General features: G+C 45.7%; 5 protein-coding genes, 1 long non-coding RNA gene and 3 pseudogenes across 15 annotated transcripts; 6 read left to right on the top strand and 3 right to left on the bottom strand.

The window, feature by feature from the left end:
* The first annotated feature begins 69,010 nt into the window (after positions 1-69,010).
* LOC135919899 (uncharacterized) lies at positions 69,011-73,561 on the top strand. 2 transcript variants are annotated; one of them, XR_011512334.1, is made up of 4 exons: positions 69,011-69,258; positions 70,078-70,176; positions 71,208-71,335; positions 73,222-73,561. It is a non-coding gene; the product is annotated as an uncharacterized lncRNA (long non-coding RNA). The 2 variants fall into 2 exon arrangements; XR_010570091.1 differs by having other exon boundaries at positions 69,011-69,277.
* A 52,793-nt stretch (positions 73,562-126,354) lies between these two features.
* On the bottom strand, positions 126,355-233,169 carry LOC135919908 (DDB1- and CUL4-associated factor 11). 6 transcript variants are annotated; one of them, XM_065453918.1, is made up of 17 exons: positions 233,053-233,169; positions 230,348-230,439; positions 223,434-223,525; positions 214,869-214,964; positions 189,180-189,244; positions 179,090-179,190; positions 172,342-172,444; positions 169,096-169,139; positions 159,007-159,130; positions 154,302-154,359; positions 150,610-150,702; positions 139,167-139,259; positions 139,012-139,101; positions 138,489-138,552; positions 134,916-135,071; positions 129,381-129,487; positions 126,355-128,030 (listed from the first exon to the last, which is right to left on the bottom strand). In XM_065453918.1, the coding sequence occupies exons 1-17, from the start codon at positions 233,058-233,060 to the stop codon at positions 127,941-127,943; spliced, it is 1,476 nt and encodes a 491-aa protein (XP_065309990.1). In that variant the 5' UTR covers positions 233,061-233,169; the 3' UTR covers positions 126,355-127,940. The 6 variants fall into 6 exon arrangements, with proteins under 6 accessions (XP_065309990.1, XP_065309992.1, XP_065309987.1 ...); XM_065453920.1 differs by having other exon boundaries at positions 223,434-223,465; XM_065453915.2 differs by lacking the exon at positions 233,053-233,169 and adding an exon at positions 232,649-232,991.
* On the top strand, positions 164,248-165,210 carry LOC135919900 (uncharacterized). Its single transcript, XM_070532670.1, has one exon. It carries the CDS (start codon positions 164,248-164,250, stop codon positions 165,208-165,210), a length of 963 nt encoding a protein of 320 aa, XP_070388771.1.
* Positions 233,170-233,559: 390 nt separating the features above from the next.
* On the top strand, positions 233,560-426,485 carry Pcif1 (Phosphorylated CTD-interacting factor 1). 4 transcript variants are annotated; one of them, XM_070530929.1, is made up of 16 exons: positions 233,560-234,000; positions 234,937-235,081; positions 246,018-246,226; positions 253,028-253,221; positions 257,443-257,597; positions 261,364-261,595; positions 270,667-270,766; positions 280,924-281,086; positions 293,830-294,005; positions 302,629-302,715; positions 335,090-335,274; positions 342,821-342,914; positions 347,177-347,277; positions 363,188-363,262; positions 365,115-365,355; positions 426,468-426,485. In XM_070530929.1, exons 2-15 carry the CDS (start codon positions 234,964-234,966, stop codon positions 365,347-365,349), a joined length of 2,124 nt encoding a protein of 707 aa, XP_070387030.1. In that variant the 5' UTR covers positions 233,560-234,000; positions 234,937-234,963; the 3' UTR covers positions 365,350-365,355; positions 426,468-426,485. The 4 variants fall into 4 exon arrangements, with proteins under 4 accessions (XP_070387030.1, XP_070387031.1, XP_065309950.1 ...); XM_070530930.1 differs by lacking the exon at positions 426,468-426,485 and adding an exon at positions 378,020-392,387; XM_065453878.2 differs by lacking the exon at positions 426,468-426,485 and adding an exon at positions 367,221-367,865.
* Positions 249,250-252,296, top strand: LOC139054944 (uncharacterized; annotated as a pseudogene).
* Positions 276,062-277,845, bottom strand: LOC139056392 (tigger transposable element-derived protein 6-like). Its single transcript, XM_070534593.1, has one exon. It carries the CDS (start codon positions 277,649-277,651, stop codon positions 276,125-276,127), a length of 1,527 nt encoding a protein of 508 aa, XP_070390694.1. The 5' UTR covers positions 277,652-277,845; the 3' UTR covers positions 276,062-276,124.
* On the bottom strand, positions 327,561-328,019 carry LOC135919885 (piggyBac transposable element-derived protein 4-like). The gene has a single exon (XM_065453880.1). It carries the CDS (start codon positions 328,017-328,019, stop codon positions 327,561-327,563), a length of 459 nt encoding a protein of 152 aa, XP_065309952.1.
* On the top strand, positions 337,202-338,391 carry LOC139054943 (tigger transposable element-derived protein 4-like; annotated as a pseudogene).
* Positions 426,486-489,459: 62,974 nt separating the features above from the next.
* On the top strand, positions 489,460-489,639 carry LOC135919910 (U2 spliceosomal RNA; annotated as a pseudogene).
* The last annotated feature ends 76,918 nt before the right edge of the window (positions 489,640-566,557 follow it).

Genomic DNA, 566,557 nt, shown 5'->3' with positions numbered 1-566,557 from the left:
AGGCGAATATTTAAGTTCTGTCGCAGGCGCTGCGCCTCGAAGTTTATGCACGATTTTCCAACGCGGAGATGTTAGCCGCCGCAACCGTGGCAGCGTATGCCACGTCGACCGAGAACGCAGCTGATATGCTTCTGTATTCAGACAAGCGGGCCCGCGTAATTTCCCTCGAAGATCAGCCCAAAAACTCATCGTGACTATATAGGCCCTCCAACATTGAAAAGATACTGGCACAGTTGGTTAACAGCAGCCCGGAAAGGCTTTCCCCTGTCGTGGTGTGAGACGCCAGCCGTTCAAGCTGCCGTGACGCCGAATAAAAGGTTGAAGCATGTATATGGATGCTGACCCGGCCTGTCCATCGAATGCTGCTGATTTAGTAACGCCAACCAAGAATGCCTGCAAATCAAGTCAGCCTACGGAGTCGTCATTCGGGTGGAATATGGAGAGTGGCGTGTTGCTTATACGCTCCGCTTCGCTCCCATTTCACGCGCCCCGGCGGCAGCACGAATTGCGGTGATTTCGCTTATTTAACGAGCGCGTTTCCCAGAGACGCCAGAGACGAGCTCTCAGCTTGGCCGTAAAACTGGAAGCCAAGCATAGACGCATCCTCATGCTCCGCTCAATCGGTGCGACTCACTTGTGCGCTCTGTCCAATTGCTAGCCACTACAACACACATAGCACACATAGTCAAAGATCAATATAAGCCATTCAAAAATATTCACTTTCGCGGTGTGCTATACTAATTATATTGCAACAGATCGATGCACCACGACGGGAAAATTTTGCGATATATCTGACTTTTCGTTTTTTTTATTGAGCTGCACCAAGTCTTTTAAAATTATAGCAATATAAATCGCGGTAATACTATTGTCATCATTAGGGTGCACAGATTTGCGGTCTCTAGTAATGAGTAAGTTTCGGAATTATGTGCGTAATTACCGAAGGTACGTTATTTAATTTTTAAGTATTGATCTTGCGTGGCTAAAGCAAAGGAACAGTTTGGATCCGTCCTCCACACCATCTAGCTGAGCGATGTAATTTTTAGGAAAGAATTTCTTTTGAGAGCTCACGGACAAATATTTCGAGCTTGAAGGCTCGCTGAAATCGAAACTGCCTCAGAAAAACATCGCCTATGACGTTGTGATTTCGCCACCCTGCATTTCGTCACGTTGACACTATCACCACCGGCACAGCCTCGTGAGGAGGTAGATGTAGAGACTAAATGTAAGTGGCACATACCCACTCCGGCAGATTGGCGAAGAGCCGGGTAGTTCAATATAAAAGATGAAAAAAGAAATGTAACAGAATGTAAAGAAAGCTTTAAGAATAGGTAGATGGCAACCAAGAGATATACTTGTTGCTATATAGTGATTTTATTAAAGTGAAGGAATAAATGCAATAAAAAATACAGTTAAGCGAAACCGATTTTGTAGGAAGATATGACTGGCGATCCTCAGTCGTCGTCCCATCCGCGGTTCGTGAGGTCATTGAGGGCGGCGCAATTTGATGTGACTCCGAGGCAGGTTGTGCTCGTGGAAGTGTAGGCCACTCTTCAGGAGGTGAGAGTGTTGCCCCAGTCTTCGTTTTCGCACTGTCGGTCTTTGTGGAAGTCGGCGTTGATACGGTAGCCGCTTTGGCGGAAGGTGGCGTATATCTTTCAGTAGACGTAACTCTTCATGCTGCTCTTCGGTGCCGATGTCGTCTTCGGCTGAGAGTAGCGGCAGCCTCTCTGTCTGTTGAATGGTCCCGTACCATACGTTTGAGTACTGCTCGCTCGTTCCTCACCCGCGGGCTATCATTGGATGAGGCCTCATGAGTACCATGGCAGTTAGGGCACTTCAACACAGTTGCGCGGCAGGCATCTGCTGAATGAGATTCGGCGCACCGTGGGCACACGAGGTTATTCCTACAGACACCTTTTACGTGTCCCATCTTGCAGCATTTGTAGCATTGCAGGGGCTTCGGTACGTATGGGTGGACTGGATGGCGGACGTGACCAACTTTGACGTGTGAGGGAAGGCTGTCTCCATCAAACCACAGCTTCAGGCAACGGGTGTTGCCAAGTCTTGTGATGTGCGTGATGAAAGTGCCTTCTGTAGTTGGCTTTATTATTATTGGTAAGTCGTCGGTCGGTATAAAAATATCGACATCATGAATGACGCCGATAGTGCCATTGCACCTAGTAGGTATCATGGATCGCACTTGCACTTTGTCGATCTCCGTTACGTGCCGCAGGCTTTGCAGTGCACTACGGTGTAGAACATCTACTGCAAGGACATTCTTCCGTGCGTTTATTCCCACGTCCTTTATCTCGTTTGGCGCGATTCCCTCAAGAAACGCAGAAAGGACTTGCCTGTTTAGGAGTCGCAGATTTGACGCTGGGTCCACAGGTATGAAGAGCATAGTGTACGGCCAGCGCTGTGGTGTTGTCTTCACGGTGGAGACACTTGGCGACGATGACCTCCGTAGCAGTCTTCTTTTTGTGGTTGGGCTCATGACAAGCGTGAAATCGTCGTCCGAGGAGTCGACGCTGTCCGAGTACAAGTCGGTTGCCTTGCTGTCCGTGTCACTCGACGCATTTCCACGTTTCCTGGACGTGACCCCACGTGATGGCGTGGCTCCAGGATGGTCTTCGAGGGCTTCTTCGTCCATTGCCGCAACACGGGAGGGGCAGCTCCCAGAGTTTGGAAAGAAATAAAGCGAGACAAAGGTACAAGCGTTCTATGATAGAAACACTTCGTCGTCGTCCTCCTTTCAGGATGTGCCAAGGTGACAGAAGGTCTACGTACCCTAAAAGATATTAAAGCGATGGCACCCCATCCGAAACAGACACGTTCACTTCGAGCACGGCCGCCTGATGGACAGTCATTGCAACGAAATTGCAACCGGGATAGAAATTTGCAACTGAAGTACATGGAGTGATTCGTTTGTTTGTGCTTCTTCGTATATTTGCTAATGTGGCCATAAGGTTTCGTGATTCATGAGTGGCAAGGGGATATGAAGCTGGTCACACTATAGCAAGCTACAGCTGAATTTGACAATCATCATCGATGGTTTCTGCCACAATAATATTATTAATTCACTTTATTATTTCTTTTCGAGAGAAGGTAGAGCTGACGGTATAGCGGCGAATGCTGACAGCCGAAAACTTTATACGGCGTAGATGGGGTGCACGACCGAATGATGGTGCAGATTTAGCACGCCGCCGGTACCAAGATACTGCTCTGCCTCCAAAAGAAAGATTTACGCCTCTTCTCTAACACTCCCTTCATATTTTGAGCCCTTGTCACATTATTGAAACAGTAAACTCTTTCAAACGTGGACACAAAGTCGCAATTACTATCAACTATGCAGTAGAATTCCATTTCTAAATGTTTGCCTACACAGAGCTGGAGGGGTATTCTGTAAGTGCTCACCTGGCCGACATGTTCATTTCATCTCCCCATTAGCTTGTGGATACCGTGGGCTGACGGTAATGCGACCAAAGCCGTAGTCATTTGCTAATTGCTCAAACTGCGAGCACGAGAACTGTGGGTCCTAATCCTTCACTAATGTTTCCGGAATGCCGTGGCGTGCAAAGATACTTTTCAGTCTTTCGATTACAACACCAGACTTGGCTGAAGGTAGCAATGTGAGCTCCGGATAACGTGACAGGTAATCTGCCAAAACGAGATAGCGCCAATTGTTAATAAAACAAAGACCAGCCCCTACTTTTTCCCACGCGAAGCTTTTAGAGGGGGTTGAAATCAAAGGCTCAGGATTCTGCGGCGCAAATCGCGCATGTCGCACATTCTTTCACCTAGCGTCAGGCACGTACCCAGGGGGGGGGGGGGGGCCGGGGGGGCCCGGCCCCCCCCCCCCCCGAAATCAAGTGGCATACCCCCCCCCTCCCCACCCATGCCACCACTCCTCACACATTCCTCAAGCGCCGCCAGATTAATGTTTACACTTGGCAGCTGTTCATCGGTCAGCCTTATGCTGCCCTTTTCACTCCTTTTAGATGGCGGTAGTTATCGGCATCTCTTGTAATGTGAAGGACAGCTTTCTCATAGATTCCGCACCCGCGCGATTAACTCGAGATGCGTTCAGTTGTCACCATCTATTCAACCGCCACGCGCATAGCTGTTGCTTTTGTTAGTTCAACCTTCTTTGTTTAGGCTGATCCTGGGACCAGGAGAGGGTTGCGGCTGTTACTCAGCTGGTCTGTACTCTCATGGAACGAGTTGCGGCCGGAGAAAACGCCAATTGCGTTTAACTTTTCCCTTTGCTTCATTATTTCCTTGAGTTACGGCTCGCCGCGACGCTCGCAGATGCCCGGAACCATATACACGTGACATGGGTTAGATAAGGTGGGCAATAAAATGATTTTTGAAAGAGCGTCCTTCATGAAACCCTGCAATAACCCTTAAACCCATAAGCAAGATGACTGTCGCCCGTTACCTCGTCTGTTTTTCCTTAATTGTATAGCACTTTTCGTGCAAACTTGGAAACTGGAAACGAAAATCGCAAGGAGTTGAGAAATTAAGCGATCTACTAAGGGAGAGAGCCAACGCAACAACCAAACTGCAAGCAAAAGCGAATAATAAAAATGTTAACAGTTGTTTATGAGAATATTTACGGATCAACATCTTTTTATTTAAAAAGGAAGTAGAGAAAACGCCGCCGTAAGTGGAGAATAATTACTTGCTTTGAATGACGCTTCTACAGTTATCGGTCGAACCGCCTCACGTAGCCACTTCTCTGCTGTGCTTATGTGGGTGTTTTTCTAACCTTTCTCGGTGAGCGCAGTACGTCTAGAATGGCAGAGTCCTGCGCTCTACGTGGTTGTATGGTACTGGCGGCCGCACAGCGTTACGCAATTCGCGGAACTGTCAAAACTGATCCACAAGGAGAAAATAACTGATATTCGAAACTATAGCATGAGAAAGACTGAAGAAGCCGTAAAAAAAAATGACCGCAGCCTGAAATCAGTAAAAAAGAAACCTGGCATAGGACAAACCATGATGTATGCACTAAAAGATATGAGGGATAATATCATAAGCAATCTCGAAGATACAGTAAAAGCAGCGGAAAAATTCTAAGCTGACCTGTATACAGTACCCAGAGGAGTCGCGATACCTCGCTTAGAAACAGTAATGAACAGGATACATAAACTCTCCTATAACTAGCGATGAGGTCAGAAGGGCCCTGCAAGGCATGAAACGATGAAGAGCGGGAGGAGAAGGTGGTATAATAGTCCATTTAATCAAAGATGGAGGAGACATAATGCTTGGAAAACTGGCGGCTCCTTATAGGAAGTGTATATCGGCTGCAAGGGTCCCAGAAAACTGGAAGAATGCAGACATTATACTAATCCACAAAAAAAGGAGACGTTAAAGAATTGAAAAAGTATAGGACCATTAGCTTGCTCCCAGTATTATATAAGATATTTACCAAAATAATTTCCAATAGAATAAGGGCAACACTGGAGAGAGAAAATAAGGGTAGGAAAGGCAGGGAGGTCAACCAGAACAGCATCCGGTTTGCTACCCTACACTGGGGGTGGGGGAAAGGGGGAATAGAAAGCGGAAGAAAGGGAGAGAGTAAACACTGAGTACGTGTGGGAGGGACACCAAACACAAGGACACTATAAACGGTCTGTTAAGCCCGTGCACTTCAAGTACTGCACTAGTGCACGAATCGCTCTTCGAGCCAGCGACGGGTGTGGCCACGGTCCGAGTATCTTTGACTCGGTGAAAGGTCTCGAGTCCAGTCTGCGTAAAGTTGCCCGCAGAGAGAGGCGTTGGACATCGTAGCGAGGGCAGGTACACAATAGGTGCTCGATGGTCTCCTCGCACCCACAGGAGTCGCACATCGGGCTCTCGGCCATTCCTATACGGTAGGAATATGCGTTCGTAAACGCCACTCCTAGCCACAAGCGACACAACAAGGTTGCTTCGCCGCGGGAAAGGCTAGATGGCAGTTGTAGCCGTAGCGTGGGGTCCAGTTTACGTAATCTGCAATTGTAGCCACTTGAAATCCAGAGATCTTGGGACTTCTTGCGCGCAAGTCGGCGAAGTTCTCTGGCAGCGTCCGACCTCGCCAAAGGTGTTGGACGCGTCTTGGTATCCTCGTGGGCACACCGGGCAGCCTTGTCAGCTAGGTTGTTGCCGACGATGCGACAGTGAGCAGGGATCCACTGAAATATAATGTGGTGTCCTCTTTCCAGAGCATGATGGTGCAGTTCCCTGATTGCAGATGTCATTTGCTCGTAAGTTCTGGGACGTAATGCGGACTTGATGCTGTGAAGGGCTGCCTTAGAGTCACAAAATATGACCCATTTCTCTGTTGGCTCTTCGGTGATGTACATCATAGCGGCATGGAGAGCTGCAAGTTCTGCCGATGTAGATGTAGTCGTGTGCGACAACTTGAATTTAGCTGTAACGTTCTTGGCTGGAACGACGAATGCGGCAGTTGAGCTGGTAGGTGAGGTCGAACCATCAGTATATATATGTATGCGGTCATCATACGTCTGGTGCATTAATAGGAGCGTAAGTTGCTTCAGCGCCGGCGATGGATGATTGGACTTTTTTGTAATTCCAGGAATAGCAAAATTCACTTGAGGTGGTCGCAGGCACCACAGGGGAGAGGAAGGCTTCGCCGCCGGTGTAAAAGATACCGGTATGTACTCTTGATGAGCGCTAATCACTCTTGAAAAGGTTGCTTGAGGTCTATCTGCTGGTAGCGAGGCCAAATGATGGTCGGGGATCCTTGACAGATGGCGAATGTGCGCTCTGAGAGAGTCGACAGCTACATGAGTCTGGATTGTATGGTCTCCTGCGATGGCGATTGTTGCTGCGGTTGAAGTGCACCGAGGCAGCCCTAAACACGTGCGTAGGGCTTGACCTTGTATGCTCTCCAAGGCGCGAAAGTTCGTCTTGCATGCACTTGACAATACTGGTAGGCTGTAACGTAGGAGTCCGAGAAACAAAACCCTGTACAGTTGCAACATAGAATGGACTGGTGTACCCCAGTTTTTCCCGCATAGAAATTTGAAGACCTGAGCAATGGCGACTAGCTTCTTCTTCAGATAGACGCAGTGAGGGCTCCACGAGAGGTTGCGGTCAATGATGACGCCCAGAAAGCGATGCGTCTTAACATAGGATACAGCTTGACCATCGATGGTAACAGGATACGATGACATTTGTTTCCGCGTAAAACCAAGTAATGCGCACTTTTCAGTAGACACACTGAGGCCTTGTTCTCGGAGGTAAGAAGCCGTCATGGTTGCCGCCCGCTGAAGCCTGGCTCTTAGCTGAGGGCGAGTCACCGCAGAGGCCCAGATGCAAATGTCGTCGGCGTATATTGAGACATGTACTGTCTGCGGTAGGTAATCCGCTAGTCCTACCAGGACGAGGTTGAACAAAATAGGGCTCAACACTCCACCCTGCGGCACACCACGGCAGATGTAATGGTCTGAAGTTGGGCCGTCTTCGGTCTGTAAGAAAAAACGCCTCTCAGTCAAATAGTCCCGAATCCATTGATACATTCGGCCACCAACTCCAACAGACTCTAGTGAGTTTAGTATGGCCTCATGGGCGACGTTGTCGTATGCTCCTTTTATATCCAGAAAAAGTGCCGCAGATAGGCGCTTGAGGCTTTTTTGATTTTGGACCCATGTTATGATGTCAATGACGTTGTCGATGGACGTGCGACCTCGACGAAAGCCTGTCATGGCGTCGGGATAGATGTTGAATCGTTCTAGGTACCATTCCAATCGAGCAAGAATCATTCTTTCCATCACTTTGCCGACGCAGCTCGAAAGCGCAATCGGACGATATGATGAGATCTCAAGCGGAGACTTTCCAGGTTTCAGAATGGGGATCAAGCGGCTCGATTTCCATTCTTTAGGAACGGCGCCATTCTGCCAAGACTCATTGTAGTAGTTGAGCAGCTCATCACGTGCGTCATGCCCAAGGTGGCATAGGGCAGCATACGTGATGCCATCAGGTCCTGGATTTTGTCAACAAAGGGAACAGGCTGGCTTCAGGAAGAGATACCTTACAATGGATCACATCCATGTCATCAATCAGGTTATCGCGAAATCTGCAGAGTACAATAAGCCTCTCTATGTGGATTATATAGATTACGAAAATGCATTTGATTGAGGAGAGATACCAGCAGTCTAGAGGCACTACGTAATCAAGGATTACAGAACGCTTACGTAAAAAGCTTGAAAAATATTGCTACATGCGTGTGATATTTGTTTGTTTGAACGAGGTGCGTGGGTGCCATCACTCCAGAAAAGAGGAGGCAGAGCGAACTGGGCTCGCGCTGTTAATCTAACCGGTCAGCGCTGCAACCGTTGTTGTAAATATAATCTGTAAATAGTTACTCGTCTTACTGGCTCGTCCTTCACGTAAGAATATATACAGAAGTTCTACAGCTACCTTAATTCTACCCAAGAAAAGCAGGGAGATACCTATAGGGAAATGGGTCAGACAGGGAGACACAATTTCTCCAAAGCTATTCAGTGCGTGCTTAGAAGAATTCAAGCTATTAAACTGGGAAGGCTTAGGAGTAAAGATCGACGGCAAATATCGCAGCAACCTTCGGTTTGCCGATGACATTGTTCTATTCAACAACAATGCAGACGAGTTACAACAAATGATTGGAGACCTTAACAGAGAGAGTGTAAGAGTGGGGTTAAATATTAATATGCAGAAGATGCCGATAATGATAAGTAGCCGGGCAAAGGAACAAGAGATCAGCATCGCCAGTCGGCTACTAGAGACTGTGAAGGAGTACGTTTACCTAGGTCAATTAATCACAGGGAACCCTGATCATAAGAAGGAAATTCACAGAAGAATAAAAATAGGTTGGATCGCATACGGCAGACATTGCCAGCTCATGAATGGAAGCTTACCATTAGTATTGAAAAGTAAGGTGTGCAATCAGTGCAGTTTGCCAGTGCTGACATATGGGGCAGAGACTTGAGAATGAGTTAAGGACCGCGTAAAGAGCGATCGAACGAAGACTGCTAGCCATAACGTTAAGAGAGAGAAATAGAGCGGTGTGGATCGGAGAGCGAACGGGTATAGACGATATTCTAATTGACATCAAGAGGAAAAAAATGTAGCTGGGCAGGTCATGTAATGCGCCGGTTAGATAGCCGTTGGACCATTAGGGTTACAGAATGGGTGCCAAGAGAAGGAAAACGCAATCGAGGACGATAAAACACTAAGTGGAGCGATGAAATTAGGAACTTCGCGGGCGCTAGATGGAGACCGCAGGGAGAGGCCTTCGTCCTGCAGTGGACATAAAACATGATGATGATGATGACGACGATGATGATGATGATGGAGGTGCTGGGCCCCCCCCCGAAAAAAAATCCTGGGTACGTGCCTGCCTGGCGTGCTAGCTGTTCGCTAAGGCCTGGCCACCAAGACGACTCCCTCGCCAGTGCTCGGCTTTTTGCAATGCCTGGATGCCCATCATTTAGCTTTATTAGGACTTCCTTTTGTAAGGCATTGGGGAATGATAAGCCTAGTGCCGTGTAGGAGCAAGCCTTCACACTCGGCTATCATTGCTCTATCTTGTCAGTATGGCGCTAGATGGTAAGGAAGCTTTGATTTCGTTGGCCAGCCACTTCGACATAACTGACGCAATGCTGTACACACAAGATCTGCTCCTTCAACATCTTTCGCGCTCTGGAACAAGTTGCTTCCCGTTTTCAGACCTTAAATGCATGATTTGGCAAACGATGACACTTCACCCACAGGAAGTTCTCCGGTTAGCCGCTTGTTTTTCGCAAGTGGTGCCCATGAAAGAGCTTCCGCAGTGACGAGGCATTTTCCGGGAACACGCATGACACGAAAGTTTTAACGCATTAGTCTCAGCCTGAAGCGCTGTCCACGTGGGGGAAGCACATCAAGAGGCATCTTTCCTAACAAACATACCAGAGGCTTGTGGTCGGTTTCAAAGAGCCTCAATTCCTGTGATGTAACCATCGAATCTTTCAACAGCCCATGTCAAAGCTATAGCCTCCTTTCCACTTGCGCGTAGCGTTGCTTAGTTTTCGTGAGCGATTGCGAGGCAAACGCTACTGGTCGTCGGTCGCCATTACGTTGTGTTTGGAAAAGGACAGCACTAAACCTAAAAGATGACGCGTCTGCTGAAAGAATCGTTGGGAGTCTACGGTCATATATGCCTTGCCATACACTTAGCGGAGCGAATTAGGGCCGTCAGGTTTTCAAAGGCGGTGTTCTGCGCAAGGCCCCAAACCCATTCGGTTTCTTTTGTCAACAGCGCAGAGTGCATGTTACATGCGCAAAGTGGAGCAAAAATCTTCCAAGATGCTTCGCCGCGCCCAAAACACTGCGTAACTATGCTACGTTACCTGGAGGCTCTGTAGTTCTCTTACGGCATCTTTGCCGTGTCAGGTTGTATGCCGTCTTTACTCAGGAGATGGCCTAAAGGAGATCTCGTTCACACCGAAAACACACTTTGTTTAAGGTGACGTTGTTCTGAACCAATCTAGCTAGAATATTGGTCAGCCTCGAGTTATGCTGCTCTTTAGTGTCACCGAACACAAGAACGTCGTCCATCAGGTTAGCTACACCAGGGAGGCCCTCCAGTATTTCGGTCACGCGCTTTCGGAAATAATCAGGCGCTGATGTAATGCCAAAAGGCAACCTCGTATAACAGTAGCGCCCAAATGGTGTTATAAATGTGGTTAACTCATCCGAGTCCTTGGCGAGTCGAGCCTGATGAAAGCCGGAATTCGCGTCTAGTTTTGAGAACCACTTTGCGCCAGCTAACGGACCTAGCGCTTCATCGACCCTATAGGCAGCGCGAACTTTTCTCTCAAAACCGATTTGTTTAGCTGTTTCAGGTCAACGCATACCCTGACGTCCCCTGAAGGTTTTATGACTGCCACAGTACCGGCGCACCACTCGGTTGGTCCGTCAACTTTGCAAATGACGCCCATTCCTTCCATCTTCTCAATTTCTTTTTTGACCTATAGTCTCTCACTGGGATCGGTATGTGGTGCGGTGCGCATATAGGAAAAGGGACGGCTTCCGGCTACAGTCTGATGTGATACTCGGCTGGCATTTTGCCGAGCATGTTAGAGGAAAGCCTCGTAATTAGTGCACTTGCTTAAGGGCTCCACGAACTTAATTATCCTTAATGTTTGGAGAGCTGGCAAACTGAGTAGAATATTGTGCAAAGTTCTGACGACTTAGTACACTTGGCGAGAAGACTTTCCCTACCATTGAACTTCTGCCGTGTATTTGCCCAAAACATTCAAGTAAGCGCCGCTCGCTTACCTTCCTTGGACTATAGTGGGTAAACCTGGAAAAGATGGCGCTACTACAGAAACTTAAGCGCCCATATCCACCTTACCAAAGACTGGTACGCCGTTAATTCTTGAACGAATCGCGACTGCGCGCTGGATGCATTGACAGCTCCCCAAAAAATGTCACCCGAGTGCATGTGCACCGAAGAGACCCGTACCTGCACTGTTCTGAAGTTTTCTTGAGGCACACCTTGTGGAAATGTTCATTAGTACCGCAGCTGTGGCACTTCTGTGCCTTCTCTGGGTAGGCAGTCCTGATGTGCACGTTGCCGCCACAGAAGTTGCAACGTTCATCCTGACATGCTGAACATTGGTTTCCGAAGACTTTCCTCCGCTGTTTCTTCTGATGACCCACGGCTTTAACGCCAACCTCGCCACACTCCAGGGGCAAGGAACCGTCGCTGACGCCTTTACATCCTTGAAGACCTTCTTGTTGCATCTGGACCGTTTCCTTCAACCGTGCTTTCGCTAAAGCCGTTGAAAGAGTCAGCTTGCCGTCCATTTGAACAGATACAGAAAGCTTCTCGTCACGCAAACCGATGACGAAACGGTGCCTGTCGAGGCGTTCCTTGGAACTGCCAATGTCACACCGGTCCGCCAGAAAGTATAGCGCTGTCATGAAGTGGTCGATGGATTCTCCGGGCATCTGCTGCCTCTTTAGGGAGCGAGCGCTTTCGTACACCAAGTTGCGCTCCTTTATGAAGTACTGGTCGAACGCCCATTTTAATGACGTTGAACTTCTTCGCTTCGTCGACTGAAAGGTTGAACGTAGATAAGAGGACTCGTGTTTGTAGTCCCATTGTGTAGAGCAAGGTACGCACTTGTGCCTCCTCCGAACGCTGGTTCAGGCCCGATGCGTAGCGATAGTCGTCCAACGTCTGTATCAAAGCCGGCCATTCTGACGCGTTGTCGAAGTCCAGCCGCGGGTGCTGTTGAAAGCCGTGCACTAGAATCCATGGCGCGTTCTGTTTGGCGACGCCTCGTTTCCGTACACGCGGGTGGCTGAATAGGTTAACTTCCTGACACCACGTCGCGTTGCCACGTGCTTCGGCGACCAAGCGGCCCAGCTATCACTATCACATCACCCAGTGCCTCCTGACGAAGCAAATCAATACGTGTGCTTAACAGTGAAGAAGAAAAAGCTTACGTTCACAATTCTTGGAGCCTATTTATCTCCAGCAAGCCGTCTAGATTGTGAGCGCCTACGGGGAATTTTAACATCGACTCCACAGCCGTGGGTGCTCACTGGTGACTTTAACGCCCACCATTTACCTATGGGGAAGCTCCAAAGTTAACTCTAGAGGCAGAACGTTGGTGTCCTTTGCCTCTGAACGCGAATTTTGCTTGTCAAATGATGGAAGCCCTACTTATCTGCGTGGATCAGCGTATAGCAGCTGCTTGGACCTAACCTTCGTTTCACGTTCGCTTTGAAGAGTGCACTGGTTTTCGAATTTAGAAACACGGGGTAGCGACCACATCCCAACCAATTTGAAGATCGAAGGTTTGACTAGCTCCAAGTCCTCCGGAACCGTCCAATGCACCGATTGGCCTAAATACAAAATAATAATGGAAGACTGTTGTCGTGACGGCACCTCCTATAACCTACAGGGCGCGATAAAGGATGCCATACAAACAACTACGCATTTGCTTTCGAGGAGTTCTTCCCGCGCCGATTTCGACATTGAACTAGCAAAACTTCGAGCAATTCGCCGTCGTGCGGAGCGAAGATACAGACGCACGAAGTCCAATCATGATTTGAGATTGGCTAGACGAACACAAAAGAAAATACAGCGTCACATGAACAAGCTGGCTTCGCGACAATGGGCATCCTTTTGCGAGTCCCTGCATCCGCGAAAACCTTTGTCGCTTATATCGAGGACTGTTCGTGGCCTTCGCACAACCTCTGGTCAGCGCCACCCGTTTAAATCTCTGGCACTTTATCTACAATGTGGAGATATTGACGTCGCTGAATCTTTCTGCAGAAAGATTGCTGGCGTGGCTAATTCCGATGGAACGGGTACGGGAACGCTCGACCAACCACTGTTCTCACGCGATCCCCGCATGGAATGCCCTTTTTCTATGGAAGAACTAGAAGCTGCGCTGGCTTTGTGCAGGCGTTCTTCAGCGCCAGGACCTGACGGCATTGCATACTGTGCCCTGTGTAACCTAGGAGACCAAGCTCGGAAGGCACTCTTGCTCCTGTACAACGACTCCTGGCAAACGGGTACGGTTCCGCAAGAGTGGAAGTCAACTCGCCTCATTCCACTTCTCAAAGCTGGCAAGTCGCCTTTGGACATTTCCTCATACCGTCCGATCGCACTTGCCAGCTGTGTCGGAAAAACAATGGAAAGAATGATTTTAATACGTCTGGAATGGTACTTAGAGTACTATGAAATCTATCCACAAGCTATGGCCGGATTCAGACGGGATGGTCCCAATGGTCCAACGGTTATCTAACCGGCGCATTACATGACGTGCCCAGCTCCATTTGTTTTTCTTGGTGTCAATTAAAATATCATATATACCGTTTGCTCTCTGATCCAAACCGCTCTCTTTCTGTCTCTTAACGTTATGCCTAGCAATCTTCGTTCCATCACTCTTTGCGCGGTTCTTGTTCTCAAGCTTCTTTGTCAGTCTCCAAGTCTCTGCCCCATATGTCAGCACTGGTAAAATGCACTGATTGTACACCTTCCTTTTCAATGATAATGGTAAGTTTTCAGTGAGGAGCTGTCAATGTGTGCCGTGTGCGATTCAACCCATTTTTATTCTTCTATGAATTTCCTTCTCGTGATCAGGGTTCCCTGTGATGTCATTGTTTATGTGGCGTGTTATGTAATTATGTGTGATTGCGTTGTTCAATTCGTCTGCAAAACAGTGAGCTTCTGTGCGTGTTCTCATTGTTTTTTCAGTATTTTGCACTTCTTTATAAAGAACGCAGAATGTCTGACATGTTTGTGCGTGTTCTTGCGCTATATTCTGCGTTTTAAATTTCTGGCCTCATATACAAAACGTTATCTGTGTTTGTGTCTTGAAGAGGAAGCATTAGCTCGGGCCCAACACTGATCGATGCCGCCTATTCAAATGCATGTGAAACGCAGAAACACTTTTCTGAGATTACCTCTGGACCGATTTTAATGAAATTGGTTGTATTTGAGAGACAAAGTTAAATTTAGAAGCGGAATTTTGATTTAGGGCTTAATTCTCTGAAATGAATGTTCACTAATTCGCAAACATGAAAAAAAAAAAAATAGAAGTACGAAGTTTGCAAATTCGTAGCTGTACACAAAGAAGAAATATCGCCGCTCTGTAAACAGCATCCATTAGAGCCTACAAAGAAGACAAATTTGATATGTCAATTTATGTATTACAAGAATTTGCTACATTGTTTACAAGCGTTTTGCAAAGGCTCTACTCACATATTACTCGTTTTTTTAGAGCCACATGTAATATATAAATTTTGTCCGCTTTAGATGTGTTATTAGGTGCAATTTACAGAACTGTGATATCGTTTTTTTTTATTGCTGAGTAACAGAGTTGTGAACATGATAGTTTCGTCTTCTGAGTATTTTGACTTTTGCCAATATTTATTAAAACATGATAACAAAACTCAAGAATTCGCAACGAACAGTCACTAGATTTTCACTTTTTCTTTTAAATTCAACAAACCTCATCAAATTTGGTGCAGCGGTTGCCGAGAAAAACGACTTCTCCTTTCCCATGTATTTAGATAGGAGCCCCCGAACTAAAGCTTCCTCTTAAGTGTATTCTGTGTCTTTCAATACTCTTCCTGATTTCACTTACTCTTTGCATTACAATGAGAAGTAGCCGGTGCCACCTAAGGCGTGAACCTGTTATTTCAAATCATGTTTCTTTTCTTCTTTTTTAATTACAACGGCAACGTTTGCGTTTTGTTCCTTATGCGACAGGCGGATACGTTCAGCCCTTTATTTCGTCTTTCCATGGTATAACATTTCGAAAGGCGGAAGTTTCTTGAGAGACTGCCGAAGAAAGTCCTTCCAAATAAGCAAAACTTATGGGCTTATCTCTCTCTCTCTCTCTCTCTCTCTCTCTCTCTCTCTCTCTCAGAGCTCATATGCAGAAGCTGGTGTTTCTGCGGAAGGCACCAAACTATATAGCTTGGGAGGAATTGTCACATTTACTAGGTTTTCTTGCGAGGCGCCACCCAATGCACGCGAAAAATCGAGCATGTGTGTTTCTCCTCGCAGCTAGTTTGACCTAAGCAAGATGGCGGACTTCTTACTGCAAGCGGAATAGAAGCATGACTGCGTAAGCTAATGAGACTCTTGCTCACACGATTAGGTGCTGACATGCGACCTTTATCTTCGACAGTATTCCGAGCGTGATGCCCCCTTTGTCCGCGTGCGGTTGTGGTCTTGTGAGTCAGAGCTGTATACATGTTCTGCCTAAGCACTGAGTTGTCAATGGAAATGGCAGCGCAGTATTCCGCAGTATCGAAATTCGCGGAGTCCACCGAAGATATTAGGATAGCACTAGCTATGTGGACTTTACCGAGTAATTTTGATCCTGTAAATCAGCTTCGATCGCTCCTACCTTGCGAATACACTGGCTTGGCACACCAGAAGTACGTCTGTCCGCCTATGTCACGACATGTGCATTCGGCAAGGAATTAGACCAGGCGCAAGTGTCTATACAGCTTCTCGTGCACGAGGCCGTCCCTCAAGAATATTCTTCTTTTACTTCGACACCCGGTCGGAAGCGAATGCTGCTGGATCATTTCCAGAAAATTGGCGTTGCAAAACGATTTCACCATCCGTTATGCGGATGACGTCGCATTCGCCATTACAGAAATAGTGACCCGTGTGCTACGAAGGAACCTGTTCTTTCGTTCGCAGGCAATGTGCTGCGCACTCGAATTGTGGCTGCAGCCCTGAGACGGAAATAATGCCGACAACTATCGCTTGTAATTTGTTTATGGCGTCGAACTGTCGCCGTGGGGCCTCTGCTCATCTAATTCCCCCGGCGCGGCCGTGCGCATGCGGTGGGACACAAGTGGGTATTCTTAGAAGGCGCACTGAGCCGGCAGACAGTGATGTGAGTGGCAGGTGCAACGTCGGGCCTCACCCCCCACCACCCTGTTTCAGACCCCCGCCCATCTCGAGAGCAGTCGGCGGCATATTTTGCGCACATTGCATGTCTGATCCCACGCGGGAGTCGCGCACCTTAGCCCCGCAGCAGTTGACAGGCACAACGCACAAAAGAGAAGGGCCCCCCGTCTGCGCGATATCTTCCTCCCTTGCTAGGACACGCGGGCAGATAATTGGGCCACTTCCCTCATTAGTACCGCACTCTTCTGCTCCAACAGTTCCTTTGGCGCAACGTTTCTAGAGCGAGAAGGAAGAGGGCGGATGTCAATCATTTGCGCAGACTGCGCGTATGAGCTTGCACTTTGTAGAGCCCACTTTTTTTCTCCCTTTTTTTTCTTATAGGTTAAATGTTGCTGAAGTAGCTAAGCCGACAAAGAAAATGAGAGAGGTCGAAATAGTTTTCTTGTCGGGGATATTGTGACCAATTAGAATAGATGTTAAGTAGATGGCATATATCGTTTTGCTCCGCACATGGTCTGAGTGTTGACCATGTGCGGCTGGGTGTCGAACCGAACCGGAAATAAACCGAAAACCTGCGCTGAGCCGTTGTTTTCAGCTGAACTGGAACCCAATGAAACCTTTTTTTTTTCCCCTAAATCTTGGAAATAAACCGGAACCTAAGCCTTCTGGAGGAAGCGTTTCGAACCGGTTCGACCGGAGGTTCAGCCAAGAGTCGTTATTGAATTTCTACCACCGTTCATGTCGCTGCGTTGACGAAAGCAGATGGCGCCTCTTGCGTCAATTCGGCACAGAGCGCGGAGTCGCTTCGGGAACAGACACGTGGCTCTCTACAGTGATCACACTGGCTCACTCAGCTGTACACATGGTCGGCTCAGTAGTAAACTGTGGTCGGCGCGCAAAATCTTGACAGAGCGACCGAGCGCCACCGAAACTGTGTCGTCGTGAAGGATGCACGCGCGTACAGCTTGTGCTCGACAAATCGGCTGTGCTGTAGTGGCGCACTGGTCGTGCAGTTAGTGCCTTCAATGACTGCTGTTGAATCCATAGTGATAAGAAGTGCATGCACAGAGAAGTACGACATGCATTCGAATATATTCAAGCATTCTAAACCTCTTGCGTCACAGTGCAATATAACCATTCTAGAAGACCGGCCGAGAATAGGCCCACACTACGTGGCACATATACCCAATGGCCCAAGAATGGGGCACCGAAATATGGGAAACTTACGCAAATCGAAGATGTTCAATATCATGTATTAGTCAATTGAAAGTTATGTGTGCTTGAGAGACAGCTATGAGCCGACATTATATGTGCAAGCTTTATGCCTGGTTCAATGTTTTATTGTACGGAGAACTTATACGGGGTGATAATATTTGTTTTCCGGAATTTTGAAAAATCGCCTGTGGCAGCTAGAGAGCATGATTCCTGTTCTTGAGCTGGATTATTCCAAGAGGCGGACCCTACTAGCACTAGAAATCGAAACACATTTTCAACTAATTAACCACAGATCACTATATAACTTCTTAATTAATTACCTTACGACACATATTCAGTTTACGAATTCTAGCCGGCGAGCTTGCAATACGGATTCCCTTGAAATAAATCTCCAAGGTGACACCAGTTTCGGGATATTATTTTCCAAAGTGTGGGACGAAATACAAGGGCGTTCCAGTTACTTTTCTGGTTCAATGCATGAAGGAGCGTCTTGCTAAAAAAGTAAGTGGAACAACAGTCTATTTTTACGTCGAGTTTGATGGCGCCTATCTCAAACTCGTGTCATTCTGGAAAATCATTCCAAGTGGATACGCCTTGCAAGAGAGAGAGAGAGAAAGGCAAAGGAAAGACAGGGAGGTTAACCAGAAATTATCTCCGGTTGGCTACCCTGTACTGGGGAAGGGGCAAGGGGATACGCCTTGCAACTTCACCGGCTACAATTACGAAGGTAATTAGTGACCTTTAAAATTAGTTCAATATGCATATTGCATATGCATATGCGAAATGAAAACACATGTGTTTTTATTTCGCGTGCAAGTAACGTCCGCCTCTCTGAACAATCCAGCTCAATGACTAGAATTACGTTATCGGCAACAGGAAATTTTTTTTCGAAATTCCGGGAAAACTTGTAATTTGTTTTTTTATTGCGATAAAGGCTTGCCCTTAAGGCATAATTCTTGGAGCGTGTATGTGTATTATATGTGTGCTGTGAGGCCTGTGTTGTGTATGAATTGAAGCAGTGTTTTGTGGAATCTGTTGTCATGTATCCAGCGGTCATAGCTGGTTGTCACACTGTAGCGGAGGCCGGCTTGCAGTAGGAGACGCGATCGTTCCGATTGTAAACCCGTACATGTCCATATTAGGTGGTATGCATCTGATTCCACCACATGAACGGAGCAGTATGGACACGTAGCACCCAGTGGTAAATGCGACCAGTTCCACCTTGAGACAACAGCCGGTGTAAGGGCCACCCCGGCCCGAAGCCTCCTAAGCACAACTTCCTCCGCCCTAGTAAGGTGAAGGGGGAGGGAGCAGACACACGGTGGGATAAGAGCGCGTGTGTCCTGCCGGAGAACATTTTTACGGGCTCGCAGCGAGTTACGGGGTTGGGGTGGGAGGGGAATAGGTGGAGGATCAGGATTAGGAGGGCAGTGTGCCTACTGGTCAGCAGCAATGTTGTGAGGGTTCGCTGAATGGCCTTGAATCCAGTGTACCTTGACGCAAGTAGCTGTCTTACTATTCATAGTGTGTATTCTCTCGCAGATTTCCATCGCCTTATCAACCTTCTTGAGTTCCTGAATAGCCGCTAAAGAATCAGTGAAGATATCTAGTTGCTTGATGGTAGGCAGCTTAGATGTCGCATCTTGCACAGCGTCGTGGATGGCTTGAAGTTTCATTACTTGTAAATGATCCACCCGTAGGTGCGCTCGCTGAAACCTCCCCTTCATCGTGCGCAGACGCAAACACGACGCGCGAAACCTTGTGAAGTAGGCAAAGAAAGCGTCGCCTTGAGAACTGAAAGTCGCATTTTGTTTCGCGGTACTCAGCTATTAACGAACGATATCGCGTATTTATGTAATTTCCGGCTCTAGCTCTCTATAGCTTTTAGGAGATATCCCTTTTTGCTTGTGGGGAAGTTTGCGCGCACTCTGGGTAAAGCCAGGATTGAATATTTATCATTAAGGGATGCTAAGAAATTAGTATTCGTCGGAGTTCTGGGCTCATGCAGCTGTAAATGTCACGCATTGTGTACCGAGTTCTGCTCGAAGTGTTCGCACTACATACATTTTTTTTTTCTTTTGGTCGGCAATATTACACGTAAAGGAATCCTTTCCCACAAATCAATCTTTTTTATCTTTAAATTTTTAGGTCGGAAAGGCACCTTTGTTAAAATGTTATCTTGAAAGTGGCCTGTGACAGCACAATTTGGACTGTTCAGGTGGATCATCTGAAGAGATGGACGTTATTTGCGGGACAAACCTCAACGTTCAGGTAGCTAGTTAAAAATATACATTTATTTTTAGTTCACCTTATATGGCGCATGCTGCAATTGCGAAATTGACGCTGAGCAGTAGTGAAGTCATGTTTTCTCAGCATAAATCGTCAGATTAGCACCGATTTCGAGATATACGGCCTTAAGGCTTGCCGCAAAATACATTGGCGTTAGAGTTAAGCAGTTCGTGATTATCTTAACTGCGACATCAATGAATTTTTAACAAGTTTTGAAGACGGGTGTATCGAAAATGACGCCACGCTAATCTTGGGATTTCCGCTAAGCAGACGTGGCTACACCACTGCTCTGCTTGAATACCGAGATGGCAACATGTATACCCTAAACTGAAAACTGGCGGTGCATCCATCTTTTGGAGATGATTGAAGAAGCTTATTGAATAGCTCCACATACCCAGAGTTACATGTGCAGAGACCCAAGCTGGCGTGAAAGAGATCATTGCAGAGCGACTCACACCCAATGGCACACACCTATAGTGATCCAAGTTGACGTCAGAGGGATTAATTGAAAAGCACCACATACCCAGAGTTACGTCCCAAGTGACTGGTCCGCTGGATGATTTTGAAGCTGCTTTATGCACAGCTGCCCGGTACTCTGTCCATTTGACCCTGGGCTACCTTGTGGCCCAAGTTGGCCGGAAAGAGGTTAGGCGTGGAGATAGGTACACATGGACATATAGCAGCATAGAGACAAACTCCAAACTTAGGTATAAGTTCCAGAAGGTAATAGCATTAGTAACTAATAGGTTAGCTAGTAAATCTTAATTTACCACCTGCGTATTGCAATTTGTCGCTCAAGTAATTTCCGCCGCCTCTTCAGGCAACCCACCCGGAGAGTTCAAATTTCGCTATATGCTCCGAGCAATTAAAAAAAATATATTGATAGATATTTAAAAATACAAAAAAGAGTTCTATTCGGGACGCACCAAGTCAACATAACGAGCTGGAGCGTCTGTAAGGAAAAACTGCGAGACCTCTTTTGGAAGCCCTTTGGTAGCCACATTGCAGCTAATAATGAGCTTTCGTGTCATGCTTAGACGTCAAGTGTGTCTTACATTGCGTACATTCACGGCGTGATCGCGCTCTGTCGCAAGGTCAACAACAACGTTCTCATTCTTGTCCTCTGGAGTTGTCTTCCTCTCCTTTTTTTGTATTGCTTCTTAGTTAAATAAAAATAGGATAAAACTTGGAAAAACTCTTTGGCCGCCATAAAAGTGTTTTGTAGGCATGGTACAAATTTATTTCGAAAAGCAAGCTACATCGAGGAGTTCAAATGCTTTAAACAAAATGTCGGTTACTCTATTTATTTGAAGAAGTGGTAGCGTGATGGTATACTGCTTACACGTATCAAGAACACTCACTAACGCACTGTCATCAGCGCGTAGACAAGGCGGTTGTAAGCCGTATCATGATGAACAACATATAGGCTAAGAAATTAGGTCTTTTCATTTATGTCAGCACCACGATTGAGAATTAAACTATATATATATATATATACAAGCGAAAAATCTACTCGAAGCAAACAGATAAAGGGATCACAGAGGTTCACACAGGACCAGGAAAAGACTTGAAAGAGAGAGAGAAAAAAGAGAGAAGGCAGGGATGTTAACTAGAAGAGAGTATGTTTGGCTGCCCTGCACTGGGCGAGAGGAATAGAAAGAAGAGAGAGAGGAAGGCGGCGAATGTGTGCACGTGCGCGGACAGCGGAATGCAGTCAAAGGCACTCGCATAAGCCGGTCGTTTTCAAAAAGCACAAAAGTGCTTTCACTGCCTTTCGGGTCGATGATCGGGGGAGACGGTGTTCCACTAGCGTCTGTACGGTCAGTGGACAATCATCTAGTCGCCTTAATGCATCGAACATTGATTGTCTTTGTATGCAGAATCAAGTACAGTGGTACAATAGGTGGCCTATATTCTCGCAGGCGCGGGCATCACATGCAGGACTGTCAGTCATTTTAATAGGTGAGGCATAAACTCGTAAAGGCTTATGGGACGCGTCGTCTGCTCGGCGCTTCCGGTTCAACAGATGACAGTTTGGGCACACGATTCTCCGTTCGCGGGGCCGGTCGCGCTTGCCTTCTGTACACCTTCACCGCAAGGTATCGTCCACGCTGCTAATTTCTAGAGCCTGTGACGGTCTGACCATGAAATCTGAGCACAGGCAGTCATTTAAAATATATCTTTTTAGCCAATCGATCGAACACGTGAATTAGGTATGCCTGCTGTCGCAGTTTCGGGCTTATCCTGAATGACGAGTAGCACTTGTTCTCACGTCAATTCTGTTCTAGTCAAGGACGTGAGTGATTTTGTAACATTTCGATCGTGAACATCAGATTTGTGCTAGAGCCCGTCCTATACACTAACGTTCTCATCTGTCGTAGCTATTGATAAATCGCGTTGCGCAACTTTCTCTAAGAAAAATACCATCCACACATTTGGCCTTTCGAGCTTTTATATCACTGCTAAAGTAGATGCTTGGGCAAGTTGGTACGATATACTTGGAATTTTATATCATTTTACAGCGAACCTTCTGGGGATTTGGGGAATTGAGACCCAAGAGCCCACAACCTTTATACGATTTGCGACTTTTACATACGAATCACACATGTGTTGTCTTGTAACATAACTTGCTGTCCACGTTACTGATATTTCCTGGAACATGCTTAATAACAAAACGTTAACCACACGGTTGGCATGGTTTAACCATGCTTTAACGTAGTACCACTTTCTCTAACTTGATCTTAACCTTTGTTATAAAGGTATCTAACGCGTTCAAAGCTGCAGTATACCCCCTGTTTTCGGTACACTTTGTGATAATTGTGTGAGATATGGAACGTGAGTCATGCTTGAAGTGTTCATCGACTGCAGTTGGTTTCTCCGCTCGCTTGAGCCAGTCTTAATATGTTTTCGACGTCTCTTTATAAAGAAAACACTGCAGCTTTGTGGTCGTTAGGAAAGTGTTTCTCGCCTCGTGCGCCTTTCACGAAATACACGAGAAAAATTACGGCCTACGCCTTTTGAATCATCCCAGTACACCTAGCTCATCTTGCGTCTAACACCAAATTACGGTCGCTATGACATGCAAGGTGTTCGCCTAAATGGTGTTCCAAGACATTGGTGCCAAGAAAAAGCTTGGATTGGAAGCCCTTACCCGCCTATAGCTGTGTCTTACCAGCTGTGTCTTAAGACAGCTGTGTCTTACCAGTACTCACGTACGGGGCAGAAACGTGGAGGCTTACGAAAAGGGTTCTACTTAAATTGAGGACGACGCAACGAGCTATGGAAAGAAGAATGATAGGCGTAACGTTAAGGGATAAGAAAAGGGCAGATTGGGTGAGGGAACAAACGCGAGTTAATGATATCTTAGTTGAAATCAATAAAAAGAAATGGGCGTGGGCAGGACACGTAATGAGGAGGGAAGATAACTGATGGTCATTAAGAGTTACCGAATGGATTCCAAGGGAAGGGAAGCGTAGCAGAGGGCGGCAGAAAGTTAGGTGGGCGGATGAGATTAAGAAGTTTGCAGGGACAATATGGCCACAATTAGTACATGGCCGGGGTAGTTGGAGAAGTATGGGAGAGGCCTTTGCCTTGCAGTGGGCGTAACCAGGCTGATGATGATGATGACCCGCCTATAGTACCTCCACTACTAAACCATGCATGTTTGAATCGGCCTAGTGAAACTGAGATGAAACCTGTAAAAAAATTTGTCATTGACACGAACGGAATTCACTTGAGGACAAGAAAGCGCGACTCGCCATTCAAGATAAGCCCGAATGCGACATTGCGCATAGCTAATTAACGTGTTTGATCGATGCGTCTAAAAAATTATATTAAATGACTGCCTATATATGCTCAGATTTCATGGTCAGTCATCGAGACTACCATCACAGGCTCTAGAAATTAGCAACTTGGGCGATAACTTGTGATGAAGGTGCACAGAGATCAAGCGCGACTGGTCCCGCGAACGGAGAATCGTGCGTTAGAACCGTCATCTGTTGAACCGCAAGCGCCGCATGATCCTTTACAAATTTACGCCTCCCCTATTAGCGCTGAATAAGCTTTCGTGAAGGGAAACCCCAAACACAACCGACACAGAAGGCGCCTCGCGTTGGTGCAGCGGCGATGGTCTGAGATGTAGCGAAGGGTTTAGTCTGTCCAGTGTGGTGCGCCTTATAGTATGTGCGTTGTTCCACTCTATCCTTCCATCTATCCTTGAAAATACGCAGCTGAATTAAACAACAGTAGCTGCGGGCTGAGGCTTCGTTTGTTCATGCACTGTTGAACAATATGTAACAGAAATGGTAGTATTAATGGAATGAAGAAGGTAGGATTCTTGTAGCTTGGCTAGCATGACATATGTAACAAATGTGATACTTGCAAACGCTCGTAGCGTCGCATACGGATAGAACTAAGGTCTTCGCTCTTGCTCACCGACGCCAGCACTCAACAGTGTGATCGCAGCGAACAGGTTAGCGAAGAGCGGAAACTATAAATGGTTCCTTTGCAAGTATCCTACGTGATCTAGCACAACGCCTGAATATTGAAGCATAGCTACCTTTATTTCATTTTTTGTCGATGTTGCTCTTTATAGGGCTGAAGCGTATTCGGGTGGTCATATTTTAAATGACATGCGCAGCGAATCGGTCGTGGACACATCCGGACCCGTATTCACAAAAAACTTTGTACGCTAAACTTCTTCGCAAGAGCGCGTTCTACTCCGGGCAGCCGCGCGCGCCCGGCCGGGCCGCTGTATCCACGTCAGCGGCTGTATCTTGAACGCCATCTATGACGGGTAAAGAGTCCGCGCTGCGCTCTGTTTTCGCGGCTTAGTTCACGTTGATGCGAGCGGCAGCGCGAAGGTCACTTCACTCGCTGCTGCTGCCGCGTTTCCTCACTGCAGCGTTTTGACGGCGAGTTTTCGCGGTCATCGAGCGAGATGTGTTCATGTTTGCTTGTGCGCGCGTGACACCATGATTGTTAACTTAGTTAGTATGCCTATACTAGTTTCTACGAGCGATAAAACTACTATCCTTACTTCGTATGTTCACTAATTTGCTATCGCAATCGATGCTTCGCCTTTCGGGCGGAACTGCGATTTTTTTCCCTTTCACATCGGCGGGAACAGCGCGGCAGCGTGCGAGTCAGTGGCCTAGGACTAAACGAATAGAAAGGAGAACACTAGTACAAAATTCAGGCTGTATTTTGTAAAGGTGTAGGGGCCCAAGTCATAAATCTTCGCTTTCATAAGAAAATTTTCTCTTTATTCGCTAGCCATCTTCGCTAATAATATGTTCGCTATGGCGATTGGCTTGTCCTTGCGACCGACTTTAGCGTACGGAGTGCTTTGTGAATACGGGGCAAGCTCATTTTTTAGTTATTTTTTTCTTTATTTTTCTTTTTGTCCAATGTGATCTTATCCTCAATTGTGCTCGGAGGCCTAATCCTGGCAATAATTGCAGTGTGAGAACCAGTGACGAAGGACAAAAGGAAATAAAAATAAAGATCATTCGAATGTACCACCCCTGGTCTCTGAATTTTATTTGGTTTAGACTGCCTAATGAGCGTCGCCACCATCTTCATCTTATTTTCTTTTTATACACCGCTTACATGCAGAACGACACTTCAGACTAGCGCCGTAAGCTACGGGACAGCTCGTGACACAGGTCCCTGACAGTCCTTTCATCAGATAAAACGGACACGCGCAATGTTTCCATTGTGAGTTTTGGCGTTACGTAAATAAATACTCAGCGGTGTCACTTCTTCGCCATCCGTAACATTGCTCGAGGACCGGCCCGTTCCGAGAAGAGTCGGGGCGCCCCGCTTGCCGCTGGCATGCGCGCCTGTCTTCTTGGCCCGGCGAAGACTCGCCGCCGAGATTTCATGCGTCAGCGTCGGCAGAGGCGCGCGCTGGCACGGTCGGATAGGGCACGTGAAGAGGGGGAGGGAGTGCGCCATCGATGCGGAGGCAAGAGCATCTGGCGCTCGTTGGTTGCAACGGTGGCGGGGACACAATTATCCCGAGCCGCTCGATCCGCCCCCGTTTGCGAAGGATATTTTAGTGCCCGGAGTCACAGTTAATGGGCGCTCTAATGAGTTAACAAAACTGTCTGACAAGTTGACACTGCTGTCTATCTCGGCGCGGCAGGAGCGTGTCATCCCGCGAACCGAAATAGCCCCCGACTAGTGTACCCGACGGCTTCGCCCGCAACACATGTCTGCGCCCTGACACCACCTCGCGGCGGCGGCAGCCCCCAGGCGGCGCTTCTGCAGCTCTTTTGCATGCACGTGCGCCTGGCGCCTCAAACGTACCCCGCGGTCCGGCCACGTCAAATCACGCGGGCCCCTTCCGCCGGGCCGAGGACGGGCCCCCGTTCGCACTCTCCGCCGAACGGACGACGCGCTGACGGTCGGCCGCGACTCGATCTTCGCCGGGCGCGCATTTGTTTGGGAGGGGGAGGAGCCCTCCTTCAACCGCGCCGAGACGAGGGGTATCGTGTCTCGGACGTCACTCTGCGGACGGCTTCTCGCACAGGCACTTCCCGCTCTCAACGGGGCATTTGTACTAAGCACAAGAGCCGAGGGGGGAAACGAACGATGTCAAGAATTCCTTTTTAAAGCGGAACCGCCGTGAACATTGCATAGCGCGGAAAAAGGGCGAAATACACGCACAAGCGCGTGCACGCACGCACGCACGCAGACACACACCCGCACACGCCACACATACACACGTGCGATTACACATTTATACCGATGGGTCGGTCTTGTACACCACGTGTGCTATTATCATTCTGGTTACGCTAACTACGATAAAGTTCAGACTGTCGCGTATGACAAAATCAGCTGCGACAGAGCGGGCTGCCCTACATGCTGCTGTCAAATACGACCTTCAAGGACCTATTTAGGACGTAACCTTCAAGGACGTAACCTTGTAAACGGGTCATATCTTGCAATTCTGGAGCAGCACTTCAGAGTTTGCAATCTGGCTTACATGAAAAGACCGTTGTCACATGAGATAAGGAAGTACCGCCATCAAACTCTCAATAAAGGGCATGACATCATATTTCAGTGGTTGCCGGGACACACTGGCATTGCTGGTAATAGCTTCCCCGACGACGCTGCCCGCTACGCCCGTGCAAGAGCCCGAACGCTTACGACCCGCCCATATACAGAACCAAAGCTGCAAGGCAAACGTATTTAAGGCCCCGAACTTTGACGCATATTTCTTGGTATTCTCCTAATTTCTCGATCTGTCGTCTGCATAACCAGATCTACAGGTGCCATCAAAAGCGTCTCGATCTGATGCGATATTGTTGTGCTGCCTCTGGCTCAAGGTGGCATCTACAAAGGTTTACTGGTTCCTTATTAGAATGGGGACTCCTACGTGCCACTCTTGCGGAAGCGAAGACACTAATGAACACCTTTTGTGCGCTTGTTCCCGGTATGACGTCTAATGTCTTCAGTGCGGATCTCTCCGGACAGCATTAAGCCGGCTGTTTTGCCTAGCACGCCGCCAAGCGAAGACTCGCTCTTGTGCAAAACAAATTACAATTGCAAAATTGTTTTCGGAAGCGAGAATCCTTGAACCACGGCTGTGAGCGTCCCTGGCGCAGATAACAATGAGAGTATTCCTACAGTAACCTCACGTTGACAGGTCTTTGTGACCATTCATATACACTGAGCGAACACTTCTACGCGTGCACGCAAGTAGTGCTCCATCTCTCTTTTCGTCCCACCAACCAGTGCAGGGTACCAAACCGAACGTGCGTCAGGTTAACCTCCATGCATTTTTTGTCTTCTCTCTCTGTCTCTCTGATTATTGCTATCTAGTGCTGCAAGAAAGCCAATTGCGCAGCCTTACGTAGTGCCCTAAGTGTGTTACCTAGATAATGCGTATTTGCTCTACTACAGTGATCAAAAATCAGACTTGTCCACGTTACAAAAAAAAAAAAAGCACCAACCGATTACACTTACAATTACTTACCCGCTGTGGTTTCTCAGTGGCTATGGTGTTGGGCTGCTGAGCGCGAGGTCGCGGGATCGAATGCCGGCCACGGCGGCCACATTTCGATGGGGGCGAAAATGCGAAATCACCCGTGTACTTAGATTTAGGTGCACGTTAAAGAACCCCAGGTGGTCGAAATTTCCGGAGTCCTCCACTACGACGTGCCTCATAATCAGAAAGTGGTTTTGGGACGTAAAACCACATAATTTAATCATTTTAATTACAATTACTTCATTTAAAATTGTAATTTATTACAGTTACCAATTACTGCCCCACGAAAGTAACTGAGTAATTATTCAATTGTAATCGATTACTTATACATTACTTTCTTCAAAATGTTTATTAAGGTTGTATAGATGCCGTAAACAGAACGAGCAGACCTGGCCCTTTCAGTGCGTCCTCTGCAGCTCTTCATACAGTGCTTATCTGATCAATTGTTTTGTTTTTTAATTTCGTTCATCGCCGTCTCTCGTCTTCTTTTTTTGGGGGGGGAGGGGGGGGAGACATCGGCAGCGACCCTGAAAACTTGCTCGTGGAGGAAAAAGAGACGCAAAGACGAGGAGGTTAGCCACTTCGCTCGATGTGTGCCCTGAAGGGTAGGGCTGTGCTGAAACGTATACGGATCTTGAGGTAAATATTGTGGTTACTCAGCATCTGGGTCCTCTGTGAAGCGCAACGCTTCATGTTGCTCGGACTTGAAGAAGACACTCCCGGCTGGGGCAACGTAAAGCTAAAAAAATTGTCTGCATGTGATTTCCTGACATTTTGGTCCTAAGTGGCCTTCGCTATCGAGACACACGAGCACCTGTTCAATTCATCGACCAACATCTGGTAGAGCGCCTGGATGAGCAAACAAATCTGAGCCCACTGGTTTGCCTGTCTGAAAACGTGCAGCGAGGCTGCTGCGTGGCCACGACCTCGGGCGTTCTACTGTAGTTTTCGCCAAATTCGGATTCTAAAAGCGGCATCACTTATCACAGCTCGTCTCATCAATTAAATAACTGGTTACACGTAATATGTTAATGAAAAAAAATTTGTTTACATTGAGCATTACTGATTAAACAGAGTAATCGTTAAATTCCGATATTCCAAGAAAATGTAATTCATGACAAGTAATTAATGACATGTAATTTGTTACGCACAAGTCTGTCGAAAATACATGCCAACACAATCACACACGCATCAAGCAATGGCGAATCACCCTCCAACACTCATCGCGGACACAGCGAGGGTGCCTTAGTCAAGTGTTTTGACTACACCACAAGCGGGTCACACATCTCGCCACATGACCGAAGTTACTCTGCAAAAACCACCACTCAAATTCTGTGGTGGCAGGATGGGAAGTATCCACCCCAGACGCAGTCAAAGAGTGCAGCTAAGCACTCAGCGCTACCTGCTTTGCGTTGACACTCGTCCTTTAGCCTTCACGGCTCCGGCATTCCCCTTCGTGTATTTTGGATTCACCTCCCCACTAAGTGCCTGAATTCGAGCTCTCCTGCGCAAGGGCTCGTATGCGCGGCGCAGCCCTGCTCTATCACGTGCGACAGCTCTTGCACCCTTCGTAGCAACCACGTGCTATCATGTAATACATGTCTTCCTGCAGTTGACAAGCGCAATTAGAACGAAAAGGCATATGAACAAGAAGAAAGAAGTATGAACGAGAGAGGGAACAAAGTATATCAAATTATTATTATCTATTATTTATTTAAATTTATTATTTATTATTAATAAAGGTATTATTATTAAATGAAGGGCTACAACAGAATTGGCGTAGAAAAAAAATGAATCGGAATGAGGACCGAGACAAGCGCTGTCTTCGGCAAGATATGATGTGACAGGCAATAAAATTTCCATACACAAGTAGTGGATTTCCCCCTTTTCTGTTTTCCTTTTTTTTTTTCTTCGAGCATCTTGCCCTGCGTCAAAGAAGCTTATTAAGATAAAAGCGTGGAGGTGCTCCTCATGTAGAAACTGCGGAAGTGGCTTGGCGAACTTATCGTCCATGAGCCAACGCCTATAACTGTCTATTTGATCCGTTAGTGGCCTTGGCAGCTCTTAGAATCCTCTCTCAAGCATAGCCCTCGTTCCTGGGCAGAGCCACAACAGGTGGAGAGAAGAAAACCTGAGGCATCGCTGAGATCACTACCGTTGTCAACAAGCAACAATGAGTGAAACTATTGCGTAAGAAAACCGTCCGAGCAACCATGCAGAGAGCAAAGCTAACGTTTGCTATCGCTGTCAATACTTCGGACTTCAGGCTAAACTGCGAAGTTGACGATATCATCATGCTGGCGCCAAATAATGATGCGCACTTTCAGTCCATCTTTACACGCACACTTGTACCAGCTCTGCCCAGTCATAGAATGCATGATTGTCGTTCCACTATGATTAAACCGGTGATGCCAAAATCTGGAATTCTGAACCTGCCTTTGAATCTTCGTACCGAAAAATCTTCCGGCCAGGAAAACCTGGCCAACGAGTTGTTGAAGCGTTAGGCAAAATATTTTTTTTTCTCTGTTGTATGTAATATTCACTATGTGGACAGAAACAACCACAGATAGCACCAGATGATTGCGCGCAAAGGTGATCGGGATTCATAAATGCGCAAACATATTACTAGCCGAAGTCTTTAACCAGCTAATATCGCAAACTAATTGAGCACATGATGAACAAACCAATAATCGCTTTTTAGAAAACAATTTACTGTACTGTGGACAACACCACGCTTATAAAAGTGTTCGTAACCTAACTTCTGGAAATGCACGACATTGCAGAATTTTTTTTATTCTTGCATACAAGTAGATGTCCTGTTGGTGGATTTTTCCAAGGTGCTTTACTACGCCCTACGCAACAAGTAACAAAGAAGCTGCATCCAGTAAGTCTTTACTCCTGTTTACCGAAACTAAAATGTCACAGTAAATAATGCGAATTCGAACCATTTGGGAGTCTATTCAGGTATACTTTCAGGGCAGACAGATGCCTGTGTCGGCTGCATTATGAATACTGGGTGTAGATAGCCAACACGGTGTCTTCTGCATCTCGGAGATTGTGTAGCTGGCGTCCGAGCACCACTGCATGCGCTTCTGCATGGACTTAAGAGATACTTCGCTCAAGGAGTCATGTGCCGACTGCTTCGGGTGCAGGCATTGCTATTGACAAATCGCTAATAGCAAAATAGACAGAACTTGAAAAATAGCACAAATGCAGTTAGTATCAATAACATGATGTTAACTGCGTCAAAAAAGCATAACCATGTTTCACTTTTTTTCTATTTTGCTAAGGTCACTGCAACCAGTTTTTGAATACTTCTGCCACTATAGTATATATCGACGGGAAGAGCGCAGAAAACACCCAAATGAACAGTCCACTTACTCTGATGCATAAATAGTGTTCTTGCAGTAGAGATAAATCATCGTTTTCTTTACACAGACAGCAATAACACTACGATTTCAAGTATTGAGTCTCTGTGAATAAATAATATATTTTTTGAGACCTTGAACATCGGAACTCCAAGTATCATCAATAAAGAGTAAAAAAGCTCGCAGGTTGAGGCTTCAAAAACCACTGATAGCACAGATTGGGAACAACAAAGCTATCTTCCTTTTTGCAGAAAAATTTATAAACATATAACTAATGACTCTCAACAAGCCTTCTTATTGTATAGTCGACTACAAAAGTTTACGGACCACGGGATCTCAGAATTGCCTGAATATCTCTGCAGCCTTACAACGCAACCCGGTATTCTCACTTCCAGCCTCTACTATAGTATATGCGAACAACATTCTGGTAAACAGATTTACTGGCTACTGATGCAAGCTGCTCACAAATTCAACGTTTTCTGAGATTCCATGGTCCGTAAACTTTTGTGGTCGACTGTACAATCCTAGACTTCGCAGATATAGTGCCTTGTGTTTTGCAGAAAGTTCTAGTTTGTGACAAAAAGAAAAGCGCTCTTCTAAGGTTACTGAGGAATTTCGAGCGAGCTACAAGTCTTGAAACATCTGCTCTTGAATTTTTACTTAGTTACGATGATGATAACATTCCCCTTAACTTTCCAGGCCCAATGAGCAGCGTTATTTCGACAACTGAAGCCCCACCTGTGCTATAAAAGGATAAACTGCTTCGTCAACAACAACAAAAAAAAAAAGAAGGAGAAGAGGAAAAGAGAAGAGAGCTATCATTATCTTACCTGGCAAAGACCCGGTCAGCCGCGAAAGGCGAGTTTCTCCCCTTAGAGAGTAAAAAAAAAAATCACTTATATTGTAGCAAAAACACTACGTTGGCGTCAATAGTATGGTCAGTTCCCAGTGTCTAGTGAAATTGATCGCGCACAACCTTTTTGCACTGACTTCACATTGGGTATAAGAAAGGACGCTTGGAAAAGTTCGACAGAGTCAAAATAGAAACTCGATATATTCGTTCGCCTCGTGGGCGTGTGTGTGTCCTCCGTACGTGCGCGTGCATGTGTGTGTTTACTGTGTGCCTTGGTCACACGTACCTACGTGCGTGTTTGTGTGCGCGTGCGTGCTTGTGTGCGCCTTGGTGACACACTTTGTGCGCTTTATCTGAGATTTGTTCTGCTCGACAAGCACGCTGGAGCCTGAAAAGAGGGGGGGGGGGGGGGGGGAACAAATTAGACGGTTGTCTCGGCTATACGGAGCGCATTAATCACCTCGCCCGGAGCCCGAAATGCTCAGCTTTACGGGACGCGTTCTTGACAGGCTGGCTCCCGGCGCCCCTCGGAGGCTGCTGGGCCCGCGGCGACGAGCGCCGAGCCCCGGCCGATCCACGGGCTCCGTCCCGAGAGAGGAATAATTCATCTGAAACTCGATCGCGGGAGCCCGAGCCCGTGTTGTTTTTCCCGTGACACACCACGCCGCCCCCCCCCCCCCCTCACATGCCGGCGCCGACTGCTTAGTGAAGCGCTTCTCCCTAATTGGCTTCGCGGACCGCGCCTTCCCGGCCGAACGGAGCTCTGGAAGACGGCGCGATACGCATCTCGGCTACGGTCTTCCCCGGCCGAGCGACGATCTTGGCGACGCTTATCGCGGGTCGCCGCGAGAATGCGCGCGGCTTCGACACCTCCCCGGCAGACGCGCGCGCAGCCGAGCTTCCTTTCGTGGAGCAACCCCAGATGGGGACGAAACCGTGCCCCCGCGAGCGCATGGCTCGGAAGAGCGCGCGCCCTCCCATCGGCCGCGCAGAAGTCGCAAAAATAACTGGAGCATTTGTTGGTTCCGCGGTTGGAACAGTGGTCCGAGCCAGATCAGCTTCTAATTGGCCATGCATGCCGTAGCTAGCGGGACGCAGGAAGTGGCGCCCTGAGCGATGAGCAGCGCCGGTGTGACGGAAGTCGCGCCTTCGGAGCTCGCTGTCAACTTCTCGGCTTCCCCCGTGACCTCTCCACTGCCCCTCCGCAGCATCGCTTACAGCTGCGCCAGTCTGGTCACGGCCCTGCCTGGTGCTTCCAGAGGGTGCACAGCGCGCCCCCGAAAATGGCTGAAAGTAGACTTCGCCGTATATGCAGGCGCGTTCCACCGAGAATTTGCGCAGACAGCTGGCATTGCCACAGTTACTTCAGGATAAAAAAAAACTAGCCACCGCTGTGTGAAATAGGCATATTCTGGCTTTTTAATATTTTTTTAATATATCCTTCAAATTTCATGTCAATTGTAGCATTTAGGAATGGTTTATTCATCTGTTGGGGGCACATCTTCATTGTAAGCTTTCGAAACTCCAAACATTGTCACCATTTGGGGAAAAAAATGCTGCTGATCGAATTGCGTAGACACGTAAAAGGGCCCCTTGCAAGAAAAACACCATAGGTCTTAGCATAAAACATAAAACTGCTACATGACAAAACTGCCCGAAAGACTGCATGCCAGACTACAAGCCAAAATCGCATGTTCTCAGGCAAGCTTCCTCTGCAAAACCAAAAACAAAGCTTGCATTATACCCGCTTTATTTCTCCGTTGCTCCTAAAATGTTGTCGTTATCTTAATCCTGATGATTTGCGACACTTTGTTTAGCAGACAGAGAACGGTAACCAGACTTTAACATTTGTTTGTTGCGAAATATTTGGTTAGATTCGACTATTTGAAAATTCTATGAACACCCATAAAAGAGCGTTTTGTGATAAAAGTAAGTGAAACAACAATGCATTTTTACGCCGAGTTCGATGGCGCCCACCTCCATACTGGAGTCATTCTGGAAATTCATTTCACGCGGATGAGTCTTGAAAACTCGCCGGCTACAATTCGTAAATTGCAATATTTGTCTTAAAGTACATATTTAACAAGTTAACCAGTAAATGTTTTCAATTAGTTAAACATGTGTTTCGATTTCTCATACAAGTATTATCCGCCTCTCTGAATTATCCAGCTCAAAGACTACAGGCATGTTTCCTACAATATTTAAAAATTCCTAAAAAGATAAAAATGATACCCCCGATAGAAAAATGGTAGGCGACCCTAATCGTTGACTTAGGTGTCTCTAAGTGGCACTCGCACCTCGGCGTTAGTGTTCTTTAGGATAACTTTAAGCGAACGCAACGTATGAACCGAACTCGGAGGCAACTGTTTTTCATTAACTAGCCGGTTAAATATCATGCCATCTTCTTATATGTGACGTCATTAGTGACGTCATTACTTTTGCTTTTTACTTCCGGGTTGCCCAGAATTTAGCCAAAGTCGTGCTCACGTGGCGGGTCTCTAAAGTCTACAATTATGTGTTTTGGTGTGCGGTAATCAGTGATTTCTAACTAATTCCGATTATTCCAGACACTTTGGTAACTCAACTTGTAAGTAAACTTATTCTCTGATATCATATATATAACAAAACATATGAATCTTGTACTGTACTATTTTTTCTGTTTTTTTTCTGATTTATTTTGAATGTCGTCCGCAGTTATCTCAGGGGGTGAACCGGAAGTGCTGCGCCAGAAACAAAAGCGTCACTCCGTGCTCGTGCCACTAAAAAAATGAGGCGTTAAGTTTACAACACGTGAACTCCGGAGCAAACATTGGTATCGCGATTTGGTAAATTTCACCCATAAGAGCACTTCGAACTGACGAAATCTACAAGTGAGAGTTCAAAAATTTACAGCGTCTAACGCCCCGAAACTGCTCAGTTGGTTATGAGGCACGACGTGCTGGAAGGTTCTGGATTAAGTTCGACCACGTGGAGTTATTTCACGTGCACCTAAATCTAATTACACGAGCGCTTATGCATTTGCGGCCAATCGAAATGCGGCCGCCGCGGCCGGGAATCGAACCCTCGATTCAGCAGCAGAACGCGACTGAACCACCGCGGCGGACAAGACTCATTCTAAAACTTGCTGCAGGAGCATGTTGAACCGGGCTGGTTGGTGCATATTGAAGGCGATCGAACAGAGTGAAAGACGAGACAAAGTGTATAGAACGATGTGTCTGTCGTCTGCAATTCGTACCGCCTCAGGCACTGTTCGAACCAATTCAATAAAATTGTTACCTTGGTCATGAAAATTTAGTAGAAGTACCATTTTTCGGTGGTAACAAATCGTATATCCGTTTTGTACTTGCCCTAACACGTACGGTTTACGGAACGAATATACAGGGTGTCCCAGCTAACTTCAGCCAGAGTTTAAAAAATATGTGAATGCCACGTAGCTAAACAGAACCAATTAATGCTGTTTGCTGTCGATCGGAGATACTGAAATATTTTTTACTTCCACCTAACTACATAATTGGTCTTAAATAATTATTCAACTTCTCAAATGTTATAATTAGTTTAGAAGTGTCAATGAGAAAATTATAGATCAACATTGGAAACTCCCGATGCAGCTTGCTGTTGCTCAATACGGGCTACATAAAAGTGTTTTTCCCAGCGTGAAAGAAGCCCGCGAATACACGCAAAGTGTCTCGAGCGGCCAGTCGCGCGGAAATTTTGCGTACATTTGGGGGCTTCTTCCACGTTCGGAAAAACACTTTTATGTAGCACGTATTGAGCAACAGAAAGCTGTATCAGGAGTTTTTCATGTTGCTCTACAATTTTCTCATTGACACTTTTCAGCTAACTATATTTGAGAAGCTGATTAATTAATTCGGACTAATTATGCAATTAGGCGAAATGAAAAAAAAATATTTGAGTATCTCCAAGCGACGGCAAATAACATTACCTTAGTTCTGTCCAGCTACGTGGCATTGTCATATTTTTAAACTCTGGCTAAAGTTAGTTGGGACACCCTGTATATATTTTGCAGCTTGTTGATCTCGTTATGCGCTGTTTCAGTTTTTTGGGATAGCGGGCTTTTAGTAGCCACACTTCGCATTTTCGTCGCAATTGATAAACAACAAACGCGTGCGCAATGCGATAATAAAGCTTATTTCGTCAGCTGTCGAGTACCGAAGATTTGGCGTTTCCCATCTAACTGTTCCTGTTTGTGTAAGCACAGGCTATATATGTCCTTGGTTTACGCGGCGAGATGGAGACGTATTGTAGCTATATTGATTCCATTATGAAACTTAGACAATGGTATCCGGACATAAAGGCTTCCTTTCTTTTTTTAAGCGAGAAAAGGGATCGCACCTTCCTGCGCAATTTTTTAGCGTGCTAGCAGAAATGTGTTTGCAACAGTGCACGATGTCGTTACGTCAGCGAATTGCACTTCCTCTCACAACGACGATGTTCTCACAGACGGACGTTGCTTGCCGTTCCTGGGCACCCGCGTAAGTACCCCGAACACAAATCTCGCTTCTCTCGTGAACCAGACATCACTCGAAAGCCTGCACCAGCGAAGTCCCACGAGTTGCGCAACGCCTCCTTCGCCGCGCTGTTTCCTCCCAAATGAAGCATTGCGGCCTCCCGGCGGCCGAGGCGAAGGGTTGCGCCGCAGCGGGAACGACGCATGGGTCGCAGCCGGTCGAAGAAGCGTTGCCGCTATACTCGCTGCTCCTGCTGCGGAAAGCCGCACTTCCCGTCAGCGATGGCCCACGACGTCAGTCGCCTGCGACTGCTATCGCGTGTTCCGTCAACTGCTACCGCATGTCCTTACGATGTCGATTCCCGGTAAGAAAGACGCGGGGCCCGTTTTGGAACAGCCCTGCCATTCATTTCTCCAACGAGGCCGGGGGGTGGCGCGAAGAGGCCTCTCTTCAGCTTCCCCTCCCACTCACTTCTTTTTTTTTCTGTCTTTCTTTATCGTCTTGCTCGCGGACGAGTTAGCAGGCGCTGAAGCTTCGCACTTGCGCATGTGGCCGCGTGGGAATATACGAGCTTGTTAGCCGGAAAAACATGACAGAGCGGGCTGTCGGCGTGAGTAGGTAGGCAGCGCGCGCACGTTCTTCGCTGCGGAGTATTCGCCGGGCAGGAAAGTACGGCTTCCAGATTTTTCGGACGGAAGGCGCCCACGCTGAAAGGCGAGCTACCGTGCACACTCGAAGGGGGGGTGGGTCACGCGGAGCTTCGTACAGCGGACAGAAATCGATCCTCTCCCTAGCTTCTTTGACGTGTAGAAGAAAAAAAAAAGGGGGGGGGGGCTGAGAGAAAGACTTGAAAGCCGAGAAGTAACTGCTGATAAGACGACGCCAATCGCCAAAGGGAAATAGAAGCTGCGCAAGAAATGCTCAGGAAAAGAAAACTTATGAGACACAAAATACTGAGCTACAGAAGGTAACGTACGGCTAGTTGCTTCGTGCTTACTGCAGTGTAATAGAACGCGAAAGAATGTGAAGACCAGAACAGGACAGAGAGTGAATATTTAGGACAGGAAAGACTCTCTTTCCCGTCCTGGTATTCACGCTTTTTCGCGTTATTATTTATTACACCATAATTATCTACAAAAGCTTATTATAGTTATGTTAAAAGAAAAAAACTGTGACAGCAATAAATTCTGTATTACACGCGTATTCAGCATTGAGTACGGGAACTATCGGTATAAAATACGTTATTCTTTGTCCAGCATATTTAAATAGATATACTGCGTCATTTATCCGCCGCTTTTAGGTGCGACGACAACGGATAGGAACGAGTAAAGAGCCCTAATTGTTTTATATATCAGAATAAAGTTTGCAAGCTATTTAAGTACCCCTTTTCGTACCAGAGTTTCACAGGAGACAGGATGTTCTAATGATATACATCGGCGTTTTTTTATAATTTAGTTTAATAACATGTTCATGAAGCGGCGCTATACGATTGAGATAGCCATCAAAAACCGAGCTAAAGTGCTCTAAGAGGTTATGTTTATTGCTATAGTTTGCATATATATATTCAGTGCCCATCACAAAGTTAATTAATGCGCCCCTGAAGGTGCTTCTGAAAGCAACACACGCACATACATAGACATAAAACACAGGCCACTAAGAAATCACAACTTCCAAAAACGTCCAGTATGCGTTGGCGCACGCGAAACGTCTTTTAGTGCGAGATAAATAATATAGTTTATTTTGTTGGCTGCATTTCCTTGGACGTCGTCCTTCGTGACCTTTTCTTTCTTTATTATTATTGGCATCATAGAAGGAGATGTTGGCGTACAAATACAGCGCCGGCTACTCTTTGGCCCTTCAACAGGTGGTGCAGTTATAGGCGGCTTTGTGTACATTTTTCACATAGGCTTGTAGGAAAAAGAGCAGCGTAACAGATAATGCGCATACAACGACGTTGTCACATAGAAGTCAAACTAACACCGTGACATTACAAAGGGACTCTCCAAGCAATAATGCGAATAACGACAATATCACACAATATTGCGACATTCGAAGAAAAAGAAACACTCAAGCAGCAATGCGAATCACAATAATAACGCATATCATACATGCAGCATGCGTTAATAACGCTGTGATAACATTCCAAGACGCCGACTTAAATCGTCTTTAATGACATTAGACCACAGACCAATCCCTTAAAAGAAATCATTCGGCCCGTGACCAACAGCATCTTTGCAAAAGTGCGCTTTAAAAGGCATAATAAATTTTCATCGTGACTTAGAAGTCACAAGTGATGGGCATGTCTTCTTTTTATGCGTGGATCGTTAAACTTACTGCAGCTTCACGGCGTGAGGGCGTAGGCTGCGCAACGAGTCTGCTCCTTCCGTACACGAACTACACTTGTGTGTTTTCAAGACTTGCGCTAGTGTGAATATGTTGCTCATTGCACGAGAGTCACTTCAGACAGATTTCCGCGATAGCACTTCGATGAACTTTTCTGAAGCACCAAGCCATTTAAAATTATTACTATAGCAAACGCAGATTAGATCTAAACTCGAGTACGCGTCTGCTGTCTGGGATCCGGGCTTACGTAGCCTTGCAGATACAATAGAAGCTGTTCAGAACCGTTCAGCTCGCTTTATTTTATCAAAGTATTCCCATACTGACAGTGTTTCACTGATGAAATCTAATCTTGGCCTTCCTAACTTGCTCTTAAGAAGAAAAATATCACGTCTTTGTCTCTTTCATAAATTTTTTTTCTTGAACCAGTCATTGAAACGCGAACTTTTATCACAACCATCATATTTATCATCTCGCACTGATCACCAGTATAAAGTCGTCATTCTTTTTGCCATACTAACCTGTTTCACGATTCATTGATACTCAAGACTAGTTCAGGATGGAACCACCTTCCCAGCACCATCAATGCACCATAACAGTACATTGAGGATGCACTGTTATTCAAGGCCGCCGTCGTTGAGCACTTTTTAGAATAACCTGCGTTGCTATTTGTTCATTCCGTTTCCTGTTATACTTGAACAATAGTGTTGCTTACGGTATTGTCCTTGAAGGCATCTGTTATTGACCTCTGTTAGAATAACCTGCTCAGTTGATTATTAGTTTTCTCTTTTATTTCATATATAACAATGTTGTTTCCGTTATTACAATTGTATGAACACAGTTTACCAACGCCCTCTGTAATGCCTTTTGCGCCCTGAGGGTATTCCATTAAATAAATAAATTAGTGAGAAGCTCTGAAAAATTGAAATTTCAGCAACGAAACTGCGCCGGACATGCTTGCACTTTTATTATCCTGCTCTCGATACGACCGCGACGATTCAAACTTGCCACACTTTGGTTCTGGACAAACGTGGATCAATCGCGGTTTTCGCGTTCACCTCTCATTCCGAAAACGAAGGGCATGCAAACGATAAATTTCCTTTGTTCTCCTGTAGTTCCTGTGTACAAGTTCCCCCATCGAAAGTTAAATGTTTCCTGCCCTAAAAATGCCGGAACATACACAAATATGGTGTACACATGTACGGTCACGCCTTCTAAGGCCACTCGGCATATGAAAAACACATATTGGATCAATAGTCGCAGTAGGTCCTTACTGTCGCTGCGCATGGCACCAGAGGTCAGCCGGCGACGGCCCTTACGAGGGCTGAGCATTCCCTTTTGGAGAAGGACGCAGCCACCAGTTGCAATGAGTCGCCGTGCGCCACTCGGGCAGCCCGGTCAGCCTCGACTGTATCGCAGTGGGCGGGTAACCACAGATGCACTACGTTGTGGTGCAGCCTACATGCCTCTGCTTACACAGTTGATGTCTCGAACAAGCTGGTTTCTTGCTTATGGCGACTTCAAAGACTCGGTAAAGAGCACCCATCAATATGCTGGCTGGTCGAAAGCGTGATCGAAGGCAGCACACAGTGTAGCGAACAGTGATAGACGCCATATATGACGGAGCCTCGCTGAAGTTGCTCGTTTAAGCGATAGAGTGCAGGCGTGTACTCGGGAAGGATCGGGCATCACTGCACCGTTGGTATAAATGTGGCGCCGACCTCCGCGGCATCTTCAGATGTACTCAAGGGCAAATTATTTTTTGAGCTGGTTAGGGGGTGTCAGCTTTGTCCTTTACACCTCCTGCATGGCACCGTCGCAGTGACCGTTCAGGGAGAACACTTACATGGTGTTCCATGACGCCAAGGATAGCATAAGGAAAATTAACTGTGATTTTTTTTATTGGTATGTGGAGGTAATATAAGGAAAAAGAAAATGAAAGGAGAACAAAAGACAGCTTGCCGCTGGTGAGAGCCGAACCCACAACCTCCTTATGACGTGTTCACATTTCATTTACTCGTCTCAGCTAAGAGAAGAGAATAACTCAGCCTCGCCGTTGCCATAATATGGTGCCTGTTCAAGGTAGATCTTTTCGACTGAAGATTTGTGCATCCTGATGCCCCCACTTCAAAATAAGAGGAATGAGAGAGCGTGGAACGGAGAGAAGGCACAAGGAAATGCAAGGATAGGTTCGTCGGTATTGCGCTTTCGTCCCTCTACAGCACTGGGGAAGGGTAATAGCGGATATAAAAATAATAAACAAAGACAGATTAGTATAAGACATAGGAGACAATGACTTGATTCGTTTATTTAAACATATCGAATCAAAGACGTGAGTTGGCAAATAAAGCCGAATGTGCCCGCGAATACGGTTCATTTACAATGAAAACCCGCGATTCCTGTACAGCGTACATTCTGTACCCTCAGCCTCTTTATCGCATAAAGACATTATTCCAATTCGGCTGTTGAAGTTGTTCAATATGAAATACGAGCTAAGGAGCTACAACCAGCAGGAGTTAAGGCTAGGCGAAAGCGGAATCAATAGCAAAAGCACATATTTGGCTGAAATTCAAGACTAAATATTTCCTCGTTCTCTACAGATATCTATCACACAAAGTGCCACACACACGCACACGCACGCACGCACGCACGCACGCACGCACGCACGTACGCACGCACGCACACGCACAAACAAACGCACGCACACACACACACACTAAAATGATTACGCGCCAAATGAGTAAAACCTCTTTTAATATCTTATTTTTCGTCGTATTGGTTGGACCAAAACATGCGATTAAAGAAATGGGAAGTTGATAAAAAGCAAGCATTGTGCGTATACCACCAACAAAAACGGCAAGAGACGTACGCTATAAAAATTATTTTGATCCGCATAGCATGCCCAACTTGCGTTATGAAAAGCTGAGAATATGTGACGCCTGTGCATCAAAACACCAGACTAAAGGGTATTGAAAAGCTTGTACATAATACCATACGTGCAGTAAAACACCATGCAATAAAATACAAAGTGTTCAGTATACGCAATAAATGTTCTACATATATGGATGCAAAAAAAGCACGTATATATAGTTTAATGCAAATATTTCGCTAAATGACGCTTGAGGTGCCTAAACTGAATTCAGAGAAGCCTGGCAACATGCCACTCAGACACAGCGCAGTTGGCAGGCATCGGTTGCCTGCATCGTTCGGACAGCTTGATATTGCCAGCGGGATCGAAGCGACGAGATCTGCATACGACGGGCGAGACCATTTCCAATTGCATCTAAAAGCAGTCGCTCGACGAAGGTTCGCAGGTTCACATTCAACAAGAAACACAATGCGCCAACCTGACAAGACCTTACAGGTGATGACCTCCTCAGTCCTCTTGTCCCCGTATTGACAGAAGCCTGAACTAAATGGCAAGCTTCTTATTTGAAGCTAGGAATAAATATGTTTTCCTGCGAAAAAAAAAAGAAGGAAAACCTGAAGAGTTTGTCAAAACTATTGGGTGAATTCTCTCACCTTTGGAGTAACCCACGCAAGAGTTATGAGTCGCTCTTATGTAAGGACCGGGGCCCCTATTTATAAAACTTCTGTGACGGAATACTGTATCCTCACTGACCCTCGCTATATGACGCCCACTATTGTTGATTATTATATGTTCGTGCAAGCCACCCCTGATGTTCACACATTGTCGAGTCAGGGAACAAGAAAGCAAGACCATTAACTCAGCGCCTGCTGTTCCCCCTTTTAAAGGCAAGGTCAACGAGAGAAAGATCGTTATGAGAAAAATTTAAATTATGTACTCATAAACGATGGCACACGACTGCACCATCTTATTCCACCATGCGATGAATGGCCATTGAGAGGACTTAAGCAGACGTCCAGCATGACACCTGTATACCCACAGGGACGTAAAACAATCAGATAGTTTCGAAAATAATATTTTGCCGTTTTCCGACGCTCGGCTTCATACTGACAACACGCCTTCACAAAGTTCACTCAGCGCACTCGCTTACGCCATCTACTATTATTTCAATCATTAACCGCACAATGCCCAAACTGGAAGCACCATTTTTATGCCACCACCGAAACTCAGCAAGAAGTTCGACACATGCCGGCTATGTTACATAATTTCCAATTACCCTGCGTAAAAGGCAGAGTACAGTTGTTCCTTTACCTTATTTTGTTATAGCGCTAGCTTGACACGGACAACAGAAGGCACATCTGACACACACAGTGCTTGTGCTTCAGATGTGCCTTCTGTTGTCCGTGTCAAGCCTGCGCTATAACAAAATAAGATATCCCGTACCAACAAGCCCCTATTGCTATCCTCATCGAGTTCCTTTACCGCCATCATTAGATTACTAGCCTTGTTCCGTGTGCAAGTATACACCCGCAATCGCCTATCCACCAAGAGTGCGCAGATTTTGTACTAAAAGATAACGGATCTTTCTCACCACGTACACATTGTTCACCAACAGCGTCATCCGGCAAGGAACCCGAGCACGTCGCTTTTAGTAACAGCGGCAGCTATCGGTATTTGGCGAGACAGTCAATCTCGTAGAATGATTTAAACCATGTCGTTGGCCGCCCCTCCGAAGGACACAAAAGAAGGAAGGCGCCCGCGCATCTGTTTGGGCGCCTGAACCTGGCATGCTGACTAGGGCTCAAAGGCGCTGACTGGGGTCTTTAAGGGTTGACAGAGTGATGTGCACGTCGGAGGCTAGGTTGCACGCGCACACCGCACGGCTATTTTCGTTCTTGAAACGCTGCGTGCAAGAGGCGCCTTTCACGCGCCTAATAAGTTACATCCAGCCGAAGGCAAGCGACTGACAGGCCCGAAGGACGACTTCGTCGGACCTGCTCTTTTTTCAACCGTTTTTCTGCCTTTGTCAGCATGACGAATCGCCATCGAGGTGACAAGTGAAGATATGAATGTTTCTTGCGCATACGCGATCTGCTTGTACATAATAATAATAATATTTAGGGTTTTACGTGCCAAAACCACTTTCTGATTATGAGGCACGCCGTAGTGGAGGACTCCGGAAATTTTGACCACCTGGGGTTCTTTAACGTGCACCTAAATCTAAGCACACGGGTGTTTTCGCATTTCGCCCCCATCGAAATGCGGCCGCCGTGGCCGGGATTCGATCCCGCGACCTCGTGCTCAGCAGCCCAACACCATAGCCACTGAGCAACCACGGCGGGTGATCTGCTTGTACAGTCGAAAACTATACTCGAAAGAGCAGGTCCTATAGATCCGAATAGGCGCGCAACGACCGCTTCAGAACGATTTATATGTACGCCTGGCTAATGAGATTTACTTGTGTCGCATTTACGGTAAATTGCACCCATATAGGCGTTGAGGTAATATGGAGGGGAAAGTGAAAAGAACACTGCAGGTCCGTATTAGTTAACAAAGTGTCTTTATTTACACCCGTCTATCTGCCCGTGTTGCCCCTCTGTCTCCTTATTATATAATTTTCGTCAGCAGTAATAGTTAGCAAGGACAACAAACGGCGCCTTTAAAAGAATACGGTGCGCGTGCGTGTAGTGACCTCCTCCTGGTGGACAGAAGCCGCCTTTCCGGACAGCTTTCTGGTGGTGGACCGGAGCGCGCCCAGAGGCGCCCAGCAGCCGGGGTGCCGGTCAGCCGTCGGTCCGGCCGAGACAAACAAGCGCGCGTGCATTGTGCGCAGTGGTAGCCGGGATCGTGGCCACGGTGGTGCTCAATTGCCGGCGAGCGCCATCCGTCACTGTCAATTTGGAGCCTATAGCCGCGCCGGCGTGACGTCTCTGGTGTGCGCCGCTCGAGCAGCGCCATTATCCCGGCCGTGTGTGCCGGAACAGCAGCAGTCAGGCGCCGCGCGTCTCTATTGGGGGCCTTTTGTGACGCGCCACTTCGGGCCGACATCAAGTGCGTAATGAAGATGATGCTCTCCTTTTGTGGTCGGCCTGCCACACGGACCGCTTAATTATGACGCATCTGGGCATGGTCAAATCGACCAGGCAGCGAAACGAAAACACCGAATCGTTTTCTTTTGTGAACGAGAGGGGCTCCGGCGGGATGGGTAGCCGAGTGGTCCGTGTAAAGATTTTGAGTTATTGGCGCGGTCCTCGCGCCAAAGCTTGACGGCCGAGATGAAGACGTCCCGGAGCCCGCTTGCTCCTGGGACGGTCGCGACCTCTGGTGCGCCTCCGTCACTTGGGCGCGTCAAGGCGTTGCGTGCGCAATTTGGCCGCGCCGAGGCCCATCTGTTAGGACGGCGCCGCTCGCGCGGACGCATTCTTGGCTCTGACGGCCTTTTGAATTGGCCACTGGTCTTCATCGTCCCTCTCTAATAACTTGGCGGGGCCGCCTTTCGCGCGCGCCTCGAAAAAGTGATTCGAATTGGCTCGTCGGCGCACACGTCCGCGGCTCCCGCCAGCGCCCACAACTAATGAACTCTCCCGGGCACGCCCCAAGCCAAACACACGCTTGCGTGAAGCGGCGCGGTACCCTTTTGCGGGCTTCCTGAAGTTGTAGGACTGGCCCATGGCGCCCAGTTTGAGTTTCACCATGCGAATGCGGCTTAGCTCTTTACCTCTGCCATCTCATGGAAGGCGGCCACATTCTAGAGTAGTCGAGAATTGCCTCAATTGAATATTCTCTGGACGCCATAAAACGTCAGCAATATGTGAGATAACATGTGATCCCAGTATGACGAAAACGCCTTAAATGAAAGTAGTTAATTGGTAGCTTTCTTGTCTTCACATGGTGCTCCTGTAAAACGTACATAGTCGGCGATTCCTTGTCTGCGTCTTTACAGACAGGAGGAACACGCAACTTCGGAGATCAAGAGATGGATGAAAGCGCCTCCCTAATTCAGATATAGCGAATCTGAAAGTTCACCGTAGCAGGCGGTGCGTTAATGGCCGGACATCGAGCATACGAATGGCGGGTGTAGGCCAGCAGCCAAAAATGAAAGGAAGCACCAAATTCCCGCTTAAAGCCGGATATTTTTTCTTGTTCTTGTGCTGCAAAAAATAAAGTTCCATCGCGGAAACATGCGATGGAACTTACCCACTGCGCTAAGCACCCACGCTTGCAGCACGTGAATGTATCCGAACCATATGAATGTGTTGTACCGGCGCTACAAAACAAATGTCAAAGGAGAACAGTTTCTATGAAGGCTTTGTTGAAAGATTTGGTGATGGCGGAATAAAGGCTATCTCTATAGGCCCACATGTACAGCTGATTTAAAGTATTGTAGGCATCAGGAAGATTCTGATATTAGGAAAATTCAATGCCAAACACGCCACATCCCCGATGCGTTTCAGTGGTCGCGGGATGCACATTAAGTTGGGGCGTTCCTTCATCGACCGAAATGCCACCGACCTCTGAGGGCTCATGCGCTTCGCGTCGCGCAACACTGACAGATAAACAGTCAGTGAGTTGATAAGGATGATAAAAAGTGACGAGGGATAAGTTAGAAAGGTCTAATCACGGTTGATAAAAAGTGATCAGGGCTTATAATGATCGAAACAATTCTATTAAGGTTGGTAAAGACCGATAAGGGTCGGATCGAGTCCGATAATGTTGATGAGGACAGATAAGGGGTGATAAGGATCGGATCAATTGCGATAACGTTGATAACGAGGGATAAGGGTTGATAACTGTTTATGCTGGTCGGATCAAGTTTGATAAGATCGATAATGACACCGGGCTGCATGTAGATAAGCAAGTGGCACAGTACTTCCGCATACTTTGATAACTCCAGCGGAGTATCTGCGTGAATTTTTTTTTTTACTTTCATAAGCATTTTACGTGCCAAAACCACGATCTGATTATGAGGCACGCTGTAAGGGGGGGACTTTACTCATTTTGACCATCTGGAGTTCTTTACCGTGTGCCCAAATCTAAATACAAGAGCGTTTTTGAATTTCGCTCCCAACGGAATGCGGCCGGTGTGGCCTGGATCGAATCCGCGACCTTGACTTTAACAGCGCGACGCCATAGCCACTAAGCTACCGCGGCGAGTAATTCGAGAATGACACAGCAATTAACAGTGAGGAACGCTTAAAAATAAATTAAATTATGGGGTTTTACGTGCCAAAACCACTTTCTGATTATGAGGCACGCTGTAGTGGAGGACTCCGGAAATTTAGACCACCTGGGCTTCTTTAACATGTCCCTAAATCTAAGTACACGGGTGTTTTCGCATTTCGCCCCCATCGAAATGCGGCCGCCGTGGCCGGGATTCGATCCCGCGACCTCATGCTCAGCAGCGTAACACCATAGCTACTGCGCAACCACGGCGGGTAGTAAGGAACGATCAGGCTAAGACGTTTCAGACTAAATCGCCAGCATTTGTTTCTTTCGCGGCAGGGTGGAACCAATTGTCGATCAATTCGATGCCGACCTGGCCCGATCTACTATATATAGCTAAAAATTCAGATTTGCAAAATACGCTTAAATTTGGACAATAGTTCCGTTTTACAGACTATCATTCCTGGTAAAAGATTTTTAAACGTTCTTTATTGAGCTAGCTTCAGTTCTTGTTATTAGCGTGTTCAGAATCCTGCGCTAGAGGGCGCAGACGTCAGTCTGCGATCGCGATTAAGGGGCTGATCGCGATTCTCGGATCGCGATCGCCCAGATCCGGATCCAGCAGGATTGCGATCGCAAATGACCGTGTAGCAGCACCCGATCCGGATCAAGCTCGATCTGTATCGGCCCCAATCGCGATCAGAAGTGTGCGTATGACACCGGTATAAGATTCGCGTATAAGATAGCATTCTCACAGGGAGGAAGGGGTCACTCCAACGCCTTTCCCCCTCTTGAGCTCTTTTACTCTCCCGCTAGGTCACGTGGCCCCTTTTTAGCGAAGTCCGACGATGGCACAGGGTCCGCATAAACAGCTTGGTTGTAAAACGTAGAGCGCATGCGCTCCTTGGAATGCGCATTGCTACGAATAGAGCTTGGCTGGAAGCACCGGATGTTATCAAGCGTCGATACGGGTACGCGTCTGCTATCGTTAAAGATACCTTGCCGTTTTCGTAGCGTCCTTGTGTCATCGGACGTCGCCCGAATATATTATTAGTACGACATTTTAACGGCCGTACCACTTCCTGGTCAGCAGTGGTTTCCTACACAGACCACCTTCCGGTGACCCACGTATATTCGTATCTTTTACTGAAACTGATGTCGTTCATGGCGGCGATGTCAACATAAGCATGCTTATGCGCACAGGTTTCAGAAAGGCGCTTCAGGATTTACAACAAGCAATTTTAGTAATTTAATCACCATACCGACGCGAGTGACGCAGCTAAATGCTAGCCTATTAGATGTGTTTATCACGAACGCTGAGTTAGATTCAATAACCGCAGACGTCCTCTACTTTGATATTAGTGATCACTTTGCTATTTTCATATTTATCAGTGCAAGCCGTATTGAGGTGCAATGTCACCCCAACCCCTCCCCCTTGGGTGTGCTCTAAGCATCAGCAAAACATTGTAAAATATTACGTTTTGCCACAAGATATAATTGATGTGAGCAATAAATAACAGTTAACTTACATATTAATATTCTAAAAAAAGAAAGTGAAATAAAAAGTGGGACCGAAATTTTTTGCTTCGGTTTCACCAAGTACGATGGACGCTACAATTAGCCTGTAACTTTTGAACGGCACACGGTTGACCCACGATCATTTTTTCAGAATAGGTAGAAAAACACGTGCACCTTCTGGCGCGAGTTTCCATTCCATTGGGACGCAACACTTTCCCGGCGTCGCACCTCGCATCTGCTGCGCCGCACTCACCGTTGCGCACGCGCGCGAAACAACATATAGCGCGCACTACGGCTTTCAAGTGACCGATGAATCGCACAGAGCAGCACCAACACTTTAATTTATATAAAAGATTTACTAAATAATATAAATTCATCCATTTCCCTTCAACAATCCCTTCAAACGGACCTTAATAATATTACGCTTGATGTGAGCTCTGGAAAATGGAACTTAACATTTCCAAATGTAAAAAATAATGAGTTTCCCGTAACCACGCACCTTTCCCTACTACACGTATTCTTTGAATGCAATTCCGTTCGAATTTGTTCGAACTTATTAGTACATTGGTGTACACATCGCTAACTCTTTGTCATGGGCTGATCACATTGATTATATAACATCCAAATCCAATCGTACGCTCGGTTACATAAAACGTAATTTTCCCTTGCACCATCACCATTATAGCAAGAGCTATATATCAATTACGTTCGTCCTGTGCTGGAATACGCTTCATCCGTATGGGACCCCACCCAGGTAACACTTGTCAACAAGCCCGCAGCAGTTCAAAATCGCTCAGCACATTTCATGCTTTCAAATTATCATCGAAGATCTAGTCTAACTACCACGAAAAATAGCCTTAATCTCCCTAACCTTGTAATTCGCGGAAAGTTATCTCGCCTCTGCGTTTTTCAAAACATCTATTATCACAATCACGTACCTAAATCGCTCTGGATACAGCCTGCTCCATCCGTATCTTCATGCCTTGGTCACCACTGCAAAGTTCATATTCGTCGAGGAAACACGGTAACATATTCCCATTCATTTCTACCCAAAACTAGCAGTGACTGGAACCACCTACCAGCCTCAATCGTCAGCATTACTAACCCAGAAAGATTCTGCGAGGAACTTAAGAGGTCCTTTTAATTTATTTTTCATCTTGTTCTTACGTCATTTTTTTTTCTTTAGCGCGTGTATGCGTGCATAGCGCAATGACCTGTGTGTCACCATGTCATTCCATGTACCTTATGTCAACATGCCATTATCTTTCATTAATTTCTTTTTGCTGTTTTTTTTCTGATTTTGTGTTACGTAAAGTGCTCCTTATCAATATTGTAAGTGTTCTTTTTGTGCCCATCCCCTCCACAATGCTGTAAAGCTTTGAGGGTACAATAAATAAATAAATAAATAAATAAATAAATAAATAAATAAATAAATAAATAAATAAATAAGCACGTTTGTCTCTTCCTCTTTTGTTTATTTATTTGATTTTTACGGCGAAGCTGGTAAGGAGAGTTGCTGCGGAACAGTTTTTCCTGAAGGGGCGGCGGCTTCGGTATCGAAGTGAGCCACAGAACAGCTATATAGCAACGCAGGCCTGGGTGACAGCAACGAAGCAGCCCTATGAACTGAGCGTCGGCGAGGGCGCACAGCCGGACGCAGGCGTCGGTGATGAACTATTTCTAATGGCATGTTCGGCTGGTCGTTTCGGAGCCGCTCTCGTGAGCAGCGTTGTCTTCGACAGGTCGCAAGAGAGAGAGAGAGTGGAGCGCCTTGCGTTCGGCCGGTTCTTTTCGTCCGCTCTCCCCTCGCGTCGAGCGCTCTCAGGCGCTCCGAGCCCTGTCGTCGGAGTAGTCGTCGAGATAGAAAGCGTTTCCCGCCACGTTATCCCAGCACAGCGTCACCGCTGTTAACGTTCCCCCGTATCACCTAGGCCACTGGATGCTGGCGTTTCAAAGAACGCTCTTCTCACCGGCCCTTCCGCCGTTTTTCCCTGCAGCGCCGGGGGCTATGGCTATAGGCGAAAGCGGACGTTTGCTATAGTCATGCGCATTTCGCCTCTACTATAGTAATTTCTTTCTCCGAGAGCGAGTCACACGTTCGGCTCGCGTGGTTGTACTCTGCCTCCAAGTTTGAGGAACGCCGGATCTGCCCAATATGATTCAAAGAACGGAGGCTACCAGCCGAAGGTGTACCATAAGCATTGTGAAACATCGTTCCAGCGCAGAAACAAACCCGCACGAGCAGAGAAGGACAACAAAAACGCCGGACTTCAACTGAATTGTATTCACGGAAAACAGGGCCTTATGTACGCAGGGGGGCGCTGCTGGTGCACCCGATCGCTCAATGATAGTTCCTCGAACCAGGGCACAATCATAAAAGGCGGCAAAAACCAAATGAAGGCAAAAGTTGCACATCACTTATGTACGATCTTGCAACTTTCCAGCCCTACTTAGCCGACGCGACACGCACGTTTGTCCTGAGATAGTCAAGTTCTTTTCTCCCGAGCACTACAGAAGGAGCACTGACGCAGTTATGTTTTTCGTTATATATAGATACTAAAAGCTTCAAAAATTTCCCACTTTTTCTGAGCGCTAAATTTAACACCTACACACCCATGTTTGTTCTAAAAACGTCTCGCATGCTGGCTTGTGCGAGCAACGGCGAATGTGGTCGGCTAAATGACCGCCACCACTTAGTGAAGCAGCATTCCTGTGATGCTCTACACTGTAAAGATCTTTCCTTAAAAAAACTGAAATTTTCTGGCAGCTGCCTTGCCAGAACATTTCTCTAAAGCTGTTTTCTATTTTTGCTTTTTCTGGTATTTATCAAGTTCTTTGTTTTACATTAACAGAAATTTTGTGCTTGAAGACAGTTATCTGTTTTGTATTACAGGAAAAGTTCTGTTTTCTGTTCCCAATTTTTCTGTTACATTAATAATATTTTCTGTTTTATTTTATAGAAAATGTGTGTGTAAAACAATTATCGATTTCGAGGAAAAGAGAAAGTTCTGTGTTCTGTTTATATTTTTCTGTTACTTCACTTTTTTTTTCTCTTCCACTGCACAGAAATTTGATGTGTAAAGACAATTTTTTTATCGTGATGAATAATGGGCGAACCAGGTCTGTCGCTGCAGCCAACGCTTTGAAGGGGTATTTCTCTTCGTCAGGGCAGTTGCCGTCCTCACGAAGACAATTTTCTTTATAGAAATGTTGACTGCAGCCGAGATCGACCACTGTTTATCACTCCTAGCCTCCATTTCCACGTGGACTTCTGTCATGTTTGAGTCTTCTATCGCGCGTCACATAATCCTTATAAATTAAATAACAAATATAATATAAATATACAGCTGGTCTCAAAACGAAAATAAGGCTGTGTGGTCAAAGCTGAACATATTCAACTGTAGCGCAAAATGACAAAGCTCATATGCACACGTAGCGCTCATGTGTGTCTCCATGTTTACTCAGTTTTCTTGCGCTGCTGTTGAATATGTTCAACACCTTTTCTCTCGGTGATCGTAAGAAATAATCTGTAATTTAAGTCATTGTAGATGAAAAATGAATTTGTGTATTATTATAGATCAAAACATCACTGGACAGATAAATATGAAAACATGTATATTAATAGAACTGCTTATGCGCACTAGGTTCAGAAAACGAGCAGCATCACTTTTCGTCCAGGTGTTATAACAGCTTAGAAGTCAATTTCCCAGGCTATAGATAAGCTTCCGCTTCCCATGGATCGCACGTACGTAAAGAACGAAGAACAGGGAAAATACGTGTCCTTTCAAAACAAGGCAAGCGAAGTAAATAATACGCACATATTTGTGTATAATAGGCCCTGATGGCCAATTTACGGAACTCCCCCGACTCTGTCACTAAGGTTGTTTTGAATTAGTCGCGCCATGTCGTGAAAAGCCACGTGAAGGAGCGGTTGCGCAGTGGTATCGTGCTGCTCTCAAGCGTGCGTTCAGAGAAAAAGGTCGGCTGCATCGTGACTGGCAATGGGGAAGCGGCAGGGCGTTCTTTATCTAGGGCTCTATTCTGGACACGCATGGCGGCTGCACGGCCACCATTATCCGCCATGTTTACTCTCTGATTGGCTGTCGAGAGGTCACATGTTTTGAAATTTGTGCCGGGAAGCGGAAGTACTACAAAATGCAATTTTGCGTTTTCATCAAGATGACGAAACGTGACGTGGAGCTGCAAATTTTATGGACTAACACATTTCTTTGGTCCTTGGCAGCTATATTGCGATGTTAGCGCTTCAAAAAGAATGTGAGCGGTAGCATGCACAACCAGTGCAATACATGTGCAATTGCCCGAATATGTGGTGGCGATCCAAGATATGTGCCGTGCCAGCTTGCTGATTGGCTGAAGGAATATCTCGTCAGGAGCGTCACAGGAAGGGCTGTTTCGTAAACGTCATTTTGACGATGCGTGACGTTGCGCTGGGCCGCCATTGCTGAGATTTTCCGCCATAATTTTTACTGCGACGAGCCGCGCGAATTATGCTAATGGGCAGCCATATGCAATGGCAGCCGAGAGGAATGCGTATCGCCACATTTTCCCCGTCGTTTGGCGCCACGAAAATCTTTTGTTCATAACGCGTGCTCATAGTATTTGCATCGCTCTCGGGTGGTGTTGGCATTTGTGTTTAGGGCCATCGTTTTTTAAAAGAACGCGTTTATACGAAATAATATTGGTTGAATATAGCAAACTTTCAGCAATGTTGTCCACTTTTCACTGCTGCATCTGTATTGTAATCGAGATTAATGCCTTTTCGCACAATCAGACGTTATGACAACGGCCTCTTTCTAATTTATAAAAAGAAATGTACGCAAGGCGGCGCCTTGAAGTTTCCTCCCGCGGTGCGAGAAACCAGCGAAATGAACAAGAGATGGCAGCGCCGGCGCTTGCGTCGCTCTAGTGGATATCTCTGGCGTGCGCAACGCTATCGGTGATATTCGGCCGTTTCTCAGCCAGCCGAGTCGGGCTGAGTCACTTGCGTTTCACGAAATAGCGATAACGTGGCCTAGAACGTGCGCGCATCACCACTGGTAGGTCGCGTATGTTGTCTCAAGAAAGAAAACAAGCGCGTTGGCACCAACATGCGATGACTCATTCCATTTTCCAGGGACACGCATCCGAGCTATTGAAGCAGACGACGGAAGCGAGAAGCGTTTTCGACGGAATAATCATACGCTTTGAGATAGCTGCTTTATTTTTACTGCGGAGGAAAACTGTTCTACTTTACCGATAACGCTACATTCAGTGCCTTCATTTCAGTTTCTTAGGCAAAACGTCAAGGTGGCGTCACGTTACGTAAGCAAAACCGGGCCACCAGCGCCATTTTATTTGCGTCGCGCCTACGTCACGCATCGAAGAAAATGGCGGAATGTCCAGAATAGCGCCCCTGCTCGGCAGCTCTCGGCCAGCAGCATGCATTGGCGCCGTCATCCGACGACAGCCGACCTTGATCACCGAACGCAGGCTTGAGAGCAGCACAACACCACTTCGCAAACCCGCCCTGGTTTCTCAGTGGCCATGGTGTTAGGCTGCTGAGCACGGGGTCCCGGGATCGAATCCCGGCCACGGCGGCCGCATTTCGAGGGGGGTGAAATGCGAAAACACCCGCGTACTTAGATTCAGGTGCACGATAAAGAACCCCAGGTGGTCGAAATTTCCGGAGTCCTCCACTACGGCGTGCCTCATAATCAGAAAGTGGTTTTGGCACGTAAAAGCCCATAATTTATTAATAATACCCCTTCGCAACCGCTCCGTCATGTGGCCTTTTCTTTTTTTCATATTTCGCGGGCTTCCTTTGCAACCCGGAAAAAAGGACTACGTGAGACGTATCGTACAGGAAACAACTCGATCGGTGCTTTCTGAAGGTGCTCTACAAATCTGCGTATCGTACTTGGGGTCCTCCGCCAATAATTAAAAAGCTGAGTAAATAAACTTCATTAGTGAGTTACGGGCAAAACAAAAATTACCTGAGTTACTGTAGGCCAGTGCGAATAGTATGCGTTCGGTTCAATTCGCTTCCGACGCGGCTTTCATTTCTGAAAGCTTGGCTCAAGTTACGTGGGACGCCCTCTATATCAAATCATAATGGTGCTGAAAAAAAAAACTCGAAGTAGCCTCGACATTAATTTATTATATACTTTTTGCTTTAAAACTCAATCCTGAAGACACCTGATTATGGAGACAACTTTTCGCGCAAGGCCATGCTGCTTGCTTGGGCGCTGCACCTTGGTTCCTCTCTCAGGGTGTCATGCTGCGACTGGCCTGAAAAACAAAAGTGGTGCTTTACTATACATGTGGCGATAACATGATTGTACAGAGCTCAGTGAAGCGCTTTAGCACAATACTTTTTTTTTTGGAAGAGTGGTCAACAAGGCCCTGCAGTGTGTGCGTATCTGAGTACCGTGTGGGAGGCCACTTCCAAATGATGTTTATATCACTCAGACGACTATTTCGTTTTAGGTAACTGCAGAATATTATTACGTGGCTACTCAGTGGCACCGTATACACTTTGAAACAAACTGCACTCACCGTGAGACAAAAATGTACACTACCCCCCCCCCCCCAGACAACATACACATGCACACAACGCGCGCTCAACACACACACACACACACACACACACGCACACACACACGCACACACACACACACGCACGCACGCACGCACACACACACACGCACGCACGCGCACACACACACACACACACACACACACAAACATACACAAACACACACACACAACTCCATGTTGGTGGTCCCTGCTTTCTTCAAATATGTAGAAGGCTATATTTTATTATTACCAATATACACTAAAACATAGGATGTGTGAACCTCAAGTTAATTGAGGCGTCTGTGGTTTTCTTTTTTAAGTACAGTTAAGCATACAAACCCATTAAGAATGACTGTTGCTTCATTTAAAGGAACAACAGTCAAGGAAGACAAAGAAAGAAAAAGATCTCATGTTGGTCACCACCGGTTCAGCTACAAGTGTAATTACCACCCTCCCACTATCTTGGTTGTTTTGTTGGTTTTGTTTTGATGCGTGTCACCTATTCCTGACAACATTAACATACCGTCTGCGCAACTATAGTTGAAACATTTTTGAATCATGCAGCCAGTTGGAATGTGATATTAAAAACGAATATGCACATTCTCTCGTGACTTCCTATCTTATAAGTCTTTGAACTAATCTTACTATTTACTTGAGGGCACATGTTGAAAGTGCGAAATTGAAGCTGATCATTGGAGAAGTGATGCAATGACATGATTACTTCTAGGCTTCAATTTCGGAACTTGTACATGTGCTTCAACTAAAATACTTATGAAGTTATTCGGTGAATCGTTTAAGTTAGAAAATGGGACAATGCAACCTGTCGCTCAAGTAAAGTCCACTTCATGTAATCTATATCAATAGGCCGAAACGCAACCTGTCACCGCTGGTTTCCAGATACTCGGTGACGTCAGCCTTCCTCACGAAGTTTCTGCATTGTTAAAGAATGGGCGGAAGTATAGCACGGAACCAAGAACTCCTGCACATGAGCTACTGGCTTTGAACAGGCGCATCGCAAGGAAAGCAGAAGCAGAGGACCAGGAGCGGTGCCTCCTCGATGGGGTGGACTGCCTTCGTAGGACCGTCACCGGGAGCGCGCCACCTTCGACAGCTGTGATCAAAAGGACAGTAGCTTTCTTTAGAGACAATGAACTTCGGCTGCTACTGAGTGACAAAGAGGGTGGTTTTGTGATAGCTCCGTCTGCGGTCTTCAACAAAAAAGCCATTGAGGCTGTCAACAAGAACTTCATTCTGGCAAATGAGAAAGCTCAGAAGGTAAAACGCAAAGCCATTTCTTTGTTGGAAAATGTAGGCCTCACCAAGATTGTGAAAGATGTAAAACAATGTAAGGTACTTGTTCTAGAGGTTTTTTTTTTTCACTGCAAAAACGCACAAACCGGATGTGCCTTTCCGTACAATAGTCAGTGAAAACAACTGTTGGTAGGTTTTGGTTAGCCGCTTTTTGCAAAAACAGTTGAAGCATTTAACTATTGACCATCCTTATGGCATAAAGGATTCTTTCGATGTTGTTTCCTTTTTGGAAGACAACCATTCAGTAGCCAACATTTTTTCTGTTGACGTCGAAGATCATTACTATTCAATACCGCATGATGAGCTATTTCTCAGTGTGATGACGTGCATCGAAGAAAGTGGCGAGGTAGATTTTCGCAATGCGACCGGGTTGTCTTCGGAAAGTTTCATGTCCCTTTTTAAATTTTATTTAAGTGCAACTTTTATCCGGTTCGAAAATAACCTTTTTATCCAGAAAAATGGTGTGTGTATTGGTTCATGTGTGGCGCCTGCTCTTTGTAATATTTTTTTATCGTTTGTCGACCGCGCTCTTAAGAGTGCCTTAAACAATGACTCGGTTCAAATTTTTAGATATCTTGACAATTTTCTTGTGATAAGACAGACTAACAACGAATGCTCCGTGACGGTAGCTGACATTTTAACTCTGTTCAATGACAATGGCAAAGGTTTAACTTTCATAATGAGCTATCTAGGGACGGTTAACTCCAGTTTTTAGATTTGCAGCTATCCTTACAAACAGGCCACGCCTGTTGGATGTACTCGCCACGTGCACGTAACTTTTACCTTACGCGTCTGCGCACTCAAAGACTGTGAAACGCGCCATTGCTTTGATGTGTTTAGAATCTTCGTTAATGAAATCTTGTCATCACTCTGCGAACCTGAGTTTCATTACACAGTTAAATAGGCTGCAGGCTGCTGGTTACCCAAGTGTGGTGGTGAGGTCAGTCTCGGAGGTATTGCTTCAGAAACTGAAAGGGAAGCGGCACAAAAGTAACTGCATCACACAAAAGAAGAGACCCGAAGTTGTGCCGTATTGCCACAGAGTGGCTCACAATCTAAAGAATGTCGCCACTAGACACCAAATTCCGGTAGTGTTTTCCGCTCCTCAGAAACTGTCAGTGTTGTGCAGCCGTATTTCCAAAACAAGTAAAAAACCTGATTGTGAAAAGAAACACGCGAAGTTTGTAGATTGCAGCGTCGGTGTGGTTTATAAGATTCCCTTGTGATGTGGCAAAGTGTATGTACGGCAGTCAGGCCGCTGTGTTAACGAGCGCCTTAGAGAACATGAGCGATCCATACCAACAGGCACAGGTTCCCATTTGGCTCGGCATTGTAAAATATGCAAGTGAAAACCCATGTTTCGTGATACCACGATTTTGAAAAAGAGCCGTGACACCACCGCCCGAGAGTTATCGGAAGCACTCTTTATTCAGTCATTGGGGTCAAAGTGCATTAGTGTACCTTCCTTAACCTTGTACAGCGCTGAATTTGGTTTTTTAGATTCTGTCGCATGAGTGCGCTCTTGGGATCGGATGTTGGTGGCTCCACTGCATGCTGCTAGCTGCGCATGCTCCTACGGTCTATAAAGGAGTGACGCAATAAAATGTCAGTTGAGAGTAGCGCCTTGTCCTGGTCGTCTTTCTTGTGTCTGTTGTTTTACGCTGATCAAAGTATTCGTGTGCTCTTATGCTCCATGCGTTTTTCTTATTTTTCGAAAAGAAACAGTCGCAGTTTCGCCCGAAAGGTGAAGCATCGGTTGCGATAGCAAATTAGTAAATAGCTGTACGAAGTAAGGATAGTAGTTTTCTCGGTAGTATAAATTTGGAAACATTAGCTTGCTAAATGAATTAACAAGTTCACCCGCCGTGGTTGCGCTATGGTGTTAGGCTGGTGAGCACGAGGTCGCGGGATCGAATCCTGGCCTCGGCGGCCGCATTTCGATGGGGGCGAAATGCGAAAACACCCGTGTATTTAGATTTAGGTGCACGTTAAAGAACCCCAGGTGGTCGAAATTTCCGGAGTCCTCCACTACGGCGTGCCTCATAATCAGAAAGTGGTTTTGGCACGTAAAACCCCATCATTTAATTTTTTTTAAATTAGCAAACATGGTGTCCGCGCGCACAAGCAAACATGAACATATCACGCTCGACGAGCGCGGTCACTCGCTGTCAAAACGCTGGTGCGAGCAAGCGCAGCAGCGTGCGAAGTGACTTTCGTGCGATCTGTCGGTTCAACACAAGAGCGGTGAGAACACAGGCGCGCAAAGGTATGAGCCATCTGGAGATCCCTTTCAAGATATGGCCCGCGCGACCGCACGCGGCCGCGCAAAGTATACGCCATTGCTGGCCGAGTCGAAGCCGCCCAACTCTCTCCCGCGCTGCCTGCCCGCTTTGCTCCAGAATATGGCGAGCGAGACTGACCGCCGTATTCAGAAACGCATCTTGACTTGAAGCCCATGCTTGACTTGATATAAATGACGCCTGTTGCGAATGCGCCAAAGATGCTCATTGCGTTTCTTACGGTGCGTTGGCGACAGGCGTCATTAAAATCAAGTCAAGCATGGGCTTCAAGTCAAGATGCGTTTCTGAATACGGGGGTAAGCCGCGATCGCCAGTTCCCCTCGCGCCCGGTCGCGAAATGCACAGTTGCTGCCGAAGCACACAACACGGCTTCCCCTCCCTCCCTCCCACGGCCTTTCGCGCGTTGGAAGATGGCGCGTTTGCTCTCCGCTTTCTTACTTCGAGCGCGCCAGATCGGGCCACGATCAACTTCCCTCGCGTGCTTTCAGTCGCACATACAGCATTCGACGCGAGACGACGGTGTTATCGCCCCTGGACTTCATACGGAACATCACGGCAACAGCGACGGCAAAAACACGGCTAGAGTGTCCGTATAATTGTTATCGCAATAAAAGAAGACACAAACACGGTGTGTTCTCTGCATAAACGCGAAACTGGCTCTTTCCTGATGTTGAAGTATAATACTGAAGGCGAAGTTTGCTTTCGCACAGCGCAGGCTAGGTGCGGTCAAAACACGTAGCAGTCGTGGACAAGAAGACAGGCATGAGGGCCTCCCCGGCATCACGGCGTCTACGCGACGCGCGGCCACGCTGGGTGCATACACGTTCGGCAGAGTGCGCAAACATGCTAACGTCTTCACTCTTTGGTTAGAGGAGCCCATATAGACCACCACAAGATCTTTCGCTATGGACGCATGTGCTATCAGCGCGTTTTCTGTACCGCCTTTACTATCAGCGGTGAAAATGGCGCGCAGGAGAACAGGGCATCCAAGACAAAACTATTTTCATCGCAAACCCCTTGTAATCCGAACTGCCGTGTGTCGTCTGCTCTACGTCTCGCGTACAATAACGTTGAACAGCAGAAACTGGAAAAAAGAAAGTCGGAATTTACTTCAGTAGCAGATATTTACAGCATTTACTAACAACACCGACACGACCCTTCGAGTGCCCCGTACGTACGTCGCAAACAAATCACATGTCAGCTATTTTTTGCAATAATCCCAAGCAGATTGGCACAAGGTAGAAAATAGTCCTGATAATTTAAAGTGGTGGACACATTACGTTAACTGTATAGTATTAGTTACGTGAAACAATGACACATGCTACCTTTTTACTTTCTTTTACCAAATGTTTTGCTGCAGTTCAATTTATGCAAATTTTGACCATTTGTCTCTTATTTTTGCAGTCCATCATACATACATTTAGTTATTCTTTGTCAGAGTCAGGAAGTGAGGCTAGCAGACGACATGCTAGCAATTCTTTGTGACCACGAGCGTGATGACAACATATCTTCGCGGCTCGGGCACTAGCACCTTCTGCGCTGTGCATTTAAAATGCGCAGATAGTACACCAGGCCACGCAGTCCAGTGTTTCCTCTATGTTCAACATGAAACGACGTAGTTAGTGGCCAGGCAAAATCATTTCCTGACGGCAGCGCACTAAAACACTCGAACTGCAGCTAACCAAGCAACAAAATCAATACTGGATGTCATGTGCCCTCATATGCGGCGGGTTCATATGTCAGCGGCAAAACAAATACAATAGTACACAACAGAAAAAAAAAGTCGCACTTTCCAGTCACTTCAATAAACTAAACACTTGATCGTAACAAAGAGCTAACCTCTCTGAGTGAGCTTTGTTGAGAATTCACGCATGCTTTTTTTTCCTTTTCTTTCGCAGCCACTGCAAAAACAAGCACATTCCGAAAAGGCAAGAATAGACAATAATACATATGTCAAGCCCACTGGTTAGCACTCACGTTTGCTATAACAAAAAACTAACGCTAAATTTAATACCTAAATCTCACGTTGCCTCGCAAAGCGTTGTTCAGTGAGTACGCTGCAATGTCGGAGCGCATATTTGGTAAATTTTGTCACTGTCAACCTGAATTTTGTTTGCGGGCTACATTGTAGTCCTGTTCTATGGCATGAACACGCGGAAAATATTGGGTAAAAGAATACGTCGTGCGCTGCTTGTAATGTACTTGAAAAGAAAACCACTCGCCTTTTACGATTGGCGAAAGAAGAAACGAAGCAGTGCTGATCGACATGCGTTCACTCGAAGAGCAGCCATCATCATTATGGCACGGGGCATCAAAGCAGTATCGCAACCAGCGCGTCGTGCGTGGTATACGCAAAAGACGGCGTGTATGAAAAGAAAAAAAAAACCTTAAATTTTATTTTATAGTTTTTATGCAGTTGCAATAATTTAGGACGGTTATATTTTACTTTCGACTCGACTTGTAGGCTGGAGATCAACGAGAACAGAACATTTCCTTTTTTTTTTTCAACAGGTTTCTGTCAAAGCGTTCACAGAAAATTTCTTTTGTGGTACAGAAAATGTTATTTGGTTTTTCTTTAAATTAGAAGCTCTTTTTTTTTATTGTAGCAAGCGTTCATTGAGACAGCCCCAGACTCAATTTCCCACAGGCGTGAAGAATGATGTACAGCACACCAACCTCGCATTCAACGAGGGCTTCGGTGTGCTGGACACAAACGATGTTTCATAATGCTGTTCACAACCAACTAGCCCAGCTATCCATGCTGTTACGGTTGGCGTGTATATCCCGGCAAACAGGATGCTCGAAAGACCCTGCTCAACCGAAACGGAAGATGGATTGCTAATTTGCTATGGTAGTCTCGTGGGGACGCCGGTCTGGCAGGCGCCCCGCAGTGATGACAGGCCTCTTTGTGTGTGCGACCAAGGGGAGAACGGTTTCCGCGAACCAATGCCGCCTACGATCCCCGACGCACGTGTAGCCGCCAGCGGAGAGAAGCCCGTGCGAACGTTACCTGGGAGAAGGGCTCAGCCGCCTACGATCCCCGACGCACGTGTAGCCGCCAGCAGAGAGAAGCACGTGCGAACGTCACCTGGGAGAAGGGCTCAGCCGCCTACGATCCCCGACGCACGTGTAGCCGCCAGCAGAGAGAAGCACGTGCGAACGTCACCTGGGAGAAGGGCTCAGCCGCCTACGATCCCCGACGCACGTGTAGCCGCCAGCGGAGAGAAGCACGTGCGAACGTCACCTGGGAGAAGGGCTCAGCCGCCTACGATCCCCGACGCACGTGTAGCCGCCAGCGGAGAGAAGCACGTGCGAACGTCACCTGGGAGAAGGGCTCAGCCGCCTACGATCCCCGACGCACGTGTAGCCGCCAGCGGAGAGAAGCCCGTGCGAACGTCACCTGGGAGAAGGGCTCAGCCGCCTACGATCCCCGACGCACGTGTAGCCGCCAGCAGAGAGAAGCACGTGCGAACGTCACCTGGGAGAAGGGCTCAGCCGCCTACGATCCCCGACGCACGTGTAGCCGCCAGCAGAGAGAAGCACGTGCGAACGTCACCTGGGAGAAGGGCTCAGCCGCCTACGATCCCCGACGCACGTGTAGCCGCCAGCGGAGAGAAGCACGTGCGAACGTCACCTGGGAGAAGGGCTCAGCCGCCTACGATGCCCGACGCACGTGTAGCCGCCAGCGGAGAGAAGCCCGTGCGAACGTCACCCGGGAGAAGGTCTCAGCCGCCTACGATCCCCGACGCACGTGTAGCCACCAGCGGAGAGAAGCCCGTGCGAACGTCACCTGGGAGAAGGGCTCAGCCGCCTACGATCCCCGATGCACGTGTAGCCGCCAGCGGAGAGAAGCACGTGCGAACGTCACCTGGGAGAAGGGCTCAGCCGCCTACGATGCCCGACGCACGTGTAGCCGCCAGCGGAGAGAAGCCCGTGCGAACGTCACCCGGGAGAAGGTCTCAGCCGCCTACGATCCCCGACGCACGTGTAGCCACCAGCGGAGAGAAGCCCGTGCGAACGTCACCTGGGAGAAGGGCTCAGCCGCCTACGATCCCCGACGCACGTGTAGCCGCCAGCGGAGAGAAGCACGTGCGAACGTCACCTGGGAGAAGGGCTCAGCCGCCTACGATGCCCGACGCACGTGTAGCCGCCAGCGGAGAGAAGCCCGTGCGAACGTCACCCGGGAGAAGGTCTCAGCCGCCTACGATCCCCGACGCACGTGTAGCCACCAGCGGAGAGAAGCCCGTGCGAACGTCACCTGGGAGAAGGGCTCAGCCGCCTACGATCCCCGACGCACGTGTAGCCGCCAGCGGAGAGAAGCACGTGCGAACGTCACCTGGGAGAAGGGCTCAGCCGCCTACGATGCCCGACGCACGTGTAGCCGCCAGCGGAGAGAAGCCCGTGCGAACGTCACCCGGGAGAAGGTCTCAGCCGCCTACGATCCCCGACGCACGTGTAGCCACCAGCGGAGAGAAGCCCGTGCGAACGTCACCTGGGAGAAGGGCTCAGCCGCCTACGATCCCCGACGCACGTGTAGCCGCCAGCAGAGAGAAGCACGTGCGAACGTCACCTGGGAGAAGGGCTCAGCCGCCTACGATCCCCGACGCACGTGTAGCCGCCAGCGGAGAGAAGCACGTGCGAACGTCACCTGGGAGAAGGGCTCAGCCGCCTACGATGCCCGACGCACGTGTAGCCGCCAGCGGAGAGAAGCCCGTGCGAACGTCACCCGGGAGAAGGTCTCAGCCGCCTACGATCCCCGACGCACGTGTAGCCACCAGCGGAGAGAAGCCCGTGCGAACGTCACCTGGGAGAAGGGCTCAGCCGCCTACGATCCCCGACGCACTTGTAGCCGCCAGCGGAGAGAAGCCCGTGCGAACGTCACCTGGGAGAAGGGCTCAGCCGCCTACGATCCCCGACGCACGTGTAGCCGCCAACGGAGAGAAGCACGTGCGAACGTCACCTGGGACAGGGATCAGCAGCCCATCCACAACCAGACTCAGTGCCTGTCACGTGACGTTGACGTGAGCAAGATCCCGCCTACGATTTTCGGGGCCCCGCAATGTACATTTTCATTCATTTTCTTCTTATCGTTCACCAACCATTCAATAAACAATGCAAGTTTCGCAGCAGAAATCATCTCGTCCTTGCCTGGTCACCATGGTGTACCGGACGTCTGCAGCCCGCCGACAACGCCACGCTACCCCACAGTAACGCCGGTCGGGCTTCGAGAAAGACTTCGCAACAACTGGTCGGCAGCGGTGGGGTATCCTACCCTGGAGAACGCAAATGGTGGCAGCGGTAGGATACGCTACCCTGGATACCCCAACTTTGGACGGCATCTAAGAGATCGTCTCCTCTTCGTCCTGGTGACAACGTTCGGAAGGAAGGTGTCAGGATTCATGGCTACATGTGATGAGTGCACGGCTTTTCTTCCCTGAGATATTACTTGGCTCACGAGGTCGCGGGATCGAATCCCGGCCACGGCGGCCGCATTTCGATGGGGGCGAAATGCGAAAACACCCGTGTGCTTAGATTTAGGTGCACGTTAAAGAACCCCAGGTGGTCTAAATTTCCGGAGTCCTCCACTACGGCGTGCCTCATAATCAGAAAGTGGTTTTGGCACGTAAAACCCCAATTATTATTATTATTATTACTTGGCTGTACGTATTTCTTGCGGAAGTACAAATCAGTGATTTTTCTTTAACCGTTGACGAAAGTTTTGAGTACGTCGAGGTTGTTATAGAGTGAAGAGTTAGCAGCACCACGAACTTTAAGGCACTAAAGAAACCGGAATTGTTTAGCTTGGCCAGAGAATTGGGCTTCCAAATTGCCGAATCAAAGAGAAAGCCGGAGATCATTGAGGCGATCGACGCGAGCGGGACAGACGACAATGAACTGAAGGAATGTCTAAAGAGCATTGCGGATAAAGAAGAGCGTAAGCGCCTAGAAGAAAAAGAAGAGCGCGAGTGGGCAGCCCGTGAGGCCAAAGGCCTCCAAATGAGGCGCCTAGATATCGAGTTTCTGAAGGCTCAAAATACTGAAAGACCTAGCACACAGGCATGAGAAAGCGAACGCAGAATGACAGACTTGATGGCACCCTACGCAGTAGGAGGGGACATAGCTCTTTTTCTGGCGCAGTTTCAGCGCACGTGTGAGAAGGCGAAATTCGCGAGAAACACGAGGTCCCAACGCTTGCTTACGTCACTGCCACGTGAGGTATCTGATATCATAGCCCGCATGGGGAAAGAAGAAGCAGAGGACTTCGATGAAGTCAAAGCGAGTCTGCCTAAAAAAATATAGATTATCAGCAGAAGCATTTGGGCGAATATTCAGGGAAGTCGAGAAGACCAATTTAAGAGTGAGTGATACTCAGATTTGCATACACCTTGGAGGTAAACCTGAAAGAATGGCTCAAAGGAGACGGTGCACTTGGCGACGCCGAAAAGACAATGCGGTGCGTTGCTTTAGAACAGTTCTGCCGCCGGCTGCCAGAAAACATCAAGTATTGGTTCAGGATAGGCCAGGCGTGGACACTACCACGAGAGCGGCCAACCTCGCTGAGGAGTACGTAACTCGCCGTGCGTTCGAAGGCGACGAAGCTCCTAAGAAGGAGATGAATAGATACAGAGCCGGCAAGCCAGAGCGATGGTAAAAGTCGAGTCTGCCTAAATCCAAGGAAAGATCAGATTCGGTGAAAATTAGTGACGAGAACAGCAAAGGAAAGGAGGAGTCACCTGAAAGTAGGGCAGAAAGGCAAAAGAAAAAATCTTTCCAGGCAAAGAAACCAGTAGTTGGATACAATTGCCAGCAAACATGGCATATCTCCGTGGGGTGCAAAAATCCCAAACTAATGTTGATGTCACTAACTAGTAACGACGAAGAAGAAGCAGTCCCTCCGAGCGGCCGCTGCTTCTTCGGTGAGATATTGTTTTCTGTTTTCTTCAAGAATCAGTGCAGTGCTGAGACTTCGCTGTTGTCCAGAAAGAACGGACATCCCGTGGGATACCTGTGTGCTGGAGATCGCGCACAGTATCACGTGGTTTTGCTGCGCTCCGCACCGCATCTACGCCCGCCACGGCGGTGGGCAGCAAAGAACAGCGGCACGAGCCATATGTCCGACAGCGCGTTCCTAGGCGCATGAGTGCCGCACGCCGCACTCGAAAGTACCACAACACGCGCCTTATGTCATCAAGCCGGCGACGCTAGTTTTCAACGCTGTCATACCTTCCAGCGCACCTTCAGTGAATATGGCTGAGACAAGCGAAAGTGAAGCCAAGAAACCGCGGGTTGACGACGACAAGACATAAGCCATTCATTCTTCAGTGTGAAGCCAGTTACGGGGGTATGGAGGTGGTGCTTTGTCAAAAGAGAGATGACGAAAACGAATGCGCCTGCGTAGTATGGGCAGTGCAGAAGTTATCTTGCTATATATCGCTGTTTCAAGGTTCACGATAGAGACTTACCACTGTCCCCTCACATGGCTGCAGTCCATGTCTACGAAAAACGGCCGTATTTTACACTGGAGCTTGGCTCTTCGACAGTACACCTTCGATATTCGCTACAAGAAGGGTAAACTTAACGGCAATTCCGATGGTCTGAGTCGTTGCCCCTAGAGTAACGAAAGCCTCATGCTCACTCTGGTTTCCGTGGCAACGTGGATTACGGCAGATGAAGGTAGAATTGTGAAGGACACGTGACAATGTATGAACTAACGTATCACGGTCACATGATAATTGCAAGCGTACATCCGTGAAGTCATTAAGTTTTCGACTTCCTAAGTGACTGTCGATCTTTTTCTAGGATTCTGTTACTGGCATGACGGCCACTCCAAAATGTATAATCGAGAAAAAGTACGCACTTTCACTTACAATTTGGTTATAACTATACTTTGTGCTCACAGTAATATTATCATGCAATTAAACACTTCTAAGACAAACTACAGTAGCAAAATGAAAACACGCAAGCAACTTGCACAATTCTGCATGAATATTTCGGTGCCCTTAAAAGCCCAACAAAAACCGGCGAAATTAAAGAAGCTGTCTGGATACATTGCTGAACAAACAGGGACAAAGTGTTAGACGAGCCTCTGCTGTACAATAGCATCAACGTACAATTTGCTTGGTGAAGCCATAACGAAGACATTTTTAGCGGCGAAATCACGCTGGAAGTTCTCAAACCCAATTCTCCACGTACCTTGCCTAAGTTATTCAGAGTTTTACTAAGCTACTGATCTGCTTTCTAAGAGCATCCTCGGACACAGTTTGTAAGGCTCAGCCTATATATTAGGGGCTGGTGTCGTCAAAGCTGTAATTGCTTATCCACAGCATACGCTCTTACAAACGCAGTCTTCAGTCGCCTCATGAATGCTTGCACTTCGCCGTCGCACGACCAAGATGTGAGCGTCTTTATCGAGCCACAATCTCGCTGAAACTACGCTGTGACCTCGCAATGTTGCTTGGTTCGGACGCAGCGAGTAATCTAATCCCACCAGCAAAGGAGCGCCGATCGTTTCCCTCACGGTCACGATTTGTGTGCTGTACCCACAGTGATGCGGCACAGACGGCGCCCCTCCCCCCCTCCAAAAAAAAAAGATATGCTCGGCACGAAACGTAGCAGGAACTACCAGCTCACCGCCCTGGTTAGCGACCACAACGAAACAGCAGCAAACGGGCGGCCATGCGAGCGAGGAAACCTCTTGGAATAAACGGATAGCAGCAGGCCTTTCTCTATGAACAGGCGTTCTTTTTTTTTTTTAATAATTCGGCTGACTTCGGCGCAGCACAATCTACGCGCTGCCCCCTGCCCAATGAAAAGCGACCAGAAGTGGTGACGCGATGGTGCTGTAGCGTCACGGACAACTATTGGCGGCGAGGAGTTACGGAGTCGCCATCTGTCGGAAGCGCCTCGCTGGCGTAGTATGAGGGATCACGCGGCGCGCTCCTCATAGGTTTCACTGTCAGCGCTCACTGAAAACACCCCGCGCGAGCTCTCCAAGACATTTCTGTAAGTACTTTCGAAACAAGAGAAGTTCTTTACTGTCTAAATAATAATCTTGTGTAAACTGAAAGCACACAAACGCTTAGAGACGCTATCTCTTTACCGAAAACGTACAGTGAACGCCACTGCGCGCGGTCGCCACGATGGAATCTCCCGAACCGGCTTCTTGCGTGAAAGGTAGGTAAACGCTGAGAGCAAACTATGTGAAATATGTTCTTATAGTGTTTGTATAACTAAATGGAGCGTGACAGAACGAAGTCTCGATGCAGCGATCGCACAGATTCGCAGCGACCGACTGCGCGTCTGCATGCTTGTCCGCGCACTGTTTCGCTTTCGCCGCGTACGCGTTTTCGCACCGTGCCACGAGCTTTAGGCCGCAGACTATGGGCATTTGACAGTATACAAGCAACCATTGTTGCGTGGGTGCTGTCAGAGCTGTTCAAAAATAATTTCATTTTAGAGACTTCGACGCTTACGGGGACTGATGTGCCGTCGCCACGATTCAATCTTTTTTTTTCTTCTAAATTCTTTGATCTTTCAATATTATTTGTCGAGTTGCGTCGCACTGTATGATTATCAGTGTTCTCAGCGTGCGATTTCCCGCTGCTCCTTTTTTGCAATCCAGTGCATTATTTCATAACATAAACATGACCATATGTTGCACTTTTTATAACGTGCTCTTACCGCTCCCTTTCCACTCCAGTGAACTTGCCAGTATCAATAGCATCGACAAGTTCATAGACCAAACCGTCATGACATTAGTCGGGCAGCGGACTCGGACGAGCGTCTCGGTGCGCGTTTTCCTAAGATCGCAGACCTGGGGCCGTAGCAGACATCTTCCTCACGTCTGTGCTTGCTGCATACCTGAGTTGTAGCCGATGTTTGCCGGTTTTATGTTTCGCGAGCCAAGCTTCACGCAGCTTGTCCTGCGGCTACGTGTGAGTAAGGCTGACTCCGGGCTCCGTTGCGTACATCCGGCATTGCGGCACCGAGCAGTAGCCTACCATGTTGCGCGCCTTCAAAGGCAGCCACTACCTATTGTAGTGCTTTGAAACGTTCTAAAGGAGACACTCGAAGCGGGTAAATTTCGCCACTAAATGAGGACCGCAGCGTTCGAGGGAATTGAAACTCTCGTTTTCAGCTCGCTTCGGCGCTCCCGAAGCAGCCGACGCGGCCGCTATGTCCACGTGATCCCTCCTAGCACGTCACGCCGACGGTGGCGCCAGCTTTTCCAGTGGTGGAGCTCGAGGCCAATAGGCACGTGGCAGGACGGGAAGGCGGAAGCTGCGCCATGATTGCATTCGCTGCCCTCGCTAGTTGCTACGTGAAGTGCATTGTCTCTACTCCGCCTGTGTTCGCGTCTCGCGCTGTGCGAAATAATTTTAAACGTGTGATTAGTTTTGTGTGCGGTGTAGAAAAAGATGTGGCCCGTGCTGTGTGTATTACTCGTGCCCCACTTCAAAGCAAAGCGTTCGTACACACTGGAAGATAGATCCATGGAGGCTGAGACGAGCAGTTGCAATGTGCCCGGTGTCGGCGGTCGGTAGTACTGCCATTATGGAAATTATCATGCAAGTGCCCATTTATTTGGTAATTTTTTGGTTGTTTACGTGTTTTTGTTCGCTCTAGAAGTATCTTACTGTTATCTCGTGGCATAATTCACTAATGTGAGGGCAAGAGCAGCTGCGCTCGTACTAGGGCAAGTTAACTACCTCGATCGCGCCCCGTGTGACTAATGTTTGTCAAATCTACAACGGGCGTGGTGCGCCTGCATAGTTCCGCTTTGTTGCTCAGCGCTTGAACGTTCGTAGATATGATTCTCTTGTACGTTCAGCGCGGTTTGTTGTAATACGGTCGTTCGCAATTAAGTGAAATGTGGGCTATTTTTGCGTCGCGTAGAAAAAAGACGACTGGCTTTGCCACCTTTCGAAAGAACCGGCGTGGTATTGGTTTCCCTTACGCGGTCGCGTGCTGCTGTTGCTGCTTGCCGGACGCCTTCAGCATGTTTTCGGCTCGCTGTGTGCGTGTTTGCGTGCGCGCGCGCGTGTCCGTGTGTGTGTGTGTGCGCGTGCGTGCGTGCGCGCGCGTACATGCCGGTTTGTATGTGCTGGCGTGTGTCTAGTGCGTACTACGTGTTTTGTGAGCGTGTTTGTGTATGCGTGTGTGTGTGCGCATGTTTCTGTGTGGGTGGTGTGTGTGCGTGCGCGTGTTAGCGTATCTGCCTGCTTGTATGTGTGCTTGTTCGTGTTTATCAATATGCACGTGCACGCTTTTGTACAAGCCTACGCTTTAAGAGTGCATATATTTGTGTGTGCGTTTTGTGTCCGTGCGTATGTACTGCGTAAGGTCGGTAGACCTTTACTCGCAATAAAACTTCAAATTTGGTGCAGCGAGTGTTCCCGCCTGGAAGCAGAGTTTGGTTTCAAGCCACACTGGACAACTGCTGTATGAGGCGCCGTTTCTCGGGCGGACCAGCGGGAAGGCGTCAGGTATACGCGTTCTCCTTTTTTTTTTCTCCTCTGCCCTGATGAATCGATATCCTTGGTTGTTATTGTGAAAGGAACGTCACATCTAGAGCATAAATAAGTGATTAAGAAATCTAGTAGTGTGTTTCGCCATTACACTATTTCTGATCTTTATGTCGTGGATTTCCCATTAGCCCACATTTCCTTTGATGCAGACAACCGCCGAAATTGTGAATGGTAGGTTATTCGAGACGTTCTACGCATATAGCAGTTGTCTTCAGGAGCTTTAATGAATTCTGAAAATTTGAAGTGTTGCGCTTAGAGGTATCATATACAAGCTTTAGGTATCTCTGGGTAGTTTGCATGCCCTTCGAGAGCTGTCGCCTGTAGCCCTATTGAAATTCGTAACTACAGTTTGGAGCGCTGTGGAAACTAGAAAGCTTTCGTGGCTCTCGAGAAAGTGTTTAAGCTGGAAGTGTAGGTTGAGGAGTTTGGGGTTAGTCACACAAAGGCTTTTCTGTGCCTTAGCACTAGGAGTGTCAAAGGATAAAAACAGTTTGTGTGTCAAGCGAGGAAGCTGCTCATGTGGTAGAGGCGCGCGCGCGTGTGTGTGTGTGTGTGTGTGTGTGTGTGTGTGTGTGTGTGTGTGTGTGTGTGTGTGTGTGTGTGTTTGTGAGCGCCCGCCCGTGCATGCGTGCGTGTGTGTGAATTCGCTCCCCAAAAGGAAGTATGTTGTAAGTGAGCTACTTTGTTGCTGGTCTGTTTGCCAAGAATTCGCAAGAAGACACAACAATCAATTTAACTTGAAATAATAAACTGTAAAGTATGCTGGCATAGTGGCGACAGCAGCATACGAGCATACGAACATGCAGCTGTTTGAGAATCTTAATGCATGACTGCAACATCTGGAAGAGGCGTGCTTCTTCAGTAAGCAGCACGAAGTCCATATTTTTGGCTTTTGTCGTGCAAGCCAAAACGAGGCTCATTGCCAGTGATCTTGTCTTTTGTTCTAAAAGCAATTGTTTATCTTGAACTTAGAGCGTCGTTTCTCGCAGCTCATGCAGATGATAGCAGCAGTTTCTCAATGCCCAGCCTTGGTGCCCTCCATCAAGAGCAAGCCACTTGCGTTTGCCTTCAGACAGATGGTTGATGTCTTCTTGAAAGCAGTAGGGAAGACAACATTGTAAGTAGATGTAGGTGTGTGGTGTAATATAATAAGTCAAGTTATTATTTAAAACTCTGAGGCTCCTTGGCCGCCTAAGCTTGATATCATGTGCAGTTGTGTGTGGTTGTAAATATTGCCAATGGTACAGTGCATACTGCAGGTATGACTGCTGATCCAAAGTATACACTTGCATTTTCTTGATGGCCTTTCATAATGAGCATTTTCTTTGTGAAATAATATTTACAGAATGGGGCATTGCAGCATCATATTCTTTATTGTGCAGTCACTGCTAATTTCGTATGACCTTCCTGCTACCAATTTATTTGCAGGAAAGGAATATTTGTTCACTCTCTGCAATGAGCTTGTTATTAGCTCATTGCACAACACCCTTATACCTTTAATTTATTCCCATATAATTCTCAAAACCTTCAAATTTGAGCTGTTTTTATTTTGAATACAGTATCAAAATCAAAATGCTCCGGATTGCAATCTAGACTGCAAGGGATTTGAAGAAATTACAAGAAACCAGGAGCTCTCGTGGGCGTTAAAAAAATTTTTCCGCAGGCAATGTGCTTACTTTTTGTACTAAGCTAGCTGCTCATGAAAATTGTAAGCATACTTCATTTCACACAGTTTTTCAGGATACAGCAGGCCTATCATTGTCTCTAAGCACAACTTTTCCTCATTTGCATCATGAAAATCTGTGTCATGCTTCATTTGGGATAAGTCTTGAAAGATGGATGTTTCATAATTTTGAAACTACACAAAGTATTGGTTGAGGCTAGGCAGTTTTCAGACAACTTGACCATGTTGAACCTAGCCATTACAAGAGGAGAAAAAAAAAACATGCACAGGAGCACTCATTCAATCAAATGTAATGTTGTGGTGATTTGCCATGTGGCAAAATATACTTTTAAGCAAGAGAGGGCGGGTAGCCAATTTACAACCATTATGACTCATGCGGGTAGTGGCAACACAGGATGAAAAATGGTTGTGGCTCTGAGGTTCATTGAGTATGTGAACACTTATTGCAATCATTCCCCCCCCCCCCCCCAAATGAGAGGTAACCGTGCAATATATTTTGGGCGGTAAAGATGATTATTTTAGGAGACAAGAAATTTTAGGCTCTAGTTGAGAGGATCTTTTGCAGACACCCGTGTGCTTAGATTTAGGTGCACGTTAAAGAACCCCAGGTGGACTAAATTTCCAGATCCCTCCACTACGGCGTGTCTCATAATCAGAAAGTGGTTTTGGAACGTAAAACCCCATAATTTAATTTTCTAGTTGAGAGGCTACAGAAAGAAGGGCCATGTAAATAGTCGCAGATTAACATAAACTGCGTAGGAGGGGCATCACAGTTTAGAGCATGAAGCAGAAAGTGGAAGCATGCGGAAGGGTCATAAGTTTAAATAAGGGAATACTACTTGCCAGCGTATTGCCAAGCTAACCCATTGAAAGAAGGGAGCGTGCTCTAAGGAAAATAGTTGACAACACATGCTAAATTTTTATAAAGTGTAATGTACAGATATGTTGTAGATTTCATGTCAATTTTATATTAAGGTCACATACACACTCTTGGACTAATGTTTGTTGAGAGATGTCATTGGTAGTGTCTTTAAATTTCTCATTTTCTATGGTGAAAAGGCTACTGTAAATTTATTTGCTTTTGCTGCTCAATGTGCCTTGTATTCACAATGACATAGTGGTTTAGTGTTTTTTTTTTGCAAAAATAGAAATTTCTCCTACCTTTCACTTATCTTGCCCAGTTGCCCGAGCTGTGCATTGTGCCCAGTCACATTAAGTTTGTTATGCTCAGGAGCTTGTTGCCTTATCAAATTTTCCGCAGGGTACATGTGTAATTGCACAGACTGAACTCTCATGATTCTCTTATTTTGCTAATGCAGGATGCAAGATTCCAGCAATGCCATGCGCTGCATTTATTGGTCAAGATGCTCAGAGAATGGAGTCCCTGCATCTCTTGGTTAACCGTGAAGATTTTTTTTCTTTTGGAAAGCTAAGTGCCATTTGCTGCATCAATTGCATTCTTGCAGCTCAAATATGTACTATATTTTTTCTAATTTTGAATCAATTAACATTCACCGTTCAGTATAAAAAATGATGTACAGCGTGAAGGACAAGGACTGCGAGATGAATACACTGCGCTGACTTCCAACAATATTTTATTTCATTGCCACATCGTGTGTATGTACACAAGAGGGGTCATGCGCAGAAAATGAAAGGCAGTCACAAGGGTTGTTCTAACAGCAAGTCATTGTACTAAGAACATAATCACTTGAAGAAACAAAAATCACAATTTCTATCTGGTGAGATACAAGACTTCACTTGGGGTCAGCGTGATAGAGGGGACACTAACGCACACACTACCCAGTTTTCAGGTGAAATCAGCTTCAATAATTTACCAGATGAGCTGTGTCTCGCTGAAACTTGTGTATCTTCAAAGAGGAGCATGCAGCCGTGGTCCCGGCAATTAATGCCCAAGTGGCCTTGAACAGTGTTATGGACGTTGTAATAGTGCTCTCTTAAATGATCATTTAGGCACCTGCCTGTCCATCCAACATATTTACTGCCTCAAAACGGGAATTTAGTAAACCACATTCATTGTACATATCGCAAAATATTTTCAGTGCCCGACAGAGCAACAACTCGGACGCAATTTAGGTGCGTTTACATGCTTACAGAGCTTAGCCAGCTTTTCCGGGACTGAGAAAAAGACCGTGATTCCTGCAGGTTGCCCAATCTTTTTAGCCTATGGGAAACATCATGCACATACGCTAGCACTGCAAACCTGTGTCTTTCAACCGGCTGGTTCCTTGACTGAGCGGCCTCATCATGTTTTGTGCGCTTCAGAAGCTGTTCCGCTATGGCTGAAATTAAGGCCAAAGGGTAGCCAACCCAAGAAAGGCGATCAACCTGTGCAGCAGGACTGTCTTGCATTTCATGTGAGCAAGATTTATTGAGGCTGTTAAGGAGGCGAAACTTTACAATACCTCGTTTACGAGCTTTGAATGTGCAGAGTTAAAGGGCAAGAGTGACTTCTTACTTCTCAATTTGAAGTACTAGCACACCTTATTGTTTGCAAGGCACAGCCCGAGATCTAGAAAGCGCAATGAATCATCAATGGAGACCTCATTTGTTAGTTCTAGAGGCGGCAGCTCTTAAAGATCTCCAAGGCAACCCAAAGCAGCAGACTCAAAAGCGTGATCAGTGCAATCAATAAATACCAGGTAGTCCACAAACCTGCGCACTTTGACAACGGGAGACGCGTCTAGGTGACCTTAAATATTGCAATCATGATTAGCTAGATAAATATCACTTAGTGGCGGCACCAGGCATGATCCTATGCAATATACAGAGGAATGGTGTTTGTATAGGCTCATGCCTCGCGCCGCCATTAAGTGATATTTATCTAGCTAATCATGATTCCAATATTCAAGGTCACCTAGATGCATCTCCTTTTTAATTGTGCAGGTTTGTGGACGACCACCTCGTATTTATTGATTGCACTGATCATGCTTTCGAGCCTGCTGCTTCGGGAGTCTTGGAGATCTTTAAGAAAGCTGCAGCCTCTAGAACCAACGCATGAGGTCCCCATTGATGATTCCTTGCGCTTCGTGGATCTCAGGCTGTGCCTTGCGAACAAACATGTGTGCTGGTGCTTCGAACCGAGAAGTAAGAAGTCACTCTTGCCCTGTAACTCTCCACACTCAAAGCTCGTTAAATGAGGTATTAAAAGTTTTACCTCATTAACAGCCCCAATAAATCTTGCTCACACGAGATGCAACATGGTCTTGCTGCACAGGTTGATGACCTCTCTAGGGTTGGCTGCCCTTTGGCCTTAATTTCATTCTAGCAGAACAGCTTGTGAGGTGCACAAACTGTGATGAGCCCACTCAGTCAAGGAACCAGCCGGTTGAAAGACACAGGTTCGCAGTGCTACTGTATGTGCATGATGTCTCCCATAAGCTAAAGAAGATTGGGCAACCTCAGCCCGGAAAAGCAGGCAAGGCTTTGTAAGTGAGTAAACGCGCCTAAATCGCGTCAGTGTTGCTCTGTCGGGCACCGAAAACGTTTTGTGACATGCGCAACGAATGTGGTTTATCAAATTCCCCTGTTTTGTGGCAGTAACATTGGATAGACAGGCAGGTGCCAAACGATCGTTTAAGAGAGTACTATAACAACGTCCATAACACCGTTCAAGGCCACTTGGGCATTCATTACCGGGACTGCGGCTGCATGCTCCTCTTTGAAGATACGGAAGTTTTAGCGAGACACAGGTCATCCGGGAAACCATAGAAGCAGATTTCACCAGAAAACTGGGTAGTGTGTGTTAGTGCCCCCTCTATCGCACTGACCCCTAGTGAAGTCTTGTATCTCAACAGGTAGAAATGGTAATGCTTTTTTTTTTTTCAAGTGACTATGTTCTTAGTACAATGACTTGCTGTTAGACACCCCTTGTGACTTTCATTTTTGGCGCATGCCCGCTCTTGTATATATACACACGATGTGGCAACGCAATAAAACACTGTTGGAAGTCACCGCAGTCTATGTCGTCTCTCGCAGTCCTTGTAATTCACGCTGTTTTTCATTTCTTATAATTGCCAACTATCCCAAGAAACCACCCTTGTTCAGTATATTTTTGTTTGATACGACCATTTGCTGGCAAATGTTAAGTGTGATATTTAACTTGAACTTATGCATGAATGCCTGTACCTGTGTTCTTTTAGTAACTAGAGTATGGCTAATTTATTAAAATATATTTGCTAATTTGGATACTCGCATGCTACAGCAAGCCCTAATCTTGTATTACTGCATCTAAGTGCAAATAATTTAGAAATTTACTATGTATTTTAAAACACTGTCCACCTTTTGTGCTCAGCGAAATCATTTAATCAACAGTGCTTTGTTTTATCAGGCCTCCTACTGCACTTTGCATCCAGACAGTAGTAAATGTGGAATACTCACTCTTGATTTTTAGTAAGAAAAGAACCCATTTCTAAACTACATACTGTATATGTACCAGTGCCTTCAGGTTACAAAGCAAAAATTTATAGAAACTGGAATTGTAGTTAGAAAATTTGCTACACAGCACCTTTAGCCCAGAGAACTCTCGTTTCACAAAAGAGGACAAACTATGCAGGCACTAAAAAAATTCTACATATTTTTTGTGCTCAAGTAATCTCATTGGAAAGAGAAAATTAGCAATAATGCTCCTGGCTTAAACCTCACTTAAAGCACGTCTATGCTTGGAAAGTATTGTTTCAGTCTGAAAAATGTTGGCTAGTTATGCTTTACATCAACTTTCCAAATTTTTCGTAATGCTTTGCAATTGCATTAGTGTACAAAATAACAGGTGTCTTTCTTGTGCGTTTGCTCTGCATTTCAATAACTTCCCTAATTCACCTTTGCAATATCCCCCTTTTTTTTTTCAGGGCATCAAAACTTGAATTTTCGTTCATTGGAGCCTAATACTAAAAAATTATTCCTTTATGTGGCCCAAAACACTGCGAGGTCAACTCGGGCTCTTTCAGTGCCGCTATACATAGTTTCTTCCCTAATAACAGATTTGATCATTACATATATTTTAGATACCTTTGTGGGAAATGTACATGTTCATGTACTTACTGATGTGTTTGGTGATTGTGCATGTTTATATTTGATGTGATTTAAGTATGTCTTGAACTCTGTATTGCAGCATGCAATAAATATGTTTACATTTTTCTTGAATATGCAGCATATATCTTACCAGTCTGTGTTGCATGTTCTGAGGATCTGGAAATCGTGATATCTATTGGTGTTGATATACATGCTCAAGTGTCAAATTTGCTAGATTGTATTTGTGCAGCGAAGAGAGGTTTTGCAATATACACCATGAATTACTAATATGTAATGTGATCCACATGTATAGGTGTTGTGTATGCCCATCGAAGCTTCAAGGCCGGCTGTTGGTGCGTTTGGTAGCCGAACTTGAACCTCCTGGCACACGCGGGAGTTACGCATGGATCGCTGTACATAGTAGTAATTGGAGGCGTGTAGTGCCGAACCTCCCTTCCATACACACTAGAAATAAATGGGTGTGCACCCTTCCAACACCCACATAGATGGGTGTTAATGTCGACTAGCACCCTTGCACCCTAAATTTATTTTGCTGGACACCCTTCCTCTAGGGTGCTACAATTGCACCCCAACTGTAGGGTGTAGACAACAGCACCCTTAGGGTGTTAACATATTTAGTGTGATCATCTTTTTTGAAATCCACAAACAGGTTCATCACGAGTTTGTAGAACCTGGAACCACTGTGAACCCCAAATATTATGTGGAAGTCCTCAAAAGACTGAAACGCAGGGTTCAGTTGCAGTTGCCTGTGATCTGGTTGGACATCGCAAGCAACTGGGAGTTGCACCACGATAATGCACCGCCCCAGTGCCTTCATTGTCACCGACTACCTGGTTAAAGCAGGGGTGCCTACGATCCCCCAGACCCCATACAGCCCGGACTTTGCTCCCTCGACGTTTTTCTGTTTCCATGCTTTAAAACACCGCTGAAAAGCAAGCATTTTGGGACAGTGGACGGGATGAAAGAAGCTTGCACCACAGCATAAAGGTCATTCCGGAGGAGGACTACCGCAACGCATTCGAGAGCTGGAAGTCTTTCTGGAGATTTTTAAACACTTGTAACGATAAATTCAATAAATGATTTTTAATTGGCCTTACTGACATTACTTTCAGGACAGACCTTGTATATGGGGGCGACATGTTCGCACAAAGTGGTAGGCGAGGCAACTCCTGCTGCGGCCTAGAAGCAGTCCTGGCAGCCACCAGGTGCTTCGCAACGCTGGCGTGATGAGGAGAGCGCGAGAGGCGACGCACACCAATGGTGCACGAGATGCGTTCGACAGGAAACCTTGTGCGTTTGTAGTTGCTAAATTACTGCCCACTCAGAACACTGCATCACGCTGTGGTATAGCTACAAAGCAGGAGCGCTCGTGTTTGTGCGCACAACGTGCTCATGCCAGCAGTGAAAGGCAGAACGGTGCCCTCGTTAGTACGGTGAAAGACACTGCGCGTCCCTGAAGATCTAACCTATACTCTGTTCCATACATAGCAGTCAACGCTGTAGAAGCTACGCAAGAAGTGCGGTCAAGAAAAGTTATCACTCCGCGGCGTTTGGTCCATGCTTCGCTGCGCGCCAACAGCGCTCGCTCGCGCGAGCATGCACGTGAGGCTCCTCGCGACGGGTTGCAAATAAAAAACCCGAAAAGAACAACAAAAATACAAATTATCTAATACAACTCACTAGCAGCCGTATACAACAGTGTTTTTTTTTTTACGGATTAAAACTTGTTTCATTCAGTACTGAGCCTATATAAAAAAAAATGCACAGTTCCGTCTGAAAGGCGAAGCACCGATTGCGATAGCAAATTAGTAGATAGCTGTACGACGCAAGGATAGTAGATTTATTGGCCGTATAAACTATATGTAAGCGTGACTCAACGAGGCAATATGCAAGTGCAAACCCATGTCTCGTGATACCACGATTTTGAAAAAGACGCGACACCACCGCCCGAGAGTTATCGGAAGCATTCTTTATTCAGTCATTGGGGTCACAGTGCATTAGTGTGCCTTCCTTAACCTGTGCAGCGCTGAATTTGGTTTTTTGGATTCTGTCGCATGAGTGCGCTCCTGGGTCGGATGTTGGTGGCTCCACCGCATGATGCTCACTGCGCATGTTCCTCTAGTTTCAGGAGTGACGCAATAAAATGATGTCAGTTGAGAGTAGCGCCTTGTCCTGGGGGTCGTCTTTCTTGTGTCAGTTGTTTTGCATTAAACAAAGTATTCACGTAGAAAGAAACGGACAGACAGAGACAGCGCTGTCTTTGTCTGCTTCTTTCTACGACCTTGTTCATTCGCGCTTACACATTTATCATGGATTCAAACCAACTATCCCGTCAACATGTTTTAACTAAATTAACCAGCACGGTGTCACGCGCGCACAGGTAAACATGAACACATCTCGCTCGATAACAGCGGAAACTGTCTGAAAACGCTCGAGTGAGGAATCGCGGCAGCAGCCGCGAGCCAATTGACCGTGCATCTGTCTCTTCAAAGCGAGCGAAACGGCGAAAGCACAGCGCATACGAAGCTACCGGCACTACGCGCACTCTGCAAACGTCGCAGATGGCTTTGATGATGTGGCCCGTGCGGGCGCGCACTTTGGCCACGTCGCAGTTCGCTTTGAAGACGCGAGCGCCGGCAACGCGTCCCTACGGTGCCCGCCAAAGGCGTCTGCTACGGCGTCCGCGATTCGCGTGGCCAACGGCGTAGTAGACGCGGTTGTCTCCACTCTGTACGGAACGGCGGACGAGAAGGACAACGAGGCACCGTAGCAGCCGCCGGAGAAGAACGCCCCTCCTCCCTCGCCTCACCTCCCTGCCTCGCACGCCACAAGAGGGCACGCATCCGGGCCCGCGCGATATTGAACCGCGTTCGCCGGCTCATCCTCACGCGCTTTCACTCAAACGGAACCTCACGGCAACGGCAGAAATGCACCTGGAGTGTCCATATATTTGGTATCGCAATAAAACGTTTGCCCACAATTGTGGTCGAACAACATCGAACTATATCTAAGGGCGAACGAAAGAAGTCTCTCTAGCTTCCACAGCGTTGACTGCTATGTATGAAACGGAGTATGGGGTACCTCGATATCCTCCTCGCCAGCAGCGGGCGAGGAGGACATCGAGGCATCCCTCCACGCGCGAACCGCGCCTGATACCGTGACAGCCGGACATCGGCGGCGCGGACAACGCGAACGCGCCCCGAAAGTCCATGTAGTTGATAATAAAGACGGCCCCATTGCCCCACCCTTTCCCCCACCCCACCAAAACAGAATCTTTTTTATACGGGTATTAGCTCGAAGAGCCAGCGATCTTAATATGCCCACTCGGCCACTATATGATGCTTGGCTGCCTGAAAAGGCATTGAAGTCCCCTTTGCTCCACGAGCTCCTTTAGTAAAACAGACATACAGGAGAAATTAGACGGCACACAGCTTTGAAAGAGACGGCGACACCTTCCTCGTTGGCAATATTTATTGGTTAATTAGTGGCTAACATGCAAGTGAGAAAAGGAAAAACAGGTTATTGCTGTGTATCTTCGTTGTCATGTACATTTACAGATGTGTTTTAGATCGCATATCAAACGAAAAGTATTCATTTATTCATTTTTGCATCTGGAATCGGCAGAATAACAATACAGTAATTTAGCATTTTTTTAGACAACGTCAGAAAGATTACCAATTACCACAGGGTGACCATTAGACTGCGCATTGCGCCTTTTTTACTGGTCTTGGTGAACGTAACCGTATGAAGATATAGCCAAATTTAAGTGTAACATGCGGCGTTTGAGTTCACGTGCGCTCTACAGTTTTTCTTGCAGTGATCTTATCATAGAACATACGATGAGTGCTGGACCGAGGTTGATGTTCATGATTTAATGAGGTGATCTTGAAGAAGGAACATCGCCTTTCAATCAATCTCCTGGGTGCGAAATTTTGGGCGTAGTCAGCGCTGCCCGTGACCTCCCATATATAGTGTCACCTCGTCCAGTGTCCATTCTTCTGGAATGATCGAGAACTCCGTATTGATCACTCGCGCAAGGGAGGCAGGGCCGCTATCACAGTTTGCGGCCTGGTAGGTGTTCATCACAGCAATCGGGGCCTGTGACGTGGTCGGTACTACGCTCGTGACAATGGTTGGCTGGGACGTGCGCTTGTCTGAGGCGGCAGCAGGAGGTGATGCAAGGCGACGACGCGGGCCCAAGGCAGGAACTGCGTTCTGTTTGTTCTCACGAACACTCATTCCAGAGGTGCTCGGCTGTGGTTCAAGGTATTGATCGACGACGAAACCGCCGATGACGTGCGTGGTAACGCCTGGTTTGGCCGCCGTTTCATCGGGTGGTTGGCAAGATGATGAAGACGGCATGTTCTCTTGAGGCCGATGTTGTGAACAGTCGCTACTGATTTGGTATTCGTCGCGGTTTTGACGAGGCTGCGTCCTGCTGCATGGTGCGGTTTTCCGGGCCGTGGCAGTGCTTCTGGAAGCTAGGCCTCGCGTACTGCGCTTCTTCATAATGCTGCACTCTGCTTGGTTCAAAGCTGAAAGCCGTCGGTTTGCGGCAAGTCCGGACGCAGGATTATCGCTCACCAATGCAGTCGTGCTTGACGTAGCTCGGTCCCCGCTGTAAGAGTCTTGAAATCGTGTGTTTAGAAACCAGGCTGTTTGGAGACACCGACAGTATTAAGCCTATGGCTAACCGAGGATAGAGTGACCTCCGAGGAGCTGTAAAGTACTGATGACGATGACACTGATGTTCTTTTTTTTCTTTATCATAACTCAAGCTTAAGATATTCTTCAATTTAATTGCAATCAAGATCACAGGTGTGGTTTTCTTAATGCACAAGCGCGACGAGTTTTTAAATATATCGACTGAATCATTATTAATGCGTAAGCATTATATGTCCCATGAAGCAGAAAAGCATGCGTCGTAGGCAACAGGGGTACCAAATATCATCATCACATCATGTGATGTCAGCGTCTTGAATGGCATCAGTAGTAATACAGAATATATGAAATGGTAAACAAGGATAAATATTGTAGTTATATATGGCTAATTAAAATGAATTACCGTGAAGTAAAGCGAACTGAAGTTGGAACAAGTTAGTCAGGTGACTTAAGGTGGAATAGTGAATTCAGATGGAGTGAATGAAGGTGAATTAAGGATGGTATAGAAATTTGATAAAAGTGTGTTAAAATGAAATAAGGTAGACTGAAGTGGATTAATGCGGATTAACGTTGGTACGAATTACAGCAAGGTGCATTGCGGTGCAATACGATGAATTAAGGTGGATTAAAGTTGTACAAATTAGACCAAGGGGGAATAAATTGAATGAAAGTGGATTAAGGTAGGCTGAAGTTTATTAATGTGGATTACAGTGGATTAACGTTGGTAGAAATTAGAGCAAGGTGGATTAAGGCTGGTACAAATTACGACAAGGTGGATTAAAGTGATTAAGGTAGGTTAAGCTAGATTACGGTTGGTGCAAATTAGAGAAAGGTGGACAGGTGGAAAAAGGGGAATTATGGTGGAGTAAGGTTGGTGCAAATTAGACCAAGGTGGATTAAAGTGGACAAAGGTTGGTACAAATAAGCAGGGTGGATTAAAGTGAATTAAGGTGGATTGAAGTGAATTATGCCGGTACAACTTAGATCAATGTGGATTGAGGTGGATTAAAGTCAATAAGGTGGTTTAATGTGGACTAAGGTCGGTGCAAGTTACAGCAACGTGGATTAAAGTGAATTAGGCAGATTAAGGATGGTAGAAATTAGAGTAAAGTGGATTAAAGTGATATAAGGTAGATTAAAGTGGATTAAGGTTGGCACAAATTAGAGAAAGGTGGATTACCGTAGATTCAAGTGAATTAAGGTAGATTGAAGTGGATTAACGTTGGTACAATTAGAGCAATGTGGATTAAGGTGGAGTCAAGTGAATTAAGGTGGTTTAATATGGATTAAGGTTGGTACGAATTACAGCAAGGTGGATTCAGGTGGTAAAAAGGGATTAAGGTGGATTTAGGTATGCTGAAGTTGACTAATGTTGGTACAAATCAGACCAATGTGGATTAAGGTGGATTAAAATGGATTAACATGGTTTAATGCAGATTAAGATGGTACATGTTACAGCAAGGTGAACTAAAGTGAATTAAGGTGGATTAAGGTTGGCGCAAAGTAGAGCAAGGTGGATTAAAGTGAAATAAGCTAGATTGAGGTGAATTAATATGGATTAAGGTTGGCACAAATTAGAGCAAGATTAATCAATGTGGATTACGGTAGATTCAAGTGAATTAAGGTAGATTCAAGTGGATTAATGATGGTACAAATGAGATCAATCTGGATTAAGGTAAAGTTAATTAAGGTGGTTTAATGTCGATTAAGGTTGGCACAAGTTATAGCAAGGTGGATTAAGGTTGTTATAAAGTAGAGCGAGGTAGATTAAAGTGAAATAAGGTAGACTGAAGTGGTTTACTATGGATTAAGGTTGGCACAAATAACAGCAAGATGGATTAAGGTGAGTTAATGACGATTACGGTAGATTCAAGTGAATTAAGGTAGAGTGAATTGGATTAATGTTGGTACAAATTAGTGCAATATGGATTAAGGTGGATTTAAGTGAATTAAGGTGTTTTAATGTGGATTAAGGTTGGTACAAATTACAGCAAAGTGGATTGAAGTGAACTGAGGCAGATTAAAGTGGATTAAGGTTGGCAAAAATTAGAGCAAGGTCGATGGAGGTGGATTAAGGGAGAGCTGTGAAGGACACGTGGCAATGTATGATATCCTGTATCATGGTCACATGATAATCGGAAGTGAAAGTGATTCCGAAATGCTCATGTATGACGTCACATCATTACACGTCATACTGCTTTCGCATTCAACTCACGTAAGGATACTTAAAGGACAGACAACTGATCAGAACAAGAATCGAGATAACCCACTGATGGAAAGATTGCCTATCATATTGGTTAAAAGAGCAATGTTTTCCTCATTAGCCCTTTATCCCTACCGCGAAAACGGAAGTACCAAATTTACCGGAATTTTTTTAAAACAAAGCGTTCTTTGCCTCTTCCTTCGACTTCCTACTGCTGTTGTGGGCTGCTGCTGTCGCGCACACCGCATCGGGGGGGCTGGTTCAGGGCGTGTATATATATGACAGGCACGAGTAAGAGAGGAAGGGCTACGGGAGAAACTCGTTTTCACCCTACCGCGTCAAATGTGCACAATGCCCTCTGGAGATCCCTGGCCGTCGCCACATTAGTCGCTTGACAGCTGTAATTATCCTTGACTCCCCTCAGAAGCATTGCAGAAACTGCAGTGTTTCCCTTTCTACTAACGTGCGAGGTCAGAGGGGACGCAGATAGAACTGTAGAGAGAAGAAGGAGAGGGAGGAGAAGAGGCAGTTCCCATATAAGAGAGGAGGAAGATGACGTAAGAAGGTAAAACCTACTACTATACGACAGCGGTTGCGGGGAAACAGGATAAGCTTAAGTTCAAGGTACGGTAGAGTGCATTGCTGCTATTTCTGAAAAATAAACGCCATGCAAATATGTCGAGCGGGCAACTTACGCAGGGCGTGCAGAAGCAGATCCGCATTAATTAAAGCGCACCGCAGGGTTCAGGGGACACTACGGAAGGAGTCGACCGTAATATCAACACTTCTGTGCCCGCCGCATTAGCTTTGCGGCTGTGGCATTGCTAGAGGTGGATGTGATCTCAATCGCGGCAGCCGCATTTCGACGGGGCCAAAAAAGAAAACACACGTGCACTTAGATTTTGGGACACGTTAAAGAACATCACGGTGTCAAAATTATTCCGGAGTCTGCCACCACGGCTTGCCTCATAATCTGAGTGTGGTTTTGGCACGTACAGCCCCATAATCCAATTCAAGTTTAATACTTCTGAGACGATGCGATGTGCCATGTGAGGAAATTACAACGCTCAACCCTCTCAGAGGTTATAAAATATGGCGCACAACAACGCCTCAAGCAAACACCTCTCCCTGTGTGTTCTGTGTACTACGCAGACAAACAGCAGTGGTGCACGCAAGGTAACGTTTAACATCAACTCACCACTCTTGCGTTAGCCTAAACGTTGAAGAAATTAAGCTTTAGCCATCAACATCACCGCTAATTATCGTCAATCAAAGCATCCAACACTAAAAGCTTCGCTTATATCGATTCCCACAGTGCGTGGGATCTGCATATTTTTTTTCACTCTATTTGTAGAGCTTTTTTTTCTGACTAAAACGGTACCATTTTTTCAATTCAATGGGGCTCCTTTAATTCACAAATTGCATTTAAAAAATACGTTGATGAAGGCTCCACTGCATGGCCCTGGTGTCTTGCAAGAACGCGTTTTGCAGGGCTCGACACACAATTAAAAAAGAGAATGCGAAGAAAAAAATAACCCAAATGTTGCGAAAACATGCACATGAATAGTGGCTACTTATACGAAGCTCCTAAAGCAGTTAGTAGGCCGTCTTCGTATGGTAGGCTCACGGGCAGCCGCAAGGTCCTCCGGGCCATCCATACAATAGCTGTCATCAGACTCCTTATACGACAAACATCACTTGCCGTTTCCGAGTAACACCCTACAGAGGTGTGGCCTATTAAGCAGTCGTCAAAAATATTTTCTTTTACGCGCGCTTTCATTGCCTCGCTTCGAGGAAGCAGCCATGCTTTTGCGGGGGTGTCAGAGGCGGCAGTACAATGAAAGGTGAGACACAAATGGCGCAACATGGAAAAGTGTGGCCATATAGTGTCGGGAATGTAACTAGACGCAATAGGACGAGTATAGTCGTCACAGGTTCACTGTGTCACAAATGTTTGTTTATGACGCTATAGACGTCGTTGGTTATATTGGTACAAAATTTTATGACGACTATCCTCGTCGACGGGAGGTATAAAGGGTTAAACGTGGATTTATATTTTTTATTCTTCACTAAAATGTAGGAAGCATGTGACGCCGCCTCGGGCATAATCTTCGTTGGCCCGCCAGGCTTGTTGACCTGCCAGCCTCGGTAGGCAACATTGGTCACCGCGCCGCAATAAACACCGACGAGCACAGCTGCTCGGCGGTAAGTCATCGGTCATCACCACCACGCTGCGGAGCGTCCGTCTAACGAAGGATGCCTCGAGCCCTCCCTTGTTCCCGAACCCGGGCGGATCGTGAATCTTCACGAAAAATGAACTTTGACGGCCCACGTGGCAAAAACGTGAAGATACATAAGCGGCGTATCACGTGACCTTCTAGTAGTGTACGTGTCTTCTGGTCTTTTCATTAGCATTGAAATGCGTTACACTTTTTCTAACTTAGAAAGTGCAGATTGGCCTTCGTTTGTAGTGAGTAGAAAAGCGGCGCTGCCTTCGCCTTCGATGGGTTGGCTTCGCTCATCTGTCGACAGAATAACGACGACGGGGCCAACCAGCCATGACGTACGCTACACTCTTAGAAAAATTTACACCCTTTCGGGCGTATCTTGTCCCACAACAATAATCGTCATCTGCCTTGCCCGCGTTTCCTTTCTTTATCGCTGCGAGCCCGGCACTTTCCAGTCACGAACGGCATGAGCCTTATCAGTGTGACGCAGCATTCTCGACAGGAAAGTAGCGAGCGCCGAGTTTTCAGGAAAGGAAACGCAAGCAAGCCAGATGACGATTATTGTTGTGGGACAAATATACACCCCAAAGGGTGCAACCGTTTTAAGAGTGTATTTAAATGTTTGCACCCTTTGCGTAGTATCTTGTCCCACAACAATAATCGTAATCTGTCTTGCCCGCATTTCTTTAACGCTGCGAACCCGGTACTTCCAAGTCAGGAACGACACGCACGTTATCAGAGTGACATAGCATTATCGAAAGTAGCAGCGCTGAGTTTTCAAGAAAGGAAACGCAAGCACCGCAAGCACACTCTTACACTCACTCTTAGAAAAATTTACACCCTTTGGGGCGTATCTTGTCCCACAACGATAATCGTCATCCGTGCTGCCCGCGTTTCCTTTCTTTAACGCTGCGAGCCCGGTACTTTCCAGCCACGAAAGGCATGCGCCTTATCAGTGTGACGTAGCATTCTCGACAGGAAAGTAGCGAGCACCGAGTTTTCAGGAAAGGAAACGCAAGCAAGGCAGATGACGATTATTGTTGTGGGACAAATATACACCCCAAAGGGTGCAACCGTTTTAAGAGTGCTCTTAGAATAATTTACACCCTTTGGGGCGTATCTTGTCCCACAACATCCGTGCTGCCCGCGTTTCCTTTCTTTAACGCTGCGAGCACGGTACTTTCCAGTCACGAACGACATGCGCCTTATCAGTGTGACGCAGCATTCTCGACAGGAAAGTAGCGAGCGCCGAGTTTTCAGGAAAGGAAACGCAAGCAAGGCAGATGACGATTATCGTTGTGGGACAAATATACACCCCAAAGGGTGCAACCGTTTTAAGAGTGTAGGCAAAGTTACACCCTTCGGAGTGCCCCTTCTGCCACACAACGATAATCGTTATCTGCCTTGATGCGTTTCCTTTCTTGAAAACGCCGCGCCTGCTTCTTTCCTCTCGGGAATGCTATCAAGCTGTTAACGCGCATGCCGTTCGTTACTGGAAAGTACCGGGCTTGCAACACAACGATAATCGTCATTTATCTTTTCCGCATTTCCTTTCTTTAGCGCCGCGAGCCCGGTACTTCCAAGTCACGAATGGCATGCGCGTTATAGCATTCTCGAGAGGAAAATAGTGAGCACAGCGTTTTGAAGAAAGGAAATGCAAGCAAGGAAGATGACGATTATTGTTGTGATACAAGATACGACCCAAAGGGTTAAACTTTTTGTAGAGTGTACACTCTTATGCCATCTTCGACTGGTCGTTTCTGAGCGCTCTGGAGCGCTCTCGCGAGCGCCGTTGTCTTCGGCTGGTTGAAAGAGGGTGCCCGCCCTGCATTCGGCTGGTTCTTCTCGATTGCTCTCCTCCACCTTCGAGCGCTCTGAGGCGCTCCGAGCCCTGTCGTCGGAGCAGTCGTCGAAATTGAAACGTCATCGCAGAGCCGCGTTGCTGCTGTTGGCGACGGCCCACCGTAACCTAGGCAACCTAGGCCACTGCGACGAACGCTCGTCCCGCCGGCGCGTCCGCCGGTTTTCCCGGCAGCGCCGGGAGCTTTCGATAAGCGAAACATCGGACGTTGGTAGTAGTCACGTGGTTTAGCATCTGCCATTGCCTCCTGCGAAAGCGAGTCGCACGTTTGGCTTGCGCGCTCGTCCTCTACCTCTGAGCTCGGGGAACGCCGGATCTGCCCGACTCTGCTTCGGGGGATGGAAGCAACCAGCCGAAGATAGCATTAGACACATGTACACCCTCTGGGGTGTATATTTGCCATGCAAAAATAATCGTCATCTGCCTTGCTTGCGTTTCCTTTCTTGAAAACGCTGCGCTCGCTACTTTCCTGCCAAGAATGCTCTGTCATGCTGATAATACGTATGCCGTTCGTGATTTCAGAATGGAAATGAGGGCAAGACAGATGGCGACTATTGTTGTGTGACATGATACGACCCAAAGATGTAATTTTAAGAATGTACACTATTTAAAAAATGTACACCCTTTGGGGTTTATCTTGTCCCTCAAGAATAATCGTCATCTGTCTTGCCCTCATTTTCTTTCTTTACGCTTCAAGCCCGGTACTTTCAAGTAACGAACGCCTTGCGCGTTATCAGCGTGACATACCATCCTCGACAGAAAAGTAGCGAGTGATAAGTTTTCAACAAAGAAAACGCAAGTAATGCAGATGATTATCGTTGTGGGACAACATAAGCCCCAAATGGTGTAAACATTTTAAGGGTGTGTACTTGGGGGGGAAACGCGGTACAAATAAAGGTCTGTACAGCAACGCAAATTTGCAGTATCAGCTTTTTTATTTTCCAAAGTGGTTGGAAAGGTCAAAATGTCGGATGGTTAACTACAGTTGTACTCACTTCTGTGAAAGCAGAACGATGGACGGCTTTCACAATTTGCGAGGCGGAGTATCGCCATCGCTCTCACTTCTCAGGAGGGACTCTCTCTCTGGGTCAAGACACATGGTCGCGAAGGCGAGACTGAAATGCTTTTCCAAACCAATAAGCTGTGACGTCAATTATGGTCGTGCGATGGAAGCGCGACTACATCTCGCGGTGCAAAACACTAGTTGATGAAAATTATGCATCCATCAGAAGTGGAACCATTTGAAAAAGTACAGACAATGTCATTAGAATAGGAAAATGCGAAGTCACAGGCTGTTAGCTTCCATCCACAAATAAGTATGAGTACGAAATTGTGCAGGCTTTTGAAGTTTGCTCGGCGATGCGTGTTGAGATGTACCGAGATTGTATTACCGACTATAATGTCGTCAAAACTCTATTTTGCGTACTGTTATGATTGGGGGTTCAATCCCATCGCTCGTGATCCGTTGTCAAGATTGGAGTCGGGCATGAATTAGAAGGTAGCTGGCCCGTGCCGTCGTCCAACTTATCCACGCTGACGACGTTGATGAAGGGAAGGACTGCTTCTCATCGAGAACGAGGAATATTGGTTTATTTACAGTATTTGTATCAGTCTAACATGACTGCTTGAGAAAGTACAACAGTCTAACATGACTGCTTGAGAAAGTGTCAGTCTAACATGACCGCTTAAGAAAGTGTATCGAGCATCCGTACAACAGCCGTTTATAAACACTCCGTCCTCCCCCGATTCCAAGGTGGCGGAAACGTTCGCCCAGTCATCGTAAACACACACACACACACACACACACCCGCACGCACACACACACACACACACACAGGTTCTCGGTTTGAAACAGACATCACACGAATTTCGTAGAACTCGGAGCTGACCCGTGTAGCGCGCCCGGGTAGCACATTGTCTTGCGTCTTGGTCGGCGCGTGGGAAGGAGCCTAGAACTGCGTGCCCGCGGCAACTCCCACGCTCATAGCAGAAAAGGGCGGCGTTGGTGCGCTCGGTAACAACAGTTCGCCCGCCCAACTCATTCAGTCACAACGGCGACGAGGCTAGAGCGTAACGGTGGCGGTTTCAGCCCACAGCCTGCTTCGTCAAACGCATCCTAGCTGAAGCGACGAAGAGTGGCGGACGCGCCTACTGTTCCCGACACAAAGTCGACTTAGTCACGCCGTGGCTAGAGGTTGGCGGCGGCGCTCCTGGAAAGTTGCGGCCACTGTTGCAACTGGTTGGCAAAACTTGCACTGCAGCTGGCCGTTCTTAACAGCGCCTCCATGGCCCGGAAAATCTCGACTGTAGCGCTGACAACCGCTGGGCAGGAAGAGAACGGCTGGTGGCTAGGGGGTGATGTCTTGGCTCGCAGTAACCACTTGTGCAATGATGTCACCGCCCCCAAAACATCCAACAAGGACAGGCAACTGCAAAATGAACCCCACAACACGGCTCTGCGCCGAGCTGACGTACATTGGCTCTCACTTTAGACCCGCTAGGCGTCAGAGAAAACATACGTGCAGAAACAAAAACTGCGGCATTTCGCTATGCCAATTTTTGAAGCAATTTCGTGCTGACAAATTCAGCAATCATGGAGGGAATCCTGCTAAATGAGAGGGGATCTTCTTGGCTTAACAAAACTAACACTAGTAACCATAAAATTTGGGCGGGACCCTCAAACGCAGAATTCAAATTAGCCTGCTCAAACCATCCGCATTGCTATGCAACTTTCCCTTTTTTATATCTAACGGAGAAGTTGTACTCTTGGAGAGTGAGGATCCATCGGAGCAAGCGGCAATTTTTGTGTGACATTTGATTGAGCCACGTCAGAGGACAGTGGTCGGTCTCGAAGATGAACTTCGCTCTGTGCAAGTAACACGACAACTTCTGGACGGCCCAAACTAAACAAGCGCATTCCTTCTCTGAAGCGCTGTAGGCTTCCTCTCTTACAGTTAGTTTACGGCTGGCATCGAGGATAGGATGCTCCTCGTTATCGTCGCCTAACTGACTAAGTACCACGCCCATACCTCTGTCGCTTGCGTCGCATTGAACTATGAATTCCTTTGTGTAGTCTGGCGCGCGAAGCACAGGACGAGAAACCAATAGCGTTTTCAAACTTTGGAAAGCGTTCTCGTTGTCTTTATCCCAGTGTACGCTACTCGGTGCTCCCTTTCGGAGGGCGTCCGTTAATGGACTTGCCATTTGCGAATAATTCGGAATGTACCGTTGATAGTACCCCACAAGTCCCAAAAATGAACGAATGTCTGTTTTCGTGCGCGGCTGAGAAAATTCTCCATTCGTAGCTATTTTCAGCTCGGCCGGCGGTCTCGTGCCCTGGCCGACAACATGGCCCAGATAAGTAACCTGTGAAGAACCAAATCTACACTTTTCCGCTTTCATCGTGAAGCCGGCTTGCCTCAACCGTGAGAACACCTGTTTGAGGTGCGATACGTGTTGTTCCCAGCTGTCCGAAAAAAATGCTACATCAAGATATGGCAAGGCGAACTCCTGCAAGTCTTTTAGGACAATATCTATTAACTTAGAGAAGCTAAACTGCGCGTTCTTCAGCCCGAAGCTGAGTGCGAGAGTGCGAAAAGTGCCTACAGGTGAGATGAATGCGGCATAACGGCTGGCATTTTCTGAAAAAGGAACTTGCCAGTACCCCCGCACGAGATCTATAGTTGAAATGTATTTAGCAGCGCTAACTCTTTCAATTCGTTCCTCAATGTTGGGTATTGGGTACAGCTGATCCCTAGTGATGGCATTTAACTTCCTGTAGTCAACACACGGATGAGGGTCCTTGTTAGGGGTTTCTACCAGTAGTAGCGGTGACGTGTAGTCACTCTCAGCGGGCTCAATAACTCCCAACTCTAGCATGCGCTGTATCTCTGCCTCTCTCTCTCTGTCTTGGAGACACCCTGTAAGGCTTTGATCTTACGGGTTTGGTTGATGTCAGCTCTGTTTCATGCGTTATTAGTTCGGTTCTACCCGGCCGATCGCTGAATATGTCGAGATATTCCCCTAACACCTCTTTAGCTCATCTAGCTGCTCGGGTCTTAGAGCGTGCGAGCTTACGGAATGTTTTACTACTTCTAGGCCGATTTCAGAGTTGGAGGTCGTCCTATACTCCTTAAACTTGGTACTAGTGCCATCCTGCTTGAGAGAGAGTCTCAACGATGGACATTGTCCATCGTGGAGACCCGACGTTGGTTCACTCGGTAACAATAGTTCGTCCGCCGAACTCATTCAGTCACAACGGCGACGAGGCTAGAGCGTAACGGTGGCGGTTCAGCACAAAGCCTGCTTCGTCAAACGCATCCTAGCTGAAGCGACGGAGAGTGGCGGACGCGCGTATTGTTCCCGACACAAAGTCGACTTAGTCACGCCGTGGCTAGAGGTTGGCGGCGGCGCTCCTGGAAAGTTGCGGCCACTGTTGCAACTGGTTGGCAAAACTTGCACTGCAGCTGACCGTTCTTAACAGTAGCCATAAAATGTAAAGGCAATATAGATAGTATTAACCATATAGAGTAGATCAGCAACTTTATTTTTAACTGCCTTTTCACTAAATATTATGTTTTAACTATGCCTTCAGTACCATAGAAAAGCTACAGGTGGCACGTATGTGAATGTTTGTGAATTATTTCAATGTAATGTTGATTTCATCTTAACACCGAAATAAGAGATGTGTGTTGGTACTAAGGACACATGCATTTGGTGCTTAGTTCATAATCTGGGCGAACCCATTGCTCTGAACTTATGCAAATATCTCAAGATTCACCAGTGTAATGCGTGCCGTTATATTTGAGGGCTATAAATACAGATGGGTGTATTCAGGTTACATTGTGACGCGATGCTGCGGCGAATATTCTCACTTACTCTTCATTTGTGCTGTTGTGTGCTGGCGCAGTAGACGACTTGGCGCAGCAAGCCTCGAACGGCAAATGTGGACTTCTTCCACCGAGAAATTGGCCCCGCGAAATGTAGATGCAATCGCTCACTTGACCCAGGGTACGAAGGTCACATTGCTTGTTTGCGACACAGACACGCGACGTCTGCAACACTTCTCCAACGCAGCCTAGCGGCGGGGCAACACCTCCTAGAACGCCGGGGCCTCTCCAGAGCTTCGTCCCAGAGGTTCGTCCATCAGATCCCACGAAAGAACTCGCCGAAATCACGCTGACTGGGAGCACCGCGACGCGCGGCGCTATATACAGATTGGCCACGCCGGGAAGCAGCAACTGCAGCTTTTGCAGCCGTAATCTTTACCGGGAAACACTTGGGGTGAACAGTACGCGTGAAGGCGAGCTTTCTGGTTCTTTTTATAGCGCAGCTCTTAGGTGCCCATTGCTGCGTTGAGCGTCGGTGTCCTCGGCGTAACTGAGTGAAAGAGCGAACGCGGAGCTCAGCGGGGTATGAAAGACGGCGAGAGCGAAGAGAGCGCAAGGAGGAAAGCTGATGAGGAGAGTGCCACGGAAATATGAGGAGGAAAGCGTAATGCCGCACGAGACGTGCTCCACGGCGGCGTTCAGGCATGCGGCGAACGCGTCCACCAATACGATATTTAAAAAATTAAATTATGGGGTTTCACGTGCCAAAACCACTTTCTGATTATGAGGCACGCCGTAGTTGGGGACTGCGGAAATTTCGACCACCTGGGGTTCTTTAACGTGCACCTAAATCTAAGTACACGGGTGTTTTCGCATTTCACCCCCATCGAAATGCGGCCGCCGTGGCCGGGATTCGATCCCGCGACCTCGTGCTCAGCAGCCTAACACCATAGCCACTGAGCAACTACGGCGGGTAATACGATATTGGCGGCGAGGAGTTACCGAGTCGCCATCTATCGGAAGCGCATGGCTGGCGTAGTATGAGGGATCACGTGGCGCGCTCCTCATAGGTTTTGCTGTCAGCGCTCACTGAAAACACCACGCACGAGCTCTCCCGGACATTTCTGTAAGTACTTTCGAAACGAGAGAAGTTTGTTACTGTCTAAATAATAATCATGGGCAAACTGAAAGCATAGAATCGTTTACAGACGCTATGTCTTTACCGAATACGTACAGTGAACGCCACTGCGCGCGGTCGCCGCGATGGAGTCTCCCGAACCGGCTTCTTTCGTGAAAGGTAGGTAAACGCTGAGAGCAAACTATGTGAAATATGTTTTTATATTATTTGTATAACTGAATGGAGCGTAATAGAATGAAACCTCAATGCAGCGATCGCACAGATTCGCAGCGACCGACTGCGCGGCTGCATGCTTGTCCGCGCACTGTGTCGCTTTCACCGCGTGCGCGTTTTCGCACCGTGCCATGAGCTTTAGGCCGCAGACTATGGGCATTTGACAGTATACAAGCAACCATTGTTGCGTGGGCGCTATAAGAGTTCTTCAAAAATAATTTCATTGTAGAGACTTCGACGGGGACTGTGATGTGCTGTCGCGACGATTCAATCTTTTTTTTCCCTCTTCTAAATTCTTTGACCTTTCAATATTATTTGTCGAGTTGCGTCGCACTGTATGATTATCAGTGTTCTCAGCGTGCGATTTCCCGCTGCTCCTTTTTTGTAATCCAGTGCATTAATTCATAACACAAACATGACCATATGCCATGATTTTTTTATGTGCTTCTTATCGCTCCCTTTCCACTCCAGTGAACTTGCCAGTATCTATAGCATCGACAAGTTCATAGACCAAACCGTCATGACATTAGTCGGGCAGCGGACTCGGGCGAGCGTCTCAGTGCGCGTTTTCCGAACATCACAGACCCGGCGCCGTAGCAGAAATCTTCCTCGCGTCTGTGCTTGCTGCATACCCGAGTTGTAGCCGATGGCTGTCTGCCGGTTTTATGTTTCGCGAGCCAAGCTTCACGCAGCTTCTTGTCCTGCGGCTACGTGTGAATAAGGCTGACACCGGGCTCCGTTACGTACGTCCGGCACTGCGGCACCGAGCAGTAGCCTACCATGTTGCGCGCCTTCAAAGGCAGCCACTACCTATTGTGGTGCTTTCAAGCGTTGTAAAGGAGACACTCGAAGCGGGAGAATCTCGCCACTAAATGAGGACCGCAGCGTACGAGGCAATTTAAAGGGACACTAAAGCGAAACAATAAATCAGTTTAGACTAATGAAACAGTGTTTGAGAACCCTGCAGGCAGTCACTTCAAAAAAATTGTTTGATTATTAGATGAGAAAAATGAAGGTCCAAGTATCAGTATTTGAATTTCGCGCCGTAACCCCAGCGCCGGTACGTCAGCGTAACGTCAGGGATTCCAAAGTATGTTTTCGCATTTGAGCCACGTTGGCTAAATAAAGGTTCCCGAAACTTGCCATGTTTAATATTTGGTTCCTCTAGAACACAATGTAGTCAATCTGTACCGCTGTATATAATTAGTAGGCCCTAGAAGACGCCATAAAAATCCATGACGTCACAGCCCCAAGGTGTGGGAACTTAAGTAGGCGTCGCCACCCGTAATTCGTTCTTGCACTTTTTCTGGCTTACCAAACGTCTTATCATTGTAAGAGTGGTGTTTTTGGTGTTGTAGAACGGTAATCTACTGATGCAGAAGAAATCATTTTTCACTTCAGTGTCCCTTTAAACTCTCGTTTTCAGCTCGCTTCGGCGCTCCCGAAGCAGCCGACGCGGACGCTATGTCCACGTGATCCCTAATAGCACGTCACGCCGACGGTGGCGCCAGCTTTTCCAGTGGTGGAGCTCGGGGCCAATATAGAAAACAAAGCACTGGCGTGGGCTGCGGACCCACTGCGCATGCGCTACTTCGCCTGCGCCGCCGCCGCTAGAGAATGCTTTCCGCGCGAGTCACGCGTTCCCGTGGTCACGCTTTCTTTCTGTACAATGAGCAACGCGGCCGGCAGAAATGCTTCGTCTCCGCTGCTGCTAAACGAGCTGCCCTCCAGGCGCCAGCTGCGCGCGACACCGTGACAGCCGCGCTGCGGCGGCGCCGACGACGCGAACGCGCCCCGAGAGTCCGTGTGGTTGACAATAGAGAGCTTTAGATTAGGACGCCAACGTTGGGGTCGGTACTGCGCATGCGCAGACCGGTCAGCGCATGCGCAATACCGCGGTCTCGAGCGCTAGCTGGCGCCAACGCTTGAGTCCCTCTAATCTAAAACTAAGACGGCTCCATTGCCCTCCCCCACCGTGCACCCTACCAAATAGTATGTTGATTAACCGAGTATTAGCTCGAAGAGCCAGCCATTGATTATATATTAATATGGTCGCTCGGCCACTATATAATGCTTGGCTGCCTGAAAAGGTCTTATAGTCGCCTTTGCTCCCCGAGCTCCTTTAGTAAAAAAAAAAAAGAAAAACATGCAGGAGAAATTAGACGGTACACAGCTTTGAGAGAGACGGCGACACCTTCCTCGCACCTTCCTCATTGGCAACATCTAATGGATAATTAGTTGCTAGCATGCAAGTGAGAAAATGAAAAAAACACTATTGCTTTATATTTTCGTTGTCATGTACATTTACATACATGTTTTAGATCACACTTCAAACAAAAAGTATTCATTTATTATTTACATCTCGATTTGGCAGAATAACAAGACACTAATTTAGTATATTTTAGATCGCGTCAGAAAGGTTATCAAATTATTACCAAGGGTGAGCATGCGAATTTGCGCATTGCTCCTTTTATGTTCCCTAGTCTTGGTGAACGTTACCATATAGCCAGATTTAACAAACGGCTGCTGAGTTCACCACGTGTGCACCACAGTGTTTATTGCAGTGATCTTATCTTGGAACATATAATGAGTGCTGGACCGAGTTTGATGTTCATGAATGCCACAAGGTGATTTTCTTCAAGAAGGAGCATCGCCTCACCATCAATCTGCTGGGTGCGAAATTTTTCGGCGTACTCTGCGCAGCCCGTAATATTCCATATATAGCTAGTCACCTCTTCCACTGTCCAGTCTCTTGGACTGTTCCTGAAGAACTCCGTATTGCGCGCTTGCTGAAGTGGTGCCGTAGACTGGTCAATGGCCGGTTTTTTGAGGGAGACAGGGCCACTATCATAGTTTGGGCTCTGGTAGGAGTTCATCACAGCAGTCGGCGCCTGTGACATCGTCGGTACTGCGCTCGTGACAGTGGTTGGTGGGGACGTGCACTCGTCTAAGTCCGCAGCAGCAGCCGATGCAAGGGACAAATCGATCGGGGACTGGTAGGTGTTCACGACCGCAGCCGGGGCCCGTGACATGGTCGGTGCTACGTTCGTGACAGTGGTTGGCAGGGACGTGCACTTGTCTAAGGCCGCAGCAGCAGCCGATGCAAGGGACAGATCGATCGGGGCCTGATACGTGTTCACGAGCGCAGCCGGGGCCTGTGACAAGGTCGGTGCTACGTTCGTGACAGTGGTTGGAAGGGACGTGCACTTGTCTAAGGCCGCAGCAGGAGCCGATGCAAGGGACAAATCGATCGGGGTCTGGTAGGTGTTCACGACCGCCGCAGGGGCCTCTGACATGGTCAGTGCTACGTTCGTCACAGTGGTTGGCATGGACGTACGCTTGTCTAAGGCGGCAGCAGGAGGTGATGCAAGGCACCAAGGCGGGCCCAAGACGGGAGGTGCGTTCTGTTCGTTCTCACCAACACTCAAGGCGGCAGCAGGAGGTGATGCAAGGCACCAAGGCGGGCCCAAGACGGGAGGTTCGTTCTGTTCGTTCTCACCAACACTCAAGGCGGCAGCATGAGGTGATGCAAGGCACCAAGGCGGGCCCAAGATGGGAGGTGCGTTCTCTTCGTTCTCATCAACACTCATTACAAAGCTGCTCGGCGGCGGGTCTGTGTATTCTTCGAAGATGAAACCGTCGATGACGTGCGTGATAACGCCCGGTCTGTCTACTGTTTCATCTAGTGGCTGGCAAGCTGATGGAGACGGTATATGCTCTTGAGGCGGATGTTGTGAACAGTCGCTACTGATTTGGTATTCGTCGCTGTTTTGACAAGGCTGCGTCCTGCTGTGTGAGGCGGCTGTCTGGGCCGTGCCAGCGCTTCTGGCAGCTAGGCCTAGCGTACTACGCTTCTTCATAATGCTGCACTCTGCTTGATTCAAAGCTGAAATTCGTCGGTTTGTCTGGACGCAGGATTATCGCTCACCAATGCAGTCGTGCTTGACGTAGCTCGGTACCCGCTGTGCGAGTCTTGGAAGCGTGTCTTTAGAAGCCAGGCTGTTCGGAGACACCGACAAGATGTGAACTGCTGATGATGATGACGCTGGTGTTCTTCCTTCTTTGTCATAATCATATAGTTTAATCGCAGTTAAGATCACAGGCGTGGTTTTCTTGATGCAAACGCGCGACAACCAGTTTTTAAATATATAGACTGAATTATTTCATATTAATGCGAAAGCGTATGTCCCACGAAGCAGAAAAGCCGGCGCTGTAGGCAACGAATGGTACCAAGATCATCATCACATCATGTGACGTCATCAACGTCTTGTATGACGTCAGTAGTAATACAGAAGATATTAAATGGTATAACAATAGTTAGGACTAATTATGGGTAATTAAAATCAATTATGGTGAATTACAGTGAATTAAATTAAAGTTAGAGTAAGGTGACTTAAGGTGGAGTAAAGTGAACTAAGGTGAACTGAATGATGGTGAATTAAAGTGGGTTAAGGTTCGTAAAAATTAGAGCAAGCTGGATTAAAGTGAATTAAGGTAGATTGAAGTGGATTAATATGGATTAAGGTAGGTAAAATTACAGCAAGCTGGATTAAAGTGAATTAAGGTAGATTGAAGTGGATTAATATGGATCAAGGTAGCTACAAATTACAGCACGGTGGATTAAGGCGGATTAGAGTGAATTAAGGCGCATTAAAGTGGATTACGGTTGGTGCAAATTACAGCAAGGTGGATTAAAGTGAATTAAGGTAGATTGAGGTGGGTACAAATTATACCAAGGTGGATTAAAGTGGATTAAGGTTGGTACAAATGAGACCAAAGTGGATTAAAGTGAATTAATGTTGGTACAAATTACACCAAGGGGGATTAAAATCAATTATGGTGAATTACAGTGAAGTAAACAGAATTAAAGTTAGAAGAAGTTAGAGTAAGGTGACTTAAGGTGGGGTAAAGTGAATAAAGGTGGATTAAAGTGGATTACGGTTGGTGCAAATTACAGCAAGGTGGATTGAGGTGAAAAAAGTGAATTAAGGTAGATTAAGGTTGGTACAAATTATAGAGCAAGCCATATACCAAGGTGCTAGTCGGAATTGGTTGGCGCAGGACAGGGGTAATTGGATATCGCAGGGAGAGATCTTCGTCCTGCAGTGGACATAAAATAGGCTTATGATGATGATGGAAAAAATTGGATTAAGGTTGGCAAAAATTAGACCAAGGTGGATTAAGGTTGGTACAAATTATAGCAAGGTGGATTAAGGCGGATTAAAGTGAACTAAGACGGATTAAATTGGATTATGGTTGGTGCAAATTACAGCAAGGTGGATTAAAATGGATTAATGGTGGTACAAATTATACCAAGGTGGATTAAGTAGATTAAGGTTTTTTCAAATTAGACCCAAGTGGATTAAAGTGGATTAAGGTTGGTACAAATTAGAGCAAGGTGGACTGAGGAGCATTAAGGTAGAGTTGCGAAGGACACGTGACGTATATGACGTCACGTATCATGGTCACGTGATTATTGGAAGTGAATTGGATTCTGAGATGCTAATGTATCACGTCCCGTCACGGCATGTCACACGTCATATTGCTTTCGCATTCAAATCACGTAAGGATACTTAAAGGGACACTAAAGCGAAACAATAAATCAGTTTAGACAAATAAGGCATTGTTTGAGAACCCTGCAGTCATTTCAAAATAAGAGTTTCATCATTAGATGAGAAAATGAAGGTCGAAGTATCAGTATTTGAATTTCGCGCCAAAACCCCGACGCCGGTGCGTCAGTGTGACGTCAGGGACTCCAAAGTTTGTTTTCGCATTTGGGCCGCGTTGGCTGAGTAACGGTTCCCGAAACTTACCATGTTGAATATTTGGTTCCTTTAGAACACAATGTAGTCAATCTGTACCACTATATATAATTAGAAGGCCCTAGAAGATGCCAGCAAAATCCATGACGTCACAGCGACCAGGTGCGGGAACTTGAAGGAGGCGTCGCCTCTTATCTTTTGTTGGTGTGCTTTTTCTGGCTTACCAAGCGTCTTATCGTGGTAAGAGTGGTGTCTTTTGTTTCGTAGAAAGCTAATCTACTGATGCAGAAGAAACCATTCTTCTCTTTAGTGTCCCTTTAAAGGATAGGGAGCCGCTCAGAACATGAATCGATATAACTCCGCTGATGGAAAGATGGCCTATCGTATTTGTTAAAACGAGCCATGTTTTTCCCATTAAACGTGGATGTATATTTTTAATTCTTGACTAAAAGTCGCGAGAAATTACTTTTGACGCCCCACGCGGCAAAAACATGAAGATACATAAGTGGCCTGTCACGCGACCTTCTAGTAGTGTACATGGTCCCCGGCATAGAGTTTCGTACAATAATTATTGTACGAAACTTTATGGTTCCTGGTGTTTTTATTAGCATTGAAATGCCGTACACTTCTTCTAACTTACAATGTGCAGATAGGCCTTTGTTTATATTGAGTAGAAAAGTGGCGCTGCCTTCGCTTTCGCTTTCGACGAGTTGGCTTGGCTCTGTTATCGACATAATAACGACGACGGGGGCCACGCAGCCATGACGTAGGCGTGTGCTTGGGTAGAAACGCGGTACAAATAAAAGAAAGGTCTGCACAACAACGCAAACGCATTGTGCCAGCATTCCACAATTTGTGAGGCGGGCTATAGGCATCGCTATCACTTCTCAGCGTTGCTGGAGGAAGGACTCTTTCTCAAGGTCAAGACACATGGTCGCGAAGGCGAAACTGAAATGCTGTTCCAAACCATTAAGCAGCAACATCAATTATGGTCGTGCGATTAAAGCTCGACTACATCTCGTGGGGCAAAACACTAGTTGATTAAAATATGCATCCAATACATCACAAACGAAACATTCGAAAAAGTACAGACAACGTCTTTGGAATAGAAAAACATGAAAACAAAAACAGAAAAACAGAAAACAGAAAACAGAAAAACATGAAGTCACAGGCTGTTTGCTTCCATCCACGAATTACTGTGAGTACGAAACTGCGCAGGCTTTGTAGTTTGCTCGTGGCGATGCGTGTCGAGATATGCCGAGAATGTATTACCGTATTTAAAACTATAATGTCGTCAAAACTCTATTTTGCGTAGCTATAAAAGGTAATGGCAATATAGATAATATTAGCCTCATAAGATTCGATCATCAATGTTATTTTTTAACTGCCTATTCACTAAATATTTTATTTTACCTATGTCTTCAGTACCAGAGAAAAGCTGCAGGTGGCACGCGTGCAGTGTTAGTTAAGGTTAATATACGGGTTTTGTGAATTATTTCACTGTAATGTTTATTTTATCTTAACGCCGAAATAACAGATGTGTGTTGGTACTAAGGACACATGCATTTGGCACTTAGTTCAAAATCTGAGCGAGCCCATTGCTCTGAATTCATGCAAATCTCTCAAGGCTCACCAGTGTAATGCGTGCCGTTATAAATGAGGGCTATAAATACCGATGGGTGTATTCAGATTACATTGCGACGCGATGTTGTGGCGAATATAGGCAATTACACATTTCTGTATGCCGCCGAGCCCTGTCACTTGCCAAGGTAACGTAGTACTTGGGCTGTCAGCTGTTTTTTCCCCGGTTTAAGCGGCAAAAGTAGAGCTCCTAACGCTGTTTAGTTTGGCACGCACAGGTTACTCACGGACGAAATAGCCCTCCAACAGTTCTTCTAAAGCAAGGGATTATATATATATATATATATATATATATATATATATATATATATATATACGTATATTTGAATGAAATAGGGCATAGAGTTTCATATTAGTATACCTAGAGGCAAATCTGGCGCTGCGATCGTTCAACCTACATGGGAATGATGGGAAATACAGGCTTCGGATTGGCATTCTGTTGACTGGCAAACTAGTGTACAAATATTTTTTTAAAAGTTTCGGTTTCGCTCCAAGCGCAATTGCTATAACCTGCAGTTGGACAGTGCAACGCAAAGCTCTCTGCGTTTGTTAGGTTGCTCAGAGTGGCGATAGCGCGCTGGGCCAGCGACTGGGACGATGCTTGTGTCGCGGTGTGGCGTCGAAGCCGTGACGAGAAAGCGGCGGCATCGTAAACGTTGAAAGAACATGTTTTGAGCGTTTAGACCTTTGTTTGTTAAGTGTGTTAGGTTGGCACTGTAGCGTTACGTGCTTTATGAAACTTCAGAATAGAACAAAGAAGGCACTACTGATACAAGACATATACAATTGTACTTCTAGTGGCTTGACAATCAAATTTTATTGAGGGCTTCATTATGTGCTCGTTTATTTGCTCATTGAAATGCGTGTTTTAGGACTTTGAGAACACAAACTTACTTGTGGTAGGAAAGATAGCTGCTTCCTAGCTGTAGTCTAGTGTCGCACAATGGGTACCCGCAAAGCCACGCTGTAACGCTTCGGAAGCGGTACGCCAATATAAAATATGATGGAGCATACTCGTAGGAGGCCACTAGCGTCCTACCTAGCACGGCAGCAGATGTGCTTAAAATTACTTGAAGGCGTTCAGCAATTGTGGCAGCCGACGCAACCTTTCGAAAGAGCGAGAGAGTTCGCAAGTGCCTGTCGTCTGCGAGAAAAGTCTCGCGTTTGCAGCGAGCAGGCTTCGTAGCAGACGACACTTGTAGAATTCCTCTCAAGGGCGCAACGCTTTGTCACAATACAACATTTTTATTTCCAGAAATACTTGATGAGTATTTTTATATAAGTACATGCACGGTTGTTTTGCTGTTGCAAAAATGAATAAATAATTATTCTTTGGCGTTAAATTGGGAACAGAATCGCACGAGTATGCACACCCTGGTGTGTCCTGCTGACAAACCATAGTAAACCATGCTTCCATCTCAACGTCATGCAAAGTTTATGTAGCGTGTTGTGCATTATATAGCATACTGCGGAAATAGAATTAGATTTTACGCGATAATATTTGAGTATAGCGTTGTTTACTGCGCCAGAAGCAAACGCCACTAGTCTAAAGACCGAAGTCAATCCGAAGCCTGTACTTCCCATCATTCCCATGTAGGTTGAGGTGTAGTTGAGGCGACGCTCATGAGAACCCCCGTAGACACTAGCGCCACATTTCCCTCTAGGGTATTTTTAGAAACTCTATGGAAATAGGGTAATTCTTTGGTCATACACTTAAACCAGGAACAACAAGCTGAACACCAACAGGAACCTGGAGAACTATGGTGACTGCGACCGCAGCGCACCGTGCCGTCTGTGGGTTAACAGACGACATAAATGACCGCTTTTGGAGAGGACTCGCTGCAGCAAGAGACATAACACCTTTATGCCCTCTCTCAAAATAACTTAAACATTTTCTTTCAAATTTTACTATGAAAACCAATTATATTAAATATAACAGGCGCGTAATAATAACAGGCGACGCGCGCATCGCGACAAGCCTCTGACTGCAACGCCGCTCCTGCTGTCATGACGCGGAGAAGCAGTGAACTACGCCGGTTGCCTACAAGTAAATGTTGTATAAAACTCTAGGGCCGCACCTACCCGTCTAAAACATGGAGTTTCCTACCATAATTTTTGCAGGAAACTCTATGGTCTAAAATCATTTTTGGCAAATCTGGCAGGGTTGCCAGATTTGGCTACTTTGCGCCAAATTGGCTACTTTTTGAGGCTGTTGGGGAAAAAAATGCCTTGGCTACTTGGCTATATTTTTGGCTACGTTTGAAATAGCTTGACTATTGTAAAACTTGGATAGAAAACTTGTGTACCTCATATTATGCAGCAACATTAGCAAATATTTGGGCCAACTTCCAACAACCAATTTCAAATCTTTTCAAGCTGGTCCATCATTATGGTCAATCTGACTCGGGCGCTTTCATTTCATGCAAAGGATTTCGCACTAGTGACGTCACAGCGTGTTCCCTCTTCGCATTGACGTTCCGCGTCAGGCCTTCTACACATTGGGCTTCTTCGATTTTCGGAGTTCTGGCAGCCCGCTGGAAGCTAGACGGCAGCCAGCTAGTTCCGGTCCTGATAGGAAGTCGCGTAAGCTGAGATCCTACACTCTAAGAACAGTTTACACCCTTTGGCTTGCCCCTTCTGCCACACAAAAATAATCGTCATCTGCCTTGATGCGTTTCCTTTCTTTATCGCTGCGAGCCCGGAACTTTCCAGTAACGAGCGGCACGCGCGTTATCAGCATAGAACAGTTTACACCCTTTGGAGTGCCTCTTCTGATAACGCGCGTGCCGTTCGTCACTGGAAAGTTCCGGGCTTGCAGCGATAAAGAAAGGAAACGCATGAAGGCAGATGACGATTATTTTTGTGTGGCAGAAGGGGCAAGCCAAAGGGTGTAAACTGTTCTTAGAGTGTAAGACCATAGAGTTTCCTACAGGAAACTCTATGCCGAAGACAACCCAAATCGAACACTCGGACCGCTGGCCGCGGGATAAATATGAACATGCTACCAGCATGGCAGCAGCCGGTGTGGCCGGCGCGCTCTCGGCGTAGTCGGCCCATTTATGCGTTGCCAGCTTGAAAATATAGACCTCAGACTCTGCCCAGGCGGCGCTGCGGAAAAACCCGTCAACAGCGCCCCCATCGCAGCCTTGGCGCGAACTGAGTAGCGCAAAAAGAGCTGTCCGCAAGCGCAGGTGCATAGGCCACAATGGACCCTCCTCTTTCGGTTGTGTTGAGGCACGGTTTCCTAAAAATCAAGGACCTGGAAAGCTTCTTCCGCCCATCCACGCTTCGGAAATGGAGGAAGCTCAGCAGGGCGAAGTACGTGTACAATTTAAAAGAAGTCTCGGGTGTTATTTCGGCGTGCTGCAACTCGCAAGTACAGAGAGCATCAGGTTTGTTTATAGGCATATCAGCATAAAAATCTAAGCATTTCAAATTGGTTCACATTGAAAATGTCCTGAACACAAGACTTAGTTAAGTATCTCCTATATTTTTATGCATTTTATCGTAATGTTTTTTTTTTCTCGCAATTATTTACAGAGTAAATCCTTCCATAGCGTTTTTCAGGGCAGCAAACAGAAAATGTTTCCATGGCAGCAAACAGCGTGCGAACATAACGAAAGTAAGCTTCCTACGATGCATGTGCGCCGCATCTGTAGACTTGTGAACATACGAGCCCAATATTATTCCATTGCATGTAGCAGGGAGTTTACAATTTCACGCCAATCGCTCAGCACCTTTGAACTTTTCGCAGACGCTTCAAGCAACAAACGGGCACAAGTACATGTAAATAAACGCGAAAATTCTTTTCACACGCGTGCGTTATCCAGTGCTCCTACAGAAACTTTGTAGCTCACATTTAAAAAACGCAGTTGAGCAGGCTCAGCACATTGCGAAACGTGCTTGTTGTATCGGCGCAGGACATACAAAATACCGAAACTAGAAATGAGCTCGCGATACAACGATGCTCTAGAATCGAACATTTAATTCATCAAAAACCAAAATGTTAAGTTAAACTGACCTGCCAAATCTCTCCGTTGTACTTGTTGAGTCAAGCGGAGGCGGACGGAAAATATCGATGACATATACGCATGATGGTTCGCAACATTGTTTTTTCTGTTGCCAACGAAGTGGCGGCTGCAGATTCTTGAGTTTTTGCTTGATTGTCACGGTGCTCCGTCAGGGCTACGCAACACAATTACAGCAGAACCACATTATCGCGCTTTCTCATGCAAGCCGCTGTGTTGTGGGGAATGCAAGTAATTCGATTACCCAACACGTTGAATGGCCCGTATCCAGCGCTCTTGCCTTTCCCCTTCATACGATCGCAATGGAAATCGGTGAAACTAAACGTTGCTATTCAGTCCTTCACGTTCATGGCAATTTACAACACAACAGTAGCGTCGATTGCGGCGTTTCTTCGTAGCGCGCGGAGCTATCGAGGTTCCCGTCGCTTCCACCATCAGTCTGACGAGTGAGCCATAGAATAAAGAAAGTGAGCCAGCAAGCGAGAAATTCACATCTCTCTGTCTCTGTTAAATGCGCAAAACACTCGCAATATGGACCAAAAACTAGTTAAATCGTTGTTTCGCAGTCGCTAGTTGCATATGCAACTTAGCAAGTGAGTCGGGCTTCGCACTATTCAATTACTGCCTCTTCGCATCGGCAGGTGGCGCTACGCGTCTAGCAAAACTAGAATCACTGGAAAAAATTTCAGAGTACCGCATTCGTTTTCCCCGTGCCGCCGGCGCGTTCATTGGCCCATCCGTGCCACGTGGCCTCTGGGGTGCCATATACCTTCCAAGCGCCGGCCGGGCCGGCTGAGTTAGAGCGCAGGCAGCGCAGGTTCCCTACGTTTCTTGTGTTCCGATTGTCGCGCTCGCATTTGGTTGCAAGGAAATCGTGCCTGGCTGCTTGTGCCTTCGGATGCAGCAACCGAACTGAGTCTGGCAAGACTTTTTTTCTAGATTCCGGCCGGGAAAAATTACCGAGAGCGTCGTTCTGCGTGGTTACACAGAACCGGCCGGGAGAATTTCAAGTCTACAACAAACACCCGCGTGTGCGAGGTATAAGTATACCTTGCTTGTGCTTTTCGGCACTGTTTTAGAAGATATTTAATCGAAGTGCACGCGGTGTTAGTGATGCTACGAAAATAGGAGTTCATTGTAGGGATCGTTCGCGTCTTGCACGCTTGACGCGGGTACACGTGTACGCGTTTGTTGCTCAACATACGCGGTTATTCCGTGCTCGTGGCACGCGAAGGCACACTTGTCGCGCGAGAATTCCACGTCCTCACGTGCACCAGGTACTCGCATGATTTCTCCGCGCGCTCTCGCCTCGAGTCACTCGACCCATATCGCACTTGTTTTTCGCAGATCGTGACGATCGCAGTCAATAAAAACCTGGTCAATACGAGGCCCATGATACTTCCTTTTTTCCACTTGTCCTTTGCTCAGTTATACATACGCATTTCGAGCTTGAGACCAATGGCCAGATGGTATTCACAACACATGCTTCAAATTTTGAGCTTGTAAGCCAAGCACATGCAATAACTGAAGTCAGCATACATATTATGTTTTATGTTGAAATGCTACGGTACATACCCAAATACTGTTGTGCTTGATGCATAACAAGAAATACAAAACAACAGAACACCCAGTAGCTTTAGTTTCACTCTGTCACTAAGCATGTTACATAAACCGCTCTGAAAGCACAAGAATTTTATACATCGCCTATGTAATTTAGGAAAAAAAAAAGTGCTGCGTCACCAGCCGGCGTTACTGCTTTTTTTTTTACACAGGCAGCAAATCTTGGCAGTCTAAGAAAACAGTCATAAATAAGTTGAGAAGAGTAGCCGCTCATGGACGCACTAGACAGCTGCGTTCATAAATTGCAATGTAGCAAACTCTTGCGCATTATCAGTGTACAGAAGTACATATACGTTGCTGTAATAACGCAAATGGCTCATATTGGCCTTCCACAAGATTTAGTGCGCAAAATGGTAATCGAAGTTGGTTTTTACGCCTGCTGCGCGCAGATCGTCTTACGATCACGTCCAAACACCGGTGCGCACACGGCAGTCGCAGTGTGTCGTCCGTATACGGCGGACGAAGTCGCCCGGCAGAATCGAGAACGCGCGGTATCCGTTTACAAACTAAATTAAATGTATCCGATTTAGCTTGTGAAATTATACAATGAACATACGTGCCTATATATATGACACTGTCAGGTGTTAGTTTCGTCCTGCTTGGAAACGTTCAATAGAAACTGACGGCGGTCCACGATGTTCATGCCCAAAAGCACAAGCTTGCCTCATTCCGGCTCAAAGTGACGAAATGTTTCCTTCGTAGCTCGCTCCGCGGAAGGGAAAAAAAAACGCGTGCATAAGCTCCCTATAACAGCGCTAAGCTGCTGCCCACAATCGTAGCACAGTTCCAGCAGTAAACACGATCGGCGTGCAAAACAACCACCGGCTGCATTACTTCGCACAAAATAACGTTTTCTTTTCGTTCTTAGCAACCATTATTTCCGGGCACAAAGTATTTGTACTTCAGTAACCACTCAACCCGATGTGTCACCGAATATCAAGCTCTTCCAACATGGCGGCCTCCCCGCGACGCAGTCGGCTTGGAAGGTATATGGCGGTGGCCGCTCAGTGTTGCCAGCCAAATCCCGACCTTTGCGGTACTCTGAAATTTTTTCCAGTGACTCTAAGCAAAACTCCAGAGTCTGACGTCTATACGGCTGTATTCGGGAATGCGATCACTTTTGCGAGATTTCGCGCGACTGGGCATCTCACTTTGCACAGCGTAACAAACGGCCTGCAACGCGTCCGATGCCAAGACGCAAAATCACACGTAAATTATCGCGAAAGCGATTGATCAAGGATGCCTCGAGCTTTGACATTCCTCCAGAAATGATTGCCAAGACCCAGACATTTACACCTGAACTGCAGCTGTGACTCTGATTTATGATAATATTCTAGTCATATTTCATGCTGATCAAAGCACTGTTAGCTGTAGTCATTTATACACGTCTCATAATATTTTTTTTGTATCTTTCTACATTTACTAAAAGCAGCTTTAAGTGTTGGCTGTGATAATAATGTCTTCAGAGTTACAGAATAAATGAAAATGCAACGTTTTTCCATAACGTGGCTACTTTTTTTGGCTACATTCCTGTATCTGGCCAAAGTTGGCTACTTTTCTGGCTACTTTCCGAGATTTTTCGACCACATTATAGAGGCTTCTAGCCTCTGTAACCACATTTCACATATTGGACCTGGCAACCCTGGTCTAAAGCCCAGACCACACGTACGCTTGCGGACGCGCGCAAGCTCGCGTCTACCCGCCTTGCGCCTGCCGCCCCTAGCGATGATGATGATGAAAACGTTTTATTTAAAGAAACAAAAGAAAGGGAGAGGGGAGTTAGGAGAAGGGTGGTCGGATTCCTATTCCGGAATTCCATTGGCTAAGGCCGCCGCCCTAGCTCTTTCCACGAGGGCTCGCTGGTCCTTGAGGGTTGAGCTGGACAGGGCTGCCTCCCATCCTTCCCACGTTGGCTGTTTTATAGTTTCTAAGGCACTATTAGCCTGGCAGGCCCATACCATATGGTACAGATCTGCTTTCTGCCCGCAGAATTTACATTCGGCCGAAAAAGATTGTGGCTCAATAGCATGTAGCTTCACTGGATTATTAAATGACAGGGTTTGTAACCTTCGTATATGGCATTCTTCTGATTTGTCTAATCCCTTAGCTGGGTCCGGGTATTTTCGTCGCGATAAGCGCAAGTGTTGTAATACGTCTGCATAAGTTATTAATGGCACTGGGAAGTCCGAGTCATTGGGGAGGGAGGAGGAGGGACCCCGGGGGAGAAAAGCTCGGGCGGCAGCGTGTGCACGCTCGTTTCCCTCTACACCCTCATGACCTGGCACCCAGATCAGCTCTTTGCGCGAAGCGAAGACCCCAGATTGTTTGAGGATCCTGCAAGCTAGCGGTGCAATTCGGCCCCGCGTGTAATTTCTATATGCAGTTTGCGAGTCTGTAATGACGTATTCGGAACTAGGATGCGAAGCCGCCATGGCGATCGCCGCCTCTTCCAATTCTGCAATTTCCCCGTGCCGAACAGAAAGTCCATTGACCGCCTGCCCTTGATGCACCACCGATATTGTGGAGACTCCTCCCACCGGACCTGCAGCATCCACGAAGAAGGCGCCCTCTAATTTAGAATAGATCTGGTCCATCTTTTTGGCTCTTGCCCTCCTCCTTGCTTGATGATATTCTGGGTTCATGTTTTTAGGAAGGGGTAGTGTCGCGAATTTGCCCCTCCACTCTTTCGGAATGTCTTGTCTTGTTGCCGTATAGTAAGGACAGCCGATATTTAGGTCCTCTAGTACCTTACGTCCTGTTTTTGTGCCTGCCAATCTGGCATATTGACTTAATAGGTGGGCCTCAATTATCTCATCTATTGTATTGTGCACCCCCAACTGCAATAAGCGCTCTGTAGATGTTTTGACCGACAGTCCTAGTGCCTTCTTATATGCTGTTCTGATCATGACATCGAAATGTTTTAAATCGCACCTCCTCATCCGAAGGTACGGAGCTACGTACACAATTCTGCTGAGTATAAAGGCTTTGACCAACCGAAGAGTGTCGTTCTCCATCATCCCTCTCGTTTTATTGGTGATCCGTGTGATCATTCGCATTACTTGCTCGCATGATGTACGGAGTTGAGTAATCATTGCTGCGTTGCCACCCTTGTTGTTAACCAATAATCCCAGGATACGCACCGTCTCCACTTCAGGGATCGCAGCGTCGTGCACCCTAATTTTGACCGGGACTTCATCTTCTCGTCTGCGCATGATTAGAAGTGCCGATTTTTCCGGAGAGCAGCGCAGTCCGCACTCCTCGGCATATTTTTGGACTGTCGAAGCAGCCTCTTGGAGCGCCTCTTCCATCTGCCCCAGACTGCCCTTCGTCACCCAGACCGTGATGTCATCTGCATAGAGGGCGTGCCGAATTCCCTCTATGCGATCGAGTTGCTCAGGCAAATTTATAAGAGCAATATTGAAGAGCAGAGGGGAGAGGACGGCTCCTTGTGGCGTACCCCTGGTGCCCATAGGGATTGGCTGGGACCTAAAATCTCCAATTTTTACATGAGCCTGTCTGTCTAGTAGGAAGTCTCTGATGTATTCAAAAGTCCTTCTTCCACACTGTGTCTTCCGCAGGTTCTCCAGGATCTTTGAGTGCTTCACATTATCGAAAGCGCCCTTGAGATCTAGGGCTAAGATGGCTCTGCTACTGCGTTTGTTGGGTGGGTCAATAACTTCCATCTTGAGCTGCAGCAGTACGTCTTGCGTGGATAGGCGCTCCCTGAAGCCAAACATGGTGTGGGGCATGTAATCGTTTTCCTCCAAATACGCTGAAAGTCTGGCATGCACTGCTTTCTCCATCAGCTTGCCGGCACATGACGTGAGCGAAATCGGACGGAGGTTGTTAATATTTACCTCTTTGCCCGGCTTAGGGATAAAGCTGACGTCTGCTGATTTCCACACCAGGGGCAGCTTGCCAGCTCTCCAGCACTCATTGATATAATCCGTCAGCTGGCCTAGCATCTTCTTGTTCATGTTGGCGAGCAAGCCGACTGTAACTTTGTCCTGTCCTGGCGTCGTACCTCTTCTCATGGTTAGTAGCGCCGCCTGTATTTCTTCTACTTCGAAGTCTCTGTCGAGTTCTGGATTATCTTTGCCTTCATACTTCAACACAGGCTCGTCATCTTTGGTCGTACAGAGGTATTTGCTCGTCAGGGCTGCCACTAGCTGTTCATCCGTACCCTCATAGCCGTGGAGGGCTCTCTTGAGGTTCCGCTGCTGCTCTCCGCTCGTCTTGCTGGGTTCGATGAGGCATCGCAGGAGGCTCCACGTAGACTTGACGCCAAGCCCGCCTCTTAATGAGTCGCACTTGATTAGCCAGTTGTTTTTGGCTAAGGTCCACGCGTATTCCTCCGCTTGTCGTGTAATTTCAGCGATCTTGATTTTAAGCTTGCGATTGTGTTTTTGCTTTTTCCACCTTCTGGTGAGGCCTCTCCTGGCCTCCCAGAGGTGGAGAAGGTGGTTGTCGACTGCCGGGACATCCTCTGAGGTGTGCAGCGTTCTCGTGACTTTCTGTCTGGCAGCTAGAAGTGACTCAGCCCATTGCTCATAATCCTCAATAGGCGAGTCGAGCTGAGGAACCTTGGACTCTCGAAAAAGCGACCAATTCGTAAGCCGAGCTTGTCCCCTGTGTTTACGATGCTTGTTGTGGTCTAGGCAAATTCGGAGTATATAATGATCACTGCCTAAGGTTTCGTGCGTATTTTGCCACTCGCAATTTTTAACATTTTTGACTAGCGTTAAATCTGGGCATGTGTCCCTTGAAACGCTGTTGCCTATTCTTGTAGGATGCTGTGGGTCCGTCAGAATAGTAAGAGCCATATCCGATATTGCTGCTGCCAGTTTCCTGCCTTTTACGTTTTCGTTGTTGTAACCCCAAAGAAAGCTGTGCGCGTTAAAATCCCCCACTATAACGAGAGGCGCAGTTTTTGCAGCCTGCATTGCTTTTCGAAAAATTTCGTCAAAGACTGCTGTCCTGTGTTTAGGGCGGCTGTATATGTTAAGTATGTACGCCCCTTTACTGGAACGAGTGTTAGGGAGGATACGAATAAACACATGTTCTATTTCAGCATTAAGTTCGAGGTCTATAGTTGAAGCCGTACTGTCTTTATGTACAAGTATGCAAGTCGAAGTGTTAGTTTGATGCGTACTGTACGACCTGAGTTTAACTGCGACATTAACGTCCTGTAACGCGATTACATCCGGCCTCTCATCTAGACAGTCCACATACTGTTGCAGAGATTCCCGCTTACGTTTAAAACCCCTGCAGTTCCATTGTAATATTGTTAACTTAGTTTGACGAGCCATATTGCAAACTGGAAGAGGTCAGTCCTTGTTCTTTGCTCAGGTCAAGCGCATCATCAGATGCAATCTGCCTGGTGCCCATTTTTCCTGTCAATCTGGGTGTCTTAGTGCGCGAGCATTCAGTGAATTCTTGTAACTTGCGGTCAATCCTAATCTCGTAAGCATGGAGTTTTGAGAGATGCGGCTCTAACATTTTATGAATTGTCTGCTCTGTCATTCCGTGTAAGTTCTGCTCAATTTTTTTGCTTAGCGTCTCTTCAATTCTTTCTACGCTAGCCTGTAGGCTTGGTAGTATGCGACATTCCATTTTCTCGATTTCCTCTCGCATGCGCTTTTCCATGTTTTCCATAAATGAACTGAATTTATTTGTAATTGCGTCCACATCTGCGCGTGTCGTACACTCCTCTGTCGAGGGTGCAGCCGCCAACGCTACGCTGCCGCCAGACGCTCCTCGGCCGAATTCTGACGTACGAGGGGGTGACTTAGTCGCACTACCTGACGGCAGCGGGGGAGGGTTGTCCTCCTCCATCGCCTGAGCTGAGGATACCTGAAGTACTCTAGAGTTTTCTGTATCGTTCGCTGCCGTCTTCTCTCTAAGTTGTTGTATTTCTAGTTTGAGCCTTTCGTTTTCAGCCCTAAGTCTCTCATTAGACAACGTGGGGGGAGGGGAGGCAACCACACTGGCCCAGCTCACCTTGTTGCTGCTCGTTTTGTTCCCGGGACTGTGGTTTGGCTCTGGCCCATCGTGCTTGTCTGCTGGACGACCGCCTCCTTTAGGGCCCCCTCGGAAGGCTCCTGCATGCGGTCGAGGCGAAGGGGTCGCCCCCTGCGTCGGAGCTTGCAGGTCGGGGGCTTCGCTCCCTCCAGCGTTCCTGGAGTGATGTTGCTGACTGGCTTTTCCACTGACGGGCTTCCGCTTGGTCCCAGTTCCAGCACCGCCTCTCCTGTACTTTTGCGTGCACTGAATTGATCCCGTGGCATGAGGGCCCCCGCAAATGAGGCAGCTGGGTTGACACTCGTGGCCCTCTTCTAGATCCGTCTCGCCGCAAGCCTGGCATCGACCGGCCTGTGGATTAGGGCAAACATCGGCGCGATGTCCGATCGTGCCGCAGCGGGGACAGGCTGGCGTCGTCTTGCGGTAGAGGCGAACCGGCACAGCTTCGCCCCAATAATAAACGTTGAAAGGCACCCTCCGGCCCTCGAACGTGATCGCTGCTACGTTGGTCTTTCCTAATTTTCGGACTCCTACTACTGGAGCCTCTGGCGAATAAATGGCTTGAGTAATATCCGCTTCAGTGGCTGTGGGGTCCACTTGAATAACACCACGGCTTGTGTTGTCCGATGACTTGAGGTAGGCTTGAACCGCTCGGGCTTGTCCTCCGAGTTGGAGCTGTCCGATCGCAAGGACCTGACGAATAAGTTGGGCGTTTTTGATGCCAATAATAATTATATTCTGGTCCCAGGCCGGCCAAATTGCGAGCGCCTGCGACGCCCGCGGAATGCCGGCAGCAGCGTACGTTGCTTCCCCGATCTGGTTGCTGCCCTTAAATTGTGCGAGGTTCAGAGTTCCCTTTGGCTTGATGATGACCACAGCGTCTTCCGCTCCGAATTTCGGCATGACTTGTGGCTTCCAGCGTTTACTTTGAGCGTGCTTGCCAAGAGCCAGAGTGTTGACGTGGCCGTCACTGCCGCCACCGTGGCTGCGTTGATGTTCGGAACGGGCGCGCGTCGAGGTTGCTCGCTCCCATTGTTCTAACTTTTTCTGGATGGTATACTCCGTAGTTTCATCAAAAACTGGCGTCTCCGCGGTCGAAAGCTCCATTTCTCGCATGCTGTCTGGGTCATAGCCCCGTACGAGAGCCATGGAGGCCGCGTCTGGTGCCGCGTCCGCGGCTACCGCGCCTACGGCGTTCGCGTGGTTGAAGAAGAGAGTCCCGTAGAACTGCCAAAAATTGGCCCACCTGGATAATAACGATGTTCACGGGTTCCTGGTGACTTCACGGATCTAGTCCAACTGGTTTCGGGCGGTGCAGAACAAATTCTTGTACTCGCGGACAAGTTCACGTGTTCGCATGGGCTGGACAGTTCCGGCGTAGAGTATTCTCCTCTTTGGGGCATTTATCAGAGCTACTTCAGAATATTCATCTCTCTCTCTCTCTCTCTCTATCTATCTATCTATCTATCTACCTATCTATCCTCATAGACGCCTTGATAGACGCCACTTCGTACTTTGTTACTGCCAGTGTTTCAAAATGCTTCGATATCTAGAAACGTAATTGTTGTATTTTTATAGCTGTTAGATCAGCACAAAAAGGAAGGAAGAATCATTTTTTTTTTGCATAATATAAATCTGTTTTTCTGAGAGTTGTATGTAGCGCGCCGTAGCTGTATAGCCAGACGCAACGCAGCCCAAGCGCGCGATAATAGAGATTAGCTGTCACGATGTGGGAGCTGTTCACCGTGATCGCGCCGCGTTTCGACGCGCACGAGCCGTGCCGCACCGTCTGCGCATACGTGGGCGCACGAACGCGAGCTTGCGCGCGTCCGCAAGCGTACATACATGTGGTCTGGGCTTAAAGCCCCAACCAGACGTGCGCGTTGGCAGCACTGCAACATGGCCGCCATTATACGCTGGAGTTCCCCACTAAGCGGTGCACTCCCTCGAAGGAAAATTTTGTTCTAGTCATTAGCAGCTGAATTCTAGGGTTTCGCGTGCCAAAGCCAAGATTTGATTATGAGGCACGCCCTAGTGGGGGACCCGGGATTAATTTTGACCACTAGGGGATCTTGCCAAAATTTCGATTTCTCCTCGCGAGTGATGCCAGCTTCATTATTATTTGAAGAAAACAAATGAGGGGAGGAGGCCGGGGAATCTTGAGCCGAAACACGGTCGTTAATATGTTCGTGAAAACTATATTCTAGTTCCACAACGTTCAAGAAATACGTGTTGTCTGACCCAGGGTCTAGGCAAAGCGTCTGCACGCAATTTTCCGCGCAATAATTAAGGATTTCTTTTTCATGAGAGCCAGCGTAAAATTCATTCAGTGGGCAGAGACGCCAAGATCAAGCGGCCTATTGCCGTTCGTTTCGATTTATCTTCATTGTAGAAAGCTTTCCTTGCACGTACAAGATGGCGGATACACCAGAGGCCAGCTTACGTGCCCCTCTCACCATCATTACAAGTCGATTTCAGCTACCGTAGATGCGCAAGCGCTGAATATTTGTATTGCCGTGACCCTTCATATGTTATGGTGGCGTGAGTAGCTGGCCGGAACTGCAGCTATAGGTGCTCGTGTTGCTTCAATAACCAAACCATCAAGACTTGAGGCTTCCAGCACACGAAATGTTACCGGCGTTCCCAGCACACGCGCCATTTGACTCGCGCCGAGAGATTCTCCACGAAAATCGCCTCGGCTAAGTCACGTGCGCGCCTGCTACCTGCCTGAGCGGCGTGACGGCGTTCGCGCCCATGCATGCGGTGCGCTATGACTCCAGCCGTGCGCCGAAATCGTGGCGCTGTAACGAGCGTATCCCGTCGTTAGCGCGTCGTCCTTTGTGGTTCGTTGCGTGAGAGGCCGCGCATGCTTGGTGTAGGCGCGTGAAGTGTAACGACTCTCCCCGAGCTCAGGAGCTGCTTGTGGCCTCGCGAGGCCGGTGATCGCTGCCGCACGACTTCCAAACAGCAAGGCGCCCAGCGATCTCCCGGCTGATAGCGAAACAATCAAAGCTATACTGTAGTCGCCCAGACCGTTTCGGAACACACCTAAGTTGAACAGTATGTAACGCGCCCACGGAATTGTAAGCACTGGCCGCGTGCGCACGCACGCGTGGTCTGCCGAGTTGAGATTTGTCATTCCGACACAAGGTTCTAGGAGTATTTTTCTCTTGCCTATTTCCTCGGCATCTCGGAGCCCCCGCGTTCGTCTCTCTCGCCTTTTCTTTCGTTTCCCCCTTGTGGAGCTTCCATTGCGTGTTTTACGCCCTGCTACATTGAAAAGCTGGCTCTGAAGCATTCTAAACGAGCGCATATGCGGACTACGGTCGCGTTTTTGCTCGTCAGGAATCTCGTTCCGCCGTTCTGTACATCTTTGCATGCGTGCGGGCGTTACCTCTCAAAGGGTCTCGAAAAGCGCGCTCGTCTTGCTCTTGGTGCAAGAAACCAGGCGCAACTACGCTTTCGAGGCGATAAGAAAGTCGTATCCGCATCTTTTCCGGCTGCCGTAGAGACGCTCGCTTTCTTTTTTTCTTTCTACTGGGCCTTATGGGTACTTTCAGCCTTAGCAAATGGAACTTGTCGCCAGGTGTGCTTAATTTTTTCAGACGTTGCCCGGTCTAAACAACTGCGGCATAGTTCAAAAGAAGACAACAGATGACATGTTTGGCATGCATGATCAGGCACTGAGCACATGAAACAAGCGCTGGCGGTTCTCTCACCGACCTCATCTAAAAAGAAGTTGACATATTGTGCACCGAGATTACAGTGTTTAAAAAAAAGGACATCGGATCACTGAAATGTTCATCCTATGGCCGTTTGTAAACAACGATAACGATATTGAGACAGTTGTGGGCTTCGTTTCTGTTTGCTACACCCCTCGCGGCAGCTCAATGGCTGAGTGGTTCTTAACACACGATGCTCCCAAACAAGACAGTATATTAGCTTCGGCTTGCTGAATGACCGTTCCCTGCGGGCGATTGAAATATATATTGTTAACAGAATTTGGACAGCGATTTATTAGTTATAAGAGCTTGCTCTCGCCTGCATATCTGAAAAATTAAGCTCTTCAGGCATCAAGACTTTTTCGTTGGCCTTTCCTGCAAACAAAATTATGCAACCTGACATTTTTTTCGCTAGATCATCGTTGTTAGAACCTACACTCTAAGAACAGTTTACACCCTTTGGAGTGCCCCTTCTGCCACACAACAATAATCGTCACCCGCCGTGACCGACGCGTGGTTGCTCAGTGGCTATGGTGTTGGACTTTTGAGCACGAGGTCGCGGGATCGAATCCCGGCCACAGCGGCCGCATTTCGATGGGGGCGAAAACACCCGTGTACTTAGATTTAGGTGCACGTTAAAGAACCCCAGGTGGATGAAATTCCCGGAGTCCTCCACTACGGCGTGCCTCATATTCAGAAAGTGGTTTTGGCACGTAAAACCCCATAATTTAACAATAATCGTCATCTGCCTTGATGCGTTTCATTTCTTTAACGCTGCGAGCCCGGTACTTTCCAGTAACGAACGGCATGCGCGTTATCAGCATGATAGCATTTCGTGTCGGCAATGTTATCATGCTGATAACGCGCGTGCAGTTCGTTACTGGAAAGTACCGGGCTCGCAGCGTTAAAGAAAGGAAACGCATCAAGGCAGATGACGATTATCGTTGTGTGGCAGAAGGGGGTACTCCAAAGGGTGTAAACTCTTCTTAGAGTGTAGAACTGTGGAGTTAAACTACTTTTTCGCATTGGTTCCTTAGCTGTCCTTCTCCGAGCCATAACACAACTCTTTAACATCTAGAAAGAAACCAAAGATCTCTTCAGCGTGAGGCAAACGAGTGAACCGCTATTACTTCTGTGTAAATGCATTCAAGGGTTCATGACCCGTTCCATTTCGATCCTACCTGTAAGCTTAGACTCGCGTGATCCTTAGTCATCTGCATCTTTTTTCTCTGGCGTCATTTGAATTCAAAGCCAGATTGCTGACAAAGATAAATCCACACTTGGTTCCCTAAAATAGTCTTGTAGGGCTTAAATTTACGCACTTGGGCAAGATTACGTGGACGTTCTTGTTAGCATCCTGTAACCTCTTTATACCTTATAGCAATGTAAAGAAGGCACAGGTCAGCATGCAGTTGTATCTAACTGCCAAGCTGTTCTTAATTGTTGTCTCGGCTGTCTTTTCTCTATTTTAATCATTCCCACCAAAAGCGATCTGTTCAGAGACCTGCTTAAACGCTTCTGCTCGATTCTGCTCCTGCGTCTCACCTGGTTTCCGACTTGGGCTTCAAATACTGTGATCATTTCTCCTGTCGTCTCCTTCAAAGCGTTTACGAAACACCTTATCCAATGTTACGCACGAATAATAGAATGCCTCTAGATGGAGATCGACGGCCAGGCGGCTAGCGGAGAGGTCGGAGAGGAAGCTTCGCGCACTCCCTTCAAGACACCGGAAGTGACGACACGATGTCACATCATGACGCAGGCCCGTGAAGGCGGAGCTTAGCCCTGATCGCTCGGCGAACGGGTTGAGGGCGAAAAGCGCAGCAAGAAAGGCACTTAAATTGTGGTGCGAATGGTTTACACGAGTTGTGCCCTACGCACCTACATAATTTGGCAGAACCATTTCAGGGACCCTTACGAGCATTCATTGTCGTTTCCTTCTGGTATAATATTTGCTGCAGCAGACACCACCCGGACGTACAATTTTTAAGCACAGCATCTACTCTAATGAATCAATGAAAATTATAATGAAAATGACATATTTGCTGCATTTTATTACACAGGATGTAGGTAACAGCCAAGGCTAAAGGTTTCACAACAAGCATGCAGCAATTTTTTTTTTACAAGAGCTTTAAAGGCGCCCTGAAATACTTTGTGAACATAGTAACGAAACGTCGCCTATCTGTAGACTTGTGAACATACGAGCCCAATATTATTCCATTGCATGTAGCAGGGAGTTTACAATTTCACGCCAATAAGTAAAAAAAGTTATAGCGACGTTTCACTTCGTGAACGCGGATTACGCACAAGGGTACGGGTGCTATTCCCTTTTTGTGCATTGCGCGTAGAATGTGTTAAACGTGTTTTGATTGTAGGTCTGGCGGATTTTTCAAGGCCATTTTTTTATTTTTATGAAGTGTAAAGTGCCATTAGGAAAGATGGCAAGGTACTGTAATGAAATGCACGGTCTTTATTACAGCGAAGCTGTATATAGCTAGCAGATTCGGCCGTCTGTCGCCTGTACGCTGAAAACTCTTCCGGCGCAACCCCACGCACATGCGTGAAAAAAACAAAAAGAGGCGCGCGATTTGCTGCGCCAGTAGTGACATCGCTGCTCTCCGTCGCAGCCGATCGCGCGCGCAGCAGTTTCTTTCGGGCTCCGAAATGGCTAGGCCACGCACCATATGTACTCCTGAAGAGCAGGCAGCTTTCGATCAACAACGCCGCGAGCAGACCCGGGAACGAGCTCGTCGACGCCGTACCGATGATGCAGCCCGAGCACAGGAACAAGCTCGTACAGTCGAGCGCAAGCAGCAACTGCGTACCGAGAATCCGGCAGCCTACCAAGCCGTCGTTTAACGATGCGTCGGGATTAACCCAGTGATAAACACCGACGCCGCACGTTTCAGCTTCTCTGGTTAACCATCTGTACGGAGTGCTTGGGCGGTGATTTTTTTTATTTCAAGCAATTAGGTAATGTACTATTCACGCTATTCATTTTCCCCTCCTTCCTGTTCTGGAATCTCCTGGGCACGCCAAGCCCGCGCCTTTTGCCGTACTTGTTCAGCTCGTGCTCGGCCTGCCGCAGCTTGCGTCGTTGCTCCGTCCTCGCTCGGAGCTCGGCCTCTTGATCAACGAGACGAACCCGGTACGTCCATAATGCACACAGAATCCGTAGAAACTGCCAGAGGTCAACCCAGCGCGCCTCCGCCAACCCTCCTCCTCCGCGACACTTCGCCTCCTTTCTCCTTCTCTACTTCGCTGAACTCCACCTAGACTTCCCTCTAGGTGGCGTTGCTTTGCCGCACGCTCTAAGCGTGCTCCTACGTATTTTCCCCGGCGTGCGATTCGCTTCTCCACTTCCAGGTGCCTTCCTCGTCTGGCGCTTGCTTCCCTCGCGGCGACACAATTTCGCTGATTTCACAGACGGGGCATGTACACTTGCGCGTAATATCGCTTGCATTCTCCTTCACAATGTCGTCAGCAGCTCGCTGTAAGCAGCCAACCAACCGGTATTGGTGGTTCCAACAGAACTGCTTGTTGGCCTAGTTCGTGCTTGCTGAATAACATGTATTTTGCCGCAAATTATGACACAAAAGAAAGAAACATAGACGACGTGCCCGTACCGTCGTCTATCTTTCTTCCTTTTGTATGCATCTTAATTTGCAGCAAAAAAAGATGTCCTTCGGTATTGGAGGATTTCGTGATTGCGGGAAAATTATTTGTAATACTATTCTTGCTAATTTTGAGTTAAATAAATAAAAAATGTCTGCAATCTCAAAAAGACTCAACAAGTATTTCTTTGCAGTTCCGGTCTACACACGACAGTTGCCCGCAGCTGCATCTGCTGCGCGTGGTATCAGAGTAAGGGAAAATCTGCGTTTCAAATTTCGATAGGAATTGCATACTGAAGTACGACAATCGTACTATCGCCGACTATCGTCTGCTAACGCTCGGCCGTGCCCGCTGGCGTAGGAATGAAACTTTGGCCACGCTGCTTATTAGTGTCGAAGCCGTTGGGTCTCACTAATTTCTATTAGCTTTGAACACCCAACTAGCCTTGAAAGAGGCGAAGCTTAAAGAGACCCTGAAACGATTTTGTACAAACGTACGAAGTCCTTACGGTAGGCCCTTCTGATCATGAAGTATTTAAACACTCCGCATAAAGTGTGCAATATAAAGGGCACCTGAAACCGTTCGGACAAATGTTGTAGACGCGTAGGGTACAGCTTAAGTAGAACATTCGCACCACAATTTAAGTGAAGCGTTACGTATTAATGGAGCTACAAGCGATTACAAGTTACCCTCCTCCCTAGCCATGCTTTTCCTCAACTCGTTCGCCTAGCGTTCGGGGATAAGCTCCGCCTTCACTGGTTCTGCGTCACGATGCGACGTCCCATCGCCACTTCCGGTTGTTTTGGAGCCCGCCCCCGCCCGCGCGAAACGTCTCCGCTAGCGGCTTGGCCATCAACCCCAAGCGAGAGCTATCGAAGCAGCGTGCGTTGCGAGCATTCTGTCGTAGCGCCGAACGTGTCTGGTATTCCGGTAATCACACACTAGCAGAACGTTTCGACGGAACGGTGAAGGCATAAACTCAAGCTGATGAAGAAATTCCAGCGTAGACGTACCTGAGCTGCCTGATCGGTCTCTACGGTCCAGCCACCCGTTGGCGCAGAGCTTAACCAGCCAAAGAAAGAGGTAATATTGCTCTAACCAAGTGTAAAACATTCACAAAAACGTGTTAACGGTTACACTCCTGCGAAAAATTCACACCAGCAGCAAAGAAGAATACATTTTGTTACTGTTACTGTGTGAGGTTGAGCTCTATGCCACCAGGTGGCTGCACCGTGCAGACCATTTACATTTGCGCTTCTGTTCATCCCCTGAAACGACACGCAAGGGGACACGGCCAGGCCCTGTCCCCTTACGCTTGCGTTTACCCGGACTCGCAAATGCTATTGCGTTAGTAATCTTCCGGTGTAATGTGACGGCCGCAATCGCGCAAATCCTGGCGCCCATCGGATAGCGGCTGTCCAATGCGCTGTAGCCAGTCCGCTCGTCTACTGGCTTGCAGAAGCACACGATGTCGCAGCTTGACATATTGCCAGTCGCTACGTTTGCAGTCCACAACGCAACCAAGTCGAATCATAGCGCTCGCGAAAAGACAGATCGACACTGACTGCGGAGCTCTCGTCAAAGACGGAGCACGTTGTAACACAAGCAGACGACACTTGCTGTGTGCCGGAAGTGCTTAAGTGTATTGAAAAATTGTTCTTGTGTATTCTGTTTATGTTACTTTATTTTCATAAAAACAAATTAACATTCCAACTATTACAAACATCATTTGTTTACCATAAAGTTGGAAAAATTATCGATCACGCGCCCTGGTTAGCCAATGGGATAGCTCGCCCCACTGACGTCATATGGGCGATTTCCGTCATATGGGTAGAGGCGGCTTAAAATTCCGCCGAGCAGTGTGCTGCGATCGGCAGTGATGTGCATTTTTAAAACCTCATAAATTACACGCTTTACGCGGAGCACTTAGATGTGTCAATTAATGATCAGAAGGACCTACTCTAACGACTCGATACGTTTGTAGAAAATCGTCGAAATCATTTCAGGATCCCTTTAATAGATTTTAAAAATGTGCATCGTTACCGATCGCAGCGGTGCTGCTCCCGTTTTCAGCCATCCCCTCACAATCGACGTAAGCCCAATTGACGTCAGTTGGGCGAGCCATCTGATCGGCTACCCGCCCAGGTCGCGTCATCCAACATTTTCCCAACTTTATGATGAAGAAATGTTGTTTGCAATAGTTGGAATGTTGGTTAATTTGATTCTATAAAGAAAACAACAGAAAGAGAATGCACTAGCAACAATTTAGCAATACACTCACGCATTCAGGCAGACAAGTGTCGTCCTTTTTATAATTTTTTACACTTACTATGGTTATAGTGCATAGGTGGCATGTTAAAGAACCCCAGGTGGTCAAAATTAATCCAGAGTCCCCCACTGCGGCGGTCCTCATAATCAGATCGTGGTTTTAAAACTTGAAATGGTTGCATCAATAGTAGCAGCTCTGTGTTTGGCTGGTTAAACTCTGCGAACAGACCCCTAGTACTTCCTGAAGGGTGCGAGAACTGGTTCACAAGGAAGCGACGGCACGGCAGCGGCGGCTGAACAGCACCGCAGCACGCAGATGCTGCTTCGTTTTGACTACAGTGTACTATTCTAGTACACTGTAGTTTTGACCGATGGTTTTGACGCAACGCGTGCTGCTGTTATGTACAGTGTTGCTTGCGGAAAGCGCCCGTGAGCTGGGGGTTTCATCGGTGTATTACGTTGGTGCTCCACTTTCGTGCGTGTAAACCTTGCAAAAAATAAACACTGTGTATAAAACTGTTAATACATTTTTATTCACATTTATGTCTTTTAGCTCTTTACAGGCGACAGCTTAAAGGTCTTACTAAGTACACGCACATAAAAGTAGCCACATGCACGTGCTCGTTTGCCAACGGCTCTTGTTTTCGATGGAATAAGCAAGCCATCCCTGGCCTTATCACGAAGGAGTTGGCATTCTTAGACAACGGCAGTGCGACCAGTTTGCGGTGATGGCATCTTGATTTTTCATCTATATTTTTTGCTCTCTATAAATACATTGTGTCATTTTCCTTCTGTTTTTTTTTTCTATATAACACCTTGTATCAGAGAATAAAATTTAAGCTGGCAATAAGTGTTTACCCTCGTTTTTTCCCATGTACCCTGTCCCGCTTTGCAGTGCACAGCACAGACAGCCGCAAGGCGTTTGGGCGTCACCTTGATCACCAGGATGCAAGAGGCCTATGGATGGCTTTCAAAAAAACTTGTGTGCCCTTTTGCCTCTAGGCATTTCGAGTAGAAAGGCGGTGGCCCTTGAAGAGCTCGGGGTACGCGACGTTTTAACAGAAGAAAAGACCAAACTACGAACATGCTAGCTCGTAGCTGTAAAGAAAAAAAAAAAGAGAAAAGAAAACCTACATGCGCTGCGAACAAAACGTATGGACTGCCATTTCGTCCCATCAGTCCGGACCCATATGCGGTCACGATCGGGGAAAAAAAAGAGGCAAGAACAGGAAGTGCGGACAATTTAGCTCCAAAGAATGGAATTTGAAAATGACAGATGGAAACAAGTGGCAATTCTGAGGCACCAACGGACATGGCCAATTCGAGCGATGCCGACATTTACTTTATGGAAGTATGCATCACTTGCGACGACGAGTACCTGTAATTTCTTCCCAAAGAATCCTCCTCTTTGTTGCGAAAATCCTTCATTTTACCATCCCAAACAAGTGGGCACTGCATAACTTGAGTGACGAACAGTTCGTTGAAGATCGTGAGAGACATTGAAAACTGGCAGCGGACGTCGTCTGCTACAAATGTCATTTGCTAGAACCGTCTGCTTGAGCGGGCGAGTTCCCCGGTTCCCCGTGCTTCGGCCACGTCCATTGCCATGTGATCTTAACGTCACAGCTCAAGGCGGTTCACTATTGGTTGCCACTCTCGTCGCTCGCAAAATTTTCCAAATGTTTAGATCGTGATCGCAGCGGCACGTGTCGCTCGGAAAACTGGTATTGGGAAAGGAGGTTTACTTACGCAATGGGCACCACGCCGTTCCTGGCCCAAAATCACTTGCATATGAAACAGGTTGCTCAGATCGGCATACATCTGAGGAGGACTTTTTGCATATTATAACCGTGCGCTCTGTAAGCTGCAGTGTATATGTTTCGTTACCAGACAAGGATGCTACATCATACCTGCCAACATGGCAAGATAAAAAATCGGGAGACTTTTTATTCCCGCCAACGGTTGTGGGGGAAGGGGGGGGGGGCTGTTCAAACTTTTAGGCAGTGTTCGATGAGTCGTTTTGCAGGGACCTTGCAGTAGCAAGCTTTCTTCACTTCAAAAATTTGTCCGAGTAGCTTTGCTCAAAACATGGTCCAGACAGACGGCCCTTCACTAGTAGCAGGTGTTGGAGTGGAAAGTTGGCCGAGTTGGTATACATTCATAAAGGGAACAGCGCGAACAAGACGACGACGGAGTGAAATGACACAGGACGAGTGCTGTCTTGTGTCATTTCACTCCGTCGTCGTCTTGTTTGAGCTGTTCCCATTATGAAGGTGTTGGAGGGTTGTGTTGCACAGTGATGAGCAGAATTCAGCCCTAGTTTTTCGCACCGTGCTAAAATCCTCTCACACTCTGCCTTGCTATGCAGCATCATGAGTAAATCGAGCATCACCTTAGCAACTCGGTGAAACATGTTTTCCATCATTTTTTTCATTTTTTTTTCACCACTGCACGTCCTACCTTTCTTCATTCAGAATGTGCTCTTGAAGACTGTACGCCTGTAGTGTGGCAAACTCAGCTCCGAGAGCATCTAAAGCATCTTCAGCAGAGTCATTGGAATCTCGAGGCAGCAGCTGAGGGAAACTCTGAATAAATAAACGAAGACTCGAGAGCGATGCCTGTGAAATAAATTTCAGGTTGGCCACCTCCGCATTCTTCCGAGTTGCGTTTCAGAGTTGCGTCGACATCCACAACGCTTCGCCTCGTCGCATTTCGGAAACATTTTCCATAGAAGAGCCAATGTGGTAGCTGACACAGCTGACACTAAGGGGTAGGTTGTGTTCGACAAGGAATCCCATAAACAGGCACTCCACACGTATGACGCTGTCGTCGCAGTTGTTCCGAAGAAAGTTCACTATGTTGTCTTGCTGCTCAACGATGCACCGTGGAAACGTGCAGTTTCAAGTTGCCTTTGCCACCGTGTGCTGACGTCGCATCCACACGTTGTACAAAATGCATAAGGTTCTCCTTTTCTTGATGTCAAAAAGCACGGAAATTCAGAAGTATAAGATCACAAAAACTTCTGCAAATACCTTTTCTTGGGCTTTGATAGCGCCATGGCATCAAGCACACGAGGACTGTAACTTTACATGGTGCACCGCATACACACGGCCTAGCCAACGCTAATCATACACACAAGCAGCAACGCCTTGCAAGCAGCAGCAACAAGATGCACCATGGAGGAAGGCCTGCATGAAATGCAAGAGCTACATTGGCTTTGGCTTTGGTCGGTTTACTAGGCACCATAGTCGACTGCTTAGTCGATGATATCAATGGTGCTAGTGCGGCCGTTGTTGGTGATGCTGGCAATTACGATGTGGCTTTAGATTTCACAGTGCCAGTTTTGAAAAAACCATTATTGCACGAACAGAGACCACTTTTCAGGAGATATGAGACAGTGATCGTACAATAGGAAAGTTTAGTAAAAAATTGGGAGTCTCCCGGACAAATCGGGAGGGCTGGCAGGTATGCTACATTCTGTGGAATTCTACGTAAATGAGCCTGCTATGCATGGAAGTGAATGCATCTAATAGAGATCGAACAGCCACAGATGGCAAATCTCAAACTATACAGTCGAGTTAAAACATGCATGTCAAAAGAAACAATGTGATACACGCAACTTTATTTTTCACATGAAGCTTCAAGAATTAAAAAAAAAACAGAAAAATGTGCACACAAACACTTCTAAATTGAAGCACATGAGATGGAGCTGCTGGCTTGGATGGATTGCACGTACAAGAACTCAAGTATAACAAACCCACACACAACTGCATGAAATGAAATTATGAATGCCTGTTCTCATCAAAATGTGAGAAGCAGGTCCGAATGAAATTACTCAGCCCAGTGTACTTGGCAAGGCTGTCAGTTAGCTGCTTTGTGCAGAGGATAATGAGCAGTCATCTACAGCCAAATGATACAATCACAAAATACCCACTAATAACATACTAAAGCTTTGTTCAGAGATAATTATGACAATGACTGCATTATGTTCATGACTTAATTATGACTATACTGTTAACAATAGAGAGATATGCAAATGAGAGAAAGGCAACTGTTAACAATATGTAAATCCAATGCGACCATGCATTTAGCAGTGGCATCAAAGTTCGGTTATCTACCAAGCACTTGTCTTGTGTAGCACAGCAGGAAACAGACTGACAGCCCTTTCCTACAGTTCCTTAAGAAAAATATCCTAGCAGCAGCTGGTAAGGATGAAGCAGGGGGAAAAAAAAAGTAGCGATGAGCCATAGCCTGTTGGTCTATGAAAAAGCAGTCGCTTTTGAAATGGCTATAAAACAAGATGTAATATTGCACAGCTATAATGCAATACTAAAAAAAAAGAAAAAAAAAGAGCAACACTAATATCACACTGGAAGCAATCTGTGCTGCATGAAACATTTTGGTACAACTGCAATGTCAAATTTTGTAAGTGAATGACGCCTCCTCCTCTGACCCCACCAAAAGCACATTTCTTATTCTTTGCATGCTTTTACCTTTCCAACTATTTAGGCAAGCTGAAACATAACAGTATATACTATGATTTATATTCAGACCACATAAATGATCCAAACGAATGCCATACTTGTTTACATTGTTTTACTGATCTTAAAGGTAATGATGTCTAAAAGAAAAACGCAGTATCTTTAATTGCTCCCCCCATATTTAACAGCCAGCGAAAACATATTTACAAGTGTAACAACCAGCAATACACCTGAGCAGCAGGTCAGCATGCCTGCTATTTCAAGACAGCAAGTAGTATACCCCCCAGAAACATAGGCAGCTGTGTCACATACACAGGAACCAATAAGGTTCTTCAGATGCTGTGGTGTTTACAGTGAGATCAAGAAAGTGATACTCAAGAAAACAAAGCAGCTGCATGCTGTACCACGGAATGCTGTAAACCTTGTGAGCCCTGTTGTTATAGATTGTTCACCCAAGTTGACGTTCATTACTGACTAAACATTTGCACTTTGTAACACACCATTCAGTTCATACCCACATCCCCCTTGCACGAAACAGCAAGTAAAGATACAAAACATCAGGTCCCAGTAAAAAAAAAAAGAAAGAAAATGGAAAAAAAAAGCAAACAGTAAACCTGACACCAGTGCACTTTAGTAAGGCATATGTTGACTCTTCAGAACAAGCTCTTCAAAATGGAGGCTGCACCAGCATCCTGTGTTACTTCGGTTGTTCATCTGCAAGCTTTCCTTTTGAATCTCGCTTTTCTGGTTCGCTGCTGTAGGCCCACTTGCAAACAGAACCATCCCACTGAAACCAAGACCAGCTATTAGCTTCATGCATAATCTTGCTCATTTGCTGCATCAATTGCACATGACAAATTTGTGCCCCAAGGCACAGATACTGCATGCCTTGGTGAAGCCATTGTCCTTGCCAAGTCACAGATTGTGGCACAAAATAGCACGACCTTGGGAAATGACAGCAGTTTCAGCTACGATTTTGATGCAGACTTTTTCAACTTTTTTTTTTATTGTTTCAACATACGACACACACGAGCCTTTACTTAGAATAACGCTAACTATTGCAAACACTAAGCATAGTCAACTTCCGTTAATTCTACTTTGACAGGACTGATGGAATTGATTGAATTATCGAGCGGGTGGAATTAAAATAAGCAGAAAAAAATGTCAAACTGTCAAATGTCGCTGCTTCACTGGGCAACATTTATCCAATTCTAGTGCACACCCAGTTTTTATGGGTTCACAGCAGAGAGCAATGTGTACCCAAATCTAATGTGCACCCAATTTTGCAATCAGAAAGATCAAAAGTTTGTCTTCACAGAATAAAAATTTATTTACACTTTATATCCATGGTCCTCACATCTCACACACACATAGCCTAAATCTCACACAGCTCACAATCTCACACAATCTCACACAGCCCTTTACTGTTGTTTATATGCAGCAGGTTTCCCTTCTTATGGGCCACTGCATTTAACACCCCGCATTTCTCAAACCACTCTGCTATGCAGAATAGCAAATGAGATAGTGGTCCACGTCTAGAGTAACTACTTCGCCAGTTTCTGGAGCACCAAACACATGCGATATGATTCTGTTGCCACTGGCTAAGGATACAACAATATATTTCGTACTGAAAAGCTTTTTGCTATTAAAGCTTGAAAATAGCGTGCCACTGCCGCCATCTTCCATGATAATTTCTTCTGCTGCCATTCTGTGATAAAAATGTCGATGATGCTGGCTCTGACAGCAGGCTGTTGCTAACAATGCAAATACGGTTTCCGTTTCATATCTGAGTGCTTCCGAGGCAATTTTCAAACCAATATTTTTCCAAAAAGCACTCGCTAGAATTGGATAAGTACGGATATCTTTCATTGTGAGCAGCTGTTCTAATTTCAAAATCTGCTGAAAATCAATGTTCACAACATGACATGGCTTGTCTTTTATGCATTCACCATCCTCTAGCACTGCGAAGAAAGATGTTGCAGCTATTTGGGTCACAATAGGGACCCATCAGTTCTAAGGCTGTAATTGGTAACTTAAGTCAATCACATTTTTGAAGTATCTAATTTTAACCAGTTAATTTTTTCCTGTAACATGTACAAAACTTCGATGATACAATCTGTGCAATGAAAGTACTCACTGATGAGCTGACCAGTACAGGCAGGTAAGGATGCCACGACACATCTCTCACACAACCCCTGTGGCCAGACAGAACAGTTGCCACTTTTCCAGTTAAAATGTCATAGACTGAAAAGAGAAAAGAACAAGTTAAATATACATGACTGGATGTAGTTGCATTTTTCAGAAAGCATTAATACCACACACACGAAAGCTGCTTCCTATTTACAATGAAGTGGATGGCATTGACTACTTTGTAGAAACTTATTCCAACCTTAGTGCCCCTCCACAATACTGGGTTAGGCTAGTAATATTTCCTTTACATAGTGTTCAAATGCAAAGATGGTAAAGTATGGTATTGTTTAAAAATCTGCCAGAGGCCAAGCCTGTTTGCAGCAAGACTGCATGCAAAGGTAAATGGTTAAAGCTTATACACAACTTCTTGAGAAGAAATCTAACAGTGAATTCCAACGGCAGATTTGGAGCACATCCGGTAGTAGTTTTCCTGTTCCTTGTGGAGCAAGTCTATTCCACTGAAAAATTGAGAGCGCCTCTTGTATCTTTCATTGGCGGATTGGGAGCAGCTCCACCACTAGATCCACTCCATGGAGCAGTGCCGTCTACTCCGCAAAAAATTGATGGAGTCCACCGGAAGTCTCTTGATGTCAGGACACCCACAGCCAACATAACAATATGGCGCGCACGCCCGTCTACACGAATCGCAGTCTCTTGGAAGCAACGAATGGTGCTTCACATTGTCAACTCGCGCTTTTACTGCTTGTGGAGTGTTGCTTCATCTAGCGCAAGTTCTGAATCGACCAGCGGGAACTCAAGCTACGAAGAAGCTTTGGAAGCTAGTGTATTCAAGCAAGCTTTCAAGATCACATTTCAGCTGCCGGGCAAGAGACTAAAGGTTGCACGTTTCATCGACAACATTGTTTGCCAGTATTCGGATGAAGAGGTAACAACGGCTCCTTTGTGGAAGTTTGCATTTTAACAGCCTTTACTTTTGTTGATGAAATGCAGTTTCGAAGGCATTTCAGACTGTCTCTATGTGTCGCCACCAAACTGATCGCATGCTTTGCTGCATCTGCGATGTTTCTGACGCACAATCACAGCCATTAGAGCGCAGGATGCTAGAATGAAACACAAAACTTCTAGACACGAAGCGCATGTGAGTTCAAGCCAAAAAGGCCAAAAAAGGACAAAAACGATGACAAACGCAAGGAATGCTGGGCCCTTTCGGAAGTAGATGTACCTAGCGGACCCTGCCAATTGCTCTGGCAGGACTGCCTGTGTTTCAATCGCAGATTTCATTCTGTTGTCCTCCACCATAGCAGAGAACTCCAGCGTAGAGTTTGTTGGCCACTCCAAATCTGCCATTAGAATTCACTATAAAAAGTTTACCATGTACTTTGAACAATCTACTTATCCATGTACTTGAACAATCCATGTACTTGAACAATACGCATAACCCTTCTAATTATAGGCCCATTAGTTTGACTTCAGTGCCCTGTAAGGTAATGGAGCACGTAATTTATTCTCAGGTAATCAATCACCTAGAATCTAACAACTTCTTTACATCTAGCCAACATGGTTTTCGCAAAACATTCTCCTGTGATACCCAGCTTCTTTGCTTTACTAACGACTTGCATTCCAACTTGGGCGCAGGATTTCTTACGAACTGTATTTTTCTTGATTTCGCTAAAGCTTTTGACAGAGTACACCACACATTACTGCTATCTAAACTCAGCGCACTAAATATTGATACTAATGTACTTAATTGGATAAAAGCATTTCTAACACACTGCATGCAATTTGTAAGCACTAATGAAGTTAATTCAACTCTAGCCCCAGTTAGATCAGGTGTTCCACAAGGGTCTGTGCTTGGGCCGCTGTTGTTTTTAATCTACATTAACGATCTACCTGATAACATTTCATCTAAAATTTGTCTTTTTACAGATGACTGCGTAATATATAGTAAAATTACTAATGACACTAATATTTCATCTCTTCAGGATGATTTAAACACACTGCATAACTGGACTATAAGATGGCACATGCAGCTTAACGTCAAGAAATGTAAATCAATGCGAATATCCCGTACTAATGAAGCTTGTCCTGCCTATTTACTTGATAACATTCCTTTAAAGAGCGTCAGAAATTACAAATATCTGGGTGTCCATATAACCTATAACTTATCCTGGAAATACCATATCGACTTTATAACGAGCAAAGCTAATCGCACAGTTGGATATCTTCGTAGAAACTTCTCGCTCGTGCTATTATCACTCAAACATTTGTTATACAGGACATATGTCCGTCCACAGTTGGAATATGCATCATCAGTATGGGACCCACATCATGCCATCTCAATTAACTGCTTTGAAAGTGTCCAGAATCGCTCCGCTCGGTTTATATTAGCTAATTAGCATCGTACGGCAAGCGTAACACAAATGAAGACTACTCTGAACCTACCTTCACTATTAACCCTCAGGAAACAATCACGCCTATGCTTATTTCACAAGATTTACTACCAGAACGCTGCGCTTCGGTCGGCATGGATTAATCCAGCACCATTCATCTCCTCACGTAGAGATAATACGCATAAGGTACATGTTCCTCGCTCTAACACACTAACACATTCGCAATCATTTTCACCTAAAACATGCAACAAATGGAACGGTCTGCCAGCATCTATTGTTAGTATAAGTAATCCTGTTCAATTTAGAAATGCTTTAGTTACCTACATGTAAATAATAAAACTTGCGTTCAATATATCATGTGACTAGTCATAGCATAAGTACTATTTTTGCAAATTAGCTATGTATGTATTTACCTATTATTCCCAACTTGTATATTGAAGTGTATGATGAGATTTCTATGGTGAACTACGACTAATATTTTTTTGTGTAAATTAGTGAGCTAGTATAATTTTCTATTTTTATTTATACTGTGCCTTTTCTGTATATCATTTTTTACCTCCTTTATGTAGCCTCTCCCCTCTATAATGTATATTTACTCTGAGGGTACAATAAATAAATAAATAAATAAATGCACAAATAAATAAATAAATAAATAAATAAATAAAAAATCTTACAAAGTACACACTTTATCATTGGTGCTTTTGGGGTTGTAAATGTTATGGCAAAGCTTCTTGGCACATATTAGCTCTTTGAACAGAGGCTTACAAAAAGAAAAGCCAAAATTTGGCACTCCAAGTTCCATGAACAAAACTATGTGACAACTGTCTATACTGCAAAAATTCTCCCAGAGCTAAGGTGAAATGACACAGCATGATACATACAGCTGTGAAACCATCCCTTTACAGGGTGCATAATGAATAAATTCGCTTATGATGCAACAATGGAACATATAAAGTTTTCTGTTTTTCAGTCCACGATGGCATCCACACCAGCTTGGATGCTAAACTCCCATGGTAGACAGTGTGCACTGCTTCAAAACTGAGCAACATTTGCATGCTAGTCTACAAAACAAAACTACAAACAAAACTACAAAGGTGTAAAATTTTCTATTGATAACTATGTCTCGTTTCAACAGGATGCCGCTGTTTCCACACTTCACCATGTACCTGCTCTTATTTCAGTTCCCTTGAGATAAATAATGTACAGTCACTTCAGGCAAACTTAGCTTCATTTTTCCTCCAATTTCAATTCTCTCTGTCCCCTTGGTTATGCAGTTCTTGTTCCTACACACTATGTGGACGAACCATATTCATAAATTTGGATCTTGGTTGCAGCGTCTGATATTTTGACTGTCAATTCAGTATGGCATTTATAGAATATCTTTACTCATCACACTGCAATACACCTCAGCATTTTCCTTTCATCCATTTGGAAGTTCCGAATGTTGAGTGTCCTTGTACAAAGCATGTGGCTGAAACTTTACAGAGATTTTCTTACTGTGCAAGGTACAGTTGAACCTCGCAATAACAAAATCGTCGGGGAACGCGAAAAAATTTGCTTTCGCAAGAATTTTGTTGTGAAATGAGACAGCCCAAATAGGTAATGCTTTGCAGAATGGAACTTTACTATCAAAATTCCATGAGCCTACTTTGGCAAGCTTTGCTTGATGATACAGAACCGCATTGCCGACAGTACAAAGTTCACCACATGCAATGATCAGCAGTGGCAGCGCTGCTGTGGAGCAGTATTCTCGGTCAACTGCTTTCGGAGACACAATAACTTTTGCGAGCTTTTGCGTAACACTGCACCAGACGCAGAGCAACAATGCTCCACGCAAGCAGCAGAATTTCTCCAGCACACGCTGTTGCCCACAGGCGCCAATGTGTCCAGTGTCGAGCTCGAAAGTGATCGCATCTCGTATATCCAAAGGCTATCGATCGACATCCGGCTCCTTCGTGCAAATCTATGTCTGGCGCTGAATCCACACACAATGCCTGTGGAGTGCCACCAAAACCGGCATTCTTGAAGCAAGGGATGCGTATTCCCAGTCGATAGCTCAATCACAGCCTGATTACTGGTGCTCCATGCTGCGACCACAATATCAAGCACCATAAAGAATTCCACATTGGTGGGACATGGATTTCCTTGCATTAGCTGCATTTTTCTCACCGAGGCGCACATTACGCACTGCACTAGATGTGCAAAAACAGTGTCACGTGTCGGTGGCAATGTGTGTGCCGTTTTGCATGGGTGATAACCAGACAACATGGCGGCCATGATGTGTTTCCGGCTCACACGATCGCTCCTGGTGCTTGGCTGTTTTTGTAAACAAAAATGGCGGTGCCCATGCATATGTAATGTGCAGGTATTTTACGCAATTTTAGTGCAAAACAATCACACTTGAGCACATTTTGACGCTTGCTAGCCTTGCGTGAGTAGGTAATGTGCGGGGTTACGTTGTGGCAAATTTCGTTGATGTGGGATTACTGTAGCACAGCAACACTTTGTTGTCGCCAGGTACGAAATGTACTGAATCCTATGGGCATTCGTCGGGGATACGAAAATATTTCGTTGTTGCAGGCTTCGTTATCACGGGTTTCTACTGTACACCTTTTAGACAGCAAGTGCACACTGCAAATAAATATAGAATGTGCTGCTTCAACATCCCATCACGGCTGCACTTGAGGAAAGTTAAACTGATTGTGCCAAGACAACTGCTTTCATGAGCTCAGTTTACCTTTCAAGCAAAAAGCTAGAGCTGACAGCAGAACAAGCCTGCCAAGTAGTGTCACAACAATTAGGCTGCCTAAACAACAACCCCAACGAGAAGCTAAAGCAATATGGAAAGGGAATTAGATCTGCAGCCATTGATAAAAGCCCTTCTCATATTGTAATCATGACATATTGTAGTGCCATTCATTTTTGGCACAGAAATGTAGTCAGATGTCATATTGGTGACAAAATCCCCCATAAAATGTAGGCAGCAATGCGAATCATTACTGTGTGTAACCTGTGATGGCTTGTCTGTATTAGAAAACATAGAAGAGCACACACACTCTCTTGTCCGTGACAATACTTCCCAGAAAAAAAAAAAGAAGGCTTTAGAATATGCAAGAAGTATTTCCACTGACCAACCACGCGGCCTGAAGCACAGCCAGTGTAGATGAACTGCTGCCCTGTTGTGGCAGCAGGTGAAAAATGGCATCGAATGAGGGTCTGCAACACTGTGTGGCCCTGGTAGGTCATCAAAGATGTGTCTCCAGGCAGCTTTTCACAGAGGTCGAGAACTTCAAGGAATGCAAGAAAATAACATGTTCAGTCAAAACATTATAAAGAATGTCAGGACAAACAAACTATAAATGCATGGTACATGCAAGTGAATACAGTGATACACTAGTAGAGTTCATTTGACACACACGGCCCTCTATGCAATAATACAACTTAAATGTGGCCTCAAATGATGATCTGAAAAGACTATGGCTCTAGTAGACCATCAAAGATGTCACCAGGCAGCTTGATAAGCATTAAGGATAATGTTGCAGGTATGCAACAACTTTTGCATGCAAGATCCTTGACTTCTATGCAGAAATTCGGTAAAACAATATACAGTGAAACCTCATTAAACCATTGTAGGCCGGAGCTCAGAAAAAGTACGTACTAAACGGTAGTACTGCTTAAGCGAAATAGCATGAGATTGCCCATTTGTCAAAAACAGAACTCAGAGAGAGTGTGATGAAAGGGGAAAAAAACATGCAGTATTTAGTCACTTTGCGCGACAGAAGTGTTATTTTCGTTTGATGCCGCTGCGGCCTAGCAGCGATGACAGCGGCCTCATACTGAAGCTGCGAGCCAGCTTTACAGCCAGCCCCCTCTTCTCTGCAACCACTCACATGCAAATTCCTTGTTGGCGTTGCATGTTCTTCACGTACGCGGGCAGTAGCGCTGCAGAAGTTGCGGGGTGCCTCTTTCATTGCGGGGTGCTGTTCTCATCGCGATGATTGCATTCATTAGGCTGACGTAACGCGTAGCTTCTGCCACTGTCACGCCTCAAACGCCCGCGCTGTCACTTTTTGTGTCGTCCTTATCACTGTTGCTAGTCGACACTTTGGCAACAACAGAGGCAACGATGGCAAAAAGTCAAACCTCGTAGCTGACATCTCTTTGCGGTCGCAGCAGTACTGCCGAGCAACTTCTTCACATTCCAAATGCCACACACCGTAGTCAACAGTAGATCCTTATCGTGTGCCAGCGCCGACTTCTTTGTATCATGTTCAATAGCCCGAACGATGTCTAATTTTTCTTCTATGCTGAGCACCTGCCGTCTTTTTTATCCGACCTTCGACATGACACAAATTCTTCATTGCACAACACCACAACTGTGCCACAACGCTCTCTGGCACCGCGCCGAAATTATGTTGATGTTGATGTGGCTTCACATGCAAACGCACAAAGTGCTTGGAGGTCGTTGTTCTGATCTCTGAGGCTTGTTGTTCTGCCGGGCCGCCCGATGGAGACGATGCACCGCAGTGTTAGCATGACGAAAAGCGGAAACACTACGTGTTAACCGATACGTACGCAGTAAGGTTTATGCAAATACAAAACACATTATGTTCAATGGCCACTGAGTTGGGGATTTGACTTTACTACTTTTAAAACGAAACTACTGTTTAAGCGGGCACAGTTTATTGAGGTTTTACTGTATAACAATGTTAACTGCCTTTAAGAGAGTGCCACAGATCCAGAATTGAGCTTGAACATAGTGCTTGTGTGTTCATCACTATTGTGTTGTAATTAAGGTCTGGTCAAAGCCACAAAATGCAAAGCAAAATTAATATATATGATTACAGCAGTTTTTACCAGAAGGAGCATTCATTGCAATACAGTAGAATGTCATTACCTTAATATGTAACCACAACGAGGCACTTAAAAGAACATTATTATTTTCCTAAACAATTTAAATGAAATTTGCACTAATATTGCCTACCTTGATGCTTCTCTAGTATTAAGGTGGGCATTTTTTTTATTGCTAAGGTTTAGAACCTATACCTTTGCTTCAAAATGGCCTAAAACAATAAGCTTACTATGAACATTCAGAATCACTTCTTTGTGCTATAGTTTACCGTGAAAGTTTATGTTAATTAGCTAATTAGGCCCTAAACAAAGAACGAATTTTTTGGGTACCATAAATATACCTATACTAGGAAAACACATTGCATTTTTGAAATCAGCTGGTAAAAATAAATTAACTGCAAATTTCATTCAAATTGTTTAAAAAAAGTAGTGAAGTTTTTTTAAGTGCCTCATCCCCATTTACGAGGTAATAACAGTTATGCTGTAGGTGCAGTGAATCCCTGACAGAGTCTCCATAGAGCTTAATATATTGGCTGAATGCTCAGGCCATAGTGGCCTGCCATAGACTACCGGTTAGTGTGTACCATTATCACTTTTTATCACGTAGTTTCACTTGAACTGCCCTGATGCACAGTGTTTTTGATGCCACAAGAGATTTTTTATGGAGAGTGCAGGGATCACTACAGCAATAATTCTGGCTTTGGCATTGCTGTTGCATGCTACCAATGCTTTTAAATGCACTTATTAACCCAAACATTCCTTTTACCAGTGCTTGAAATACATATCTACGCAATTACATAATTGGTTGCCACACCACAGATGCAGCTCCTTAACATCAGGCTTTAGCCTCTGACTCTGCATACATGCCAGTATTCTACAATGTTTCATTACAAGCATTGTCCCTTTTTTACATTTTTTGTTTTACTGGTTGCTGAAATCTTGCGCAAGTGCTTTTGTACTGTACTGAGAGAATGAAACGTGACAGAAGAACTTTAAATTAAAAAGAGTGCAAGTCATGTTGCTACAAATCTGGTCACTAAAGGTGATGCAGATTCTGGTCTAAGTGTACAAGCCAAAATTACGCTGATGTCACACTAACTCAAGACAGTGGAAGCTAAAGTATGCGCATTAGTTAGTCCTAAACTGACGTGTTTTATTCCGCAGGTATAGAATGTGTGTGGCATGCACGAGGTCCGACGAAATATCCTTTCTTTTTAGTGTTCCCATATACATAATTATTTCCTATTAAAAAAAAGGTATCCTTGGTGTCTTGAGTATAACATATATATTTCTTCCTGCAGCTTTCTGTAAAAGGCGTGAGACCTACATTAAGCGTTTTCTTGCTTGACTTGAATCTGGAGGCACAACAGCAGCCACAGCATAAACAAAGCCTATCGCCATCAACCCTACTGTGAGGGGCACCTTTACCTATTTGCTGGTAGGGTTGCCAGACTTAATAAGCATATTGGGTTACTACTTATCCCCTCTGGCATCAAAATTTTGGCTTTGACTGCATGGCATTTTCGGGCTATACTTCTTTTGGTCATTTAGCCAATACATAGGTGTAAGTAAAATACAAAAAGTCATGCTTCCGAGCAATTAAATGGAATCATCTTTCCACAGACACCCGTGCTGCTGAAATGAGTACCCTTGTTCATTCTGCTACAATGATATGAATGACAATTTTTTAATTTGTGAGAGTGAAACTATTGGAGCTTTCAGTATGGTTATGCAGGTGGTTTCAGTGTTTCTTTCTTTTTAGGGTTTTCAGTGTGGTTATGCCATGTTCCCACCAGGCACATATTAACAATGTTTCAGTGCACAGAAAAATGAATTTCCAGACAAGTACTCACGTTTCTTGGGTACACGTTGCCACCGGTAGTCCCAGTTCTGGCAGGCTACTGCCATTTTTGTTGCCTACAGCACAAAAAGTACACAAATAAAAAATTGTGATATTGCTTACAAGAGGTGAACAGTGCAAGAACTCAAACTGGCAATAGGCCATGGTCTTGCGTCTAAAGCGCTTTGGCACATTGGTATGCACTAAAGCTGTGCTGCATGTGTGATGGTAAGTAGTCAATGTGTGCATACGGTTGCCAATTTGCATCCACAAAACTACGAGCTAATGAAGTAGTTCAGTTGGAGTAAGTCTTGTCACAAATTTTCAAATGCCTCGATAATTGCTGTTTCACTGACTAGAATTTTTAAGTACTATACTGCAAACTTGCAAAGTCGCAGTGCCAATTGACCTTCTGAGCAAAAAGTGATATTATATAGCCGTGTTACCAAATGGCAAAAAAAAAGAGAGGTACATGGCATACTATTTTAACCAAGCAGCTGTCTATAAGAACCTGCGAAATAATTTGTTTTACAGACCTGGATACCATCTTTGGATGAAAACGCTCGCATATCCCAAAGCTTGATTGTTTGATCTTTAGAGTTTGTGATGAGGTACCTGGCATCATTCTGTAAAGTTCACAGAAGTATTACACACACTGTCAACGGCACTACTCAGGTGCCTAATAACCTACCTTAGAATCAACAAAGGTAATGCCATTGCTATGTCCTGCAAGGATACCCACTGGCTTAGGATCTCTCTCACTGAGCGTCCTTCGGTCCCAAACCTGCCAATATAATGCAAAAGAGAGCACAAGTAGAGAGAAACACGTTACAAACATATGCATGCACTTCGCCACAAGACACCTGGCTTTTTGAACTTCATTATCTATACACAGCACTATAGTGTTTCATCTATTTTTCAAAGCATAGCATTAGTACAGCATTAGCAAAATTTGAAACCAAGGATTACGGCAAGAAAATGGAGGAGTAAGTAAACTAGAATGCCACTACACAATCAAACATTCATTAAGTAATGCAGTTTAATTACAAAGCCACAATGATAGGCAGGCAGGTCCATTGGTCGAGCCTGAGGCACCGAGCATGCGAGCTCTATCCTCGAGTGAGGCCTTAACGATTTGCCCGAAGCAAACACCTGTCTTCTTCACAACTTCCCCCTCAGAAAAGAGAGTGCCATCCTGGTGACTCAAGAGGAGGAGAGGACGACTGGGTTGTAGTACAGTTTGAGTCTTGAGTTGCTGTACATGCACCATCTTGCATCCATGGGGCCATAAAGGGACACTAAAGGCAAATACTAAGTTGACGTGGACTGTTTAAATACCGTTCCAGATACCTCGCAACGCTTGTTTCGTGCCAAGGAAAGACTTAGTTTATGAGAAAACTGTACCTGAAGGGTCTGAATATATTTATCGCAATTCAAATCTCCGGCCCCCAACTGGCGTGTGCTGACGTTGCATACACCCATCACCGCTCCTTGCTGCAGTCAGTGAGTAAAATGGCGGCCGACAGATGGCGGTACGGTTTTTTGCACAAAACGCAAACACACGGCCATGGAGGAACCGAGCTAAGACAAAGCGGTGGATTTACTGCTGCAGCTGCTTTTGGTCAAGTGGTGTGAACCATTCGGGCATCTCGCGAAATCAAATGAAAGTGGTATTCTCTGCTACTTGCAGGTTGTGCAAGTTTTGTGAGGCAGCAAATCCAGTGCAGCACTTTGTGATGACAAAACTACTGAAATGCAAAAGCAAGGGCGGTGCAGAGTCAAGTGAAAGTGAAACCTTTCAACTGCCCGCGTCATTGTCAAACGTAAAGTCAATGAGTTCTATTTTCTAAAGATGAATTAGAACAGGAGAAGTAGCATTTTATTTCATCTTATAATGCAATACAATGATGTTTTTATAACAAGTGGTTGAGTACTAGTGACAGAACATAAATGAGGAGTGCCTTCATCATCGGGCAAGCACTTGAATGTCCTGGGAGAGTCCCTAATCGTGTCCTGCATTTACCTCAATTTCTTGATTCCTAAGGCTCTGTGCGCAATATTGGCACCTTAAGAGATTCTCGAGCACTAATGCATCACTTTAGCTTGACTTACTGTCTGCCTCTAGTGTCCCTTTAAGTCAGCGGATGGCGCGAGCTGCTCGAGGATGTAATTGACAGGGGATGTCTGTTGCAAGACATGGTAGGGATCGTGGTACATGGCGAGGAGTTTAGAGGAAAGACTGGGAGTGGTCGAAGGTATCCAGAGCCAGACTAAAAAGTCTGGCTGATATGCTTTGGTGGGTCTGTCGTGTCTGTCACTATCGTGACAAAACTTTCGTTACCATTGGTCTTCAGTTGTAAAAGAGCAGGCGAGCTGGTGGCATTCCTCGGCATATTTGGAAGCCCCAGGCAGCGACGTACACTCAGATGGATCAGGTCAGTAAAGGAGAATCATGCGGAGTGTACAGGAAAGTTCATGGCCATATGTGAGGAAGAATGGAGAAAAGTCTGTCGTGGCCTGTGAGGCGGTGTTGTAGGCGTAAGTCACATATGGTAAAATGAGGTCCCAGTTGGTGTGGTCGGATGCAATGTACATGGATAGCATGTTGCCCAAAGTGCAATTAAATCGCTCAGTCATGGCGTTAGTCAAGTGATAGGCATTAATGGTCTGATGGATGGTATGGCATGCAGTAAAGAGTGTGTGAAGTATCTCGGAAAGGAAGACACGTCCTCTGTCACTCAAAAGTTCCCGGGGCACACCATGGCGAATTAAGAAGTGTTGCATGAGCAAGGACGCAACGTCGTGGTCTGTGGTAGTTGAGAGGGCAGGTGTTTCTGTATAACGTGTCAGGTGATCCATGGCAACAACAATACAGCGATTCCCAGGGGGTGTGAAGGGCAGAGGGTCGTAGAGGTTGATGCTGACGCAGTCAAATGGCCAAGAGGGACACGGAATTGGCTGTAAGGAACCACAAGGATTGTAGGCAGGAGACTTGTGGCGTTGGCATGCTGAACATGAGCGGATGTACTCTGGAAAAAAGTGTTGATCCCACACCAATAAAAGCACAAGCATAGCCTGGTGTAAGCTTTGAAGATGCCAGCGTGGGTGCATTGTGGGTCTGCATGGAAAGCAGAGCATACATACATCTGTGCGGCGGTGGCGAGGGACGAACAACCACTTATGACTGTTGGAATCCTAGTTGTTACGATAGAGCAGTCCATTTAATACCGCGAAGTGAGAAGCTTGACGGTGGAGAGCATGGGAAGGGCGAGTTGCTGAGGGGTTAGAAAGGCAGTCCAAAAGAGCAGTAATCCACAAATCTTTGTGCTGCTCCGCAGCCATATCGATGAGCGCTGGTGATAAAAACATCGAGTTGATGACAGAAAGGCAAGTTGTGTCCCCTGATATGGGCGAGCAAGAGAGCGTCCGTGTTGGTGTGTTTATGGCCAGACCAATAGACAATGCATGTGTTGAAGTCCTATAACTGGAGGGCCCAGCGGGCAAGGCGGCTTGATGGGTCTCTCAATGTTGACCGCCAACATAGGGCATGATGGTTGGTAACAAAATCAAAGGGATGGCCATACAGGTACGGTCGAAATTTTCCAAGGGCCCAAATGACAGCCAAGCACTCCTTTTTTGTAATGGGGTAATTCGAGTGTCTTGCTCACGTAGGCTACTACATATTCGCTGTACCTACTTTTGCGCGGAGCGTGCACAGCACCAAGTCCTTAGCCACTGGCGTCCATGTGGACTTCTGCGAGAGCCATGGGATTGAAATGGTGCAGTACAGGTGGCAATCTGAGGTGACGGTGCAATGTTGTAAACGCATTGTCACAAGCTGGGACTAGGTAGAAAGGCCAGTGTCACTACACAGGAGTTCAGTCATGCAGGGCAGTATCGAAGATACATGTATTTTAGATACTATCTTAGATACTCTTTAGGTATCTTGTATCTGTATCATGATAACCTGGCAAGATGTGTATCAGTATCTGTATTTCCAATACATGAAAGAACAAAGCCCTGCAGCTCCCGGAGCTGATGCTGCATCAGTGACCTGACATAAAAATCCTCTGTTGACTGTAGTTATGCGCTGAAACCTTCTGGACATTCAAGTGGACGACGTTACCGTTATGGCCTTCATAGACACCGGAGCGCAGATTTCAGTAATGAGCGTTGCTCTCTGTACTAAGCTCCACAATGTTATTACGCCTTCTATGCAGCGCACAGTACGGGTCGCTGATGGCAGCATGCCTGCCATTCTTGGAATGTGCACTGCCCGAGTATGTATTGCTGGCTATGAGACCACTGTTTTATTTTCCATATTAGCGTAGTGTCCTCACGACATGATCCTCAGCCTAGACTTTCTCTCAATGCACTCAGTCCTTATCGACTGCTCCACAGGTGTTCTTCAACTGGAAGTCCCTTTTTACGCCCATGTAATATACAACACTCCCAGATACTTATGTTCTGTAGAGTTCCTCCATCTGCCACCGCAAGCTGCAACATACGTCCCTTCAAGCCTCTCTCCTTCTGTGTGCAATGGTGAATATGTTGTTTCCCCCATTCTCGACGTGGTCCTGATGTACACTGTCGTCCTCCCGCACACTGTGGTCAACGTATGCGGAAACAAAACCTGCCTGCCTCTTTAGAACTTTGGATTATCTACCCATGTGCCATCTGCTGGTACCACGCTTGCCACCGTGTCATCATTGCAGGAACGCAATATTCTTGTGTTAGCCGGTGATGGCCCTTGGAGTGATTCAGGCTCTTTAAGAGCCATCACGCCGCTATGTGCTGATTTCGAAAAAATACGTGCAGACCTCCCATTTGTGCAAGCAGATCTTCGTCGGGTCTTGCCGTCTTGTTCAATATCTTTCAGCTCGAAAATTGCCCATTAGCAGAACATCCTAAATGGCGATGCAAAATTGATTCACCGGCACCCTTATGACGTTTCCACCGCTAAACGCTACATAATCCAAAAAGAAGTAGAGAAAATGCTGGCCAAGGACATCATCAAACCGTCCTGTAGTCCATGGGCATCTCCTGTTGTGTTGGTCAAGAAGACGGACAACAACTGACGATCTTGTGTTGATTATTGACACGTTGCCAAGATAACGAAGAAAGACGTTTATCCCATGCCCCGTATAGACAATCCACTCAACTGTCTTCATGGCACCCATTATCTCTCGTCTATTGACCTTTGTTCAGCTTATCGGCAGATTGCCGTTCAGTTTATGAACAGCGAAAAAAATGCGTTTGCAACTCTGGATGACCTTTATGGTTTTAAAGTTGTGCCTTTTGGTCTTTGCAATGCGCTGGCCACATTCGAGCCTATGATGAATTCACTTCTTCGTGGCTTCAAATGGTCAACCTGCTTGCGCTACCTTGACGATGTCATCGTTTTTTCACCCACATTTGACAGCCATCTTCAGCGTCTCTCCACCATTCTCGAGGTATTCCACAATTCCAGCCTCCAGCTCAACTCCTCAAGATCGTGTTTCGGACTCAGCCATCTCGCCAATGCGGCGGGTGTCTCACCTGGTCCTGAAAAAGTTCACACCGTGAAAAATTTTCCTATACCTGGTTTGGTTAAAGATGCACAAAGCTTCACTGGATTGTGCTCCTATTTGCACCATTTATCTGTAATTTCGGTGACACAGTGCGTTCCCTTACTGCGCTCCTCAAAGAAGACATTACTTTTACACGGGGCTTGCTCCAAGCTGTTGCGTTTTTGGCACTTAGCGATGCCCTCACGATTAATCTTATTTTAGCGCATTTTGATCCTACTGCACCCACAGATGCCATCGGCCATGGAATCTGTGCTGTCCTCACCGAGCATCAGTGCAGACAGAACTGCATTATTGCATGTGCTAGCCATCTCCTGTCTGCACCGCAGATGAATTAATCACAGAACGAGAGTGTCTTCCTCTTGTCTGGGCTGTAGCCAAATTTCGTCCTTGCCTGTTTGGCCGCACCTTTATATTTGTAACTGACCATCATGCCCTCTGTTGGCTTTTTTGTTCAGACACCCTACTGGCCACCTTGGTTGTTGGGCCCTCTGCCTCCAAGAATACTCCTTTTTGGTAGTGCACATGTCTGGTCAACCTCATCAAGATGCTGATTGCCTATCACGGCATCCTGTGGATTCCCCTGATGTCACCGAGAAAGACATCGACGCTTATAGCTCGTCTATCTCGGACCTGCTTAATATAGGGGACGAATAATGCCACGACTAGGCTTTACGTTCTATCATCGACAGTCTTAGCTCTGCCACACCCAACACTTCACTCCATTCGTTCTGCCTTCACGACAGCACCTTATAATGCCACAATATGCACCCTGACGGCTCTGAATGTCTTCTTGTTGTGCCTGCCCGTCTGCAGTTAACTGCTCTCCGCCAGCTTCACGATGAGCCAACCGCTGGTTACATTGGTGTAACCTGTACTTATGACCGTGTCAAGTGCCGTTTATTCTGGCCTGGGCTCTACCGGTCCGTGCAACGATTTGTCGCTAGCTGTGACCAATGCCAATGGCGCAAGTGGTCAGCTATGATTACAGCCAGTCTCCTTCATCCTATCGACATCCCCACCGGACCGTTCTTTCATGTTGGGCTTGATTTTCTTGGTCCCTTTCCAACCTCTACATCAGGCAACAACCAACTAAGTGACGCGATACGCCATTACCTGCTTCCCACGCAGCTGCACTACGGATGTCGCCGACTTTCTTCTTTGTGACATCATCTTGCATCATGGCGCTCCTCAACAGCTTCTGACCAAACAAGGCAGATACTTTTTGTCCCGCGTCTTCAAGGACGTCCTTCGTTCATGCTCTACCAGCAACAAGCTCCCAACCGCTTATCACCGGCAACTGAATGGGCTCACACAGCCCCTGAACTGAACTATGACATACGCTTTCAATGTACATTACATCAGACATCCACGATTGGGATGCTACTTTGTTGTATGTTACTTTCGCCTACAACCCGTCCAGCCATGACACGAGTGGCTACTCACCATTTTATCTTCTCTAAGGACGTGAACCTTCTCTGCCTCTCTGCCTTTGAATACTTTACTTTCCGCTGCTCTATGCTCATCCACTACGCACATTTGCAATGCCACAGCATGCGCTGATACATATCGTTTTACATTCATTTACGGGTTACAAAACAATATATGCAAAGTTTCGCTATTTATTTAACATACCGCGACCCTAATTTCAGGTAGAATGGACTTTGGATATAACAGGCCTTTTCACTGGATTATCGTAGTCTGTTGTCAAGAACGTCAACTATATTTGTAAACATTTGCCTCGCAAGCATACTGTGATGACATTTTATGCAATTTAAGTGGCGAGAAATTGGATTTGGGCATTTTTAGCGCTCTACTGGCATTACAGAGGTAGGTAAAATTGGTCTAATGTTCTGTCAGATTTCGTTGATTTGGGATTGCAGTTTAGTCGCATTTCATTGTCGAGAGATACAAAATGCATTGAACCCTATGGGCATTCACCAGGATATGAAAATATCTTTTTGTGGTGAGGGCTTTGTTGTCTCAGGCTTTCTTTATCATGGGGTTTGAGTGTATGCGTGTGCACCCACCGTCTCATGTCACAGTACGAGCAACAATACACGTAACAAGTATACTGACAGGCCTTCAGAGCTATTTGAGATGCGACTGTGGCGATTTGAGCCCTTACTGGCAGTAAAAAGCATGCATTCATTTTCTTGAACTGCCGAATTTTAGGGGTGTTTTCGTGGTCGCTAGGAAGTCTGAAAAATCTGATGCTGACTATTTTTTCCAAATTGCCCCATGAAAAGAGTGACAGCTAGACATGGTCACTGTCGCTGTCAATTCGCTGGTCCTCCTAGCACACCACTGCCTAACTGCCACATATATCCATTATAAAGTAAAAGCATGTTCATTCGATAAATTAAATTAATTCTGACTTGCCAGAGGGCGCCATCAAACGTAGGTATACATCATTCAATGACATCAATTGCTTTTTAATTCAGAAGTGATTGGTTGTGCACCAGTTAATTCAAGCAAGCCTTGAAATGCAGCGAGCAGTGCTGCGAACATGCAGCACAGAAGTGGTGTTACCTCGCAATTGAAACAAAGTGGTGGCACACTTGGAAATGAATCATTTTATAACGGGAACCATTGTAGGGAACTATTTTGGAATGCTTCACTTTTTTTTTTTTTTGAAGACATGTGCTCCACATGATGCTATGTTGGCGATGTGCGTGCAGTACTCAGTGATTGTGACAGTGGTTTCGACAGACAATGATTTCACATTTCGGACATTGTGGCGAGTGAGTAGTTCCCAGCTACCTCACTGGCAACAAAGGAATTAGAAAATGTGTGTAGTATCGGAAAAGCACAGACGAAAATACAAGTGTCGTGCTGTCACCTCTACTCCACTGTGAAGGATGTCAGCAGGCCCTCACCGCTGCCAGCACATTTTGTTGACAAGAATTACAGCTTCCATGAAGACTATTTAATACAGAAAAGAGGTTAATAGATTTTTTGACTATACAAACATGCTGGTCTAGCAAACACTTGTTGGTGTTCTTCATCCATTCTGTAATTCAACATTCAAAACTCTAACATTTCTTCTCGTCCTGTAAAATTTCATGCACTGATTGTGACCGTGTTTTTGGATTTGGTAAGCTTCAATGACCTCTCTTGCATTGTATCGCCGACAAAGTGCCTTCGGAGGAAAAGGAACACTGTATTTCCGAGGGAGTGGATTCAATTTTGAGAGCAGGTGAGAGGCCACGCAAAAGTGGTGAACACTCACTATGCCCAGTCATTCGCTTTTCCGTGAGCATGACCTTAACCTTCTACAGGCTGATAAAGGAAGTCGTTTTGTGGTGCTACCACGCAGATTGTTCTCGGAAAAAGCTATGCGAGTGGTTGACAAGGATTTCAAAAAAGTAATCCCAAAACTCCCAAAAGTCAAGACATGGTCTCAAGGAGCTCAGCTTGGAAAAGTTAGGAAAGAAAGTACGCAAGACAAAGACAGACAGGCTTACCATCTTCTTTGCAGCAAAGACCGACAAAGTTGTTTGCCTGCTTAGAGCCATTGTGACGGAGAAAGGGAACTTGGCAGCAACAGGTGGGACTGTATCTACAATGCCAGTTCAATACTTTAGTTACTTCAGACCCTTTTGCCGTCAGATCTTTGGACTGTGTCATTGACTTTTTGCGTGAACAAGAGCCTGTTGCTAACACAGCGTTCTCCATAAACATTGAAGAACTTTTCTATTCAGCGACACATGCCGAATTGTTTGTAAAGGTTCGTGAGCTTATTGAAGAAAATGGAGCAGCCTCTTTCCAGAATACCGGTGGCCTCTCTGTTGACACGTTCCTGCAGCTTATAACAATGTACTTGTCATGGACATTCAATGAATTTGAGGATACTTTGTCCAAAAGAACGGAATTTATATTAGGTCCTACGTGTTACCCATATTGTGCAAAATTTTTCTTTCTAAATTTGACAATGCTTTGAGTTGCTCGTTGGTTGACTATAGGGTGACAAAGGTCTTCAGGTGATGATTTTGAAATTTTGTTCAACTCGAAGAATTCTACGGACCTAGATGTGGCATCATATGACATTCTTAACTCATTCAAAGCATGCAGCAAAGCTTTAAATTTTCCCAAGGAACTGGCGTCAGAGAATGCAATGAGGTTTTTAGACTTGAAACTGGCCTTTCTAACACTGGACACTTTTGCTGGATGTACGTCCCCTGTACTAAGAACCAGCCTCTACCATTTGAGTCTTCAGATTCGAAATTAGTAATGCGAGGGATAGTAGCACTATGTTTTAATAATCCCCTCAAGAAAAGCTGCCAACATTTAATGCAGCAAAATTTTGATGAGCAGATCCAGCGTCTAAAGGCAGCTGGCCTTCCTGATAACACTTGAAAGGCAGTAGCCTAAACTAATTTGAACAGGTTGAAAAAAGAAACAGAGGGTAGGGTACACATGTGGAAATGAGGAATGTAAGTGAGTGGAAGTTATTCCTTATATTCACAAGCTTTCACACAATGTGAAAAGTTGCCACTGAACATAACATACCGTATTTACACGATTGTAAGTCGACCTCTTTTTTAAAATCTGAAAATCTGAAGTGGGGGGGGTCGACTTAAAATCAAAACCAAAACATGGCACCAACAAAAAAAAAGCGAGACCAGCGGGATATCATGGGAGCTACAACGCAGTTTCAATTTTGTTTGCTCTACAGCCCCACCCATAGCTTTCCGCTATCCCGCGTATTTGTTCGCTTTTCGGAAAGGTTTTTTAACATTTTTGAGAGTTTTACAGCACACACAGCACTCATGTGGGGGTGTCGATAGTTCATCGAAGTGCCGCTGTTCCATTAGCGGCGGTACCCTCAGAACTGCGGCACTTGCGGGGAGTATCGATAGTTCATAGAAGAGCAGACACTGCTCGCGGCTCGTGCACTATGGCTCACGTGTTTCTCCTTCCCTGTAGCTCTTTAGTTCCATGCGTTCGATTCGAGTGCCGGTCACGTGCTGCTTCTGTGCTTCCTCAGTCGTCACGAGTGCTCCGAGTCCACTAAACATTCGGCGCACGTTCACAGCAGCATTGAAGAGGGCTGCCATCCTTTACGCTGAAGACACAAATAACTGCGCAGCGGGCTGTAAGTTTGATGTTTCTTAATGGGTGGTGCGAAAGTGGCGACGGCAGCGAAGCAAAATTTTCACCTGTGACGGCAAGCGAAGAGGTTTCCACGGGCTGAAGTCGGGATGCTTTCCGGAGCTGAAGGCCAAGCTTGCGGCAATTGTCGTCGAAATGCGTGAGCTGTCCCTGCCAGTGATGTGCGACATGGTCGTGAGACAAGCTTGGATCTTCGCATTTTAAGGACCTGCTCCGCCATGAATACGAGTGGTTGGCGGCAGAAGACCGTGAACTTACGCCAACTGGACATGTTAAAAGAGCCTTTCTGACAGCTCTGTGTGGTTGGGCGCTTTCGGCGTGGACTTATGTATGTATGCAAATGGAACTTATGTATGCAAATGTGGAATTTCACAGGACGGCGACGTGCTGTTGGACCGTAGCAGCACTGAGTAGTCGTAGTCCAGTGACCATGCCAGCTACCAATAAATTTTCGTTATGGAATGCGCCCGCGGGTATGCTCTTTTTTTTTTTCCCTGTCACACGCGATATGGGGAGGTCGACTTACATTCGAGTCGACTTACAGTCCTGTAAATACGGTATGAGTTGTGTTCTCTGCGCCATGTAGGGTTTCAAGACTTTGTGCCAGGATTGAAAATCGGAAACCTTAGAGCCTTTGCACTATTTGCCATGTTTCAAAATTCACAGACTGCACTACCAATGTTGTTCATCGCATACTGTTGTTGTGTGGTAAAGTGTACATCGGACAGATGGGATGTCGTGCCAATGTTCGCTTAAAAGAACATGAAACGTCTGTGCGTCAGGTGAAGGGGCAAACTTGCCGGCTCACTGCTGAACTTGCCCTTGCCATCCTGTTTATGAAGATACCCAAATTATTGATAGGGGAGCCACGAAATGCAAGAGAGGTCATTGAAGCTTACCAAATCTAAGAACACAGTCACAATCAGTGCATGAGTGCACTCTCCTTACCGCTATCTTGCAAAGAAGTGGCTTTTTAGGAAAAATGCCTTCTTTACAATGTGTCATTCACCGATGTTTCTGATGTTTTTTTATGACTGCCTGGTTTTGTATGGCGTATGCGTGCACTGATTTTCCTTTCTTTTTGAGCCAAATGTTTCATTAAACTCTGTTGCTAACCCCAGTATGTGTGGTTGTCTTTTCTCTCCTATTGTGCACGAGTCTTCGAAGGGTGGGTTTCGTCGTTTGTCAATCTACGAACATGGTTTCTAAGATGGATTAAGTTCGATTGAATTCGCATGCTGAACGCAAACTACCAGATGGCAACAGCTACATGGTTGCCACTGAAGGCACGCGTGCTGCTAAATTCAGCTGCTTTCAAAATTCTAACTTTGGAGTAGGTTGATGCAGCCTGGATGGCTTGGCGTAGGATGGTGCAATTGGTGCAGCACTTCCACCCTTAGGTAAACAGCTCCATTCACATTTTAAAATATTCGTTTTCTTCTTTTTACCCACCTTACAAAGGCCATCATCTCCTGCACTAAAGAGGATCTGTGAGGTTTTGTCAGCAAATGCAACAGCATTGACATCTCCATCATGGGCACGTATCTGTAAGAGAAAGGAACGTCAGGTATAAAGGACACAAATTACATTCTACGTGTTGTGTAAGTGTAAGCAATAAACTCTAGTGTGGTTGAGGAATAGTTTGTGGTATACGCTGATTCTGAAGGTGGAACTAAAATCAAATGGCTAATGTACATGCAATGTCATTGGCATGGCGTTACATAAGAACTCGAAGAAGGTGGCAGGGGCAAGAAGGGCAACCCACTGTTGAGTTAAAACGCTAGTTTGCCTCAATGTTGACATCCTATAGATCCCAGAGCTGAGCATGAAAGTAAAGCTTTCTGGAACAATGTTATATGGCCAACCAAACATAAGAACTCCGAATAGCTGCACAAACTCTGTGTTTTTTCACAATTATTTATGTAATCTAGAGTGGATGCTTGGGAGCTTTGATGGTTTTGCAGCTAGCTGGCGTGCTGTGAATGTGCCAAAGGGATGTGGGGGGGTTGAGAGGCTTGGATCTCCGTGAAGGATACTGCTCCTGTGCATTCCTTTGACCACAAAGCTCCACATAAATCACTTTATCGTACAGCTTGCTCCGTACTTTTTTTAAACAAGTTGGCATTGTATAGATCACTCTAGAACTCCAAAATTCAAGGTGTCAACAAGTTATGGGACTGGTTTATCTTGGAAATGGTGTAATAGAAACCATGGTGGGCACATACATATCCTCGCAAAGGTTTTTAATACGTAGTTTTAGATTCTGCATGCAGAAATTGGTTTGGGTACCCAAAGGCACATTTATGTACGGTGGTTCGCATCCCCTAACTTTTCATATGCAAAATCTAAACACCCTAATGCACTAACAAAACCTTTGGAAAGAATGTGAGGTGGCATGTCCTTCCTGGGGAAACTGGGGATTGAGGGTGACAGAGCAAGGAAAGAGAAGCAGTGAAGCAGTGCAACATACAAAGCCACATGACAGGAGTAATGGAAGTTGTGTGGGTGTGTGGGTAATGCAACAGTCTTATTTCTTCAAGCAACAGTCGCTCAAGTATAGCACAAGGGTTTGCGACTTCTTTTACTTCATTCACCTACCAGATGACTTCACTACCACTGTCACTGTTACCATTTTCTCCATTCCCAATGAAACCAATGGTTGCTCATCACCTGCTTCCATCTTTTTCAATAGATGTACTGTCAAAGCTCATCATAACAGTGTTGCATCCAACAGGAAAATACTTTTGGCATAGGCAATGTTTGTAATACGCATATATCCGTTACATGCTCATATCGGTGATAAACATTTTAGATTTCCTTTGTCATATCTGATAATTCCTTATATCCATGTTCGTTACATTGAGCTTTGACTGTATTCCAAGACAATGAAGTCACCAGTGCTCCCCTTCACCAAGAGATCTGTTTCTATGAGATCTGTTTCCTCTTCCTCTACAGTTACTTGGCAATTAAGGAGATGTACTTACAATTAGCATATATACATTACAGCTTTAAACCATGCCTTCAAAGAAAACAAGAATGCTGAAGACAAGAGGCACTAAATTAGTAGATATTGAATGGTTCTGTAGAATTAAACTTCTAGCTCACCTGCTACACACATTACAGTATGTAGTAAAGTGACACAGTACTTCTCCCTTTCACATGCAGTAAACATTTTACATTCTAAAAATGTTGCAAAGCACTTGGTTTTAAAACCCTTAAAACTTTATCCCTTATTGGAGAAACCAGCATGATGCTGCAGATATTCAACTTGAACTCAACCAACGTGAACAAGTACACTTGAATTAAGGTTTAATGATACGCTAATGCACCATAGGAGGACTTGACTAAAAGCATGCTGTTGTCCACTGTGTAGGAGCAAGTCACACTATTTTACTGTAACAACATTGAAGAGCTTGAAACAGGGTTTACTTTGTTCATCAATCTGTTCTGCTATGCTGTGGAATGGTAGTCATTGCCCTGATCGAAGGATACTTTATTTAGTATAGGATACAGCAACATTTTATGCATGCAACATTTTACTGCAACAGTATTTAAGTCATCATGCTGTCACTGTGCCATCACTATCACCAAGCCACTGTTGCCACTGTGCCATTGATGTCAGCGTACCGCTGACAGTTTGTTATCATGCTGCTACTGTCTTAATGCAACTGTCGTCATGTTTACATAATTGTTATGCTAGCGCTGTCATTTTTAGGTACAGTTTGAGGAATCTGCACAGAATGGGAGGAATATCGCACAAAAGCGGGGGAATTGGGAGGAAGTAACTGTTGCGACAGTGAGTTCAGACCCATAGGAATTTGTTATTACTATTTGTATTGTCAAAGTTAATATCATTGAAGATTAGCTAGTTTCATTTTCTACTAATTCATTTTTAAGATTAACTAATCCATTTTTTATAGACTTTATGATGCAGACGACATTGTTGCATTAATAGATAGGAAGTTAAAAAGTGGCGACATGGACTTTCCTAAACACTATACAACTTCCTCAACAGAAGTTTACCTTTAAATTTAAGTAAATTTAAAACTAGTAAAGTGCTCCATTGAGTGGCTAACAATGTAATTTTAATTGGATCTTACAGTGCAGTGGCATATTGAAATTAAAATTTATTCTGCAAAAAAAAAAAATTGCGAGGAGTCCAGATAAAAAGCTGTAAAATCAGCTTGAGGAGTCCTGACCTCCCATCATACAGAGCAACACAGTGGCGTGCGGTGAAGACGATACACATTAATACAGAAGTTGGCTCATCTTTTAAACCTTGGCTAAATTTAGTTGGAACACCCTGTAGTGTAACATATTATTACATTAAAGTTTGACAAGTGCTATGGTGGAACCTTCAGAAACATATAGACAATCTCACAGTAATGGGCCCTGTAATATTTTTGAACCAAATATATAAATGAGTTGCTAGACAATACTGTCATGAACATCTGAGATTATATTTTTGGTACCTGCAGAAGATCCTATGGTTTCATTCAGGAGACTGCTTGTGCTTTATAAAATCACCAATTTTTATGCATACTATTTCTATTTGCACTTTCAGACAAGATGGCCATTAGCTAGATTCACTTAAGTGCCATGACTAAACTGTGCCTTGGGCAGAAATAAAGCCCAGAAATCTCATCACTGATTGGGCGATGGTATCATCTGGTGGTGTCAGATCATACCAATGTGGTAATATTGCGATGGGACACTGACACAAACCCTCGGTGAGATCACACGGGGGAGCATGGGGAGCACTGTTCTGTGTTGCTATGGTGGCACAGCTCTGAGTGCAGTTCAAGCAACGAAAAGGAAGGGAAAGCTGCAAAGGCATGGCAGTGATTTGATTGCAAATATTTCTGTTCATACAAAGCACATTAAAAAGATTTTCTTGGATAAGATTCAGAAGGAGATGGCCCTTCCCCAAATTCTGCATTCCCAACCATATTCCCAACTCAAAGAAGAATGGCACTAACAAATAGGGACAAGATAGTCCCTGTTTCTTTGTGCCATTCTTCTTTGAGTACAGATTGCCAACACACCCAACAGTTAGTGCTTCTAAATATTCCCAACTTTTCATAACAAAGCATTGCAGGGCCCTTTTAAGACAGAATGCACAGTAAAACCAGCACGCTTCATACCCTTAAGGAACGATGGTGCATCTCTCTGTCATATACATAGAGGCATGAGTCATTTGCTCTGAAACAAACAAACAACAGACTAAGAATGCAAACACATACATTTGGCACATGGTCAGGACCATTGATAATCGGCCTAGATTACATACACAAACCACGAACTTCAATGTAATGAAATTCTCAATATAACAAAGTATTTAACTTTTCATGACCTCTTGTCCATAGAACACCATGTATTTAGAACCTCAATATAACAAAGTGTGTTAGTGTGCGATTCCAAGATAACGAAATTTCGCTTCTGCCACAAGAGAATGCCAAGACAATAAATGGAAACTTCAGCGGCTGCAGATGGTCAAATGATGTGCGAGCAAAGGGAAAGAGAGGGAGGGGAACTCGTACCCGTAACGCGACCAAACATGAGCAGAAGGCCGGGGGGGGGGAATAGGTTGGCGCCGGCTTCATGATTTGTGGCGCACGTCTCCGCTGTGGCTGCGCACGGCTGTAAGCACGGCTGAGCACATACACAGCCGCGCACCCTTCTTTAGAGGTAATCTGCTGTGTGTGCAGAGTGGGCATGCCGAGACGGTGTTGGATCAGGTTAGCCGTCTTCCTATGCATTTAGTATTGGAGGTTGCGTAATCTCAAGTTTCAGTCACTCGTTGAAGCGAGAGGCAGACGACGTATTGGCTCCTCGCTGATGGCGCTTTTCATGATAGAGTGGTCGCGGTGCGAGCGGGCTACACTATCAGCTGCGGGGGCAGAAAGCACACAAAGTGGCCGGCTTCACTTAATTTGTACCGCTGATATGAAGATGTTTTCGACGTGGCATGAAACTGTATCATTCCTCGCTGACTCCCAAATTCATTAAATCATTTTCTCATTCAAATTTGCTTTTTTTTTATTGCCCAATAATTCGTAAAATTCTGTAGCCCCTTTCCTTGTCAGAAAGATCGGTCAATGACTGCACTTATTTGCATAAGAGGTCGAATTTCAATATAACGAAGCAAATTGCCGATTTTACCTACTTCGTTATATTGAGGTTTAACTGTATGTGTTCTTGGTTTCCTTTAGGCACATGGGATGCTCCATAATGTACGACTCTGAATGTGCCCCTACCAAGACTGGTCTCCCATCCCCCCAACTGAACAACCACAGAAACGGTGCAAAGGGAGAGATTTAATAAACTTAATTTTATATACACCAGTTGAAAACATTTCAAGATGCAGCAGAAAGTTGATTTTCTTCTCCAGCAAGCGGAGGCCATGATGAGGGAGAACTCTGCAAGGCCAATTATGGCCATTGCTGAACAGCTTAAAGTGGCAGAGTCAACAGCCAGGCTTTCTGTGCACAATGTCATTATGTGCCTCTCCTAAGTAACGAATTTGCTTGCTCCCACACAGTCTGCACGACTCTGAGTGCCTGGCTGTGAACATTGACTTTAGTAAAAATTGAAGTCGGAGGTGATCTTATTCAACAGCACTAGAAAATAGGGCTAAAAGAAGCACTGTAAAAAATTTGGAATGAATATTTAGATTCTTGATTGAAATACTGTCATTATTCTTGAAGTCATTATTATGTCCTCAAATACCTCGCGCTTCCGGCATGTGACCAGAATTCTGTGGTCCTCTATGAATGGATAATACAATCGCAGCCATCAGCAGTAGTGTGGCGAGGTAACCACAATACATTTCAGGTTTTGGCCAGTAAGACGAAAAGTTTTAATATGTGGTCAGCTGGCCCCTTCACTGTTGCCACAGCCTTCATGCCACTGGGCCATGGCCTTGATTATATGTGCCTTTGACAGGTAACCTAGCCAACATGCCAGCCCTGGGAGCACAGCTGCCACTATTTGGTCTGTCCGCCCTTCCTTTCATCCACATGTATTACCATTCTGTGACAGACATACACACAATCTACAGTCAAATAAGCTGAGCTGTGGAAACCTCCACACTGTCGCACCAATGTTAACAGGTACGCTGACCTCAGAAGACCAGTGGCTACAGCAGTGATGAACAGCAACTGACAACACAGTCCTCTACACCTTGAACAACGATGGATGCTGTGGCGTATGAGAAAAGCACAGACTAGTATTAGTTTCAAACATTTTCTGCTGGATAAGTATATTTCTTGGGCATGATTTGCATGAGAGATGTTACTGCAGCCATGAACAAAGTTGCTGCCATTTAATTCCCTGTACCTATGCTATTTAAGTACATGCACCCTCACTTTGATTGTTATGGTGATATCTTGACTTTTGAGTCCTGTTTGCCGCTATAGCTAGTAAATAGCAAAGAGCTTCTGGTTGAATATGCACATATTCCTAATTTCCAGTTGGTAACTTGTCTGAGGTCAGAGCTCCCAGCAAACAAGCATGGTTCAAATGTTGCAGCGATGAAATAAGTTCAGTGTGAGGACCTCTTAAGATTTAAGCAGTCCTGTGGCTTAGCTCTGGCTACCGCTGCATGCTCACTACTCACTGAAAGCAGCATTATAACAAAAACAAAGCACATCAGTGAAATAATTGGTTCTCTGTTTTCTTTCTGTGTAAACAACATAATTGCACAAATGGTTGTCAGTTAGCTGGAAGTAAAGTGCAGTCATTGATTACTTGCAACATGACTTGCCACTACAGTATTAGGTTTGACAGGTATTTCAGCCGAAGCAGGCCCCACACGATGGGTGCACTTAAGCTACTCATGTGCAGCTAAAGCCGAGACTACACGTACACTTGCGGATGAGCACAAGCTGATGTTTGCGCCTGCTGCGTCTCACGAGGAATGGTGGTTTGCATCCACAAATACGTGCAATAGTGCACATTCACTGGGCTCACTCACAGATGCCTTGGCAGAAGCCACTTCGTACTTTGTTATTGACAGTGTTTGAAAATGCTTCAATATCTATAAACGTAATTGTTATATTTTTATAACTGTTAGATCATCACATAAAGGAAAGAAGAAGCGTTTTCTTAGATGATGTAAATTTGCTTCATTGAGAGTTGAATGTACTGCGCTGTATCTGCGTAGCCAGGTGCGCCGACGTGAGGCATCCCACGTGCAGGATAACAGAGAGGAGCTATTCACTGAGATCGCACCACGTTTCAACACGTACGAGCCATGCCGCACCGTCTGCGCATCCGTGGGCGCGTGGATGCAAGCTTGTGTGCATCCGCAAGCATACATGTGGTCTGGACTTAAGGAATACGACAGGCACGCAAGTTTTGACATACACATAGTCTTGTTTTCTGACTTTGCTAGAAGCTACTTCCAATGTGAAAATGTGTTGGCCCGTCCGAGAAACTTCATTCGATTGATACCAGCACGTGCAATTTACGTGCAAATATGTGCCCTGGTTGTGCACGACATATTCAAGCATAAGCAATGAGTTCCTGTAAGCAAGTCAAAGAAGTGAGAAAGTCGCATCCAGTCGAACCTCGATATAATGAAAGCTTATATATTGAATTATTTGATATAATGATGTAAATATAAATTTTGGCTGATCATGCTTTAATTCAATGAGCATTCTACTGCTATAACAAAATAAAAATGTGGGATCCAAGACGATATCATTGGCGAAGTAAAATATTTTTTTTGTGCCTTATATTATATATTCTGGTAGCAAGAACATCAAATAAAGCCTACCGATATTTGAGATGCCTGATATTCGGATCCACACAATTCCTGTGGCACCGCCACCTACCCCTAGATCCAATTTATAATGTTGATAACCGAAATTTCGGACCTCACAAGGTGTTTTGGACATGAACTGCACATGTGACGCCACAAACATGGTGACCATGAACGAAATTGCAGTCATGTTGACTGGTATCAAACTGCAACTTTAATAGCAGATTCTCAATGAACAGGTGCTTGCTAGGCCTAGCAGCCTAAGAAGTGCACCTGGTGAAATGGCTAGTGACACGCCGTTGCGGAAATCTCGACGCCATTGTTTGCACTCGTAGACCTTATCAGTGATCGAGCATGAAATCAGACGTGCAGGCTGGACTGGCGGCCATAGCAATGGAGTACGAATACATGTGCAGTCCCCTCCATGTCTGAAAAGTCTTTTGGTGGCGTGCACATTTTGGCAAGTGGCCTGCCTTGGTTGGACAGCAGTCAGCAAGCCAATGTTCCAATCTGATGTGATAATGCAAATCGTACGGTTACATATTAATGACAATGCAGAGCACGTGCATTTAATTTATTGTTGTTCCCGTGCCTCATATCGGCAAGGCAATATGTTGACGGGTCATCAAAATTTGCAGGAGACCCTTTGCTGGCCCATTGGAGGCACCTTGCTCGAGTCCCTTTCGGATTTTTTTTTTTGTCGATATCTGCATGCATGCTTCTAATGAATATTGGATATAATAAAGGTATTTTCATGGCCAGTGTGGCTTTGTTATAATGAGGTACAGCTATTTTTTTTTTGTACTGTTAGAACAAAGGACACATTACAACAGATCAAATGTGATATTTGAGCAACATGAATATTTTATGCAACCCCTCCAAGAATTATATCACTGCGATTTTACTGCATAAGACAAGAGCGGTGCAGCTAACGCTTGCAAATGAAGCAGATCTTTATCAGATGTTCCAATATAAAAATATATGAGAACTGCCCCTAGAACCAGACAATTTCTTTTACAGAACCAAAGTGGATTTTCCAAGATTTGGTTGTTAACTAAAAATTGTACAAAGAAAAAGCCACCTACCCTCCAAGAATGTCTTTTCCATCGCAAGAGAATTGCAAGGAGAAGATGCAAAACCTTCTATCCTCGGGACAAAGTGGCAGTGCCTCATGGACCTGGTGCTCTCCAAAAACGTTGCACAGGTGAACTGATAACAATGAAAAAGCAAGCAGATCATAAGCATTACAGCAATGTTTTGCCTGTTGCCCATTCAGCGATGTGTCAGCACAATCAGGGCCAAAAAGCATTGCAAAGGGTTGCATAAAAAGATTAATGCCGCCAAAAAGACTGCAGCATAACTGAAATTACAAATATGCAAAACAAAAGTGATAAAATGTTTTCGAAAAGACCTCTGAAAAATTCCATAGAAGTTAATTCAGTACAAGCCACAAAGCATTACAGTTCCTCAGAAGGTCTAGGAAAGAACAAAGCCAAACATACTATGACAAAGTTTCACTGAAGTTTCACTAAAAGTTTCGACATTTAACTGAAACTAGATGTTTCACTAAAAACTTCATTCATAATGAAGTTTTCATGTCTGCATATCAAAACTAGGCTTTTCAAAAATGGTATAGGAATGTTTTCTGGTAGTTTGAAAAGTTGCCTTTAACTTTTGGGCAAAACAAAGTAGAAATGCAATTCTTTCTTGAGCACATTTTCAACCATCTGGAAGTGCTGCAAATTTCAAAAGTAGAACATTATTTTCAAAAATAAAAGAAATAAAAAATGAAAAATAACAATAAATCTGATTTCCAAAGGTAATATTGCGCCTTCAGGTCAGTCACATGTAGATAACACTGGTCAGAGCCGTAACGCTGCATGACTGAGTCAGAAAGGGGAAGAAGGTTAAAGGACTACCAACACCAAATTTTTGCCTCCAATTTTTTGCTTGATTGCTTGCCAAATGGCGGTCCCGATATGGAGTCTCGATTCCTGAAAACTACAAATAACTATATCAATTTTTAATATGACCACCATCGAACTTCATTTCAACGGAGTTGCATTTGATGTGAAAATTTTCTTTGCTATATCTGATAATCACTATAAGCATACATGGCAAAAAAATTTACATCATTATACCTCATAACTCATTATATCGAAGTTTAAGATGTGCATGAAATATAATCAGGCTTTGTGGCAAAGGCTGTGTTGAGCAGGACCCTACGCTACACCATGAAAAGTGGAGGTTGTTGTCACATAGTATCACAAACCAGTGATGTGCACACCAGTCAGCTTGGTGCAGTGGTTACAAGCTACACTGTGTCACTAAAATCTCGGTGCATAACTGCCACTTCACTTCTTCGCATACATTATGTGTTAAGCCTAGACCTCTCAGATTACTGGTATGGGAACATAGTGTGTCCCTCTCCCCCTTTTTACAGCTACTGACCAATAATTTGGACTTGATGGGGACTGCCTAAAAGTCCGAATAATCGGGAGTCTGAAATATTGGATTCACTAGAAAACAAGCTTTTATTCTATAAGTGGCCATGAAAAGTGTACTGTATTCTCGGGTGACCGCTTTCGAGGATACATTCACTTGCGCGTCACTAGTGTCAGACGCATTGGTGTCCATGAGCGATGGAATTCTTCGCCAAGTCCCAAGCACGCTGTCTAATTACAGTGCCAGGAACACTGTCATCTGTCGATGAGTCCAGTATTAGTCACACGAAATGTTGCAAAAGTGAAAGTAGCTTTGAAAGTGATCGCATAAGAAATTGGCCAAGTTTGTCAATGTGTTGCTGCATGCACATGTGCTTGCTTGCAACCTGGTCAGCTTGTATCTCTACCATTAATTGTCATGTTGTTACTACAGATAGACAATAGTACAGTCAGTGCATGTAGCCAAATCTTCATCCCCTAGCAACATAACAGATGTTGATCACGCTGTGATAATCAAATTATTGCTTTTTTTTGGGCGGGAACAGCAACTGTCTGGCGCTTCCATTACTTAACCACCGCCCTCATCAGTACAGGCATCGAGGGTGAAGTTGGCACTGCTTAGAACAGCTTGATGAAGCTGCTAGGACACATGCAAACTAACAAAAGCTGAACGGATGGAACCAACACCACCATCACTTCCTGGTGGAACAATTTGCACGACAATGAAGCCTTTACAATGGCTTGGCAAACTAAGCTTGGCTTGTTCTGGGCTTTGTGTGCAGTCAGTGTGGGATTAACTAGACTCCGTTAGTTTCGGTTTTGAGAAGGTGCTGGCAATGAGGCCGATGACCATGCCAGCAACGTATCAAAACCAAAATATTGTTGTTTCTGCTCGACTCTTATCACATCACACATCATGCAGGCAAAGCCTGCATTATTGATCGAAGCGCCGTGAGGTTTCGAAATTTCGGTTACACTTTCACAAAAGTTTACTGAACCAATGGTGGCGCCTCAAAGCAACCTGAATAATCGAACATGTCCAAATTATTGGTGTCCGAATAATTATTATGCCATGTGCTTAATATACTCGGCTTTCACCGAAACGGTCACTACGTAGCCTGCAGCCCTTGCAATGGACTGACTGACCCGAGCATCAGTGGTTCTGATACCACGTGACCAAACACCACCTCAGTTCTTCGATTAGACAAAAATGTTTGTGTCAGTACTCCCACTGAAGTAAAAATGATATATATATATATATATATATATATATATATATATATATATATATATATATATATATATGGGCATGTTCAGATAAGAACGGTAATCGAGGTCCTATGACCATTTTTTGTTTTCAATGAAATTTTTATATCTGATGGGCAAATGTGTCCACACAAAGGAATGAACCTTAGTTTTGCAAGAAACTTCGTAGTTTTCTCGGAAAAAAATCGTATGTCACAAGCGGTGGAGAACGTCGTTTTTGCCACTTCGCAAAGTTGCAAGTTTGGAGCCTCACTGCATGCACAATAATTTGTTCCCGCACATAAGTACTTTTTCGTTACCTCTTTGCAACGTGTACTATATGAGCGAATAAAAAAACTTTTTCTTGCTGTGTCAATCTTCTAAATAAAGAATGGCAAACTTCGCTTCCCGAGCTACGCGGTGCAAAAAAGGCACTTTTCAGGGCAGCCTCAGGGCAAGATGCGTAAAGATATCCACACTTAATCTTTTTCTCAGTATTTTCCAGCTTCTTTTACTCACTTTAGGCAAGTTTTGTAGTTTTACACTTGACAGATATAGTTCAATATGGCCTCAAATTTGGCCGAAGTTCAAAAACGTCAAAAAAGTGACAATTTTGACTTGGAATTAAAAAAAAACATCATCATCGAATTTCATTAAAATTTGCCTGAATAATCATCAATACTCGATAATATTAGGGTACCAAAAAAGTGTTGCATTATATTGTTTTAAAGTATGAAAATGAATACATAAGTGAGTTCATGATTTCAATCCCTACGATTGCTCAGTATTTTCTCTTAGGATGCGCTATCGTGAGAAGCTGGATTTAGTACTGTCTTTTTGTGGGAAACTTTTAAACGCTACAGTTGCAGAGTTCAAAAGTGTGATTTTTAAGTTTTTTTTTCTCTTACCATCAAAGGTCTAAAGCTCCTATTCGCTTTCGTACGCTTCTAGCAGTGGGACTTAACTTACTGTAAGCATATTTGAGAACGTTATTTTGGAGTGACGTGTGGTTAGTGGTCGTTTATGCAAACATTTAATGCACCCGTCGCTACTCTCAAGATGCCTTTAACGAGCTGCCGCCGCTCCATGGATGAACCGCACTTGGCAGCCGCTCCTATAGCTATATAACGCCTGGCGCGACCCTGAATTTCATAGCACCATGTGTGCCGCCACCGCACGGAGGCGCACGGAGGCGCACGGAGGCTTTAGCTGCGGCTATCATCTTTCCATCGCAACGCACGGAACGCCTGGCAGTTATGCCTCAGCCTTGGACCTTCGACCGAGACAGGCCCCATGAGCGGACGTTGTTCGGATCTTGAGTTTCGCGTGTCGTTTCGCAGGCCTGGTAGAGGGTGGGGTCGTTTTCTGTACTCATGTGGTTTCTCTGCGCTCGAGGGCTCCCACGACAAGCATACTTGGTATCTCAGTCTCAGCTCGTACGCCAGACCGAACCAGCGTCAGTGTCGATGGCGGGCAGCCTGTGTTAAAAATCAATCCATCTGTCCATCTCCTTTTTTTGGAAAAGCAACCCTGGGCCCTGCATCTGTCACCTGCTCTTCTGTCCCACGATAATCTTCGGAAGCGGTGAGCTTTCACATTCATGAAGAGATTTCCGCGGCGAACGTTTTGTGCCAACTACTCAAAAAGGCACAAACAGAGAATTGAAAACGGACGTAATTTTCGCAGCGTAAAGACACTCAATGTCGCTGCTCTCAAAAAAATCCTACTTCCCGAAGAAGCTCTCCGAGTACGAGAAAGTGACTTCATCTGTCAGAATTGTTACCGTCGGTTCAAGGAAGACATAGATAATATGCAGGCAGAGTCGACCGAAACATTCGAAGAATTCCACCCTGGAGAAGAAATCGTAGAAAACTTAAACTCCAGTGTCAGCCTTAACTCCGAAATCTCGCCCCTAAAGCCACCGAGCACTCTAAAAAACGCCTCAGACTTTCCTATGCAAAGCGAAAGCAGGAAGAGGTGGCCAGAGCTATGGTGACGAAAATACGATCAGGGATACAGGCAGCATATAATCTCCCAGAGACTTCGCGTGCGTCGCAAGAAAAGTGTGTGCAATGCAGCAGGTGGGAAGACAACCTACATGCTGCCTACAATAGGTGTACGTCCTTTCAAGAGCGTTGCCAGCTGCTGACACTGCTACCACGTAACCTAACTGTAAAATATGTGCAGGAAGTTATTCCAGAGGCAACGAGGTACGTTATTCAAAAATCGAAGAAGATGGTGGATGAAGAAGGCGTACGGTCAACACAGGAGCGATATACAAGATGTAAGCTACAACACGAAGACATTACCACCGTTTTAGAATATTACACCATGGATGAACTCGATTGCTCTAGACAGACACCGAACAAAAAGGATGTTGTGAGAATCGAAAAGGAGGTAGAGAAGGAATGGGTACCTAAACGGTTCATGACGCGGTCTTTGCGAGAAGCATTCCGCCTCTACAAGCAAGCTCACCCTGCCTCCCAGGTTGGCCTCACAAAATTCATATCTTTGCGTCCTAAGTGGGTGAAATGCTCGCCACAGTGGCAAGTGTGTGTTTGCGTGTGCTGTGCAAACTTTCAATTGTGCCTCGTGGGACTGCAGAACGCCTCCGGAAGGTCGCTTTCTCCCGATGATATGCAGAGTCTCTGCGTTTGCCAGGAACCTACTGCGTCATGTTTCCTCAGGAATTGTGAGAACTGTCCACAAGATGGCATTTTCACTTTGGAAAATTTTGATATGAGCAGCGAGGACGAGGTGTTGATTGCTTCATGGGAATATTGTGAGCTAGTTAAAAAAACTCTGACCGCTTCATCATTTATGAGAGAATTTCTAAGAATGACCATGAAATGGATTCCCCACAACTATATCAGATCTGTGCAAGCAAAAGCAATACATGAAGAAAAACAGAGCTGCGAGAGAGGTGCAATTGTTTTGCATTTTGATTTCGCCGAAAACTGGACAGTTGTGCTTCCAAACGCAGTACAAGCGTACCATTCGCAGAAAAAGCAGGTCACCGTGTTTACCTGCGTTGTCACGTCAAGAAAATCGACTCGGAACTACGCCGTTATTTCCAACGATATGTCTCATGATTCAGCTCATGCATGTTTGGCTCTGTCAAAAATCAAAGCACATCAGGAAGACAACGCGCCAATCTACACCAAGGTAACGCATGTGAGCGACGGGGCTCCCGCTCACTTCAAGAATAAATATCAGTTTCATGAGCTACAACGCAGTGAATGTCAAGAGATGAAATGGATGTTTTCAGCCACTGGACACGGCAAAAATGCTTGCGACGGCGTTGGTGGGCTTGTGAAACATCGAGCATCACACCACAACTTGCGGAAGCCTGCAAGTGAGGCCATACAAACAGCCAGCGGCTTCGTGGACGCAATTCAAGGAACGCTAAAGAATATCACCATTCTGGAGCTCCCACAGAGGGAGCTTGCAGACTTTCGCGAAATGAAGAAGGAAGAATGGAAAACAGCAAAGAAAGTGCCTGGAGTTCAGACACTCCACATGTGGAAGTACGTTCAATCAAATGAAGGCAGTGCATCCTACGTGGCATCCACCGCTGCTTCGAAATGGAAGAGACTGTGATCTGGTTTGTGCTTTGGGCTGGACAATGTAATGTGTGCATACCGAAGTCAACTGCTGCCGTTTATTGTTACGATTTTCTGAATTGCAATCTGCACATAAAGCGGCATGCCATTTGTAAATTGAATCCTGATTAAAACTCCTGCTGATTAAAAACCTTGCAGATAAATTGTCCCCCTCAGAAGACGACGTTTTGTCTCCTGACAGTGCCCTGTCGAACCATTGAACACAGAGGTAAACAGATGCAGGTGCGGAAACGTCGGCTTCAGAAACACATTAATATTCATTTTTATATATAAACTTTTCTAAGCACCGATAAATGATCTAATATTTTTAAAGAATCGATTACATGCCAATGTAATTTACGATGACAAATTAGGCAATACAAAAAACGTTTGACCGCCACCAGCCAGTTCTTGACACATCAGGTGAAATAGTGAATTTATTCCCATTTTGACGCATCAAGAACACCGCTAACAAGCGAGTAGAAGCTCTACAAACATTGAGGATGGTTAGGATATTGTGGTAAATAAAATGTAACCAAGTTCAGTGAGTGCTAAAACAAATTTCTGAGAGTTACTATTTGTAAGAGGCAGTAATAAGCAACTCTAGATAACAAAAACATGAACTCAATTTGTATTCATTTTCATACTTTAAAACAATATAATGCAACACTTTTTTGTTACCCTAATATTATCGAGTATTGAGGATTATTCAGGCAAATTTTAATGAAATTCGATGATGTCTTTTTTAAAATCCCAGTCAAAATTGTCACTTTTTTGACGTTTTTGAACTTCGGCCAAATTTGAGGCCATATTGAAATATATCTGTCAAGTGTAGAACTACAAAACTTGCCTAAAGTGAGTAAAAGAAGCTGGAAAATACTGAGAAAAAGATTAAGTGTGGATATCTTTATGCATCTTGCCCTGAGGCTGCCCTGAAAAGTGCCTTTTTTGCACCGAATAGCTCCGGAAGCGAAGTTTGGGATTTTTTATTTAGAAGATTGACACAGAGAAAAAATGTTTTTTTATTTGTTCGTATAGTACATGTTACAAAGAGATAACGGAAAAATACTTAAGAGCGGAAAAAATTTATTGTGGATGCAGTGAGGCTCTAAACTTGCAACTTTGCGAAGTGGCAAAAACGACGTTTTCCACCTTTTGTGACATACGATTTTTTTCCGAGAAAACTACAGTTTCTTGCAAAACTAAGGTTCATTCATTTGTGTGGACACATTTGCCCATCAGATATAAAAATTTCATTGAAAACAAAAAATAGTCATGGGACCTCAATTACCGTTCTTATCTGAACATGCCTATATATATATATATATATATATATATATATATATATATATATATATATATATATATATATACGAGTCACTATGTGCAGACTACTGCTTTCTCCATGTTCTTTTTTTCACTGTTATTAGAAAAATGCCTGGTGAAAACACTTTGCTCACATTTCTGCCTAATCTGAATAGTCACAGAAAGGCTAAGCTCTGAGAGCAGTGAAATCATTACTGTCCTCTAGCATTTATCACAAGACCCTTGCCTCTACTGCGCTTGCTCAATACAAGGTGCAGACAATGACATCATGATTGACCAATTTCGTGGACTTTTAACTGTTGCTGCATTAAACATACACCTTGTAATAGACAGTTTTAGCAGAGCGTTGGTTCGCTTATTTGATGAGCACGTCTCCCAGACACGTCAGCAGTGCACTCTCAACTTGGATGTATAGCAACAAAGAAACTGAGAAGATGCACCTTCCAGCTCCGCTCTACCGGTTTTAAAGCAGAACGCGGGCAGCGTTGTACACTCTGCTGCGAGTATGCGCTCTGTGCACACGCGCGTTAGTTCTCCACTAGTCTTCTGCTGATCAGCTGCTGAGCACCTGCTAGGACCACATGAGGTCTGCAGTATCGTGCAAATAAAAAATAAAAAGTGAGGATACACTGGCCTGAGCATAGCGGACCATTAATGCTCTGCTAAAACTGTCTAATATTCATACTGTATGACTTGGACAGTTTGTACAGCAACCATAATTTATTTTATAAACAATCTACACTGTACTAGAAGAAAGAATAAGAGGGAAAAAAAAACAAAGGTCTGGATAAAAAAGACCACAAAAAGAGCGTACATTCATTATTCTCGAGGTAAACCTAATGAATGAAAAAACTATGAAGGAATCCAGGCAATTTATGAGATAACATTCTTAAACTAATGTGTATACTAATGATAGTTAATAAGCCAGCTGTAGCTTGAAAGTATAAATAAACAAAATTAGCAATTCTACATAGCAATTTGCTGTTAAAAAATCCACTAGGTCATTGCATACCCAACATGTTTTATGCGAGCTAAAACTATTATTTAAGTCATTTCTTCACAACTTTAAGCAACAAAATGTATACTTGTGAGTAAAAGCTTACGGACCACAAACTCGCTAAAAAAACTAAATAACTCACTAAAAAACTCGCTAAAAAACAAAATAAAATTGAGGAGTTCACTGGAAAGTTCGCAATGCCAAGTTTAGACTAGAGTTCTCAATTTCAAGTTACATTCATTGGCAGAGAAGAAAATCTGCTTTATCGCAGAATCCCTGGTCCATATACTTTTGCTCAGGGGAGTACACATTCATGATAAGAACTGTTTCTGAGAAAAAAAAAAAAAATACTGAATTACCCTGATCCCTTGGCGTGTAACCTGAAACTGAAGACGGCAGTTCAAGCAAATGCAATGCATTTGTCAGTTTTCGGTTATCAGCCTGTGTTGCCTGAAATTAGGTTTCTTTAACACGACCTCTGGCCCACATACTTTTGATCATAGGTGTACATTCACAGTATATACATTGAATAAAACAGTTGCCCAGCACGCTGAACACATTAGGCTATAAAAATAAAAGTGAATTCAAACTTTCATAAATATTTGTGGATCGTGCAGGATTTGTTCAAGCACTGGTAATAAGCCAAAGTGTTTTCAATGTTGTGCTGTCATACCTCATTATATAGTTGCAAGCAAAGTGTTAAAGGGATACTAAACATAAACACTAGATCAGCTTAGACTGGATAATCTTAAGGTATTCTTTAAAAACTCCATTTTTGTCAACATTGCAGTAACATGTTGAATATTAGAAGATAAAATGGGCAAAAAGTTCAATCTTCCTTTTTCAATTCCGTGCAAGAAACCCAGTGCCACTATGTCATATTTAAGAAGGATCGACGTTTGGGCAAGTTGGTATTGGTTGAACATCTTGAAGGGGCGGTGAAAGACGACGACAACAGAAGGCAGGAAGACACAGGACAGTGCTATTCTGTGTGTTCCTGCCTTCTGTCTTTGTTGTCTTGCACTGCCCCTTCAAGATGTCATATTAAATTTTTTTTTATATTCATCCCATTGCCGGTTGACTAGAAGTTCTTGAAACTTCCCAAGTTCTGTCTAGCTCTTTTCGAGTACAATATAGTTTGTCATTACTGATGAAAATTTAACTAGACGGGAGCAGACACCATAAAAATCCATAACATCATGGCAAGATGGTACAGGAACATTACAGAGGTGTTGCCAGGCCTTTTATTTTTGCATCTCCTCTGGCCTACCAAGCCTCTTCCCTCTGTAAGAGGGAGTTTTTTATTTTACTTTACTAATACAGCTCAAATAATTTTTTCTCTTTAGTGTCTCTTTAGTAAGATACAATTCCATCAAGAAGGAATTTAACGACCAATAACTTTTTGAAGGTTCTTTTTCTTTTCCTATGTGCAGTGGGCCTCAAGGGACAGAAAAATTGTTAGTGTGTTGAGCAAGTCTTCTGGCCTCAAATACAGATTTGATTCTTTGTCCTTTTTTTTTTTCTGATACACAGTGGCTCTTTAAAGAGCAGCACACTTACGATATTCTGACCAGCTTGAATACACGAAGCAGAGACCATCAGGACTGAAAAACAAAAATGAAAAGAGCAGCATTTACATTGACTGCAAGGTATGAAGATCTAGTATCAAAGAAACATTTCTACATACATGATTTAGGACATCTTCCAAGTATATTTAAGCAATGCTTCCATTTATGGAAGTGGCAGCATAGTTGTCACATTACATATTTTCTTCCACCAAGCAGAATTCACACATTTGGGCACGTAGCGTTGAATATTTCGTCATATCAGTATTTTGGCTACAGGACCCCTTTCTCAATACTTTGGAGAAAGGAGATTCAATAATATGATGTTTGCAGACTATGCTAGTCCACAGGAAATATTCAAAATCATGATTTTTGAAATCTTGAATACACGACACGTTTAACAAGCAACATTAAAAAATATGGTGGCTTTCTTTTTTTTTTACAATACCTCATGGGACAGCAAAAATCAAGTCACGCCATATAAGTAGATTAGCATTCCACAGCAACAAATGTACTGCAGTTGCCAAGAAAAATGTTTCCATAAGAAAGGAAATGCTGCAAACGCAATTGAGGAGCAGCACCACATCATTGGGAATAAGAGCCAACTACACATGGCATACTAGTATATCAACCCGACACTCTTTTCTCAACAGCAGTCAACCATTAAAAAACAAAAAGCAATATACATTCACTGTTGAAATGAAAGTGTAGCTTATCCACATTTATTTGGTTTTCCCAAAGACTCTCTTCCTCTTTCTATTACCCCTTTCCCTTACCACCAGTGTAGGGTGGCAAACCAGGTGCTCGTCTGGTTAACTCTCCCTGCCTTTTCTCTTCTTGCTTTTGCTCTCTCTCTTCCCGCAGACAGACTGACACTGCTTTTTAACACTGCTCCTTCAGCCCTAAATTTACCCTCTATGAAGCCTTCCAACTTGCCAAGAGTAGCACACTACCACCTCCCAGATTGCTGGGGCAGCTGCAACAACAGCTATCTCAGGAGGCCATAGGGCATGAGAGTGATGCAACGATACAAAGATATAACATGTACTTCAATGTTCATGGACAATTTGAACAGACAAGGGGATGTGCTGCCTTCATCTGAACTTTCCCCTTGAACTAATACATATATGAACAAAGAACAATGACATATTTCCAAAAGTGTAACTATCACACTAGCTAAACAACACATGTGCCTTAAGCTTTTTAAATCTAGAAGTTCTTTTGTAAAGTGTGCAAAATTTACCAATATTTTTTCATTCTATCAAATTATTGCACATTACATGCAGACTTGAAAGATATATGAGCTGTTTATCTTTTATGGTCACCCCAAACAATGAAATATATCTGACCTGAAAGATAGGGTTTCCCTTAGCACACACTTGAGGTTTGAACATAATTACCTGAATATAGATTGATGATACCGAAAGGAAGCGAAAGCATAGATGAATATGTTCAAGTGCCTAAATTCAAATTCACGATGTGAATTGAGTTGATGAGCATGGCTCATCTTCGGTGAGCAAAGAAGCAGTTGTGGCTATCCACTATGGCTCGTCCTTGGCGATATTTCACTATGGCTCGTCCTTGGCGACAGCTCAGGCTTGGTACTTAAAAGGTTAAATCTTAATTGTACAAGAACAGGGTAAATACCACAGCTGCTTGGCTGCACCATTCTCAACAGCTAATTCCATCAGTTTGAGAAAATGGCAACAGACAAGCAGTATAGTAGCCTGTATGATGGAACAGTGAGGAATGGCATGCGTGTTCTTGACCTGTGATTTTCTCTCACAACATTGATGTTATTAACTTCATGGGATGACTGTACATAAATGTGTTTTCTCTAAAATAGACAGGTCTGAATTCAATCTTGAGCCTCCTCATGCAAAACATGAAACATTCTGAAATATACTGTTGGTTGCCAAGGGGTGAACAGAAACAGTAAAATCTCCTCTTGCAAGCAAAGGTTAGTGAGCATAAATTAATATTTTGAGAGTAACAATAATCTGGTAATCAAAATAAAGGGGTCCTTCACTTTTTAAACGTGGTAAATAAACCTACTTGGCTGCCAAAGTCAGCCAAAACACGCTGACAACTGCCACGAGTCCTGACAAAAATAAACACACAGAAATCTTGTTGCTGATGTGGCGCTTACAGCTGCGATACGCCAATACCAAAGTTCAGCATAATTATGTATAGGCTGGTTCAGCATCGTAGGCATTGATCCTAACTACCACTATTTGAAAAACAAAAAGCCTGGAACGCTCTGAAAGCATGGCAGGCACAATGTTTGATTTTTGACCACTCTGCTCATGCAAGACGTGTAAAACCAAGGTTGTCAGCAAGGATCTGTTGTGCGGTGTTCTTTAACACTAGACATATGCGGCGACTTTGTTCATTAAACAAGCTGAAAGGATGTTCTTTATCCACCACCATGATTATGAGTGACGTTGGCTAACATTCTCTGGGCTAGGTTTAGTACATGTACACAAAGACTCAAGACAGCAAACAATGCTACTGCGGCAGCTGTAGCTCAATTGGTAGAGGATTGCATGTGTCTTGTGGAACTTGCAGCGTGAATGCAGTGCAAAGCACTAAAGGGCGGGAAGAAATGGCTTGCAGAAAGATGTCCAAACACAAGCACTGCTGTTCAGTGCTTGTGTTTATACAAGTAAACAGGCTTAATGAGCTGCGGATAGACCCAATGAGCATGAGGATGATAAGCCTAATGATAGGCTTAACGAGCATGAGGATAATGTCAGAGGCAAAAGGAATACATGACTAGCATTCCATTGCCAGCAGTGTGATAGTGGTCCAGATTATAGACACAAAGAAACATTCTGCACAGCCACAATCCAGTAACTTGTTAAATTTTGGAACCCAATGAAGTGTCTCTTAGGCACATCATATATTAGTATGACATCACTGGCACTTTCAAACAAGGAGTTGGCACGTCTAGGAGTAAATGGACAGAAGGACATGGCATAAGATGAATACTTCATTTTTTTATATGTGTATTAAATATAGTAGTTGGAAGTCAGTGATTGTGAATCATCTTCTCTCTGTCCCGATCGTGTTTGGGACTGTTGAAAACTGAATTACCTAACAAGCCAAATTCTAATGCTACCAATGCCAACTTTCACGCTTATCAACTCCTTTGCCTTAACATTTCTAGACATAAATGCGCAGTTCTATTCAAAACAAAAAGCTGCGTTTGCAGAGGGTGCATGAAGCAGCTGTAACCCACCTAACAGCCATGTCCAGAATACTCCAACCCACATCTCGAGCAGACACAGACTTGAAAAGCTTGAAGTCACCTTGGCTTGTGTCATAGATGCGTATCACACAGTCTGCACAATGTGAAATGAACTTGAAGCACAGCAAAACAATAATACCATTGGCCAAATCCATAAAACAATGACAAGCTTTAGTGATGAAATAATAGCACCGTGGAGTACAAAAAAAAAAAAAAGAAACCGACAGCTACAGATAACAAAAGCTAAAAATAAACAAGACAGTTCCTTCTTTCCTTGCACTACCTAGGACCTAGCTGCTACCTAGGGCCTAGGGAAAACACAGGGAATGCGGGAGATGGAAATTCAATATGATGAGCAAAACAAGAACAAGGTGAAAGCAGGAGCCAATGTTTCAACAAGTGGACTTGTCTTTTTCAAGGTGACATACACTCTCCTCGACACAGTATGTATAGGTACGGTTCGTCTAAAGGGGAGAGTGGTTGAAGCGGGTGCGCGAGGCAACGACCGAGGGTGTGTTAGCGGTGAGGGTGTAGAATTGAAAAGAGAGGTGTGCTACTAAATGTCGGTGGAGAAATGGGAGGTAGCACCACGTGTCAGTAAGTTGATGTGTCACTGTGGGTTCCTCTTTTCGTGGAAAGAACCTGGGCCTGGACAATGGGGGGGAGGGGGGAGGGGGGGTATTGATAAGTGAACTGATTAGCGCGAGGAAGAAAAAAGAATGAATAAATAAAGAACGAAAGAAATTAGTGAAAAAAGGGAGGTTGGAATATTATTGACAACCCAATAACAAAAAAACTAAGCAATCCAATAAAAGATAACTAAGTGATTAATTACCAGAAGCCTACGAATAGCCCGCAGTATTTAGACTACACCAGTCATCACCTGCGACACTACAAGTGAGGAATTTTTGTCGGACAAGCAAAATGAATAAGAAAAAAGAAATAAAAAAGAAGAAAACAGAAGGCATGGCCAGCAGTCTGTACAAATGGCACCAGCACAATCGCGTGACTCCACTGGACCAATAGAGAGATGTGAATAGGCCCCAGACCTCCTCGCCTGCCCTCGCTCACCAGCTCGGGCAGCAAGATAAATGAATGCCGCTACCTTAAGTTATATTCAGCAGGATTAATTGAGTGTGGCTGTTTGCCCCAACTGTCAACCAGAATATGAAAGTTACTTTTACACACTCTCCGAGACCTACAACACAGTGCCCTGAATTGCGTCGGTGATCTTGCTGACGCCTGCTACAGCCAAAGCTGCCAAACTGTTCTGACGCAACGTGGCACAATCTCGGTCATTTTTCAGCTTTCATGGCAATTTGATACAGCAGTTTGTGTGAGTATCAAAATGGCTCAATCGGCACAGGAATCCCATCCATGCTATAAGCAGTAGCTAGCATTAAACCAACCATACATGAGATATTAAAAATATACATACATATTTGCATTTAAACACCTAGGGGTGTGTGGATACTTCAATATGCGTATGTGTAACCTATACACAAGAGAAGCTTACCTTTAAATTAAAGAGACTGATAGGTCATTCCTTATTAATAATAGGTCATTCCTTGTTACCAAACAATAACAAAAATATATATTTACGTGCAAGTGCGCGACCATAAACACAGCGTAATACACTTCACATTCATGATACGAGAGTATTACCAAGTGCGTGTCACCAGGCAACAAGCTCGCATAAAGAAATAAATCCTGTGTGTTCAAATAAAAGAAAAAGGCAACATATATGTTGAAGGGGTATGTAGCCTTTTTTAGTGCACTCAATATATAACAGACAATACACTGAGATATTAAAGTTTGATTTAGTGTTTCTCTTTATTGCGCCTTCAAAGGCAACTGGCACTCTTTATTTTTATAATAGCTGCACTGTAGGTTTGGATGTATTGTTATTTTTCATCAGGTATGAAGGTAACATTGAAATTATTAAAATGCACAGGGCAAAATGCTGTTCACTTGGCGCCAGGTGTCATGTTATACATGCTGTAACATGACACCTGGTAGTGATGTTCATTATGTCTTTTTTTTCTCTTGGAAATTTTGCTACAAACTTTAGACCTGAGGAAAAATATTCAAAACATCCCAATTTGGCCAATATCAATATTTAAGCTAAACAGTGTTCTTTACTTTTAAAGGGCTCCTGAAGCACACCTTGCATATGGTGAAAAAACAGTCTGTGAATAACATATGCTGCTGTGAACATGTCAGCCACCTATTGCAGCCGTGCGAGGCATGTGGAGCTTAAATGTGGAGCACTAAGTCACCTTTTTCTTAAACACTCTCTTTTCAAACAAAGCCTTCTCCTCACCCATTTCAAAGCTGCTGGCCCTTTGCAAATGTCATCATATGCAAGGTTCTCATAGGTGGTTGCTATTGGCTGATAGCTGACATCAATCAAGAAGGGTATTTGGATCAATATGCTTCTTCTTACTGTTACTGCGTAAATTTATTGACACAGTTTACTAAACAGGCTGAAGTAAGCGAAAACCTGCATACAGAATTTTGATAAAAATTACGTACTTCCGGAAGAAGCCGACTACTGCCTGCTCACGCTCAGCTGCTCGCACAGGAATTAAACTTTGGCCACACTGTTTATCGGTGTCAGAGCTGACGGCTATCACTAATTTATACAGCAAAACCTCGTTAAATAAAACCCGCTTAAACAGTAGTTTCGTTTTAAAAGTAGTAAAGTCAAATCCCCGACTCAGCGGCCTTTGAACATAATGTGTTTTGTTTCCGCATAAACCGTACCAGCTTATTGCGTGTGTATCGGTTAAAACATATTGTTCCCACTTTTCGTCGCGCAAACACGGCAGTGCTTCGTCTCCATCAGGTGGCCCGGCAGAACAACAAGCCTCAGAGATCTGAACCACGGCCTCCAAGCACCCTGTGTGTTTGCGTGTGAAGCCACATCAACATCAACATCATTTCGGCGCCGTACCCAGAGAGCGTTGTGGCGTCGTTTAAGTGAGGAGTCGCATCATGCTGAAGCTCGGATAAAAAAGACGCCGGGTGCTCAGCATATAAGAAAAATAAGACATCGTTTATGCTGTCGAACGTGACGTGAAGAAGTCGGCACTGGCACACAACATGGGTCTACTGTTGACTACGGTGTGGGGCATCTGGAATGTGAAGAAGTTGCTTGGCTGCGCTGCTGTGACCACGAAGAGATGTCGGCTGCAAGGTTCGACTTTTCGCCATCGTTGCCTCCGTTTTGCCGAAGTGTCGCCTAGCGACAGTGATAAGGATGACACGGAAAGAGACAGTACGGGCGATTCAGGCCCGACAGTGGCAGAAGCTGTGCGTTACGTCAGCCCAACGAATGCAATCGTCGCAATGGGAACAGCATCCCACAATGAAAAGGTGTCCCGCAACTTCTGCAAGGCTACCGTGCCCGCGCACGGAGAATATGCAACACTTACGAGGAATCTGCAATGCGAGTGTTTGCCAAGAAGAGGGGGCTGGTTGAAAAGCTGGCTCGCAGCTTCAGTAAGTTTGAGGCTGCTGTCGTCGTTGCTAGGCCACCGCGGCATCAAACGAAAATAACACTTTTGTCGCGCGAAGTAAAGAAATACTGCATGTTTTTTCCTCTTTCATCACATTCTCTCTTCCGTTTCTGACACGTAAGTGGGCGATCCCATGCTATTTCGGTTAAGCAGTACTACCGTTTAGTACATACTTTTTCCGAGCTCAGGCCAACTACGGTTTAACGAGGTTTCACTGTATTAGCTTTTAACACTCAACTAGGCTTCTAACCACGCAAAACTTAAGGTCAGGTCCCACGATGCTTGCCAGCATACGCTCATTCTAGCCCTGTTGTGCACATAGCAAACATTGCGTCTACAGTTGCATGAAGCTGCATCTGCTGCGCAGGTGCACGGAATCTTGGAGGTCATGTACTGTGTAGTGTAGACGCTACTATGGCTGCCGCGGGGTGCTGCGACAAGCCCAATGTGGCTCACTGAGGACAACCGTGTGCATTGCTTGGTCTCTGTGGGCAATGTGGCTCCAGGTGCATGGCAAGTAGGCCTGAGCACCAACATCTGACTGGAATAGGTTGTCTGGTTCCCGAGTTGCACACCTTCCAGTCTTGTTGCCATCATGGACAAAGCTCGTAATATTAGGAATCTTTTCAATGCGAGTCCATAGAGTGGCATCTATTGCTTAAAGCATGGATATAGTTTGGCGTTTCAAGCACGCCATGCAGCGACCGGCGAAATCGGGTATGTCCCGCCGATAATGCCAGGATTGACTAAAATTTGCCCCCTGTATAGTTTGGCACGTTGTCATTGCCCGCAGCAGTGCGGTGGTCAGCTGTTGCAATTAATGCATGTGCACATTTGTGCAGCAAGTGAGAACTGTATTTTGCAGAGGCACAAATTCAGCACACTTGCTTCAATGCACCCGAACTATATAAGTCTTTGTAGCAACAAGACCTTTAGATGGCCCTGATACACACTGAAAATAGATTCGACTATATTGCTAGTGCTTTCGAGAGAAGATGTTAGCTAGGCTGCAGTCTGTCTTTTACTAGAGGAGAGGGAAGTGAAAAAAAAAAAAAAGAAAGCAAGGGGGTGACAAGCGATTTGCGCAGAAATGCGTATAGACCAGCAAGCTGCCAACCAGCCAAACTAGCACACGATGCACTCTTGTCTAGCGGCTCTGGCGTAATATAAGACGTGTTGTATTCCCACGCCGAAGCGCGCTAGTCATGCTGACAGTGCCGGATGCTAGACTGTATAGCCAATATGGAGTTGAACGATGGCCACCGTAGCGTAACTGCGCCATGCGTGGCGCGCGCCTGTGTTACACCAAGCTATATTTGCACCTTTAGCCAAGGTGCATGCTGCCGAAGTACTTGCACAAGAGAACATAAAGATGACGTTTCGTTCAACCCTCATAAATTATGTGATTTCTACAGAGATAAGCGTGAAAGGAAGTGTGCTACTCATGCCACTCAGCGCAAGAAAACACAGCCACGTGTAGCTATCAGCACAGCGAAGGGATAAGGCACCTGTGGAAACACCATGAACTCAACCATAAAGTGACGGATAGCCTCCGAGTTTAGCATGTCATAGGCTCAAAAGTCCGAAGTAGTGGCATCTACGTGTACATCTAAAATCAAATTTGAACTGGGCACAACGGTGACATTCAGTAGGTGGAGCATTGTGGACACCACACCGCTCTGCCGTAGTCTTCGCAGTGCACGGCATTGAAAGAGGAGCGGGAACATCGTGAAGGGGATCAAAGATGATCTTTGACTGCCAATCACTCTGCTTCTGCTGAGCGCATCAAAGTACATTTTGCTGCAAAGTATTCCTGAAATAGTCTATTTTAACTTCAAACACATTTCTTGACTTCAAACAAGAGCTGGTTCTTTTCTTCTTTGTTTCTTTCTTTTTTTTTTTGCAAGAAAATTTGCAATCATTTAAGCCTGTGGTAAATTTTGCTATTATTTTACCAAATAAGACATTCCAGAGCTACTACTTGGTATCCCCACACTCATAGTAACTAAAAGAGATGGAGCATTAAAATCTAGTACAGAAGTTTTACATGTGCATTTTGTTTTGTGGCAGGTGGAGGTTGAAAGCCTGCATATTATCACAGTAGCCACCACCCTTATTCTGACAGAAGTACTTCAGACTGTGTGTAATCAATGGCCAAATTGTACAGCCTGCCTAGGGGAATGCCACCTATGACTTACTCACATGAGCATGATTTGCTTCTAAGAATACCACTTATTTTACTTAGTGCTAAAACTTCCCAAAAGTCTGCCTTGCCAAAACCAGACTTCTAGATACAGTAGCACACAAGCACATCAGTGACTCAGAAACACAATGACTAAGTTTACATTATCAAAGTGAAAAATATATATGAATGGGTGAATGCTCCTGCTTCAAAAAATAGGAACAAGGCAACAGCCAACATTCTGACAAGGGGACTTGCCAGAAAGAAAAACAGGCAACCTGCACTATTCATTCTAAGTAATGCTTTACAGCTTGTGAGCAACAATACACCAAGAAAGTGCTTTCTTACTTGATTTTTGTTGCCATTTACTACCTACACATATTAGAAATTTCACATGGCTCAAACAAAACATTTTTTAGATGTGGCATATCGTAGGAGAGTGTGGCCAGCAGCATATTGCTGACATTTGCATTGAATTACTCAGTATATCATTTGCAGTGTGCTTAGTTAGCCCCCTCCCCCCACCCCCCACCCCAAAAAAAGGGGGGGCGTGTGTTACTCTTCATTTGTGCATCCTGAAGGCAGTGCTTTCAAGTGCGTTCAGAAATGCTGCTTGCATGCTAGCTACAAGTGAAGCAAAGTCAAATGTTTTCATTGCCTTCCAGTGCCAGCCAATCGCTTATCATGTGACCCTGGTGGCTTCCCATTTTCACAACCAACATGCTGAAGTGGTTGTCTGGCTTTTGATGGACACTGAGGCAAATTTTTTTTTTTTTATTGGCATGTAAGCTTTTTTTGATACACTACCAAGAGTACTGCAATTCAGGTCTGCAGATGCACAGTGACATCTTTCTTTTTCATGTTTTTTTTTCTTTCATAGCATAAAAATAAGAAATGTAAACGATAACATCAGGGAAAGAACTCCATTGGATGTTTCTGAACATGTTCAACAACAAAAGAAGTTAGGTATACTTTAAAACAAATATAATTGACAGCAACATTCTTCTGCACTTGAGTAATTACCGTTGAGGCTTACCCTGGCACGCTGTCATAAATATATCACCATTTCGGGCAAACGTTCCACAAAAAGCTTTGCTTGGGTAGAACACTGCATCTGCTTGGAAGTTTGGCAGCAACCTAATGGCAAATGAAGCATACACATCAGTAACAACAACAAAAAAGTATTGCAAGTCACTTTCATTTCTTTAAATTGGTAGCTACAGGAAAACCTCGTTAATACATAGTTGGCAGGGAACATGGATCAGGTACACGCTAAGCTATGTATTAAGCTATGTGCTATTTCGGAAGCAGTGGTTGTGGCCTAAACTATGGTCCTAACCATTGTCTAAATTCTTGCGCAGATTACGTAGCCATCTGAGCTCAAGATACAGCACTTTGACAGCACTTACTATCAAGGCAGACGTGTCGACACAAGTGCGCTGCGTGCGGTGCAAGGACAAGCCTTTTTAAGTGGCTGGCTCTGGACGGCGTCCTTCATTTCGGCAGCAGTGGTTGTGGCACAGATTACGTAGCCATCTGAGCTCAAGATACAGCACTTTGACAGCACTTACTATCAAGGCGGACATGTGTCGAGACAACTGCGCTGCGTGCGGTGCAAGGACAAGCCTTTTTTTTTTAAGTGGCTGGCTCTGGACGGCACCCTTCATTTCGGCAGCAGTGGTTGTGGCGCAGATTACGTAGCCATCCGAGCTCAAGATACAGCACTTCGACAGCACTTACTATCAAGGCGGACATGTGTCGAGACAACTGCGCTGCATGTGGTGGCTGCCGGCAAGGCCAAGCCTTTTTAAGTGGCTGGCTCTGGATGGCGTTCATTTCAGCAGCAGCGATTGTGGCCTACGCTACAGTCGTAACCATTGTCTAAATTCTTGCGCAGGTTAGTGCTGTATTAATTTTTTCATAGCCCTTCACAAATACCCTCTGTGCTGCCACCAATGCTGCCCTTTCGCTCTATGTTTTACTGCTTGTGTTTATTGCTCTGAGTGCTTAACTACGATGCCGACTAACGCCGAGCTGGCAAGGGAAATTGAAGTGCTCCGTTCTGAAGTCACAGAGATGCGCCAAAGCCTGATGGCTTTTAACGACTTGTACGAATCTTGAAATCAAGGAATGAGTCTTGTGCAAGAAAACAAATCCCTGAGGGATGAGAACAAGTCCTTCGTGGATAGTAACAAGAACCTTACGCAAAGAGTTGGTGACCTGGAGCAGTACTCGCGGCAACACCATGTGGAAATTAAGGGCATCCCAAAAACAGACCGAGAAAACTGCCTGTCAATTGTACAGGTCTTGGGCGAAAAGATCGGCTGTCCTGTGGCTGCTGTTGATATAGATATTGCTTACCGCATACCTGCTGAACAGAGAACTAACATCATAGCACGATTCTGCTCTAGGACAAAAAAGGCTGACTTTCAATCCAAAGCGCGAAAGGCCCGACTCACTATGAGCGCTATTGGGCTCTAGCATAAGCCACAAATGTCTATTTTTGTCAACGATCATCTAACACCAGAAAATAAGCGACTTTTTGCGCAGGTGGTAGAACTAAGGAAATCTAAATGTTGGAAATTTCTGTGGACCGACAACTGCGCTATCAAGGCCAGAAAGTCAGAAGACAGCTGTGTGCACCGCATCTCCTGTGTGACTGATCTAACTATATTCACGTAATCACATGTAGTTTTCTTAGCACTCACTGATCTTTACAATTCATCATGGCTGAGTCTGTTTTTTCACTTGATCAAACTAATTCTCTGCTGAAAAAAATTTAGCACATCTTAACATCAGCAGTATTCGTAGGCATCACGATGATCTTGTCATGTTTCTTTCCATTCTGGACCATGCTTTCTCTTTCATTTGCCTGTCTGAGACGTGGTTGTCATCCCATGATGGAAATCTGTACGGTGTTCCCGGTTATACTTCTGAATACTGTCATCGAAAAGGACATCGCAGTGGCGGTTCAGCCATATTAGTAAATTCAAAATTGTCACATAAACGCCATCATGACCTCACTTTGTGCACCTCTCTCTGTGAATCTGTTTGGTTAGAAGTAGATCAAAGTAACTTTGTCAAGCAGTAACTTGTTGCCGACCAATCGTGATATTATAATTACATCCATTTATCGTACTGAACAAGTTATTTGACAAAACAAGGACATTATAAATTGCGGTGACATTAACGTCGATATAACTGAACCTAACAGTCACTCATGCTCCGAGTATGTCAGCACTTTTCTTAGCTAATTCAGTAATTCATACTCCAACTCGGTGTGAACAAGGCGGTTCTAGCACTCAAATACATCATATCCTTTCCAGCTTACATACTGATAATACCACGGCCGGAGTAGTAAACTATGATATAAGAGACCATTATCCCATATTTTTTACCGCAGGCTCCGTAACATCTAGTCTCTCTAGAAAAAACATCAAGCCATTCTTTCCTTCAAATAAATTTATTTACCTAATTCGTGTGACTGACTGGACTGACGTGTTTCAGGAGCAATGTGCAGAAAAAGCTTTTGCATCTTTTTCAATAAAGATATCAAAGTGCACTAATTAATGCATGAGTAACTTCACCGTGCAAGCTGGTTTAGTACACCAAGAAAGCCTTGGATCAGCAACAGTTTACCGCGGTCCATAGTTAGAAAAAAAAAAAAAAAAAACTAATTTTGCAAGAAGCTCAAAGCTCAGCCATTTATTAACACATTGCGTTCACGATTGAAAGCATATTCAAATGTTCTTGCAGCCACCCTAAAATGTGCTAAGCTTCATTACTATGGAAACAAAATTAGACAAAATGGAAACAACACTGGACGAAACTGGCAAGTTATTAAATAATTTGTAAACACTAATACCACTGATAATGGCATATCATGCATCAGCTACAATTCAGTTAATTTAACCGACCCTAAGGTCATCGCTAATGCTTTCAGTAACCATTTTAGTGCTGTAGTTGATCTACAGCATGAACCACCCTTACCTAGTTTGCCACGCAGTCCCCATTCATTTTATTTATACCCTACAACTTCACAAGAAGTTTGTAGTACCATAACATCCCTCAAAACAACTGGGCCTGGCCTTGATCTTTTGCGACCATCGAACATTAAGTTTGTGCATAAAGAAATTTCACCGGTACTTGCCAACGTAATAAATAAATTATTTAAAGATGGCGTCTTTCCCAAAAGCCTCAAAATGGGTAAGGTAATCCCTATTTTTAAAAAAGGTAATCGAGAGTGTTTGAATAATTATTGTCCTATTTGCATTTTGCCTTTCTTCAGCAAGGTAATTGAAACACTCATTCACAAGTGTTGAACTAATTACTTATCCAAATTTAAGCTATTATCTCCGTATCAATTTGGTTTTGGAGAGAATTTGTCAACTGAACTTGCACTTATTATGTTTACTGACAAAGTTAAATTAGCTATAGACGAAGGCCTATTAGCCGGTGCTCCCTTTATTGATTTCAGTAAAGCGTTCGATACAATTAACCACCTCATCCTCCTACACAAACTGGAATCTTGTGGCATTTCTGGCCCGCCTTTGCAGTTAATTCAGGACTACCTAATAGACAGACCACAAATAGTCCAAGTAAATAGTTCCTTCTCTTCACCTAAAGTTATTAATAGAGGCGTCCCTCAGGGATCAATACTTGGGCCATTGTTATTTTTATCGTTCATTAATGATTTGCCACAAATATTAACGCATGCCCACTGCCTCCTCTATGCTGATGACAACTATTTTCGTACCCGACAAAACTTGCGTCACACTAGTAAACAAATTAAACAATAATCTCGCTAAGTTCATGCATGGTGCCTGAAAAACTGTTATATATCTATCTATCAAAGACAACATTTATGGTATTTCATTCCCCTCAAACATTATTTGTAGATTCATTAGCCGTATCACTTAACAATCACATAATCACAAGATCTGGGTCAACAAAATTTCTAGGCATTATCTTAGATGAGCACTTAAAATTTAATCGCCATGCCCAATCTCTTGATCAAAAAATTTCTTTTGGCATTCACGTGATTATCAAATCGAGCTCCTTTTTTCAGTCAAGTATTCTCTTGTCTTTGTATTACGCGTATATTCACAGTCATCTTTCATATTGCCTTTCATCATGGGGTAATACATACTTCACCCATCTCCACCAACTAGAAGCTTTACAAAAGCAAGCAATATGATTTACGACATTTCAACCTTATACGTCTCACTCTGCTCCCATTTTTCGTTCCCTAAACCTTCTCCTCTTGCGCATGTTATTCAATTATAAGCTGTTGCTAATAAAGTTCAGCCTCATAAATACGGAGCTAGGTATTGAAAGTTTTACCCGTACTAACCTCACTAATAATAATAACATAAGGTTTTCCGCACGTCGCAATTTACTCCTTCCTAAAATTCGAACTAACTATGGGAAATTTACTGTCATGTTTTCAATGGTATATCATTGTGGAATTCGATTCCGCCCGATATCAATTTGAGCATGTGAAGCCTTCAATCGCAAAGGTAAGGCGTATTATATTAACTCGTTACAGAACTAGTATTCTTATTGTGCGATGTAAACATTATTCAATATAGTCGTACTGTACTGTTCCCAATTTTCTTTTTATATACATTTTTTATTTTTATTTTCTTCTATTCCTGTCAATATTTTACAGCATTGCTTGTTCCCCATGCTACCGCCATCAAGTTATTAAAACGCTGTTTTTTTTGTTTTTGTGTTCCTGATGACTTTTCTGCATTGCATGTTCTACACACTACAACCACACTTGCATTCAAAGCTGTTTTTTTCTTTTATTCTTTTTTTTATCCAGTTTTTTTCCCCTGACCCCCATTTGTTTCCTGTTTAGGAGGTCCCCTCAACAGTTTTTACTTTGGGACCTCCGACTGTGCAATTATACTTCACCTGTTTTTATTACTATTTGTACGTGCTGATGAAAATAAATTCAACTTCAACTTCAAAAAAAATTAACTGACAATGGCAGATGAAAGGCGATAGACTTACTGGCTGAGAAATGTGTTAATTCTCACTCAAACAGACAAATGCAGACAAGTTTTATTTGCGAGCAGGCTGCAAAAAATCTGATTTTCACTTGCTGCCATGGCGGCCTTGCAGTGACGACGATGTCCTCAAACTCAGCAAGGCCACGAGCCAGTTTCTCCATCAGGCCCCACTTCTCTGTGAACGCCCTTATGACAGTCTACGCACTAGCCGCATCGGATACAGAAGGGCCATCACCCACATCGTCATCCATGATGACGGTGCGGAAACGCTAGAAGCTATGGGAGCAGGAAGCACATCATGGCCACTATGTTTTGACATCACTATCGGTGGTGACTGCAGTCTGGGAAAGATTTGTGCGTCCTAATTTTTCCATCTATGGTCTGCGCGCACAACGTTTTGCCGATTCCATGCTGGTAAGTGCCGAAAAATGAGATACTATGCACTAACCATTTGGCATGCGTTAAGCGACTACGGCTTAAGCAGTCAGCCAATACAGTGAAAGCTCGTTAATTCGAACTTCAATAATTCAAATTTATGGATAATTCGAACTGTACGATTTGGTCCGGCCAAGCTCCATAGAAGTCTATGTATAAAAAAGTCCGTTAATTCGAATGCGAGAAGGTTCCCTCACGGATAATTCGAACTACGCTCGCCTGGCACACGGCCAGAGAAACGCGCCTACTGCCTACACACAAGGCTGTATTGCCTCCGAAACGGAGAGAACGGCGAGAGAAGGCAAAATCGGACAAAAATCTAACCGACGCGGGGTCAGCCAGAAGGCAGCGGCGGCTGCCGCCTCTCCGTTCTACGTATCCTCGGAGACTTCTTGCCCGTTGCGAATCTCGGAGGCTTTGCAAATCTTGTACAGCTGTTAATGTTGTGCGGAGATGGCACGGCAAGCTCCAAAACACAGCGAATCAAGTACGTCGCAGCTGCGCTTGCAATCAAGAACCAACGAGTCAGGGCCTTCGCCACCTTCACATGTTCAGCGTCTTTGTCTCGGCAGTCTTCATCGGTTGTGCACCTCTGTTTTCAGCTTAGGAGGTATCGGCCGTCGCGATTCATTGGGATGGTGTTAAGCCTCGGCTAACGTTCGTTTCGGTGGACATCGGTGGTGGGGCACAGTCGGACCCAGAGCTTCGACTTGAAGATGGTGTGTGCCCGCGGCACATGCCATCACTTTCTGACACGCCAAATTTCTGACATGCCCTACTGCTTCCAAATCGCAGTGTACTGTTGCGCTCCTTCACTTTCGTTAGTTCGAACTTTCGTTAATTCGAACTGAAGCGGCTTCCCCTTGCGATTCGAATTAACGAGCTTTTACTGTATATTAGGTTCAGTGGCGACGGTGTGGGGGATTCATCATTTAAACCGGAATTACTTACCAAGAGGGTACATTTAAACGAGGTTTTTCTGTATTAACACAGCTTACTACAGCAGCATAAAATAGAGAAGGATCACAATGTAGAAGGCAACATTTAGGATGCGCAGACATTCAGAGGCTTAAAGGGGCTGACAACGGATGTTCATTTTAACCAGTTTTTTTGCAGTGCACAGTCGAACCCACTTAAAAAAATACTGGTTTTAACAATATATCGACTATAACAATGAGCAGCCGTGGCACCACTATCTTTTGTGTGTTTGGAAATCAGTGCTGCGGAAGTCTCGCAAGGTGGAAGAACGTTCATGAAAAGGAAAAGTCATCCATCCAACTAAAATGAACTGCTTGCTAGAATATTCCATGCCGCATTATTGGTTATAATAATTAAATTTCGCTACTGAATGTCTGGGCTGAAAGAAAAAAAAAGTGAAATTGTGGAAAAAAGAAAAGAAAAAGAACTAAAAAAGCCGCACCTACTCGAGTGCTATGCACGTTACCTGCCTTCGCTGCATTGCCAGCCTCTCTCTTGTCTTCCTTCCACCTCTCCGAAACACCCGTCGAATGTGCCAATGGCCACCCCCGCCGACAGCTGCCTATGCCTGTCGGCACTGTTGACTCGCGTTTTGGAGGTGTGGAAGGGAGGCGTGAGAGAGGCTGGCAATGTGGCAAAGGCGCAAGGTGTGCGCAGCACACAGGTGGGAGCAGCAGCTCATGTTTTTTTCTTTTCTTTCTCCAATATTTCGAGTTCCTTTGCCATTGGGCAGACATTAATTGCCAGCTTTAAGACCAATAATGTGGCATGGCAACATTATATAGCAAGCTCCAATGTTACTGCTGAAGTTTCACAGCAGAGTGTCACAGCACGCAGTTTTATGCGATTTTCTGTACCAATTGAAAATTAATGTACTTATTCGAATATAGGTTGACCTTTTTTTTCTATCGCAAATGTTACCTAAAATGAGATTTTTCAAACAAAGCTAGCAAAAGTACCGAACAAATGAAGTTCCTCAGTATAGCCAGTCTAGAGATTATCCAGACTGGCTTTAAGAAATTCTGCATATTCAATGCACTCGACGGCACTGAGGACGACATTGTTTAAGGTGCAGAGGACACCTGCAAAGCATCCGACAAGTACTCTCCTGGCAGTTCTGACGAGGATGCAGCTCGTGGCATCACCTAGCTAGATTTAGTAGCTGAGCTTACAGTAAATGAAGTCGTGTCATGTTCAAAGTTTTTCATTTTTTTAGAGATATGGGTCAACCTATATTCGAGTTACATTTTTTTACATTCTCAGCGAGCTCAATATACAGGGGTCAACCTATATTCGTGTTCGACCTATTGTTGAGTAAATGCGGTACAATTCTTACAATTGAACATATAATTTTTTTGATGGTACAGTCAGCTACAATATGCACACTGAGGGTGTGTTGCAACATGTGCAAATTAAAGCAATAAAGGGCCCCTCACCAGGCCACATAGCAAATTTTGGTCATACACTGAAAGTTGTTACGTGCCCTCTAAGGAGTGCTCTACCGCAATAGTTCTTCAAATTAGTTCATTAATAGCAGAGACAGAAATATTTGAAGTGCCATGAACTCATTATTTCTTGAGGCGAGTGTCATCGCCAACATAGACACTCTCTCCATTTGCCCCACTTCGCCTCCGCAAGTGAAATTCCTTCCCTGCGGTCTCCCATACCGAAGTTGGAGGATCACGTGAAGAATACGTCACAGGCCCCACCTTCTCTTTTTTTTCCTCTCTCTTAGGTTTTTGCAGAGTGGCGCACTTCCGGTGATGGTTTTGCGCACAAGCTGTCGCATTGTCTAGCTTCATGCAGCAGATGATTTTGCGTATGCTGCACGAGAACAGCTGATTAGTGGCATAAGTCAGTGCCACAATCATGAGCACTGAGGCAGACGCGAGAGGATGAAAGAGCATGATCGCGGCGCTGGAACATGGTAGAAAATGACAGTTTCGTCCTCTGCACACACAAGTGCACAACTTGGGGACAAACAGACGAAACGGAAGTACCTCTCTCTCGCTACAGTTCGAAGTAAAAGGAAAACACGCAGACATTCAGTTTGTATGTTTTATTATTTCTCTTAACTTTAATTTGTCTATTGAAACAACATATTAAACAAGTAACTGATGTTGCCTTGAATAGTTCTCGAAGTCACGTTTCACTGTGAGTGACGTCACAGCAGCGTCATGTACATAGGTGCACTTGTGCGATTGATATCGACTTTCTGGCTGGGAGCGTGGCGCCCACGAGGAGATGGGCAAAGGGCACTTGGTTTGAAATTTAAGATCTTTCCATAGTGAGTAGGGATTTAATACTCATCAAACATGATCGTTAGCACGCATTGTATGCATTGCACGCTTGTCAGCTCAAAATGGCCAGACTTGGTGAGTGGTCCTTTAAGGATGACGCCCAGGATCCCAGAAAATGGTACAGCCACCACCACAAAAACATAATTCCAAAGCTGCGGTTCGGCATTCACACCCCTACTTTCTGCTTTTACATGCATATCAATTGCATCAGCATATATTTTTATGTGAAGCATACTAGCCGCACAACCACGCTCTTCCTTGCTGCGCCGCGCGCGGCCGCGTAGCTACCATATGACGTCATAACAGCTGCAAAAGCGGAGGCTCAACTCGTGCGCTCGCTTGCGGCCGCGTAGCTACATAGCCGGGTCTCAGCTCGTGCGCTCGCCTGCATGAGCTGTTTCTTCGTCTAGTCGAACCAAATATAGCCAAGCAACAGCAGTTCACCAGGCTAAACAGTGGTTCAACAACTAAAATAAAGGCTAGTATGCTTCGCATCCTGGGCTTAACCTTAGCTAAGCCACAGCCATTTTTTTGTGTCTTTGCAAAGATAAGGCCCCTTTTCATAACAAGAGGCAGGCCCAACAGTAGGACAGCCGGTGACTCACCCAGTGAACAGAACTCAACAGTGAATCAGTGAATAGAACTTGACACATTCATGCAGGACCGACCCAGCTGGAGTCTGACAGTGATGACTTGGACAAGAATTAGTTTAAACTGTTTTAGAATTTTACAGATACAACACAAAGTTTATGGAAAATGCAAGAAAACACAGAAAGAAGGAAGGGAGGGCTTGGAGTTCTGGTTAGGAAGAGAGGCCTCCTGAATCTGAATGGGAAAGTGTTAAATCATATGTGCGAATTACAAAACACCATTTCACAGAGGTATACAGGATGCAGCGCATTTGTGATTCTCCATAACTGTTCACTTATGGTACATTAGGCCGGTCGTTCTCGAGAGCTCCGACGGCGCATGTTAAATTCAGCTGGCTGAAATTGGGTGCTCAGAACACATTCGGCTGGCTCTTTCAGAGCACCACACTCCCACTCAGATGCTCTTGCCTTCCACTTGGGATGTGCAACTGCGATTTGGCAGAGTTCCCATCACGTGGCTTCTGCAGCTTCCGTTTTTGGCATGGCGTCTGCCATGGCGATGCGTTGGAGCCTGTGCACCTCGCTTGTTTAAAATAGAAGGCGTGCTGATGGGTTTTCCCTTCTGGGCTCAGATGACCCTTGCGAGCAGCTGCAAGTTCAACTTGGTCATGCTTTCTCTGGCTCTGGTCAAGAGCAAGATCCGCATCATTGCAATTCAAGTCAGAGTGCAGTAGGGACCAGCTGAATGTACCATTAGCTTCATACAATTATCAAAGAGGCTGACGCAACAGATACTCAAAACTTGCCTTGAACTCATCCTGCACTTGTCTCCTCTTGTGAAGATGCCACGAAATGGCATTCCACATTCTCTCTGTAATGTAAACACAAGAGATAAAAATAAGTGACAATGTGCAGGTAGTGAGCTTTGTTCCTTCAGCTGCATTGCAACATGTGCACCAAACCTTGGGATAAAGTGCAATAGGAAGGAGTACTTATAGCAGTGAAAATTATTTTATTTTCGCAATTTCTTCTTGCAATCTATACCAATGCCTCCTTTACTAGATGCCTGCCGCGTTGTCCGGTAAACTTGGTTCCGTGCCCTCTCCCTTTTCTCGTCTCCGCGAAAAGGCAACTAATGCCTCTCATGGTGAATGCCTGCAACTTAGATCACCTATGTGGCCTCTGAGATTACCATGGCATCTGTCACCATCTCGGAGGCCCGCGATAACGCTCGCTAACAGACGCCCATGCATATACCGCGCCGGCGGAAGCATTCAGCCGCCGCTGCCACATCCGCTGAAAGTTGAAAAGGCAATGTGCGCCGCCTCACGGAATTTATGCTGAACTAAGGAAACCGCCGCTACAATAGGAAAGCGAGCAAGGCGGCGGGCATCTAGTAAAGGAGGCATTGTCTATACCATGTGTTCCAGCCAAGCTGCCCAAAAAAAAGAAAGGTTTATGAGCTATGATGATGGGGCCAACAGTGTTTTGGTAGCAATTGGCTTGTGCACGCAGGTGAATTTTTCTGTATCAATGATTAGCTAGTTTGTCCAAATTATTCCTTAAATGTATAATTACTTGCATAATTGCATAAGCTCGGATGTCCAGTTATGCACTACATTCGAAAGCATCATATTCAACAGTTTCCAGCTCGCCACATTATCCCCAGTCATTTTTTGCGCATTTCAATATTGCGGCACAAAATTTGAAAAAATTATGTGATGTGAAGGTGGGCTCGCACGTTTTGGACACAGTAGCGGTAAGCACGAGATCTTTCTTCTATAAGTTTAAGAGAGAAACACTGCCTTTGTAGGTCAACCACCGGCACAGAGAGATGTAAACAAGAGCCTGCATTTTTACACATGCCCTAATGAAATACAAGGGAGGTCCACAAAGCAAGTTTTCATTTATTTGTAAGTCTGGCACGACCATGAGAAAAAAAGAAAAACTATTTTAGAGCGCAGCTCTTAGGTGCTCGTTCCTGTGGCGAGCGTTAACCTAGCCACCGAGTGAATGAGCACAGCAAAAGATGAAAGCGAATGTAACATGCAGCAGGGGATGAGAAAAGCAGCGAGAGTGAAGAGCCGGAAGCAGAAAAGTGGAGAGGAGGGTGCAGCGGAACCAAGAGGCAGAAAGCTGAGGCGGGTATGGCGAAAGGGGGAGGAGGAAAGCGGAGTGCTGGCAGCGACTAAGCATGCAGCGAGCGTGAAAACAAAGTGCTGGCGTGGGCTTCGGACCCACTGTGCAAGTGTTACTTTGCCTGAGGCGCCACCGCCGCCGCTAAAGAGTGTGCTTTGCACGAGTTCCAGTGTTCACGCTTTCTTTCTGCACCATGAGTGACGCAACTAGTAGAGATACTTCATCTGTCACCGCTGCTAAACGAGCTGCCCAAGAAGAGGCTCAGCGCCACTGCCAAGAGCACCCTGTCGTTCAGAATGAAATTCTCTGCAACAATATATTGCGAATTCAAAACACCCAAACAACTGCGCTCAAAATTCACATTAGGGAGTATCATAATCATCAATGAAATGTTTATAGTTTCAGAGTAATGGACAGGCTGTTCTACCAGATGTGAAGTCTTTTAAAGAAATTTTTTGAACGACGGCCATAAGTTTTATATCATATGCTGGTGTCACGCTAATAAATATTCTACCATTTACTAAACCATGATGTCAGCTGGGCCTCAGAATTTCTGACAAAGCAACGCCCCGCAATAAGCTATTCCAGTTTTTGAGAATGACCTCAAAAATTGCACTAGCTGTTTCAGCTGGATGCGCTTGCTCTAGTGGGCGATTCCACAAGGCATCAAACATGCTTGTCCTCTTGATATTCTTACTTTGTCTGTTTCTTTTATATGTCATGTAGGAATGTTCGGACTGGACGGAACCCAAAATTTTATTCCCAATAAGAATTCCCAGTAAGCCGAAAAAATATTTGAAGGTAATGGTGGAAACGTCCCCCCCCCCCACCCAATTGCTTACCACAATATTTTCCTGATTTCATGGCTGAATTAAATGAAAACTAAAAATATTGCGCAGAAAAACCTTTCCGCTCATTTTAATCCACTTTGCAGTAATTTACTTCCGTGAATTTTTTTATGCTGTCCACAAACAAAACAAAGTAAAAAAAATTCCAAACATTGCCCAAATCAGGAAAATTTTGTAACATTGATGCGTCTTGGCTCATTTTCTATATCTACAGAAACTTAAAAAATGTTTCAAACATAGAGCATTTTCTTTGCAAGATTTATGCAAAATATTATCTTCCTACATGAAATACAAGAGAAGAAAAATATTAATGAACAAGTTCTTAAAAAAAAACTTATTTTCAAAAATAAAACTTTGGTTCTGGTTTTAATTTCTGAAAAAGTTTTGGATGGAAGTCCGCTTATGTCGGGCAAAGTGTGGGTGTAACAACATGCTTCCTCATTTGCTTTATTCACAAAATATAACTGACCAAAGTGTCCCACGTTGAGTGTGCTGGCTTTAGTGCCGCAATGACTCGTTCCGGTTTGTTAACATTTACTCTCTTTCAAAAAAAGAAAAGGCAACGGTTGCCACAAAGGAAGGAAGGTTTACCTGTTTTTTTTTTATTGTGGCAAGAACAGAGAATGTGTTTTCTGCTTTGTTCTCTGGGATGCAAGAGAGAACAAACTCTACGCTACTTGTGGTGCTCAAATAAATTTATTGCGTGTCCTTTGCAGTTAGTATTTAAAAGGGCTTAATCCCCCTGGCTAGAGGCGCTTCTCGCAATGGACAGCACATGACTGCTTGATTGATTGTGGGCACACATCCACACATGCCATGGCTGAATTCCTGGCACACACCACACCGAGTTCCACTCCAATGACTTTTGCTGACAATGCTCCTCGATGGCTCCAGCAGGCGCATGAAGCAGGGCCACATTCTTGAGGTTGCTGCTAAATTGGGGGACCATCTCAGGTGCCCACTGAATGGAAGGAGCGCTTCCAGACCTCGGGTTGTGCTGGGGAACTTGGCGCTTAAGCAGTCCACTCACACGGTCACAGGCATTCTCCCATGCGTCGTAGCAGAAAATATCCACCTTGCGGATACATACTTATTTGGAGTGGCGCAATTCATACACTTGGTAACTATTTTTAAAATGGCTCGTCGCATCATCACCGACATATGTTAAGTGACAGTAGATAAGTGCTTTTTCACCCAACGATTCGTGCACATCTATATAGGGCATAGCAGGCGTGCACTGTGTTGTGATGCATGTTGTCGCTTATGACAGCGGAGTTGTTGTTGCTGTCCTTGCCATTATGATAAGCAAAACGAGAACGAAGTGAAAGCCGGATCCAACGTTTCGAAAAGTGGACTTGTTTTTTTCAAGGCCACACATGCTTTCCTTGGCACAGTATGTATGTATGTATGTATGTATGTATGTATGTATGTATGTATGTATGTATGTGTGTGTGTATGTGTGTGTCTGTGTGTATGTGTGTGTCTGTGTGTGTGTGTATGTATGTATGTATGTATGTATGTATGTATGTATGTATGTATGTATGTAAGGCAAGGCAAGGCAAGGCAAGGCAGGCAGGTAGGTAGGTACAGTTCTTCTAAAGGGGAAAGGGGTGATGCAGGTAGGCAAGGCAGTGAACGAGGGTGTGTTAGCAGTGAGGGTGTAGAATTGAAAAGAGAGGTGTGCTATTCAACGTGGGTAGAGGAATGCGAGGTAGCGTCTTGCATTAGTTGGAGGTCTGTTGGAGGTCAGTGGTAGTTCACTGACGTCCAACAAAGCAGATAATCCCCCCACCTCCCCCTCTCGTCATCCAGGCCCCTTCCATGAAGAAAAGGAACCTACAGTGACACGTCAACCGCCTTTCACTGACCTCCAACAGAGCAGATAATCTCCCACCTCCCATTGTTCAGGACCCTTTCACGAAAAGAAGGAACCTACTGTGACACATCAACCGGCTGACACATGATGCTACCTTACATTCATCCACCGACGTTGAATAGCACAACCCTCGCTGCTACCACACCCTCGTTTGTTGCCTCGCCCACCTGCATTGCCCCCCTCCCCTTTAGAAGAGCTGTACTTATATATATACACACACACACACACACACACACACACACACACACACACACACACACACACACACACACACACACACACACACACACCGTGCGAAGGAAAGCATATGTTGCCTTGAAAGAGACATGTGCACTTGTCGAAACATTGGCTCCAGCTTTCACCTTGTCCTCGTTTTGTTCATCGTCTTGAATTTTCATCTCCCACTTTCCCTCTGTTTTCCCTGGTTTTCCTTGTCGTGGCAACACAGGTGAAAATGGAGATACATTTCTTGCGCCAATGGTATGATTGTGCTTCATTTGAGAGGACAGTCCAGTTACCCACAAAATCAAAATGCAGAATAATGCTTCCGCGCTGCTCGCACTGCATGAATAGGCACGGCTTGAGTGCGGCATATGTATTCATGAAGAACTGATTTGGTCACCCATTTTCCGAGCTCTTTCACAAAAAAGGGTTGGAGATGACATCTTGACCAAGTCACTGCTTCATAGCGGGAGTCTATAGATGACAGAATTTCCTTAAGGTGTGTAAAGCAGTGCTGGCAGACCTCATCGGTGTTGCAAATATCCTCGGTCTCTGGCAGTAGCTCCTGCAGGGAGGCAACGTCCAAAACGTTTACTCAACGAACATCTCTCTTTTTTTGAGCAATTTTCTTGTGAATGCGTAAATAATTGGCACAGAATACTTGGACTGAGCTATGAGCCGCATGCACTGCGTGCAGTGAACAGCTAGACCAAGTCGAAACGTTTATACTGAACAGCACTGCATACTTTCTGCGGCTTTTCCTGCAGCACTGTCGTGGCTGCCATTGGGTCTGCATCATTATGTGGTGTAAAATTTTGAGCAATTCTCTTCGTGGCTATTATCATGCTGAAACTATGGTGGAAAATTCTGCATGGAGGCAGTTTTCATCTGTCCACAGTCATAATTGTAGCAGGCCCACTTTGTTTCTCAACACATATTGTTTGTGTGCCAAGAGACTTTGTCTGCCCTTCGATGATAATGATGATATATGGGGTTTTGGGCCATTGTCATGGTTTTGGGCTATATGGGCCATTGACACGCCCGCTGACACATGGCCGTGACACTGACCCTGTGCACAGCACTCTTTATTCTCAATTCTACACCCTTGCCGCTAACACATATTTGGTCACTGCCACACCCACCCGCCTTACCCCCTCTCCCCTTTGGAGCAACGCTACCTATATATACTGTGCCGTGGAAAGCATATGTCACCTTGAAAAAGACAAGTCCACTTGTCGAAACGTTGGCTTCTGCTTTTACCTTGTTCTCGTTTTGCTCATTCTAAAAGGATAATACATATACTAAATATATCAGCAGTAAGAACTTGTAAGCACTACTGCGTTGACAGAGCCCTTGCAGCCCAAGAGCCTGGAGGCACGAGCTGTACAGAACACTACTATCGCAGCAGCATTCTCTGGTGAGAGGATGCGCTACGAGTTCCTTGGGCTGATAACATGTAATACAACATCACTCAAAAACCTAGAACTGCTTTGGTGCTAAAAAGTGGTTCTTCACTGACAAACAATGTGATGGAGAGGGTCATGATAGCGGCATGCTAGAGGAAAATGTTTCTTTCTCTTCGTTTCGGCTTCCTGACACTCCAGGAGGACGTCGAGGACGGTCAACCACTCACCACATCTACCACAGGTCGGTGGTTCATCACCAGTCAGCAAAAAACTGTGGTTGCCGTATGTGTGTCCTATTCTGAGATGACAGAATAGGACATCAGTTTGCCGTGTTTTCGTTGTGGGAAATCTGTTGAAGGGACCGCAGCTGTAGGGTTCACAGTGTGCGATGTAATTGACGTGGCCATTTGGTCTGCTAGCACATTACTCTCGATGCCTCAATGGCCAGGCGCTCAAACATGCTGGTTAAATGTATATGCTCCAAACAGAGCGGAACAGAGTTCCATAAGCACAGGGTGTTTGTGCTTACAGAGTGACTTCAAGGCTTTTACGATGCTTAGGGAGTCTATACATATAATTACTTTTAGAAGTTTTAATTTCCTTATATGCTTTGCAGATGACAACAGTGCATAGGCCTCAGCCATAAAGATACATGTTTCCAGGTGGAGTACACTGGATTCCAAGGATGGACCGACGACTGCATAAGATACCTTGGTATGTGACCTAGAAGCATCTGTAAAACTGTGTGCAGGAGTGCTTGGACTGGAACTCTAAGAAATGCATTCGGATTTTGAGCTCTGGAGTGTGCTTTGTAACTTCTAGAGAAGATAAATCACATTCTACCGCCTGCTACTCCCAAGGAGGTAATAGCTTGGTTGGATGCATTGAGCTAGGGGTGGGCCATCCATTCCATCGCTAAGCTCCCTCACACGCAGTGAGAAAGGCTGTACAGATGGACGATTATGAAAAAGTATAGCCCATGTCATATTGCTAGCGGTATTACGACACGGGTGGTCATGACTAGAATGAATTTTGAGAAAATATGCGAGGCTGATCCTTGTTCTCTGCAGATGGCGAGCACACTCATTTGATTCTACATGCAAGCTTTCAATGAGGCTTGTTCTGAAATCACCAGTGGCCAGGCAGATACCTAGACGGTAGACGGTATCTAGCATCTTTAGCGCGCTCATGGCAGCAGAGATATATACCACGGCACCATAGTCAAATCGTGATTGAATGAGGCTCTTGTAAAGATTCATTAAACACTTTGTATCGCTACTCCATGTTGTGTGGGATAGAATTTTCAGTAAGTTCAATGTTTTTAGACATATCGCTTTGAGATATTTTATGTGTGGAATGAAAATAAGCTCTAAGAGTCAAGTATAATACTTAGAAATTTCTGCTCTTTGTTGACAGGTATTTGTTGTCCACACAGTTCTGCACAAGTATATGGAACCAGGCATCTCTTTCTTGTAAAAAGAACACAAGAACTTTTGTGGGTGTTCAAACCTTGTTCAAGCCCTACTGAACCTGTCTCTCGCCACTGCTGGGTTAAAGGACTTGAAGCCTATTTGTATGTTATCTGTGTAGATTGAATTGAAATATAGCCGGTGGTAATGAGGCACGGAGGGTGCTTATCTTAACGATAAAGAATGTGGAGCTGAGCACGCCTTCCTGAGGTACAACAGTTTTCTGTATAAATGAATGTGACAATACAGTGCTGATTTTGATATGGAAGGTACGATTACATGAACAGCTTTCTATTAGGTTTTAGCATATTTCCAGGGATGCCCATTCCCAACAGGTCTCGCAAGATTCCGTAACGCCACATTGTATCGTACGCCTTCTCTATAGCGAGGAATATCGACAAGAAAAGCTCTTTGCATACAAATTCGTCACGGATATTTCCTTCAATGCACACAAGATGGTCAGTTGTGGACCGCCCTTCTCTAAAGCCACACTGATAGGGATAAAGCATTTTGTTCAGTTCAACGAAATGAAAAAGTCGCCTAATAATCATTTTTTTTAAATAGCTTACAAAGGCAACTTGTGAGAGCTATCGGGCAGTAACTTGCCACCGAGGAAGGGTATTTACCCTGCTTCAAAATAGGGGCCACAATCACTTTTTTCCATGTGGACGGAAGGTATCCGGCAGCCCAAACAGTGTTGAAAAGTGCGAGTAGTGTCAGTTGTTTATCTGCGTATGCATTCTTAACTATGTCATACATGACTCTGTCAGGGCCCGGTGTGTGGTGTGGAGCGCTTGCATGTGATCAAGGCAGCTCTTAACTTGGCAATACTGAAAAGACAGTTATACGGTTCATTCTGATGGCATTTACATATGATTGGCTTACATTCTTCTATTTGTTTATATTTAAGGAAGGAATGTGAACAATGAATTGAGCTTGCCACATGCTCAAAGTGCTCCCCAAGAGAGTCTGCCTGGTCTTGCAGGGTCGTTCTCCAGAGGCAACGGATGGATTAGCTGCCCTTTTAGCATTTTCAAGCTATTCCACACTTTACCTCCTGTGCGTATGAATTTATACTCGAGAAGAACCTCACCCAGCTTTCTCTCTTTGCCCGATGCTGGGTCTGCCTACCCTGCGATTTAATCTTTTTAAATTGAATGAGATTTTCTGCATTTGGCAATCTACGCAATACACCCCATGCATTGTTGTGCCTCCTTTGTGCCTCTGTACAGTCTTCATTCCACCAGGGAACACGTCTTGTAAGTGAACCACCATTCATTTGTGGGATAGACTTTTTGGCTTCAATAATAGAAGCAGTAAAATGTGCAACAGCATCATCTGTACTACAATTGTTTATAAAATCTCGTGGTGAATAGGTTGATACTTTAAAATGCTTCCAGTCAGCCAAACCTACTTTCCATCGAAGAATATGGGGAGGGTTGTCATGCTGCATTATTAAGTTTAAAGTTACAGCGAAGTGGTCACTTCCAGGAAGATTACTGATGAGGTTCCATTCCAGGTAAGACAGAAGAGAAGCTGAACCAATTGCTCGATCTATCAATGAATACGAGTTGTGTTGGGAACTGTAATAGGACGGCTCCTCCTTAATAAACAGGCAGGCGCTAGAGGCCAGAAGAAAATTTTCAATGAATCGACCTTTTGTGTCGTGTCACGAGTCTCCCCACATCGTGTTGTGGGCATTAAAATCACCCACGAGTATGTAGGGGTCCAGAAGCTGATCAGTGAGGTTATAGTATAATCGCCTTTTTCAAGATGATAGTTTAGGGGTATGTAAATAGAACATACAGTGACCAGACTATTAAAAAAGATTGCCCGAATTGACTCTGCCTCGAGGAGTGTCTGAAGGGGCAGTGTTGGCAAGCAACACTCTTATCGATGACTATGGGTACATTGCTGGACGAGATGTTAGCCTCGTTGCGGTCTTTCCAAAAAAATGACATAGTGTGTAAGAAAGTTTGTGTGTGTAGATTTTAATTGTGTTTCCTGGTGATACAGCACTATTGGACTTCGTTAATGAAGAAGTTCTTTAACATCATCTAGATTGCGTAGAAGTCCCCTGACATTCCACTTAAATATCTGTGTGTCCATATTGCAGAAGAGGGTGGCGCTGTGTGCCTAATATGTCAAAGCAGAGTGAACCTACAGAATCCTTTTCGGGCCCTGTAAAATGCGGTCTTTCTCTTTTTTGGAGCGGTCGAGAGCTTCCCACCACTCCTTAGGCACTTGCTGCACCGTTCGGCTAGAAGACGTGTCCATCGCCTCTTCAGGGGCACTAAACACCCGCTCTTTCAAGCGGTTTGTTTGCCTCGAAGGCTTCGCCTCGGCAGACAAAACCCTGGAAGCCACCCCAGAAGTCAATAGCCCCTTCTTTTGGGACAGTGCAGCAGCGCTGGCTGCAGCTGCCAAAGGGGCAGATGGCATCCCCGCGGGCTTATTGTGCGCGGGCCGGAGAGCTGCTGTAAGCTGTTGTGTCGCTGTCCCCTGATGCATCACATCGGTAAAGCTGTTCTTGAGCAGGTAGGATACCTGCTTGCGTGCCTCTTTGAAAGTTATATTTTCCTTTAATTGTCACTATTTCCTTTTCTTTTTTCCAGGATGGGCATGACCCTGGGTATGCGGCATACTCCCCATCACAGTTTACACAGTAGAGAGAGTTTTCACAAGATACAGAGGTGTGTTAACGAGCACTGCATCTTGCAAAAGTTTGGTGGCCTCGGTAGCTCTGTGAACTGTGGCCGAAACGCTGGCATTTGGAACATCTAAGGGGATTTGGCCAGTATGGCCTGACACGAACATTGATTTACCCGGCCTTGATGGACTTGGGCACAACACTTCAGCCGAAGCTAAGTATTTGATGCTTGGTCTGGATTCCCTTGCTGTCACGCCTCATTTTAATTCGTTTAATGTTGATGACGTTCTGCTCACTGAAGCCCTCTAGGAGTTCAGCTTCAGTCAGCTCTAACAGATCATCATCTGAGACAATGCCACGGGTTGTATTCATAGTACGGTGCGGGGCTACTGTTACTTGGGCATCCCCAAATGACACTAGATTGGGCAATTTTTTATATTGTTTCTGGTCACGGAGCTCCAAGAGGAGATTGCCGCGTGTTATCCTCAAAGCTTTATAACTTGTACCAAAAATTTTAGTAAGGGACTTCAAAACAAGGAATAGTGAAGTTGTTCACACTGGTTTGTCTGGTTTTTCAGAATGAATGACAAGGAAACAGGGGAAAGATTCTTTTTGTAGACCAAAAGACTGGAAGAAGTACTTCATTGGTGTGCCCTCTTTTGTGAGGGTGATCAAGGAGTGGGGGGAAGGAACTAGCCAGAGATGAATGTGTAGTCGTCGACAGCAACGCAAAGGCACCCACCAGGGAGCCCTACAAGGGGATGCTGCAGGGCCTGTAAACACAGGTCCTATAGATGCCAGCTGTATGTCACCACTATAACCGAATGTGACCTAACCTAGGTTGACTACTCACACCCTTGTTGTCAAGAAGATCAGAAGTATAATATAGAAGAGGGGAGAAGACAGGAAAGACAGAAAGTGAGAGAGAAAGACTAAGGCCGGGAGGAGGATAGGAAAAGCAAACTACAGATTTCTCCCGGACAGTGCCGGGCAATATCGAAGATACATTTATCTTAGATACTATCTTGGATACTCTTTGGGTATCTTGTATCTCTATCATGATACGTCTGGCAAGACGTGTATCAGTATCTGTATTTTTGATACATGACAATGTATTGTGTACCTTAAGATACAGATACTGCTGTCGTAAAATCACCATGCCAAACTATATATGTTGGCTAACTCCGCTTCTCAAGGTTATACTGCTGCCACTAAGCCACCTGAATAAAACTAAAGGCGGCAACATTCTTTTATCTTTCAGCCAGAGTCCTCCAGGCAGGGCAGGCACGACGCTCCTGTTGCATCCCTGTTGGTGGAGAAGAGTCACGTGGTGGCACTCGCACCATCTCGACAAAAAAGAGCATGTGAATGTCTGCGCACAGTCGACCTTTGGTTTTCTTGATTTTCTTGTTTTTAGTTGTGTCAGTGCCATGACACCAGCTCATGGCCACTGCACTGTGCTGCGTAGGCCAACGCATGCAGTGTCTTTCGCGCAAATTCTGATACCGCTATAGTGTCATTCAAGTTTCTCTTGTTACATAGTCTGAAGCATGCAAGAATGGGGTTGCCTTGCATCTAGTGATTGAAGTTTTTCTTGTTACAAAGTCTGAAGCATGCAAGAATGGTGTTACCTTGCGTCTACTGGCTTCCACACATCAGCGATTTGAAGGATCTTGTGGATGTAAGTTTGACTTTTGTGAACCAAAGCATGGATGGCGCTGCTACTGGGAGACTTGTGCATAAGGCGGCTATTTTGTGTACGCGATTGTTGCTTGCAAGCACCAAAAGCAATTTTTAGGACTATGTTACATGCGTAAACGGTAATACGTTTACGGACAAGGTAAAACTCCACAGCGGTATTTGTGCCATCATGCAGAGGCTTCTTATTGATGTTCTTATAAATAGATGGTGACTCGTTAGCTGGTCAGAAAGTAGAGCAGCGACTCCTATCAATTACAATAGCGACAAGCAACAGCCACTGAGAGCTCAGCATATAAAGAGCTTTCATGTTAAGCAGCTAAAGCAACCCCAATAAATTGTTCCTGAATGAAAATATTATACTTTTAGCAAGAAAGACAAAAATTTTGATACTAACAGACATTTCATTCATATGAAACAAGGTTGGTCAGAATTTAGAAATTTCCAAGCAAACACTTTTGTGCATACGCATCTTATGCTAAATTATAATAGATCTATAATAAGACATTTGTCAATGTATCGTAGTATCTTAATATACAAATGTAAAGTATCATATCGGACACAATAATTGTGGTAGTATCTTGTATCTGTATCTTAAATACTTGTTGTCCGAGACTGGGCAGGGTGGCACCGTCGACATGTGGTTCACAAATTGCCCGTTCGTCTACATTTTGCAGTTCGTCTTCAGCCTGCTGCTCGGCGCAGGCGATGTGCGCCTCGGAACTACCGGGACCGCTGCGACTGCGCTGGACCGGCATACAAGGAATGAGTATGCACCGACGCTACCAACACGGATCTTCGACTATCAGCTGCATCAGCTTACCGGCACATGCGCCTACCCATCTGTTGTACAGCGCCACCCAGAGTCTGCAAAATCTGCGGCTATATATGCGTTCCACAAGGGACCCCCTGTCACTGAGCACGGTGGCACCATCGACATGTGGTTCACAAATTGCCCGTTCATCTACATTTTGCAGGTGAGAAAGCGGTTTGGGAAATGCATCTGTTCAAGTGACCGTTTCTTGCTGGTGTTGCCGTTCCCATGGCAGTATATGGCTGTGTGTGAATCATGCATGACATATTTTAAGAAGCTATTGTTGATGGGCGGAAATATTGAAAGCAACCACGGCCCTGACCTCTAGGAAATCGCCAAACAAATTACCGAAATTACTTCCGACATTAAAGATATCAAAGAAAAGCGACTAGCAGTTACAGATAGCAAGCTTGATGTCATTAGGAAGCTTGAAGCTGAAGTCACCGCATGTCATACAGAAATGGCTTGTATGAATAAGGTAATTAAGAGTCTTGAAGAAAAATAGACGACCTAGAAAACCGCAGCAAGAGGTCAAACCTAATTGTTTATGGCCTACCAGAAATGGAAAAAGAAACAAGCGAAGCGCTGGAAGAGGCCATAAACGAGGAAATAAACGCAAAAATTCTTGAACTCAAACCTGTGGCCATTGAGCGCATACATAGCTTAGGAAGACTAGAACTGAACAAGATGAAGTTAGTCATATTTAACTTACTGGACGCAAGAGATAAAAGTGCCATACTAAAAAACGGCATTAAACTAAAGAACTCAGATCTCTCGATAGGGGAAGATTTTTCGCGAAAACTTAGACCAGAAAAAAAAACTCTGGGACAGTGCTAAGCAAAACCGTGAAAATAAATACAAGGTGTTGTTAGCATACAACAAACTATTAATTAACAACCGTGTTTTCATCTGGGATGACGAAAAGAATGACAGGGTATAAATAAAGAAGCATGACATAATGAAGCAAAAAAAGAATGCGAATGAGAAAAAAAGAAAAAAAAAATGAAGTAGACCACCCGGCAACACGCTAATACCAGCGCAAGAAAAAATAACATTGTTAAACTTCAACACTAAGTATTTTAAATAAGGTACAGCCGTTTGAAAACTTATTGCTCGATCGTGAACCAGATATTGTGGCAGTCGCCGAAACATGGTTATCGTCGTCTGTCTCAAGTCACGAAGTCACTAGTCCAAACTACATACTGCTTCGGAAAGATAGGCAATCACGTGGTGGAGGCGTGGTGTTAGCAATAAAGAAATCAATCCCACTGGTCATTCTTCCAGAGGTAGCTGATGCTGAGGCAATCTTTTATAAGATTAACACTAAAGGCACAAGTATAGTGGTTGGCTGCCTATATCAAAGCCCCGTATGTGGACACGAATGCATAATTGCCATACAAGAATATTTGCAGTAACATGCTCGAAACTGTCGTGTTATTCTTATGGGTGATTTTAACCTTCCCGACCTTAACTGGTCTACCATGCAGTACACAACTAAGGCTTCAGAAGCCCTTCTCGATATGATGTTAAATTTTAACTTTCGCCAAATTGTGAAATGCCCCACAAGGATGCAAAAAGAGTCTCAGAGTATACTTGACCTGATCTTGTTAGTAGTAACTTTCTCTTAGAACAAGTGAAGGTAGAAGTAATAGAAGAAATATCCGATCACAATATTCCAATGTGTACCTTACCTCTAGATTACAAAATATCAGTGCAAATCGCAGCCCAAGCTATAATCAATTTCGACAAAGCAGACGACGCCCACATACAAACCTATTTAGCTCACGAATTCCAAGAGTTTTCGGCATTGGCCTCAGATCCTTTGACTGATGTAAATGTTGTCTGGATGCGTTTTAAAGACATAGTGTCCCACTGTGTAACACATTTTATTCCTGTTAAATCGAAAAAAACATTGAAAAAATAATCTGTGGATTACTCGGGAAGTAATACATGCAAAACGCCAACTCAAAAGGTTACGCAAAGTTAGCAAGGCAACAGGCAATACCCCATCTAAGACCCCTAGGCTAGCGCTTGCAGCAAAAAATTTCAAACGGAAATCCAAAGAAGCGAAACACCACTACTTCAACACTGTACTCCCCAGCTTTATAAAGATCAAACCACATAGATTCTGGAACCACTTTCGCCGAAAAAACACACTCGCAACTCAGCTCTCCTCAAGTGAAAAAGCTGATAAAGCAAAAAGATATAACTAATTCTTTCGTTCGGTCTTCACAAAAGATAATGGCGTCATGCTGAACTTAGTTCCACGGACTGTTTCCACTATCGACCCACTCGTTATCACAGACACTGGTGTTCTTAACTTTCTTCTTGCCCTAGACACTAAAAAAGCATGTGATCCGGACAATATACCCAACCAATTTCTTAAAAGGTACGCACAGTGGTGCAGCAGATACCTCTGCCTTATTTTGTGTAAATCCCTTTCAACATCAAAACTACCCAAAGATTAGAAAAAAGCTAAAATTATTCCGATCTACAAATCAGGAGATAAATCCGTTGAATCAAATTTCAGACCAATATCGTTAACGAGCACTGCATGCAAACTACTCGAACATATAATTCTAAAACATTTAACTTTCTTTTTGAAAATGAAGGCATCCTGTCCCCCTAACCAGCATGGTTTTTGCAAGAGTTTATTGACCATAACTCAATTAACTGCAGTCATACACGATCTCGCGCTGGGGTATTGACAATCACGCCCAAACGGACATAATCCTACTTGATTTTTCTAAAGCGTTTGATTGTGTTTGTCACACCAAGCTAATAACTAAACTAAAGAACATTATCGGAGACGGAGAAATTGTTGCTTGGGTTCGTGGGTTTTTGTTTAATAGGTGTCAGTTTGTTATTTTCGAACATACATCAGATATAGTACCAGTTATGTCAGGAGTGCCCCAGGGCTCCGTGCTTGGGCCCTAGTTATTTCTCATGTATATTAATGATATAACCACTAACATAGACTGTAAAATAAGGTTATTTATGGATGACTGTATAATTTATAGAAAAATAAAAAATGATCAAGATCACTACTCCCTCAGCAAATCACTTAGTACTATTACAGAATGGTGCTCAGACTGGCAGATGATAATAAATGTAAAGAAATCAGCATGTATGACTACAACGAAGAAAAAAAGAACCTTCAGACTTTTGCTACATCATAAATGGTACAGCTTTGACTAAAGTACAGAAATATAAATATCTAGGCTTAACAATAACGTCAGACCTAAGGTAGGACAAGCATATTCACCACATTACTTCATCTGCTATGCAAGTTATTTTTTCTTCGCAGATCACTTCAACTTGCACCCTTGTCAACAAAAACTCCTAGCATACAAAACATTCGTTAGGCCGATCCTCGAATACAGAAACACTGTATGGTTTCCTCATACCCAGACTAACATAAAGAAAATAGAAACAGTACAAAGGAAGGCCATTTGATTCATCCATAGCAAATTTAGATGGGAAGACTCTCCCTCTAACCTTCTAGCTATTTCTGGGCTCCTTACGCTCGAAGCACGAGTGAAACAGGCATGTTTGAAATTTTTTTATCAACTCCTGCATAATTATTTCCAAATTGACATTTCAAATTACATTTCTTATTCACAAACACGACCTACCAGGCACAAACACACAAAAACCTTAGTAGAGTATAAATGTAATAATGATGTGTTTAAATATTCCTTTTTTTCAGTTGCCATCAGTGAATGGAATATGTTAACGCCTCTCACCACTAACGCTGAGTCACTGTCTCAGTTTGAATTAAAAATTGAAAAAATTTCCTAGCAGGTTAAAATTTCTAGTGCTATTATTAGATCATGCAAACCACCATGTACTTGTACCCTGTGTAAGTAGTCGTGTATGTAGCATAGAATGCCTAAATTGCCATTTTATTATATTTTGAAAATAAGTATGTACTTGTATTTGGTTTATATATTATGTAGTGTGTGGGGGTTCCACTCTGCGTGCGGCTAGGGCTGAAGGCGAGCTCCGGATCTAGCCCCACGCAGTCGCTCCGTGGTACTCCCAACCCGTAGCGCGGGAATCGCGGCTACGCCGGGTTCGGACGAATAAGGCAAACAGCGGTGTCAACGGCAACAACGTTTATTGCTAAAAGCAATATCAAACACTCGCAGAGGGACGTCCTCTCAGTAAAAGTAGGAAAAGGCTTGCCTCGTTGTCTGGGTGGGTCAGACAAACGAGGTCACTCACGGGATCCGGCAGGTGCAGTCCAGGTAGTCCAAGGCGTCGGCGTCCCAAGAGAGCGAGTCTCCCCCGGTAGCGCGCTTTTATACCCTTTTACCTTTTTGCGAGGGGAAGTCCTCCTCGCCCGCCGGAAACGTTTCCCTTTTCCGTGAGCCGCGTAGGAGAAGGGGAGTACGCGCGTCCTCAGGGCGACGAAGAGAGAGAGGGCGCGTAGTGCCTCTCTCCCCTTGTCAACTGCCGCGCGACCCGTCGCCGCGTGCGAGCGGGTTGTCCGTGACGGCGCCTCGTCGCCACGTGCGAACCGCGTGGACAGCGTCCGTGATGGCGGACCGCGTCCGTGACGGCGCCTCGTCGCCACGTGCGAACGGGTCGCCGCGGGTACGCGGGAGGAAATGGAGGCGAGTGCTCCCCACAAGTGTAAACTGTTTATGTGTAAAGTGCAAAGCTGATGTTATACAGTACATGTATGTATGTATTTGATCCTTAACATGATGTGCATTCTTTGTATACGTACAGAGCTCACGCAATGAAACACGTCAATTTAGGGCTTAGTAATGCACATACTTTTGTTTTCACCGGCTGCAGTTCGTGTCACAACATAGTAATTCTGGTGCATACACCTATGTCGAAGTCCTCGTCACCTTCGGTGATCAAATTCCTTGCGACATGACATGGTGTCTCTCGCGTACTTTGCACATATGCAGGGTTCTACTAAATGCTCCATGTCGCATTTCATTCTGTGAGCACTGTACTATCATGAGCAATTGAAAGGGAACACAGGAAAGCGTGGCAAACAGCCTCGAAACAGACTCGGAGCGATACGCGGATGGCGCTGTGAAAAACAAAGAGGGAAAGGAGGGCGCTCTTCCACTAACTGTTGGCACTCCCGCCATGCTGGCATTTCTACAAAGGAGCAGCTTACGTCATGGATCGTCCGACAGCTGATAAGACGGTAATCGTCGCCAGTGACTTACACCGATTCATTTTCTTTTCTTTCATTCTTTTTTTTCTTCGCGCAACTGCTTGATAGTACTTTTAGACCAAGTTTGCCCTGTATTTCAAACCGATTCTTTATTTGAATCGACGCACCCGGTTGTCAGTGGCACCTTAAACAGCGGCGGCGCTCGAACCAATGACGACAGAGGAATAGAATAAAGAAAAAGAAAAAAAAGAACATTGATAAACTGCCTCTCGTGCGACTTTGTTGCACGAAGTTCGTTCAGAAAAATTCACGTAGCATACTGTAGTGGCCCACGCAGAGCAGTCAACTATGATTTTGTAGCCTCAAGATGCCTCGAGTGCCTCTTGAACATAGGGAAGATATAACAGAAATGTCCAAAAGAGGTTATACACAGCGCAATATTGCCCTCGCAAAAGGCCACCCATTGAAAACGGTCAACCGGATTATCCAGGCTTACAGAGACGAAGGACGCATAAACGATGCGCCGCACCGCAGACGACCCCGATCAACAATGAACGACCAAGACCTATGCATCGTGGCTGCCGTCAGTGACAAACCATTTCTAAGTGCAAAGGACGTTCGAGGTGCTCTTGGCTTGGACAACTTGAGCGACAGCACGGTATGACGAAGGCTTAGAGAAGCAGGACTGCGAAGTCGCATCGCCGCACAGAAACCTCTGCTCACCACAGCCAACAAAGCAGCTCGCCTGAGGTTCGCTACTGAACACAGCAGCTGGAGCGAGAGCGAGTGGAAGGATGTAGTTTTCTCTGATGAGTCCACGTTCTCGAGCTGCTGGGACCAACGAAAGAGAGTGTGGCGGACCGCAAACACACGCTTTAGTCCGCAGAATATCCAGGAGGTGGCCGCGAGCGTTCGCGTGTCTGTGAATGTCTGGGGGGCAATCTCCCACGAAGGCCTAGGCCCACTGGTGAGAATTGATGGGAGGTTCACCAGTGCTGCGTATTGCACTCTGCTCGAGCACCAGATCCCCTATGTGTTGAACGGGCCGCACCAGGATGGGTGTTATTTTTTCCAGCAGGACTTGTCTCCCGTTCACACATCGAAGGACGTGGTGCGCCTTTTGCAACAGCGAGGGGTAATGCAACTTCAGTGGTGCGCGAAGGGTGCCAACATGAACATTATAGAGCACGTTTGGGGCCGTATGAAAGTGAACCTTTCGAAGAGGTCACTAGAATTGGCGAACTCCGACCAACTATGGGAAGCAATAGAACACGAGTGGAAGCGCCTTTAGCGTGATACCGCATTCATCGAGGCTCTCTACGCGTCTCTGCCCCAAAGAATGGAGGCTGTCGTTCAAGTCGACGGTGGCATGACGCGTTTTTAGGCCACCAACGAACAAAACAAAGGACGAGCACAAGCTCCGATGACGCTATTGCCTTATTTCATTTGCTCCAATATCTTTTTAATATTCGGCAAGCGCCAATAAACTTATTTTGAACTCACCCTTAAATACAATTTTTTTCCTGACTTACAAGATCTACCATAAATCAATATCGAAGTCAGGAACAGTGCTACCTTTTGTAACGATTCGGCGCAAAAAGTTATCAGTGACGCAATATCTAACAGTGTTATTGCCGCCTGCTGGCGATGCGAAGTTCCGCACTTTGCAGACGCACGGCGGGAGTGCGAACAGTTGTTAGAACAGCGTCCCCCTTTCCACTTTGTTTCCGACGGTGGCCGCTGCGTATCACCTACATAGCTGGATCTGAGGGCGTTTTCTATGCGTTCCTGTGTTCCCTTTCATATTGCTCATAATAGTACATATATATAGTGCCCACCTGCTACGGTCTTAGTAGAGACTGGCAGTATTGTAAATAAATAAATAAATAAATAAATAAATAAATAAAATCTTGTATCGTATCATGACACAATTGCAAAGTATCTTTGTCCAGCCCTGTTCCCAGATGGGTGAGTCCGGGAGTGACGTCTACGTGAAGCTAAGGTCAAAGGGGTGCGTTGACTCCGCAGAGGGGCCATGAAGGTCCAAGCACTCAGCATTGGCTCAACTTCCAGGATCCCCTTTACCCCAGACACGGCTAAGCCGCACACAGTTGGATGTGGGAGGGTCCAACCCTCGTGTGCTTGGGGTACGTGGAGTCGCAACACACCAGATGCCTGCTGACGCAGAGGCCCCTGCGGGGTTCTCTGCCTTTCTCTTGAACTGTGAAGTTCTGTGGCATATAAAAATTCGAAGCAGTTTTATCGGCCTGTACAAATTGTGAGAGTACAAAGTTCTTATTTTGGATGCTGGACGGTGTTTCACTGTATTCTTTGGACATGATCCGTGCCCCATATGTCACAAATATGGTGGCTGAAAACAAGGTTGCCACTATTGAAACTGTTGCCCATAGTCCCAATTTCGTTGGCGAGGCATTTCCATGTATATCTGAGTACTATTTATCTGCTGTAAAGACTTCACACTGAACCATAAATTGGTTGACAATTTTTGACAAAGCAGTCTAAACAGTGCCGGTAAGACAAAATCTTATTGTTGGCCAGCCAGCTAGCACCACACAAAATGGAAATAGAGGAGGGGACCACTGCATATGAAAGCACTCCACAGAGGGCTCTTTCATTGAGACAGGATGCCAGTGTCAGAGGTGGAGTGTCACTTTATGGATACCAGGGAAGACATTTGCTCGAAAACTACTTCATTCTAGTGCAAACAAATGTAGGTTTTTGAGTGCGCAGTCGAGGCACCATCTATGGCACCAATCATACAACCCATGAGATTAAACTGAAAGCAACCAAGGTGGACGTTTGTCTGAAGTCTTCCATCAACATGTTACTTGAGAGGTTTGGTTACACAACTCGTTTTTGCATATTTACATGAGCCTCACAGATATAAAGGAAATAATAAAATAAAACAAAATGAAACACAAGTGACTGAATTTTGGTATGGTCAACGAAATTGTGAGGTATAAAGCAACAAAATGCGTGTTACCGAGTTGTGGTGAGAACCGATGAAGCTACCAGCTGCATTTTATAAATAGATTTAAGAGCTTTTAATCCTGGCAGAGTGGTACATTAGTGAGCTATGTGACATGGTGTACAAGATACACAGAAAACTGAAATTCACTTTTGTCACTTTTTAATTGGCTTCGAAGTTCACTGAAAACAAGACATACCAACCAAAAGTTTGATAATTATTCTAGACAAAGTAGATAAAACAGATGACAAGGTACACAGCAAACACAGAAAAAATGCATTTTTTTTTTGCATATGCCTCGTCTTCCTCCTCTACACTGTCATCCAATTTACATGCCTCTTGAAGAATAAATCAATACCACCTCTCCCTGATTACTACTAGTCTTTCGATATTTGAATAAGCTAGTATTTTGAATTACTGCAAGTCTACTGTATGTGACAGTTAAATATTTCTAGCATAGTACTTTTGTTCACAGAGACACGTGCATGTGAAGCACTTAGCGTGACTCTTTCATTCACTAAATGATTTCTGCATCTGTTCTTTTAATTCATTAGTTGAGTCTTGGTGCAGTGTTTCATGTAGTGTGAAATACATTTCACTATGCAACTTGATTATTGGGTTTTTATGGTGCAAAGGCCAGTTCTAACCAAAGAGCACCAAACACATAACAATGGTTCACGAAATCAAGGACGTAACATGGCTGTAAAGGGGCCTAAAATCAGTTGCTGTATAAATGCGTAAAATATATGTACTAAAGCATGACAATGACATGTGAAGCGTTTTATGGCCATAAAATATATCCTTGTTTCGAAAAGAAACAGCACTAAATGGACAAGGACTTGGGCAAAGAACACAACAGTGGAGCTGTCTTTGCCTAAGTCCTTGTCCATTTAGCACTGTTACTTTTAGAAACATGAATTATCACCAACTCACCTAAGTTTCCCTTCTAGTACACAAAATATTTGTTGTGAAGCGATCTTAAGATAAAACTGTAAGCGTATGCATGTAGCATTGATGCCTCATTCGGGCTCTTGAGTGCGAGGACCGGGAAGCATGTGCCCTAAATACTATTATTACAGCAGCAGCTTCTGATAAGAGGTTGTGCTATGGATTGCTTGGGTGTATAACATGTAGTAGTACACCAACATTGTTTAAAAAAGCTAAGACTAGTTGGCTGTGAAAGAGTGGGTCGTTGCCTAGGAACATTGCTGGATGTAGTGGGAACTTGTTGACGGTGCGGTAAAAAACATTTTTTTTTTCTGCGAGCCTCCAATTCACGACATTCCAGCAAAACATGGAGGACAGTCAACATCATACCGCATTTGCCACAGATAGGTGGCTTATAACCAGTCAGCAAGTATGAGTGTGTGCCATACGTGTGGCCAATTCTAAGTCGCGAGATGTTGACATTGGTTCATCGTATTTTGGATATGGGTAGCCAGTTTCCTAACTGTGGTTTAATGACATGCAGCTTATTAGATGTTTCCATGTTCCATAGGTGTTGCCAATAGTTTCCAAAAGGCTTTCGTAAGAAATATTTTCAAGTCTATGGCAGGGACAGCTTGAGTGGGCACGGTGGAGTGGCAGCCATGCAGTCACTCAAAAACCCGATCTTACTTTTTGTGCAGTTTATAATTCGGCCTGCATGTGGCTACAACATACGGATCCAGTGATTAGCGGCTGTCCATCAACAGTGTTGCTGATGGCCCAGATCTTCAATAATGCGTCATGTCATCAGCTCTGCTCTAACAGTGGCATCCCTTCCATGGTCAGCAGGTGGACAACAATGGTGGCGACTGCAGCGATGCAGGAGGGTGTATGGACATTGGAAATTCTATTCCCCTTCAGTGGGCACGGTGGAGCGGCAGCCATGCAGTCGTTCAAATACCCGATCATGCTTTTTGTGCAGTTTATCACTCAGTCTGGCCCGTAGCTACAACCTACAGATCCAGCAATCACCGGCTGTCCATCAACAGCATTGCTGATGGCCCCAATCTTCAATAATGTGTCACGTCATCAGCCCTGCTTGAACGGTGGCATCCCTTCCATGGTCAGCAAGTCGACAACACTGCTGGCGACTGCAGCGACGCGAGAGGATGTAAGGACATTGGAAATCCTATGCCCCTTCAGTGGGCACGGTGGAGCGGCAGCCATGCAGTCGCTCAAAAACCAGCTCTTGCTTTTTGTGCAGTTTATTGCTCGGCCCGGCACGTAGCTACAACCTACGGATCCAGTAATTAGGGACTGTCCATCAAAAGTGTTCCTGATGGCCCCGTCCTTCAATAATTAGCAAAGGTTTCCCACAAGAAGAAGAAGAAGAAGAAGAAGAAAAACCTAGGGTAACGCAAGACTACGGTAAAGCATACGTTACTGAAATGAATAGGGAACTGAAGGCCTTTGTTGATCGGTTCTTTGCCGGTTTTGAGCAGCGATCGGTCGAGGACAACTGGTTGCTAAAAACAAACGCATGTCTCTAATTGAATGTTTTGTACCTAAAAGAAAAGTTTCATTGAGTACTTGCTCTCCATGGTTTAATAACATGTTAAAGCACATGTGCAACAAAAGTAAGCAGATACTCCGATGCGCAAAATTAACAGCCAGAACAGACCACTGGTCTTGCTATCAAAGATTTAACGGAGAATTCTGTACTGCACTTTCAAAAGCTAAGAAGGAATTCTTTGCTAAAACTCTTCCTTTGTTACTGCATTCTAACCTCTGTAAATTTTGGACCATTATTAACAGTACTAAAAGGACACACATTCAATTAATCCAATCTAATGTTCCAGTAGTTTAAAGCAAATGCTGCAATGCCCTGAACAATGTGTTTGTTACTCATATTCATAAGAGCATCCCCACAGAATTTCCACATATACCAAAAACCAACTTATTAGTGGATTCCATTACTATTGATGCAGTTTGTGTCGAAAGGCTGATTTCAATTTAAAAGTGTCTTCATCAGCCGGTCCAGATTGTATCTCGTCAAAAATGCTGAAGTGTACACAAGTTTTTTCTTCACTGATATTGTCAAAGCTTTTTGAACAGTCATTACACATGTCTACACCGCTGTCTGATAGGGAAGGTGGCCCCTGTGCATAAATCTGGTGATGTATATTCTCCCAATAATTACGGTCCCACATCATTAACATCCATTCCAGTAAAAATTCTACAACATAATATCATCATCATCAGCCTGGCTACGCCCACTGCAGGGCAAAGGCCTCTCTCGTACTTCTCCAACTACCCTAGTCATGCGCTAATTCTGGCCATGTTGTCCCTGCAAACTTCTTAGTCTCATCCGCTCACCTAAGTTTCTGCCGCCCCCTGCTACGCTTCCCTTCTCTTGGAATCCAGTCCATAACCCTTGATGACCATCGGTTATCTTTCCTCCTCATTACATGTTCTGCCCATGCCCAGATAATATAATACACTCGCACTTCACTGAATTCCTTAAGGCCAATTCTTTAGTATTTATCAGCATGGATTCCATAAAGCAGTTCCGTGCGAAACGCAACTGCTATGTTTTACCAACGACTAGTTTATTAACGTGGATCATGACTTTGATAGTGATTGCATATATTTAGATTTTGCTAAAGCATTTGACTCATTCTCATACGATGTACTTATCTTCAAGCTTAATCAACTTAACATAGACCCCAGTGTACTTGCATGGATTAAGGAATTTCTCTAACCGTAGTCAGTATGCGATGGCTAATGACTTTTGTTCACTTACTTCTGCCATAACATCTGGTGTGCCACAAGGGTCCGTTTTGGATCCTTTGCTTTTCCTGATTTATATTAATGACCCTCCTACTTGCCTTTCTTCCTCAACTGTCTGACTGTTTGCAGATGACTGTGTAGTTTACCAGAAAATTACTAACCATGCTGATTAACTCAATCTGCAGCGCAACCTAGATAGGGTACTTGAATGGCGCAGTAAATGGCTCATGACATTTAATACAACTAAATGTAAAAGCATGCAAGTTCCTCGCCCTGCCACATACCTTTGTCCGCACACTTACTCTTTCAGTAATATTCCATTACCATCTGTTGACAGTTATAGATACCTTGGTGCTCACATTTCTTCTAACTTTCGTGGAATACACATGTCGAATATGTAACTAACGATGCGAGTTGCATGCTTGGTTGTCTGCGTCGAAACTTTTTTGGTGCCCCATTGTTCCTGAAGTTAACACTTTACGAAACCTTGGTATGTTATAGATTAGAGTACACAGGCACCATATGGGATCCTCTTCAGACTACACTAATTCAAACTCTTGAAGCCATTCAGAATCGCTCAGCATGTTTCATCTTGTATCAAATTATTCACGTCATGCCAGTGTCTAATCTATGAAGAAAACCCTAAACTTGCCTGACCTTTCGTTATGTTGAAAGTCACCTCGCCTTAGCCTTTTTTACGAGATCTATTATTGTAACAACAATTTGAAGGACGTCCTGTTTCATCCACATCATTATACATCTTCAAGGACCGATGATCGCTTCAAGTTGGGTCTCCCGTCTTGTAGCACAAAATTGTGTAATGACTTGTTTCTAGAACAAGCGTCACATGGAACCACCTTCCCTCCACAATCGCCAGCTGATGACCCCGAATTAAGATCACTTTACAAGATGCCTTAAAAAAATACATATATATATATATATATATTAGTTAGCTGCAATTCTTGCTATTTCTCCCTCCCCCCTCTCCTTTCTGTAGTGCCTTTGGGCCTTGAAAGTATTTTTTTAATAAATAATTAAATAAATAAATAAATATAGGAATTACTATATTTTGTAGTTAATGATGCAGTGGTTTCATCGGTAAGCACATTACCCTTGATTCCTCTATGCCCAGGAACCCAGCATATTACAACATGTCTACGAGATGAATAAATATTGCACAAAAGTAAAGCTCAATAAAAATCGTATTGTTCTGCTTTTGTAAAGACATTAATGCTTTTACAAAACTTAACGAGTCAGTGGATATTATTGCCTTTTCTAGTTTTACTTTTTTTTTTATGTGTTTCACTGCAGACAATACTGCATATGCGTCTGCAGTAAAGATACTTGTTTGGGGTCGCAATAGATCAGATTCAGAGAAAGAGGGACCAACAGGTGCGTAAGCTATGCCAGCATGTGACTTTGATGCTTTGATATAGAATACAGAGCAAGTGGTTTTGGCTCCAATGAACTGTATGTATTTAAACAAAATAATGAAACAGCAAATGATGGGGAAAGGGTGCTTGCCTCCCGAAGCAGTGCAGCCATTGAAGTACTTTGTTCTGGTTGTGCCTGGTTATTGTAGCCCGAGTGCTGCTTGAGAATTTCGTAAAGATCATTTTTCTGCGAAAGCAAAACACATTTTTTTTAGTTAGACAAAGTCGCAAGTAGAGTGCAAATATCATTCGAGATACTAACAGCGAATATTATGCATTTAGGTATTTAACAAGTTATGTACCTTACCCTTAAAAAAAAAAAGAACATGAGGCTACATTTTGGAAAAAAATAAAAAGAAAAGACCCCAAAAGGTAAAGCTATGGTTAACCTATGGTTTTATGGCTGTGGCAAAGCTATGACTAAGGCTAAGCTATAAATCACCATAGATGGTTCCAGCTATAGAGCTTCACAGTTTAAGTATTATTAATATTATGAACAGTAAAATACCTTGCGAACTGGTACACAGTTTTATTAGACCATTTTTGCAGTTCATCCTAATGATGCTCCACCACTGATCCTCACTGCAGTGACAACACACACACACACACACACACACACACACACACACACACACACACACACACACACACACACACACACACACACACACACACTGCTAACTTTTCCTTTCCTATGGGTAATAGAGTATATACAGTAGAACCTCGTTGATATGTTTCTGTTACGTACGTTTTCCCGGCGCCAACATTCGTAATCGAGAACAAAAAATTACCCAAATGAGTTTTGGTCATTTTTTACCGGTTCATACGTTCCCGAAAACTCAATTTTTCGGCACCAACGTTCAGTTCATCGCCAAACTGCAGCCGTACGATACGTTCTCGGCCACTAGATCCCATGTAAAGAAGAAAATGCTCGAGGCACGCGCGATCGAGAACAGCATATTAGCCCACAGCACGAACTAGAGGGGCGCTGCGAATGCCGCCCTTGTGACATCAGTGCACGGACTCGCGCCTGTTGTCTGCGGCAGTTCGGGCGGTGTCCGGACGCCTTCTGCAGTGCTTTCATTCGTTTGCTCTCGTTCCCCCTGTTTGTATACTTATGGCGATCGTCTCAAATATATTTTTAAGATGTCTTCGTTCGCAAAAATTTATTGAATGAGCTTATTTTTTAGATGACAATACAGTTCTCAAAGGCAATGCTAGAGCGCCAGCTGAAGGAGTGCAGACCGGCCCACTGCGGGTTTTTCATGAGTGGATCGACAACTGCAAAAACATAGCATATAAGAATCCAGTTTTGGATACCATACATGCCGCGGTGCGACGAGTATGTCACAAACGCGGGCTATATATGACTTCTAAAACAGTCACCTTGATTTTAATCCGCTAAAACAGGTTTGCTGACGACGAGTAGTCTGTGATATATCGAATTTTCGCATTTCTTCACAGAAACGCTCGGCAGTAACCCAAGACCTTAAAACTGCAGTTTAGATTCTACCAGCACCAATTGCTTTTTTAACTGCTTCTCAAAATTAGGCGGTTCTTCAAGTGTTTATGTTAGGTGGCGGTAACTTGAAGTAAAGCTAATTGAGGCTAACAGCTGTTTGCAGAATACGAAAAGGAATGTACCTATATGTATCCCCTTTTCCGTGCTAGACGTTCAACTCACTTGAGAAATTTACTGTTGCTTGTTGCTTCAGGAATATACATGACGAATCTGTTTGGCAGACTGACACAGGCTGCTTGGCCCAAATTGTTTAGTGAAGTATGCCTTATGGGCCGTATGGCTGCAGCCAGAAAGAAGCCAAAACGTCATTCATTAGTAGCATGGGACAAATTGAAGATATCATAATTCGCTGCTGGAGGGTAAAAAATCAAGTGAAATATGTAAGGCTTGTGGTGTCTTCCTAATGAAGGTTTGCAAGGTTCTCTTTCATGTACTGACGAAGCGAATAGTTATCCATTTATAATTAAACAACGCTAGATCGAGACATGGTGAGGAAGAAGGTGCTTGAATTTTCCTTTTCTAGGCACCCTAAGCTGAGCTGTAGTACCTCAAGTATACTTTAGGCATTGCATTTGGCACTGTAAAAAACTGCTTCATGGTTTCAATTCGAAGTTGATGGGTTTTGCGAACAATGCATGCCTTGCCATAACGACAGTCGGTTGCTACCGTTGCGTGAGGGGTGTGCAATATTTTCGATAAAGCCTACTGAGGGCCACCATGAAACATTTCATCGCTTGCAATTGATTAGCTCTTGATCTTAACCATGATACTTTTCTTTCAGGTGATTGCTACTATGGTATTTGTGAACTATAGCTATATACGTAAATACACTATATATGACGTGCCATCATGTTAGCAGCCGTGAGCAATTCGTTTTATGGGAGCCTGTTTCCGAAAGCAGCTAGCTACTGTTTCCGAAGCAGCAGCTAACTTTTTCATACGAAATGCGTGTCTATTTCTTTTATGAATTAATAAAGTGGCCATATTTTACTAGAACAACTCACCAGAGCAATAAGAATCATGATGACAGCTTTGCTGGGCAGTGTCTTTCTAACACGGATAACATGTTGACACCAAATACCAAGATTTTTCTTCCATGTAAAATGCAATGTCTCTCATAGCTAAGAACTCAGGGAATGTTAACCGTTTAGTGAAGCACCATACACAACTTCGTGTGTTGAATTTGCAGACATTCTTTTTACGCAAAATTTATGGACAGACACAGCGCATATATGCGTTGCAAAACCAGTAGACCCCTTCAACGCTACATAGCTTGCGATATCCAAGCCACTAATTTTGTTGTCTCACGCGCTTTCATAAAAGAAACTTTGGTTCAGGCATGGCAGCAGAAAGATGCCGACATATCTTTCAACAAGTACGGCTCAAGCCACCTATTAGCGGCGAGAATTTGGAGCGGTGCCCTCTTGCGAGTGATGTCACCGCCAGGACGCCGGTCGCTCCGGCTCGCTCGGCTGCCGCGCGCGCTTGTTTTCTTGGTGCGTTTTCTTGGTATAGGTGGCTTGAGCCGTGCTAACAGAAGGTTATTTCAGATTATTTCTGTTGCCATGCGTGGACTGCAGTTTCTTTTTTGAAACCGCGCGAGTCATGAAAATTTGCGACTTGGATATCGCAAGCTATGTAGCACTGAAGGGGTCTACTGGTCTTGCAATGCATATATGCACCCTGTCTGTTCATAAATTTTGCTTAAAAGGAATGTCTGCAAGTTCAACACGCAAAGTTATTTATGATGCTCCTCTAGACACTTAACATTCACTTATTACTTAAGTATGAGAGACATAGCATTTTACATGGAAGAAATACCTTGATATTTGGTGTGAACATTACAAATCTGTGTTAGAAGGGCACTGCCCAGCGAAGCTTTCATCATAATTCTTATCACTCTGGTAAGTTGTTTTAGCCAAATGTGGCAACTGTATTAAGGCCTAAATGGAAGAGACAGGCACGCATCTAGTGTGAAAAGGTTTGGTACTACTTTCACCGTTCTCTGAAATAGGCACCCAGAAACGCATCGGCTGCTAACATGACGGCGCATCGTGTATAGTATATATATATATACTTCACGAACACCATAACAGCAATCACATGAAAGAATATTTCGTGGTTAAGATCGAGAACCATGCAATCACCTGCAAGTGATGAAGTGTGTCATGGTGGCCCTCAGTAGCTTTTATCGACGATATGGCACACCTCTCCCGCAACGGAAGCAACCGACTTTTGTTATGGCGAGGCGCGCTTTGTTCGCGAAACCCAGCATTTCACTACAACTTCGAATTGAAACCATGAAGTAGCTCTTTACAGCTCCAATTACAATGCCTATAGCATACTCGAGGCACTACAGCGCAGCTTAGGCTGCGTTGAAATGGAAAATGCAAACACATCCTGCCTCAACATGTCTTGATCCTGCATTGCTTATTTACACAAACAAAGTATTTGCTTCGTCAGTGCACAAAAGAAAACCTCGCGTACCCACCTATTAAAGAAGACACTACAAGTCTCACATGAACACTTGGCCTCCACTGGGGAACAATGATATCTTCAATATGTGCAACACTACTAATGAATGGGCCTTAGGTTTATTGCTCGCTGTAGCAAACCGGCCCAAAAGGCATATTTCACACAAATATTTGACTGCAGCAGCCTGTGTCAGTTTTCCAAACAGATTCATCATGCCTGTTTCTCAAGCAAGAAGCCCCAGTAAATTGCTCAAGTGAGTTGAACGTGTAGCACGGAAAGGGAATCAATATTGGTACAGTCCTTTCTGTGTGCTGCGAACAGCTGTAAACCTCAATCAGCTTTGCTTCAAGTTACCGCCACTTAAATTCAACCGGTGAAGAACAGCCCAATTTTGAGAACCAGTTAAAAACGCAAGTGGTGCTGGCCGAATCTAAACTGCAGTGGTAGTTAAGTCCTCGTGTTATTGCAAAGGGTTTCTGTGAAGAAAAAGAAAAATTCGATATTACACCGTGAACTATTCGTTGTGAGCAAACATGTTTTAGCGGGTTAAAATCAAGATAAATGTTGTAGAAGTATTATATAGTCAGCGTTTATTTGTGACACGCATATTGCACCATGGTGGGTATGGAATCTTAACTAGATTCTTATGTGCTGTGGCTTTGCGTCTATGCTTTTATTATTCACATGAACTACCATTGGAAAGTGTAGATCCGCGCATTTAAACCCCGTAATGGGCTGGTCTGAGCTCCCTCGGGTGGCACTATAGCGTTGCCTTCGAGAAATAGATTGTCGTCTAGGAAATAAGCTCCTTGATTACATTTTCGTGAACGAAGACATTGTAAAATATATATTTGAGAGGCCCGTCATAAGTATACAAGCATTGGGAATGAGAGCGAACAAACGGAAACACTGCAGAAGGCATCCGGACACCGCCCGAACTGCAGCAGACGACAGGCACGAGTCCGTGCCCCGACTTCACGTGAGCAGCGCTCGCAGTGCCCCTTTAGGTCGTTAAAATTAAAATTAAATTATGGGGTTTTACGTGCCAAAACCACTTTCTGATTATGAGGCACGCCGTAGTGGAGGACTCCGGAAATTTCGACCACCTGGGGTTCTTTAACGTGCACCTAAATCTAAGTACACGGGTGTTTTCGCATTTCGCCCCCATCGAAATGCGGCCGCCGTGGCCGGGATTCGATCCCGCGACCTCGTGCTCAGCAGCCTAACACCATAGCCACTGAGCAACCGCGGCGGGTCCTTTAGGTCGTTCTCGGGGCTAATACCCATAGTGTTTCTCACTACATTACCTAGAGGGAAATCTGGCGATGCTGCGCTGTGGTATACATGGGAATGCCGGTATATTGCGACTTCGGATTGGCATCGTTCTCGCAGAGACAGGACACCTTGAAGACGCGCTTGGCAAGCAGCGTTCCGTCTGTCACAATGATTCATTTTCTACTAAAACAGCACGTGAAAAGCTGTTTTGGCTTTATTATTATACGAAAACATGTTTTGTTTAACTGTGAGAACTTGTTATTGTGTGTATGAATACATGTTACGTAAAAAGTATCAGCGGGCCACTAAAGTTGGAGGACAGACGACAACGTTCGCACTCGCTTTGAAACAGTTTGTAGTCTGTTCTTGCTTTTCTTCGCTTGGTCATGCACTGTAGGTGAGTAAAGATGTAATATGCATGAATGGAAACATTTTATGAAGATTTTACTTTGAGAACGCAATATTTGTGTAGCCATATCCACATTTTAGATGAAGCCTCTTACAACACCAGCCAACACGAGCCTCGCAGACACATATACCATCATTCCCATGACGGAACGGTGCCCCCTTAAGAAAATCCCATAGACAGTGGCGCCAAATTTCCCTCTAGGTGTTATAGTGAGAAACTCTATGCTAATACTCCAGGCATACACGAAGGGAACGAGCACGTGCGGCAACTGAGCGAGCCAGAGCGAGCGGCGTCCTGGCCGTGACGTCACTTGCGAGAGGGCACTACTTCAAATTCTCGCCGCCAATAGGCTGTTTCACATGGTGCGATTGGGGCGAAAGAAATCGTTCTGCCGCGCACGTCGCAGAGCGATTTTCGCTGACAGCTTTCACATGCGTTTGCGGCAGCGCGATATCAGCCGCAGCGATGCGCAAGGTTGCATCCTGCTCACGAAGTATCCATGCCTCCATTGTTAAATAAAAACAAAATGCAAACTAGTCAAATATTCGAATTTCCATATTTTTATTCGATAATAGAATAGGTACGCCATTTTTAATGTTTAAAAGCGTTGAGACTTTATGATAGCTTGCACATACGGTGAGTGAGGCGCTGCAAAACACTGCAAGCATGAGCGTGCGGCATGGCATGCGGCGTTGGTGGGGTGGTTCCGTTTAGTACATTCTAGTTTCATTGTTGCTATGGGAGTCGCAATTTTTTTCCCTGGATGAGTATTTGCTTTTGCCGCAGAACAAACTACTGTTGCGTGTGCATGTATATAAGCAGCTGGCACAATTTGTAGCGATGAAGAAGTTGACGACGGCGGCGATGAAGTGGGTACGTGCCTTATGTTGAAGCGCCTCCTTCTTCCGACCTGGATAGCGTGCAGCTTCTCCTTTCAAACGAATTGTTTAAGCGGAAGAAAAGAAAAATGTTCATGAAGCTCCCAAGTTGCCTACACTTGTGGGTACGCCCTGAACATAGCTAGAAATGACGCGCGACATTCCTCTACAACGCTACCAACGCGCGGTAAAACACACATTGCCCCTCCCACATCGCGCCGATCGCTGCGACTGAGCGACCAACTTGTTGGAATCCAGTCGCGGAGAGCCCACGACGTCGCGGCGGTCGCTGAGCGATGGAATTCGCTGTGTCGCTGACTGAAAATCGCGCCATGTGAAACAGCCTAATAGCTGCCCGCCGCGGCAGCTTCATTGCAATTCTCGCCGGCCCGTCTCAGTTTCTCCATTCGATACCAGAAAATCTCCGAGGTCGTCATACGCGGCATTCAAAGCTATCACAGCAAATCCTATTGCGATAAGCATCTTCGCCTATCTGTTTCACAGCGGGTGGTGCCGTCGGAAGCACCTTTTAATAGACGATAACTGAAACGTGCAGCCCTTCCCTGCTACAGACTGCGATCGTTTACGTTTTCGGGCCGCTAGATCCTATGGGAACAAGAAAAGGCGCGAGGCGCGCGCGATCGAGAACGCCAGTCTCACGTGAAAACGACGGCGCGCACAGTTTCTTAAGCCGGTGCCAGCAAATCTCCGCCTGGGTCATCGCACGCCGCATTAGCAGCTATCGCCGCCAAACCTGCTGCGATAAGCATCTTCACCTATCTGTTTTACAGCGCGTGTGACTTAGTACCATTGGCCGCGTACTGCACGCTAATAGTAGGCGACAATCCAAACGCGCCGCCGTTCCCTGCTGCAGGCGGTGCAATGTGGGCATTACGTTTCGCTGCGGCGGTATCTGGCGTCGCCCACAAGCTCGATTTCGTTTCGGTTCGCTGTCACCCTCTTGAAACACCACAAAACGAGTTTCGGGCCGCCGGAGCACCGCCAGCTCGACGCGTCTCGTGCCGCAACGATCCGCACGACGCTTCGTATTACGTAGATGTGAGCTATAGTTGAGAAGGTCAAATTTTTTTAGTTACTTCGCATGCTAAGTTTTGCCGGCTAGTACGTTTTTTCCCAAAACGTATGAACGAGGTTCTACTGTATGTTGGCCTCTGTTTCCATATGGATAGCATATTACTTCAATGAACAAAAATAAACAGTTTATTCACAGGAGTTCGTCCTTGCTTGACATGGCATCTTAGTGTTTTGCATTAAAGGTGCACTGACACATATTTTCTAAGTTGCAGAAACTCTACCATAGACTTCTGACACATACGATATTTTAAACTGATACTAACATTGTTTTGAAATGCCAAACTGGCAACATCAATGTTATCGTGATGTCATGATCAAAATTTGCTAACATCATGTAGTAATAAGGCTATGCATAATGGGCTTGCTCATTAAAAACAGACTGCTGTATGCGATTATGCTGACTAAGCTCCCGTGTGGCAGCCACAGCGTTCAGAGGAATGGAACTAGTCAATGTATCAGAACATCATGACGCACCCAACAACCAAGTACCGAAAGTGAGACTGGTTCACTGAATCAAGCATCATAGTAAATTATTTAGGGCACTCTGGCACATGCAAATATTTTTTCTTTAGATTATTCAGAACTTATTTTTTTTTTTAAATGTAGAAAATGCCGTTTCAGTACTGTCTTAAAACACTTTCAGTGTTGTAGCAGTGGCCTTGGCTTATAAACCAGCCATGAAATTTGACTCATGGTCACACTAAACACATTATGTTGCATGCAGCTTAGCTAGGATGAAAGTGAAATGGAGATGCCACTTTCATAGCTGCTCACGGTTGAGTGTTCTGCACATGGCTCACTTCAGCATCTGCTCAACCACTAAATAGAGCAGTCCAGAGAACCAACCAGCTATTAAAAGAGCTGCCTTGATGTGCACAGTTTGAAATTTAGAGTACAAATTTGTGAGCTAGAGTAAGTTAAGCTGCCACACACTTAATGTGCCACACATTCAGCAACAACACATATACAACACACATGTAGTTGGCCAAGTAGCAAACTTACTAGGATCCTTGAGTTGTCTGGTGATGAAGCAGCTGAAACAAGTTGAAAATAACATCTCCTTGACATCAGACCTCGACCCATGTCAAGTGTATCTGTTGGCATAAATTTAACATGCATTAACTGCGACTCCCCAAAAGCCTTCTACAAGAGCAATTAACTGCTCTAAATGTGATGCAAGTTCAATTCAAGCCATGTTATGTTACTTGAGGATATATTATGACATTTTCACATGACAATCACAATGTAAAGTAGAACACAGAATAATGTGATGGCTGTGCTAAGCTTCAGTAAAATGCACCACACAAACAACATACTAGTATGCTGGCTGGCAACATTTGGCCAATAATTCCATAGGTTTCCTAAATGTGTAATTTTTCAACAGTGAAAATAATTTGAAGTGACGAAAGCACTGCAATGGATTTTTTTAGCTGTAACTACGCTCCCTTGATAGATGGTCTTATGACAAATGCTCTAAATAAGTCCAAACTGAGCTGCCAATGCCTGTTCAGTACAAACAAACATGATGTATCAAAATGTAAGGCCAAGATGATATAATCCTGTATTTTGAGTACCTGATCATTCGACAGGAAGTTCATAAACACCATTCAATTTAAAGCTGGATGGCTCTGTCCAAATGCTTCTCTTTGCCAGTATCCTTACGAGACCTTGCCATTTTCCTAAAGTTTGTATGTATTTACATATCCTCAGCCCTCTTCATTCTTGAGTACTGACACAAAATATCTCACTTGTCTTCTTCAAAACCCTTTTGGATCCTAGTGGTGTCAACTGATGCTGCTACAGAAAAGATTGCACAATAATTAAGAAAAAAAAAATGATCGATTAGTTGATTGCTGGGGTTTAAGATCCTAAAGTAACACGGAGGGCTATGAGAGATGCTGAAGTGGCGGGCTAAAGATTTTGACTACCTGGGGTCCATAAATGTTCACTCAGTGTAAAACTTGAGTGTTTTTGCACTGTGATCCTTTTCAAATGCAGTCTCCACAGCCAGGAATCAAAGACATGACCATGTGCTAAGCAGCAGAATGCCATAGCTACTGAGCCTCCACAATGTTTGAAAAAAAATAAACATGACTACTTGTACTTTTGATGTGAAGCTTGTACAGGTAAGTAACAGATTGTGGGGTCAAATGCGATAAGGAATACTCTTTGTACAGAAAAAGTAAACCAAATGTATTAGTGGCACTCAAATTCCACTAAAGGAAATTGTCAGTGCCAAACCCCTTTAGCTTGGAGGATGACAATTTTATTGTACAATGAAACTGTTAAAAGAAAGAGAAAAAATGTTGCAAATGTTTTTCACATCATGACATAGTGGCTTCGTAATTTTAAGCTAGATACCCCTGGGACCTGGTTGTTGTCAACGTATTTCTCAGCTGTGCAATATGTCTTTCTTGGATTGCTTTTTAGAAGCCTTATACTCATTCTGTTTTGTTTTGAGGTCTAATTCTATTGAATTAGGTGTTCCCAAACATTTGTTCAAATTTTGAGAAGTAGCCCCACTGGACATCCATGTGCAAATATTACTCCTTGACAATGACAAAGGAGATTCAATAAACCTACAATTACAACCTCAATTAGATCGCTGAAGATCCCTTTGAGGAGCCCTGCCTGAGAATCTCTAGCACTCAACATGCACTGCAATGGAGAACAGGTTTCAGCACCTACGATATGCTTATATATATATTTTTTATTTGTTAGCATTGCTTTTCTTTGAATATTACAAAACCCTACATTGTGCTAGACAGAATTGCGAACTAATTTTGCTGCTCTTCCAACACAGGCACGTACCTAGGATACTTTTCGGAGGGGGGAGGGGGGCAACCCCAGGTATCTACTATGCAAATGAGGGAGGCAGAGTACTTTACTAGTAGAAATGTGAATAATGTCCATTATTCACCATAAAAACATGTAAACCCACAAAAGAGAAATGAAATAAGGTGTATTTTACAGGTATGCCTGTGTGATACACCTCTCCTTTACTTGGCAAACAAGGAACTACATCAAATGGACTTGCGCAGGAAAGAAGCGCAGGAAGAACACTGCCAAGAACAAGTAAAGAAGCCAAAGTGAAAAATAAAGATTACTTTAGCAGAATACAACTTAAAAAGAAAACAGCAGTTGGCAACCAAGGCCCACAAACACTGCGGAGTTGTGTTACTTCGCCAGCCAATCACAGAAGCAAACAAAACCGTTGTCAAGCAGCCTTTTCAAAATGGTGTCGTACTTGATACCTGCTATTCTGCTATTCTTGAAGTATTTTCATCGGCAGAAGCAATGAGGTGTGCAAGAGACATGGACAAAGTGTATAGAGCCGGAGCATTTCACTCTTCAAAAGTCTGCAGTGCCGTTCATTTCACTGCTGAAACCATTTTACTCACGAAACTTCACTGCCAACTGAAGTTAAACTTGACAATAAATAGTTGCATCGAAGCATGCATGTTATTTCAGTTCAATAAAGAATTAGGCTTTGGCCATTCCACTATAATAGGCGAGGCAAAAGGTGTAAAATTAGTGCTAATAATTTTATTTTTGCGGTTACCTCCTTATTTGGGTAAAAGGAAAAGTTTGAAGTACGAATTATTTGTAGACTCGCAGAGGAACAGTGGCTGGTGGTTATGAGGGCGTGGGTGGGGCTTCACTGCAGACTTAATTTGTATCCAACTATAGTATCATATTTTTAATTAGCTCTGGAAGAATTATAGAGAAATATATATTTGGGGAACAATCACAGTTCTTTTGGATTCCTTGTTTATGCTCTATGAAGTGAATTGCTACAACCAACTGATATTGTTATTTGGGAAGTTAAGTAATGATGCGTGGCTGCCAGTCCCGTACAACCGCGTAGGGTGCAAGATGGTGCGATTCTAGCCGTACTAACCCACCGCGGCAGGTTAGAAAAACACCTACATAATAACAGCAGAGAAGTGGCTACGTTAGGCGGCACGAATGATAACTTTAGAAGCCATATCATAAGAAGCCAACAAACACTGACACCAAGGAAAACATAGGGGAAATTACTTGCGCTTAATAAATGAAATAAAGACACAATAAATTAATGGAAATTTAAGTGGATGAAAAAACAACTTGCCGCAGGTGGGAACCGAACCCACAACCTTCGCATTTCGCGTGCGATGCTCTACCAATTGAGCTACCGTGGCGCTGTTTCTCCATCCACTCACTTTCTTGGGTATTTATGTGTCCTAGTAGAACCCTGGGAGTGTTAGCCAGCGTCACCACTCACAGACCTTGGCAGCGGACGTGGAACGTCCTTTTTTGCCGCAGGTGTCACGAGAACGTGATCTTCTTGGGTGAAAGCAACTGGTCAATAAACTCCCATATGCTACCTGAAGGCATCAATGTAGCCGGATTCGAGACCCTCGTTATGTAATAAACGAGTAGAAAGGGGGTTCATCGAGGGGCCTGATTTTTATTAGTCATATCATAAGAAGCCAACAAACACTGACACCAAGGACAACATAGGGTAAATTACTTGTGGTTAATAAATGAAATAAAGAAAGGATAAATTAAGGAAAATTAAAGTGGATGAAAAAACAACTTGCCGCAGGTAGGAACCGAACCCACAACCTTCGCATTTCGCAAAGGTTGTGGACGCTTTAGAAGCGTCGTTCAGAACACACGGAACTGTTCTCCACTTCCTTTTTCTGTTCTACTTATTTTTAAATAAAGACATGTCAATCCATAAATATATTTATAAAAAACCGTTGGAATTGTGAATCTTCGCTCTCCCTTCCTGTTTGGCTGTTGCCTTGGCTGTCTACCTTAATAGATCGCCTCATTTCTCAAATCCTTGCGACCCTTGTTTCCAGTTGGAATTTTGCACTAAAGGAGCTCTACAATTCGGGAAAAACCAGACGAGTTAACAGGTGACACTCATATTGCCTATGAGTTTAAGGGTTATTGTAGGGTTTGACGCTGTCTCATATTATTTTATTTTCCACCTTATCTAACCCACATCACGGGTATATGGTTCCGAGAATCCGTCAGCGTCGTGGTGTGCCATTACTCGAGGAAATAATGAAGCAAAAAGAAAAGTTAAACGCAATTGGAGTTTTCTCTGGCTACAACTCATTCAATGTGCGTACAGACCAGCTGACCACGAACCGAATCGCTTTTCTGGTCCCTGGATAAGTCTAAACAAAGAAGTTTGAACGAAGCAACAGTGATGCGTGTGATCGGTGAAAAGACGGTGACAACTGAATGCATATCGAGCTAATCGCGTGGGCACCCAATCAACGAAGAAACTGGCCTTCACACCCCAGGAGATGCCGAAAACTACCGCCATCCGAAAGGAGTGAAAAAGGCAGCAAAATGTTAACCGCCGAATAGCTGTCAAGTTTCAACATTGATTTGGCAGTGCTTTCGGAATTTGTGGGAGAAGTGGTGGCGTGAACGGGGAAGTTTACTTCCGACAGTATACTACAAAACGAAATGTTTCTCGTCTTCCAAATGAATGAAATCTCTCCCTAAAAAAATGTATTTTTTTTTCTCAAGCCCAAACACGTTTTCAAATAGTAGTATGTGTGACTACTGCAATTTATAACTATTAGTTTCTAGGCGTCGTCCCTAGATGGTGTCGCACACAGCGAGAAGAAAAAAGAAAGAAAGGACACGAAGAGTGGCGTACTTTTCAAGATGCAGCGACAACGTTCCAGTGGCTCGCTGGCACCGATGATGGGGTCGATTTCTCTGTACAACCAATGAATTATTTGTTTCGAGAAACAAAAATGGTGCCGAAATTTCTGCCATTTCTTCAGACGCATTTCGCACCGCCACCCGCTCTCCTCCTTCCTTGAGAAACGCCAGCGCAACAACCTAAGTTCTCAACGAAAGCGCCATTTTCTCGAATTAAACTATGAATTGGATCCAAACGTGCCATGCCGCAGCCGCCGGTGGGATCCAATCCAATCCACCAGATGCGCCATGCGAAGCCGTGTGATCGCTCCAAACTTCCCAGCTCCCGTCGGGTTCGGCGCCTAGCAGACGAAATGCTCAGTGGGAGGATGACTGACAGGAGCATGTCGTCATTTTGACGTCACCAAAAACGTGGCCGCGCCCCGCGATGTCAGCGCGGAGTAGGCCAATCGTGCGTGCCGATAACCGAACGAACGCGCCGAACAACCATCTCTGATTGCACCCCAGTTGTGCACTTGAGGAACTCTAGCCCCTTACCACGATTATGGAGCTGACTGCTACCTAATAAAGAAAAAAAAATTTGTGCCAGTACTCATTTAACTCCCTATCCTGTGCTATACTTGTCATGGAAGGTCGTACCAATATTGCCAATGACAAGTCACATTCATTCAGTCCGATGTTGTGCTGTTCCCTAAGCCAAAGACGAGCTATGGTCGGCATTGAGAGAAAGCTGCTCTCAAGAGCAGCTTTTCTTTTTATGCGAAAGCGTCAACTGACTCCTTGAGTGTAAAAGCCAATGTCTGTCGTGTGGAGCAGCGAAACGGCACTTAAATTGCCATTGGTTGCGATACCACATCACAAGCATGCCTCAACAAAGCAGAGCGGGTGAAAGGGAATGCTTGCTACTGCAGTAGCACACTAGGTATTGGATAAGGAGAGACGACATGCCGCGACGTCACGTCACCCTCGCTCTCAGAAGACGGTGCGCGGTCCGCATCTCTCTCTCTCACCCCCACTGGGCGTATCTGCTGCATGCACCTGCTGGCCTTGGTGGACGCTGCTGCTTGCTGGATCGGGCAGTACATACCGCTATAGTACATTACTCGCAGCACAAAACACGAGCGACTGATCAGCGGCATTCAATTGGTCATTAATGCTTTCGCATTCCCAACTCATAAGAATTGCTAAGGTGTCCTCGGATGTTTGTGTTAATCCTACCCAGAAACCAATCAAGTAATAGCAACACATCATGAGTGTGTGCAGTAATCACTCCTATGCTGGTGACTTATCTAAAGCAAAAGTATGAGTATCCACGCTGGTAATAGCAGGCAAACAAGAAGTGCTCCCTGGTGAAAAATAATCCAGAAGCTTTTTGCAGTTTTAAGCTAGACGAACCTGTGCATTAAAAGTAACTATTATGCAATTTGGACCCATAAGCTGCGTGTGCCTTACTGTTTGCTGAGCAATACTGGTGCCCCATTAATTAGGCATAACCTTGTCTTGAAAATTTGTATGTTAAATGAAAACAAGGCTAAAAACAACACAGCTGATATATGTAAAATGCGCAATGATAAGTGAGCACTCCTATCTTTGCTTTAAGTAATATTGTGCAAGCCCCAAATGCACCATAGCCCAGGAATTTATTGTGGAGCAGGAAGACATCAGACTGAGTAATGACGTAAACAGAGAACCCATATTTGCACCACTGCCAGTTATGCTACTTCATTCAGTATATGACATGGCCTTTCACACCTATTAGTATTCACTTGTCTCTAGAAGAAACCGATCATCAGGAGAATTGATGCACAAGTGCCTGTGCAAATGAAACAGCACACCTAGACCACAAAGAATGCATTATGTTGTCCATTACATTTATTTTCTTATTATCATTACCCTTGCCATTACAAATGAATGAAATAAAAAAAAGAAGAAGAAGCGGCAGCACCTGCACTGATCTCGCAATTATGTGAGCAGATGACGCACAACAGTGACAGCACTGAATGCACATGATCAAGCTCACTGATTATGTAATTTCACTTCAACAATTTACCAGCAACTGATTGTCAACAGCTTTTCCTTGCTGCCATGGGAAAGACCACACAAAAACAGGTCACAAACATGAATATGCACACACTGAGAGGGCTACATAGCAAAAGGAAATTGAGAACTCTTGGAGATATACAATATCTTCCAAAAGAGCAGCAAAGCAAAAGCATTTAGGTAAAAAATATAATGCCTACATATTCCGGTCACTTGCAGGTCATCATCCGAATCGTCTTGATAAAACACCTCCAGGGCACTGCTGAACAGTCGTGCTCGGTTAGCTTCAATGCTGCAAGCAGATACAAATACGGTGAGAAAAGTGACACTATGAATATGATTACCACAATACAATCTTTCTGTCTGATCAAAAGAAACCCAGCAACATGAGTATATACCCAAGCAGGCCATTCTGTTATTGTCTCATTTGCACTAGAGTGCCAGATTATTTTCGAGGGACACGTAGCTTGAGGCAGCCTAAACATAGAGAAGGCGCATGATGGTGACTGGGTCCGCTGTACTGAATTATTGGCTTTTTAATGCGACAGCGTTAAGAGCCCCGTATCGCAATAAAGCTGGTGTCAGCAACTTGTGTCGAACGTTGTTCACAAAAAATCATCCCGAACCATAACCATGCAGGTTCTCCGCATGGTGCAGAGGCATTACTGAACTAATATCCTCAACATCGTAATCATAAAGTATGACCACAACACAACCTACAGACATCGTAGCATCGGACTGCATGTTGAATATACCAAAAAACATAATTCTGTTATGTGGAAACTAAAATACAAACTTCTGTTCCAGCGTTTCTACCATTCAAGAGCGGTGCGGCCCGCTCGGTTCCTTGCAACAACACCATCCTGATGGCGCTTGCCTCCACAAGAAAGCTGTGGTTGTCAGGAAGTGTGACAAGTAGTCGGGGATCTTTGAATGCCATCGTGTCCCACTCTTAAAGGCGAAGCTTAAGCATCCTCCAAATTTTTATTCAGAACGTCTGACAATATTCACTAACTTAACGTTTTACTAATAATCAGAAGTGAAAATGCACATTCAAGCATCTTGATTAAATAGAAGCTGTGTGCCAAGTATCAAATTGTTTTTTTTTTTCAGTGAAGCAGAATAAGGTTACTGAATACAACATAGATTCCATGTTCACTGCACAAGTCCTATGGGGCTGAGTTCACAGCTACTGGAATGCATGCACAAACAAAGATGGTTCACAGAAAATCATTTACTCATTATATAAAATATCACAGCTCAGTGTAGCAAACCAAAGCCTCAACTACACATTACTAGCATCAGCAACCTAAAACAATACAAACAGATGTATTTTTTGGGATACACCCGCATGCCTAGTGGTCCAGTCCATGGTCCAGTAACGCACACCAGCTTATTTGATCCCACATGCCATTACTCTGCGCAATCGTACATGAATGCTCTCAGGTATTTGCCACTTTAGGAATAGGAATGTAACCTGAATTGTTCAATAATACTTACTATTCTAGGCATCTGAAATTTAAAACAGTGCATTACTGCTATCATTTTGTTACTCACAAATGCTTCTGACAAACAAATATGAAAAAGAAGGGCAATTATTTGAACACTTCGGTGCGGGAGTAATTTGGGGAAAAAAATGATGTCTACCAGCGAAAATATTTACTTCAAAAACATCACTTTAGGCTTCTATTCCAGCTTGCCCTGTCAGCTGCACACTGTTGGCACCACACTCACAAGCAATGCCCACTCCTGTAATCACTGGGCGCGGTTAAAATTCGAGCAAGTCTATATTTCTAAACTGACGGCGGTTCTAACTGTTTACACAACCCTTGAATAGCTAGACTGTTATCTGCAAGTATGACTTAACGACTGCTGTTGCGTTGTAGAAACCTCGGCGCCCTAACAAGGTATAAAATATATGAAAGATATTCATGACAGCTGCGTCGTTAATACCGATTGACAAGCTTTCAGTTTTTAGTAAGTACAGAAAATAAAATTTATAACGTGTTCGCACAAAGTGTTCCATCTTAACACCGTCGTGAACAACGTAAACGATCTACCGATTCCGGAAAAAAACCCAAACTCTTTAACACAGCAAATGACAATGATATCGCCATGCATATGTCCTAGACAAACTGGCCAAATAGTTAGGGTATGTGCCTGCGAAAATATACAATGCAGCCAAAAACTCACGTCAGAAGTTGCCAGAAATCCAAAACTGACATATCCTCCTCTGACATACTGGCTGGCGCAAGCTAAAATAGAAGCCTGCAGGCGATCGAGCTACACTAGCCCACTGGTCAGCGATTCCTCGAGAAAATACGATTCGAACGCGACCGTCTTCTTTTTCAACGCGCCCGACATGGCACGCGCACAGAAAACTGCGCCGCAAACGTGTAGTCGATGCACGAGCCAAAGTAATAGAGATAAGAAACATACTGACGTCCCGCATACAAAATTTCTACAGGTTTCTACTCTCTTACTATATATTTTATACGCACCTCCTTAGTAAAAATTGCAGAACCCTAGCGTAGCCAGAATCTTCGCTGTTCCGTCTACTCGCACTTTCACTTTCCGATGGGGGCCTTTCACACATCCTCCCTGAGCAAAGTTAAGCTCATGCAGTCATAGCAGTGTTATGGCGTTGGTTAAACCCTGCTAAAAATCGGTGGACCACCCTTAGTAGCTCAGCCAGACCCAGTAGCTATCTCCTAGTTGCAATAAACCAGCGCCTTTACTATCTTAGCAGGACCCGGTCATAAACAAATCTTCGCCTTCGTAAACAACTCGCTTGCTGCTACACCACCACAAACAGCACAAGCATGACACCACAACTGCACCAAAACATAAGAAAAAAAAAGCGTATGACGTCAGAAATTAGTAAAGATTGCTATCCAAACCTCACCCGTTCATTGTCAAAATTCTCTAGTTAAAAATGCATGCTTCCCATGCGGTCAACAAGCATGACTATAGTTAAAAGAGCAGCTTTATATAAAATAAACAGTGATGCATACAATCATGCTAGGTGGCGTAACAGTTTTTAGCTAAAAAAAAAAAAACTTTAATAATGTGCGATGGTTTCATTTTTCCGCAAAGAAAAGTGTTATGAAATTGCGTAAAATGCATCTGCGTAAATTAAATTGATATTGACCAGAAATCGAAGCAAATCATGCTTTAGTATATGGAGGAAAGCAAAAAAAAAAACATTTCTTCAGCTACTATGCTAATAATATCAAAATAATAAAATATATGGCTTAGTTACTGGATGAATGTTTAGTTATTATTTAATAAAACGTTTATGCTTTAATTATGCTTATTTTAATTTGTTCATATACAGCTTCGGGCTGCAGGTGGTGGCTGTGGTGGCGCTTTATTGTGGTCACGTGACGCCATCTTTGTCCAGAGAGGCAAATGGCGTTGTTGAGGAGCTGTGCTATTCGTCTCCTTCATGGAAATGACAATATGCCATTTTTTCACAGCTGAAAGTTGCCGTACGGTGGTTACAACAAGTGCACAAATGTTCTAGCTGCAAGTTTGTAGTGCGTCCGTGTGTTTCTGTGTCCTCGCCCGAATTTAGCCGCTAAATGATTGAGCTAAACACACGTGGATTTGTGTACATTCTCATCTTCATTCAAGTCCGCTCTTAAAGTACTTGCCAGGAGCATTTCTGGCTCTCTGTCAGGCATCGTAGTGTTTTAAGTAGTTGAGTAATAGCGATGGTAGTTAATATTGAAGCTGCTCTCATGAAAGGGGCGTTTCGATTAGCTAAAAAGTGCAATGTAAATGTCCTGTTTACCAAGTTGACGCTTCAGCCGAGACTGGAGAACGTTGTTTCTAACAGCCGTTCATGCAAGTAAGTTCCTGCAGCGGCTACTGTTAAAGTTCAGTTTCTTTTACTTCTGCTTAGTTGTGAAGGTCCGTGACTAATGTGCTTGATGGTATGTACAGAAATTTACGCATCTGTTATAGCAATGGATTTGGCGGGATAAGTTTCCCTGCGTAGGTTGTTGGTAAATCCTTATTCTCTATGGGTGAACATAAGCATGTTGCTTTTGTTATTATAGCTGACCTGTGCGTAAATATGAACATCAATAAAATAGTGACGCGCGCCTTGCTAAGTAATTTCTGGGGCAGTGAGACTGTGCGTATGACACTCCTGTCGTCATTAAGCTGTGTTATCAGTAACTAAAAGGACATTCCTATTTGTAATATGTGGATTTCGGTTCTGATGTCATGATTAACATGCGCTTTGCTTCTGTTCTTTTTATAGACAAGGTCGTCGACTTCTGTTGGTGATAGCTGCATGCGACTAAAAGTTTCCAGCATACAATGTCTGCTGCAGGCTCTTAGTCGTTCATAAATATGTTATAGAAAAGCGATGACAAACTAAGTAGATATGTAAGCAAGCAGTGACATGTGAAATGCAGTGTCTGACCGAAACAAAACCATGTTGCTTGTTTGCAGTAACTTTGGACTTCAGTGCACTCTAAATAGACAATAATATTTAGTATATTATGGGATTATTGAAAGCGTTCACCCCTTCGGCAGCAAATTGAAATATTTCTGATGTGCATGTTTCCTTGGGGGGGGGGGGGGGGGGTTCTCTTGTCCCACCTTTGCAGTAAAGTGAATTTTTAGTTTTGGGTGGTGTGTATGATATCAGTAGTAATGTGCAGAGAGGCCTCGTTGTTTAAGCCATTAGTAGCTCCTGTACATGCAAATTTTGCAGTCCTTTGTGTGCTGTTCACATCTATTTTGATGCACTTTTGAACTACCACATATATTTTAGGGTGAAGGAATGACTTGAAGGGCTGACATGTCTGATGCTCGCTTCCAAAACCTCTTGTCACGTGATGAGACACTTTTGGACAAAAACCACACAGTGAGCGAGATGCTCAGCAAACCAGCTGCATCCTGGGAGGAACAGAAGTTCGGTAAGTAGCGTGAATCATAATTGTGTGCATTCATTTGATTCTAATATTGGGAGTTGGACTTTTGAATGCGTTGTAAACAATCAAAACATTGCTAAGGCTGTTTGACAGTAAAAACAAAGGTTACATTGCTAAGCAGACGAGGATGAAGCGAGACACAAAACACGTACAGGTTGTGTTTTTCGTTATCAGAAAGTTGGGTAGTACTGCAGAATATGTGAGTGTTGTCACCTGTGCTATACTCCCCCATGTTTTTTAAGAGGAACAGAATAGCTTAGTGTTAAAATTTGCAAGCAGTGCTGGGCGACTTTAGAAGTTCTTACATCCATTATCAGAATTAGAGGCGGGTGCCTTCATATTGACTAGCAAGTTCTTTATATTTGGTATATTTGTTCTTATCAGGTTGTATTTGCAAGCAAATACACAACCACAAGTTATGCCTTGTGGCCATGTGTGTGGATTGTAGAGAATGACTAATGTACAAAGATTTAGAGGGGTTTATTTGCACTGGTGGTAGAGTTCAGTATGAATTTGTTATGCAGTTAAACCTCGAATAACGAAGTAGGTAAAATCGACAATTTGCTTCGTTATATCGAAATTTCGTTGTATTGAAATTCCCCCGTTTATGCAAATAAGTACAGTCGCCGATAAATTTTTCTTACACGGAGAGGGGCCGCAGTATTTTCGAAGTTATCGGGCAATCGAATAAAGCAAAAAATAAATTCGTTTTGAGGAATTGTGACGAATGATATGGTTTCATGCCACGTTGATACCTTCACATGGGCGGTACGAATTAAGCGAAGCCAACCACGCTTTCGCGTGCATTCCGCCCCCGCGGCTGATAGCGTTACCCGCACTGGGACGACGCTATCATGAAAAGCGTCGGCAGCGGGGAGCGAATGCATCGTCTGCCTCGTTCCAACGAGTCACCGAAACTCGAGATTACGCAACCTCCAATACTAAACGTGCGGGAATATAGCTTACATGATGCCACGCCGTCTCGGCACGCCCACTCTTTGCAAACGCGGCAGATTACCTCTAAAGCAGGGTGCGCGGCTGCGTATGCCCTCAGCCTCGTCCGAGACTCGCGCAAGAAATCGGGACGCCGCCAACTTACCCCCTGCCCCTCGCGCGCGCTTGATCGCGTTATCGCGAGCTCGCTCCCCTCCCCCTCTTTCTTGTTGCTCGCGCGGAAAGACGGCGCATGTGAAGCCGCCAACTTTCTTGCCTCGCCTTCGTACGCTTTCACTCGCGCCTAAAGCACGAAGTGCGCGCTTCGCGATAGGATCCTATCGCACACGGACTTTATGCTGAACATGATGCGGCTCCACTTCGGCGGTCGCTTTTGTCCCGCCGCACGCGATTTGAGAGAGGTATGCAAGCAGCCGCTTGTACTTGTTATTTGACCATCTGCGTCCGCGGAAGTTTCGATTTATTCTAGGCATTCCTTTAAAGCGAAATTTCATTATATTGAAATCGCACACAAACACACTTCATTATATCGAGGTTCTAAATACATGGTGTCCATGACAAGAGGTTATGAAAAGTTAAATACTTTGCTATATCGATAATTTCGTTATATTGAAGTTCATTATATCGAGGTTTTGATTACTGGTGCCTGAAGTAAAATTATCGTCTGGTAGATGCAGAATCCTAGTGCTTGTGCTGCCTGCTCATTTGTTGGCTGTATGTGTGTAGTTTTAATGCAGAAAACCTGCAGTGGCAGACTTAAAACATTGCAAGGCTTCTGAATGAACATTTTTGTTCATGTGTATTTCATAAGAGAACATACAGATGAACAATTAATCTTGGCTGTTATATACTGCTAATGATATAGCTAAATTATCCTTTAGGGTAAACATTTCGATGGATGTATGTTTGTTAGACGTGTATGGTGAATATTTGCAAATAAGAAGAAAATGAGGGATTTTGTGCAATTCTCTACAACTGTGATAATCGTTATACCATGTCACAGTAGCCACACAGCTGCTCAGGCTGCATGGTTGAAAACTTTAGAATCTAGACACCAAAAACTTTTTAAATAGCAAGATTTATTGAATGCATTATGTTAGATAGTCATTACATTATTTTCTTTATAAGAATGTGGTTTAAAAAGCTCTCTGTTTGAAGTTGAAAAGTTATTTGGTGAGGAGTATTTTTTTCAATACCCATTGTTGGGGGCACAAATTATGTCAGCATTTTTTTAGATTTCCACAAATAAAACGAAAACAAGGCATTCTTTATTGGTCAGTAACCATGTAATGTGTCAAAAAAGTAATAAAATGTTTTCCATCTCATTAGGTGTTCTGAATGTTATTAACGACGTCATCAGTGACATATGCGTCAAGATAAAGCTTTTTGCAGATGACTGCATCTTGTACAACGAAATATGCAATTCAAATGATCAGGAAGCTTTAAACACGGCGCTGTCTACAATAGAAACATGGTGCTCGAAATGGCAGATGAGTATTAACCTTGAGAAGACATTTGCAATGACCATTACTTGCAAAACGAATCCCTTAACCCCTAGTTATAGCATTAACAACCAGTCTTTATCAGTCGTGTCTACGTACAAATACTTGGGAGTAGTAATAACATCAGATCTTAGGTGGAATGAACATGTAACATACATTTATAATAAAGCAGTGAAGAAACTAGGCTTTTTAAGGCAATCAATACTAAACACTTCACCTGAAATAAAACTTTTAGCATATACAACATTCATCCGACCCATTCTAGAATAAGCTGCGATTGCTTGGCATCCACACACACAAACCAACATCACTAAAATTGAGAAAGTCCAAAGAAAATCAGCCAGGTTTATTTTCAATTCGTACAGCTGGCGCACGTCTCCATCATCTCTTCTAAAAGCTGCAGAACTGGAAAGCCTTGCAATAAGGTGTTACCGGGACAGAATGAAATTTTTCTTCTTACTCTATAACAGTCAATTAGAAATAGATAAAACATATATTCTACCGACTAGCCACCGCCCACGCGCTCTTATCACAACAAAAAGGTTAGAGATTTTTCCTGCAGGACCAACGCATTTAAAAATTCTTTATTCCCGCGCACAATTTCTGAATGGAACACATTACCTGCCACAACTGTCGACTGTCCAACAGTTTCAACCTTTCTTTCTGCACTTTGTGAATAGACCATAGCGTTCATCCCTCGTATTTACCAGTCAAATCATGATTGTGAAAAAGTTTCTCTTATGTTGTTTGTTATGCAGATTCTTGCTCAATGTCTGTTATCTTGTTTGATCTTCTTTCATACTTGTTTTTTTGTTCCAAATGCCTGCTCCTGCCTAAGGCCAGGTAACAAGGCTAGCAGTACTTGTACAAATAAATAAATAAATGTAGATCAGCAAATAGCAGCACATACAGCTTGAGCAAAGCACTTGTATCACATTCTTCTGCTGTCCTCAGGCTGCGGTCTCTTAGCTTCACTGATTTGGAAGGTGTGAAGTGTCTGCAGCGAGAGTCCACCTGACAGATGTACTTACTGATGATTGCAAATATCCAGACGTAATGGCAGAAGATAAGGGTACCAGTGTCAGTATCAAAGCTTTTGGAGTGTCAAAAAGGCTATTATTCAGTGTTGTCATACTGTTTGTATGTGCACCCCATTGCAAAAAAAGTTAATGCCAGCTAGCTGGTATTTACTTTTTTTGACACGGAATTGTACATGCTTTTCTCAGCAGGAACCCTTTGATTTGCTGGTTAGCATTGTTTTGTTTGCCATTGTGTCCATTTTTTGTGTTGTACATTTGATGTGAAATCTGGCAAAAATCCAGGGGCTAAAATGATTGTCATGATGCAAAGGTTTTCTCATTGCAGTCAATGATGTTCTTCAAACAGAAAAACTTGTTTAGAAGCAGTTCTGCATATACAGTTGAACATTGTAATAACAAAGTCGCATTGGCCACAAAAAAAAAAACTTCGTTATATCCCATATTCGTTATAAGCATACACATAGATATCGGTGGGAAAAAATATCAGTCAAGTCTACGCAAAAGAAATGCCAGCAGAGTTTCCCCAATGGGCCAGCAAAGGATCTCTTGTGGATTTTGATGACCCTTGGACATGTTGCCGTGATGCTGTGAGGCACGGGAAGAACAGTAAATTACACACGCAGTCTCTGCACTGCCGTAAATAAAGAACCATGCAGTCTGTGTTATCGTGTGTAATCAACACATTGGCTTGCTGACTGTGGTCCAACCAAGTCAAGCCGCCGCTGGCCAAAACATGCATGCTGCTGACAGACTTCTCTCAAGCATGGAAAGGACCGCACGTGGTTCTGAACTTAGCTGCTATGGCTGTCAGTCTAGCCTGTGCATCCGATCCCACAGTGAATTTACGACACGGTCTATGAATGCGAACATAAAAAGCATGTGGAAACCATCGACTATAACTGTTTGTCAATGTAAGCAAATAGCCTGAACGACCGACCGAGCTGTCAACCTAACCCATGCGTCAGATCTCACAGCTGATTGCTGATAAGGTGTACGATTGAAAACATGCAGAAAGTGTGCAGAAACCATCGACGACGATAGTCAATGTAAGCGAATAGCCTGAACTAGCAGGCCTCCCTGCAACTCGTTTGTGCCAGAGCACGTGCCCTTTCCTATGGCGCCTTTGTGTCGCAAGTCCAACTGAAGACATTTGTTGTATTTGCCCGAGTGTCGTGCGCATATGGGAGATGGGAGAAAGACATCTCGTATCTTGGAATCTGCCTTTCCCTAGGTACTACAGTACGGCAGAGAACACACTTTGCTCCATCTGTCCCTATATAGCTGAGCTGCACTACATGACAGCGCATAAATACTCTGGAAGAAACCTGCTGTCTGTCTATTTTATGGCGTAACGGTCACAGTTCTGCACTTGCGATTGGGAGGTCCGTTGTTGGAATTGCGTGCTCGATGCGGTGTTTCTATTTTTTTTAGTTACTTTCGTTGTGTAATGAAGCAGACGTGCCCCTAGCTGTGTTGTCACTGGTGTGTTGAGAAAGAAGAATACCCGTGCCACGAGATTGTGCAAGAGCCCGGGTTGCTCACACATACTGTGCACTATGCTGTACCTTCGAGCAGTTATCGTTTTTATAGTAAACCTCATTACTTTTGGTGGAAGTGCCGGGATCCCCTGCCTCGTCCTGGAGCTATGCACTTCGATATTGCCCACCAGATTTTCCAACACCATGCATACAGCCATAGCGCAGACTGAGCTGACAGCAGCAGCCCCTATCATTTGTGCTGGTGTACTTCGCCAGTGGGATCCGGCCATTTTCAGCGCTACTGGAAAACACAACGTGGAAGACTGGCTGTCATCGTATGAACGCTTGAGCATCCATAACAAATGGAACAACCAGATGTAGCTGAACAGCATATTTTATCTCACTGATGTTGCCACCCTTTGGTTTAAAAATTATGAATCTGATATTATGAGCAGGTCCACGTTTAAGACCCTTTTTAGTGAAGTGTCTGGATGGCCCACAGTACGTAACCTTTGCGCCGAACAGCGTCTACGCCAGCAAGCACATCAGCTGGGTGAGACGTTTCCCAGCTACATTGAGGATGTGCTCGACTTCTGGAACTGCATGAATCCCATCATGACAGAGGATGAGAAGATCAAGCACATTCTCGAATGAAGTCGGTCTGTGTTAGAGCTTTGATGAGCTGTGCTGTCAATGCACCATCGCCCGCCAAAACGTACTGCAAGCGGATTCTATCTTGGGCGTTGCTGTTGCCACCGGCCACCCCGGCCCCTCCTTGCTCTTTCATCACATAAAAGATTTCTTTAGAGAGGAGCTGGCTTGCTAGTTCACTGCTGCCTCACGGACAGGAACCTGCCGCAACTTTCGAGTTCGGCCCTATAGCAAGCCATCCAAACCCAGATTTCTGAGGCAACTCCTGCCGTTCCTGCCGTTCACCCAGCAACTACTGTGATTGCGCCGCTATCCTATGCCGACTACCCTCCCCGTTTCCCACCTCTGCCGCCTAACTGCACCGCAGTGATAGCACAACCCCCTCCGGCATTTTTATTCTTAGCGCCTCATGCGTCCAGCTCTAGTTCCTGTTCTGAGGCAGTCACTGTAGTTTTTTTTCGTCCTGCGGACACATTACACACACGAGACAACTGCCCCTCTGCTTCGCCTGTGGAATTGCTGGCCATTTTGTGCTCTACTGTCGCCACCACATTCTGGCTACCCATGGCCCCTTCGATCCGCCTAGCTACATGCTGCAACACACCACCACTTCTTAATCTTCACCAAGACCTTTAGACTCCGATCGCCGCCAGAACACTTTTTGTTCTCCTCCTCCTCATTGACGGTCGCTTTCGCCTATGCATTGTCGTCCCCTTACTGTCGAGGGAAACTGATAAGTGCAGTTCTGGAGGCAAGAACTGCAAGTGTTTCAATCTCTACAAGACTTCTGTTTTCACTGGAACATGTTATTAACGTAGTGTATATGTTGAGGGAGCCACTGCACTAGCACTTGTCGATACCGTAGCCGCCGTTTCTGTCATCAACGAAAATAATTTTCGCAAGCTCAAAAAAGTTATGTCACTTTGTGGCATGGTACTCTCTACTGCTAGCACGCAGCATTTTCATCCATCAGCCATGTGCACAGCCCGTGCCATCATCCAAGATGTTCTGCACATTGAGTTTTTTATGTTGCCCTCCTGCTCTCGTGACCTCATCTTCGGATAAAATTGTCTGTTGTGTCATAAGGCCGTCATCTATTGTTCTTGTGTGGAAGTGGCGCTTTTGCCACTCTGTGGCTTACCATCGGCCGGCACTTGTCTCATTACAAGCAAACTCTTCGTTTGTGCCGACACAAACGTACCCCTGTAAATGTCAGTGCTAGGTGCCACTGTAGTATTGACACCATCTGACGTGTTCGCTCAATGCAAAGGCAATTTTCTCCTATTTGCTGTCCTCACTGTTACCTCAGGGGCCACAATGATGCTGGTTTCCAACCACTACTCATACTCAATCGTTTCACTGAGTGAAGAGACCTCAGGACATGTTCAAGATGTCCATTGGGTTGAAGATATTGATGTCCTGATGACTCTGCGCATAGTCACATTGGTGCCATCACTTCTGTCCCTGGCCCATTGCCTCCAACCATGTTTGACTCCACCAACAACGCTGATCTTTCTCCGGCCCACCATGCCCAACTTCTAGATCTCCTACAAAAGTTTGTCTTTTCCTTTGACTGTCATCGGACATTGTTGGATCGCACGGCAACTGTGTCTCATAGCATAGACACTGGTTTACATGCCATGCCCCCTTGTGACATCGCCGTTGTCACATTACCATGGGTGAGCCCTGAATTATTAGAAAGCAATTGGACGACATGCTGCTTCACGGAGTCATTCAGCCTTCCCAAAGTCCTTGGTCGTCATCTGTGGTCCTTGTGCAGAAGAAAGATGGCTCGGTTAGTTTTTGTGTGTTATTGTTGTCTAAACAAGATTGCAAGGAAGGATGTTTGCATACTACATCGGATCAATGACGCTCTTGACTGCTTGCAAAATGCAGAATACTTCACTTCCTTGGACCTGCACTAACTATATGGCAGGTTCCGATGGCTGAATCTGACCACCTAAAAACAGTGTTTATGACTCTCGACGGCCTGTACGAGTTTAAGGTCATGCCATTTGGACTCTGCAACGCACCCGCTACTTTTGAGCTTATGATCGTTACTATACTTCGTGGCTACAAATGGAAGACATGCTCATATTACTTGTATGATATAGTTGTGTTCTCCGGATTTTCCGACACACCTTGCTCGTCTGCACAATATTCTGACCTGTGTCACTTATGCCGACCTATAGCTCAACCTCTAGAAGTGCCGTTTTGCTGCTTGAAAGTTAACCATCTTCGGTCACATTATTTCAAAAGACAGCATCTTTCTTGATCCTGACGAGCTTCACGTAGTAGCAGCATATCCCAAGCCAGCATATATCAAGGCCCTGCGAAGTTTCATATGCCTGTGTTCCTATTTTCGTCATTTAATTTGTGCAAACTTTTGTGACCATCATTGCATTACAAATCTGCTCGCAGTCAGCCAGGTCATGTCCGCCTGGTCATCTAAATGTGATGAAGACTTTGTGCAGTTGCATAATTTGTTGACCACTCCGCCTCTTCTTTGACATTACGACCCACCTGCATACTGGCCAACTCTCCTGATTTGTTCGGGACACTCCCGAACTCTGACCAATTCTTCTGATTGTATGCACGTGGCCATAAATCTCCCGAAAAACTGCCCCTAATCGACTGCAAATAAAAAGAAATAAGATATTCATAAAATAATAATAATAATCGTAAAATCATGGTTGATCCCTCTTTGATGGGAATTGATATAGCAAGAAAGTGAAACATGTTTTCATAGAAGCTGTTGCATGTTTGCTTCGTGAACTCGTGGTTCGCTGCACTGAAAGAGAGTTGCTGAGTTGCACAACTTGTGGGTCGGCAACCATGTTGCAAGTTTGCTTGGCGCACGGCGTCCTGTTGGCGAGTTGCTATGGCAAAGGTACGAGCATTTTGGTCCGTAGTGTCTCGGCCAGTCACTTGAGTTCTGCGTTCTGCTTCACGCTGGCTTGTCTCTTGTCCGACCAAAGCGAAATTCGCCTGTCGACGTCATTGCCTTTCTGCGCCGCTTTGCGCAGCAGTTTACTTAGTTGGTGCCATCGTAAATGAAGCAGTAGGCAGCGTGCAAGTGCTGCTGATGCATGTTGAAGCTGCACTCCATAGGTGATGACATGTCACAGGCTAATCAGATGTGAAAGACATACCATGTGCAGAAACTGTGTCGTCACCTCAGCATGAGGCCTACACCAGGCTACACCGCATTGGGGTGCCCGTGGCACTGGAACTACCGAAGTGCTCACTGTCGGCACTCGTTGGTGTCACGGTGCAGTACTTTGCTTCACCATTCCTAGATGGTAGTGCCATTCCTGTCAACAGAGAGCATATTTTATGCATTCGTGCCGATGTCACATCCGATACAAAAAGTTGATGGGAGACCCAGTGATGTATCCAGGCGGGTGGCGATCTCCCTCCTCCCCCTAAGTCACTAACTAATCCCCTTCCACTTCTCTCGACACCAATTTTTCGGCATATGGAATTTTTTAAGCCGCTGTCACTACCATTGCTGTCCGTGGCGAGCAAAGCACCCCTCACTTTTACCAGTTAGGCGTGAAACTGGTTAATGCAACCGCTGTCTTTCTGAAAGTGAACTAATCGCTTCCTCTCCACCTCGAATTTTGCCTCTTCAGAGAGTAGAAGGTAGTTGGCCATCAGCGCAGCAGTAAGGAGGGAGCCTTCCCTCCTCCCCCCTTAACTCAGAGACATGTGCTCCCTTACTCTGCACTGCTATGCAAGGAGTCTGTACTGGTACGAGCCACCTTTCAGTATTAATAGATTTGGAAACCATTCAGTGGCATTCAGACTCGTGCCGTTCGTCACACAGAGTGTGCTTTACTCATGCTCCAAAAGAGCGCAGCACAAGTCACTTTCAGCGGCTGGTATAAAACAAATTGGCGGCAACGAACTCGTGCAGCGTGGCGACCAAGGTGCAAGTTGCACCTTGCAAGTTGCAAGGTCCAATTAATATTTCTTGTATATGGAATACAGTGGGTAAAATTTATGGCACTGTCCTTTGTAAATCACATAAGTTTCGATGCAAATAAAGCCAAAATTCGCATTTATCAGACATGTTGAAAGCACGTCCACGTTTACGGACAGAAGTTGTGAATGTAGAGCACTCGGTGCCCCATTTGAGGACAGAATTTATTTATTTATTTTTGTTTACAAATACTGCTATCCCATGAATTGGGACATCACAGGAGTGGTACAGAAGGTGATACATAAACAATATTAGGAAAGTGCATGATTACAAATGTGAGTGCAAAGATTTACAGAGAAAACAGTACGGTATCATAAAGAAAATATGTGATTAGGCAATTGGCAGAGGGAATGCAGTGCACACGAAGCCATCAGCACTCGGCGCACTTAGGCTCTGTACCCACCGCAGATTGCTTTCAAGATAGGGCCCTCATGTTTGCGCCATATGCAGCTGCCACCGGAGTAGAACCCCCTGCAATCTGCTGCCTTGCGTGCGATTGAAGACGGTGTGCTTCCTCCCTTGCATGCACAAGATTGAGTCACCATCCTTCTCGGCTCACCGTCCAATGCTTTCACTCACACCCGCAGCATGCAGCCGCAATGTTATTGCTCTTGGGATTTATACAGAACGTCACGGTGATGCTGACGAGGACTGTGGAAATTAGCCTAGAGTGTCATAATTGCTATCACAATAAAACACGCACGTCGCCAACATAGTTTTGTACATGGAGGGAATTGCACATGGATCCATACTTGACTGAGCCCATGGCGGTCAAGTTGCTGCCATCTCATGTTTGCAGCAATACACGTGTGCTTGATGTCAGAAATTTTGGTTATTGTCTATGTACATTTGTGCTTGGTTTAGTTTGGTGGTGCTGCAGGGATCACGCAGGTTAAAACAAAATTGGGTGTCCCCAAAATTGGTAGACATCATTTTTTTTCTATCAGAATATATATTTTGAGGCAAATGCAAAAAAAAAAAAAACATTGCTTTGCCGTAACTGCATTTCGATTTCGTTATACCAGCACAGGAAAATACTTCATTGAAATGAAACATGACCAACTAAATTTCATATTTGCTATATCAAGGTTCATCTATTCAAATTCGGTTTGCGTGCACAAGCTTATACTGAAAATGCTTGGGGACACCGCCTGGCTTTTGAAGTGGCCTAAAAGTGAATAAAAAGATGTTTTGATTGTCACCTGAGTATATTACGAGTCACAATCGACTTGTAGATTCAGAGTATCGGTATTCATTTATTTCACAGTAGTGGAAAAGTGTAACTTGACTAATGTGACACTGTGGATTCAGGTGTGGAAAATGTCCCAGTAGGGCAGACAACGCCATTCCTGTCACCACCACAGACTGTTGGTCCAGATCCTGTGCATGACTTGCCGGCTGAGTTGCTGCAAGTGGGATGGCGGCGCTTCTGGAGCAAGCGTGAAGGTCGGCCTTACTTCTTCAACAAGCTCACAAATGAGTCTCTGTGGGAAATGCCACGGCTCAGCACACCAGCCCAGGTGAATGTTGAGCTTTGCTAATCATCAAAAACCTGACACTGCTGATTGTTGAGCACTGTACCATTCTGAAAGGTAATCTTGTGAATTGTTAAGCATACCATATCAATGCAGTGGATGCTTGCACTGAGTTCAGTGTCTGTTACAAGATCTGGTAGACATCTGCGTCGTTCCCATGATTTGATGTGCTGCTGTCATGCTTTAGTATTTGCTTTTGGCATGTCAACCCCGTTTAGTGGTGAATATGCTACTATTAGTTGAAAATTGTTAACCTGAAAAGGCAAATACCCCATAGACTCTTGTAAGGGCCACACTTCATTTTTCTCACAATTTTGGTGATTTACGCTCAGACCGAACCTTCTAGTAAAGATGGTGCTGGTGCAGTCTTGTGCATACCCCGGATCCCTGGATGAACCATTGCCTCGGAGGTCAACGTGCCGCTCTCGCCATCTAGTAGCGGCATGTGGAAGTATGCACCGAGCGAAAAATCATCGATGCACGTACATGGCATCAGGGTACTGTTAGGATTGCTTCTCTGTTGAAATTTTTTGCTCATGATTTTGGGCTGCCAAGTTGGGGGTGCGGCCCTTATATGAGTCTCTGCAGTATAAGATTGAGAATAAGTTGCATATATTGTAATAACAGACTATCACATCTATGTATCTTATTATGAGCTGTCATAAAATGCCCTACATAGCAGCAACTTCCTCTGATGACATTCAACCACCAGAACCACAAATTAGCTTGCATTCTACTATCTAAATGCATAAAACATGTTATTTGTTCTGTAACCATGCCAGCAGCTTATTTCCGACTGCCACTGATTCAGTTCATGTGGTTTAATGTTGACTGTATTTAAAAAAAGAAAAGGAGTGACTAGTGCTCATAGAAAATGAATTTTTTTTTAGTGCAGTAGAACCTTCAGCCTCCCTTGCCCTTCCCAACAGGCAGTGTACAAGGGGTTATCCGCAGTCCTTGGGAAAGTGTGTCCTACCTTAATGGAGGGGGATGCTGGTCGACTGCTAGATTGCCCTCTAATACATGAGCAAAGAGCTTGTCTGATTGTTTTGGCTATTGAGAATAACGTCATTCATTCACATCTGATTTTTCCGTAGTTGTAGTGTGTTGATATTGCTTCTTATTGGCCATAGTGAGTTGCATACATGTCTGTTTATTTTTTTTGTGTGTATGTGTGTATCTGCACACACTACTTTGTTTTTGTTTATTTCATCCTTACGCATGTGTATATGCTGTGTCACGAGGAGAGGGGGCACAAATTTTGATTCATTGTGATACAGCACATTTCCAATTAATCTGTCAAAATTTGGAGGCAGGCTTTATATGACAAATCAGGGGCTTCAGAAAACTTGGGTTGTGGGGATCGTTATTTATCTTTGCACATACTATGTCACATTTGTGCTGGTTGTGTCACGTGAAGTGTGTTCAAAGTATTTATTATCCTCCCTGAATGATCTGCCAGACATTAATCAATTGAACCACTTGTAAGCTTGGCTGTGACCCATAACTTCTTTTCCAAATGCTTGCTTTAGTGTTCGGTGTGTCTGGGCTACATATTTCCCAGTTGGAAACAAAGCTTGTTATGGATTCTTTGTTCTTTAAAGTCACCATCAAGACTAATGCAAAACATAATCACAAGAGCAAAATAATTGCGGAGGATGTGAATGAATGCAGTTAGCCTTACCAGCCGAAACTTAGGTAGCTGGAGCAGCGGGCCACTATTCATTGAGGCAGGGCATCATATTTCCAGGAACATTTGGATTGCCTTTCATAAGTACAAGATCCTCTGTGAAAGGTACCTAAGCTGGCATATATGAGGGACGTTCCGAAAGTAAGTGTCGTCATGTTTTTGAAAAAGAAGATGGTACACCAGCTGAAGCAAACAATCGCCATAAGAATCCATGCCCGTTGCTGGTTCAACAACGGAAGGAGCAGTGGAGGAGGAAAGTCATATATGCAGAGTGCCAAAGAGCAGCAGACCGGCATGCCCGAGGTTATTTGAGTACAAATCACGATGGCAGACAGATTTGTGCTGACAACATGGTTGCTAATGGAAGTGCATGCTGTTATCCGATATAAATGGGCACGTGGGACTAGTGTCTCTGTCATCTATGAACGCCGTCAGAGGGCATGGTGAAGAGGTCATGTCTCAGGCTTTGCATTGTAGGGCAGCGAGTTTTACCAGAATGGTTTCTTCAAACTGATTCCACGCTACGACAAATGTCTCAGTGTCGGTGGCGAATATGTGGAAAAATAGTGCAAGGTGTATAGTTCATGATGCCATGGTGTATATTTTTTTTTTTGGCAATAAAGTTTCCGTGCGAAAATAAATGATGAAACTTACTTTCGGAATGTCCCTCGTATTTTTCACCATATGCACTAACACAAGGGGCAACGCGGCTTTCGCATCGCGAAAAATGACCGAAAAACCTATTTTTCGAAAATCACATTTTCAGTTTTTATAACCCTTTCTCTACCTGATTCCAAAATATCTTCCCTGGAAACCGCTTAGAAGTGCTTTAAAAAAAGTGTTGTAGCAGCCACGGCGACGAGAAGTTTTGCGGAAATCGCAAAAAGACGATGTTTCTCAAGCAGTGATATCTCCGTAACGGCGCAACCGAGCGCCGCCATCTTGGTCGCAACAGAAAGAGCATGTCTTCAGCTTCAAATCTGCCGCCTTCCCGGCCTCCTCCGAGCGAAAACAAATGCAGAAAATGCAAAAGTTTCGAGGTCTCGCGGAGGTTCCTGATTGGCGGCGCGCGGCCCCATTGTTCTCCGGAGCAGTTGCCCCCTTGCAACGGCGGGCGATGTGCCGCGCGTCGTCTGCTCTTCCCGCAGCTGCGTTCTCCATCACCCATATCACGAGCCTCTCCAAGCCTCTATAGTTTCGGTAGCGGCTCCGTTGCGTAGTTTCGCGTTGGATCTCGGCTGTGATCATGGATCGGTGACGGCGCAAGAAGAAATACAAAACTTCGCATCAATTTGGCAACCGTAAGCGCAAGACTCCGATGCCCAAAAGTAAAGCGTCGTCAACAGCTTCCAGTGCTGATTCTGCTGATGTTCAGTGCGGCGCGGACATTGTGAACACACAGCAGCAGTTCCCTCAGTGTATGGATGCCTCGGACCCACAACCAAGCACCTCGCGCGACGACGTATCTTGCGCGTCGACGTCTCGGACCCGCGACGACGCACCTCGTGTGCCGACGACTCGGATCCGCGACCAAGCACCTCGCGCGTGGATGAAACGCAGTCTAGATAGGGCAGTACAATTCAGGCTCACTTGGAACCGCACTACATATCGATAGAAGCTTCTCGTGGGCGAGCCGAGACAGTGCAAGCATCACTCAGTTCTGTTTCGGCGACCGAGAGAAAAATGTTCACAGGTGAGAGAGGAAGTTGTGCCGATGTGGAGCTGGCGGATTAGTTTTTGGTTGTGCAGGTCACAGCATTGAATGCTTTGTACAAGAATGCCTTGTGCCAAGAATGCTCTCAGGCGGGACTGACTGTTCATTTGGGAACAAGGCATGGATTGGCTGCAGGAATGCTACTGACTTGCAATGCCTGCGGCACTGTTGCAAGTGAATGGTCATCGCCGCGAGTAGAGGGTGGTAAGGCTTTTGACGTGAATATGCGTGCAATGCAAGCAATTAATACCACCGGCAGAGGGGCAACTGCACTGACTGACTTTTGGTCAGTAATGAACGTTTCACGCAGAGGCTTGCACCATAAGACATTCCAAAGACATCTGAAATCAAAATTCAGGCCATCTGGTGAGATGGCTGCGGCAAGTCTCTTTTCTGATGCTGTGGCAGCCGTATGGAAAGTTTGCAGCGAAATGGACCTGGCATTCACAAAAAATGTGATGGTAGTCTACAACGGGACATGGATGACACTTGGTCATGCATCCCATATTGGTGTGGGCACAATAATTAAATTTTACACTGGTCTGGTGCTTGACTGTGTTGTGCTCTCGAACAGATGCCATGGATGCGTGCTTGGGCTGAAAGAAAACGATGAAGGCTACAGTGAATGGAAAGAGAATCACGTGTGCCAAAAGAACACCGATGCAAACTCAAGCCGAATGGAGGTTGAGGCAGCATTGATCTTGTTCAGAAGGTCACTGGAAAGGAATGACCTCCGCTACACATCTATTGTTTGTGATGGGGATAGCCGTACTTTCCAGGCCCTTTGTGAAGACAAGGCTTATGGCTTCATTACATTCAACGAAGAGGACTATATCAATCACGTGAAAAAGAGGATGGGTACAACCCTGCGTACACTTGTCTCAAAAAGCAGAAGAAGTAAACCAATTGGAGGGAAGGGTGGCCTGACCCAAGACCTAATCAAAAAGCTCACCAATTATTATGGCATGGCCATACGTAACAATAGTGAAGTAGACGATATGCAAAGGGGCATAATGGCAACCTTCTATTACAGTCGCCGACCGTTTATTCGGACCTCACGGGGACTGCGGAAATGTCCGAATAAAGAGGTGTCCGAAAAAGCAGATTAAGAAAAAAAAATGAAATCCTTTATTTCCACGCACTTATTTGAGCTCGGCAGTAGGCTTGAAGAAATCGTGAATGTGCCGTTGCACGCTGTTCAATTTACGCGCAATCAGATAAGCCTGAATCTCAAAGAGGGTCATACGATCACTATAGGGGGCTGAAAGCACAGTCACTGCTTGTACACGCTCCGCATGCGATGGCAGCGTAGCACATGGTGCGTCAACTTCCGACTCGGTCATCGTCCGGCGGTGCAGCAGAAACCTGACGAATGATCTCGCCGTCGTCGAGTTCTGCGCATGTCAGTACAGCAGTGTCAGCACCTGTGAAACTGTCAATGAGACGGCGTTCGGAATTGCAATGCAACCATTGCGCAAGTCTCGGCAGAACATTTTCCGCGTCGGTAGGGAGCACATCGGAAGGCGACAAATCTTAGGCCTCCCGGCACCCGCTTGCCGGCATTCCGCAGCGCAGTCTGCGCGGGCACTGTCGGCGCCATTAGAGACATGACGCGATGTTTCTGTATGCCGCGTTGGATCACCGAAACCTCGACACAGCACACAAAGCAAACACCACCGTGCCGACACCAGTCACACAAACGAAAAAACGCGGTCTGCTGGCAGCGTCGTGCGCGAAGAAACAAATCAGTTGCTGGATTGTCTTGACATGGCTTACTAAGCTGAAACCGGAACTGCTGCAGAGCCACTCTATTGAACTAGGCAGAAACGATGATGATGAGCGGGGATTTCCAGTAGCGCCACTTCGTGGGGCAGCAAGGAAGCTCCGTTCAAAACAAAAATGGCGTTCAGCAAGTCGAAGCATGCACCGGTTAGAGTCGGTGCATGGTGCTCTCGACCGAGTTGGCTCAAGGAGTGTCCGAAAAATCAGACGAGAGGTTGCAAGGTGTCCAAACTTTCGGCAGTTGTTATACATTATGGCCTATGGGGAGAATGGCGATGCCGCGAAGCGGACCGAATAATCGGGCATGTCCGCATTTTTGGAGTCCGGGAAATCGGTCGGCGACTGTATATCACTTCAACAGATAAAGACCCTCGTCGTGAGCTCTGCCCTCCAGGACCCCTGAACTGGTGCAGACACCGGGCTGCAGAAGCTGAAGGTAAAGCTCCGCCAGAACACAAGTACAAATTGGCAACACATGTTTCAGCTGCGTTGCTGCCTGTGTATCAACGCCTCTCGGATCCTCAGCTACTCAGCCGTTGCCAAGGCAAGAAGACTCAGAATGCAGCCGAGAGTCTCCACTCTGTCATTTGGTCAATTCTACCAAAAGAGCAAACTGCTTCATTGATCGCACTGGACACAGCCGTCAATGAGGCAGTCTGCAAGTACAACGCCGGAATGCTGCGTGCATACAGACAGTTTTGTGCCTCACTTGGCTTGAAGCCAGGAAAGCATTCCCTTCAAAGAGCTGCAGAAAAGGATGCCCTACGAAAAAAAAAAAGGCATCTAAAAAACATCAGATGAAAGGCCACATGCCCAAGAAGCTCCGCTGTGCTAAAGACGCCAAGGAATACAATCCTGGTGCATCTTAGAAAAGTGGAGGCAAGGCAAAACTTTGAAGGCCTTTTTCTCAAAACTGTGTTTTTACCTTTCTGCTCAGTTTGCAGAACTGATTTCTTTGTTACTGTTTGGCCTATTCTGACTCTGTTTTTTTTTTTTTTTTGTCTTGTTCCTTGGGCTACAGTGCAGGTCGTGACATTCTCGCTTTTGGGCCTTGACGTTTTATAAATTTATAATGTGGCTATTCGTTCACCCCGAAAGTGTGCTTGATACGAAGGTAACATAAGAAATGACACTCCAAAAAATTTGTGTTGAAAAAAAAAAAAAAGCAAGAATGTCACGACCTTCAGCGTGCATTTAGCTATGCAGTCAGTACTTTACAAGCCTTCTGTCACGTTTTTTAAGTTCCCCAGGCTCTTCACAAAGTTCGAGGTTGAAACATTCTGCTCAATCAAATTTAATAAAATGTTCTCAAGGTATCACTCTGAATCTTCTATGGAAGCATCAGGGAGACATTCTAAACATTTGTGCCAATTTTCATCAAAATCCATGAAGAAATAAGGAAGCCGATTTTCAAAGCCACGTCCCCCCTTAAACACTTGTTCACAATAACATGGTCTGTTGCAGGATGTTTCATGTAACATAAGCTACAATTTAAGTTGTTTGGCTGGGCATAGATTTTCTTCGAGTAGAAATTTCTTGTCCATGCAACTTCTCAACATATGTCATTGAGTAAAATATGGTTTCCTTAAACTGGTTACAGTATGACCCCCTTACTGACCCACTGGGAATCCAGGGACCTCCAACCCCTGTGGACCCAGGAACCCCGCCTGGACCGTCGCACCTTCTTCTCCCATCTCCTCCACCAACGTCCAGCCCAGTGCTTCTGCCTCGAGCTGACAAACGACGAGCATCTGATGATGCTAATCCAGCAGCAGCCAAGAAATTTGTGCTTAGGTAATGCTTAGCTGTTCGACGCAGCTATTATTCATGTTACCCCTAAAGGCCCTTACGGGGAGGGTATTAGAGGAGGGGGGGGAACAACTATTAATAACACTGTACATATTAGAAAGGGCAACAACAATACATAAAGCAATAATAAAAAACAGCAATGAAAACATAAAGCATAATACGAAAGGAAAGGATGAACAAAAAAACAATCAACAAAATATTATTACACATTTCCATCACAGTGAAGTAAACCTTGAAATTTTTTTGTGTCGGTTTCTGTGGCTATGTGGGATGGCAAATTATTCCACTGAATGATCGTGCGAGGAATGAAAGAGTTGGCATGAGAGGAGGAATGGCATTTAAGAGATCATTGTGAAAGGATGGATGGTGATAAAGCTTATAGAAAAGTTTTAAACGTACAAGTTTATGGGGATACGATAGATGTTCCAGTTTGGCACATGTTTTAAAATCTGGGACGCTTGTATAGGATGAGTAGCCTGAAAAAATTAAACGAACAGCATGGCTTTGCAAGGACTAGATGTTAGGGATAATGGAGGCCTGAGCGGGGTCCCAAATCGATACAGCATATTCAATTTTAGAGCGTATTAGAGTAGCATAAGCAAGCTTTTTTACGTGGATAGGGGCATGTTTGAGGTTACGTTTAAGAAGGCAAAGTGAGGGGTTAGCAAGACGCAAGATTGAGGTCAATATGGTGAAGCCATTTTAAGTCGCACTAAAGGTGCAGCCCAAGATACTTTAAGTTGTTAGTTTGTTGAAGTCTCGTGGTGGTAAACACGACGCAACAAACATTTGAGTTAGGAGAAGCCTTTATGGGGCCTGAGCATGAGAAAGATACATATATCAAGAAAGCACGCGTTACAAACCGTATAGCAGAAAACCTAACACACGACAAACTATCCACAAAGTGAGTTAATTGAGAAGGTCATCTAAAATCCTTACACACATGTTATGAAGTTCAAAATATAGTTCAATATAGCCGCGTCGCCTATTTGTCGCTGCTTCGGACAACACGTTGTTCGGCCCGCCGATGCGTCGTAGACTCGACGTTGCTGCGTCCGACGTTCGGTCCATGGTTGACCAGGTTAGGAAACAGGGCAGTGGAGTGACTGAGGCGCCTGAATCGCCCGGTCGACTCCTCTTAGCCTGCGCATCATAGCTGCAGGTAGGCCAGGAAACGGCTCCATCAGCCTGTAGCTGTGCGGTCTCCGGTGGTCTCCGCTCAGCTCGCGAGTCGCGGCCGCGGCAGCTGAAGAGCAGCTTCCACTGGGTTACGGCCGTCTTCGCGCTCTACTCGCCCTGTCCGGCCTCCAGCTGCTTCTGCCCCTCGTCGTTCCAGAACGTAGCTGGGCAGCTCTCTTCCGCTACGCGTCTCTTTTCCCGTTGTCCACGTAACTCCAGTTGCACTTTTGCACTTCTTCTTTCATATATTGTATTCTTTCTATTCAGACGCTCTTATTTTCTAACCAATTTTTTTTCTTTATTTTTACCACCGACTCTTCATGCTTTCATGTCCTCCTCTTATCTTCTGCTCTTTCTTCTACTTCTTTCTTCCTTTATTGGCTCATGACATAGTTCTACAATATTGCTATTGTTCCTCTCAATACCAAATGTACACCCATTCTGTACCTTTGAAGTCATAGCAGTGCCAAGTGGACGTGTGCAGAGGTTGCTCTAATAGCAAGGTAGTAGGTGATCCAGCTAATTGTGGTGATGCAGCTAATGCTCTGCCTGTAATATACATAAAAACCATCAAGGGTATCTCATGTGACATCACTTCCCTGTGTGTTCAAGAATGGTGTGTAGCATTAAGCTTTTGAAAAAGTGCTATTTGGAACTCCATATTGTGACAAAGTACAAAATGCCACGAATCAATTCAGGCAAGTTGAATGTGTGCTGCACTTTTCAGTGTTGACAACCAGCTATAAATTTTGCGTGTTTTTAGTAGAAAATGGTGTTTGAGGACACATGCTTATATATATATGGAACCTGCTGATGTGTCCGGTGCGATGAACAAAGTTTTAATTGATAAATGGTCATGAGTGGTTCTTCAGCTCACAGAAATGGCCTTTAGACCATGAGAACTATAAACTTGGGATTTAGAAATAGTAGAAATTTCATATATGAATTTAATAGTCTTTGTTATCTAATTAAAATATTCACTATTTGAAATTGTTGAATGTTCGTTTTTGTTCAAATATAATTCATAACCTATTGGAGTCTGTAAGGAAAAAGTGATGACTGTTCCAGATGATTTTGCAACTGGCGAGCCACTTTTTTTGCACAAAGAAATCAGTTCCTGAGTGAATGCGTGGAGCAGCTAACTTCTGCTCAATAATTTCTAGTCAGTAACGACGCCTTGCCTCTAGACAGCCTACAAATTTGTTGTCTGGATTTGGGTAATGCAGTTCATTATTTAGCCATGTGTGCAATGCTTAAGTATTACACTTTGCTCCTTCAATGAACACACACTGCATGCATCTGATGATGTGCCATTCCTTTGTATTTTTTGCCTTTGTCACGGTGCACTACATGTGACAACTTTTCAATGGCTTCTCATTTACAAGCTTGTCTGTGGACGGGACATCCTGTTGAATATAGCATTACATGTACAGTTGACTCGATATAATGAACTTCAATATAACAAACTATTTAACTTTTTATATTTTCTTGTCCGTAGAACATCATGTGTTCAGAACCTCATTATTTTAAATACAGTAAGCCATCGTTATAACAGAGTGAACGGGATGGCAATAAAATTTGATAAAAGCGACTACTCCATAAAAGCTAAAAAAATAGAGCCGAAATAGCACTACTCCATGAAAGTCTTATGCAGGAGTCATGCGGTGCATTTTCGATCACGATCGATCAGATCGCGATTGAATTTCTAAATTGTAATTGGTTCCTTTGCATAAGCTGCCGCAGGGAACCAGTAGAGTCTTGGTTTGGATGACTTTAGGTATGCTGGGCACGTGCAAGGCAGCGTGAAGTAACGTTTGTCTGTTCCATTGCACACTACTTCGACAGTGTTGCTGATAACATGCGGCCCCAGCATTGAGGAAAAGGGTGCACCGACGGAGAGGGTCGCTCTCTCACTCGGTGCGAATAAGCCTTATGAATAAAACTAAAGGTAGCAACATTCCTTTATCTTGCTGCCTGAGCCAGTGAGGGAGGGCAGGTGAGGAGGTCCGGGGCCTGTCTGCATCTCCCTGTTGGTCGAGCGGGCTCGCGTGGTTGCACTCGTGCTGTTTCTGCGGAAACAAGTACACCAGCTTCTGTGCGCTGCCAGCCACACCTTTTGCTTTCTTCGTGTTTTTGTTTCGATTTGCGTCGGTGCCATGACAGCTGCTCTTGATCACGGTGTGCAGTTGCGGTGTTCGTGGATCCGGCAATCATGATGATTGGCGTGCTGCACAGCGCGATTGGCTTAATCAAAAAGAACAAGCTGAGAGGGTGAGTGGCGAGGGAAGGCATGTGTGGCGAGAAGCCACGTGAGGAGGAATGTCGCTACCTTTAGTTAATTCAAGGGGCTTAGGCACGAAAGGCACTGAGCGCCGGTGTGAGTGCGCACCCACTCGCTGCTTATAACATGTGGGCGCAGCGTGGAGGAAAAGAGTGCGCAGAATGTGCGATGGCGTAGCTGGTGATGGAGAGGCTCGCTCGCCCGGCACAGAACACTTGACTCGGCGCGGAAGGTGCTGAGCGCCGCTGTGAGTGCACACACGTCCCTTTACAGTTCACTCTACGTGGAGAAGCTTAGTGATATGCTTTGAGTAATCCAGTTATGCATGCATTTGGGTCGGGAATGAGGGAAATTTCGAATAAAGTGATAGTTTAAGTAAGGTGCTTTCTTTATAAGGAGGGTTTGCTGTGCATAGTGTACAGCTAAAAGCACACCTTGCGTTGTGTGAAGATAGTGAGCTTGGTGTAGTGCCAGAAACACTATCTGCCACATATGCCGACATGTTCAGTGCCAAGTCACGTAAAATCTCACGAATTTTATACTACTACTCTCAAAAGTGATTGCTCGAAAATACCGCCCGAGGAATTGTTTGCTAAGTCTTGAGCATTGCTACAGTCTTATATCTATGCATGCTAGGTGCTGTGCTTCATACACATGAAGGTAAACTACTCAGAATTGTTTGTTACTCGTCTTCAGGATCATTGTGAAAAGTCACCTGAGTGTTCATTTTATTTTTATTTCTGTAGTGGGCCATTTGATCTGGAAGTGCCAACCAATGTTGTCATCTGGGAGCGATCTCCAACACTAATGCCTCCACCACACCCTGATGTGGAAAACTTGCGCTCTACACTCACCACCCGTCTGCGAAACAACTATCATGAAATGTGCCACTCAAGAGAAGGCAAGTTAAAAATATTCATATGTTACAGCTAAATTGTGCTTGCAATATAAATGAATGCTTAACGGTAAAATGTTTGTTTCAGTAACCTAGAACCCCTTGCTGACTGTACACAGTGGAACCTTAGTGATATGTTCCTTGCTGTTAAATTTTCCCGGCTGCTACGTTGCATTTTCGTGGTCCCGACCTTAATCCCATTGACTCCTGTGTATTATCTTCCCATTTGATACAGCGCTATTCTGTAATGTTCCCGCATCTTACGTTGTGCTTGAAAGTGGCCACCACCTAAATATAATGGTGCAGGAAGATATTGGCTCGCGCATGTTGCACCAAGCTACCAATATGTTGCAACAAGTGACTACAGTAAAACCGTGTTAAACTGTACCCCCTTGAAGAGTAGTTTCGTTTTAAATGTGAAGGCAAATCTCCGACTCGGCGAACATAAAACATAAAGCATTTTGTGTCCACATAAACCGTACCAGGTTATTACGTACGTATCGATTAACAAGTTTTGTTTCTACTTTTCGTCGCACAATCACGGCTGTAAGTTGTCCCCATCGGGCGGCCCGGCAGAACAACAAGCCTCAGAGATCAAAACAACGTCCTCGAAGCATAAATACAGAGGGCGCTTGGAAGAGCGGGGCCGGTCCTGTCGTTTGTGTCCTTCTTCAGTCCTTGTCTTTTGTGCCTTGCCTTTACTCATTCAAGCATGAACCAACTAGCCCAAGCAAGAGTTTTACTTGACCACATCAACAGCAAACATCATTTCGGCGCCGTGCCAAAGAACGTTGCGGCGTTGTGCAAGCTAGGACTCGCATCATGCCGAAGCTCGGACGTCCTGCCGAATCTACTACTGCTCTCCTTCAGTCGTAGATTGTTGTACAAATGCACATACATACCGTATTTACACGATTGTAGGTCGACCTATTTTTTGAAATTCGAAAATCTGAAGCAGGGGGTCAACTTACAAACGAAACCAAAACATGGTACCGCCAAAAAAAGCGAGACCGACGAGATATCAGGGTAGCCACAACGTTGTTACAATTTTATGTTTGCTCTATGGCCCTACCCGTAGTTTTTGTTATCCCACACGTTTGTTTTCTTTTCGGAAGGGTTTCTCTACATTTTTTAGAGTTTTACAGTGCACACAACACTCATGGGGTGGTGTCGATAGTTTGTGGAAGTGCCACTGTTCCATTCACGATGACACCCCCCAAACAGCGGCACTTGCAGGGAGTATTGATAGTTCATGGAAGAGCAGACACCGCTCACGTTTCCCTTTCCCTGTAGCTCTAGTTAGACGCGTTTGACTCGACTGCCGGCTACGTGCTACTTCCATGCTTCCTCAGTCGTCATGAGTGCTCCAGGCCCACTAAACATTTGGCGCTCGTTCACAGTAGTGTTCAAGAGGGCTGCCATCTTTTACGCCAAAGAAACAAATTACTGCACAGCGGGCCGCAAGTTCGATGTTTCTAAACGGGTGGTGCGAGAGTGGCGACTGCAGCGAAGCAAAATTTTCACCTGTGATGGCAAGCGAAGAATTTCCCACTGGCCGAAGTTGGGACGCTTTTGGGACTGCAGGCGAAGCTTGCGGTGCACGTCGCTGAAATGTGTGATCGGTCCCTGCCAGTGAAGTGCGACACGGTCATGAAACAAGCCCGGATCTTCACCTTCTAAGGACCTGCTCAGCCGTGAGTACAAGTAGCTGGCGGCAGAAGACCACGAACTTCTGCGAACCGGACCTGTCAAAAGAGCCTTCCTGACGGCTGCGTGTGGTTGGGTGCATTCGGTGTGGGTTGCTGTCCCACAAGATGTTGTGGTGCGGCCGTTTGCCAAATGTGGAATGTTGCTGAATGACGACGTGCTGTGGGACCATAGCAGCGATGACGATGGCCGCACTAGTGAGGACGATGGCACAAGTGAAGATGAGTAGTCCAGTGACCATGGCAGCTACTGATAAATTTTTGTTACGGAATGCTCTCTCGAGTATGCTCTTTTTTTTTTTCCTTGCGTATGCTCTTTGTCCACGAAGCGTGGACACTCCCACGCTTCGTGGGACTGTCACCAGAATGGCTTAAGAGCATGACACTGGAAAGGACAAACACAATCGTTGGAACGTGCCACCGTTTGCATGACTGTACACGCGAAAAATTAGGCGTTAGTGTCTAGAATGGAGGCGAGCACATTTGCTCGCTAACTTGTTGCGATAAGTTGGGCTTACTCGATTTGTTGCGCGCCCATTGGCATGTTCTATCGATAACAATTCCAGTGGCTATAGATTGGTATGTAAAAGGTGCAATAAATTTTCTTGTGATTGTCTGCACTGCTTTGTTGTTCCTTTATACCAAGAGCACGTGTGTGAGATCCCACACCATTTAATGTATAGTTAATGCTACATTTCTGCCAAGTATGTATTAACGAAGTTTCATTGTATAGTCTAATCTCAATAATTTGAACTCGAAGGGGCCGGAAAATTTGTTCAAAATAAAAGAAATTCGAATTAAAGGAAGCTAATTGCATGGAGGACTTACCTGCTGTGGCATGTGTACAGGGCTAACACATGAGTGGGAAGTTCCAAAAGATTTATTCACACGTATTTACAAATTATAGCCAATTCTTAGGCTTATCGGCGCTCGTACTGTGATAAGAGACGGCGGGTGCACGCGTGTATAATTAATGGAGACATACCATGTCCCGTGACAATTGCCCCTTCGAATTTTTTTATATGCTTCACCGCATAACTTTTGATGTATTGGGGCGAAGTTGACTTTCGGGCACCGGCATTATGCAATGCGTCATGCTTTCTGCGCTCCGAAGCTATTGGCGAGGATTACAAAGGTGGAGTCAGCACCATTGCTAACAGTGGCGAATTGTTTCAATGAAAAACAGAGTACCGAATAGCAAGACGCTTGGTAGCGAACGTCGAAGTAGCTGAGCCTAGCTATGCGGTGGTGTGGCTACAGCTGCCAGCGGATCTGCGTACAAGAGCACTGACTCAAGGTGGTGCGATAATCAAAATAGCAGTTGTGGTGGCTTCGATTAATGTCTTTTCGGACTTGCGGTCTTGGCAAAAAGCCCAGAAAATCGGACGGTGAAGGTTTTTTGCGTCCTTAATTTGAGACGTTTTTGTATATTGACTCTAGGGTACGTGGCGGTGCCACGAAGGCGTCTGAATTATCGGACAAGTCCGGAAAAATAGGGGGTCCGGAAAATGGGTCGTTGACTGTACAGGACACCCGTCACTAACAGAAGTAATCGGTGATATGTGCCTGCATTCAAATTTCTGCCACGGTTCTTTTTTTTCTCTTCACTTGCAGCATTGAGGGGTCTCTCCTGAGCTCTTCCTCTATGGTTGGGTCAGAGGAATGCTGGTTGGAAGTGCTGCCACATGATTTGCTGTGCTGCTGAGAGCATTGTCGGAGCGCAGTATGTTCGAACTAACCTGTGCAAATGCTTGCACGTTCTAATTACTGGGTGTTTTCACCCATTGGAATACACATAACTTTGACGGGACCACAGCGGCAGTTCGAATAAACCGAAAGTTTGAATTAAGGGTGCTTGAATCGAGATTCAGCTGTATTTTCTTTTTATGATGAATGTTTAAGGGGTCATAAAGAATCCTGGCTGGCATATGTAAACTGCAGCTCCTCATTATGGCCTTTCTTAGCCAGGGCTTTTTCAGATATTAATCTAGTATATCATCGTGTATCATCACATTTGTCCTGAAGGTATTCGTGGATGTTGAACATGGTTCTCTTTCCTTCTCTAGGAATTGAGTGCCCAAAAGAATCTTTCATACGATGGCTGATGGAGCGCAAAGTTGTGGACAAGGGTCACGATCCATTGCTGCCAAGTGCGTGCCATCCAGAGGTCTCGCAGTGCATGTACCGGGAAATTATGAACGACATCCCCATCAAGCTTGTGCGACCAAAGTTTGCTGGGGACGCTCGCAAGCAGCTCTCCAAGTATGCTGAGGCAGCCAAGAAGATGATTGAGTCACGGTATGGCTATTGTACTTGCTTTAGGTATTATGAGCAAGCATCAGTGGCTTGCCATTTTCAACGATACACTCTTGACACCTTTGGCTGTGTCTTATTACTAGCTAGCATAGAAGTGGCCAAGTCAGGGCACTTGTTTGAAGAGTTGTGTCACCTGCCGCAGTTGCTTAGCTGCTATGACATCACGCTGCTAAGCATGAGGTGGGGCGTTTAATAGAGACGAAACACAAGAATATTCGTAGAGTAGAACCTCGTTCATACGTTCCCATTACGTGCGTTTTTCTAGTGACCACGTTCGCAATTGAGAACGCAAAAAATGACCAACAGAGTTATGGTCATTTTTCACCGGTTCATACGTTCTCAGAAAACACGATTTTTCGGCAGCACTGTTCAGTACGTCGTCAAATTGCGATTGTATGATAAGTTTTCTGGCTCCTAGATCCCATGTGAACAAAATGCACAAGGCATGCACAGTTGAAAACAGTATATAGCTGCCCGCGTGGCAGCTTCACCACAATGCTCGCCCGCCCACCTCACGTGAAAACGCCGCCGCGCACTAATTTTCTCATTTTGGTACCAGCAAATTTTGTCTGTCTGGGGTCGCATGCAGCATTCACAGCTATCACTACCAATCTTACTGCGATAAGCATCTTCACCTTTCTGTTCCACAGCGCACGGTCCCATCGGAAGCGTAAAGATATGCTTTTAATAGACGATAACTGAAATTTTCTGCCGTTCCCTGCTGCAGGCTGCGATCGTATACATTTTCCGGGTGCTAGATCCCACATGAACAAGAAAAGGTGCGAGGCACATGTGATTGACAACAGTTTATAGCTGCCCGTCTCAGGTGAAAATGACAGCGTGCAGTAGTTTCTTATTCCGGTACTAGCAAATCTCTGCTCTGGTTGTCACATGCCGCATTCACAGTTATCGCCACCAAACCTATTGCGATAAGCATCTGCATCTGTCTGTTTTACAGCGTCTGGTGCATAGCGCCATTTGTAGCATACTGCATGCTTTTAGTAGCTGATAATCGAAATGCGCCGCTGTTCCCTGCTACACTTGGCGCGATGTAGGCATCAAACTTCGCTTCGGCGGCATCTGACGTCGCCAACCGGCTCGATTTGTTTTCAGTTTCCTGTCGCCCTTTTAGAACACCACGCAGTAGGAAAACAACAAGACTTGGGCTGCTGGAGCACCACCAGACCGATGCGTGTCAGTGTCTCGTGTCACAGCGATCCGCGCGACGCTTCGCATTATGTAGATGTCAACAATAGTTAGGTCTGTCAAACTTTTTTAGTTTGTATCGTACGTTTTCCCCATTGGTACGTTTTTCTTGAATTTTTTTTCCAGAATGTATGAACGAGGTTCTACTGTATATGTACTTAGATTTTGGTGCACATTAAGGAGCCGCTTCAGGTGGTCAAAATTAATCTCGAGTCCCCCTCTGCGGCGTGCCTCATAAACATATGGTTGTTTTGGCATGCAAACCCCAAAATTAAATTAACATAGCACTATGTGGTTGCTGGCGATGTGAAGGTCATTTGAAACAATAATTTTCAAATGAATGAGACATGTCAAGCTGATGGTGCTGCAGTCACTAGTGTGTCGCAGTATGTGCCGAGGTGTTGCACTGACGTCGAGGTTCTGTGCGAGGGCTGATCACAGTGACGGAGTGAAGTTCTTATATTAGATGTTTAGCTTGGGAATTGGATCAGGAAATACGGGATACGATTTCACATACAATCTGTTGTATGATGCATACCAGTCCAACTTTCCGTATACAGTTGGCTCTCGTTACAACGGACCCTAATAATCTGACAAAAAATGTCCGTTTTATCCGAAGTCCGTAGTGTCTGAAACACCTCACTTTCGAAACTTTCGTCGCGATGCATAACAGCTTTATTCCTAAGAATGAATGATGAACGTCCAAAGTAAAAAACAAACCAAAAAAGTCGCAGTTTCGCCTGAAAGGCAAAGCATTAATTGCAATAGCGAATTAAGCAAGATAAGCACAGCAACTGCAGCGAGCGAATCGACCTTTGTGCTGTCTCTCGCTTTAACGTAAACTAAGTGTCGAAAGCACAGTGCATACGAAGCTACCGGCACTGGATACACTTTGTTCACATCGCAAATTGCTTTCAAGATACGGCGCCTGCGTGGGCGCCCACTTTGTCCACATTGCAGATCGCTTCAGCAGCAGCTGCCGGACTATAGCCCCCTCTCTCTTGCCTCCCCCCTGCAATATTGAGCGGCAATCGTTGGCTGACCCTCGCAAGTTGGTTGTCAGCCCATGTCGACATTGCAAAAGTATGTTTTATGCACTCGATCTTTAAAAAAATTTCACTAATTTCATCCGCTGTAGCTGATAGTTTGTTGTAGCGTGATCCGTTATAAGTGAACTTTGTTGCATTAATAAAATAGGTAGAACACACAAAGGCTGAAATATGGTGCATTATATCTGAAAGCCTTCTGTACGTGGATCCGTTGTAACGAGCGGGGACTGTATTACAATTTGGGACACTTGGAAGGGCTCCGTCCCCCTCTCCTTTATATGTACATTCTGACGACTTCGTATCCTCGTTATGAAGGAAGTGACAAATATCTTTGCATGATGCTCCTTCATTTTACACACATTGTCAATACTACAGTAAAAGCTCGTCAATTCACAACTCGTTATATTGAAATTTCAAGTAATTCGAAGTATCCATCAAGGTCCAGCCAAAAATATATAGAAAGCAGTATGTAACGCATCCCAGTAATTCACACTTCACTGGGGAGAGTGCTAGTGCGCGAGGGAGCATGTTTGCAACGCTGGTGTCGCTGCGAAGACCACGCAGCTTTGCTTTTTCCATCTGCGGCCCTATGTTTAGGCCTCACTGGAGGAGACACGTTTTTGCCTGGCCAGGCATGGCCAACGCCTCTGTTCAGATCGGTTCTCTCTCTCTCTCTCAGGACATTCAAGGTAAAAGTGCGGACATGGTGTTGGGTGTCTTTCTTTTTTTCTTTCTTTTTTTTTTTCATGTTACATATAGAGTCTATGCGCTTCCTCTACGACGTGTTCTGCCGAGAAGCGGCACCAGGTAATGTCTAAAACATGGCGGCGGTGATGTTTATCGGTGCTCGCAGCACCAAAAAGCATAGCCTTTGAGATTCGTGGCTGTTACTCAAAGGAAAGCATCGCTCAGATACGTGTTTGGACACCACCTAAATGTATAGTGGTACTAGTAGCGTGCAGCCAGTGCAGCTATGAGAGTACAACAGAGACAAACATGGGCAGCTCTAGTTTCTGTGGCGAGCGTTGGTGGTGCTTCTCTCCTACCTCCTTTTCTTATCACCAACCCGCGCGCCACTTTAAATGGCTGTCTGTGACCGTCGGTGAAGCGGCGTGGACACCTTTCTTTCTCTGTACCATGCATTGCGAGTCAGCGTAGTCGGCGCGATGAACGCACGGATGGAGCAAGAGCCATCTCAACGTCGGGCACTTCGCACCGCCAATGCTTAGAACTGTAGAGTTGTTGTTTTTGCCAATGTGAAGTAGCATGTGCACGTGCACGCCCATGCTACGTCACACTATATACGCGCCTTAAGGGGGGGAATTTCATCTGGAGGTTTATTAATTTATTAAGCAAATTCAACCTAAATGCACAGATATGTGTTTTTTCTTGTGCTGATTTTAAAAATGCAATTGCCCTTTTTGTGGCTCAAGTAATAAATGAGATAATTAAATTTTAATTAGAATTATTTGGTGAAACAATAAAAATGTACTGGCCAGAAAGTTATGTTTTTTATACGAGTGGTAAGCAGAACGTATAAGGATTGCAGTGCTGCAAGCAGGTTTCCAGTCCAACATCAAATAGCAATTTAACAGCTCATTGAAGTTCAGTGTTTACAGCACAGCTACTAATAAAGAAAAAAGAAAGCAAATAAAAAATTACGGATGTAGACAAATAAGAATATGCATGCAGCACTTCAAGCTTTATTCATTTAGCTGTGCGTAGCAAAAAAAATTACAGCTGTAGCTGTCGTACAGATTGAGATATCATTGCTCTGAACGGGCAGGGTGAGTAAAGAGCTTGTTTTGAGAAAATCAAGAATAACGAAAACAGCTCGATTTATTTTAAAATATTGTAAAATCTTTATATGTTACCAGCTGTAACTGGTTAGTATCCCCCTGGCACATAGTCAGTTAAAGAATCGTTGCCTGTGTGGCATTTTTTGAGGGCTTGATGCATGTTTTCAGCTGATGCACACTTTAGAGCTGAAGCTTTCAATCGCCGCTGATCTTTTTCAGTCATGCGATCAGTGCACATTGAGCTGGGGTTGAGGCTCAGCTCTTGTTTTATCGATGCAGATGTTTTGATATTCCCTGCATTAAACTTCAGCACTGCCTCTGCCACAGCTGCCTGTATGGTGAACAGAGAGGCATGGCGTTCCTTTGGTGCAAGAGACCAGATAACCAAAGGGAGGCTCTCGTTGCTGTTTTGGGTCTTTCCTCTCTGGCACCTCTAAAGCAACTTCTTGTCACTCAAATGCTCGTAAATGGGCAACAAGGCCTGGTAAACATGAGGGGGCAGGCTGTGAGGATGTTTTGGTGCTGGCTTGCCCCTTGTGATGACCCACTTATGGGGGCAAAGGTTCATGTATTCAATGGTTCGGTTGGTTCTCTTAGGCGGAGCCTCCGAGAACCCAATTGAGGGCAAAGCGGTTGGTTTGAACACACACACAAAGAATTTTAATCAAACTAAAAGGAGGCATAAAGTAAATAGAAGGAAACAGAAAGCATGCCTAAAATACACACTCGAGCAGACATTGCGGCAAGGAACACACATAGGGCTTGCATGAGGTTAACGAGTGCGCGAGTCCGGGCTTGCCACGAGGGTGGGGGCGCGTCACAGTCTCGATGCGGCGACGCGGCGACAAGCTGGCGAAAGGAATGGTGCCGGTCTCACCATAGGTCGCGGTGTAAGCTGACCGACCGGACGACCGGAGCGCGCCAGCTCTGGCTAGGCGAGGTAAAGCTGGCGACTGGGTGGCAGGAGCAGACGGCGTCGGCATTCTGGCCGGGCAGCTGGCGTAGAACTCGGGCCCATAGCCCGACTGTTCTCGTCTCGCCCACGGGGGCAGAAGCTCGGACGCCGGCCTCGGGCAGCAGGCGGCACGACAGACGGGGCGGCGTTCTGGCCGGGCAGCTGGCGTAGAACTCGGGCCCGTAGCCCGACTGTTCTCGTCCTGCCCACTGGTGCAGAAGCTCACCGGCGTTGAGGAGCTGACGGCACGCTCTAGTAGACGGGCGACGCACAGGAACAGGTTGGCAGGAGGCCCCGGTCGGGTGAAGTCCTGGTGGGCTGGGTCCAGAACCCGACGGCCCGTCTTCAACGCCCGCTCCGGTGGTTGACCTCCTCCTGCCGTCGCTTCCTGGGACTCTCCTGGCGTCTCCCCTGCGTCTCCTCTGCGTCTCCTTGCTTGTCCTCTCCGCCTGCCAGCGCACCACCCTGAAAAACCCTGCAAAAGAAAAACCCTGCAAAATTTGCAGCTTTGCACTTTGTCGGCGCCATCTTCGAACTGGGCTGTCTGCTGCTTCGGGGGCTTCAGCTGTGAAGCTACTATTGCGCTCGCTGCAAGAGGGACTGAGTGGGGGGATGGGCGCCACCACACTGGTTTGCTTTTCACCTTTTTTTTCTTGGTTTTCTGTCTCTCTCTATTTCGGTGCGATTGTGGGTAACGCAAGGTGAAAACATGAAGCAGCTGGTGCCCTCTTGTGGTGTGCTGCGCCAACTCACAATGCTCTAAGGTGTGTGGGTGGTACGGCCGGAGCAGGATGTGCTGTGCGTCAATGGTGGCAGATGCAAACTCGCGTAGGTGAACATCACCCCATTTCGGCAGCGTTTGTTTCAGAGAAACCAAGCAATGCAAATGTCACGATTATTCTGCATGGCAAACGCTGTCCTGACGGCAAAATTTTGATCGTTATGTCCAATATGCGTTGAATATCATATCGTTATATATGTACTTTTTTTCCCGTAGACCTAATGTATAATATGACACTGTTATCTTGACCCATCGTTATAACCGATATATCGTTATATCTGGTATCGCTATAAGTGGACTGCACTGTACTTCTTAAATGTGGAACGATGTCTGTACGGCAGCGTTTGCATTAATCTTTTTGTTCTCTTCAGTTTTTCATTTGAACAAGTGAATAACTTCATTTTAGGTGTCATAGAGCCTCAATAACCATTTTATTAACCCTTTGAGGGTCGAATTATTTTGAAGAAAACTTTCCCAGGTGGTCAAATTATTTTATTGCGGATCTTGAATGTCCAAGATGTATAAAGTTGGGAATAAATAGTAAAAAAGAAATTAGGAACAGTATTTTGGTGTCGGCATCACTCAGAACTGCAAAATGTTCAATAGTATTTCAGAGTGTGGTATCCTTGAAACACGAGTCTCCGCACAGCCGCAGAGAGCGAGAATACCTCATGAGCAGCGGTGATAAACGAGCTAAGAGCAGTGCCAATCAAGATAGAAATCAACTTCCGCCGCCCCTGTGATAGCATGCCGACAAAGATAAAAATCACGTTTCACGCGCCTCCGTTGCGGCGGAACCGAAAACGTGTTGCCGCTGAGAGCGAGAATACCTCGCGAGCGGCGGTTATAAACAAGCTAAGAGCAGCGCCAATCAAGATAGAAATCAACTTTCACTGCATCTGCAAGAGAGTGCCGACAAAGAGAAAAATGACGTTTCGCACGCCTCCATTGCGATAACGCGGCGAAACCGAAACCGTAAAAGGGGTGTTGCCGCAGTCTGCTCGACGACGCGCTGAAGCTAGAAGTCAGTTATGTTTATCTCCCCAAGAAGGTAGCACAAATTTCAAATGCTTCTTGTAAGTCCTAAGAGGTGGCAGCACCTCCCAGTGAGCGTGCATCGTCATTATGGCGCGAAATTTCAAACGGAGGGTCGAAACCGTACCCGTACGGCAAAGACCTTGCGGGACAGAAAACCGCCGCCGTACATGTACGGCGAAAACCGTCAAAGGGTTAAAAATGGAGCAAGATCGCACAATAAGCTGCCCTACGACCTACAGAGAAGCTTCGAAGTAAACACCACAAGACCACTTGTCAAGGCCATTTAGTCGTCCAACAGATTTCGAAATGTGGCACTACATCTGGCTGCGCAAGAATCTGCGTTCGCGGGTCGCATAGCCTTGCTCCTGCGCAGAACTACTGAAACAGAGTGCTTTTCGCAGCTGCCTCTGGCAAAACCATGGCAGCTATCGACGCAAACATATATGGCGACGATGCAGTTTGGGACCAAGTGGCCAATGCACTGTCATGTGCAGCAATAAATGCAAGAATAAAGACTTAAAGGCACAAATAAGCATGAAATGTTCCGGTAATTCCGGACTTTCTGCTGAAAACTATGGCGATGCAGACTCTGCTGTTTCAGTTCAGTGGGACGAGCGCCACTTTTTTTCTTTTGCATCGCACATATGTCACACTTGCGCTTCAAGTGCTATCTGAATCAGTGAAGCAAAAGCTTAATGCCGTTAAATCTTGCATACGGCTGCCAAGACCAGAGGGTAAGCTTGAATTATGTGATGTTCCAAATTAACGAGGTTTTACTGTACATTGAAAATTGTACATGCATGTTATTGCCGTCTTTCGGCAGCTCACACGTGAGCTGGCTGCACAACGTAAGTGCAGAAAGATGGCGCCGGAACTGGCGCACCATCATAGAAGACCATGCAAAAGCCTATCGTGGTCGTGACCTGGACGTTAGAGCTCAAAGAGCAGTTCTTGCCATTTAGTAGCGGCTCGCAAAAATTTGAAAAAATTCGTGGCATGCAAGAATGCACAGTGTCAGTGCACACTGATGCTGCATATGCACCCATTCCTTGTCGGTTGAAATTTTTTAATTTTCAGTGTTTCTGGCTGTCAAGTAGGTGCAGCCCATACACATGTGTGGCCCTTACTTGAGATTATACAGTAGTCATTTCACTGATACAAGATGAGGCCACACTTTCTTAAAAACATGGCATTTGGTGCCATACAAAGCATGTATTTAGGTGGTGAAGTTTTGCTCGTTATGTACTGCCATAGCCTATAGGCCGTCTGCCATTGCAAGCAGATGAAGCAGAAGCTTGGGCATAACGCTATTTGTTGATTGGTTCGTGACCACTGCCTTCCTTTGGATGTTTCCACTGACGTCATTCTCCAAGTAAACTATTACGGTCAGGCTAAATTTGCCGTGCTTATGAAGCTTTTTTAAGCTGGGCGCCCGGCATTCAGCTCCGGGCAAAGTATGTCATTCGGATGCTGTTTGTTTGCTCTGTGTAGCCCAGCCTTAAAGGAACACTAAAGATAAACATTACATCAGTGTGTGCTGGTAAATTATTACTTTAAAACTCTGTGTTCGTCAATTACGCATAGTAATAGGTTAGTTGTTAGATTAGAAATTAAAAGTTGAGGTTCCACTATTTGAATTGTGGGACAAAATCCCAGTGCTAGTACGTCAGTGTGATGTTATGGACTTCAAATTAGTTCAGTCTTTGGCGCTTTAGAACACAATTTAGTCATCTTTATCAATAAAAAATTCACTAGGCCCGACCAGATGCTGTCAAAGTCAATGACTTCACGGGGAGCTGATGCGGGAACTTCAAAACATGGTGCTGCCAGCAGTCTTTCGCTCTTGCTTCTTTTGTGGCTTGCCAAGCCTCATCTAGAGATTTGCTTTTTTTGGTATTGTAAAATGGCAATCTACTAACACAGTGCAAATAATTTTTCTCTTTAATGTCCTTTTAGGCATTTACTTGTGATAATTGGCTACTAAAAAAATGTTCTTCACAAATAAAAGCAAGTGAATAAGTGGTACAGACATGTTGCATTTAATTAATAAAGCTTCTTTTTTCAGTTTGACTTTTGGGGGATTGGTATGCAATAATGAAGTTCCCGAATTTTCTTATGACTGCGTCATAGATTTGGCAATACAATGCCAAATTTTGCACGTTTTGTTTCAATGAATGCTTCTGCTTCAATGGCAAAGCTTGAACTGTTTTTTTTTTTTTTGCTAGCAATGCAAGTCCAGAAAGTCGCAAGATTGTGAAATGGAATGTTGAAGATGCATTTCACTGGTTGAGAAAAACGTTGAATGCCACCTATGATGACCATTTGGTAAGCAGACCTGCGGAAACACTGCTTGCTTTCTTTAATACCTTTATGTAGCATAAAATAATCTCATTAATACAGACTTTGTGAATGTCTTGTTGCACTTCGCATATAGTTGTATTTCCTTGTCCTTTGAAAGTCCACAGAGGGTCAAATAGTGACAGTAACCTGATGTTTATGGAAGCAAAAAATGAACTAATATAGTGAAACCTACATTAAACCGATTGTTGTGCATTCATTTAATCAATTGTAGTGTAGTTGCTCAATATGAATAAGTCTGTATGATAAGTAAATTTTGTAATTCTCCTCTGTTGCTCCCGTAAAGTCTCTGTGTTATTTTTTCTGTCTAGTGAAGTTACCCTGCATTCAAGTTTCAATTTAATGGATGCTTATCATGCCATGTATACATGTCCCCAACCTCTGTGAGCAGAACCAATGCATAAGTAGCAAAATGTATCTGTCACATTGTTGGCACCCTTTCTTGGTGGTGATCAGGGTTTCTTTGCAAGCAGGAATGGGTGTAAGCTTTTCTGAGCTGGCAGTGACAGACAAGCTAACTAAATGGCTAACAAAAAGCCGCATGCCCGCCGCTCTTCTTCCCCTGCGTTCGTGCCACAGGAAAACTTGTTGATGCAGCTCCCAGAGGTGACGCTGCATCAACGACTTGGCTTACAAATCCTCTGATTGCATTGCCTACCATTAGGCAATGGCGAGCTACATTAGGCAAGTATATTAACGTTGAGGTGGATGGAGTTTCAGTCAAGTCCCTCGTCGACACCGGTGCGCAGATGTCTGTAATGAGTGCCGCCCTTCTCAAAAGACCGAGAAAGGTCCTCACGCATGCCGTACCGTGCACAGTACGCGTTGCTGACGGCAGTACGCCACCGGTTGTCGGCATGTGTATGAGTAGCGATTGCCGGCCATCAAACCACCGTCTTATTTATTGTGTTAGAGCGCTGTCCGCATGACCCGATTTTGGGGCTGGACTTTCTTTCGACCCATTCTGCCCTAATAGACTGCGCTACAGGTGTCGTGCATTTGGACCTTCCTTCTACAGCTACTTTGTTTCTGATGCACATCATCTCTCCCTGTGTTCTGCTTAATTCACCCGGTTGCCGTCTCAAGCTGCTACTACTGTACCTTTTAACGCTCGACCACATGTTCTTGATGGCGACTACATCGTCTCCCCGCTTGTCAACGTTATTCCACAGCATGGCATCGCACTCTCAAGTACCGTTGTTGTCATTGTCGATAATTCTACTCGGCTTCCTGTTCTCAACTTTGGGTCTGTTGCAGGTGTTCTTCCTGGTAACATGACAGTGGCCCGTCTTGACACCTGTGCACGAGTACCAGATATCTCTGTTTGCGCTCACCATTTCTGCCTCTGTCAGCCCTATCGTCGCGTGTTCCCGTTCGGCTTCGTCACCCTACCACGACGTTGATAAAATAATCGCTACCGACCTCTCTTTAGCTCAAACTGCAGACCTTAGGCACATTCTGTTTAGTTACCGCAATATTTTTTATTTCAATCGCTGCCCGTTCGGCCAGGCAGCTGTAGTCACCTATGTATTCACACCGGCGACGCAAGTCCCATCTATCGCCGTCTCTACCGGGTATCTGCTGCAAAGCGAAGTTGCTGAAGAACATTATCGTGCCCTCCGCTAGCCCATGGACCTTACCAGTTGTCCTGGTCAAGAAAACGGACAACACCTTGAGATCACCATCTGTACAAGTTCACCAAGAAGGATGTGTAGCCATTGCTTCTTATCGATGATGCACTTGGCTGTGTACATGGGATGAAATATTTTTCCTCGATTGACTTCCGATCGGGCTACTGGCAGATTGTTCATGATGACAAGGATTGTGAGAAGACAGCCTTTATTACGCCTGATGGACTTTTTTAATTCAGAGTCATGCCCTTCGGACTTTGCAATGCTCCAACCACGTTTGAGAGAATGATGGACACCCTTCTTCGAAGCTTGAAGTGAGCCATCTGTCTGTGTTATCTCGACGACGTAATCATTTTTGCTTTAACCTTTGAAACCTACATTGAGCGTCTCGTGACTGTCGTTGCTGTGTTTTGTGCTGTGAAGCTTAGCGCTCAACTCATCAAAGTGTCACTTCGGTCGTCGTGAAATAACCGTTCTCGGGCACCTTGTAAACGCCAATGGATTTAACCTGACCCGGCCAAAGTACGAGCCGTGCAAGACTTTCCTATGTCATGCTCAATTAAGGACGTTTGTGGCTTTATAGGCTTATGCTCGTATTTTTGTCGCTTTGTTAAACATTTTGCTGACATTGCACGCGCCCTCTCACCGAGCTTTTAAAGAACGACGTCACTTTCGTGTGGGGACAGCGGCAGGCCGAAGCCTTCAGAGTGCTCATCAGACTCTTGATGAGCTCCCACTGTTTTGACCCTTCAGCACCCACTGAAATCCGTACAGATGCTAGTGGTCACGGCATTGGTAATGTTCTTGCCCAGATTCAGCGCTGCCAAGAGTGCGTTATTACTTACGCAAGCAGTCTTCTGTCCACAGCCGAGCGCAACTATTCTATCACGGAGTGAGAGTGCCTAGCACTGGTTTGGGCAAGAGTGAAGTTTCGCCCATTCCCATTTGGTCGCCATTTCCACGTAATTACCGACCACCACGCGCTCTGCTCGCTCTCCTCGTTCAAGGATCCTATGGGCGCCTTTGGCTCTGGGCATTGCGCTTGCAAGAGTACACTTTCTCTGTAGTGTACAAATCCGGCCGTTTGCATCAGGACACCGACTGCTTGTCCCGCCATCCTGTTGAACCACCGAAAGCCACAGACCTCAAATCCGACACCAGCATTATGTCCATCTCAGGCTTCCTCAACATTGGCAATGAACAGCGCCGTGATCCCTTTGTGCGACCTATCATAGATCGGTTAAGCTCCCCAACTCCTGATCCTTCTCTGCATCTCTTCTGTATTTCCGATGGAGTCCTGTACAAACGGAACTTGCACCCTGATGGTGCTGACTTACTGCTGGCCATACCAAGGCACCTTCAATGCACTGTGCTTCAACAGCTCCACGACGCGCCCACCGCTGGGCATCTTGGTGTTACTCGCACCTTTGACCGAGTGTGGTGCCATTTCTTCTGGCCCGATCTCTACCGCTCTGTGCGCCGGTATGTGACTGCTTGCTACCTGTGTCAATGCCAAAAGCCCATTTCCATGGCTCCAACTGGGCTTTTGCAGCCCATGGATATTCCCACAGAACTTTTCTTTCTCATGGGACTCTACCTACTTGGCCATTTCCCTTTCTCAACTAAGGGCAACAGATGGGTTGCGGTTGCAACCGATTATGCCATGTGCTTCGCCATTACAGGGGCTCTGCCTACAAGTTAGGCCACTGACGTCGCAGATTTTCTCCTAACGTCATCCTGTACCATGGTGCTCCACGTCAGCTCCTCACGGATTGTGGACGTTACTTCTTGTTAAAGGTCATTGATGATATTCTCAGCCTATGCTCTACTGAGCGTCAAATAGCCACTGCTCACCATCCACAGACTAACGGTTGTGGGGATGCGCGACTCTCGCGCGTCCCCTGTTATTTTTCTCTCATAGCGCGTCTCCTGTAGTGCGGCTTCGCCGCGCGGCCTGCGTGACGCCCGCGGCGGTCGATGTGGTTGGGGCGCAGTGCGAGAGATGGCGCGAGTGTTGCGCTGCTAACGCCGCCGACAGGCGAGGTTACTTGGGCGCTGAAAGGAAGGCGCTTGCTCTTTCCCGGCGGGTCGGCGCGCGGCGTGGACGTCCCGCGCGCGTGCGGCGACCCATGTTTCTGCGAGACCGTCTCGCGTGGCCGCCTTCGAACGCACCACCGTTGGTGTGACCGAACACGCGAACGACCAGGCGTTGGGATCCAGCATGGGGCAAACATATTCGCTTGTTTCCCGGTCGCGGTGAGTCGGACTTCTAGATTTGTCGCGCGCCCATCGGCATGTTTTATGGATAGCAACTCGGCTAGCAGGCATTGATCTATGAAAGGTGCAATAAATGCTCTTGTGACTGTTTGCACTACTGTATTGTCGTTCCTTTGTCCCAAGAGCACGGTGTCAGAACCCCACATCTGGCTGCCCAACGTGGACCTCTTGGGGCATCGGACGATAGATTTAACAGTTTTGCTTCGTTCGAGACCTTTGTTTGAACCGAAGCGTAGGCCTAGCGTGGATTTTGATGGCTAGCGTCGGCGGCGTGCTTTCTTGAGCGAGGCGACGGTGGCTGTAGTGTGTTTGAACATGTCAACATGCTAAGCCTTTTCGCAAGTGTTTTTTTAATGACATTCGTCAGTACTAGAGCCACGTGGTCTGCATCCTGGGAGAATGAGGCTGAGCACCCGCGGAGCAGTGGCAAGCCTGAAGCGAGTGAGTACGGAAGCCTCGTGGGTGGTCCGAATTTCTTATGTAAATAGCTTCTTCTAACTCTTTGACTCAGGTGAAGTCGCGGCTCTGGGAGCTGGGTGGCCGCGGGCCACGGGTGCCACTACGGGCTGACTGGTATTGCGGCCTGGCACCGGGCGCTCCGACACCGTCTGGGACGGTGGGCGCCGTCAACTTGGATGCTGTGTGCACCGAGCGGAGTAGGACCACCTCACAGAGCTGACGTCTCCTCGCGGCTGCCTGTTTTGCACTCATTTTGGGTGTTGTTTTTGGATGCCGGTTGTTGTCAGGGTAGCGACGCTTTAGGCCTAAGGCTTTACGAAGCTGCCTGTCGCACGTGGAGGGACACAACCTGGTGGACCATGGCGTTGAGGTGTTGCAATTTGCTTCCCTCATTCTATTTAGCCTCGCACGAATTGAAATTACTCGTTCGACTCAAGGAAGCGAGCTTCGTTCACGTGAACTTAGCATCTGAGTAGCTGCCCGATCTTTGCTAGCAGAGTTGAACATCGTACCACGTGGGCGATGCGCATGCAGAATTCCTCTCCCTTGCACTACTTTAGTGTTTGCCAAGTGTGTTGAGTTTACGCAGCTTGATTGGAGTCACCCCTGGTTTGCCGTCACCTGCACATCGTCTGCGCTGCAGCTCCGGACTACGATCGAGCCACCCCGGGCGATGGTGATGCTGTGGCCAGTTCGGCGCAGCCACTTCGGCGGCCTCCTGTATCCAGCTCACAACCCTTGGCGGCGGACAAAAGAGCCGGCGGTCACTGACAGCTACGGCAGCTCTTGCCAGCAGAGCGCGTCTGCGCGAGCAACGCTTGCTCGTTCCGACTACAGTCGAGTCCCGCTACAACGAAATTGACGGTGCGCGAAAAAAAATTCGTAGAAGCGAAAATTTCGTTGTTGTGAAATTCACAAAAATATGGCTAACCTGAACTGGTAAACCACAAACAAACTTTTATTTCCAGAAGTCAAGCAGTGTGGACTGCTTCCCTTTTTTTCCTAGGAGCATCATGACGCGATTTTCGCATTCGGAGAGTAGCTGCATCGCGACGTCATCATGCACAGCCACGCTGTTTCTGATGACATCGAACGCATCCAGTACGCGAGATGTGGCCGGTGGATGCAGGTCTGGCACTTCGTCGTCATCCGACTGCCCCCCGTCGTCGCGGACACTTTTTATGATGTCCTCATCGCTCAATTCTTCACGGGCGATCACATTGACGTCAGCGTCGATGAAATCGTCCAGCTCGACACTGGATGGCACACTTCCGGCACCTTGAAGGGCCGCCCAGGACGCAATTACGTCTGCTGGCGGTTGCACTGCTCCGTTGCAGTCAGCAGCATCCTCAGCGGAGTCGATGTCTTGGTCTCCGAGCTTGAAGCCAGCGTGCGTGAAGCAGTTCGCCATAACTGGCCGTCCAGTTGCAGCCCACGCAGCAGCCATCATCTGCAGCGCCATGTACAGGTCTAACTTCGTGTCGCGACCGGTCTCCACGTTCAATAGGAGACGCTGCATCACTCGCTGGCGGTAGGCGCACTTCATACTTCTAATGACACCTTGGTCAAGTGGCTGTATGATCGAAGTGCAGTTCGGCGGAAAGTACTTCAGCTCCACATTTGTGAGCTCCACATCCAGAATATGATGGGCGGAGCAATTGTCCAGCAATAAGCACACCCGCCGGCCCTGCCTCCTCATGTCGCAGTCAAATGACGCGACCCACTCGGAGAAAATGGCCCGCGTCATCCAGGAGCGGCTGTTGGCGACATATTTTACGGGAAGGCTCCTGTTACCTTTAAAGCAACGGGGCCTCGCACTCTTCCCAATGACTAGCGGCGGGCGCTTGTTGGATCCGTCCGCATTGGCGCACAGCAGCACGGTCACGCTTTTCTTACTGTGTTTACCACCGTGGCAACGCTGACCTTTCATTTCGAGGGTTTTTGACGGCAGCATCTCGTAAAACAGGCCTGTCTCGTCAGCGTTGTGTATGTCACACTTGGCATAGTCTTTCAACAACGCCGAAACGTTTGTAGAGATCCAGGCGGATGCGCTGCCTGTGTCTGCCGATGCCGACTCGCCAGAGAGCGTCTTGCCGACAATGTCATGGCGGGCCTTGAACCTGCTGAGCCAGCCTGTGCTCGCCTTGAAATCGTCGATTCCCAGCAGGCAAGCGTAATTCAGGGCCTTCTGCTGCACGGCGTTTCCACTGATCGGTATGTTTTTGGCCCTCGTCTCGACAAACCACGCGTACATGGCTTTGTCGAGGTCTTCGTGCGCCGACGGCGTCAGCTTCTTCCGCTTGGCTGATGTGCCCGAAGCAAGAGCTTGCTCTATTGCTTCTTTTGACTTCAAGATGGTGGACAGCGAACTGGGAGAAATCCCAAACTTCTTCGCAACGTCGCCTTTCTTCTCTCCGCTTGCGACTTCGGCCAGGATCCGAGCTTTATCCTTCAGGGATAAAAACTTTCGACATGGCGGCGCCATGTCGGAAAGCACGCTAAAACAGAACGGCTTCTCTGATCAAATCGAATACCGCAACACGTGCACAACACGAACTGCCAATTGCACTAGCACACACCAACGGCGCCGAGATGCAGCATGGTCTGACGAGACGACTGAGCGTCGGCTTTGGATTGTCTGCGGCTAAAAAGTTTCAAGCCAATCCCAAAGGTAGGCCAGTCTCATCGCCGTCGCCATCGAGCAATGGCGGCCCCCATGCTCGGTCATCAACGACAGTTTCTTGTGGTGCCAACACGCGATGATAACTTTGCAGACGCTTTTTTTATGTGCAAAATGTTCGAAATTGCGTTTCCTGCGCGGCAAATTAAGTTTCGAGCCTGGAATTACTTCGTCAGATTTCGTTAAAGCGGAACGGCATAAGAAAAAGTGTTCGTTGTGGTGAGGATATTTATGCATTGACTCCTATGGGCAGCTGACGGGGAACTGAGAATTATTCGTTGAACCGGACATTTCGTTGAAGCGGCGTTCGTTGTAGCGGGGTTCGACTGTACTGCATCGCCGTTTCCGGAGCCCTGGACTGGAATCGTGCCGTCGAGTCTGGAAAGCTTCTGCCGTGACCGGCGGAGGCCAGCGGTGTACCCAAGGACAATGTCGGCTCGCATGCTATGGACAGCGTGGACATTTCCTCGGCGCGGCCACTGTTGAATGTTCTACCTTGATCACGAAGCACGCGTTGATGTTTGACTGTGTGACATGTTTTGCCGGAATATGTAGTGATTTAAGGTTGGGTGGGTGTGGGGATGTGCGACTCTCACGCGTCCACTGATGTTTTTCCCGCATAGCGTGTCTCCTGTAGTGCGGCTTCGCCGCATGGCCTGCGTGAAGCCCGCGGCGGTCGATGTGGTTGGGGTGCAGTGCGAGAGATGACGCGAGTGTTGCGCTGCTAACGCTGCCGATAGGCGAGGTTACTTGGGCGCCGAAAGGAAGGCGCTTGCTCTTTCCCGGCGGGTCGGCGCGCGGCGACCCATGCTTCTGCGATACCGTCTCGCGTGGCCGCCTTCGAACGCACCACCGTTGGCGTGACCGAACACGCGAACGACCAGGCATTGGGATCCAGCATGGGGCGAACATATTCGCTCGTTTTCCGGTCGCGGTGAGTCGGACTTCTAGATTTGTCGCGCGCCCATCAGCATGTTTTATGGATAGCAACTCGGCTAGCAGGCATTGATCTATGAAAGGTGCAATAAATGCCCTTGTGACTGTTTGCACTACTGTGTTGTCGTTCCTTTGTCCCAAGAGCACGGTGTGAGAACCCCACACAGTCTCCCAGAGCGACTGAACCAAACGCTTACCACCATGCTAGCTATGTACATTTCTCCAGACCACCAGGACTGGGGCGCCGCTCTGCCATATGTCACCTTCGCATACAATTTTCTCGCCATGACACTGCAGGTTACTCACTGTGTTATCTACTGTTTGGCCATGATCCTGTTTTGCCCCCTGGGCACTGTACTTCCACAAGTCACACAGTCGCACACTGCTTATGCCCATGATGCGATTTCTATGGCAGCTCAGGCCCGTCAGATTGCCCGCGCTCACCTCACCAATTTCCAGGCTTCCCAGAAGTGCCATTATAATATGAACCATAGGGACGTGCAGTATTTACCTGGCTCCCTTGTGCTCCTCTCGTCACCATCTCGTCGTGCGGGCTTATCGGAAAAGCTTCTCTCGCGATATTCATTTCCCTACCGAATCCTGCGACAGCTTTCGGATGTGACATACGAGATTGCTTCTGAAGAGCCAGGCCCATCTTCCATACAGCCAAGAACCGGTGTTGATCATGTCTCCCGTTTAAAGCCCTGCATGTGTGCCTTTGCCGAGCCATACTCACTTGCCCCGGGTCGGCGCTCCAACCCCGGCGGCGCAGCGTCATGATGCAGAACAAGACGTGCAGACAAGAGACGATGACGAATATGTGTTGTTGTTGCTGGGGGCTTCAGCCGCCATGCTCTAGTGTCAGCTGGTGTCTTCAGCATTTGCCTTGCATAAACAATATTCATGCTTGTCTGCACCTTGCAACAATATGAAACTTTTCATTCCAACATCATTACTGCTACCTAGTGTTTATATATATATATAATGATTTAAAGTTAATATGAGTGGTACACAATTTCGCATGCTTTGGTAGGGCTTTTGACATTTGGGGTGGAAATGTGCCAGTGCAAGTGGTTGCTGCTGCTCAGCATTTCAGCGAGCAACCATCAGTGGAGCTGACATTGAGAAAGGCAGTGAAGGGTGAAAATGTCACCGAGGGAAGGCAGGAGGGGAGAGCAGGTGGTAATGTACGTGTCATCATATTGATCTACCGGGAAATTGATGGGTAGGAGGTGCACACGCACTGCTTTTGTGATGTTCACTGCTGTTTTAATGACATTCTTCATGTAGAATAGTGAAGCTTATGACCAAAAATTAGTCATGCATACTGGTGATTATGCACAGTAAACTATCGTTATAACAAAATCACTTTATTCAAAATATTGCTTCATTTAAAATTTTTCATTGCTCCTACCTCAGTGCATGCATTTTGGGCCGGGTTATTCAAAGTGCAGGAGCAACCTGATTTTGCTTAATACAAAATGCCCAAGTGGGAAATGTTCACATGACCAGTCAGTTCAGCATAAACAATGGCCCTTTGCATTTCTCCTGACCAACCTGCCGAGACAAAAAGCGCTGCAAACATCACTTCACCACTCGTCAGCAGCTCCTTAGTACTAACATTCATAGGCATCAAGAGTTTCGCCATGGTCATGCTACCACTATCGAGTGCAGCTTTGTTTCGATAAAAGTTCAGTAAGTTTCTGTGCTGTTAGAGTACATAATGCTATGTTATGGCTCTCTTACTGCTCCTACACTTTTTATAAAGTTCTGGTTTTAAAGAAATTAATTTCATATAGTGATTACTTTGCTATAGTGAGAGTTGATTGTAATTGTTTTCATAGAAAAAACAACAACAATCAGTTGTCATAATGTTATGAAGATTTATCTCTTTTCAATTAACAGCTTAAACATAGTGCTTGATTTTGATGCTTGAAGCTGGGCAAAAAAATACAAAGTTAAAGTTCTCTATGAACTGGCAGCAGTGCATAGTTGTTCATTTATGGCACATTATTACGTTTGCCACTAACTAATTATGGAAAAGCATGTAGAGGTTTACAGCTACAATGTAGTAGTCACAGTAGAAGCTTTCACAGGCGATGCTTTATCGGGATTGTACTCTGCCTTGAATTATTCTGCAGGAACGCCTGGCCCATCTGAAAAAACAGTGTCAGCCACATTTAGTCCAGGCAGCCCGTTCTTCAGTGGAAGGGATATGTGCCAAAATATATCATATGTCTGTTGAAAATGTGAAGAAGATACGGGAAAAGCATTGGACCATTCTCAACCAGCATGGCATTGAAGGTAAGCAAGAAACAGCATTTGTCACTGATCATTGTTAGTGTACTAAATAAGGTTAAATCATACACTCTTAGAAAAATTTACACCCTTTGGGGCGTATCTTGTCCCACAAGAATAATCGTCATAAGTGCTGCGCGCGTTTCCTGTCTTTAACGCTGCGAGCCCGGTACTTTCCAGTCACGAACGGCATGCGCCTTATCAGTGTGACGCAGCATTCTCGACAGGAAAGTAGCGAGCGCCGAGTTTTCAGGAAAGGAAACCCGCAAGCAAGGCAGATGACGATTATTGTTGTGGGACAAATATACACCCCAAAGGGTGCAACCGTTTTAAGAGTGTACTACAAAAAAATTCGTGGGTCTCATTAAAAAACAAAAAAAAAAACAAAATTTGTTGTTACAAAACTTCATAGACATGAAATTTCATAACCATTAACATGGCACGGGGGAGAAAAAATAAGCTTGAATTCTTTAGATTTAATTCTAAACTTTGACTTGGTTGTGCTTCCTGTAAGTAGTGATCTGTCGTGTCAGCCAACGCGACGTCGTCTGCATGAGTTTGCAACAAAACACCACATTATATCAAATGATATGTCTACAACACAAGGTGCTACTAGAGTGGGTGTTAGCTCTGTGGTGGCATCTTCACTGTCTAATGAAAATAATGGTCGTGAGCAGTCCTGGTGATTTCTTCATTGCTCATTTCTTTGCTAATGATGATGTGGGAGTCGGCCTCAGTCATAGGGTTGCTGGTACAGCGAACATGTACCAATGAATACCACGACATTTTAAAGCATAAATCTCTGAAACAAAAACTCTCATGAGCTGTTGTTGCTAGCTTAGCAGGTAAAAGTGTATCTTTCGAATTAGCTTTTGTAATGAAACCAGCACGTTACCATTCCAAACTACACAAAAGCTTGCTCTGTTGCCATATTGGGATGGACAGTGGAAGTTACGCTGTATCTGACATTTGGCTGTTGGATGACTTTTGCAAATGGTAATTATGGGGTCGTTCATAGATAGTGGATATTAGCATTCATTTGTCAACATTTTCTTAAGGTGCGGATATAGTCCGGTGTAACGTGAAATGTGCCCTGCGAGGCACAGTTACGCTACACCATTGAAAATTGGACGCTCTACAGTCTAGCATCTGGCACAGTCATCGTGGCCAATGGCGTTCGGCACGCTATGGCATGACTGGCACGGGGATAGAACTTGTCTTATCTCACGCTAGACTTGCTAGACCAAGAGTTCATCGTGCGCTAGCTTGGCTGGCCAGCAGCATGCTGGCCTTACAATTCGAATGCACTGATCAGAGCTGCCGAGTTCGCACTTTCACCAAACACAAAAGGGCTTGTTCGCCATGCACTTTTGCACCTGTGTTGCAGCAATAGCTGATCGTCGCATTGTTACGAGCCGCGTTCAAGACGCTGAACTATTCAGGGGCAAATTTTCAATATTCTGGCACACTGGAGGCACCGCACTGCATCTGCGCCTTTAGTTTCATGACTTGTAAAAGTAGCTCCTGAGTAACAATCTTTGCCTTCTTAGTAGGGGTGTGTGAATATCAATATTTTCTCATAATAATCTAATATTAATATGAATACTTAGAATCGAATATTGAATTGAATGTCGAATAATGATATGTACATGCATTTATTAGGAAGTTGGCTTATTTTAACATATTGAAACGTTGCAATTACATTGTCATTGGTAAAAAAAAATTATCTAGTAAGCCGTTATACTAAAAGATTCCTGTATTTGGCTCATGTTAGCTTTGGAAAATTGAGCAATTTCCGCTAGTTGTCTGTTCTCGCCAACCTGTGCCTTACTATACCGCCTCGATTTCCTGTTAACTGAGAGGCATTTGAGCCTGTACCACTCGTCACTCATCGCATTTGCTGTCAAGCAATAAATGTAGGAATGGAGGTGGAACCTGCAAAAGAGTGCACTTTCACTATTCACAAACCCCTGCCCCTTGCTACAGAGAGGCTGCTTTCTCGCAAAGCTTAGACGTCCTGTGGCTAAGCATGTCTTTCAGGCTAAATTTCGCCATCAGCATAAAATAATTGCAAAATTCAGCACAATATAATAATAATAATAATAGTAATAATACTAATATATTTTATTCACTTCAATCCATTCGTGTTCCAGCGTGCATAAGCATTGCCGCTTGTGTGCGGAGCTGGGCAGCCAGGTTAAGCACATGAAACAACAGTGAGTAAATCATAGTAGAAAAAGAAGAGAAATAAAATCAACCAAATATACAGCAATTGCGTGTGTGACGTAAAAACAAACGAACAAAGAAGAACCAACAGAACAAATGATAGCAGATTTTCCATCGTGCATACTCTTGTACACGAAATTAAAATATTAAGTACATGGCAAACAGCAAATTACCTCAGTCTATATTATCGTTCAACCAAGGGCGAAGGAACTTCTTAAGGTCTCTTGATCCGGTAATGCTCGGGAGGGTTCGTATTTTATTGAAGTAATAAGGAACATAGTAGGTACAGGTTCTTTTGCCATAAGTGGTGAAGATGCGGGGTATGACATACTTTTCTGAATGACGGAGAGGCCGTACTTTAATGTTGCAGATTTTAAAGGAGCTGTGAAAGAAATGCTTGTATAATATGTCAAAGATAATTGCTTGTGTACAGGTAGCATGTAAAAATATTCCATACTTTTTCTGGCTGACTTATTGTGATAGTTGGTTCCGTAGACGAGGGTGGTTGCAATTCTGTGCACTATGCGGCTTAGTGTGTTTCATTTACAGTGGAACCCCGTTCATACGTTTTTCACCGGACCGGGGGGAAAAAACGTAACAGCCGGGAAAACGCAACAGTGAGGAAAGCTTCGAAAATGAATGAAAAAAGTGCAGCTTCAACTATATAGACAATTTATTTCCACAGAGTGCGCTTAGGACTTAAAAAAGTCTAGAATGGTGGCTTGCCGTTTCTTTCGCTCGCTAGAAATCGCCACACGTTTCTCAATAGCCTGGAAGGCCGCATTGCTGTCAGCGTCGCTGTGAGGTGCGACGTACCTGCGGAGGAGGTCCAAAGCCGCGACGGCTTCTCCAAAGCTAGGATTTGGCAACTCCCCGGCATCATGCGGCTCGTGCTCCTCGTCGTCACCATGCCACGGCAATGGCAACAGACGAACGAATATTGGCGGGAAATTTTGCCTTCTTTGGTGTAATCATGCTAACGTGCTAATGATTGTTTAGTATTGCTGCGGAGCGCATGCGTCCGAGCAGCCTGGTTGCACGCGGCGTGGGAGAAACGTAAACAACAGAGGAGAGCAGACCTGATAGGCGGAGCAACGCCACGAGCAACGCCAACTTCCGGTTTCACTTTAGCTTCACAAAGAGTGACGTCCTTCCTGAGTTTCCTTCCTCCGTGAGTCGACCCGTCCAACAACCATGCGGTGACCATAATCACAGTGATTTATAGTAAGAGCATTTTTCACGAATGGCCACTTAGTGGCGGCCTCTCGAACTGGCGTGCGGCTTCTTGCAGCCATAGCCATAGCCAAGCCCAGCCAAGCCCAACCAAAACTCGTCAAAAGCCAAAATGGCGGTTGGAGCGTGTTGCCTACTTTAGCCCAGGCGGGTTCAGGGTGCTAAGTTGCGACTTATCATGCGGGAACGTTTTCACAGCTACTACGTAACAGCGGGGTTCCTTATACATTGGATCCTATGGAAGCTATGCCGGGACCGGATGAAAACGACGTAGCAACCTGGAAAACGCAGCAGTGAGGAACGTAACAGCGGGGTTCTACTGTATATAAAGATGAGGTTCCGTAAATTGTTATTCCATATCGTAATATGGACTGTCCCAATCCCTTATAGACCATTTTTCTAACCGATACATCACAAATAGATTGTAGAGCATATATATAAACACACTAGGCGTAAGTGTTTGGATAACTCTGCAATATGCAAGTTCCATGGCAGTGTTTTGTCAAATGTGATACCAAGATATTTAAAATTGGATTTAAGTTCCAAAGGTGGGCATGAACTGCATGTACAGTTCCTCTCATGAAGGTATATATTTGATGATGTTCTAAACACTTTATATGGGCTATGAAAACAAATTAGGCAGGTTTTTGTAGTATTAGTAAAAATCTGATTAACGTTTAACCATCCTATCAAAAGATGCACATCCTGGTGCATCCTGTCGGAGGCTTCTTCATACGTTTTACTTGGTATTGTCAGGGCAGTATCATCTGCGTATGAAAACAGTTGTCAGTTCAGTGGAAAACAGGTCATATCATTGCCGTAAATATTAAATAACAAGACTCCTAAAATTGAGCCCTGAGGATCACCTGTCGAAACGTTCAAAATTGAGCTGTATAATCAACCTAGTTGGACACATTGGGCTCGATCAGCAAAATAACTTATAGAGAACGACTTGTAGGGACCTCTGAAACCAATGTTGTCGAGTTTATCTAATAATAGATTGTGATTAATAGTATGAAAGGCTTTTTGAAATCAGTAAAAAGTGGAAGGACAATGTTATTGTTATCTATTTCTTTGCAGACTAGGTCATGAAAATCCTCTAGTAGGTTTACTGTACTTTTGCCTTTGCAGAAACCATACTGGGCTGCATTTAGTAGGTGGTACTTATCAAGAAATGATGTCATGCGAACATGTATGATTTTCTCCATGATACAAGGGAGAAAGGACAAAATTGTGATTGGCCTGTAATTATTATAATCCTTTTGGGAGCCTTTCTTGTGCAATGGTCATATTACGCTTATTTTCATGTACGTGTGAATTTGCCCAGTTATTGAAGTTTCGTTGATAATGAAAAGTAATATATAGTCTTAAGTTTGTCAAAATGCACTATGAGATCTCTTATCCTAACACTATCATAGCCTGGTGATTTTGTTATTGGCATTGTCTTCAACACATCCCATAATTCCGGCTTGGGGACAGTAGGCATGTACGCTGAATGAATGCTCGAAGCAACTACAGTAGCGTTCGCCATTTTCCTTCCCTGTCTACACAAGAAAGTAACAGATTCTACTAAGTGCTTATTGAACTCAGTGGCCAATTATACCTTGTTTTTACCTGGAAAGGCCTGTTCTAAAGTACCATCAATGCTTTTCTTGGATGGTTTTCTTATGGTGGTTTGCACTAATTTCCATGTTTGTTTTTTAAATCCCTACTGCATGCCGAGAATTGATTTAGCTTGTACTGTTTTTTGCCAGTTGTATTTTTGCTGTAATTTTATTTTGCAGTCGCGTGAATTCTTCTCTTAGTACAAAGTCATGAGGGTTCTCATTGCACCTTCTTAAAAGTTTACTCTTGATGTAGGATAGCTCAATAATTTCCTTGTTTATTCAAGGACTTGCCTGTTTTCGCTGTTTCATCCTCACCTTAGTTTTCGAGTTATTGTAAATTGGTTTTAGTTGCTCTACAAGCAGTTCGTAAGCATATAGGTGATTGTGTTACAACAGGGAAGTCCAGTCATACAACTTAATTAGTTTATCTACTTTTTCATTGTTAATTACAAGCCTTTCTGCAGGTCTCTCCTGTGTTGCCATTTTAACATCTTTTAACAACGTAAGTGAAACGAAATAATGATCAGCAACTTTTTCTTTATTAAAAAAGCCGAAAGTTTTCTGTTGCCTTACGGTTGTACTGATGTGGTCAAAGCATGTATGTGTAAATTTATTTCCTAGAAATTCTTCTTGCGTATAGCCCTGAATTTTTTTCTCCGAGCCAAAACTGGCCAACAATGTTAAGTACTCACTTATACCTGCCTTATTAGTTACCGGGATGTCAATATTTAAATTTCCTGCGAGAATCGCACGTTTATTTACTCCATACCTTTTATGGAATCTAGCGAGCTCCTCTAAAAAAACTGCAATATTCTTGATAGGAGGTCTGTAAATTGCACAAACTAACAATTAGTCTTCATTGTTTACAAGATAAAGTGCTATAACTTCTGCTTCGTCAAATTCAACTTTCAAGCATTCACAAAACCAGCATTTCTTCACTAATATTAACACTCCTCCACCATGTTTGGCCTCTCACCACAAGGCATATGATTGATAGTTCTGTATATTATAAAGAGAGCAATCAAACTCACTGACATTGATCTCAGTAAATATTATGACCTCCAGAAAAGTTAAAACATCCTCCAAGTACATTTGTAACATGTTCCAATTCTTGTGAAGACTTCTCACATTCACATGGATAAGATCAAAACTTATACAAGATTCAACTTTATCGAATTCCCGGCATATCTTCATTCATTCAGAAAATGAATGTACACTCTCAGTCATCACGTTATCTTGCACAGGTCCACTTCGTTCTCAACAAGAATAACAGGGGCACCTTCAATTTTCTTAACAAATATACGACCGTTTTGCACCCAAATATGTTTGTAGTGTTTTTCAGTTGCTAGGGGCTTTGCCATCCACCAAAGCTTTTTGGCTAGAGGTGTCAGATTTTCATTTATGTAAATGTTCTCGTGTTTCAGTGTGTTTCGTTTTGCAAGCCACTTTTCTCTTGTTTCTCTCTTGATGAAATGGACTAGTATGGGAGCCTCAGCATCTGCTTTGCTTTTAACCCTGTGCACTGCTTCGACTTCCCCATTGCTGGGAATGGAGAGTTCGAGTCTCCCTGCAGTTGAATTTATAACTGCTCTCAAGTCTTCGCTCTCATGGCACTTGACCCCGTGTACCTCCAAATTATTACGTCTTGAATAGGATTCCGTCATATTCACCTCCATTTCCAGTTGAGAAAGTCTAGTGTCCTTTGCTAGCAGTTGAGCTTCCATATCCGTAGTTTTTTTCTTTAGCTCTTTTACTTGATTCAGGGTTTCAAGAGTTTCAAGCGCTTCATATTTAGAAGAGAGCAAATCGAGCAATTCTATGCTTTGTATTGTTAATACTTGCTCCTCAAGTTTTCCATTGGCGGTATCATGTTTAGCCAGTTGCTGCTCCTGTTTTCTTTCAAGCTCATCAACACGGCGTAGCATAGTGTCTAGCTTTGACATGATGTCAACCAAAGAAGGTTCCTCACTGTCTGCCATTAAGTTCTTACGCTGAGAGCCAGCCCCGTCTCCAGCATTCATAAATCGTGTTTTGTGGTTTGCACATGTGGGACATAACCAAATACGGATTGTTGCTACTGACATGCTTTTTAGGTTAGTCTTTGTGACGCCATAACATTTGCTAGCGTGGTAACGGTTATCATAATCGCTGCAACGAAGGCACTGGCTATCAGGTGCAATAGCTTTCAGGCATGTGAGGCAATCATTGTTAGACATTGTGAACACAACTTTGGGCAGTCCAACTTTGTGCAGTCTGGCAGAGCAGAATTTAAATTCAAACACAGAAGTAGTTATGAAACGCTGCTCTCACCTGCGTAAGCGAAGAAAGAGCGTTATGCCAAGCTCACATACTCCACCGGACTGCGCTCGTTGACAATCGGCGTTGGCTTTTTAAGCGTAGTTTCCTGGTGTTCCCTGCCTGGATTGGCTGCTCCCATGATGACGCGCTCACAGCATAGATTGTGTAGCCATAGGCACTCGTACCGAATCTTCTCCGGTGTATCACGTCAATAAGGGCACCGAAGGTGGAAGCATCCGAAGCCAGGGAAGCGACAGTCAGGTCCCTTGGGTCTGGCGGCTCCTAAACAAGTGAAGAGTGTTATGTCGCGCTCACGTACTCCGCCGCACTGAGACACACTTTCTTAGATCAGATAAAAGTAAACACTAATAACCATGTTTTCTCCTACACAGCCAGTAATATATTCGAAAATTTTCGAATACCTAGTTTTTGAATTGAATACGAATATTGCGATAATATTCTAAATTTCTGAATATTTGCAAACACCTATTTTTTTAGGGGTAAAGGGGTCCAGGCTTGCTCTATGACTTGTTTCGTGTATGATCAGGTGGTCAAAAGCTCGTGGGAGTTTTTATAGCTGGCTCATCAGGCGAGTTACTACTAGTGTTGTACACTGCATATCGTATTCTGGGCTAATCGTCATGCAGCTATTAGTAAATCTTCATTCTAAACTAAAATATGGTTTGTTGTATCCATTCCTAGAAAATTTTTGCTTTGTTGAAATTGAATTTAAATGCAGTTGTTTACATCGTAATCTACTTACTTCATTTCATCCATTGTTTTGTTGTAACCCATTTCAATATAATAAGGTTTGTCTGTAATTTCAAGATCAGTATGTATCCCTGCTGATATTTATCTGAGCGTCCTCTCGGCATATAGTACCATATAGACTCGTGTGAAGGCTGTACTTTTTTTTCCCACTATTTTGACATGGTGCAGCCTTTGTATGGGACTGAACCTTTTGGTTAAAATGGTGCTGGCAACTTATGCACACACCGGATGTACCATTGCATCAGAGGTCAGCATGCAGCCCTCGCCATTTAGTAGCTGCACGCAGAAGTATGCAGCGCACGGCATTGGTGCTCTGAACACGCTCGCTTCTGTGTTGGATTTTTCTTTTTCTTTTTTTTTTCTTTCTTTCTTTCTTTTTTTTTTTTTACAAACTTTGGGCTGCTAAGTTGGGGATGCGACCCTTACACGAGTCCATACGGTAAGTTGAAATATGTGTATGTTGTTGTTATGGCTAACATCCAAAGTAGTTAAAATTTTAGACATGATTTACACAAGCAATGTTGCACCTATTGCAGCTTTGAATGGAGTTGCTGCTATTTAGTGTTTTAGTGCTTATTCCTTAAACCTATGCTTTCATCATCGAGGTAATTTTTCAACTAACATGGCTAACTAAAAGGAAATAGTGGTTGACTCAGCGAAGAACCACAGCTTTCAGGTAATGACTCACCATCTAGGGCAGCAAAGCTCTTATTTAAACAGTACAATTGTTAAGAAATGGAAGGTCACAACTAGTATACAGTCAAGCCCACTTATAATGATACTGGTTTTAACACTATATCAGTTATAACAATGAAAAGCTGCTGCGCCGTGAAATTTTGTATGTTTTCTATGGGGAAATAACCCGCTTACTACAATGTCCCCCTGCCGCATTATTGGTTATAACGATTAAGTCTCACTGCTGGGTGTCCATGGCGAAGGTTAATGAAATGCTAAATCCTTGAAAAGAAAAAAATGAAACGCGAGCCGCTGCATGATCGCCCACCACCCCAACTGCCGTCGCATCTGTCTCTCCATGAGAGATGCCCGCAAGCCTTGCGTGTATCTCTCCCATCGCTCTTCCACCCCTCCAAACACTAATCGGCTGCACCCCATAGCTCTGCGCTGCGCCACCCTCTGAAACATGAATGTACCACTACTGCGGCGCTGCTACTAAATTGCCTGCATGGTCCTCACAGTTGGTTCTTTATTCTATGGCCCTCATTCTGCGCAATTCTGCTAACGGATTAAGTCACTGGTGCTTTTCTTTGTTTGTTGCATCGAAATCGTTCCTGGCCACATTGTTTCTCAGCCTTGCTTGACTTGCCGCCGAAATGGAAAAAATAGGTGATCAGCCCGCTGATCATCGGCAATGCATGACGTTGCCGGTGAAAAAAAAAAAAAAAGACGTACTGCTATAGATTTGGAAACTAAGTGCTTCTAACCGATGAGGTGATCGTCGCGAACATGCTTGCAGTTGGATAGCGACAGTGACGGCCATAATGGCAGCGCTGATGCGGTAGGGCAGACTAGGCTGCCTCAACATTGCCCCGCGGGAGGTCATGTAGATGATTCAGTCCCTCATGGGCTTGTTTTCGCGAGGAATCGTCCGCTTCACTACATAGAGCACCTGGATGCCTTAAAGAAGGATGTCGGCCAGCTTCGTGTAAAGCAAGCAAGGCTGACGGACATGCGGTTTTCTCGTGCAAGCCAGTGGGAAGTACGTGGCGAGATGCTTGTGGCGATCTCGCTCCAGCATTTTTTCTGGATTTCTCTAGCTGAGATGCTGCCGCGGTGACTTTCCCACATTTTTTAAAAGCCGCCTTTTGGGGCTACCAAAACGATGCCTCGCGGAGCTCATATATCACTTTCCGCCCATGACACTTTTTTTCAGTTGTTACAGCAGTGCCATTTTTTAACGCCGACAGCTGCGGTTGTTAACAACACGCTATCGGAGCACGCAGGAAGCAGACTTACAGTTAAACGAGTCAACACAATCAGAAGTCGGATGGAGGAAGGTGGTGTGGAGAACTGGACTCCCGCCATTATACTTTTCTCGGAACAGCTGCACCAGCCCCCATTTTGATTTCTTTTTTTCATGCAGGCCAGTTATAACAATTATTGGTTTTAACAATGGAATTTTTGTGGCACTTGAATATTGTTGTAAGTGGGTTCGACTGTATAGGGATTTGAAGGTGGTGGCACAGTTGATCCTCGCAATAATGAAATTGGCGGGAAACATGAAAAAATTTGCTTTCGCGAGAATTTTGTTGTTGTGAAATGAGACAGTACAGATAGGTAATGCATCGCAGAACAAACTTTACTGTCAAAATTACGTTAGCCTACTTGGCCAAGCTCGCAAGGATATGGAACAGCATTGCCAATAGTAGAAAGTGCGCTGCATGTGTCGATCAGTGCTGCTGGGGAGCAGTATTCTCGGTCAATTGCTTTTGGAGTTACAATCACTTTTGCGTAACTCGACACTGGACGCAGGGCAACAGTTCTCCACGCATGCAGCAGCATTTCTTCAGCGCACGCTGTCACCTGTAGGCGCTGACGCGCCCGGTGCCGAGCGCAAAAGTGATCGTATCTCGTATATCTGAAAGCAGTCGATCGAGATTATGAATCTTTTGTGCAAATCTACGTCCGGTGCCAAATCTGCACGCAATACCTGTAGGGTGGCACGAAATACAGTTTGCTTGAAGGAACGAATGCATATTCCCAGATGATCACTTAATTACAGCCCGATGCGTGGCACTCCATGCTACGACCGCCATCTCAAGTGCCATAGACAATTCCATGTTGGTGAGACATGGATTTCCTTGCTATTTCTGCATTTTTCTCACTGAGGCGCACATTATACACTGCACTAGGCGTTTAAAAACCGTTGTCATGTCATAGCAACATGCTGCCACTTAAAACGGGCGATCAACAAACAAGGTGGCGACCATGACGTGTTTCCAGCACGATCGCCTTCAGTGCTTAGTTGTTTTTGTGAACAAAAATGGTGGCACCCACGCAAATGTAATGTAAGGGTATTATATAGAATTTTAGTGCAAAGCAATCACATTTGAGCACATTTTGGAGCCTGCTAGCCTTGCGCGAGTAGGTTGAACAAATCCTGCAACAATAGAATTCGCGCGAAAACGAAATATTTTCGTATCCCCGGCAAATGCCCATAGGATTCAATGCATTTCGTACCTCTCCGCAACGAGATGTCACTGTACTACAATTCCACATCAATGAAATTTGCCGGAACTTAACCCCACGTATTACCTACTCGCATAGGGCTAGCAGGCTCCAACAGGTGCTCAAATGCGATAGCTCTGCACTAAAATTACGTAAAATACCACCACATTACACTTGCGTGAGCACCGCCATTGTTGTTTTCAAAAACAGCCAAGTGCCGGAAGCGATCGCGTGCATTGGAAATACGTCGTGGCCGCCATATTGTTTGTTGATTGCCTGTTTGAAGCAACACGGATGTTGCTACCGACATGTGACGACGGTTTTTGCATGCCTACTAGGCGAGATCGGAGATCATTGTTCGAAACGCGCATTCCCCACGGCTGACGACTCAGCGCAGCCTAGGCCTATCGCATGAGGCAAAACTGAACGCAAACTGAACGCAAACTGAACGCTCGTTTCAAGCAACAATCGCCGATCGCACCAGTGCATTGCGTAATGTGCGCCTCGGCGAAAGAAATCCAAAAAATGCAAATAAAAAAAAATGACGAGCAAATTCACGTCCCACCGACGTGGAATTGTTTATGGCGCTTGGGATGGCGGTCGCAGCATGAAGTGCCACGCATCGGGCCGTGATTGAGCAATCGTCCGGGAATACGGATCCCTTGCTTCAAGAATGCTGGTTTTGGTGCCACCCAACAGGCACCACGTGCGAATTCGGCGCCGGATGTAGCTTTGCATGAAGGGGCCGTAATCTCGATCGTTTGCCTTTGGGTATACAAGGTACAATCACTTTCGCGCTCGGCACCAGAAGCGTCAGCGCCTACGGGCGACCGCGTGCGCTGGAGAAATGCTCCTGCATGCGCTGTTGCTCTGCGTCCAGTGCCGAGTTACACAAAATCTTGCAAAATTGATCGCATCTCCGAAAGCAACTGACTGAGAATACTGCTTCACAGCAGTGCTGCCACTGCTGATCGACGCATGTGGCGCACTTTGTACTGTCACTAATGCGGTTCTATATCCTCGAGCAAAGCTTGCCAAAGTAGGCTAACAGAATTTCGACTGTAAAGTTTTGTTCTGCGATGCATTACCTCTCTGTGCTCTCTCTTCGCAACAACCAAATTCTCGCGAAAGCGAATTTTCTCGCGTTCCCCGTCGATTTCGTTATTGTGAGGTTTGACTGTATGCTGGGTTACGTTCCAGAAAATTTCGTTGATGCAGGATTGTAGTACAGTGACGTTTCGTTCTCGAGAAGTACGAAATGCATTGAATCCTATGGACATTATTCACTGGGGATACGAAAATGTTTTGTTGTTGTGAGAATTTTGTAGTTGTGGGATTTCATTATCGTGGGTTTTGACTGTACTTGCATATGTTAACATTGTAAGTGGGCTAAACTGCATTTCTGTATTGAATTTGTGTCTCATGCAGAAATCACAAGCCCATTGCACGTGGCAAACCCCAAAAAAGTGTTCTGCTATCCGGTCCAGTTTGCCATCTCATCACCTCGGCTACCAGCAGTGGATGTGCTTACAGACAAGGACAGCACCCTCCTGCGCTACAAAGGAGAAGTTGTGCGCATCAACACATTGTACTTTCAGAAACTTGTGAGTTTTCATTGCTATAGATACTTATAGGTACTACACAAGTTATTAGCTTTAGTAGTAGAAGAGTGCATAGACGAGTATGGTGTGGTTTCGTTCCAAAATTCAGCCGGTTTGTCTGTTCAGGGCTTTTTAGATATGCTTAGTTGCTACCTTAACTCTACATATGCAGCATGGAATGACGACATATTCATTCAAAAGCAAGGGGTTTGCATCGGTTCATGTTTGGCGCCCATACTAAGTGACATTTTTCTAGCTCACCATAACAGAAACCTGTCCCGTACCTTGTCGGAGCACAAGGTGGTTAAAATTGTCAGATACGTTGACGACTATCTCGTTCTTTTTGAACCAGCCGTACGTTTTACAGTAGGCAAGCTTTACGAAGTATTTTCTGCAAGCCTTAGCCCACTTACTCTCACGATTGAAGAGCCCTCCAATAACGTGCTGCGCTTCCTAGATATTCAGCTCGAGTTCTTGGAACGGCACACGTGTTTGGGAGTATAAACCTAGAGCTAATAAGCCCCTGTTATCTTATAGGTCAGCCCACTCGAAGCTCGTCAAGAGGAGCATTGCCAACTTATGCTTTGGAAATGCTCTAAAGAAGTCTTGCCACCACAAGATCTATACGAGCCTTATGGATCAATCGGGAAGGTTATTGGCAGCAGGGTTTCCGGAATCAGTGCAAGTTTCGGTCGTCGAGGGGCTGCTAAAAAGGTGCAGGTCAGATAGCACAATTCAGGACACGGCAAATCAAGGGACGGAACATAGAAGGAAGGTAGCGGTAGTGCCCTACCTGCATAGAACGGCACATAAACTTAAGAAAACGGCTAGCCGGGTGGGCACAAAAGTTCCGCACCAGAAAAGCTGGCAAAAATATGTCGATTGACAGACCCATACCGTCAGCCAGCTGCCGGGTGCTCTACGAATCATCGAAAAGCGCCAGTGGGATACGTAGAGAGTGTAGTATACGAGCTTCCACTGTCCTGTGGGAAAGAAAAAATATATCGGACAGACAGGGAGATGTCTTAATGACCGATTACGGGAACATTGCCAAACTGTGAAAAATAAGCAATACGGTCATCTGTCAACCCACTGTCAAGAATGCGGCTGTGCGCCGGTGTATGAATCCTGCCGGGTTCTTGCGAAGCACAAAGATAAAGACGTGCGAGAGATCATTGAAGCGCAGGCTATCTGGCGGAATAGAGACACGTGTGTTAGTGCACCTTCAATCGACCTGTTAGATAAGGAGACGGCTTTTTTGGATGGGTAAGATTTGGATAAGGTGGCGCCACTGTGCATGGTTTTTATAGGTGTACTTCCTGAAAATCAAGTTGTTGAAGTTAGCGCATTGTGTTGTCGTCTCCCTTCCGTCCTTGTTTGCTGGCGCTAAATATGCTTTCAATTTACCAACACGCCCAACAAATGGCAATGGTACATCTGCACCCATAAGGCTTTAGAATGCGAAGTTTATGAATAACCATAAAGGCTTGTTGCCGGCATTTGCTGCGTAGAGGTGGCCTCGTTGTTCCAGCCAATGTTCTTTTTTCAAGAATTTTAACTTTTGAAAAAAAAATGTACGATAGTAATTTGGCACTTGTACATCGCTACATGCATAAGCACTCAGAAGTAGGGGTTTGCGGATACTTGTATACAGTGAAAGCTTGTTAATTAAAATTCTGCGGGGATGCTACGAAAATTTGAATTTGCTTGATTAAGGTGCGTAGTAAAACCTCGTTAATTCAGAAAATCTGATAATTTGGACATGCCCTTGGTTCTGGCAGGTGTATGCATTATGTAATGCGATGAAACTCTTGCTAATTCAGATGTATTTGCCGTACATCTGTTAATTCGGACAACTCTCAGAGCTCGGCAACCGCGGAGCACCGGAAATGTTCGCCAAAATGTGCGCCCAAATGTACGCGAATGACAGGCAACGCCAGAAGGCTTGATGCCTATTTGTGCCTTTCTAGCCTTTATTCTTGCTTTTAGTACCGCCGCTCATAGCACTGCATTGTCCGCGTACCTTCATGACTACGTAGTCGCCGTCCATGCTCATGATGATAGCGGCTGCAGTTTCGTCGGCAGTGGTTGTGGCAAACAACAGTTTCGTCTTGACTCTGCGTGCATCGGCTGTGTGCCTTCAGAACCGCAAGGTCGCCATCCATGATTGTGTCAACAGTGGCAGCGGTTTTGTCTGCAGCGGTTGCGGCAGACAGTAGTTCCGTTTTTACTCGGCGCAAACCTGTCGGGAATGAAGAGCACCGTCTATATTGCAATGGGTGGCGACCTGGCGAAAAAATGATCAGGGTATGTGTGCGGTTGATCGGATGTGATGCAAGCCGCAGCAGCACTGTGAAGGAAGTCGCGAGGCCTTCGTTGCTGTGAGTGCTAATCAGCCACGAGATGATGAGAATTGCAGCTTCCGCACTGCTTTGTGAAAAATAGAAACAGGATTTGCTGATTAATTTAATAAATCCAGTCACACTATGCCACAGTCACGCCATGCGTACGCTGCTACAGCCAGTCTTGCTACACCGGAAGGGGTGTAGCGTGACTGGCTGCACATGACGTGCACTGAAAACATCAGACTATAAACGCACCTTTACGCCGCTGATTCTCGCCACAGGAACAAGAGCTGCGCTCTAAGGTGCACTTGTGAAACGCACTACAACCTGCTGCGACATTGGTCACCGTTGTACTCTTGCAGCTGCACGCTGCTGAGTTCCACTTTACAGTGAAACCTTGTTATACCGTAGTTGGCTGTAGCTCGGAAAAAGTATGTACTCAACAGAAGTACAGCTGAACCGAAATAGCATGAGATCACCCACTTACCTGTCAAAAACGTAACTCAGAGAGAGTGCGATGAAAGGCCAAAAACATGCAGTATTTATTCACTTCACGCGACAAAAGTGTTATTTTCGTTTGATGCCGTGGAAGCCTAGGAGCATCGACAGCGGCCCCAAACTTACTGTAGATGCGAGCCAGCCTTTCAGCCAGCCCCTCTTCTCGGCAAACACTTGCATGGCAGATTCCTCATTGGCATTGCATATTCTCCATGCACGGGCGCGGTAGCACTGCAGAAGTTGTGAGGTGCCTTTTTCATTGCAGGGTGTTGTTCTTGTCGTGACGATTACATTCATGAGGCTGACGTAAGGCACAGCTTCTGCCACTGTCGGTCCTGAATCGCCCGTGCTGTCGCTTTTTCGTGTCGTCCTCATCACTGTCATTAGGCGACACTTCGGCAACAACAGAGACAACGATGGCGAAACGTTGAACCTCGTAGCCGACATCACTTCGCGGTTGCAGGAATACTGCTGAGCAACTTCTTCGCATTCCAAATGCCACACATCGTAGTCAACAGTAGATCCCTTTAGTATGCCATCGCCGACTTCTTCATGCCACGTTCGATAGCAGGAACGAAGTCCAATTTTTATTCTATGCTGAACACCCGGTGTTTTTTATCCAAGCTTCGGCATGACGCAAGTCCTAGCTTGCCCGGCACCACAACGCTCTCATGCACAGCGCCCAAATGATGTTGATATTGATGTGGCTTCAAGTGTAAGTACACAGGGCGCGTGGAGGCCATTGTTCTGATCTCTGAGGCTTGTTGTTCTGCCAGGCTGCCTGATTGGGACGATGCACCGCCTTGATTGCATGACGAAAAGTGGGAACACTACATGTTAACCGATACATACACAATAAGCTGGTACGGTTTATGCGGTTACAAAATGCATTATGTTCAATGGCCGCTGAGTCGGGGATCTAATTTTACTACTTTTAAAAAGAAACTACTGTTTAAGTAGATACGGTTTCACGACTTTTTACTGTACATATAGGTGGCATCCAAACACATATTCCAGTGGTGCTTTCTTTTGAGTAATAGCCACGAATCTAAAAGTCTATGCTTTTTGGTACTGCAAGTGTCTATAAATGTCACGGCCACCATTTTTTAGACATTACCTGGTGCCACTTCTAACAGAACGCTGCATAGAGAAAGAGCATAGCTTGCAAAATCTAACATGCTAAAAGAAAGAAAAAGTGAAAAAAAAAAGGACGCGCTGCGCCTTTTATCTTGAAGGTCTTGAGGGAGGGACAGAACTAACCTGCAACAGAGGCGTTGGCCATGCCTGGCCAGGCACAAACGCGTCTCTCCCCACTCAGACCTAAACAAAGGGCCGCAGATGGAAAGAGCAAAGCTGTGCGGTGAGGCCAGTGTCGCCAATGTGCTCCTGCACACTAACACTCTCGCCATCCACAATGGGTTTTAGTTCGAATTATCGGTGGTGGTGCGGATTTCAGTGTGAATTAGCGAGATGTGTTACATATTGCTTTCAAGACATTGTTGCACGGACCGTGGCGGCTACTTCGAAATATTTAAAATTTAGAATTAACGAGTAGTGAATTAATAAGCTTATACTGTACCACTGGATTGAATCGAATAGTGGACATTCGAATAATTCAATTCACATATCAGATATGAACTATTCGATTTTGCAAACATTTGATATACAGTCAACGACTGAATTTTTGGACGCCCAAATTTTCGGACATGCCTGATATTTCAGACGTCTTCGCGGCACCGCCACGAGCCCCATAGAATAAATGTATGAAGACATCTGAAGTTTCAGATGCTCCAACCTCCCGCCGTCCAATTTTCCGGACTTTTTGACGCCACGGAAGGTCATTTGATTCCTCGCACAGTGCCCTTGCGAAGGAAATTAACTTGCAGCCGAAGCATATCACCGCTTTGAACCACAACTAGCCGAATCTAGCCGTCACACACCGATTTGGTCTGGCCACGCTGGCTATGTTCATCGCCGCAAATGGTTGCACTTACGCCTCCGGCGGAGTTTCCGGAGTGGCGCTATTTCGTTTGTTTGCGCAGGCCATGTTTTGGCTAGCGTGGTGTGTGGTTGTGCTGTTGTGTCAAGTGTGCTCTGCGACGCTAGGCCTAGGTGCTTCGACGCTCGTCAGCGAACTCCACTGTTCGCAACTTGAGGATTTCGCTTGCCTTCGATGGCCCCCACTCTGTCTTTGTTGTCCTCGCCGATGGCATCGAATGGGAAAGCAGTACCGTACCCACGGAAATAACTTTTGAACAGTTTGTTGACGCTGACAATGAGCTCAACTTCTGCGCAGAACTGACTGACAAGGGAATAGTCCGTCAGGTTGTGGAGGATTCAGAAGACTCCGATGTTGAAAATGAGGAGCCAATGCCTGCGCCGCCTACAAGCGCCGAGTTGACGCGAGCACTGTTAACTCTTTCATCGTTGTACACTGCTGACATGACCCTTGCTCAGATCGAGGCGAATATGATTGCATGCAACCGGAACACCGTCCAAACAACATTCAACAAGTTCTTCAAGCCACTACAGCAATAACACTGGCTGCCCGACGATGCACATGTACATAATAAACCGGCAGTCGGCTGCATACAGAGTTTTTGAACGCCTCTTTTTATAGCACCTTCATTGATGCTTTGGCAGGGTTTCGGAAGTACTTCGCCCTTTACCTCTAGATCCGAGAAAAAAAGGAAAAAGGTGCATTTGTTTTGCATGCATTCATTTTTTCGGACTGCCTGAATTTTCGGATGTTTTTACGTTCCCTAGAGGGTCCGAAAAATCGGTCGTTGACTGTATTTGGTGTGGAGACCAATGCAGTGCCACATGTCGCATGTGCTGCAGTTCCCCTCGTGCTCGATGCTGCCCAAGCAAGCATTTCACTTGGTTTTTTGTTCAAAAGCACCGAGCGCTGCGCGTACGGGTTGCTCCAGCTGACACAGCCACGGGCTTTATCACTGTGAGCACTCCCCGACGTTGGCCCAATGCAGGGATCACACACACAGCTTGATGACGCAGGCAGTCGAAAGGTTTCGTTTTCGCTCGACTCTGTGCCACTGGCGCTTTCGTGTTTCAGTAGTTTCATTATTGCATAGTGTTGCACTGGTTTTGCTGGTACACGATACGTGCACAAAATGCAAGTAGCAGAGAATTCCATGACTATGTGATGTCGCGAGATGACCAAATGGTCCACGCCACTTGACCAAAAACCAGCTGCCGTGGTGAATCTAACCGGAAGTAACCCGTCGTGGTTGCTCAGTGGCTATGGTGTTAGGCTGCTGAGCACGAGGTCGCGGGATCGAATCCCGGCCACGGCGGCCGCATTTCGATGGGGGCGAAATGCGAAAACACCCGTGTGCTTAGATTTAGGTGCACGTTAAAGAACCCCAGGTGGTCGAAATTTCCGGAGTCCCCCACTACGGCGTGCCTCATAATCAGAAAGTGGTTTTGGCACGTAAAACCCCAAAATTTAATTTTTTTTTTTAACCGGAAGTACATGTTGCTGGGCTAGTTGGTTCACACTGCTGAGTAGACCGTAAATAAGATTGCTTTAGCGCAAACAAGGAAGGACGGAAGAGAACAAGGGGCGCGCCAACTTTCGACTATTTGGTTGAAAGTTGGCGCTCTCCTTGTTCTTTTCTGTCCTTCCTTGTTTGTGCCAAAGCGATCATAATTATGGTCTACTCAGCTTCGTCTTGACTCGGCTTCTCCAAGGCTGCGCGTTTGCATTTTGTGCCAAAAACCTCTGTCGGACCGTTTTACTCACCGATAGCAGCAAAGGGCGTTGATGGCTTACACAACGTCACCACTCCCCAGTTGCCTGGCGGGAGACTTGATAGATATAAAGGTGTTCGGACACTTTAGACACAATTTTCTAATAAACTAGGTATTTTTTTGACATAAAACAAGCACTGCGAAGTTTCTAGAATCATATTTAAACAGCCCATGTAGGCTTAGTATGTCTCTTTAGTGTCCCTTTAAAGGGCCCTTTACCAGGTCCCATAGCAAATTTTGGTTATAGGCTGGAAGTTGTTATGTGTCCTCTAGGGAGCGTTCTGCCACAAAAATTTTCCAGATCGGCTCAATAATAGCCGAGATAGAAATATTTCAGCGCCGCAAACCCATGATTTCAACAGGCGGGCTCCACTGCCAAGCAAGACGCTCTCTGCACTGTCCAGTTTAGCCTTTGCGAGCGAAATTCCTTCCCTGTGTTCTCCCATACCCGATCTCGAGGACCGCGTGATGCATACGTCACAGGCCGTGCCTTCATTTTTTTTTTTTTTTTTTCGCCTCGCTTTTTTTTTGCGCTACACATTTCTGCTGACCGCGCTTCGCGTGAGCTGTTGTCTCGTTTGCGCAGCGCACAACTTTGCGCGCTGTGCACAAGGAAACATGACTAGCGGTATAATTCAGTGCTACACGAATACTGAGGCAGAACAACTGGATCGCAGAGCATGATCACGCGCTGGAACATGGTAGAAAATGCATAGTTCCGGTACCTGCGCGCATGACCGCATGACCGTGGGAACAAGCAGACGAAGCGGAAGATCTCTCTTCCTTCGATGCAAAGTAAAACAAAAAACACAGAAGCACTTAGTTTCCAAATCTATAGCAGTGCGCTTTCTTTTCACTGCAACGTCGTGCATTGCCGATGATCAGCGGGCGAATCAGCCATCTTCCGTTTCGGCGGTGAGTCAAACAAGGCTGAGAAACCATGTGGCTAGGAACGATTTTGACGCAACCAACAAAGATGAAGATGAGCGATTATGCTGTCTGCACAACTGTGCTGAATGAGGAGCCAGCGAGCAATTTGGGAGCAGCGCAGTTGGCACGGTCCATTTGTGTTTTGGAGGGTGGCGCGGCGCAGAGCTATGAGCACCGTCCATTTATGTTCGGAGGTGTGGAAGGGCGACAGGAGAGAGGTGCACAGACAAGGCTGGAAAATGAGTGCATGGTGATTGTTGAGGTAGCGGGCCATCGTGCAGCGGCTCGAATTTCTCGTTTTCTTTTTTCTTTTCAAAAATTTCGCATTTCATTACCTTTCGGCACGGACACCCAGGAACCAGACTTTGTTATAACCGATAATGTGTCATTGAAGCATTGTAGTGAGTGGAGTATTTCACCATGGAAAACATACAAAAGTTGACAGTGCAGCAGCTTCTCATTGTTACAGCAGATATATTATTAAAACCGATATCGTCTAAGTGGGTTTGACTAGTATGTTTATAGGCATAATTTTTGTTGTTCCGATTTTACGACGCTTTTTCATGGTCCTGACAAAGCTCTATAATCGGGGTTCCACTAGCTTTTTTTTTTTTTCTTGTGGTCAAGCTAGGAGCAAGGTGGATATCTTCCATAGTTCAGCTTTCTTTTCTTTTTTTTACGCTGAGTACTTATACTAAAAATAGCAAATTATTTCTTTCATTCATGCTTCTTGAGGTGCTTCATTGAAGTTTAACATAAGAATCCTCAGAAACTCTGAGCAATTATTTCTGCTTTACATCCATTGGAAACACCAATGATGATTATACAACTTTATTTATCACGGCATACTTCCGACTGGTGCATCCTGAAATAAAACCTGCAAACACCAATAACGAGCATATTTCTAGCAATCGGGAAAAAGCTAATGGATAGTCTATGAACAGATTAACCTTTCTATTTACGACACTCACATTTGTAATCTTTCTCTTATAGAAGGATGAACACTATGTATGATGTAGACATTATTGTATCCTGTACTTCCATTTCACACCTTTGTCCATTTTTCTCTCCATTCTTTTTAGGAGCAACTTTACAGGTGGAACTGCACAGATGACAGGAAGTTTGAGAACTTCCTTCCACGGGTTTGGTGCATGCTGAAGAGATACCAGGTGAGATGGTGGGCTCATTTCAGCGTGAGTTAATGCTTTAAGGCACTTTGCTTGTCATTGGCATTGATGTGTTTTTTTTTTTTTTTTGGTGCAAAACAAGTTCAGTCAAACCCACTTAGCAAAATATTGAGGTGGCACAGAAATGTCATTCCTATATTGCTATAATGGATTGTTGTAGTTGGGTTATGCAGGAAAGAGAGAGCAACAAAGCTATTTTAAGCCTTTAATTGGTCACCTGATCCAGAGCAAGGCAGAGTACAAATTGCCTCACAGCAGAAGATCCATGGTCAGTCAAATTTGCATGCTTCACACGCAGTCAGTAGGTGTCCTTCTAAAGCACATCTGATTGTTCCATGTAGTGAAGCAGAATGTCTTTGCCAATATAAACTTCCGGAGAGACTTAGTTGCGAGCAGGGCTTCCTCAGGTGACATTACTTGCGCAGGCTCTTCTTGTGTGTCGTTGCTTTTGTTACTGTTGTCACATGCCGTGCCAGTCACTCTGGCAACAATCGCCTCATACGTCACAGGCCCAAATTTCTACAGCATATGTAATGTGCCAAAACTTCTCCAATCGCAGTGTGTCGCTATTGGCTAAGAACCAAAGCTCTGCCATTGCTCCACCAGATGAGCTAGCGATAATGTTCTAGCAGGTTGGTTCAGGCGAGTGGTTCAGGGCCCCATTCCGCTCACCTACACCCACCTGCTACAACATTACAATTTACACTCGAACCTCATTATAACGAAGTTGAAAGTTTAGCCAAAATTACTTCGTTATGTCTGTTACTTTGTTATATCCGTTACTACCGTTTATTTCAATATATGCCTACTGGGGTGCACAATCGTAAACATGGAAATAAGAAGACGGCTGAGCAGCCCACGGAACCGCTACACGACCACGCATGCGATGAAATTTGAATAAAAGAGCACAAGAATCTACGGTGTGTACAGCATGCGCCTTAGCATCTCATAAAGCAGCCTTAAGATAGCTGCCTCTATTGTGATGGTCTTTCGGCCCGTTTTCCACTTGGCTCGTCGCGGTCAAGCAACACTAGGCACGCAACACAGCGCACCGCTGTGTGATCAGGGAGGCAAGCAAACTTCGATGTGCTTGCTTCGCTCAGCTATTTTGTGGCCTCCAAGATTGCACCGATACCAGTGCGATTTCTGAGGCCATGCCCAGCTGCTAGCCCACTCAGCACGTCACATGCAGAGGGAGAAGTGAATTCACGGCCTGGGTGTGACCGTGAGATTGTGCCCGGAGGTCTCTGAGGCCAGGCCCAGCTGCGGCTGCCTGCGCGTTGCGCCGTAGAGAAAGAAGTGAATGCACTCATTTTTCTCACCGCTCACGTAGCTGTGCAGCATGCCACTGCTTGCCATGACCCTTGAGATTGCGCTGGGGAGATCCCAGAGGCCACGCACCACTGCGCCTGCCTGCGCCATGCATAGAAAGTGAATGCACTAATCATTCGCACTGCCACACATAGCTGTGCTGCGTGGCATGGTTCACGCCAGACAGAGAGGTCAATGGAAAAGTGTGATAGTAAGCCGATGCTCATGTGCAGGTGTGCAGCTATGTGTGGCGGTGAAAAAGACCACTGTTGCTTAACGACCTATTCGAAATGGGGATGCAGGAGTTTAGAACTGCTGCGGCGAACGAGTGCTGAACCCCGGGGAAAGCAATGTAATCGGCTTGCAACGGTCGGGTATTTTTTGGTTTCAGAGACGAATCTAGTTCGTTATATTGATTGGCAGGATGATTTCTCACTTCGTTAAAACGAGGTTTTTAATACATGGATCTCTATGTTGATTTCACAGAGAATTTTATTTACTTTGTTATATCCATTATTTCATTATGCAGTTAAACCTTGATATAATGAAGTCGGTAAAATCAGCAATTTGCTTCATTATATAGAAATTTTGTTCGATTGAAATTTGATCTTTTATGCAAATAAGTAGAGTCGCTGATCGATTCTTTTATAGGGGAAGGGGCCGCAGAATTTTCTGAATTATCGGGCAATCGAAAAAAGCGAATTCAAAGGAGAAAACAATTCATTTTACTAAATGTTGGAGTCGGTGACGAATGATACGGTTTCATGCCACGTACATCAGCAATATCATCTTGGTGGTACGGATTAAACAAAGCCAGCCACACTTTCCACTCCCGGGGCTGATAACGTCGCCCGCACTGGGACGGTGCTATCAGGAAAAGCGCCAACAGCGGGAAATGAATGCTTCGTCTGCCTCTCGCTCAAATGGGTCATTAAAACTCGAGATTACGCAACCTTCAATACTAAACACGTCGTAAGACAGCTTACATGCGGCTATGTAGTCTCCGCACGCCCACTTTGCATGCGTGGCTGATTACCTCTAAAGCAGGGTGCATGGCTGCATATGCGCTTAGCCGCTCTTACAGCCATGCACAGCCAAGACCCAGAGGCATGTCAACTTACCCCTCACTCTGCACCCCCACCCCCTTGCCCCCTCGCGCGCACTTGGTCGCGTTACTGTGAGCTCGCTCCCCTCCACCTCTTTGCCTTTGCTCGTAAGGAAGCTGGCACTCAAGAAGCCGCCATCTTTCTTCTCTCACCCTCACACACTATCACTTGCACCACAAGCACACAATGCACAAGGCGCAATAGGATCTTATTGCACTTGGACTTTATATACGGAACATGATGCAGCTCCACTTCAGTGGTTGATCTTGCCATGTGATTTGAGAGGTGCATTTGCAAAAAAATGGCTGTGGCTTAGCTAAGGTTAGGCCCAGGATGCGAAGCATACTAGCCTTTATTTTAACGCTACAGCGTTAAGGAGCTCGTGTCGCAGAAAAGCCGGTGTCGTCGGCGTCGGCTCAGGCGTGCGGCGCTTGCTCAGGCGCACATTTCGTTGTCGCGCCGAATGCTGCGTTGCTTGACGCTCACCGCGTCCGATGCGGGGCACGTAGTCGCTGCGCCGTAGCAAAGCCACCTAAAAACAGTCTCTGTAGCACGCCGCAACCTTCGCTTCTCATTCCAACGAGCAGCTCTGTCTCCAGGAGGCATCTCACCTCGTGTGTGTCTAGCAGAGGCAAGCGCAGCTGCTTATATACCGCCGCGACGCCGCGAGCGACAGCGCGAGTTGGAGCCCTGTTTCTTGTCTGTCGTGACGTCACGGTGTCACGTGGTCAGCCTTGAAGGCGACGCTGCGAGCGACGGCGCGAGTTCGAGCCCCATTTCTCCTCTGTCGTGACGTCATGGTGTCACGTGGTATTGAAGGCGACACCGCCGCGCCTGAGGAGCTGGGTTGAGCTCTAGTAATATGCTTCGCATAAAAGCCGCTCGTAATTCAATCATTTGACCATCTTCATCCGTGGATTTATTGTCTCGGCTTTCCTTTGCGGGGGCAGTGAAATTTCATTATATTGAAACGGCATACAAACGCACTTCGTTATATTGAGGTTCTAAATGCATGGGGTTCTATGGACAAGAGGTTATGAAAAGTTCAGTACTTCATTATATTGAGAATTTCATTATATTGAAGTTCGTTATCTCAAGGTTTAACTGTATCCTGTTTTGTTATGATTGTCGAGTGTACCACCTTTTTGAAGCAGTCCTTTAAAGGGGTACAGTGGACTTCTGAGTGTGATTCGATATTAACTTGAGTGCCATTATCAGCAATCTTGCTGTATTACTTTCACCACCATGTGCATATTGAGCACAAGTCATTTCAAAACTTGGAGGAAATAGAATGACTTACAGTTGAACACCGCAATAACAAAACTGTCGGGGAAAGCGAAAAAAATTTGTTTTCACAAGAATATCATTGTTGCGAAATGAGACGGCACAGACAGAGAATGTTTCTCATAACGAAACTTTGCTTTCAAAATTCTGTTAGTTCACTTGGCAAGCCTTGCTAGAGGCTGTACAACTGCATTGCTGACAGCACAAAGTGCTTCTGATGCATTGGTCAGTGATGCCAGCACTGCCATGGAGAGGTATTCTCGATCAATCACTTTCATATATACAACCATTTCCATGAGATTTCACGTACGTTGGCATCGGATGTGGAACAACAGTGTTCCACGCAGGCAACAGCATTCCTCTAGTGTAGGCTGCTGCCCATAGACACTGATGCATCCAGTGCTGAGTGCGACAGTGATTGTATCTCGTATCCCCTAAAGATGGACTGAAAATACGACTCCATTGCTCAAATCTACATCCGGTGGCCCCACATTCGCACGCAGTGCCTATTGGGTGGAACCAAAACTGCCGTTCTTGAAGGAGAGAACGCGTATTCTCAGACGATCACTCGATCACGGCCAGAGGTGTAGCAGCCCACGCTGCAACCACCATCTCAAACGTCGGAAACAAGTCCACACTAGTTAGACATGGGTTTTTTAGTTTTTGTTGCACTTTTCTTACTAATCCGTAAATTATGCACTGTGCTAGGTATGCAAAAGCCATCGTCATAGGAATGACGGTAGTTAGATGCGGTCATGCCATTTCGAATGTGATATCAATAAGCAAAGATGATGGCCATACGCATTTTCAGCGCACATGATTGCTTCCAGTGCTTTGCTGTATTTGTAAACAGAAACGGCAGCACTGCGATGGTGGCACTGTAATCACATTTTATTCAATTTAAGTGGGGAGAAAATGCATTTGAGCACTTTTTGTACTCAGTTGGCATTACAAGGGTAGATAATGTGGAGTATAGTGTTTCTCCAGATTATGTTGAGGTGGGATTGCAGTTTAGACACGTTTCATTGTCGAGAGATACAAAATGCATTGAACCCTATGGGCATTCGCTGGGATACAAAAGAATTTCTTGTCTCAGGCTTTCATTATCGTGGGGTTCGACTATAAAATTTCCTATAATACTGGCATCCAGTCTCCAGACTTGCTGTTGCATTTGGAGGGAAGAACAATAGTTCTTTGCTCAAAAGGTCTGCCACTAAATGGTGTGCACTGCAATTGCTCAGAACCAGTGCCACGTTCCTTCCTTCCTTCGTGTTCTGTCTAATCACTGAACAGCACAAACCATTCATGGAAAAGCTCCCCCATCCGCCAAGCCTTCTGGCTATTGCAGTATTGCAATGGTACTCTTTCAAAATGCCATAGAAGCAGCAGGGAACTTATTGTTTCCATCCATAGTTGATAAACAAAACAAAAAAAGAGGCTCATGCACTTTTCTGTGTTTCTGCCCTTCCACTGTTCACCTTTCAGAGCTTGCGTTTCAGATGGCTATATTTCATAGCCAATATTGTTGCTGCTACAGTTGTCTGTCTTGATGCACCTGGAGGATATTGGGCAGTGTTTTCTCCATTCATGGCCACTTTGCATCTGTCAGGTGATGCTGCCTGGATGGAAGCAATACATATCAAAGCCAATCTTGTTTTTCTTGAACCCTCTAAATACAGCCACTTTATTGGGGAATTTTTTTTTCTGCCTAATTGGTCCAGTGACTGTCATGTTCAATGCGCAGACATTCAGGAAATACCTGCTTGCATGACGGTGTGACAGCTTGGGGGCTGTGACATGCAGAAAGACTTATGTTTTTGTTGTGATGCATTGCAAGTGCCTCCTTGAAGCTAAATATCCCAAAAGGACACTGCTCTTTCGGTCTAGTCAGCCCAATAGTTGTTGGCCACATCCAGTGGACAAGCCAAACCACCACGCTCGCAAGGCTGCATTAGCGTGTCCCGTGTGTCCATAATTTGTTGCTCATCCTATGTAGTGACATGGTTTTGGGTGATTCTTTTGTATTCTCTTACTAATTTTTGTTGTTCAGAGTAATCAGGCAGTTTATAAATGGTGCCAACTCCACTTACTGTGTCGGGTATCATCATTGTCCTATTGTAGTTGAGTGGTAGCTAGCGTTACCATCATTGGCTACTCCAACCCAGCTGCTGCTACATGCGGCTATGTAAAACTTGGCACATTCTAATAAAGGACAGTTGTGGTCCGTCCGTTACTGATGCCTCACTCGCTGTTGCGGCCGTTAGACCCACGCCATGACACAACACCATGCTTGCTGTTTGTGCTGACAAGGACTGCAATAACGTGAAGTACCAGATTGTGAAGAAAGCTGTAATCATTTTAAAGCAGTTGCCCTCGGGTCTTAGCTGAAAATATACGCAGATTTGGTGCAAGCACTGTGATATTATCCTTCTGTAGTGACATGACAATAGTCAAAATACAAATTGACCTGGTTGCATGCAAGCTTGTGTGTGTAGAGCAATGCATTGGCAAGGTTATCTGGCCACTTGTGCAATAAAAGCACTTCTTGTGTGAACCCTCTTTTTTTTTTCTCCAGGCTTACTATTATTCAAATGATGGTAATCTCTACTGGTGTCTGAGTAATCCTGTTGTGTTGCGTTATACTAGTGCCGATAATTTTTGGTTTTTCTTGGATCCTGCAACTGCATCCTTGTCTTAATAATTGTGGCTGCCTTATGATCACATGAATATAGTAAGTTAAATTTATGATCCGTATCTTTGCTAAATACATGACTAGTATCTTTTGTGATAAACCATCAGATGTGTCGACTATTCAAGCTGCAGCACAAATAAGAACTAGTTGCAACATTTTGTTTCCCTCAAGCTGCTTATCAACATGTGGTGCCTAGTATAGTAGTTGCATGCTGTAGGTTTTTGCAGCAGTTGGGAGTGCTTTTCATTGCATTGTGTCAAGTAAAGTTTTACAGTGTAAGCTGTTATGGGCTCAAATCCAACTGCAACCACTGGTGTCCAATCGCAGCTATTGCCAGGCTCCTACCCACGTTGGAGGATTGACCAATAAATAGTTGGATTGTCTTGAGAAAGAAAAAAGTTGCATGCCTGCACCATACATACATGAAAAACATGTATGGCATAGCTGATTAAATCAAGTAGGCTAGGTGACTGTTTGTCACTGCCCCGTGTTAAAGGGGATGCCAGTAAATCATCATGATAATCATCACCATCTTCCTTAGCATCGTATTGTGCCATGTGTCACGTGATATGAAATCTGTTCCACGTAGTGTCGACATGTGTGCACTTTGCATTGCAGTTTTGTATTATTACACCATGTGGGTCCTATGCACTACGGAGGATTAGCCAATAAGTGGATGGATTGTCTTGAAGAAGAAAAAATAAGAGTAAGGAGATATATACAAATGCTTAAACGAAACATGTGTACAGCAGACCTGATTAGATCAAGCAGGCTAGGTGACTGTTTGTCACCACCCCGTTTCAAAGGGGATGCCAATAAATTGTCATCATAAACAATAGCAGCATCACCATCAAATTGTGCACCACCTAACATAGATATGTGCAAACTTTGCATTGCAGTTGCATTGTATTCTACCAGGTGTCCCAGCATGTAGCATTTGTATGTTGCATGTGGCTGGACCTAGTTAACTCAAGCAGGTTAGGTGACTGTCACCATCTCGTATCAAAGGAGATGCCAGTAAATCATAATCATCAACATCATCGTATCTTGCCACGGGTGATTGGATGTGACAAGTGTGCCGCGTTGTCTTGATGCCTGTGTTTACGCTTTATGGCGCCTCCTCACAAGGTACAAACTGCTGCTAAAGAAGTGAATCATAGAGCTACGCGTTTGGCTACATACAACCAGGCAACGTTGGGCTCAGCAAACTGCTGTACAGAGAGCAGCACAAGCTGTAGCTCACTGTCAACACTGTGCGGACAGTTCAGATCATTCTCATGAAAACAATGCAGACTTTGGCGCGAAGACCCTCTAGTGTGTGCTGCTGAATATGGAGCTCCTTTGGAGCCGCTCCTCTAGCTTATGCTGTGACTGTGCTGTGTGTGCCGCGCAGGCCTGTGACTTTTTTAAAGCACATTTGTTTGTGGGGCTAGCAATGTAAAAAGTGTTAAGCTTGGATAGAGAGAATGAAATGTTTACTACGGGCTGCTGGTGGGTTATGATGGTTGCTCCTCCTGTGCTGTCGGGAAAATACAGGTCGTTTTGTACTGTAGAAGGGCACTGCACTGGTGAAAAATGTACATGGGGGAAAAGCTTTTTGCTTCCCACTAAGACAGTCATGGTGCCATCGTTTTAGGAGCTTGAGAAAAATACAAATGTGCGTGACACTTGTGGGTTAATATTAGTTCTGTATTTTTAGATTAATCTGATAAAGTGAGGGAACACTCACCGTAAAAAAAAAAAATTTGAAGATTCAGATTTATCCAAACTGAATTTTGCTACCCTCAGTTGAGATTACATGAATGTGTCATGACTACATTTGCAAAACAAAGTGGGAGAAGCTGCAGGTGTTCATCGTGACAACACTTGCACAACCTGCTTGTCATGCCGAGCTTGCAAAAGGAGAATGCTGAAAAATACTCTTTTACATGATGTCTTCCCTGTCCTTGCCATGCACCTGCAGGCACTGCTATTTCGTTGGAATAATGTCGACTGCATGCTCTACATTGTAGGTGAAAAGTGCTGTGAAGTTGTTAACAGCTTCCGAGATGCTGTGTGGCTGTTGCAGAAAAGTGGAGCTGTGCTGTGCGGAGACATGTTCCTCACGAGTTGCACTGCATTAGTAGGTGACTCATTCTGGTACCGCGTTTAGAAGGTGAAGCCAATCATGGAAGTTGAACTGCCAGCATTTTTCAACATGCATGTGCAATTGTTCTCTGTCATTTTACCTCTTGGGCATGACACGATCTTGCGGCCAAGAGCCAAGACAGTTCCTAGATTATCAGGCATTGAAGAAGTTGCTACCCTAGTTTTGTGGAGCATAAATGCCCGTGACTAGCCCACCCTTCCATGTGCTGTGCTTAACCCTACTGGCTTTTTACTGTATTCAGCGCGAAAATTGAAAGGATGTTCTTAAAGGGACCCTGAAACAATTTTGACGATATTGTACAAATGTACTGAGTCGTAAGAGTAGGTCCTTCTGATCATTAATTGATGCATCTAAGTGCTCCACGTGAAGCGTGTAATTTATTATAAGGTTTTTAACATGTACATCGCTGCCAATCGCAGCACACTGCTCGGCAGATCAGCCGCCCCTACACATATGACATAAATCACCCAATTGATGTCAGTAGGGCGAGCTATCTGATTGGCTAACCAGGGCATGTCATCGATAATTTTTCCACCTTTATGGTGACCAAATGATGTTCGTAATAGTTGGAATGTTAGTTAATTTGTTTCTATAAAAAGAAAGTAACAGAAAGAGAATGCAGAAGGACAATTTCTCACTGCACTTAAGCACTGCCGGCACACAGCAAGCCTCGTCTGCTTGTGTTACAACGTGCTCCGTCTTGATGAGAGCTTCGCAGTCAGTGTCGGTCTGTCTTTTCCTGAGCACCATGAATCGACTTTATTGAGTTGTGGGCTGCAGGCGTAGTGACTGGCAATATGTCAAGCTGCGACATTGTGTCCCTCTGCAAGGCAGCACATGAGCGGAGCTGCAGCGACGCATCTGACTGTCGTTATCCGATCAGTGCCAGAATTTGTGCATTTGCGGCCGTCCTTTTACACCGGAGGATTACCACCACAATAGTGTTTCGCGAGTCTGGTATTCAGGTAAACGCAAGCGAGGGGACAAGGCCAGGCTGCTTGACCTTGCCGTTTCACGGGAGGAGCAGAAGCACAAATGTGAATGGTCTGCACGGTGCAGCCACCTGGTGGCACTGAGCTCAACCATACACGGTAAAAGTAACGAAATGTATTCTAATTTGCTGCTGGTGTAAATTTTTCGCAGCAGTGTAATCATGAACACGTTGTTTTTGTAAATGTTTAAAATGTTCTACACTTGGTTAGAGCAATATTAGTGCTTTGTTTGGCTGGTTAAGCGCTGCGCCAACAAGTGGCTGGACCGTGCAGACCGATCAGGCCGCTCATGTATGTCTACACTAAAGTTCCTTCATCAGCATGAGTTTACGCTTCCAGCCATCTGCCGAAATGCCCAGCTCGCCTGTGGTTACCGGAATACCAGACACGTTCGGTACTTCGACAGACTACTCGCAACGCACGCTGCTTTGATAGCTCTCGCTTGGGGTCGACTGCCAAGCAGCTGGCGGAGAGTTTGGAGAGGCTTCGCGCGCGTGCTCCTAGAGAACCGGAAGTAGACGACACGACGTGCCATCTTGACGCAGAGCCAGTGGAGGCGGGCTTAGCCCCGATCACTCGGCGAACGAGTTGAGGAGAAAATGCATGACTTTGGAGGAGGGTAACTTGTAATCACCCGTAGCTCTCTTAAAATGAGATGTTTCACACGAATTGTGGTGCGAATTATAAACTATAGCACTACCCTTCGCGTCTGCAAAATTTTTCCGAATTGTTTCAGGGGCCCTTTAATGTTTAGTTCTGCAAATTGGAAAGCGTGCAAATAACAGTAATAAACCCTTTTGCTTTGTAAATGTCGACTAATTCAGAATGTTTCTGCTGATTACTGCCTTTATTTGTTTCTTTTTATGAAAGCTGTTTGTGAAGTATGGGTGAAACTAAACGGTGAATAATTCTAAGAGGCCAAAAAACTCAAAATTTTGTGGCACTTAAAAAAAAAGCTTTGATAAACTCTAGATTTTTACAGAAAAAAAAAAAACATTCCAAAAAATATCCTCCAATTTTTCCCCAAAATAAACTCCGAAAACACAAAACTCTGTTCATGATGCTAAGTAGTTGAGACCTCTGAAAGTATTACCACACTGCACATGTAAAACAGCTTTTTCGAAAATGGTTTCAGGTTGAGCCCACAGAAAAGTACCTGCGTTCTTTTCACGAATAAGAGAGGAATAGTACCACGTCCTGCTATTGAGCTCTCTGGTAGCAGATTACCTGTAAGCGCTGAGCACAAGTTTCTCGGCATCATACTGAATTCGAAACTGACATTAATCCTGCATATTAAATACTTGAAGGCTAAGTGCCTCAAAACAATGAACTTATTGAAACTTCTATCAAGCACAACATGGGGCAGTGACAGGAAATGTCTTTTGAACTTGTATAGGTGTCTTGTTGGCTCACGTCTTGACTATGGCGCTATAATATATCAGTCCGCTACACCAAGTGCTTTAAAGATGTTGGATCCTGTCCATCATTTAGGAATCCGCCTCGCGACTGGAGCCTTCAGGACAAGCCCCGTACAAAGCCTTTATGCAGAAGCAAATGTATGGTCACTCCATTTTCAGAGATCATACAGCAGTTTTACATATTTCCTCAAAGTAAATTATAACCGTGAACACCCCTCTTATTCATGCATAAACGATATGACCGATGACATACTCTTCAATAACCGACCTGCAGCGAGAAGACCGTTCTCTTTGCGCGCAAGGAACCTCAGTGAGGAAATGGGTGTTCCAGTGCTTGAACATTGTCTTATGTCTCCAGCAAAACTGTTAGCGCCATGGCAGTGGCAGCGGATAGAGTGTGACACATCCTTTGTAGAGGTCACTAAACATGTGCCAGAGACACATATCAAAAGGCATTTCTTGGAGCTCTAGTACAAGTACTCGTGCACAGAGTTCTACACAGACGCTTCTAAGTCGCATGCCGGGGTGTCCTACGCAGCCATTGGTCCATCCTTCTCGGAATCCGGTGTACTGCACCCTGAAACAAGTATATTTACGGCTGAGGCCCATGCACTGTTGTCGGCTATGAAACATATCAGAAAATCAAATCTTCAAAGATCAATTGTATTTACAGACTCCTTAAGCGTCATAAAAGCCTTGAAGTCACTCTGTAAGCACAAAAACCCTGTACTTACTGAGCTCTATTCCATTCACTGTAGAACGTATATGTCTAACCAGCATGTCATATTATATGCTGGGTACCTGGCCATAGAGGCATCGAGGGGAATGTACTAGCTGACGAAATGGCTACATCAATCACCTCGCAGGCTATTATTCCTACGGCTGCTGTCCCTGTCACAGATCTGAAGCCTCTCTTACGGAAGAATCTGCGAAGCCACTGGCAACGCTTGTGGGACATGGAAGCTACGAATAAGCTTTGCTTGATTAAGCCAAAGTTAGGTTTCTGGCCCCCGAAAACGAAAACACGACGAACTGATGTCCTGTTCTGTCGACTTAGGATAGGACACATCTATGACACCCACAATTTTTTACTGACCGGAAATGAACCTCCAACGTGTGGTAGATGTGGTGAGAGGCTGACCGTTCTCCACGTCCTCCTCGAGTGTCGGGAAGCCGAAGCTGAGAGAAAGAGACATTTTCCCCTTGTATATCGCCAGCACACCCCTCTCCATCCAGCAATGTTTCTTGGTGAAGAACCGTTCTTTGACACCAAATCAGTTCTAAATTTCTTGAACGATGTCAACTTGCAAGTTTTTAGCCCCAGATATTCATAGCACATCCTCTTCCTAGAGGATGCCGCTGTGATGGTAGTCTAGCATAGTACATGCCTACAGGCCCTTGCATCCCAAGGACTCTGTTAAGCCAGTAGTGCTTATTGGAAAAAGTATATCTGTGAGATATATCACTAAATCATCATTATTTCACAATGTGTATTTCATGTCCATTGTACAGTCCATTAACCATCGGCATAGTTTTATCTTGTATAGGTTTTATGCATTTTAGACCGACTGTTTTTAGGCTCCTTTACAGCCACCGTAACATCTGCCCTTCGTTATTCATACCTCCATTGCAAACGCATTACCACCGGCCTGGCGCTCTTTGGCCACGTTTGGCCCTTGCGCCACGAAACACCACATTCATCAAAACAGCTTTTTGTTTATACTGACATGAAATTGTCTTTTTTTAGTTATTAGTTATATGAAGGTTCTGAACCTTGATACCTTGGGAAAAATATTGGCAAGCCTTGGAGCACCATTAATAATTTATCATAGTAGCTTTCATATGAACCAGTTTCGGTTTCTTTTCCAAGGGTTTGTTTGTAGGTGTCATGATGCAGAAGGTGTATTACATGGGAGCACAGGACATGGTGAGTTTTTGGCACTTGCTCCAGCTTGCTCGGAGGTCTCATTATGTGGCGCAGTGTAGCAGCATAACAGACCACCAAGCCATTTTTCCCGTCTTCTCTTCACTTCTTATTACTTCCATATTTTCTGGCGGCAAGGGTTAACCTTGTGTAGTTTATTCAACCTTGGGTCTATTATATTAGGTTATAGTGGCTATGTACAGCTGGCGTCTACGTTTCCTTCGGATCTTGTAGCGTGCCCTTGTTGGGCTCGATGGTGGGTGGCTGGCATGGCTGCTGAAATTAAAAAACGTGTATGGCTATATCATCCTTCCCTTGTCTGTCTGATCGGCCTCTTAACAGAAGAGGACTCACCGAAGAGAAGTTGCAGTTTTTTTTTTCAACCTAAACAAACGTTTGCACGAGTTCACGTTATTCATACTGAAAATCCTGAAAAGACAGAATGATTTCACCTTTCACGGTTGCGAAATGTCTCTCTGAATCAGTTGGCCCAAGCTACAAAGTTGCAAAAATGGCTAGCGGCAACCTCCTGCTTGAAGTCCGTGATAAACAACAGCATGACAAGCTCCCAAATCTGGTCTCCTTCGGTAATGTAAACATAACAGCAACTCCCCATTGATCCATGAACACAAGCAAAGGAGTAATTTCCGACGATGACCTGCTGTATCTGAGCGAGGAAGAGCTCCTAGAAGGTTGAAAGGAACAGAATGTCACCATAATAAAGAGCATTATAATCAAACGGGAAAACAAAGAAATTCCAACTAAACATCTAATTGTTACCTTTATGTCCACTGTGCTGCCAGAAACATTAGAAACAGGATATACTAAAGTCCGAGTCCGACCATACATGCCGAACCCTCGGAGATGTTTCAAGTGCCAGAGGTACGGCCACGGCTCACAAAGCTGCCGGGGCCGACAAACCTGCGCAAAGTGCGGTGTCCACAATCACCTTTCAGATAACTGTAATGGCGCACTTCACTGTCCCAACTGCGACGGTGGACATGCAGCTTTCTCTAGAGCTTGCCCCTACATGGCAGAAAAGAAGTAATCACCCTCAAAGTAAAAGAGAATATTCCCTTTCTTCATACCGCAGGGTATGCGGGTGTGGCACGTAGGGGGGCGACACCGCAGCAGACTGGGGCATTAGCCCAACCCACAAAGTGTGTGGCCGCAGCAGTGCCCCAAGCCCCCCAGGCGACACCAGCGAGCGCTGCTGCGCCGTCTCTAAAGGAAGGCCCATCAGCCTCTGGTTTGGTGGCCTCTAAGGCTCTGCTTTTTGAGGCAAGGCCTTTTTGAGCGGAAGTCCAGCGGCTCCAAGGAGTCGATGGACACATCTACAAACGAGGCGATGCACCCAGCGGCGCGTTTCTGGTGACCACTATAAGAAAAAACCTTGATCACGGGGCCAGGAAAGGCTCCATAAGCGAGCTGGCTCCTCTTGACACACAACACATAAACACAAACAGTATGGATACACAAATATTACACTGGAACATGAGAGGTCTGATCCACAACCTCGATATCAAAGAGCTCTTACACAAATACAATCCAAAGGTGCTGTGTGTTCAGGACACACATCTTAAATCTACGCAAACAAGCTTTCTCAAGCAATATGCTATTTTCTGGAAAGACCGGGATGATGCTGTTGCATCGTCCGGTGGGGTAGCAATAATAGTTGACAAAGTCGTTGCTTGTTGGCAACTGCAATGCCGAACTCCTCTTGAAGCAGTTGCTATTGAAGCAGTGCTATTCAATAAACTAGTTACCATCATGTCTGTATACATCCTCCCAAGTTATCAACTCTCTAGCACAACATTTCAAAGGTTTATTGATGAGCTCTGTTACCCTTACATAGTCGTCGGTGATCTAAATGCGCATAGCACACTGTGGGGCAACTCTCGCTGTGATGTGAGAGGACGGCTTATAGAAAACATCCTATTCTCTTCAAGTTCCTGCTTGCTTAACAAGAAAAAGCCAACATTTTACAGCTCACACAAAACATTTTCTTTGACAGACCTAAGCATAGCGTCTAGTATAATTAATTGTGCCATATCTAGAGTGGGATGTCATAAATAACCCTTATGGAAGTGATCTATTCCCTATCGTTCTAAACCTGAAAAAACGAAGTGAGTGTCCTGCGCACATTCCTCGATGGAAAGTTGATTCAGCCGACTGGTCGAAGTTTTGCGAACTAACTCAGCGGCCCTGAAATTATATCTGTGAACTTAGCCTAAACGATGCAGTAGCATACATAACAGCGTTATTTATTGACGCTGCATCAGTATGTATCCCCCAAACAAACGGGTCACCCTCGAAATGATATTCCATGGTGGAATGAGGAGTGCAAGGAAGCCCGGAAAAAGCAAAACAAGGCTTGGAATCTCCTCCGTAACTCCCCAACCACAGAGGACCTAATTAATTTCAAGGTGATCAAGTCGAAAGGTAGAAGAACATGCCGCCGCGCCAAATGGGAAAGTTGGAAAAACTACATCAGCAGCATCAATTCATATACAGACGAACGAAAAGCCTGGAGCAGGGTGAACAAAATAAAAGGCCACGAAACTCATCCTTTACCTTTATTAAATACACAAGGAGACACCCTTGAGGACCAGGCAGATTATTTAGAAGCACATTTCGAGCACATTTGCAGTACATTTCACTACACAGGTACATTCCTAAAATACCAGCGACTAGCAGAACAGCTGCACTTGGGGCGTAAAAGCACATCCAATTAAGTATACAATCGCCCATTTAAAATGGCCGAGTTCTAGGCCTAACTGAACTGCTACAACAAGTCCGCTCCAGGAAGTGACAGAATAATGTACGAAATGATCAGACACACACACCGAAACCCCAAAAACACTACTGTAACTCTTCAGCTCCATGTTCTCTGCCGGCTACATTCCATTTGCCTGGAAAGAAGCAATCGTAATCCCTATTCTCAAAGAGGGCAAGGACCCTTCCTCACTCAACAGTTGTAGGCCTATAGCTCTGAGAAGTTTTCTATGCAAGCTATTTGAGAAAATGATTAACCGTTGCCTCATCCATTTTCTGGAAAACAACAAGATGCTCAATCCCTTACAGTGCAGTTTTAGGGAGGGCAGATCCACAACAGATCACCTTGTTCGCATCGAGACAAATATCCATGATGCCTTTGTCCACAAACAGTTTTTCTTGTCAGTATCTTTAGATATGGAGAAGGCATACGACACAACCTGGCGCTTTGGAATCCTCCGTGATCTGTCTGAAATGGGAGTTCAAGGCTACTTGCTGAACATGATTCAGAGTTGCCTCTCCAATCGCACGTTCCGTGTTAGAGTTGGTAACATTCTGTCTCGTCCATTTATGCAAAAGGCTGGTGTTACACAAGGAGGTGTGCTGAGCTGCACTCTTTTATTGTCAAAATGAACTCGTTCCAGACTGCCATACCACATACTATGTTCTATTCTGTATATGTGGATGACTTTCAGATAGGTTTTAAATCATGTAATCTAAGTATCTACGAGCGACAAGTACAGCTTTGCATAAATAAATTGTCTAAGTGGGCGGACGAAAACGGTTTTAAACTAAACCCTCAAAAAAAGTATGTGCATTCTGTTCTCTAACAAAAGAGGTATACTGGTGGACCCCGTAATCTGTCTCAATGGAGAATGGTTATCTGTGAGCTGTGAACACACATTTTTAGGGATCCTCCTAGACAATAAGCTAAATTTTGTGCCACACCTGAAGTTCTTAAGGCAAAGTGCCCAAGACTATGACTCTGCTGAAGCTATTGTCACGCACAGCTTGGGGAAGCGACAGGAGATGCCTTATAAAGTTGTACAAAATTCTAATATTAACACGCCTTGACTATAGGTCTTCAAGGGGTGTACAGTAGCGCGATTAAAAGACGGGACAAAAGAAGACACACAGGGACACGCACAGCGCCTTTTCTCCTTAGCGCTGTGCGTGTCCCTGTGTGTCTTCTTTTGTCCCGTCTTTTAATTGTGCTACCGTACACCCCTTAAAGATGCATTACCAACAAGCCCACATTGCAACCCTTGACTATGGGGCCATAATCTATAATTCTGCTGGACGTAGTACTCTGAAAATGCTAGATCCTGTCCACCACTTAGGCATCCACCTTGCAATAGGTGCCTTTAGAACTAGTCCTGTGCGAAGCCTTTATGTCAAATCTAATGAATGGTCTCTATACTACCAAAGGACATATTTAACTTTTTCTTATGCCTTGAAGGTAAAATCAGCTGTGGATCATCCATGTCATTCAATTATTCACAACTCCTCCATGGTCGGGCTGTTCTGTAACCGCCCAGGTGTCCGGCCTCCTCTTTCCCTCCGGTTGGAAGCACTCTCAGAAAAAACAGGGGTCCCTCTTTTAGAGAATGTCTTAATGGCTCCTACTCGGCTTCCACCGCCTTGGAAGTGGCAAACTATCCAATGTGACATCTCTTTCTTAGAAATATCGAAACGAGCACTTGAGGCTCGCATACAATCACATCTTCTTGAACTTAGAAGTACTCCTGTGATGAATTTTACACAGATGCTTCGAAGTCTCCGGCTGGTGTTGCTTACACAGCTCTCGGACCCTCATTTTCAACATCTGGGGCACTAAAACCACACACCAGTATCCTTACAGCAGAAGCATACGCTATACTTTCAGCTATTAAACGCATAAGGCTCAGAAATGTCGCTAAGGCTGTTGTCTTCACAGACTCGTTAAGTGTTGTGAGAGCACTAATTAGCTTACAAAAACATAAGAATTTTGTTTTAAATTAGCTGTATAGCTTTTTGTGCTCCGCATATATGTGCAACCAAGCGAATCTCTTATGCTGGGTACCAGGCCATAAAGGTATAAAAGGCAATGTAGCTGCTGACGAAAACGCTACGTCAGTGAGTTTTAGCGGCACAGATGGTAATGTCCCCATACTTGCCACACACCTAAACTTTTCCTGTGTCGTAAACTGAGGAGTCATTGGCAAGGAGAGTGGAATACACAAACATTGAATAAGCTAGACATTATAAAACAAAAACTAGAGAATTGGATAAGTGAGAAAACAGCATGGTACAAGGAAGTACTTCTTTGCCGATTAAGAATAGGACACACTTACAGTACTCACTCCTACCTCTTGACTGGGGGCGACTCCGACTTGTAGTAGGTGCAGCGATAGCCTGACAGTCCTCCATGTTCTTATCTAGTGCCCTGCAATAGAAACTGAGAGGAAAATGTATTTCCAATTTGCATATCGGGAAAATATACCTCTTCACCCTGCAGTTTTTCTTAGCGATGAACCGCTTTTTAATCTGCAGAGTCTTAGATCTTTTAGCCAAAACCAACACCCTGAAAATAATTCGGCCAGGAAATTTTAACACGTTAATTAACAGCCCTTGTATTCATGGGCCATCTTCAAGCTCTAGTGTAACTGTTGTTTCGTTTTCATATGTTTTTACCAAACACAATTGCCATCGTCCTTATCCCTAAATAATCAGTGTCATTATTTTAGTACCTATATATTTTACGCCATTTACAGCGACAATTTTTAGGGCCTTATACATCCATGAGCAAAACGTGAACAAGGTGAATGCAGGAGCCAACGTTTCGACAAGTGGACTTGTCTTCTTCAAGGCGACGTATGCTTTCCTCGCCGCAGTATATATAGGTGGGGTTCTTCTAAAGGGGAGAGGGTGTGAGGCGGGAGGACGTGGAAACGAGGGAAAATGTGTTAGCGTGTCGAATTGAGAGTAAAAAAAAGCTATGTACAAGGTCAAAGCCAGGGCCCCCCACCCCGGTCTGTCAACACACGTGCATTAGCCCGCGTGTCAAGGGCGTCTGACACGCTGGCTGACAAAAAAAGAAGAAAAAAAAGAGAAGGAAAGGAAAGGAAACGGGAGGGGGGAAAGGGGGGGGGGATACGCTAAGAAATTAAACTAAGTGTTGTTGCCTATAGCTTGAAGTTTAGCATAGCGAATAGATTCTAAAGCTCCCTTTGAAACGTTTATGCCTATTGGTTGCAATGTCTTGGAACTTATGGATAAGATGGATAAGGTATGATTCTCTGTATTTTCTTTCTCCAGGGTGTCTACCAACCGGGAAAACCGGGAAAACCGGGAATTCTCAGGGATTTTGAGTAGTCTGGAAAAACTCAGGGAAAACTCAGGAAATTTGTGCTTCTATCAGGGAAAATTAGCTGTAATTTTTTTAGAGGGTCAAAATTCGCGGTAATGCTGGCTCGAGAAACAGACAGGACTCGTAACGAATCGTCGTCGGCTGGAGGAGTTGCCAGTGTACAGTCAACGACCGACTTTCCGGATTCCCGATAACTCGGACGGCTTCGCGGCACCACCACGTACCGCAAAGAGTCAATGTATCATAACGTCTGAAAATTCAGACGCAAGAACTCTTCGCTGTCCGATTTTCTAAACGTTTTGCGTGATCGCAGGTTCGAGACGGCATTAATGAAAACCACCACCGCTGCTATTTTGATTACCTCGCCGCCTTGAACCGGTGCTCTCGCACGCAGATGCGCTGGCAGCCGTGGCCACCACTGCGGCAACGGTAGGCCTAGCTGCTTCGACGTTCGCTGTTAAGCTTCTTGTCGTTCGGTGCCGTGTTTCTTCATTTCTCCGCTGACAGCAATAATTTTGTCTTCGAAGCTCGGAAAGCACGGCGCATTGCATAATGCTCTTTCCCGAAAGTCTGCTTCGCCTCAATACAGTCGTGTCACGCGGTGACGCGTACAAGCTTAGGAAGGGGCAATTGTCGCGGGACACTGTATGTATTTCTTAATTTTACACGTGTGCACTCGCCCTCACCTGTCACAGTAGGAGCACCGATATACCTAATAAGTGCACTGACAGGCATTCAGAGCTTTTTCAGACGTACATGTGTCGATTTTAGCCCTTAAGGGCAGTAAAAGACATGAATTTATTTTTTCGGACTGCCTGATTTTTCGGAAGTTTTCGCGGCCCCTAGGGGGTCTGAAAAATTGGACGTTGACTGTAAATTGACCAAGAGTATTCTTCAAATGGTCCGTGGGGCGAACGCGCGGCGAAAGGAGGACGAGAACAGAAAGGATCGACGCACTGAGGAATGAACGACCACTTCTTTGAAGGAGCCTGCGCTCAAAGAACAAATTGTTGGCTGATGCTGAGATGCAGGTGTCCCTCATCCAAACCGATATAAACTCTTTAAAGCAGTGAAACACAACACTGAGGCGTCTTGTGCGAGCTGAGAGTATGTCAGGACAGTTGCATGACACTGAGCATGCTATCAGTTCATAGAAATAGCTCATATTCGAAAATGTTTGCTTCTGTATGCATCTCCTTTTTATTTGTGCTAGAGAATGTCCAGCTCGATTTGAAAATTTTTTCGAAGACATTTTATTTGCTGTGCATTTTAATAACCCCTCCCTTATATTTTTTTGAATAACATCAACACTACTCCTTAGTATTCAAATTGGATTAAGTCGGTTTTTTTTTCAAATTTTTTTCATATGCTTACTAGAGAGTGACAGCATAGGGCGATATGGTTTCAGCGCGTCTTGACATAAAACATAGTTCTGCATCACTCAGGGAATTTTGCAAAGGCACTCAGGGAAAACCTGGAAAACTCAGGGAATTTGGAAATGTCAACTTGGTAGACACCCTGTTCTCGTTCAGAACGGAAATTTGACTGTAAGATGTAGAGTTCAAGTTCATCAAAGTTATGACCTGGTTGGTTGAAATGCTCGGCGACGGCCTTTGGGAAGCTTTTTAGCTGTGTCCGCGCGATGTCCGTTTAATCTGACGTTCATTGATTGTCCTGTTTCACCGATATATTGTTTCTTACAGAAGGCACATTCAAGCATGTAAATCACATCCGAACTTGTGCAAGTGAAGATAGATTTGACTTCATGTGTATAACTATTTGCGGTGCTTTTAATTTTAATGTCACTTTGAAGGTGCCTGCAGGTTTTGCACCTAGGGCGACAACATGCTTTTATTACGGGGGAATGCTGCTGGCTGATTTTTGCGTGCACTAACATGTCTTTAATGTTCTTGTTTCGGCGATAGGTAACCCTGGGTACATCCGGGAACGCTTTTCGCAGACGCTCGTTACTTGATAATATTGGGTGGTATTTTTTTAGGATGTTGTTTATGTTTGGGAGTGCATTAGAATATTTTGTTATAAAGGCCAGCGGTCTGTGAGATTCTAATGTGGGCTGTCTCTTTGCCAATTCCGACTGTATCTCCAATCTTGACGCGGCATCATGCGGCATCATAAGCTCTATCGAGAGCAACTTGAGGATAGTTCCTTTCTGCTAGCGTTGATTTAAGGTCATTTAGGTTGTGGATATAATCGTGGTCTTCACTGCAGATTCTTCTTATACGTTTCGCTTGTCCGACAAAAATTCCTTGCTTGCAATGTCTTGCAATGTCGCGGGTGATGACTGTTGTAGTCTAAGTATTGCTGGCTATCTGTAGGCTTCCGGTAAAGTGTCGTTCTCAGTTTTCCGTTTTCTATGTAGACCGTCGTGTCCAGGAAGTTGATCTGACTAGGAGAGTGGTGAGCAGTAAATTTAATACTCTGGTGGAAGCGATTGAAATGGCTAATTAAGTCGGTTAAGGCGCTTGTGCCATGTTCCCATATTATGAATATGTCGTCAATGTAACGAAGATAGGTGTGCGGTTTTAAAGGGTAGGATTTCAGTAGGTTTGCTTCAAGCTGTCCCATGAAAATGTTCGCATACGTGGGAGCAAATGCCGTACCCATGCTAGTGCCGAAAATTTGCAGGTAGTGTATAGAATCGAATTCGAAATAGTTGAGCGTGAGAACTAACCTAAGGAGCGATAAGTAAACTTCAGGAGCGTGTGCTTGGGGATTGATTGCGAGGGATCTAGAAGCGGCTTCAATTCCTTCACTCATGGGAATGTTGGTGTGAAGGGCAGAAACATCCAAAGTGACTAGAATAGCGCGGACGGAAAGAATTTGGTTGGCGTTGATGCCGTCGATAATTCGAAGGAAGTGCGGCGTGTCTTGAATGAAAGATGGGAGGGTGGTGGGTGTGTTTGACAGGTGGTGATTTAAGAATTTAGATAGTGACTCAGTAGGTGTGTTGTTGTTAGACACAATAGGCCGACCTGGGATTTCTGCTGTAAATATTTCTTCGACCGGAACTTTATGTATTTTAGGAAGACGATAAAAGCGGCCTGCTGTTTTGTTCTAGGGCATCGTGTAATCGTGTTCGTGTAATTTTAGAAGAACCCCACCTATATATACTGCGGCGAGGAAAGCATATGTCGCCTTGAAGAAAAGTCCACTTGTCGAAACGTTGGCTCCTGCATTCACCTTGTTCACGTTTTGCTCATTGTCTTGAATTTCCATCTCCCGCATTTCTTGTCTTTTCTCTTGTACTGCCATGTCACACCTACCATGACGAATTCACTGTCCACGCCATTCACAATACGTCCTTAAAGTTACCATTTGTCATGGCGCTCTTTGGCCATAACTGGCTCTTGCGCCATTAAAAACCACATATCATCAACAGACCACCAAGCGAGCTGGAGGGAGTGCCAAAACGTTGTGATGTTCTGCCCCAACACAGTAAACCTTCTGCGTCACATCTACACCCCATTGGAAACGAAACTGCATGTGTTGTTTAGAATAGCTATTGTAAGTCATTTAGGGTGCTCCAAAGCTTGCCAGTATTTCTAGAATGTTGAGGTCCAGGAGTTTCATTTAGCACGTCATGTCAATACTCCTTTATGGTATACATTAAAAGGACCCTGAAACGATTTTGTTGATTTTCTACAACCGTACAGAGTAGTTAGAGTAGGTCCTTCTGATCATTAATTGATGCATCTAAGTGCTCCGCATAACGCGTGTAATTTATTATAAGGTTTTAAAAATTTACATCGCTGCCGATCGCAGCAAACTGCTCGGCGGAATTTTCAGCCGCCCCCGCCCATATGACGTCATTAGGGTGAGCTATTCGGTTGGCTTCCTAGGGCTGAGTTGGTAATAAGATCATTTTTCCACCTTTATGGTGAAGAAATGATGTTCATAATAGTTGGAATGTTAGTTAATTCGGTTCGATAAAAAGAAACTAACAGAAAGAGAATGCTCAAGAACAATTTCTCACTACACTTCAACACTTCCGGCACACAGCAAGCGTCGTCTGCTTGTGTTACAGCGTGCTCCATTTTGATGAGAGCTCCGCGGTCAGAGTCGGTCTCAGTTTTTTTGCGAGCACTACGATTCGACTTTGTTGCATTGTGGACTGCAAACGTAGCGACTGGCAATATGTCAGGCTGCGATATCATGTCCCTCTGCGAGGCAGCAGACGAGCGAACTAAAATCTGATCGGCGCCAAGATTTTCACATTTGGGGCCGTCACTTTACACCGGAGGATTACTACCACAATAGCGTTTCGCGAGTCTGGTATTCGGGTAAATGCAAGCGAGGGGACAAGGCCAGGCTGCTTGACCTTGCCGTTTCACGGGATGAGCAGGAGCGCAAATGTGAATGGTCTGCACGCGGCAGCCACCTGGTCGCAATGAGCTCAACCATACACGGTAACAGTAACGAAATGTATTCTAATTTGCTGCTGGTGTAAATTTTTCGCAGGAGTGTAATCATCAACACGTTGTTTACGTAAATGTTTATAATGTTCTACACTTGGTTAGAGCATTATTAGCGCTTTGTTTGGCTGGTTAAGCGCTGCACCAATAAGTGGCTGGACCGTGCAGACCGATCGGGCCGCTCATGTATGTCTACACTAAAGTTCCTTCATCAGCATGAGTTTACGCTTCCAGCCATCTGCCGAAATGCCCAGCTTGCCTGTGGTTACCGGAATACCAGACACATTCGGTGCTTCGACAGACTGCTCACAACGCACTTTGTTTTGATAGCTCTCGCTTGAGGTCGATTGCCAAGCAGCTGGCGGAGAGTTTGGAGAGGCTTCGCGCGTGCTCCTAGAGAACCGGAAGTAGACGACACGACGTGCCATCATGGTGCAGAGCCAGTGAAGGCGGAGTTTAGCTCCGATCACTCGGTGAACGAGTTGAGGAGAAAATGCATGGCTATGGAGGAGGGTAACTTGTAGTCGCCCGTAGCTCTCTTAATATGAGATGTTTCACACAAATTTTGGTGCGAGTGATCAACTTTAGCTGTACCCTACCCGTCTACACAATTTGTCCAAACCGTTTCAGGGGCCCTTTAAGAGCATCTGAAAAGACGGGCTTTTCTGGCACCATTCGCTATTGGAAGTGTGAAAATCTAGCCATGGATTAGTGCAGCCAGCTGCAAAGGTTTTTAGACTAATGATTCAGATTCCCTCGCTTTTTTGCTACACAACCTGATATTTAGGCTGGCACCATGGTGATCATAGGAGGAGGCATTCAATTTCCTACAAAAAAGTATTAAGGGAACTGTGGAGCCAGTGTCTGCAGGAGCTGCAAAAATGGTGGTTCAGGCAGTATGGGATTGATGGGCAGCAGATAACTTGCCCAAACTTTTTTTTTGCTTCAATCAGCTTTGGAACATTATAATTTGATTATTTTTAACAAAGCATTTATCGGTGCAACAACTCGCAATGATTATGTATGTGCACAGAGACTTAATGCCTTGCTTTGTTTAAAGAACTGATGGCTTCAAAATGTAGAAAGATTTTTTTTTAAAACTTGGAGGACGCTTAAGGTTTGCCTTTAACCCATTAGCTTCCGCGCCCTCCGTGGCGTTTCCTGCCTGGTGTTCCACGCGTTGGGCGCGCGAGCCGCTCTTTAAAAAAAGCGCTAAATTCCAGTGCACACCTCGTAGAGAGACAAAATTTACTTTATTCTGTTCGGAAGCGTTTGCTGCATCATCCCACCTAATATGATTTGCATGTATGGAAAGCTTTGAAGCACACAGGCACGTGAAGTGCAACTTCACATTTTTCACATTCCCATCGGCTCTCCGACTTTTTCCCGTGTGTCTAGCAGACTAAGCATAGCCTTGATGGATTCTGCTTGATTTTGTTTGGTGGGATATGGCGAGGAAAATGAGCCCACTTGGAAGCCTGCAGCCGCATTGGTGTAGCCACTACAGGCGGTTTACGTCGACCATGGTACCGGGGCAAAACGGCCGCTTCGAGAATCTCCTCTGCGAGGTTCACTCTCCAGTCTGTGTAGTGGAGCCGCTTGCCTGATGCTTTGGCAGATAAAACGTAGCTGTTATAAACAGCGATGTCCATAATATAAAAGATTTTCTTGTAGCATTTGGCGTATCTTCGCATAATTGGAAAAGAAGCCAGTTGTTGGTCCTCGCTATCCACTCCGCCCATGCCTCGGTTGTAATCGATTACAACTTGCGGCTTCAAAACTGGCAAGCCATTCTTGCGACCCTTTTTTCCGGTATCAGTGAGATCAGTTGAACTGTGGCAGGTTGACAGCATTGTGACCTGCTTTTTGTCCTGCTAAGTGAGGGCCATGATGCCTCGCACTAAGAGGGACTTGCATTCGCCTTTTTGCAGCTTCGTCTTGAAATCCTTCGGCATGTTCTTTCGGTGAAGGTGGACTGTGCCGACAGCATTCGAACCAGCTTCCTTTAGGTGGCGAAATAGCAATGGCGAAGAATACCAGTTGTCCATAAACGCTTTGTGGCCATCTGGCAGACTTTTTTCTAGAAGTTCGATTAAAACCGCCTCATTGCGCAACTATCCAGCAGTAACTGGAGTCTTCTCACTTTTTCCTGTGTAAATCGAGAACTTCAGGCAGTAGCCGCTTGAAGGCTCGCACAGTTTGTAGAACTTAAAGCCAAATCTTGCCCATTTCGAGGGGTTAAACTGGACGTAGGACAGCCGACCACGAAACCTCGTAAGGCTTTCATCAACTGCATGACACTCTTCCGGATCACAGGCTGTATCAATGCATTTCAGTACGGGGTCGAGCACAGGGCGCAACTTCCACAGCCTATCTCCACTTTGAGGGAGAGAGTTGTTGCAGAAATGCAGATATTTTGAGAGTGCCCAAAAACGCTGCCTCGACATGACAGAAGCAAAAAATGGTGTGCTTATAACAGCTCTGGCTGACCAGTAAGATTGAATGCTGCTCTTTTTTACTTGGCTCATCAGCACACACATAGCGAAGTAAGCTTTCATTTCATCTGGTGTTGTTTAATGCCAACTAGGATCGGGATGCAAACTCTGTTTCTCGCATACAAAGGCATTTGTGTGTAATGCGATGGTGCTCCAAATCTCGTCTACGAGAAGAGCGTTGAGCATTGCCAGAGCACTGGTATTTGCACCTACTTGTAGCTGGATGGCTTGTTTGATGCCTGGTTGACCACAAAAGGTGTTCCTCACAACCTTTTCCACTGTGTCATCCGCTTCCCATTGCCAGTCTTCTAGTTTTCGCGCCTTCGGAGATGGTGGCCAAGAGTCGCACGGATCTTGCGCTAAACACTAGTTGTCTTCATTGTCGCTGTCACTGTCCGTAATCCGGTCACTCTCGTCATCTGACACATCCTCTTCATCGCAGTTGTCACTCTCGTCATCACTCTCGAACACAAGATTGAGAATTGCTTCCGCCGTCAAAGCGCGCTTTCTCCATGACGCCATGTTTGGAAAGAGACGGGATTGCAAACTTTTTGTCGATAAAAACAACAAAACTGACCTCAGACAGTGGACAACTATGTCCATCTGGTAGAAAACACATGAATCAATCACTACACAAGTTGTGTTGTGCTGCCATCTATTGAAAAAAAAAAAAACCATGCTCTGAGCGGCCGGCGATTCGCCGGCCAAAGTGACTTTGGCCTCAGCCGGTGCGGCCGGCAAATCGCCGGCTGCGGAAGCCAATGGGTTAAGAGTGGAATGCGATAGCATTATCGGTCCCCGTTTACATCATCTTCTCATTCGCTTACGATGGTGTTGAGTCACATAACTACATAATTATTATACAAGGACGTGCTCCGGCTCTTTGTTCCCTAGCGCTGACGTCATTGCTCCTCCTGGTGGCCTCCGCGAGCAGTGGAAGCATTCCGCTCCTGCCTTAGTGTCAAATGCACAGGCATTCCTTCCCTCACGGCACGGTTGAAGAGTCCACCGCGAAGCAATACAGTACTTTGCCTTTCTTTCCCTCCAAAATCGAATTTTTATGCGATACAAATGCATCCGTTTGTTGAAGTACAGTGAACTATCACAATTGGCATTAATTTTGCACAATTACCTCATTTATAATTAGGATATTCAGAATTGAGTCAAGTGTGCATGAGTACATACCTCTAACACACTTCATTAAGTTAAAGACACCAACCTACTCACTAGGTCCCCCTAGTATCCACAGCTAGTGTCCGTGGCCACTAAGACAGGCCTCAAACGGCAGCTGGAAAAAGGAATTGTGTTTTAGTTTATGCATAACAGAATTATGTTTTCTCGTATATTCAAATTACAATCCGACGCTATCATGTCTGTAGGTTGTGTGTAAGTCATACTTTATGAATTTTCCGACACTTTTTATTTTGAGAAATTCAGATAGTTCAGTAACATCTCTGCGTCATACGGAGGGCCTGTGTGGTTCGGGATGATTTTTCTATGACGACACCGACATTGGATTTTCTGTGGCACAGGGCCCTTAATGCTATTGTGTTTAAAAAATGCCACACGAATGTCTGAAGTTCTGGAGCCACAAGCTTGAAGGTTAGAGAAATCCATATACTTTGTTTATTAACATAGACACTTACGGGTCATTTTTCACAAAAATGATGGCACAGGATGTGCATTTGCCTTATCCTCTTGAAAAAGGGGCTAAGAGCGATCTAAGAAACTACAGGCCAATTTCAGTCTTGCCTATATTTTTTCAGAAGACTCGAAAAACTTATGCATTGCCAAATAAATACCTTTATCAAAGAACATATAATTTCATCCGTGCAATACAACTTGAAAAGGTTTAGGTCTAGAGTAACTTGCATTCCTAAAACAAAAAAATTTATGTTGTCACATTTTGAGAAAAATAAAATAACAATTAAGGCTAAGTATTTTCATGGAATTTTACCCAAGACTTTCGATAACCTTCACTATAATATACTGCTTAAAAAACTGAAAAGTTATGGTATTAGAGGGCACTCAATAAAGTTGATTGCATCTTACTTAAACAACCAAAAACACTTTGTACAAATTCAAAATTACCAGTCTAACTTGAAGCTTATTACAAAAAGTGTTCCACATGGTAGTATTCTCGGACCTCTTTTTAATGTATATGTAAAGGATTTAGTAACCACCCACACAGAAGTGAAATATGTTCTATACGTTGATAATGCATCATTTCTATTTAGTTAAAGACTGCATCAACTTGAAAATAAGGAATGCTTGCTTCTACCTCTGCTGCAGAAATGGTGTGATGTAAATCATTTAGGGATAAACACAAAACAAAAGGCATAGTATACAGACCAGAAAAAAAAAAGTACATGTCATTCTTAAACCTCTTATATGGAGAGACGGCTATGAAGTTGTTTAGTACCATTAAAATTTTTAAAGTAACTTTTTCGCCAAGTATGACTTGGAATGACCATATTGATAACATTTCGAAACAGTTGGATCGAATCATTGGCATGAAACATCAGTTAAACCATTACTAATATTTAGAGTAAAAAAAACTCTTATCTATAATTCTCTATTCTACTCATACCTTTATTACTGCCTCTTAGTATGGGGTGCTACAGCATTCACTAACATGCAAAAATATTTATTCTGGAAAAGTTCATGAGCACACGGTTTAATGTTTCAAACAACTGTCATACATTTGACCTATGCCCACAGGAATATTTACTAGCCATATTTTATTGTGCCAGTACAAACCAAGTATGTCTTCCAAAAGAATTAATGGAAAATCGCAGATTCCTGAGCAACCTTGCAGGGCTTCAACACCACATGGTGCCGGTTGCCAATCTACATAAAGACATTTGACAGGTGGTAACTGCAAAAATGAATTACCCAAAGAAAAATTTTCAAATGCAGTGCCTACACTTTTAAATGAACACAATAGAACTGGAACTGATATTTCAACAACTACATAATGAAACCTTAGAATTTATGTTTCTTTATGTAAATAAATCATTTCCATTTGAGTAGAAACAAATTGCCACCTTACTTTTACTTCTTTTGATGCAGGTGAGTTTTTGTGTCAGTCTACATTTGAAGTCCTTTTTTTTTTTTTTCTTGCTATCTGGTTGATATGTGTTTTCACATTTAGTAGAGTCACTCATGCATGCTGCTATCGTCGATTGCGTTGTACAGAGGGGGTTGTGGGATCCTGTCAAGATGCTTTTAGGGGCAACTTTTGCCCACAGCCTCCTTCCTCTTTTTGATGTAAATAAATTTCTATTATACTTTATTATATGTATGGAGTGTGCAACTGCTTATATTGCTCCTGTTTTACATATTTCATGTAATGAACTTATTGGTGTTACTTGACAAAAAAAAATGTGAGAAAAACTTAGTGCTGATATTTGAAATAAAACCTTTGTTCATGTGTTTTCAAGTTTGGTCTGCTATCAGTTTTTCTTTTTGTATATGTGTATATGTTTTGTGAATTTTATTGTACAAAGATTCATAACTACCAGCATGACTTTATTGGGCATGAAGATGGAGAGGTTAATACAGCTGTAATGCAAATCACAGTATTCTGATGGCAGCATACAGTTTAGCACCACTTATAGACCCTTTTCACTATGATCCCGTGGGCGCTTCCATGTTTGATAATGTGGTGACAAGTCCATTGCTTGCCTCAGCTGCCTCCTTTGCCTATGTGTTAACAATGGATTGCATGGCACCCCAGTGTGGCTCAGCAAACCTCTTTTCATGGATATAGTCAACATGGACTGGGTGGATGACATGAAGCTTTGCCCACAGATTCAAAGGATATATAAGTGCTTTTGGAGCTCATTATGCCTTGTCCAAACCACGGAGGAAGACATTTAGGAGGTGAAACTCCCGTCAGCGCGAGCAAGCGCGGGCGACCAGATAAGGTCACAATTGTATGCGCCGACGGGGCCGTATGCAGTGGTGACGCGTCGTAGAAGCCGCAGCAAAAAAAAACTTTAAAAATTCAGCGCCCGGGCAGGCAGCGCCGGCACGCTCTCTGGCCACTTTCTCCGTGCCCTCAATAGAAGTCAGGTGCGCGCGGTCGAACAGGAGCAACACGCTCGACCAGTTGCCCTGGCAACTGAAATGGCTGCCAGGCACCGCCAGCATGATAGTGGCTCCGCGGGCTTGTGACCTTTTCTGGTCGCCGCAAACAGCGGAGTTTCCACTGCTAAATGTTTCTTGCTCCGTGGTCCAAACAGTGCGAGCAGCACATATGTGTACTATATGTGGGGCTAGAAATGTATTCCAAGCTGTCCAAATTTTCTGCTTGTGAAATAAATCAGGATCAATGTGCTTTGCTCTTCATTCGTTATTTGGCAAGCACCTTGAATCAGTGGCTTGTCATGTTTCCGACTCGGTGAGGTCACCATCTGATTGCTTATTTTCTGTATAATCACTTGCAGAAGTGCTCAGGTGCAGTAGATTTGATCTTGTTGCACACAAGGCTTGGAACGTAGATGCTCTGTACTTTCTAATATGTTGTCGCAAAGATGTATTATCACTAGTCACTTGCTTACTCTGTGAACCATTATGAAATGTTTAGCTTCAAACATTTGTGTTGTCGGTGAAGTCTCCGTCACTCATGCTTCAGTGCATTCATTCAAGTGTGGGTCCATTCACTTGTGATAAATGGGTGATAAAGTGGGCAAAAGTTTAAGTGTCGATAGAGTGGGCTAGTGAGTTAGGGTTGATGTGTATAGATGATGTGGGAGAAATTTGCTATGCCAGGAAGCAGCGCTACTCCCTTTGTTGCTGTGTAATGAGCGGTACTCACTCTTGCCTACATACCGGGGTTGAAGTCCTTTCTTTGGAGGTTAGTGATACAATGTTGGTGAATGAGTGAATTTTTTTTATCCTCGAGAAAAGCTGTGCATTGCGAAAGGCGGCCGGCAACACAGGCAGTTCTTATTTAGCAGTGGTCTGTAGACTTTATAACACAGATCCATTTCATTATTTAATACGGCTGTCAATATTTTTGCAGCGAATTACTGTATGTGTGTTCCCTCTGTCAATGAACATTTTGCAGTATAAATGGAGCACAGTACATGTCTCAGCAGCAAGTCATAATATGCTGGGTACCTGGACACAGGGGCATTGAGGGTAATATGCCGACTGACCAAATTGCCACATCAATAGCTTCACAAGATATACATTCTACCACAGCACTACCTGCCTTAGACCTAAAGCCTTTCATCCGAAAGAAACTCAGAAGCCACTGGCAGCACTTATGGGATGCTGAAACAAATAATAAGCTTCACTTGATTAAGCCAAAACTGGGTTATTGGCCTCCCGCAACAAAAACACGATGAACAGAAGTCCTATTCTGTCGTCTCAGAATAGGACACACATATGCCACACACAGTTTCCTGCTAACTGGAAATGAGCCACCATCCTGCGGTAGATGCAGTGAAAGGCTCACCGTCCTCCAAGCCCTCCTGGAGTGTCGGGAAGCCGAAACAGAGAGAAAAAAACACTTTCCGCTAGCATACCGGCAACACATACCCTTTCATCCTGTAATGTTTCTTGGTACAGAACCGTTGTTTGACACCAAAGCAGTCCTAAGCTTCTTAAACGATATTGTGTTACATGTTGCTAGCCCTACGAATTTGTCGCACATCCTCTCTCCAGAGGATGCCGCTGCGATAATTTATTTTTGTACAGCACATGCCTCCAGGCCCTTCAGTCTCAAAGCTCTCTAAGGCAGTAGTGCGTCTTGCAAACATTTGCCTACATGTATTTTAAGATATGATCAATCTATCACAATGTATCTTTTGTGTTCTTAGTTGTACTCATTAGTCATTGCCATAATTTTATTACATATAGCTTTTCTGCACTTTACAGAGATCGCTTTTAGGCCCCTTTACCGCTACGTCACAATAACTCACGGAACTCATCTACCCACTGCAAACTCATCAACTCTGACCTGGCGCTCTTTGGCCATAATTGGCCCTTGCGCCATGAAACAACATATTCATCATTCATCATGGAGCACAGTGCATCAGTGAACACCCAGTTGCATTTCCGACAGAAGCAGAACAGAAGCTGTAATGGTTTCGTATTCGTGCGCTTTCGCTGAGGCAATATGCAGCGTGTTGCCGAAAGTGCCATCTTGTTCCTCTAAAGCAAACTGCTCCACGAAAAGGGTCAATATAATAGCCAAGGTGCATATTTGCACTGTCAGTTAGTCAAGCTGCACGATTGAAATAGTTGTTTCTGGACTGTAAGGTGCAACTGTGTCTTTAGCTTAGGTCCATGTATGGTGCAAAGCTATTCTTTAATACTGAACGCTTCCCCCCCTTTTTTGCAAATTAGAACAGTGCTACTGTTTCAGGTCTTCATTTCAGAATGAATCCTAATGTGTATTACGTTTCTCCTTTCAGACGTATCTGGGCTTGTCATCTAATGAAGGTCATGGGACTCAAAATTCACTGCCTGTGCTGGTCATGGAGAGCTTGCACAAGCATTTTGGGGTGACTTTTGAGTGCTTTGCATCTCCTCTGAACTGCTACTTCAGGCAGTACTGCTCAGCATTTCCTGACACTGACAGCTTTTTTGGATCACGAGGGTATGTGGTGCAGGCCTCTTGCTCTTTTACAGTTGATCCGCGCACATTTTCTAAATGACAAACCAGAATTACAAAACTGCTAGTGTGCCAAGCTTTGGTTCTAAATTGATGAACCGATGGACCAAATGAATCCGAGGGGCTTCACTGCAGCCTCTCTCTCCTAGCCTCTTGTGTTGCTTTGGCATATTAAAACTTTTTAATTGTTTACTAGATTACATGAAAATAAGTTGAATGGAACGTATGAAAATTTCGGTATAAGACGTTTTTAAGTGCAAGGTTTTGTTTCACTTTACATGTCAGCTGCTTCTGCAGCATGTTGTTAGTACCCTCTCTGGGCTTTGCATTTTCTGCCGTAAAACATGCTTCTTTGATCGGCTGCTTATGAAAAGGAAGTACTCTCAGATAAACATTGCAATACCCTGTCACTAGCATTCAGAACTAGGAGAGAGTACAAGGAACTTGCTAGTTCTCATGTGTTGCTTGAATGTCATTTATTGATGGAAAGTAGCTCTTTGCTGAAGGTACTGATGGAGTGGATGGGGTCACACTTGAGATTCACATCTGCTGCCATGAGCCATAATGGCCATACTTTTGTTTTATTCTAAACATACTTTGCTGTTTCCGCATTAAGCCTTCTGTTTATTTACTCATGAGAGCTGTACAGGCTCAAATGTCCATGCATTTTATGCTTCATGGTAAAGTTGTGCTTAACAGAGTAAAGGAAAGGGAAGCAGATTTGCAAAAAAATCACACGCCATTCCCCTCTGTGAAGGTGGATGATCAGCAAAGCTGTTCAGCACACAACAAAGAGGTGACACAGAATTTTTAATGAAGGTACGAACACATTTATTGTCTTGATTGGTGGTCATTGTGACGAAAGGTATGCACACATATTTACATTTATACATTCACATTCATACGTGTTACAGTAGCCAAGCAATTTTTCAGAGTCTAAAAATTCAGACTTGATGGATATTCCAGACTTCATAAATGTACCTCAGGGTTCCCATAGAGTTAATGGATTTTCACGACCGATTTTTTGGACAACATAAAGCGAGAAGTTGGCTGTTGTGGACCAAATTTGCCGCGACGGACCAGTGCTATGAGTCAGGGAGGACGCCATTTTTAATCTTGAGCCGCCTGACTAGCTTCGGATCAGACGTAAAGTGGCTTGGATCAGTATAGTAATTTGATTAGCAAGTATAGGAGGCGTCCAAATCCATGCTGCAATGGTGGTGCCTTTGGTAAGAAATGTCGATATTAAAGGCCATGTTTTTGCCTGTAACCTGCAGCGGAAGTGATTTGAGAGCCAGAAACCAGTCATGCTCAGCCAGTTTTGGACACCACCTATGAATGCCAGGTGATGCTTACGATAACCATCATCATCATCACTTTTGCCTCGGTGTCGTAAGTGGTGTCGTGCACGTTTTCGTCCAGCAGTGGTCTGCCGGCTTTTATCCAGTACAGTTCAATTGAAATTATCGCCTGACATCACTAACCACCGTACAACATATAACTGTTTCAGTGTGTTGCGGCTGTTGATTGAGCGCAGTGACAATGTGGTTTCCACGCCAATGCCCCTGCTCTTTACCCGCCTCCACCGAATGTGTCAAAGAAGCATGGGAAATATTTTACCATGACGCTGGACAAAAAGGCCGCCATCATCAAGCTTATCGAGCAAGGATAAACCCAAGTCGACGTGGCGAAGGAGTTTAATATCTCTAAACAGACCTTGTCTGATTACGTGAAAAACAAAGGAAAGTTGTCTGCAGTAGACCAGTTGCACTGCAAAACTAGAAAAAAAATGACTGGAAAGGACAACATCTGAAGCTTGAAGAGTGCTGCAGCTGTGGTTGAAAGGAGTCCTTGCAAAGAACCCGTTTTGGGCAACATGCTCAAGCAGAAAGCCAAAATGCTCGCTTTAAAAATGGATATTCAGGACCTCAAGCTCACCGATGGGTGGATCCGTGGGTTTAAGAAAAGGCACGAAGTCTTTTTCAAGAAAGATTGCGGGGAGAGTGGTGACGTGGGGGATCAATCTACTGTCACGGATTACCGGACAAGTAAGTGGAAAGCTCTGCTACAAGAATATGCTCCTGCAGATATTTTTAATTGTGACGAGACCGGCCTATTCTTCAAAATGCTGCCGGACCGTTCGATTTCCTTTACGAATGAGGCCTGCGCTGGTGGGATGCATAGTAAGGAGAGCGTAACTGTCGTGGTCGGGGAAAACGCGGTTGGCACCGAGAAGCTGCCCCCTTCTATTGATAGGGAAGGCAAAAAACCACCGTTGCTTTAAGGGTGCGAAGAACTTGCCTGTGTAGTACAGCAGCAATACGAAGGCCTGGATTACACAAAGCTTGTTCAAAGTTTACGTCCGCCGTCTGGACCGGAGGTTTGAGTGCCAGGAGAGGCAAGTGGTAATAGTCGTAGACAACTGTGGGGTGCATGGCACCATAAACAACCTGCAAGCTATTGGTCTTTAATTCTTGCCACCGAATACAATGAGTGTGCTCCAGCCGATGGACCAAGGGGTCATTAAATACCTTAAGGTGCACTACAGGGCCCGTTTACTTGGCCGCACACTCATGTGCTTTGACAGTGGGAAGACATACTTCGTTAAGCTGTTCTCGGCACTCAGAATGCTAGCGAATGCTTGTAAGGCTGTTCAGTCTTCGACGATTGCAAATTGTTTTAGGCATACTGGATTGTGCAACTCTGAAAAGCCTGTGACCGAAGAGGCAAACAGCACCGCTGAACACATCGACACCGGCGAGCAGCTGATTGCCGACTTGCGCAAGCAGTGGGATGGACCTTCCCGCTGCTGTTACTTTTGACGAGTTTGGCGCAATCGACAGCAACATAGAGTTGTGCACGGAGCTTATGGACGACAAGATTGTGCGCCAGGTGACCGCACCGCCACGAAGCGACGCGCACTCCAACGACAACACCTCTGGCCCCCCGCAACCATCAATGCAAGACGTTGTCAGTGCTCTAATATTGTAGCCTGGTGTGTATGACGAGAACATGACACTTGCACAGGTGCAAGTAGACGTCATTACAAGAAGCAGAAATTTAAAACAAGGGACCATCTGTGACTTTTTCAGTCCAGTTTAGCTGGAATAAAGTTTGGTTTTGCAGCTCACGGATTTTTTGTGCTGTTCTTTTATTCAGACTATTTTTCGGTCCCCTCCAGGTCCAGAAAATCGGTCGGCTACTGTATACGTTTGTTATGCACATTCATTATATACATTTGTGTTTTCATTTCACAATACAATTGAACCTCGCAATAACAAAATCTGCGGGGAACGCGAAAAAATTTGCATTCGTGAGAATTTCGTTGTTGCAAAAAGAAACAGCACAGATAGGTAATGCATCGCAGAACCAAACTTTACTCTCAAAATTCCGTTAGCCTGCTTTGCAAGCTTTGCTCGAGAATAAAGAACCGCATTGCCGACAGTACGAAGTGCGCCGCATGCATCGACCACCAGTGGCAGCACTGTCGTAGCGCAGTATTCTCGGTCAATTGCTTTCTGAGATGCGATCACTTTCGCGAGATTTTGCGTAACTCGGCACCGGATGCAGAGCAACAGTGCATGCAGCAGCATTTCTCCAGTGCATGCTGTTGCACATAGGCGCTGACGCGCCCGGTGCCGAGCGCAAAAGTGATCGTATCTCATGCACCCAAAGGCAAACAATCGAGATAATGGCCTTTTCGTGCAAATCTACAGCTGGTGCTGAATCCGCACACAATGCCTGTCGGGTGACACCAAAACCAGCGTTCTTGAAGCAAGGGATGTGTATTCCTGGACGATCGCTCAATCATGGCCTGATGCGCGACACTCCATATGCTGCGACCTCCATCTCAAGCACCATTAACAATTCTGTGTTGGTGGGATGTGGATTTCCTTGTTTTTGCTGCATTTTTCCCACCAAGGCGCACATTATGCAGTGCACTGCCGCAATCGGCGATTGTTCTTCGAAACGCACATTCAGTTTGCGTTCAGTTTCACCTCGCATGATTGGCCTAGGCCTCGCCGAATCATCAGCTGCGGGGAACGCGAGCTGAGCGCACGTTTCGAACAACGATCTGCGATCTCGCCTATAGTAAGTGTGCAAAAACCGTCGTCACATGTCGGTAGCAACATGCGTGCCGCTTCAAATGGGTGATAAACAAGATGGTGGCCATGACATGTTTCCAGTGCACTGACCGCTTCCGCCGCTTGGTTGTTTTTGTGAACAAAAATGTAATGTGGTGGTATTTTATGCAATTTTAGTGAAAAACAATTGCAGTTTAGCACATTTTGGAGCCTGCTAGCCTTACGCGAGTAGGTAATATGCGGAGTTACGTTTTGGCAAATTTCGTTGATGCGGGATTGCAGTACAGCGACATTTCATTTCAAATGCATTTAATCCTATGGGCATTCGCTAGGGATATGAAAATGCTTCATTGTCACGAGAATTTCATTGTTGCCGGATTTCGTTATCGCGAGTTTCGACTGTTTATTGAGACAAAGCATTTGAGACCGAAATCACTGCTCTGACTGGCAATGGGCCAGTGCCATCAGCACCTTCGCAGAGGAAGGGTCTGTATGGGAACACTAGCGTGATGAGTGGCATCAGAGCCAGCTGTGGAGGAAAATGACGACGAAGGCACGAGCAGTATATTGAGGTTGCAGTCAAAATCACCGCGCCGATTGGCAGTGGGCCAGTGCCATCAGTGTCTTTGCAGAGGAAGGGACAGTATGGGAATACTGGCATGATGAGCACCATTGGAGCCAGCTGTGGAAGAAGACAACAACGAAGGCGTGAGCAGTGGCACGAACGTGAAGGGCAGTATGGGAACACTGGCGTGATGAGTGGCAACGGAGCCAGCTGTGGAAGAAGACGACGACGAATGCACAAGCAGTGGCACGAGTGCGTTCGCGCAGTTACACCGACAGGCCCCAACGAGCCAGCTGTAGAAGACGACGAACACACATGCAGTGGCACAAGCCATTGCTGGTGATGATAGTTTTTGCTCGCACACATGAAAATTTCACGGAACCCTAGCCATAGATAGCTTCGCTGTAAAAAAGAAAAAGTTTAAGCCACAAATTAATGAAAGGTAAATTACTCTTGCCGGTACTTGGTGCATCAGTGTCGCCAGAGCACCCTATAGAATGAAAGTAAACATGGTTTTAAGAGTACCTGTTTTATTGTATTTTCCTGTGTATAAGTTGTATATAAGTATGGCAAGTTGGCGGGCTGGTAGAATTCCATGGTGACTAATTAACAACATGAGGATGTGGACTTCGAGGAGAAATAATGTGGCGAGTGCTGACTTCAAACCAAGGTTTAATCTGAAACACGCAATTAATTTATGCCTCATCTTGAGTGGTGACCTCACCTCAGTGGTGATGTGTAAATTGCTTGTGCATTTCAACATAAACAAAGACTTTCAAAGAAAATGTTAGTGCACAAGTTGCACCCTTGTATAAAATGCATCTTTTTACTCAGTTGGCACAATCAGAATCAGAATCAGTTTTTATTCATGACAAAATGAGGATAATTACAACATGTGTATATACAGAAGGAGGTCCTGTAGTTAGAAACTGAAATGGGACCTCCTGTGCAAGATGACTAGAATTAATAATACATACAACAATGGCAACATGAAAAATTTACGAATAAAGGTTTTAAGAGACAAGGCATAAATGAACAGAAAAGCAGCATATGTACGTATTAAACAAAAAACAAGGCTTCGACTTAGTCAACGAAAGGTGAAACTACAAAAATAGCTAAAAGAAAAAAAGTGATATATATATATATATGCGGGAAGGAAATCAAGAGACAAAGAGAAAGATAATAATACAACTCATACTATACTCAAATGGGAAAGTCAGAGGAAGCTAAAAGAAAATGCTTAAGTTCTGCACGAAATCTGTGAGCTTTGAACAATTTTGAAGGGAATGGTAATGTATTCCACAGAGATAAAGCTGAAAAGTGTAGCGATTGCTTACCATAGTTGGTGCGAACTAAGGGTAAAATGAAGTTAATATCTTCAGCAAATCTAGTATTATTAGTATTAGTAAGGGATGTCTTCGGTATGATGGTTACTGGAATATCATTGTTTAATGCCCTAAAAATAAATATGGCCAGGTTATATTTAACAAGGTCAGTCACATTCGAAATATTATGTGCATGTAACAGCCGAGTTGCGCTAATGCTACAAGGTGAAAACGTTATTAGCCGAATTGCTCGATTCTGAATGACTTGCAACGAAGTTAGGTGACTGTTATAAGTGTTTCCCCATGATTCAATGTTATAGTTATGTAATATGAGAATGAACAAAAGCATAATAAAGTGACATGAGAGTAGAAAATGATAAATATGGTCGTGCTTTGATTAAAACGCGTATCCCGTATGCCATTTTCTTTTTAACATTAGCAATGTGAAGGTGAAATTTGAGATGGCGGTCAAATTCCACACCTAAATAGGTGCAATGATCAACTGCATTGATTAGGTGATTGTTGATTGAAATAGACTGAAGGAGCTCAGGCGATCGCTGATGTGAGGCAAAAACGACAAAATTGGTCTTATTATGGTTAATCTGTAGCTTGTTAAGTTCACACCATGTGGAAATTTTCACGAGATCTTCATTGAATTCGCGTGTTAGCGTTGATATACAATTGTTAGAACTAAATATAGTAGTATCATCTGCGTACAGAATACACTTCGATGAGTAGAGGCAACTGGGCATATCATTAATATAAATTAGGAAAGTAGAGGACCTAATATGGACCCCTGTGGTACACCAATGTTAGTAGTAGCTTCTTTAGAGTAGTACAATGAAATGCAGCTATGAATATTTTTATTCCAATCACTAAATACCATTTTCTTAGTGCAGTGCTTGTCCCGTCCTTCTCTTTTTGTGTTGTGTACAGTGCACTGCCATCTTGGATAAGCCCAGATGATGTACTAGTATGCACATTTCTTGAGAAAGCTGAGCATGAACCTTGCTGGCGTGCATTGTGCTTCTGGACCCACTTTTGTGTGCACCATTTCTACGGGAAGGTTGGGGGGGAGCACACCACGCAAGTGCAGAGAGAAACATTATCTTTTAGTCAAAAGTCACTGAAGGAATTGTTTGTCAGCACGTTGTGTCAAAGTAGAGCCACTTCAGGTGACAGTGTCGCAAATTTTTTTTATCCCTAGAAGTGCTGTAACTCTGTTCTCGTTCTAAGTTAACTCTACAAGATGACATCCACCTCCACAAACACTGAATGTTGTGCACTGTTTTGGAAGCTATTGGGAAAAAAAAAATTTGCAGCAATGGTAATTAAAAAAAAAAAACTCTACCATGTTACACTTTAAGATGTAATTAAGAATATTCATAAACTCTGCCTGCCATTTTGTATCATGAAAGCAGGTTCAAAGTCTTGGTTTATAAGGTTCTAAGGCTTGGTGTAACGGATTTTCCTAAATCATAATTTTTGTTCGATTGAAAGTACCTTGTTAATGTAGTACAGGCTTTTGTTATTCTTGTATGCTGGTCTGTTTACAGGTCCATCCTGAAGTTCTTTCCTGTTGCTGGCTCTTTTGAGGTCAACCCACCTTTTTCAGAAGAACTGATGGAGGCCACTGTGAACCACCTGGAGGTTTGTGGCATAGGCTTTATGATGCTTATTTTCAGCAGCTCTAAAATCTTGAAAAGTGGAAAGGGCACTTTCTTTGCTGAATAAAGGTCTGGGGCCATATTTCATAAATTGTTTTCATTTTCTATTCTTTTTGCCCCCTCTTTTTTTGTGACACTTCATAAATGAATATAAAGAGAAAAATCCCTGCGAAATGTTGGCCACTGGATATGTTGTAGATTTGTGCTTTATGGGTGTTTTGTAGCATGTTCTATCAGGTGCTTTTCCATACCGGTGGCAAGTGTACCAGCACAAGAACAATGTTTAGTTTCTTTAAAAGCTATTCTGCATGCGTTTTCTGCTTTCACAGATTATCACTTCTCACCTGTTTTCAGTGTGTACAGAAAGTCTGCACTTCATTGCATGCTCTTGATAAGTATCGACTTAATTGACCTGGTGCATTGTGCTGCTTGATCAACTGCATTTCAGTCACACATTTCATAGTGTTAGCTTCTATCAGGAAGTGCTGATAATTGTTAGCATCACCCAGTATGTTACATGCTGTTAGAATTGTGCCCATTTTTTACATACACCACAAAATGTCTCAATGACACACTGCCAGTTTATGCTTCTTTGTACAGCACTCGAATTTGATACAGTTAACTTCCGTTAATTCGACTTTAACGGGACCGACGAAATTGATCGAATTATCCGGTGTGTCGAATTAAATAGCCGGAGCTTGATGTGGGCGAGTTGGTGTAACATACATGAGGAAAACAGCGCTAAAGAGACGAGGACGAATTAAACAAGATGCAGAAAAAATGACAAAGCACACCACCGATTCATTTGGCAGCATTTGTTCAAGTCTGACATGCCCCCGAATCAAACGCACGCCCACTTTCCATGTGTCCAAAGTAGAAATCTAGCATGCACCCTATTTTTTAGCAAGAAAAATGGGCAAGCTTTTAATGTGTGTTGCACAATAGTGGCCGATTTCCTAAAGTTAGCTTCGCCTCAGTGCACAAACGAACGCCGCGATTGCGGTTTTGGTATCGTGTCCGAGTGCCCCATGCAGGCATTTTCCGGCCCAGCTTCTGTGGGGGGGAAAAAAAAAAAAACAGTCACGCGTTAGAATCGCGTAATAACCATAATCAGGCATTGTGAGCTACAGTTATTGCTTGAAAACCTTCCCAGGACAGGCTGAAAATGGCTGTTTTTGACGGGAGATTACTTATGTTCACCACATTCGCTGTGCCCCAAGCTCCGCTGAGACAGACTCTGCCACTAAAGGGGTCACTGCTGGGGTAAGACGCATGCATGCTGACTGGTCAAATTGAAACCATCCGGTGAAGGCCAATTTTAGAATCAAAATAACGAAACTTTGGGCCCATAGAAGTGCATGGGCTCCGGCTGGGACCGTCAGTCAGAATTAACTATAGAATCGAATTAACTGGAATCCACTTAACAGTAGTCTACTATAAAACAAAGTAAATATTATGTTTTCTTGTTCATGCTTTACTTCAATGGAGTATTCTCCTGCTATAGCGAAATAGCGAAATTGAAACTGCAAGCTCCAACATGATATTTTTTATGGTGAGGCAAATTTTTATTTGCATGTGCCTCAAAAATATATGTTCTAGTAGCAAAGATATATAGCAGGAGTAGAAAAAGATGAGGTGTCGTCACCAGCAGCCATGGCGGAAAGCAGGACAGTGCGGCCACTGCGAAGCTCTCTGGCGAGAACAGGGAACGGGACCCTCCACCAAAATGTTACGCGAACAAAGGATCAAGACTGGAGACTATTTTCAAAGTATATTTAGAAAGGGTAAGGGTAACTGCAGTGCTGGCCAGTTCAACCGACAGCACGAGAGCCAGTGAGCGTTCATCATCTTTGTCGGGGCACCTGCATGCATCGGCCACACGAAACACGCAATATGCATGTATCAATATCAAATGCAGTCACTGACCGATTTTTCAGGCGCCTGATTTTTTGAACCTGCACGATTCATGCGGCACCGCCAACTGCCCATAGCACCAATTTATAACGGCAGTAACAGAAATTTCAGATGCTAAACAATGTTTCAAGCGTGAATTGTGCGTTTTGGACATGGGCAGGTGGCACTGTTTGCCAAAGTTGAAAATGACGAGTTTGATAGTATCAGCTGTACCCTGTGTCAAAGGTGATGCTCATAATTTCTATCCATCCGGGGGGTGCGATGCAACAGGCACGTAGTCTCTGTAATGGTAAAGGTGCAAGGGGGGAGATTTGGAAAACTTGCAGAGAGACAAATGTTGTTCTCTTCTGTTTGCTTATTAATGCAATGAATGTACAGGCGCTAACAGGCAGAAGCACAGAGCAGTGCACCATACCATACTGCACCATACTGTTCAGTTTCTGTCTGAGAAGATCCCTTTAGAAATATTGTTTGCATCACGGTGGTGCTTTTTGTCTCCTTTTTGCTCACCACTTCAGAAAACGAAGTGGTGTCACGATGTTACGTGCCTGACATAGTATCATTATCCTCGTGTAATGGCTGCAGTTTTTTTTTTTCCAACTATGGGTCCAAATCTTTTGGAGGGGGCTCACTCATTGGTAAAAAGTAACCAAATGAATATCTGCTTTTAAAAAAGAGACAATAAACAGAAAATAAATCGGCCAGTGTTGTGGAATCTGATCATACGAATGCATGAGCCCTCATGAGAGCACCTGTCAACAACTATGTGCTGTCAACTTCTCCAACTTCGTCAGCTCGAAATTGCCAGTGATTCTAGTGGATGACTTGGCATAACATTCTGGAAATGGTGTTGAAAAAAATTTCTCGTGCAAAAGTAGACATTTATTGTGTGCTTCACACACATGACAACATTGAACGAAAATAACCAAAGGGTTTTTCTGAAAATCTGCCAGGTGGAGAAAGGTGGATGTCAGCTTTCCTTTTCATTAGAAATACATATCGCACACTTTGCTATCAGCACCATCTACTTAATTATACTATGTTTGCTTGCTTCACGTGTACAATTTTGAATGGTGAAGTTTCTTTACCACGGCCATTTAACGGGGATCACAGGTGACCCACGAGTACCACACCCGATTTCATAGCTCCTGGCACCATTATGGACTTGCTGTGCCATCTAAAACGCAGTTTAAGTAATAGACTTTTGTTTTGCTTTCTAGAGGCGATATTTAACAAGCATGCACAGATGCACACCCAATGGTTGTGAAGATGGCAGGCACTCTGATAGTTCAGCTCTTATGTAAACAACGTCAGGCTCACAATTCTGCAGGGATTATTTGCATGCTACCAGTAATTGGTTCTGAAGACATGTTTACCCCACTTCTTTCCTCTTTCTTTCTGTCTGTCACCATTCGCGTGCACTTGCTTGGCTGCTTGCTGCCACTTTGTTGTGGCTTCACGCAGTAGTGAGCTGATGTCTTTATTTATGTATTTATTTTGCCTTCTCATTTAGGACGCTGCTGTGATTAATCCCTTCATGGTGTATTAATCGGTGTATTAATCGTGACCTAGCTTGAGCAAGGTGATTGGCACTTTTGAGCAGGCATGATCAGCCTATGCACTGTGCCCAAAAGAAACCAACATGCGAGCCCATGGCATTCCAGCAAGATAGTGGCTTGATAAGGACACTTGCTTCATGCTCGCATGACTGTGACACATAAATGCCACGTGATTCGTGAGCATCAGTGAAGGCAGGACAATGGTGCTCTTCCACAGTTCGGTTTCAGTTTTTGAAGTGAACTTGTCCAGAATTTAGTACAATGGAGAAAGTAGCAATGTCAGCTTTTTACATGCCTGGAAGCAGTTATGCTCGTATGGCTGGCTTCAAATGTTGCATTAGAATCAATAGTTTTTACTCAGTGCCAGGCACATTGTCTTGGCACAGTGCCAGTAACACCTTTGCATGTAAACACCGTATCCAGTGCCAATGCACATCTCAGTGACTGGGAATATTACTGGCGGAATTTCGAAAATGCTACCTGTGGTTTCTGTATGGCTAGCGGGCTTCTATTTTCATGATATTGCTTATCTCGAAACTCTGCTTATCTCTAAATTTTTTCCAGTTTTTACAGCTTTGCGGTAATGGGTGCTTAATGTAAGCATGTTGATTGTAACCAGTATGATATGATATATTAATGACATATTAAATAAAATATGATTACTAAAGCTTTCAAAAAAATTGGAATTTTGTTCACGGTAAGGACGGAGTTAATGTTGTCCTCTTTATTCTATTCAAAGGATTGGTTAGTACATTTGTGTGTTTTCTTCCAGCGGCTGCTTACAGAATCGCAGGAATCGCTGTCCTTCATAGTCTTTTTCCCAGACTTTCGAGATCCTGTTCCAGTGGCCTTGACCAAGCTTGAAGCCAGCAGGTGAGCTTTACATTATCTGAATGAAAACACTGAATAAATTAATTCAGCACTGATACACCTGTCAAACTCTTTGTTAGCCTTCTTCAGGCATGGAATTGCAGCTTTAATTGTGCCATCCCACACGTTTGTACCTTTCTACTTTTCTGTGATACTACCATGTTTCAAAGGCAAAACTTGCATTGAATATTTTTTCTAAGTATTTGTTTGGGAATGAAACTAGCTTCACAGCGCTGCAGTAGCCAGGTGGCTATGGTGTTTCACTGCTGAGCGCTCGAGGTCATGGGTTGGATCCCGGTTGCAGCAGTTGCATTTCGATGGGGAGGGGAATGCAAAAATGCTCATATATAGTTAAATTAGGTGCACTTTAAAGAACCCCATGTGGTCAAGATAATTTGGAGTCCCCCATCACGGCATGTCTCATAATCAGATCGTAGTTTTGGCACATAAAACCCCAGAGTTCATTCACAGTTATTATGCAGTCTAACACCATGGGCATTAATGCCGACTCAACAAATTTATGAATTGTTCAGTGTCAGGCTTATGAGTGTGAATGCATAAAAACCTTGCCCAAATCGAAGAACTTGCACACCTTGTTCCATCTGAATGAAGTTTTTATAAAGCAGTGCTGAATTTTCTTTTTCTTTTATGGGAGTGCTGGGCGATAGAAGTGCTGAGCCAATTGTGCCAAATTGCCTTGGCACCAAGTAATGCTGCAGGCTGCGAAATAGCTTTGTTTGGCAGTTATTGCACCACACTTGAGGCACATCACGGTAAAAAAAAAAAAGAGGGCAATATGGGAGGTTCAGCATGACGGCACTGAAACAATTTGCAAGTGCCAGCATTACCCAAATGGTCAGGCAAATTGTGAATTTTGGTGTGTAGGGAAGCCCCATAAAATTCACACATGTAATGTTTCAACTAGTATTTGAACCATTTCTACTGCGATAACTGTTATGGGCTCCCTCCCTTAGTCCGCCAGTGTTTGTTGCCAGAATCCCAAAATGCTTTATGAAAAGCTTATCAAAAAAAATCAATGAAAGTGAAGAGTGCCCTAAGTGGATTCAGAGGGACATTAGGAGATTTTACCTCACAGCTAGTACCCATCGAAGCTACAGCAGACAGAAATACTGCACCTGGAGAGCGTAGTCTTGCCGCTAGCAGCTGTGGTTAGTTAACACTGCACTGTGCAACTTGTCTATAAACCAGGAATGAGGTGAAAAAGTTAAAATGAAGCCAGCAATAAAATACAAAAACAGGATAAGAAAGGAGCAGTCGCATCTCTGCACTTCACCAGGAGGGCCACCTCCACAATGAAGTTTTCTTTTTTATCGTGGATCTCTGCGCTCATCCACTAACAACAGCACGAAACTGCGCAAGATTTATTGCGCATAATATTGCACTTATGCCAATGCTACAACAAAAAAGGATAATGATTCACGTGGAAACTTTTCGATGCCACACTCTGCAGCTGATCTGCACCAGCACCGAGCTGAAACAATTGAAGCAAAGCGAACAGTATGGGGAAAAAGGCAGAATAGGGAAGAGAAGGAAGAAGCTGTGGCCCTCCACTTCACCACCGGGGAGCACTGCCACCACAAAAAGAGACGTGAATTAGAGTTAACATTAAAGAAAGTTCTTTTTCTTTTTTTTTTTGTCAGAAACAGATTGCTCACAAGCATCTGCAAATGCTCACTCCAACCAATACCAGACAGAGCAGTGTAAGACTTACTGCACATAATGTAGTGCCAGCTATCGTTTCACTGCCTTGCATTATAGGTGAAACCACATTATTTTATTCTATCATACGGCCACATATTCATGATGCCACACAGCATGGTGCCCCCTACATTTGCACTTACGAAGTACGTTTATGCTCTTCAAAGTGGAACCACTGTGCCCAAGGAAAGTAGTATCAGATTTTCATATCTTGCTGTTCTCATCACTAATAATGGTTTCAAATGATTATGTGGCAATTCATGGCATCTCATCACAAAGCCAACCAGTTCTGCTTTTCCGAGTTACTGCCAGTCCAGCATTCAGGCTGATAAGTTGTCTCAGAGCTTCATGCTTGATAACCCTCTGCCTGACAGCGCCACAGATATGCATCATAGCTCACTAGAAAATTGCTGTATAAGTATGTTTGGGGTGTCTCTTCTTTCTGTCGTGTTTGCTTCTCAATTTTTTTGCCTCTGGCTTTCTGAAGTTTCAGTGTAAACCAACTAGCCCAGCAAGCAGCACTTCTATAGTAATATGATACATTAAGTTGCGTATTATATCCTTTTTTTTTTGGTTGTTAAGCAGGTGCAGAATATTTGTGGGTGAAATAAGTCAGTCGGAAAGTTAGGTTTTTATTTTTTTAATTTATTCATGATGGTAGCTAAGCAAAGTGCTGTAGCTCTACAGAAGTCGAGTGCTATCCATACTGGTCTCGTCTTATGGATCGGCACTCTTTTCTGCTTAATCTTCGGGAAATCCATTCGAATGGTTGGATGGTACTTGGCAATGCATATGTTAATAAGAACTTGAACGGAGATCTCAAGTATGCTTCGGTGATCCTCTCTTGAAAGCTGCTTTTGAAAGAGAGTTTAGCAAAAGGTGCTGCAATTCTTTTGGATGAGTAGCAAGCCTTTCACCACAACAGTAATGACCTGCTTTCATTGGGGTACTTTGAAATAAATAGCCAAGGTGTGTTGCCAATTCCTGTATAAGGTTTTTATCACAGCTTTATGCAGAAAGCCAGCCAAGCCCAGATAATTGTGCTTGACCTGCCATCATAAAATGCACCTGAAGGACTGAAGTACAGTATAACGTCGTTATAACAGATATGCTTACAACGGACATCCTTCTGGATGTAGCATACCAATTTGTGGTAGTAGGCTGATCTTCCCATCACTTCCATTGATTGAGCTTTGTATACAATGGATTCTGTTAAAACATACATTTTTTTATATAATTGACTAAATTCTAAGGACAACAAGATGTTCGGCACACCTTTACAGCAGACTTCCGTCAGGCAGACATTCCGATTTTAATAGCTTCCAACCCGTCGTGGTTGCTCAGTGGCTATGGTGTTGGGCTGCTGAGCACGAGGTCGCGGGATCGAATCCCGGCCACGGCAGCCGCATTTCAATGGGGGCAAAATGCGAAAACACCCGTGTACTTAGATTTAGGTGCACGTTAAAGATCCCCAGGGGGTCTAAATTTCCGGAGTCCTCCACTAAGGCGTGCCTCATAATCAGAAAGTGGTTTTGGAACGTAAAACCCCATAATGTTTTAATAGCTTCCAACTTAAATGTCGCTCAGCACATACTTTCACGACTTTGAACTGCAGGAATTAAAGGCAGCGGTAATTTGTATGTGCCCGTGCATGGCTTGGATTATGCCAGCTGGCTTTGACTAGGTACGACCGGCTTCGACTAGATCAATGTGGCTAGGAGTGTTGGAGGACGTGATGGAGCCATATGGGTGTGCAAAATCATAGTTTCATACAATAATTACTAGAGGGAACTCTGGCATTAGCGTCTACGGAAGCTGCAATGGGAGTGGTTGTACCAGTGGGAATTATGGAAAGTACATAGATTTACCTAAATTTCGTCCTTCTGGCTTCAAGTGGCTTTTGTAACTTCGTCATTTTCAATGATGTACTGTGTAATAAGTAATTATTTAAACATTACTAAATTTTTCTGATGGCAGGATTTGAACATAGAACCTCTAGCACAGAAGCCAGATATTGAAACAATAAAGCCACGGACGCATGTATCGACAAGTGATGTGAAACGCCCTTATGAATTTATCACGGGCATGAGACGCCTTGAGGCGCTTGGGGTGTTTCGATTTGACCACCTCGATGAGCTCAGTCGTTGCAATTAGTAGCGATTGTGCTTGTTCGTGGCATCTTCTGAATCCACAAGCACGAAGATCAGACAAATCTATGTACTTCCCATCATTCCCAGGGTAAGACAACAACTGCAGCGCCAGAATTCCCTCTAGTATATTGTAGGAAACACTATGTGCCAAACAACCTGAAGTGACAAAGCGGAAGCAAATTTAGCTAGAAGACAAGCTTGAGATCACCAGTCAAGTCGAAAAGGAAAAGGGAAAAATGCAGAGATGGACTTAGTGCAGGCTTATCAAAACAAACTGTGAATTCAGTCATCAGAAACAACGAGGCAATCATGGCCAAGAAAGTATCAGCTGAGTTGCAGGCGAAGGGGTTCAGACTTTACAAGGCGTTGTTTCCTGATGTTGAAGAGGTGCTACTCGTTTGGCTTTGTGATATCGATTCACAAACATCCCCATCAATGGCCTGCTGCTATGGAAATATGCAGATCGACTTGTCGTTGTTTTGAAGCAAGATGACTTCAAGTGCAATGAAGGTTGGCTTAACCCATAGAGTTTCATACAATAATTACTAGAGGGAACTCTGGTGCTAGTGTCTACAGGAGCTGCATTCGGTGTGCTTCATCCAGCATGGGAATTACAAGAAATAAAGTCAACCACAAATGTTTACAAACCACGGGGTTTCGTAAAACGTTGAATTTCTGAGCAGCCTGTAAAAGTAGTTTGCAAAACCGTACATCGCCATGTTGTTTGCATGTACTGGCAGCGGCTGGAAATGCGAACACCAGACTCCTCTGCGAGGCTGCAGATATGTTCAGCTTCTTCTCAGATTTCGTGGTTCGTAAAATTTTGTAGGTGAATGTACATGGATTTGCCTAAACTTGGTCCTTCTGGCTTCAAACGTCTCCGGGTCTTTGTAAATTCATAATTTTCAACAAAGTGCTATTGTAATAAATAATTACAGCAACATTATTAAAATTTTCTGACGGCAAGATTTGAACACAGGACCTCTAGCGCAGAAGCCGATATTAAAACCATTACACCATGAACGCATGCACCAACCAGAGCCATAGAATGCCCTTACGAGTTTCTCGCGGGTAAGTCAATGTGTTGGGATGCTTGATGCATTTCAATTTGGTCACCTCAACAGACTGAACTGCTGCAATTAGTAGTTATTGTGTGTGTTCACAGTAATTTTTTTCTTTGCACTTAGAAAAGTGTTGATTGTTCGAAAATTTAGCACAATGAAGACAGATAAAGTGTAATAAACAAAGTTGCAAGAACGTCTGAAGCCACAAGCACGATCCGTGCACCTCCCGTCATTCCCATGGTGACTGAACGATCGCAGCGCCAGAGTATCTTCTAGTAATATTGTAGGAAACCTTATGGCACAACCTGTTCAAATCGAGACACGGGATCTCCTTCAAATGCCTTTCTGGCAAATTGGCCCGTGTTGACGACACTGTTGTAGACGATTGGAAAACCGAGGTTCTCCCTGTGCACCTTGCAGGTTATGAACTGCATGACGTTTTCAGGGCTGACGAAAGCGGCATCTTCTACGAAATGAGGCCAGGAAAGACCTGTTTTTCTGAGGACTCTTGCCATGGCAGAAAAAAGTCCAAGGAGCACAGAAGTGTTCCTTTCTGCTGCAACATGGATGGCACTCAGAAAACAAGGCTGCTAGTCATACGCAAGTCCAGAAGACCACTCTGCCTGCACAATGTGCACATTCCCGTGGACTGGGAGTGCAACAAAAGTGCATGGATGATAAAGTACATTTTTAACAAGTGGCCACTGGGCTTCGACAGCAGAATGCAAAAGCAGAAGAGAAATGTGCTGCTCTTCCTCAGCAGTTGTTCGAGCCACGTGCAGCTTCCGGTGCTTCACGCTGCAAAGATGGCATATTTTCCACCAGGCATAACATCGAAGGCGCAGCATATTGACCAGGGCATTGTACACTCGGTGAAGTCGAGCTACCACACACACCTCTCTGAGCATTTGCTGGTTGATATGCAGCAGAAGCAAGACTCTGCGATTGATCTGAGGTTTGCTCTTCCAAGTTCTTTCTGATCTTTGGGTGCAGGCTGAGCCAAGCATCATGAAAAATTGCTTTCAAAAAGCTGGCTTTGCAGTCAGTGACAGTGATTGTGAGGAACCCGTGTTGCCACTGGACGATCAAGACCAGCCAAATCCAGAGTTCTGGGCAGCTGTCGAGGACGCCTTTGGGAGCCAAGAGTTGTCAGAATATGATAGTTTGGATAATGCTCTTGTCAGCACAGAACAGCTGACAGATGAAGACATTGTTGCTCAAGTCCACGGAGAGCCTACTACAGACCAAGAGGTAGATGAAGAAAAGGAAGAAAGCAACAGAGTGATTGTTGTAGCAGCCCAGGAGGTGACAACTGCTGAAGCTTTGAACTACATCCAAGGCCTAAAGAGCTAGTGAGCAAAATATGGCAGCAGATGATGTTAACAGCCTTGTGATGATGGAGGCCCACATAATGTCCAAAGCTGTTAATCGTAAAGCACAGTCAAACCTGACAAACTTTTTTCATGATTCTTAAATATCAATAAATCAGTTCTTTGAGCTTATGTGCTTCTTACGATTCACTCTAGGTATAGCAGACCTATTTAGTATTTACATCAAGGTCTGTTGTAACACTATTTTGATTCAGTGTACTTTTACATCAGACCAAACTCTTCTCCACTATAAAGGTCTGTTGTAATGAATTTATAGTGTACTCAGTGTTACTAACGCATTCCCTATGACTTGCAATACATGAGTTACAGCCTGTAGGGAGTGTTAGAAATTTATTATCAACATCTCATAGTAGGTGTGATATCCAAATTTGTAAGCAATGGAGGTGCATTAAAATCTCACTGCCCAAATTTCCAGTGTAAACAATTGCTCACAAAGCTCTAATAAAAGAAGTTGAATAATAACTTTTTAATTAGTCTTCCAAAGCACATTATTAGCAACAAAGTACATATATCAACTTTGCCTTGCAACTCCTGTGCAAAAATGCCACATTCACTATGTTCATAGCCATTTTATTAAGAAACTTAAGAGCAGTTCAATTGATTCCAATAGAAGACTTGAAGCGCGCCATCCCAGGAGCTTGTTACTGTTTCCAGAATGCGAAAAAATGACATTGATTTTTACAGCTTGATGTATTCTGGCCAATTTCATTTTAAAAAAAGTGAAATTGAACAGTCAGAGTGCAACTGTGGCAGCCATAGTAGACGTCTATGAATGACATCATTGATTGTGCCTCACAGGTGGGCGAGCATCAAGCAAGCATCCTTGTCAAGCCATGATTTCAGTCGCTTTATGGTTGTCCGACGGTGAGCTGCAAGCATTCGCGTCACTCATGGGTGTCCACTATGTGCATCACAGTTGTGCTCTTCAATGTTTCAGTTTCACTTTTCTGTGGGAAATTGGCTGAAATTAATTTCTGGGAACGATCACGAGCTCCTCGGATGGTGTGCTTCAAATTATCCATTAGGATCAATCGCATAGCTCTTTTGGTTAAAAAGTCAAATTTACTTACCATTCTACCCAATGGAGTCTAACGTGCATCCAATTTTTTTGGATTTAAAGTAAGAAAACAGAAGTGCACCTGAATGTAACATGCCCCAGATTTATAAAAGAAAAATATAGCATGGTGCCCAAATTTGCGATCAGAAAAAAAAAAGAGAGACATGCAGAATTTACCTTCACAGAAGGGAATTTTTTTGAAGTAGCATTTATAATGAAAGCAGTGCGTCATCATTTCCATTTGCACTTCATTGGCCAAGGTACCAAGCACAAAGGGGCGGTATTCACGAGCAATCGCTTCTAGAGATACTGCCATGCTACAATCTCTTTCGCGAGATTTTACATGACTCTGCATTGGACTTGTCAAAGTATGCAGCCTACAGTGTTCCTGGCACTCTGCGCAGCTTGGCACAATGCCAGACATGCTGGTGACCTTATATGCCAACACATCCAGTGCCACGTCACGCAAAATCTCATGAAAGTGATACTGGCATCTCCAAAAGTGATTTACCGAGAGTACCACTCCAGATTGTAGTCGAGCACAAAATTAACCCATAATGACCATACCATCACAAAAATGTGCTCTTTTGCCATTTTGTAATTGTGATGACGCTGCGTCTAACAGCTCTGATGGTAGGCTGTTGCCAACGCCACGAACGCAGTTTTGGTTTCGTAACCGATTGTAACGCACACACAATTTTTGGACCCATTTTCTCAGAAAGAAGGTGTACATTAGATTTGGGTAAATATGGTAAATGATTTCTTGTTCATTTACTACATAGAGGGATCTTCAAATGTATGACTCTGTGTTAAAAGCAATCCACAGTGAATTAATCTCATTTTTCCTATCATTAAGGAATTTCGAATGCATTTTGGTAAACGCTCAGTATGATTCGTTGCATGTGCTGCCACATGACAGACATCTAAAGGAGGCTGTGTTGGGGTATGTCCTCAGATCATTACTCGACAGTCCAATGACCCCCCTTTTCATAAGGGCTGTTCAAATCTCCTGCACTTCTTGCACACTGCGCAGTTCCAAGCTCATGCAGCACCAGTTCAGAAGTGCAGCCACAATGCGACACTAGGGCTTTCCTGAAATTAACGCAAAAGTGTTGATGTGGTGCAGGTCATGCACACTTTTCGTTACCGGTGTTTTCATCATGTGCCGTGATTGTGTTGCGAATTCCCATCTTTGTCAGATTCACGGCTGCCATGCTGTGAGGAAAATTGACACTGGCTCTTTGCCAGCACTCTGACAACAAAAATCAGCAGTATAACAGTGTATAGTTGCAGTACTGGAACGTAAGCTAGTGAGACTTGTGTAAAAAATTTGTATACCTATCTTGAATTCAATTTCAAGCGCGTTTTCCACCTGTCTTGGAACACACTTGAGGGCAAAGGGGACATAGACGGCATCATTGCCGATTAACAGCAGAATTTCTGTCAGCACCACAAACATTTTTCTTGTAGGATCGTCTGCTGCTTTGTCACTGTACGACATCACTGACAATCACAGTGGTGCAAAAAATGCAGAAACTGAGCCTGAACTTTTCCTGCACTTTTTGAAATTAATGGCACCATGCATAGGTGGCCATGCTTCTACCACTGACGTGAACAGTAAAGTGCAGCACTGCCTGAACTAGTGCGCAAAGTTGCAAGTGAATCAAAAGCACCTATTGCCTCATAACGGGGCGCAGTGTACATGGCCATCATAAAACTTGGGAGCATGAGCGTAACCTCAGAGGCCATATTGCACATGATCTCACCCTGTTGTGTCTGGCACATTACGTCACACTGCAGATATTTTTGGCTGGTGGGAAATAATATGGTTGGAGATCAAGCGTCAGGATTCAGCTGTTTGCATGCTTGGAAGGCTCTAGAACCGCTGGTTAAAATTGTTTCATCAGAACAAATAGCGACATGGCCCTATTCATTCCAAGTTCACTCGCCTGCCAGCTTATGCGCTGTATGCAGCACACTTTTTCTCTCCTTCACAAGGGCAACTGCAGAACTGGAATTGCCGTGGCAGTTACATCTGGATCAGCCATCGAAAGAGTCATGTTTTGTATCTGTGCCCTGAAATAGTGGGTCACCACTGTTGCTTTCCGAGAAAGGAAGCTGCTGATTAGGGAGTTTTATTGGTAAATAAAGTTTCATTGTGTCTCGCCCCGAAGGAAAACTGCCAGACCAGTTTCCAATAAAATTTATTCCCTCTCTCACTGGTTTCTGACCCAAATACTGTTTGCTTTCTTACTTCAAAGTTTGTTTAAATATAACTTTCAGCAATACAGTAAAACCTCGTTAATTCGAACTCGGTTAATTCTAAATCTTGTGTAATTCGAAAGTTTTCTACGGTCCTGTATTTTCCAATGTAAATTTGACCGGATAATTCGAACCGGCGGCCCAGGCCAAACCGGTTAATTCTAAGATTTGGGGTACTATGCGGCAATTCCCGATCCCCATTTCACTGCAAACCCGATGAAACGACGGCCATTCGGAGCCACGAGGTGACGCCACATAGCAATTGCGATTATTTGTAGACGAAGTGCCTGACCCGTAGTACTGCTAGCACAAAAATCAGTCCACGATACGCCCCGCGCACCGCCGAAACACACGCCTGCAGAGAAGGGCTTCACTGCAATGCAACAGGCATACCGGTTTTTGTTGCGTGCTCTCGTCCCCCACTCCGCACGCTCCTCGCAGTTGCAGCGTCTACGCGTGTTCCGTGCCGCTGACATTGGATGCCATTCGCCTATTCTCTCTCCGCGCCTGTGGCGACGTGTGCGCGCGCAACGCAGGTCTGCGCCGTTTCTTTGTGTGCGGTGGTTAGGGGTGTCGCAGCTAGCGTGGTGTTTTCCTTTTTTTTTTCTTCTTCTTTTTCTTTTGAGCTGTGCAGAAGTGCCAGTGAGCGAAGATGCCCAAGTGTAAGACTTTAACGCTGTAGCAGAAGTTCTGCTTGATCCAAGAAGCGGGTAACAACACGTGTTCCATGACCGAGTTGACGGAAAGGCACAGCGTACCCCTCTCGACACATTGTCCACAATATTGAAGACCAAGTCAAAGGTACTGAAGGCCTAGATATTCTAGCAAGACATATTCTTCGAAACGGGCGCGAGTACGGGCTCCCACGTACCAAGATATGTAATCAGCTTTACTTCGCTGGCTGCAGAAAGTAAACGCAGCCCACCTTCCCGTCAGTGGAACGATATTGCGGGAGAAGGCCAACGACTTGGCTCTACAACTTGGGCACGAAGCGTTCTAGTGTAGCAATGGGTGGTTCAGCCGTATTAAAGAGCGCAGTAATTTGACCTTCATAGCCGTCTGTGGCAAGAGCGGCAGCACAAACGAGAGCGTAGTCATCGACTGGAAGAAACACGTTGGCTCCGTTGCTTAGCGGGTACGGTGCAGATGATGTGTAGAACCTTGATGAGGCAGCCCTTTTTTACAAGATGCTGCCCACAAAAACGTTCACAGCGAAGGATACCGCCGTCAAGGGTCAAAAGCAGGGCAAGGAGAGAATTACCGTTCTTTTCGGTGCAAACATGTGCAGTAAACATAAGCTGCTGCTACTCCTAGTTAGAAGGAGTGGGGAGCCTCACTGCTTTAAATATGCATGGCTGCCACCAAGGGATGAGCTTACCTACCGGCACAAGAAAAGCCTGGGTCACAGGTGCAATATTTGAAGATTACGTTCGGTAGCTTGACTGCAAGTTTGTGGCCACAGGCAGGAATGTACTCTTCGTTTTTGATAATTGCCCGGCACATGGCGACATCCCGCACCTGAAAGCTATCAGGAAAGCTATCAGGATGGTATTTATTCCTCCAAACACCATGTCAATCTCGCAGCCAATGGACCAAGGTGTCATTCACCACACGAGGAAGATTTACCGCCACCACCTGCTCAAGCGCATGCTCCTTTGCTACGATAACGGCAAGGAGTACTCCACCGACCTCCTCAGGGCCATATGTCTTATTGTGTGTGCATGGAAGCAAGTGAAACCCACTTTGATCATGTGGTGTTTTGAACACGCTGGCTTCTCGAAGGAAAGCACCTTCGATGCTAAAGCTGACTATTTACGTGCACTTGATGAAGAAGGAGCCGAGTATTGCGACAGGATCAATGCACTCTTCGCAGAGGATAGCGAATCCCATGCAGTCGGCTCTGCCCAATATCTGAACTTCGAAAATGATCAACAAACATGCTACTCAGACTTGGAAAGTGAAGCTACCGCTGATGCGACCATGTGCGATGACAGCAAAGACAACAACGTTAACAAGCCCTCCCGAGCGCCCGGTCTCGGGGAAGTTACCGGATTGCTGAAAGTTATCTGCAATTTTTGTTGAGTCTACGCTGGAAATTCTCGAATGCTGCACGTAGTTGGCCAACTAAAAAACATGACCCTTGGAGCCTCGAACTACAGGATGCGGCAAACCAGCTTCTCTGATTACTTTAAGTAATCTAAAGATAGCCGAATAAAGGCAGCGTATTCCTACAGCGACATTTTTTGCCTGGGTTGCATTTTTTTATGTTTGGTTAATTCGAAAACCCACTTAATTCGAAGATTTGTTGCAGTCCTGATGACTTTGAATTAGCGAGGTTTTACTGTACTAGGGTGAAATTTTAATTAATGAGTTTTTAATTTTTTTGTGCATTCATAAAGAGCCTGCTTTTGTATGATAATGATATGCCAATTCTTTTAATTCAAATAGAAATTTTCTTGCATTTTCCAAGACTTATGCATCCATGTCAAATCAGTGCTCCTACTCCAGTGCCAAGTGTGCCAAATTGCACCAAACAAGATTTCTGCATCATCCTGATTAAAAACACGATTTTGCGCTGAAGTGCGCCAAAAGTAACGACTGGCAAAGCGTGTGTGGCTGCAGGGGTCTGCATATGTGCATAGCGTGCATAACTAAACGGTTAAATAAGTTGAACTTCCCTTTATCTATTTTTCACCAACCAATAATTCAGGCTCGACAGGGATCACCTAAAGGTCCCAATAATCGAGAGTCCGAAATATCCAAATTTGCCAGAAAATAAGGGACTTCATTCCACAAGTAGCTAAAAGAAAGTGTGTCGGATTCTGGAGTGACCACTTTTGGGGATTCTTTTACTTACGCGGGATTTCGCGTAACTAACGCCAGATGCCTCGGCGTCTAGGAGCAGCAGCATTTTTGGCACTGTGCCAAGAACGCTATCGTCCATCGACATGTCCGGTGCTAGTCATGCCAAATTTCACGAAAGTGAAAGTATGTCTGTATGTCTCTATGCATTTGCCTTGCCGGCACAGACATCAAGGGTGGAGTCGGTGCCGCTTAAACAACTTGAAGTCGCGCGTGGACCGTGTCGCTATTTACCACGGGAATGAACAAATGCTGGATGTATGGAACCAATGCTGCGGGTCTCGCACAAGAATGCAGCTTTAGGATGTCTTGCCGGAGTTGTTCGCTTTTCCTACGGTTCAAATGTGGTTAGTGCTCGATCAACTAGGCGTCACTAGCTTCAATTTTGAGAAGGTGTCGGCAACATGGCCTATGGCCATGCCGCAGCAATGCCAGCGACATATCAAAGTCAAAATATCACTGTTTTTGCTTAACTCAGCAGTCAGATTAGCACACAGTCATGCAAGTGGAGTCTGAATTTTTAAGCTCGAAATGTCTGAAATTTCAGATGTCCTTGTACATTTATGTGTGGGCCAGTGAGTGCTGCAAAGCAGTGCAAATAATCAGGCATGTCAAATCATCAATGTCTAAATAATCAGTCAGCATCAGTTGTGAACTAGCCAATTGCTAAGCAGAGGCTCCAACTTTATCAGGAAAAGAACGTAGAAAAGCACTTGGCTTCATCTAAATCAAGCAATGATTGAGCGTTACCAGGAGCTCATCAAGGCTGGCCTGGCTCAGGAGAGCATTGATGGCATTGAGTCTGGCTAGGAGTTTCTGTCTGATGCTATTTCTGGCCTTGCTGAAAACATGGCTAAGCAATGCCTGAGCAGCTTCACCCAGTTTGAAATAAACAAATTACAGCAGGCCGTGCGAACTGGTTTGTTTTCTTCATTTAAATTTATGTTTCTCTTTTTTTGTATTAAGAGGCAGAGTAACATTGTTTTACAGCAAGCAAATACTTTATGGAATGCAGCTTATAAATTTTAAATGTTCTAAAGTGCATAGGATGTGCCCAGCAGTTGTATTTATTTGCTCCAAAGTTCTCTGAAATCTGTATTTAGGTGCTCCAAACTGCTCCAAAATTAAGATTTGACTGCTTCAAGAATTGTGCCAAATCTCATTTCATCACTGGCATTACTAAAATAAAGAGCAACACTAGGTTAGTTTAATCTGCTGAAATATTTTTTCAGGACTTGATTTGCATTCATTTGCAGATTGACAAGAAACCAAATAAATAATTGTAAATTCCGATCGGACAATAAGTCTCTTGTACATCGAATACAAAAATTATTTATAGTTAGGCTAAAACAAGCCTGCATTGTAATTTTGAAAATTAAGAACTATTTTTGAAATTCAGGTTTCGGTGCTTTAGAAGTGAAAATAATCATATGTGCCCTGATAACCATCTTGTTGGCTGTTTATGTTGTGCATGTACATGTTTAAATAAGCTATCACCAGAAATTGGAGCTTCATTTCTGCAAACATGATTGCTGCATAAGACAAGAATAACCAAAGAACCACCGCCGTCGTGTGATCTTGAGGCTTGCAATGTTTATGGTGTGGCGTGTCATTAATATTTAAGGCCATCATTCTTCACTGAGGAAGTCAATACATAAATACACAAGACTTTTTTCCTTTTCCTCGCCACTTCATGCATCATAGTGCAGCATGCACCGACCATACGGCTATGCTCAAAGCACCACATGCCACGAGCAGCGTTGTGACACAGATGACGTATCGGACACACAAAAGTTAATTTATTATTGCGATAGCAATTATATGGACACTTCAAGCGCATTTCTGCCGTCGGCGTCGCCATTGCCTAGAGCTTCTGTATAAAGTCCAAGAGCAATAGCATAATCTCCATGTGCTCTAGGCTGTATGTCAGACTGAAAGCGTGCCAGGGGAGCCGACAATCACAGCCCAATCTCGCCCGCGCGAAAGAGGCGAAGGCGGAGAGGAAGCGTGCCATCTCCAGTCGTGTGCGAGGCACCCAACGTTGCGAGGCACCAGGGGGGGGTTCTACTCCGCCTGCAACTGTGCATGTGGTGGCTGTGCGCGGTTGCACGGCCATATCTTGAGAGCTATCTGTGTTGGGGGCACAGTCTAGGTACGCTGGCGGCTCATAGCTTTATGCATGCTGTGTCTTCTCGGCACTCACTTTTCATTGAAACAATAGACAGCACGAATGTTACTTCGCTCGCTGCTGCTGCCACATTTCCTCACACCAGCGTTTTGACGGTGCGTTTCCGCTGTCGTTGAGTCAGATGTGTTCGTGTTTGCTTGTGCGCACTCAACACTATGGTTGCTTATGTAGTTAGTGTGCCTATGTTTACAAGTTTATACGACCGATAAAACTACTATCCTTACTTCGTATCATTATCATCAGCCTATTTTATGTCCACTGCAGGACGAAGGCCTCTCCCTGCGATCTCCAATTACCCTTGCCCTGTGCCAGCTGATTCCAACTCGCACCTGCAAATTTAATCATTTCATCACCCCACCTAGTTGTCCATGAGTATAGTATGTCTATGTTTACAGGTTTACATGGCCGGTAAATCTACTATCCTTACTTCATATAGCTGTCCACTAATTTGCTATCGCAATCGATGCATTGCCTTTCGGGTAGAACTGCGACTTTTTTTTACTCACAAATGTAGCAAGTCACTCATACTGTAGAATGGTCTTTGATATACTGATCGCAACACTAAGCCTTTTAGGCAGAGTTGCAGCCTTCTGGGCCATCATAAGCACTACTAGTGTGGATTACTTATCAAGTCATCTATCTGCTATCCATCAGTCTGTACGCTTAAGTGTATGATAGCATGGCTATGGTTGTGAAGACTTTGTTTCATGGTTGTGGTGTACTGATAAGTGTCTGATAAGTGTTGTGATACTGATAAGTGTCACCACCAAAAGTGTCTGCCACTTTTGGTGGTGAAGGGATGCTTTGGGCCCTTCTGATGCTGTCTCTGTGCTGTAATAAATTCAGTGCTTGATAGCATCCAGTACACCCTGTGGGGTTGGTCACCTGCTGCGTATATCAAAGCATTTCAATTTTGTTGCCACCCAGTACTTCAAGCACCCCACAGAAAACGTTTGGTGCCATTCTCAAATGCTGAAGTGGTCACCGAGTTATATTGATGCTGTACTCTAGTGGCATTAGCAATATGTGGCATTTTGTTGCAGTGCAATTCTCATTTTGTCTGGCAGAGCGCATGAATATTGCCTTGTGTGCATCTCATGGCCAACCATTATAATCCTATTAGCCACTTGCTTCCATAACTTTTGCAGCTTCGCCAAGTTACAGTGACATGGGGTATAGGCTTCTGACATTAAGGAACATCAACATTTTTCTTTTTTCAGGTATAAGAGAGAGCAGCTATTAATTCCTGCCTATGATCACGAGTACAGACATGGATTTCAGCACATCATGCCAAGGTAACTTTTTGTGCTGGTAATTGTTGTAGCTCTATATGTGTCTGTTACTAACTTCAGCTGTATTAGGCGCTTAGTAGGTACTTTTTTTTCATTCAAAGGCATCAAAAATAAAAGGCAAGGCATCAAAAATAAAAGAAAGTTAAATGTTTCACAAGTAGGTGTAATAGCATCTACACGGATATAGAACTTTGGCAGCTAACTTTCGCCAAGGTTAAAAATATGCTGAAGCAATGTAGGAGGATTCAATGAAATGCATGTTGTTGGCTATTGTGTGGTGCAAGTCACTATTTTTTGTAATCTGTCTAATTGCACAATTAGTCAAGAATAATTAACTTACTTTAGCACAAAACTTCCCATGAAAAGGTTGTAGAGTATTCTAGGAAATATTGAGCAGCTTGTAACTCTTTCTATGTAATCAACAGGAAGGAACCGAGGGGCGCAGTTTTGTTAGTCACGACCACATGAAGCCAACAGATAATGAAGCAAACAATAGCATAGGGGAAAATATTTGTAGTTTTGGACGAAAAAACAACTTGCGGCCAATAGAAGCCTAATTGCACAACCTCCGCATTACGCTGGGCATTGCACTGCAAATTGTGCTACTGTGGTGGCTGTTCCCATATACACTTTCTTGGGTATTTAACTATTTATGTAATGGTACCAGATCTAGCCCTGGGAATGTTAAGTATAAACCCCATGCAAGGGTCACCGAGTTCGGTCACGCGACAGCAACAAGCTACGCAATGGATATGGCAGTTGCGTTCGCTCGTCACCTAAGATTCGTACCCCGTGCGAGCGAAGACTTCGAACGACGTCTCCCTGGTGTTGCCTGTATGAGGGTAGCAAATACACGTTGTAACTGGCGTGACGCATGCTTTAATAATTAAGTTGATGTGTTTTACTGTAAACAGCAGCATAAAATATTTATGGAGGCCTTGCAGTAGGTTCTTATCCTTGCAAGTATAAAAATTCAGTCGTTTGCTCTTTCCGTGCAACACTCGGTAGTACTTGAGAAATGTGCATCCAGTTCTGGCTTCATGCTATTGGCTTTTCGCTCATAACACTTCTGGGCGAGAAGCGACGAATTCTAGATTTCCATAACTGAGCAACCGAGCAACAAGGCTGAGCGATCTGTTCAAGCGACGGCTCGTTTCATCGCTCGAAGCCGTTGCTCGTCACCGTCGCACACAAAATCGCTTTTAGCCTTTAGCCGGCGCCACCCATGGCAGTGGATGTGGAACATCCTTTTGACAAACGGCGTCACATTGTACATTAACTTTAGGAGCAGGCGGCTAGCCAATAAACCCTCGTATTCTAGCTGAAGGCATCAAACCTGCTGCAGTTGAGACCCTCACTATGCAATAAAAAAAAAAAGAATGGGAGGATACCGAGGGGTCCACTTTTGGTTAGTGCACTGTGTGTTGTAATTTTTGCAGTGCTCTAAAGAAGCCTGCAAAATATAACTTGCCATGTCTGAACAAACGGTACATTTAGGTACATTTAGGTGTCCCATAGAGGCTAGCATGTATGCATGGCAGCATACTGAATTATGTATGATCATGGCTGATCTGGCCCTACAGCTTGCTGAGCACAAACCCCGGGGGTTGCTACAGTTTTGAGTATTACAGATCACTACACTTTTTATGGGAATTTCGGAGGCAATTAAAATTACTACATGATATTCATTAATTTGTTAAAAACCCATTTTGTTATAGTGAGGTTTGACAGAACTTTTGTTTTGCAGATGATCCCTTGAGTCCCTGCCTAAAGTGCTTCTGTTTTGTTGCTAGGTGTTTTGTTCAGTTATGTTTATGTGCTTAATACAGCTCTTCGAACTTTTTTCTTCTTATAGAAATGAAGTAAGTGTGCGCTCAGCACATGGGACGCACATCATCTTTCTGCAAAATGATGCTGGCTATGCCCGGTGGGGTCCCACTCCTGAGCGGCTGGATGCCCTGCGCGAAAGCTACCGACCAGGCCTGGACCGTGAGCGAGATGTTGCTGCGGAGGTAGTCCCTGTGCCCTCATTACCTTCAAAAGATGCACCTCCAAAAGAGTCTCCTCTTGGTGCCCCTAAGTTGCTCTAAACACTGGTAAATGTGGCTTTCCTTACTTCTCGTCAAAGGAGAATTACAATAGTAGACACTTAGCCAGGTGTTTGCTGATAAAAATTTGAAATGTAAGCCAGTTAAGGATACCCAGCTGCAGCTACTACATTTGCATGACTCAGCACAGTGCAGTTTTGTCTCCCTGCTCTGGCTCCACAGTATCCAGATAACTTGCCAAGCACTTTACATCTCTGCTAGCATCTTGTTATGCCACTGTTTTGGCTATATGCAACGTCACTTGCTGTCTATTGTCGATTCCTAACATAGCTAATGTAAAGTGAGAACTTATAGAGCATTATTTGTTGGGCGAGTATTTACCACATTATTCACTGGCTATAAAATTTATTGTTTATGGTAAAGCATCATAGCACATACAAAAAAGCCAGACTTTATGGAAGGAGTGGTGTGGATGCATTGTTAATTCTTCCTGTAATTTGTTTTATACTTTAAAGGTTGATATTACCTATACCAGTTATGTTGCGTTGATCGAAATTTTATGTAGCAGCACTCTTAAGTAGGCCAATGTAGCCAAAACCAGATATATTGAATGCTAAGGGGGTCATGAATAGTTCATATTGATAAAAGATGTGTGAATAATGTTTATCTTAGCACTAATTTAAACCTCTGCCAGTCTGCAATACTTTCCTGATATCATGAGAGAGAGTCTGATTTATGGTGCATGGTGTGGAATGGCATGTACCAATCCTTCATAGCCTGGTGGCTATTGGCTGCATAGCATGTTTTCTTTGCGTAATGTGCACCATGTACGCTGTCTTTAGATGGTGCAGGGAGACATATTATTGTGGGCATTAGGTGCCTCCACAGTTCCCGCTGGTTTCCTCTCAACAATGATGGCACCTAGGCAGAAACACAGTGTTATAGGCATGAAAGAAATTTATTTTGTGCATAAAATATGTTACACCTAGTTAATACATTTACAGTGGACTCTCTTTAAACGGAACCTTAAAGGACCAGGAAAATTGGTTCCATTTATCTGCAGTTCTATTTACTGAGAGACAAAGCTGAATACAATTGCATGAATACAAAACCAACCAACCATGAGGATGGTGTTCCGTTTAAGAGAGTTCCGTTTAAGCGATTTCCGTTGATCGAGATTCCACTGTATGTCAAAATTGACAACCTGTCGCAGCGCTAAGCCTAAATGCTCACTTACATCAGCCACAAAGTGCCTGTACAGCAAGTCTTTGTACACAAAGGTTTATCTCACTCCATCAAGCACCACCTTTTGGATGGAAGCATTGAGGGAAAGTGGCCATAAAGCCATGGTGCATAATTTCATTTGATTACTAGAATACTGTATGTTCTTGTGTAAGGGCCGCGCCCTTAAATTTAGATTTAATTATTTTTGAAAAAGGTATTTCAGAAGTAATTAATGCATAGGCTGCGCACGCCCTCCGAAGCACATACCATATTTACACGATTGTAAGTCGACTAAAATGTAAGCCGAACCCCCCATATTGCGTGACAGGGGGAAAAAAAAGCATACCCGAGGGCGCATTCCATAACGAAAATTTATTAGTAACTGGCATGGTCACTGGACTACTCGTCTTCCCTTGTGCCATCGTCGGCGCTGCTATGGCCCTACAGCGCATCGTTGTCCAGCGAAATTTCACATTTGGCAAACGACCGCACCACGACATCTTGTGGAACAGCAGCCCACGCCAAATGCACCCAACCACACGCAGCCGTTAGGGAGACTCTTTTTGACAGGTCTGGTTGGCGTAAGTTCGCGGTCTTCTGCCACCAGTCACTCGTACTGATGACGGAGCAGGTCCTTAAAAGGCGAAGATCCGGGCTTGTTTCATGACCTTGTCGCACTTCATTGGCAGGGACCGATCACGCATTTCAGCGACATACTCCGCAAGTTTGGCCTACAGCTCCGCAAAGCATCCCGACTTCGGCCTGTGGGAAATTCTTCGCTTGCCGTCACAGGTGAACATTTTGCTTCACTGCAGTCGCCACTCTCTCACCACCCGTTCAGAAACATCGAACTAGCTGCCCGCTGCGCAGTGATTTGTTTCTTCGGCGTAAAGGATGGCAGCCCTCTTGAACGCTGCTGTGAACGAGGGCCGAATGTTTAGTGGGCCTGGAGCACTCATGATGACTGAGGAAGCATGGAAGTAGCACGTATCTGGCAATTGAGTCGAATGCGTCAGACTAAGAGCTACAGCGAAATAGAAACGCGTGAGCGGCGTCTGCTCTTCCATGAACTATCAATACTCCCTGCAAACGCCCTGCCGTTCAGGGGGTGCTGCCGCGAATGGAACAGCGGGACTTCCATCGACTATCGACACCTCCCATGAGTGTTGTGTGTGCTGTAGAACTCTAAAAAAAATGTTGAAAAACCCTTTCGAAAAGCGAACAAACGCATGGGATAGCAAAAACTACGGGTAGGGCCATAGAGCAAACATAAAATTGTAACTACGATGTAGCTCCCCTGATATCTCGTTGGTCTCGCTTTTTTAATGGTTCCATGTTTTGGTTTCGATTGTAAGTTGACGCCCTCCCCCCCCCCCCCCCCCTCCCATTCATATTTTCAAATTTTAAATAATAGGTCGACTTACAATCGTGTAAGTACGGTACCTCATCAGCTGCTGCGAAGCAGCACATGCTGTGCTATCTTAATGGTACGCAGAGACATACTGTGTGGCATATTACGCTCCTCTTTGGTGTGTTTGTTTGCTTTTACAGTTATTAGAGGTAAGCTCTTTAATCTAAATAAAGCATTGACATCATCACAAAATATCCATTCCGACACCACATGGCTTGTGTCCAGCATGATAGCCTGTTCCACTTTCCGTAGACAGCACATGCTGCTGCTGCACGCCTTCCTGAGCGTGCGCATGCACCAAGATTTTTTGCATGAAGCTTTTGTCGTGCCTATAACAACTGAAAGATAGTATGGTGTTCTTAGTTGTACCATTCTGTTCACGTTTCCCGTGAAAACTTTTTTTCGCCGCGCAAGCTTGTGTGCAGCACATCATCCGAAATCGGTGTGCTTCTGGGGTGAACCGGACTTTCCTGCTACAGCCCCACACTTAACGTTAGCAATGATAAATGACAAAAATCAAGGCTAAAATAAAGGATCCCCATGGTCATCACATATGGCAGCAAGCACATCTGTTTTTGAAACCTTACACATTTAGTTATTTTTTAAAGCAAATAGTTTTCTTTGACTCTTTTGTCCATTTTCATGGTCAATTGTTGGCAATGGTTGGTGGTCTATGGCTGTCGGACATTCTCTGCAAATACAAAGGTCGCATGCTGTTGTTCAAGCGAGTTGTGGGATGCATTTTTCGCTGAGCACCAGCAGTAAATATATCAGATTACAAAACTTTCTGTGCAAAGGTAGTTCTCACAAACTTATACATCATCTTCAACTGTAAAATAAATGTTTAATCAAATTTAATGAACATCCAGGGCTATTTTGGAGGCTGCGAAAATAGGCAATGGGTGACAATGCAAAGGGAGAACTCTGCTTCATTGAAGCAAGGCCTGCAAGCATGTACTGTCGCGTGAGAGCTATGGGGTGTCCGAAGGTTTAGATGCTGCAGCGGAGCACTCGCGACAGATAGCCGTGCTCTTCTCCCACTGCCGTTTCCTCCTGTGGCAGCTGCAGGAAAGGGCTCTAGCACCACTACAGATGTACTGATTCGGCTCTGTTTGCTACGGAATTTCTCCCAATGAAACAACAAATGCTACCTTAATCTTCTTGCTGCAACAAATGTGCGTCTTCAAGCACATCATTCCTTTAAAAGGGCCCTGAACCACCCCTCAGGCTTGGTGAAATAACATAATCTGCAGGTAGCATACGCTGCTGTGAACATCGCAGCCAAGTTTTGCTGTTGTACACGGTGCGTGGAGATCACAAGCGGATCGCGAAGTCGCCTTTCGCTTAAACGCCCTCTTTTCAGCAGAAGGCCCTCTCCTCACTCTCTTCTGGACACTTTATTTCGGCATTCCCTTAAGGGGGGAGGCTATCCTGGAGGCCGAACTTTCTTATTTTTTAAGATATCCAGATGAAACTTTCAGGGTACGTTCACACCACCGAACTATGAGGAACTGCGAAGTTTCATGAAGATATGTTTATTAGTTCCAGAGTTATTGAGGTCTAACTAGGTGATTCATGTATATAGGAAGCTGAAATTCACTGTCATCATCCCTTGATAGATATCCTAGGGGGCTAAAGAGCCCTTTTCTTTAATTTCCCCTCCAAAAAATTTTAAGACAACTTTGAATTTGATGTAGCTAGTAATGACCACATTCATCAAAAATTAATTGCTTATTATAAATTAACTGCACCAGCTTTCAAAAAAAGAAGCCTGGTACCCCCTGGCAAAGTCATCCAGAAACAGAATAAAAAAAAAACGGCATACAAATCTGAAGAGCGGTTCTTGAGATATCCCCTTCCCCAGCACCACTACTAGCGAAAAAATCCATTCCGAGAAAACGGGCCTTAAAGTTGAACCCATGTGCTTATTTAATTAGATAGCTCCTGCGGAGCTTCTAATTAGCTCTTTCGGCTCCAGGCACACTCAGTGTGTCGGATTTTCGACTGGCGACAGCCGAAAGCACAGTTCCGCCGCTGAAAAGCGTCTACGCAGTCGGCACTCGCTGCGGGAGACCGGAAGTTCGATGCTTGTACAAGTCGCATATCGCGCACCCGTGCACCGAACATCTGCACTGTCTTGGGCTTTGCCGGCATCGCGTGCAGCGAAGAACTAGCGAAAAAAAAAAAAGCTGAGCAATAAATCTAAAAGATAGCGCAAGGCGATGAGCAGCGCGCAAGCTCATGTTGAGGCGGACGGAGTAAGGGGCAACAGCGACGCGAGCGCGGCATCAAAGGGAGCAGCCGCCGCCGCCCGCGCGGCAGCCAATGGCAGGCGCGCTTTTGCCCGCGGGATTTGAGCAGCCGCCGCCGCCCGCGCAGCAGCCAATGGCAGGCGCGCTTTAGCCCGCGAGATTTGAACGCACTGCTCCGGCCAATCAGCGCTCCGCATCAGATCGCGGGAAAACGCCAATAGCGCTTCAACCGCGCCGACGATGCCATTTTGCAAGGCGGCAAAATAGAGACAAAGAATCCACGGTCAAAACGACACCAAGATGGCGCGGGCAGGCCGCATGGGCCGGGAATGGCGCGCGCGAAGTTTGACTTCATTTCGGCATTGGCGCGTTTTTTTGGGCCGCGGTGGCCTCAAAAGTAGCGCTATTTTTGGTACTTTAAGGTTGAAATACGTGCTGATAATTACGGAACAGGTAGTTTATGAGACATACAACCCAAAATTATGGTTTTTCAAAAATCGACTTTTTCGCGATTTTTCGGTTTTCAAGGGCCGCGTCCCCCCTTAAATGGCTGCTATTGGCCGGTAGCTGACATCAAGCTGTGGTCGGCTACATGGTGTAGATACAGCAGCCTCCACGGGCTGCCACCACGAGTTCACTGGCTAAGCGCACTGCGGCTCGCTGAGGACAACCATGTTTGGCTTATGTTTAGCGTGTCACAGGCACCAAAGGCGGAAGTCATAGTGTCTATTTTAACATGCAAAATGAAATTTGAACAGTGGCATTTAGAAGGCGAAGTGTTGTGGGCACGCCCCACTGCACCGCAGCCTTCGTAGTGCAAGGCATTGAAGAAGGAACGGGAGCACAGTGGAGGCGATGTTTGATTGCCAATAACTCTACTTCTGCTGAACGCATTGAAGTACTTTTTTTGCAGCAAACTACTTCTAAAACAGCCTATTTTAGCTTCAAATGCCTTTCTCCACTTCGATAAAAAGTGGTTCAGGGCCCCTTTAATAAAGTGAATAGCTTTCTAAATGCGGTCGGCTATTTGCTTACATTGACAATCATTATTGATGGTTTCTGCGCAATATTTTTGCTTGTGCATGGGCCACATCCCAAATCACCCCTCCCCTCACTCCTACCCCTCGTGAGAAAAAATAATAATAATGAAGTGTGGCCCTTGTGCATAATATAGGCACACAGCATTGCTTCAATACTGGGAATTCTCTATGCATAGAATTTTCAGGAGAATATTTTCAACTTTCAGTGCTTAGCGTAAAGGAATAATTTGAAATGGCAGTCTTCTATATAAATCGGCTTCACTGTACTGTACTTATGCAGCACCACAGTTGATTGCGGTTATCATGCCTCCAATGAAACATTGTCATGGAAAAATATCTGTCAGATCTTAAATGCTGTGAAGGACTTCATGTGGACTCTTTGTTCTTTTTTGCTATGCGTTGCTTTCGTTGCTCAAAGCAACACATTACAGAAGTTCCTTAGGAAATGTTGGGGAAAACCTGTGTAGGCTTATTTTACTGTGGTGCATCTGCTGCAGATAGTATGTGAATGAGTGTGTGCCTGAGGTGCATGGGTAAGGCAAACCATAGAGCAAGATTGTATGCTCAATAAAGTTGCCACTTACAAAAGCTAAGCTGCTACAAAGGAAAAACAATGTTCGCAAACTTTTTTCCCCTAAATTTGCAATTCTAGTATGTAGCTGAAACCCGTGAAAACAAGTTCTACTGGTCAACGTAGTGCAAACTTTTCTTGCTTGAAAATCACTGCTTTAGTGACTCACTAAGATTAAATATTTCACTTTATGCTCTCGAGCAGCTTGCTGTTACAGTTTTTGTTCCTGTGCCAAGAAGAATTGGAGTTCAAGTAAACACTATGAATAAGATTGCAACTAGGTACCCATATCACTTCTTCTAAATTGTAAGGCCGAGTTTGCCTGCCTTTAACATTTCTTGAATTCATTGCCACAGAACCTTGCATACCTTCGGACAATGGCACTGTTTACTGCTGCAGGAGCAGCGATTGGAGTGTCTCAGATGAGAGCTGTGCTGAATTAAGCAGCAATTGGACTTCAGAAACATACCTTAATTATGGCTTTTGCTATGCTATTGCCTTAAATGTATTTATTGTGAAATTTTATACCTCTTTATGTACAAATTTATGGATATAAGCCTAAACACCGTAACTTACCTTGAGCTTTTCTACTTTTGGATAATGTAAAGGAAAACTGCAAGCAAGCTCTGCTGTAGAGCATAATGACATAGAGAATGCATATTGTAAACTTCGCAAGCTATGCCACTTTGCCTGAGTCATTATGCACTGTGTAACAGCCTTCTTTCATAATTTTGATTTTAAATTTCTTATGGTTATTGAACATCTACTGAAAGCCGTAGCTGAAAGCTCAACATTGATATTGGATAGAAAGTCTTTGTATTGATTGTGAACACTTTCTTTTTAATCCATTATTGTTCTGTGGCAGTCAGACTGCCAAACTTGCGGCAGACTGTGTGGCTAGATGAAGTTAGCGTATTTTCTTGTGTAAGGGCTGCACCCATGTATGGGTCTCCACACCTATGCCTGGGACAAAATATGAGAAAATATTTTTGATATTATCCATGTAAGGGTCGCACTCCCCTTTCCAAAGGACACCTCACCAACCAGCATCACACCACTATGAGATGTACAACAGCCCATGATAGTGTGCATGCTGCACCATCTCTGTGCATTTCCACGTGGTATATAAGGATATCAGATATAGGTTCTTCTGGCATCATTTTGCTGCTTTTACTGTCTGTAACATTTTAGCAGGGAGTCATTGCCTTCTGGTGCTGACATTATCATTTAATTTATACACCTGCTCTCCGTCACACTTTCCCCGTATGCATGCACCTCTGTGCTGTGCACTAGCACTCCGAAGCTCACGACACATTCTCCATGCAGCGGCTGCTACTGCACAGCCCAGGAAGTGTGTGAACAGCTTGAGTCAGGGCAGACATTTGCATTTAATGTGTGTGTTTGTGCAGTGCACTCTCTTTGGGCCGGTGCCTCTCGAAATATATGTAGCTATTGCCTGTAATATTTTGCTCACATTTCGCGTGATAACTGCTGTGATGTCTCGCATGACTTCTGTGCTGCTGAGCTGGCTGTTTCTCATCATTCTGCTGCCAACACAGACCTGTACTATTTTGTGCATGGCATGTGAACTCTGGCCTTGCTTCTGAGGACGGAATCATTTTTGAAGAATGTGCTCTCAGTGAACAGGGATTCACCTGCTGAAATATTAGGACAGTGCCAGTGGTGGTAATTGAGTCGGCGATTGAAGCTAAATGTACGAGGATCTTCAGGTTGTCCTATGTGACTCCATTCACATTTATTCTTTGAATACGCGTTTGTTTTTATACTGTTTGTTTATACAAGATACTCTCATGCAAATTTAAGGCAGGAAAGTGTGGCCCTTACACAAGAATTTGCCGTATTTCTCTTTATAGAGTGCCCACAGCTTAGCTCTGTGTTGTGACCCTGTGCTAAAGGCAGCACTGAAGTGCAGGGCTGTTTCATGCATTTGTGCTGTAAATTCTGATTGCATCAATTTCAGAAGTACTGAAAGTTAGGTTAATTAGTATGGGTTCATTTTTAGTGTAATGGCCCTACAGAACGTAAGCAAAAGGCAAAAAAAGTAGACACAGTGTACACAGGCTGCATGTACGCCTTGTGTCCAGTGTGTCTACTTTTTCTGTCTTCGTTAATAATTAAAATTTTTGGTCTTATAATGAAACTTCTGTTGTATAGGCCTCACAAATGCCCTGCTCTATGTCGCAGTCTATCAGCATTTTGTGGCCAGTACTTTTAGCTCATCCACTTTTGTAACTTTTATATTTGTGTATTTTTGCTTGGTATCTAAAAGCTACAGTGAAATAGTAGAAACGGTGTGTAAAATTTTTAGCTGGTAAATTATTTTTATTCAGTTTCTTTTTTCCTTTTCTTTTTAAATCTTTTCCTACTAAATGCAAAGACTAAAATTTCTGTCCTCTGCAACTGCCCTGTTGCAATGCTACTTGCATAATGGCACTGGCTGCTAGAGCAGTATGTGGCTCTCTGCTCACTCATTATGCGAGTCTATTTGTCAACTAACTTAGTCTATTTGCCCGTGGTTTGACAGACAGATCTTCCATTGGCAATCATTACAAGCTGCAGATAGAGTGAGCTGATGGCATTGTATCAATTAGGCTCAGTTTCTGGTGGCATTTTGGCACATCTCGTTATCACAATTAGACAATGTGGTGGTGGCGACACTGATGAAGTGCGTTGGCGGGTTACAAGCAGTGAGAATAAGGTTCACTGCACATACTTTGGTCAAGCACAGCGTTCGCAAAGAATTCCGCAAAACGAGGTATCTTAAACAGCAGTAGTGGAAGGCCAGAGATCCAAAAAAGGAAAGAGTGGTCATCGGTTCCAAGGTGTGTGCGCCCATGGAAGAGGAGAGGTGATAGTGGCCAAGCCACAGGTAGGACAGGCAGGCGAAAAGTGTTGGATGAGCCATATACTGCTGTTTGCAGTAAAAGTGGTGCCGTTATTTGTTTTACCAAGTCTTTAATAGCAGTGAGAACAGTGAAAACTGAATTTATCATTTTTGTTTTTGTTTTTATGGTTTGATAGGGAAGCGCAGACATGCATCAAATCTTCAGAATGACTTGGAAATGGTATTTTGCTTAGCAGGAAATGTTATCTTGGGGAAACTTATAATTTATCTATATTGCTTGGAAGTTGATGCAAGCACTATTTCATCACAATAAAATGCTCTTGATGCTCAAAGGAATTCAATACAAGTAAATACTGCCACGAAATTTTACACTACTAATGCAGTTCATTAATGTTAGACTATCTCTGGTTTACCCTAAGCCCCTGTTGCTTCTGAAACCTTTGACCGCGACTTTATTGTTAGTGTACTTATTCGACATAAAATAAGTAAGTAAACATTAAGCAAAGTGTCAATAGTATAAGTTTTTCCTTCCTCCTGACTCTCTTTGGTATACACTTGGAGCTGAACATGGCACAGTGACCACCATCTGTTGATTTATTATTACTTCCCTTATTTAGTTTCTACCTCAACCTCATTTTCTTCATTTCTCTCAAATTGTTATGAGCACTGCATTTTATTCCTGTGCTGAGTCATTCGCTAATGGCACAGTAATTAATGTGCTCCTCACCTGCTTATAGCATTAAAAACATAAGCGCGGCACATAGATCACATGCTGAGAGTTGTGTCTGCAAAGTGTCAAACCGCTGCATGGTGCGAAAATAGCTAAAATTTCAGACAAACGCTTGTGCATCCTTCTCGAGAAATCCCCGCATCCGGCCGCAGAGTCAAGGTCACTCGCATCATCTGTTATCTATGTCTGATGCAGTGCCTGCTAGGTAGGTCACCGATTATGGCACAGGATTTCAGTAAATGATCATGTGCAGAATCCACAAAACCACCACTAGAAATGTGCCATGCAACAAAGTAGAAAGAGAAGGAGAAAAGAAAAAGGGGGGAGGGCTCATGATGTAAACGTTACGTTGCCCCTCGACTTTGGTAAGGGAATGTTGCCTGCAGATGGTAGTCAAGGCAAAGAGAGAGGTTGTGTCTGTTGGCCATGAAGCTCGCCTCCTGGCAGCATGGCGATGTGAAATTTTAATTTCTCTGACCTCCTCTAGTTTTCAACATCTTTCTAAAATTCATGAGGTAAAATGCTCCCCTGATGTCGCTTTACAACTCCCAGTGTATAACCAAAATTTCTGATGAGGCCTGGTGAGAGGGGCCCTTTAAACATCAGCAGGCATGGGCATATGCTTTCTGTCTCAGAATGTAGTAGTTTCTGAACATGGCAGGGAGTTGCCATAATCAAGGCAGAGAGACATCTTAGCCTCAACTCTGTGCATGCACTGTGGTAGCCACTAAACTTGTCAAACATGCTTTGACATCTGGCCACATCTGTTTATTGTGTTCTAGAAGTGCTTTTAAGAAGCCTTGACAGGCTTTGCAGAGGTTGCAAATCCAAGCAACCCATTTATCAAAGACAGTAAAGCTGTATTAGGGAATTCTTGCACACTTTGTGTGCCCTAAGGATCTGTGTTGCCATTGCCCAAAATCTACCCAAGACTTTGCAAACGTCTCATTATATCAGGTGCAGTTCTTTCACCATACCTGAGCTTTTTCATATGCTTCACTATATACAAGCTTTCTACAGACCTGCGTTTTTTCTTTAACATCGCAAAGAAAATGGTACAGCATACAGGATTGACTTACTCATAAAAACAGATACTAAATTGGTCTTGGCCATAAGCCCAAGACCAAAAAGGCTGACCTCCAAGATGGAGCCAGTGAAACGTGACTCAAGAAACAAAAGTATGGATCACTGGAGAGAATAAACTGAACAAAAAATTTTCTGTTTGAAGGCCCCTCACCAAGCCCCATAGCAAATTGTGGCTATAAGCTGGAAGTTGTTACATGACCTCATGGAGTGTTCTGCTGCAAACATTTTTCAAATTGACTCATTAATAGCCAAGATATAAATATTTCAGTGCCGTAAACCCATGATTTCAGAAGGCGAGCTCCACTTCATAGCAAGACACTCTCTCCACATGCCCCGTCCAGCCTTCGCAAGCGAAATTCCTTCCCTGCGTTCTCCCTTACCAGACCTCGAGGATCGCGTGACGCGTACGTCACGGGCCCCTGCCTTCATTTTTTTTTTCTCCTCACCCTTTTTTTCTTTCTTTTTATTCGGCGCTGCGCACTTCCGCTGACAGCATCGTGCGCAAGCTGTTGTGATGTCTCATTTCACGCAGCGCATGATTTTGTGTGCTGTGCACGAGGACACATCACTAGTGGTATAATTCACTGCTACAAAAATACTGAAGCAGAACAAGCGAATCGCAGAGCATGGTCACGTGCTGGAACACGGTAGAAAATGGCATAGTTTCGGTACCTGCGCACATAACTGCATGAACGTGGGAACAAGCAGACAAAGCAGAAGTAAATCTCTCCTGCTTCAGTGCGAAGTAAAACAAACACACGCAGACATTCCGTTTGGGTCTTTTATTATTTCTCTAAACTTCAATTCGTCAATTCAAGCAACAGGTCACAGAAATAACAATACCTTGAATAATTCTCGAAGTCACGTCTCACCACAAGCGATGTCACACTGCGGACACGAGTACGTAGGCACCGGGACACGAGTACATCACCGTCCGGCTTTGAGCGCGGTCGCCATGAGGGAAAAAGAAAACGGCATTCGGGTTGAAATTTCAGACCTTTCCGAGGCACGTAGCCATGTAATTCTTTGCAAACACAATCGTTAGCGCGCATTGTATGATCTGCACTTGTCAGCTCAAGATGGCCAGACCTGGTGAGGGGCCCTTTAAGTGAGGTATATGCAAGGTAACTTTTATTTTATAATTCTTCGTAATTACATTTCACAGCAGATTTGGGGCTCGGATGCAAGCTGCGTTGCTGACTGTTCTTGATTGACATTTGATAACAACCATGCCATTGCCCGAAAATTGTTGTTCAGCTCCCTTAACAGCTTAGCTGTAAAGTAGCTAACATGGCTTCTATGGTGTAATTTTGTGGCTTTTGTAATTTGATAAACCTATACAGCACACAACAAATAGGACAGAAAACTGCATGGGTTTATCACAGCGTACCATGCCACCCAAGTAAATGTTAAGTTTGTAACTTTTGTTTTGGCACAAAGGCTAAGCTCCCAGAAGTCACTTGCATGTGGCAGCAGAGTGCTAGCCATTGGTCTAACCTGAAGCACTAATGCTTTTCTTTTTTATTTTGCAGTCTCAAAACCGGTGATGCACTTTAAACATGCTGATCAGCCCGTATTCCGTATTTGCTGCCTATCCTCTGTGTAATATTGATCAAAGTGTGTATCATGGATGAAACGGAAAATACAGAAGTGCCATCTCGCCCATCTTACTACACAGCTAGCTATTCCAGCTAAGGGCTAAACGATTTGGTGCACCTAGATTTCCACTATGCCCTCTTCCTGCCCTTGCCACCTCTCTTCCTCACACCTTTCTAACATGTTCTGTTCTTTTTCTTTCTTCAGTAGCTGTTCACACTAAATGTGCATGCCACCGTGCAGTTAGGGTGTAAAGTACCTGATAAGGGCCATTGAATGAGAAAGAACAGTACTTTTAAGCAGTTGGACCATGCCAACATCATGATATGGGGTGACCTTCGTGTGAAACACGAGGCATCGAAGTATTTTGTTCACCCATTATTTGCGTCTTAGAAAATGTATGGTAGGCCTACTGCTGCACTTGAGGTCTTTCAATGTTGCTGGCATTATGGAAGGCACAGCCAATGCATTGTATGGCTGCTGCTTGTGCTAGGACTGATCCACCTAAATACTCGCAGGTAGCATCATTCTCTTATCCTGCTGCATGAGTCCATGAGAGAATGCAGGAGAGGAGGTTTGCGCCTCCATATTTGTACTTCGTTGTGCTCACTTTGTTTCCTAGAAAAAAAAAAACGAGGGCCTATGTGCACCTTTTCTTAGCGTGTTGTATTCCGTTGCTTTATTGCCATGACAATTCCTTGTAGCCACCATACCGTGCATGTGCATGGTAATACAAGCAGCATATTTAGCTCAAGCTCTGTGGGTGCTTTGCTGGCTGCTGAAGTTTCTCTCTTATGTGGTGCAATGTTAGGAAATCCAAATACACATAAAATACGCACAGCATGAAGGAAATTGCTGTATGTCCACAGCACAGTTTGAAAGTCTTTAAAGGCAAATTTATCATTACTAGTCAATTTATTTTTTGTCTGTTACTGCTTTAAAGCACCGAGCTCTTTGTGGAGTTTGTGTAGCATAACCTGAAATTTGTAAATCGTTGGTGAGGCATGATAGCTACACAGCACAGGTGGACTGACTTGTTTACAGTATTTACTCGATTCTAACGTGCCCTCGATTGTAATGCACACCCGTTTTCAATGACCAAAAAGGGGGGGGGGGAGGGAACTGCCCTCGAATGTAATGTGCGCCCATTTGCCATGACCTTAAAAAAAAAGAAAGTCCTTTACAGTACTGCACACATCATTATTTCATATAGAAATACAACTTTCTCTCATTTGGAAGACCAAAGGTTTACTCCCAATGCACTAAATTTGCGATTAAAAAAAAAAAGTAGCAGTTTCGCCCAAAAGGCAAAGCATTGATTGCGATAGCAAATTAGTAGACAACTATACGAAAAGTAAAGATCATAGTTTTATTGACTGTATAAGCTTTTAAACATTCGCTTACTAACTAAATTAACAAGCATGGTGTCACACGTGCACAAGCAAACAAGAACACGTCTCACTCAATGACCACGGAAACCTTTCATCAGAAGGCTGGAGTGAGAAAGTGTGCTAGCAGAAGCAAGCGAATTGACCTTCGTACGGCCTCTTGCTTCAACATCAACTAAGCGACGAGAACATAGCACGGTGCGCCTAGGTGCATAGACTCGTTTCCATTACAGATCACTTTCAGGATAGTGGCCGCACAGCTGTGTCTATACAGCCGCCACCGGAGTAGAACGCATCTCCTGCTTGCACCAGTCCCGCATGCATGTTTCGGGAACTCCGAACCCCATGATGCAGCCTGATTTCTGCCTGTCTGCACATCTGATCACCTTTCTTTGAATTGTGGCATCGTGTTAAACACGTGGCGTGCCTTTGCAGTCGGCACTTCCATGCTTATAGAGCAAACGCAGAAATCAGTAAGACGTACGGTGGACTAACCTCAGCACACGTACTGTACAGCACATGGAGGAAGCTACAGCAGTTAGGTTCGAAGCGCGTACAAGGCGGCCATGTTGAAATGCCCCTGGCGATATGGTAACACAGATTTAGGGTCGTACTCGATTCTAACATGCATGCAATTTTTGGACCCGTATTATTGGAAAAAAAGTGCACATTAGATTCGAGTAAATACGGTATACATGGTAGAATCTTAATTTGCTGTGGTTTTATTTCCCTTGGGTATCTTGGGGGCACCAGCTTTGTGAATACACTCTCAAGGCAAGAAGTCTATTAATACTGTGTTGCCTTTCCTTTTTATTTAGTTGTACAATCGACATCCATTAATTCTACCATGATGTGACTGAAAGCGAGTGAAATTAAACGAAGAGGCAATAAAAAAAGACATTGAAGCAAGTTGCAGCTTCATTTGGCACTATTTACACGATTCTGACGTGCCCCAAACGTAACGTGACGCCAGTTTTTACAGTTTGATAGTACAAAACATTGAGTGGCCAAATGTAATGAATACACAATTTTATAATGCAAAGGAATGTAGCATGCCTCTGATTCTGCAGATTTTACCTTTACAGAATGGGAATTTATTGATGAATTTTTTTCCATCATCGTCAATCTCAGACACCATATTATTGCAGTTTATGGACCATAACATGTTGTCCTACTTTCGGTCAATTGTGTTTAATATCCTGCACTTCTCAAACCATTCCACTGCTATCGTAAACGGGATGGTGGCCCACACCTAAACTAAGCACTTCGCCAATTCATCCTGTGGCACACGCAAAGCCAGGATAATTTAACAATTCTATTCCAATTCTTTCCCGTTTCCTGCTTTGTCAGTGGTCTAAGCACCTCCCCGCCTACTTTATCACCATAGTCGACCAGTTGGATGATAATTGAATTGCGGATTCGAGTGAAATGAATCCTTGCATTTTACCGGCCCAATTCTTTGTAGTGCCAAAAACACGACACAACTCTGTTGCTGCTAACTTAGCATGTAAAATAAATTATATTTTGAATGAGCTTTCGTAATTAAAGCCTGAAAGTAGTGCATCATAACATCCTCCTTACATGAAATCTTTTTTTGCCACCATCTTGTAACAGTAGCAAAAATGCTGGCTCTGATGGCAGGCTGTTGATAACATCGCAAGTGTGGTTTTGGTTTTTTATCCAGTTGTAACACGCAGGAAATTTTCAGACCAATTTTCTTGGAAAAAACAAGCTTGCATTAGAATTGGGTAAATACGGCAATCATTCATCGTGAGTTACTGTCCTTGCTTTGATATCTACCAAAGGCACACAGAAAATCAGTGTTTTTGACTGGCGATAAACGGGCCTGATGTCCCCTAGTTACACCAAGACAAACATTGCTGCCATTGGGGTCAGGCGTGTGTGTGCTTACCTGTAAAGTTCGAATTGTCTGGTAATTGCCAATTTCAGGCTCAACATAACAGAAGGTTTGGTCCATAGAAATAGGTGTGCACTGGCCAGGTTCTCAGGATTTAATTAATTGAAAGATTGAACTAATGGAAGTCTGCGGTATCTCGTTAGCAGATGCTGTAGAAAACAGCCATCTATAATGAGTTCATCAATGATTGAGGCAACGTGAATGCAGCCTCATGCTGAAGACATACAGTTGAACCCACTTATAACAATATTCAAGTGCCATGAAAATTCCATTGTTATAACCGATCATTGTTATAACCAGGTTGCATGAAAATATCAAGATAGGTGCGTGGCAGAGCTGATGTGAGAAAGCCATATAGGTGGGGAGGCCAGTGCCTCTCCCCACCACCTTCCCCTGCCCGGCTGCTGATTGTGTTCACTCTTTTAATTGCTTCTTGGGTGTTCTGATCACGTGTAACAAGCCATGGCTGTCGGCGTTAAAGAATGGCACTGCTATAACAACTGCAAAGAGGTGTCACGGGTGGCAAGCGATATGTGAGCACCGCCGAGGCATCGCTTTGGTGGCCTCGAAAGGAGCCTTTTAAAAATTGCGAGAAGGCTGCCGCAGCAGCCTGTCAGCTTGAGAAATCCAGGAGAAACACTGAGGACAGATCGCCACAAGCATCTCGCCACGTACTTCTCACTGGCTTGCACGAGAAAAGCCTATGTCCGTCAGCCATACATGCTTTACGCAAAGCTTGCAGACATCCTTCTCCAAGGCATCCAAGTGCTCCACGTAGTGCAGCGGAAGGTTCCTCGTGAAAATGAAGCCCCAGAGGGGTACTAAATCATCCGCCGGACCTCCTGTGAGGACAACATTGATGCAGCCTGACCTACCGCGTCATCGCTGTTGTCGTCGCCATCGCTATCTGATGCAAGCATGTTTGCAACGATCGTCTCAGCGGTTAGAAGCACTTAGTTTCCAAATCTATAGCCATGCATTTTCTTTTCACCGGCAGCGTCGTGCGTTGTCGATGATCAGCGGGCTGATCAGTCGTTTTCCGTTTCAACATTGAGTCAAGCGAAACTGAGGAACCGCATGGCCAGGAACAATTTTGACGCAATCAACAAAGACGAGTGCGAGCGATTAACTGGCATGAATGAGGAACTAGTGAGCAACATGCGAGTAATCTGCTTGCAGCGCAGTTGGCGTGGTCTATTTGTGTTTCGGAGGGTGCGGCAGCGTAAACCTATGGGTGTCGCCCATTCTTGTTCGGTGGGGTGGAAGGGCAACAGGAGAGAGTCACGCAGAGAAGGCTGGAAAATGCAACGTTACTAGACTAGCTTCAATTTTAAAACTCGGCGCCGTTGCGCGGAACCGCCGCCCGTCCGCGCCTTCGTGACGCTGCAGTCGCGCCCGGCTTCACTTCCTCACTGGCCGGCTACGCAGCTGGGCCGGACTAAGCACGCGGTGCAGCGTTGGTCTATTCTGTGGTTCGTTGTTGACGGCGAATTTCAGCAAGCATGTCATCCGTGGAACTGTAGCCTTCGCCGAGTTTCTTAATATCAGCAGACGATGCCGACGTGCTGCGTATCTGGTTGCAGAGGCCACTATCGGAACGATGTCGACAGTTCGGCGCACCACTTTTTCTGTGCTCCCAGCAATGCGACGCTTTGCTCGGCGTGGAACAGAGCAATTCCTTGTGCCGACCGGGAACTCTCTGTGAAATCAGTGGCACGCGCTCGTGCCACTGCTCCCGCGTTCGTCCTCAACTTCCACAGCTGGCTGCGTGGCCGTTCATCTTTCCAGCGTAGAATTTCACTTCTGTCGTCATAATGGGGAGGCCGCGTTTACGGGGGTATGAGCCATTGCTTAAGGGAGTATGAGCCACTCATGTTCTTACGTAGCAGAAAGATTTAATTTTGAAGAATGTACAACCGGCAAATCGCAGGCGAAGGCTGCTAACCACACCGCTGAGCAAACTCGAGACATCGAACGCAAGCGACGACTGCGGACTGCGGGCATATATACCGTCAGTGACGTCGTTCTCTTCGTCGCAGCCAATTGTGTGTGTAACCTCATAACTGAGAAATACTTTAATGAACCCTCGGGATTAACCCAGTGATAAACACAGGGGCCGCACGTTTCAGCTTCGCTGATTTACCATCTTCACGGAATAAAAAATCAGACTTCTTTTTCTCCTTCTTCTTCTTTTTTTTTGTTTTTGTTTTTGTGGCTTGTGTGTATCAAAGAGCGACCTCATCTTTCTTTGGCGTGGTGAGAAGCTTCAGTGGGGATGAAGATCGTCCTACAATCATGCACTTTGGCCAGATATTCAGGCTCGTGAGCCTAAACTGCGCGAAACGTTAAGACGACAGGAAGAAACACACATCTAGAAACGCAGCTTCTGCGCTTTCCTGTATGCGTTTCTTCCTTTCGTGCAGTATACCCTTCTTTCGGTATTAACGAACTCGCGCGATAAATCTTATTGCGGTAGGTGGATACCGCTTTCTCGTGGTATCACTAATTCGGACAAGGAAACACGCGCAAGCTGCCCGTCCGCACAAGCTCAAGGCTGTGACGAGGCATCTGCAATGGAGCACGTGGAGCCAGATGGAACAGCGCTGCCATCTGGCGGCTGTCACAGAAGTGGCGACAGCGGCTGTAAGCGCGCGGGCGGGGAGTTTTACAACTGAAGCTAGCTAGTAACGTTGGGAAAATGAGCGTGCGGCAGCAGTGGCCCATTGTGCAGCGGATTGTATTTCTCGTTTTCTTTTCTTTTCAAAGATTTCACATTGCACTACCTTTCGGCACATACACCCAGCAACCAGACTTCATTATAGCTGATAATGCGGCATCGGGTCATTGTAGTAAGTGGGCTATTTCACCATGGAAAACATACAAAAATTGACAGTGCAGCAGCTTTTCTTTGTTATAACCGATGTATTGTTAAAACCAGTATTGCTATAAGTGGGTTCGACTGTATTTTCATTTAACAACACATCTCAACCATAGATGGAAAGTGAGAAATTAGGGAAACTGCAAATGGTGAGATGACCTGGAGGTAGCAAGGGCAGACACAGAAGAATGTCACTACCTCATGTTTATCCGGGCCTTAACTGTATCTGAATTTCAGCACCACCTACGTATTGCTCTGTGATGCTAGAACACTGTCATACCAGGCGAGTTGGCACTCCTTTCTATCTTATTTAGTGGACTGTATTCTGACAAGATCCTTGCCAGATAGTTTGCCCAGCTGTGCGCACCTTTATCATTAAAGTAGTAGAAGGGATTTGGTTGATGAAATAATGGCATTAAGTGCAGGCTCTCAGAGCACATTCTTTTAACCTTGCCATGTGACCACGGAAATTTTCATCCTGTTTAATGTAGTACAAGTTGCCATCTAATCAATAAATGTATGAGATGTCTTATTAGATTTAGTTTTAAATGTGGCTGCTGTATAGAAGCAGGTGAAACAGATTTAAAACCTGTCTGTGGCCATATGTCCAATGTATTGTCTTCTTTCTGATGTGCTCAGCTGCAGTAGTTTCAGAAGTAGAGTGTCCAAGGCAGTTTATTGACTGACCATAAACGATCATGGCACACATCACCAGGTTACTGGTGTGGACAGCCAATAAATCAGGTATGTCTTGCCACAACTAATCATATCATGAGAAGCCAACAAACAGAAACAGCGAGGAAAACAGGGGAAATCACTTGTACTTACCAATTGATATAAAGAAATGATAAATTAATGGCAATGAAAATGGATGAAAAAACAACTTGCCGCAAGTGGGGAATGATCCAACCTCTTCGCATTACGCATGCGATGCTGATTGGTAAGTACAAGTGATTTCCCCTATGTTTTCCTTGGTGTCTTTGTTTGTTGGCTTCTCATGATATGATTGATAAAGATCAGGCCCCTCAATTAACCCCCTTTCTTTTCGTTGCCACAACTAAGTCATCCTATCTACTTCAGCCATTCAGCACACAAAAAATGGGCAACATTCCTCACAGGGATGAAAATCAGAATGTCGGTCCAGGTCTCTCCATTGCTTGTGCATGGTTCTCTTCTTGCATCTGCTTCGGTTTTTGCTTGTGTAAAATGCTTGTCACCTATGCACTATAGCTTATCATTGAGTTTTCATTGTCATTTGCCATGCCCTATATTCTCCTCTGTGTTAAGAGCACTGTTCTCACAAAATATGTTAGCTTCGTTTTTGTCTACTGGTATGAGTAGGTATTGGCCAAGTTATCATAGTACAGAACCTTGTTTTCTCCGGCGCACAATTAAATAATTATAGCCTTTTTTTATTACAAGTCCAGGTTTAAGTTTCAAACACTGAGAATGCCATGTTGCCACTGGCCTCTGGTGGCGATTATGTGTTATCACGCCACAAACCACTGACACGCACGAAGCGCATTTGCATTGTGCTGCATAAGGCTGAGAGCAATTTTATTAAGGTTGCTTGAATATCTCCTGTGCCACCAAACCAGTTCTTTCCTTTTGCCTCACATTTGGTTTCTTCTCATTCCATGTGCAATAAGACATTTGAAGTGACTGCGGATTCAGCAAAAAGTTGGCTTTTTGTCCAAGTTGGTAAGTAGAGAGAGAGAGAGAAAAGTTAGGAAAGGCAGAAGGGGTCGGTCTGAGACACATTCCTCAATAGCCAGCTGCTCTGTGCTGAGGGATGGGGAAGAGGGAAAGAAAGAGGAACCATATGAGGGACGACAGAGGGAGAAGGCAAAGCGCATAACGGGCAGGCCTATTCAACCTTGAGTCCAGGCTCATACCTTTTAAATTAGGCAAAGCCTGGGTGGCCTGAAAACTAGATATACAGTCGCATCAAGGGAGCTATATAAAGTCCTGTGACAGCTCTAAGATGGATCAGCTAGCCTGCTGGTATCTGCTGCCACGTGTTTCCATGTTCCAACACTTCCCAGCATTTGCTAAACATAATTAAAGCTAGCCTGCATTTATAGGCTGCCTTCAAGCCATGTTATGTCTATGTGTCTAGGAGCTGTAGTTTGAAGTCAGCTACCTGCACATATAAAAATCAAAATATGTTCTAACTTTTGTTTGTAATTAATAGTACGTGGTTAAAGGTATCCATGTGTACTGGTAAGTTAAATGACAGGTTTACAGGAATTACAACTAAAATTTTTGTCACTACTGCTTTAAATTGCCTAGTTCAGTTTAAAAAAAAGCTCCTGCGGCCTAAGGTAAAGCTTACGGCTGTGTACAAATGAAGCCCTGTTTTGCTAGCATTTAATGAATGGGAAAGCTGTAGTGATGATGGAGATTTAACACAGACCCACGGTGTGCAAGCTTGGTACTGCCCCAGTAGATTGTACTAGAGTGGTGTAAAGTAGCAGCTTGAAGCTGCATTTGAGTTTTGTGAAAACACGGTATGAATTTTGCCAATTTGGAGACTAACTGTACCTATCAGACTGTGTTATCACAAACATTGCAGAGAACTAAGCGTAGTGCTCAAAGTTATTGGCCATTCATCTTTTGTAGAATGTTGCATGGTTATGACAGGCATTGCAAGGCCCTTATAGCTGAAATTTTTCTTGTTTAGGAGACTGCATGACGTAGCTTTAAATAACAGCAGGTGATGTTAACGTTGCCATTTGTTTACCGCAAGTGGTGTGTTAAAAGCTGTTTACATTTGGTATCTTCTCTGTGAGATATTGCGAATACTTAACTGTTTTCCTTGGTGCATGTCTTTGAGCATAACCTCTTTATATTTAAGTAATACATGGTTTTTATTGGATCAGCTATATTAACTTAACCATTTGGGTAATTATTGCGAAAATGTGTGAATGTGACATTCTTTTTACGTGTTTTATTTTGTTTAAACACATCAGGTCAAATGCAAGCTGTACAGACTACATGTATAGGTTGCTCCATATTTTTTATGCTGTGCAAACCATTCTGGTGAAACAGTAGTGTATAGGCTCGTTCAAGGCATCTCATTGCATTTTTCTAGTGTGTGTGTGTGTGTGTGGCCAATGGTATGTATGTTAGTGCAATGTCTAGCTTATTTTCATTTTAATTTATGCATGCACTGTTTTTACATTGGGTTTTTATTTAGGTGTTAAATGTGACTTTTGTGTCTTTATTAAGTGCTTAAGCTGTATCATCGACACTCCTATCAGCAGACTGTATAAGTTTGCCATCTTCGTGTACATTCTCAACATGGATCACAGTGGATAGGTGGGTGCCAAATTCAGTGTTCTTTCTGCTTTACTGTTTCATGGCATATATTCACAGCTATGAACCCTTTAGTGTGTTTACTAATTATTTCGCCTCACAAAAAGATGGTTTTTATATTAAAAGTAGTTAATAAAAATAACTATGAGCAGAAAATGTTCAAGAGAACTTGGCTGTGCGAACGGATTTGGTGGTATTAGCAATTCACATAATACCTGCCACAATAACCCAGCGGCTACAGTGTTCCACTGCTAAACTCAAGGTTGCAGATTCAATCCCGGCTGCAGCGGCTGCATTACAATAAAGGCAAAATGCAAAAATGCTCGTGTACTTAGATTTAGGTACACGATAAACCAAGCCAGGGGGTCAAATTTAATCCGGAGTCCCTCGCTACAGTGTGCCTCATTGTCAAATGGTGGTTTTAGCACCTAAAACCCCAGAATATGATTTTAATTTTTAGTTGGCCTTTGTTTAGTGCTTGTGTGTATTTGCTTGCTAAGCCAGTTCAAATTGGTAGTCATCCCGCCGGACTGCTTCCTCATTCTTTCTTGTTGACACTGTTGCAATTGATGGGATTTAAGGTTTAGTCCTGAGAACAGTATGCCCTTTTTTGCATAGAGTCACTGCTTTTTGCAAGTTACTTCTATTTCTCAGTGGCTGTGGCATTCTATTGCTGATCATGAGGCTGGCAGTTCAATTCCTAAGCACAGCAACCTCACTGTAATGAAGGCAGATTTTCCTAAATGCTCGTGTACTTATATTTAAATACCTGCAGCTTTGACTATGCCAGCAAGTGCGTACTTTGCACGGCCGTGCGCAGTCGTGCGCACCGTATCTTGAAAGAGATGTGCAGACTGCTCATACCTTTGTGCACGCTGTGTTCACTCACTGCTGCTGCCACCGCACCTGCTCACACCAGCATTTTGACAGCGAGTGTTCGCACTCATCGGGCGTATGTGTTCATGTATGCTTGTGCACGCTGACACCATGCTTGTTAATTCAGTTAGTAAGCGAATGTTTCCAAGTTTATACGGTTCTTAAAACTATTATCCTTACTTCATATAGCTGTCTACTAATTTGCTATCGCAATTGATGCTTCGCCTTTCTGGCAAAACTGCGACTTTTGTCGTGGCTTCAGACTTCTTGCTGTAGATGTTTTGTCCAAATTTTTTAGCTTGCTTCTCACTGTATCACTTTCGTTCATGTTATGGCAGCGCTTATCATTATTTAAATGAAGACAAAAAGCAGAATGCCTATGCTCAGCAGTTGAATATGTGGCATGTTACTCCATCAGCTTCACCATATCAAGATATTTATTTCAGTTGTTCCTACAGGCAAGTTCTCTGCAGACATTGGCTGCTTGTAATATTTGCTGTGCTACAATTATGCTGGTGTACATCAACTTCTTGAGATTTTGGAAAGCCACCAATTGTATAACCCAAGTGAATTTCAAGTTTTGTGTATGCAGCATCATTGTGAACATGTTAAGAGTTGCATGCAACTAAAACTTGAAGTAATCCAAGAATTATTTTCTTCTTAAAGAGACTACAGAAGTTATGTTGTTGTAATCAGCACTTTTAGTGTTGTTAGACTGCTTCAAAACCATTGAAGTTTTACGTATAACAGAACTGCTCTGCATTGTGACACTTTGTGCCCATTTTCTTTTTCTTTCCCTTTTTTAATTGTTGAATTCCTTGATCTCAGGCCATGCTCGTGGACGGATAATTGTTCATTGGCCAGTTTGCATTTCATAATTAAAGGCAGTATGCCTTTATTTACACAAGCACAAGCCAAACTGCTTATATGTTGCCTCCTCCCTTTGACATCGTTGCATACATAAGCTGGTTCACATTTTAGTAGACTGAAATCGACCTACCTAGAATATCTGAATTTTCGAAACTAGGAGTTATACTCATGCACTTATAGTGTAGGGACCCTGCGACGGCTAAAGGTGGCTCGAAGAGCCGTGGCGACAGCGCCGATATCAGATGCGCCAGAGTTACTCATTGTGCAGCCGTTCCCAGCGCACCACATAAATTCCCGGTGTTTGCTCACGTCATATCACGCAATAGTAAGAAAAGCCCGGTTTTTGTGCACATGCAGTGAAGGATTCTTCAGGGGTAAATGATGACAAAGGGGTTAAACTGCTATGAAGCAGCCACGTTCTTGATGTGCAGTAGAAATGAGAGCCAGCAGTTGAGTGTCCTGCAGGGAATGTGCTTGCAACAAATGAACGTCAACATGGAAATGTGCGCTGCCGCGATATCGTTTTCTAAGTACTTTGTTCTGTCTACTTGAAGGGAAGCTTAGAAGATGTTTCTCGTAGCCGTTTGGATTCACAATTCCAGAAACTGAACTGATTTCGATCCACACATGCGAGGAAAAACTAGCGTACAAGTAGCGCACCGTACATGCAGTTATGTCGCTTCGATGAACGTTTATACTGCACACATAAACTTGTGCAGAAATGCCATTTCATTACAAAATATAAACCACACCAGCTGGCTACATGGAAAACTTGGAAACGTAAGAAAAAAGAAGTGTGCAGGGTTACTGAATTGTTTGCCCTGCATTTGGCTGAACAGCAACCCTTTTAAGGATGCTTTCTTTTCTACTTGTAAATTACAACGGGCAAACACCTCACAGTGATAGTTTGAGCTGTTGGCAATGAGATATAATCGAAATAATGAGCATTAATGTCGCACAGGGAAGTGAACAAGATGGCCAAGTGAAGCATTGGTTATATGGTGTGAGCCTGAAGGCAGTGGAAGCACAGAAAAAAAAAAATGTTGAAGTAATGATGTGCTAATTAAATGCAATGAGGCAAGTTGTGATCATGTTGGAGGAGGGCATTTGCATCCATGATAATGTCGACAAGCGTGCTCTTTGTGCAACACACACTCCATACCCACCGCTCTAGCTCCTTACAGAGGAATGGTTGTGTTGACGCAAAAAAAAAAAATGTTCCTGCTGGAAAGTTCCAATAATTACTGGAGCGACCCACAATCCAGCAGCTCATGCGGGACATTGGCCGCAACAAAATATATGACAGATGCCTTCATTCCGCCCGGTGTGTCGGCACCACCGTCGTACTGCACACTTCCTATACCTTTAGTATATAAAGGATCATGCTTTCCATGCCATCAGGGTTGACACATGTAATAAAATTTTGTTGACTAGAAGCTGAAAGCAGTTATATGGTAATTCTACTTCACCAGCATGGCTAGTGCCTCTCAGGCTATGCAGCTAAGTGTAGGATCACTAGCTGCATATTTAATGGATATGAAGTGCAAAGAAACCTATGTATTGAGGTTTTATTCTATGGTAATAAACAGCTACAGTGTTTGAAATAAATATCAAGATTTTCTTTGCTGGAGAATCCTTCATTAGCATTGCTTTGAAACATAAAACTGGACTGATCTGTTTTGATACTGGCATAGCAGCTTACCGGGTTCGGTCAAAATCTAGCTGCTCTAATTTTGTGGTACTTGACGTTTTGTAATGCAAAAAATGTGGAGATTACCTATCTATTAACATGTTTCCCTGTGCATTTAAATTTATGCTGTGTTGATGTATGGTGTGTAAGAAAATGCTCTTTTTGTTGTGCTGCTGAAAGTAGCAATGACAACTGTAAATGTAGTGATTTTGATGCTGCTGCATGAGCTCTGTTTTTATTTATATTTAACTATGACCAGCTGAATATTGAACATTTGAGCCAGCTGCAGAAAAGAGGCCCGCAACTTGCAGTCTGCAGCAACAAGCAACATTTATTGCAAAGTGAAGTCCACTGTTAAAGTGAACACATAAGAATGGCACACGAGCTAAATTTTCCCTGCCCAGTCTGGAAGTACCCGGCTTCACAGGAGACGAAATGCAGTAGGCGGCATTGGTTTCCTTCTGTGCACGTTCGTGGTGCACCCACACTGGCTGTGCCAGCACCTGGAGTGCGCCAAGGTGTATGCTGTGCACTGAAATGTTCCCTTTAGTAGTGGATTGCACTGTACATAGAAAAACTTAATTGAAGATCCTTTTTTAAGTTCCTTTTCATTTCAAGAAGCTAGCCCATAATCAATGGTGTGTGTTGTGACTGACTGTGCTTGCTTTCACCTATGTTGGGTGTTAGCATGCTGAGCTGAAATCTGTGAACAGGCACACATTTATGTAATATATATAGTTTCATGTCTCATTCCTTCTCCACCTTCATGACGTAGCTCATTCTACTTCATCGTATTCATGCAGAAGTTTTCAACCATTTGTATGTACAACACTAAGACTTGTTCATTTCTTTGCAAAGCAAAGAATTTCATACTTAAACACTTTTTTTTTTTGAAAATGTTCTGCCACATTGCAGTATGCACTAAACTGTACCATTGATGTTGGAACCGGTCATTTGAACAGTAGGATAGTAAAAGTGAATGCAGGAACCATAAAACCAATCTGCTTCTGTCGTCAGATTGGCACCTCATTCATTGTGCCATAGCTTCCAGCATGTTATCATGCCTGCTGCTATGTTTTTACACATGATGTAGTGATTGTACATACTGTAAATATTGCACGGCTTTCAGAATTACTCGTGGGGACACCCTTTTGATACATTGTGGCATGATACTAAATGGTCCTCGACTCGGCTTTTTTTGTTTCACTTGTGTATGTTTGTGCCGTATTTGCTGCGCAGTTCTGTTGACAATTCGCATCTGGTTTCTCAATTCTGTATACATTGTGATGGTGTGTCGTGATCACATTGTGTTCCATTTTATAACAGAGAAGCCAACGAGGAAATAAAATTCCAAAATCTGCCCAGACATGTGTGTAGTGTTTTTGTATACAGGGTGCTTCGGAAAATGCATTCAGAATTCCTTAAGCATGGGGAAGGTAATTAAATGAGTTCTTCAGAATTGCTCATACCACAGTCATATACATTTTAACAGGAGTCGCGGTAGTAATCAGACAATTATAAAAAAAACTAATTAACTTTATAACCGAGTCAGCTGCTTTAACCCAATGTGAAACTTGGAAACCCATTGTCCAAAGAGTTCGTAACTGCTTACAGACTTGCAAGAAGCTGATGGTGCTAATTTCTGTAGAGTAATGAACTCTGGTCGCTTTCTCTCAGAAAATCAAAACTGATCAACCAAAAAGTGCAACTGTGATGCCACTAGAATATGATTATGAGTAACGTGATTGGTTAGACCTCACCGTCACATTGCCAGAGTGACTGTGGATATCAAGCTGCAATCTCTCTCGCCTCATGCTTGCCAGATGGTGGTGGATCAAATGATGCAACGTCCAGGACTGCTAAAAAATCAAACATGTCTAGCCTCAATCGGCACACATAGATGCTGGTGTTATTAAGTCACGACGTTGAAAAATACACTTATTTCATCGAAGTGACCACCCGGCTTCATTGCGTAAAGCAGTTTTATATACTGTTCTGTATACCATCCAATAAATTCAGAGGCAATGCAGAGTTGAATACCAGGCGCATTACTCCAACATTGGCCAAGCTCTGTAGCAATTCGGCAGAGCAGGCCGCATTGGCATGCGCTGTGCCTGTGTAGGCTAATATTTTGAAATTCCAATGTCTCGGCAGAGTTCCTTCTCGAGAACTAGAGCTATGTATAATATCATTTGGCGATTTTTTCTTACCCGTCCATCACCAGCACATCAGCAATGCCTATTGCTGCTGCTGAAATCTTGCAGAATGTGCGTCTGCGACTACAGCTCCAGTACTGAGCATGGTGCGCGCCATCAATTGGAGACAACCACCTTGACATGTCATTCACCTTTAATAAGTTTACTGCCGTGATCTCTGCCACGAAACACTCGAGTGCGCTTGGGCCCGATAGCATCAACTACTCGGCTTTTTTTCCCTCCATCTTAGAGCAAGAGCAATAAGATCACTCCCGTACATTTTATTCTGGATGTCCACCACTGTTCCCGCACACAGGCCAGCCAGCCGCACTAGCGAGCTGCTTAGGTAAGTCATGGAATGTATGGTATTGTTCCACCTGGAGTGGCTGCAGGTTTTAGCAAACTGCATTCATCAATGGATAGCGGCATTGATCTTGTGCCCAAACAAGACGCAATAAACAGCACCCCCAGCCGACGGCCGCTGCATTTCTCAGTTGTAAAAGCTACGGGAAGCAAATTATAATGAAAAATTGAAATGTAGAATTAAAAATGAAGCTCTAATTTTCATTATGCTTCATATTTTTACTAAAGGAAGAAGGGAAGTGAATGAAAAGAAAACTTTTAGCTTCCATGGTTATTGCCAAAAATCAAGCCCCTCGGTAATCTCGATTCTTCTCATTCGGCACTGAAGGAGTATTAGACGCTATCCTCCACAAAACTGTTTCGAGTTCACTTGAGCTGCTGCTTTAGTGCCAGTGCGTCAGTGCCAGCATATGCTCGATCACTGTATGTCTATATGTGCATGTTCAGGGGGATTATCCGGAGAGGCAGACATACTTGCTCTGCAAATCACATTGTCCGGGTAGCCTATTAATATTCATAAGTAACTTTAGTAAGTGCTCACTTTACGGGACAGCATTACAACTGAAAAGTTTATCCATTTAATAGTAAAATGTCGAAAAAGGGGGGGGGGGACATAAAAACGAGGCAAAAAGAGTCAGTCTACCTCAAACGTCCCAGACGCGCTTGATTATCTCTGATTGCTTTCTAAAAAAAAAAATTAAGTCATCCATGGCACTTTTTGTCCTCAAAAATTAGTTTATGCAAGCAATTTTTTTTTTTAAGTAGCTGGAGACCTGTAATGAGTTTGAATATGCAAGCACGATGCCTTTTGATCATCATGGTGGTGTCAAAATTAAACCACTGCTTTCAATATCACCCAGTTATGAGAAAAGGCATCGCGCTTGCATATTCTAGCTCATTAGGGGGTCTAGTTTGTTTTATGGGCTCCTTAGAGGTGAACTACTAAGGTGAATTTGAGGCGTTCTTGATTTTTTTTTTTTTTTACAAGAAACCTGCAGTACTCAACCCACTGACGGGCTAGGTGGTATGTATTATTGCGATAGCAGTTACATGGTAACACCATGCGAATTTCTGCCGTCGGCGTCGCCGTGAGGTTGCGTATAAAGTATAAGTGCGATAATATATAGTATTCGCACGCCGTGTGCTGTAGGTGCGAGAGAAAACATGCTAGGATAAGCCGCGACGAATGGTGGCTTGGTACGGCGGCGTCTTTTCGAGCCGCAAGGGAGAAAGGCGGCGAGATGCACACACATGCTAAGAGGGGGGGGGGGGGAGGAGTGTAGCGCGCATCGCGTTTACTCCGGCCGCGACTGATACCGTGCTTGTTAATTTAGTGCGCGAATGTTTACAGCACTTTATACAATTGATAAAACTGCTAACCTTACTGCGTATAGTTGTCTAATAATTTGCTATCGCAAGCAATGCTTTGCCTTTCGGGCAAAACTGCGACTTTTTCATTTAAAAAGTTCAGTTTCGCTCCATGGGCGAAGCATTTTTGACTGCGATATCAACGTATTTTCGTGCTCAAGTTCGCTGGCCGGTGTTCTTATGATATGCAGGACTACATGCCGCGACTCAGCAGCTGAGGTAACTGGTTGCGCAACAGCAACACCGACCTGGCACCTACCAGGTGGATGCCACGTTTGCGGTGGCGCGTGGATGGAGGGCGGCTTTGCTACCTGGCATCTCGTAACGCTGGCGCGATAAGGGGTGCCGACGGTGGCGTTGTAGGAGACGCGCATCGATGTTCTACGAGAAGCATGCATTCGACGGGAAACCGTCGAATGTATGAGGGGGGGAGGGGAGCGCTACGCGCTTTGGGCCGACGTATACTTTGCCACATATGTCAGGGCAGTTTTATAGATGGCGCCAACAGCACATTGTACAAACCTGGCATGTTTGTTTTCGCGACCTGGTTTCTTAATCCTATGGGAGACACTGCACGCGGCACAGAGCCAATTCAACATTTCGTGTTGCGTAGTAAGAGATAAAATAAATATATCACTTGATAGTGTAGTTTCGAAGCAGAAGTATTTAACATCGGAGGAAGAGGATGAGTGTTGCTTGCTGCAGGCGGCTCTGAAGACATTCTTCCCAGAAGCATGTCTTTGGGCGACATCTCGCCTGTGAACGATTGCGAGATATCGGCTCTTGTTGCCGAAATTCCGTCGCCCTCCACAGGAACCTCCGATTCACCGACTCTCACAGACAAACTTATGGCGTTTTTCACTGTTCGATCTGGAGCAGCCGCCTGAATCCTCGAGCGAGCGCTCGGCTTTCACCAATCCGAGTCTGCCAGTGGAGCGCACGAACGCTCCGCGGGAGATCACACAAGAAGTCTGCGTGCACGTGACACAAACCGGTTCCGCAAACTATGCCCAACACAATGTTGTGCGTACCGACCGAGTACCGATTTCGCTTGAAGACGGAAGTGACGCCTTGTGACGCGTTCTATTTCCGCCCGAATCCGCGTCTCGGCGGCGGAGCAAGTGGGAGCGATCCGGCGCGGAGCGAGTTGATCCGAAACGACCAGTGGAACGCGCGAACCCGCTCCAGATCGACCAGTGAAATTCGGATTCGTTGCCGCGGAGCAAAAAATCCTGCTCCGAATCGACCAGTGAAAAACGCCATTAGCCAGATGATTGTACCTGATCTTCCGGCACAAGCTGCTGACCTCCGCCGGTATTGGAAACTTACCGCGACATTTTTTACATTGACGGCCGCCCTTCAGCCCAGACATAGATGGTCACCCATCGTATTTACACCGGAGACCCGATCCGATACGTCGCCGGCCGTACCGTGTTTCACATGATGAACTACAAGTGATACAACGAGAAGTCGATAAGATGTTGACTAAAGCCGTTATCGAGCCACTTTGCAGTCCGTGGGCGTCCTCTGTTGTCCTTGTCACGAAGGACGGCAGTTGGCGCTTTTGTGCGGATTACAGACGCCTCAACAAAATCACACAAGGATGTCTACCCCTTGCCACGTATTGATGACGCCTTGGACTGCTTGCACGGAGCCAAGTACTTTTCATCGATAAGCCTGCGATCAGGCTATTGGCAAATCTCGGTAGATGACATGGACCGTGAAAAACTGCCTTCGTAACACCTGACGGCCTCTACCAATTCAAGGTTATGCCGTTCGGCCTTTGTAATGCCCCGGCAACCTTCGAAAGAATGATGGACTCCTTAGTTCGCGGCTATAGATGGTCCACATGTCTGTGTTATCTAGATGAGGTCATAGTAATTTCACCAATTTTCACGAGCCACCTAATGCGTCTGTCAGCTATTCTTGCTGTCTTCCAACACACCGGCCTGCAATTGAACTCATTCAAGTGCCACTTTGGACGTCGTCAAATTACCATTCTTGGTTATCTCGTTAGTGCCGCTGGCGTTCAACCCGACCCTGACAAGATTCGCGCTGTCCAGAACCTTCCTATTCTGTCTTCCGCCGCAGGCGTAAGAAGCTTTGTTGCGCTATGCTCGTATTTCCGTCGTTTTATCAAGAACTGCGCCGAAGCCGCTCGCCTACTCACCGACTTAAGAAGGACGTTCCTTTCACATGGGGCCTTGCTCAAACCAAAGCCTTCTTCGCCCTCGTGCGCTTGCTCACGGCTCCCCCATTGCTGGCTCATGATCCATCTGCCGCCACCGAACTTCACACGGATGCCAGTGGCCATGGAACTGGGGCTGTACTTGTTTAATACGCAGAGCGCGTAATTGCATACGCCAGTCGCCGAGAGGAATTTTTCACTTACCGAACGGGAGTGCCTCGCGTCAGTTTGGGCAGTTGCCAAATTCCGTCCCTACTTGTAGGGCCGCAGATTTTCCGTGGTTACCGATCACCATGCATTGTGCTGGCCCTCCTCACTTAAAGACCCCACTGGACGATTGGGTAGATGGGCGCTACGGCTCCAAGAGTGTTCATTTGCTGTTTTATACAAGTCGGGCCGTTTGCACAAGGACGCCGACTGGCTCTCCCGTCATCCTGTCGACCGCCCTGAATATGATGCGCATGTCCTGGCCATTTCTGATCTGCAACACATCCGCACTGAACACAACCGCACTAATGGCGTGGTGACTGCTTACGTGTTCTCATCGATCGTCTCAATTCTGGACATGCGGAGCCCACGCTGCGCTTGTTCGTGCTCCTCGACGGCGTTCTCTACCGTCGCAGCTTACGTCCTGAAGGACCAGAATTTTTACTCGTACCACGCCATCTCCGGACATCCGTTCTTGAGTAGTTGCATGACGCCTCTACTGCAGGCTACCTCGGAGTTTCGCGTACTTACGACCGCGTACGGCGCTGCTTCTACTGGCCAGGCCTGTACCGCTCTGTACAGCGCTACATTGCAGCCTGTGCGCTCTGTCAGCGCCACAAAAAACCTGCTGTGCTGCCCGCTGGACGCCTTCACCCCATCGATGTGCCTTCAGAACCATTCTTTCGCGTTGGTCTCGATCTTCTCGGCCCTTTTCCGACGTCGAAATCTGGTAATAACTGGGTCGTTGTCGCGACTGATTACATGACCTGGTACGCGATCACGTGAGCTTTGCGCACAAGCTGTGCAACTGAGGTGGCAGATTTCATTTTTCATGACGTCGTCCTCCATCACGGCGTACGCTGGTAGCTCGTCACTGATCGCAGCCGCACCTTCTTGTCCCAAGCAGTTGAAGACCTACACCGTTCCTGTTCTGCCGAGCACAAGCTTTCCACCATCTACCACCCGCAGACAAACGGACTGACGGAGCGGCTCAATCGCACGTTGACAGAAATGCTGTCTATGTACGTTTCTGACGACCACAGTGTTTCGGACAGCACGTTACCCTTCGTGACCTTCGTCTATAATTCTTCCCGCCACGAGAACGCTGACTTTTCATTCTTTTACCTTCGGCCGCAACCCTTCTTTGCCCTTTGACACACTGCTTCCTTCCTTGACGAGCACTCCCACTTAATATGCTTAAGACGTCTTCGCCCGGGCTCACACGGCACGCCAGATTGCCGGCTCCCGGCTCATTGAGAGTCAGGCCGCGCAGAAGATCCGGTACGACAGCCGACATCGGGACATTCGATTTACTCCTGGCTCCGTTGACCTCCTATGGACACCATGACGCCGCTTCGGCTTGTCTGAAAAGCTGCTGCCGCGCTACACAGGGCCCTACATGATATTGCGTCAGCTGGGCGATGTGAACTACGAGATCGTTCCGCTGGACTCGCCGTGTCCCCAGGACGTTGTGCATGTGTACCGGCTGAAGCCTTACTTTGCCACGAGTTCACCTCCCTTATAGTTAGTGCCGAAACGGCGCTTTTGCAGGCAGGTGTTATGTTACGGCCAAACCAAGAATGGCGCCAGTCAGAAGACGACGATTTGACGTGTAGAGGTGGAATTGCTCTCGACAGTGATCGTGTTTGTGCATCGTAGTCTCGGGCATGCGGCGTCCCCACCGGAGGATCGTTTGCCGCTCGTATTGGCGCGAAAACTGTGAATCATGATTATTGTGGAAGGAACGATTACATCCGAGGAATATTCGGCACCAGGACAATGGTACGCGAACGAAGAAGGAAGATACATGCCGCTAGAGAAGAGCGGACAGAAAACTGCGAAATAGCGAGCCCAGGAGAGGCAAGCAGGCAGGAAAATGACGGCCAAGTCGGTCGAGCGTCAGCAGACGCGCATTCCAGACGGCGCCGAGAAAATTTTTCTTCGACCACGTAGCGGCCTTATTAAGCTTACCAAATATGGAACAGCATATCTGACTGACATCATCTAAATGTCGGCGGGGATCAACCCACGCGAAGAGAAGGAGGATATAAGAACTCCAAATATAAAGCAGCACCCCGTTGTCGTCATCACTAGGAGTTCAGAGAGAAAGCTGAAGTACGCGAGCGTGAAACACCTCATGTTCGACGGTGAACAGGTGGAGACTTTCGCCTACGTTGCCACCGCCGAGCACTGCGGCAAAGGAGTCATCCACGGGGTTCCGCTCGGATGCTCTATCGAAGAAATTCTGTACCGCCCAGTGGCGTAGCTGGGTCGTCTGGCACCCGGAGCCCATGGGTCTTCAGTCAGGCAGGCAACCCCTCCTCCGCAACAACCAATTAGACAGACGACCCCCCCCCCCCTCCTCCCTGCGGCATGTCAACAGCCGCAAGGAGAGGATAAGATGGTCACAGAGGCGTCCCTCCTGCCACCGACGAAACGCAAAATTCAAGACGCCGACCCTTTTTCAGGCTATAGAGAAAAGGGTGGATACTTTGGAAAGGTTAGAGGCCAAGATTAATGAATTTATGAACCATATCAACGTCCAAATTCAAGCTGTCCTCGGGGCAGTTCAGAAACAGCTATAGGCCGAAAAATGCCAACGGCTAAGGAGTGAGATGGTCGCCATAAACGGGTGGCAAAAGAATATGGAGCAGATCGTCACGCAACTGCAAAATGGTCAGGAGTGCAAATGAAAATCAAATCTGACAGTGGAACTGTCGCAGCTTCCAGCGCAAGCGGCCAATTCTGCAACAGTACATTCCGCTATTACATGAGACTCCTTTGGTGATTGCCCTCCAGGAAACTGGGGGGGGTCCGCAAAACTGTCAGGCTATCAGGCATTTCTTAGTGGCAGGGGGGAGAAATCCTCGGTCGCAACGCTTGTGAAAAGAAACTTCGCGGCCATTGAACGCAATCTAGAGTCGAGAGAGATCGAGGACGTGTTTGTCGAAATTCTAACCGGAAAACAGAAGGACCCTAGTCTATTCCTTCTAAATTTATACAGCTCACCCAGGCAAAGGAAGATGAGGTTCAGGCCTCTGCTTCACAAGGCCATCAAAATTTCAAGCAACCAGCCACTGTTGATAGCGGGGGACTTTAATACGCATCCGAGGAATGGGGGTACCCGCACCAAAGCCCGAATAAAAGCAGACAACTGTGGGAAGATACGCATGACCTAGGGCTTACTCTGCACAAGGACCCTGAGAGTCCAACGAGGTTGGGCAATAGCGTTAGTAAGGATAGAGAGAGAGAGAGAAACAACTTTATTTGCCACTGCAGGGTTGGAAGTTAGGGCAGGTAGGCCTAGTGTGGCTCCCAGGTGGGGGCGACGTCTTGGGCCCACGAGACGAGTGCCAGTTGTGTTTTCTTGTCTCTCCAGATCTGACATTCTCAAAAAACGTAAAAGGTCTAGAATGGCATAATTCTTTCCATACTGAAAGAAGGCCTTAAAACGCGCAGGGCTCGCGCGCCGGCCGTCGCTGAGTGGGATAAGTTTAGAGATATCAGGATGGCGCAACAACTGGGGCCCATCAGGAACATCGAGGAATGGACGATGGCACTCAAATCGGACGTTAGAGAGATGGCAAAAACGCTCGAAGGGGATAACGCCCCGGAGATTGCGGACAGCCGTCTTCTGCATATGTGGGAAGCTAAGCAAAGCATGCAGCGTCGTCTCAAAAAAAATAGAAATTGAACCGCAACCTCAGAAGGAGGATTGCGAGGCATAATAAGGAAATTGAAGATTATACTTTCAAATTATGCAAACAAAATTGGGGCAAATAGTGTGACGATATGGAGGGGAGCATGAACCTCTCCAAGACGTGGAGTATCCTCCGGCACTTGGACCCCGAAAGCTCGAAGGCTCAATCCAGTATAAGATTGGCAAAAGAGAGGCACGCGCTCGAAGGGAACGATTATTATTTCATGAACAAATTAATTGAGACGTACGTGGGGGAAACAACGCGAACTCCACTACCCGACTATGGCGGAGTGCCTAACGAGGCGTTGGACGCCCCATCACAGAAGTGGAAGTGAGGGCAGAGATTGTAAGACTAAAAAATGGCTGTGGCTTAGGTAAGGTTAAGCCCAGGATGCGAAGCATACTAGCCTTTATTTTAGTTGTTGAACCACTGTTTAGCCTGGTGAACTGCTGTTGCTTGGCTATATTTGGTTCGGCTAGACGAAGAAACAACTCATGCATTACTTCTTCGCCTTCAAGAGTGGAACGCGACAGCGTTCCCGTCGACCCGCCAAGGGGTGTAAGACAATGGGCTACAGGGCAGCGACTACGCGCCCCGCATTGGACGCGGTGAGCGTCGAGCAAAGCAGCGTTCGGCGCGGCAACGAAATGTGCGCCTGAGCAAGAGACGCACGCCTTAGAAACAGCGCGTTTCTAAGGCAACACCGCATTCACTAGAGGCGCTTTTGTACCGCTTTGAAGCGTTGTACTCGTGGCTCAGTGGTAGCGTCTCCGTCCCACACTCCGGAGACCCTGGTTCGATTCCCACCCAGCCCGTCTTGCAAGAGTTGAGCCAAAGCCACTTCTCCTCTGTCGTGACGTCACGGTGTCACGTGATTTCATGGTCACCGCCGCGCCTGAGGAGCTGGGTTGAGCCCTCGTAATATGCTTCGCATAAAACGAAGTTGGCTCCGGGCCCTGGCGGGGTAATGAACAAAATGCTCAGGAACTTAGACGCTGACTCCATTAGGTATCTAATGGAGTACATGCAGGAATGTTGGGATAAAGGCGAGCTGCCACAATAGTGGAAGATTGCAAGCATTATTTTAATACCGAAACCCGGGAAGCCTCCGCAATTGGCAAACTTGCGGCCAATTTCTTTAACTTCATGTGTGGGGAAATCGATGAAGTACACGTCGTCCAGACCAGACTGATGGGCTTCATGGAGCAGTGCGATCTGTGGCCACATGAGATGGTCGGGTTCCGGCCTCACTTGTGTACGCAGGACGTCGTGCTCCAAATCAAACATGATATAATAGACTCAAGGTCTAAATATGCAAAAGCAGTTCTGAGGCTGGACCTCGCAAAGGCTTTCGACAACATAAAGCATGAGGCGGTCCTGGAAGGGCTGAACAAGATTAATTTAGGTACCAGGACATACCAGGACATATCTGTACATCGGGGACTTCCTGACGGGAAGAACTGCCCGCATGAAATTCCAAACGTTGGAATCCCCCACAATTGAGCTAGGGAGTAAGGGTGTAAGCCCCAGGGATCAATACTGTCTCCCCTGCTCTTCAACCTGGCTATGAGGGAACTTCCCGAGCAATTGGCAAAGCTCGAGGGGTTAAAATTTGGTATATATGCGGATAATATCACCCGCCGGGTCAACCGGGGAAGTGATTCGGCCGTCGAAAACCTGCTCCAGGCCGCCACCGACATCATAGTTGATTACGCGGCCGAGAGAGGCCTAGCTTGCTCGCCGCAGAAATCGGAATTTATATTATTATGATATCATTGAGCGATGCTCAAGGGACGAGCCGCCGCGAGGACGACGACGAAGTGGGTCTGTGCCCTTGGCGCGAGCGAGTGTCGGCCTGGCGATCTGTCTCCAGTGTAAATAGCCTGTTCATAACCTCTTTAATCTGTCTTTCCACACGTAACATTCTGGTGGAGGTCGGCGATCCCCGTCCTCACTACGGAACTCCGGAGTGGTCGGTACATCGAGCTTGTCACCATGCCTCCCGGTGACGAGACCGCCTCTGCAACGGCTTCGGCTTGTCCGACTGCTCCAATCATCACGGTTGCCCAACATCGCTACCCTGGTGTGTTCTCTGGCCTAGAGGGAGAGGACGTTGACGAATGGATCAGGCTCTATGAACACGCTAGTGCTAATAACAGGTGGGACCCAACGATCATGCTCGTCAATGTCATCTTTTATCTCGGCGGCACCCCACGCGTGTGGGACCAAACGCATGACGACGAAATAACCAGTTGAGACAGTTTCAAAGAAAAGCTCAGGGAACTGTTCGGCGACCCCATTGGGCGCAAGGCTGCCGCGAGAAAGGCTCTTGCGTCTCGTGTTCAGACATCTACAGAGCCATACGTTTCATACATCCTCAACGTCTTGGCGCTCTGCAGCAAAGCTGACGATACTATGTCTGAAGCAGATAAAATGTCGCATGTGCTAAAAGGCATCGCCGACGATCTATTCAATTTGCTTGTTTTCGGCCACGTCTCGACTATCGACGCCATCATCAAAGAATGCCGTCGCCTTGAACAAGCTAAGAGCCGCCGTATAACAGATCACATCACGCGGCTACCCAACACTGCTGCTACGTCGACATGTGAGGGTCGACCGCGTCAGACCACCCCCTGTGACGACGTAACTCGTATTGTTCGCCGCGAGCTCGAGGCTGCCTGTTTGCCAGCTTTCTCCGCGACGCCTCCCGATCCACCAGCAACGACGATTGCGCTGATTCAGGCCGTCGTCAGACAGGAATTTGAGAACATGGGTCTCAACTCGTGTGTTCATCGTCTACACCCACGGTTCCCCAGTTCTCTAGCAGCCCTCCTCGTCCCCGGCAGTCCTTTTCTGCCACATCTCGCCGCAACCCGTCCGAATGGCGTACCCCTGATGGCAGGCCGATCTGCCTTCACTGCTGTCGCATCGGCCACGTCGCTCGTCACTGCCGCAACCGATCGCCACCACCTCCTCGAACATACACCGCCGCTCATTCCCGCCCCTTTGGACCTTCTGTTCCCTATGCCACTCGCCAAGAACCCATTGCCGCTGATGCTCCTGCCCCGAACCTTCGCTACAGCCGCTCGCCCTCACCTCGACGCCATCAGTCTCGTTCGCCCCAACCCCGTCGCTTCTCTCCGTCGCCTATCGCCTCCCGGATCCAGCCGGAAAACTAGGCACTGCAGCTTCTGGAGGTGAAGCTGCGTTGTCCACTCTGCCCTCAAATCCTCTGCTCACGTTACACACGAACCAAAACCTTCTTGACGTTGACGTTGATGGCTATCCTGTCACGGCACTCATCGATACAGGTGCACATCTTTCTATTATGAGTGCTGCCTTCCGACGACGACTGAATGCCCGCCGCGTCATCAAGCACTGCACAGTATACATCCGCTTCTATGCGTGGTGCGCTTCTCAGGTACACTGGCAGATGCGGTGCGGCCGCGTGCACGGTATGAGAAATGCTTCGTTCTGTCCTCAACGATATTTGCAGCGTCATAACTACGTGTTGGGCCACAATTAGGGTCCGGAACGGCACCTGCCGCTGTTCACCGTTACTCGGATCTGCGAAATCGGCACCGCGTCACTATATTGCTTCTGGTGCGACGGAACACCTGGAAACGGTCTCGTGATGCTTAGGGCTGTGAATTTCATTCCGCCGACACTAACTCAACAGGTATTTTTCACTTATCGGTCGTACAACCGACAATATACAAGACGGAAGTATTTCAGATACTAAATAATACGCAAAAAGTATACTCAGTAGATCACTGCATACTGAAATTTCAAAAGCATCTGAGATAAAGTAGAAGATACCGAGAAAGTATTCTTACGTTCAAGATACTTTTAAAATACAAAATATTGCGCAAACAAAAAGTTCGACAACACTGAAGTGGTTTATCTTGTTAAACAAAGAAAAGGCCTGAATTAAATAGAAAAGTATGTTCAACTTTACATCGACAAAGAAACTAATGGCACTTGGTTTAAGCAACACCTTCGAAGAACTAAAAGAAGCCCAAAGTATCGCACAGCTCATGAGACTCCAGCATACCAAAACGGGAAGGGAACTGCTAATAAGGCTAGGCTTCGCGGAATCAATCAAAGAAACCCAAGGAACGGAGGGGATTCCTGATGAATGTCGGAAAATATACACTGTTAGCCCCCTACCCAAAAACATGGACTCAAACCTCCACACGGTGCGAAGGGACGCAAGGGCGAAATACGTCGAAAAGTACCTGGCCACAAAAAACACAAAAATGTACACAGATGCTGCTGTATACGCCAAGCAAAGAGGCACAAACATAGTAAAGACAGCTGCGGTAGTGATGAGCTAGGACTACAAAGAGATCAGCAGCACGTCAATAAAGGACTGCTCGGTAACGGAAGCTGATGAAATAGCCGTAGCTCTAGCGGCAGTGGAGGGCTACCGATCCGAAAGGTCTTTAACAATACTCACCGACTTGCAAGCTACGTGTCGGAATTACATGAACGGCAGAATAGGACGCAGAACGCTTCACATCCTCTGCTCCTGCAGGACTAACAACAAAGTCAGGCATACAATTTTCTGCGTACCGGGACACGCTGGAATAGAAGGGAACCTAAGGGTGGACAAGGTAGCTCGAGAGCACACAAACCGAGCGGCCACAAGCACCGGCCCTGAGGAACCCATACCAGTCAACCAAAGCTAATCGAATCGAATACCCTCCACCCCACAACAGCCTAAATTAGCATGAAGCAACCTCTTGGAGGAGGCTGCAAACAGGAACATACCCAAATCTAAACACACTAAGCAAGATGTTTCCCACCCAGTGTAGAGACATTTGCCCCTGGTGCGGCGCCAAGCCCACCTTATATCATATTACATGGGGATGCATTCAGAATCAACAATTCCGTCAAATAAAAGACCCGAGTGCGGAGCAGTGGGAGAGGGTGCTCTACAGCAGCGACCCGAAAGTCCAGCATGGAATAGTAAGGCACGCTCACCGAGTAGCCACCCTGAGTGGTGCCCTGGAATAGGGACGTCGACAATGCGCAGATGGGGAAGAAGACCGTGAAGACGGCCGACCACATCTGGCACCGCTAATTTCTAACCAATTAGAGCAAATAAAGTTTTTCCTCCTCCTCCTCCTCAACCTTGGAAAGAGCCGCTTTTCAAGATCATCGTTCGGCAATTTGCCCCTCTTTAGAAACTATCGCTACCGGCGTTGACTGCAGCTGCTATATGGATGTGCTGACCGCAAAGCAGCTTTGTGTTCGAAAAAAAAAAAGCTATTGCCGACAGGGGTTCTTCACTATTGATGCCACATCTTGATGCCCACTGTCGCACTCAATGTATGCAAATGCGGTTCTCGCGCAGTTGCACATTTATCGTTGTCTGCCGGCGAGTTCTGGATGTGAAAAAAATTACGCGGATCCCAGGCACTATATAGGAATCGGTCCATGGCCGCGTAGCATCTCGACCGCTTCCATCACTCTCAATACCGAGAAGCTGTTGGTCTTGCGGTTTAGGTGGAATTGCCTGCGTATAGGTGTACGTAATCATGAATATGAAACCTAATGCCTACCATTTAACGCGCCTGCAGCCATTGCAAAGACGTGATCAACGGACCACTTGGGAAATTATTGTGTTCATTAAACAGTCTCGCCTTTACCACCACCGACGCCACGCACAACCCTCGACTCTGCGGGGGTTTGGCGGTGGTAAAGGATGTTGCATGAGAACAATACATTCCCTTTCGATGGGGGCTGACGTGTATTGGAGAACTACGACGACATGAAATTTTAGGAATGATTCTCGGAAACCCTTCGAGCTCGCGGTTCCTCTCGGGGAAGACCGCATTAAGAGGGAGAAATGTAGTTTGAGAGTGCTTGGTTGAAAAATAGCCTTGCAGGGCAACCGACTTGCGTAATTCGCAAATGGCTCATTGCACATTTCAATATAGACCACGTGAAATGTCATTAAGTGTCGCACTGAACTATGCGAGCACCGCTTACGACTTATAAACCAGCGAGTGCCCCATCCGAACTCCTCCGCGCTAACGTCACAGCTGCTGTGCGTATTTTCCTTCTCAGTGCCCCAGCCGTGTGAGAGGGCTGCGTCTATTCGGCGATACACCGGCGACAAACCCAGAAATAGCGGCAAATAATCTAGGTGCACCTGGTCGTGTATTGCGACGGCGTGTTGAAAATCGGCCCAACCACGCGTCGCACTGCGCTCCTTTGATCGCACTGCCTCCAGCACCGGTCCGAGTTGCAAACCGCATTGAAACTCTTACGAGGACCTATATATCGTGCACACTAAGTCGCCACATTGAAACACAATCTCTGTGGATCGGCCTACCTTACTCTACGGACACCACGACGATAACACGCCAAACTCTGGGGTGGTAGCCAAAGACAGCTTCTCTTTAAAATACGCAATCTTGTGGTTGCTTGCGGCTGGCGACACTCACCTGGGCGGCGACAACCGCATGGTGAACCATTTCGTCAAGGCGTCCAAGCGCAAGCACAAGAAATACTTCACACTGTTCACAGTGAACAAGCGGGCCCTGCAGTGTATCAGGAGTGCGTGTGAGAGCGCCAATAGAACCCTGTCTTTGAGCACACGAAGCATACGAAGGTTTATTGGCCAGCTAGCTAAGCTGTCTGCTCCTAAAGTTCACGTACTACTACGTGACGCCAGCGGTAAAAAAAAAAAAATATGTGCCACATCCGCCGCCATGGTCATGAGTCGCGCTGGCCAACACTCACAGGGTCAGATCTTGTATACTATATACGTAAATACACAATAATGTGGATGTGCGAACAGCCTCCATCGTTGCTCAATTAGTAAACGCATCGCAGGCGTAATGCGGAGGCTATGAATTCGGCTGCCGCTGTCGGCAACTGTCTTTTTTTTTGTCCATTTTCATATTCCTTTATCTTACCATTTTTGCATTTAAAATAACAAATAATTTTTCCTACGCTTTCGTTAGCTTCATGTGGTTCATAGTCCGTTATGACCAGTTTTGCTGTAACGAGGTTTGACTATACGCATCGTGTTGTGTGTTCTAAGATCCAGCTTCGAGCTCAGCGCTATTCAGTCTCGCAAATATAGGCATGGCCAATGAGTTCGTGTACTTCACTTCAATATTCACGTACGCTGTTGACGTATGTAACAGGACAAATGTAGCACGGTTGCGCCTCAATTTCAACGCTCCAGCGCGACGTCCGTCGCCAAGGGCTACTGCTGTTCGATAAGCGCTACTTTAGCATTCATGCGCAGAACTTATCACGTATGGTATCCTGTGACGACTGATGGAGTATAGCTGTAGTCAGCCGCCACCATTTCCTCGGCGTAAATGACCGTGACCTCAAGTAACATGTTTTCAACTCTGTAACTCATTAATAAAAATAATATCACAGTTAAACCGCAGCTATTAATGCATCTAACGCGGACGATATTGGTGTAGTATGCTCCAGTATAAAATAGACCGCTAATTTGTGACTAAGATTTTTGAAATACCCCTTAAACATTGTAAAAATTTGTTTATGTAAGCCGTAAATTCTACAGGACGCCTGGCGCGTTCGTCATCTTGATGGTACATGTGTCCCCCGCAGGGGCGTCTGCGTCAGCAGGCGTTTGGTGTGTTGCGACACCACGTACCCGAGCACACGAGGGTTGGGCCTTCCCGCGTGTAGCCGTGCGCGGCTTAGCCGTGTCCGGGGAGAGGGGAATCCTGGGGGTTGAGCCAATGCCTGGTGTTCGGACCTTTAAGGCCCCCTGGCCGAGGCAACGCGCCTCTTTTGCATCTCCTTCACATAGACGGCACCTCCAGACTGACCCACCTGGAGGAACTCGGCAGTCGCCTTTTCCTGTCCTTCACTCCAACCTTCGTCTTTCTCTCGCACTTTTAATCTTTCCTCTCCTTTCTTCGCTTCTCACTTCCGAGTTTCCCGGCGGCAAGAGTTAACCTTGTGTGGCTAGCCAGTAGTTTTGGTTATGCTGTATTTGGTTATAGCAGCGATGTACGGCTGGCGTTGACAGGGCTTCCCTTGCAGGAACTTCTGTCACGTCACCATGTTGGGCTCCATGATGGGTGTTTGGCATCACTGCCGAAAACCCCATCTACACTTATGGAAAATGCTTTCCCCAAACTCCCTGATCGCCCTCAGAAACGAGGGCGCACCGAAGATGTCTTCCAGTTTTTCGGACGTCAAATCCAGAACTTCCCCCGTTTCCACGTAATTCACTCTGAAAAGTCAGACAAACCAGTGCGAACCATCTCGCCGCTCCTTGTTTTAAAGTCTTTGACTGAAGTATTTGGTCCAGGTTGTAAGGCGTCGAGGATGGCAAGCCGTGATCTCCTCTTTGAGCTCCGCGATCAGAAGCAGCATAAGAAACTGCCGAAACTAGTGTCATTTAGGGAGACCCAGGTAACAGTAACCCCGCACCGTACTATGAACACCACACGCAGCGTTGTCTCGTACGATGATTTGCTCCAGCTGACAGAGGCTGAACTCTTGGAGGGCTTCAGCGAGCAGAATGTTGTCAATGTCGAAAGAATTAAGATGAGGCGGGATGGCAAAGAAATAGAGACCAAACACCTAATACACACCTTTGGTTTAAGTGTCCTGCCCGAGTCTATCGACGCCGGGTGCATCAAGCTCAGTGTTAGGCCAAACGTGCCCAATCTCCTCAGATGTTTCAAATGCCAACGTTCCGGCCACAATTCACAGAGCTACCGAGGCCTTTAAACCTGTGCGAAAAGAAGTGCCCATGAACACACTTCTGAATATTGCGAGAACACTCTCCACTGTGTAAACTGTGATGGTGAGCACGCCGCGTACTCGCGGTCGTGCCCATCCTGGAAAAAAAGAAAAAGAAATTGTGACGCTAAAAGTAAAGGAAAACATAACTTTCAAGGAGGCACGCAGGCGGGTATCCTACCTACCCAAGGACACCTTTTTCGATGTGATGCGTCAAGGGGCAGGGACACAACGGTTTCCGGCGGCTATCCGGCCCACACGCAATGAGCCAGTGGGGACGCCATATGCCCCCCCCCCCCCTTTCAGCTACAGCTACCGCTGTTCCGCCACTCTCGCAGCAGGGTCATCAACCTCCGGGCTGGTGGCCTCAAAGGTCTCGTCTACCGAGACGAGGCCTTCACGTCAAACCCAGCGCTCGCAAGAGCGCGTATACAGCGCCTCGTAAGAGGCAATATGGACACAACAACCAGCCAGACGGCGCCACCAGCGCCTAAGGAACGGCGAGCCTCTCTCGATCGCTCCAAAACAAAGACAAAACCGTGTCACAGCGCCTGGGAAGGGGCGTGAACTAATCTCAGTCTCTTAAACACAGAGCACTAAACACATTTATCGTAATGGAAACACAAATACTGCAGTGGAATGTACGAGGACTTCTACATAACCTCGACGGCATTATAGAATTACTACACAAGCATTACCCCTAGCTGCTGTGTGTTCAGGGGGCACATCTTAAACTTACCAACACAAATTTTCTTCGAAATTACACCATCTTCCAAAAAGACCGTGACGAGGCTCCGCAATAGTAGCTGCCAAGGTGGTAGCTTGCCGACACGTCGCCCTTCAGACACCCCTTGAGGCAGTGTCAGTTCGGGCCATTCTTATTAATAAATTGTTCACTGTATGTACCAGTTATATACCCCCGAGGCATCATCTCGAAAAGACAGTCTTTTATAATCTCATTGATCAGCTTCCCGAGCCTTACATACTCGTGGGAGATTTCAATGCTCATAACACGATGTGGGGAGACTCACGATGCGACGCGAGAGGTCGACTCAATGAAAATTTCTTTTTAACCTCCGGTGCGTGCCTCTTTAATAAGAGAGAACCAATGTATTGTAATCCACACCATAACTCATACTCATCAATAGACCTGGCGATCGGCTCCGCTTCTACCTTCCCTGATTTAGAATGGTGTGTAATTAAAAATCCATTCGGAAGTGATCACTTCCCAGTAACGCTGAACTTCGTAAACAAACATGACTTCCCTCCACACTTCCCTCGCTGGAAACTGGCCTCAACTGACTGGGAACGTTTTAGGGAATCCACCCACATATTACGGGATTTTATAGAAAATTTTAGTATAGATCATGCTGTTTCATACTGTACCGCTTTTATCATTGACGCCGCTGAAAAGTTAATTCGTCAAACAACAGGCACTTCATTCAAAAGACGGGTCCCCTGGTGGAATGACGATTGTAGAGAGGCACGGAAGAGACAAAATCAAGCTTGGGGCAAACTACGTGAAAGTCCTACAGCCGAAAATCTAATAGAATTTAAACAGGTGAAATCACAGGGAAGAAGGACGCAACGACAGGCAAAGAGGACATGCTGGCAGAGGTTTCTCTCAGGTATAAATTCGTATACTCAAGAAGCTAAAGTATGGGATGGGCTCAAAAGGCTAAAGGGACAAGAAATTCATCCGTTGCCCCTATAGTGAACGATGAAGCAAACCGCTTGGAAGACCAAGCTGACGCTCTTGGCGAACACTTTCAGCGCGTTTCCAGTTCTGATCATTATTCCAAGGCATTCCTCAAACACAAACAAGTAGCAGAACGCAAACCCGACGTGGTTGCTCAGTGGCTATGGTGTTAGGCTGCTGAGCACGAGGTCGCGGGATCGAATCCCGGCCATGGCGGCCGCATTTCGATGGGGGCGAAACGCGGAAACACCCGTGTACTTAGATTTAGGTGCACGTTAAAAAACCCCAGGGGGTCAAAATTTCAGGAGTCCTCCACTACGGCGTGCCTCATAATCATAGAGTGGTTTTGGCACGTAAAACCCCATAATTTATTTTTTCTAGTAGCAGAACGCAAGGCTATCGACCGTAAATGCAGACAGAAGGAACCCTTTAATGCGCCTTCTAATATTGCCGAGTTGAGAGCCTCCCTGACTGCATGTCAGAGCTCTGCACCTGGACCGGACAGGATCATGTACCACATGATTAAACACCTCCCTAGCGATACTCAAATTACTCTGCTAGCACTTTTTAACGCTATATGGGCTGCGGGGTACGTACCTCCCTACCGCATGGAAAGATGCCTTTGTCGTTCCGATTCTGATACAGGGCAAAAACCCTACATTAGTAACAAGTTACCGCCCAATTGCCCTCACAAGTTGTATATGCAAACTTTTCGAAAAAAATGATAAACCGTGGACTTTTACACTTCCTTCAATTAAATAAATTTCTTGATCCATAGCAGTGTGGTTTTAGAGTAGGACGATCTACAACCGACCATCTAGTGCGCATCGAAGCAAACATTCGCGACGTTTTCATGCTTAAACAATCTTTCTTATCCGTGTTTCTCGACATGGAAAAGGTGTACTATACAACTTGGCGCTACGGAATCCTGCGCGACCTGTCGACGCTGCATCCGCGGCACTATGTTCAACATTATAGGAAGCTACCTACACAACCGTACATTCTGGGTGAAAATAGGTAATGCACTGTCGCGTGCATTCATACAGAAAACTGCCCCAGGGAGGAGTATTGAGTTGCACGCTCTTCGTCGTTAAAATGAACACGCTTCGTAAAGCATTAATTACCACCATCAAATTTTTATTCCGTCTACGTAGACGACATACAAGTAGGTTTCAAATCCTGCAAACTCACAGTCTGGAAGAGACAAGTACAACAGTGCTTGAACGAAGTTTCTAAGTGGGCAGACGAAAACGGGTTCAAAGTGAACCCCAACAAAAGCTTTTGCGTTCTTTTCACCAGGAAGAAAGGGCTTGCTGCAGATCCCATTGTCGAAATATATGGGCAACAAATACCTGTGAACAAAGAACACACGTTCCTAGGTGTTATACTTGACTCTGTAGTCTTACTTTCATTTCACACATAAAATATCTTAAAGCAAAATCTAAAAACAATGAACTTACTTCAAATCCTATCCCACACAACATGAGGTAGCGACGGGAAGTGTTTATTAAATCTTTACAGGAGCCTAGTTCGATCACGACTGGACTATCGTGCCGTGGTTTATCACTCTGCCGCCCCGAGGGCGCTAATGATGTTAGACCCCGTCCATCATCTGGGTATCCGCCTGGCCACTGGCGCATTTAGAACAAGCCCTGTCGAAAGTCTATACGTAGAGTCAGATGAGTGGTTGCTCCATTTTCAGAGAACATACACCAGCTTCACCTATTTTCTGAAAGTGCACTCTAATAAGGAACATCCGTGTTTCAAAACCGTTACCGACTTGACGCGTTCTGCAATTTTTTGTAATAGACCCTCCATGACACAACCTTTCTCACTGCGTGTGAGAGAACATAGCGAAGAAATGGATGTCCCAATACTCGAACATCGCCTAATGCCTGCAGCTAAGCTTTTACCGCCCGGGGAGTGGCAGGTGATAGAATAGGATGTATCCTTTGTAGACGTCACAAAGCGCGCTCCTGAGCTTGAAATTTCTATGCATTTCCGTGAGCTTCAATCGAAGTACTCCTGCTCCGAATTTTACACAAACGGGTCAAAACCGCATGCTGGCGTATGTTACGCTACTGTTGGTCCCTCTTTTTCTGAATCTGACGGGTTGAACCCCATAACAAAAAAATAATAATTAATTATGGGGTTTTACGTGGCAAAACCACTTTCTGATTATGAGGAACGCCGTAGTGGAGGACTCCGGAAATTTCGACCACCAGGGGTTCTTTAACGTGCACCTAAATCTAAGTACACGGGTGTTTTCGCATTTCGCCCCCATCGAAATGCGGCCGCCGTGGCCGGGATTCGATCCCGCGACCTCGTGCTCAGCAGCTTAACACCATAGCCACTGAGAAACCACGGCGGGTACCCCATAACAAGTATCTTCGCTGCAGAAGCCTATTCAGTAGTGTTTGCGGTAAAACATATAAAGAAATTAAAACTTGACAGAGCAATCATATTCGCAGACTCGTTAAGTCTTGTGAAAGCGCTAATTTCTTTACAAAAGCATACAAATCCTGTCTTCAATGAACCTTACTCACTCTTATGCAACATCTATTTATCAAGATTCTGATACGCGTCCTAGAGTGGCTAGAAATTAACTTTCTCCCTGAAATTTCGCAAATTTCATTCAAATCGTTTCAGCGGCTGTGTCAAAACCATTCCTACATTTTGCCTGTATTTGAACAGGAAAATTGGAGTTGGCCCAAAGTTAAAGCTTCCTCTTATAGCCGGTAGTTAACAACTTAATTAATCAACAACATAATTAATGAGTTAAGCGCATGCAGGCACACACACACTCCCCTCACACGCGCACATACTGTATTAAAGGTGTTCAATTCAGCCAAAATGTTTGCTGGCCAATATGCACAGCAGTGGCGATGACCTGTGCGATAATCTGCAATACGAACAGTAATCAACGAATATTCCTAATTAATGTTTTCATGGTGACTTCAGCGCCATGTTATATGCTGAGCACGAGGTTACGGGCAGGATTCTTGTCCGCGGCGGCTTGTGCCGCCGCGGACAAGAATCAGAATCAGACAACGACAAGAATATACCGCGCTTTGGTGCATGCTTTAGAAACTCATGCGAGCAAATTTCCAGAGGTCTCCACTATACCGCGTCGCTCATAACCCACTCTACAGTTCCTGGACGTTAAACCTCATAATCAATTAAATTCAATCGCAGAATTGAAGTCAGCCAGTACGCAAAGCAGAACCATTTGATTGAAATCACAACAGTCTTGCAAAATCCACAAAAGCACTCGGCGTCTTCAGCAATGCGAGACCAACTAGCCGAACAATTAGTTATTCTTCAATATACGTACATTAAGAACTCGAGAGACTTGCAACGTTGCAGGAACCTTGACAATTATTGAGTACACCTTAATACACTTTACAGGCACAGTGTCATTGTCAGACGGTGCAGAGAGGGGGAGCCATGATGTTTTCTTCGCCTTGTTATAGATTTCCAAATTTCCGAATGATAAATAAAAAAGAAAATAAGCCGCGAGAAGCGGCTGGATACTATGTTGAAGGAAGAGAGAGACACTTCGGAAGAGCGGGGGGGGGGGGGGGACTATTTTTTATCTTTCTCTCTTTTTTTCTACCACCATAATGGGACGGGACGAGCTGTCGCTGGTGAGTTGCGGGCGGCCGGTTAGCGTCTAGATTGCATCGTCCAACGTTGTCACGACACCGACACCTCGGTTTTTTGTGCGCATGGGTTGCTTATTGTGGCTTATTATTTTTTTGTTGAAGGCGCGTCACTGGCATTGCGGTGCGCAAATGAGACGGAATTCGCTCTGATGGCACAACTGACGGTTCCCGCGGAACAAGAGAAGTGAAACGACAACCCACCCAGCCAGCACCTCTCATTCCTCACGGGACAGCCCGATCAGGTCAAATTACATCAATGCCGTGCAACGCTACTGAACCGGCCGGCATAACCAGAGCCAACAAAAACTTGGCCTCGTGTCTTCAGCGAAAATAAAGGCAAGCAGAAGAAAATGGACAGGATCACTTGGAGGGGGAAAAAAATAGAAAAATAAGCCAGAAATGGAATTCCTCGCGACACCGTTGCCACTGACAATACAAGCGACCCGTGGAATGTCGGGATGTGTGTTTCTTCCGGCCCGCCATGTCTTTCTGCTGACATCGTTCCTTTGATTCACTCAGTTTTTTGTTGTTTTCTTCGGCTTCTACGTTATTATTCTCCTCCTTTTACCATTATTGTTCTTCCACCACTTTCACTGCGTTTCATTCATTGACAGTCCACGGTGGCTGTCAGGAGGGGTGTCGCTTCTCGTTTTTTTTTTTTAAGTTCTTTTCGCTCTCGCTCGCTCTCTCTCGTATTTTTTCTCCCCTGCTCTCGGAGTTGACCCCCAATCTGGTTGGCGGGAGGCTGTTGCTTTGTTTCGTTGCCGTTCTGCTGCCGTGCTTTTTCCCAGAGCCCGAAATGCGCTCGTCGCTGGAGCGGAGGGAATTCCGGCGTCGGAAGAGGCGTCTCCTGAGCAGCCACGTTGACGAGTGGAATTCACTTGTCAGAGCGACGCGGGCACAGCCGGAGCAATAACGGTCCTGGCAGGTTGCCAGTGCAGCGAGTGCCGCGTTCTTGCCGCGCGCGCCGATTGCCCGGTGCACTTTCCGCAGTTTGGGAAAGTGCGCCGCTGTCTTCGACTAATGTCAAAGGTGACACGGCTCATGTACGGGCCCCGCGCGAGCGCATTTCACACCCGCGCCTTGATTCGTGTATCGGTGGTTCGTGTCGTGCGCAAGGTTTTATTGTTGTCATCAGTTGCGGGTAGGGTCGTCTGTAAAGCTCGCGAGAGTGCGAAAAGCTTTGCCAAGAGTCGATTAGATAGAATTCAATTCTGGGGTTCTGGGTTATTATTATTATTATTATTATTATTATTATTATTATTATTATTATTATTATTATTATTATTCTGGGTTGATTATTAGGTGCACGCTGTAGCGGGGGACTCCGGATTAATTTTGACCACCAGGGGATGTTTAACTTGCCCTCATTGCACGGAACGCGGGTGTTTTTGCATTTCGCCCCCATCGAAATCCGGCCGCCGCAGCCGGGATTCGATCTCGCGACCTCGTGCTTAGCGGAGCAACACCATAGCCGCTAAGCCACCGCGGCGGGTGGTCAGTTTTGCCGCGTCACCGTATAGGTGGTAAACCTACAACACGTTTTCTCTACTCGTGTTTTCCCCTCTCTTATGAGAAAAAATGTAATGATTTTACCGATCGGACAATGTCAGTAACTAGTATTAAAAATGCACGCGTCGCCGCCTCACTTAGTATTCTCAAGAAAGTTAATATGGAATACGAACTTGTGTCTTAACGTGCCCTAAGAAGCCAATGATACAGTTCCACAGGTCTCTAGAACACGTAGTAACATTCTGTGATGTTACTATGATGAATGTAAAGGGTTGTGATAATGCAATGCTTCTATTCCAATTATTTTCCTTCTCGCTCTTCATCAGCGGTTGGAGTGTCGCCCCGCCTATACTCTTTCACCAGGATCGTCTGGTCGCCAATGGTGGATGATACGGAAGGAATAGAATCGAGCGAAGGAATAGTTGCGTTATACCGGCCTTATATACCGGTTGATGTTTAGTGCGAATAGCATTCTTGGCATGGTCAGACTCATTTTTCTTCCGGTTACCTATAGCTATCTAGCTATCACACCAAAAATGGGCGCCGGTCCCGAGGATACTGCGGTCTAAAAATATGGGCCGCTCACGTTCAACAAGGGTTACTGATGTGCCACCATGGGTACGAGCGAAAACTTCACGGCGGCAGTGCGCCAGAAGGCGCAGCGTGTCCATAGGGAAGCGCACACGCCTCGTATACAGGACGCGTTTTGGCTATTCGCATACTTGGATAGTCATCGTAGACGAGTTCTGCCCGAAATCTTTTTTATCAGGGTTTACAGAATTGTATACATTCGCGGACGGCAGGGTATACGCGTTGCCGCCAGTCGTACTGGATAATACTCGAAAGGCGGACATAAGTTAGGCGCAGGACAAACCATATTCGCTGATTGGTAAAATTCCACTACTTTGCACTTACGTGAATTGGTACAGGACGCACGCTTTATCGGCGGTCTTGGAGACTTTCAGTGCTCGAGGCAGGCCCAATTATAATGTATCCTAATGCACACCAGTTTCAAAATAATAGTCCTGAAAAGTGCAGGGGAGCACCCACTTACATTTCACATGATTTTGTCCTGCCGTGCGCAAGAAAAGATTTTCGGAAAGTTAGTTCATCTTGCCGTGAGTTAACGACGAATATCTTGAAACTGGGACTAAAGTCTCCGGATTCCCTGGACACGCCTCGAGCACTGACAGCCTTTGATTAGGAAATTGAAACATGCGACCCTAAATACATGCCTGAATCGTAACAGCTGCACAGGAGCAAGCGCACGCATGCACTCATCGTTTTGGCAAAAGTTCGGAACGAGACATTCTGAAGATGAGCAATGCAAGTTGCACTTTTGATTTAACCATACACAGAAAGCATATTTACGCTGTAGACTTTATATTTTTTTCCTTTTATTTAATGCTTATTCGATCGGCGAAGGCACACCAAGGTACGGGACTATAATGTTGTGATTTCATCCCGTGGTAATGAGTCATGCAGGAGCAAGATGCTCAATATAATATTATGTAAGGAGTACTGCATACCTACCTACATGTTATAACATATTGACACGTGTACTTGTCTTTATCGGGCGACACGTTTCACCGCCTAACAAATGTTATTGCACAGCGCAAGACGCGCCTGCATGTATCAGATGTTTTTGGAATGTTATCGATGGTTCCATCCGCTGTCTGTGACCAAACCTTGTGTAATCTGATTGAATGTGTGCGCGACGCGAATAATGTAGAACTTTGTGGAAGGCGGGTCCCAGCGATTACTCTGGAACATTCGACGACTGATGTATAAAAGCCGACGCGCTTGACCCGCTCATCAGATTTTCGAGGATCGCCGACCGTGTTCGCCGCTATCGTTGTGATATATAAGTGTAGCCTGTTTTTGTGTGCACAGGTTCGCCCAATAAAAGTTAGTTTTGTCTTTCACAGTATTGCTACTGTGTTCTTCAACGTCACCAGCACGTGACAATATATCATGACATCACCAGTTATACTCGTATCTATAGTGATGTATGCATTTCATAGCAAAACATTTGCAACTTTAATGCAATAAGCTCACTGCGCGAACACTTTCCTACATGACAGTCGTGAAGGTGTGGAATTGAAGGAGAGCACATAGAAAATTGGATACACGGCCTCGTATATATTTCACACTGAAAACATATTTAATCGTCAGTTTCATGGTTTAAAGCGTCATTATTTTCACATCGCGCAGCCGGGTGTTGCGCGCCTCAGGCTTGCCGATCAAGAATTTGATTCAAATGCTCGGTTCCAGGAATCTTCACTCACATGCTTTCCGAGGAAAAAAATATACTTTGCATTAAAGAAGTGTGGCTGAAGCAATGATATAATTGTAACAGCACGTCCCCCAATTTTCTCCTCGATGATATGAAAACCTTTCATCCTGAATCTTTCAGCTCGTGAAGTTCTCACGAGATTTGTACAGTCAGTTTCCGCCCATTTTCTAAGAAATTTCTTGTGATTACTCAAAGGCTTTTCGAGGTTTTCCGCGTCGTTCTTATTATAAGGCGTGCATGGGCACGCGCTTCTTTTATCATCCGTTGTTTCGAACTTCAAGAAGCAGTCGATGGTCTTCTAGCCGGAAGCTCGACGTCGGGGATAAGTTCGACGTCGGGGATAACACGTGCAGTTGAATTACGACTTTGTAGTATTAGGTGCGTGTGCTGAGCAATTGTTGCAGGTCTCGCAAAGGCTGAGACCACTAACAAGACAGTCTTGGTTCCTAGTGTCAACAGTAGTAGCATTTGTTCGTGGGTTCGTTCTGATTCCTTGGATAAGACCAGGCGCGAAAGAAAAACTCGTCCAGTTTCATCTTGGGAATGTTATCCAATCTATCAGTGACCGCAGGTGGCAAAAAGAAAGCCGTGAACGTGTAAATGTAAGTAAATGTGTAAGTATAGGGCAGTCGCCATACCTTATGTTGAATAGTTACACAGTTCCTTGAAAGGCGATGGGTCACGGGAGAGAATGTGGTAGAGTCAGCTGATCTTGAGTCCAAGAAGCCTAGCTGAGTCAACTATATCAGTTTTCGCTTTCTTACAGGGACACTTCCGAGTAGTGAAAGAATGGTGACGTGTCGTAGGACGATAAAACCGTGTCCATGTGTTCCATATCAAACAAAGGGAGAAAAAGCTGCACCCGAGAGCAGGCTCACGAAAAAATGGAAGTATTCAGAAACCCTTGTTCACTATGTTTTGGTACGTGAACAAATTATAACGCTACGACTGCTCCATGGAGTATCGTTGAAAATATGCTCACGTGTGTGGTTTGCAACAGTACGATAACGGGCAAAAGGTACTTGATCATTTCGTCTCGAGAATTTGCTCATGTGTTTGAAATCTAAACCTAAATGTGAATTTGATTCGTATTTCCTTCTTAAGAATTATTTCACAAGTGACGAAACAATTACGTTATTGCGGGGTGCTTCTCGAACTAGGAAATCGTGTAGGCTGCTTGCGATATCGCACTTCACAAATGAGTGTAAGTAGAGGTGGATGAGGGAAAGAAAATCGGTTATTTATATTAAGTAGGAGGCCCTTGCCGAGGGTACATTAAGGGTAGGACAAATGATATATGCATGGAGGAGAAGGTCCGGGGTAGCATATAAAAACTCGTAAAGTAAATTTGATAACGCTGTAGCGCACTTTTTTTTATATGATATAGGGAGATGGTGACGCGCAATTGAAGGCGCCGGCTATACTCCTTAGCTCTTGAATGGGTCTAGCTTACAACATACAGGGTTCAAGATTACATATCAAATAACCTTTTCATACAAGCGCCAGGACTTGTCAAGCAAAGTTTTCACAGTAACACTATGACGTAAGAAACACATTGTACATAAATATACAAGTTGAATGACTCCACGGTTCTGTACGAGAAAGTCTCAAAAATAAAAATGATAGTGTCATCTAATACAGTCTCTAGTCAGCGGGTGGTAAATACATCGTGTAAATGCATTATCACATATTGTCAGAACAGAACAGTCAACATAGCATAATACACAAACACATACATATATACAGCGACATTGAAATGAAAGGAACAATAAAAGCGTTATTAACGGCCAACAATTCCGCTGTCTTCAAGAAAAGTCGTTAGTGCTTTTAAAGCGCTCTTCTGCGAGGGCGCTGTTGGCCAAGGACCCAAAAGTTTCTTTAAACTGAAAGGTCTGTGGTCTAATGCAATTAGGGTTGATTTAAGTCGGCGTCTTGGTGTGTCGTGATGTGGGCAATCTAGAAGGAGGTTTTCATTGTAAAGCTCGAAGAACGTAATGTTGCCGTTATTGTGGGCATCTTTCTGCACCCTTCCCTGTTCTAATTTAAGGGTCTTAACCCGCCAGGTGTTTGTGTGCGGCTTGTGTAGCCCTGATGATTACTCACCATACACCCTTTAGTTGCGAAAACCTTGCGCACTTATATACCCGCCTCCGAAGCACGCAGCTGTGAAGCCCATGCACCATAGGCTTTACACGCAGACAGACGCCTGACACAAGGTTTAAGCCAATGTGCTGAGTTAGCCCTCAGACATTAGAGCTCAGGAGGTTACTGAACGGTAGCGCATTCCGATAACGTCACGGAAACGTATGGAGACACGTAGCTCAACTGCAGCTGTGAACATACCAGTGTTGTTCTGCCCTAGTATATCTCATAATGCTTTTATACACCCGGAAGCTTCCGCACGAGCGGAGACAACCGGCAAACGTGACGACACGGGGCCATCAAGGAAGTGCAACTTGCCGGAGTTGTCACGCTCTAAGCATCCCAGCTCGCGCACAAATGCAAGCTTGCAGAGCGTGCATTATGAACGGATGAAAAATAAGGTTGAGCGTACACAACATATATAGTGAAAGATGTGGGCCTTGAAATATGTCGGGCGGGCCCTCCTTTTGTGCTTGTTTTCCTCACCCACCTCACTGCCATTGTGGACGCGGACGTTCTAGAAACGCGGCCACTAGCGTATGCAAGGCTGCGGTGCATGCTAGCAGGGTGCTGCTGCACATTGTGCACCTTCCCCGCCTTTCTCTGGTCGCCCGAGGATCGCCGAAGCCGTGCACCTGCGTTTCGCCAATATGCATAGCGACGCACAAAAAGCGTGCATGGACTCATATATATATATATATATATATATATATATATATATATATATATATATATATATATATATATATATATATATATATATATATATACGCGCACACACGCTATTCGCATTTATACACCCGGTGCCCCCATCGCCGCTCGCCTATACACCTGAAACACTGCTATCCGAGATGGGCGCCTACGCGGTAGCGACAATGGTTGCACCATGTCCACAGGTGCGCTCGAATAGCAGCAGCCTTTCAGGGCTTGCTGTCTTCATTTTTTGTTTCTTTCTTTTTTGGTAGCCAGCTAGGAGCTGAGGAGGGGAGACTTGGTTACGTGCTCTTGAGTGAAACACCGGATCGGGAGGGTAGTTCTCCAACGGCTGCGGAAGAATTCCATCCGTGTAAGAGGACACCTGACTGGTGGAGGATATTATGAAAATCATGCGCCCATGGGGAGCGGCCTGTGGAGAGAAATGTAGAAAGGTGAAGATAAGTAGACAAAAATGTGCGTGCATACTATTGCAAGCTCGGGAGGTTTGAAAAGAACACGGAAGGACCTTTCTTCGAGTGGCTACTTCTGCCAGTTCAGTTGACACAGTACCACAGGTGCACACAAAGGCACTTCAAACAAGCGGTGCACTTCGCAAGTACTCACGCTGTGCTGGTTACGCAAGATGATGAAGCGGACTTACTGGTCGGGAGAAATTATGTAGTTTTGTGTGCGTTCTCGTATTATTTCTGTTTCCTTAAACATCTTTTGGTCATGTATCGCGTGCACTGCCGAAGTAAAATGGTTACATTTCCTGTCTTATATCTAAGCCTGTGACTGCAGGTAGTTATTATCGACAGTCATGCGCGTTCCTAAATGAGTTTTGAAAAGAACACGGTAAGACATTATCGAGTTGGAAAAAAGTGGAGCGAAATTATGTAACCAGCATCATTTCGTTGGAAGGCCGAACGTTGGTATGCGTCTTATCTCGGAAACGCCTTCAGGCTTCCAGTGCGCTTTCAGCATTTCAGGCGTAATGTTACAGCGCGATCGCAAACATCGACATCAAACCAATGCATGTTAGCCGAGATTCCGAGATTTAATAATTTTCAAGCACCATCCAGGGATTTCCTACATATATCAGAAGAATACGTAATTACAAAAATGATATGAGGGAAGTATTTGCGTAGTTTTTCTGTACTTTTCACGGTAGAGTCGCACCGAGCAAGTTATCCACCGTGAGTCCAGCCATAATCAAATATATCAGGATGTCGATTTGTCGCGAGATCTCGCACTGCGTTATAGGCCCCGTCAACATACACACTTTAGAATGTAAAAACATTTAAGAGCTTGCTAAATAACACGTTTAAAGATTTGCTTATTGAAGCTTTGCAGAGCGTGTGCGTGCATGCGTAGTCGCCTACTTGTGTCTAAGTGTAAACACATGTACCTGAACGAAGAAGTTTTCGGAGCACGGATTATATTTAAAAAAAGCAAGATTTCATACAGCTAATACGGTTCTCCTCTCAAGTCAAAAGAGTTCAGTGAGTGCTTCTTCGTGCGACTACCACAGTTCGGACCTATTCTTGGCTGGCTGATCGGAGATGTAGAAAGTAAACTGAACTTTTCGCGGCTTCCGTGCTCCGATAACTTTTACAGTCCGCTCACGCTTCTGTATTCGCGGTTCCTTGGTGTTTTGGACGTTGTTATTGTCGCGTGGTTAGTGCCGCGGGGCACGGGCACGCAGGGACGGACCGACAAGTACCGCCGCTCGCTCAGACGAAAAGGGAATGACCCACCTTTACTGGGCCCGAACATATAGAGAGACAGACACACACAGGTCACAGGGGGCGCCACACTCTGGTGGCAGACTTAGTAAGACATTATTAGACATTAGACATAGACATTAGTAAGAGGCGACTGGAGGATTGGTGGAAGAAAAGTAGGGAAACGACAAAAGACGGAGACGTACAAAAGCACAGTTCGCAATAGGGGATCAGCAAATGTGGGCGTGGTAGTTCATAGTGTTTTTTTTGTCTTTTTTCATTGTTTAACTTAGGTAGAGTATTAGGCAGTATAGTAGCAAGAGCTTGGTGGTGCAGCCCACCGCCCCGATCCAAAGGGGACGCTCATAACATCCATCCATCCATCCATCCAGCCTAACGAACAGGGCTGAACTGTGGCGACTTCTACAGTTATATGGGAATTTTTACACTGCTCTGCGCGCTACACATGCTATAGATGTCTTAGAATGTGGCATCTTGAAGTGCTTTCCTGACAACAATATTACGTATTGTGGGCTGGTTTGGCCAAGCATTGTCATGAACGGAGGCGCGGACGAGAGGTGTGGGCTCGTAGCAAAGAAGAAAAAAATGGTGTAGAGGATCGCATCGGGGAAAGAAGAATATTTGACAATATTTTCCCAAACAACGCTAAGCTACTCCTATACCACATTCTAAATGGCCTATGCTTCAAGATACAATATAATGACAATTTCAACGAACGTTGTCATTGCAATTGACGCATCAAAGTGTTAAGAAAAATCGGGCGTTGATATTTATTGTCCCAATATGATAGCGCTTTTTTCTTTTCAATTGCCATTTTTATACCTAATTTTCTGCCAGAATTCATTGTAAAAGTTCTCACACTGCGTAAAGTAAGCCCTTGAAACGCGGCAGCTGCTATTGTTACGGATTCTCTATCTCTGTGTTCTTCCCTTACCGCATCCAGTAACTCTTCTATATTACAACCATATTCCATTCCCTAGTCCTTGAATATTTGCAATGTATTCAATTAATTTTGGCGCGTGGTCACAAGAGTTTGTTCTTGAATGAAATTGTAGGCTCACTGGTGTAGGCATCCATTAACGGTCCTGTCCGATCCTGGGATATACCATTGCAAAAAAAAATGAAATATGTACCATTGTATATGGTACATATACAATACAATACGTGTACGGAGCAAGGGCAGCGTTCTGCCTCCCACTGCTGGCGTCGTGCGCACAAACGCTTGCGCTCCTTCTTCGCAGCTGTGTGCATTATACCCCACCCTTGTGCGTTGTCTGAACGCGACGAATATAATGTACTTCAAGTTACAAGCGCTGACGAACCTCCTTCTGCCTCATCGCTTACATCTATAAAGTGCGATGCCATGCAACACCTGTGACGGCGCTCCTCAGCATGCCAGCGTTGTGAGACGCCTAAAAGCTGCCGAGCGGTGTCTCGCCAATATGTCGCCCGCGCAAATATTGGAACATCTCCCTGAAGAGCTTCAACGCAACACTAAACCTCGCTATCGCTTTCAATGCCTCGCACTTCGTGCGAAACCGCCAACGTTTTCATGCCCCCTGCTTTACCGCATCGAGAAAAAGAACCACTGAATTTCTCTTTCGCAAAATTGGCCTGAATCTGAAAATTACCGTTGTCCTTTCATCTGGAGGGTCGATGCCGGCAGTGGCGTTGCTGGCGTCGCACGTCGATGGTGCACGAGATGAGGCCGATGAAAAACCGTCGGCGTTTCTCAGCGCCCAATGAATATATTAGATATATATTTAGCGCGACGTTTAGTGTCCGTTCCGCTCAGACCAGGGGCCCTATAACGTAAAGCTATTCTAATCTCCTGACGTCGAATTTGCGTAACCGCCGACGCAAGTATCGGGCGGTCACCCCCAGCGTTGTCTGAACAAACCAATCATATGCTCCCCTCGTTCATAGGAGGTCACTTTTGTTTGCTTAAAAAACTAATAACATTGTCTGCACTGAGCGGCTTGTCTTATCTAATTGGCTCACAAGAGGCGAGGAGCATGCTCAAGTGGAGAGGGATTCGATGGGGCCGAGCCACTGCACTGAATATCGATAACCAAATGAATAGGGTGGTGCCGGCGTCTGCGATTGGCCGCTATCTCTTATTTAGCTTGCACTGGCTCGTCGACAATCGCGGCGGCATGCAACGGAAGCTTAAGAATGACGCTAAAACGGATCCTCAGCAAAGAAGAGTTGGCAGAACCAGGTCGGAAACGTGCCGAAAGTTCTCGAAAACGTTACACGGCGACGCAAGAAGTTTTATTACACGCAAATAAAGCCATGCTCTCCTATCGGCGGCAGCCATCCTTTATTCCTTTCGGAACTGGGCAGCCTGTGGCTATTCAGAAGAAAATTCAATTTTGTTCGGCATATTAATGCACCTTTAATGCGTACGCGTCACTTTGACGCGGTAAGTTTTTGTGGTTTTGTGACGTCGCGTGAGAGGCAGGTGAAGTGAGTGCAGCCCGAAAACGTTTGACCAATAGTTGAGGGCTAATGGCAAAAGGCGTCGAATCAGAAATAACTATTTTGCTTTTGTTCGGTCAAATCACGCATAATCAGTGTGTATACACGTCATATTGGATGGGGAACTATCGCGGTTTTCATGACGTCGCGTGACAGACAGGTGAAGTGGAAGTGGTCCAAAAAAGTTTTTGACCAATCGCGGCGGGCTAATTGTATAATTGGAATAGAAAAGTTTGGAAGAGTTTTACGTTATAGCACCCCAGTGTACAATGCACCCCGGTGTGACATGCACAGTGCTGCTCAACAGGAACGCTGATGCATGTGCGCACATGTAGCGCTCATGCCTCTGTGGAGGCCAGAGCGTTGCCGTGGCTCCGGTAGAGCCGAATGAGCTGAGCATATGAGGGTGCGTCTACTTGGCTTCGTCGTTTTTGCAGCCAGACGTATACTGCACACCTCTGGAGACCCTCCACGCACGGACCGCGTATACGTGGCGTCGATACCAAGACAGCAGGACGGTGGCGCCGCCGACGGCGCGAACACTCCTACAGCGTCCGCGTAATCGCTATCGCAATAAAAAAAGTTGGGTTAACTGAAACGTCGCTTGACAGAAGCATGTGGGCAACAGCCTTCTGTCAAAAACCGAAGCCCGGGTACATTACTCAAATGAAAATTGATGACTCGTGTACTGACCGTTTCGTTACAAGTTCAGGGCATTTCGGCAGTTGCCAAGACAATTGGCAGATATTCCGCGAATGATTCCAAGACGAAAGAACTGCGGCGGCGGGCTTGATTAGGTTACATTACGAAATCGGAAATGTGGGTGATATGATTGCGTAACTAGTGTTTCTAGGTTAAAAAACTCGTTTAACCGTCTTGGAGGAAAGTATATCATTGTAAGAGCTAGTGCTGTGGAGCTGTAACACATACGCGCGTGCTCAAAATACAAGACGAAAATAAACGATGTCAAGTGAACGCGCGCTCTGAAGAGAGTTTCAAAAAGGCGAACAAGGCATCAGGGCGCCATTTTAACTGTTAGCTGCTGCAATCGTACTTTTTATCGTCGTTCGAAACCGGCGGGTACTATGTGCTACAGCTCACAGTGTCATGCGGCTGCTTCCTCGTAGCAGCAGCCGCGTGGCTTTTATACATCAACGCTTCTACAGCAACGCTGTACGCTGTTATACAGGTAAGATCCAGTGTTGTTTATTTCGGCGGTTTTTGTTACCCTGTCCTTTTTTGTTCTGTTCTATATGCTCGTTCATTCATACGCGATAGTTTTGTTCGTTGGAATTGCACTATGTTTCCTGAAATATGGTTGTACTGTTCCGTTGAGAAATGTCTTACGCGGAGTCGAACATCTTTGTTTCACAGGACTGGTCTGCATGGCGGTTACTTTCACTCGCCGCCACGCACACCTCATCGGCCCGTCGAACGGCTGTTACGGCGAACGCTGCCAGAAACGTTAGAACAGATTGTTATTATGTGATTGCCCAACATTTGTCCCGGAGAGACGGACTGTGGTCAATTTCCTATCCAGCGTCAGCAGGCAACCTCTGTCAGAGGGCGCTGTTCTCGGCCCATATGGCCGTATGCTACAATTACGAGGCAGACCACGAAAGCGTTGTTGGAGTTCGTTCATGCCACGGTACATGGACGAGCGGCTTTAGTAGGGTCGCGTTGTCTTTATTACCTAGCGACCGTGGTAGTACGCACTCACCAACTATTTCCTCCTCCTCCTCATCATTCATCACTATATTTCCACTCCTATTCCCTCTTGCCTAGTGCAGAGTAGCAGGCACTTGTTCAAGCCGACCTCTCTGCCTTATGAGTAAACAAAAACTCTGTTGGTTGGCTAGTCCGCGCCGGTGCGCGGTGCATGGTCCATTTTTGTGTCATCTACGTTTTCTTTTTTCTTTTTTGTCCGGTTTATGCATTGTGCGCTACCCCATTGTGTATAGCCTTGGAGAGGGACACATTTGCGTGAATGGCGCGTTCGGCGTTTTGTGGTTTTTGAACTTAGTGTGGCAAGTGGTGCTGATGTCAAGAGTTGAGAAGATCCATAGCTGTGAGCAGGTTTCCCTCCTGTCTTCATCGTCCTTCATGGGTAAATGTCATATAGATGTGCATACTTATTACTCCTGTTTGTTTTTTCTCAACCGTAGTTGGAAATCTGCGCCCGTCCTATTGTACGTGTACATTCTTTGTCCGTATTATTTGCGCTTTACTCGGCTTATATACTTTCGAAATGAGCCAACTAGCCCAAACCAAATTTCTACAGCTGGGATATTCTGTGCATCTAAGGCACGCTATAGAGCTGATGTATTTACTGAACTACTTTAAGAGGGACTATACATTCCCTTTTCCTCTTTTACGGTGCCAAATGAAGACATCTTCAGGTCGTCGCTCGTTTCACACGTTGCACAGGTCGGGCATAAGGACTTTCCCTGCACTTGCCTTCCCTACACAGCATCCCCTACACTTGCAGGGCAGCTATAGTGCGGGCTTCGTACACGGCGCCGGGTTCGCTCCGCACAAGTACGGAACTGGCATTGAAATGCTGTGAGCAATGTATTTCACGAACTGCATGGTTAATTGAATTGAACTGTAAACTTGGTATTTTCCCCGTTTTTTTTTTAATGCCTGCTTGTTTGCAGCGTGGAGCTTTCATACTTACTCGTGTGACTACAGGCTTTCTTCAAAAAAAAAAAACAAAAAAAACAGGGGTGGCATCACACTCTCCAGTGCGCGATGCATATTGAGAGACACATATGTGTCATTGAAAGTAGGCTGAAGAAAACAGAACTGAAGTGGCAGAGCTGCGAGTGACACGTGAGAAGTCTGCAGACTCGTTCCCACACTTGTGGTGTGCCGTCTTGTCCTTTGTTCCGATATTTTCTTCCGATGAAAAAATAAAGAAAAAAGTAAATATTCTAAACTGTACATTTCACCTGGAGAATTAATGTTCGCATGCGCTTTCCTAAGCGTTCGACTAGGCTTCCTACGTACATACGCGCAACCACAGGGGCGCTGTTATACAGTGCTCCTGTCGAGGCGGCAGCGCGCGTCTACAGTATCGAAGAGAAAGTGCTTAGCTCGTTATAGCAGTATCAGAATGACGTGCGAAATGGGAGATGACTTTAAATGTAAGAAAATCAGCTTTGCTGAGAATTATACGTAAACAAAATATATATCAATATTTTCCTACACCATTGGTGACACGCAACTAACTACGGCCAAGCAACACAAGTACCTTGGATTAGTGATTTCAAGTGACTTTAGATGGGAGGCACATGTAAACTATGTTACATCGTCTGCCTTAAAGAGATTATTCTTCCTAAAAGGCGACTCCGATCTGCACCACCTAAAACAAAGCTCTTAGCCTACAGTACCTTTATTCGACCTATACTATAATATGCAAACGTAGTTTGGTTCCCGGCCACAAACAATTTAGTTATTAAGCTGGAAGGTGTTCAAAGAAAACCGTTAGGTTTGTGTACAACAAATATGGTCTACTCGATTCACCCTCCGAAATAACTGAAAGGTCTGGACTCTTAACATTAAGTAATCGCGCTAAATTCGCGCGCCAAGAAATGCTGTTCCAACTCTTTCATAAGCAGCTTAAGATAGAGAGCTCAAGATTTATATCTAAATGCGAAACTAGACAATCACGCCACAAACAGCCACTAACCTTACAAGAATGCCGTTTTAACACAAATTGTTGCAGATATTCTTTCTTCCCAAAGGCAATTAGAAAATGGAATAGATTACCCGAATGTATAACTACTTGTAACGATTTAAGTAACTTTTTAACATTACTTGAATATCACTTGCCAAGTACCCTTGTGTACTTTTATTTTGTACTAGTGCAATTTTTTAATGTCATCGTTATGTGCTGTATGTCTGTTCGTAATGTTTTACTATGTTTTTGCTTCCTCAACCCCAAATAACTTTGTATAAAATCTGTAACTGCGTATTGACACTTTATTTGTCATTGTTTTTCTGTCTCGTTTTGTTTTGCCCTCCTGCAATAGCCGCCTTGGGATTGGCAGTATGTAATAAATAAATAAATAAATAAATAAATAAATAAATAAATAAATAAATAAATAAATAAATGAAGAAATCGTTTCATTTAGGATCAGGAGCTTTCATAGCGCGTGCTCCAAAATAACTTTTTCTGTCATTGCGACGAATATATTTAGACATATATTTAATCATTTAAACAATTAAACTGTTGAAGATTGCCGTAGTCATGTTGCGCAATCAGGGCAATCTGTATATATTTACTTATCTATTGCCATCGTTATACTTTTAATAATTAATTAACAAGATAAAAAGTCGGCAATGTAACCTTGAAGACGTGAACGGAACACGCTTTCAATTCGAAAGCCGAAAAGCACTGAAGTAACAGCTGGAGACACCATATTTTTAACTGTATGTGGTAGTATAGTGACAGCTTTCTGCAGCCTCTAAATGAAGGATACGTAGCCACAAAGCACTATACATGCTGCAGTGAACGTTTTAATGGTCCATTATCGCAGTGGACACCTGCGATGCCATGCTGAAGTCGGACGCACGTGTATACCGTGCAAGGTTTCAGCTGTTGTAATTTTCGTTGCTACTCACAAATAAATTTATTGCGGTTAGAGTACTTCTATGAACAGCATCAGAAAAATATAAAGTTCTCTAAGAAACCCTGCCATGTTATCGCCAGGGTGTGCCGCTTTTTGAACTTCCGTGACCGAGTGCCTCACTTTGATTTGGGCGTACTAACTTTATGGTAGTGAATGGGAAGCGGGTGCTAGTGACTGCCGACCACATGCCATTCCGTGTGCCGTGGCTGCACTGCATGACGCCCCTGGCACAGACGTCTCAAGGCGTCGCATCTTTGCTAGGAAACATTGTCTGTCGTCATTCGGTTGTGACGGTTTCAATGAGTGCCTATTCATCGTTTCGTGGTAAATTTGTTTTTTTTTTTTGCTATTTTTGCTGTTTACTCACAGGATCGAGTGTTCTGTGCGGGCAATGACGAACACTCGTCGGCGCAAACGCGCGGCAAGTGACATGCCTGCACACGCAAGCGTCGACCGCGGCAGGTTCCCTCGGGTGGGCGCACATCTGCCGAGGCAAGGCCAACGCAACCGCCCTTCTCAGACGGAGGCGTCGAGGAATGTGATTTAGCGCAAGCAGGTCGACTAGAAGAAAGCCGTTGCCGCTCGGGCCAGAGCCTATGGCTCTCTGATTGCGTCCGCCCCGCGCTTGCGGGGACGCTGCGGCATTGAGTGCCAGAGGCCAGCCATCGAGTTCCGGAACACCGCAACGAGCACCGGGTCACGTGCATAATGCCCTCGGGGAGCACGTCATAAAGGTGCCCGCTATTCATCGATAGCCCGTCCGGGACCGAGCGCGCGCGAAGTCTTGCTTGTCGTCGTCGAGCGCGATCATGTCGGGCCGCGCCTTTTTGTCCGCCCCGAAGCAACGCCCCCCGGGCGCCGCGCGGAACAACGCCGCCCGCCGAACGTCGAGAGATTTACGCGCCCGTCGCGTCAATTGGGCGAAATTAAAGTTTACGAGTTTTGTTCGGTTGTAAAACAGCGTTCCCCGCGGTGTTCCGCACCCGGCTCGGTAACCTCGCGAGTGGCTTTGTGGCCCCAAATCCAATTTGGTACGGTTTGCAGTCCTTCCCCCGTTGCGGGGATCGGTCGCGAACGACGTCATGGAGGCTGCGGGATGTCTTTTATGACGTGCGAAGGAGTCGTGCGTGCGAAACTGGGCGCAGATGGATTCGTTTGCGCTCGCCGCTGCGTGCATGCGTGGACGCGGTTTCCCGCCCGCGGTGAATGCCGAGATCCGACTCGAAGAAATCAACCCACCGCGGAGGCCCACAAAGAAGCCGCGTTCGCTGCCAGAGGAATCCTTTGTCACTCGGCTGTGCAAGCCTTTGTGTGCTAACCGTGCGCGTGCATTGACTAGGCATAATTTAGGACTCTATACGCCGCCTCTTTTCGACAAGCGCGGTGAGTGCGCGCTGTTGTTAAGGCTCTGTGAGCTTGACAAGGTCGCACATGCGGGCTTCTCTTGTCTATCACGCACTGCCTCTGCTGTCGTCTTCTGGCACCGGCGCATAACGGCGCCTTATGCGGTATGCATTTTGAGCACTTGCTTGCATATCGAAGGTCAGTGAAACTTTTGGGTCGTGAACCCTGTGAATACTTCATCGAGGTGAGCCCCTTCAAATTGTGGGAGATCCGCCAAGCAACCACAAGTTCATTGTCATCTGTACTAAACACCACTACCAGCTGCATACTGTAGCGACTGTGATGCGAAGCGCTGCCAAAGATTCTTCGAGGAATAGCTACACGGGAGCGTCAAACGCCTGTAACTTATGACATTCCGAGTGCTTTCTCGCTCTTTCTCGCTCTTTTGACCTTTTAGAAGTATCACCGTCCGTTTAATTTAGTAAAAGTTCGAGTGTTACGACAAGATTCAATAAACGAAGATGCGAGAAACACCGACAGCAAGCAACAAGGATGTCACACTTCCCAAAGCAAACAGCGGAACAACAAAAGTAGTGACCGTATGAATGACAAAAAAAAAAAAAAAGAAAAAGAGAAACGTCTCTTGGTCATCCCGTTCTGTGGTAGCGTAAAAAGTTAAAATGTCTGTAATCCGATATATGTCTTCAATTTGCTTCATCTGCCATTTGATCATGCCTGAATGTTGCGTGAAAAGAAGTCGAAGAAAATGCCGGCTAAAAATTGTGCTGATGATGCTTGTGGTCGTACCAGTGTGAGGTGCAAGTGGAATATTCCAAACGTAGAAAGTGAAGGCAGTTGCGTTGTTTAGTATGTCGTCGCATGTGGAAAGGTGGTGAGGAGCACACGAGAGTTGTTCTTGAATGAAACTGGAGAGGCTTGCCTGGTGGCACGCGAGGAGCACATGCACTGAATCTTTTTTACTACGCAGCAAGAAGCATATCGGGCTTAAATATGTACTATCAGCATACACAGGTTCCCCTGTATTTGTAACAGCCTACGTAATGCACGCTTCAAAGCATACATTCGGGACGGCACCCTGCTATTATAAATCGACTACCGAGTGCTTTAACGTCTCATTACCGTGTAATTACGTTTAACAAACGTTCTGATGAAGATTTTTTCTATCTCTCTTTTGTTTGCGTTTCAAGTTTTGCGGATAGTGCTCTAGGTCCTGTACATAATGAGAAGCAAATACACGCTCTTTGATAATGGATGTCGGGGAAGAAGGAAGGAGCAGCTCTGCCCCACAAACATTGTTGTTATCTAACAGATGTATTTGACAACAACGACAATAGCAGCAGCAACAACAGCAAGGACAACTATACTGCTACAACAACAACGACGACGACGACAACAACAACAACAACAACAACAACCATACAGATTCGAGGCATGATCGACAACAAATCACCTTACACGCTAGTGGAAGCGCGAGGTAATCTTCACAGCTTGAAGTTGGAAGCCGCACCTTGCCTTCAGCCACAACAATGCCTGACTAAACCATCATCAAGGCACTTCTCGGACTTCGGCCACCGCGACTCAGAGTAATTTGTCAGCTCAACTCTGCGATATTTTGTTTAGTCTACTAAAACAAGAGAAATAGAAGCAACTGGTAACGCGAACATGGACAAATACCCTTACATTCCTTTAGAGCAATAGCTGTTATGGGCTCACTGCCCTATCTAGTCGTTTTGATGTCCGCCGCTGTCACCGGTGTTCGCCGGCTTTCGTCGCAGGAATCCCAATGTGCTTTGCGAGAAGTGTATGAAGAAACTTCGAAAAAATTCGCAATACCGCGAGTGCGTTCGAACTCGGGTCCCACAGTCGGAGGTTTTGCCTCTCAGCCCCTCAGCCGATGTTGCAGTAAAGAATAAGGCTGCGGGAGTGCGCGGTCACACCACTAGCTGCTATGATTGGCGGGCGCCAAGCTTTGCAGCTTACCTGTAAGTTATCACTGAAGTGAAAGAACTTAAATGAAGCTAGCTGTAAAATGCGAAAGGCAGGACAGAAAAGAGGAAACGATAAAATCCGTGTTTCTCCACCTTCACCACCGGGCAGAGGCAGCTCCACCACCCACGATGAAGTTTTATTCTCAGCTGGTGAATACTTCGCGCGCATCTTCGAATGTTTGCTCCAAGCAATAGCGCACGAGCCTGTGTAATACTTGTTGCGCATAGTTTGCACTTCTGCCGCTGCTGCAGCAGAAAAGAATAATGCACGCGGATACCTATGATAGACTGGCGCCACGCTCTGAAGCTGGTCCATAAGCCAGAACCGAGCTGAAAGAAGTTAAGCCAGTGGTAAGAAGTAAAAGCCAGGGTGTGAAGGAGAAGGGAGCCAGCCATGTCTTTGTTCTTTCCACCACCGGGGAGCGCCACTTACACAAACGAAGACGACATGGACTAGAGTCGACACTGAAGAAAGTTTTATTGTTTTCCAAAGCAGGTTGCCCGGCGCGCATCTGCGAGTGTTTACTCCAACCGGTACCACACGAAACAGTGCACGACTTTAACTGCGTATAATACAGCCCCAGCTATCGCGTCAAGGCTTCGCATTATGGGCGAACCTGCAATTTTTTATTAATGCGATAGCATTCTTTGCCTACTTCAGGTGTTTTGAGCATATCTATCTATCTATCTATCTATCTATCTATCTATCTATCTATCTATCTATCTATCTATCTATCTATCTATCTATCTATCTATCTATCTATCTATCTATCTATCTGTCTATCTGTCTGTCTGTCTGTCTGTCTGTCTGCCCGTCTATCTATCTATCTATCTATCTATCTATCTATCTATCTATCTATCTATCTATCTATCTATCTATCTATCTATCTATCTATCTGTCTGTCTGTCTGTCTGTCTGTCTGTCTGTCTGTCTGTCTGTCTGTCTGTCTGTCTGTCTGTCTGTCTGTCTGTCTATCTATCTATCTATCTATCTATCTATCTATCTATCTATCTATCTATCTATCTATCTATCTATCTATCTATCTATCTATCTACCTACCTACCTACCTACCTACCTACCTACCTACCTACCTACCTACCTACCTACCTACCTACCTACCTACCTACCTACCTACCTACCTACCTACCTACCTATCTATCTATCTATCTATCTATCTATCTATCTATCTATCTATCTATCTATCTATCTATCTATCTATCTATCTATCTATCTATCTATCTATCTATCTATCTATCTATCTATCTATCTATCTATCTATCTATCTATCTATCTATCTATCTATCTATCTATCTATCTATCTATCTATCTATCTATCTATCTATCTATCTATCTATCTATCTATCTATCTATCTATCTATCTATCTATCTATCTATCTATCTATCTATCTATCTATCTATCTATCTATCTATCTATCTATCTATCTATCTATCTATCTATCTATCTATCTATCTATCTATCTATCTATCTATCTATCTATCTATCTATCTATCTATCTATCTATCTATCTATCTATCTATCTATCTATCTATCTATCTATCTATCTATCTATCTATCTATCTATCTATCTATCTATCTATCTATCTATCTATCTATCTATCTATCTATCTATCTATCTATCTATCTATTGACCCAAGTTGTCTAACAGCTTTGATCGCTAGCTCGCGGTCCTGAAGCCGTCGTGGTCCTTATGTCGTCTTCATTGCAAGTTTGTCATCCGACTCTCGTCAGGCCGTTATCGTCACCCGATCGTCGCCATACAGTCGTCATGCATTCATTGTCATACCGTCGTTGATGCCGTCGTGGTTGTTCCATAGTCGTCACACCAGCATCGTCGTCATACACTCTTCGTGATACAGTCGTGGTCATACCATCGCCGTCATACACACGTCATCATCCCATTGTCCTCATACCGGTATCATGCCAAAGTCGTCGTTGCAACGTGATCAAGCAGTCGTCGTCACGCATCCATTATAACACCGTCGTAGCGATCCGTTTCGTCGTCGTCATTCTAGTTTCGTCATCTGACTCTCGTCGTGCCGTCGCCGTCACAAAGCCGTCGTCACACAGTCGTCGTCATACCATTGTCTTCATGCCGTCGTTGTGACGCTGCCGTTTTACCATCGTCATCACTTCAGAAACGTCATCCCATTGTCGTCATACGCCTTCGTCGTTCCACCGACGTCATTCTTTCGTCGTCATTCTATCGCCATCACGTTGTCGTCATTTAGCTTGCTGATACCCGAATACAACTATGGGACATAATCGCTTTTCAAGCTGGTTTTTATTGTCTGCTGGTATATGTTACGAACGTGAAATACGTTTCTTTTATTTAGATAACACAGTTATATGCCGAATGCTGCATCTCCATGCGCGTGGAAGAAGTAACTATCCTCTCATGTTTGGTATGGCAAAAAACTACATTTCATTGCCTAAACGCAGTGAAGATAGAACTATGTGTAGTGCATTGCCATGTTGCTGCTGCACCCTCGATTTCACGCAATATCAAAAAATTCCAAATACACTTCAAGGTTGCTTTCCGCTATCTGTGACAACACAGGGGCCTAGATCAATCTAGTGTCAACTTTCTCTAAGGAGGACAAGAATGAGTAAACCACTTCCGTACACTCTTTTGAATATTTTGAATAACCGCTTCTGAGTGAACTTTGAAAAAAATGTTGAAGGCATGTACAATGGGTCTTAGGAGATCAATCGTGATTATGGCGCCGTTGTCATGCCATCGTGGTCAGACAGTCGCTAGTCATACATTCATTGTCATAGCGCCGTCGGCATGTCATCGTGGTTGTGCCATCGTCGGCAATCTAGCTTCGCAATAGGGTTGTGCTCACACCGTCGTCATACTCTATCCATGCCATTGTCCTCATGACGCCGTCTTTACGCTATCGTCGTTATACTATCATCATCATTTCAGAATCGCCACCTCAGTGTCGTCATACCGCCTTTGTCGTTCTATCGGCGTCATTCATTCTTCGTCGCCACTGTGTTGTCGCCATACAGTCGTCATCATGCCGACTTGGCAAGTGAATGCCACATTAAAGTGGGCCGATGCCAATGGCAGTCTATGTCGCATATAGCCGAAGCAACACGTGTATTTGAATGACTACTGCAAATTTTAAATAAACGCGACTTCAGCAATAGAGCGTGTCGCTAAATAGCTTGAATGCTAATCGCATTACCGTCCAATATCGTCGTCAGATGGGGTCTGCCGATGTTTTTTTTAATTTACAAAATAAAGAGAGAATGCATGCCGTATACTCAGTGACTTTGTCGTTCAGGAACAGTATATGTGACTAAAAACAAAAACCCAAAAAGCCGGAGCCCCGTAATGAAAGAGTGTGTGATAAAATACAACATATGCGTTGAAAAGCTGTGATATTCATGTCTAGAATAAAACTCGAGAACGAAATGCAATGCGCGTTAAGCACCACGTGTAAGTTGTAGCATTAAAGATCCGAATACGAACCCGCCGTGGTTGCTCAGTGGCTATGGTGTTGGGCTGCTGAGCACGAGGTCGCGGGATCGAATCCCGGCCACGGCGGCCGCATTTCGATGGGGGCGAAATGCGAAAACACCCGTGTACTTAGATTTAGGTGCACATTAAAGATCCCCAGGTGGTCTAAATTTCCGGAGTCCTCCACTACGGCGTGCCTCATAATCCGAAAGTGGTTTTGCCACGTAAAACCCCATAATTTTTTTTTTTAAATCCGAATACGCACCAAAAGTACATTCTTTTACGTGGGGAAAATTACTTGATACACTTCAGCTTCTCTATTCCTTTTCACGCCTCGAATCATGCAACCTATATGTTGTTCGTATAAGCGCATACCAGATACGTGAGGCTGTCACAGGCTGTGACCCTTTTGAAGTAGCATACAAGTTTTTGTCACCTTGGTTTCTCTAGTTAGTACGAGATTCCGGTTGCGTTTATCAAGTGAAACAGGGCCACCATGCAGCTTAGCTTCAGAGCCGAGCAACACTGTAAAAATAAAATTATAAGTTTTAGTTTGTGCTATTTGGCAGACAACGGGGCGCAGAATAACTTGGTCGTGGTGTAGGATCCATTAACTGTTTAAGAACTGCCCCGAAGGTTCTATAATGACATCAGTGCACCTCTTATGTGGATTAAAGGAGCACGCACGGTTGGCTCTCAAGGGGGTGGTGGTGGTGGTGGTGATGTTGAAGCAGGCGGGGTTAGCCTGGCATGCATAGCCGGCAATTCAAATCATCGACGTTCCAGCATCAGCTGATGTGTCGGTGTGCCACTTCCGCTATTTTGCGTCTGAATATGTATAATTATATAGGTTTTGAGAGTGAAACATGCGGTCGTTATTACAGAACAGCAGTCACTAGGTGGGCTTGCGCGAGAAGGTATCTTCGACGCACAGCATACTACGTATGGCCCACCGATGCAGCCGGATCACGTGTTGCTCAGAGGTGTACACCACGCAGCGGTGCGTACACCGGGCGCGCCCGTTACACAGCAACAAAACATCCGCAGACAGGCTGCATTTCCACGGGCGCGCGCTCTTGTGTGACAGACTGGAGTAAAACATTGCTAAACGAGCAGCGCCATTTGGAGCCGTATTTCTTCCCCCGACGGAGAATATCTGCCCGGGTGCCACGCCGCGGGAGGGGAATGCCTGCCCCCGGGGTCCGCACACCGTTCGGCGCGCGTGTGTGTGTACCTGGCCGCGGGGCCATTAGGCAAACAGATGCGCGCGCATGCCCGCGCCAGGCACGTGCCGGCCGCCGCGCTCCCCCAAAGCGGCGGCCGGCGTGCGCTCATCGCCGTGACAATGATTAGTGGGCGGCGGAGGGCCCGCGAGCGCGCTAAAATCGCCCGCGTCTCGAGCGAAACGGACGCGCGCGCGGCGGGAGGCTGGCCGCGCAGCTGCTCGTCTTGACCCAAAGAGTGAATCGGCCGGCAGACTGGTTCCCCCCCGCTCGTATACTACGTCCCGCGATGGCCGCGGATCCGCCTGTCTACAAGGTGCCGCCTGCGGTCGGTCGACACAAACGCGCGCGCCGGAGCGCAACAGCCGCCCCCGGCAAAGGGCGTCGGGGGCGGCATCGTTCGGGCCGCGCGTGCGGGCTCGTTCGGCAGCGTTTGGCCGCCCATTCGATGCGCACATATGCGAGCACGAAGCGGCACGTTACACTACTACCTGCCGGGCGCCACTGCCTGCTGCCGGACCCGGCTTGCGCCCGCTCTCCGCGTAGCGGGCCCACCGCATGACCGGCGCGTAGGGCGGCGGCCCTCCCGTCTCTTATCTTTTCCTACCGCGCGCGAGGAGCGAGCGGCAGCTGTTTCACTGCTACACGCCGAATGCTATTGTATGCTCGTTTGCCAATGCGTTCATTTTTCACGTCGGGAAGAAATGCCTACCGAAGACTCGAACCACTGTGTCGGGTATGTGGCCCCCATATATAGTGTCAGGCAGACCAGCAAATTACGCCCCGTTCCCTTATTAACAGCCTTTGTGGCAATAATAATAATAATAATAATAATAATAATAATAATAATAATAATAATAATAATAATAATAATAATAATAATAATAATTAACGCTATGAAATTGCTTTACACATTGCAGAAAAATATCAGCAAAAAGACATTTGATATTTCACCCCTTGAAATGTATACTCTTTGATTGACTTAGCTTTCAGTTATATCAAATCAGAAAAAGAAAAAAGAAAAATAGCCAAACCTGTTTACACACGTCTCTGAGCAGCTATTTTTCTCTGATGTCACATTTACGTTGACTTTTGAGATCAAATTGTGGGGTTTAAAGTCCCGAAACTGCACAGTGGGTCATGAGGGACGCCGCATTGGAGGGATCCGGATTAATTTCGGCCAGCCTTGGGCTCTTTAACGTGCACGACCGAGTGTCTGTGTATTTTACCCCCGTCGAAATGCGGTCGCCATGGCCGGGAATCGAACCTGCAGCTTCGTGTGCACCAGTACGACCGATGGCTTCTGGCCAGTGCATAAAGAGGACATGAAATTTTATCAGTCGTTTCAAATATGTCAGTCAGCAAAGCGACAGGACCATATGGCATCCCTGTACGACTAATTAAGGACAACATTGATATCCTCAGTCCCGTCCTCTGTAATTTATTCACTCATTCCTTACGCAGCTCAACATATCCATCATCACTGAAACTTGCTAAAGTCATCCCTATAAAGGTTGTGATCGTTCAGATCCCTCCAGCTATCGACCGATATCTATTCTGAGTCCGGTGAACGTTATTTTTGAAAAAAAAAAATCATTTCTAGCCGTGTTTACAAATTTCTTGAAAAGTAGACTATCCTGTGCCTTGAAAATCATAGGTTCCCGCCTAATTATTCCACTTCATCTGCCGTCCTTACTTTAATGCAAATGATCAACTCGGCACTGAACAAACATGAACTTGTGGCTGTTGTATTCCTTGGGCGCTATAACGTAAAACTATTCCGAAATTTTCTATTCCAATTCTGCTATCAGCCCTCCGCGATTGGTTAAAAACATTTTTTGACCACCCCCACTTCAGCTGTCTGTCACGCGACGTTACAAAAACCGCAATACCTCCCCATCTGATATAATGTGTGCACACTGATTATGCATGATTAGACAGAAAAAAGAAAAACAGTTATTTCTGATTCGACCCCTTTTCGCCACTAGCCCTCGGCTATTGGTAAAAAGTTTTCGGGCTGCACCCACTTCACCTGCCTGTCACGCGACGTCACAAAACCGCACGAACTCACCGCGTCAAAGTGACGTGTACGCGATAAAGATGCATTAATATGCCGAACAAAACTGAATTTTTTTCGGAATAGCCGCAGGCTGCCCCGTTCCGGAAGGAATAAAAGATAGCTGCCGCCGATCGCTGAGACGCTGGCTACTCGCACCTGCCGGAGAGCATGGGTGTATTTGCGTATAATAAAACTTTTTTCGTGATCGTGTAACGTTTTCATGCACTTTCGGCACGTTTACTACCTCATTCTGCCAACTCTTCCTTGCTGAGGGTCAATTTTAGCGTCATTCTTAAGCTTCCGTTGCATGCCGCCGCGATTTTCGACCAGCCACCGCAAGCTTAGTAAGGGAAAGCCGACCAATCGCAGACGCCAGCACCACCCTCTTCATCCGGTTATCGGTTTTCAGTGCACTGGCTCTGCCCTAGTGAATCCCTCTCCACTTGAGCGTTCTCCTCGCCTCTTGTCAGCCAATTAGATACAACAAGCCGCTCAGTGTAGGCAACGTTATTCGTTTTTCAAGCAAACAAAAGGGACCTCCTATGAACGAGGAGAGCGCTTGATTGGTCTGTTCAGACAACCCTATGGGTGACCGCCCGGTGCTTGCGTCGGTGGTTACGCAAATTTGACGTCAGGAAATTGGAATAGAAACATATTGGAATGGTTTTACGTTATAGGGCCCCTTGACCCTAAAAAAAAGCTTTCAGTACGGTTAATAATCAGATTCTTCTTGAAAAATTACAATGCTATGGTTTCCGAGGCAGTACCCTTGAATTTTTCACTAGCTATCTTTATGATCGCCAGCAAAAGGTTGTCATTGACTTCATCCCAGCAGTATGTGCGCACTGGAGTTCCCCAAATTTCAGTGTTAGGGCCTCTCTTGTTTTCTTTATATATAAATGGCTTACCAAAAGTGTTAACCAGAGCAAAAATGTTTATGTATGCAGATGATGCAGCCATTATAGTAACGGCAGGCAATTTGAATGACTTAGACGCAATGCTTAACTTAGAACTAAAAATGGTGTCTCAATGGGTTTCAGCTAACAAACTTTCCATTAATATAGAAAAAGACTAAATACGCAATTTTTCATTAACGGAGTAAGATTGTCGACACGCTAAATATAGTCATGAACGATTCCTCACTGCATGCAGCACACTTATGGCTTTAAGTATCTTGGAGTAACCCTGGATGATCACTTACAATGGCAAACTCATACCAAAACAACATACCAAGAAAGACGACGACACCACGGGCGCTTGGTGTCGTCTTTCTTGTGTGTGTTGTTTTTTGGCGCAAAATCTTTTCAGTATGCAAGATCACCAACTAGCCCAGCAGTTAACTCTTCTATAACATATAGATGTGCTCTGTGCGAGATTGGCGTCAGCCTGCTACTGTCTTTACCAAGCTCGCGAACTATATGATGGTAATGTATTGCGAATACTTCATTTTGCTTTATTAAATAGCCATTTATCATACTGCATTGAATCTTGGGACTGGACGTATAACACTATCTTGACCGTATTCGTTGCATACAAAAGCGGGTCATGACTCTTATGCATACATAAGAGTCATGACGCACTCGAGAACCGATACACCCAGCAGACCACTGTTCAATCAACTGAACATATTGCTACACGCGTGTGGTATTTGACACATTACTACGCGCGTTACGGTTCCAAGTCTCCGTGATCCTGGGACATTCTCCGCCCAAAATGACGTTGACGTCGACGACTGGCTCAATATGTACGAGCGTGGTAGCCAAAAGCCGCCGCGTCGTCCCACAGTTTTCCCGGCTCCCAAACACCCCTGCCACGACCTCTTGCTTCGCTCTTACCGCCACACGACCATTTCATGAGAACGTCACATCTATCGTTCGCTGTGAGATTGAAGCCGCGAGTCCGGCCCCCTTCATCCACGACCCCCTGACGGTACCTTTGACCAAGCGGCCCCCACTATTTCCGTTATTCAAGCAGCGACACCCAGACGTGCACTTCCCGCTTGGTTCTTTGGTGCTTCTATGGTCTCCGTCGCGTCAGGTCGGCCTGTCTGAAAAACTGCTGTCTCGTTACACAGGCCCATACCGAGTGCTTCGATGACTCCCGTCACCTACGAGATCGCCCTAGATGCCCCATCTGCTTCCCAGTCCAGTGATATCGTGCACGTTACACGACTGAAGTAGTATCGCCCTCCCAGTGATGACACTTAGACGCTCCGGGACGTCGCTTCTGCCGCCGGGGGATTATGCTACACGCGTGTGGTATTTGATTGTTTGAACGAGGCGCGTGGGCGCCATCACTCGAGAAAAGACGAGGAATAACGAACTGGGCTCGCGCTGTGAATCTAACCGTTCAACGCTGCAACCGCTGTTGTAAATATAACCTCTAAATAGTTGCTCGTCTTACTGACTCGTCCTTCGCGTAACAATATTGCCGTTCGATCTTATGCGTGAGCGTAAAACAGCTATCTACGTAAACAGTGTTGTGAAACGCAATCATCCTTTCTCTGTGTCCATATTTTTTTTATCATCACGTTCTACCAGAAGTACTGCCGCTGGAAATTTTAACCTGCCTCCTGTACGTAATGTATATGGAAAAATACTACTTGAATTTGTTGGAGTTAAGATATGGAGCAACATACCCTTCAGAATAAAAGAAACACAATATTTCGGCAAAGCACGAAAATCATATTTATTAGCTATAAACCACTGATTTGCTACCTGTATTTTTGCTCCGTGTTCTCTTCTTTGCGGTTTGATAATTTATGTAACTGGTGAAAATTTTTATGCATGCTGCGAAAAAAAAATCTTTTTTTTTCTGTTCTTAATGTGCTAACTTGTTGCATTCATCCTCTGTATTGATCTTCCTATGCTTGTACTGAATGTCTATTATATTTGGCATCCCTTTGCATTACTTGGCATTACTTGACATTGGGTCCAAGTCTTTTGCGTATGCACTGTAACGCCTGTGATGATAATAAGAAAGAAAGAAAGAAAGAAAGAAAGAAAGAAAGAAAGAAAGAAAGAAAGAAAGAAAGAAAGAAAGAAAGAAAGGAAACGGAGAAGGTGCCTCTGTGGTGTACAGTACCGTGCACAAGGTGCAAGCAGCTGAAAAGTGTCGGTTGCACCACTGACAAACTAAGCTTTTGCGCAGGTGTCACTGCGAGCGAATAAGTTGCCAACAGTCACATAAAGTACTGCGACATCTGTCATCCATGTAGTTGGCTTTGTGCCAGGAAAGTGGCTAGGGGAAGGGCACCAGTGCAGCCTATTCAGCGGTTTTTTGCGCTGCCTTGCGGACAAATTGGTTCGCTTGCGGGTGGCGTTTTAACGCGATAGCGTTTAGGGCCTCGTGTCGCAGAAAATCCGGTGCTGGCGTCGGCGGCGGCGTCCCGCTGATTTTCGGACCAAATTTCAGGCCAAATTCCGAACCACGCATACCTAACCACTCTTCTTACCACAAAGTTTCTCATATCTTCTCTTTCGTTCTTTACAAAGTTATTCCTCGGTATTTTGAGAACGGCAGCCCACAAACAAATGTATCGAGAAAAAAAAAACGCCGACAGCGCATATCTTTTACGTTAGCTCTTCTCAGACTGAAATATGAAAAGTGCGAAACAATAACAGGAAATCGACCACGCAAGAGGCCGTGTTTCTACCAGAAAGCTTGCCTTCGTGCATAGCGTTCGCCTCCAGCATTTCCCGGTGAACGTTAGATAAGCTGCGGTTGCCGAGAAGCATGAAGCACTACATGTAGCTCTGGCAGTTTCGGCAGTTCGTAGCAGTTTCACCTTTAGTTTTCGCAGACGTGATTTAGGGAATTTAGGGAAATCACACACACACACACACACACACACACACACACACACACACACACACACACACACACACACACACACACACACACACACACACACACACACACACACACACACACACACACACACACACACACACACACACACACACACTCACGCACACACACGCACACACACACACGCACACGCACGCGCACACACACGCACACACACGCACACACACGCACACACACACACATCCTTAATAAAGATATTTTATTAACAATAAACCTCAGTGCTCTTGCAAGCGTTCAGCGTACTAGATTACGGTTGAGTGGGACGAGCAGCTGGCGCGGCGCATGCTTTGTGGTGAGGCGCGCGACGACGAAAGATACTGTGGCGGCGCTGCGATCGAAGTGGATTGGGCACCACTGGACTCCTTGAAGCCCTTGGGCTCAGCGAGAGCAGGGGGGAGGTAAACATGTCCGCAATAGAGATTTGTGAGAGGCGATTGGATGATTGGTGGAAAATTAGCGACACGACAAAAGACGGAGACGTACAAAAACAAAATTCACAGTAGGGGATCAGAAAATTTGGTTATGGGAATTCATCGTGCGTTTTTTTTTCTTTTTTTAACATAGGTAGGACATTAAGCAGTATAATAGCAAGAGCTTGGTGGCGCAGCCCACCACGCCGTTCTAAAGGGGACGCTCATGTCCGTCCGTCCGTCCGTCCCATCCATCCATCCATCCATCCATCCATCCATCCATCCATCCATCCATCCATCCATCCATCCATCCATCCATCCATCCATCCATCCATCCATCCATCCATCCATCCATCCATCCATCCATCCATCCACCCATCCATCCATTGGGCGCATCAAGGTGGCGCCGTTGTAAACTGCTCGGCTGGGTCATCCGTACTGCTTCGCGCGCTGCTGTTTGCGATCAGACCGCTCAAATGGTTTTTATAATGGGACATGACGTGTAACATGATGCCTTAGGAACAGATGCTCTTTCTCTTCTTTATTTCATTTTGCAGATTCTTAATGCCACTCAGTAACTACGCGTGCATTGCGGCCGCAGTGTCGGCTTTCATTCTACTATGTTATTGTACGGTTCCCTTTGGAGAACAAATATTTTTCTTGTTCTTCAAGCAGTATGTATCTCTTGTGTGTTTTTGCGCATATAGTTTTTCATCAGTAGGTCTTGAAGAACGCAGACGAAAAAAACATGTAAACTTCCTGCTTGCCGCTTCAAACAAATAAAACTTATCGGCCCCATGCGGCGCCCTGTACTCAGATTTACGGGAAGTATTCTTATAGAAAAAGAAAAGAAACTGAAGTGCAACATTCCATTCCTGTTTCCGTTTTCCTCGCCTAACAGAACACGGAGTAACTGGCACGGGTTCCTTTACTGCGGTCGGCACTCGGGCGCCGAAAACAGTTTTCGGTAGCTATTATATATGCTAATTTTTGGCCCGTAAGCTGTGTGAAATTTTTTGTCCAGTCCATGCTTAAGAACAGCAACAAAACTCAGTGCCCTTCCACTCTGTGAAGAAGGATGACCAGGGAAGCTGTGTATGTGGCAGGCACGTACCCAGGGGGGGGGGGGGGCCGGGGGGGCCCGGCCCCCCCCCCCCCCGAAATTATGTGGCATACCCCCCCCCCCCCCTCCCCACCCCCGCCACCACTCCTCACACATTCCTAAAGCGCCGCCAGATCAATGTTGAGACTTGGCAGCTGTTCATCGGTCAGCATTATGCTGCCTTTTTCACTCCTTTCAGATGGCGGTAGTTATCGGCATCTCTTGTAATGTGAAGGACAGTTGTCTCATAGATTCCGCACCCGCGCGATTACCTCGAGATGCGTTCACTTGTCACCATCTATTCAACCGTCACGCGCATAGCTGTTGATTTTGTTAGTTCAACCTTCTTAGTTTAGGCTGATCCTGGGACCAGGAGAGGGATGCGGCTGTTACTCAGCTGGTCCGTACTCTCATGGAACGAGTTATGGCCGGATAAAACGCCAATTGCGTTTAACTTTTCCCTTTGCTTCATTCTTTCCTTGAGTTACGGCTCGCCGCGACGCTGGCAGATGCCCGGAACCATATACACGTGATATGGGTTAGATAAGGTGGGAAAAAAAATAATGTGAAAGAGCGTCCATCATGAAGCCCTGCAATAACCCTTAAACCCATAAGCAAGATGACTGTCGCCCGTTACCTCGTCTGTTTTTCCTTAATTCTATAGCACTTTTCGTGCCAAATTGGGAACCAGCTGGAAGCGAAAATCGCAAGGAGTTGAGAAATTAAGCGATCTACTAAAGCAGAGAGCCAAGGCAACAACCAAACTGCAAGCAAAAGCGAATAATAAAAAAGTTCACCGTTGTTTATGAGAATATTTATGGATGAACATCTTTTTATTAAGAAAGGAAGTAGAGAAAACGCCGCCGGAAGTGGAGAACAATTACTTGTTTTGAATGACGCTTCTACAGTTATCCGTCGAACCGCCTCATGTAGCCACTTCTCTGCTGTGATTATGTGGGTGTTTTTCTAACCTTTCGCGGTGAGCGCAGAGCGTCTAGAATCGCAGAGTCCTGCGCTCTACGTGGTTGTGTGGGACTGGCGGCCGCACAGCGTTACGAAATTCGCGGAACTGTCAAAACTGATCAACAAGGCGAAAATAACTGATATTCGAAACTATTACATGAGAAAAACTGAAGAAGGCGTAAAAAATGAACGCAGCCTGAAATCAGTAAAAAAGAAACCTGGCATAGGACAAACCATGATGTATGCACTAAAAGATAAGATGGATAATATCATCCGCAATCTCGAAGATATAGTAAAAGCAGCGGAAAAATTCTAAGCTGACCTGTATATAGCACCCACAGGAGTCACGATACCTCACTTAGAAACAGTGATGCAAAGGATACAGAAACTCTCCTATAACTCGCGATGAGGTCAGAAGGGCCCTGCAAGACATGAAACGATGAAGAGCGGGAGGAGAAGGTGGAATAACAGTCTATTTAATCAAAGATGGAGGCGACCTAATGCTTGGAAAACTGGCGGCTCTTTATACGAAGTGTCTATCGACTGCAAGGGTCCCAGAAAACTGGAAGAATGCAGATATTATACTAATCCACAAAAAAGGAAGCGTTAAAGAATTGAAAAATTATAGGACCATTAGCTTGCTCCCAGTATTATGTAAAATATTTACCAAAATAACCTCCAATAGAATAAGGGCAACACTCGATTTTGTCAACCAAGGGAACAGGCTGGCTTCAGGAAGAGATACTTTACAATGGATCACATCCATGTCATCAATCAGGTTGTCGTGAAATCTGCAGAGTACAATAAGCCTCTCTATGTGGCTTATATAGATTACGAAACTGCATTTCATTCAGTAGAGATACCAGCAGTCATAGAGGCACTACGTATTCAAAGAGTACAGAACGCTTACGTAAAAAGCTTGGAAAATATTGCTACATGCGTGTATTTGTTTGTTTGAACGAGGTGCGTGGGCGCCATCACTCCAGAAAAGAGGAGGAAGAACGAACTGGGCTCGCGCTGTGAATCTGACCGGTATTCGCTGCTACCGTTGTTGTAAATATAATATGTAAATAGTTTCTCGTCTTACTGACTCGTCCTTCGCGTAAGAATATCTCCAGATGTTCTACAGCTACCTTAATTCTACACAAGAAAAGCAGGGAGATACTTATAGAGAAAGGGGTCAAACGGGAGACACAATTTCTCCAAAGCTATTCACTGCGTGCTTAGAAGAATTCAAGCTATTAAACTGGGAAGGCTTAGGAGTAATGATCGACGGCAAATATCTCAGCAACCTTCGGTTTGCCGATGACATTGTTCTATTCAAGAACAATGCAGACGAGTTACAACAAATGACTGGAGACCTTAACAGTGAAAGTGTAAGAGTGGGGTTGAATATTATTATGCAGAAGATGAAGATAATGATAAATAGCCGGGCAAAGGAACAAGAGATCAGGATCGCCAGTCGGCCACTAGAGACTGTGAAGGAGTACGTTTACCTAGGTCAATTAATCACAGGGAACGCTGATCATGAGGAGGAAATTCACAAAAGAATAAAAATAAGTTGGATCGCATACGGCAGACATTGCCAGCTCCTGACTGGAAGCTTACCATTATTATTGAAAAGTAAGGTGTGCATGCAATCAGTGCATTTTGCCAGTGCTGACATATGGGGCAGAGACTTGAGAGCAAGTTAAGCTCCGCGCAAAGAGCGATCGAACGAAGATTGCTAGGCATAACGTTAAGAGAGAGAAAGAGAGCGGTTTGCATCAAAGAGCGAACGGGTATAGACGATATTCTAATTGACATCAAGAGGAAAAAATGTAGCTGGGCAGGTCATGTAATGCGCCGGTTAGATAACCGTTGGAGCATTAGGGTTACAGAATAGGCACCAAGATAAGGAAGACGCATCGAGGGCGATAAAACACTAGGTGGAGCGATGAAATTAGGAAATTCACGGGTGCTCGTTGGAATCGGCTGGCGCAGGACAGAGGTAATTGGAGATCGTAGGGGGAGGCCTTCGTCCTTCAGTGGACATAAAACAGGCTGATGATGATGATGATGACGATCATGATGTTGATGATGATGATGATGATGATGGAGGTGGTGGGCCCCCCCCCCCCCCGAAAAAAAATCCTGGGTACGTGCCTGGTATGTGGGCCCCTAATGGCGAACTGCACCTCTGCCGTGGGTCGGCCCGGTATTGTACTATCTTCGGGATCGGTCCACGTATGGGGAGTGCTTAACGCCTGCGTCACCTCCGCCGCGAGTCGGCCTGGCATTGCACTATCTTCGGGATTTTTTTCTACACGCGGACGCGATAGTGGGGAAAGTAGCCCTTAACAGCTTCGCTGTTAAGTGGATATGGCGTTGCGCTGCTAAACTCGAGCTCATGGGTCCAAACGAAGTCGCGGAATTGCATAGGAACGAAGTGGAAAAACACTCGTGTACGTAAGCATATTCATGAGCATATCCTGTAGGTGCGCGTTAAAGAACCCCAGGTGGTGAGAACTGAACAGGGTGCCTCGTAAGCATATCGCCAGACGTAAAACCCTAGAATTTGTTTCATTAAAATAAAAATAAAAAAGAAGGTAGCTGCGTCCTTCGTCTTTTTCCAGGGGTGTAAACGAGAGAAAATATTCTCGAGTCTGATTTCTGAGAAAAACATGTTACGCTTATCTTATATTTCATACCTAAATGTAATGTTGTTCCCGACTGTGCGTCCGCTCAATTAAGCAGCTTCTGTATTACAATTAAACGCCTGCTTTCAGTTATCCGGTGCACTAACTTAAAGACAATAATGAAGCATTTAAAGGAACGGCATGCCTCGCATACACGTAGAGATATTTCTAGATCTGCTGCGTTCGTTGAAAAGGATAAGTGTGGTAACACATTGGGCACCCAGTTTTGATGGGTTGCAGTCTTGCAGACATGGTGAGACTAAAAAAAATTTTTTCCTAGCTTGAATCAAGTTTGCAGATTTGGCTGTCCCAAAACGGAGCGTTTATACTGAATGACAGCTAGGAATTTGTTCAGCTGAACTGATTAGCACCTGCGCGTCAATTCTCTCAGAAACTGGTGCGCCTCGGCAACAGCCACGAATCTCTTCGGAATAAGAGTCCTCACTTGCATCGTCTCATCTTCGAGACTTCAAAAGTGCTGTTATTCGTTATATTCGACGCAAACGGCTATTCGATCATTTTTAATAATGAATTCTCAAGTCGAACACGATCTCAAAGCAAGTGCCATTCGATTAACCTACATGTTTCTATACTTCATTTCGCCTGTTGGCACGTTGAAGAAGATCACCAGAAAGCCACGGAGATAACTTTGGTAAAGACTTCCCGGTCTCCCTGATTCAGTCTGAGTACATAGGCAATATCTTGTCCCTAACACTGTTGTTCATATTAATCTGCCAATAATTGCCTTGATTCCTTTTCTCGGAAAGTCGATTGGTTCACCTGGCGCTCGTGCAGCTTTTAGAAGAAACACGCTTATTCCGGTCGGGAGTTTTTACTTTTGCAATCAGTTCATTTAGAATATTTGATAATTTTTCCCTTGCATATATTTCGTGGATATATATGTCTATGTACCATTAGATTTACCTAGAAATGCATTGGTCATCTGCACCTCTAGCTTCGCGCCACGAAGTCAAGGAACTTGGTTTATTTCACTATAATATCGTTTTCTTTGATCATTGGCTCTAACGAAAATTACACCATTAAGACGCTCGCGTCAAATGACACGATATCAATAGCATTTTCTACCGTAACTTCACGTTGCAGATAGGCGGCCTCTGTGGCAAAAAATGCGTGTTACATTTAGAAAACAATGTTAAAAACAGCAGTTCGCCTGGCTAAAACTACAATCGGTACCAGTCGACAAGAGTCGCGGGCGCACCAATGCAAGTAAAAGCACAGAAATTTTTACCAGAGACACTTTCTGTGAGAAAACTGGGCGTCCGCCAGCGTCCGCACAACGAGCGCGCACTCCCTATAGCAAACGACGCACTTGACAACGAGAGCAAAATTGAATACGTCATGTTGTATAACCGATGCCTCAAATATGTATACGCAGCAAAAAGGTGTAAATATAAATTTGCAGTGGAAATAAAGCACTATTATAAGAGCGTACGCGCGCAATCCGTCTTAGGGCCCGCAGCGAAATTGCGTTGAATACGCCGCGAAGCGCGTCTCCGCCCCAATCCAGTTCGCTCGCAGCGCCCTCGCAAAATTTTTCCGCACGCGGCGCCTCAGCGAGAGAGCGCCGTTCGGCCCACTCGACCATAGTCTAGTACACTATAGTCTAAATGAAAACTTCCAACTGCGAAGCCGTCTTAAGCTGAGCCATGATCACTGCAAACAATTGTTCTGTAGAAATACCTGCTACAGCTCCTTGGTTAAGTAAAATTGAAAGTTCTCGGGGTAGCTTCAATTGCGAAACTTTCTCGCAGATTCGTCGCAACAACTCCTTTAGTTCGGGCAGCCCATGAAGCCTTCAGGGACGGTATTATGCCGTACCCATATAGCTTATTATCTTACGTTAACAGAGCTATCAGCAAAGGCTTGAAAGTGGTGTCTCTACATCAACTGCTCGAGCACCAAGGATGCGGAGGAGCACAGGAGGCGCAATGCACTTGAGGGTAACACTAAGACAGCTGGGATCATGTAACGTATTTATGCCATGCCATTCCGTGAATGGTGGATGATAAAACTGGCACAGAATCGAGCGAAATAAATTGCTGCATTATACGTGCCGAGGGATCTTTAGATGATACTCCAGTGACTCAAAAGGCCATGACCTAGAATCAGAAAGCGTTGCTAATGTTTGCGGTCGGCGTGGCTGTAGCACGAAGTGGGGTAGCAAGGGTGTCACCGAAGGTGACCGAAAGACTGAGCACCACTGGACACGGACACGCTGAAAGTTGTAACAGATGGTCAGATTATAACAATCGTTGAACGGGGACATAAGTTATCTCTGTGCAGCTGTACACGGACAAGAATGTGGGAGTACGAGTCTTTTAGCCACTACCTGTCCAAATACGGTGCCGTAACTTCGCACAGCGTATAGATGTAGAGGTGCGAGGGACGCTTCTCTGCATGCCACTATAATTTCTTTTATAAAGGTAATCCTCCAGGCCGCGAGTCATTCACGAGTGCAAATTATATGGCACACGTATTTCAATACATTGCTCGTATACAAGGGGCATGTTTTAAAACAACTTTGAGTATTATGCGAACACGGTCGCTTCGGCCGTGGTGCCACATGGAATGCGGAAGTGGCAAGCAGGATCTAAAGAAATAAAACAGATTCTGGGGCTTTACTTTTGAAAAACACGATCTGATTATGAGGCCTCCGGATAACTTTTCACCACCTAGGGATCTTTAACGTGCACCCAATGCACGGCACATTGGCGTTTCTTCTTTTCGCACTCATAGAAATGCGACCGTCAAGGCCGGATTTGATGCCGCAACCTCGTGTTTAGCAGCACAACGCCATAGCCGCTGAGCCACTACAGCGGGTCACAATTAGGATCAACAATGATAAGGAACCAGAGGCGGAATAAGTGCAACAAATACGCGACTGCGTACGTACATGATGAGAAATGCCGTCTTCTATAGATGATTTAACTCCGCATGATTGACACCGAAGGAAAATTCATTAATCAAAGTAAATCATGACAAATAGGAGGAGGAGCGGATTTTAATGAATAGAGAGGAGGAGAGGTCGGCCTGGAGAGCGTATCTCTAGCGTGTTACTCCTCGCTGGGGTAAGGGGAAGGGGGAAATACAGGCAGAGGTACGCGGCAGGTAACTATGATATGGTACGCGGATGCGCGCTTTAGACACACTAAATGCAGGAGTAACCTTGTCTACACAAAACGTTATTGTAAGAGGTGAAGACAGTGCAAATACATTTCGCACTGTCTTCACCTCTTAAAGGACCTGTTTCCACAGGTCCTAGAGACGACCGTCTAAGCCAGTCTCACACAGAAAGTTCAAGAGTGATTTTATGGTGTGTTTGGCGTGGTCAACTCTTCTGCATGCGCCTGATATCTTTTCTTCCGAAAAGGGACGGGAGTCCAAACCGTCAACACTAAACGTAAGTGTCGTTCGCTCAGTCACATATTGAAGGCACACGCAAAGTATGTAACATATTGTCTCGGGAGTGTGACAAACGCTACAGTCCGGCTCCCGTTCTCGTCCAGTCTTGTAAAGGTATCGGCGAATGTACGCCACACCGAGCCGCAATCGATGGATGAGTGTTTCCTGGCCTCTTCGCAGCCGAAGCGGAAGCCGGAATCGCAAACCAGCGTCAAGTCTATGGAGGCGCTCTTGCCGATGTTTGGGGTTGTCCCATTGTAGCGCCATAGAGGTTTTGATGGAGTTCTCAAGCAAGGCGTTGATGTCATATACCGGGAGAAATGAAGTTTTAGAATCTTTCCGTTAGTGTGTGCCATTTTTTCCGCCGCATCAGCCTGCTCATTTCCAGCTATTCCACAATGGCTAGGAATCCACTGCAGCACGATGGTAGGTCCAGATTTAGACGACTCAGTAAGCAGAGCCATGATGTCGTAAACCAGAGGACTGTATGCGTTTCTGTGATTCATATATTTGCTTATCAGCTGCAACGCCGGTTTGGAGTCACAGAACACTGTCCATTTCTCGAGGCTTTGTTGCAACATGAAGCGGAGTGCTTCTAGAACGCCGATAAGTTCAGCTGCTGTAGACGATGTTCTGTGTCCTATCTTGAACCGTTGCGTGATCCCCATTCCGGGTACCGTGTAGACTGCCGCGGAAGAGGTATCTCTTACAGAACCATCTGCGAAAACATGTGCGGTGTATATGTACATGTAAGCAATGTAGGATAACGCGAAATGCTTGAGCCCAGCAAGCGGCATTTTCGACTTCTTTGTTATTCCGGGGATTGAGAGTCTCACCGTCGGCTTTGCCACCGTCCAGAGTGGAACTTCCTGTATCTCAGGCAGTGCGAAGTCCGATGGCAGTGGACCTTAATGCGACAACACGGCTTCTGAGTAGGCAGCGTCATGCCGTATGCTTGTGACGATTGTCAGCGGTTGATTCCTGTGCCTATTCAGTAGCCTTAGATGCACTCGCACTGGCTTATGTTGCAGATAAACTCGAGTTGGGCACGCGCGTGCCTCTGCAATAGTGTCCCATGTAGAAGCACACCATGGTAGTCCTAGACAAATTCTTAGTGCGCGAGCCTAACCACTTTCAAGTCTGCGGGCGGTAGATGTACTAATCCGACAAAGTGCAGGCGCACTGTAGCCGAGGTATATCCAACAAAAAGTGCCTGGTATAGAGCTGCAGAAGAAGTGATTTCGATGGCTCCCATGATTTTCCAGGCATATGTCGAATGACTTGAGCGAAGCTGTCCAGCTTTTTTGTTAATGCAGAAATGTGCTTCGACCAAGATAAGTCACGGACGGTGGTGACTCGCAAAAACTTCTATAGTGGGCTACTTATAAGCTGTAATCTTTCCATAAATCATAACAGGGTAGCAGGCCATTGACTTCCGTGTAAATGCTGTGGCTACACTCTTTGTCGGTGAGAGCTCTAGTCCACGAATATTCAGGTATGTCGACCTTATTGACACTGCACGCTGTAGCTTCGTTTGTACTTGCAAGCGCTGTAAGCTCGTGATCCAGATGCAGATATCGTCTGAGTACACAGTAACCGAGGCTGTGCCTACGAGTTCTTTGACGAGTCCAACTAGAACAACATTAAATAAGGTCGGGCTCAGTACACCTCCTTGAGGCACCTCATGATAGACGGGATGGTTCCTTAATTGTATCACCGTCTAGAGTTGTCATAAATATCGTTCTCTCTTGGACATAGCTGGCTATTCACTGATGCAGACGGCCACCAATACCATATTCTTCAAGGGCATTTAAAATTGCATCATGTAGGACATTGTCAAATGCACCCTTTATATCAAGACAGACAGCAGCCGTCAATCGAATGCGACGTTTCTGATGTTCAACAGTCGTTCGGTCAATAACGCTGTTGATTGACTATACCTACCCTTTCGGAAGCCTGTCATCGCGTCTGGATATATGTTACGCTTCTCCAAAAACCATTCTAGGCGCATCAGAACCATGCGTTCTAAGATCATTAATTGCGTAGTAAAAACTAGAGCAGCGCCCCCCCCCCTCCATATTAAACTATTTTCCTCAACTTTTTCAGAGACTTTTGCTTCCGCAGGATGTTGGAGTCAGTATACTGACTACAGGGACTGTAATTGCTCCAACAACGCCGTGAACGAAAAAAGTAACAGTTGGGCTTGCTTCCTTATTTCTGCGTCATCGAGCGCAGTTCACATTTTATTCACAATCTCATGTGTATGTTCCTGCGAGATATTTACTGCCACAACGAGTTCTCAAATGTATAAAATGAATGAAATCCTGTCAGCTTTCGCTCTCTGCAGCACTTTACTCCCTCAGAGACGAACGTTGTGAAGGGACCCCCCTGAAGGTGATTTCTTTGTGGGCGGGTCTATTCAGGACACTTGGTGCGTTGCCGCAGGCCGCAGTTCGAACGGCTGCTCGCCGTGTTCTTGCGGGCCTGCGTGGCAACGGCGCCGCTTCCTTCGCGCACTTTGCGGCCCAGACGGGCACCGGCGTTGCCATGCAGAGCGCGCCTTATCAGATCAAGAGCGGGTGCTTTGGATATCAAATGAAAGAAGCATTAGAAGGAACACGGCGATGAATCATTTCCCCTCTGCCTCGCTTGTTCGTCGTCCTTACTGCAGTGGGTGCAGGACCGCCCAAAACGTCAACTTCTCGCGCATGGCCAAATGGGAGCGCCCGATAGCGTCGTGCGCCGTGACTGGAACGCAATTTCTGGGGGCGCTCCATGCGCCATTGTGTTGGAGCGCATTTTTTCGCGCGGCAAGTCATGCACGGAGTCTTCAACCTGACAATAAAGCCCGCCGCGTCCGCTTTGACATTGGACGCGCGGTGCGGTGGCGGGGCACAGTTTTGCCCCGGGGTCGTCCCACGAGAGTGTCTTATCGGAAGCATCGCTCTGGCTGCCTTTCTATGCTTTCTATAAGCTGAAGTCTACGTAGTCGGGCTAGTTTACGAGGTCTGCTCTGGCGTCGCGTTGGGCAACGCCATCTCAGTGTAATCCTAGCCGGCGCAGGCGGAGAATCCGTGTCGCATCTCCGTTCCACGATCCCTCTACGGGCAGGGAGCAATTGAACAGAAGTGCTTTATTGGCCGCACCAATATGCTAATTGGTTGATTCGCAGGCCCTGTGCCTTTCTGAAGAACGCGTCACTGTCGTCATGACAATGGCTGCATTCTTCGATTCCCATTGTAGACGTGCTACGCGCCCGTTTCGTTCGCGCCGCGCGCTCTCCTCCATGCTTCTCACGCTGTGACGGTGCCTATACCCCGCCAACTTAAAATAATAAATAGCTATCCATATTTTCAATATGTATGTCCGTCAAGCTGATTTTAGATGGTAATTGCAGACTAAAGGCCGGTGACAAATGTGTGATACTAAGAATGCATGTTATTGCTCCGCACGCTTATTCCATTAATTGATAATGCGGTTAAGAAAAGCTTGCGGAAGCAGCGCTGAAAAAAAAAACGATAAGAGAAGGAAAAAAAATGGCTGTGGCTTAGCTAAGGTTAAGCCCAGGATGCGAACCATACTAGCCTTTATTTTAGTTGTTGAACCACTGTTTAGCCTGGTGAACTGCTGTTGCTTGGCTATATTTGGTTCGGCTAGACGAAGAAACAACTCGTGCGTTACTCTGCTTCGCCTTCAAGAGTGGAACGCGACAGCGTTCCCGTCGACCCGCCAAGGGGTGTAAGACAATGGGCTACGGCGCAGCGACTACGCGCCCCGCATTGGACGCGGTGAGCGTCGAGCAACGCAGCGTTCGGCGCGGCAACGAAATGTGCGCCTGAGCAAGCGACGCACGCCTGAGCCTTAGAAACAGCTCGCTTCTAAGGCAACACCGCATTCACTAGAGGCGCTTTTGTACCGCTTTGAAGCATCGTACTCGTGGCTCAGTGGTAGCGTCTCCGTCTCACACTCCGGAGACCCTGGTTCGATTCCCACCCAGCCCATCTTGCAAGAGTTGAGCCAAAGCCACCTAGAAACAAGCGCAGGTGCTTATATACCGCCGCGACGCCGCGAGCGACGGCGCGAGTTGGAGCCCCGTTTCTCCTCTGTCGTGACGTCACGGTGTCACGTGGTATGGCATGGGGTCAAAGGTCATTGAAGGCGACACCGCCGCGCCTGAGGAGCTGGGTTGAGCTCTCGTAATATGCTTCGCATAAAAACAAACAAATTGCTGTTCACTTTACGTCTGGCGCCTCTAGACAGGCGACTGTCCCTTGCCAGCTTCCAAAGTTGTCTGTTGCCGATGTAAGACACGAATATTTGTGAATGTCTTTTAGCGAAAGAAAAAAAGGAAATGAAATAGATACAAGGAAACCCTCTCTTTTTTGCGAAAAATTTTACTATCTCATGTAGTGTGAGACGAAGAAAAAAAAAATACTCTGTTAATTTTCCCTACCTGTACCGGGTTTTTTCCTGAGGATTCAGGCGGCACTCTTACAGTTGTGGTTGAATTTTTGCGTTTCTTTATTTTTTCATGATTTCATTTAATTTGTCTTTGTTATATGGGAAATACCACAGCGTGGTACTGGTTATTCGGGTGCCCCACCCCCTATACTTCTTGCGTGCTGCTAGTCCTTCATTGCCCTGTTTGTAGCGCGTGCGTCGGTAATGAGTATACTTGAACTTGTCTCTATACGCCACTATTCTGCTCAGTGTCATTTGGTGGTGCCGGAAGTGCATTGTGTTGCTCATGCCACTCACTTAATTGCTTGCCGTCTATTTTGTTCATTTTCTTCTTGTAGTTTCCTTAATGTTGATAAATATTTCTGCATAAGCTGAGGGCAAGGAATTGTGAGGCTTGAAAGAACACTTCTTTAGTTTGCGAACCTATCCCCTCACGTGGTTCAATCGCAGCCCAGTCGCGTTTCCAACTATGTGTGGCGGTTTTAAACCCGTCTCCGCTCGCTCTCGTTGAGGCGTCTGTGTACCGGCTGTCCCGGCTAAATGTCGCCAAGACAGTAATTTAAAAAATAATGGAGGGCTTTGCGTGAACAGCGATTTAAGCCACAAAATGACTAAGATCACACTTTCTTTTTCTCTTTTAATCGGATGGTTTGCCACACGACGCCTTTATTTCTCAGAGTGCAGGGTCCCGTATTCACACAAGCATACATGCACGCAAACAAAATGTCTTATGATTGAACGGTTCATAGGGGCACGTGCCAGCCAACTGTGGTGCACATATTAGCGAAAGTGAGTGGCCACTGGCAAACAGCTCTCTTGAACGAAGAGCTTTGTTCTGCCCCACATGCACAAGCGCCTGTAGTTGCAGGAGGTTCACTTTGGCGGATCCTGTCTGCTGTTCTTCGCGGTTCACTGAAGCCCCTTCGAGCACCACTTTGACGAGACTGGCAATGGTGATGTTGTGGGAAGGTCCTTTAATGGCTTACATTGCAGGTGGCAATGCGGGAAAAATATATCTGATGGTCTCGTCTGGTTCACGAAGAACGTCATCCACATGTTCGCTTTGTCTGCTGCGCCAGAATCTAGCGTTCTTAACGTGGTCAACTGACACAACGCAGATTTTGAGCGACGGGTTTCATCCGCCATTTTATTATTATTATTATTATTATTATTATTATTATTATTATTATTATTATTATTATTATTATTATTATTATTCCTAACTATGGCACGTACCTGCTTGGGGGATAGGCCAAGGTACCTCTGGCAGGAGCAGACATAAGGCAGAGAAGTGCTCGAATGGGAGAAAAAAATAAGCAGCAGAACCCATTTCACGATAACTGTCGACGGTAATGGCTTAGCATTAAGTATAGCGACACAACGTATTGCCACCGTTGAAATGAGTTATGCATGAGGCGTGTACTGCAGCAAGATTTCTCTTTCGTGCTTCTCCTAGAACATGGCGTCATCTAGCGCCGCCGCCGCGCAGCCTGCGCGTGGCCTCTGAAATGCATGGCGCGCTGGTGCTTGCGAACGCTGAGAATTGTTCCCGCATTTCCCACACACTCACTGGCACATACTCGGTGACCCAAGATGGCGGGAGGTTCACTAATAGCGACACATGTCCAGTGCATTGATGGCGCAGCTCGATAAAATGTTGGCGTGACAGGCGTTCATTCAAAGCGTCACATATACCCAGTGCATCTGTGCCACAGCCTGCTAATGCATCGGGTTGCTGTCCTTGAGGAACCATAGTGACGTGGGTTCAATTCCCCTCAGCATCGGGGAAATTTGAGGGATCTTTTTTTTTTCGTTATTGTAGAGTGGCACATTTCCAGTGACACATACATAGTTACCCAGGCGTCAAAGACATTAATTGAACAGCGTTACACACCTACTGGCATATACCCAGTGACCCAAGTTGGCGTCAGAGTTTCTTCGAACAGTGGTGCCTACCGAGACCCGCATCTGCAGTGATCCATATCGGCGTGAAGAGGTTCGTTGAAGAGCGGTACGCATGTACACATTGCACGTACTTAATGACCCACATTGGTCCTGTGGTTGGTTTCGAAACCCATTACATCAGCACAGCAGCCCAAGGCGTTAGCCATTCGACCGCGGACTACCCAGTGAACCAGATTAGCGGAATAATAGATAGATAGATAGATAGATAGATAGATAGATAGATAGATAGATAGATAGATAGATAGATAGATAGATAGATAGATAGATAGATAGATAGATAGATAGATAGATAGATAGATAGATAGATAGATAGATAGATAGATAGATAGATAGATAGATAGCCTCCGGCAAGTGCATGGACTCCCCAAAGAATGCTAACGCATCAAAACATGGCATATTAAAAAGAACCCCCCTAGTGCTTTTAGCGTGTTTGTTTCATAGTCAACTGAACCATAAATTACAGCAATGCTTGAGGGCGCCTCAATAGGTGCTGTTGCTCTCCTCTGTATACAGAATGCCGACGTCTCGTTATTTGAGAAGTTGTTTGGAAATTTCTGCACAACATTATCCAATCCCCAAAGCTGGGCGTTTTAACTACATGCAAAATACTTTCCATCATCGCTCAGGCGTTTGGCTGGTGGGCTGCCAGAGTTCCGAAACCAGTCAAAACTTTCATATTGTTACAGTGAAGTGAAGGAAGACGTTGAATTGGACGAGAGAAAGACGAAGTCTGGCGGTTGCCTGAACGCCATATCCATCATTTGTAAATATAAGTTATTTTACACTCGTGGGCCTGCTTTCTTCCCGCAACATTTTGGTGGAAGGTGCGGGGTACCACCACGGAACTTCGCAGCGGACGTCATCTACCTGCTGCCACAATGGCAAATCAACCGACACAAGCGACAACGCCTCGGCAGCCCGTGCCCACGGTCATCCTCACTCACCCACGGGACCCGGGAACATTTTGTGGCACGGACAACGTCGACGTCGAGGACTGGCTTACGATGTACGAGCGAGTGTGCGACAACAACAGGTGGGATCCTACAATGATGCTTGCAAACGTAATATTTTATCTGAAGGGAACTGCGAAGCAATGGTATGACACACATGAAGCTGACCTAACGAGCTGGGATGTTTGCAAAGAAAAAATGCGAGACCTGTTCGGCAGACCTGTCGGTCGTCAGCTGGCAGCTAAAAAAGAACTTGCGTGCCGCGCTCAGACGTCCACAGAATCCTATGTCGTGTACATACAGGATGTGCTGGCCCTCTGTCGCAAGGCTGATGACAACATGACCGAGGCAGACAAGATTGGCCATATATTGAAAGGTATTGCAGACGATGCCTTCAATCTCTTGATGTGTAAGGATTGTGCCACTGTGGATGCAATTATTAAGGAGTGCCGGCGCTTCGAACAAGCGAAGGGCCGCCGCGTCACTCAAACTTTCGACCGGTTGCCCAATACCGCCGCGACATCTTCTTGCGAAGACCCGCCGCGGTTCGTTCAGCCCGCAGGACCGGAAGAAATAACGCGCATCGTTCGCCGTGAGCTTGAGGCCATGGCCCCGGCTCCCGTTCGTTCAGACTGTCGGGAAAGCGTACCCGCTATCTCCCTTATACAAGCGGTCGTTCGGGAGGAAATAGCAAGTTTGGGCATTCCATCTCTCTGCTCAGTCCGCCATACCAACACCTACCAAATTTCTCCGACCGCTCGCTCCCGGACGCAAAGCTTTCCACCACTCCGTCGCAACCCAGCTGAATGGCGCACAGCGGATGATAAACCCATCTGTTTTAATTGTTCCGGTATTGGACACATCGCCCGTCATTGCCGCAACCACTGGTCGTCGCCTCCTCGGTGGTCGTCTCCGAGTCACTACAGCCAAGTACCCGACAATCGCACTTTCTCGCCCTATACGCCGACTAGGAACATCAACGCCGACAGTGCTCCACCAAGATCCAGCCGATCCCCGTCTCCGCAAGGTCGTAGGTCCCGTTCGCCTCTCGTTCACCGCTCTTCGTCCCCTTCTGCAACTGGTCGCTTCGCTTCGGGAAACTAGGCGGTGCAGCTCCCGGAGGTGAAGCTGCAACTCCGACCCGGCCCACAAATCCTCTATTGACCCTGCCTACATGTGGAAACCTGCTGGACATTGAAGTCGATGGCGTTCCTGTTAGATCTCTCGTTGATACAGGAGCGCAGCTTTCAGTTATGAGCGCTGCTCTCCGCCGCCGGCTCAAAAAGGTTCTGACCCCCGCCGTACCGTGCACCGTGCGAGTCGCCGATGGGAGTACGTCACCTGTCCTTGGAATGTGCACAGCACGTGTGACCATTGGGGGCCATTATACCGTTGTTCTATTTATCGTCCTTGAACACTGCCCACACGACCTAATTCTCGGCCTCGACTTCCTTTCGAAACACTCTGCCCAAATTGACTGCTCCGCAGGTGTTGTACAGTTGGACCTGCCGCTTCCTGCCGACGCAACCACTTGTGCTCCACACCGCTTATGTGCTGCTGAATTTGCAAGGCTGTCTCCACAGGCTGCTACAAATGTCCTGCTGACGCCCTGTCCTCCCGTACCTGATGGCGAGTACGTCCTGTCGCCGCTTACTGACGTGGTTTTGTCGCGTAATATTGCCCTACCGAGCACCTTAATTCGGATCCGCGAAAACTGCGCTCGCGTGCCCATCCTCAATTTTGGGTTCTCGTCACATGTTTTGCCACACGGTATCGCCATAGCGCATATCACTCCTTTGGAAGAATTTCAGATTTCTTTTTTGACCTCTGAATCCTTCCTCAGTACGAACGGACCTTTGTCATCCACTCCTTCGTACTCGACGCCTGCGGACGATGTTTCTAAGATGATCGCCCCCGACCTTCCTTCCGAGCAAACAACAGCTCTTCGTCATCTCCTGTCATCTTATCGGGACATCTTTGATTTGGACGACCGTCCACTTGGCCAGACATCTGTTGTCACGCATCGCATCAACACCGGTGACGCCAGCCCCATTCATAGGCGGCCATATCGTGTCTCGGCAACAGAAAGGGCCATCATACAGAAAGAAGTAGACAGGATGATGGACAAGGACATCATTGAACCCTCCAGTAGCCCGTGGGCATCACCGGTTGTCTTAGTAAAGAAAAAAGATAACTCGTGGCGCTTCTGCGTTGACTACCGTCACCTCAACCGGATAACAAAGAAGGATGTTTATCCCTTGCCTCGCATTGATGACGCTCTTGACTGCCTTCACGGATCCCAATACTTTTCATCAATTGACCTCCGCTCCGGCTATTGGCAGATTAGCGTCGATGAGATGGACCGCGAGAAAACCGCCTTTGTCACACCGGACGGTCTGTACCAATTTAAAGTCATGCCCTTTGGATTATGCAATGCGCCAGCTACATTCGAGCGCATGATGGACTCTCTCTTGCGCGGCTTGAAGTGGTCTACATGCCTGTGTTACCTCGACGATGTGATTGTGTTTTCGCCGAACTTTGAGAGCCACCTGCGGCGCCTCACAACCATACTCTCCGTGTTTCGCAGGGCTGGCCTTCAGCTAAACTCCTCCAAGTGCCATTTCGGTCGCCGTGAAATTAACATGCTTGGTCATCTCGTCAACGCCGCCGGAATCCAACCTGATCCACAGAAAGTTCACGCCGTGCGAAATTTTCCTGTACCTTGTTCAACGAACGATGTCCGTAGTTTTCTGGGCTTATGCTCTTATTTTCGGCGATTTGTGAAAAATTTTGCGGACATCGCTCACCCTCTCACTGACCTTCTTAAGAAAGACGCCTCTTTCTCTTGGGGACCGCTACAGGAGAAAGCCTTCTCTACCCTGATTGAGCGGCTTACCACTTCCCCGATTCTCTCCCACTTTGACCCTTCTGCGCCCACTGAAGTACGAACTGACGCGAGTGGTCATGGCATCGGCGCTGTCCTCGCTCAGCGTCAACAGGGCCAAGACCGTGTCATCGCTTACGCTAGCCGCCGCCTTTCCACGCCCGAGCGAAATTACTCCATTACTGAGAGAGAATGTCTCGCGCTCGTATGGGCGGTGGCGAAATTTCGCCCGTACCTTTTCGGTCGGAGCTTCTGCGTTGTCACCGACCATCACGCCCTCTGCTGGCTCTCCTCTTTGAAGGACCCAACTGGACGACTTGCACGTTGGGCATTGCGCCTACAAGAATATACATTTTCTATTATATATAAGTCAGGACGCCTGCATAAAGACGCTGACTGCCTGTCCCGCAATCCCGTGGATCAACCGGACGATACCGATGCAGACTCGGACATCAGTATTCTGTCCCTCTCCGGCTTCCTCCACATTGGCGACGAGCAGCGCAAGGATCCTGTTCTTCGAACACTTATGGAACGCCTAAGCTCCTCGCCCAATGACCCGTCCCTTCGGATGTTCACCTTGCGCGATGGAACTTTATACCGTCGTAGCGTTCGTCCTGACGGCCCGGAGCTCCTCCTAGTCGTCCCCAAGCACCTTCGACTCACCGTGCTCCAGCAACTTCATGACGCTCCTACTGCTGGACATCTGGGCGTCACTCGTACTTACGACCACCTGCGGCGCCGCTTCTTCTGGCCTGGCATTTATCGCTCTGTGCGCCGTTATGTCACTTCTTGCGACCTGTGTCAGCGCCGGAAGACGCCTGCTATGCCTCCCGCTGGTTTGCTTCAACCCATTGATATACCTACAGAGCCCTTCTTCCGTGTGGGCCTCGACCTCCTTGGTCCGTTTCCAATTTCCATCAAAGGAAACAAATGGATTGCTGTAGCAACCGATTATGCCACTAGATATGCCATCGCACGAGCCCTGCCAACCAGCTGCGCTACAGATGTCGCCGACTTCTTACTAAAAGACGTCATCCTGCACCACGGCGCCCCTCGCCAGTTGCTGACGGATCGCGGCCGCTACTTTCTATCGAAGGTCGTTGATGATCTGCTCCGCTCCTGTTCTACAGAACATCGGATTGCTACCGCGTACCACCCTCAAACGAACGGCCTCACCGAGCGACTCAACCGCACACTCACTGAAATGCTCGCCATGTACGTTTCCAACGATCACCGCGACTGGGACGTCGCTTTACCATACGTCACTTTCGCATACAACTCGTCCCGTCACGACACTGCCGGATTTTCACCATTTTTCCTTTTGTACGGCCGCGACCCCACCTTGCCTTTTGACACGTTGCTACCTTCCGCAGTACAGTCACCCAGCACTGCTTACGCTCGCGATGCTATTGACTTCGCCGCCCAGGCCCGAGATGTCGCCCGTCATCGCCTCACAGTCTCGCAAGCTTCTCAAAAGCGACGCTACGACCTTCGGCACCGAGACCACCATTTTTCACCTGGTTCCCTTGTCCTTCTCTGGACGCCTTCACGTCGTGTCGGCTTGTCGGAAAAATTACTGTCCCGTTTTTCTGGTCCGTACCAGATCTTACGCCAACTGTCCGACGTGACCTACGAGATCGCCCCACTCGGTCAGCCTTCCGTGCCTCCCAACTTAACCAGTGATGTTGTTCACGTCACCAGGCTCAAGCCCTATGTCCCCCCAATAAGTGAGGCTGTTTAACTTGCACCGGGACGGAGCTCCCCCACCGGGAGGGTGATGTTACAGTGAAGTGAAGGAAGACGTTGAATTGGACGAGAGAAAGACGAAGTCTGGCGGTTGCCTGAACGCCATATCCATCATTTGTAAATATAAGTTATTTTACACTCGTGGGCCTGCTTTCTTCCCGCAACAATATGTCATGAATTAGACATTTGATATATTAGGGAGTTTGAGATTAAGGAACGCAAGCGGTTTTCTAAAGCAAAAACCCAGCCTCTGTTATGCCATAGTGGGACGCAAGCGCCTTGCGTAGGTAAGCGGAAGGGAAGCCGCGTGCGTATCCTAAACTAAAATTCTCTTTTTTTGGCTGGTTGTATCATCCAGGTTTCCCTGGGTCCTTACATCTCCCTCTTGAATTTTCAGAGTCTCACCATTTAAGACGATTTAGCACTATTTAAGTCGCTTTAGTAAATAAAGCTTATTCCGTCAAGGAGCCTGGATAAAACCGTTTGAGGTGGAGAGATAAAGAATAAACCATTTTAGACTCCAAATGCACAAGGAGTGCAAATAAAGGCTGGTGAAACAGATTCGCTAGAAATTGAAAACACACACATGCATTGTTAGCTGCATTATGGCCGCCTCCAGGAGTGCCACCTCATGTGGTTCCGTCAACGCTTTCCAACTTCCCAGAAACAGGCCGGCGCCCCTTTTACTTTCGCATTATTACCGGGCGCTCCGGTCCGTGCATTCAAGGAGCCGCGGGCTTGTGCGAACCTATTCTGTAAAAAAAAAAAAATTAAAAAGAAGTGTGGATGGGTGATGGCGACAATGCCTACCGACGCATATAACCTTTTCTTTCTTCCCCTATACGCTAAGCGTCCATTTTGGGGACTATTTTGCTACGCCTCTGCCACACCTTCCTCGTCAGAGCTTGTTTTATGACCAGTTGAAGGCTCGCTGAATTTTCGCCGAAACTACAAGTTTGCTGAGCAACGACGAGAGGAGCGCGTATACTTCGCGGCCAGAGCCCGCATGTAGGCCGAGTGCGCGCGTCGTGGGTCGGCAAGACTCGTTCGCCCAACCTAATCAGGTCCCTCCTGTGAATACAGGTTCTGGAACCCGGGCCATCTTTGTTCCGAGCCAGGGTTCAACAACCGTCCACATTCTTTAAATACCCGACGCCGGCAAAAGAAAGGCTGAGAAGGGAGAGAGTGAGGCATTAAAAAAAAAGAGAAAAAAAGGAGTGCATATTTCCCACCGACGAGCCGAGGGTACAATGGCGGCGCGCACAACGACCCCGAATGTACCTTGCATAAGAACAGGTGACAGGAGGAGGCCCGGCAATGTTTGGCAATCCTTTACCCTCGTAGCGACATCAAAAACCTGACGCAGGCTGTTATACGGGGACGGTCAGTGGGGACGACAGGTTCTTTCCTGGCCTCGGCGCCGGGCGCACAATAGTGCGTCCGAACAGGGCCGCGCGCAAAATACGAGTCCTTCCTGAATGCCTTTTTGTGGTCCTCTGCGCACTGGGTCGCGCATCCCTTTAAGCCGGTGCCGCAGCGAACGTTTTTCGGATGACCCAACCCTAAGACGTTGCCACAAAAGCGGGTTGGGGGAAGGAGGGGGTCGCTCTGAAAGCAAGCCTGCGGGGGGACTCTTTGCCCTTGGCGAAGAATTGCTCGCGCATGCGGCCGTCCCCGCCCCTTTTGTCTGGCCAGCTCGCCTTTCTGGTCCCCGGGCTTCTTTTGAAGACAGCGCCGCCGCCAACGCTGCTCAAATCTGCGTGCACTTGCAACCTCACCTCACCCCCCCCCCCCCCCCCCGCAGTTGTCGACGTGCGCGATGCGCTGAACCAAATTCGAGGAATGCCAGGAATGCGTCATCCAGTTGCTCAGTGCTGCCGTGCGATCAATTGTGCCTTTTCTATACCGGCTCCCAAGCAGCGCAGAACCACGGCGATGCCCGCGAGTGTTTATTTTATACTGGTGGGCTTGTCTGAATGACAACATCATGCACTGTGACAGTGCGCTCTCGGTGATTTTGACTGTACAGACGAATCTATCGTCCCGACGACTGCCACTGGCTGCGATTCGAGTCTGCATTTCATAAGAAGCAGTGATATTTTATAGCTATGGGGAGCACAACGTTCTAGCCTTGTGAAATAGCGCAATAAATTTCTGGATGGCGTGCAATTCTTACGAATCAGATGCATTGTTGATTTCGGTCCTTGATCTTGAAGAACAGCTGCTAAAATACATTTGCTTACATTGTAATTTTTTGGAGGTGCCATCATCAAATTATTCTGCAAATCGTAAGTCGTGAGGAGCCTATACAACGAAAACCTTACTTTTTCCCGCTTGAGCTCTTCCAAAATAGCTAGGTGCGCTTAATATTTTCAAGTTATAATCAAACAAGCAACCAAACAAAAAACGGTGTGTACCCGGTTTTCTTTTTTCTTTTCTTTTAAGTGCGACGGAAAACTTACCCTTCCGAGTGTCCAATCATGCAGTGGTAATGTGGAAAACGGCGTGGAGCATTTTTATTACAACTTATCGATCTACATTGAGGATGTACTAATGCAGAGGAAACATGCATGAGTACATTCGTACATTTAAAGATGAATGCTGAAATAAAGGAATGCAAAATGAATAAAGGAATGTTGGAAACAGTGATAAGTGAGCGCGATATCGATTATACGTCGGCATTGGTGGGAAGCAGACGACAAGTGTGGCCCTAGCTGTAAGAGTGCAATATGTTGTTTAACAAGCCTATGTTCACGCGGTTGATGTTTTCTAGCGTGCTGAATTATTTCTACAGTATTAGGTGGCTTCAAAAACTATCCTCGAGCTACGGCTCCCTCCAAGTGACCTTAGCCACTATCGAAGGCCATGCGTTTGCTGGCTGCATGCGCGAGGCTTTTATTTTTTTATTTTTAGCCTGGGCAAGCAAGGTGGTAGAATATACCAGTAGTGCTATTATTGCCGTGCTGGCACCAACTCAAGGCACAATTAGTCAATGGCACTTTGATTCTAACAGAGAGAGACCACCGAACTCGGGGTACTCACTCGCTGGCTCCTGCGCGTGCATGAACACCCATGTGCGCCGCCATGCAATGAGGGACGTCATGGCTCGGCCGGTTCACTATAGTTGCCGCGAAGGCAGCGCTGCTAGTTAGACTGAACTCTTTCTTTAGTTCGTAATACGCATTGAAGAAAGCGCAAACACCTATGTAACATGAAGACTGTGATTCTAACCATTAAGTATGTGGCACTTAATAACAGCCGACTTACGTATACAGTAATTTTATTGCCTCCATCTGACGTACACCAAGGTTTCATCGCCCTTTCGCGCCACTTACTGTTGTTTGCGACTTTATGCACCAGCTTAAAGTATAATTCCTACTTCGGATGTGAACGGAATGCTCGGTTCTATTACTCTAGATCATGGTCTTTTCATTTCGACCAACACTCATGACACGTACTGGGCAGTTGTCAGCCCTTTTAAGAGCTCGTTAACTGGCTTCCTTGTGTACGTACTTCCGTCCTTTCCGTTACGCTTTCATCGTCATCAGATCACCTCCTCACCCTCCGCTGGACCATCACCATGTGGCGAAGACGACGCTATTCGCGAAGAAGAAGCTTTCCCCTTCACGGCCACTCTCTCCTGTGTGGCAATGTGACGCTATATATTGGGGAGAGCCGTGTACGCACTATCCACTGCGCTTTCTCTCAGCGTCAGTGCTTGGTAATTTGTGCAGAGTTTTGCGCGTCACACAGACTGGGAGTGTGGTGGCGGAGATTAATGTATTTCCGCGGCAACAGCAGGCAATACTATAGCAATGAACTCTTTATTATTAATGCACTGATGTTTAGGCTTGTCTCACCTTGCTATCTCTTCTCGTTCCAAGTAATCGAGCAATCCATGGCATCCAGTGGCGACGTCCGGTTGACGCACAGCGGGCTGTAGTTGAATGTCTGACTGCGGAAGGTTGTGCGCCCATCAACATACATCGCCATCTGACTGCAGTTTACGGGAATGCCTGTGTCGACGTCAGCACTGTGCGCAGGTGGGCAAGGACTGTGAAAGACCAAAATCCAGCCGCATCAAATCTCCATGATCAGCACCAAAGTGGACAGCCCGCAACGGCCTCTGATGAGGATCATCATTATCAGGTGGACGAGTTGATTCGGGCAATCTCAGGATCAAGCAACACGAGATCGCAACAACACTCGCCATTTCCACTGGTTCAGTGAACCACATCATTAAGGATTTCCTGCGTTACAAGAAGAGTTGTGCTCCTTGGGTACGCTTCCTCGATTCTTTCATGCCAGTCGTCAGTTGCCGTGGTAGCCAACGAGCGCAAATCCCACGTCTTCGAATTACGCGTGCGATGCTCTTCTCAATTGGTAAGAGCATCGCACTCGTAATGCGAAGATGTGCGATCGTTCCCTACTTGCGGCAAGTGGCTTTTTCATCCACTTCAATCTCTATTATTTTTTCGTTTCTTTAATTCAATTAGTAAGTGCACGTAATTTCTCCTATGTTGTCCTTGGTGTCCTTGTTTGTCGGCTACTCATAATATAAATAATAAAAATCGGGCCCCTCGCTTAACCGCCTTTCTTCTCGTTCATATATATAACCTTTATTGTAGTACACAACCTTACCAGCTACATGTGTTTAACATCCTGAATAACTTGATATTCGTATGCTGAAGATCTTGCGTCATGAACTTCAATGTAGACGTTCTCTTATACTTTGTGTGTGCTAAAAAAATTTCTGCCACTCATCTATCCCGTCCAGAACTCGGTATTGTAACACACGCGACAACAGAAGCATATTAGTCAGAAATGCTTCACAGACATGGGAGCAACAGAAAACTTTTCCAATTGACAGCTCAACTTTTGCAATGCATAATGGTTCTCTACACAAGCTCGGTTTGTAACTCAGGTTCTGTGCTCATTAATTTTTAAATATTACAATCGTGAAAGCAGTGTTCACGCTTCTTCTTCACAATATGATCGATTAGTTTTTTTAGTGATGTGGTGTACCCAAGATCTTAAATAATACTCAGAAGTATTCTTGTGATAGGGCTCATGCTCTTCTGTTCAAGCTCAACTCTCACAGCAGCATTTCTTGCTGTGTCGAGTTGGTGCAAGTTAGTCAACAAGAAAGCGACGAAACATAAAGACACGTACGCAAGAGAAGTGTTCAGAAGGAGCACTGAAATTACAACTCTTCCCTTGCAAGTCCAGCGCTCGTCCTATCCACGCCTTCTGCCGTGTATGCGTCTGTCTCGCTGGTTTCTGTATCAAAACACAGGCGCTGCGCGTAACGTACACGGCACAAGCCAAAGAGAGTATGTCGTCGTCTTACAAGCACACCGCACATGTATTTGAGCATGACCCGAGACCGCTACGAGCCAGCGGTGAAATCCCATCCTAGATGTTGCCCATGAGTGCGCTACATAAAAACCGCACGCACTGACATGCCAAAGAGTATTTATATGACGTAAATGCAATATTGACGTCAGGCACGTACCCAGAATTTTTTTTCGGGGGGGGCCCACCACCTCCATAATCATCATCATCATCATCATCATCATCATCATCATCCTGTTTTAGGTCCACTGCAGGACGAAGGCCTCTCCCTGCGATCTCCTATTACCCCTGTCCTGCGCCAACCGATTCCAACTAGCGCCCGCGAATTTCCCAATTTCATCGCTCGACCTCGTGTTTTGTCGTCCTCGATTGCGTTTCCCTTCTCTTGGTACCCATTCTGTAACCCTAATGGTCCAACCGTTATCTAACTGGCGCATTACATGACCTGCCCAGCTACATATCTTCCTCTTGATGTCAATTAGAATATCGTCTATACCCGTTCGCTCTCTGATCCAAACCACTCTCTTTCTCTCTTAACGTTATGCCTAGCAATCTTCGTTCAATCGCTATTTGCGTGGTCCTTAACTTGCTCTCACGTCTCTGCCCCATATGCACTGGCAAAATGCACTGGGAAATGCACTGGCAAATGCATTCGCACTGGACATATTGCACTGGCAAAATGCACTGATTGCACACCTTACTTTTCAATAATAATGGTAAGCTTCCAGTCAGGAGCTGACAATGTCTGCTGTATGCGATCCAACCTATTTTTATTCTTCTGTGAATTTCCTTCTCATGATCAGTGTTCCTTCTGGTTAATTGACCTAGGTAAACGTACTCCTTCACAGTCTCTAGTGGCCGACTGGCCATCCTGATCTCTTGTTCCTTTGCCCGGCTATTTATCATTATTTTCATCTTCTGCATTATAATATTCAACCCCACTCTTACACTCTCTCTGTTAAGGTCTCCAATCATTTGTTGTAACCCGTCTGCATTGTTGTTGAATACAACAATGTCATCGGCAAACCGAAGGTTGCCGAGATATTTGCCGTCGATCTTTACCCCTAAGCCGTCCCAGTTTAATAGCCTGAATTCTTCTAAGCACGCAGAAAATAGATTTGGAGAAATTGTGTCTCCCTGTCGGACCCCTGCTTTTCTTGTGTAGAATTAAGGTAGCTGTAGAACCTCGTAGATATTCTAACGCGAAAGACGATCAGTAAGACGAGAAACTATTTACAGATTATATTTACAACAACGGTTGCAGCGCTGACCGGTTAGATTCACAGCGCGAGCCCAGTTTGTTCTTCCTTCTCTTTTCTGGAGTGATGGCGCCTTCGCGCCCCGTTCGAACAAACAAATACCTCACGCATGTAGCAATATTTTCCAAGCTTTTTACGTAAGCGTTCTGTACTCCTTGATTACGTAGTGCCTCTACGATTGCTGGTATCTCTACTGAATCAAATGCCTTTTCGTAATCTATATAAGCCACATAGAGAGGCTTATTGTACTCTGCAGATTTCGCGATAACCTGGTTGATGACATGGATGTGATCCATTGTAAAGTATCTCTTCCTGAAGCCAGCCTGTTCCCTTGGTTGACAAAATCCAGTGTTAAACTTATTCCATTGGAGATTATTTTGGTAAAGATTTTATATAATACTGGGAGCAAGCTAATGGTCCCATAATTGTTCAATTCTTTAACGTCTCCTTTTTTTGTGGATTAGTATAATGCCTGCATTCTTCCAGTTTTCTGGGACCCTTGCAGTCGATAGACACGTCGTATAAAGAGCCGCCAGTTTTGCAAGCATTATGTCTCCTCCATCTTTGATTAAATCGACTGTTATTCCACCTTATCCTCCCGCTCTTCATCGTTTCATGTCTTTCAGGGCTCTTCTGACCTCATCGCTAGTTATAGGAGAGTTTCTGTATCCTGTTCATTACTGTTTCTAAGTGAACTATCGTGACTCCTCTGGTTACTGTATACAGGTCAGCTTAGAATTTTCCGTTGCTTTTACTATATCTTCGAGATTCCTGATGATATTATCCTCCTTATCTTTTAGTGCATATATCATGGTTTGTCGTATGCCAGGTTTCTTTTTTACTGATTTCAGGCTGCAGCCATTTTTTACGGCTTCTTCAGTCTTTCTCATGTTATAGTTTCGAATATCAATTATTTTCGCCTTGTTGATCAGTTTTGACAGTTCCGCGAATTGCGTAACGCTGTGCGGCCGCCAGTCCCATACAACCGCGTAGAGCGCAGGACTCTGCAATTCTAGACGTACTGCGCTCACCGCGAAAGGTTAGAAAAACACCCACATAAGCACAGCAGAGAAGTGGCTACGTGAGGCGGTTCGACCGATAACTGTAGAAGCGTCATTCAAAACAAGTAATTGTTCTCCACTTCCGCCGGCATTTTCTCTACTTCCTTTTTCAATAAAAAGATGTTGATCCATAAATATTCTCATAAACAACGGTTAACTTTTTTATTATTCGCTTTTGCTTGCAGTTTGTTTGTTGCCTTGGCTCTCTCCCTTAGTAGATCGCTTAATTTCTCAACTCCTTGCAATTTTTGTTTCCAGTTGCCAATTTTGCACGAAAAGTCCTATACAGTTAGGGAAAAACAGACGAGGTAACGGGCGACAGTCATCTTGCTTATGGGTTTAAGGGTTATTGCAGGGTTTCATGATGGACGCGTCTCTTTCACATTATTTTATTTCTCACCTTATCTAACCCATATCACGTGTATATGGTTCCGGGCATCTGCCAGCGTCGCGGCGAGCCGTAACTCAAGGAAACAATGAAGCAAAGGGGTAAGTTAAAACGCAATTGGCGTTTTCTCCGGCCGCAACTCGTTCCATGAGAGTACAAACCAGCCGAGTAACAGCCGCATCCCTCTCCTGGTCCCAGGATCAGCCTAAACAAAGAAGGTTGAACTAATAAAAGCAACAGCTATGCGCGTGCCGGTTGAATAGATGGTGCAACTGAACGCATCTCGAGTTAATCGCGTGGGTGCGGAATCTACGAGAAAACTGTCCTTCACATAACAAGAGATGCCGATAACTACCGCCATCTAAAAGGAGTGAAAAAGGCAGCATAATGCTGACCGATGAACAGCTGCGAAGTCTCAACATTGATCTGGCGGCGCTTTAGGGATGTGTGAGGAGTGGTGGCGTGGGTGGGGAGGGGGGGGGGGGGGGTTATGCCACTTGATTTCGGGGGGGGCCCGGGCCCCCCCGCCCCCCCCCCCCCCCCTGGGTACGTCAATTTGACGTACGCGTACGTACGAGTATACCTTCCCAACCGTTTCCAACTGAAGCAAACGTACACATGATGTACGACTCGACTCTCCTGAGCAGGCAACCAGAGCCTATGTTATACTAGTGAAACGTTACACCCGGCGTCCTCTTCACGCGACTGAGGCAGCTGTGACCTACTGAGGTGTTATAATTCCCGCGGAAAGCATGCCACAATTAGTTAAGCACTGTTTCAACAGCGCACAGACAATGAACACGACGAACATACTCTGCGCTCTGCAACGGCCTCACCCGCCGTAGTTGCCAAGTTAGGCTGCTGAGCACGAGGTCGCGGGATCGAATCCCGGCCATGGCGGCCGCATTTCGACGGGGGCGAAATGCGAAAACACCCATGCACTTAGATTTAGGTGCACGTTAAAGAACCTCAGGTGTTCGAAGTTTCCGGAGTCCCCCACTACGGCGGCCTCATAATCAGAAAGCGGTTTTGGCACGTAAAACCTCATAATCCTTTTTCTCTGCGACGGCCGCTAGGGTGGTTAGGGCTCCTTGCCTCTACCAAGATGGCGGCGACCGCCTTTACTTTTGGAGAGCCACCTCCACTCGCGAAGCACATTACCTCCTTTCCACTGAACCATGCACCGCGGTAGGTAATCTGTCTGACTACGGCCTACAAGTGAATCAGTCCAAATTAAGCGCATACTTTGTCCTCTTTTACGTGTCTTGTATTTTTGTTGCACTAATATGTACCAATTAAGTAAGCTTTACTTCTTGATATAGCTTATTTGTGAAAGAAGAAAATCTGGGCTAATTTCATTTCTGGTCGAAAGTAGGTTACCGCAAGAGCTGCAAGCTCCATTGAATTTTTTGCCGTTGATGCAGCCATCGCTCCTGACTGATCCATGTAGGGCTCTCGCACACGTCGCTGAAGCATAAAGCCACCAAAAGCTCACGCTTGTAGGATGCGGTAAAGAATAATGAAATATTTTTAAAACTGATTTGACGCATCCGAGCATTGATGCACAAGCGAGAGGAGCAGATACGATATATCTTGGCGTATGCTGCCATAAGCAACACCAATCCAAGGCAATGCCAAGTACGTATCGTCTGCGTCGACACGGCTCAAAACATGCCGATTTCTTTGCAACGGAATGGTGGCGTCATCTTTCACAGTGAAGCGTATTTCGCTTTGTTTTGCCTTAGCGGTAACAGATAACCCCGCTCTTCCGTAGCTGTGACATCGCGAGCTGCTTGTGTTTGATTATAGGCTAGGCCGTCAACCGTCAATGTCGAGGACCAATCTCAAGAACACCGCCGAGATAATGCCCTAACTTTGCTGTCCAGGCGAGATAAAGCATAGCGAAAGCCTGCAACAAAATTCACTTCCCGTGAAGGGGTGGAAACGGGTTATAAACGGCTACCCGTTCGGCCTGGAGCGATGAGTACTATAATCATGTTAGGTGCCGCCATGCCAGGGGATGATGTAATATCCGTTGCATCCGTGCACTGGCAGTCTGCAGGAGGCTAGGGTGACCTCTACAAGAACAGCTTCTGCGGCAATAAAATAAAATAATAATAAATAAAATAAATAAATAAAATAAATGCTGCTTAGCCCTCCATTGACGTGAATGTATAGACTACTCTCCTAACGGGGTCATAACCATCACTAATCAAAGTATGAACTCATAGACATAGGAAGCAAGTGGTTTTCTGAAGCGCTAAACCTTGAAAAAAAGGTCACACTTCACGTTTGAGAACGAAATACTTCGTAAGTGCCCCTTTTCAGTTGGCCAGCCGTCTTCCCTAATAATATTTCTAACATCGCGGTGGGCTGGTAGCAGCATGCTCTCACGGGCAGTTCTAGAGCAGGAGCTTTGCTGCGAATAAGGACCAACTGTTGATAAGAGAAAATTGCAGCTAAACGATAGAGGCTGGTCACTTAGTGAAGACGACCGGTCGAAGGCAATGGACACTTACGAACAAAGAAGCATAGTGGGGCTGCATTCCCTAAGGTTTTTATTCGTAAGTGCTCTTCGCTATTGGCCCGCAGCCGTCGATAATATTTCTATCACGATCGGCTGGCTTTTGGTCTTATGAACCGTTCTTATTTACGAACGTTTTTGGGAACACGAGCCCTGATTTTCTTGGTTAGAATCGGTAATCGGGCAACGTGGTTCGGCATGATAAAACCTAAATGCACAAAAGCTGAACGACACACGCCGGGAACAAGGACTACTCACGAAGACGCGCTTCTTAATGGTCTGTTCGTAGTCAGCTTTTGTGTGACGTCCTTGCTTCCTGTTTGTGTCGTTATCCATTTGAGCATTCGGGGCTGGTTCACGAAAAAGCACTTACGCTACAACTGTTGCTATAAAAGCAGATACCAGCCAATGGGGTTGCCGAGCCTATTATTGCGAAAGCGGCCAGCCAATGGAAAACTGCATTTACGAACGAAAAGCTTTGATAATTCGGGCCCAGGTATCACCATGACTTTTTTCGTTGGCATCGCAGAATGCACGTTTGCTCCGCTAAAGTGCTGGACGATGCGGAGCTGCTGCTCGGGCGCCCGCACAGCTGCGCGTTGTATTTCGACATCGAATTATGGTAGTCGTGACACTATCTAAAGGACGAGTCACAAAGGCCGGTGAGGTGCGAACGGACATGATCGCGTGCCCGGAGGAGGCATCGCAGTTCCAACTTGTAAGTAGCGCTGTAGATTCCCCTTCTCTTCATACACAGAACAGGGGCTCCAGTAGGTGTCTACCATGGAGAGAAGAGGGGAAAGCAACTTCGAAGAAGCCGTGGCCGGTCACTGCCGAGCTGTGAACTTCAAGCTGACGTACAGCGAATTTATCTTCTCCCTCGTGGTCATGATTAATTATGACGACAGAGCGCTGTAAAAGAACGCGCTCCCGCGCTTGTTCGCAGCGAGGGTGCCAAAATAATCTCTGTAGGTCAGGATGAAAGGCGCCGAGACGAATGCAGCATTTGTTTTATGTCAAGGCTTTCTTTTGCTCCTCCCCCGTCCCCACTCGAGGATCTTATTCGTTTTAATTGAATTGAATGTCCGGCGCCACCGGCAAAGTGGAAAAGAAAGCGCCTCTGCACATGTATACGACGCGCAGCCCGCAATCGGCGTTGTCCAAAGCGATGAGGGGAGCCAACCAATGTTCTGCGGCGATGACAAATGGACGCCCACTGCGCTGACGGCCCCTTTGATGAGGCGCTGGGGAGCTCGGAGAACCGGAGGGAAACACTTTTTGCCCTTGCTGTGTCATCCGATCAAATTGTTGCAGCCCCCTACTGGTTAATTTAGCGCGCTGAGTTATTGACGTCAACAACTTTCGACCACAAAAGGAGATTAATCTGTTTAGCATTAAAATACACGCGCTGTCGCCATTCAGGATCTTCGCAGGTTGTCAGTTTAGACAAAGAATTTCCCCACGATTGCCCCGTATTGGGGTTCTCGCGGACACGCTTGTGTCGTGCTGTAAGTTTGTGGCGCCTGACAAGAAACAAAGGCTCGCCACCACACGCGGTTTTCTTTGATGCTTTAACGACTCCTCAAAAAGTGCACACATGTGCGTGCGCGCGCGTGAGTGCGCAGTATTCCAAGGTGAGAAATCTTTGTAGAGTTATTTTGCAGAGCAGTTAAGAGTAGCAGTAATCTTCGGCACATAATTCCCTACGGAGGCATACACTCCTAATTTTTTGTATTAGGCTGCTTTTAGATGTGTCAGTACCTAATTGAAGATTGTCATGCTGTTGACACATGAACCTTTCAGTATATTGAAGAATACGCATCATAACTATAACTGTTTTCTTCAATGATTTCTACTCGATGCTAAAGTGTGAATTTAAAGGCAGTAACCTGCAGCTCTGGTGCGTTTATAAGTTCTGTACAAAAGGTACATGAGAAATGACAATTATTTTTTTCTCTTCAGCTACATTAACCGGTTCCTGCTTGAATATGCGCTGCCCTCGATGTAAGTATCACACATTCACATTCGGGTGTGCTTGAAGGCCAAAATCGCTATATTACGGTGAAGATTTTATTAAAAGCACTGCCAGATCCAGAGTGGGTGCCTATAGGCACCCACTCAATAACAATCATATAACGGTAACAATTATATATAATTGTTACCGTTTTCGCTTCTGCAAAGCGTTACCAGGTGGGCCAACGTTTTCGTGTACCTCAAACAATTTGTGTGTGTGACGCGAATGCTTGCGTCACGACAGTACCGAGAAAACGACGGCGCGGAAACCTTACAACCTGTTCCGTTACCACTTGGGCCGATCTCGAAGGTGGCGCGCAGCATCTAAAAGCACTAACAGCCACGAGGGAAGAAGGTAAGGAACTGGCGCGCCTTCGCTTTTATCGGCAACTGGTTGATATGCGACGTTAAGCACGCGAAATAAAGTGATAAGGCTCGCTATCACTCGCGCCTTTCATTCCCGACTCTGTGGCCGATTGTAAACGTGCGCGCGGGCAGTCGTTCGTGCCATGAGACGTGCCCCACGCGCCAGACGTCTGAAAGAGCTAGTTCGCAAACGAGAAGTATACAAGCGTGCGATGCAGGGTGGCCTAATGATAATAAAGAGAGAGAAAAAAAGAGATCATGGTTTAATTGTTGGAGCATAGGGATGTTGTGCTAAGGGGTAGAGGTTCGAGCTTACCATCAGACACTTGTATCTTTTTTTTTACTGAATAGGCCCTAAACGATGCGGAACAGCAGCATATCTTCGGCGAAGTGCCTTGATGAGCCGAGAAATGCTTCTCATCAAAGAGAAGCTATTTATTTCCAACGTCTTCCTTTTTGTTTTACCTTTAATTGGAATCTCAGTAACATAGCACATGTTCGGTGGTCGTCTCTCAACATCTCCGGCGCCTTCCGGCGCCCGCTGTTAATTGGCCCTTGTCTTGGAGCGTAGGGTTCGTGAAGCCAAAGACCAAGAGCGACCTCCTTTTTGGCAGTTTCCTGTGCTTCGCTGTTTTTGTTGAAGACGTGGCAGTCTCTCTAGAAAGCTTCGTATCTTTTCGAGAATTGCAACATTCAGTTATTCATATGGAGGTCGATAACTGTGTTCACGCGTCATAAATGAAGCTAAGTTCAACGCAACTTGTCAACAATAAGTAAGTGGAAAGCTTTTGTTTGCTTGTTTTCTCATGCTCGCAGTGGTAAAATTATCGGGTTTCTGAACTCATGTTTCTCTTGTTTGCTAATTGGTTAAAATTACTCCTTAGCGAAAATGTACGCGGTCTTGATAATTTAGTAAACGTGTTTGAGAAGATGTCACACGCTTCTGCTAAAAAAGTCCGATCACCATACCAGGTGGTGGTGGTGTTGCACAACGCGCGGTTAGCCTGGCGTACTTAGCCGGCAATGCCGCTTATGTCACTTAATTCCTATTTGTGCCTATTGCGTCACCGTATTTGCAGGAACGTAAGTTTGGGCATATGTTGGCATTCCCAATGTTAGGCATTCCATTCTAGCTACTAGCAAAAAAAAAAAAAATGCAGGACGACAATTTAGACAGACGTAGACGAAGCTCTCACTTCTAACAATCTCTTTATTTTGACAAGCATCGCAAATATGTACAGGAGACGAAAACCTCTTGCGCATAAGCGCCATTTGTACAATTTCATAAACCATGACATCAAGCATAAAATTTAAGAAAGCAACAAATGATGATAAAACGAAGCTAGAAAAGCGCGAAGTTGCAAGATTATGAGATTATAGTCTGTATTTCCATTCCCGCCGAGCTGCAAAGAGCGGCTCGGCAGAAATGGCAGTACAGTCTATAATCTCATAATCTTGTGTGGTTAAGAAAGTCCAGTTCTTTTTTAGAAAGGTCAATAGATGGCGCACGCGTCCCCCTATCTAGCCATTTTCGCCGCATCTATGATCCCAGGTTTCGTTTGCTTGGTAGTCCTTCCTAATATAGCACTGCGAATACTGTGCATACTGGGGCTCACACCCACATTTTCTGCAGTGGAAGCAAGATGGCCCGCGCCGCCATTTCGCACATTGTTCGCGCGCCCGCAACTTGCCGTGCGCGCATCGTCCCGTTTGGCCGATGTACTTTTTTGTCGCATGACAACGGCAGCACATAAAAAACGCCGGCCTCAGATACCAAAGCCTTTTCTTTGTGGTTTGTCTGACAAACTAGGCTGAAGAAGATCGGGAACAGCGCCAACGTAAAAGGTGTCTTCTCAGCGCCAAACAAGCTTTGAAGTCTGTGCAAGGCCAGCCATACCGCAGCGCTATAGGAAGCTAGGTTGTCGGACAATGTGCACATAAATCTAAGCAGATTAGAGTGTTTGAGTTGCGCCCCCGTCAGAAAGCGGCCGCCGCGGCCGGGAATCGAGCCCGCGACCTCGTGCTTATAGCAGCATGCAGAGCTCCATAGCCACTGAGACACTGCGGCGGATGGGACTGGACTGCTCAACCGTCTCTGAATGTGCGCTTGCGTCACGTCTTGTCACTTTCTCTTTTCTCTTTCTTCCTCTTTCTACCTTCCCCACCGTACACTCTAAGAAAAAATGACTAAAAGGAGTAGGGAGATCAGTCCTTTTGGGGATTAACTGATTTGCCACAACCATTAGTCCTTTTGGGGACTATAACTGACATGGGATGAACTGTTACACCCCATGCGCTTACTCCTTCGAGGACTAAGAGTTGCCCTTTTCTTATGTTCCTCATGGGAGTAACGGTAATTCTTTCCGATGTTCCGCAAAGGTGAAATTAATGAAATTAGGTATTTATACCCCAATGAAAGAATTACTGAGCTGGAAAAAAGAACGTGCCCGAAAGTAGGATTCGAACTCAAGTCCTCTCGCTTACAAGTCAGGTACTCTAAGCCCTTCACCACGGTGGTCATTATTTTTTTTACGGTGGTCTTTCTTTTTTCTTTATTTCCAGCTTGGCTACAAGCCTCAAGAGAGTTTGTGATCGTAGATCCCACTCGTTTTATATGTGTCAAAGTATCAAGCATTGACACCACAGCTTCGTCACAGTCATTCGTATTGTACACGTCACGTACCTTCACAACCATTTCCACAAAATATTCATACACAGATCGGCCTTTAACATCACAATGTCTATATGCCAGCAGACTACGCCATACTGCGTGCAGTCCAAGTAAAAAGATAACATCCATCTGTTCAAAATCGCGTTCAGATGGTAAAAAACGAATTCCATGTGGATTGAGGGGTAGGTCTATCGTTAAAGTTCTCTGTAATATATCCCAAAAGAATATAGCATTATTACAATCAATGAAAACATGTTCGATTGTTTCAGCTTTGTTGTACAGAAAGGATCTGCTTCCCCATGGCACATAAATCCCTCTTATCTCCAACCACGTTTTAACAGGCAAGGTACCTGTGTGAAGCTTGAGCGTAAACTTTAATTTCAAATCAGCAAGATTTGAGTCCGGCGTCTTTTAATGGGTCTGGGCACCCGCCGCGGACGCGGTTCCGAGACCTTGTCTCGAAGCGGCTTCCTCGGCTCGCTGGACGGCCCAGAGTTGTGTTGTCAGGTCAGAGCTGAGCAGTGCGGTCATCCAGCGTGACTGGAGGCTGGCGGTGGAAGAGACGGAGGGGTCGGCACTGCCCGACTTGTTTGTTAGGTCCCGACACTCCCATAGCATGTGATTTAGTGTGGCAACCTCGCCACACGATGTGCATCTGTTTGTAGTGTACATGTCTGGATACATGGCGTGCATGAGTCTGGGGTTTCTGTAAGAGTCTGTTTGTAATTGTCTGAAGTGTACTGCTTGCGTCCTGTCTAACATAGCGTGAGGGAATGGGTATATGCGTCTTTGTAATTGGTAGTGTGCCGTGATGTCGTGAAAAGTGGTCATACGATCCTCCCATGCCCAGACGTTTGCAGTACCCCGCGGGGGCTCTTCCTCCGATGCTGCTCGGTGAGTCAGGCCTCGAGCAACGCCGTGAGCCGCTTCGTTGGGGGTGCTCATTCCAGTGTGTGCCGGGATCCACAGCAAATGCCTTCGGTTATCAACGTCGGCCTCTCCCTGGTGTATGGGATGTCGCTGGAGTATCTGATAAGCCTCTTGCGAGATGCGCCCATTTGCAAAATTGCGAATTGCCGTTTGCGAGTCACAGATCACGTATGTAGCTTTGGTCTGTGTGAGGGCCAGTGCTATTGCCGCTTCCTCTGCCGCTTCGGCATGTGCCGTGTTCACGGTGACGCTCGTGAGGTGGTTGCCTCGGTGGCTAGTAACTGCTGCCACGAAACTCTTCCTGTCTCGATAGCGGGCTGCGTCGGTGAAGACCGCATCCTTGTCGTTAGAGTAACTTTTGTTCATCTGTTGTGCCCTGGCTTTACGCCTCCCGGTGTGGTGTTGGGGGTGCATGTTGCGAGGCAATGGGGGTACGTTTAGTTGCTCGCGTATGGGTCTTGGAATGTCTACTTTGACGCCGTGTTGCGAGTGGTATGTGATGCCGAGATTTTCAAGCACGTGTCTGCCCGGGCGGGTCTTGGATAGGCGTTCAAGTTGGGACACTTGTTGCGCCTCCACGAGTTCTTCGAGCGTATTGTGTAGGCCTAGTTCTAAGAGCTTGGTGGTGCTGACTCCAGGCGCAAGTCCCAACGCACATTTGTACGCCTTGCGTATGAGCGCGTTGAGCTTGTTTTTTTCCGCAACCGTCCAGTTGTGAAACGCTGCCGTGTACCTTATCTGGGAAATGACGAAGGCTTGTATGAGTCGGATGACGCTGCCTTCGCGCATGCCGGCGTGTTTGTTGGTGATGCGTCGAATGAGCTGCATCGTGCTGGTGGCCTTTGCCGTTATCTTGCGAAGTGCTTCGCCATTGCCACCCTTATGCTCTATCATCATTCCTAGTACCCGGATTTTCTCTACTATCGGGATGGGTAGGCCATTTGATGCCGTTAATTGGATCTTTTGCTTTTCCAGGGGGGTGTAGCATTTAGGTGGGCGCCCCTTTCTGACTGGTCTATACAGCAGCAGTTCGGATTTTTCGGCCGAGCAGGCGAGTCCCGTGCCCTCGAGGTAGTTTTCTACGCATTGGATGGCCTGTTGTAAACGTTGCTCGATCGCTCCGTCGCTGCCCGTTGTCGTCCAGATCGTAATATCATCCGCGTATAGCGTGTGATGCAGTCCTTCGATTTGAAACAGTCGGTCGGGCAACCCCAGCAGGACGAGGTTGAAGAGCATTGGCGAGATCACCGAGCCTTGCGGGGTGCCCGAGCTGCCGATGTTGATTTGCTCGGACTGTAGTTGCCCCACTCGCATGCGAGCGGTTCTTCCCGTGAGGAAGTCTCGGACGTAGTTGTACGTGCGCAGGCCGAGATTTAGATTTTGTATTTGTCGCAATATGGCATCGTGGCGAACGTTATCGAAGGCCCTCTTCAGGTCCAGCCCGAGGATGGCTCTCGTCGAACGCCCCGGATTGTCTATGATTTGGTGTTTTAGTTGCAGAAGGGCGTCTTGCGTGGAGAGATGTCTTCTGAACCCAATCATGGTGTGTGGAAATAAGTCGTTGTCCTCGAGGTAATCCGTGAGTCTATTGAGAAACGCGTGCTCCATTAACTTGCCCACGCAGGAAGTGAGGGAGATGGGGCGCAGGTTTTCCAGCTGTAATTTCTTGCCGGGTTTCGGTATCAGTGTGATATTTGCTTCCTTCCATTGCCGGGGTAGCTTGCCGTGTGCCCAGCACTCATTAATGTATTTTGTTAGTTTCTCGATCGATCCGTAATCGAGATTGCGTAGTGCCCTATTGGGTATTCGATCGGGGCCAGGGGCCGACTTGGTGTTCAGCTTTACGAGGGCCGCCTGGATTTCGGCTACGGAGAATTCCTCGTCTAGGGTGGCGTTGCTTTCTCCTGAGTAGTCTGGATATATTTGCGGTTGCGTTTGGGATATGTAAAGGTGTTCCGCATCCCGTAGGAATTGTTCTTCCGTTCCCCCGTAAGCGTGTATGATTTTGTATATGCCTTGCATGTGTGTGGTCTTGGTGTTGGCGGGATCGATCAGGTACCGCAGTATCTGCCACGTGCGACGCGTGGTGAGTTGACCATCCATCTCCGCGCATTTCTCTTCCCATTGTTGATGTTGCAGGTTAAGCGCGTGTTTTTCTATTTCTTTGTTGAGCTGTGCTATCCGTTTACGCAGTCTCCGATTGTGTCTCTGTTGTTTCCATCTGCGCTGCAGGTTAGTTTTGGCTTCCCACATGTGCAGCAACCGGGAGTCTATTGTCTCGAGCCCAGCTGTCGACGGGATCGTTTGCGTCATGCGCTCGATATCCCACCGCAGTTGGTCGGTCCACTGTTCTATATCTGTGATGTCTTCCATCTGTTGCTCATCACGATGTTTGCGTAGCCGATTCCAGTTGGTGATCTTCATTTGACGACCGGCATTGTGTTCCTGCGGACCGCCTTCTGCTTCTATGGAAATAATGTAGTGATCGCTCCCCAAGTCTTGCATGGTGTTTGTCCAAGTGACTTTGCGTGTGTTGCGCGTGAAAGTAAGGTCCGGCGTCGTGTCAGTGCTTACGCTGTTGCCCTGCCTTGTTGGTGCCGCGGGGTCGGTGACCAGCTCGAGTCCGGCGTATTGCGCCGTTGCCCATAGATGGGTGCCTTTGGGGTGATCGTGCTTGTAACCCCACGCCGTGTGCGCTGCGTTAAAGTCCCCCCCAATGAACAGCTGTTGCCCCTTGGCGATGTCGATTGCCCGTTTGAAGAGGACATGGAAGCGGTGCTGGCGGCATCTGGGACTGCTGTAGACGTTTAGTACGAAGATGCTATTGCGGGTCTTGCGTGGTGGAATTAATTCTACGAGAACGTTTTCGATGTCTCTGATTTTGGTATCGTGTTCGATAACTGTGTGCGCTCGCTTGACCAGTGTGGTGACGTTTGGTTTCTCCGCCTTGCCTGCTATACACTGGTACCCCGCGAGTTTGGCGGGACCATTTGTTTCCTGCAGTATGATGACGTCTGGGCGTTCGGGGATCGTTTTCAGGTATTGTTGTAAGTGCGCTCGTTTGTTTTGGTAACTTCTGCAGTTCCACTGCCATATCGTGTGTTTTTGTTTCGATGAGTGTCGGGCCATGCTTATATCTTGTTACATGTGTTGCGCCGCTTCCCTATGCGACGGTACGATCGTGCTGTTTGCGGCTTCTAATCTCGACAGTCTGAGGTGAACACTCTCCAGGCTCCGCTGGATGGTACGCGTGATGGACGCGATGATAGTTTCTTCGAGATTGCTGAAGCGAGCCTCTAGTGCATCTATTCGCGCGTCGCGTATTGTGTGAAGCTTGAAGAAAAATGTTTTAACGTTTGCTGGTATCCAGATATTTTTAACCCTTTTATGTACGTTTTTCCCAGGCCCTTCTTGAAACATTAACCGATACAATGGAACAGGGAACACACTCTCAATGAGATCCTTCATAAGACGCTTTCTTTTTACATTGGAGAGGTACTCAAGGGAAAATCTCGCCCTAAGGAAACAACAGGACGTTACAACTTCACGCAAGAACCTTGAAATTGTGCAGTGTGGGCCAATGGCTGAAGAAACAAAAAAATCAGGCATAGAAACTGTTAACATGGTTTGAAAAAAAAAAACAGAAACGGGTCTCTTTCATCCCTTATCAATATGAAACGTGATAAAACTTGCTGAAGAAACAAGTGGCACACCGACAGACCACCTTTCTTTACCCGACGAAACAAATTTGTCCTTGATGTTCGCTCCCACGTAGAACACCAGGTAAACGTGGCAAAGATTCGGTGAAATTTTACGTGCTTACGTGTACAATACAGTGCCTGCAGAAGATACATAATTTTCGCTGCGAGAAAAAACGTTACAAATAGTGGCACGTGCAAAAATCGACAATTCACGGCCACCCCATGTTTCGGCCATCGCACTCATTTCATCCGTTTTTTTCGAGCCAGAGTGACTCGTTCTCACGACACCCATCCAAAGGTACCCCCAGGTAAGTGCTAGGTGTCGTGAGCCACCGGATATTTTCAAAAACACTGGGCGTGGCATTCCATTGGCCATGCCAGAGGCCAATACTCTTTTGCTTATTGATTTCACTGCTGCTTTTCTCGTAAAACCTTTCAGTAATTCTTAATAATGAGCTAACACTTTCCCTATCTGCAGCAAATAAGGCAACGTCATTGGCATAAGCTAGAACACGTACTTCACAGGATTGTATCTTAAACCCCCTGATTTTTGTACTATTAACTATTTTCTACAGAGCGGCTCCAAAAATAAAGCAAAAAGTAAAGGACTTAACGGACAACCCTGTCGAACGGAAGAGCACTTGTATGCGTCGTGAATGTTCACCATTAACAATTAAATTGGTACATGAGCTTTTATATGCCATTTTGATGCCTTTACATATTACGGAACCAAGTCATACATAATTAATTAATAAAAAGAGAACACTATGTGGTACCATGTCAAAATCCTTAGCTAGATCTATTTGCAGCATCGCTACCTTGAGGAGAGCGCTATCGCAAAATTCTAAAATGCTCTTAGGTGTATGAATATTTGTAAATATTTTCCTACCCCTGATGCCGCATATCTGACGCGGCCCAACTAACTTCCACATAACTCCCTGCAGCCTTGCTGCAAGAACTTTCATGAAAACCTTGTAGTCAACATTTGTCAACGTAATTGGCCTGTATCCCGTTACTTTACGTAATATATTTCTATCTTTGTCTTTTGGGATTAGTACTGTGTGCGCATGATTGAATGATGGAGTTAAAGTCCCCTGCTCGAGTGCCTCTGAAAATACTTCATGCAATGATGTTGCCGTATCCGTCTCGAACGCCTTGTGAAATGACGCGGTAATCCCGGAATAACCGTTGGACGAATAAAGTTTATTCCTATCCTATCCAATCCTATCCTATTCTATCCCATTCGGAGCAGCAGATTTGCCCGAGCTTAGTTCCTCAATAGCCCTTTCAATGTCTCCCATACTAATATTCATTTCTAATAAATTTGTTTCCTCTTCGCCTATATCGTCGGCATTTCTGCCCAAAAGTCATCCTCGTAGCCCGGCACCTTTCGCTCAGGACAAGCAAACAACTCTCTATAGTAACTTTCAATGCCGTCATCATAACCGTTCTTTTCTCTGAATATCTGACTACTATATTCTATTTCCAATATTTCATTTCCTCTAGCGTAAGCCTTTTCATCTTACAAAGCTCACTTTGTTGGTACTTCCCCCGCGAGATATTTTTCAGCTCGTACACATATAATTACACCTCTGTATTTATCCTCCTCTAAGCTTTCTAGTTTTCTTTTAATGACTTGCAGTTCTTGAGTCACCAAACCCAGATTAGCTGTTTCGATTCGCACCAAGTCGGTTGACAGACCCGGATGTTGAGACAAGGTTAAGCATTGGAGTGCAGGTGCGGCAGTGTAAAAGTGACTCGGCATTTTGTGTATGCTATGCGAGTAGAGTCTAACGCTGAGTGTACTTGCAGTCGTAAGCGTCTGCAAAAAAAAAAAAATTGCCAGATTATTCTTAGGGTGATTTAAACTGAGGCACTACGCGACGTATACGTTGTAGCGAGCTCAATTGGGGCACCCAAGATGAGAGAGAAGGCCAATTTCTCTGTCGCTTAGCGTGTCCCGTTTGAACTAGACATCGTTTCAGTTAAGTTCATAACCTCCTTGGACTTAGGTACTATTGACCAAGAAAATCTAGCCGTCTATCAATGACTTGCGCGTTTAATGTGTATCGCTCACTTATGGTGTGCGCACGAAGGGCATGGCTCTTCACATTCCAGCTTTTAAGTTTCACGCAATTTTCTCACGAAAAGGCAAAGTGCTGCTTTGCATGTAGTTCAATAGGCATGGCACAACTTCGAACTATTCACGATTTATAGACAATACCGTTTTCGCCGCTTCGTTCCATGACACGAACGAAAACAGCGAAGTGCATGGGGAGTAACTGTTGTCGTTCATCCTGCCGTTGCTCTTTTTCCGACCAGGGACTAAACATTTACTGTCCGACATTTGTACACGGTACGCACATTCATGCAGTTAGTCCATTGAGGGACGAAAGCGCCCTCTTTAGGAATAACGGCCCAGTTACCCCCGTTTTCCCCGGGATTTTTCTTAGAGTGTAGCCAACGAAGTTCCGCCTGGCTAACCTCCCTTTTCTTTCTTCTCTCTCTCGGCAGTGTAATCTACGAATGCATTCGAGTTAATATATTCATACAGTGTACCTTTAAATACGAGCGTCAGTTACAAAAATATATATACACTTTCCTTTCAATAATTTATTTACACAACGGTAGGGGTGCCATAATTATTTTTCTACATAGGGACCTCCCTTGTCAATGCAGTCGGTCCAGCAGGGTCCAGAAACTTTTGCGTATTTCTTCCCAGAAGAAGACTTTCGGCTGGTCTCGAAGCCACTTTTGCACCGCTTCCTGCACGTCTAAGTCTGTGGAAAATCGACGACCTCGTTGAATGAATTCTGGGGTTTTACGTGCCAGAACCACGATTTGCTTATGAGGCACGACGTAGTGGGGGACTTTGGATTGTTTTGACCAGCGGGGGATCTTTAACGTGCCCCCAATGCACCGGACGTGGGTGTTTTTGCATTTCGCCCCCATCGAAATGCGATAGCCGCAGCGCAACATCATCGCCGCTAAGCCACCACGGTGTGCATCGACGACCTCGCATTGCATCCTTGAGCGGCCCAAACAGATTAAAGTCGGAAGGAGCAAGATGTAGGCCCGCATTCACCAAAAAACTCTTACATATAATTGTCTGGAAAAAAAAATTACAGCGAATCCTCATGCCGGACATATACAGCTAAGGTGTCCCAGCTAACTTTAGCCAGAATTTAAAAATATGCTGATGCATTCTAAAACGACGCGACCAAATGTACGTTGCTGACTGTACGGAGTAAGACACACTATGTTTTGTATTCTCCTTAATTGCATAATTAGTCAACATTAATTAACCAACTTCTGAAGCAGTGAAGTTAAGCAAAAAATTCAGTGCCATTCCACTCTGTGAAGGTGGATGACCAACGAAGCTGTGTACGTGGGCCCCTTAATGGTTGACTGTCCATTGCCATGCGTCAAACGCCGTATGCATATAACTGGAAGGCGAGGCGCGATTAGTAGTTCAGCCACGATGATGAGCCTCGGAAGATGATGAGGCACCGAGGGGTATACATACCCACGTATTGTTGCAAAACGCGGCACGACATCTTTTGCTAACGAATCCCGGCACGTAGAATAGACACGCGCCTCACGCACTCCGAGGGTACACATTGCTTGACCTTAACCATGGCGATCGTTCGTTGGTCGACGTCCAGCAGTGCCTGCAGCACTGGTTGTGGGGTCACTCGAAAACCACAAGCGGTGGCACACAACACAGGCCGCACAAAATTGTTTCCCCGCAAACTCTCTCTGAAACTAGGCCGTTGCTCCAGTGAAAAGTTTGCGGGATTCGGGCACCATGAACGGTTCGCATTTCTTTCCGCCTCGCGGTCCTGGCGGGCAGCACGTTTACGGGACCGCCAGCACGGGAGAGCGGAAGGAAAGGAGATACACAAGCGCTTGGAACGCCGACAAAGAGAGGGCGTAGCGAACGTAGGCATGGCCGACGCGGGTCAAAGTGTAGTATATGTTCTTATCAGCTTAATATCTGATACAGGTTGTATTTGGGCCTAAGATATTAGACTTATTTTTGCCATTCGGTGGAGTGCTTAAAGCTTGCTTCACCTCCGCCGCGGGTCGGCCTGGTATTGCACTGTCTTTGGGATCGGCCACGTATGAGGAGAAATTCTCGATCTACACGGCTCGATGGACGCACGCAATTTTTTTCCAGAACCTAGCCATATACAGCTTCGCTGTAAAACTTCCAATTGGAAAGTTGTAGAGCGGTTTGGAAAACGTGTGGTTAAACCGTTTCGAACTTTCTATCTATTAAATATTAGTTTTTTCCCGCTTACTGCAAAGGCCTGCGAAATTAAAAAAAAAATACCACGTGACATACCCGCTTGCGCACCGTCATTGCAGCGTTCCCAAACGTTCCGCGTTCTGCATTTAGCAGGGTGTGCTGCCGCTTAAAATGCGGCAGGGCAACCATTATCGCAGCGCAAGCGATAACGGTTGCTGGCGTAAATCGCACAACCCACGCCTGCGTCGCTGCCCTGTCGCCTTTTAAGCGGCAGCACACCCTGTTAAATGCTATGTTCGTTTGTACGCGTTTATGGACGCTGCAATCACAGCGCGCAAGCGGGCATGTCACGTGGTATTTTTTATTTGTATTTCGCGGGCATTTGCAGTAAGCGGTAAAAAAAAGAACTAATGCCTAACAGATAGAAAGTTAGAAACTATATAATCGGACGTTTTGCAAACCGCTCTAGAACTGTCTAATTGGATTGCGTAACTTCATTGCTTCACAAGTTGGTTAATTAATATTGCCTAATTATGCAATTAACGAAAACGCAAAAAATAGAGTGACTTACTCCATACAATAGTCAGTGTCAATAGCCAATGTCAGTCAATGTCAATAGTCAATAGTCAGTCAATGTGTCGTGTGGTTCTTTCTCTGTCTTGTTCTTTTTTGCGCAGTTTGTCTTTGTTCTCATAATAGTCAGCAACATGCATTGGGTCGCGTCGTCTTAGAGTGCATCGACATATTTTTAAGCTCTGGCTAAAGTTAGCTGGGACACCCTGTATACTGTATACTATTAGCTAAGGCGGCCGGCAAATGGCAAAGAGCACTTACGAACGAGGAGCGGAACTCACTAAGCTGCGCTCTTCATACGCAGTTTCTTAGCCAAAAAGTTCTTGCGCTATTAAGAAAAAAGTACCACCGCCGTTGCGGCGCATTTAGCTTGTAGTGTCGTGTGGGGCGAGGATGAAAGGAAATCTCAGGTGTAGACGACAAGGAAAGAAAGAAGCGCAGTTACGCAGTTACCGTATATATCGATAGCGCATCAGGCGGCTGCTATGCGCTGACCGCCAATCACTGTTCTCCGCTTTTTTGGCATCTTCCGTTTCCGGGTGGCTGCCATACAGCGCCCACAAGCGTGACAGCACTCACGCGCTCGCTGCCCGTCAGAGAAATAGCAGGGTGGACGATAGTGCGAAATGGCCTCGTTAGCGTATACGAAAACGTAGCCAAGAGAAAACGTAGAAAGCGCCCACCCGCCTTTTGCAAAACATGGCTGCACTCAGAAATGATTCTTCGCATGAAAACCTTACAACCTCTTATCTTTCGCGATTCCAGGCCAGAAACCGCGGCCGACTTACACCGCCATGCATGTTCGCATGCGCAGCAGCCACGAAGCAGCGTACAATTTTTTACAGCCTAAGAAAATTCTTGCGGAGCATTCACGAACGCCTACAAACTCTTTCACAAGTGAGAGGAGGCAAATATGAAAGGAGTATTGGGTGGACAGACGTTAGAGAGAGATACAAGTTTCAATGATATGCTGGAGATGTTGGGATGTCATTCTGCTTACGCCTTATGTCAGCCTGGAACTTAGAATAAGGATCTTTAACCCATCAAAAGACAACGTTGGCCTGTCTTTCCTATGTTTGTTGTCTGCTGAGGCTGTGATCTGTGTAGCGGCACGCTCAAATTGCACGTCAAATCAACGGCGAGCATTATACAGAGGAACACTGCGTGCCATTGGAAAACGCATACAAGTACCGAGCATTGAGGTCGTACACCATTTGTCAGTTTTCTTTTTCTGCTGGACGATTTATTCATTCGGTAACAGTTCGAACCTATGAACATCGGCGCCAGGTCATGCCCTCTGCATAGGAAACTCATAGGCTGCTTTGCGATGTTACCCAGCTTACAAATAAAGCATGTGTCACGACAGCTTCAACGTTTGTCCTGTAGTAGAACCAAGTGGCGTAAATTAACTTGACAGATGGTGTTCACTCACAAGTTATTCACACAGAAGGATAAATGTACGCTGTCTAGTTAAGCGAGTGGCGTCGGGATGGTTAATGCAGTGCTGCATTCTATCGAACCGTTCAGTGATTTTGAAAAATCCCAATCAATTCCACGTGATTTTATTCGCCTTTTACATTTTCATGTGTCACCACAGTGATGTCCCGCTTCGTATCTTGGGCAGAATTAGCACCCGTCTGTATGCATGTTTACTGCTCTGTACACAACAAGACAAACCGTGGGCACATACATTATGGCCTTACATATTAATTTTGAAACACGTAGACTGAGTAATGTAGTAACAGACTGGAACTAATAGCCTGCAATATGACAGGAAACCGTCAAATAGCGCCAAGTTTTGATAATTTGAGACGTTTAAGCGCGTTGTTCTTTTATTTCGCACAGTAAGCCTTAGTATAACAAGCACTCAAAAAAAATTATATACAAGCTATCAGGGTGAGCAGGCCTTTTGCGAAAATACAACACAGCTAGGGGTGCAGAAAACAGGTCAAAATGCTGACCAACTATGGTCATCGTCATAAAGGAATACCGCATATCTAGCAACTAGGATACCACACACTACCTCCCCGATCACCAGAACCGCACCAGTCTGTTGAAAGCCTGGAGAAACACAACTTGCCGGTAAGCACCAGCTGATGCATTAGCGTTGTCTTCCACATCAGTGCACTCCTAAGTCAAGCAGCGTGTTAAAACTGCACTGTACGCTTTTAGATGGCCTATATTATAAGAGAGCGTCGGTACGAAGAAAGCACCTGTCATCCTCAAGTAAAGTCGTGGCCTCCCAGCCAATCGCCTGCAACAGCCCGTTCCGTCGCTTACCAGCGGCATCTCGACCGGTACAGATCAGCGTCATTATTCTAAGATTGCTAATTTTCTATCGTAGAATTTTCTTCTTACGTCAGCAGCTGGCGACAGCCGTTTAAGTTTTGTAAATCGACTTACTCTTACTTTAGGCGCAAGTATGGAAGTTCGTACTTGTGCTGCCGTTATATACACGATTGTTGTCGAGTACAGCACTCGTTTTGGCTGCGGCAGGCATCGTAAGCTGGCTGATCTCACGAACGTATTTAGCTTAGAGGATATGCTTTTTTAAAATATTTTTTACGGCATTATTTGTTCGTAAGTTGGTTTTGGGAATTCCATCCGAGAAGCTTTGTGAATTCGGTCCCTGCATGGGCTATAGAGTAAATTGTTCCAGTACCTCAAAATTTAACTATTTGGTGGTTTCAACAGTAAGGTGAAGCTCCTGTCGTGTGCGGGCGGGCGTTCCCATGTAAAAAAGAAAGAAAAGAAACGTTTTGTTCGGCCTAGACCTCAGCATTTGCTGCAAATCGCTGGCTTCAGCTTGTTATCCAATGTTTCACTGTAACTCGCGCTGTTGATGGTAGTCCCCTTTTACATAAAGTCTTCCACTATAGGCCCTTTCGCGTACTCATCCCCCCCCCCCCCCCCGAAAAAAAATGGTTCGTATAATCTTTCACCCCGATGGCTCAGTCCTCGTTTTTTTTATTCGTCGGAGACCCTAACAGTTTTCGCTCCATACCCTGGCGTTTTGACTCTGGTTGATAGTGATGAAGCCCTGTTTGTTGTACGGTGACTATTCTGCTGAAAAATGTGTTGTCTTACCTGTTGAAGCGATCGAGTAAGCGTTGACAGATGCCAACACGTTCGAGCTTGTGTTTTGCAGTAAGCTGTCTTGGTACCCATCGCGCGCACACTTTACGGAAGCAGAGCTGGTCGTGGATGATTTGATTGGGAGATTCAGGACTGATATTTGATGAAGACGCTACCTCGTCGCTTATGCAGAATCATCGCTTGAGCTTGCTGAACCTTGTGGCCCGTGGTGGAGGTTTCGACCGTTATGGCATGGACCGTTGTGAGCAGGTTTTGCGCAAGGACATTTTTGTGAATACGAGCCCCGATCAAGATACTCGTTGTCCATAATTGCACAGTAGTGCGACGTGTAGTTGCTCAGCAGCCCTTTTCTAAGATTGGTGCAGTCACGTATGTACGCTTTGGTAGCCTGAAGTAAGCGATTGATGCAAATGCAGGCGAAGCTGTAAACGCGACAACGCATTCTAGTCGTTTTCGACGCGTTTCACGTTTGAATTTATGCTGATGGTATACAGCGCCTTCCCCGAAGCCATCTGTCCTGTCATACACCAGCCTGTGCCAGGCCGAAACCACAAGTCGTTCCGCTGCCGTCGCAAAACGCTGGCAACTCACTGAGTTGCGCTCATAAAAACACGCCTTATGAAAGCCCTTCGAGCATCGTGTTTGCTTTCTGCGGCAGCTGCTTCGGTAGCAAAACTCGCCACGCAGGCAGCAAGGCCCGGCGCTTTCTGCTCGTTACCTCATCGCTCAAATTTCATCGAGCTGCTCATATATACGCGTGCACGTGGATGTGCACAATAACGCAATGACTTGCTTATATACCAGTATATATTGACTTGCGCGAGCACATGCGGGTTACAAAGACTGCTTTACTCGACTTTATAGACTCTTTTCTTTTTGCTCGTCTGCTTCTTGTCGCCTTGAAAAAAGACGCACCCTTTGCTGTGAGCGGTCCCTGCTTGGACGGACGTCATTACGCGCATATCGACAAAAGAAAAGGGTTCGGGTGGCGCACTTTTTAAGGCGTTCCCAGATCGACATCCCGTACACACACGCTCGCATCGTCTCGGAGTGATCCATCAACCAGGTGACCATCAGGGCCTCGCAAGTGAATGGCGCCTTTGAGAACCGATCCTGGCGTACATGCCCGCACCTTTTGCAGCGACCGTCTTTGGCGCACGTCACCCGGAAGGAAAGCCAACATGTAAAAGCGCAGAGCCGGTGTACACAGAGCCGTCTGGTGCGCCGTAACGGTGCAGCGTCGGCAGCGTGCGCGCGGCGGAGAAGCTTTCCCAAGTGGCGCCGGTGCGCATTTAAAACAGTTTTGGCTCAAAAAAAGGGGGAACGGTGGGCGAACGGTCCCCTCCCAGCGCGACTCGGTGGTGGGGCACTGGACTGCGCCCGCGGTGGAGTTTGCCTGCCTCCGGCACTACGCAACAAAGCCGCGCGAGATGGATCGATTAGGCATTGCGCCCATTGGCATTGTGCGGCACGCCTAAAGCACGCAGGATGACTGCATTGAGCGCCCAGGAGCAGTTCGGGTCATGTTCCCAGGTCGACTCTACTCCAGTGCGCACAATAGCGCCCAGAGAGAGGAACGCACACCCGACCGGAGAAAAGCGGTGGCACCCGACCCGCGCGGAAGCCTGACTTGCGTCGGTGCAAACATTAGTTGCAGAATGCACTGCTGGCGCGCATGTGCGGCGGTGATAAATGAGGGACGTTGCGCGTTCCGGGAGGCGGCGGCGCGCTCTTCGATCTTGCTCGCGGCCTCTCGTTGTCGTCACAAGGAAACAAGTGCCGCGACAGGGAAACCTCTACCGAACTTTGTCATCTCCGTTTTGTTGTTGGGCTCCCCAACAGCTTGGACAACCAGCGGGGCTGTGTAGGAGCGCTTTTTGTGTCCTAATCAAATTTAGCCACCGTGTAACCATACAGGCAAGAAGGTGGTGACGTGCATGGTTATGCGGATTGTTCGCAGGGCGGCTCACAACATTAACAAGCGAGGATATGCCGAGTTTGTCTGGCTTTCGCGGTTTGTTATTTTAACATCTTTCTGTATGCGTTGAAGGTGTTGTTGTTGTTGTTGTTGTTGTTGTTGTCCTTAGTGGCCGTGGCACATACCCACAGTGGGGGATTGGCCAAGAATCGGGCGGTTTAATTAGGTGCCTAAAAATAATAATGATAACAAGGGAGTTAACAATTTGGGCGTGTGAGTTTAAAAGTAAACGTTTTGTGTTTGGAGAAAAAAGGAAATAATCAGATCAAAACCGGGTATAAGATAATAATAATAATAACAATAATAATCAATAAAAGATAAGAAATAAAAAAAAAGCTATGGTTGGGAGGGAGAACGATCAATCTAACATGGAAATCGATTGGTTTCAATGAGGTAATTTTGGATCGCCAAGCAAACATTTCTGTTGCTGAACCCAACAATGGAGGCTCCAAAAGACAGGATCACAGGCACTGATAAAGTTAAACCAATAGAGCGAAGCGGGATTTCGAGTAGTCGTTTCCTTATAATAGAAAAACGACTGCAAGACAACAAGAAATGGTCGATTGTCTCCGCTTCGCCACAGAATGAGCATAATGGTGAGGGGACCAGACCAGACCTGTGGAGGTAAAAGTTCAATGCAGGTATACGGCAGCGCAGCTTCGTGATAGACACTTCAATTTTCCGTGTTCGGCAAAAATCTCTGTTCCAAGGGTGCAGGAGATGTCCGTAATCCGCAGAGTTAGTAATTGCGGAGCCTGACACTGACTGTATAATGATACTCCTGCGAAATCTAGCTGCAGTAACATAAGCAGTCAAAGGGCAGCAAGGAAGAATCGGGCCACTTATCCATGCCTTGGCTAGAGAGTCTGCAATTTCATTAATGATTAGTCCTTTATGGCTAGGCACCCAAATCAAACGCACGCTTCTCAAGTAAGCAGGTACCAATGATTGAAATGTCCTCATCACGCGAGAATCACTAGAAGCAGTAAGGGATGAGCACAGTGATAAAGAATCAGTGACTATCACGGCTGACGTAATTGATGGTCCTAATTTGCGTAATGCCAGCACCACGGCCATGAATTCGGCTAAAAAAATCGGTATGAAATCTGGCAGCCGAAGAGAAAATGTCCAATCGAGAATCGGGGAAAAAATTCCTACACCTGACTTTTCTTCACATTGTGAAGCATCTGTAGCAATTACAACGTTTGTTTGAAGGTTTTTCAGATGATCTTGCAATATACCGTCTAGAATATGGTGTGGAAGTAATTTTGCGTTATTAGGAAAGATGTCATCAAATTGAATATCTGTGGCAACAGCTCTGTCGGTAATAGGAAGAACATCGCATATGCGCACGCCCAAAGAGTCAAGTAATTTTTGGACAAATATAATTTGCGGATTATGTAGTCGCGGCCAGATGACACCGAAAAACAACGCAGGTTGTGAAATAAAGATTATTTGGGGATGACGCAGTGGTGATTCGTAAATCCTTAAGAACGTCTGCACCGTCAAAAGCCGGAACCTGCACGGAAGTGGCGGAACACGGGTTGAAGGTGAACTTCGTGATGTAAACAACGTGTTCTTTTTTTTTTTTCATTACGCAGAGTGGTTGATCGGATGCAGGTAAGCAACATACTGAAAGGCTTCCCTTGGACAGTGCGGAAATTGGTAGCGCGCGCTCTAACGGCAGGAAAGGAGCGAAACGGTGTTGTCTCCATTGCATTTTTTTGCTTGCCTAAGGGGGTATGAGCTATTGAGAAGGTCGCGCGTTTTTTTTTTTTTTTTTACCACTTGACTAGATGCCGCGTTTCTGTAAGTTGTATGCGTGATTTCAAAAAATGCATGCACTGTACGCTTCACTTTGATGAGTGATTGTAGCCTCTGCGTTACGAGAGGGATGAGCCACTGCATTTTTTGCTTGCTTAGGGGGATATGAGCCATTGCTAATGATGATAGTTTTTGTACCATTTAACTGGACGAAGCGTTTCATCAAGGTCATCAGGGGTATGAGCCTTAATATGCCGAATATGACGATTGGCTGGAATGTGCTATTCTATTTAAATTTATTTATTTATTTATTCTATTCTATTTATTCTATTTAAATTTATTAATTTATTTATTCTATTCTATTCTATTTAAAAGAAGTGTTTGATGAATACGTACAGACAGGATCACTTTCATTGCTTTTCCCTTTTGACGAGAAATTCTACGAGATTGGTGAACATCTAGGCCCGTATTGACACGAAGCAGTTCACGGCTGTTGAGCGGTCGGTAACAAGGGCTGGCCGATCGCGAAGGCGAAAATGAAATTAGTGAATGTGGTCGGCCAATCACAAGCAGTTCTTAAGGAACAAAGAAGCTTTGTGAATGAATTCCGCGCCTTAGCCTATATCCACAGAGAACTTCGTGCCGTATAACGGCTCCTAAGTACAACAGACAACGGCCAAGCATGATAATGCAGTTATTATTAGCATCGATATTTACCGATGACAAACAGCTCTTCATAAGGAAGTTATTTGTGAATTTAGCCCAGGTACATTACGATCGCCTAGAATGCATCTTGGCGTATTTGATTTGCCAGTATAATACTAGAACAGACCTTTCGCCGCTAAGTCGTGCGCGAAAGGGTTAAAAACATTTGAAAAGGAACAAGGTGCGTAAGTACATACAGAATTATCACCGATCCGTATTCATAAAAAATATAGACCTTTTCGTAAAAGCACAAGCAATAATAAAGTTCCTCCTCATCCTGCCAGCCAATCGTGACGCTTGACATAATCTTAGAGAAGGTGGCCGGTGTCGCGGCTATAGGGTGGCGTTCAGGGCATGGAATCCACCAAGCCCATCGACCACTACGTCAGATTGTAGAAAATGAAGGAAAAAGGGTTTATTTAGCTTAGTTACACGGCTCCAGTTACGGAATTCCACTGCATTCAGGACCAAGTTAAACGTCTCAGTTCACATCAGGACTCTCTGCCCTCATTCTCGAAAAGTCTCCGCTTTTAATACCGTCGTCTACCATAGGCGAGTCTGTTAAGGAATCTGAAGACTGTTCAGCAGCAAATCACCGTTGTCGACTCTGTTGCGATACCACGCCCATGCTCCCAATAACCCGCAGTAAATCCGCCTCCGAAGAGACTGGTTTCGAATCTGTGGCAAGAAAGCAACCGGCGACGCCCGGTTCGTCGTCGTTGTCCCCCCTTCTTTTCTTCGCTCAGGCTTCCAGGTAAAGGGCGAGGTGAAGACCTTTCGTGCAACCCTACAACAGTCGGTGTCCACACTGCGTTGACGTCTGGATAAGAGCAGAGGGATGTGTGGTGATTTGACTTGTCGCAAACGTCTAATTAACTGCGCCTCTCAGTTAGGTGTCGTGGTTCCCTCCTTTTCATCCTCTGCTCAGGTTTCTAGGTAATGGTGGGATGAGGGCCTTTCGTAGGACCTTGCAGCCATCGGTGTCCACACTGTGTTGACGTCTGGATAGGAAGGGTGGTGATTTTACACGCGGCACACCTCCAATTAACTCCTTTGCGGTGCTCAGACGTAACAGCGGCCAATGGCAATAAACAGCGCATACAAACGAAAACCGTAGCGAATTAGTCCCCAAGTCTTTCACACTTTAGATGTGATCCGTTCTTTGTATTAGGTTGATAGGATCGAAGCAGACACTGGCAAGGTTACCCACTTCGGATACTACAATGTCGCACTCAGCAAAAAGGGGCTTGCCGTAGTGCCAAAGGGCACGCGTGTCATGCGGTTATCGCGAACCTGATTCATGTCATATATTGCTGTTGGTCTGTTTTCAAAGAAAATGAATATCAGAACGTACCAATTGCACGGCTTGGTTCCAATCTGTAAGAAGGCTTTCTGGACGTCAGCCGCGACTCCGAACTGGTGTTGGCGAAAGCGCAGCAACATTTTCAACATATCGTTGCTGAGGTTCGAACCTTTTGCCAGGTGGTCGTTCAGCGAAGTCATTCCAGTGCCATCGGACGACGCATCGAAGACGACTCTGAGTTTAGTCGTGGTGGACGATTGCCAAATTACTTCACGATGGGGCCTATAGTACTTCGTGGTAGCCGTCCCCTCAATGACAGGAATTGGTTCCGCATGGCTATCCTTAAGATACTGTCTCACTGATGCATCATAGCTGACTAGAACGTCTTTGTTCTGAGATAGCCGACGAAGGAGGCAGCGAAGCCGTTTTATAGCTACCGCACGATTATCGTGCACATCTGCTTGCAAGTCCTTCCAAGGCAGACAAACTTCATATCTGTGATCGCGCAGCTAAATGGTTTTTTTAGAGCTTTCAAAAGTTATTAATCATGGGAGAACGCTTCAATAGCACCTGCGATCCCTAATCTTTCGAGTTGCCGAAACTGTTGCAGTTCTAAGGATACACCGTCGTCATTTATACAGCAATTCGCCCGGACTACACAAATACTTGCTTGTGTGTGTGTGAATGGGCTCACCGCTGTTTATGGGTCCTTGGAATGTCCATCCTAGTACAAGTTCAATTGAGAGGATACCTTTGTGCTTATCATCCCGAATGACGTCATTTCCTAATATCTTCAATAACTGGTCTGACCCAATGAATACGCTAATATATTCTTCTTGGTGAACATTGGGAAAGCAAAGGGTATCAGCCAATCGTCAACCCCAATTCTTTAGGCCTTTGATGAATTCGCGGTCTTTTTGCACTTCAACAAGGACTTCAGAAATGTCTGCTATTTCTACTGCTTCGATCACGTGATGAACACCGTCGAACTGACTTTGTAAGGTTACTTCCACTAGTGTTCGAAGAGTACTTCGACCTCCACCTTTGTTCCCAGAAACGTTGACGGTAAGGTCAACCTCTACAGCTCCTACCAATTTTAGGGTCATTTGTTTAGACATCTTCCTTAACGAAAGTGCGCTGGCTACCGTTATCCAGAATACCTCTTATGTAGCATGAACTCTTGGTGCCCTTTACCCAAGCTCTGAACGTTTGCAGAAGTACATCTGTATGGTGTCTATGTCATTTAGTTTAGTTCCGTCTGACACATCATACATGGAAGTGCTGCACGTTGCGTGTTCCGGTGGCGTCGTTACGTAAGCACGTTTAGCGCCCGTTCTGGAGCAGATCGAAGAAACGTGTCTTCCTTGACAGCACAAGCAGCTCACCTCACGTCGACAATCCCTTGCTCGGTGTCCCTTAGTTGTACACCTGAATGCTTTTTCTCCACGTTATCAATCGGTGCGTTGCAATCCTGCATTGAGTGTGCCTTTTGGCAAAAGACGCATGCCTCCTCCTTTGTCATAGCGCTGTTATTGAGGACTGCAGCTGATGCCGTTGGCTGTCTCTTACAGCTGCCGAAAGGCTGCTGTTGACCGCAGTACTAGACACGTTGCTGGTAAGTTGGCTGCTCCCTACATTCCATCTCAATGCCAAGGTACTTGATCATTTGCTGAAGTTCTTGTTCCGAGCTCGGCTGCTCAATCGCACTTGACGCCTGAAGTCGACGCCGTCGGTAATATTCTACCATTATGTCTTGGAGAATCGATTTTTTCAGCACCTCGCACAACAGTGCGGCCTATACATAGTTCGTCTTCAAGCCTTCGAGTCCTTTGGGGCTCCAGATGTTTACGTGCACAAAGTCGTAGAGGTTTCTCAGCGCACTAACGTTGGCCGAAGTATTGACGGAGTGGTGAGCGCGGAGGTTTTCCATGTATTTTTCTTCAATAATTCGCACACCTCCGAACCGCTCCTTCAAGATCGAAATGACGTCCTCGTAACTGCTGTATGTCGTCAGTATGCCTGCAGTAGCCTTTGCAGCCGGGCCGTCTAGAAGAGACCGGAGGTAGTGGAACTGATCGACGTTGTTAGCAGCGAGTTCTCGTGTACCGTCTGGGGAAAGGGTTCTAAAAATGGAAGCCATTTCGTAGGGGAACCATCGAATATCGTTAGGTCTAGCTTAGGAAGCCTCGCTCCGGACACGACGGACGCTTCTCTCGGGCATGTTGGACGCAACAAAGATGAGTCAGTTGGTACATCACCATTGGACCTTGACGTCGCCGGAGTCCGGAGGGTTAGCTCCTGGGTGAGATGTCGCAGAAGACCAACGTTTTCAGCAGCCTGGTCCTCGTACTCCAGCACAGAGTTACTGTCAGCAGCCTTCTCGTCATCAGTCGTCTCTGCATGCAGTGCTTCCCTGGCCTTGGCGAGCTCGTCGTTGCGTTCCTCGAGGCGCTGAAGAATGTTGCGAAACACCGTGGGATCGAACTCTTTGCGGGCTGGAAGATCCTCAACTTCTTTGATGATCATAGCGTTGTGTCGTCCCCGAGCTGCTCTCGCGTTGCGCAGGCGTTTCATGGTCCTCTACGAGAGCCAGTCCCGGGTTTTGGCACCAGTAAGCCCAAGGACCTTATTGTCCCGTAGACCAGGCTTCAAGTACGGTGAAGGATAATACACCCGAAGAGCCTAGAGCAGCGCGTCTTGTCTTGCCTCCAAATACTGGCGCGTACCCACTGCGAGAAACTAGCCAAGAAGCAGGTGGTTTCAAGCATATTTATTAGAATTCAAACAAAAACTATATTTGCATACGCCGCCGTTTACTCCAGCAAGGAGACAAGGAACTACCGTGCTACGCGCCTTCGATCGGCGCAATTCGTTTTTCTTTCTTTTTGCGTGAGCTGTTTATATGCTCTTATTAACATCAGAATCGGTGGGCGTCTGGATTATAACTGATTTGTTCTTACTCAGCGTATTGAAATATCCAAAGGAGAAAGGAGACCATTGTATTTGGCTTTTTATGCACTACCGGAGCGCATGGCAACGTGGACCGCAACATTTTGGGGGATATTCTGGAAGGAGAAGGCTTAGGCAACGACTGTATACAGCTTTTGAGGGACATTTACCTACAAAATACTGTTTGCATAGGATAGAAAGGAATAATGAGTGAGGAGAAAGTTGGTATCACCAAAGGATTCTTTCTCTAGGAGCCTCTTCCCTTGGAAACTGCCACAGGGATCGTTGCTCAGCCGTGGAGGAATTCATAGTTGTTTCAAGGCGATTGTTATGACTTCTTCAAACATTATTTTTATCCATTTCCACGTGACACTTTTAGCACTTTTTGTAATAACATCTTTTCGACACCATCCAAATCTTGGCCAATCCTCCGCAGTGGGTACGCGCCACCGTAGGATATCCTATCCTATCTACTGGGACAGGGGTACCCTTTATCCCCACTGCTGTTTATGATTTACATGGTGAGAATGGAAAGGGCGCCAGAAGGAACCAGTATCGGGTTTAGTCTCTCATACCAACAGGCGGGCACAATAGCCGAGCAGCAGCATCCAGGTTTGTTTTATATAGACGACATTGTGTTGCTTGCTAACTGGCAAAGTGATATGCAACATCTGGCTGATATCTGTGGACATGAAGGTCAGAATTTAGGATTTAAATTTAGCGTTGAAAAAATCATGTTTTATGGTAGTCAATGAATACAGTGAACATACTGTGTCAATAACGGGCCAGGAAATACCTCGGGTAAAAGAATACAGATACCTTCGTGTATGTATAAACGAAGGCAGTAGATATATGGAAGTACAGGAAAAAATATACTGTAATTGCAAAGGGGAAGAGAAACGCGGCCATAATGAAACACAAATGGATATGCGGATACAATAGGTACGAAGCGCTCCTGGGTATGTGGAAAGGTGAAATAGTTGCAGGACTTACATTTGGAAATGCCTCGAATTAGGCGCTTACGGGAAGACTACAAATAAAGCTGTACAGGGTGATAGGGCCTGGACAAGTTTTGAAGTGAGGGAAGCTCAGAGTAAAAATTGATTTTGAAGAACGACTGAGGATTATGAAAGAAAGAAAATGGGATGCGAGAATGTTCAGGCATTTGTAAACGAAATACATTGACTGACAGTGGAGGAAAACAATTAGGAAGCTTACCAGCAAGTATGCGACCGGTATAGTAGGCAATATGGCAACAAAAAACATCAAACGCAGTCAGAGAGGCTGAGACAATCTTTTGGGTGGCGGCAATGGAAGAGCGAGGGAGAGATAAAAGGAAGCCAGGGATGTCAACCTGTCAAGAGTCCGGTTGGCTGCCCAGCCTGGGTGAAGGGAGAAGGGAAATAGAAAGAAGGGAGAGAGATGGCGGTGGAGAGACGTCACGAACATCACTACAGAGTCAAGGCTCTCACACAAGCCAGACATTCTCAGAGAGAGAAGTGCCTTCGCTGCCTTCTGAACTGATGATCGGTCGGGATGGTGTTCTAGTATTGCATGCCGGTTCACTCAGAAGATGATCATCTAGTTTCTGAATGGGTTGGACATAGATTGTCATTTTGCTTCAAATTGAGGACAGTAGCACAATAGCAGGTCAATGTTAATTATCCTCGAAGAAACCTGCTATGAGTAACCTAAGAGGTCACTACGAAATTAAGAAAATAACAGTTTCTGATAACTCAAAGGGAAGCTCTTTACTTTTCGAAGCGAGATCAGGATGCCTTAGAACGCGTAGTTACAAAGCGAGGTACACCAAGGAAGAAGCATGTGCTTGCTATGGCAAAGCTAGGGAAACGATGGAATATGTTTTATTAGAATGTGAAGATATCTACCCAGCTCTCGGTTTAGGCTCCCCTGGCCTCCTTGATGCTCTTGGGTTCAGGGATAGCATGGGGAAGCATGGGGAAAGTAAACATGTCCGTAATAGAGATTAATAAAACGCGATTGAAGGTGTGGTGGCAGAAAAAGTAGGGAGACGACAAACAGCGGAGGCGTAATAACCAAGTTTCTTCTACTGGTTCAGAAAGTTTGATGCGTGTGTTTTCTTTAAAGGTAGGTGGGACATTAGGCAAAATAAGAACAAGAGCTTGGTGACGCAACCCATCGCTCTGATTCAAAGGGGACGCTCAAGCCATCCATCTATCCGTCACGTGCTGAGGAACGATTTTGAGATGTTCTAGCTTTTTATTCGAGAAATTTACGTGATGTCAGTTCGTACAAGGTCGCTGGGATCCACTGTGTAGCTTTTCGGTGCAGCAATAACTGCAGTATGCGGAAATTGGTCTTGGCTGCGCAAACATGCGACCTGCATAATCAACCGCAGTGTGCTTACGGTTGTGAACTATTTTGACTGTATCGGTTTCCAACCTACGAAGAGCAGAGGCATGTACGAATTGCCAGCATTAATTAGAAATTCATCTATCTGATCACTTTGCGTGGGTACTAAATTATAAAAATGCTCGTGCACAGCCAACCCAATGCAACCCGGAAACATCTAAGCGCCAATCGTTCTAAAATATTTGCGCCAGCCATCGGCATTGTTCTCAGGCATTTCAAGTCTAGTAGACTTGAAATGACTATGCTATGTCTATGTTGGCCTACTGTATGAGACCGATGGCGTGGCTCAACACAGCGAACACTGCAGTAAAGTTTCGTTCGTTCTCCGTCCTCGCTTCACCGTTGGAACTTGAAGCTTCTCGGACGATGATCGGCAGTGGTTGATCAAACGCAGGCAGGAAACGATGAGCTCAGATGTACAAGAAATATTTATACGTGAACTTTTCTATATACATGGCAGGTAAAACAAATACATTACAAAAGTGAACAACTGAGAAACAAGGTCTCACTCTTCGACTGTCTCAATGACTGTTAGAGCCCAGACTCGTTTTAACGTACATAGTACGGAGGCTCACTGGTCTATCAGCAATCCTGATCTCAGCCAAGTCTAACGTACATGGTACGGAGCCTCACTGATCTATCAGTAATACTGATTTCAGCCAAGTCTGAGGGACAGCATGTCGTCCCGATTTTTATAGCCCAAATATACAAAGAAAAAAAGGCGGTAGGGCCGTTGGCCCGTCCCACAGGTTCAGTTGCCAATCAGAGTCAACCGTTTGTTAAGCCACCACCCACAGGGATGGGCTTACTCTTAAAAATAAACATATTGGAAAACAAAGCTCTTTTCCTTCTTCGCCAAAACTCCGTTGCCCTCTCATTTCTCCGTAGTGAGTGACCGGCTCAGCAAAACACGCCAGGCCCGAACAAGTTATCGCTAGACCGTTTCAAATGCCAACGGCGTCTAGGCTGCACCTGTCTCGGAAGCAGGGGCACCGGCACCACGAAGTGCCGCTGTACTCAAAGTTTGGCCGTCTGGGAGACGGATGACCCTCCTTGTCCTTCAAATTTATTGTCTACAAGACAAAGTTCTTTGAGTGCGTGTTTCCAAGACGCCGTCGTGCGAATGCACTCTTTACGTGCGCACCGCATTCCTACAGCGTGTACGGTAAGCTGGTCTTAGACACCACGCAGGCAGTCGCACCCAACAACAATGCTGGCGATTACCTTCCGGAGGCGTAGAGGATTAGGTCCATGCTCACTGCATGCAGCACGGAGTCAGAGTTGCTAAGTCCTTCTTAACCTCGGCGGCGCCTCCAATTAGTCAGGGACTCGGGCGCCAGGCTCACAATACCTTTTGTACAGCGGTTCGTTTTAAGGCTGGTCTGTGTGACCCGTCGGCGGACTGCGAACATCGTGCGCACAATACTGACTTCCAGCAATCGGCACACGCCCGCCTGGCACCTGCCGCGATGCGTCACCAAACCCCGCGCGTTGCCTGTGACCCCGCATAACACAGCAACTGTCGCCCCGCTGACATGGGGGGAAGTGAACCCCCTCTCTATACACAAAGCACGAGGCCGATTCGTGAGACTTAAGAAGCCGAACAATCAGAGCGACCTTACACGTCCCTCCTAAAGAGTATACTGGGCTTACGATGTTCCCAGCTATACTACAAGAGCCAAAGGGCGCTGTATCATAAGATTTAGGCTCTGAAGGTTCCGTCGTCAAAGAAAATCGACATACGCTGCCCAACACGGGTGCTGCGGAGTCCGTAAGGAACAGGGAAATTAACTGAAAGGACCACAGAAAAAAAACAATTTTCTCTCAGAGACAAAAAAAAAAGGCGAAAGCTCAACACATTCATGACAGTGAGCATGCAAAAGAAACACTCATGTATGTACAGGAACACTCCAACGCACTGCACGGCACAACAGCAGTAAAGTAACATATGCAGGTTATATACATAGTATGTCCATAGTCTTATAACCCTCACACACATAGACGACAACAGCCACAGAAAGTTCCACCAAGGCTGAACTGTCCCACGCACACATCCTTCGGGTGAACGGGAACATTCACGCCTGTCCCAGCTGGCATGGCTGTTTCTGTCTATCCTTTCGTTTCTGCTCTTTACTCGATTGGCTCCCATGAACGATTCGAGAGCCTTGACAATGCATCGGCATTGGCGTTACATGTTCCTTTCCGGTGACGCACCGTTACATTGTAGCGCTGTAGTGAAAGCGCCCATCTTGCTAACTTGGCCCCCTGCGGGGTGCTGGTTGTCAAATATGACAGTGGGTTATGATCAGAGACAACATTCACCACTGCTCCGAAAAGCCAGTAGTCAAATTTCTTGAGTGCCCAAATAATAGCAAAGGCTTCTCTCTCTATAGTCGACCAGCGCGCCTGTGTCGGGTTAAAGCGGTGGCTAGCAAAAGCGATCGGCTTTTCTTCTCCGTCCGCTGACATTTGAGCTAAATAGGCGCCGGCCGCCGTCGCTGACGCATCAGTGAATAGCGAGTACGGCTGATGAGGCTCAGGCGTGTTTATGGCGACAGCCTGACAGAGAGCTAATTTCAGACTTTCGAACGCGCACTGCGCTTCTTCCGACCATGGAATTGAATTAGGAACCCCTCGCCTTGTCAAAGCTGTAAGCGGGCTCGCCACGTCGGCGTAGGTTGAGACATAGTCCCGATAATACCCACAAAGCCCCAACAGACTTCGCAACTCTTTCTTTGTGTGAGGTGGCACAAGACCTTCTATGGCAGCTATCTTGGTTGCCCAACCTGTGTCAAAGAGGAGTACTTGGTCCCCGACATTAAATTCTTTAGTCCGTGCCCTCCTATTGTAAACTAGAGCATGTTTGCTCTGGCACTCGGTGCCTGTCAACTCAGCTACACTCTCGGCTAGTTCTAGCTCCCGCTGACTGGGCACCCCAGTGACATCTTGTATGAAACTATTCTCTTGCAACTTAGGCATTTGCTCTGTCGTTTCTTCGAAACTTAGACCGCAGTCCGGCTCAGTGTTATCGACCATTTCGACTGATCGGACCCCTGCCCGCGGAATATTTTCCTCTCCAAACTCCTCTTTTTCTTGCGCCCGTAGTAGTTCCCAATCTTCCTTTGACAGCAGGCAGTCAACCCCGTTTGCAAGTTCGTCGGTAACCGCGCACACCAGATCGATCCTCTGCGGTTGTATCACAGCCCCCGGGCGATGCATGCCTACGGGCAGCGTGGCTAGCTTAGCTCGAATGGTGTTTCCGAATGCCGACTCAAGTCTTACTGTTCGTGATGGCTCCTGTAAATCGATGGGCAACATACTTTTACGGACTACCGTTATCTCACTACCTGTGTCCAACACAGCTTCCGTTGCTATATCCCCGCACATGATAGGGATTAGGTCCAGCTTCGACCTCCCCGAGCTAGCATTTTGAGCTACGACATGTACTCTAGCGCTTAGCACCCTTTCTTGCTCTGGTGGAGGTTCTTCACTTACAACAGCAACCTTCTGTACCCTTTGTTTTTGCACAGTCGGTGGCTTCCCCTGCGGTTCTTTATTTGAAGCGTTTGGGCAGTCTCTGGCTAGGTGACCCTGTACATGACACACGTGGCATTTTAAATTTGTCCTCTGCGGGCTAGCTAGTTTTGAGTGCTGCAGCAGTGAGGCTGTTGAGGCTAGCTTAGTTGCTCGTCCTTTCCCTTTAGCTTGCTCGAAAGTCTCGAGCACTTTCGCCACCTCCACTGGCTTAAACCAATCTTCGCCTTCCCGCAAAAGAACATATTCTAGGGCTTCTGAGCTTAGACTAGCTTTCATACGGTCAGCGACCATAAGCTCCGTCATAGCTTCTTTGGTGTTTGCAGTGCGAGACTGAAGGTAATAGGCCAAATAGGTTCTAGCGCGGGACGCGAACTGAGCCCAAGTTTCCTCCTTTCGTTTAGATGCCTTCTCAAACCTCTCCAAGTATTTAGCTGGCGTGAGCTTAAGTTCATCCAATACTGCCTTCTTTACAGTCTCATAATCTGTACATTCCTCGTCATTAAGGCCACGCAACAGATAACGGACCCGCTCGGCCAGCGCAGGCATGATCAAATGTACCCGGCTATGTGCCGGTACTTGAAAAGATGTAAACAACTTTTCGACCTCATCAAACCATATCGGAACGTCAGCGTCACACGGCAACCGGTATGCCTTAAGCACTTTAGCACATTGCGCTATTACATCCGTGATGGCACCGCACCGATCGCTTCCTTCCGACTCCGAAGGCGGCCTGCTCGACTGCTCGAGCTCCACTCTCCGTAGAGCAATGCGCTCGCACTCTAGCTGTAGGCGCATCTTTTCCAGCTCCAGCTCCAGGCGTCTCACCGCCATGGCCTCTGGATCTGTCGTGCTCGGAGCCTGCGAAGCTCCTTGCGTCTCACTATCCATTTCAGTATCCGACGTCTCAGACTCGGTCTCTCCGATGCGTTGTAGTTCCTGCCGTCTCTGACCCTCTCTTTGTTCAGATGCCGTATCAATGTTTACGTTAGCCTCACTCGCATTCGCTGTTCTGCGCGTGAACACCATTAACCTCACTGAACAACAGCCATGCCAACCTAGACAAAACGCAAGGAATCCCGCTCACCCGTTGCTGCTGGGGGCGCCGCCTGACGTCCTCGTCCAGATGAATTGCAACCGTTGCGGAATTGGCTGGTAGCCCTCTGATGCCTTGCGCCTGGCTCGCTGCTCGTTGCTCGTTGTGGGGCTTGCCGATCCTGTCGGGCTGCGCCAGTAAAGTTTCGTTCGTTCTCCGTCCTCGCTTCACCGTTGGAACTTGAAGCTTCTCGGACGATGATCGGCAGTGGTTGATCAAACGCAGGCAGGAAACGATGAGCTCAGATGTACAAGAAATATTTATACGTGAACTTTTCTATATACATGGCAGGTAAAACAAATACATTACAAAAGTGAACAACTGAGAAACAAGGTCTCACTCTTCGACTGTCTCAATGACTGTTAGAGCCCAGACTCGTTTTAACGTACATAGTACGGAGGCTCACTGGTCTATCAGCAATCCTGATCTCAGCCAAGTCTAACGTACATGGTACGGAGCCTCACTGATCTATCAGTAATACTGATTTCAGCCAAGTCTGAGGGACAGCATGTCGTCCCGATTTTTATAGCCCAAATATACAAAGAAAAAAAGGCGGTAGGGCCGTTGGCCCGTCCCACAGGTTCAGTTGCCAATCAGAGTCAACCGTTTGTTAAGCCACCACCCACAGGGATGGGCTTACTCTTAAAAATAAACATATTGGAAAACAAAGCTCTTTTCCTTCTTCGCCAAAACTCCGTTGCCCTCTCATTTCTCCGTAGTGAGTGACCGGCTCAGCAAAACACGCCAGGCCCGAACAAGTTATCGCTAGAACGTTTCAAATGCCAACGGCGTCTAGGCTGCACCTGTCTCGGAAGCAGGGGCACCGGCACCACGAAGTGCCGCTGTACTCAAAGTTTGGCCGTCTGGGAGACGGATGACCCTCCTTGTCCTTCAAATTTATTGTCTACAAGACAAAGTTCTTTGAGTGCGTGTTTCCAAGACGCCGTCGTGCGAATGCACTCTTTACGTGCGCACCGCATTCCTACAGCGTGTACGGTAAGCTGGTCTTAGACACCACGCAGGCAGTCGCACCCAACAACAATGCTGGCGATTACCTTCCGGAGGCGTAGAGGATTAGGTCCATGCTCACTGCATGCAGCACGGAGTCAGAGTTGCTAAGTCCTTCTTAACCTCGGCGGCGCCTCCAATTAGTCAGGGACTCGGGCGCCAGGCTCACAATACCTTTTGTACAGCGGTTCGTTTTAAGGCTGGTCTGTGTGACCCGTCGGCGGACTGCGAACATCGTGCGCACAATACTGACTTCCAGCAATCGGCACACGCCCGCCTGGCACCTGCCGCGATGCGTCACCAAACCCCGCGCGTTGCCTGTGACCCCGCATAACACAGCAACTGTCGCCCCGCTGACATGGGGGGAAGTGAACCCCCTCTCTATACACAAAGCACGAGGCCGATTCGTGAGACTTAAGAAGCCGAACAATCAGAGCGACCTTACAACTGCGACTGGTAAACCAGCATGATACATGTACGCCTTATGCTGCGGCAATACCGTTTTGCCCTATAAAGCAGTAATATCTATATATGGGGTCACATAAAAAGAATGCGAAAGCTATTTGTAAGCATACAAATTCCGGAGAACGGTTGAGTGCGTTGTAGAGGGCAGGATGAGCACGACCGAAAAAAAAGCTGTTTTCTCTTGCGGCTTGCAAAGTTTGAATTACGTACCCTTGTTTAGAGTCGCCAATCGGCCAATTTGGTCGATCCCCTCCCCCCTCCCCAAAAGAAAAAAGAAAAATAAGAGAGAGAGAGAGAGAGTGGGCTAACGCCGCAATAAGACCAGATCTATAACCCGCAGCTCCCATTTCTTCGGACGCTTGAGGAGTCCGCTGCCAGTCGCTCGACTACACGACTAGTGTGATTCACTCTGCATGATATGCTGTAATTACTAATCAAAACCATTTTATTTGTGGGTGGGAGCAGCGTCCAACAAACGAGGTAGTCGTACAACGTATCTGCAGATAACAATTTGAACGCTTGTCAAAGTGAACAACGCAACTTATTCCGTAGCATAACGGTACCCACGCTGTTACGATCGCTGCGTCTGTTTTCTAACTACTCATTGCTGCTAAACCACACCTTAGAATTACAGTGAGAATGTTGCAGCAAGGGCACATTTGTGAAACGAATTTTTTGAAATACACAACCTGTTCCGAGGCTGACTGCAGGCTTGGAACATGCGCGCACACATCGCCCTGGGTGCCCTTTCCGCCTCAATGCCAGTAGAAAATTCGGCCATGCCGACTTAAATCACTTCAATACCTCTCACAGAAGCATTTCCCACGTAGAAGATGCCTTGTCATACTAAATAGACCGCGCGAGCGCGAAAAGAACCACCAGAAACTGCAGCCGAGCGTACGCCTGGCATACAACATGGAGCGATCGCCCGAGCCATCAAGCCGACTGCTCATGGATGGCGCCACTGCTTATGCAATATGGCGGCGCCCATGAAAAAAAAAAGGCATTTAGAAAATGAGCAGGACATATCTACTTATTATAAGTTGAGGACAGTTCTCAGCGAGTAGAAATTGTTCATTTGCATGACTATATCAAAAGACCGACTGTACTTTTGGTAGTCGCTATATACCTTTCGGTTGGTGACAATTTTTTGTTGCGAGAAAACGGCTCGGTGGTATAGGCTGTGCTGTACAATTGTGTCCACTAAATGAAAGGCGCATGTATTTTCTCCTGTATTCGCCCTCCTTTTATTCTGAGCTATTAACAAATCAGCGAACGTCGTCAGCAAGCGTTGAAAAGGTCTATATAGTAATTTAACATAAAGCTGCACAATATTCAGGCCCAAAGACACTCGTGCTTTAATATCGCTAATATAGGTACATATGAGTCACGCATACATCAATAAGATAGAAACATATACGTTTAACGGCCAAAAGCTTCTGTCTATATCAGAGATGTCATTGACTGCACTAAGAAAATAAGAATTGAGTAGGAGCTTTTGATGCCTATGAAGGTCGCTTAAAAGCACTTCCCAGAGAGAGTGAGAGATAGAGGCTCATTATAAGAGAAAAGCTCCAGGAACGGTGTGCAAATCAGCAAGCCTGCCATGTTGATATGACTGAGGCGAAGCTGCAGGGCGCTGATTGTGGGAAGGAGGTGACCCACGTGTATGTTTTCATCCTTTTGGACGCTGCAGCTCGCGCCAAGTGCATTTGTTAAATGCTACGTGACCTGATATAGCTTGTTTCGTCAGAAATGTAACTGGCTACATATAATTGGTTACTGAAAAAGTAATTGAATTACAGCGATCGTTACTGAGTAAACAAAGTAATCGTTAAATAACAAAATTACCGAAATGCGTAATTAATTACACGTAATTCGGTACGTACAAGTCTGATTTCGCCTCGCACGAAATTAAGATGTGTCATCAGCTTTCTTTCCCGTTACTGCGTGGAGTTATTTCGAGGGAAAGGTGTGCCCTTCGCTTTGAGAAACGAACAGGGCAGGCGGAAACTGGAACGGCGGGAACCCGTTATACTTGGCCGGCAGAGAATTTTTCTAAGTTGCCGGGAGAGCGCGGTCCGAACCCTCGTTTTATCGAAAAAATTGAATAGCCGCTTCCCGTGTGCGTCCGATCACACGCATCGATGTACGAAATAGGCAGCGGGTTCGCAACAGATGGGTGCCCACGAGAACGGCGCAACGGACCTTTTCATGCTGTCGACTCATGCGTTCGCCGAGCCTATGCGAGTTATTATTTTATTCCATCGACACATCCCTTTCGCCAGATTTCCCATGCTGAGAAGGACCGTTTGAATATTGTTGCTGTTCCCACACACTGTTTTAGTTCTCGCATTGACAGTGACGAAAAAAACAAGGCTCCGTTGCCTCCGATGAGGTAGATCAACTGTGGCCCTTGAAAGTCTTTCAGGTGACACGGCGGAAGGCGCCAGAATCGAGATTTATGCCGATGAAAAGGCTTCCGGCAACCGACCATCGATATCCGGCCGAGAACCGGTGCGCCGCCATGCAAAGACACGACAAAGCTTCTTGTGCATTGTGTGACACATCTTGCAAAACAAGATTCATTACTGCAGCTGGTTTGTGTCGCTACACAAGCACATTTCACGTTGACCTGCAACGGAAAGTTCCGTAAATGATCATCCTCAGAGCGTAGTCAAAGAAGGCCTGCACCATGGTTCGAAAGACCGTAATGCTAGTAGTAGCTGTACCTGGGTTTATGCCGATGCTCGCAGTTCTTGCGAGTCCCGCAGTGGTTGAGTCATAGCCGAACGTAAGCGTTACGTAACAAGACTTCCAGCAGCTCAGTTTGCAGAACGGTTCCAGTGTGTATGATGAAGCTTTCATAAAGACGCTTGTTACTATTTTGAGTTGTGTAGGTCATCTGCGTCGTGCATACATTCTCAGCGATGACTTCACGTTCCGTCTTGCACTGCCAGAGGCTGCAATGCTGCTCCACTCGCATCTCTGCCCTTTGTCAGATCACAAAGGTGTTCGAACTTGCTCGAACACGGTTAAGTCTTCTCTAATAGCTAGTAGGAGACTGTATATGAGCTACGAACGCCTGGCACAATTGACTGCTGTAGAGTCCAAGTAACTTGTATTTCGTATACATGTCTACTTATGTGAAAGTTATTAGTAAAGTTTCCACTAAGTTAACTAATCGATTACGCAGAGCCCCAAACTGTCCAAAAAAAAGGAAAATCTTTCTGTGGATTTGTGAACCGCTGTGTTAATTTTATTACGGACGACTTTGAGACGCAATAGCAGAGTTCGCCAGTCTGTAAAATCCGACACGAGCAATTTCGAAAAACTCATTGAGAAGTCATCTAGCGAATTCTCAGTGATAGCGACGAGGTTCGCGCGGCCACACCACTGATGTAAAAATACCAAGCTCTCAATTTCGCCATGAGCGATCTTTCCTTTAAGTGTTTTGAAATATAGAGAAACATTGGCAACGTTCATGATGCGTGTCTCCAACTCAGTTCATAGCCGCCGGGTCATAGAAGAGTGACAACGAACACTATGATACAACTGGGATGTGATGCTGAACGTGACCTGATCTCGCCGTGACTTTTGAACAGTCTGCGCGATACGTTCCATAATTGTTTTCGAATTGAGAAGCGCTGACGTGATGTTCTTTTTCTTGAAGTGATGACTTCCGGTCGCTTGTCAACACCTTTCAACATGTGTACGAAGCCGTATAATGTAAGCCGTGGTTTCGAGTAAATACCGGAATGGTTTCTCCCACTATGTCAGGTTGTTGACCGCGTGTTTACCTTCTGCTGAGCTGGTGTCCTCTCGGCAACTGCTCGGAGCGCACTGCTGAAAAGGCACGATAGAAACGAGGCGCCATTTCAGCTGACAGCGTGGAGAAGAGCAACACGTGTCGTAAAAGCGCGCGGTGATTTCAGGGCCGAGGCGAATGACCAAGAGGCCGGCGCGCACCAAGCGTACTGGCGTCACAGCCGAACAGCGAGGCACTTCAAACGGAACCGCCAGGGTCTCGCGGCAAAGTCCGTTAGGCCTGCCGGTCGCCATTAATCAAGCAGGGCCGCAAAGTGATTCATCCATCTGGCCGCCGCCCCGGTGTTTCAAAACCAGCGCCGTGCACTCATCGAAGCAGGACTAAAGACCTCGGTGCGCGCACCTCCTTCTCCTCTTGGCGCTCGCGCGCGCGCGCATGCACGTATACTACGGATGCACGAGCACACACATGCGCTCACACGGGCGGCCCACATCTGCTGCTGCTGCCGACCGGCCGGTGCAGGCTCCGGGGAGCGCGCGCCCGCGCCGCGCACCCTGCCCGATCGGCGCCGCGGGCTAATGGCGAAGGGGGCGCCTCTCTCTTGTTTCTCGCCTGAACACCATGACCCTCCGCTGCGTGCGGTTTCGAGGAGTGCGCTGTGAGTGAACAGCGTGCGACCGTCGAGAGCAACCCCCCGACTACCTTCTACTCTTCTTTTTTCTTGAGCTCTGGGAACATGCGCAGAGCGGAGCGGCCGACGATCGAGGCCACAAGAACTTCACCGGAGGCCAATATTAATTTAAAGTGTGTCAATAATTGTGTCCAGCTGAACGGCGGCTCCTCCTTTCATCGCACTGTAGCGTAGGGCATACTTTGCTGCCAGGTGCTTGATTGGTCTAATAGGTGTCCGCTGCGGGAACAGGCCGCACTAATGGAAAAGCAAGACCGCTGTCGGCGACCGCTTCTCGAGGTAAATCTTCGGAGACTCACGAGGCGGCGAGCACGGTATTTGCGTGAGAGAAGAGGTGCTAATGGGGATATTAGCAGAACGCTTAACATTGCAGTTCGTTGCGTCTTTTCATCGGTGGAAAAAGAAAAATGGGTTTTGATAGGTTATCCCCCCCACCCCCCCACTTGTTTTTTTTTTTCCAAGGTAAATGACAAGATGGAAGAAGGGGGCTTTAAAAGAAAACCGCGAATTTATTATCGGATTTCTTACCAGGTGCTCTACCACTTTCGTCATGTAAGAAAAAGCCCCCCCCCCCACCCCCACCCCTCCTATACTCAGCATATGAAATCTGGGTTCGTACTCCCATGAACCATGTGTTGGCTGATTGTAATAATGAACATGCATTGTTTCGAAGGTGGCTGGTCAGTGACAACCACTACTTATAAGCTAAAGGATTTGTGAATTTGGCATCTCTTTCCTTCCAGTAACTCCATTTCTTCCATGGTGCTTTCATTCACATGTCGTGTTTTACGATGAAGAGCCAACTTTCTCGTGGAGAACGAGGAGAACGTTTAGTGACAGCATGGCCGAAGTGGTGCCAGTGGATTGATTGGCGCGGCGTTGACGTAGTTGTCACATGGAGCTGACGTCACTGAGGAGGGCCTGTATTAACAAGAGAGACGAAGGAAATGAGAAAAGCGGGGAGGTTAACCAGAACAGCAAAATCAATTTTCTACCCTACACTGGGCTTTTTTTTTGCGAGATGGGTTTTGGGCTTGTGCTTTTCTGTCCACATGGTATTTTGACATATTCCAACCTTCGTGAATCATTTCACTTGGTTGCTCTTTTCTTGTGGAAAAAGGGCCCATAATTGAAAGGAATATGTCTCCTCGTCATCGCCAAGTCACATCGTCTACGTCACGCAGGTTACATTACGACCCGAGCCTCACGTGCATCTATTGCAGTACGGTCGCTTTCACTGCATCAGCACTTGCAGTTACCGTTTCAGATACATGTGGAACGGGTCACCCAAAATCATCGTAATGGACATGACGTTCTGCAGAGGTTCTTTCCCAAGTTGAAACACACCCTGAAAGCATGCAACGGGGCAATATTATGGCGAGATATTCCAGAAAATGAATATTTCAGAAAATGAATTCGTAAAATATTTTCAGCACAGGCTGCACCGCCTTGAGAAGTGCATATATAGCTGCATAGCTTCAGGGGCAGACTTTTTTTTTTTGAAGCTTACAACGGCTGATAAGGGCATACATAAGAACAGGGGCCATCGGGTCATTTCGTGAATTACATTGTTATACCTCATACATTCGTATTCTGCTTAATTCTATTGAATTTATGAATTCTAGCCTCTGGAACGGTTCAGAATAGAGTGAAGAAGACTTCTGTGATTAAGAACATGCCAATATTTGTTAAAGACAGGTTGCTAGCCGAAGAGCACTTTGTTAAGGTGGAGCTGCCAGTAAAATGACAAAATTAACATTTTCGCCTTCTTGCTAAAGTGTACTCCATTTTATAGCACCAAATAAGTTACAGATGAGGAAAATAATATATTTACTAGTTTTGTGTGCACAATCGTTTTTCCTGTGCACGGATCACATGGCAAAGGTTGCCTAACATTCATTTTTAATGCGCTAACCGGGGAAACACTGAAATGCTGAGACTGTGTTCAGCCCTCAGACACAACTTCGTGTTCCAGTGAGCACGAATCGGGGCTACGAGAAGTAAACGACATAATAGCGTAGCGCCCTCCAACAAATTGTGCACCGCAAGAACTGGGCGCAGCTGTTATTCTGCAGAATTCCGGGCTTGCGGGAAGATCGAGAGTTGGACCCAGCGGATAAAATGCTTCAGAATTAAAAGAGTCCAGAGCGACGATAAACCTGTACTATGACTATGAACAAAAGTTCTAGCTTCCGTCACAGTGCAGAAACTCCAGGCAGCGAGCCTGGTTCCGTCATTCGTTAGCTCAAGGGACACTAAAGAAGAAAATTAATTCAGCTGTAATAGTAAATTACAATTTTAGAATGAAAAAAAAAGCCCCTCTTACCATGAGATGAGCCTTGGTACGAAAGCCAGGTGGTGGCGCCGCCTTTAATTTTCCACACCTGCTGACGTGACGTTATGAATTTCGACGGCATCTCCTAGGGTCTAATTATTATTTTTTTATCACTAAAGATGGTTCACGTTACATTCAAAAAGAACTAAAGACTGAATGTAGTAAGTTTTCAGAACGTTTACTGAGCCACAATGGCCGAAATATGAAAAAAAAAAAATCCGTGACATTTGACACTGACGTACCGGCGATGGGCTTCCGACGTGAAATTGAAAAAAAAAAGAAATGGAACTTTGACTTTCATTGACTCCTGTAATAATCAACCTTTTACCGCGAAATAATGAAAGTAGAGCAATTTATACTTGATCAGCTTAAACTGACCTACTGTTCTTCTTTATAGCGTCCTCTTAAAGAGGAATTTGGTTCAATCGTCCCTTTCACGGGATCATACGTTGTAACGGTTGAGAGAGCGAGGGAATAGGGACTGTTAAAGACTTTGTACTAAGGGAACCGGTAGAAGAGGCTGAAGAGGCTCGAGTGGGAAATTGCGCTTCCACGCTACGCATGCGGTGAATACGATCCTTGGCTGCATGGAAGAGTGTGGTGATACGAATGGCTAGCGCGGGAAAAAGGCTCTAAGAGAACGCGAAATCAAACCAAAAACATAGCAGTAACTAGATGTGACCTTGCTTTATTTTTATCGATTTACGTATTATTAGCGGCCGCATTCATATATTTGTCAAGTTTCTCTTGACTTTCGCTCACCAACACGAACGTTTCTTTAGCGGCTTGTTCATTCGCTGCCAGAAGTATAGGGGTGATTTAGTCCTGATATAGCATCCACTGCACGAGAAAAACCGACGCAGTGACGGGATACAATCAACGCAATCGAAGAAGCGATTGCCCGCTTTCGCTCATAAGTGCTATTTCTCCCTCCTGAATCGATATAGCAAGCAGCCGACGCTGCCCGTGGTCCCTCAGAGGCACGGCTGGCGTCGTGCTCGCAGGTGATGTTGTTGCCACAGCTGCTAGGTTTCTTATCTCAGAATGTCCACAAAACCTGCAGTTATTGACAAGTCATAGTGACAAATTAGGTAATTCACCTATTTAAGCTGTTCTGTCTTTTTTCACTGGTATCGACTGAAGAAAGTGACAAGTCATTGATGCACTGTATCTTCTCCGCACCTACATGCCGCATCGCAGAGATCTCCTCCTCCTCTTACACTCCTCCCTCCTCCTTTCCTTTTTTTCGAATAGGGAAAACACCCTGGAGCAATAGTTTCAAAAATAACAATAAATGACCACCGTTTCCAATTGATTTCCAACTGGCTTGATGACAATAAGTCATCGGAAACATTTCAGTCATCTTTTTTTAATAACTACGTAGCAGCATTTGTGGGTTGACGAACAGCCGAGATAACAGGATACCTAGGACGTAAAGTGCCTACAACAACTACAAAGTCAACAAACGTCTTCCCACAGGCAGGCTCAATACTCCAGCGGCGGAAGAATGAGATCAAGAACTTGGCGCAAATCGTGCTCAAATATCCGCCCCCCCCCCTCCCCTCTCCTCCACTCCTCTTCACCCGCGCGTTGGTGTGAATGAACGGGCACCGGCGGCGGCAGACTCCCGACGCACCGTTGGCCGTCGTGCACGCCAACGGCGCTGTCGGCCTGCCGGCCCGTTATCTATATTCGTCGATGATTTCTCACAAACACTTCAGCCACCACTTTTTCCTGTTTCCTGGGCGGCAGCTGCTCTGTCAGGGTCGAAGGTCAGCGCGCAGCCGCAACGGTTTCCCATCGCGGGACAGACACACTGCACGCGTGCCCCCGGCGAGCATCCCCCGATCACTTTCCCCCCTCAGGAGCCCTCTCAGTGCGCGCGTATGTGTTCCACGGCGGGCAGGTTTCGCTCGGTGCGCCACCTTCCGCCCTCGTTTGTACCGTTTCCTTTCTTTCTTTTTTTTCTCTCGGTTATTCGGTCGTGGTTTCGCGGATGGCCCGTTTTGCCATTCTCTCCGTGGGCGTCCCCCCACGGGCGCCGCCGGTCCAGCATTCTCAGGAGGAGCCGGTCGCCCCCGAGGCTCATCTCCCGAGCAGGAGCACCGGTGGGAAACGGGGCGTTCTGCGGACGGTGGGACAGGGCCGAGCTGCAAGTGCACGCCGCTCGGCGGAAAAGAGAGCCGCAGCGCCTCAACAAGAACTCGCCGCAGGAAAGATGAAACGGCCGCGCGAACAAGTGGGAAAAGCGTGAAAGGTTTCCACCGAGGGTCATGCCGCGCTATCGATACACCGCGCTCTTCACACGCCGCGCGCATTAACGCAAGTGTCTTCCGCGGGAAAGCACCGCGTGGTTGGAGGCGAACGGGCGTGTCTGCCACTGATTTTGTTTACGGGCAGCTCGCGGGACGGCCGATTGCGCGTGAGGTGGGAAGACTTGGTGCAGCTTGCGTTCCGTGGGTTACGCTGCGTATGCCGGATGGGAAACGCGATCGGCCGCCGGTCGCAGCGAAATCGCGTTTGCGCAGCCGAACTCCTCACGTTCCACCGCCACTGAATAGCTTCCATGTGAAGAATTTCCAATGGGTTTGATTTCTCTTTTCTTTCCGGCTTCTTTTTTTTTCTCATATAGATGAGGTAACCCCAGTGGCCCATCAACCGTAGGTGCAGACCACACACACAAAAAAAAAGAAAGAAAGAAAGAAAGTAAGAAAGAGAGAAAGAAAGAAAGAAAGAAGGAAAGAAAGAAGTCCGGCTAGACAACCAAACTCATTGGCTGCCAGTAAGACCTGCCGGAGCTCTCCGAGAATTTCACGCGGTGTCCGGATGAACGTCGTGCCATTGCACATCCGCAGACGCCTTACTCCGTGCAATGTGGTGATGATGAATAAACTTAATTGAAAGAGAGGGTGGCTCTTTGGAGCATTGCGAAACTATAGAAGTAAACTATAGACGAAGCCGTCACTGTAGCAGCGGACGATGGCGCAGATGTCGGCGCCTTCTTTGGCACAGCGATGCCTATGCTTTTCTGCAGATAGCAATCGATAACAACTGTAGGCGCAATGAATTATGGACGTAAACGCTTCAAGGTCCAACCTACAGGAATTGGCTTCTCATTTTTTTTTTCAGGAACAGTCGTGAACAATGCCAGGTCAAACAACGGACATCCCTTAATTAAGACCGTGTACATTGCCGATCAATATATTTTATTTGTTTTGCTGCCGCCACTAACACAACGCCCGATCGTTTTACGTTTCGTAGTGCGAGTTCATGCATTACCCGGTCCCATCGATGCTGGCAATATGTTCTCGAAAAAGTTTTGTTATCGCGCTATCTGAGTGTGTCCATGCCGCCGAGATCTGTAGCTTCGCGGGATCGAATCCTGGCCACGGCGGCCGCATTTCGATGGGGGCGAAATGCGAAAACACCCGTGTACTTAGATTTAGGTGCAAGTTAAAGAACCCCAGGTGGTCGAAATTTCCGGAGTCCTCCACTACGGCGTGCCTCATAATCAGAAAGTGGTTTTGGCACGTAAAACCCCACAATTTAATTTAATTTTTAGATCTGTAGCTCCTCCACGGATATTCGCCGTTCTATATGCGGGTCACTGAGAAATTTCTGCGTCATGCATAAATAGCGGCCAGTCGAGAGCCGCTCCAGCTCTAAATCATCCGCAGCTATTGTGGGCTTGTCAAACCTTGTAGCAATCGTCGCCGCCGAGTTACTTCCTTTTTTTTTTAGAGGCGCGAATTCGCCCAAAGTGTTTATTTTTATTCAGTTAATTGCTTTGACCTTGCCTCATTCCTACTCCGCGTGACACCTGGTGGAGGTGCTTCCGCAAGGAGGAGGAAATTTTTCACAATTGGTCCTAATGCAATAGATGAAGTATTATTTGTGTAGCTCATAACTGGCTTTCCACATATAAATTTCTGTAGATCTGGCTGATCTTACCCAGAAAATCAAAACTTGAGAGCAGAAGAGTGCAACTGTCATGCCCTTGCTGTAAGCAGACCCCCCATGAGTATGTGGCTGTTTAAGCCACAACGCTGGGCAACCATGAAACAAGCCACCTTGTCAAGCCCCGATATCGCCTGCCAAATGCGAAAAGACAACAGCCTGGAACGGGGCGTGAAAGGTCGCTGTATACTCACGGACACCGGTGGCGTGACGGGCGGCTCCTTGCGCGGGCTTTGTAAAATTGAGCGGGAGCCTCATTTGGAGCCTCATCTATATATATATATATATATATATATATATATATATATATATATATATATATATATATATATATATATATATATATATATATATATATCACTCTAATAAAGCAGATAATGCGGCTATTTTGAACCCAATTGCGAATTCTTATTGCGTACTCAGTTTCACTTTTTTTTGCTTAACCTACAGGCAAGACTTGTCAGGTGAATCAATTTTAAAACAAACTTCTAGTTTCGCTCGCATTGCAATCAAACCCATAACCGTGAGTAGTTAGTGAAATTTCCGTGCATTCATGCCATACAGATTTCTTTACGTACACATAATGCACGCGCACGTGGCTAACAATGGAAGCCAGTGCCTTAAAATCGTTTCTAATTGTCTCAAGAATTGCGGAGACTCACTTATAGGCGCTTTTCTGTGAGCATTTTGTGCAAATGAAGCAAGATGGCACCATTAGCCTATTCTTCGCGCCTATACGTTCAACCGTTGCCTTGTGTCATGCCCAAATGCGTGGCGAGCTGCAGCCGTGCACGCATCATATTTATACCTCCGGCTGACAGCACAGAATGGTGATTTCATTAAACCATTGGAAATTAAACAATATTAACGTGCACCGTTCCGAGTTGGAGAACAGTTGAAAGGCTTATAAGGACACGAAGCATTTTTGTGGGTGAAGTATAGAGATGCTGTGGCTGCATCAAGACTGTTCGCTGTTTATCGCACCAGGGAATACAAGTGAGAAGCTAATCCAGCAGTGTGGTTCGGAAAACAGCCAGGAGAAGGAGTTTCATCGCGTCATACGGATTGCACCACGCCGTGAGATGCTATTTCTATAGGCAATTGAGGAATGGTCGAAATACCGATCGAGGACCGTTATGGAGTTGCTTTTCGCAACATTTCCATGCATAATGCATTATTATTATACATTAAAGATAAATAAATAAATAAATAAATAAATAAATCAGACAAGAAAGATACATGATGTTCCCAGCACTCATCATTTTCATCACGGTACTTCTGCCAAGGAACTGAAGTGAAAGGCGATATGTCGCCTGACGAGACCTCGTTCCCATGAATTGCACAACAGCCGCCAACTAATTATTGTCTATACGGCGCGGTTAAAAATTATGGGGTTTCACGTGCCAAACCCATGATCTGGTTATGAGGCACGCCGTAGTGGGGGACTCCAGAAATATGGACCAGCTGGGAATCTTTAATGTGCAGCTAAATGTAAGTACACGGGTGTTTTCGCATATCGCCCCCGTCGAAATGCGGCTGTCGTGGCCGGGATACTATGCCGCGACCTCGTGCTTTGCAGCCCAGCACCACAGCCACTAAGCAACCATGGCGGGTGCAGCAGCGGAATTGTAGACATATTAGCGTGGAAAAATGAGATAAAGCGTTACTGGTAAGGCCAGTAGTACCGTAAAAATCCGCATACAATACAAATTTTTTCCCCCATTTATTATAGCCTGAAATCTCCACCTCATACTATATGAAAATCCAAACCCAAATTTCAGCCACAAATCGGGCTCACAGTTTTGGTGTGGTTATTGCTGCATGGCTACCATTATCCTCATCATTTTCTAGAGTACAGGAGCCGCCAGCTAGAGACGGCGTGGGTTCAGCCGCCATAATGGGCTTACATCGCAAGCTTTTCGCACACGATGACTATCTCTGGGAAGAGTTCTCGGTCAAGGAACTGTCCGAAGACAGCGTAACCGAGGGACGACGACGACTGAAGCGCGAAGACCGATGTAAATGAACGTTTCCTCTGAGTTCGCGTGACCTGTATTACACGCGGAAGAATAGGTCTGTTTTTTTTTCTTTTTTTTCGCTTTTGGATATCCTCAAATCTTGCCTCGTATGATGAGCGGGTCCATATTATATGCGGACATTTACGGTATATGGCTCCGATCTCGTCTTCAGTACTACGCGCAAGTACTCTTTTTCTAATTTCGCATATGCCCTGGCATCGCCAGTTACCGTACCTACCTACCTACAGCAGTCACATTACCTACCAGCAGTCAAAGGGGACAGTTACCTGCACAGCTCAACGTTTCCTATGTGTTTTTCTGCCTTATAATAAACCCACCTGGGAGTTTTTAACAGGTGATATGCCCTAAAACCTCCCAATCTCGAATATTTACTCCGATGTATGGGAGCAATACAGCGCCATTCCCTCGTTTCACTCCGTTGGCTAGCTGCGGGAGGATCATAGGCGAGATGACGCATTTTACTCCGCTCCAAAATCTTTTTCTCCTGTGAAACTCCGACAGGGAGTTTTAAAAAACTCCCCTCCGCCGAAACACGTTGGTCAAGTGGCCCTTCCCATCAGGCTGTACGCCGCGCCAGCGACCGGGCGCGTTCGGTGGAGTCGGTAGTGCTCATGGCTGACGGTTTGTTTACATCCGTGAAGTGTCGTTCCGTGACAGCTTTTCGTCAATTTGTTTCCCGCATTTCCTTCCAGGAAGTGTTATAAGCGTGCATGAAGCTCACTGTAACTCAGCTTCAAGTGCCTTAGCTGTGACCACTTTGCTGACAGCGATAAATGCAAGAGCAACGTTCTCAAGTGCGGAAAAAGGCTTAGGCATACCTCGAAGCTGCTCACTGACTCGTGAGGTCGGGTCAGGTTCTGACTGTGTTTTCGTGCTACGTGACCGTGGCTTGTGTTCTTCAGTACGTGAAATGCGAGTTCTATGTCTTTGTGAATACATGCTGAGAACGGCCGGTGTAATGTTCGAAAGGACAGCGTAGCAATGGCAACAGCAGCGACTGTTCGAGCGACGACGTCCGTGCTAGTCGCACATGAATGTCATGCTCCAAGTTCGTTGCGGCGCTGTGTGGCCAGTGAGAAAGACCGAACTGCAAGCAACTGTTTTTATGTATCTGTGTACGGATATCCTCACCCAAGAAAAGCGGTAGGACACAAGTATGCGTGCTGTAAATAAAGCTTCTTACTGAGCGATGTGAATCGAATTGTTATCGCGCATTTCGATTTTGATCTCGTCGTTGCTTCCGATATTGCATTAACATTATGCTCTATCCAAGACACTGATTTAGAAACATGTCTGCTGGCTCCGCGTTTGAGGATTCACTCGACAGATCAGCGATGTAGCTCCTTTTCACAATCGAGAGAAATTGCTTGGACGCTGAGCAAGTAGTGCGGTCTAGAAAATGTACGACTGCGCACTTTTCGGTGTTACCTCGGCTGCTGCGGGTCCTGCTCACATTTAATAAATTCTTGCTACGCTACCACTGTTTTGCACAAAGTAAATTTGGCTATGAAGTACACACACTTACATTTTTGATGCTTACTGTAATTAGCGCACTGCTATCTGTTCGCGAACGCCGGCGGTGTGCGAAGTCGCTCTAGCACTCGCAGAATGGCATGCTAACTGGGAAAATTTACGCCATTAACTATTTTTCTCACTATTTTGAATTAACAGCTTTGTGTTGATTAAGGTGTTCTGTTAATTTCAGAGCGGCAGATCTCGCATGACCGAGCATGTGAGTCGTAATTATGAAAACAGCACAGCTGCTCACTAGGCGGTTTCAGGCACACAATATCATGGCTATATATACCGGCAACGTTGCTTCTATGTCGCGTGTGTATTGGATGTCTTTCAGAGTTCTGCATTGACGTTTCTGAAAATTTATGTATGTAATTGTTTATGCGCTTTCATTGACTTGTTTCATTGAATTTGACGCGGTCTTGTGTGTATATTTCGAACTTTGAACAATAGCCTCTGCATATAAAAATCTTCACGCAAACACGATACCTTATTTTATACTCCCGTTGCACCTCGAAAAAGCTCCGTCTGGTGCAAAGTAAAAAAATAAAAACAGACACGAAAACAACTCCCATGGTTCTACGCAACAATTCCGCTCGCATGGAGTAAAAATTCTACTCCGATCATACGGAGCATAATAAACTCCCAACCGGGGGGTCGCTAGAGGACAAGCAATATGCTCCCACCTGGGAGTTATTTCCGTTTATATTGTAGCAAATAATAAATAAAGATAAAACGCACGTATCGCAGAAGACGGTATCCTGATACTCGTAACTTTGTACTCCATTTCATACATCAGGTGCAACGTTGTGGAAGCTTATATACGCAAGAAGTTCGCTCTGCAAAATGTATTACTCCGCGCATACCTTCTATGCTGAGATGAGCGCCAGTGGCGTTTACTCGCGTGAGCATGCACGTGAGGCTGCCGCGATGGGCCACAAATAATAAACGCGAAAAGAAAAAACAAGGGAAAGCAAATTGATGCAAAAAAGAAAATGTGTTTCTAAGTTTTTTTTTATTCAGAACTGGGCTTATATAAAGACCATTTTCACAAAAATCGCTCAGAAAATGCCGAACTCTTTCGATGTGCGAACGCAGTCACCGCAAAAAGTATCTCTAGCCTCCACAGCGTTGCAGCTGATGTATTAAACGGAGTAAACGTGTATGCCATTAAAAACTTGTCCGATTCTCTAATCTCCAGAAGTCCTCCAAACTGTATATCCAGAGCGCAGCTTATGAAGATTACTAAATATTGGCCATTAGCGCGAATCTTCGCGTGGATTTGTCAGGGCCCCGTTTCAAAGATAAATAAACCATCATCATCATCGAAGCGCGAAAGAGGAGCCCCGCTACGGTAAACGCCTCAAACATACGTCGTTTCGACGGTGGATGAGTTCTGCCGCTTTTTTTTTTATTTATTTATTGAGCAAACCCTAAACAAGGCGATAAAGGAAAGATACGTGCCGCAATGTGCCTGGCGTGTGGAGCAAAATGTTGCGTATCAGAATAACGCGCGTGCTCTGATCACCCACTCTTGTCTTCCCTCAGACGCAGCCGCGCGACTGCGGGGCTTGCGTTTTCTGCAAGCACGCTGTTTCAAACGACCGCTGTTCTATCAGCCGACTGCATCTGTGCGACATTCCCCGCCGCATACGCGGGCATGCGCACTTCCAGTGGAGAGGTCCCACTTTGCGGCGAGCGGATACCGGCAACACAATGACACTCTCGAGAGCACACTTCGTGCCGAGTTTGTCTTTCCGACACGAGCGTGAGGACTGAACGTGCTGCCGGTGTTTCCTGCTACTTGCAGCAGACAGCCGCCGCTCGTTCTTTGGCGATTTTGCCGAAAAGCTACTGGACGCCTGTGGTCACCAATGTTTTTAACTGTATTGTTATTTCCCTGTAGCATGCCGCCCGAGAATCGATTCGACCGCTTTCTCTTTCATTTCTTTTTCTTTTTTTAAAGTTATTTTTTCCTGTTGTGCATGCGCAGATGTTTTGGTAAAACGCTGTGATTGGACGTTCGAGAGTTGCCGTCATATCGTGACTACGCGTATACTAGCGTAACAGGATGAGCTTCATTTACGCGATGTTTTATTCCTCTGATATTTTTCCTGTCTGCCTCTGTATATTCCTTGAAATTTCACTGCCGCCAGGGTTTATTTTGGGTCATTGGGATAGCCTGCCCTTCGTTGGTAAATTTTGGCTCGGTCTCATTACTTAATGAACAGCAATATCCACGTCACAGGCTAGCATACGTCCACTCTATATGTGACTCCTGTTTTGGTATATGCAGCCGTACCGGCACCAATGATGGGAAATTTTACTAATGCTGAGGGTATACTCCAAATAGCTTTTCAGAAACTGCGCCAGATTAAGTATATGGGGCACCATTCTCAGTTTTTTTGTAAGTGTACAAATACAAAATATACACGGCTAAACACGGATACTGTCTACTGTGTTGGTTTAATACACATCCTTTGCCAGTGAGTATCCAGAGATTTTAACGGTCGGGATCGAGAAAAAGAGGGGGAGGGCAGAGGGAGTGTGGAGCCATTTGGTATTGCGCTATTGCATGGTGGAGGTTCTGGCAGAAAGGTTCTTGCGCGGTATGTTGCAGTGACATGATCACTTTGTGCATATTTCACCGTTTTATTATTTTTTAATAGGACATATGTGTTGCCTCACTACGCGTGCGGTGCTAATGGGCTTATATTGTCGACTTTGACTGAAATAAAATTTGTTGAAGCTAAAGTTTTCGCCAATGCAAGTCTATACCCTCCAGTCCTTGTCTGTTTTGCGCAATATCTTTTTGCTTAGCACTATGAACTAAATAGCCCAAGGAACAAGTTTTGTTGAGCTACATTTTAAGGGATAATTCGGTTCGGATTGCAAATATAGTCGAACGATATAAATGCGTCAGCAAAGAACCTTGCAGTAAATAGCAAGATCTGGTTGCAACCAAGTCATCGTTATTGCTGTGCCGTGAGACAGCAATGTGACGCACGTGTCAAGGAAAATGTAAATTAAGAAAGCAAATACACAGAGGCTAACCAGATAGCTGAGCGAGTTGATAAATATTTAACGGTTAGAGACGTAGACGAAAAAGACACGGAGGCAAGAGGAACCAAGATTAACAAAGATGAACCATAATAGTCTTCTGGTTTGGTGCCCTACCTTAAAAAAGATAGAACCATGGTCGTTGAAAGCCCGAATAATAAGGTGACCAGCAGACCTCAGTGCGCTTGCCAACTTTTTTTTGCTTTCGTTTTATCCATGAATATAATAAATTATTTGGGCCGTACAGCGACCATCTTAATCAAAACGGGAAAAGCTACTCTATTGCGGCATTAAATAACAAGCGCAATGACGTCCCGCTTGCAAGTGACAGCTAGCGCGCCGCCTTCTTCCAGAGTAGCGACTTCATGCCAACGAGTGTATTGCGGTCCATTGCACCACACCACCAAGCCGAGTGCCGTAGTACCGACACATCACTAGACTGCACTCCTAGAAAGTGGAGGATCAACATTGAATACTCGCAGTCTTGCACGCGACTGCACTCGCCTCGGCTCAACCGTGACAGGCGCACGTCTTTCCCACCGCAACGCGTCGGGGGCCTTCGACCAAGCTCCGCGGCCTAGGAAATGTGCGTGAAGCGTGGCGCGTAGGTCGGGAAAGAGCGGGATTGGATTCGAAGTTCTGTGACCTTGCCCTAAGGTAATTTGGCTTTCAATGTGTATGTTTTTGAATGGATGACTTCGTGAAGCTGCGATACGTAGCTTGTGCCACTGTTTCGTACAACAACAGACGGAACCACGGAGCGAGAAAGGAAATAGAAACACCTATCAATATAAAGGCATAAGCACCTAAGTCGGGGCAGGTGCATAGAAATAAAGCCAAAAGGACTTGCAGCATTCTAGTTTTCCGCGCCAAAAAGAATAAAGGAACCTGACATGCCTAACCGGTTCCGGAACCACTATTATCAGGAGGCAACACCTTCGAGACGCCCCCTTTCTTTGTGTACCTGTGGATCCCCAAAAAGCACGCCTAAATGGTGATTTTTTCCCTTTATCAAGTGCCGGGTGTCGGCGAAGGGAGTGAAATGCACCCCTCTGGCCGAGTAAAACAACCAACGCGAGCGAGCACAAAGGAAGACATCTGCGACCTGCGCGAGCGGCTACTTGACGAACTCGCCCCCGAACAAAGGAGACCCGTCAGATATGTTGGCCGCCAGGGCCAGAGCACAAAGAGAACAAGAACCGCGGCTCAGCGGAGAAAGCAAATGGTCGAGACAGCAGCGGGGAAAGGGAGAGAAAAAAAAAGGGACAGGTGCGAATCGCACACTCCAGCCGCGCTGCGGGCCCCGCAGGCTGAGCACGCGCCCGCGCAGGGCAGCATGCCCTTTCCCCGTGGTGCGAGCCCCGCGCGGGCGTTCTGGCGCGCGCCTCGCCGACACGGGGTGCTAGTGGACAAACAGCGGCGCGGCATTATTTCATAGCCCGGCGATTGGTGACCAAGAGCACACAAAAGGTGCGGGCCCAGAGCGCGCGGAAGCGCTCGTGCCATTCATCAGGCGCTCGCCGATGAGCAGCGTCCGGGCCACGCACGCCCGCCTGCACCTGGTCCCCTCACACCGGTGGCACCAGGTATGTGGTGCGACGGCAGCTCACCAGCCGGTCCATGAATGCGCCGCCGCTGCCACGCTGCTTGAGCTTTACACCACGAGGAGAAAGGCCGCCTGCCGTGCAGACATTTTTAATACAACTCGATGAGTGCCGGATTGACGCTTCGTTGACTTCCATTCCAGTCAGGAACTCGACTTCCGGCCTTCTATAACTGTCTGTCATTAAAGCTCTTCGATTGCTGCGCTCGTTTCTGTTAATCTAACGCGTCCAAGCGTAAGCGCTAGCAGTCAAACGAAATCACGACTCGTTTACCTAACACAGCACCTGTCGCTGTAGCTTGGTGGTTATGCGGCGTTGCGCTGCTGAGTTCGAGGTCGGAGGTTCCAACCCGGCTGCGGAGGCCGCATATCGATGGGGGTGCATTTCGATGGCGGTGCTTAGATTTAGGTGCATGTTGAAGAACACCAGTTGGTCAAAATTAATCCACATAGTCCCCCACTATGTCGTGCCTCATAATCAGGTCGTGATTCTGACACTGCAAAACCCCAGAATTGTTTTTTTTAATTCTTCTGTGCGTCGTTATTTGTCCGCGCTCTCTTAGGAAAATGAATCGACACTAATTAGCTCAATTCAACGTACCTCGACATCATGGCATGCGCAAGAAGGTTAGTCATCGTGCCGTCATTGCAAGCAGTGATACCTTCTGCTTCGTTTTCACAAAAACTTTCGCGAAAGAATGCTGAATTCACGTGCTGGTCGTAGGAATGGCATCATTGTCATTGCGATCGTAATCTTACAGTCAATGAGTGGAATTATAGAGGCTCACAATAAATAATTTGGGTCATAACGAAAAAACACTGCCAAGGAAGCATGGATGGCGCTGTAGAAGCTCCGTCAAGCGCTCGTAGTTCTGGCGGTGAGGCTGAAGTACAATCGCATTCTGAAAGCGAATTCACCAAAAGGTTGAAAGGAGGGTAGTGCATGATTCATTTGTTTTTGCATACGTTGTCCCATTTTTCCGTGTATGGTCGCTAAGCGTCGGGTAGAGCTCCCAGAATCTTTTTTTTCTCTAAATCATGCACTTAGCTGGCAGGGTGCCACCGATTTCGAGCCACATGTGCGGACAGGCTTGGTCCTACAGTCTCTTGACACTCTCTTTCTCTACACTACACACATACTCTACGCACTCTACGCTCTCTTGAAGTCACTGTAAGAGAAAAATTCCCCGACGATTACGATACCCCCTAATGCGAAATTTGAGCGCAGCTCTATACGTGTTTTCATTTCGCGATATATTAGCCTGCGTGGACAAACTGTCTCGTGCGGCACGGTGCAAACGGAGCGAAGTGTGGCGGGACTGCCTCGCTAATAAGGAGGTCGCGAGAAACAGCGCGTTGAAGACGCGTGGGCGCGATTCAGCGCAGCTGCCGCAAACAGAATTCCGCTAATGCAGCGCTTTGTTTTCATATAGAGTATAGCTGGACGCGCTCGCCGCATGCCATCGGTGAACAGACGGCGCGCGCTACTCCGGCACCATCTCGTAGCCATCGTCGCCGCAGAGCTGCACTAGGCTTTTCTTCTCATGCTTTCGCCATATACTCTCCTCCTCCACTTTCCGCCTCATGCTTTCACTGTAGTCTCCTCCTCCACTTTCCTCCTCGCGCTCTCTTCGCTTTTCATCCCGCGCTGCGCTCCGCGTTCGCTCTTTCATGCTTCGCTCTGCTCGTTAGCTCGGTTACGCTGCGACACCAAGGCATGCCGTCGTTCAACGCAGGATCGGGTGCTTAAGAGCTGCGCTCTAAAACATAGGTTGCTGTTCTGTATCATCAATATAAATTGCAACGCGCACAAAATAAAATTACATGCGGATCCCATGCACTGTAGGAATCGGTTTAGGCGAAGCTTTTATTGGTGTTTGCGAAGAACGCTGCTCTTCTTTAGCGACCACCTGCAAGTACAAAGCACGCGAAGCACACATTTTCACCGGGAAACGGCTCACTCAACATAAATTGGTGATACTCCGACATGCGGATCCCACGCATGATAATGGAGGAATGACGCTGAAAGAATGACCATGGTATGAGGACGACGGCATAGCAACAATGGCGTGACCATCACGGCACAACGACGACTGTACGACGACGACACAGTGGCGACGACACAATGATGTCGACTGCATGATGACGTCACCGTGATTGACGTTTGCCTTTAGCTATACGGCGTGGCGACGACTAAATAACGAAGGCATGACAACGACGGAATGGCGACGCTAGAGTGACGATGGCATAGCAATGAAGAAATGAGGACGCCGACACAATGACGAAGGCATAGCGATGATGGAATGATGATGATGATAGATCGAAGGTGACTGCATGCCGACGACGTAATAACGACGACTGAACAATGACGATGACATAGCAACGAAGTAATGGCGACGATGAAATGAACGCGACAGCGCTACAATGACGTAATGATAACCCCGACATAATGATGAAGGCATGACGACGAGGGCATAATGATGAAAGCATGAGGATGGCTGCATGATGACGACAGCGTCATGACGATGGCACGGCAACGAAGTAATTACAACGATGAAATGAACATGACACCGCTACAATGACTTAACGACGACGCCAGCATAATGACGAAGGCATGAAGATGGCTGCATGGCGTCGGTGGTACTGGATATCCGGCGCTGGTTTGCTCTGTATACCCGAGACCGGCATTCATGCAAGACAGCAGCCAGCACCCGAAAAATCGGGGAGGGGGAAAGAGACAAAGAACGCTTCGCTTGTAAAGAAAAAATTGGCGGGCTCAACAGCAGTTGAAGTCTACGTAATTAGAATCTATGATTTCTAGAAAACGGTTGTTTGAATAGTTTTCGGTACTGTTTGCATCCAAACGTAAACGCATTACGTTCAAGAAATAGCATTGTCCTCACATTTGTATGCTTCGCAGATTAATTAGCTTCTGGATTTTACATTGGCTATGTTAACGTACGTTATATGGCTAACTTAATGTACGTTACATTTTGCATACGCCATGAAATAGCGTTGTCGAATATGGTGGCGCCCATGGCTCCCTCTTCCGCATGAATGCTACGCTCTCGTTATCGTTGATCCCCAGTAACTGTTGAATTGAGCATTCGATTGAATCGTCTAAAACCTGAAACGTTAGTTATGAGCACATATATAGCACGTCCAAGTTCTGAGATCGTAGTCTATTTTGGCGTCTGTAGGCCTAACGAGACACGTACGTATAGTGGACTGGAGCGTTGGTATAAAATTAGAGGATAATAGATTGCTAATAGATAGGTTGTTAATAGATTGTTGGCTTGGATATATTTGACACGAGGAACCAGGCGGCGCCCCGCCTTCTAACGTCTCGCAATTAAAGGCACTTGCGTTTAACGTATGGAAGGCGCAAACGCCATTCTAAAGCTGCCTATAGTAACGTGAATGTTCTGTAGGGAACGGTTATGTAGAAATTATATGCTGTAGTGTTTATATTTATAAGTAAGACATAATGTTTCTCGGCTAGATATAAGATTGAAAGCAAACTAAAACCCAGAGGCACATACAAAGTGGCCCGTGACACATAATTCCAGACTGCACAATCACCGGGGTCGGCCCATAAAAACGGCGAGATACCCCTCCCGCTCGCGAAAAGGGCCGGCACTCGGAGAATAATTCTTATTAAAATTCCTGCAGAAGCCATCTCGCGATAACTTTCGACGTTAATGCGATGAGCAATCAAGCCGTATTGCTGAAGGCGCCTTTATTTACAATCTGTAGTGATAATTCTGACATTTCCATCGCTTCGGTGGTATACGACGTACACTGTCTCTGGGATCGGCTCTCGCTCGCCAGTGTTGACCATGACGACGACGCACTGACGATGACGGAATGATGAACAAGAAATGACGTCAATTGAACGACGAAGGCGGTATAGGATGACAGTGGGATGACGGTTCTAAAATGACGACGATGATGTAAGGACGACGACGTGAGAACAAACGGATGACGACGACTGTATGATTACGATTGCACGGCGGCGACGGCGTGGCCATGGCTGTGTGACGAGAAGAGGATGACGAAGCTGGAACGATGGCGACGGAACGACCACTATGGCACCACAACGACGGTATGACAACAAATGGACTTACAACAAATGGACAACAAATGGACAACAAATGGACAAATGGACTGTGACAACAAATGGACAACTGTATGACGACGATGCAATGACGACGACGATTGCATGACAACGGTGGCACAGTCACGATTGAACGTCGACAGCTTGATTATGATGGAACGACGCCGATGGAAAGACGACGTTGGTATGACGATCATGGCATGACAATGAGACGATGATTCTGAAATGATGACGAGGGTATGACGACGACAGCGTGAAGCTCACGGCATGGCTACGATTGACGACGATGGCCTGATGGTGACTGTAGGAAGACAGCAGGACAAAGACGATATGATAAGCAATGCATGAAGGCGACTGTATGATGATGATGAAATGACGACGATGTCATGACAACGGCGACATGATCATGATTCAATAATGGTATTATGATCGCGATGGAATGACGAAGAAGTAATGACGCCGATTGAATTGAATTGAATTGATTTCCATATTGAATGGGGGAAAGTCCGAACTAAAAGTCAAAGTGCTGGTCTGCACTTTCACTTTTTAAAGTGATGGAAAGCTTTGAAAGTGATGGACAAACGAAGGCAGTATGGCGACGACGCAATCACGACAATAGGATGACGTTTCTGAAATGATGAAGCTGATACAACGACAGCGTAACGACAATAAAACCAAGAAGATGGCTTGAGGACGACGGCATGACGGGAGTCGGGTGACGAATCTGCAACGACGACGATGGAACGACGATGACAGCACCACGACGACAATACGGCAACAAATGCTTGATGATTACTCTATGACAATGACACAACGACGACAATGGCGGCATGATCCCGACTGAATGATGAGAGCGATCACGGCGCCGTGGTGACGACGGGATGACACAAGCTAGTACAGACGACTTCGGTCAATAGGTCAGGCGTAAAAATAGATAGATAGATAGATAGATAGATAGATAGATAGATAGATAGATAGATAGATAGATAGATAGATAGATAGATAGATAGATAGATAGATAGATAGATAGATAGATAGATAGATAGATAGATAGATAGATAGATAGATAGATAGATAGATAGATAGATAGATAGATAGATAGATAGATAGATAGATAGATAGATAGATAGATTAGATAGATAGTGTATTAACACTATTCTACCGCGTCCTCGATTGTAACGCGCAGTTACATTACGCCCAAATACAAAAAAAATTAACTTGGTGCCGATTCTATCACGCAAATCAAGTAGCGAAATCTGGGCCCTATAACGTAAAACTATTCCAATCTATTTTATTCGAATCTTCTGACGTTAAATTTACGCAACCGCCGACGCAAGCATCGGGCGGTGACCCGCAGCGCTGCCTCAACAGCCCAATCAAACGCTCTCCTTGTTTATAGGACGTCACTTTTTTTTGCTTTCAAAACGAATAAAATTGCCTACATTGAGCGGTTTTTCTTATCTAATTGGCTGGCAAGAGGCGAGTAGCACGCTCAAGGGGAGAGAATTTCGATGGGACCGAGCGAGCGCATTGAATATAGATAGCCTGATGAAGAGGGAGTGGCGGTGTCTGCGATTGGTCCGCTTTCCCTTAGGTAGCTCCGGTGGCTTGTCTAAAATCACGGCGGCGTGCAACGGACAGCTAAAAATGCCGTTAAAACTGATCCTCAGCAAAGAAGAGTTGGCAGTGCGATGGCGTATACGTGCCGAAAGGGCTCGATGGCGTTATATGGCCACGCAAAACGTTTTGTTATACGCAAATAAGCCCATGCTCTCCGGCAGGTGCAAGTAGCCAGGGCCTGAGCGATCGGCGGCAGCCATTTTCTATTCCTTTGGGAACGGGGCAGTCTTCGGCTGTTCAGAAAAAAAAGCCAGTTTTGTTCGGCATATTAATACATCGTTAACGCGTACACGTCACTTTGACGCAATGAGTTTTCTCGGTTTTGTGACGTCGTATGATAGACAGGTGAAGTGGGTGCAGCCTGATACCCTTTGACCAATGGCAAAGGGTTAATGGCGAAAAGGCGTCCACTCAGAAATGATTATTTTTCTTTTTTTCGGTAAAATCATGCATAATCAATGCGTACACGTCATGTCAGATTGGGAGCTATCGCGGTTTTCGTGACGTCGCATGACAGACAGGCGAAGTTGGGGTGGTCCAACAAAGTTTTTGACCAATCTTGGAGGGCTGATTGCAGAATTGGAATAGAAAAGTTTGGAATAGAGTAAAGTTTCGTTCGTTCTCCGTCCTCGCTTCACCGTTGGAACTTGAAGCTTATCGGACGATGATCGGCAGTTGTTGATCAAACGCAGGCAGGAAACGATGAGGTCAGATGTACATGAAGTATTTATACGTAAACTTTTCTATATACATGGCAGGTAAAACAAATACATTACAAACTTGAACAATTGAGAAACAAAGTCTCACTCTTCTACTGTCTCAATGACTGTTAGAGCCCAGACTCGTTTTAACGTACATAGTACGGAGGCTCACTGGTCTATCAGCAATCCTGATCTCAGCCAAGTCTGAGGGACAGCATGTCGTCCCGATTTTTATAGCCCAAATATACAAAGAAAAAAAGGCGGTAGGGCCGTTGGCCCGTCCCACAGGTTCAGTTGCCAATCAGAGTCAACCGTTTGTTAAGCCACCACCCACAGGGATGGGCTTACTCTTAAAAATAAACATATTGGAAAACAAAGCTCTTTTCCTTCTTCGCCAAAACTCCGTTGCCCTCTCATTTCTCCGTAGTGAGTGACCGGCTCAGCAAAACACGCCAGGCCCGAACAAGTTATCGCTAGACCGTTTCAAATGCCAACGGCGTCTAGGCTGCACCTGTCTCGGAAGCAGGGGCACCGGCACCACGAAGTGCCGCTGTACTCAAAGTTTGGCCGTCTGGGAGACGGATGACCCTCCTTGTCCTTCAAATTTATTGTCTACAAGACAAAGTTCTTTGAGTGCGTGTTTCCAAGACGCCGTCGTGCGAATGCACTCTTTACGTGCGCACCGCATTCCTACAGCGTGTACGGTGAGCTGGTCTTAGACACCACGCAGGCAGTCGCACCCAACAACAATGCTGGCGATTACCTTCCGGAGGCGTAGAGGATTAGGTCCATGCTCACTGCATGCAGCACGGAGTCAGAGTTGCTAAGTCCTTCTTAACCTCGGCGGCGCCTCCAATTAGTCAGGGACTCGGGCGCCAGGCTCACAATACCTTTTGTACAGCGGTTCGTTTTAAGGCTGGTCTGTGTGACCCGTCGGCGGACTGCGAACATCGTGCGCACAATACTGACTTCCAGCAATCGGCACACGCCCGCCTGGCACCTGCCGCGATGCGTCACCAAACCCCGCGCGTTGCCTGTGACCCCGCATAACACAGCAACTGTCGCCCCGCTGACATGGGGGGAAGTGAACCCCCTCTCTATACACAAAGCACGAGGCCGATTCGTGAGACTTAAGAAGCGACCTTACACGTCCCTCCTAAAGAGTATACTGGGCTTACGATGTTCCCAGCTATACTACAAGAGCCAAAGGGCGCTGTATCATAAGATTTAGGCTCTGAAGGTTCCGTCGTCAAAGAAAATCGACATACGCTGCCCAACACGGGTGCTGCGGAGTCCGTAAGGAACAGGGAAATTAACTGAAAGGACCACAGAAAAAAACAATTTTCTCTCAGAGACAAACAAAAAAAAAAAGGCGAAAGCTCAACACATTCATGACAGTGAGCATGCAAAAGAAACACTCATGTATGTACAGGAACACTCCAACGCACTGCACGGCACAACAGCAGTAAAGTAACATATGCAGGTTATATACATAGTATGTCCGTAGTCTTATAACCCTCACACACATAGACGACAACAGCCACAGAAAGTTCCACCAAGGCTGAACTGTCCCACGCACACATCCTTTGGGTGAACGGGAACATTCACGCCTGTCCCAGCTGGCATGGCTGTTTCTGTCTATCCTTTCTTTCCTGCTCTTTACTCGATTGGCTCCCACGAACGATTCGAGTGGTGTTGACAATGCATCAGCATTGGCGTTACATGTTCCTTTCCGGTGACGCACCGTTACATTATAGCGCTGTAGTGAAAGCGCCCATCTTGCTAACTTGGCCCCCTGGGGGGTGCTGGTTGTCAAATATGACAGTGGGTTATGATCAGAGACAACATTCACCACTGCTCCGAAAAGCCAGTAGTCAAATTTCTTGAGTGCCCAAATAATGGCAAAGGCTTCTCTCTCTATAGTCGACCAGCGCGCCTGTGTCGGGTTAAAGCGGTGGCTAGCAAAAGCGATCGGCTTTTCTTTTCCGTCCGCTGACATTTGAGCTAAACAGGCACCGGCCGCCGTCGCTGACGCATCAGTGAATAGCCAATACGGCTGATGAGGCTCAGGCGTGTTCAGGGCGACAGCCTGACAGAGAGCTAATTTCAAACTTCCAAACGCGCGCTGCGCTTCTTCCGACCATGGAATTGAATTAGGAACACCTCGCCTTGTCAAAGCTGTAAGCGGGCTCGCCACGTCGGCGTAGTTTGAGACATAGTCCCGATAATACCCACAAAGCCCCAACAGACTTCGCAACTCCTTCTTTGTGTGAGGTGGCACAAGACCTTCTATGGCAGCTATCTTGGTTGCCCAACCTGTGTCAAAGAGGAGTACTTGGTCCCCGACATTAAATTCTTTAGTCCGTGCCCTCCTATTGTAAACTAGAGCATATTTGCTCTGGCACTCGGTGCCTGTCAACTCAGCTACACTCTCTGTTAGTTCTAGCTCCCGCTGACTGGGCACCGCATTGACATCCTGCATCAAACTATTCCCTTGCAATTTAGGGATTTCATCTGTCGTTTCTTCGCAACTTAGACCGCAGTCCGGCTCAGTGTTATCGACCATTTCGACTGATCGGACCCCTGCCCGCGGAATATTTTCCTCTCCAAACTCCTCTTTTTCCTGCGCCCGTAGTAGTTCCCAATCTTCCTTTGACAGCAGGCAGTCAACCCCGTTTGCAAGTTCGTCGGTAACCGCGCACACCAGATCGATCCTCTGCGGTTGTATCACAGCCCCCGGGCGATGCATGCCTACGGGCAGCGTAGCTAGCTTAGCTCGAATGGTGTTTCCGAATGCCGACTCAAGTCTTACTGTTCGTGATGGCTCCTGTAAATCGATGGGCAACATACTTTTACGGACTACCGTTATCTCACTACCTGTGTCCAACACAGCTTCCGTTGCTATATCCCCGCACATGATAGGGATTAGGTCCAGCTTCGACCTCCCCGAGCTAGCATTTTGAGCTACGACATGTACTCTAGCGCTTAGCACCCTTTCTTGCTCTGGTGGAGGTTCTTCACTTACAACAGCAACCTTCTGTACCCTTTGTTTTTGCACAGTCGGTGGCTTCCCCTGCGGTTCTTTATCTGAAGCTTTTGGGCAGTCTCTGGCTAGGCGACCCTGTATATGACACACGTGGCATCTTAAATTTGTCCTCTGCGGGCCAGCTAGTTTTGCGTGCTGCGGCAATGAGGCTGTTGCGGCTGGCTTAGTTGCTCGTCCTTTCCCTTTAGCTTGCTCGAAAGTCTCGAGTACTTTTGCCACCTCCACTGGCTTAAACCAGTCTTCGCCTTCCCGCAAAAGAACATATTCTAGGGCTTCTGAGCTTAGACTAGCTTTCATACGGTCAGCGACCATAAGCTCCGTCATAGCTTCTTTGGTGTTTGCAGTGCGAGACTGAAGGTAATAGGCCAAATAGGTTCTAGCGCGGGACGCGAACTGAGCCCAAGTTTCCTCCTTTCGTTTAGATGCCTTCTCAAACCTCTCCAAGTATTTAGCTGGCGTGAGCTTAAGTTCATCTAATACTGCCTTCTTTACAGTCTCATAATCTGTACATTCCTTGTCATTGAGGCCACGCAACAGATAACGAACCCGCTCGGCCAGCGCCGGCATGATCAAATGTACACGGCTGTGTTCTGGTACTCGAAAAGATGCAAACAACTTTTCGACCTCATCAAACCATATCGGAACGTCAGCGTCACACGGCAACCGGTATGCCTTAAGCACTTTAGCACATTGTGCTATTCCATGCGTGATGGCACCGCGCCGATCGCTTCCTTCCGACTCCGAAGGCGGCCTGCTCGACTGCTCGAGCTCCACTCTCCGCAGAGCAATGCGCTCGCACTCTAGCTGTAGGCGCACCTTTTCCAGCTCCAGCTCCAGGCGTCTCACCGCCATGGCCTCTGGATCTGTCGTGCTCGGAGCCTGCGAAGCGCCTTGCGTCTCACTATCCATTTTAGTATCCGACGTCTCAGACTCGGTCTCTCCGATGCGTTGTAGTTCCTGCCGTCTCTGACCCTCTCTTTGTTCAGATGCCGTATCAATGTTTACGTTAGCCTCACTCGCATTTGCTGTTCTGCGCGTGAACACCATTAACCTCACTGAACAACAGCCATGCCAACCTAGACAAAACGCAAGGAATCCCGCTCACCCGTTGCTGCTGGGGGCGCCGCCTGACGTCCTCGTCCAGATGAATTGCAACCGTTGCGGAATTGGCTGGTAGCCCTCTGATGCCTTGCGCCTGGCTCGCTGCTCGTTGCTCGTTGTGGGGCTTGCCGATCCTGTCGGCTGCGCCAGTAAAGTTTCGTTCGTTCTCCGTCCTCGCTTCACCGTTGGAACTTGAAGCTTATCGGACGATGATCGGCAGTTGTTGATCAAACGCAGGCAGGAAACGATGAGGTCAGATGTACATGAAGTATTTATACGTAAACTTTTCTATATACATGGCAGGTAAAACAAATACATTACAAACTTGAACAATTGAGAAACAAAGTCTCACTCTTCTACTGTCTCAATGACTGTTAGAGCCCAGACTCGTTTTAACGTACATAGTACGGAGGCTCACTGGTCTATCAGCAATCCTGATCTCAGCCAAGTCTGAGGGACAGCATGTCGTCCCGATTTTTATAGCCCAAATATACAAAGAAAAAAAGGCGGTAGGGCCGTTGGCCCGTCCCACAGGTTCAGTTGCCAATCAGAGTCAACCGTTTGTTAAGCCACCACCCACAGGGATGGGCTTACTCTTAAAAATAAACATATTGGAAAACAAAGCTCTTTTCCTTCTTCGCCAAAACTCCGTTGCCCTCTCATTTCTCCGTAGTGAGTGACCGGCTCAGCAAAACACGCCAGGCCCGAACAAGTTATCGCTAGACCGTTTCAAATGCCAACGGCGTCTAGGCTGCACCTGTCTCGGAAGCAGGGGCACCGGCACCACGAAGTGCCGCTGTACTCAAAGTTTGGCCGTCTGGGAGACGGATGACCCTCCTTGTCCTTCAAATTTATTGTCTACAAGACAAAGTTCTTTGAGTGCGTGTTTCCAAGACGCCGTCGTGCGAATGCACTCTTTACGTGCGCACCGCATTCCTACAGCGTGTACGGTGAGCTGGTCTTAGACACCACGCAGGCAGTCGCACCCAACAACAATGCTGGCGATTACCTTCCGGAGGCGTAGAGGATTAGGTCCATGCTCACTGCATGCAGCACGGAGTCAGAGTTGCTAAGTCCTTCTTAACCTCGGCGGCGCCTCCAATTAGTCAGGGACTCGGGCGCCAGGCTCACAATACCTTTTGTACAGCGGTTCGTTTTAAGGCTGGTCTGTGTGACCCGTCGGCGGACTGCGAACATCGTGCGCACAATACTGACTTCCAGCAATCGGCACACGCCCGCCTGGCACCTGCCGCGATGCGTCACCAAACCCCGCGCGTTGCCTGTGACCCCGCATAACACAGCAACTGTCGCCCCGCTGACATGGGGGGAAGTGAACCCCCTCTCTATACACAAAGCACGAGGCCGATTCGTGAGACTTAAGAAGCCGAACAATCAGAGCGACCTTACAAATAGCTTTACGTTATAGCGCCCCTGAGTCGACGCGTACTGTGTGGAAACGATTTTATGGAACATGTAAAGGCACACAGACACGCACACAGCTGAACCTCAGCGGCTATAGTCGCTGCCAGAGTGCGATGACACCTCGCTTTCGCTGTCTATCGACCACAAAGTCATCCTTAGTTCCATCTAATGCATTAGACAAGCTACACTTCTTGAAGGCTCGCACAACCATCGTCTACGGGAGGGCATTCCATGCACCCGTCCACGTACAGCAAACTGGAAAAGGGCTACCGCAAAAAAAAAAACATAAAAATAAACAACGTCCGTTCGATGGCAAGCTGGCTAGCTATACCTTGCATTGAGCTTTCTTTATTTTTTTAGACTAAGAATTGGTCTCGGTTTTGATGTTGAGTAAAATTTGTTACGATTGCAACACGCATGCAAATTTGAACGCACTTTTTATTCAAAAAGGGTGCGCATTGGAATAGTGCCAATACGGGCAGATTGAATGTTACTAAGTAGGCAAAGAATACTAATCGTAAGAATGACACATCTGAACGCCTTTACCATGCAACTACAAGGAAGAGTGACGTGTGCGATCGTTCTCTAGCCGGTTTCAAAGTGTGGAGTATTCATAAATGCACGTTTTTGGAGTCGGAATTAAGCTACTGTTACACAAATGCGCGGTGAATTTGGAAACGCAACAGTTCACTCGATATGTTTGTGGCTTCTTCGCGTTTGAATTTATGCGTACAGTACATCGTCATATGATAGACATTCGCGTGTGTGGAAGAACTGAATACCCCTAATTTGGTATTTCAAATTATTAACATAATTAGGGGTATTCCTGCTCGGCCAGACTTGTGCACAAGTGAGTAAGCACCGATTTGCTGCAACAGCGAAGCTGTATTGCTGCCTCCTTGTGACGTCTGTAGTGTACGATACACCAAATACCACTAATCAGTTTTAACTATTTAGAATGCTTGCAGGTATGTAGGAGAGTTGGTGACTACGCTGTGACCAAACGCCCAATACTGAATAATAAGTATACCACCGTGTTATATCGCAAATATGTCGATATGTGTATAATATTTGAAATGAATAAACATGTTTCAAAACACTGGCTCGTGGTCACAGAGATCGTGGAGGTGCACAGAAATAAAGGAAGCATATTGACACGCGGACTTATGTTTTTTCGGGAGAGCGCTTTTCACCGTCTATCCAACGTTATCGCTCAGCGCGGGACGCGCATTCATTTATCGGAAGTTTCTGGAATGTTATCGATGGTTCTATCCGCTGTCTGTTGTCACCGAACCTTGTGTAATCTGATTGCAAGTGTGCGCGACGCGAATGGTGTAGAACTTTCTGGAAGAATCGCGGGCACCAGCGATTACTCTGGAACGTTCGATGGCTCGTGTATAAAAGCCGACGCGCTTGACCGGCCGATCACCGACCATGTTCGCCGCTATTGCTGCACTTTGAGTGTAACCTGCTTTTGTGGGCACAATTTCGCCCAATGAAAAGTCAGCTTCGTCATTCACAGTTTTACAGCTGTATTATTCGCCGTCGCTACTACGTGACAATATCTTTCTTTATACGGGTGCAGGCATACCATTATTCTCATACGCACGCTTCAATTTTTTTCGTCTACATGACCTAGCATATATGCGCGGGTCGCGTAGGTATATATATATAAGACGGAAAGTTGCAAGCGAAAAGCGGTCACGGGACAATGTCCTCCCAACTGAACTCGCCATCGTGGTGCTGCTGCACCACTCGGCTAAGCACACAGAGCAGATGTGCCATCGATATTCTTCAAACATCATCGTTCTTGCAGTCGGGCGTTGTGCGATCGTTCCCCATCCCACTCCTTATTACCTTCGCGTCGTCGAATGTACTTTTTTTTTCTCACCGTTCTTTATTTTTCTAAGTGTGCGAAGATTCGACACACCGCGACGTTTCGGCACAATCAATATATTCACCCATATATTTCCCGCTTCGCTTGCCTGGGGTGCAAATTTTATACGGCCACTCCTTAGACTTCGCGATCGCTGCGAGAGTCTGCAGCCTGGTCTCTCGACAAAGCACTGTAAGAAAAAAAAAAAGATCCCGAATTAAAAAAAAAAAAGACGTGCGGACGAAAGTATCTGGGCCTCAAGAAAAGAAGAAATACTCACAAGTCGAGCGCATTGACTTTTGATGTCTCACTCACAAAATTGGAGCTCGCGGCAGCGGCCGCTATAAACGCCACGACTAAGCGGCGATCGCTACCCCGCGCCAAAATTATGATCGCCGCTTCCTTTGACTAACAAAAAACGGTGCCGAGGCAGGGAAAAGGCGGCCGTAAAACAGCCTGTTCGCCGACAAAAGGCGGGGGGGAAAAAGTAAGAAAAGCTCACGGCCTGCGTGGCTTCCTTGCAGCCGCTGCCGTGGCTGAGATCGGTAGCTGACCTTGTGCGCGCGCGCGAGCAGCTCGCCTCCTCGGCTGCAGTTTACCTGGAAGATTATGCCGCTCTCACCGCTTCAATAGCGAAGGTGAAAAAAGAAGCGCGCCGGCTATGTACTCAACGTGCGTGCCCGTTTCTAACGTTCCCTGCTTTGTCTCTCCGGTGGCGGTTTCAAAGGGTGTGTCTCTGTTTACCAGAAACAAGCTTCTCTCGCTCTGCACTGAAGGAAACCGTCAAGCACTTCTGCTGAACATTCGCTGCACGTTAAGAGTTTTTAGCTGAAAGAAACACAGGACACGAGAGAAGGCACACAGGACACAGCGCTGTGTCCTGCGTGCCTTCTCTCGTGTCGTGCGTTTCTTTGCGATAAAAACTATTAACATGCTATACCAACTAGCCCACCAATCTGTTTTATTTAAGTTCGCTGCACCTCTGGAACTTTGTCAAAGGCACTGCGCGCGCGCGTTGCGTCGTTTGTCCGTGAGAGATTAAAGGAAAACCGGATCAGCTATCGGAAACAGCGCTACGCTAGCTTTAGTATTGTACAAGAATGATAAAATATTTCACTTTTACAGAGTTGTGGTAGTCTCCTCACAGCCAATTAAAGAGTCAGTGCAATTCCATTATTGCTGTTCATGATACGCTTTACTTTGTTCTCTTATGTATTATAAACGCCCGTTAGGTGATCTGGCAAGAACCGTATGGCGCCTCAATGTCAGCACGACACCTGTCACGGTGATTTCTCATTTTGCATTGTCCTGGATTGTCTGAAAACGTCTAATAAAAAGGAGCGCGGAAAGTCGACGAAAAAGAACGCGCGAGACATTTGCTACGCGACGTAACGTTCTTTACATGGGCATTGAACTCCCATCACAAAAACGAATAGCGTGCATGCAGTTCGAGGTCAGTGTGATTTAAAAGATGCACCTGATAATACTTCCACAATTAACAAAAACTACTGTAGCAAGAAGAGCGATACTTAACTACAGAAATTGGCATATATAAATTTATAGTTGGGCGTATCTGCTCTGCTTGAAGTTTTCCCTTTTTTTTTCTGACGTCAAGACGGAGGGCCTATTCAGACGAGCACAGTTAGGTTTTAACTGACGATTTCCCGAGATCTTCATAAGTTACGTATTGAAAGAACTTAAGTATAACCGCCTTAAATATATCACAAATATTAGATTGTTAACGATTTAAATTAGAAGTGAGAGGACCGACCTGTTCGCAATGAAATAAACTCTTCGAATCATGAGCGTGTAAAGCCAACAGACAGGAGAGAGAGAGAGAGAGAGAGAGAGAGAGAGAGAGATGGCAGGGACGTTAACGAGAAAAATGTATGGTTTGTTACCTTACACTGGCGGAAGGGAAGAGGGCAATATAAAGAAGGGAATGAGAGAGAGGAATGCAGTGAATGTGTGCACGTGCGTGGACAGCACTACACGAAGTCAAAGGCGCTCGCGCAAGCCATTCGTTGCCCACAGGCAATGAAGCCAAGGAAAGCATGAGGGCAATACGAATAGATAACTTGCCGCCGGTGGGAGCTAGCCGAACCCACAAACTCAGCACCACGCATGTGTTGCACTACCATTGTATGTGTGTATGTATGTATGTATGTATGTATGTATGTATGTATGTATGTATGTATGTATGTATGTATGTATGTATGTATGTATGTATGTATGTATGTATGTATGTATGTATGTATGTATGTATGTATGTATGTATGTATGTATGTATGTATGTATGTATGTATGTATGTATGTATGTATGTATGTATGTACGTATGTATGTATGTATGTTATGAGCGTTCCCTTTGGAACGGGGCGGTGGGTTGCTCCACCACGCTCTTCCTATTATACTGCCTAATGTCCTCCCCAGGTTAAAAAAGAAAAAAAAACACGATGAATTCCCACAACCATTTTTTGACCCCCTATTGTTAACTTTGTTTTTGTACGTCCCCGTTTTTTGTCGTTTCCCTGCTTTTCTTCCACCAATCTTCCAATCGCCTCTTACTAATCTCTAGTGCGGATATGTTTACTTTCCCCCTGCTCTCGCTGAACCTGAGGGCTTCAAGGAGGCCAGTGGTGCCTAAATAGACCGCTGGGCAGATATCTTCACATTCTATAAAAAATGCTCCATCGTTTCCCTAGCTTTACCGCAGAAAGAACATGCTTCTTCTTCCTTATTATATCTCGCTTTATAGGTGCGTGTTATAAGGCATCCTGATCTCGCTTCGAACAGTAATGAGCTTCCCTTTGAGTTATCATAAATTATTTCTTTCCTGAAGCAAGGTTTGGGTACGGGCTAGTTGGCATTCCATTGTTTCAAACATCACTTACAGCGCATACATAGACAAGGGACCAAAAGAACGACGAAGACAAGCGCTGACTTCCAAATGACTTCCAAATCAGTTAGAAGTCAACGCTTGTCTTCGTCGTTCTTTTGGTCCATTGTCTATGTATGCGCTGTAAGTGATGTTCTTTCCTGAGTTCGATTTTTCCCCTTAAGTACTTACTCATAGCAGATTTCTTTTCCATTGTCGCCGCCCATGAGATAATTTCAGCCTCTCTGACCTTCCGCTTGGCGTTCTTCGTTGCCGTGTTACTCAACCTACAGGCCGCATACTTGCTAGTAAGCTTCCTATAGTCCTTTTCCTCCACTGTTAATGTTTTTCCTGTACAAATACCTCAACACCCTCCCATCCCATTTACTTTCTTCCATGTTTCTCAGACGTTCTTCATAATCAATTTTACTGTGAGCTTCCATCACTTCAAAACTTGTCCAGCCCATATCATCCTCCACAGCTTTATATGTTGTCTTCCCGTGAGCGCCCAATTAGAGACGTTCCACTGACCTTTGGTTGCCATCGAGTCCTGATCGTACCCCTGATTTCAAGCAAACAACCGCATTTCCAAAAGTAAGTCCTGGAACCATTACACCTATCCACATACCCCGGAACACCTTGTACCAATTGTGTCTCCATAGCGCTCTGTGTTTCATCATGGCTGCATTTCTCTTCCCCCTTTACTGTTATTGTCCTTTCCTGTGTTTCAATATATCTGTTGCCTTCGGTTTGCAATATAGTGAGCGCCATCTGGAGCACAACAGGCAGAGTGCTGTGCTCTGCGTGCGAGAGTATGTGGTTAGAAAGCGAGTTTCCTTTCTCGGCTTCTGCCTGGCCTCTGCCGCGGCAACCGCGTGTGTTCTCTGCGGCAAAAATAATTGAAGGCGCCGTCACTCCGTTCCAGTTTTCGTACATGACATGGACCTCCGACTTCTCGAAGCATACCATTCAAACTTATCGCGTGTGGCAGTAACTGCTTTCTATAACTTCCACTATTCGCCCGGCTCATCGAGGCTCGGCACTCAAGGTAGAAGATTGCGTTAAAAATATCGTACATTCGGAAAAGGAAGGAAGGAAAAAAGTGGAGAAGAAAAGGCAGGGAGGTTAACCAGTTTAGCTTAACCAGTTTGCTATCCTACACATGGGAGCGGGATGGAGGGGATGAAAGATGGGGAGGCGAGAGAGAGCACATAACACAGCACACACATCGTTAGTTACAGTCCGTCACTCTTGCGCGGTAGGTGACATCACTGTCACAGCCGCTTGTCCAAGCCCGTCTCTTTCATAAACCGAAGTAGTCCCTTCATTGCCTTCAGCTGCGATGTCTTCTGTCGGCGACATGTGAAAATAAGCGATAAGCGATAAAGCAGAGTGGCCTCACTTCGGCGGAGTCCAGTTGGCATACAGAGATGCATCAAAGAGGGCAGGGGGTATTGACGATTGCTCCGGTTGGTCTGGCTACTTGGTGTGCACCATAGAGAGAGCGTGATCTCTCGTGCAAGCACTCGAAGTCTGCTGGCTGCGTCAGACTGTGAAAGTCGTATGGCCTTTTCTTGTGTGTCTTCAAGAGCTGCCCAAGCGGCTTTATCGGCGTCTTCGTTTCCTATGACGCCGCAGTGACGTGGCAGCCACTAAAACGTCACGTGATGTCCTTTCTCATGTGATGTATGGAGTAGGCATCTAATATCGAACACGAGCTGTTCGAATGGCCCGCGACGCAGAGCTGATTGCAGATTGTAGGGCTGCTTTTGAGTCACTGAAGATTGACCATTGTCTAGGTGGTTCCCGATTGACGAAAAAAAGTGCAGCGCGAAGAGCAGCTAGTTCCGCAGATGTCGATGTCATTGGGTGGTCAGTCCTAAAGCTGATGGTAATAGCTTTTGCTGGGACAACCGCAGCACCGGACGAACACTGGATTTTTTTGGAACCGTCAATATAAATATGTACACTGATCTCTCGTGCAGAAGAAGCAGGGACAGTTGTTTCAGCACAGGCGACGACAGCTCAGACTTTTTCCCGATTCCTGGTGTGTGTGTGTGAAAACTTTTATTGTAATGAGATCCGGAGGCTCGGCTTCTTAAGCCAAGGCGGGCCGCTCCCACGTTGGCACTGTCAGGCCAAGCCTTTCAGCGACATCATGGGCCTTCTGGACTGCCCCTAGGTGGTCCTGAAACAATGGGCTTTGAATCCTTTTTTCCCACTGTGTCCATTATTCAACGAGGTTGGGGAGAGTCGCGGGACACCCCGCCAACATAGGTCTGATACCAATGATGCCATTACAATCGTTGCAGACCATCTTAATCTCCCTCTCTGGATATATTTTATTAATGGTGTAGGGTGTGGGATATGTACCCGTTTGAAATAAGCGCAGTGAGACTGCCTGAGCCCTGTTCACTTTTGAATGTGGCAATGGGAATTGTCCGCGTCCTAATAGTAATGTTTGGTAACGTCATTGTATGTTATTAAATGATCTCTACATTCACTGACTTGATGGTGAACGGCTCGGTTGTGACTATCACGGTTAGCAAGTCCTCGTGCCAAGTCATGAGCAACCTCATTGAGGTTTACCCGAGTCTCGTCCACTTTCCCCATACGCGCAGGAAACCATCGGATTTCAGTTCTCACAATCCCAATGTTTTCAAAAAGTTTAGCTGCAACTCCAGCTACGTAGCCTTTATCAAAACACCTTACAGCGGATTTCGAATCACTGTAAATGCAGGCCCACTTATTACTCCTGATGCCTAGAGCAATCGCCGCTTCCTGGTACGCTGAGATGGTCTGTGGGGCTGATAAGACACCAAGAGGGTATCGATGGTTTAGATGCAGCGGTGAAGCCCGAGGGAAGTTTGTCGTTGTACTTGACGATAGCTTTAGAGAATGATGCTTGGTGCCTGTCTGAAGGTAGCGTTGCAAGGTGGTGATAGGGGGCACGCTCAAAATGTGTGATGTGCGTTGTCAGGGCTTCCACCGTAATGTCAGTTTGCATTGGATGGTCCCGAGCAATCGCAATAGTTGCCTCTGTTGACGTGCATCTGGGCAAACCAAGGCAGACTCTGAGTGCTTGAGCTTGGGCTGCCTGCAGAACACGAATATTTATTGTATATTCGGAGGCTGTTGATGCCAGCACGGGACTGATGCGGGCGACATACACTCCTTCAACAAAGAACAGAGTGCACGTCGTCGAAACACGCTGCCGATGTGTCGCCGAGTGTCCACACTTGGTTTCGCAGGCTGGCCGCGCGCAGCGACCACCGCGCAAGCCGGCTCGCCTTATTTGCTCTTTGCTGCCGACAGAGTATAGAGAAAACCAACTCTGTCTTCATTAAAGTGCGGTATAATTGTCCAGACGCCAAAATGCTCCCGAAAAGAAAACGCTTTATGACTCGCGGCGTTTTCATTGCAAGCGCTGTCAACTGCTGCTTCGACAACCTCGAGCTAGGCCTGCCGGTTAGAGCGATCGGCAGTTGCCAACTAAATCAGCCCGCCGAGCGTGATGCTCCGCACAGGAGAGTTCACCGTACTAATATGGCACATCTGCAACAAAGCAAAGTTTGACGGAACTGTTTGTCTTATTACGACGGTCCTTTTTTCGCGTATGGTAAATACGGACCAGGCGAACTCCGTCGCACGGTGGTCGCTCCGCGCTGCCCATCGGCGACACCAACTGCCCTCGGATGGGGTTTCGATCACTTCAGTGGCGCAGTAATTGGCGCTGATTGACATATGGTTGTATATTTTCCTTCAAGAAAGAATAAATCCATCGCAATGCGCTGCCATGGCCTATCTGGAAACTTTGTCTGTTGCAGAGGCATCTTTCAGTTGCTGCTCTGCTTGAGGCAGCTGTGGCAGTTCTTAAAAAGTCGTCCAATGCCCGCGTCGATATTTGGCCACCAAACTGAGCTCTTGGAACGTGCCCGGCACTTCTCAATTCCAAAGTGTCCCTCGTGAAATATTTTAAGGAAGGGCTACCGTAGTGTCGATGGGATCACTATCCGAGAGCCGCACATGAGCAGGTTTTCGACGAGGGCAATGCTTTGTCTCTCATTACAGTAAGGTTTCAAGTCAAATCCAACGCTTCGACGGCTTGGCAAGCTTTTCGTACGCTGGTTGAAAAGAGCTTGACACACCGGGTCTTGCTCTTGCTCCTGGGCGATGAGCTGTAAACTCGGCGCTGTTACCGGGACTGACGAAGCCACCAATCGCAGATAGCCCTGGATCTCGTCCTCCAGTTCTAGGGATTCCGTTTGTGGAAGAGGTGACCGAGAAAGGGCATCCGCCACCATCAAGTCCCGGCCTGGAACATACACAATGTCATACGTGTAGCGCATCAGACGCATGCGCATTCTTTGTAGCCTCGGTGTTGGTTCGTCAATTCCTTTTGACCCAAACAAAGATACGAGTGGTTTGTGATCTGTCTCGAGGCTAAAGCGCTTTCCTAAGAAATAATCACGGAACTTTTCACTAGCCCACACGATGCCAAGTCTTTCCTTTTCAATTTGGGCGTATCGCCGCTCGGTGGTTGTAAGAGTTCTGGAAGCATAAGAAATCACTTTGAACTGACCGTCTTCTTGCCTTTGGCACAGGGCAGCTCCAAGAGCGTATGATGACGCGTCTGCTGTGACCACTGCTTCCATGTTTGAATCGTAGATTCCCAGAACAGGGTCCGATGAAAGAGTCTTCCATTTCTTGAAGGCGGCTTCCTGCGCGGGACCCCACACAACATCTTGTCTTGAGCTCATCATGGAGGAAAGAGGCTGAAGGACTTCCGCCATGCGGGGCACAAAGCGGGCCAGATAATTTGCCATGCCCATAACGCGCCGTAACTCTGTCTTGGACGTCGGATGTGGCATTTCCGTCACCGCGTCGAGCTTTTGTGTGTCGCGATGCACTGCGTTGTTCCCCATTGCACGTCCCAAAAATGAAATCTGGGTAACACTGAACCCGCACTTGTCTCTGTTCGGTGCAATTAATGCCCGCTGTGCGGAGGCGGTCCATCACTGCCCGAAGCCGCTCGTCATGCTGCTCCTGCGTGGCACCCTAAAGAAGCACATCGTCCATGTGGCAGACGACTCCCTCCTGTCCTGAAAGAAGCTGTCCAATTCGTCTTTGAAAATGTGCGGGGGCCGACGAAATTCCGAGGGGAAGTCGGTTGAAATAAAATCGTCCGTACGGCGTGATAAACGTTGTGTATTCGCTCCCTTCACTCAGCGGTATCTGCCAGAAACCTGAGCTCGCGTCGAGTTTCGAAAATGTGCTGGCTCAGCATTCCGATGGTGTACTCGACGGCCGAGATGGGATGCCATTCTCGTTGAACGTATCTGTTCAGTTCCGTGAAGTCAACACAGATTCGAACAGCACCCGAGGGTTTAAGAACGACAACCATAGGTGCGCACCACGTAGTAGGCTCGGTGACAGGAGAAATGACGCCTGGTGCTTGCATCCGCTCAAGCTCTTGTCTTTTTGAACAAAGGAAGGGGGACTCTACGTGAGGACGACAGCGCGAAAGCCTTTGCTTCCGGATTCAACTTGAGGTCATACTCTTCTTTGAAGGTCTCCAGTACCTGAAACACTTGTGGAAAATCAGATTCAGGGTCCAGTTTCTTCACTACGTTGGTTTGTGGTAGTGCCGGTCGCTACCTCGGATGTAATGTGTTAGGTCCTCCTCCGTATAGATACAAATAGCGATGTGCCAGTCAAGTATAGTTGCATATCCAGCGAATTAAGGACAAGGCTACCGTTTCATACGGCCTCCAAGGCATCAAGCGTAGAACGATGGACAACATTTTCAATGTTACGGACTTCGTGACGTCCTCGCAGGATAAAAATTATTGATCCAGGTGTCTGTTGCGGTGCTTTTGGTAGTGATGGGCGTTCATGACAATATAGCTGATAAAAAGAATCGTCGTCCAGTCAGCCGTCCGTATTGCTTCCGTTTACTATAGTTTTGGGATTGAGGTCGGCAGTACCATGTTCTTCAGTAGAACGAGCAACGTTTCTTTACAGTAGTACCAAGCACAAGAATACGCCAGAAAAAAGAAACTAGGAAAGCTGTATCAGATAGTACAGAAAGCCGGCACAAGCAAAGTTTGTGCACGTGGGGATGTCTGCGGGCAATGACGGTGAGCATGAGGAGCGAAAAAGAAAGAAACGGTGAGCCATTTGTGGCGGTTCTATGACACTTGTGAAACTTGTCAATTGCTAGCATTTAAATAATAGCGGGGTAGGCACATGCATGGCAGACAGGCATACGCTATCCCGTTGTAGCAGGCGCTACCTGATGACGCCCTGTGGTTCGCGCCCCGGGTAGACTTAAAGACAAAACAGCCCTGTGAATGCGTGAACACGCGAAAACCTGCCGGTGTAAACGCGCAACGGGTTTCCTCCTCACTTCGTCGTTCCAGGCGGCTGCGCTCCGTTAAAAATAACGGCGAGGGGCCGGCCAGCAGCTCTCTCGATGACATCAGCGGGATGAGCAAGCCTGCCCCCCTGCGGGGTTTCCTCGGTCGGCTGTCGGGGCCCGTCGTCCGCCCGAGTGCGAAGGGGCGCGAGACGGGCACGCGCACCCGCCCGCTTTCGGGCCACGGGCAGGCCCAAATTGCCGAGGCAGGTGGCCCAGCCCAGTCCTTGCTGGCCGTGGGCGCGCGTCCCGAGCTCCGCAGCTGCCCCTGAACTGCCGTAACCCAAACCACCCATCGTGACGCAACCGCATGAGAACGGTATTGCCCTCGCAGCGCACGCACGAGACCGCATGCCCTCTGCGCACTTCATGTACTTCAGCGCAGGTGACTCGGCCGGTCTCCATTTTGTATATGTTCGAAGGCGGAGAGGGAATCGTGGATCCCTTCTCCACTCCCTTCCCTTCGTCACCAGGCCTCTGTATCTATCTTGTTTTCGCATGTGCTATGGTTTCTCCTTTCACGCTTCACAGTGCGTAGCTGCTTCACTTACACACGTGCCACTCAACATTTCGAGCGTTGAAAGATTTTCGTGTTCACAAACTTGCTCGAAGATTCCCTCTGAATGTACGAAAGTATATCTTGCTTCAACAATGAAGAAACGTCTGCATAGAAGGTGCTAGTTCCAAGCTGCCAGCGGTATACAGAGGCTAGAAGAGCTTGATTAGAGGGTTGTCACGTCCATTCGGAGGCCACTTCGCTGCATCAGTGGTAGACAGCCCAGCACTTACTAGCCGTGGTACACAAATGCAATCGGCACAGTACACTCCTTATCGCGTACGCGTTTCTTTAGCGAACTACATGCTTGCAGAAGTTCCGTGCAAGAATCCATCGCGCTTAAGATTCGTTTTTTTCCGTAGCTTATATAGGGAACATGACTTGTTGGGAAGGAAGGTGAGAAGGCTAATGTTGTGACTACAATAATTTGTTCAGTCTGGCGGCGTCAGCGCACAACTGTAACGTCACTGGTGATACTTAATGCAAATTCGACGATGCACGACCGTCTTATACGCCCCCACCTGCAACGCTCACACCCGGACGAACGTGTCGCCAAGGAATCGAACCTTACAGCAAACTCTCGCCATGATTTGATCCTTCGCAGTAGGTCTCTGTTCAAGTTACGCACCGGGCGTGTTAATGTCGGGCGTCGCCTTCACCGACAAGGACGTGCGTCGAGCCCTTCTTGCCCGGCTTTCGACAGTTGTGACTGCGTGCTGCTGAACAAGTTGTAGCCACTTAAGCTTGCCCGCATTGTGCTTAATAATGCATGCGAAAGGTCGTGCTTCAGCTATACATATACGAGACTCACAAAGCTGTGCTGGAATTCTTGTAAACCACGGGACTAGACTCTGGTCTGTAATGTTCGTACTCTGCGTGCGACGTGATGTGGTATTGTGGCGTGCCTTCCTCTTCATTTTTTTCTTTCTTCATCTCCTTCCTCTTGTCTTTCTTTGATTATAGTGTTTATATATGTTAAAATAATATTAGTTAAGACTAAGAACCAGGATTAGGTTATAAGGCATGCCGTAGTGGCAGACTCAGGGTTAGTTTTGACCACCTGAGGTTCTTTAAACTGCACCCAATGCGCGGTACATGGGCGTTTTCGCATTTCGACCCCATCGAAATGCGGCCGCCGGGGCCGGGATTTAATTCCGCGTCATCGGGCTTAGTAGCGCAACGCCATAGCCACTATGTCATCATGGCGGGTAAATAATAACAATAATGATAATAATAATAATAATAATAATAATAATAATAATAATAATAATAATCAGCTTACTTTTATGTCCACTGCAGGACGAAGTCCTCTCTCTGCGATTTCTACCCCTGTCCTGCGCCAACTGCTACCAACTTGCACTTGCGAATTTCCTAATTTCATCACCCCACCTATTTTTCTGCCGTCCTCGTCTGCGCTTCCCTACTGTTGGTCCCCGTTCTGTTACTTTAATGGTCTACCGGTTATCCATCTTACGCATTACGTGCCCTGCCCAGCAGAATGTCGGCTATTCCCGTTTGGTCTCTGACCCACACCGCTCTCTTCCTATCTCTTAACGTTACGCCTAACATTTTCCTTTACATCGCTCTTTGCGGGGTCCTTAACTTGTTCTCGAGCTTCTTTGTCAACCTCCAAGTTTCTGCTCCATATTTTAGCAAGGTGTGAGACCGGGCTAGTGGGTATTCCATGATTCCAAGGACAAGGACAAGGTCCTTATCCTTGTCGCCTTTCTTGTGTTTTGTGTCCCCCCGTGCGCTGGTTACATCACCTTATTTCAGCACCGGTAGAATTCAGTGATTTTACACCTTTCTTTTCAGTGACGGTGGTAAGCTTCTAGTTAGGATATGACGATGCCTAACGTGTACACTCAAACCCATATTTATTCTTCTGTAAATTTCTTTCTCTTGATCAGTTTCCCCTGTGAGTAATTGACCTAGATAAACGTACTCCTTCACAGACTCTAGAGGCTGACTGGTGATCCTGAACTTCTGTTCCCTTGCCAGGCTATTGATCATTATCTTTGTCTTCTGCATATTAGTCTTCAGCCCCATTCTTACACTTTCTCGGTTAAAGTCCTCAATCATTTGTTGTAATTCGTCCCTAGTATTGATGAACAGAACAGTGTCATTCCGCAAACCGAAGGCTGCTGAGATAGTCGCCGTTGATCCTCACTCTGAAGCCTTTTTAGTTTAATAGCTTGAATAATTCTTCCAAGCATGCAGTGAAAAGCATTGGACAGATTCTGTCTCCTTGCCTGACCCCTTTCTTTATAGGTATCTTCCTACTTATTTTCTTGTAGAGAATCTAGGTAGCTGTGGAATTTTTGTAGATATTTCCCAAGATATTCACGTATGCCTCCTGTACTCATTGATTACGTATTGCCTATATGACTGCAGGGGAAGTATTCTGCAAGAGTCCACTTAGTCGACATGTCCACTAGTTGAACTCTTACAGAATACCTCCCCTAGTTTCTCTACTGAATCAAATGCCTTTTCCCAATCTATGAAAGCCATATAGAGGGGTGGATTGTATTCTGCAGATATCTCGATTACCTGATTGATGACATGGATGTGATCCACTGTGTAGTATCCCATCCTGAAGCCAGCCTGTTCTGCTGGTTGACCGAACTCAAGTGTTGTCCTTATTCTATTGGAAGTTATCTTTGTGAATATTTTGTGCAATACTGGAAGCAAGTTAACGGGCCTATCATTTTTCAGTTTTTTGACGTCTCCCTTTTTGTCGATTTAGTATAATGTTCCCATTCTTCCAGATATCTGGAATACTTGAAGTCGTGAGACATTGCATATTAAGGGCCTCAAGCTTTTCAAGCATGATTTCTCCTTCATCTTTGATTAAATCGACTGTTATTCCATCATCTCCTGCCACTTTTCCCTGGATCATGTCTTGTAAGGCCCTTCTAACTTCACCGTTAGTTATAGAATGAACCTATGTAACCTGTTCATTGCTATTTCGCATGGAGGTAGCGTGGCTGCGCTGGGTACTGTACACGTCAGTATAGAGTTCTCCGCTGCTTTTACCTTATCTTCGAAATTGCTAATGATATTACCCTGTTTATCTTTCAATGCATGCATCTTGGCTTGCCCTATGCCAAGTTTTCTCCTCACCGATTTCATGCTGCATCTATTTTTTATTGTTTCCTCAGTCTTCCTCACGTTATAATTTCAAATATCCCTTACTTTCTCCTTGTTGATCAGTTTTCACAGTTCCGCAAATTCTACGAGACATATTGAATTGGACACTTTCACGCTCTGTCGTTTCTTGATTAGGTCATTTGTTTCTTGGGAGAGCTTATCTACTGGTTGCCTTGGTACCTTACCTCCCACTTCAATTGCTGCTTCTGAAATCAGCTTACGGTTTCATTCATTACCTATATGTTGTCTTCATCTCTCTGTTCTATAAAGCTGCATACTTGTTTGCAAGCACCAGCCTGAATTGGTCTGATTTTGGCGTTACTGTGTCTATAGGCTGGCATGTTCCTTCTTAAATAACTTTACTAGTTCTCTCTTCATATTGAGGGAAATCCTAGCCCTCACTAACCTATGATCTTTACCCTACCTAACACTTCTACATCCTGCACTGTGATGGGATCGGCGGAGAGTATGAAATCTAGTTCATTTCTTGGTTCTCCATCAGGGATTTTCCAGGACCACTTCCTATTGCTACGCTTCCTGAAGAAGGTATTCGTTATTCGTAGTCTATTCCTTTCCGCGAATTCTGCCAACATCTCTCCTTCAGTGTTCCTAAAATCAATGCCGTAGTTGCCAATTGCTTGTTCACCAGCCTGCCTTTTCCCCTCTTTTGCAATGAAGTCGCCTCTGACTACAGTAAACAGAGTTTGCACTTTCCTCATCGCTAATTCAACATCTTCATAAAACTTTTCTGTTTCTTCATCATCGTGAGTGGAGGTTGGAGCGTAGGCCGTACTACCTTTGTTATATACCTCCTATTCAGCTTTATTACGACTACTGCTACCCTTTCATTAATGCTGTAGGATTCATCAATGTTGCTCGCTATATCCTTAGGGATTAGAAATCCTACTCCGTATTGTATCTATCTGGAAGTCCTTTGTAGTAGAGGACGGGGCCATTAGTCAGCAGTGTATAAGCCTACCAGTTCTTCTAACCTCACTAATGCTAATAATATAGTTCCTGAAAGAGTGTTGCTAAGCTAGCTTCACTCGAGAGGGTTCGTGTCTTGAACGCTGCTAGGTTCAGTTTCCAGTAGCGGCCTGTCCGGGTCCAGAGATTCTTAGCACCCTCTGCCGCGTCACAGGTCTGCCCGCCGTCTTGGTCAGGTGCGTATCACCAAGCGACGGCAAATAACATTACCTTTGTTCTGTCCAGCTACGTGCCATTTGCATATTTTTAAACTCTGGCTAAAGTTAGCTGGGACACCCTGTATATAGGCATGCAGCGGTCTTTAATGTGGCGTTCAAAATACTAAGATTCCCTGACCAGTATAATACTATCCGTGTGCTGATGCACAGCCATGATTGCTCTTTGCAAACCGGCCGAAAATATGCCTTGGCGGCATGCAAGCATCGTATGCGCACTTCCTGGTCAACTTGGCGGCGTTTAGTTGCTTCTGATAAAACCGCTCATATGCAGCTCCCACTGACGTCGTTGCGGTGGTCGCCACGTAAGAGACAGCCCTAACATGGCGTGAAAAGTTGCGCCATTGTCTGGTAAACGTTTTTCTATGTACTGCGACGCTGATCATGCAGTGTGCGAAATGGACTCATATGCGTCGTCACTGACGTCACATGCAAGCGCACAATCCTATGAAGACGTGTGGTATCACAGCATATTGCAAGTAAATAAAGAGACGGGACGTTGTATCCTGATGCTCCGGAGAAAACGGTTTCCTCTCGTTCTAAACTGGCTGTTCCCCTCTGCATTTTCCGGTTCTTTCTTACTTTCTTTTCTCTTTTTACTAATGCGGCTGATCAGTGCGGTGTCTCACGCAGGGTGATCAATAAATGGCAATACATTCTTTTTTGGATGGGTGTGGGGTGGGTGGAGGCGATGCCCCTCTGCCTGCCCTCGTGTTACTAGCGTGTGCCGCTTCGGGAATGCCTCCAGCTGCTCGTGCGAGGCACACGACCTCTGGGGGAAAGCCCCGCAGACGCTCGGCCCTAATCGCAGGTTGGCGTCTGGCGCGCGCGCAACCAGGAGGTTTCGAAGCGGATCGTGAGCCCGAAGTCGTGAGCCGTGGCAACCATGAACGTTCGCCAGGTATATCCGTGCACGGGGAATGTGCTGCACGCGTGAAAGTTTAATGCGTTTTCTTTCTTTCAACTCATTCGGTACGGAATCAATTTAGTGTATAGGCTTGCTTGAAAGGCTCCGGTGCTGTCTATAGCATATATATATATGATATGTTGTACACCTGGTTTAGAAGCGCGGGTTTTTGCGGCTGAGAAGGAAATCTGCACGCACTGAACAAGGGAGACCGAGATGAGTAAGGGATATGTAGCTGTATGCGCTCGGTTGCACGCGTACTGGTTTGCACTGCTTCTCGCGAATGGCTGTGCCGGTCAATGCGGAACACATTTACGCATTAGCGCTTCGTCTCATGCACAAGTAATCTGAGTTAGGCTCAAACGTCAAAGTGTTGAACGTTATTACATATCTCAGGAGAACTATTTTGATATATATGCACATATATATGCATAAGCTCCTTTCTTTCCTTTTTTTTTCGCATTTCCTGCGCCCATATATATTATAAAAGTAGATACTTTATAGGGAATTCGGGATACCAAGCATCTGCTGCGAAAGTTACAAGCCAGGAGAAGCACAAGCATGTTCACATTAAGCAAAAATTCCAGGCTATGTTCACGTTTCTCACATGGCCAGTGCCAATCCAATGAAATCAGGAGTTTGACACTCGGGTCAGCCGCGATGTGACTTGTATAACCGACTTTCTTTAGATGGACGCTGCTGTAACTGATGTATCTCATTTTAAGGCGAGAGCCTCAAGTGGCTCGTTGCAATGGCTCATACCTGAAAGAAGCGGCGCTAGTCCAGTGATGAAAAAAATCAGATGCAAAAAAATATCATCACCAGGATTGGCTCATACCTCCATAAGCAAGCAAAGGTGCAATTGCTGAATATGAATGAAGAGATGGAAGAAAGAAAGAACGAATGAAAGAAAGAGCGAATGAGCGAAAGAACATCGAAAAAAGAACGAAGAAAGAAAAACGTGAGAGAGAAAGGCAGAAAGTAAGAGAGAACGAAATAAAGAACGAAAGAACCCTGAGGTAGTGAGTGCATTAGGCGCTCGCATGTGTCGTTGAGGAAGTCGGCCTACAGTGTCATGCGTATACTTCACACTGCGTTTCGTTATGTCTTGCAAGAAGTCTGACCCCTCCAATCGTGTAACTTAACGCATTACCACGTGTGCAGCAAGCTTTCGCCTTCACGTGTTACAGGAGAGTAACATGCTGCCGAACTTTTTTCTTCCTCTGCCAGCATGAAGCTTATTAATGAAACAACGAGAAAGCAGCCGACAAATAGCAGCAATGAAGGGTCTTCTACATTATGTTTTCCCAACCAGAGCAAGCTGCACCAGAACACTTACACACGGGAGCTTGAATGACACTCGTGTCGCTCCCCTATACTCGTGGTCAGTTGCGTGTAAAGTGCCGACGTTGAACTTTGCCGAACACATGAGTGGACGAGCATCTTACATCTTCCGAGCACAATCGTTGTGCGGAAAGCCTGTGCGCCTCCACCGAGGCATCTTTCTAGTTATAGAGAAGGTTTAAAGGCAGAAAAACGGTAATGGTGTAGAATGCAAACCGTATGTGACAATCGCAGCAGTGCAGCTCCAATCTGACGAACAATGTCGTCGCTGTTGCAAGTAGGCGTTGGTCGCGTGCGTCGGTAACCTACTTGCCTTAAAGTTTGGTGGCCGGGGTCACTCAAAAGAATAGGAAAAAAAAGAGAAAGGTTGCCTATTTCAAAACATGCTTAATGCAGCGTGTACATTGATTTTCTTCCACCATGCTTCAACTGGCGTTTTAACTCTTGCAGCACTCTGGAAGAAGCATTGACGAGTTGCATTCATTCACAAAATAATAAACAAATAAATAAATAAATAAATAAATAAGCAAGAAAGCAAACTAGCTAGCCAGCCCGTATTCGAGCTCTCGCTGTATGCTTATATCTCGGTTGTTCACAGCAGTCGTAAACAGCATGCAGAAGGTGTGCCCAAACGTAATTACATTTGGACACGAAGCGTGCACGACGCTTACTTCTCTCCCCCGTTGCCGCTCCTCGAAGCCCTGGAGGGGGAGGGGGGGTACAATTCACGCGTAGCAGGTCCACTTGTGCATGCGTGCGTCCGGCGCGCCCAGTACGCGATGTGACATTAAGTGTGCCGCCGGCGCCGAGTGGGCAGCGCGCATCACGGCTCCTAATCGGGACCCGATAAGGCGCCGCGTCCCCGCCACGACGAATGGGCACCTGCCGGCGGCCGAGCTCGCCAGCAGCTGGCCACCCTCCCCCGCGCCGGGCGCGTGCCGCCGGCGCTCCTGTCCGGTGGCGGCGGCGCGTGCACCTCTGCGGCCCCCGGCGCACGCCCCGGAGCGTGCCCCCCCCCCCCCCCCCCCCCCGCTGGCCTTGACTCCCAAGCACGCCGCTCGGACCCATCGAACCACCCACCGCATGCCTCGCGGGGTCGTTGAGCGGTCATGAAACGGGACTCGCAGCGGCGGTGCTGACGAGCGAGGTCAGCGTGAATGTGTTGCACCTATATAGTGAGTCGATCGAGAGCGGCTACATGGCGTCGCGTAGCAGTGCACGGCACTGCGCAACCGCTGCCGCGTTCTGTAATCGCCGTGTGGCACGATATGTGTGTGTTGAAGTTCGGGACACCGCACTGCAGGGAAGAAGTGGGCGTGTTGGTGGGATACATTCAGACTGGGATACATAGCGCAAAAAATGACACAGGGACAAGCAGAACACAGGACGAGCGCTCGTCCTGTGTTCTGCTTGTCCCTGTGTCATTTTTTGCGCTATGTATCCCAGTCTGAAAACCGCACTGCGCTGTGCAGGTAGCCAAACGTATACATGCAGGGTATTTCACTTAACCCGAGCCAGACTTCGAAAATATGCAAATGCTACGCAGCTGGACAGAGCCAAGGTAATTTTGTTTGCCGCGGCTTGGATGGAGAGGCTCAGATTATTTTTCTATTCATTCCACCTAATTAGATAAGTAGTCTTAATTAATTATTCAACTTCTCAATTATTATAGTTAGATGAAAAGCGTCCACGAGAAAATTGTAAAGCAACATGAAAAAGTCCCGATACAGCTTTCTGTTGCTCAATACGCGCTGCTTTTTAAAAGCGTTTTCCGGGGTTGCGCGTGTTCGCGGGCTTCTTTCACGCCCGGGAAAACTTTTATGTAGGACGTATTGAGCAACAGAAAGCTTAGTTACTACCTTTACAAAACGTGGTTTTGTGCATTGAAGCACAAAACTAACTGGAACGCCAATGCATTATTCCGCAAAGTTCGGGAATTAATATCTCGAAACTGGTGTCATCTTGTGAAATTGTTCCAAGTGAATCCGCCTTGCGAACTCCACGACTAAAATTTGTAAATTGCAATATGGGACATAACGTAATTCATTTCAAAGTTAATTAGTAATTTTCCTTAATTAGTCGATTATGCATTGCAATTTTTTGTGCAAGAAGTGTCCGCCGCTTCGCGTATAGACCACCTCATGAACTAGAATTGCGCTATCTGTCACAGGCAACCTTAAAGAATTTTTTTAAGCGTTCGCTGAAACACCTTGTATATCGCAAGAATTTATTGCAAACTGTAGGCCAACTATCTAAATTATGTATTTATTACTTTTCTTAAACAACTTCTACAATGTTTTCCAGCATTTATTTTTAATGCGAACACAAATAGATTACTTTTCAGCAGTACCCAAATTTATTAGAAATAACGAGAAAAGTTACAGAAAAAAAAAATTACTAGAATGCAGCACAAGGGTGCAGAAATAGAAGTCAAAACCCTCCAAAAAACTTAGTTATAACAATCTATGATCACAAAAACCAACTAAATAGGAAAATCTAAACTGGTACAAATTCAGAATTATGCTGCGTGCAATGTGCATGGCAATGAGATCATGATACACATAAAAAATAATTTAAGAAATTTGCCATGTTAGACTCGACTTAAAGAAATACTGTATTGTTATTATTTTCCTTTGGTTTCTCAGAAAGCTGCACATGTCTTGCTCAAGTATTAAAAGACGTGCTGCCCTTGCTAGTGTTTTTATGAGCGGAACGAAGTTCTGTAATGCATGACTTCCAGCAAGGATGATGCTATGCGCGCTACGGAGCGCGCCCCTACCGAAAATCACTGGGTGCACGCGACGAACAGGTGCCGCACGGCGATGCTGCCACATCCCGCTCAAGGATTGTCATTTCAGCCGTACAGTAGTTCACCAGTCGAAACGTACACTCGAGGGCAATTCCGAGTCTGGTTTACACCTTTATAATTCGCGCGCCCAATCCGGGAGCTTCAGTAATATTTCGTTCTAACCGAGTTAACCCCAACTTGTTTTCAACCTATAGCATAACCAAACCTCTAACATCACACCAACCTTAATCTCCATGCTAACGCGTACTAAAAAAAAAAAAGACAATACGTTTCACCAATGCGAGAATTGTCATTCCCTAGACGGCGCTGCATCGTCGTGCACCCTAGAGTTACTCTATATGCTACTTAAAAAAGCTATACCTATAAGCTCTAAAAAAAGCAATTGGCAGCTGCTCAATCTGAGAATCACTCGCGGCAAATGGTTGCGGTTATCCCATATGTGCACCAGGTTGCGCATATTCTCAAAAAAGGGTTGTCAGCAGGGCAGGTGTTAGCTTGTTGTTCACTGCCAGAAATAAGTTAAATAGCCTGTGCCACAAAGTCAATCGGGTGACTGAGAACAAAAAAAAAGTTGTAAAAAGCAGCACAGGCAAAAGTTTGTTGTTGACTATTGTGACTATGTGGTTTATAAGATTCCCCTTTCATGCAAGCGTTTCTATATCGGTCAAATGAGACGGTGCATCAATGACCGCATGCGCGAACACTCAAACAAAGTTCAAAATCGAGCTAGAGATAGTCAGTTATCACTGCATTGCAATGAATGCGGCTGCAAGCCGCCTTTTAAAGATGTGACCTATTTGTCAAAATGCTGCCATGACTGCGCACGTCTTATATTCGATTCCTTTCACATTCTTAAAGGAGTACTGACACAAAAAAAATCCATGTGGTTTTTTCTGCTTTAATAAGTAGTTAATGACCCAGTAATCACGGCACGAGACCTCATTTACTTCAGAGCGCGACAGGTAATTATCTGCAGTCTTTTTTGTAGCGACCAGTCCAAGTTTCGGTTTCAGAGAGCAACGAAACGGTCCACCGGGAGTGTAAACAAAGTGGTCACGTGTTCGCAAAAAGCCATGACGTATGCTCTGCCGCGCAGCCAGCGTGCGGCGCGCCGGCACGCGAGCTTCGTGTTGCTAGTCGTCTGCTACGCCTGCACGTGGTTTGCCATGACCTTGCCATCATCGTCGTCGTCGTCCTCGTTTTCGTCGTCCAGCGGCGACGATTTCCTGCATGTGGGAGTCGCCGCCGTATTAGACGTGGCCAATCACTTTCAATTTGACGCACTGGAGAGCAACGACTCGGATATTGCGGCCGGCGACGGCGAGCACTAAAGCAGGAGACACACGGTACGATTCGGCGTCCGATCCGACGTGCGGCGCCGCATGCTCCGGCATGCGGCATACGATGATTCGGGACACACGGTGCGTGCATCCGAAAGATTGAGCGGCGCGTAAGCTCCGCCCAGATCCAGCCCTCCAGCTTGACTTCAGAGCCACGTCGAGAAACGCAATATAAACAACTCTCCACAACACTGCGTCGCTTTACGCGAACACTGCGAATAACGTTATGCCCCTGCGAGTGACAGAACACTTCACGACGGCGCATCGTCCACTGACGACTCCGCTAACAGCCAGCGATAGGGCCGGTAGGCCTAGCTAGGCAGACGCCGCGGCCGACGGCGCTTACGATCCAACCCGAGCTCGTCGAAGAGCGCTTATGTCTGCCAAAACAATTAACACTGTACACTTAGGTCGCCCGTAATTAAATACAATTGGTTTACTCGACGCAGTCGTTGCGAAGGGCAAACGTGCAAGCAAAGCGAGCAGCCTCGCTCAGACGGTCGGTGTGTGCTGTCTGCCCGCGAAATGCCCTCGCGTCGCGTCTCCTGATCTCGCCAGTAGCTTAGTCCTAGTGTATTAGGCGTTGCTTTGAATAACAGGCACACGTCGAGATAATTTTACTGAACTGGTAACTTTTTCGTGTCGGAAACAAACTGCAGCAGGCTAGGAAAAAAAAAAAAACACTGCGAGAAACCGGCCAGCCAGCGCCGCCTCCGTGGAGGGAACGTCACATGCCAGCCGCGCTGTCATTGGCTGCGGCCAGACGACGGTGCGGTTGTCGGACGCGTCGGACGATGAAAATCTGCCCGGTTTGTCGCACGTCGGACGTCCGATCCGGCACTTCGGCACGGCAAAACACCTCGATTCCGGCTGCCGTTCCGGCGCGTCGGACGCCGGATCGGACACCAAATCGGACCGTGTTTCTCCCGCAAGCCGCATGGCAGCCAACGAAAATTCGTGACGTAGCCACATGACGTAGCGTTTTCTTGGCTATTTACGGACCCGGGTGATGTCAATGTCGCGAGGTGCTCTGTTTTACGGTTGGCTGCGCGCACGTACTTTAAAATTGATTTTAAATATGTTCTAAGCGATATTCGCCGCTGATATTTTACACACGATGTGTGTGTGACCCACTAAATCGATCTCACAGGTTATCTCGACTTCAAATTTTTGTGTCAGTACTCCTTTAATAGCGACCGAAGCATGTGTAAGCTTCCCCTCCATTTCTCTCCTTCCAAAGGAGATACCCTTCCTATCTCATTGATTGCAATGTATTGGCCCTGCGCATGCTGAATTTCTGTTGATTTTGTGCTTTAAGGTAGCGGTAGATTATATATATATATATATATATATATATATATATATATATATATATATATATATATATATATATATATATATATATATATATATATATATATGTATATATATGTATATATAAATATATATATATTACTGACTGAAAGAATAAAGACACTTGGTTGTTAGTCAGCGCTGTGGTCTCTGTGCCTCTTCGTCCTGTTGTTTAGCGCTGTTAAGGGCTTGTCCAGCTGCCTCATCTGCTGCAACATTACCAGGGATATTGCAGTAGCCAGATATCCACTGGAACGTTATTGTGTGATTCTGTTCACTAGGCTTTGTGAGTTCCTTTAAAGTTTTGTAAACTAAAGCCTAATAATCACATAGGATGATGAATTTTCTCGCTTCCGGTACCGAATTTATGTATCACAACACAGACAAGTTTTTGCTGCTGTTGATGTCCTGCGAGGCAGCTTAAACGGCTCTATTCTGTTCCTTTCTGGAATGACCAAAGCGGACGTAGAAGAATTTGCTTCACAAAAACCACCTGCATACGTTAGAATGCAACAAGTGTATCTTAACAGTTTCAGTTTTCAATATTACAATAGGCACAAGTATTTACTTGCATAATCGACATGAAGTGCAGATATTACGCAGCAGAAAATGATCCGCAATAATTCTACAGAATACTGAACCGAATTTGTTTCTCTAAATGCACCGACGTTTTTATAGAAGCCAGATTCACGCGAATGTGCTTTCTTTTCTTTTGTTCGAACCGCCTTGAATCCGAATGAACCAGCACAGAGCATTCTGAACCGGTTCGAACCGTTATAATTTTTCGCTACATATATGAAGCTGAACCGAACCGAAGAACGTGAACCCCAAGCGAACACTAAAAAATGATGGTTCGATGCCCTTCACAGTACCAGTAGCAAGTCGTGTTACGTGCATATCAGAAGCGAATGGTTTCATTATCATACGCACGCAGCGCCACAAAAGTAACCAAAACGTGTTCGCACTAGCCGTGGTATCCATGCTAATGTACTACGCACCATTCACGCGGCATAAGCATAAGCCATTAATCGAGGTCCATTAGGCCATTACTAATTCAGCTACATAAAAGTGAGTGAGCTTTAATGAGCCAACAACGTAAAACCTTAGAAATTGTTACTGCGT

The sequence above is a fragment of the Dermacentor albipictus genome, chromosome 1, assembly GCF_038994185.2.
Source record: "Dermacentor albipictus isolate Rhodes 1998 colony chromosome 1, USDA_Dalb.pri_finalv2, whole genome shotgun sequence".
In the NCBI taxonomy this organism is placed as follows: Eukaryota; Metazoa; Arthropoda; class Arachnida; order Ixodida; family Ixodidae; genus Dermacentor; species Dermacentor albipictus.
The sequence above is the reverse complement of the archived record's forward strand: the minus strand, read 5'-3'. Positions and strand labels throughout refer to the sequence as shown.

Bases quoted from the DNA above. Each gene is read 5' to 3' on its own strand.
- LOC135919900 (XM_070532670.1), top strand. From the start codon at position 164,248: ATGCAGAGTCTCTGCGTTTGCCAGGAACCTACTGCGTCATGTTTCCTC.
- LOC135919908 (XM_065453915.2), bottom strand. From the start codon at position 232,743: ATGTGTGAAAGGCCCCCATCGGAAAGTGAAAGTGCGAGTAGACGGAAC. The intron at 179,191-189,179 runs GCAAGTTTTGAG...ATTTGCCATTAG, and splicing joins AAGTGCAGGATGAGTTCAAG to GTTGCTGCCAAACTTCCAAG. The intron at 169,140-172,341 runs GTGGGTTACAGC...TTTGTTTTTCAG, and splicing joins ATTCTGGACATGGCTGTTAG to TCCTGATGGTCTCTGCTTCG.
- Pcif1 (XM_070530929.1), top strand. From the start codon at position 234,964: ATGTCTGATGCTCGCTTCCAAAACCTCTTGTCACGTGATGAGACACTT. The intron at 261,596-270,666 runs GTATGGCTATTG...TTTTTTTGCTAG, and splicing joins AAGAAGATGATTGAGTCACG to CAATGCAAGTCCAGAAAGTC. The intron at 342,915-347,176 runs GTTTGTGGCATA...GTTTTCTTCCAG, and splicing joins CCACTGTGAACCACCTGGAG to CGGCTGCTTACAGAATCGCA.
- LOC139056392 (XM_070534593.1), bottom strand. From the start codon at position 277,651: ATGGCGCCGCCATGTCGAAAGTTTTTATCCCTGAAGGATAAAGCTCGG.
- LOC135919885 (XM_065453880.1), bottom strand. From the start codon at position 328,019: ATGCTGTCAACCTGCCACAGTTCAACTGATCTCACTGATACCGGAAAA.